The 576,716-nt window shown below is 42.0% G+C and overlaps 8 protein-coding genes across 29 annotated transcripts; 6 read left to right on the top strand and 2 right to left on the bottom strand.

Annotated features, from left to right (window-relative positions):
* Positions 1-78,416: 78,416 nt before the first annotated feature.
* On the top strand, positions 78,417-98,803 carry LOC109897199 (regulator of G-protein signaling 8-like). Of its 2 annotated transcripts, none has more exons than XM_020491753.2 (5): positions 78,417-78,660; positions 92,451-92,555; positions 94,595-94,656; positions 97,147-97,313; positions 98,166-98,803. In XM_020491753.2, exons 2-5 carry the CDS (start codon positions 92,455-92,457, stop codon positions 98,358-98,360), a joined length of 525 nt encoding a protein of 174 aa, XP_020347342.2. In that variant the 5' UTR covers positions 78,417-78,660; positions 92,451-92,454; the 3' UTR covers positions 98,361-98,803. The 2 variants fall into 2 exon arrangements, with proteins under 2 accessions (XP_020347342.2, XP_031689406.1); XM_031833546.1 differs by lacking the exon at positions 78,417-78,660 and adding an exon at positions 85,688-86,104.
* Positions 98,804-133,381: 34,578 nt separating this feature from the next.
* LOC109897517 (regulator of G-protein signaling 16-like) lies at positions 133,382-136,183 on the top strand. Its single transcript, XM_020492018.2, has 4 exons — positions 133,382-133,575; positions 133,834-133,979; positions 134,508-134,674; positions 134,850-136,183. Exons 1-4 carry the CDS (start codon positions 133,535-133,537, stop codon positions 135,048-135,050), a joined length of 555 nt encoding a protein of 184 aa, XP_020347607.1. The 5' UTR covers positions 133,382-133,534; the 3' UTR covers positions 135,051-136,183.
* A 19,716-nt stretch (positions 136,184-155,899) lies between these two features.
* On the top strand, positions 155,900-170,405 carry LOC109898050 (regulator of G-protein signaling 5-like). The gene is made up of 5 exons (XM_020492807.2): positions 155,900-156,015; positions 159,529-159,642; positions 165,335-165,396; positions 167,836-168,002; positions 168,154-170,405. The coding sequence occupies exons 1-5, from the start codon at positions 155,972-155,974 to the stop codon at positions 168,313-168,315; spliced, it is 549 nt and encodes a 182-aa protein (XP_020348396.1). The 5' UTR covers positions 155,900-155,971; the 3' UTR covers positions 168,316-170,405.
* A 21,505-nt stretch (positions 170,406-191,910) lies between these two features.
* On the bottom strand, positions 191,911-201,160 carry LOC109897516 (regulator of G-protein signaling 4-like). Its single transcript, XM_020492017.2, has 5 exons — positions 200,983-201,160; positions 200,615-200,713; positions 197,700-197,761; positions 196,490-196,653; positions 191,911-196,081 (listed from the first exon to the last, which is right to left on the bottom strand). Exons 1-5 carry the CDS (start codon positions 201,024-201,026, stop codon positions 195,842-195,844), a joined length of 609 nt encoding a protein of 202 aa, XP_020347606.1. The 5' UTR covers positions 201,027-201,160; the 3' UTR covers positions 191,911-195,841.
* A 36,655-nt stretch (positions 201,161-237,815) lies between these two features.
* On the top strand, positions 237,816-469,402 carry LOC109898048 (carboxyl-terminal PDZ ligand of neuronal nitric oxide synthase protein). Of its 18 annotated transcripts, none has more exons than XR_002256312.2 (13): positions 238,212-238,324; positions 239,396-239,478; positions 240,162-240,192; positions 240,310-240,395; positions 240,487-240,538; positions 240,882-241,075; positions 241,226-241,273; positions 241,427-241,491; positions 243,059-243,164; positions 250,687-250,710; positions 251,616-251,669; positions 251,757-251,956; positions 259,671-261,918. XR_002256312.2 is itself a non-coding variant. In XM_020492806.2 (12 exons), exons 1-12 carry the CDS (start codon positions 238,220-238,222, stop codon positions 456,576-456,578), a joined length of 2,232 nt encoding a protein of 743 aa, XP_020348395.1. In that variant the 5' UTR covers positions 237,816-238,219; the 3' UTR covers positions 456,579-469,402. The 18 variants fall into 18 exon arrangements, 1 of the variants encoding a protein (XP_020348395.1); XR_002256310.2 differs by having other exon boundaries at positions 241,397-241,491; XR_004211196.1 differs by adding an exon at positions 243,334-243,433 and having other exon boundaries at positions 240,882-241,273; positions 241,397-241,491; positions 251,619-251,669.
* Positions 465,923-490,063, bottom strand: LOC109898047 (serine/threonine-protein kinase Kist-like). Its single transcript, XM_020492805.2, has 8 exons — positions 489,293-490,063; positions 477,606-477,940; positions 476,987-477,184; positions 475,675-475,769; positions 475,402-475,478; positions 475,026-475,124; positions 473,658-473,746; positions 465,923-473,510 (listed from the first exon to the last, which is right to left on the bottom strand). The coding sequence occupies exons 1-8, from the start codon at positions 489,594-489,596 to the stop codon at positions 473,364-473,366; spliced, it is 1,344 nt and encodes a 447-aa protein (XP_020348394.1). The 5' UTR covers positions 489,597-490,063; the 3' UTR covers positions 465,923-473,363.
* A 359-nt stretch (positions 490,064-490,422) lies between these two features.
* Positions 490,423-513,176, top strand: LOC109898045 (UDP-N-acetylhexosamine pyrophosphorylase). Of its 2 annotated transcripts, XM_020492803.2 has the most exons (11): positions 490,423-490,548; positions 491,550-491,880; positions 495,037-495,241; positions 500,593-500,768; positions 500,861-501,033; positions 508,808-509,001; positions 509,510-509,650; positions 510,454-510,642; positions 510,818-510,859; positions 512,066-512,132; positions 512,273-513,176. In XM_020492803.2, the coding sequence occupies exons 2-11, from the start codon at positions 491,598-491,600 to the stop codon at positions 512,363-512,365; spliced, it is 1,563 nt and encodes a 520-aa protein (XP_020348392.1). In that variant the 5' UTR covers positions 490,423-490,548; positions 491,550-491,597; the 3' UTR covers positions 512,366-513,176. The 2 variants fall into 2 exon arrangements, with proteins under 2 accessions (XP_020348392.1, XP_020348393.1); XM_020492804.2 differs by lacking the exon at positions 510,818-510,859.
* A 26,624-nt stretch (positions 513,177-539,800) lies between these two features.
* Positions 539,801-565,626, top strand: LOC109897515 (discoidin domain-containing receptor 2). Of its 3 annotated transcripts, none has more exons than XM_031833543.1 (16): positions 539,801-539,933; positions 554,223-554,325; positions 555,107-555,338; positions 555,553-555,700; positions 556,051-556,153; positions 557,156-557,339; positions 557,564-557,804; positions 557,943-558,014; positions 558,812-558,948; positions 559,204-559,381; positions 559,552-559,796; positions 560,037-560,164; positions 560,392-560,589; positions 563,848-564,082; positions 564,379-564,528; positions 564,636-565,626. In XM_031833543.1, exons 1-16 carry the CDS (start codon positions 539,852-539,854, stop codon positions 564,765-564,767), a joined length of 2,568 nt encoding a protein of 855 aa, XP_031689403.1. In that variant the 5' UTR covers positions 539,801-539,851; the 3' UTR covers positions 564,768-565,626. The 3 variants fall into 3 exon arrangements, with proteins under 3 accessions (XP_031689403.1, XP_031689402.1, XP_020347605.2); XM_031833542.1 differs by having other exon boundaries at positions 539,802-539,933; positions 558,836-558,948; positions 559,153-559,381; XM_020492016.2 differs by having other exon boundaries at positions 539,802-539,933; positions 559,153-559,381.
* Positions 565,627-576,716: the final 11,090 nt, after the last annotated feature.

Genomic DNA, 576,716 nt, shown 5'->3' with positions numbered 1-576,716 from the left:
ACATTTAAGTAAGTTTATTTCAAAATAACAACCTTGATGTACTATAATATCCAATTCCTTGTCACATTCCAATGATGGCGTTGTCTGAAGACAACCATAAAGGGCAAGATGAAGAAAGAAAATATTTATCCTAATGACAAAAATATATTGTTTTGTTAGAATTCTCATTTAACATTGAATTATTCATCCAGGTTAGGCTTGCTGAGAGAAAAACATGTTTTAAAAGAGAGACCAACTTTTTTTTCGCTGACCATATAAATTAAGTTGTCATTGGAGCCACATCAAGGAAAATATAAAGAAAGGAACTGCCTCTCCTGGTGATAACTCAGCTTTATTGAAGCAAATGGTGGTCACACCAGATACTAACTGGTTTTCTGATCCACGCCCACTTTCTTTAAGGTATCTGTGACCAGCAGATGCATATCTGTATTCCCAGTCGTGAAATCAATAGATTAGGGCCTAATTAATTTCATTAAATTGACTGATTTCTTTATATGAACTGTAACTCAGTAAAATCTTTGAAATTGTTGCAATTTGCATTTATATTTGTCTTCAGTATAGTATCACTCTTGCCTCTATGAAAGGATTTCAACTCCCTGGCCCCAACATTATGTCCATTCAATACTCTCTCCTTCAAAACCCAAATGAAAAAAGTATTTTATGAAATAGCACCCAGATGGTATTGATCTCTAGATATTTACCATGTCATTTTGCACCTGTGGCCAATACTCTCCGCTCCACGCCTGATCCATGTATTGTGCTGTCACAGACTTCACTGACTCCTACCTGTAAAGGAAAAGCAATTACCTATTTTGACCTCGCTTTCCTTTCTCATTCCCGGGTAATATGTTCTCACGCAATTTCAAAGGAATCACACACAACCATTATTTTTTTTCTTCCTGTGTTGACTCTGTTGTTGCATCTTAATAGTGAACAGTGGCTTCCACTCTTCATCTCTTTTCCATAATTTATGCTACTGACAAAGAACAAGAATCCTGAAACTATTAGGCATCGACCATTCATGCATTCATCTGTTGTATATTTTCAGGTCAGTACAGATGAAAAGGACGAGGTGAACAGTATTGAGATGCACCCCATGGATTCCCCAGTGTAGAGCAAAGCACCAAAGGCACCTGGGTGATTGGCATGGTTTCCATGGTTTCCAGGGGCTGGCTTTGATTAAGTACGCGGTGTGGCGTGCCTGCCAGCCGCGCTGCCCGACTGTGGCCTTGCTAAAATAAGCAATCAACAGCAATTGCTGTGGCTCCCCCAGAGCTTTCACTGTGTGTGTGTGTGTGGTTGGCCTTATAATAAGGCACTAGTTGCATCTGACACGTCCTTGCTCTTAACCTTTATGCAGAATAGATTATCTGCTGAGGTAAAGTAGAGGGCACTGGACACACACTGAAACACACACACAGACCTGAGTGGTGTCAAATGCTGGAGGGGCTGAGTCCCGCTCGGACAGCAGGTACAGCAGGTGCTCACCGTAGCCTTCCTGACCGGAACCCCCTCTTTCACACACACACACACACACACACACACACACACACACACACACACACACACACACACACACAGTCATCCTGACACCCCATGAACCAAAAGAGACTTTCACAAATGGCAAGATAATATTTGGGACTCATCAACTGGTACTCATTACAGTCAGGCATACTGTCCAATAAGGGTACAGTGCCACCTATAGGTAATGCCCTGTAATAAAGCAGGGGAGGTACAGGCGAAATTATATCCATCTCTGTTCTGTTACTGTTAGCCTACGGCCACACTCAGAAGACACATGAACACGGAGGTAATTGAGTTTCATTCCAAAATGCTATATATCTGCCTCACTCTCAGAGAAATAAGTAGTACTATTTCACAGTCATGTAAAAAATTCTAACAATTTTAATGATACATGTGACATCAATATATATATATTTTTTAAATAACACTGACCCCACACACACTCACTAGACTATATATACACACCATATACACACTCACATACACACTACATTGACACTCCCACACAAAACCCACATTCCCACACACTACATACGCATACACACATACCGACACAAACACAAACACACATATATACACATCAGTGGAGGCTGCTGAGGTGAGGACGACTCATAATAATGTCTGAAACGGAATAAATGGAATGGGATCAAACACATGGAAACAATGTTGCCACCTATTGAGTTGGATCATGAGTTCTGAGCATTACAATGGACCAGACAATACTTAATTGAAAATATACAATTTTATAACTATATAGTTTCTCTTTAAGTTACCATATTAAAACCACTAGCACTTTCTGTTTGTTAGCTTCGTACCATCAGTAATCAATCAATAATTAATACCCAAATAGTAGTCTCTCTAGACCCCTCAAACTCAACTCTGGACCTCAAAGCCAGTGCCACTGCTTTTGTTCATTGTTCCCCTCTAATCAAGGACTGATTTAGACCTGGGACACCAGGTGGGTGCAATTAATTATCAAGTAGAACAGAAAACCAGCGGGCTCCGGACATTCCACCTGGAAGCCAAAGACAGACCGGGCCAGGCCAGGGTGAGGCTCTAGATTCACCTAGCTAGACCAAAAGGTTATGCAGTGGGATCCAGCTGGGGTCACTATGAAGGAGGTAGGAGACCACATGGCACCTAGGGTGGAGGCAGGGAGAGATGAATGGAATGGAAGGGAAAGGGAGAGTGGGGTATCTGTGTGTAGAGTGCTGTCAATATAAGGACAATTCAACTGTGTGTGTGTGTGTGTGTGTGTGTGTGTGTGTGTGTGTGTGTGTGTGTGTGTGTGTGTGTGTATCTCTGCCCTGCCTGACAGCCTGTCAGTCAGTTGCTACTGAAAGCATAGTCTACCTCAGTCAGTAGAGCATTGCATGGGGATGAACTTGGCTCCTACGTTGGCTGGCAGACATCTTCCTGGCCTCAGTGATGGTCAGCAGACTGCACCAAGGGTTGAAGGACAGCAGGGGATCTGATAGGTGCTCACCTCACCTGCAATAGAAGTGTTGAATGCATCTCTCATGGTAATTGGATGTCAAATAAATCATTGCCAATAGTTGAGAAGAGCTTCTGTTCCTAGGATAGTCCCAGATCAGTATGTCCACTCACCCACATCTACTAATCATGGACCAGAAGTAGGGCTGCGGCAGTCATTACATTTTGTCAGCCGGTCGTTGTCATGCAAAAGACTGCTGGTATCACTGCAATTGACCATTAGTTGACATAAACACGTTTAGCATTTCCAGGACTCCATGCATACAAGCCGCTGATGAGCACCTTTGGAAGATCTACATTAATAAAAAATGTTATTTATTTAACCTCTATTTAACTAGGCAAGTCAGTTAAGAACAAATTCTTATTTACAATGACAGCCTACCCCCGACAAACCCTAACCCGTACGACGCCAATTGTGCTCCGCCCTATGGGACTCCCAATCACGGCCGGTTGTGATACAGCCTGGAATCAAACCAGGGTCTGTAGTGACGCCTCTAGCACTGAGTTGCAGTGCCTTAGACCGTTGCACCACTTGGGAGCAGAGATCTGTGATCAGAACGAAGGAACATAATTAGAGCCCTGGATGATGCAGCACAGTCAACGACACAGACCTGCACACACACGCACATGAAAGCAGGCATGCAACGCACGCACACACTTGCTCAGACTCAGACATGCACACACACAAACACACAAATGCATACATCAACGGTGCCTCTCAGTCCCCTTTAGAAACAGTGAAGTGAAGCTGGATTTCATCTCTTAAAGCTCTATCTGTATCCCCTCTATCCAATGCAAATCATACTCTGTGCCACAATCCCAGTCAACCTTACAGGCAAACTCTCAGAGGCAGCAACAATGTCCGAGACAGAGACACATGAACAGCTCAGATAGAGAGAGGGGGAGAGAGATAAGGGAAGAAAAAGAGAATAAGGGAGACGGGCAGTGAGACACCGGTGCTCCAGAGAACTGAGCCTGTGAAACGTTTTACGACAGTGGAGATGTTAAGAAGTTAAATCATAGCCAGTGTTGCTGAGGGCCAGAATAGTCATAAAACACATAAAACAGAGCCACCCTGGCCACAGCAGATTAGGTGGACGTTAATAAACGTTAAAAAAATCCTCTTACACTTACAGGGTTTATAATGTTACTTTCTGACCCAGAGCCAACCCATTCCTTTGATTAGAACTAAGAGGACTAATGATTTCAGAAACACCTGAGTTGACGTCAGAGCCTTATGTTGAGTTGTAATTCGTTTTAATCCAATTTAACACTGAGTTAATTTACAGTTATGGTGCCACAGTCGTTGGGGATAGTTCAGTGGCTGAGGGAACATAAACTGTGCTGGATTTAAAACTCAATACACAAGATTAAAGGCATAGGGCAAGCGGGTGAAATGGGTTCAGCACTGAGCTATATACTGTAACAGAATTTTTTAAATTTAATTGTACCTTTATTTTACTAGGCAAGTCAGTTAAGAACAAATTCTTATTTTCAATGATGGCCTAGGAACAGTGGGTTATTAACTGCCTGTTCAGGGGCAGAACGACAGATTTGTACCGTGTCAGCTCGGGGATTCGAACTTGCAACCTTTCGGTTCCTAGTCCAATGCTCTAACCACTAGGCTACCCTACTCAGAGAGTACAAGGTATTACTCATATAGAACTTTTTATTCCAAAATGAAATATGAAAAGTGCATACAGTGCCTTCAGAGAGTAGTCATACCCCTTTACTTATTCCACAATTGTTGTGTTACAGCCTGAATTCAAAATTGATTAAATGTATGTTTTTTTTCTCACCCATCTACTCACAATAATCCAAAGTGAAAACCTGTTTTAAATTTTTTTTGCACATGTATTGAAAAGGAAATGCATAAATATCTAATTTACATAATATTCACATCCCTGAGTCAATACATGTTAGAATCACCTTTGGCAGCAATTACATCTGTGAGTCTTTCTGGGTCTCTAAGTCCTTTGCACACCTGGATTGTGCAATATTTGCACATTTATTCTTTAAAAATTCTTCAAGCTCTGTCAAGTTGGTTGTTGATCATTGCTAGATATACATTTTCAAGTCTTGCCATATATTTTCAAGTCGATTTAAGTCAAAGTTGTACAGGAACATTCAATGTTGTCTCGGTTAGCGACTCCAGTGTATATATGGCTTTGTGTTTTAGGTTGTCTGTTGGAAAGCAGACTGAACCAGGTTTTCCTCTAGGTTTCTTTTTATCTTTAATAAAAACTCCCTAGTCCTTGCCGATGACAAGCGTACCCATAATTTGATGAAGCTACCACCATGCTTGAAACTAAGAAGAGTGGTACTCAGTGGTACTCAGTGAGATGTTGTCTTGGATTTTCCCCAAACACTTTCTGAATGCATTGTATTTCGTGTGTCAAAGTGTGTGTTTGTGTATGGTGTGGTGTGATAAGCCGTAATTTTAACATGAGCAAGCTGAGACGGATGTAGCCTATTCGTTCATCACTTTTGAAATGGACAGTGATAGAATTCAGAACATTGGCCGTTCTTCTCCCTGTACACCAAGTCAGAACCGTAGGATAAATAACGGCGGCAAGTAATCATACAATGAAAGGTACTTACAATATTCAATGATGACATTTCTCTAAAACAGGCTATAGGCTACATGTGCACCACCAAGTCAACACAGTAAGCTAAATTCTGAGGGGGAGAGGGGCCAAATTCTTAGAGTGAGACACATGGGCTACTAACAGCTTACCTACTACACAACATACACTTAGTGTTACATTATGTATACTGTAGCTAAGAAAGTATCTCCCTGGCACATTACATCACTTATGCAGCGTCATACAAGACGTTCTGGACTAATTGTTGTGCTCACTTGAACAGGAATGTGGTGCTTCGGTGCTTCATGTGGGTAAACTTCCCAATGACTGTCATCAAAGTCTGCCATTCAAAGGATGAACTTGACGTCAAGCTGGATTGACAGCATGGCCAATGCATTCAAACTTTCTGACCATGGTGTTCCATGGGAAGGTTTTAATCCTTTTAAGGGTGTTTGTTTTGGATTTTGCATGATGTAGGTTACCCTTAAAAAGGAGTTGGTTGCCTTAACCTGTAATCTCCTTCACGCATGGTCTCAAAAATACACCTGAACATTCCTGGGCAGGAGTCGGCTGACTCATCATGGCCCCGCAGTGCTGTCTCAAATTAGCCACAGAATTTAATGCATTCTAAAATTCTGGCAAGCACGTGCCTATTTTCCTCCGTTTTTTGGTTGTGAAGGTCGATGGCTCGTTTACATGCGATGTCTAGCTGAGCCACAACGTAGGTTTCCCCCAGTAATCTGAATTTAACTAAGTTATCTATACGTGATGCACAATTCATTAAACCCAGACATGGACCATACACCCTCTCCACCAAATAACAGGCAGGGGAAGCAAAATAGTGATTGCTTTTCCACGTTCGCAGTTAGCCACTGCTTCCTTCCAAACCGCTGTGGTGTCTTTGGCATCATTAAACTGAAGACTTAGTTTATCAAATCAATTCTCTGTAATTATTATTACGTGATTAACTAATCAGGTAAATGTAATTAACTAGGAAGTCGGGGCACCAAGGAAAATATTCAGATTACAGTTATAATTTTCCTAATATAACTTTCAGATATTTTAATTAATTAATTATTCTTTCCCTCACATTAGTCTCATTCCAAACATCGTAAATTGTTGGTTATCTACACAAACCCAGTCTTCACTATTAATCATCCATACATCATTTGTCTCAATCATTTATTTATTGACTAGCTAAATAATCACAGAAATGCACACACAAACAAAGTAGATATTATTACAAGGAAATGATAGGGGATGTGCCCTAGTGGGCTAAACCGGTATCATGGCTTGGTTGACAAAGGGACTGAGAAGGGCGCGAAAGATAAAAGACACCCCAACGTTGATAATTATAACCATTGAAATGCTAATCATTTGCACATGAACGCTCACTCATTCGGGAATAATTGCAATCAATATATATATTTACGCTCAATGTGTCGTCGTGATCTCTGTTTGAAGTTCATCCGCCCCTCTCTGTGTGTCCCTGGAGTCTTTGGTTAGAATGGCTACTACAGAGTAACATTCAGAAATGTTGTTATAGAATAGATGTTTCGGCGGTTGTCGGCCTTCGCATTCAATGGTAGAGAATTCCTAGCTGCAGACTAGTAATTAGTATCAAAGATTTGCTATTATTCTGTCGGATCGAGTCTCAGAGTTTAACCACATGGTATTGTTAAAAGATTCAGCAATCTACTCAAACCTTAGCTCCCTCTGTGATGAGGTACTGGTCTGGTCTCAAACCTTAGCCCTCTCGTGGTAATCGAGGTAAGCTGGTCTGAAGTGAATTCCTCCAGGTGGGGGTTATATTCGTAACAGTAGAAAGGGGCTGTCCCATGATGCCAGATCAATGTCTGTGCTCATGGAGCGAGCCAATGATTTAGTTAAACTTTAAAGGGAATTAGATTATCTTTCATTAAAGAGTTTAACTTCACTAGGGTAGGGGGCACTATTTTTACCTCCTGCTACTCAGGCCCGGCAGCTAGAATATGCATATAATTACTAGATTTGGATAGAAAACACTCCAAAGTTTCTAAAACTGTTAAAATAATGTCTGTAATAACCTGAGGAAAATCCATCCAGGAAGTGCCATTATTTTGAAATGGCTGTTTTTCCAATGAAAGCTATCCTCCATTTAAAGGGATAGGACCCAGATTCTGTTCCCTATGGCTTCCACTAGTTGTGAACAGTCTTTAGACATTGTTTCAGGCCTTTATTCTGAAAAATGAGGGAGAATGACAACTTTGAGTGAGTGGATAGTGGGATGTCCACAGAACTGTTTGCTGCCGAGAGCGCGCTTTTCTTGTTTTTCTTTTATATTGAATACGCTATTGTCCGGTTCAAATATTATTGATTATGTAGGCTAAAAACAACCTGAGGATTGATTATAAACATTGTTTGACATGTTTCTAAGAACTTTACCGGTACTATTTGTAATTTTCGTCTGCCTGTTGTGACCGCATTTGAGCCATTGGATTACTGAACAAAACGCGCCAACAAAATTTAGGTTTTTGGATATAAAGAGGAACTTTATCAAACAAAACTAACATTTATTGTGTAACTGGGAGTCTTGTGAGTTCAACCATTATGAAGATCATCAATGGTAAGTGATTCATTTTATTGCTATTTCTGACTTTCGTGACTAATCTACATGGCTGGTAACTGTATGTAATGTTTTGTGTGCTGAGCGCTGTCCTCAGATAATCTTATGGTTTGCTTTCGCTGTAAAGCCTTTTTGAAATCCGACATGGTGGCTGGATTAACAACAAGTTATGCTTTATTTTGATGTGTTACACTTATGATTTCATGAAAGTGAAATATTTATAGTAATTTAATTTGAATTTGGCGCTCTGCAATTTCACCGGATGTTGGCCAGGTGGGACGGTAATGTCCCACACCCCCTAGAGAGGCTAAAATCACATTCAAAATCAAAATCACAGTCTTCATCCCATCTACGCCCCACTGAAGCCCCCCTGGTAACTGTGGAGCGGACCCCGTCTGAAGCTGACCTGCCCACAGTGATTCGCTCTTTTCCCAATTGAATCTAGCTGAGGAGGCCCCATCATTAAAGTGTTTGAGAGAACCTTAACATCCTCACCCCCTGTAATAAAAACTATCACTTCATATGCATATGCAGACAGTTATATCGTGGGACCCTTCATTACCCCTGACACAGAGAAACCAGTAAGCCTTGCTCTTAAAAAACAAAGCATTGGTTCAATTGCCAGACAATATAACTGCCCTGAAATGGGGCATCCCTGCCTGATACCCCGTTGGATGGGGATAGGGCAACTCAAACCAACCCCCACCTTCAGCATACATGAGGCCCCAGCATACAGTAAACACATCCAAGACAAAAAAAGATCCCCAAACCCAAAGGCTTTCATTGTTTTGAACAAGTACTGGCGGTCCACACGGTCAAAGGCCTTCTCCTTATTCAAAGAAAGTAAACCCACATTCACATCAGACAGTTTACAAATGTCTAAAACATCTCTTATTAGAAAAAAGTTATCAACAATAGAGCGGTCAGGTACACAGTAAGACGGGTCCTTGTTGGACCAACAGCCTCAGATACTCTTTCAAACTGTTTGGGAGACATATAGATACAATTTTATATTCCGCACACAGCAATGCAACAGGTCGCCAATTATTAGAAGAGCCAAATCCCCCTTTTTTTGGCAACTATGAAAGCACAGCACGATGACAGGATACAGGAAGAGAACCCTCATGAAAAGATTCACACAACACTTCATAAAAATCCCCCCCAACAGACCCCCAAAAGTGCTTATAGAAACCATCGATGCCAGAGGCTCGGCCTGATGAGAGCTGCATAACTGCTGTGGACAGCTCTTGCAGAGGAGGAGCTGTTCTCCTCTTTAAAAAAAACAACAACAAAAAACATTCGCCTTGACCAATAAAACATGACCCTTGACAATCTCTTTTGTACATACCACAGTCACCCCTAAGCCTGAGGAAAACAAAATTGCCACCCCAGCACTAACATTAGTACCATGAGTAATTGACTAGCATGAGTATATGCTGACCCTCCCACCACATACCCCAGTCAACCTCATTAGGCTCATCAATATGTGTCTCCGGTAGAAAAACTACATTAAGCCTTTTCTGTTTTATTACTTCTAAAAACCCAAACCCTCTTATTCCTGTCCCTTCCCCATTAATATTGAGAGAACCTACACATAGTACCTCCATATAGAAAAGCAGAAGGAACCACAGAGAAACCAGACAAATAGAAAGAAATACCCTATGAGGCATGATCATCATCACCGTTTTAATTTTCTATTCACCTTACCACGTTTCCCACTACCTTTTTCTGCCGTGACAGCAGTAACACATTTCCTCAAGTGAAAACGCTTCGCACTCAACTGGTCTAACCCCACCACCTTCTGTAACATTACAGCTGACCTCACAAACTTATCAACATGAAAAAAATCCCCAAAGTCTGATCTAGAAACCCATTTACCTCCTCTAAATTAAGTCGTCACCAGCTGCTATCATATCAAGAGAGATATCCATATCCTTCTCCTGATCCTCCTCTGAGGCCACAGACCCCTTTCTCCCCTCTGCCACATCCCTCTCAACACTCCCCACTTGCACCCCATCACTCCTACCGCGCATCTCCTCTAAAGCCTGGGAGACTAGCCCCACCAGAACCCCTGCTGTACCCCATTGCTCGTAGTGGGCATCTCCTCACCAGTCTGAGGAAATGGCTCTCCAGATCCGTCCTTACCTCCTAAACTTTATTTGTCACATGCACCGAATACAACAAGTATAGACTTCACCGTGAAATGCATACTTATAAGCCCTTAACCAGTTGGATTTAGGGGGCGCTATTTTAATTTTTGGATGAAAAACGTTCCCGTATTAAACAAGATATTTTGTCACGAAAAGATGCTTGACTATGCATATAATTGACAGCTTTGGAAAGAAGACACTCTGACGTTTCCAAAACTGCAAAGATATTGTCTGTGAGTGTCTCAGAACTGATGTTACAGGCGAAACCCAGATAAAAATCCCGCAATCCCGCAGAAGTGCCGCATTTTTTGAAACCACCTCATGCCAATGACTCCTTATATGGCTGAGAATGAGCTACGAATGAGCTTACGTTTTCCACGTTTTCCCCAAGGTGTCTACAGCATTGCGACGTCTTTTTAGGCATTTCCCTTGAAGAATGGCTGTAAGGGACCATATATGGCATGTGGTAGTCATTTTTCCAATCGCTTCTTATGAGAAACCAACTGCCTCGACGGATATATTATCGAATATATTTGTTAAAAACACCTTGAGGATGGATCCTAAACAACGTTTGCCGTGTTTCTGTCGATATTATGGAGCAAATTTTGAAAAAAGTTTTCCGTTATAGTTGTAGCATTTTAGGGTCGATTTCTCAGCCAAGCATGATGAACAAACGGGAGCTATTTCGCCTACAAAAATAATATTTGGGGAAAAAAGGAACATTTGCTAGCTAACTGGGAGTCTCCTGAGTGAAAGCATCTGATGTTCTTCAAAGGTAAATTATTTAATCTGGTTGCTTTTCTTATTTTCGTGAAAATGTTGCCTGCTGCCAGCAGAGCCTAGCATAGCATTATGCCATGATAAACTTACACAAATGCTTGTCTAGCGTTGGCTGTAAAACATATTTTGAAAATCTGAGATGACAGTGTTGTTAACAAAAGGCTAAGCTTGTGTTTGAATATATTTATTTCATTTTATTTGCGATTTTCATGAATAGGAAAAGTTTATAGGGGTATTTATGTCCGTTATGCTAATGCATTTGAGGCTATGATTACGCTCCCGGATACAGGTTTGCTCGTCGCAAAAGTTTAACCAACAGTGCAGTTCAAGAAGAGTTAAGAAAATATTTACCAAGTAATAAAATGTAACACAATAAGAATAACAATAACAAGGCTATATACAGGGGGCACCAGTACCGAATCAGTGTGCAGGGGTAGTTGAGGTAATTTGTACTTGTAGGTGGGGGTGAAGTGACTATGCATAGATAATAAAGAGCGAGTAGCAGCAATGTACAAAAGGGAGGGGGGGGGGGTAAATTGTCAGATGGCAATTTTATTAATTATTCAGCAGTCTTATGGCTTGGGGGTAGAAGCTGTTAAGGAGCCTTTTGGTCCTAGACTTGGTGCTCCGGTACCGCTTGCCGTGCGGTAGCCGAGAAAACAGTCCATAACTTGGGTGATTGGAGTCTGACAATTTTATGGGCTTTCCTCTGACACCGCCTATTGTATAGGTCCAGGATGGTAGGAAGCTTGGCTCCAGTGATGTACTGGGCTGTTCGCACTACCCTCTGTAGCGCCTTGCAGTCAAATGCCGAGCAGAAGATTGATTCTCTACTTAGTTTGACCAGTTTATTCGACCTGGAATATAACTTTTTTAAAGTTTTCGTCCGAGTTCGCCTGGACCAGCACCAGCTTTTGGACATGTGAACTAACCGTGCTAGCAAAAGCAACTAATTGGACACTAGTAACGGACATTATGGAACAAAACAATGATTTATTGTGGAACTAGGACTCCTTGCACTGCATATTGATGAAAGATTATCAAAGGTAAGGGAATATTTATGATGTAATTTCGTATTTCTGTTGACTCCAACATGGCGGAGAAATTTTGTTACGTCTTAGCTTCATTTTAGATTATTGCATGGTATGCTTTTTTCGTAACGTTTTTCAAAAATCTGACACAGCGGTTGCATTAAGAACCAGTGTATCTCTAATTATATGTAAAACACGTATCTTTCGTCAAAGTTTATGATGAGTATTTCAGTTATCTGGCGTAGCTCTCTGTAATTACTCCAGATATTTTGGAGGCATTTCTGAACATGGCGTCAATGTAAACCGAGATTTGTGGATATAAATATGCATATTATCGAACAAAACATAAATGTATTGTGTAACATGATGTCATATGAGTGTCATCTGATAAAGATTATTAAAGGTTAGTGATTCATTTGATCTCTAATTCTGGCTGTGTGTTTTTTGGGATTTGGTGGTGAACTAACATAAATATATGTTGTGTTTTCGCTGTAAAACATTTTTAAAAATTGGATAGATTAACAAGATGTTTATCTTTCATTTGCTGTATTGGACTTGTTAATGTGTGAAAGTTAAATATTTAAAAATATATATATTTTTGAAAATCCCGCGCTGCCTTTTCAGCTGAATGCTGAAATATGTAGTGTTAAAGACTCTGGTGACTATGGATTCTCATTAAGGTGCTGATTTGAATTGGAGTTAAAACCCTTGGCACCCAGCCGCCGCTCCATCGTACTCCCTCGGGGGAGCAAGTGCGCTGGAGCCGGACGCCACCGGAGGGGTAGGTTGACTCATCGGAGGAGCCGGAGATGAGGTGGGGAGACCACTCCTCTCCCATCGGTCCATTCGCTCCATCATCTGGTCCATTGCAGACCCAATCCGATGGAGGATGGTGGTATGGTGGAGGACGCGGTCCTCCATCGATGGAAGGGGGGTGGTCGCGGCTCCTGCTGACTCCATTCTTGGTGGTCTGGGATTCTGTGACGCACTTAAGCGTAGTGGATGCGGAGTCAGGCTCAGGAGGCAGAGAGTACTGAGTAGTGCTTTATTTAGGCAGGGGAAAATTGTGCGTGCCAAAACTCACGGGCTCAACAAACACGATACCCAAAACCAGGACTTTACAAGTCCAGAGGGAGAACCCCAAAATGAAACACGCTACCAAATACGACCACACACAAACACAGTGAGAAAAATAACCCCGCACAAAGAGCAGGCGGGCCGACCAGCTTAAATAGCCCAACTAAACTTAAACAAGAAACAGGTGTAACTAATAAGACAAAACCAACAGAAAAGGGAAAAGGGATCGGTGGCAGCTAGTAGACCGGTGACGACGAGCGCCGAGCATTGCCCGAACAGGAAGAGGAGCCACCTTCGGTAGGAGTCGTAACAGTACCCCTGTGCACTCCTTCACCAGGTTCTCCTTTTCATCCTTCTCGGTTTCAGAAGTGTGTAAAGCCTTGAAAGAAATTGATTTTAAAAAATCCCCTGGCCCTGATGAACTAGAACCCCGCCTCCTACACCTAGCCACAGACATCATTGCCCCCCTTTAACATGTATTTTTAACCTTACTCTTGATGTTAAGGAAATCCCCAAGTTATGGAAATCAGCTTTTTTACTGCCTCTCCTGACAGGTGGAGATCCCTCGCTACTTGACAACTACTTGGAATTACTGGTCATGCTCTACATTGGTTTATAAACTACCTATCAAATTGTACACAATGTGTAATGGCGGATGGTTGTAAATCTGAGTCCATGGAGTTGTGCTCAGGTATTCCATAAGGTTCTATTTTGGGCCAACTGTTGTTGATTTTGTATATTAACAACATTGGGGATCTTCTTGAAACAGCGGATGTTCATTTTTATGCAGATGATACTGTTCTTTATTCAAGTTGTAGTAGGTTATCTTTAGCTTTTGAAAAAGACAAAAGAGCGTTTAACATCATACAGCATAATCTCTCTGATTTAAAGCTGATTCTAAATTCGGGTCAAATAAAATGCATGGTATTTTCAAATGCCAGGCATGTTACAAATCATGTCATTGCTACATTGGCTGGACATACTATAGAGCAAGTTAAAGTGTACAAATATTTGGGTGTGTGGGATGATGATAAGCTGAGCTTCACTGTGCATGTAGAGAACTTGATAAGGAAGCTCAAGCTGAAAATAGGATTTTATTACAGGCATAAGGCTTGTTTTTCTTTTCAGGCCAGGAAGGAGCTGGTATGATGTACATTGCTGTCGGTTTTAGATTTTACTGATATTATATATATGCAGGCCTCAGCCACTACCCTGAGAGAACTTGATTCAGTGTATCATGAAGCCCTCAGGTTCATTACAAATCAGAAACATCTAACACATCATTGTGATCTCTACAGCGCTGTTGGCTGGTCGTCATTGACCTTGCGTAGGCTTAAACACGGGTATACACTGATTTATAAGGCCATGTTGGGTAATATGCCATTTTATCTCTGTTCTTTTTTAGTCAGGTCAGTAAATAAATATAAATTACTGTCCCATTCTGATTAGCTTCTAACAAGTACCAAAAATTAGAACATGTCATGGTAGAAATAGTTTTAGTTAATTAGCACTGTGGTCCTGGAATTCTCTCCTGAACATTTTTAAATGTGATGATCTAGTTTCGTTGGTGGAGTTTAAACACTTGATCGATGTATATTATCATAGAAGAGTGTAATTGTTTTTAGGCCAGCTGTTTTTAGTCAAGATGTTTGTGTTTTTAATGTAATATGTAATTGTTGTACTGTATGTGTGTTTATAGTTTTGTTGTGTTAGCGTATGTAAGTTGTTTAGTCTGAAACGTTGTTCCCCCTGCAGCTTTTGGACCAGGTCTCTCTTGGAAAAGAGATATTATCTCAATGAGAAAAAACCTGTATAAATAAAGGTAAAAAACATACCTAAAGTCGTGCCGAAGTGACAGGGACGGTGTCCTCATGTGGGTCACCATCACCGCCAAAGCCAGGGCGATTTCAACAAGAAAAACAATATACTTCATATACTCAATTTCGACAAGAAAAACAAAATTCTACCACAACAAATAAATCAAAATAAATAATCACCTTAATCATGCATCGAAAAAGGAAAACCACCAAGAAAAGTAAAACTAAGGAAAAAACAGGCGATCTAACTCCAGACAACACTCGCTCATACAATTCCCAGCATGACCAAAAAAACACTCCCAGCATGCAGAGAGAGAGAGAGAGAGAGAGAGAGAGAGAGAGAGATACAGCTTATGCATTTATTGATGCATAATTACAATGATACCAGATGGGACACAGTGCAAATCAATGAATGACATATTTGCAGTCTTTTCATCAAAATGTCAATAAAAGTATCCCTCTTGTCTGTCCATTGAGTAACATTGGCATCTTTTAATTATCTGAAACATCCACAAATCTGAACTACTATGTATACTGAACAGAAATACAAGCGCAACATGTAAAGTGTTGGTCTCATGTTTCATGAGCTGAAATAACGTTTTCCATCAGCACCAAAAGCTTATTTCTCTCAAATTGTGTGCACAAATGTATTTACATCCCGGTTAGTGAGCATTTCTCATTTGCCAAGATAATCCATCAACCTGACAGGTGAAGCATATCAAGAAGCTGATTAAAGAGCATGATCATTCCACAGGTGCACCTTGTACTGGGGACAATAAAAAGCCACTAAAATGTGCAGTTTTGTCACACAACACAATGCCACAGATGTCGCAAGTTTTGAGGGACCATGCAATTGGCGTGCTGACTGCAAGCATGTCCACTAGAGCTGTTGTCAGAGAATTGAACATTATTTTCTCTACCGTAAGCCGCCTCCAAAGTTGTTTTAGAGAATTTGGAAGTACGTCCAACCAGCCATACAACCGCAGACCATGTGTAACCACGCCATCCCAGGAACTCCACATCTGACTTCTTCACCTGCGGGATCATCTGAGACCAGCCACCCAGACGGCTGATAAAACTGAGGAGTATTTCTGTCTGTAATAAAGCCCCTTTGTGTGGAAACACTCATTATGATTGGCTGGGCCCCTGCCCAGTCATGTGAAATCCATAGATTAGGGCTAATTCATTTATTTCAATTGACTGATTTCCTTATATGAACTGTAAAATTTTTGAAATTGTTGCATTTATATTTTTGTTCAGTATACATCATTTGTGAATGCAGCACTTACATTACTTTTTCAGTGATGCCACAAGGTTCACTGATCAGACAATCAAACTCCTACTAGTCTGTAAACAGCCAAATGTTCTGGATCTGTTTTTTATGTAGAAGTTTACTTCAGAAATAATCCATCCAGAGAAGGCAGATACAGCCATATGCAAAGGTATCTGTTTCCCCCTCCAGCCCAGACTGATAAAGACCCACAGAGGGCTGTACTATCTGCTGCCTGTTATATTCACAGTGGATGACAAGGCAAGCACCTCCGGTCCTGCTGCAGATAGTGTCCTATTTCCAGTCCCATCTCCCCTTGGTCGCACTGTGGCAGACAGACCAGAACCTGCATAAAAAAATAACCAGAATAGAATATCAATGGACCTCAATGGAGGTGAAAAATGTCAGCAGGTGGATGCAGCCAGGGAAATATTGCATAATTAAGTTTGGAAGGGAATGGGAGCCTGTTTAATACACAGGCCAAATCTCCAATGACTCTGTATTCCCCATGTACTGTAGTTCAATACTGAACTTTTGGCCAGAGCCGTATGCAAAGAAATAGGGCTCTGCCAACAGTAGTATAGGGAATTTAAAGTCCTTGGAGACACAACCAGAAAAATGACATGAAAAGCTAAGACCAGCTTTGGGAGAATGGTACAGTGTGCCTGGTGATGTCGGTGAATGTGTGTGTGAGTGCATGTGTGTCACCAGGCTCTTGAATGTACAGACCCCCAGGGTTCTCTGCTCTTCTGCTAATGAGATACTAATGAACTGGAGTTTAACATAAGAGCAACAACATGTGAGGTTACACCTTGTTGCAATTATGGGCTTGTGACGAGGGACCCACATGCTTGAAAACGTACAATACCACATGCATCAAACATATGCTCCTGGCCTGGTCTCATTGGAGCCCACACAGGGTTGTCATTTAAAGTGAAGTTGTTAAATGTGGGGCTATCATTGAAGCGATAGTAAGTCAGCAGCTAAAAGTAGTGTTGCCTGGCTGGGTCAGCCATCAGGCTGTGTTCATATTAAACACAGTGCATTAAACGATCAACATCAGTGAAGGAGTAGATAATGTGAGGTAGAGAATATTTGGTGCTTAGCAGCGATCAAAGAAGTGGACGCCAGCCAGGCAACTAATGCAGAACTGGATCCAGATACGCTTTTTATCCTGTTGAAGTGGACAGATTTATAATTGCAGAGTGTAATGGATTTATTCTACTCAATAAAGTTTGGAGAGCATCCACTGCAGTATGCAGTGTGTAGTGTATGAAAGCAGAGCTACCCCCTCTTCTCTCCAACTTGGCCCCTCTGATCAGTTCCAATAGAGGTTTACTCGGACTAGAGAGAAGCTAATTTAAGCTCCGTTTTCTTCTAACTCTAATAAATGTTTACCTCTATGATATCCCTGCTCTTATCTCTGCTCCTCTCATTATGCTATTTTGAATAATTTTTCCTCAGCCTTGAGAGAGGGCTTGTCCAGGTCAGTATACCTCTACGACCGTTTCATACCCACCTTCCATTACCAGTTATGGTGCCAGAGCTATAAACATGCAGTGATATTCATCATTGTTATGATTGTGTGACAGGGTCGGCTCTCTCTGCCTGGGAAGCAGGCTTGTAAAGAGCAGTCAGAGTGAACCGGACGTCTTTTATAAGGCAGTAATTGGCTAATTGGCAGGGGTGAGAAAGCAGTGCTGTCTCGTGAATGGATGGCCAATAAGGTGTGTGTGTGTGTAGGGAGTCAGTATGTATGTGTTCCCCAGGGTAAGCTCAAACCTATTAAGAGCTGTTTTCTGCTCCACTCTCATTGTTACTGTACCAGGTCCTGTGTGATTCATTCATCCTGATTGTCTCCTTCCTCACAGCCCAGTAAACTACCAACCCAAATTGCTGACCGTTTTCCAAACTATAATTTGCCTGGGCATTGCTCGATGTTCACCTACCCTTTTTCTTTATGCTTCTCTTGCCAGGGGCCCCTGGGTCTCCTTTGCTGCTTTCACAAGCGCAATAATAATAGCTCAAAGACCATTAGACCTATACATAATTTTTCCACTGTCAATCAGCTCTTTTATATATTGCATTAGCTTTTCCCAGTAGGGCTATGTGGAATGTAGAGAGGGCAAGCAGAGCTGTAAACAGCATGTCTTCCTGTCTAGATTATCTATGCTCCTTTTAGGCAGCGCTCAAGGCTTGTTTTGTTTAATAGAAGGCAGATTAATGAATGAAGGAGAGAGATCCACTAATGGAGCAGTGATCAGGAGATTGATATCAGAAAGGTCCCCGTCCTGCTGTCTTCCCTCCATTCTGATGAATTTACCTGTTTTTCTTCCTTTCTTTCTTTCTTTCTTTTTGTTGTTGTCTGTCAGTCTGGCAACAAGTAAACAAGAACATCACTCCACGACATGAAGCATCTCTAAAGAGCACAATGATCCTGCAGGTTTACTGTCTCGGGACCTTTTTATCAGACAGTGGATGACAGAACGATAGAATTATGCTGCTTAGACAGGTACATTACTGTATATCCACCTCGTTTTTGAACGTTGCTATGGGCACAGCCAAACAAGTGATGGATTCAACTTCTGCTTTACCTCCCTACTGCAGCGCTCCGGTGGCAAACTTGCCAGAGTAAATTATTTGAAGGAGTCAATTTATAGAGTTTAAAAGTCAAGTAAAAAGTATAAGTGCATACGTGTAATTTTATATTCATTTAACTTAAGTTTGCTAAAGTTAGCTAGACCTAGTTATTATGTTGTGATAATAATGTTAGTTGTGTTGTGTCAGTGTTAAACACCATCAACCAAGTTAATAACTATAACAATAACTATAATGATGAAATATAGGCTACTTAACTATAAAATGTTGGTGAGAATCTGCACTAAAGGAACGTTTATGGTTCTACAGTCCAAGACCTGTCAATCAACTGATCAATGCATCCTACTGCATGCTGGCTATTAATAAGGTGGTAACACAAGACCATTCATAGCTTTGGAACACAACATTGGGAGTCTGTGTATTGGTGTCCCAAAGCTAGAAGATTCAGTACTTTCAGGGTTCATTGTCATCGTGACAACTGCAAATAACACTTCAATGTACATGTAGGCCTAATAAAAATAATTCAGTAACTCGTATTTAAATGTAGTAATTTAACAACAAACATTGTTTAGCATATTTTACAGCATGTCATTGCCTCCTTGTTCAAGTGGTTTGCAAGTGATTTCCATTTTTTCGAATATTTTTTTATGCACATATGCACTTTCTCTACTGAACTTTTCCCAACATGCATTTTCCATGCTGTAGCCTAGGCCTGTTTTACATTCAGCAATTAGCAAGAGGAAGCCTGCTTCTTTCCCCGAGTAGTCTATTAGGCCTAGTATTTTTTTTTTATCCTGGGATTTCACGAAAAGAGGCTTGCATTGCCTATAGACTATTTTACACGGGAACAGCTAGAAGAGAGAGTCAAGTGATGTGTAGCTGAAATAAGAAGTTAAATATTAGCTAGATATTACCCCATTCATGAGCTAAATATTAGGGCTATAGGCTAAATATTTATCTGTCAAAGTCCAAGAAAAATATGTTTACAGATGATAAAATGACAGATCTGTAGTGCATTCTTTCCTCTGTGGTCCCCGGGCATGCAACGCTCCGATTAGGACAACATAGACAATAAAAACACTATGACAGTGCTGCAACAACAAAGTGCAATGAGGATTTTATTATTGTTATCAAGTCAGTTATTTTCCATAGGCTGTAAACTGCAGTGATGTAGGCGAATTTGAATAACCTCTCAAAATTCCTGTAATGGCTCAAACATACTGTTAGGCATACAGCCTTGGCCTGATTATGCAACCCTTTGGATCAGTTTTGGTCTATTCTTGACAGTCCAGAACGGTACATCAGCAGGCCACTCGTATAGTGTATTTTGTCAGGATGTAGACTATCAATGTAAAGATAGTCATACTGTAGGAAAATATGGGCTTTGCCTTTCCAACTCCCCATTCTTAATGGTGTAGCCTATTTCAGCAAGGAAGAGCAAGCGTGCCTTTCTCCTTCAATAGGCTTTTAGTAGGATAAAGAAAATAAGTTGAAATAAATGTCCAACAAGCTTTTGTAGTCTGTCTTTTCCTTGGACTCCACAAGATGTAATAGAAGTAGCCATGGCAGCGCAGAGGCCAGATGCATAATTGCGCAACATAACAATGAAGACAGAAAGGCTCGAGATATAACCTAAGTTATATATGGAACGGCAGGTAGCCTAGTGGTTATAGTGTTGGACTTGTAACTGAAAGGCTGCAAGATCGAATCCCTACAACAACACAATGCAATGAACAATGTTATTGTTGCTTTCAAGTGAGTACAAAACTATAGTCTATGCTGTAAACTGCAGTGAACAGCCTATGTCATTTAAATAACAGCTCAAAAGCCTGCATTTTGAATGCATATTCATTTCAAAATAACTGCATCTCGACTGCCTGACTGGGCAACCATTTTGATCAGTTATGGAGTTTAGCCTAGAAGGTCCAGGCACATCAAGGTTGATGTTCGCCCCCCGAGGAAATCTAATTGACATAGTAAAAAAATACCCATTAAAAATCGGTCAGTTTAAGCTACAAATGCACAATATATGGCACTATATATGCAAAAGTATGTGGACAGCCCTTCAAATCAGTGGCTTTGGCTATTTCAGCCACACCCATAGCTGACAGGTGTATAAAATTGAGCACTCCGCCATGCAACCTCCATAGAAATATTGGCAGTAGAATGGCCTTACTGAAGAACTCTGCCCTGTTAGAGCTGCCCGGTCAACTGTAAGTGCTGTTATTGTGAAGTGGAAACATCTAGGAGCAACAATGGCTCAGCCATGAAGTGGTATGCTACACAAACTCATAGGACGGGACCGCAGAGTGCTGAAGCGCGTAGCCTGTAAAAATTGCCTGTCCTTGGTTGTAACACTCACTCCCGAATTCCAAACTGCCTCTGGAAGCAACATCAGCGTAATAACTTTTCATCAGGAGCTTCATGAAATGGGTTTCCATGGCTGAGCAGCCACACACAAGCCTAAGAACACCATGCGCAAAGCCAAGCGTCGGCTGGAGTGGTGTGAAGCTCGCCGCTATTGGACTCTAGAGCAGTGGAAATCCGTTATCTGGAGTGATGAATCACACTTCACCATCTGGCAGTCCGTCTGTGTTTGGCAGATGCCAGATGAACGCTACCTGCCCCAATGCCTACTGCCAACTGTAAAGTTTACTGGAGGAGGAATAATGGTCTGGGGTTGTTTTTTATGGTTCAGGCAAGGACCCTTAGTTCCAGTGAAGGGAAAACTTAATCCTACAGCATGACATTCTGACAATTCTGTACTTTGGGGAAGGCCCTTTCCTGTTCAGCATGACAATGTCCCTGTGTGCAAAGCAAGATCCATACAGAAATGGTTTAGCGAGATCGGTGTGGAAGAACTTGACTGGCCTGCACAGAACCCTGACCACAACCCCATTGAACACCTTTGGGATGAATTAGAACACGTGAGCCAGGCCTAATCGCCCAACATCAGTGCCTGACCTCACTAATGCTCGTGGCTGAATGGAAGCAAGTCTCAGCATCAATGTCCCAACATCTAGTGGAAATCCTTCCCAGAAGAGTGGAGGCTGTTGTAGCAGCAAAGAGGGGACCAAATCCATATTAATAATGCACATGATTTTGGAATGAGAATTTTGAGGAGTAGGTGTTCACATACTTTTGGTAATGTAGTGTATAATTTGTTTTGCATTGGATGCATCTCAATCCACCACATCCTCCTGTGTCGCACTTCCGCTTCTGTGGTGAAAGGTAACAGAGCTAGAACGAACATCGTGCTAGCTCAGACCATGAAACCTCCAGAAAATCTGTCTTCTCACAAAATCGCCTGTAGCGTCCGAATGGTTTAGCCTAATAGCTATAATGACCCTTATATGGAAAGATGAGACTCTCACGAACACATACATGTTGGTTGTCCTCACAAGAATGAATGGAAATATATATAGGGACTCTTTAGTGACGAAATTAAGGAGTTAAATACATCTTCTGGATTATGTCAAGATGTATCAGTTAGGCCTCACGAGTGGAACAGTGGTCTAAAGCGCTAGCTGTGCCAGTAGAGATCCTGGTTAGAGTCCAGGCTCTGTCGCAGCCGGCCGCGACCGGGAGACCCATGGGGAACCGCACAATTGGCCCAGCATTTTGCCGGCAGGGATGTCCTTGTCCCATCGTGCTCTAGCGACTCCTGTGGCAGGCAGGGCATATGCACGCTAACAAGGTTGCCAGGTGTATGGTGTTTCCTCAGAAACATTGGTGTGGCTGACTTCCGTGTTAAGTGGGCAATGTGTCAAGAAGCAGTGCAGCTTGGTTGGGTTGTGTTTCAGAGGATGCACAACTCTCAACCTTCGCTTCTTCCGAGTCTGTACGGGAGTTGCGGTGATTAGACAAGACTGTAAGACTGTACCAATTGGATACCACAAAATTGGGGAGAAAAAGGGTTAAAAGTTACAAATAAAAATAAAAACAGAGCAGTATCAGTTAACAGAAACATGCAAATGCATGGATTTGTAGTCGCGCTCATATGAAATATGATCATGCACGAAGCGGAGGAGGTTATATCCATAGTTTCAGCATTTGGCTTCTGTGTTTTTAAGGTGTTTGAAAATGAGGTGGATAAATGCGGTATGTGTGCCAGTATTTGTCAGATTAAGGGTTCAAGAATACTTCCCCAGACAGAGGTGATCGTCCAACCTTTCACACATAATGACCACCTATAGACTTTAATTAGAGATCAATGAGGGTTTAACCCAGGACCCAGCATCTCTGGTTCACATGGTTTTGCTCTTCATATCCCCCTGTGGGATGTGATAAGAGGTGGGTGAGGTGTTGTGACTCTGCAGGCGAGAAGAGTGGAAAGGCCAGGCTGAGACCTATAGGCTGTGTTAGAGAGAGAGGAGAGGAGGGAGCATGTTGAGACGGCTGTGAACACAGAGAGCTTGGCATGAATTAGCCAGCCTTATTAAAATAGAGTGGGAGCACAGTGTGTGTGGTACACAAAGCAGACCAGACCAATGTTTTTTCATGTGCCAAGGAAACAGGTTCCCTTTACTACTCAGCGAGAAATCAATTATTAATTGCTTTGTGTTAATGCATATTATCTGGGGTTGCATCACCCCACTCTCTGCTTTACATAGGGAATGTTAGAAGTGTACAGTAATTGCATAGACATACTTTTTTGGGGGTTGCCATGGACATCCATTAGGGAATTCCAATGCAAACCAGGGGGTCTGTCTCACTTTATAATGCAGTCAGAATGTATGCACATTAGCAAAAATCACAGTAAAATGCGAGCTGCACAATTGGTATAATGAATTCAGTGTGTGCTGTGTGTGTGTATGTGTGAAGGTACAAACAGTGAAATCAATGCCAGTGTTGATCGAAACAGCATTGTGCAGGGCTAGAGGGGACTACTGGGGTTTGTAATGTATCCCCTCACACTCCGGCCTAACAACTAAATCCATTAATGAAACGGGTTAAACAGGCAAAAAGTAATCGTCCGATTCCTCAGAGAGCTTTTAAGCATCTGTAGGATCAAGCCTCTACAAACACAATCAGTAACATTACACTCAGTGCATACGGCTACGGTAGTTCTTAATCACTTGAGGAATGATTATGAATTTTCAAAAGTCAGTCAGAGACTCTCAGGTGTGTCTTTAAGGCAGGCTTCTGGTTCTGGTAGGGGCAGTTAAACTAATTTGAAAGCAGTTTATCAACTTGTCAATTACAGGCCCAATGTAAAAAGGACTTGTCTGTTAGATGGGCAACTTCACTGAATGTTTCTGATGTGTCACACCCTGACCTTAGTTATCTTTGTTTTCTTTATTATTTTGGTTAGGTCAGGGTGTGACGAGGGTGGTTTGTTAGATGTAGCATTGTCTAGTTTTTTTTTTGTAATTCTAGGTGTTTATATGTCTATAGTTGCCTGAATTGGTTCTCAATCAGTGGCAGCTGTTTATCATTGTCTCTGATTGGGGACCATATTTAGGTAGCCAAATTCCTTGGGTGTTTTGTGGGTTCTTGGTCTATGTTTAGTTGCCTGTCTGCACTACATATATTAGCTTCACGGTTTGTTTTGTTGTTTTGTTAGTTTTGTTCAGTGTTCTTTCTTTAATTAAAGAAGTAAGAAGTATACACGCTGTGCCTTGGTCTCATCAATATGACGAACGTGACAGAAGAACCCACCAAATAAGGACCAAGCAGCGTGTTCAGGAGGAGCAGTCAGTATGGACATGGGTGGAAATATTGGATGGAGCAGGACCCTGGACATAGCCGAGGGAGTATCGCCGTCCTAAGGAGGAGAAAAGGAAAGCGGAACGGCGATACTACGAGGAGAAATACCGGAGAATGGAGGAATGGCAACACTCCAGACCTCCAATGCGCCTCCAGGGTCCAGTACGCCCTGTTCCTGCTCCTCCCACACGCCCTGATGTGCGTGTCTCCAGCCCGGTACCAGCAGTGCCGGCACCAGGCCTACAGTGCGCCTCGGCAGTCCAGAGCGTCTGGCGACAGTACCAAGTCCGGATCCTCCGACGATGGGCCCCAGTCCGGATCCTCCTCCAACGGGACCCAGTCCGGATTCTCCAATGACGGGACCCAGTCCGGATTGTCCAACGACGGGCCCCAGTCCGGAGCCTCAGGCGATGATCCATGCCGTGATGGTCCCCAGCCCGGGGTCTACAGGCTGGGGACCATGTTTGTTGCGATACGAGAATGTGTTATATTTAGTCAACATACATGGTAATTCGTAAATACTAAATCCAGTTATTAAAGAAACTGAATCATTAAATGTTTTCTTTATTGAAAGTGGGGGTTCACAGCTTGTTAGAGGCACATGTCACACCCTGATCTGTTTCACCTGTGCTTGTCTCCACCCCCCTCCAAGTGTCACCCATCTTCCCCATTATCCCCTGGGTACTTACACCTGTGTTCTCTGTTTGTCTGTTGCCATATCGTCTTGTTTGTCAAGTCAACCAGTGCTTTTGCCCATTCTCTCTTGTTCTCGCTCTCTGGATTACCGACCTCGACCTGACCTGAGCCTGCCTGCCATCCTGTGCTTTTGCCACTACTCTGGATTATCAACCGCTGCCTGCCTTGACCTGTATGCCTGCCCTTGTTGCTGTAATAAACATTGTTACTTCAACACAGTCTGCATTTGGATCTTAGATGAAACGTGATAGGCACACAAGGCATCATAATAAGAGGGAAGATTCTCCTCTGACATTTAATGCAACCGATTTCAAAAAAGCTTTACGGAAAAAGCAAAGACACAACAAAATCGGCCATATAGGGTAGTCAGCATTAGTCAAAAATAGTGTTATAAATATTCACTTACCTTTGCTGATCTTTGTCGGAATGCACTCCCAGGACTCCCACTTCCACAAGAAACGTTTGTTTTGTTTGGTAATGTCCATCATTTATGTCCAAATAGTTACTTTTGTTAGTGCTTTTGGTAAACAAATCCAAAAAACTAATTCACGAAGCGCATACACTAAAAGCAGACGAAATGTCAAAAAGTTCCATAACAGTCAGAAGAAACATGTCAAACGATGTATTGAATCAATCTTCAGAATGTTTTTAACATAAATCTTCAATAATGTTCCAACGGGAGAATTCCATTGTCTTTAGAAGTGCGATGGAACAGAGCTCCCTCTCAAGTGAACACGCATGGTCAGAGCATGGTCAGCTCATGGCAGACCTTACTCATTACCTTCCCTTCTCCTTCTGCCCCACTCCTTCGGCCCCAGACAAGGTTCTACAGGCTGACATCTAGTGGAAACCTTAGGAAGTGCAACATTACCAATATACCACTGTATCTTCAATAGGAGCTGAGTTGAAAATCGACCAACCTCAGATGTCCCACTTCCTGGTTGGATTTTCTTTCTGTTTTTTGCCTGCCATATGAGTTCTGTTATACTCACAGACATCATTCAAACAGTTTTAGAAACTTCAGAGTGTTTTCTATCCAAATCTAGCAACTGGGACTGAGTATCAGGTAGTTTACTCTGGGCACCTTATTCATCCAAGCTACTCAATACTGCCCCCCTGTCACCAATAAGTTAAGAGGGCTACTTTTTACTTGTACTTGAGTAAATTACAATCTAAGTCACAGTAGTTTTAATTAAGTACAGATTTTCAGTACTCTACCCTACTTTGGTCTCTGCATCTTCTCTGCTGTCACTCTGTCTGCCTGTGCTTCTCATTGCTCTCCTCTGTTGTCACTGTTTGTCTGTTCTTCCATTTTTCTCCTCTGTCACTATGTCTGTCTGTGCTTTATCTTGTTCTTCTCTGCTGTCTGTCTGTCACTCTGTCTGAGTCATTCGTCATGACTGTTTAGGCAAATGCAAATTAGTGCATGTCATATGTGATCCCCCGACACCCCCTACCCTAATTAAGTGTTAATTCGCTTTTTTCATACAATATACAGTACCAGTCAAAGGTTTGGGCTCACCTACTCATTCAAGGGTTTTTCTTTCTAACATTGAAGAATAATAGTGAAGACATCAAAACAATGAAATTACACATATGGAATCATGTAGTAACCAAAAGTGTTAATCAAAATATATATTTATACTTTACATTCTTCAACTAGCCTCCCTTTTCCTTGATGACAGCTTTGCACACTATTGATACTCTCCCAAACAGCTTCACCTGGAATGTTTTTCCAATAGTCATGAAGGAGTTCCCACATATACTGAGCACTTGTTGGCTGCTTTCCTGAACTCTGCGGTCCACCTCTTCCCAAACCATCTCAATTGGGTGGAGGGCAGGTGATTGTGGAGGCCAGATCATCTGATTCTGTTCTCCATCACTCTCCTTCTTGGTCAAATAGCCCTTACACAGCCTGGAAGTGTGTTGGGTCATTGTCTTGTTGAAAAACAAATGAGAGTCCCAATAAGCGCAAACGAGATGGAATGGCGTATCACTGTAGAATGCTGTGGTAGCCATTCTGGTTAAGTGTGCCTTGAATTCTAAATAAATCCCTGACAGTGTCACCAGCAAAGCACACACCCAAACCATCTCACCTCCTCCTCCATGCTTCACGGTGGGAACCACAAATGCGGAGATCATCCGTTCACCTACTCTGCATCCACAAAGTCACAGGAGGTTGGAATCAAAAATCTCAAATGTGGACTCCTCAGACCAAAGGACAGATTTCCACCGGTCTTATGTGGATTGCTCGTATTTCTTGGCCCAAGCATCTCTTCTTCTTATTGGTGTCCTTTAGTAATGGTTTATTTGCAGGAATTCAACCATGAAGGACTGATTCATGCAGTCTCCTCTAAACAGTCGATGTTGAGCTGTGTCTGTGAAGCATTTATTTGGACTGTAATTTCTGAGGCTGGTAACTCTAATGAACTTACCCTCTGCAGCAGAGGTAACTCTGGGTCTTCCTTTCATATTCTTACATAGGTATTCCTCTTGTGCAGATTGGTTAGGGAGGTGTGCAGTGTGATTGCGATTGCGTTGTCTGTGGACCTATTGGGGCGGTAAGCAAATTGGAGTGGGTCTAGGGTGTCATGTAGGGTGGAGGTGTTATGATCCTTGAGTAGTCACTCAAAGCACTTCATGATGACAGAAGTGAGTCATTTAGCTCATTTAGCTCAGTTACCTTAGCTTTCTTGGGGAACAGGAACAATGGTGGCCCTCTTGAAGCATGTGGGCACAGCAGACTGGGATAGAGATTGATAGAATATTTCTGTAAACACACCAGCCAGCTGTTCTGCGCATGCTCTGAGGACAGGGCTAGGGATGCCTTCTGGGCCGGCAGCCTTGCGAGGGTTAACAACTTGAAATGTTTTTCTCACATTGGCCGCGGTGAAGGAGAGCCCACAGGTTTTGGTAGCGGGCTGTGTCAGTGGCACTGTATTGTCCTCAAAACTATCAAAGAAGTTGTTTAATTTGTCTGGGAGCAAGACGTCGGTGTCCGGGATGGGGCTGGTTTTCTTTTTGTAATCCGCAATTGACTGTAGACCCTGCCACATACGTCTCGTGACTGAGCCATTGAATTGTGACTCTATTTTGCCTCTATACTGACACTCAGCTTGTTTGATTGCCTTGTGGAGGGAATAGCTACACTGTTTGTATTCGGTCATGTTTCCATGATTTGCCATGATTAAAAGTGATGGATCATGCTTTCAGTTTTGCGCAAATGCTTCCATCCTTCCAGGGTTCCTGGTCGGGGAAGGTTTTAATAGTCACTGTGGGTACAACATCACCGATTCACTTGCTAAAAACAACTCGCTCACCGAGTCAGCGTATACATCAATGTTGTTGTCTGAGGCTATCCGGAACATATCCCAGTCCACATGATAGAAGCAATCTTGAAGCGTGGAATCTGATTGGTCGGGCCAGCTTGGAACAGACCTGAGCACGGACGTTTCCTGTTTTAGTTTCTGTCTAAAATGGAGTCGTGGTAACATTTGCCGAAAGGAGTGCGGGGAAGGGCTTTGTATGCATCGTGGAAGTTAGAGTAGCAATGATGCAGAATGCTGCCAGCCCTAGTCGAGCATTCGATATGCTGATAAAATTTAGGGAGCCTTGTTTTCAGATTAGCTTTGTTAAATCCCCCAACTGCAATAAATACAGCCTCAGGAGATATGGTTTCCAGTTTACATAGAGTCCAGTGAAGTTATTTCAGTGCCGTTGAGGTGTCTGCTTGGGGGGTGGTACACACGGCTGTGATTATAATCAAAGAGAATTCTCTTGGTAGATAATGTGGTCTGCATTTGACTCTAAGGAATTCTAGGTCAGGTGAACAAAAGGAATTGAGTTCCTGGATGTTATGATTACACCACAACTTGTTAATTATAAGGCATACATCCCCACCTTTCTTCTTACCAGAGAGATGTTTGTTTCTGTAGGTGCGATGTATGACGAAACCGGGTGGCAGTACCTTCATTGATAACATATCCCGAGTGAGCCATGCTTCCGTGAAACAAAGAATGTTACAATATCTAATGCCTCTCTGGAAGGCAACCCTTGCTCGAATTTCGTCTACCTTGTTATCAAGAGACTGGACATTGGTGAGTAGTATACTCGGAAGTTGTGAGCGATGTGCCCATCTACAGAGCCTGAACAGAAGACTGCTCCGTCTGCCCTTTCTGCAGAGCAGTTGTTTTGGGTTGCCTACTTGGATCAGATCCTTTGTCCTGGGTGGTGGTCCGAACAGAGGATCTGCTTCGGGGAAGTCATATTTCTGGTCGCAATGTTGGTAAGTTGACGTTGTTCTTTTATCCAATAGTTATTCCTGGCTGTATGTAATAAGACTTAAGAATTCCTGGGGTAACAATGTAAGAAATAAAACATTAAAAAAACAAAATACTGGTTGAGAGAATGCCAAGAGTTTAAAGAGCTGTCATCAACGCAAAGGGTGGCTGAATAGATTTTTTGGCTACTGTACGATTCCATAGAGTTGAAGTCAGAAGTTTACATACACCTTTAACCAAATAAACTCAGTTTTTCACTATTGACATTTAACCTCTTGGATATAGGGGGCGCTATTACATTTTTTTGATGAAAAACGTTCCCGTTTTAAACAAGATGTTTTGTCACTAAAAGATGCTTGACTATGCATATAATTGACAGCTTTGGAAAGAAAACACTCTGACGTTTCCAAAACTGCAAAGATATTGTCTGTGAGTGCCACAGAACTGATGTTACAGGCGAACCCCAGATAAAAATCCAATCAGGAAGTGCCGCATTTTTTGAAACCGCCTCATGCCAATGCTAGGAGTCAGCTTACGTTTTCCACGTTTTCCCCAAGGTGTCTACAGCATTGTGACGTCTTTTTAGGCATTTCCATTGGAGAATGGCTGTAAGAGACCATATAGGGCGAGTGGTCGCATGGTGTCTCCCGGAGAAAACCTTGCGTAATACTAATTTAGCCATTATTCCAATTGTTTCTTATGAGAAACCAACTACCTAGACAGATATATTATCGAATACATATGTTAAAAACACCTTGAGGATGGATCCTAAACAACGTTTGCCGTGTTTCTGTCGATATTATGGAGCAAATTTTGAAAAAAGTTTGCCGTTATAGTTGAAGTATTTTTTGGTCGATTTCTCAGCCAAGCAGGATGAACAAACGGGACCTTTTTCGCCTACAAAAATATTATTTTTGGAAAAAAGGAACATTTGCTATCTAACTGGGAGTCTCCTGAGTGAAAACATCTGAAGTTCTTCAAAGGTAAATGATTTAATTTGGTTGCTTTTCTTATTTTCGTGAAAATGTTGCCTGCTGCCAGCAGAGCCTAGCATAGCATTATGCCATGATAAACCTACACAAATGCTTGTCTAGCATTGGCTGTAACGCATATTTTATTTTGAAAATCTGAGATGACAGTGTTGTTAACAAAAGGCTAAGCTTGTGTTTGAATATATTTATTTAATTTCATTTGCGATTTTCATGAATAGGAAAAGTTGCATTATGGTAATGCAATGGTTAATCATTGTAAAAATGCCCTGTCTTAGGTCAGTTAGGATCACCACTTTATTAAGAATGTGAAATGTCAGAAAAATAGGAGAGAATTATTTATTTCAGCTTTAATTTCTTTCATCACATTCCCAGTAGGTCAGAAGTTTACATACACTCAATTAGTACGTGGTAGCATTACCTATAAATTGTTTAACTTTGGGTCAAACGTTTCGGGTAGCCTTCCACAAGCTTCCCACAATAAGTTGGGTGAATTTTGGAGCTGGTGTAACTGAGTCAGGTTTGTAGGCCTCCTTGCTCGCACACGCTTTTTCAGTTCTGCCCACAAATGTTCTATGGGATTGAGGTCAAGGCTTTGTGATGGCCACTCCAATACCTTGACTTTGATGTCCTTAAGCCATTTTGCCACAACTTTGGAAGTATGCTTGGGGTCATTGTCCATTTGGAAGACCCATTTACGACCAAGCTTTAACTTCCTGACTGATGTCTTGAGATGTTACTTCAACGTATCCACATAATTTTCCACCCTCATGATGCCATCTATTTTGTGATGTGCATCAGTCCCTCCTGCAGCAAAGCACCCCCACAACATGATGCTGCCACCCCCGTGATTCACAGTTGGGATGGTGTTATTCGGCTTGCAAGCGCCACCCTTTTTCCTCCAAACATAACGATGGTCGTTATAGCCAAACAGTTCTGTTTTTGTTTCATCAGACCAGAGGACATTTCTCCAAAAAGTACAATCTTTGTCCCCGTGTGCAGTTGCAAACCATAGTCTGGCTTTTTTATGGCGGTTTTGAGGCAGTGGCTTCTTTCTTGCTGAGGCGCCTTTCAGCTTGTGTCTATATAGGATTCGTTTTACTGGGATATAGATACTTTTGTACCTGTTTCCTCCAGCATCTTCACAAGGTACTTTGCTGTTGTTCTGGGATTGATTTGCACTTTTCACACCAAAGTACGTTCATCTCTAGGAGACAGAACACGTCTCCTTCCTTAGCGGTATGATGGCTGCGTGGTCCCATGGTGTTTATACTTGCGTACGATTGTTTGTACAGATGAACGTGGTACCTTCAGGTGTTTGGAAATTGCTCCAAAGGATGAACCAGACTTGTGGAGGTCTACAATTTTTCAAAAATGTATTTTGATTTTCCCATGATGTCAAGCAAAGAGGCACTGAGTTTGAAGGTAGGCCTTTAAATACATCCGCAGGCACACCTCCAGTCGACTCAAATGATGTCAATTATTCTATCAGAAGCTTCTAAAGCCAAGACATAATTTTCTGGAATTTTCCAAGCTGTTTAAAGGCACAGTCAACTTAGTGTTTGTAAACTTCTGACCCACTGGACTTGTTATACAGTGAATTATAAGTGAAATAATCTGTTTGTAAACAATTGTTGGAAAAATTACTTGTGTCATGCACAAAGTAGATGTCCTAACTGACTTGCTGAAACTATAGTTTGTTAACAAGAATTTTGTGGAGTGGTTGAAAAAATGAGTTTTAATGACTCCAACCTAAGTGTATGTGTCACGATCGTTTGTAGAATTAACAGACCAGGGCACAGCGTACGTAGAGTTCCACATGTTTATTAAATGCAACGAAACGTGCCGTTCTGTAGAGCTCACAGGCATCAACACAAAAACAAGATCCCACAAAACCAGTGGGGAAATGGCTGCCTAAATATGATCCCCAATCAGAGACAACGATAAACAGCTGCCTCTGATTGGGAACCATACCAGGCCAACATAGAAAACAAAACACCTAGATAGAAACACCCCCCTTAGTCACACTCCGACCTAACCAAAATAGAGAATTAAAAAGACTGTCACGCCCTGACCATAGAGAGTATGTAAGCTTCCGACTTCAACTGTATGTGTTATTTCATAGTTTTGATCTCTTCGCTATTATGCTACAATGTAGAAGAAGAAAAAATTACAAAGAAAAACTCTTGAATGAGTAGGTGTGTCCAAACTTTAACAGGTTCTGTACACGCAAATTATTAACTGGCAGCAGTAGGCTGATATTGACTTACTGATGAGAGTCAGAGCGGTTCTCTTTGCTGATGCGCATTTGACTTTGAATGTGAATTTGTGTGACCTCAGCTCAGCCAATCAGAAAACTGGACCGGCCCATCTTGGTTGGGGGCCCTGGTGTTACCCACTGAATAGCCAAATTCTCATTATATTATTATGAATTATTGTTATTGTTGTTGTTATTATGACAACAGAGAAATTGCTCAAAAATCATCAAAAAAAATCTTAACAGGCCCCACAGGTGGAAATTACATTTTTGCTTCTAATTAAATATATTGAGATTTGAATTTCCTTAAAGTAAACACAACAATTTGAAATATTTTATGAAATTGTACATTTTATTTTGTTTATCAAACTACTGTCATCAGCATTTTAAATGGACATGCATCAATAATTTCAAAGCTCACTACATTAAATCACAAACTGGACGATATTTAGTAAATTACTTTGAAGAGATGGTGATTGAGTCTAAATAGGGGTTTGTTTGTTTGGTAGTCTAAATTATGTGTACTTGTCTTTAACTGCCATTTCCCAAATGTCAGCAGACACACGCCAACTAATTTTCTCAGCTTCATAAGCATCTGCATTCACATTTTTTGTGTGTGGTTATCCTTAGATATATTCTCCTGACTTGAATTATTGATATGTTGTGAATGGGCAAGACAAAATATTTCTGTGTCTTTGAACAGGGTATGATAATATGTGCCAGGCACACTGATTTGTGTAAAGAACTGCAATGCTGCTGGGATTTTCACACTCAACTGTTTCCTGTGTGTATCAAGAATGGTCCACCACCCAAAGAACATCCAGCCAACTTGACAAATACAACATGAAACAATTTGAAAGATTTTACTGAGTTACAGTTCATATAAGGAAATTAGTCAGATTAAATAAATTCATTAGGCCCTAATCTATGGATTTTACATGACTGGGAATAAAGATATGTATTTCTTGGTCACAAATACAGAAAAAAAAATTGGGGATCTGGATCAGAAAACCAGTCAGCATCTGGTGTGACCACCATTTATCTCTTGCAGCGCAACACATCTCCTTTGCACAGTTGATCAGGCTGTTGATTGTGGCCTGTGGAATGTTGTCCCGCTCCTATTCAATGGCTGTGCGAAGTTGATGGATATTGGCGGGAACAGGAACACACTGTTATACACAACGATCCATAGCATTCCAAACATGATCAATGGGTGAAATGTCTGGTGAATATGCAGGCAATGGAAGAACTGGGACACTTGCTGAAATATGAGATGATAGCGGTGGATGAATGGCACGGCAATGGAGTTCAGGATCTCGTAAAGGTATCACTGTGCATTCAAATTACCATCAATAAAATGCACTTGTGTTCCCTGTCCTTAGCTTATGCCTGCCCATACCATAACCCCACCACCAACATGGGGCACTCTGTTCACAACGTTGACAAACTGCTCGCCCACACGAGCAGCCATGTACGTGGTCAGCGGTTGTGAGACCGGTTGGACGTTCTGCCAACCGAGCTGAAGGGATGGCAGAGATAGAGTTTGGCACCTCAGTGGTACAGGCTGCCAACTGGGAGGAATCAGAGGCTCTCAGGGCACAGCATGGAGCCATTAAAGCCTGGGATATAATCAGTCCACCCATAACACAAGTCCATAACATTTTTGCAGGTTTCATGCTTTTTTAACACCTGAACACTAATACTTCTATAGGGTGCTACTCTAGTGGGTGAATATTCTTCTTCACTAAGTAGTTCCACCCCTGCATCAACAAATTCATTCTTGCTAAAATTATGTTTTTAAGGTGGGTTAATGAATCAATGCTGAGCTGTTGATAGCGCCAACAGTTTGTTCTTCACTTTGTCCATATTGCAGCGAACGGTGGGGCAGGGAAGCAAACCAGAGTCGATGGTGTGAATAGCAAACACCCTTTGCAGCACACCAATAGGGTTAACCCACCAGGTGGGAATTGTAACGTGGCTCATATAGGAAGGATCGCTACATTGCCCCCTCCGAAAGGGAAGACACAATCCTTTGCTTCGACTACACAGCCACCTCACATATCCGGGCTGTGTTTTCCCATGTCCTTATGCATGTTTGAAGGGACGGGCTACCAATCTATAATAGCTGTGCAATCAACTCCCAATAGGCAGGGGCGGATTGGCCATCTGGCAATTCTGGAGAAAGCTAAATGGGCTGGACCCTCTTTATTTGGGTTGGCTGGTTGAAATGTAATATATAAGGCCAGTCACCACACCCTCATAGGGTAATTTGTTTAGCATATGTGCATAGTGAGCAAATCCATTTTTCTGAACACTCGATGAAGTCAGCCTACATATTTTGGCTTCATTTTGTTAAGACACTTCAGGACCAGACGTGTCCATAAATACTTTTTTTCATATTTAAAATGTTTGTTTTTTTTAGTTCTAGAAAAAAGTATTGACAACTTATCAACAATTCAAGACAGGAGAATATATCTAAGGATAACCAAACAAAAAATGGTGAATACAGATGCTTCTGAAGCTGAGAAAATTAGTTGGCGTGTGTCTGACTTTTGGAAAATGGCAGTTAAAGACAAGTACACATAATTTAGACTACCAAACAACAAACACCTATTTAGACTCAATCACTATCTCTTCAAAGTAATTTACTAAATATAGTCCAGTTTGTAATTTAATGTAGTGAGCTTTGAAATTATTGATGCATGTCCATTTTAAAGTGGTTAAAATTCATTAAAATGCTGATGACAGTAGTATAATAAACGAAAGAAAATGTAGAATTTCATACATTTTCAAATTGTTGTGTTTACTTTATGGAAATACTAATATGAATGGACCAAAATTCCAACAAATCTCAGAATATATAGATGCAAAAATGTAATTTCCAGCTGAGGTACCTGGCCTGTGGCCCATGGACCTGTTAAGATTTTTTTGATGATTTTTGCGCAATTTCTCTGTCATACTAACAATAATTAATAATAATATAATGAGCATTTGGCTATTCAGTTGGCAATGCCTGGGCTCCCCTACCAAGATTAGTCGGCCCGGGTTTGAGACTGGCTGCGCTGAGTTCACACAAATTCCCCAAAATGACAGAGGCGGCTAATGGTAGAGAAATTAACATTACATTCTCTGGCAACAGCTCTGGTGGACAATTCTGCTGTCCGCATGCCAATTGCACTCCCCCTCTAAACTTGAGACATCTTTGGCATTGTGTTGTGTGACAAAACTGCACATCTTAGAGGCGCCTTTTATTGTCCCCAGCACTAGGTGTAACTGTGTAATGATCATGCTGTTTAATCAGCTTCTTGATATGCCACACCTGTCAGGTGGATGGATTATTTTGACAAAGGAGAATTGCTCACTAACAGGGATGTAAACAAATTTGTTCACCAAATTTGATAGAAATAAGCTTTTTGTGAATTTGGAAATTTTCAGGGATCTTTTATTTCAGTTCATGAAACATGGGACCTACACTTTACATGTTGCGTTTATATTTTTGTTTAAATATAGAAAGAGAGTGAAAGTTAGTTATTAACTGGCGAGCTGAAGGGATGGCAGAGATGGAGTTTGGCACCTCAGTGTTACAGGCTGTCAACTGGGAGGAAGCAGAGGCTCGCAGGGCACAGCATGGAGCCATTAAAGCCTGGGATATAATATAATCAGTCCACCCATAACACAAGTCCATAACATTTTTGCAGGCATCTCTCTTTTTTAACACCTGAACACTAATACATCTATAGGGTGCTACTCTAGTGGGTGAATATTTTTCTTCACTAAGTAGTTCCAGCCGGTGTCAACAAATCCATTCTGGCTAAAAGTATGTTTTCCAAGTGGGTAATGAAGCATCTCTGAGCTGTTGAGAGCGCCAACAGTTTGTTCTTCACATTGTCCATATTGCAGTGACGGTGCAGCAGGGAAGCAAACCAGAATTGATGGTGTGAATGGCAAACACCCTTTGCAGCACACCAATAGGGTTAACCCACTTGGTTGGAATTGTAACGTGGCTCACATAGCAAGGATCGCTACATTGCCCCCTCCAAAAGGGAAGACACGTTCCTGTGCTTCGACTACTCAGCCACCTCACATGTCCGGGTTGTGCTTTCCGATGTCCACACGAACGCCATCCCACTTCTGACACTAATGTAGTGAATGGCTGGGCAGGAAAGCAAACCCGGTTCACTGACGTGAAAGGTAAACACATCTCACCAATAGGGTTAATCCACGTGGTGGGAATTGTAATGTAGCGAGGATTGCTACAATACACTCACAGTCATATTCAAACCAAACAACTAATTACTTCAATTGGAAAGCATTCAGTTTCCTGTGGCGATGGTGTGTTGACTCATTGTGTGAAATACTGTGAATACCACCTAATTCTACGACGCACACTCACTGTAATAATACTATATTACCGTCACACATTACATTTTTTGCTCGCAACATTTTCAGTCCCACAATAAAGTCAGTAAATATTACAGGTACAAGTCATATTCAAAATGGTACGTAGTAACTGAACGCCAGTAGTGCATTGTTTGCCTGTTGCATCCTCAGTTCAAGCTCATCACTTGAAACCACTTGCGATCAGAGTATGGTTAGGTTGAGAGTGTACATGTGTGGCTTGTGTATGCGTGTGAGTGAACACTAAGGTTCACTGACAAGACTTAAGAATGACTGCTTTAACCAGCACCGACACAGAGCAAACTTAATCCCTGTATGCCCACCAACAACCCCCAAATCAAATCAAATCAAATTTATTTATATAGCCCTTCGTACATCAGCTGATATCTCAAAGTGCTGTACAGAAACCCAGCCTAAAACCCCAAACAGCAAGCAATGCAGGTGGAGAAGCACGGTGGCTAGGAAAAACTCCCTAGAAAGGCCAATACCTAGGAAGAAACCTAGAGAGGAACCAGGCTATGTGGGGTGGCCAGTCCTCTTCTGGCTGTGCCGGGTGGAGATTATAACAGAACATGGTCAAGATGTTCAATGTTCATAAATGACCAGCATGGTCGAATAATAATAAGGCAGAACAGTTGAAACTAGAGCAGCAGCACAGTCAGGTGGAAGTTGAAACTGGAGCAGCAGCATGGCCAGGTAGACTGGGGACAGCAAGGAGTCATCATGTCAGGTAGTCCTGGGGCATGGTCCTAGGGCTCAGGTCAGTTGAAACTGGAACAGCAGCATGGCCAGGTGGACTGGGGACAGCAAGGAGTCATCATGTCAGGTAGTCCTGGGGCATGGTCCTAGGGCTCAGGTCCTCCGAGAGAGAGAAAGAAAGAGAGAAGGAGAGAATTAGAGAACGCACACTTAGATTCACACAGGACACCGAATAGGACAGGAGAAGTACTCCAGATATAACAAACTGACCCCAGCCCCCCGACACATAAACTACTGCAGCATAAATACTGGAGGCTGAGACAGGAGGGGTCAGGAGACACTGTGGCCCCATCCGAGGACACCCCCGGACAGGGCCAAACAGGAAGGATATAACCCCACCCACTTTGCCAAAGCACAGCCCCCACACCACTAGAGGGATATCTTCCACACATCCCCACATGACTCCAACGCTCAAATGCATTATATATGCTCTCTTAGACTTAATTGAAACTGAAAATGTTATGTTCCACACCGGTGCACTCATAATAGGCCTGTGCTGAGTGACCAGCCTGGTAAAGCATTTACAGGGCAAGTACAACATGAGTGTGTTTTGAGTTTACCCCAGTTAGAAATGAGGCCAGTACGATGATATCTGTTGAAGTAAGGCTTAAAACAAACTCTGATATACTGTCAAACCAAACTGATTAGATATTATTGCCTCTTTTATAGTCAGAGTATTAATGTTTATTGAATGTCAATCTGTTGCACAGTGCTGGGAAATATTGGGTAGTTTCAAACATTTAGTGGACCTCTGGAAATGACTAAGGTCACATAACAGATGACTAAGGTCCCATAAAAGATTTCTAATACACATGCTAATGGTTAGAGGCAAAATATCATTAGCAAGGTCATCAGAAACTCGCTCCTTTCAGTCCAATATATGATTAATTAATTACTTTTTAATTTAGGATTTATCCGTTTGCAGCTGTTTGACCTTAAGTGATTCAATGCACCTTTCGCTTTAATTAAAATAATGAATTCCAAAATCAAATGGAGTGTGGATCTTTGTGTTGCCTGCTAATGCAACATTGATTGTCTGTGCCGGTCTTTTAATAAATGCTTCCCAATAACATGTATTAACATAACTTAATGGGGAATTAGCTTTGCCACAACCTGCACTGAAATATGGAAAGAAAACAGCACAGGCTGATTTCAATTTAAGGCATGTTTGAAATGCTTATCAGTCACGAAGATATTAGGACATGTTTTCTGCACGATCGTAACCAGAAAGGCAATGGGTGATTGGCCTTATGATGAAATTGAAAGCAGGCCAGCAACACTAATGCTATGACTGGGAAGCAGTGACCTTATAGTTGAGCTCAATCCAGTTAGAGAGATAAACCCCCCCAACTCAATATAATTTGATTAGCTGATTGCAGAAGCTGACTGTAGGGTCTGTTTGAGTGCTTCTGAAAAGATGACTGGGAGAAAATCAAAGAGAGGAAACAACTTACTCTTTCCATCCCCTAGTGGAGAGAGAGAGAGAGAGAGAGAGAGGAAATCTTACAACCACGCTCAATGCTCGCACAGGTCAAGAGCAGGATATTGAACCAGAGTAGATCAGAGCAGAGTCACTCTCCTCACACTCTCTGACACTTCTCTCTGCCCCTCTACCTCTCCTCATCCCTCACTCTGAGAAGTAATCTCTTATGGGAGACGCGCTGCAGCAGGACATTAGCCAGCAGCGCACCGTGGCAACCGCCCGACAACACCCATCACTCCAAAGAGCCATTCAGCTATGACGTCATCACAGCACACCAATGACCTTCATTGATTGGAGCAAACGTTCCATGCCATCTGATTGAAGCAGAGGCGTTCCGTGCCACCCTAACAAGCGCTAATGAGTTTTAATGCATGACTTCTGATAGATGTAATAGATATATCCTAAAGGACATGAGCACATCCATTTCATGATTAATTTAGCTATTAATAAGAACCTAATGCCAAAGGATAGGGCACAATGCTGACAACTGTCCAGTCTGCTGTGTGTGCCACATTAGCATACTGTAGCTGCCTCAGGCTAGCATTATGTTGAGGGTCTAATCTTAGTGTATTGTTGTGGTACAGGGTAACTACATGATTGTGTGAAGATGTCTATGCTTGGTGACATTTGCATTTCAGTGCTACTTTTCCTTCCAGCTCTTGGTCTTTTCTGTCCTTTCTTCTAGCAGGTGATAGAAATGAAATTGCACAGGAACCAACTAAACCACTATCATTACTGTGTCTGTCTCTCTGTGCTATCTGATGTAAGATCAATCTGTCCAACACTAGACATTCACTGGGTTTCAGACAGTCCAGACAAGTGTTTTAACACCTTTCTGTCTGGTTGAGGAGACAGAATGTTTCATTTGTTTTGTTGACTTCCTACTCTAGCTGAGTGACAGGTTGAGAGCAAGAACAGATCTAAGTGATTTCCTGAGAGCAGTTAGTGTTCCGATATTCAAACACAATCCCTTCTGGCTTGACACTTATCGATCAGACGGACGCATGTTTGTGTTGCACTTATATTTGTCCTATTTCACATACTCATGTGTGAAATAGAAATGTATTTTTTTGCATTTCCCAAATCCCCCAGAGACACCCTTGGAGAGTGGGGTCACGGCCAGGGTATTATCTACGTCAACCCTGGAGCAATTAGGGTTAACTAGCAACCTTTTGGTTACTGGCCCGACGCTCTAACCGCTAGGCTACCTGCCACTCCGTGTGTGTGTGCGTGCGTGCATGCGTGTGTCTATTTGTGCATGTATCCAGAACAGCCACATTCTTCCCCCACAGCCTGGTCAGTGCTGCTAAATTCCACACCTCGCCAGTCAGATAAATACCTTGAGTAAAGCAGAGCCTACATTCACTGCAAATATTAACTGACCCTGTGGTAAATCAAACAAAATGTCAACAGTGCTTAGCTGGAAAGCCATGTGTGGTTGCTGCTTATGGTTGTTATTTGCCCATATCACATACAGCTCTGCAGACCAGTCGATACAACCTGTCTCTTATCATCTAGAGACGTTGATTACTTTTACCTTTTCCATCCTGATATAAAATATCACTCTGTCAATCTCCAGGTAATGAGAAATTAAATCAGCGAATTTATAGAAATATCAAACATATGGGACAAACTCAGAAAGATAGAAAACAGAAACATATGGGCAAGAGTAAATAAAGTGTGTGCTAAAACAGTTACATCTATGAAAAGAAGTCGAATTGCAATGGTCATTTTACAATTAAGGCAGATGGCTTCACAGTGTGTGGACAGCTGGCTGTGGACCGGATGCTGCGTAACTGTCACTTTCCTATCTTCTTGTTTATCAGCTTTTACAAGCTCGGGCGGATATTGTCACAGCCATCAAAAATATGTCAAGTCCTTGTCACATCATACACCGATGTAGAGCCGACGAGATGGTTCTAAACCTTCTGATGTTCTACTATGAGCTGCCACCGCCCCCTTGAGGATTTCTGCTCTCATGACATGAGAGAGAGAGAGAGAGAGAGAGAGAGAGAGAAAGAGAGAGAGTTAGTTATTAACCGGCGAGCTGAAGGGATGCCAGAGATAGGGAGGTTGGCAGCTCGGTGGTACAGGCTGCCAACTGTGAGGAAGCGGAGGCTTGCAGGGCACAGCATGGAGCCATTACAGCCTGGGATTTAATCAGTCCACCCAGAGACGAGGGCAGAGGGAGAAGGAGGTCTCTGAGATCCAGAGTTCTCTGTTAGGGGATCAATGAGGCTCTCGTCAATATGGATGGTTATGTTGTTTCTACACTCAAGTCTCAATCTGCCGAATGCTAAGCATTCGATAGCACCTGCGTAGCTGTGTTACTGACAGCCTGGACTGATGCTTCACAACGAATAATGTTTACCTGGCCCTGGTTGATCAGAATAAGGAAAGGAAGAAGAAGAAATTCACAGCACAACACAGTCTGGTAGCTTGTTTACCATTTCAAGGTTATCATACTAGGAATACTATGTTTATCTTCTAACCATTGTTGGCCTTTATAATAATACACATAGGTTTTAGGAGTAATCCTACTGTAGCGTTATTCATTCAAAAGCAAGCCAAAAGTATTTAAACATGTTTTAGTTTCCAAGTGTTATCAGTGAGCGTCAGTCAGAGTGCTGTTATGCAGGTCAGCCAGCCCACTACTGTTCCAATAGTATTTTACACAAACACACACACACACACACACACACACACACACACACACACACACACACACACACACACACACACACACACACACACACACACACACACACACACACACACACACACACACACACACACACACATCTGGACCTCACAAATTGATACAATTGTATCACCTGCCGCTTGTTTTAAAGATGTTCCAGCAGCAGGGACCTGCAAACAGAGGTGTGGAGGTATTAAGTGGGGTAGGTAAGTAGGGGAAAACAGTTCTATATTCTCTCTGTCATGTCTCATATGTGGATCAGATCAGCCAGACCAGTGTTTACCTCTATCTGCCTCCTGTGGTCTGGGTCCTTTCCACTGTGGGGGTGATTCTCACCTTCTCTTTCACAGGTTCAGCCCCATCTGTAGTCGGCTATTGTGCTCTTCTATAAAACTGGCTGTGAATTAAATAAGGACACACACACAGGCAAAAATAAATGTCATCATTCTAAGCATGACCATTGAATAGCTTTAGTACCTTCCTTTGTACACTGTAAGAAGAACAACAGTAGCTCATCCAAGGGCGATGAGTCCAATTTGTCCTCTTGTGGTACCATAGGGCTTGAACTATTTTACAGCTATATTTTTATATCAAATACATTCTGAGCATTGTAATTATGAAAGAGATGGAGGGTGATATATTTATGACAACAGCCATACCTGGGGTTCACCCTTGTATTTTTTATCTTAATACTCCCTGTCTGTCTGGCTAGCTCTTCCTCGCCAAATCTCAGGTGGAGCAATAACAATGGGAGCACCTTGGGTTTATCTCCACCTCCATATCACTGCAGATTAAACAGGCTGAATTAGACTGAGCTCAGTCCAGCCGTGGTGAGAGAAGATGGGGAGAATATGGAATTGGCCCAACGAGTGTGGGCTTCACAGCGGAGGTTGGGTGGGCCCCATGGTGCTGCTCTGTGTCTATGGCTTCAGCTCAATAATGAGGCTCTCTGAGCCTATCCTCACAGGCTACCTCAATGGGTCATACAAGAACCTTACCACCCAACAGGTAAGGCATGTTCATAGTTTATTAATTTAACCTCGAATTAGCCAGGTAAGTCATATCATAAATTCTATTTTATGATATCAGATGCTTTTCTGTATACTTGTCGCAAGACCCACTGGCTGGTCATGGCTCACATCAACAACATCCTCCCGGATACCCTAGACCCACTCCAATTTGCATACCGCCTCAACAGATCCACAGATGATGCAATCAATTGCACTCCACACTGCCCTTTCCCACCTGGACAAAAAGGAAAACCTACGTGACAATGCTGTTCATTGACTACAGCTCAGTGTTCAACACCATAGTGCCCACAAAGCTCATCACTAAGCTAAGGACCCTGGGACTAAACACCTCTCTCTGCAACTGGATCCTGGACTTCCTGACGGGCTGCCCCCAGGTGGTGAGGGTAAGCAACACCACGTCTACCATGCTGATCTTCAGCACTGGGGCCCCTCAGGGGTGTGTACTTAGTCACCTCCTGTACTCCCTGTTACCCCACAATTGCGTGGACAAACAAGACTCAAACACCAACATTACGTTTGCTGATGACACAACAGCCTGATCACCAACAACGATGAGACAGCCTATAGGGAAGAGGTCAGAGAACTGGCAGTGTGGTGCCAGGACAACAACCTTTCTCTCAATGTGAGCAAGATAAAAGAGCTGATCGTGGTATACAGGAAAAGGCAGGCCTGTAAAGGAGCGGGTCGAGAGTTTCAAGTTCCATCTTGTCCACATCACCAATCAACTATCATTGTCCAAACACACCAAGACAGTTGTGAAGAGGGCACGACAAAACCTTTTCCCCCTCAGGAGACTGAAGAGATTTGGCATGGGTCCCCAGATCCTCAAAAAGTTCTACAGCTGCACCATCAAAAGCATTCTGACCGGTTGCATCACTGCCTGGTATGGCAACTGCTCGGCATCTGACTGTAAGGCCCTACAGTAAATCAAAACAAATTTTATTGGTCACATACAAATGGTTAGCAGATGTTAATGAGTGTAGCGAAATGCTTGTTATGCGTACGGCCCAGTGCATCACTGGGGCCAAGCTTCCTGCCATTCAGGACCTATATAATAGGCGGTGTCATAGGAAAGCCCATAAAATTGTCAGACTCCAGTAACCCAAGTCAATGTTTTCTCTGCTACCGCACAACAAGCGGTAGCAGAGCGCCAAGTCTAGGACCAAAAGGCTCCTTAAAAGCTTCTACCCTCAAGCCAAAAGACTGCTGAACAATTAATCAAATTGCCACCGGACTATTTACATTGACACCCCCCCTCCATTTGTTTTTTACACTGCTGCTACTCTCTGTTTATTATCTATGCATAGTCACATCACCCCTACCTCCATCTACAAATTACCTCCACTAACCTGTACCCCTGCACATTGACTCGGTACCGGTACCCCCTGTATATAACCTCGTTGTTGTTATTTTATTGTGTTGCTTTTTATAATTTTTTTACTTTAGTTTATTTGGTAAATATTTTCTTAACACTTACTGAACTGCACTGTTGGTTAAGGGCTTGTAAGTAAGCATTTCACGGTAAGATCTACACTTGTTGTATTCGGCACATAGTACAAATAAAGTTTCATTTGATTTTTATTTATAAAACCCTCTTAGACCCTATCTGAGATACCTACTGCAGTCCTCATCTTCTACATACAACACCCGTTCTTGTCACACCCTGACCATAGTTTGCTTTGTATGTTTCTATGTTTTGGTTGGTCAGGGTGTGATCTGAGTGGGCATTCTATGTTGGATGTCTTGTTTGTCTATTTCTATGTCTGGCCTGATATGGTTCTCAATCAGAGGCAGGGGTTAGTCATTGTCTCTGATTGGAAACCATATTTAGGTAGCCTGGGTTTCACTGTGTGTTTGTGGGTGATTGTTCCTGTCTCTGTGTTTTGCACCAGATAGGGCTGTTTTTGGTTTTCCACATTGTTTTGTAGTGTTCGTGTTCATCTTTTTGTTATTAAACATGAATCAAAGAAACCACGCTGCATTTTGGTCCGCCTCTACTTCACCTAAAGAAAGCCGTTACGGTTCTGCCACTCACATTCTGTTAAAGGTCCCAAAAGCAACCCTGGGTCACTCCTCTTTTCAGTTTGCTGCAGCTTAAACGAGCTGCAAAAAACACTCAAAATTGATTTTTTTTTGGGCCATCTTTTCATTCAAAGACTCAATCATTGACACTTTTACTGACAGTTGTGGCTGCTTCATGTGATGTATTGTGGTCTCTACCTTCTTGCCCTTTGTGCTCTTATCTGTGCCCAATAATGTTCGTACCATGTTTTGTGCTGCTACCATGTTATGCTGCTGCCATGTGTTGCTGTCATGTTGTATTGCTACCATGCTGTGTTGTCATGTGTTGCTGCCATGCTATGTTGTTGTTCTTAACTGACTTGCCTAGTTAAATAGAGGTTCAATAAAAATGATATTAAAAGCATACATATAACTATTACAAATTATACTCCATGACTTTGGAATGTATTTACTATTCTTATTTATGTTTAAAACCCTAAAAGCAATAAACACATAGCTGTAAAGACGGTTACTGGCAATAGACATTAAATTACCACTATTTCCCAACACCCAATAGACAGCAGCCAATAAGGAAAGCATTAATTACACTGGCTAATTACCTGTGATGTCTATCGTCTCCAGATGGATCAGACCAGATGGAACTAGTCGCAGAATGGCTTTCCTTTGGCTTTGCATTGATTATAGATCTGAAACATTCCCCTATCTCCCTGGAAACCACAGGTGATTACTGTATTTAAATTACATCCTGCTTCAAGAATCTACAGTGTAAATTCTTCCGGGTGACATGCAATTGCAGTTACTATGCCTTTGACTAAGTCAATTCGGAATTTCATATTTCCCTTAAGATCCAGGTTATTGTATAGCGTTGCCGATATTTGATAACAGGGTTTGGATAACTAATGCACTGTTTCATTCCATGTCTTCAAACATCAAGTGTAATAAAGTTTTAAACCTATGCGCTATATTACAATGAACTTGGCAATATGAATGTTATGGGAAACAAATTCAAGATTGGCAAAAAGCATGAACCAAGATTGTTTTGCATGAACATCTACGATATTCCTGCAATGAAATTGCTGATAATAGTCAGCAGGGACTAGGGTTGCAAAGCTACCGGAATCTTCTGTAACTTTTGTAATTAACAGGTAATCTATGGCAATCTATGGTAATTTATACTTCAATAACAAAATATGTATTAATGTTGTATAAACAATACCTGTCAAAAGCTTGGACACACCTACACATTCAAGGTTTTTCTTTATTTTTACTATTTTCTACATTGTAGAATAATTGTGAAGACATCTTCCTTTCCTGTGGTGATCTTCATGAAAGACAGTTCCATCATGGCGCATGATGGTTTTTGCGAATGCACTTGACATTCTTGACATTTTCCGTATTGATGACCCTCATGTCTTAAAGTAATGATGGACTGTCGTTTCTCTTTGCTTATTTGAGCTGATCTTGCCATAATATGGACTTGGTGTCACATCTGCTCCCACTCCCCCTCTCTGGCGCTCGAGGTCGCCAGGCTGCTCATCATTATGCACACCTGTCACCATCGTTAAGCGCACCAGTGCTTCATCGAACTCACCTGGACTCTATCACGTCATTGATTGCCTACCCTATATATGTCACTTCCTCAAAAAAATTGTGTCACGACTCCGTCGAAGTCGGCTCCTCTCCTTGTTCGGGCGGAGATCGGCAGTCGGCGTCGTCGGTCTTCTAGCCATCATCAATCCACTTTTCATTTTCCTTTTGTTTTGTCTCGTCTTCCCACACACCTGGTCTCAATTCCCTCATTACATGTTGTGTATTTAACCCTCTGTTCCCCCCATGTCTTTGTGCGGAATAGTTTTTTGTAAGTGCATGTGCACGTTTTCTCTGGTGCGCAACGGGTTTTGTACCCATTTGTTTGTTGTTCTGGTTTCTGATGGTTTTATGAATAAAACTGCTCCGTTGATTACCCATTACCCGGCCGATGGCACAGAACTCGCTCCACCACTCCTCCACTAACCTCTCCCCCTTCAAGTGCGTACTGGGGTATCAGCCTGTTCTGGCACCTTGGCATCAGAGCCAGATTGAGGCTCCTGCGGTGGACGACTGTTTCAGGCGCATGGAGGAAACATGGGAAGCTGCTTATGTTCACCTTCAGCGGGCCGTGCTGCGCCAGAAAGACAGCGCAGACCATCACCACAGTGAGGCCCCGGACTGGGTCTGTCTCTCGACCCGAAACCTGCCCCTCCGCCTGCCCTGCCGGAAGCTGGACCCGCAGTTTGTGGGGCCATTTAAAGTCCTGAGGAGAGTGAACGAGGTTTGTTACAGGTTACAGCTTCCAACCGATTACCCTATTAACCCCTAGTTCCATGTGTCTGTCCTCAGGCCGGTGGTGGCTGGCCTGCTCCAGGAGTCTGAGGTGCGGGAGGTTCCTCCGTCCCCTCTGGACATCGAGGGGGCCCCGGCATTCTCCGTTCGCTCCATACTGGATTCGAGGCGTCGGTCCTTCAGTACCTCATGGAGTGGGTATGGTCCGGAGGAGAGGTGCTGGGTTCCGTTCGAGGATGTGTTGGACCCTTCAATGCTGCGGGAGTTCCACAGTCTCAGTCCAGACCGCCCTGCGCCTCGCCCTTCCGCAGAAGTCGGTTCCCCTCCTTGTTTGGGCGGCGTTCGGCAGTCGGCGTCGCCTGTCTTCTAGCCATCACCGATCCACTTTTCATTTTCCTTTTGTTTTGTTTTGTCTTCCCACACACCTGGTCTCAATTCCCTCATTACATGTCGTGTATTTAACCCCCTGTTCCCCCCATGTCTTTGTGCGGAATAGTTTTTTGTAAGTGCATGTGCACGTTTTCTCTGGTGCGCAACGGGTTTTGTACCCATTTGTTTGTTGTTCTGGTTTCCGGTGATTTTATGAATAAAACTGCTCCGTTGATTACCCAGTTTTGCTCTCCTGCGCCTGACTTCCCTGCCGCCAGTTACGCCCTCCCTTAAAAATTGGGTTACTCCATGGTTCCATATGTGTTATTTCAAAACACAAATATATATTAATTAGATAAGTATTCAACCCCCTGAATCAATACATGTTACAATCACCTTTGGCAGAGATTACAGCTGTGAGTCTTTATGGATAAGTCTCTAAGAGCATTCAAGCGCTGTCAAATTGGTTGTTGATCATTGCTAGATGCCATGCATTTCAGGTCCTGCTGAAAGGTGAATTTATCTCCCAATGTCTGGTGGAAAGCAGACTGAACCAGATTTTCCTTAAGGATTTTGCCTTTTGATTAGCTCCATTAGATTTATTTTTTTGCTTTGCTTGAAAATATGGAGGGTGGTACTCAGTAATGTGTTGTATTGAACCCTGTGTTGTATCCTGTATTCAGGATAAAAAGTGAATTGCTTTACCACATATTTTGCAGTATTACTTTGGTGCCTTGTTGCAAACAGGATGCATGTTTTGGAATATTTTTATTCTTTACAAACGATCTTCTTTTCACTCTGTCAATTAGGTTAGTATTTTGGAGTAACTACAATGTTGTTGATCCATCCTCATTCACAGCCATTAAACTCTATAACTGTTTTAATGTCACCATTGGCCTCATGGTGAAATTCTTGAGCAGTTTCCCCCCTCTCCGACAACTGAGTTAGGAAGGAAGCCTGTATCTTTATAGTGAGTGGGTGTATTGATAACTTTACCACACTCAAAGGAATATTCAATGTCTGCTTTTTTTACCCATTTACGAATAGGTGCCCTTCTTTGGAAGGCATTGGAAAACTTCCCTGATCTTTGTGGTTGAATCTTTCTTTGAAATTCACTTCTCGACTGAGGGAACTTACAGATAATTGTACAGTGCCTTGCGAAAGTATTCGGCCCCCTTGAACTTTGCGACCTTTTGCCACATTTCAGGCTTCAAACATAAAGATATAAAACTTTATTTTTTTGTGAAGAATCAACAACAAGTGGGACACAATCATGAAGTGGAACAACATTTATTGGATATTTCAAACTTTTTTAACAAATCAAAAACTGAAAATTTGGGCGTGCAAAATTATTCAGCCCCCTTAAGTTAATACTTTGTAGTGCCACCTTTTGCTGCGATTACAGCTGTAAGTCGCTTGGGGTATGTCTCTATCAGTTTTGCACATCGAGAGACTGACATTTTTTCCCATTCCTCCTTGCAAAACTGCTCGAGCTCAGTGAGGTTGGATGGAGAGCATTTCAGTTCTTTCCACAGATTCTCGATTGGATTCAGGTCTGGACTTTGACTTGGCCATTCTAACACCTGGATATATTTATTTTTGAACCATTCCATTGTATATTTTGCTTTATGTTTTGGATCATTGTCTTGTTGGAAGACAAATCTCCGTCCCAGTCTCAGGTCTTTTGCAGACTCCATCAGGTTTTCTTCCAGAATGGTCCTGTATTTGGCTCCATCCATCTTCCCATCAATTTTAACCATCTTCCCTCTCCCTGCTGAAGAAAAGCAGGCCCAAACCACGATGCTGCCACCACCATGTTTGACAGTGGGGATGGTGTATTCAGGGTGATGAGCTGTGTTGCTTTTACGCCAAACATAACATTTTGCATTCTTGCCAAAAGGTTCAATTTTGGTTTCATCTGACCAGAGCACCTTCTTCCACATGTTTGGTGTGTCTCCCAGGTGGCTTGTGGCAAACTTTAAACAACACTTTTTATGGATATCTTTAAGAAATGGCTTTCTTCTTGCCACTCTTCCATAAAGGCCAGATTTGTGCAATATACGACTGATTGTTGTCCTATGGACAGAGTCTCCCACCACAGCTGTAGATCTCTGCAGTTCATCCAGAGTGATCATGGGCCTCTTGGCTGCATCTCTGATCAGTCTTCTCCTTGTATGAGCTGAAAGTTTAGAGGGACGGCCAGGTCTTGGTAGATTTGCAGTGGTCTGATACTCCTTCCATTTCAATATTATCGCTTGCACAGTGCTCCTTGGGATGTTTAAAGCTTGGGAAATCTTTTTGTATCCAAATCCGGCTTTAAACTTCTTCACAACAGTATCTCGGACCTGCCTGGTGTGTTCCTTGTTCTTCATGATGCTCTCTGTGCTTTTAACGGACCTCTGAGACTATCACAGTGCAGGTGCATTTATACGGAGACTTGATTACACACAGGTGTATTGTATTTATCATCATTAGTCATTTAGGTCAACATTGGATCATTCAGAGATCCTCACTAAACTTCTGGAGAGAGTTTGCTGCACTGAAAGTAAAGGGGCTGAATAATTTTGCACGCCCAATTTTTCAGTTTTTGATTTGTAAAAAAAGTTTGAAATATCCAATAAATGTCGTTCCACTTCATGATTGTGTCCCACTTGTTGTTGATTCTTCACAAAAAAGAAGAAATGTGGCAAAAGGTCGCAAAGTTCAAGGTGGCCGAATACTTTCGCAAGGCACTGTATGTGTGGTGTACAGAGATGAGGTAGTCATTCAACAATCCAGTCCATGCAATGTATTATGTGACTTGAAAGTTACAAAAATGATTGTAGTTTCCTTCAAACTTAGAATGTTTCAAGTAATATATCCTATCCACATATGATTTTTATACACTTTGGAGTTATTACCACCAGCCTCATCAGTATAAATGAATCCACTCCCAGCAGCACACAGTTCATAGTATGGTCAGGTGGTTCTGTCATTTCCATCTATCTCCTCTCTAAAACATCCAGAATCAAAGGCATACTCTGTAATACTAATTAAAAGGAATGTGTCCCTGCTTATGTAATTTAAATGTGTCATTATCTGTTCTTCATGGAGGGATTACTGCCAATGCTAAGCTATTAGCAGGTCTGTATCATAACCCTTTCCTCTCCTTTTTGTCCTCCTCTCCTTGCCTTCACTTCCTCTCCTCCTCCTCCTCCTCCCCTCCTTCAGAATGAGATTCATTCCATTAACTGTACTCTCCTCAGGCCCAGGGGAATTGATGAAATACATATTTAATACAGAGAGTGGTCATCTGACTTTAGGAACTGGGCAGTCAATCAATCAATAAATCAATAATTGAGTTGACTAATGATTCCCTTTGTGTGTCTCTCTCAGGTTCCAGATAGCCTGAGGCTTCAGCAGGGAGCGCTATGTCCTGGTGTTTGGTGTCAACAGCTTTGCTGTTTCTCATCAGAGAAGTGTATAATCTTATTCTTTGCAGCCGATTGGTGGAGCGCATCCCAGCTGAGTGTTTATCAAAGAGAAGAACTGACCTGCCACAAGCTTAACCTCTGGCATTACACTCCAAAAGGGAAATAACATGCAGCACTGCCACCACATAAAGGGAGAAGAAAGCAATGCAACGGATACACAACACACCTGTATTACAATTGTTTGTCCAAGGAGTGCAATACGTGTATATAGCCATTGGAGAGCACTGTAGCCTTATGAACATGAACAACAAGTTTCCAGCAGACTTTTTACAACACACACAAAAAAGTATTTTGTATAGATCTACCCTTGAGATGTGTGTGCCAAACCAAATATTTGCCATTCAGTTCCTCTACAACCACGTTCATGTGCACAATGTAATCACTATGTATATGGTCAAATTCTATTTGATTGTTTTTAATAAAAAAAGCTGTGCTGACCAATGCAAGTCAATGTAAAAATGTGACTAATTCATGAACAGTGAGTATAACTGTGGGAGCCTTTTTATAGATTGCACGGATAATAGGGTAGCAGCGCAGCGATGCTTGATTCTTTACTATTGACAATTTTGTAAAAGGCTATGTAACTTAATTCCCTTTTTGTGCACTTTTCTCTATGGGTATTCTGACCTTGAACTGAAGCATGGGGAAACACATGTGCTAGCCAGGTATTCATTTGGGGTGTAGATCCCAGAAATTGAGGTGTGGAAGAGGGGTGTCTACGGATGCGCTGTATTAACCTTGACAGTATTCTGACCTTGACTGATAATTCCACCACCTTTACTCGTGAGGAAACCATGAATATGGTCGAGCAAACCTTTCGGCTCCAAGTGGAAAAACATGTGCTTTATTTTTTCCAGATAGAACCAACACCATTCTCCATGCACAGTAATTTTATAAATTGCTAAGAGTTATGTAAGCGAGTAATCTTCTTGGAGAAGGGGATTGAACAAATAACAAATGAGGTAAATCATTTTTCGCAAAAGACGGATGTGAAAACATTAATGGAAGCAAACTCAAAAGCATGCAGTATCAACATGACAGGTATTTCTGCCCTTTTCCAACAGTGAAGTAAAACACACCTTATGCATCATTTAAATTGTATGGCCTTTAAACTTATTTTGTCATTATTATTATTTTTTCATCCCAGGAGATGAGTTTGCATTGGTCTGCTACTTTTCTCAACAACATTGATGCCCTGAATTTAGCAGGCGCTATCGACAGAGCAGTAGGAAAAAGTGATCCAGTGGAGGCAGGTGAATTAAAACATTGAGGAGGATGGGAGTCCCGCGGTACAGGCGCGGAACCCGGAGACAACAAAGTGTTTCAAAAATCTTCTAGGACTAATTATTTTAACCTAAAGCATTTAATAAAGGCATTTATAGTAGAATATTATGAGGAATGGGAATGAAGTGGCCACTTACACAGTGATGGAAAGAGATCACAGCAGTGATTGAATGAGGGTATGAGGCATGAGTTGAACTGTTCAGAGGCTTGACCAGCAGAGGACAGGATATGACTGGGAAGACAAAAAACAATACCACAACATACTATACAGACAAAAGAGCTAAGATTGAGTTAGCCCAAGCAAGGAGTAAAATCATTGATGTGTAATAATGTGATTGTTTTTAGGTATGTGATTGACTCTACATACAGTGATGAGAGAAAAGTGATAGGGGTACTCTATCAATCACTCTCTAGTGCTTGGAGAGGAAACATTCAATGTACCAGTGGATGAGCGGGCACAAGAGACGTGGCTTCAGTTCATGTCAGGAGAGAGTGGCAGTGGAGTGGAGTAGCCATCACCTCTTAATCAGGGAACAGAAGGGGACTTAGCTGTAAATACAAAAAGCAGACACATTCCATTACAGCTGCACAATCGTAGGTTTGGACAACGAGTTTCTCTATGAAGTTAAACTCAGACATCTCAAAATAAATATAGTCAAACACAGACTGCTCATCTCGCCTACTTGACAAATCAAATTAGTTCAACAAACATTCCTAAATAAAGCCCTGATCATCCACATACTAGATGATAACTGACAACTGCAAGCAGACTGGTGACACCATAGGCCCCAGAGCGGTGGGGCAATTTCTACCCTCTGGGGCCTGGAGTTCTTCCTTATATGATAACCTAACTAGGAAAACTCTTGGCCCTATAAGGTATGACAGTGATTCATCAGTTGTAAAAAGGTTAAATGGGCTGTGATGGGACCACTTTTTCCTAATCAGATCACATGGTATAAAAAAACCTCTATCAAACTGCAGCTACCTTATATTTGTTTATATAAATTATATTTAGACTAGATTAGGAGGGGGATTTCCTCTACCTAGACACATATACATATACTGATAGACAGTAGAACTCCAAGGGCTGAGCTTGCTTTATGCATGTTTGCATCATGCAGGCCTATGCAACTCTAGGCCTTACAAAACATTTACTCACTATTATGTTGACTGATTAATTCCAGTTAATAATGTTGGATCAAAAACGTATAGGCAGCCTAGCCAGCCCAATTTAGAATAAAAACTACATTTGATCACATTCACAGTTTCTCCTGACACAGAAATGGACTTTAAATACATGACCAATTAGTTTACCCTGACCAGATGGACAGGGCGCATAGGATGTAACGTTATGCAGCTGCTCTTATTACTAGCCTACAGTTGTTCAGAGTGAAAAGTAGTCTTGTTTTCATCACATACAGCATTCCAGATTTCTAATGTTTATATGTACACTAGGATGCAGCAACATTTCTGTCATGAGTTTTTGCTGGTGTCTGTCCGGAGTGATTATGTGTTATCATCTTTGCTAAATAAATACCGGAGGAAAGTCAAAAGTCTACTTGAGCGCACACGAAACAATGCACAGGTTCATCATCTCTCTTTAATCAAAACTTTAATGAATGGTGCGATGGAAGCTATCAAATCATGCAGAATTGTTTTCGACATCCTAGAAAAAGACAGTCGAAAGTTCGATATGTTCAGCAAATTAAACCGTCGTAACGTGCAATTACCTCTGTAAGCTCCTTGTAGTTGCCCTTGTTGGTGGAACTTTCCCTTACATCAAGCCGCCTGTATTGCTTGCCTTGTCTTCTTTTTGGAAAGTCTGAGCCAAGGCAAGCAATACAGGCAGCTTGATGTAGTAAGGCTCCCTGTTAACCAGCTATACCTTTGACACCAGTTGATATTGAACGCCCTCACATTTTCATCCTTCTTCATGAAACTGATCTCAGGTAGAGGTCGACCCTAACTTTTAATTCACACATTTTCTGTGTACCACAGAGAATGAAAGGGGTTCTTCAACATTAGAACCCCCATAATGCTCTGTGGCACAATCCCAATGTATCACACTAAATTCATTCTCTGATCCTAATTTTATGTTTGGATGGACAACATGTCAGTTCATACTGCAAAACCTTTGATTGGTTGGAGAGCGTCCTCCGGAAGTGATCATAATTACCATGTATGTCTATGGAAGGGGGTGAGGCCTACTTAGCCTCCTAGGTTTTGTATTGAAGTCAATGTAGCCAGAGAAGGATGGAAGCTTGTTGTCCTCCGGCTACACCGTGGTGCTACCCCAGTCAGTGCTGTTGACATTACTGTAGACCTGCATTGCTAAACAGTGTATTTTAATCAGTTATTTGGTGACATATGAATATATTTAGTATAGTTTTATCTTAAAATAATAACTTTTGTAATGTTTCTGTTTTTATGAAATTTCACTGAGGAGGATGGTCCTCCTACCCTATCTCCTCTGAGAAGCCTGCACTGAAGTGATTGGCTACTTCCTGCACACGTCACAGTCAGTGTGAACCAGAGTGACTTGAAACAAAGCTGACCAAACAAGATGTAGCTACAAACAAAATGGAGTTAAATGGTTCGAGTCTGCCATGAAGCAATCATCCATGTATATGGGTAAGAGTCTAGCTACATTTTCCAGATATAAGTTTCAAATTTTGTCAGAAAGTCATTTTATTGCAAGATAAAGCATACTGTTATTTTGCCAGAAAACATTAGCTTGCTGGCTCACTAGCTAAAGTTACACATATGATCAGGGTAGTAATATTTCTCAAATCAAGAGCCATTTGCAATGCTAGTTATAGACTACCTAGTTAACGTTGAACCTAGTTTGTTAGCTTTCGCTACCTGCAGATTCATACTACAGCTTTGATAATGTTTGAATTGGTAGGAGTATGAGTGGGGATTATGTCAGTTCATTGTTTAGCTAGCTAACTACCTAGCTAGCTACATGTCTAAACAAAAAACTCAACTTCACCAGATTATTACATCACCCATCAAATTAGCAGGTGTGTCTGGGGGTGATTACGGCCACTGATTGTATTTCATGAACATGTGTACATGTCTAGACAATAATGACCCATCCACTAACAGTAGCTAGATGTGGGTGAGGGGTAGTTATAGAATGTACTTCACATGTCCCATAAATTCAGAGAAGTGTGTCAGGTAAGTGTCATCGAATAACAATAAAATATTTGTAAAAGATTTTTATCTGGACACCTTCTGTTTTTGATATTGCTTCTATGCAAATACACAAGTACTATCACTGTACTGTTTACAGCTTCTGTATCCTGTGCATGTCAAATAAACTTGAGCGTGTGTTTACCACATGGCCTCACATGTGAATCATCAAAGAGATGGGTGGGACTAAGGCTTATGAGGGTGTGAAAGATGCTGAATGGGTGTAGACAAAGAGGGCATTTTTTCATCAAAAGTGAGGTTTACAAGTTTATCAACTTTCAAAGCAGAATTACTTTCGCATTGTTCCTCAACTGTAGTGTACAATGTACCCGTTTCTAGCTCGGAGACTCTACTTTTATCCAAATAACACAATTTCAAATTTACTACAGAAGACCGAATCAAGCCGGTCGGTCACAAATGTCTTAACTCAATAAGTATTCAAACCTTTGTTATGGCAAGCCTAAATAAATTCAGGAATACAAATGTGCTTAACAAGTCACATGATAACTTATTTCTGTTTCAGCTGTCTTTGTGCTTGTCTCCACCCACCTCCAGGTGTCGCCCATCTTCTCCATTATCCCCAGTGTATTTATTCCTGTGTTCTCTGTTTGTCTGTTGCAAGTTCATTTTGTTTGTAAAGCCTACCAGTGTTTTTCCCTTGGCTTGTTATTTTGCCTGAAGACTGTTCTAGTAACACACTTTTGTTAGTTCGACACTGTCTGCATCTGGGTCTTCTCCTGAAAAGTGATAGTACAACCTGGCCATGACTGACCCAGAAGACTCGGACCAGCTCCACAACACCATCTCCTCCCAAGGAGACACCATTGGAAGACACGGGGAGTTGCTTCGTGGTCTTATAGAAGGGTTCCAGACCTTGGCCATACACCATGACCGAGCGTTGAACACATTTCTGGAGCAACGCCACAGGTTGACTGTTAGGCAGCCTACCACAATGGTAACTTTCCAGCCCCTCTGTATCCCGGCTGTTAGGCAGCCTACCACAATGGTAACTTTCCAGCCCCTCTGTATCCCGGCTGTTAGCAGTGCTACCCCCCGGCGGCCACCTTGATTTCCCGGGAACCCTGCTTATCTCCCCCGGAATGCTTCAATGGAGTGTCGGGCACCTGTCGGGTATTTCTCGCTCAGTGTTCCCTCATCATCAAGCTGCAGCCCTCCTCCTTCCCCTTGGACTGCTCTAAGATAGCATACCTCATTACGCTGATGTCCGGGAGGGCTCTCGTCTGGGCTACAGCAGTATCGGAACAACAGTCACTTCAGTCTGGAGGAGATTGTGGTTTTTGATTCTCCATTGTCCGGGAGAGAGGCTGCCCGGAAGTTACTCCAGCTTCGGCAAGACTCTCGCAGTGTGGCAGACTATGCGGTGAATTTCCCCACGTTGGCAGCTGAGAGTGTCTGGAACCCGGAATCACTGTTCGCATGTTCCTGCACAGAGTATCGGAGGAAGTAAAGGACAAGCTTGCAGCCCGGGAATTACCGACACATCTCAACTCACTCATCGCCTTGACCATTCAGATCGATGGGTGACTACGGGAGCATAGGAAGGAGAGTAGGTTCGATTTCACTCGACCGCCCAAGGCTTCCACCTCGCCTTCGAGACATCCCAGAAGTCCCCAATGGTTCCGTTGCCGAGTGAACCCGAGGCTACCCAAGTTCCCCCGAGAGTCTCCGAAGTCTGCCAATTCATCTCTTCCCAAGCCGATGTCACTAGGCAGAGCTAGGCTGTCCCCAGCCGAATGGCTATAAAGGCTTCACATGAAGCGTTGCCTTTATTATGGGACTACTGGTTATTTCCACTAAAAGACCAGGCTCACTCGTAGGAGAAAGTACTCTGGTGGGCCATGCAGATAATTTTTACTCTCCCCTTACCCCTTTTCATGCCATCTTGCTGTGGGGGAACCAGTCGAAATCTCTCTGGGTACTCATCGACTCTGGGGCCGATTAGAACTTTAGGGACGCTACCCTGGCATCCGAGCTGGGCATCCCCACTCAGCCCCTCTCCGTTCCCATGGACTTTAGAGCACTGGACGGGAGCTCTATAGGCCGGGTCACACACAATATCACCCTATCAACCTACGTGTGTAAGAGAACCACAGTGGGACGATCCAATTCCTGCTTATTAAGTCTCCTCAGGTTCCCGTGGTATTGGGAGTCTCTTGGCTCCAGCAACACAAACCCATTATTGATTGATCTGCTGGTGCAATCATTGGCTGGAGCCCGTTCTGCCACGCTCATTGCCTGAAGTCAGCGCAGCCTGCCCCGGGACATCTTCCTGGGGTCTCGGAAGTTGCCCCGGACCTCTCCTCCATTCCTGCGAGGTACCAGGACCTCCGTGAGGTGTTCAGTAAGACGTGGGCCACTTCACTTCTGCAGTACCGACCCTATGACTGCAGGATCAACCTTTTGAAATCAAAATCGAATCAAATCACATTTTATTGGTCACATACACATTAGCAGATGTTATCGTGAGTGTAGCGAAATGCTTGTGCTTCTAGTTCTGACAGCCCAGCAATGTCTAACATGTAATCTAACAATTCCACAGCAACTACCTACCTTAATACACACAAATCTAAAGGGATGGATAAGAATATGTACATTTAAAAATATGGATTAACGATGACCAAGCAGCATAAGCAGGATCCAATAGATGGTATAAGAATAAGTATATACATATGAGATTAGAAATGTGAGATTTGTAAACATTATCAAAGTGCCAATATTTAAAGTGACTAGTGATCCATGTATTAGTGGCCAATGATTTGGGTCTGTCTTTCTGTCGTTTCCGGGGGCCAAGGCTATGGAGACCTGCATTGAGGACCTACATTGAGGACTCCCTAGCTGCAGGGTTCTTCTGTCCTTCTGCCTCCCCCGCCGGCACAGGGTTATTCTTTGTGGAGAAGGAGAAAACCCTGCACCCATGCATCGACTACCGGGGCCTCAATGACCTCACGGTAAAGAACCGCTACCTGCTACCACTCATCTCCTCGGCCTTCAAGACGCTCCAGGGGGCCACCATGTTCTCTAAGATGGACCTACAGAACGCCTACCACCTCAGTGCAGATATGGGAAGGGGACAAGTGGAAAACTTCCTTCAACACTGTTTGTCTGTTGCCAGTTCGTTTTGTTCGTCAAGCCTACCAGCATTTTCCCCCTTGCTCCTGTCTTTTTCTAGTTTTCACAGTTTTAACCATTCTGCCTGCCCTGACCCTGAGCCTGCCTGCCATTCTGTACTTTATGGACTCTGATCTGGATTACTGACCTCTGCCTGCCTTTGACCTGTTGTTTTGCCTGCACAGTTCTGGTAATAAACTTGTGTTTCTTCGACACTGTCTGCATCTGGGTCTTCTCCTGAAATGTGATAGCATGGACTCACTGCGTGTGCAAAAACAGTTTTAAACAAGATTTTTTTAATGACTACCTCATCTCTTTACCCCACACATACAATTATCTGTAAGGTCCCTGAGTCGATCAGTGAATTTCAAACACAGATTCAACCACAAAGCCTGGGGAGGTTTTCCAGTGCCTCGCAAAGAAGGGCATCTATTGGCAGATGGGTAAAAAAAAACAGACATTGAATAGACCTTTTAGCATGGTGGAGTTATTAATTAGACTTTGGATGGTGTATCAATACACCCAGTCACTACAAAGATACCATTGTCCTTCCTAGGTTGCCAGAGAGGAAGGCAACCGCTCAGGGATTTCACCAAGAGGCCAATGATGACTTTAAAATAGTTACAGTTTAATGGCTGTGATAGGAAAAAACTGAGGATGAATCGACAACACTGTATCTACAGGAGTTGTGATCACTATCCTATCATGTGTACAGTAGGTTGGAAGATGGATTGAGGTGGATATTTGGGAAAGTGGGGTCAGTTTCAGGAGTTGAGTGAACCTGAGCTGTCTCAGGTTGATCTCAATTCAAATATAGAAAAGTGAATGATGGAGCAATAGTAGGGGCTGCAAGGCAGGTGATTCCTATGGGTACAGTGGAGAGAAAGAGTAAAGCAGTTCCCTGGTTGACTGAATGTAAGCTGTGAAGAGTAGGAACAGGGCTTTCAGAATGTTGAAAAGGTCCCATAATTACCAGCACCTGATTCAGCATAAACAAACACAATCAGTAGTAAGGAGGATCATTAGGACAGCTAAGAGGGAGTGTTGGCGCTGGTTCTGTGGAAACATAGGCAGGACCACTCCTGTGGGAGAGGTATGGGGGATGGCTAACAGAATGAGTGGGGTCAGACGAGATTGGGATCTTCCTGTGCTGAAAAGTGGGGAGATTGTTGCAGTAGGCAATATGGAAAAGGCAGAGATGTTAGCCCAGGCATTTGTGAAGGTGCAGAGCTCAAATAATCTGACAGAAAAGCGGCAGCATGGGGGAGAGAGGGAGAACATCCGGGGATACTGGATCAGAGAGAGATGGTGGGGGATGAATTGAATGCCCCTTTTACGTTGGCTAAGATGAAGCGAGAATTAGCTAAAGCTGGGGTAGCATTATAATGGAGACACAGTAGGGAAATTTGGGACAGTTTGTACATAACTGCATGTCAATGCAACAGGTCAAAAAGATTAAGATTACAAGATAATTGTTTACTTTAGAATGTGCTTAATTCAGCTTTACGGGATACTGTATCATCTGATGTGTTTGAAGTATAAGTGGGTCTGAAGTATAATTCTGTATACTCATGGGTTTATTAAGACTTCCTGCCCAAGATGGAGTGAACTCGATTATGTTTATTTTCTTTCTTCCAGGACTGATGGAATGTCCGCTACCAAGTTTCTTTTCATGTTAATCAATGATTCTGTATCTCTCCCTTTGAAATGCTCCCTGAGGCAGGTGCCTTGGGAGAGCAGTTAAAAGTTCCCGGATCCAGCTGTTTAGGGACCTCCCAAATTAAGCAAGACCTAGCCATTTTGTTTGTGTTTACCCTACACACAACCCACCTGTTAATACTCTGTTGGATTTAGAGGTCTGGGGTAATTGTATTTGGTATTAGTGGGTTTTTAACAGGTTAGAAAAGATGCTGAAAACAAATGAAAGTTGATATTTGAGAGTTTTGTTTGCACACGTCAATTCTCTACATCTGCATTGCTTGCTGTTTGGGGTTTTAGGCTGGGTTTCTGTATAGCACTTTGTGACATCGACTGATGTAAAAAAGGTCTTTATAAATACATTTTATTGATTAGAAGAAATGTACTTAAAAAAATATATATCTTTAAATAATGTCTGAGGTACAGGAAAATCAAACACTCACTTAATAGGGCTGACTGACCTCTGACCTCTGTCACGTTCTGACCATAGTTTTTTGTGTTTTCCTTGTTTTAGTATTGGTCAGGACGTGAGCTGGGTGGGCATTCTATGTTGTGTGTCTAGTTGGTCTCTTTCTATGTTTGGCCTGATATGGTTCTCAATCAGAGGCAGGTGTTAGTAATTGTCTCTGATTGGGAACCATATTTAGGTAGCCTGTTTTGTGTTGGGATTTGTGGGTGGTTGTTTCCTGTCTTAGTGTTTTCTGCACCAGTTAGGACTGTTTTGGGTTTTGCCACGTTTATTGTTTTGTAGTGTATTCATGTTTCTCGTATTAAAAAACCATGGACACTTACCACGCTGCACATTGGTCCTCAGATCCTTCTCGCTTCTCCTCCTCAGATGAAGATGAAACTCTAACAACATGTATGTTTTGTTTGATAAAGTTCATATTTATATCCAAAAATCTCAGTTTACATTGGTGCGTTATGGTCAGAAATGCATTGTCTCAAACAAACATCCGGTGAAAGAGCAGAGAGCCACATCAAATTACAGAAATACTCATCATAAACATTGATAAACGATACAAGTGTTAAACATACAAATAAAACTTCTCCTTAATGCAACTGCTATGTCAGATTTCGAAATGGCTTTATGGAGAAAGCACACTTTGCGATTATGTTAGGTATGCACCTAGCCACAGAAACCCATACAGACATTGTTTTAACAGTTTTGGAACCTTTAGAGTGTTTTCTATCCAAATCTACTAATTATATGCATATCCTATCTTCTGGGCCTGAGTAGCAGGCAGTTTAATTTGGGCACGCTTTTAATCTAAAATTCCAAATGCTGCCCCTTACCCTAGTGAAGTTAACTAGCTTCCTACATATGATGAGCACTTGTTGGCTGCTTTCCTGAACTCTGCGGTCCAACTCATCTCAAACCATCTCAATTGGGTTGAGGTCGGGTGATTGTGGAGGCCAGGTCATCTTATGCAGAACTTCATCACTCTACTTTTTGGTCAAATAGCCCTTACACTGCCTGGAGATGTGTTGGGTCATTGTCCTATTGAAAAACCAATTATCGTGATATTAAGCGCAAACAAGATGGAATGGCGTTTTGCTGCAGAATGCTGTTGCCATGCTGGTTAAGTGTGCCTTGAATTCTAAATAAATCACAGATATTGTCACCAGCAAAGCACCCCAAAACCATCACACCTCCTCCATGCTTCACGATGGGAACTACACATGCGGAGATCATGCATTCACCTACTTTGGGACTCACAAAGACACGGCGGTTGGAACCAACAATCTCAAAATTTGGAATCATCAGAACAGAGGACAGATTTCCACCGGTATAATGTCCATTGCTCATGTTTCTTGGCCCAAGCAAATCTCTTCTTCTTATTGGTGTCCTTTAGTAGTGGTTTATTTTGAGAAATTTGACCATGAGGCCTAATTCACGTAGTTTAATTTGAACAGTTGATGTTGAGATGTCTGTTACTTGAAGTCTGTGAAGCATTTATTTGGGCAGCAATCTGAGGTGCATTTAATTGCTGATTTCTGAGGCTGGTAACTCTAACAAACTTATCCTCTGCAGCAGTGGTAACTCTAGGTCTTCCTTTCCTGTGGCGGTCCTCATGAGAGCCAGTTTCATCATAGCGTTTGATGGTTTTTGCAACTGCAACTGGTTTTTGCGATCGCACCAGCGCTTCATCGGACTCACCTGGACTCTATCACGTCATTGAATGCCTCCCCTATATTTGTCACTTCCTTAGTTTTGTTCCCGTGTCTGCATTGATGCTGTTTTGTTTATCTTTTCCAGACGTTGGTCTTGATAAGTTTCATGTCCCAGCATCTGTAGTTACGGAACCGTTACACTTGGTATTTTACCAAATAGGGCTATCCTCTGTATACCACCCCTACCTTGTCACAACACAACAAATTAAGAAGGAAAGAAATGCCACAAATTAACTTTTAACAATGCACACCTGTGAATTGAAATGCATTCCAGGTGACTACCTCATGAATCTGGTTGAGAGAATGGCAAGAGTGTGCAAAGTTGTCAAGGCAAATGGTGGCTATTTTGAAGAATCTCAAATATAAAATGATTCCACTTGTGTTATTTTATTCTACAATGTAGAAAATAGTTAACATAAAGAAAAACCCTGGAATGAGTAGGTGTGTCCAAACTTATGGTTTGGTACTCTTTGTTTATTTATGGAAATCCTTTGTTGTTCTCCATTATGATTGACGGTGAGGTGAGACCTGCTATTGGGAGGTCACTGTTTGCGGATGACGGGGCACTGTGGAGGAGAGGAAGAAATATTACCCATACAGCCAGGAGAGTTCAAGAAGCAATCAGTAAAGTTGAACAGTGGTCCCTCAGGTGGGGATTCAAGTTTTCAGTTGAGAAAACACAGACTGTTTTCTTTCTTGAAGAAAGGGTGGGGAGGAAATATACTTGAAGTTGTTGTGGAAGGCATCTAGAGGGTGAGACTGTTTAGGTTCCAATCAATTGAATTTACCACAGGTGGACTCCAATCAAGTTGTAGAAACATCTCAAGGTTGATCAATGGAAACAAGATGCACCTGAGCTCAATTTCGAGTCTCATAGCAAAGGTTCTGAATACTTATGTAAATAAGGTATTTCTGTATTTATTTACTTTTTAATTCTCAAATAACATGGGCGGTGCCTACTGGGGATTCGGAAAGTATTCAGACCCATTGACTTTTTCCACATTTTGTTACGTTACAGCCTTATATTAAATTGATTACATTATTTGTTTCCCCTCATCAATCTACACACAGTACCACACAATGACAAAGTGAAAACATATTTTTTAATATTTTTGCAAATGAAAAAGTAAATAAATACAGAAATACCTTATTTACATAATTATTCAGACAGTGGAAAGGCACACAACAGTCTATATAAGGTCTCACAGTTGACAGTGCATGTCAGAGCAAAGAATAAGCCATGAGGTCGAAGGAATTGTCCGTAGAGCTCTGAGACAGGATTGTCCGGGGAAGGGTACCAAAACATTTTTGCAGCATTGGTCCCCAAAAACACAGTGGCCTCCATCATTTTTAAATGGAAGAAGTCTGGAACCACCAAGACTCTTCCTAGAGCTGGCAGCCCCGCCAAACTGAGCAATTGGGGATGAAGGGCCTTGGTCAGGAAGCTGACTAAGAACCCGATGATCACACTGACAGAGCTCCAGAGTTCCTTTGTGGACATGGGAAAACCTTCCAGAAGGACAACCACATCTGCAGCACTCCTCCAATCAGACCTTTATGGTAGAGTGGCCAGACGGAAGCCACTTCTCAGTAAAAGGCACATGCCAGCCTGCTTGGAGCTTTCCAAAAGACACCTAAAGACTCTCAGACCATGAGAAACAAGATTCTCTGGTCTGATTAAACCAAGATTGAACTCTTTGACCTGAATGCCAAGTGTAACATCTGGAGTAAACCTGGCACCATCCCTACTGTGAAGCACAGTGGTTGCAGCATCATGCTGTGGGTATGTTTTTCAGTGGCAGGTACTGGGAGACTAGTCAGGTTTGAGGGAAAGATAAACGAAGCAAAGTACAGAGAGATTCTTGATGAAAACCTGCTCCAGAGCACTCAGGACCACAGACTGGTGTCATGAGGTGACTGTTATTTTATCAAATCAATGAACTATTATTAAGTGATTAAATGAATCATGTAACAATCAACTAATTAGTAACTTGGGGCACCACTGAAAAAGTTTGTTTATTGAGTTACCATTTCCCGAATTAACTCAAGAATTTATCAGAATATATCGTTATCATACCAGTCATCCATTAATCATTATTGCCTCATATCAGTCTCATTCTGATGTCATTGACCTCATTAATCTGCACGAACCCTAGTCTAAATGATGATTCAGCGATACACACATTGGCTTATTTATTTAGTAACTAACTAAACAATGACACAGAAATACATAAACACACACAGTATAGGTTGAATTGATTACTAACATAATACAATGAAAAGTCCCTAGTGGACTAACCTGATATGATGGCTTGTTACACAATGGAGAGGGGTGGGGACAGATAAAGAGCGGGAAAGACATTGTACATTGTATACAGTTGGAAAACTATGCTCATGGGAATGTGAATACTTTGCACATGAATGGCCGTTCAATCTAACAAAATTGCAATGTATATTTTTACACTTGTACAGTGGTTTCTCCTTTAAAAGTTGCGAGCTTACACCGTGGGACTTAGAGGTACCCACCGTCACGGCTTCATTGCTCCAGACCACCGCAATGGGGAGTTAGAGCACTCATTATGCATTTGGGTCCAAAGGTTTTTATATGACCAATCATATCGAGTGGTTCCAATGACGAATTTGATGCGAGCCATCCGTCGCTGGTGACTTTCTTCAGCAAAGATGGCTGACAAAACATTATGGTGGAAGCAAATTTAAGTAATTATAACGGCATAACGAGTCAAACAAAAAAATGACAATTGAGAGGAATAAGTTAGTTAATGTAGAGACAAACGATTGTGCATATTTTTTGTCATATATACAGAAAAAAACATGACACTACACTTCCTATGCATATCTAACTCTCTTCATCTGCATTAATCTGAGGACACAGGATAGGTGTAGTATTTCAATGAGATACTTAATTTCAACCAGTGGAGCATGTGAAACGCTTTATTGAAAGTTAATTCCAGGTGTTATAAATACATAATACATGCATTATAAATATTATAATTGTAATATTATATTAGAAATACAAGTTCAATCTGTACTTTAATGCACATATGGTGTGCATTATAAAAAAAAAGAGGAAGAAGAGGAGGTGGAAGAGAGGTGTAGAAGACAGAAAAGGAAAGTGGTAAAACAGAGTAGCAGGGAAGACAGCATATGATTAATGAATTACAGTGCTACCCTAATATTCTCTCAGTTCATCACAATTACATAGTGTCTCTAGCGGTGTCTCCTAACCAGCCTTGAGCTCCCAGTCCGCCCGAAGGTTGTCGTAAGAGCGGGTGAGGTGGCAATGATGGGACTGGCTTCCTCTCTCACATCAAAACATACCTGGCTTCCTCTCTCACATCAAAACATACCTGTAAACGAAAGACAGATGGATAGAGAGAGAGCATGATTAAGATTTTTTTTATTATTCTAACACGGTCAGTTATCATAATCATCAGGAGGTGAAATGCAAAACTGACCTTGGATTATTAACTCTGGGACTACTACAGCTCTATCTGTATTTCAATGGAAAGCATCTCTTTAATAATACTTCCTGTTGACCCGACCAAGTGACCTCACCTATGATCATGCTGTGCCCTCTGTGTTAGCCAGTTCAGATGCGGGAGGGCTTCACCAACACAGCTGATATAACCTAGAGGATTTAGGGAGAAGGAGTAGAGGGATGAAGTGAAGGAGATAGACAGTTGTTGAGAAAATAAGGTAAAGAGACTGTGTTAAACAGGAATCTATGTGTGTGTAGTCTCACCTGTTGACCTTCACATAAGTGACTACAGAGTACTTTATGCTAAAAAACATACACATGAGGACAAACAAAGAAGACTGTGCAGCAAGTTGTAGTACTGACATGTCACAGCACTCCAAATATCTCTCCATAAGCGTTGCACTCTAACAGAGCAATGTAAAATATATTTTGGGGTGGGGGGGACCTGATCTCTGTGGTCCTGTGGTCTTCCTCCGTCAATAGTGAACACTGAGGTGGGTCCATGTTATATAAATGCAAGTTGTGTGTGCCTTTGTGAGTGGTTACTGACAATGTGACACAGACACCTATCTGAGTGTACCTGAAACATTTAAATGTAGAGTGCTATGTGTCTCACCACTTGGTTATTGCAAGGCTAACCCACAGGGAAATCATGACTTGGCAGCAACGGGTGCTTGATTGTCCAGTGTACGCTACTTTGTACGCTACTTTGAGCAAAGAATAAGTTCTAACAAAGTAATAAGCAGATCCCAAACAGCAAGAAGACAATACGAAATGTGGGCTTTAAGAAAACAAAACAGTTGGCAGCAACAGGGGCTTGACTTGGCAGCAACAGGGGCTTGATTGTCCAGTGAAGATTACTGAGTGTTATGAGGTGTAAATATGAAAATTAGCAGCTGACAGTTTCAGGGTTTTTTAATTAATGCATGTGCATTAAATGATTTGAGTATACAGTGTGTCTGACTTTATTATTATATAAGTAAACAAAGCTGTACGCTACTTTGAGCAAAGAATAAGTTCTAACAAAGTAGTAAGCAGATCCCAAACAGCAAGAAGACAATACGAAATGTAGGCTTTTAGACTCTGCCTCTCAAATGAACATGCAGATGCAACCAAATAGTGAAATAAATAAAAACAGTTTATGGGGAGGAAATATGTGTGAGGAAAACTAAAGTGTACAAGTGTGTGTGTGTGTGTGTGTGTGTGTGTGTGTGTGTGTGTGTGTGTGTGTGTGTGTGTGTGTGTGTGTGTGTGTGTGTGCGTGCAAGTGTGTGTTTGCATCAATGGTGCAATCCAGTTGACATGCGTCGGTTGACACACACCTCATCGTAGGACAGCTTTTCTCAAAAGCGACTGAAACCCTCATGCTTCTGCAGAATCCTTACTGTGACCTGTAAAATAAGAATGCAAACAGATGGTGCATCGACTACAAAATGTACACTCCTATAACACATAAAAAAATCCAATACCATATTTAATTACCTCTCTGAACATAACTTATGTAATGAAGTAGAAGTGGGTGTCAGCATCAAAGTCCTTGTCCAGCTTACAATGAGCCTGTTATATCTTCCTTATGAGACTGCAGGATTAGCAAAATTCGAGCCTTCTTGTCTCACCCTTAATGATCATGAAGGATCCAGCCACTTGCTCATCCAATCATTTTTGACTGTGCAGTCGGAAAGCTCTCGGTATGCAATGTAATAGTTACAGTAAGTGGAAGGATACTGTTAGTCATGTGAATTGTAAGCAAATTGTAGTTGAGAGACTCATCAAGACAATCAAAATAATTTCTTCAAACAAGAAATGTACCTCAAGGTCTTCATCACACACACTCTGGCTCCCGAGTGGCGCAGCGGTCTAAGGCACAGCATCTTAGTGCTAGAGGCGTCACTACAGACACCCTGGTTTGAATCCAGGCTGTATCACAACTGGCTGTGATTGGTAGTCCCATTGGGAGGCGCATAATTGGCCCAGCGTCATCCGGGTTCTGCCCCACCACCTTGGCGTTCATGCCCTCATCACTGATTTTTTATTTTTTTTATTTTACCTTTATTTAACTAGGCAAGTCAGTTAAGAAAAAATTATTATTTACAATGACGGCCTGGAAAATACCATGTAAGAAAGATTAATGTATGGTCATGTCTGATCTTTAATTGCTAATTATTGTAACAAACTTGTTAAGAATCTGCGGAAGTCATGGAACTAACATTTTAGATTAAGAGTTTTGTTTAGCAGTTCTGGTGTAGACTGATTCACGTTGTTTGTGATAGGATGAGATAAGGTGGGTGATTGCTATGTCCATATTTAGGAGACTTTACACATAATTCTAATGTCCAATTAGATTTCCATGTTTATTTAGCAGTTAACAGATTAGAATTTAAAGTTTGTGCTTATTGATGTATGTAAGCAAGGAGTTTACACTGTTGTATGATGATGACATATTGCTGAGTTTAAAGTCTACCACAGGCATTCACAGGGAGGGCTGAGTGACGGTCGGACACTGTTGTTCTCATAAAGCCAGTATAAGCAGGAGCAGAAGCTTTGTCTCTTATCAGCCCCTCAGCTCCAATGGAAACTATGTACACATCCTATTATATTGCATAGCATCTCTATCATCATACTTCCTCTGGCGATAAAACTAAATGACAACCTTAAATTTGCATGTCACAAAGACAGTTCTATGTGTGTCTGACTTCCTTCTCGACTCCCTCCTAATCTCTTTTGCTCTCTCGGTTTTTGAAAATAACAAATACCTGATAACATAAAAAAAATGTATGTACAGTATAGTTTAGTTCACATCTATCCCAAACAAGGAATGGCATTTAGGCATTTAAATATAACATGACATAAAACAGACCAAAACATGTATTATCTGCCCCCCCCCCCATCCCCCGTCAGTACGAATTCAATATTTAGGAAGTAAATCACCCATACTCACTGTCAGTATAATGTAATCATTTAGGAAGTAGACAACCCATATTAGGAAATCCCTGTGTGTGTGACTTCTCCTCTTCGTTATCCACACTGAACTAACAGTGTGTGGGTGGGCGTTCATTCAGAATGGTATTTTCCACCCACCCACCGGTCGCCGAACCACAGTGCATCACTCTGACGCATGCAAGGTCTTCACTCGCCTCCCCACATAAATGCGTGGCATTACCTCCAGATGAAGCCACGGCCCGCCACTGACTACCATTGATCTAACCAGAGATGTTACACCCATCAGTGCTAAAATGTCTTTAAATGTCACAGGGCACGTAATTGGGAAGAAAGAGGAAACAGTTTGAAGCAGTCAGAGCCTGTTATCAGTCTAATTACAGCAGGAGGAGAGTCATGATGGTAGGTAAAGAACAAGATCTGTCAAAGAGAATTAAACTACGTAAAATTAGCTGCAGTGTAGCGACTTCATGTTTCCCGTGCTTTGTTTTACCTATGACAGAACAGATGCAACCTCTTTCGCTCTCTCTCTGTCTCTTTCAATTCAATTCAAAAGGGCTTTACTGGCATGAGAAACATATTTTTACATTGCCAAAGCAAGTGAAATAAACTATCACAAATGAATAGTTAACATTAAATTCACAAAAGAGAAATATGTTTGAAATATTATATTACTAATTATGTGTAGTGTTGTTACAATGTGCAAATGGTAAAAGTACAAATGGCAAGGGCAAATAAATAAACAGATAAATATAGTTTAATTTACTTTGGTGTTTGTGCTCCACTGGTTGCCCTTTTCTTATCGCAACAGGTGACACTCATTTGCTCTGATGATTACACAATGCGGTATTTCACTTAACAGCTAACATATACAGCAACTTATCAATATTTGTTTATTGTTCAAATAATTTGGGGGTCCTTGTAATCCCAGGGAAATATGTCTCTTTCTCTCTCGCTCTCCCTCTCACCCTCATTCTCCGTCCTGTTTGTACAGGTGAGATCTGTTTTGTTGTTCCTCTCCTCTACCTGTTGTCAGTTATTATTATGTCGTCTCATAAAATACCTTGATGAGTGACATCTTCCATCTTAGTTGTTGTTCACACAAAGAGGTATGAAGGAGTGTCAATATCGGACAACTGATTGCAATATTTAGAAGTATACAACATCCAGATGACTTTGTCTGAATATAAACGTGTACAGTGGCTTGCAAAAGAATTCCCCCCCTTTGGCATTTTTCCTATTTTGTTGCCTTACAACCTGGAATTAAAATACATGCCTACCAATTTGAATATGCAAAATATGTTTTATTGTGAAAAAAAACAAGAAATAATACAAAAAAACTGCCTAACTATTCACCCCCCAAAGTCAATATTTTCTAGAGCCACCTTTTGCAACAATTACAGCCTCAAGTATCTTGGTACATCTAGCCACTGGGATTCTGTCCATTCTTCAAGGCAAAACTGCTCCAGCTCCTTCAAGTTGGATGGGTTCCACTGGTGTAGAGCAATCTTTAAAATCATACCAAAGATTCTCAATTGGATTGAGGTCTGGGCTTCGACTAGAACATCCCAATGCATTCCCCCTTAAACCACTCAAGTGTTGCTTTAGCAGTATGCTTAGGGTCATTGTCCTGCTAGACTGTGAACCTCTGTCCCTGTCTCAAATCTCTGGAAGACTGAAACAGGATTCCCTCAAGAATTCCCCTGTATTTAGCGCCATCCAACATTCCTTCAATTCTGACCAGTTTCCCAGTCCCTGCCAATGAAAACATCCCCACAGCATGATGTTGCCACCACCATGCTTCACTGTGGGGATGTTGTTGTCGGGCTGATGAGAGGTGTTGGGTTTGCGCCAGATATAGCGTTTTCCTTGATGGCCAAAAAGCTAAATTTAGTCTCATCTTACCAGAGTACCTTCTTCCATATGTTTGGAGAGTCTCCCGCATGCCTTTTGGCAAACACCAAACGTGTTTGCTTATTTTTTCTTTAAGCCAGTACATGTCCAGGCCCGTCTGAAGTTTGCTAGAGAGCATTTGGATGATCCAGAAGAAGATTGGGAGAATGTCATATGGTCAGATGAAACCAAAATATAACTTTTTGGTAAAAACTTACCTCGTTGTGTTTGGAGGACAAAGAATGCTGAGTTGCATCCAAAGAACACCATACCTACTGTGAAGCATGGGGGTGGAAACATCATGCTTTGGGGCTGTTTTTCTGCAAAGGGACCAGGACGACTGATTCATGTAAAGGAAAGAATGAATGGGGCCATGTATCGTGAGATTTTGAGTGAAAACCTCCTTCCATCAGCAAGGGCATTGAAGATGAAACGTGGCTGGGTCTTTCAGCATGACAATGATCCCAAACACACACCCCAGGCAACGAAGGAGTGGCTTCGTAAGAAGCATTTCAAGGTCCTGGAGTGGCCTAGCCAGTCTCCAGATCTCAACCCCATAGAAAATCTTTGAAGGGAGTTGAAAGTCCGTGTTGCCCAGCAACAGCCCCAAAACATCACTGCTCTAGAGGAGATCTGCATGGAGGAATGGGCCAAAATACCAGCAACAGTGTGTGAAAACCTTGTGAAGACTTACAGAAAACGTTTGACCTCTGTCATTGCCAACAAAGGGTATATAAAAAGTATTGAGATAAACTTTTGTTATTGACCAAATACTTATTTTCCACCATAATTTGCAAATAAATTCATAAAGAATCCTACAATGTCATTTTCTGGATTTTTATTTCTCATTTTGTCTGTCATAGTTGAAGTGTACCTATGATGAAAATTACAGGCCTCTCTCATCTTTTTAAGTGGGAGACCTTGCACAATTGGTGGCTGACTAAATACTTTTTTTCCCCACTGTATATATATACTGAGATCATGTGACACTTTGATTGCACACTGGTGGACTTTATTTAACTAAGTATGTGATTTCTGAAGGTAATTGGTTGCACCAGATCTTATTTAGGGGCTTCATAGCAAAGGGGGTGAATACATATGCAGGCACACATTTTCAGTTTAAAAAAAATTAAATTCTTTGAAACAAGTATTTTTTTAAATGTCCATTATATTACATGAAATCCAAATAAAAATATATTTAAATTATAGATTGTAATGCGACAAAATTAGAAAAGCGCCAAGGGGGTGAAAACTTTTGCAAGGCACTGTATCTGGACCACCCCCCAGGGTTCGGCTGGGAACACTGTGCCTCCAGGACCTGTTTCCCTATACCCCAGCTGAGTGCCGTCCCCAGGCACGAGGTGGGAAGGATGGTCTCGGGCTCCGGGGTAATAGTTGTGGAGCTATAACGGCGAGACTGTGCATCCGGCTTGACATTCTTGGACCAATATGAGAGGGAGAAGTTGAACCGTGTGAACAGTAGGGCCCATCTAGCTTGCAAAATTGCAAATAATTTGTAGACTACAAAATGACTGCAAGATGCCGAAACATATATAATATTTGATTAAAACATAATGACTGCTCAAACTAAACTTACTTACTTACTTAAACGTATACGATCAGCATCTCTATTATGCGTAGGAACAATTGGGAACAGATTTCCAAAATTAAACTAACTGTTTTCCTGGTGTTTTTACAGTCTTATGTATAAAAAAAAAGTATACAAATAGAAAGAACTTGGGGGGCCAAATAAAACCACCCGGGCCACCAGTTGGGAAACCCAGTGTCTTTTCTGGAGATGTTAAACCTTTAGTCTACAGGAAATATCCATATTTTTTGGAATGTATGTGTATCTGAATGATGATCAAACACTATAAAGTATAACGATTCTGATTATCATGCAGAATCCACCATATAGTCAAACATTTATATGTGATTGTCCTTCCAAACCATAAAAATACTACACCTCTATCATCGTACAGCTAATGTTAGCTAAAATTATCCATATCAATAGCTAGGTGTTGTCATGACGTTGTTCATCGTATTACGTGATTAAATTAATCAGGTAATTACTAACTCATTAACCTGGGGCAACATGGGAAAGTTTTGGCATTATTGAGTTTCTATTTCCCAAAGTAAATCTCTGATGAGAGAAAAATAGAGCTTTTTGGTCTGAACTACACTCGCCGTGTTTGGAGGAAGAAGAAGGACGAGTACAATCCCAAGAACACCATCCGAACCGTAAAGCATGGAGGTGGAAACATCATTCTTTGGGGATGCTTTTCTGCAAAGGGGACAGGACAACTGCACTGTATTGAGGGGAGGATGGATGGGGCCATGTATCGCGAGATCTTGGCCAACAACCTCCTTTCCTCAGTAAGAGCATTGAAGATGGGTCGTGGCTGGGTCTTCCAGCATGACAACGACCCGAAACACACAGCCAGGGCAACTAAGAAGCATCTCAAGGTCCTGGAGTGGCCTAGCCAGTCTCCAGACCTGAACCCAATAGAAAATCTTTGGAGGGAGCTGAAAGTCCGTATTGCTGAAGGATCTGGAGAAGGTCTGTATGGAGGAGTGGGCCAAAATCCCTGCGCAGTGTGTGCAAACCTGGTTAAGAACTACAGGAAACGTATGATCTCTGTAATTGCAAACAAAGGTTTCTGTACCAAATATTAAGTTCTGCTTTTCTGATGTTTCAAATACTTACAGTATGTCATGCAATAAAATGCAAATTAATTACTTAAAAATCATACAATGTGATTTTCAGAATATTTGCTTTAGATTCCGTCTCTCACAGTTGAAGTGTACCTATGATAAAAATTACAGACCTCTACATGCTTTGTAAGTAGGAAAACCTGCAAAATTGGCGGACTCATGACCAAGTTCAGCGGGGTTGCTCAATGTATGTCACGTAGCCTCGGAAGAATGCGGTGAAGTCAACAGAGTTGGCATAGTTATTTGTGACCAGATTTGATTGGTTTTCCAACACATTAATGGTACCAAATGGTCAATTAAATCTATCCAATCAGCATCCGTTCAGTGTCGATGCTAGTCACGTACACAGGGTGGATCAATGACGCTCTTTCGAAGTTGAGTTTAAGTAGGAGACGCTTGGTTAGGGGTGCGGTAGCTTGAGTGAAACCTCGAAGATTCTTGTCGCAACCTTCCGTTTTCAACCAACTTTTTGCTGGGTCCACTGCCATTTTTAGTTCATCCAGCAAAGTTGTCGAATCCAAATCTACCAGAGCATCTCAGGTCAAACAGTCCTCCAAGACTGCTCTAAGGTATGGCCTGTTCGAGTTGGTTTTTCTCATCATATCCCCAACAAATTTGAGTGGGTTGGAAGAACAGAGCGGTTTGTTATCTGTGTCGATTTTCAAGACAGATAACCCGTCTTCGTGACCCAGTGGATCCTCTATTGGAATGGGAGAGGAATCATTTTACCATTCATCTTTCCATGTGCGTCTCCACATCCGTATCAAAGTTGGTAGACAAAACCTGCGGGCTTGTGGACAGGGATTTGAGTGAGGGTGAGGGTAATAGGAATGTTGACGTTCTCGCGAATTTCGGTGGACTTGTTCTCAAACTATTTTACACCTAGTCATGATGACTTATCCTTGTAATCTTTCTCAAATTTCTTCTGCTGCAGTACATCTCTTAACCAGAGCTTCTATATTGTTTTGGTTAGCGTTTAGATTGTTGTTGAACACTTTCTTGCCCTTGTTACACTTCTTACCCTTGTGTCCTGAATCTTTGTGAGGGTTAGGTGCAGGGACGTAGTGGCCAGGTCAATCTCTACGGGACCTGTTAGGTTGGGGACATTCATCATAGCTATTGTTACTGCGGTGGTTATAGGTGTGGTGGTTACTTGGTAGCCACCCCCTTTGTGCATCATATTTTACCGCACCTGTCCCTGATGCTGCACCTTTCAATTGGAGTGATTGTTCCTGCCCAAGCTCAAAAACCGAGCTGTCAAGGCTCTTAGCCCGTCTTGCTTTTGATGCTTCAAAAGCGGCACTTGCAAGCTCTCAGTGTCGAGATCGGCAAACCAACGTGGGCAGTATGGCCCATGTAGTTGCTGAAGTTGGGAGACAGTTTTGACAGAAACAGTTGTTTGAATGGCAATAGATCTTCCATTCCTGTTTCACTGAGCATGCCAAAGTAAGCTGAATGAAGCCTATGACAGTAGGCTTGTGGGTGTTAATTTCTAGTTTGTTTGATATTGTTAGCCAACGTTATTTTGCCAGTCGCAGAACCACTGAATTCTGTTTTAAAAACTGTGGCAAATTTAGCGTATTAGTTTTGCACGTGTTGCTCTTGTAGAAGGATTAACCTTGTCGCGTGTCTGTTGGATGTTAGCTTCAACAGGTAGAGCCTGTTGTAATTCGTAGCGTTTGGGTGGCCAGCCAAGGCGTCCTCTATGTCTGCTAAGAATGTCTCAGTGTTGTTTGGCTTTCCTGGAACTGGGTCAAAGAGGCGGAAGTTTTTGATGATTTTGCCAAGGCGATCCCCGCCACGTGAACGGGGAGCAACTTCACCCTCCCGTGGGGAATTGTGGGCCGAAAGACCAAGAGGAAAAGTCAAGCTGTGGTTGTGTTGGCGATGAAGTTCCATGTCACTAGCTGCCGAGTGGCCAAGAGGAAAAGGCTGAAATCTCCTGTCATCTACATTCCCTCGTTCCCTCCCCTTTGTTAGCTTAGCATCTGGTGCAATGCTTAGCTTCAATTGTGCGGGATTTGCACTAACCAGCATGAGGAAAGTTCCCTCCAACAAGGGAACAGGCTTACTAAATTACGTCTTACGTTCAACCCGTGAGCTCTTCACATTACCAAAACGCGAGAGATAGAGGGATAATGACTTCGCTTCGGTCAAGCAATTATATCTACTCAAATTCGCGTAATTGCCAGCTCATATGTCCTCTGCTCTAGGAATTGCTTATGACCGAGTCTATTCGCTCCTGAAAGAGAAATAACAGTACGTTGGGCCCAAATAGTATTATTCTCAGAATGCCTGCATCAGCTGATACATATGGCCTAGCTCGTAGCATTTAGTAAATCCGACACACACTCTGACCTTTGTCAGATATACAACACAGGGGTGGTTTTCTCCCTACCAGTATCTGGGTGAAAAGGGAAACCACACACACTCCCCTCTCAACAATAATCCTGCCTTTAGCTATCATTTGAATATATGTATCTTGCTACACAATCGGTATGGAACTAACCCAAAAGTGCGGCCTAGTTTTATCTTAGTTTCCTCACAGTGGTGCCATATACAGTTGAAGTCGGAAGTTAACATACACTTAGGTTGGAGTCATTAAAACTCGTTTTTCAAACACTCCACAAATTTCTTGTTAACAAACTATAGTTTTGGCAAGTCAGTTAGGACATCTACTTTGTGCATGACACAAGTAATTTTTCCAACAATTGTTTACAGACAGATTATTTCGCTGTATCACAATTCCAGTGGGTCAGAAGTTTACATACACTAAGTTGACTTTGCCTTTAAAAAGCTTGGAAAATTCCAGAAAATTATGTCCTGACTTTAGAAGCTTCTGATAGATCATTTGGAGGTGTACATGTGGATGAATTTCAAGGCCTATCTTCAAACTCAGTGCCTCTTTGTTTGACATCATGGGAAAATCAAAAGAAATCAGCCAAGACCTCAGAAAATAATTGTAGACCTCTACAAGTCTGGGACAAAGATCGTACTTTTTGGAGAAATGTCCTATGGTCTGATAAAACAAAAATAGAACTGTTCAGCCATAATGACTATTGTTATGTTTTGGGGAAAAAGGGGGAGGCTTGCAAGCCAAAGAACACCATCCCAACCGTGAAGCACGAGGGTGGCAGCATCATGTTGTGGGGGTGCTTCGCTGCAGGAGGGACTGGTGCACTTCACAAAATAGATTAAATTATGTGGATGTATTGAAACAACATCTCAAGACATCTGTCAGTTAAAGCTTGGTCGCAAATGGGTCTTCCAAATGGAAAATGACCCCAAGCATACTTCCAAAATTGTGGCAAAATGGCTTAAGGACAACAAAGTCAAGGTATTGGAGTGGCCATCACAACAAAGTCCTGACCTCAATCCCATACAAAATGTGTGGTCAGAACTGAAAAAGCATGTGCGAGCAAGGAGGCCTACAAACCTGACTCAGTTACACCAGCTCTGTCAGGAGGAATGTGCCAACATTAACCCAACTTATTGTGGGAAGCCTTTGGAAGGCTACCCGAAACGTCTGACCCAAATTTAACAATTTAAAGGCAATGCTACCAAATACTAATTGAGTGTATGTAAACTTCTGACCCATTGGGAATGTGATGACAGAAATAAAAGCTGAAATAAATAATTCTCTCTACTATTATTCTGACATTCAACATTCTTAAAATAAAGTGGTGATCCTAACTGACCTAAAACAGGGAATTTTTACTGGGATTAAATGTCAGGAATGATGAAAAACTGAGGTTAAATGTATTTGGCTAAGGTGTATGTGAACATCCGACTTCAACTGTATACAGTATGTCACTTCCCTAGGTTCCTTTCCCAGGCGTCATTGTTTCTGTTTCAGTTTCATGTCTGTGCGTTTTTCGAGTTTCTTGTTTTAGATTATGTTGCGTTTTTCATTACAAACGCTCACTCCCTGAACTTGCTTCCCGACTCTCAGCGCACAACCTTACAGCTTAATTCCATCTTCCAGCATCATTATGATCTTCTATCAGCTGAACAATGTTTCTGTCCCACCTTTTATCCCTACAGTGCCTAGAACAGTATTTTTTATAAAGATCCAGTCTAGAACTGTTTTTATATAGCCTCTGTCCAGAAAAGTATATTTCTATTTAGCCACTGTATATTTATAGCCATACATCATCTAAACAACCTTACCGCAAAAGCACATGCATTTCACTTGATCAGATATGAATTGTTCCAAAAACATGTTTTCCACACGTTTTCATGTGAAGTTAATGTGACAACATGTAAATTAATATATGATTACATGAAACTAAACATATGAAAACATGTGATTTCAAGTGAAGGGTTCCAAAAATAAGTTTGCATATGATTTCACGTGAATGTTCACGTGAAATCATGTGGATTTTCTGTATGGGTTCTCTGTGCGTTAACAATGTTCTCTGCCTTTCCCTCCTTCTCTGTTTCTCCCTCTTCCTAACCCCTTCGCCCCGTTTCCTTTCCCCCCTACCACGTTTTCACACTGATGAGCTGCGTGGCTCCTAGCCTCCTACTTACGGCAATTGTAATAGTAACAGCAGATATAATCGCCACACAAAGAGGAGTGCCATCACAGACAAACACACACTCACGCACACACCGACATGGATAAATAGCGGCTTGTTCCCCTCAAACGTACGCTGGGGAGGAAAAGAGAGAAAGTGTCCACCTGCGCTGATCAAATACACAAGAGGGCTAAGGTAAAACATCATCCATATTCATCTTACTAGTAGATCGCTACATTACTTAAGTCCACTATGGATAAAGGATGGGAAGCAGACTGTTGTTATGTACATCTGCTGTCAATGTGTCTGATCACCAGAATAGAAAAGATGGAGACGGTTCGTTTACAGGACAGATAACTGTCATCATCTGGAAACACACTGTTAGAGACATGAGAAGATAGTTTATTTACTACTCCAAATATAGTTTGTTTTTGGTTATTGCTTATTTACATCATCAGTGCATTGTTTACACATTTAGAAATTGTAGTATGTGTGCGTGTATGTCAGTAAATGTCAGACAGTGGAGGAGCTACAGACAGAGGGGATTTGAAGCACCCACAAATCCCACCTACAGGTTTAACACCTCTCTCTCACTCTCTTCTATCTCAATCATTATCTCACCTCTTTATCATTTATCACACAAGGGTAATCCAACAAATATTTATCATCCTTGGGAACAGAAATAATCAATATCGTTCCTCCCTCCCTCTCATCTCAGTATTCCTCCCACCCTTTTCAGCATATATTACCCAAAAACCTGCCCCTAATCAAACAGAGATTCTGCCTGGCCACTCTCAACTCAGAAACATTATATGAACATCTACATCCAAAAAGTGTGCATTTGAAAGAGAAAACAGCTATAGCTACCTAAATCTAGATACAGCTACAGTATTTTTAAGCCAAATGACCCTACAAAGGGTTAGTAACTGTGAAAGCTTTCAACAGAATGAGCTGTCAAGCTTATTCAGTCTGGATAGAGTGGTTTGCAAACCTAATCCCCCAAATACATTGATTACATAAAAACCTAAAGTCAGGATTAAGAGCATCATTTCTGACTCAGCAGAAAATAACATTTAAAAAAATAACATAAGAAGGGCAATGTTCAAACTTGTAATCATCTTCTTCATAATCATCTGCCCAGTGGTTATTATCCAACAAGATCTCACATTTTCAACGCATAATTAGACGTTGATCCACGTTCTTTAAATGTCAAATTTCATAGTTGCTCCAAACATAAAATGTCTATGTGTTTTTGTTGCTCCTGTTGCTCTGTATCGTTCCATTTCACCAAATGTCAAATTTCGAAGTTAAGGATTAGGTTTTGGCAGTCATTCTGAATGGTTAAGGTTTGGGATATGGTTCATCCTTAAGAGATCATCCTTAAGAGATTTGTGTTAAATATGTGCCAAAAAATATTTCCTTCACTTTCTTACATCTCCTAGACACTTAAAAACCTTATTCCTTATGATTTATTTTTGATAGTCTTTTTTGCCATTTAGAACTGTGTTATTCAATGCGTTTGTAGGGGCTATGGTAGTAAAGGCCAAATTAAATATTTTATAAAATAATTTTTCAACCTAATTTTTATATCAAAAGGGGTCCTCGAATCCTTAATCAAATAGCCCAATGATTCATGATATGACCATCTGAAAAAAATTCCATATGTTAGCTTAGTACCCCACCCCCCCAACATCTTAGACTTTCAGAGGTTAAAACCAAAAATGTTAATAAAAAATGTATTTAAAAAAGTGTCAGAGGCTGGAATCGAACACACACAACCTTCTGATCCAGAGTCCACCACCTCCATCCACCTCAGCCCACAATGTTGTAGTACAACCCAAGCTTTGAAGCCATTTTCCATCATCCTTAGGACATTTCAACATCAATCTTGAACGACCTGGCTGTATTATCACCTATCCATGATTCCAGAGCAAATTAACAAATAAATGTAGTTTTGTTGTGCTAAGGTTGAATAAAGAAGCACATGTCTGTGCTCGTTGTAAACCGTACAATGATTCTGAAACCGAGATGAAAACGAAAGCTTAAAATGTAATTATAAATTGCATGCTGTGATGCTCCGCACAATGTTATTTTTAGCCAATATTACATCCAAATGTCCCATTAACATGGTCACTCTGTGCATATATTTAGTTGAAATAGAACTGTTCTCATCGCTCAGGGCTGGATGGATATATGGCCTTGCTCAGGGTCCTTACTGCCCTTGTGACATATGCCTCAGTCCCCAACTTCCACCTCCAGGGGGCAGTGAATGTGTGTTTGTGTTTGTGTGGGTGTGCATGCGAGTGTGTCTTAATTTTTTCTTATATGAAATCGTAATGAGTGCATTAGATTCAATTGTAGCTTACTGGGCAGCAGCACACATGAAAATCAACCTCTCTGTAGAACAAAAGTGACATTAATATGATCGTACATCACTGTGCCTGAAGAGAGCTAGGGTAAAAATAGATAGACAGTGTTAGTTTGATGAACTGAGACTGGCTTTGCCCCATGCCTGTCGAGGTGCACCATGCATCAGGGCTGATGTGTTTATCAGGATCAGGTCTACTCTATGAGAGTGTATAGAGATAGCCTACACTCAGTTGTGTATACTGTAAAGCTGGCATAACAAGGCAAGGACATCAGTGAGACAGCAAGCTGCAGCCTGCAGAACATACAACAGGGCTAATTTTAGAGTTAGATTACCTGAGAGGGTAAGGTCAATGCCTCTGTGTATAAAAGCATGATAGCTGGGGGTCCACATAACAATGTTCATGAAGGGTAACCGTTGGCAGTGGCAACACGTACACAAATAGGGATGTGAGAGATATAGAGAGAGTGATGAGGTAGGGATGGAAAGAGGGTAGAGAGAAGAATGGAATAAGTTCAAACAGATTCAAGTTTGCTCCTCGGAGACAAACTGGACATCAGACAGATAGACAGAGCAGGGCAGGGACAGGCAGACAACCCCAGCCTTAAACAAAGACAGCAGAGCAGCATAGGTCTGTAAGGCCATAAACAGCCTGGGAAGGTTTCAGCACTGGCACTCATATTTCAGACAGGGACACAGACGGTATCCAAATGTGTGCATGCGCATACCCTTATGCAAAAGTGGACACACATACAGATACACACAATAAATAGAAAGGACACCGAATTATTCAGTGTTCCCATGATGTTTAACTCACATGGGAAATAAGTGATTGCAGCAATTGTTTCTCTCCATACCTAATGCAACGTTTAGATAATACTGTACTTTAGCAACAAAGAGAAACTCTGCATGGTGGGAAACTGCTTGCACCAAGTCAACAGGGTGGTTATTCCAACCTGGTCTCAGAGCATTTTGTATTATTCTGTACATAAATCAGAAACACTTGATTTAGTATGATATGTGACTCGTTTCAGGAAACTAGGCATATGTCGCGCGTCAATACTTCACAGGAAAGTAATTTGAACGTAAACTTTTTTTTATCATATGTGTTTTTGGGCAAAAATGCCTTCGGGAACATGTGAACTTTCATGTGCCTTAATATCAAATGTGTATGCCATCTGTAAATACGAATACAACTGTTAAATTACAGGGCAAATTGGTTTAGCCACAGAAAAAGGAACAAACCTTCCTGCTAGCCATGATTAGCGGCGATAGGGAGTGGGCTGGGCATGCCGAGAGATGAGTTGGGATTGGTCTGCCATGTAGCACACTTCTGTCTATAATATGAGCTGGTCAGTGTGTGTAGGTAATCCTTTCTAACGCAGCTTTTTTGAAAGATATCACATAGTACAAGTGCATAAGTGTTGCGCTCCACTTTCTGGAGGACCGAGTTTTGAAATCAGTGGAATTAGAGTTTGATATCTAAGGAGCTGGATAAAATATGCAGACGGAGTCGAAAAGAGATCACACAGAAGGCTGTTGTATAAAACACCTATCTCAGGATTCAAACTAAGGGCAACCATGGCATCTGTGATAGAGAGGGAGAAGTGTCCATCCATGTATATGGGTAAAGATAGTCTATCTTACCGACATTTTCAGATATTGCACGTTTCTAATTTTGTCAGAAAGACTTTTTCATTTCAAGTGAAAGTGTACTGTTAGCTAGCTAGCTTAAGTTAGCTGGCTGGCTCGCTAGCTAACGTTATGTGTATGATCTGTGTATTTATATTATTCTTATCTCAGAGCCATTTACAATGCTAGTTATAGCCTAATGTTAGCCAGCTAACATTGAACCTGGTTGGTAAGCTACCTGCAGATTCATGCAGGGTTGTAACGTTATGAGTTGGGATTAGGGTTAATTGTTTAGCTAGCTAGCTACATGACTAATCCTAAAGACTCCAGTATGCAAGTAACCATTTCAATAGAATGCCTATGATATCACTGCAAAAACTGTCGATAGACGTAGCTGGTAAATTCGATCTGGCTATCTACTCTAATTTCAGAGCACTCTCATCTGAGTATTCCAGAGTGCAGAATAACTGACGAATTTACGAACGCTCAACACACGTTGAATATGGTTGGTGTCAGTAAACATCAGCAAACAAGTCTAATTCAATTGTTGCAAAGCACAGTTACAGTCACCAACGCTCTGAATAACATGAAAACAGCCTAATCAGCTCTGCCAGGGTGAGTAAATGGTCAAAGTGAGGTGTTATAATATTTGTGTCTGGAAGTAGCTAGCAAGCTAGCCAACGTTAGCTAGTTAGCTTCGATGGTTGACTGCCATTGTGAGGTCAGAACGCTTGGATCAACCCTACTCCTCAGCCAGAGCATCCAGTGTAAGCTCTGAATGTTCCGAGAGTGAAACGCTCTTGACAGCACTCTGAATTTATGAACACCCAGAGTGCACTCTGAGCGCACTCTGGCACTCCAGATTTAATTTACGAACACACCCGTAGTATAAACCAGCCTTTAGGCTTAATCTTTGGTTGTTTAGTAGATGGTCTCACATGTCAATTCTGAAAGAGATGGATGGGGCTAAGGCTTTAGAGGGTGTGAATTATGCTGAATGGGTGTAGACAAGAAAGAGCTCTCCAGTTGGTGTACCAAAATATTCAAGGGCCATTTTCTTAAAAGTTTGTCACAAGTTTGTCAACTTTCAAAGCAGAATTACTTTCCCATTGTTCCTCAACTGTAGTGTATAATATACACATTTCTAGCTCTGAGTCTACTTTTGTACAATTTCAAATTTTGCTATATAAGAACGAATCGAGCCAGTCGGTCACATACATTACATGTGGTATGGTTACAGATGGTTCCTTAAAACTTCTTGAGGGGCAGTATTCCGAAATTCGGATGACTGACGTCCCCAAAGTAAACTTCTGGTTACTCACGCCCAGAAGATAGGATATGTATATAATTGGTAGAATTGGATAGAAAACACGCTAACGTTTCTAAAACTGTTAAAATAATGTCTGTGAGTGTAACAGAACTGATATGGCAGGAGAAAACCCGAGGAGAATCCATCCGGAAAAAATGTTTTTGGAGCTCACCACTCATTGAAATGGCTGTCTATGGGAAAATCAATGGAATACCTCCCAGATTGCAGTTCCTAGGTCTTCCAGTAGATGTCAACAGTCTTTAAAAAGAGCTCCCATTTTGGCAGTAGTATTGTGGCGCGCGTGGATGAGGGCGCGCACTTCGTTATTTATCTCCGGTCATGAACATACTATTCTTCGTCTTAAATTTGATTGTTTATTTACATATTAGGGTACCTGAGGATTGATTAGAAATGTTGTTTGACTTGTTTGGATAAAGTTTATTGGTAACTTTGGCATTAATTTGTATGCATTTTGCACGCCAACTAAACTGACTTTTTTGGGGATATAAAGAAGGACTTTATCGAACAAAACAACCATTTGTTATGTAGCTGGGACCCTTGGGATTGCAAACAGTGGAAGATCTTCAAAGGTAAGGGATTTATTTTGTCGCTATTTCTGACTTTTGTGACGCCTCTGCTTGTTTGAAAAAAGTTTAATGCTTTTGTACGCAGGGAGCTGTCCTCAGATAATCGCATGGTATGCTTTCACCGTAAAGCCTTTTTGAAATCTGACAAAGCGGCTGGATTAAAAAGAAGTTAAGCTTTTAAACGATGTAAGACACTTGTATTTTCATTCATGTTTAATACTATAATCTTTTATGTAGAATTTGGCTTGCTCCGATTTCACCGGATGTTGTCGAATTTGATCTCGGTAGCGGGATTTCCGCACTAAGATTATTATGGAAAAAAGTTAAATTGGGTGCTTGGTCATGGTGGATGGTTCGGTGTAAAACGCAAACATCTAGTAGCCCAAAAATTGCGAGTTCAAATCTCATCAACTGCTTGCTACTTTGTAACTAGCATGTGAGCTAAACCTTTCCTTAACATTTACCCTTCCCTTGAACCTGCAACCTAACTCTTAAACTTAACCCCTAGCCTATTGTACTTTTTGGAAGTTCGTAACATATAACACGTTTAGGAAATTCTTAACCTGTTGTATGTTTTGCAAATTCCTAACATATTGTACGTTTTTCTAATTTGTGACATACTGTACCTTTTGAAAATTCGTAACATATTCCACTTTTAACAAATTTGTTAATCATAACATATATTACAAATTTATTCGTAAGATATCAAATGAAATTGGTGATGGACATTCACAAATGAATACATACCATGCGAAACCTAACATATCATATAAGTACAGAATACTATGAAATGCTCTGAGACCAGGTTGGTTATTCATGCAGTGTTTTATACCCTGCAGTGGTATTCCAACAAACAATACACTGATTTGAACCGATACATGTTCATGGCCAAATGTCAAGGCCAATGATGTTTCCTTGACAGATGGACATACCAGGATCTGCTCTCCAACTACATTCTCCACAATAAGAACAAGAAAACCATGGCACAGGAAAAAGTCAAAATACCGTAAGGCACCAAAACAACATCAAAGGGAATTTTTAGACCCAGTACTTTCAGGATCCCTTTTCAGCAACCAGGCATCTTTTTAAAGGAATTGCGAATGTTGTTATATAAAAAATTCATGAGGAAACTGACATGTTCAAATTTGGAATCCTTTTTATAGCAGCCCCTCCAGGAGTCTGTGCCTGCTGCATGGCTGAATAGAACATTAAGTGGCTTACCCCTGACTACACAGATTTGTCACAGAACTTTATAAATAGCTCTGCAGGCAGGCAGACAGGCACGTGTTCCCACCCAATGTAGGTGAAGAGATTCAGCTCACGACAGAGCAGAGAAAACGTGAAAACACAGCTCTGCTCTCCACTGCAGAGATTGATTGATTGAATACTTTATTTGAATACTTTTCCCTCTAGGGGAAAGTCGTCTGGCAACATACAGCAGTTCCTGGCAAACATACACAAAATCAAAGCACAGGACCTACAACACTCCATTTACAGACAACACATATCACAAGACGTATTTCAAACTTATGGATGAATACTGAAAGTTTGGAGTTATGTCAGTGCATAACTGCCATCTTACGGGCTCCTGACCAATTCTGCTATTTTTTGTGCTTTTTTTCGCTGATCGTAACTTTTCTTTTCTAATGTTTCTGCCATCCTATGACCGAAAACGGCTTCTGGACATCAGAACAGCGATCACTAACATCAATTTGGATGAAGATTTCTGAAAAGTCTGCGCAGGTACAAAAATATTGAGATTTATAAACTAGGCGCACCCTATACAGTACATAAGCATGTTTCCCATTATAAATCAGATCTGTCATAAAGCTGTCGTAAAACAGTCATAAATGAGTATAGAAATTCCACCTGGAAAATGCCTCCGTTCACATTTTATTGTGACGATAATGCTGTATTTGCTGTATAATTTGGAACTATTGCTATTAGGCCACGGCATGCAAAAATACTTATTGTTGTTCAGTATTTTGTTTCTGTATAAACTCTGAGATGAAATAGGCAATTATGTCGCGCTCCTATCGCACAGCAATACTGTATCATTCCCATACACCTCCATAGGGAATGAAAAGTGTTGAGCTAGACACAGACAGCTCATTTGGGGGCTCATATGAACCACAGAGAGTGTGGGATAATAGCGTGGTCGTGTTGAACCTTGCTTGTTCTCTCGACTTCTCTACCAACAACTAATTGCATATAGAGCTCATAACCTGTATAACTAGACACCTCATAGGGACTAGTGAGCTACTAGCAGGAATCAGTAATACATACACACATTAATTACCAAGAGAGTTTTCATCTATACTTTTCATCTGATGTTTTGATCTATATTTTTACAAAAAATGTTCTGAGGTCTTGAAATACATCCACAGGTACACCTCCAATTGACTCAAATTATGTCAATTAGCCTATCAGAAGCTTCTAAAGCCATGACATACTTTTCTGGAATTTTCCAAGCTGTTTAAAGGCACAGTCAACTTAGTGTACAGTATATAAACTTCTGAACCACTGGAATTGTGAAACAGTGACTTATAAGTGAAATAATCAGTCTGTAAACAATTGTTGGAAAAATGACTTGTGTCATGCACAAAGTAGATGTCCTAACCGACTTACCAAATCTATAGTTTGTTAACAAGAAATGTGTGGAGTGGTTGAAAAAACAAGTTTTAATGACTCCAACCTAGTTGCATGTTAACTTCCAACTTCAACTTGATCTACTGTATCTCAATGACCTCGTACTTCGGCACATCTAATCTGAACTGGTAACCTGTGTATATAGCTAAGTTATCGTTACTCATTGTGTATTTATTCCTTGTGTTATTATTTGGTGTTTATTTTTCTCTCTGCATTGTTGGGAAGGGCCCGTAAGTGAGCATTTCACTGTTAGTCTACACCTATTCTTTACAAACCATGTGACAAATAAAATGTTATTTGTTTTGAAAATGTATGTGTTCAGGAATCTGTTTTTGTTTGGAATCCTGTAGAGTGGGATGTTGAGTCTTCGGCCGGACTGTAATGTTTGTAATGTACTGGTTGTACAGCAGGTGTGTGATGTCTTTATTGATGTGTCTGGCTTTGTAGATGGTTCTGGTTTTATCATGATATGCTTTGGCACTTGACACAGCAGACTTTACTTGCAATGTTGACAGTTTTGCGAATTGTGTGGGTGTTTGTTATTGAGAGTGAACTATACCAGCCAAGGAAACAGAAGGTGAGAATGCTTTAGATAGAATAGAATAGAATAGAATAGAATGCCTTATAGAAGAGATGTGAGGTGTTCTAAATGAGGAAGTGCAGTCTTTGTTGTCCTTTTTTGAATATTGCTTTTGTGTTAGAATTCCAGGTTAGTGTAGAGTCGAGGATTGTTCCCAGGGAGTGGTATGCTTTTACACTGTCGATATTTGGACGTCTAGCTGTAGTGAGTGATTGTTGCTCCATTCTGGTAATGTGTGTATTTCTTGTCTGTAGTTGTGTTCTTGAATGCCTAACATGATTCCGACCATGGCTGTGCCATCTGGAAATTTGATGGTGTGGCAGAGCATGGCTTTGCGTAATTTGTAAACAATATGAAGAGAACTGGTGAAATGACACTTCCTTGGGGACAACTGCGTTGCTGGGTATGGAATGCGAAAGGGCAGAGTTCATCCTCACTGTTTGAGGGTGGTTATTCAGGACGCTGTCAACCCATGATGATGTAGCTGTTGTCCATACGTTTTTGCAAAAGGAGATGTGGTTGAATGGTGTTTGTAGTGTCTTAACACTTAGTACTTATTTATGTAATAAGAAAGACTCTGAATACAAGTAATTGAACTGGAGCTTCACATTTACTCAAACTAGTTAGTACCAGAATAACATAGAACAACACTGCGCATGACCAAGGGTGCTCCCGCCTTAAAGGGGACATCAGTAATTAACAGAACATAACAGTGTTGAATGCTGAAGAGAAGACCAGGATCAGAATCCAGGCATATGATTTTGGTGTATCCAAGTGCTGGTGCAGGATGTGCATGAAGAATAACAGAGTGTCCTCTGTAATCCGCGCTGCTTTGTAGGTGAATTGGAGGGGGTCCAACAGCTGTTCTGTTATTATCTCTATTGACGTGAGGGCAACAGGTCTATAATCGTTGAGGACTTTCAGTTTAGGGATCTTAGAGAATTATCACAGCTGATACTGATCTGTAGATAGTCAAGGGACATTTCGAGAGCTTGGGACTATAAGATTATATCTGCAATTTTGTCCAAATTGAGTTATTTACACAGTCTTGTTCTGTTCAATGTTCTCTACCTACAGTGCCTTCAGAAAGTATTCACACCCCTTGACTTTTTCCACATTTTGTTGTGTTACAGCCTGAATTTAACAGACACACAACACACACAAACACACACACACAAAGCGTTCTAATAAACCTGCTCTGCCTAGATGGAATCTATGAGTGCATGATGATAAGGCCTATTAACCTCTCTGAACTACCGATACCGGATCCGGGAGCGTGACTACACCCTCAGGCTCATTACCAGGAGATGATGCAAATCGGAGCCTCAGAAATCCTGTTCATTTCCTGGTTGCAGAAACATCTTGGTTTCGCCTGTAGCATGAGTTCTGGGGCACTCACAGTGAAAATCTTTGCAGTTCTGGAAACGCCAGAGTGTCTTCTTTCCAAAGCTACCAATTCCATGCATAGTCGAGCATCTTTTTGTGACAAAATATTGCGCTTAAAACGGGAACGTCTTTTTATCCAAAAATGAAATAGCGCCCCCATAAGCTCAAGAGGTTAAAGTGATTTTTGCATGCAATTTTACCAATTACAGCAGACGCCAAAACAATCCTCCATGACGCCTCCTCCAACACCCACCAATGTTTCTTTGTAGAGGAAGTGTTAGTTTAGATAGATGCTGAAATACAATAGTAATATAATACATTTTAGCAGACAATTTTATCCAAAGTGCCCTAGAATTAACTCATATATTCTGTATGTATGGTAGCACTTTCATGAATCAAACCAACAACCTCAGTGTTTCTAGCAGCACCATGTTCCATCCAACTAAACCATCTTAACCAACAATATATATTGTTTTGCAATATAGTGGCCTGTAGGAATCAAGCTTATTGAAAAAGGAAAAGCTTTTGTGATACAAGCAGTTTGTTGATATTGTAGTGGGACTGCCGGTGGCATCTGTCTTTAGGGTAATGATCACCAAAGGAAGTAATACTTACACTAACTACCCTGTTGTTCATAAGTATAAAAAGACCAGACAACCCCTCTCTCTTTATTCGCCAGCAGAGAAATACTGCAAACACCAGTTATTTAAAAGAGGAGTCCTTGGATTACAGAAGCTTGACTGACCATTCCAATAACACCAAGAGGCAAAGCAACACTGAGTACTTTAACAATTTACCCACCAATGGGATGGCGATCATGTCACTGATCATGTCACTGATGTAACTAACTACAGATGGGGGAACTCATTCCTCTCATTCCATTTTGGCATATTGAGCACTCAGCAGTGTTTGGTGTGCGTGTTATCAGGGGAAATAGGTGCATGGTAGAGAGGCTTGTGGCTCACTATCCAGATTGGATGTTCTCTGGTAGCTAGCTGATGGGTATTCATGTTGGCTTCTCCATATGGAGCTACACCTGCTTTCTATGTCTATCTGGTGTGTCTCTTTAGAGCAATGACTCTAATCAGATCCATCAATATGTCTGTCTGTCTGATCTGTCTAATCCTACAGCAGCTGGCCAATAGGTCATGATATGAAACGTTACTGTTTGATAAGTCAGGTAGAACTTTACTTGCCATTTCTTTCATTTGATGATTACATCAACAACCGGTGTCCATGATACACTATAGAAAAAACATTGAACAGATTGATTGTGTGATATGTAGTGTGAGTGAGTAAGTAGAAATATGTCGAAGGCAAATTACTATGTGTCATCAGGTCGGTGCATATTAAACAAATGTGAAGTAATGTTTTAGTAAACTTCATGAGGCGCATCCTGAGACTGCTCTCCCACTTCCAACATCTGAACACCTGGATGCAAACATTTAATTATGTAGTCATTGGATGGATCAATACACTGATCCACAGGCCATGGCGTTGCTCAAGAATGGCCCATCAGCATAGTGACTACAGGCAGGAGGTTTAGATCTGAGCACTTTCCTAGAAGACTATGTTTAGAGCTGTAGGTGTACATGTTCCCTGTACTTGCCCTCTTCAAAGTGGGGGACACTCTTGACCCAAACTGCAACCGACTTATATCTATCCTACCCTGCCTTTCTAAGGTCTTCGAAAGCCAAGTCAACAAACAGATTACCGACCATTTCTAATCTCACCATACCTTCTCTGCTATGCAATGGTTTCAGAGCTGGTCATGGGTGTACCTCAGCCACGCTCAAGGTCCTAAACGATATCTTAACCGCCATCGATAAGAAACATTACCTTGCAGCCGTATTCATTGATCTGGCCAAGGCTTTCGACTCTGTCAATCACCACATCCTCATCGGCAGACTCGACAGCCTTGGTTCCTCAAATGATTGCCTCGCCTGGTTCACCAACTATTTCTCTGATAGAGTTCAGTGTGTCAAATCGGAGGGTCTGCTGTCCGGACCTCTGGCAGTCTCTATGGGGGTGCCACAGGGTTCAATTCTTGGACCGACTCTCTTCTCTGTATACATCAATGAGGTCGCTCTTGCTGCTGGTGAGTCTCTGATCCACCTCTACGCAGACGACACCATTCCGTATACTTCTGACCCTTCTTTGGACACTGTGTTAACAACCCTCCAGGCAAGCTTCAATGCCATACAACTCTCCTTCCGTGGCCTCCAATTGCTCTTAAATACAAGTAAAACTAAATGCATGCTCTTCAACCGATCGCTGCCTGCACCTGCCCGCCTGTCCAACATCACTACTCTGGACGGCTCTGACTTAGAATACGTGGACAACTACAAATACCTAGGTGTCTGGTTAGACTGTAAACTCTCCTTCCAGACCCACATCAAACATCTCCAATCCAAAGTTAAATCTAGAATTGGCTTCCTATTTCGCAACAAAGCATCCTTCACTCATGCTGCCAAACATACCCTTGTAAAACTGACCATCCTACCAATCCTCGACTTCGGCGATGTCATTTACAAAATAGCCTACAATACCCTACTCAACAAATTGGATGCAGTCTATCACAGTGCAATCCATTTTGTCACCAAAGCCCCATATACTACCCACCATTGCGACCTGTGCGCTCTCGTTGGCTGGCCCTCGCTTCATACTCATCGCCAAACCCACTGGCTCCATGTCATCTACAAGACCCTGCTAGGTAAAGTCCCCCCTTATCTCAGCTCGCTGGTCACCATAGCATCACCCACCTGTAGCACGCGCTCCAGCAGGTATATCTCTCTGGTCACCCCCAAAACCAATTCTTTCTTTGGCCGCATCTCCTTCCAGTTCTCTGCTGCCAATGACTGGAAGGAACTACAAAAATCTCTGAAACTGGAAACACTTATCTCCCTCACTAGCTTTAAGCACCAACTGTCAGAGCAGAGCAGCTCACAGATTACTGCACCTGTACATAGCCTACCTACAATTTAGCCCAAACAACTACCTCTTTCCCTACTGTATTTATTTTATTTATTTATTTATTTTGCGCCTTTGCACCCCATTATTTTTTATTTCTACTTTGCACATTCTTCCACTGCACATCTACCATTCCAGTGTTTTACTTGTTATATTGTATTTACTTTGCCACCATGGCCTTTTTTTGCCTTTACCTCCCTTATCTCACCTCATTTGCTCACATCGTATATAGACTTGTTTATACTGTATTATTGACTGTATGTTTGTTTTACTCCATGTGTAACTCTGTGTCGTTGTATGTGTCGAACTGCTTTGCTTTATCTTGGCCAGGTCGCAATTGTAAATGAGAGCTTGTTCTCAACTTCCCTACCTGGTTAAATAAAGGTTAACAAAATCAGAGGACAGTCTAAATTTGATATAATAGGTTTTCATGTCATGTGATCAGTAATCAGGAGAGGTACTTTCTTGTGTGCTTCTATTCCATTCTCCCATTCATATGAGTAGAACCATGAAGACCAGACTAGGCTGCCTGTCCAATAAGTCTGACTCATACCCCGACTTCACTGAGTTCCTGCCCCCTGCCCAGGACAGGGCCACCAGATGCCGAAAGTAAGTAGATATTTTCATCAGATGACATTGTTCCAGTCCCTCCCATTGATATAGAATGTAGGTATTATTACTCGCAATGCCAGAAATATGTCATACAGTTGAAGTCGGATGTTTACATAAACTTATGTTTTTCAACCACTCCACAAATGCCTTGTTAAGCAAGTCGGTTAGGACATCTACTTTGTGGATGGCACAAGTCATTTTTCCAACAATTGTTTACAGACTGATTATTTCACTTATAATTCACTATATCACAATTCCAGTGGGTCAGGCAGGGTAGCCTAGTGGTTAGAGTGTTGGACTAGTAACAGAAAGGTTGCAAGTTCGAATCCCCGAGCTGACAAGGTACAAATCTGTTGCTCTGCCCCTGAACAGGCAGTTAACCCACTGTTCCTAGGCCGTCATTGAAAATAAGAATTTGTTCTTAACTGACTTGCCTAGTAAAATAAAGGTAAAATAAAATAAAATAAAAACTAAGTTGACTGTGTCTTCAAACAGCTTGGAAAATTCCAGAAAACTTTGTCATGGCTTTAGAAGCTTCCGGTAGGCTAATTGACATCATTTGAGTCAATTGAAGGTGTACCTGTAGATGTCTTTCAATGCCTACCTTCAAACTCAGTGCATCTTTGCTTGACATCATAGGAAAATCAAAAGAAATCAGCCAAGACCTCAGAAAAAAATGGTAGACCTCCACAAGTCTGGTTCATCCTTGGGAGCAATTTCCAAATGCCTGAAGGTACCACGCTCATCTGTACAAACATTAGTATGCAGTCTAATCACCATGGGACCACGCAGCCGTCATACCGTTCAGGAAGGATACACGTTCTGTCTCCTAGAGATTAACATACTTTGGTGCAAAAAGTGTAAATCAATACCAGAACAACAGCACAGGACCTTGTGAAGATGCTGGAGGAAACAGGTACAAAAGTATCTATATCCACAGTAAAATGAGTCCAATAATCGACATAACCTGAAAGGCCGCTCAGCAAGGAAGAAGCCACTGCTTCAAAACCGCCATAAAAAAGCCAGACTACGGTTTGCAACTGCACATGGGGACAAAGATAGTACTTTTTGGAGGAATGTCCTCTGGTCTGATGAAACAAAAATAGAACTGTTTGGCCATAATGACCATCGTTATGTTTGGAGGAAAAAGGGGGAGGCTTGCAAGCCAAAGAACACCATCCCAACCGTGAAGCACGGGGGTGGCAGCATCATGTTGTGGGAGTGCTTTGCTGAAGGAGGGCCTGGTGCACTTCACAAAATAGATGTCATCATGAGGGAGGAAAATTATGTGGATATATTGAAGCAACATCTCAAGACATTAGTCAGGAAGTTAAAGCTTGGTCGCAAATGGGTCTTCCAAATGGACAATGACCAGAAGCATATTTCCAAATTTGTGGCCAAATTGCTTAAGGACAACAAAGTCAAGGTATTGGAGTGGCCATCTCAAAGCCCTGACCTCAATCCCATAGAAAATGTGTGGTCAGAACTGAAATAGTGTGTGCGAGCAAGGAGGCCTACAAACCTGACTCAGTTACACCAGCTCTGTCAGGAGGAATGGGAAAAAAATCACCCAACTTATTGTGGGAAGATTGTGGAAGGCTACCCAAAATATTTGATCTAAGTTAAACAATTTAAAGCAATGCTTCCAAATATTAATTGAGTGTATGTAGTCTTCTGACCCACTGGGAATATGATTAAAGAAATAATAGCTGAAATAAATCATTCTCTCTACTATTATTCTGACATCTCACATTCTTAAAATAAAATGGTGATTCTAACTGACCTAAAACAGGGAATGTTTACTCAGATTAAATGTCAGGAATTGTGAAAAACTCAGTTTATATATATTTGGCTAAGTATAGTGTATTTAAACTTCTGACTTCAGCTGTATGTAATAAGACTACGCGATAGATGGTGTAGACTCTTTTTGAGCAACCTCTTAAACTATAAATGTGTGTGTGTTGAATTGCCTTTATCTGCATGGTTGCATACACATTTGAAAACATGTCACTGTATCTTTCTGTCTTTTCTTCAAGGCTGTCAAAAGATGAAGTCGTTCTGTGGGCAGATTCCTTCGATGTTCTTCTGTCGAACAAGTGTAAGTCCCTTTTTATTGACAAGTATCAGTCAATCCTTCTCCTTAGAGTTAGATATGAGAAATTGAACCAAAATGAGGAGGAAACAATATTTAATTTTTTTATCAACCAACCCCTCCAAAAAATTGTCCGTGCCATTGTTAGCGAAGCAAACCACACAACTGTACGGATTACATTTTTTCCTCAGTCTCATTCTATACCCCTTCTGTTCCCTTTGAAAACATGATTGTCTTTCTGTTTCCTATCTGAGGATGGCTCCCCACATCAGTCCATTCCTTTCCCCCTAAACCCTTCTTATGTAAGATCCGCTGTCTGTCTGGCTATTGATGTGTGACTCATTGTGTTACTCCTCAACACACAATGAGTCACACGCTTGGTTGTGACCTTCTCTGTGGATTACACAATAACACACATGTTCATGTGCAAATACACACATGCAAACACACACACAGACTCACAAGCACACACATAGCGTTCACGTGCAGGCACACACACACACGTGACAGGTTAAGTGTGTTCATAATAACAGGCCATCTGAAGAGACTGTCAGTGTTCTCTCTCTCACTCGCACATACACTCTCACTAAATAACCTGACAAAAAGGACAGAAAAGGGAGTGATAGCTGTAGGCTCTCCACAGGGAGCGGAAAACTAGACTGCACAGTAGGAAGACAGACGACCTACCTTGACTTTAGTTCTATTTCATTTTATTTTTCATTTTTCAGTGTGTCAATGAACAACAACTTGCTGTTTTTTAATATTACAATAACATTTTGTCCAAACTAGAGATATACTCACAACTCAAGTCATATGGTAATGTTATGTTAATGGTCATTTGTAATGTAATGTGTGAATGTTTCAAATTAGCATTTGTCTCTATTGAGTTAATCAAGCAGTACTGTAAACCCTTCTACTAACACTTTAACAGGTGGTGCTGTTATATAACATAGACAAATTGGTGTAAACTTCAATCATGGTTTGACGTCACATCCACACATAACCTCTTATGACCCTAGCTGCATGAAAGTCTAGGCTCTCAGACTGCTTGTTCCTAGAATTGACAAATATTATCCTCAGACAGAAGGGGACAAAGGGAAACACTTCTGTAACCGGTTTCGCAGAACACAATTTTTTTTATTATTTCACCTTTATTTAACCAGGTAGGCCAGTTGAGAAGTTCTCATTTACAACTGCGACCTGGCAATGGGTAAAGAGACCTTGATGCTGAACTAAATCTATGTTTTTCAATATTCAGTTATAATCTTTATGTGTACATTAGCTCTTTCTATGTAGTGTATTTCTGCATTCTGTGAGGAAAATCGAATGAGAGTGAGAAATGAACACTGACCTACAGTACATTCAGACATTGAAAGGCCTTTGCTTGACTACCAGATAATAGCCTATTCCTAAATAGGCGAATTAATTAAAACCTATAAAAATACAAGCTAATATATGGAATTGTTTTAAGATGGTCATACCATGGATAATTGAGCTATTTGATTTAGAATTTTAGCACCCCTTTAGGTAAAAAAAGTGTAAATTAAATATAATTTGATAGAATATTGAATTTGGTTTTTACAACTACAGCCCATACAAACACATTGAATAACACATTCATAAATAGGGAAAAAGACAGTCATAAGGAATAAGGTTTTGAAGTGTCTGTCCTATATCTAGGAGAAATAAGAAAGCTCAGGATTTTTGTATATTTTTTGGGACACATATTTAAGAATAAAGCAGGGCGAGAGAATCTTCCTCCAAGCTAAGTTCAATGCTTTTTTTATTTTGAACACTGTCTGTTGACAAGGCTGCATGCAGTCACAGTGTCCCTGGTGATTTTCCTATAACCAGTGTGTAGTGAGAGTGTGTGAGTAATGTTGGTGATAGGGCCTGATGGACTACTCTACTGCTGCTGCTGGGAAAATGTTAAGCAAATAAATTCAAGAGAAAAGAGGGAGGGAGGGAGTGAAGGAGGGATAGAAAGTATGGAGAAAATATGTTAACATGACATGGCCGATTGCAAAACATGACCTCCTGTGTTTTCATTGATGTCAGACAAATTGATCACTTATCTTTGATTGATGAAGACAAAAAGCTCATTGAAGGTTTGTGGGCCACATGTTTATGTTCTAATAACAGAGCTCTTCCCTGTGCTGAGAACAAGAGCACACTCTGCATCTGAGACAATATCAACACATGATAAACAACCCTGTTAGTATCTACAGCTGCTCTCTGTGAAGAAAAAAAACATAAATTCCAAAGAAACTGGCCCATGTTCAGAAATAGGTGCTGGGATACATTATCGATCTTTGTAAAGACACACGTGCTTTCTCTCTCTCTCTCTCTCTCTCTCTCTCTCTCTCTCTCTCTCTCTCTCACTCACTCACTCACTCACTCACTCACTCACTCACTCACTCACTCACTCACTCACTCACTCACACACTTGCTGTCCGTTAGCTCTTCTATCTATCTGATGGATGTTTTGTGTCTTAGGTGGCCTGGCTGCCTTCCAGGCTTTTCTCAAGACGGAGTTCAGCGACGAGAACATTGAGTTCTGGATGGCCTGCGAGGAATATAAAAAAATCAAGACTCCCGCTAAATTGATGACCAAAATTAACAAGATCTACAATGAGTTTATTGATGTCAAGGCTCCCAGAGAGGTTTGTGTTTGATCAAATGACTAATGATGCAAAATATTCACTTTGTCTCTTTTAAGGCCAGGCACCACACCCTAATAGGGTATTTTCCCCCTTAATCATATCACAATCTTTTACCAGTTGAAAGTGTACAGAAATCTAATAGTTTTTTGTATTAAATATGAAAATTAGGTGTTCTAATTAAATATGTGTATATTTGCATATCACACAAATACATTTTTCTGGACGCTGAATGAAGAAAGACTAAATATTCGTGTTTCATTTTGTTAAGACACTCCATGACTGGACTTACACATAGATTGTTTTTTAAAGTATTTATTCACACATCTATCTGTAAATACTAAAGAAAGATAGGTAAAATGCCTTTTTGGCACATTTTTCAGAAGAAAATGTCATCTAGAAAAGAAAAAAAATCTAAGTAAATTAACATGTAACATTCTCTATGAAATGGGCTTATAAATGATGTGTGATTAAATTAGCTTTGAAATTATTTGTAAAAGTGGTTACAATTCATGACTTTTTGATGAGTAAGAATACGATAAAATATAGAAAATATTAATGGACCAAAGTACTGTATATGCAAAAATATATTTTCAACCTGTGGTGCCTGGCCTTAAATAACAATGCAAAAGGCTATGATTCATTTTATATTTGGGGTTACTATGTGTCAGATAAACATTTTAATCCACAACCTCCCAATATTACAGATAGATACACATGAATACTCTATGCATACTTTGATCATAAGGATTAATAATCATGCTTATGCTGTCTACAAACAAGTGTTTCATAGGAAATTCACACTAAGATGATTTGGATATCTACATTTTCGTTTCTCTTCCTTGGTCTCTGTAGGTAAACATAGACTTCCGTACGCGGGAAGTGATGAGGCAGAGCCTTGCGGAGCCCACCCCCTCCAGTCTGAATGAGGTTCAGGCCAGGGTCCACAGCCTCATGGAGAAAGACTCTTACCCACGCTTTCTCCACTCCAAGATCTACCAGGACTTACTCGACATGCAGTACACACACTGCCATCGGAACTCTGTCTGAAGAACACACACATGTGCCGTCGCACACACACACACACACACACACACAGTTGTGTTTTTCTTCAGTAGCTAGAACCCAAGGAACCATTATTCCTCAAGTTCTAACTTGAGATCTCAATGCGTAACTCAATAACTCAAGATGACATGTTGAATCATGTGAACGTTTTTGAGTTATCCATATAAATATCAAGTTAGGATTCTCCTCTCACAGAGAGATTCTTAGTATTTAGACATATTGTGATATTGTATCATCCCTCTTAGAACTGTGTCAACATATAGTTTACACTTAGAAAACAAAATATCACAAGACATTGTACTGTGTATCCTTTTATTACTCCTATTAGAAAATGTGTTGTTGTTGATGATATTTATTTCTCCCATCACTATAGATTTATCGTGGTGTAGAAATATGTCTGGCAATTTTATTAAAGTTTTGCAACATGTCATATGATATATACACTATATGTGGGTGGTTGTAAAGAAGTGGTGCAAATTGTGGGTTGGAAAAAAAGTCTAATCAATATCATGTTTTTCCAAAACTTTCTTTTCATCTTACAACAGATACAGTGGGTATTCACCTTATCTAGCCCCGTCCACTCGACTCAGTTCCATTTGAACGTGATTGTGTTTGTTTCCGTCTCACAACTTCCGTCAACGCTAGTGAATTACCTCAGCGGTGGCTAGCTAATACTGACAAACGAGCATCATTAACACATGATAACATTAAAACCTACCCTAACCAGAAATCGTAATAGATGGTAGCATTCGCACAAAACTGAAAGCGCATACCACCGTATTTAAACATGGCAAGGCGACTGGGAATATGCCAGAATACAAACAGGGCAGTCATTCCCTCCGCAAGGAACTCAAACAAGCAAAATGTCAGTATAGAGACAAAGTGGAGTCGTAATTCAACGGCTCAGACACGAGACGTATGTGGCGGTGTCTACAGACAATCAAGGACTAGAAAATTAAAACCAAGCATGTCACGGATACCGACGTCTTGCTTCCAAACAACACCTTCTTGGCCCACTTTGAGGATAATACAGTGCCACCGACCTGGCCCGCTACCAAAGACTGTGGGCTCTCCTTCTCCGTGACCGACTTGTGTAAGACATTTAAACATGTTAACCCTCACAAGGCTGCGAGCCCAGGCGGCATGCCTAGCCAAGTCCTCAGAGCATGCGCAGACCAGCTGGCTGATGTGTTTACGAACATATTCAATCTCTCCCTATCCCAGTCAGCTGTCCCCACATGCTTCAAGATGGCCACCATTGTTCCTGTACTCAAGAATGCAAAGGTAACTGAACTAAATGACTATTGCCCCTTAGCACTCACTTATGTCATCATGAAGTGCATCTTACCTGTCATTCTAGACCCACTTCAATTTGCTTACTGCTCCAAAAGGTCCACAGACGATGCAATCACCATCACACTGCACACTGCCCTATCCCATGTAGACAATAGGAATACCTATGTATGAATGCGGTTTATTGACTATAGCTCAGGATTCAACACCATAGTAACCTCCAAGCTCATCATTAAGCTTGAGGCCCTGGGTCTCAACCCCCACCCTGTGCAATTGAGTCCTCGACTTCCTGACGGGCCTGCCCCCGGGTGGTGAAGGTAGGAAACAACATCTCCACTTCGCTGATCCTCAACACTGGGACCCCACAAGGGTGCGTGCTCAGCCTTCTCCTGTACTCCCTGTTCACCCATGACTATGTGGCCATGCACGCCTCCAACTCAATCATCAAGTTTGCAAACGACACAACAGTAGTAGGCTTGATTACCAACAATGACGAGACAGACTACAGGGAGGAGGTGAGGGCTCTCGGAGTGTGGGTCAGGAAAATAACCTCTCACTCAACTTCAACAAAGCAAAGGAGATGATCTTGGACTTCAGGAAACAGCAGAGGGAGCACCACCCCATCCACATCGACGGGACAGCAGTGGAGGGGGTGGAAAGTTTTAAGTTCCTCGGCGTACATATCACTGACAAACTGAAATGGTCCACCCACATTCTACCCATGCACCTCTGCAACCTCAGGAGGCTGAAGAAATTAGGCTTGGCACCTAAAACCCTTTACAGATTCACAATTGAGAGCATCCTGTCAGGCTGTATCACCGCCTGGTACGGCAACTGCACCATCCACAATCACAGAGCTCTCCAGAGGGAGGTGCGGTCTGCCAATGCATCACCGGGGGCAAACTACCTGCCCTCCAGGATAACTAGAGCACCCAATGTCACAGGAAGGCCAAAAAGATCATCAAGGACAACAACCACCCGAGCCACTGCCTGTTCACCCTGCTACCATCCAGAAGGCGAGGTCAGTACAGGTGCATCAAAGCTGGTACCGAGAAGCTGTTTTTCAGTCTCTATCTCAAGACCGTCAGACTGTTAAACAACCATCACTAGCACAGAGAGACTGTTGTCTACATACAGACTTGAAATAATTGGCCACTTTAATAAATGGAACACCAGTCACTTTAATAATGCCACTCTAATAACGTTTCCATAACTAATCTCATATGTATTCTACACTATATTGCATCCTATGCTGCTCTGATATTGCTCATCCATATATTTATATTTATATATTCTTATTCCATTCCGTACTTAGATTGGTATGTATTAGGTATTGTTAGATATTACTTGTTAGATATTGCTGCACTGTCGGAACTAGAAGCACAATCATTTCGCTACACTCGCAATAACATCTGCTAACCATGTGTATGTGACCAATAACCTGTATTTTTCAACAAATAAACAAACAAAACAACATGGCTCACATTTGGGAATGGACACAAATGGCTCTTTGGAGGTCAGATGGTGTGACATGATATAATGTCCTGAAATTATGTATGGGGAATTTTTGTATTACTTTGTGCTCTCCTTGGGAGTGGATGGTTCCACTGTGAAAAATTACAAGAGTACAGAGGCCTGTCAGTACCTCCACAATGGAAGGTGGGCTGAGTTCTACTTCACCAGGGGGAGGGAAAAGGATTGTTATTTTTGAAGGCCGATGTTCAGTCCAGCCAATCAAGCAGTGCTTACCACTCTGCTTGGGGACTTGTGTATCCAACAGCGGATCAGAAGAGACGGCTTTCGAACAAATCAAGCATTTATAGTGGACCTGTGATTCCTAGGACTGCATTCTGATGAAGTTCATCAAAGGTAAGGAAACATTTATCATGTATTTTCTGTTGACTCCAACATGGTGGCTAATTTGGCTACTGTTCTGAGCTCCGTCTCAGATTATTGCGTGGGTTGCTTTTTCCGTAAACTTTTTAAAAAATCTGACACAGCGGTTGCATTAAGGAGAGGGATATCTATAATTCCATGTGTATAACTTGTATTGTTATCTACATTATCTACATCTACATCAGGGAGCATTCCAGAATGCTCTCACTGAGACCCTCAAGTTGGTGTCCAGGGATGAGCCTGATGGACTTGATGAAGTCATCTCTCTCGCTATCCGCATCAACAACCGTCTCCGTGAGCATCGGAGGGAGAGAGTAGATAGGCTTGCATGTCCCATAACGTCTCCTTCAGTGCCTTGCCCCCCTTCACCGACTGCATCCCATCCCCAGACATGTCCAGATCCTGAACCCATACAGCTCAGCCAGGCCCGTCTCTCTCCAGAGGAGAGGCAATTACGAATCGGTGCTAGGAGCTGCCTATACTATGGCCAGGTTGGTCACTTTGTCTCCACTTGTTCCCTGCTTCCAGCAAAAGAGAGGGCTCGGCAGTAGTGGGGGATATACTGTTGAGCCAAACCGCCTGCTCTACCCAGTAGCAGGTTTTTTTACCTCTCGTCCCGAACAAGAGTCTATGGAGAGGTACATCCAGGATTCTCTGGCTACAAGCCATCATCCTCCCCGGTAGGTGCTGGGTTTTTCTTTGTGAAGAAGGATGGGTCACTGAGGCCATGCATAGACTTCCTTGGGCTGAATAATATTACTGTTAACAACAAGTACCCCTTGCCACTCATCAGCTCCGCTTTTGCCCCGCTCCACGGTGCCACGGTGTTTACCAAACTCGACCTCCGGAATACCTACCACCTTGTCCGCATAAGAGAGGGGGACGAGTGTAAGACTGCGTTCAGCACACCACTGAGTATTTGGTCAAGCCTTTTGGTCTTACTAACGCCCCTGCGGTTTTCCATAACCTAGTAAATGACGTGCTGAGGGATGTGATTGGACGCTCTGTTTTTGTCTAATTAGATGACATCCTGATTTTTTTTCCAAGGACCCTGAGGCTCATCTTCAACAGCTGTTGGAGAATACAATTTTTGATAAAGCTGAAAAATATGAGTTCCATGCTGCCAGTGTCTTTCCTGGGTTATATTAGTGCACAGGAACAGTTTCGTATGGATATATAACAGTCAGTGGCCTGTGCACTCCAACCTGAAGCAGCTACAGTGTTTCCTGGGGTTTGCACATTTTTACAGACGTTTCATTCGCAGCTACAGCCATCTAGCAGCACCTCTCACCTCCGTTCCACTGGACTCCTGAGGCAGAGGCAGCTTTCCTGGAACTCAAGCGTCACTTCACCCCCGGTCCTTACACAGCCCGACCCAGAACTCCAGTTCATTGTGGCACCGGGGTAGGTGCTGTTATGTCTCAACGTTCCCCTCTGATCAGAAGGTCCATCCATGTGCATTATTTTCCCATAAGCTCTCACATGCAGAGGAATTTTGACATCGGAAACCCGGAACTCCTGCCAGTTAAGCTAGCTCTGGAGGAATGGCGTCACTGGCTGGAGGGCTCTGTAACCCCCTTCATCGTGTTGACTGACCATAAAAACCTGTCCTACATCCAGACCACCAGGCAAGCCAGGTGGGCCTTCTTCGGAAGATAACATTTCAATGACCCGGGTAATGGTCCTAGTAATACTCTGTTTGTTACAGATTGTGCTCATTCTGATCTTCAGTCAGGCCATTCTACCCACCTTACCTGTCACCCTGGTATGAACAGGACCCTCGCCTTCCTGCATCAGCACTTTTGGTGGCCCACCATGGCAAGAGATGTCTGGGAGTTTGTCTCAGCCTGTTCGGTTTGTGCCCGGAACAAAACCTCCACAAAACCCACGTCCGGTCTGCTCCTCTCTCTTCCCATACCCAGTTATTGACAAGTTTTCCAAAATGGCTCACTTCATTCCCCTCTCCAAGCTACCATCCTCCAGGGAGAATGCGGACCTGTTAGTATCCCATATATTTTGTCTGCATGGCATCCCCACTGACATTGTTTCCGACAGAGGACCCCAGTTCACCTCCCAGGTATGGAGATTCTTCTGTTAAGCTCTTGGTATCAATGTCAGCCTTCTGGATATCACCCGCAGACCAACAGCCAGACCGAACGGGCCAAACAAGGGATGGAGACTGTCCTACACTGCATGATCTCTGCCAAAACTTCCTCCTGGAGAGCTCAGCTACCCTGGGTTGAATATGCCCACAACACCCTCACCAATGCCTCGTCAGGTATGTCACCCTTCGAGTGTGCTCTGGGTTACCAACCCCCCTTGTTCCCCGCCCAAGAGGTTGTGGTTCCCTCTGTCCAGGAACATCTGCTCCGTTGTCACCATACCTGGAGGAAGGCCCGGGCTGCCCTTCTTCGTGCCTCCAACATGACTCAGTACCATGCCAACCGTCGCCGGGCCTCAGCCCCAGTCTACACCCCAAGGTATGGCTCTCATCGAAGGACCTGCCATTGAAGGTGGCATCGAAGAAACTTTCCCCCCGATTCATTGGCCCCTTTGAAATTGATCATGTTATCAATCCCTCGATGGTGCACCTGATCCATCCTACCTCCCACTTATCCCTTATTAAACCTGTCTGGCCAAGTCCCCTGTCTCCTCCTGCTGCAGCTCCTCCACCCCCTTTTCTCATCGATGACCATCCTGCCTATACTGTCTGGCAGCTTCTGGATGTGTGCCGTTGTGGCTGGCAGTACCTAGTAGACTGGGAGGGATACGGGCCTGAGGAGCCTTGCTGGGTGCCCCTCCACCATATTCTGGAACCCCTCCCTCTTACGGGATTTCTATATCTCACACCCAGATAAGCCTGGTCGTGGTGGGGGTACTACTGTCACATCTGCTCCTGCACCGCCATCTAATGCTCATCCTTTCTCTCTTTGACTTGCCACTTCCCCCAGTGCTCTTTCCCTGTGTGTGGGTGGAGACAGGTGTGCTGGAATCAGAGCAGATCCCCACCAGCTGCAACCCATTCCATAATCAAGACCTCTGCAAAATACTCAGTCCTGCCACTTCCACACTGCCAGATCGTAATCTCTGCTCAGTCAGTCTACGCTTCTAGCTATTTGTTACTGTTCAGATTCTGCTATGCCTGTTTCCCTGCCTGATGTTTTCCTCTCTGCTATAGTTCTGCCCGCTCTGACTCTGGTCCCTGTCTCTTGTCCCACGTCTCGTCATCCTGCTACTCTGTCCTGGACTCCCCACTCTACCACTCCCTTGGATTCCTCTGTCAGCTCTTGGGTTCACCCGTTCCGCTCCGCCTAACAACATTAATAGACAAGAACAGCTCAAGGACAGAACTACATACATTTAAAAAAAAGGCACATGTAGCTTATACACTGCTCAAAAAAATAAAGGGAACACTTAAACAACACAATGTAACTCCAAGTCAATCACACTTCTGTGAAATCAAACTGTCCACTTAGGAAGCAACACTGATTGACAATACATTTCACATGCTGTTGTGCAAATGGAATAGACAACAGGTGGAAATGATAGGCAATTAGCAAGACACCCCCAATAAAAGAGTGGTTCTGCAGGTGGTGACCACAGACCACTTCTCAGTTCCTATGCTTCCTGGCTGATGTTTTGGTCACTTTTGAATGCTGGCGATGCTTTCACTCTAGTGGTAGCATGAGACGGAGTCTACATCCCACACAAGTGGCTCAGGTAGTGCAGCTCATCCAGGATGGTACATCAATGCGAGCTGTGGCAAGAAGATTTGCTGTGTCTGTCAGCGTAGTGTCCAAAGCATGGAGGCGCTTCCAGGAGACAGGCCAGTACATCAGGAGACGTGGAGGAGGCCGTAGGAGGGCAACAACCCAGCAGCAGGACCGCTACCTCCGCCTTTGTGCAAGGAGGAGCAGCAGGAGCACTGCCAGAGTCCTGCAAAATGACCTCCAGCAGGCCACAAATGTGCATGTGTCTGCTCAAACAGTCAGAAACAGACTCCATGAGGGTGGTATGAGGGCCCGACGTCCACAGGTGGGGGTTGTGCTTACAGCCCAACACCGTGCAGGACTTTTGGCATTTGCCAGAGAACACCTGAGATTGGCAAATTCGCCACTGGCGCCCTGTGCTCTTCACAGATGAAAGCAGGTTCACACTGAGCACATGTGACAGACGTGTCAGTCTGGAGACGCCGTGGAGAACGTTCTGCTGCCTGCAACATCCTCCAGCATGACCGGTTTGGCGGTGGGTCAGTCATGGTGTGGGGGGGGAATTTCTTTGGGGGGGGCCGCACAGCCCTCCATGTGCTCGCCAGAGGTAGCCTGACTGCCATTAGGTACCGAGATGAGATCCTCAGACCCCTTGTGAGACCATATGCTGGAGCGGTTGGCCCTGGGTTCCTCCTAATGCAAGACAATGCTAGACCTCATGTGGCTGGAGTGTGTCAGCAGTTCCTGCAAGAGGAAGGCATTGATGCTATGGACTGACCCGCCCGTTCCCCAGACCTGAATCCAATTGAGCACATCTGGGACATCATGTCTCGCTCCATCCACCAACGCCACGTTGCACCACAGACTGTCCAGGAGTTGGCGGATGCTTTAGTCCAGGTCTGGGAGGAGATCCCTCAGGAGACCATCCGTCACCTCATCAGGAGCATGCCCAGGCGTTGTAGGGAGGTCATACAGGCACGTGGAGGCCACACACACTACTGAGCCTCATTTTGACTTGTTTTAAGGACATTACATCAAAGTTGGATCAGCCTGTAGTGTGGTTTCCACTTTAATTTTGAGTGTGACTCCAAATCCAGATCTCCATGGGTTGATAAATTTGATTTCCATTGATAATTTTTGTGTGATTTTGTTGTCAGCACATTCAACTATGTAAAGAAAAAAGTATTTAATAATAATATAGGGGAGATAATAGTCAAATAGGGGAGAGATGTTGTATCAGTTGTTTTTTGGGGTGGTTGGGGGGGGGGTTAAACTAGGTTTGCTGTTTATTTGCGCAATACGAGATGGAATGAAGTTCCATGCAATAATGGCTCTATATAATACTGTACTTTTTTTTCTGAATTTGGCAACTATCAGAAGACCACTGGTGGCATGTCTGGTGGGATAAGTGTGTGTCAGAAGTGTGTGTAAGTTGACAATGCAAACAATTTGGGATTTTCAACACATGAATGTTTCTTGAAGTGATGCAGTCAGTCTCTCCTCAACTCTTAGCCAAGAGAGACTGGCATGCATAGTATTTATATCAGCCCTCTTATTGCAATGAAGAGCAAGATGTGCCGCTCTGTTCTGGCCCAGCTGCAGCTTAACTGAATCTTTCCTTGCAGCACTGGACCACAACTGGACAATAATCAAGATTAGACAAAACTAGCCTGCAGAACCTGCTTTTTGGAGTGCTGTCTCTCTTTATTACTGACAGACCTCTCCCCATCCATCTTTACAACAATTGAATCTATATGTTTTGACCATGACAGTTTACAATCTAAGGTAAAGGCAAGTAATTTAGTCTCCTCAACTTGTTCAAAAGCCACACCATTCATTGCCAGATTCAACTGAGGTCTAGAACTTTTTGTACCAAATACAAAGCTTTGTTTTAGAGATGTTTAGGACCAGTTTATTACCACCTAGTAATAAACTTGAAATCAGTATGAGTACTTGAGAAAACAGTGTTGCATTTCTTTTTCTGTTTTGGTGTCCTCTGTATCAAAATCCAACACTTTGAAATGTAGCTGACTACCTTCTGCAGGTTGTCGTCTATCCAGTGATGTAAAAAATATTTCCAGTTTCCATGTGTTTTTTTAGTTTGTGTTGGGTGTTCCCCCAAGTCAATATGAGTGAATTATTGCCGCTTTCTGGTGTGTGCAGTTAAGGTATTTGTAAAAAAATATATATAAAAAATAAAAAGGTATTTGATTATTGTTGCACATGTATGTCAAGATAGTACATTTTATTTGTAGGTTTTAAATATTGATTTGGACACTAGAAATGTATTTTGACATTGTTTTTTTTAATCATAATGTCTTGTCAACAGCAAGCAGCGACAGCATCATTTTCAAGTTAAGATTTAGGAATAAAAATTGAACTTTCAACATTCATTTCCAATGATTTTGTAAAAACTACTGACTGAGTCCAAAAATGTGCTCTGATTTCTTTATTTTGACACCAGAAATCAACAAATCATGGCAAATAGAGTGAATATAATGAACGACCAGCGTTTGGCTAGCAACTTCAGAATCTGAGAACTAAAAACGGGCTTTATTGTCTGGTGGAAGGATGACATAAAACATGTTTACTAAGTAAAATAACTTTTTCATCTTTTTTTATATGTTGGCAAACATTTTATAATAGCACTAAGGCACTCGAACCCGGGAATTATCGTTTAATTATTGGCTTCGCCTCGGGCCTAACAGCCCTTAGTCGGGAGCCATCACACTGTAACGGCCGGTGGTGGAAGAAGGTGAGGGCCAAAGCGCAGCGTGGTACGTGTTCGTCATTTATTAAATAGAACTGAACACTAAATACAAAGTAACAAAAAGAACAACCGAAACAGCTCCGTCAGGTACAAAACAGAAAGAAACTACCCACAAAACCCATGTGGGCAAGAGCTACAGAGACAACGATAGACAGCTGTCCCTGATTGAGAACCATACCCGGCCAAAAACATAGAAAAAGGAACATAGAATTCCCATCCTAGTCACACCCTGGCCTAACCAAAATAGAGAATAAAAGCCTCTCTATGGCCAGGGCGTGACACACACAATAATTCCTTGGTTCTCATGCCTTATTGTTTAAACATACAATAAGTATCATGATGTAAGCAGCCATTTACAACATTTCTGTAGAATTACCCATATCCTGTGAGTTTATTTTCATATTATGAATATTTGTATTATTATGACGAAGATATAATATAGAGTATATTTGAATTATTCATGATATACACATTTTAAAATGTTTGATTTACACTTACGAACCTTCATTAGTAAAATGTGAATTTTGCATCAAATCATTGCCAATGGTTTGCTCATAGTCATACATACCTTGAATGCAATGTCCTCTGAGATTTTAACATGTAAAAAAATGTATGACCTGGTGTCGAGCTGAATTCTCTGAGACACAGACATGACGCACACAGATACACAACATACCACTGAATAGATAACCCCTCTGGAGAGAGGGCGAGAGAGAGGGCAAGATAGGGTGAGAGAGGGTAAGAGAGAGATAGAGAATGAATGGGAGAAATAGAAAGAGAGAAGAAGAAGAGGGGGACGTTAAGTAAAATACCAAAACAAGTGCAGGCGTAAAAAATGTATGTTTGTGGTGCCAATTACAAGGGATCTGCACCCGTTGAATATGTAGACCAGGTGCCCAGTGGTCTCGCCCACTGCACCACTTAGTTTCGCTTGCTGTGTATCTGTGAGTTGTTGAGTCACTGTTGGGAAGAGGAACAGGGGAAATGTAGGCCAATGTTCTCATCTGTCACGTAGAGTAGGCCAGAAGGCTATACTGGAAAACCTAACCTCTATCAAAATAAAAAGATGGCGGAGCCGCAAAAGTTCTTCTGTGCAAGGGTGTTTATTTACATAGTGATTCCAGAACAAAAACAGTACTGCCATCAAACTTACACCTTATGGGACAGCTAAAAACAATACTGCCCCATTCACAGCTCAATCCAAAATGCCTCTCCATGAACTGAAAGAGAGGCTCCTTTTGTAGGGATAGCCCCTCCCCTCAGAACAATTTTTTATTTTATTTTTTTATTTCACCTTTATTTAACCAGGTAGGCTAGTTGAGAACAAGTTCTCATTTGCAACTGCGACCTGGCCAAGATAAAGCATAGCAGTGTGAGCATACAACAAAGAGTTACACATGGAGTAAACAATTAACAAGTCAATAACACAGTAGAAAACAAAGGGGGGGTCTATATACAATGTGTGCAAAAGGCATGAGGAGGTAGGCAAATAATTACAATTTTGCAGATTAACACTGGAGTGATAAATGATCAGATGGTCATGTACAGGTAGAGATATTGGTGTGCAGAAGAGCAGAAAAGTAAATAAATAAAAACAGTATGGGGATGAGGTAGGTGAAAGGGGTGGGCTATTTACCAATAGACTATGTACAGCTGCAGCGATCGGTTAGCTGCTCAGATAGCTGATGTTTGAAGTTGGTGAGGGAGATAAAAGTCTCCAACTTCAGCGATTTTTGCAATTCGTTCCAGTCACAGGCAGCAGAGTACTGGAACGAAAGGCGGCCAAATGAGGTGTTGGCTTTAGGGATGATCAGTGAGATACACCTGCTGGAGCGCGTGCTACGGATGGGTGTTGCCATCGTGACCAGTGAGCTGAGATAAGGCGGAGCTTTACCTAGCATGGACTTGTAGATGACCTGGAGCCAGTGGGTCTGGCGACGAATATGTAGCGAGGGCCAGCCGACTAGAGCATACAAGTCACAGTGGTGGGTGGTATAAGGTGCTTTAGTGACAAAACGGATGGCACTGTGATAGACTGCATCCAGTTTGCTGAGTAGAGTGTTGGAAGCCATTTTGTAGATGACATCGCCGAAGTCGAGGATCGGTAGGATAGTCAGTTTTACTAGGGTAAGCTTGGCGGCGTGAGTGAAGGAGGCTTTGTTGTGGAATAGAAATCCGACTCTTGATTTGATTTTCGATTGGAGATGTTTGATATGAGTCTGGAAGGAGAGTTTGCAGTCTAGCCAGACACCTAGGTACTTATAGACGTCCACATATTCTAGGTCGGAACCATCCAGGGTGGTGATGCTAGTCGGGCATGCGGGTGCAGGCAGCGACCGGTTGAAAAGCATGCATTTGGTTTTACTAGCGTTTAAGAGCAGTTGGAGGCCACGGAAGGAGTGTTGTATGGCATTGAAGCTTGTTTGGAGGTTAGATAGCACAGTGTCCAAAGACGGGCCGAAAGTATATAGAATGGTGTCGTCTGCGTAGAGGTGGATCAGGGAATCGCCCGCAGCAAGAGCAACATCATTGATATACACAGAGAAGAGTCGGCCCGAGAATTGAACCCTGTGGCACCCCCATAGAGACTGCCAGAGGACCGGACAGCATGCCCTCCGATTTGACACACTGAGCTCTGTCTGCAAAGTAATTGGTGAACCAGGCAAGGCAGTCATCCGAAAAACCGAGGCTACTGAGTCTGCCGATAAGAATATGGTGATTGACAGAGTCGAAAGCCTTGGCAAGGTCGATGAAGACGGCTGCACAGTACTGTCTTTTATCGATGGCGGTTATGATATCGTTTAGTACCGTGAGTGTGGCTGAGGTGCACCCATGACCGGCTCGGAAACCAGATTGCACAGCAGAGAAGGTACGGTGGGATTCGAGATGGTCAGTGACCTGTTTGTTGACTTGGCTTTCGAAGACCTTAGATAGGCAGGGCAGGATGGATATAGGTCTGTAACAGTTTGGGCCCAGGGTGTCTCCCCCTTTGAAGAGGGGGATGACTGCGGCAGCTTTCCAATCCTTGGGGATCTCAGACGAGATGAAAGAGAGGTTGAACAGGCTGGTAATAGGGGTTGCGACAATGGTGGCAGATAGTTTCAGAAATAGAGGGTCCAGATTGTCAAGCCCAGCTGATTTGTACGGGTCCAGGTTTTGCAGCTCTTTCAGAACATCTGCTATCTGGATTTGGGTAAAGGAGAACCTGGAGAGGCTTGGGCGAGGAGCTGCGGGGGGGGCGGAGCTGTTGGCCGAGGTTGATGTAGCCAGGCGGAAGGCATGGCCAGCCGTTGAGAAATGCTTATTGAAGTTTTCGATAATCATGGATTTATCAGTGGTGACCGTGTTACCTAGCCTCAGTGCAATTACCTCGTCAGACCTACATTTCCCATTAACTAAACACACTAAAGTATACACATTGCAACATGTTTATGAAACAATATCACAACATAACATTTACAAAATTACATCACTACTGAGAGTGTCTTTCAATATGCACATTTACATTAATGAGCAGTTTGGGACAGGCACTACAAAGTCAGCCCAATTCCCTTAGCTCGGGTCCTTATCCAGCATACCCGGAAGCTACAGAGATAGAGAGAGAGAGGAACAGAACAAACAAACAAACAAACACCGCGCTCATCCATAACATCGATAAGTAAATACATATTGCTTGTATTAAATAGGAACGTTGACATAAGTGTGAAATGTATGTACTAAGACAGAGAAGTTAACCTGTGTGTCGACCTACATTGTTAACTTATCTTATAACGGAGCAGGGAGGAGTGATGAATGTGTGCATGTGTTAAAGAACCAAATGCTGCCCGCGGCCAGTGACGGACTTCTACGTCACATCATTCATAGACAAACGGCAGCATACGGGCAGCACTTGGGCTGATGTAGGTCAATAGACAATCAACACACCCACCGTGCTACCTTGGATATTATTGATGGTGATGATGGTTATGTAATTATGGTGATGATAGATATTGTTATGATGACCTAAATGATTATAATAATCTGAATGGTGATGATTACATAGCAGTAGTGGTAGTCCTTTCTTACATAAAATAATCTTCAACATAATGTTTTTGGGTGATCCTTTTTTTAATGTTATTATCACTACTGTCTGTATTTATTTGCAGTAAAGCCAAACAAATGTCAGACTTCAGCTGCACAAATTTCCAAAGCAAACTGTCAGCATGGCAACGTGTTCTAATTCGCTAAGGAGAAATCTTACAAATGTGCCACTCTCTCTCCTCTCTCTCTCTGTAGCTTCCTAATTAATAACAAACACAATCACCTGCCCAGAGCCTGCTGCTGTTATGATTGCTAGCTTCACATTTACAGAGTGTCCAAGAGAGTAGAAACACATCACCTTCCATCCCAAAGGTGGTCACTTTACATATGTCATTTTCATGTTGTGTTTACAGGTATGTTTACAGGTCAAGTAAGACACCTGTGATCAACATGTTATTTCCCAGGCTTCCCATTGTGTTGTGAAAGATGAACTCTTTATGCTAGAGTTAATCAGCTACCAGTCTATGTTGATCACATGGCCAACAGTCGAGACACCACTATGCAGTCGGTAAACCCAGTCGAACACTGGGTGGCATGTGGTCAAAACCTCAGGTGGTAGTGGTCAATAGACTGGACCCTAGTCAAACTCAGTCCCTCCTCTGAGGCTGAGGAGCTGTGAAATAGTTTATCACAAGACAATAAAACAGACAAAACAATCATCACATTACAGGACAATGCAGTCACAGAGATATTGTCTCAGCCCAGTCAGTATGCTATGAAAGGATCCTGCGACACAAATGGAATGTACATAGCAACATGTCCTGTCGGAGACAAGCATTAGGGACATTGGGGCCACTATCTCTGATTGATTGCGATATTAAAGTCTGTAGTGTTCACGTGATGTCAACATATGGAATATTTACTTTTTCAGAGTGTGTATGATGGGAATGCAGCTTATTGGGCTCCCAAGTGGTGAAGCAGTCTAAGGCACTGCATCTCAGTGCTTGAGGTGTCACTATGACACCCTGGTTCGAATCCAGACTGTCACAACTAGACGTGATTGGGAGTCCCATAGGGCAGAGCACAATTGACCCAGCATCGTCTGGGTTTTGCCGGTGTAGGCCATCATTGTAAATAAGAATTTGTTCTTAACTGACTTTCCTAGTTAAATACAAATAAATACAATAAATACATTATTGCAGGTCTGGGATGGCTCTCAGGGCCCTATATGGCAATCAAACCTACCGCAGCAATGTTTTTACTAGTCTATATTCATATGGACATTCATGCCTTGCTCACACAGCTTCTTTTGAATGCTGTAAGCGTACATGGTGTGTCACCCTAGTGATTTCCCAGCACTCCGTAACATTACATCATATATTACATATGCCACTTCCAGTACATAGCAAAAGTGTGTTTGATTGAAGTTGGCCTTCAGTTGATGGTCAGACAATAGAGGTTATATTGCCTGTCCCCGTGGAGTAGTACAGTGTGTAACGAGGCCTAGGCAGCATCTGTTGGTTCCTCCACCTCTTCCCTTCCGCTTTTCCCCTGGGAACTGTCAGGCAGATGGTCAACCTGAGGCTCTCAAACTCATCACATTGAGCCATGTTGCCACTACAGATGGAGGGGAATATTTTGGTACAAAAAGATTAATCATTACAAAAAATGTGTCATTTCACACGATACTCATTGCATGGCATTTTATTGAAAATGAGTTTGGAATTAAAGTGAGTTGTGATTTCACTGTATTAATATAGATATTTTATTAACACTACAACCGCGGAGACCTGAAGCATAAAGAAGCATACGCATTCCAATGACGCCTTTCATATCTTTACATTTTAAACCTGCAAAGATAATCTTTGTCTACTCGTGGATGTTGCAGAAACAGAGGTTTTGAACTGACAATATGGACACCAGTGCCATAGAGCATATCAGGCATCTATAGCAACATGTACAGTAGCGGAACACACTCCAATAACTCTGGATTCATAGGGGTGCGATTTCCCATGTGTCCCAAGGATTCCTTCAGCTGGCTGTGTATATCAATTACTTTGAGAATTGCAATTAAAGCTATCCAGGGAAACGTTTTCCTATTATCATTCTGCATCAACGATGTTAACCAACCCATCCCTTCCTGTGCAGTTGACTCACCACGTGAAGGCCTTGAAAAACTGACAAACAAGTGCTGCCAGGAATCATTGCGGGCCTTTCCGGTGGCATTGAACTCAAGCAAACCGTTTTCCAGGACACTCACACAAACATACACATGAACAAACACACGCACGCAAACAAACTGCTAATTTACTGGATTTCACAGGCATTATGGTCCATGCTGCTGCTCAACATTCACCAAACCACTGGGCTTTTCACAACAAGTTGCTAGGGCAACCATGTCCTCTCAGGATACATAGATAGAGACCGACTTATATTAAATTATGCCTGTGGATTTGATTACATCCGTGTTAATTAAGACGGAAACAATCAACTGTTTCTGTTGACAGGTGAGGTGAATAACAGTTGTGAAAAAAGCAGTGCGATGACAGAAAGTACACTCAATAGAGAGTAACCAGAAAGTACACTTTCTGCTCAATGCTGATTGGTTTACATCAATAATCATTTGTTTACATTAATGCAATTATTGATGTTTGTGTAGTAGAAGTACAGGATATTGCACATTTGGAAGTACAAACTGCAGAATATTTGTTCCAAGCGAGAGAGAGCTAAACTCTTCTCTTTTGCCACTTTGAACACTTTCTGTTGAATAAAGGTTGACTTTAACAAAAACAAGTGCATTAGAACTCATGAAAGCACTCTTCATTTTTGTAAAAAAAAATATTTAAAAATGGGGGGGTGACTAAAAGCCTTCATAATTTTTTCATGACCCAACACATGATTGATGATCCAGCCTCATCTTTACCTGTGACCCAGAATGAACTAGCAGTGACCCAACAATTGGTCATGGCCACCCATTTAGAAAACATTGTCCAAGACGGATCTCCTGTTTCCTGAGAGCAGTGGAAAGCAGAGCATCTTCAAAGAAGCAGCTGAATCCATCATCTCTGAGCATCTAATACCCAATACCTAATGCATTCCTTCCAGTATGATCCAAATGGAGCTGCACTCCATAGCATAGTGAGAGATCTGGGGAAGGATAAAATGAGATACAAGGAGTTACATTGGAGAGAATGCATAAGGGGCAAGTAGACCAATAATACCTTGGGGCTAGGTAAAGTATAATTATGATACGTGGTGGCTAAGTAAGGTAGAGTGAGACCTCATTTCTACCATCATGTCACATGTGCAACCAGAGGAAAGAAAACTCTAGACCACCTTTACTCCACACACAGAGACATGTGCAAACCTCTCCCTCGCCCTCCATTTGTCATATCTGACCATAATTCTATCTTCCTGATTCCTGCTTAAAGGAAAAGAAAAGGAAAGTACCAGTGACTCGCTCAATACAGAACTGGTCAGATGAAGTGGATGCTAAGCTAAAGGACTGTTTTGTTAGCACAGACTGGAACATGTCCCGGGATTCATTCGATGGCATTGAGGAGTATACCACATCAGTCACCGGCTTCATCAATAAATGCATCAAGGAAGTCGTCCCCACAGTGACTGTACGTACATATCCCAACCAGAAGCCATGGATTACAGGCAACATCCGCACTGAGCTAAAGGCTACAGCTGCTGCTTTCACGAACCTTCAAACAGTCAAACCGTCAATACAGGACTAAGATTGAATCCTACTACACTGGCCCTGATGCTCGATGGATGTGGCAGGGATTGCAAACTATTATTACAAAGGGAAACCCAGCCTTGAGCTGCCCAGTGATGCAAGCCTACCAGACAAGCTAAATGCTTCTATGCTCGCTTCGAGCTATGAACCACTTAACCATGCATGAGAGTACCAGCTGTTCCAGACAACTGTGTGATCACGGTCTCCATAGCTGATGTGAATTAGACATTAACTAAGTTTGCTAAAATAATTAATGAAAAGTTAAATAAACTAAAGTTAAAAAATAAAAATAAAAACATAATAAAATAACAATAACAAGGCAATATATAAGTGGTACCGGTACCGAGTCAATGCGCAGGCTAGTCGAGGTAATTTAGGAAATATGTACAGTACATGGAGGTAGATGTAAAGTGACTATGCATAGATAATAAACAGCAGCATAAAAGTAGCACCAGCGTAAAAAACGGCGACAATGCAAATAGCAGTCTTATGGCTTGGGGGTAGAAGTTGTTAAACTTCTTATGACTGCAGGGGCAGTATTGAGTAGCTTGGATGAAAGGTGCCCAGAGTAAACGGCCTGCCCCTCAGTCTCAGTTGCTAATATATGCATATTATTATTAGTATTGGATATAAAACACTCAAAGTTTCTAAAACTGTTTGAATGACGTCTGTGAGTATAACAAAACTCATATGGAAGGCAAAAACCTGAGAAGAAATCCAAACAGGAATTGAGAAATCTGAGGTTGGTCGATTTTCAACCGAGGCCCTATTGAATTCACATTGGGATATGAATGCAGTTGCACTTCCTAGGGCTCCCACTAGATGTCAACCAGCTTTAGAAACTTGAATGAGGCTTCTACTGTGTTGTGGGACTGAAAAAGAGCTGAATGAGTCAGGTTACTGGCAGAGAAACATTTCATGGTCATGCGCATTCCACATGATATCGGCTTGCGTTCCGTTGCTCCTCTAGACACAAAGGAATTTTCCGGTTGGAACTTTGTTGAAGATTTATGATAAAAACATCCTAATGGTTGATTCTATACTTAGTTTGAAATGTTTCTTCGACCTGTAATATAACTTTTAGAAGTTTTGTCTGAAGTAATGCTCAACCTGAACGAGCGTTTGGATTTGTATACCTAACGTGCTAACAAAAGTAGCTACTTGGACATAAATAACGGCCATATCGAACAAATCAAGCATTTATTGTGGAACTATGATTCCTGGGAGTGCATTGTGATGAAGATCATCAGAGGTAAGGGAATATTTATCATGTAATTTGTGGTTTCTGTTGACTCCAACATTGCGGCTAATTTGATTATTTTTCTGAGTGCCGTCTCAGATTATTGCATGGTTTGCTTTTTCCGTAAAGTTTTTTTGAAATCTGACACAGAGGTTGCATGTGTCCATGTGTATAAGTTATACACATTCCATGTGTATAACTTGTATTATCATCTACATTTATGATGAGTATTTCTGTTGAATCGATGTGGCTATGCAAAATCACTGGATGTTTTTGGAACTAGTGAACGTAACGTGCCAATGTAAACTCAGATTTTTTTATATAAATATTAACTTTATCAAACAAAACATACATGTATTGTGTAACATGAAGTCCTATGAGTGTCATCTGATGAAGATCATCAAAGGTTAGTGATTAATCTTATCTCTATTTGTGCTTTTTGTGACTCCTATCTTTGGCTGGAAAAATGGCTGTGTTTATTCTGTGATTTTGTGGTGACATAACATAATAGTTTGTGGTGCTTTCGCTGTAAAGCATATTTGAAATCAGACACTGTGGTGGGATTAACAACAAGATTAACTTTAAAACGGTATAAGATACATGTATGTTTGGGGAATTTTAATTGTGAGATTTCTGTTGTTTTGAATTTGGCGCCCTGCACTTTCACTGGCTGTCATATCATCCCGTTAACAGGATTGCAGCTTTAAGAAGTTTTAAACAGGTCAACATTCCCAAAGCCGCAGGACCAGACAGATTACCAAGACTTCTACTCAGAGCATGCGCGGACCAACTGGCAAGTGTCTTCACTGACATTTTCAACCTCACCCTAACTGAGTCTGTAATACCTTTATGTTTCAAGCAGACCACCATAGTCCACATGCCCAAGAACACATCTCCATAGACCCCACGTCTGTAACCATGAAGTGCTTTGAAAGGCTGGTCAGGGCTCATATCAACACCATCATCCCAGAAACCTTAGACCCACTCCACATCGCATACCGCCTCAACATATCCACAGATGACGCAATCTCTATTGCTCTCCACACTGCCCTTTCCCACCTGGACAAAAGGATCACCTACGTGAGAATGCTGTTCATTGACTATAGCTCAGCGTTCAACACCATAGTGCCCTCAAAGCTCATCACTAAGCAACGGACCCTGGGACTGAACACCTCCCGCTGCAACTGGATTCTGGACTTCCTGACGGGCTGCCGCCAGGTGGTAAGGGTATGCAACAACATATCTGCCACACATGGGCCTCTCAGGGGCAAATGCTTAGTCTCCTCCTGTACTACCTCTTCACCCATGACTGAGTGGCCATGCATGACTACAACAAAGAGTCTAAAAGTATTTGATTTTAAATATACTTAAGTATCAAAGTAAAAGTACAATGTACTGAAGGCCAGGGGCACACTGCAACACAGACATAATTTACAAAGGAAACGTGTGTTAAGTGAGTCTGACAGGGCAGTGGGGATGACCAGGCATGTTCTCTTGATAAGTGTGGGAATTGGACCATCTTCCTGCCCTGCTAAGCATTCAAAAATTAATGAGTACTTTTGGGTGTCAGGGAAAATGTATGATGTAAAAAAGTACATTAGTTTCATTAGCAATGTAGTGAAGTAAAAGTTGTTTAAATAGTAAAGTAGAGTACAGATACCCCAAAAAACTACTTAAGTAGTACTTTACACAACTGCTGACTGGTTGCATCACAGGGGGGGTGGCAACTGCTTGGCATTCGACTGCAAGGCACTACAAAGGATAGCGCGTACGGCCCAGTACATAACTGGGGCCAAGCTTCCTGCCATCCAGGACAACTAGACTAGGCGGTGTCAGAGGAAGGCCATAAAAATAGTCAAAAACTCCAGCCACTCAAGTCATAGACTGTTCTCTCCACTACTGCATGGCAAGCGGTACCAGAGCGCTAAGTCTAGGTCCCAAAGGTTCCTTAACCAAATCAAATCAAATCAAATTTATTTATATAGCCCTTCGTACATCAGCTGATATCTCAAAGTGCTGTACAGAAACCCAGCCTAAAACCCCAAACAGCAAGCAATGCAGGTGTAGAAGCATGGTGGCTAGGAAAAACTCCCTAGAAAGGCCTATACCTAGGAAGAAACCTAGAGAGGAACCAGGCTATGTGGGGTGGCCAGTCCTCTTCTGGCTGTGCTGGGTGGAGATTATAACAGAACATGGCCAAGATGTTCAAATGTTCATAAATGACCAGCATGGTCGAATAATAATAAGGCAGAACAGTTGAAACTGGAGCAGCAGCACAGTCAGGTTGAAGTTGAAACTGGAGCAGCAGCATGGCCAGGTGGACTGGGGACAGCAAGGAGTCATCATGTCAGGTAGTCCTGGGGCATGGTCCTAGGGCTCAGGTCCTCCGAGAGAGATAAAGAAAGAGAGAAGGAGAGAATTAGAGAACGCACACTTAGATTCACACAGGACACCGAATAGGACAGGAGAAGTACTCCAGATATAACAAACTGACCCCAGCCCCCGACACATAAACTACTGCAGCATAAATACTGGAGGCTGAGACAGGAGGGGTCAGGAGACACTGTGGCCCCATCCGAGGACACCCCCGGACAGGGCCAAACAGGAAGGATATAACCCCACCCACTTTGCCAAAGCACAGCCCCCACACCACTAGAGGGATATCTTCAACCACCAACTTACCATCCTGAGACAAGGCTGAGTATAGCCCACAAAGATCTCTGCCACGGCACAACCCAAGGGGGGGGCGCCAACCCAGACAGGATGACCACAACAGTGAATCAACCCACTCAGGTGACGCACCCCCTCCAGGGACGGCATGAGAGAGCCCCAGCTAGCCAGTGACTCAGCCCCTGTAATAGGGTTAGAGGCAGAGAATCCCAGTGGAAAGAGGGGAACCGGCCAGGCAGAGACAGCAAGGGCGGTTCGTTGCTCCAGAGCCTTTCCGTTCACCTTCCCACTCCTGGGCCAGACTACACTCAACAACCAACAATGCAGTTTTTTTATGGCTTGTAAGTAAGCATTTCACGGTAATGTCTACACCTGTTGTATTCAGCACATGTGACAAGTAAATTGGATTTCAACAGATTAGATTTTCAGATGGCTATTTGTTGCAGAATAACACCCTCAGTGCTGCAACACAGCACCACTACAAAGCGCCAGCAAACCGGTTCAGAGAGGCTATGTCGGGAGATAATCAAGCACATTCCATGAAAGACCAGTACGGAATTAATAAAAGAATAGAGATGCTTCTAATTAATATTTCCATGTGAAATTATGTGTGAATGGATATATCTTTGGTTGATACAGTATCTTATCTTCTCATCTGCTTGTGTGCAGGGTATACCAAGAATAGGTCCTTGTCAGGGGATCTTATAACGGTCTGTATGATTGTGTTATATCAAGCATCTAACAGTGACAGAGAATCATCTGTTTTGTGAAATTTTCAGGATCTCAAATGAAGACCAAAAGGCTACTGGGAACTGCTACAAGACCTATGCAAAACATCCCTTATATGATTTGCCTTTCTATAGCTGAATTTCACAGCCATATAGAATCCATAATTTTAACATAAATCTTTACTTATTATTTTTGTTTACAACATTTTAAGAACACCTGCTCTTTTCTTGACATATCAGATGGCTTATTCATCACAAAACCATTTGATGTTGCCAATTAATTTAAGGAGTATTTCATTGGCAAAATGGCCAAATTTAGGCAGAAAATGCCCATGACAAACAGTGATGAATTATATTCACACAAAAAAAATAATAATGAAAGAAAAGCAGTGCCATTTTTGTAAAGTTAGTGTTTGAGATGTGGAAAAATGATTGTTAACGATCAATAATGATAAACCTCCTGCATTGACAACTTAGATGGAAAGCTATTGAGGATGGTAGCTGACTCAAAAGCCACTCCTATTTGTCATATTTTTAATCTGAGCCTAGAGGAAAGTCTTTGTCCTCAGGCCTGGAGGGAAGTCAAAGTAATTCCACTACCCAAGAGTGGTGAAGCGGCCTTTACTGGTTCTAACAGCAGACCTATAAGCGTGATGCCAGGTCTTAGCAAACTGTTGAAAAGAATTGGGTTTGACCAAATTCAATGCTATTTCTCTGTAAACAAATTACTAACAGACTTTCAGCATGCTTTTAGAGAAGGGCACTAAACATGTTCTGCACTGACTCAAATGACTGATGATTGGTTGAAAGAAATTGATAATAAGAAGATTGTGGGAGCTGTACTGTTAGATTTCAGTGCAGCCTTTGATATTATTGACCATAACTTGGCTTTTCAACCTCTGCCATATCATGGATTCAGAGCTATCTATCTAATAGAACTCAAAGGGTTTTCTTTCATTGAAGCGTCTCTAATGTCAAACATGTGAAGTGTGGTGTACTGCAGGGCAGCTCGCTAGGCCCTCTACTCTTTTCTATTTTTACCAATGACTGGCCACTGGCATTAAACAAAGCATGTGTGTCCATGTATGCTGATGATTCAACCATATACGCATCGGCAACCACAGCTATTGAAGTCACTGAAACCCTTAACAAAGAGTTGCAGTCTGTTTTGGAATGGGTGGGCAGTAATAAACTTGTCCTGAACATTTCTAAAACTAAGAGCATTGTATTTGGTACAAATCATTCCTTAAGTGCTAGACCTCTTAAGTGCTAGACCGCTGAATCTGCTAATGAATTTTGTGGCTTTTGAACAAGTGAGGGGACAAAAATATTTGCCGTTACCTTAGATTGTAAACTGTCATGGTCAAAACATATAGATTCAATGGTTGCAAAGATGGGGAAAGGTCTAGCCGTAAAAAAGAGATACTCTGCTTTTTTGACACCACACTCCAAAAAGCAAGTTCTGCAGGCGCTACTTTTGTCTAATCTTGATTATTGTCCTGTTGTGTGGTCCAGTGCTGCAAGGAAAGACCTAGTTAAGCTGCAGCTGGCCCAGAACAGAGCGGCATGTTTTGCTCTTAATTGTAATCAGAGGGATGATATAAATACTATGCAGGCCAGTCTCTCTTGGCTAAGAGTTGATGAGAGACTGACTGCACCACTTCTTCTTTTTGTAAGAATCATTCATGTGTTGAAAATCCCAAATTGTTTGCATAGTCAACTTACACTCAGCTGTGACACACACTTATCCCACCAGACATGCCACCAGTGGTCTTTTCATAGTCCCCAAATCCAGAATCAATTCAAGAAAACATACAGTATTATAGAGAGCCCTTATTGCATGGAACTTCCTTCCATCTCATATTGCTCAAATAAACACCAAGCCTGGGCTCAAAAAACAGATAAAGCAACACCTCACGGCACAACGCCGCTCCCCTTTTTGACCTAGATAGTTTGTGTGTATGCATTTGTATGTAGGCTACGTGTGCCTTTTTAAAAATGTATGTAGTTCTGTCCTTGAGCTATTCTTGTCTAATGATGTTCTGTATTATGTCATTCTGTTTCATGTTTCATGTTTTGTGTAGACCCCAGGAAGAGTAGCTGCTGCTTTTGCAACAGCTAATGGGGATCCTAATAAAATACCAAATAGACTGACCAGGTGAATCCAAGTGAATGCTACGACTCTTCGATATCACTTGTTAAATCTACTTCAATTAGTGTAGATGAATGGGGAGGAGACAGTTTTAAACCTCTTAAGGATTGTACACCTTTTTTTCCAGTTTTCGCCTAAAATTACGTACTAAGTCAACTCAGCCGGGGGGGCTCGAAAAGACTCAACGAGAGACAGAGAGAGAGAGATTTTTCACAGCTTCTGGAGAACTTGTTTTGTGCTTCATCTTACACAACAAACACATTATTTCCTTCCTTGTACAGATTGATCGAGGAACAAACAGACCTTAGTGTGTGATGACAGTAGTGTGATGACTATGTGTCTGTATGTGTGGGTGGGTTCCCCCAGGCCTTTCTAGGGACCAGAGAGACCTTTTATACGCTCGTATTAAATCCTAATCGAATGTTCTTTTGCATCGTGGTTAAGACACTGTGTTTTGGAGCCAGTGACATCATGTCCTCCGGAGGCACAAAAACCAATGCCCTCAGATTTAAAAAAAAACGTAATTTCTAAACTCATATTTTGTCATAATTATTCATAGAAAGATCTGTCAGTGGTATTTTGTGGAGGGGGCACACTATCCAGCCCCCCTTCCCCCTATTCTCCCTAGTAAGTGGTTCCTTCCCAGGTGCACGGAGCAAAGATATGCTAGGCAGGATGCTAGATAATAGTGTGTGCAGTATCATCAGTGGAAGAGGAGAGAGAGTGCAGACTGACACATACAGTGTTTGATTTGATTTTAGCTGACGGTGATAGGGAGGACTCACAAGTAGGTATGTTTATAAATTAATTTGATCAAGCTATATAGCCTATTGATTCCTTCTTGATGAATAATAAAATGAAAATGTTTAGTTGTTTCTTTGTAATACTAGCCACCTAGAAATTGTATGACGTTGGCTTTAGCTAGACAGCTAGATAGGATCCCAATCTCCCAACCTCATACATAGCTACCAAGCCATTTCAGACCATCAATCCAATTAAAGTAACTTGTCTAACTATCTTAGCTGGCATGCCTGCTTGCAAGGTTGTTAAACTTTAGAAAAACATGCAATAACTAGTATCTTATTAGCATCCACATTAGCTGATGCTAAAGCAAGAGCTACTCTTCCTTGGGTCCACACAAAACATAAAACATTACATAATACATAACATTAATAGACAGAATGACATCAATCTTTTTTAAAGTCTACACATTTTCATACATTTATGTCTTCATAATCATGTGATACATACAGTTGTTCCTCCTTTAAAATTTGTGAGCTTACACCGCGGACTTAGAGGTACCCAGTGTCACGGCTTCATGGCTCCAGACCACCTCCAGGGGAAGTTAGAGCACTCATTGTTAGCATTTGGATCCCAAGGTTTTTATATGACCAATCATATCGAGTGGTTCCAATTCCGAATTTGACGCGAGCCACCCGTCCCTGGTGACTTTCTTTAGCAAAGATGGCTGACAAAACATTATGTTGGAAGCAAATTTAAGTAATTATAACGTCATAACGAGTCAAGCAAAACAATTACAATTGAGAGGAATATGTTAGTTAATGTAGAGACAAACAATAGTGCATATTCTTTTGTCAAAAAGTACATTTACGAAAATCACTATTTTGCAAGTTTTTCTTCAGTCATATCTAATACCAGGTGTATCAAACTCCATTCTTTGAATTATGTATTACAATCATACACTTCAACAGTGTTTACCACTCCTGCTCCTGGGACATCAATAATTATACATTGTAACTATGCAATAGACTAGAAACATGATTTAAGTAAAGGCTGATTTGTAATTCATATATACATAATAAAAAACAGTACATCCTGCCAGCACACCCACAAGTGAGCCACTCAGGCGGAGAATGACTGCGAGGAACGAGATGGGAATAACAATCCAGGCTATTTGCTCTGAGACAGGCATTATAATGCAATGAAACAAGCAGGGAGCAGGTTTTGAACCCTCAACATTATAGCCCAAAGTCCAGCGCACTATTGACTGTGCCCAAATGTATTAATTGGGGTTGGGGCTGATTGTGGCTAAAAACACTTTATCAATTGGAATCTTTAACGTGGAAAGGGGAAAAAGTATTATTATTCGTTTTTCACAAGCATAGAAAGTTGGGCTATTTGCCGAACAATTCAACCTTTACTATAGAATTGTCTAATAGCTGAGCTAGGTGTGAAACCCCACTCCCCAACTTGAGCTAGGTTTGAACCCCCCCCCCCCCCCCCCCCACCGTCTTGAAACCAATAATTTGTATCTTTCTTTCCACATCTATCTACACACATATCTACCAACACACGGTTAATGTTCTGAAAAATATATATACATATATATACATATATATACACGTATACAGTGCCTTGCGAAAGTATTCGGCCCCCTTGAACTTTGCGACCTTTTGCCACATTTCAGGCTTCAAACATAAAGATATAAAACTTTATTTTTTTGTGAAGAATCAACAACAAGTGGGACACAATCATGAAGTGGAACGACATTTATTGGATATTTCAAACTTTTTTAACAAATCAAAAACTGAAAAATTGAGCGTGCAAAATTATTCAGCCCCTTTACTTTCAGTGCAGCAAACTCTCTCCAGAAGTTCAGTGAGGATCTCTGAATGATCCAATGTTGACCTAAATGACTAATGATGATAAATACAATCCACCTGTGTGTAATCAAGTCTCCGTATAAATGCACCTGCACTGTGATAGTCTCAGAGGTCCGTTAAAAGCGCAGAGAGCATCATGAAGAACAAGGAACACAACAGGCAGGTCCGAGATACTGTTGTGAAGAAGTTTAAAGCCGGATTTGGATACAAAAAGATTTCCCAAGCTTTAAACATCCCAAGGAGCACTGTGCAAGCGATAATATTAAAATGGAAAGAGTATCAGACCACTGCAAATCTACCAAGACCTGGCCGTCCCTCTAAACTTTCAGCTCATACAAGGAGAAGACTGATCAGAGATGCAGCCAAGAGGCCCATGATCACTCTGGATGAACTGCAGAGATCTACAGCTGAGGTGGGAGACTCTGTCCATAGGACAACAATCAGTCGTATATTGCACAAATCTGGCCTTTATGGAAGAGTGGCAAGAAGAAAGCCATTTCTTAAAGATATCCATAAAAAGTGTTGTTTAAAGTTTGCCACAAGCCACCTGGGAGACACACCAAACATGTGGAAGAAGGTGCTCTGGTCAGATGAAACCAAAATTGAACTTTTTGGCAACAATGCAAAACGTTATGTTTGGCGTAAAAGCAACACAGCTCATCACCCTGAATACACCATCCCCACTGTCAAACATGGTGGTGGCAGCATCATGGTTTGGGCCTGCTTTTCTTCAGCAGGGACAGGGAAGATGGTTAAAATTGATGGGAAGATGGATGGAGCCAAATACAGGACCATTCTGGAAGAAAACCTGATGGAGCCTGCAAAAGACCTGAGACTGGGACGGAGATTTGTCTTCCAACAAGACAATGATCCAAAACATAAAGCAAAATCTACAATGGAATGGTTCAAAAATAAACATATCCAGGTGTTAGAATGGCCAAGTCAAAGTCCAGACCTGAATCCAATCGAGAATCTGTGGAAAGAACTGAAAACTGCTGTTCACAAATGCTCTCCATCCAACCTCACTGAGCTTGAGCTGTTTTGCAAGGAGGAATGGGAAAACATGTCAGTCTCTCGATGTGCAAAACTGATAGAGACATACCCCAAGCGACTTACAGCTGTAATCGCAGCAAAAGGTGGCGCTACAAAGTATTAACTTAAAGGGGGCTGAATAATTGTGCACGGCCAATCTTTCAGTTTTTGATTTGTTAAAAAAGTTTGAAATATCCAATAAATGTTGTTCCACTTCATGATTGTGTCCCACTTGTTGTTGATTATTCACAAAAAAATACAGTTTAATATCTTTATGTTTGAAGCCTGAAATGTGGCAAAAGGTCGCAAAGTTCAAGGGGGCCGAATACTTTCGCAAGGCACTGTATACACATATATATATATATTGGCCATGGCTCCCAAGTGGCACAGCAGTCTTAGGCACTGCATCTCGGTTCAAGAGGCTTTACTACAGTCCCTGGTTTGAATTCAGGCTGTATCACATCCGACCGTGATTGGGAGTGCCATAGGGCGGCGCACAATTGGCCCAGCGTCATCCGGGTTTGGCCGGAGTAGGCCATCATTGTAAATAAAAAAAATTCTTACCTGACTTGCCTAGTTAAATAAGGGTTCAATTTTTTTTTAACAACTGGCGGCAACCACAGCGCAATCAATAGTAGGTGAACAGTGGCTGGTTCTTAAAATATAGCTAACTTTTTATGCAAATGTTGCACACCAACAGATGGAGAAAACTTACACCAGTCGAGCAATTCATTTCAACAATGATCTTCATTTTAATTTGACTTCACAAACAACAAGAGGGCTTAATTGAAGTCTATTTCTTTGGACCCCAGACCTATATAAAATAACTTAACAGCCTAATACAAGTAGGATTTTTTTATTAGGCTTACTTACAATTGCAACTGGTCAAAAATGTAGCATCCTACATGAAACAGTAATTTAAAGAAACAAGTCTGCACGTTCAAACAAACAATGTAACTAATAATGAAAGGACACATCTGTAAATCTCAAACTCTAAAAGTAAATGGAAAGGTAGATACAAATTATGTGTGAAATTGTGGTTACAATAAAGAATGTAGATCATTATGCAATTGTTTCCTATTAGCTGGTCAATAGACTTTTTATAGCCCAGCTACTGTTGTGAAAACCCCTCAACTTGGAATGTATTCGATACTTAACTACTCTGAAGTGATACATTTCTAACTCAAAACAGCATTTCTTCATCAACATCTTTAAGCGTTCGTTAATCTTCTTGATCTTCTTCCTTTTTTTCTGTAGCAATTTTGATCAAATTGTTCAAGGGCCACGGTTGATTCGTCAGTGAAGATGATGTTATTGAATGTCTCACCGGCTTTGATCCATGCCTGGGCCTGCAGGACGCAAAGTTCTTTGTTTGTCAAACGGATCATTGGGTTGAAACTACAGAACAGTACAAAACATGGTTAATGTTCTGATAATTAAAATATATATATATATATATATATATATATATATATATATATATATATATATATATATAAATTCTAACCAAGCCTTTCCATAAGTCCACGCAAGTTTCTTCAACTGTCTTCTGACTGTGATTAGAGCGATGTTGATGTTGTGCCGAGATGCCCGCAGATTACAGATTGCCTTTGCCGATCGCTCATCATCTTCATTCATCAGTGAGTCAATGGCTTTAATATTCATTGACTCACTCACGCGTTGAAAAGGGCGAGGAACGAGATGGAGTCACAATCCATGCCAGGCACACCTGTGAGCTCTGGAACTCCACCTCCGACAGGCAGAGTCAACATACGTGACGGGTTCGTCAGGTCTTTGGTTCACCCTGACATTTCCATTCCTCTTCTGACAACAGAACTTGACCAACTGCTCACCAGGCACAGCAAGGGCCACCCGGACCATTATGCTGTTCTGCTATCCATGGATGTGTACCCGAATAGAGATACCACGAGTGGGCACATAATACATAGCCTTCCCGCTGTGGACGTCTATTTCAGCATTGTTTCACACTGCTCTGGACAGGCATGGAAAAACAAAAATGTTCAAATATTCCATGATATTCTTAAGATATGTGTTGACTGAATAAGTGATGTCTGCTAAATAATCAGGTTAGGTTTCTCCAGAAATAAATACATCTAAATAACAAACTGGCTTTATTTACAAATGAGTGAGAATGTCTCACCCCATGTTCAAGAATTGCCTTTTTCTTGCATACTCTAGGTTAAATGAAAATGAAATCTCCAAAATATTGTTACTTTTTAAACAAAGCGATTATTAATATTAATTAATTTAGAATTATAGAAAAGCCCCTTAGATATTCTCACCGATCCTAATGGACAATGCCCCTTAGATATTAATATAGAGTATAAATGTAATTATTGGAGGAGAGTCACATCATTGAAAAAAAAAAACATCTTCGACATATTGTAGGCCTACCATAGGTGAATGAGTCTCACTAGTATTGAGTAATGTGCTGTTAAAAATGGTGTAGGTCTTATTTATTTAAAGAGCATATTGAAGTTAGAAGCAAAAGCCTACAACTATTTTAGCACCGTTTTGCGCTGCTCTGAGGCAAGCATGGGGACTGGTCTTAATAAATCAATAAGATTTTTAATTTCACTTAATCTCGGTTTGGGTATTGGTTAGACTAGAATTAGAAAATTAGGTTGCAGAAATGTTAGTGTAACCTTTATTTAACTAGGCAAGTCAGTTAAGAACAAATTATTATTTACAAGAACAGCCTACTCCTTCCTCCCATGGTACAGCGTAATATTTTCCATTCCCATCCTTATGGAAACCCTGATGTTTTTTTTTTCTCTGAATAGAAACACCATAATATTAATAAAATTAATTAAGACAAATTTCTTCATATCATTCCCATATACTATGTTATTACAAAAAAGGTTTTACATTCTCTGGTAATGCCAATACGGAAGACTATCAAATGCTTCTCAAAGATCACCTCTAGTGGTCAAACTAGCAATAACTTGCATTAACAGAAAAATGGCTGACAAATAGATAACGTGCCACAAAATGCTGCAGCAGCCCGCAAGGTGTGCCGCAGTATGACATAACTTTTAAAGGAGGAACCACTGTTAATGCCACTGAATGCAAGTGCATCACGCAAATTGTAAAAAAGAGAACTGCAATAACAAGGAGGTCCATTGCAAATAGGCTGAAACTTTTCGCTAAATTCCCTTCACGTGAACATAGCAACTTTGTTTCGTTAAATTCCTCCAACGTGAATACAGCTACCTTGTTGGTATATTTTCCACCCGTAATGGGTATCCTGGGGTAAAGTATAAACTTTTTACAGTTACCTCCTGCCATGGGTTTCCTGGGGTACTAAAAGTACTAAATAAAACACATTCCTTTCCATCTTTTACCCAGATTTGAGCAGAGATGTAGAAAAGAAAAAAAACTTTTTTTTTAAGAACCACCAATCAGGAGGATATAGACAGCTCGATGGATGCTTAGATATGCAGAAAATAATTATGATGCCATGTGCCTGTATTGATTGTGTGTTATGGTCCCATGTACTCCATTGTAATTTGGATGTACTGTAATATCCTAGGCATATCCTAGCAACATACAGAACTTTTTTTCAGTTGACTGGCTAAATCGATACTTCTGCGAAAACTAAAATGGATGAGTGGAACATTTCTTTTGATCTTTTTGGCAGCATGACTATGGATGAATGGGAAAAAGAGATGGCAATAATACCCAGGCATGTATATTTGGAGGATACTGCATTGAATGACCTAGAGAAAAGCCGCAACAAAAATAACACAGTCAAGAACAATATTGGAATACAAACTGAGCTGTGTGATGCTTCGGGGGCTGGCTAGCAGAGAAGAAAAAAGTTGTTGACTTCAAAACTGTCACTAATGATGAGTTTAACATCCTTCTCCGACAGTTTTATGGAAATATACGAAATGGGAAGGGGGAGCAGTACCACATGTGTAGCTACCTGGCACTCTGGAGTGGGCTCAACCAGTTTCTAAATGACCCACCCATCGGTTGCAGCTGGTGCCTTATGAAGGAAACTGAATGTATCACTTTGTGTCATGTATTTCTGGGCAATTTCAAACAGCTAAGAAGGCAAGGAAAAGATATCACAAACAGCCACCCTCCCAACACCGATAAGGATGTGGCCCAGCTCCAAAACTCCCAGGCTCTGAATCCCAGTACACCAAGGGGTCTGGTCCAAAAAGTGTGGTTCGACCGCCAGTTACATCTGGGTCGAAAAGGAAAAGAGGGGAACAGACGATTAGATTTCAACTCATTCCTTGTAAAAACAGACGAGAACGGTCTAAGGTATGTTGTTCATAGCCTGTTTGTGTTATTTCTAAGTTGCACTCATAATTAGGCTACTCGAAAACAATATTATAACAATGTATTCTTTCTCTCAGATACGCCACTCTCACATATAACAAGGCCACAAAGAATCAGCTGGACCCAAGGGAGACACCCGTGTCAATATATCCCACAAACTGTCACGCCCTGACCATGTTGGTTAGGTCGGGGTGTGACTAGGGTGGATAATCTAGGTTGTTTTATTTCTATGTTGGCCTGGTATGGTTCCCAACCAGAGGCAGCTGTTTATCGTTGTCTCTGATTGGGGATCATATTTAGGCAGCCATTTCCCCACTGTGTTTTGTGGGATCTTGTTTATGTGTAGTTGCCTGTGAGCACTCCATAGCTTCACGTATTGTTCATGCTTTATTGTATTTTTGTGCGGTTCACTTATAATAAAAACATTTGAACCGATTTCACGCTGCGCTTTGGACCGAATGTTCTTACAACGATCGTGACACGAGCACTGGCTTCTCTGGCATTATCACTTAAGTCAGCTGTCGTGGTTAACAAAGGGAATGTCTGGTTTCATTTGTTAAAATCAGCTCAAATGAATATCATGGATTGTGTTTCTTTTGTCTGAACAGTGTCCTGACAAGAGAGCACATGTTTTCTGCCAGGCAAAGTCACGCATCATAAGCGCATTGCTATGGATGTATCCAAATACATCTTACCTAGAAATCTGATTAAACAAATGCAGTTACTTTGTTATTCTGGCTGCACCTTTTGAGGTGACAGTAAATTAGCCATAGTTGGCTAGCTAGCAGGCAAGGGATTAGAACGTTGCCAGTCAGTATGGCAATGGAACATTTAGAACGAATGACTGGGTCGTCCATAGATACAGAACAAAAATAACGATCGACTAGGTCTCGTCTCTAGCAACCCTAGATTTGTGTCGGGATTATATCTTGTGGAAGGATGAATTAAAAATAAATTAATTTAAAAAAATGTTTTATGAAAATATGTCGATCATTATCCGGTGTTTCATGGATATATTGGCACAGTTTGCCAGCACTCGACTTCGTCTCGGGCCTAACAACACCCGTGCCAATATAGCCAACAAACACCGGCTTCTCGGTCATTATCACTTATATAACCTATGCAGAAAAATGCACATATTGTTTACATAGAATTAGCCATAATGATTATGGTTCTAGATTGCAGGAAAAAGCTATGTTTGAAAAATGCTAAATTCTCCAACTTTCCCCTTCTACATACTATGTATTTCGTGCCCCCTCTAAAATAATTGGTGTATGATGCCCCTGTGTGGAGCGTTAGGTAACCCAAATGGTCCCTAGGGTCTATTCTATGAATCATACACTGATGATGCAGGTTGATTCATCCTCATCATCGCCAACTACGCTTTATTCATGCACTGAGTCATTATGTTTGTGTACTGCACAGTCATATGTTTTTTTCTCTAGGGTCATGTAAGAAGGATGGGCAATAAAAATGATGCATCTGTCTCTGATGACATTATGATGATATACTGTACATGCAACTATGAAGGCAGAGCTGTTGTGTAGAGAGAGTTTATTGAAAAAGGGCTCAAAACAATGGGTGTGGTGATGGGCGTTTCTGTTTCATTGTAGTGTGTGTTTGTGTTATTACATCTGTTTATTGTACTTCCCAAATTAATATTTGTCCTGTTTTTTCTCCTGAATGTGAGGTGCAGGTACTATTATTATTTATCTTAAGTGGTTCCTGGTTCCAGTAAACTTTAAAATATACAGTATATGTGGCGCCACTGGAATGAGGTGTTTATCTGAGTCATTGTAGATCCTTGATATTCCTAAAAAAAGGAAAGGTGATAGCATCTCCAGTCATTTACCGGAGATGCTATCAACCTTTCCATTTCTAGAATATCAAGGAGGTGTGTATATCCAATCAAATGTTATAATGATCATTGAACATGACTAAATAATCAAACCACATTTCCTTCCCTGAAACAAGCTTCATTTATCTATATTGCGTAGTTATTCTAAAATACTACTTACAAATTCAATTTAAAACGCATAGAAAAAGTGTGATTTATAAAACTTTTACACATGCCTCAAATTGAACAAATTACTGTACTTAATATCGATTATTACTGTAAGAAATGTGTGCCTGTGCATGATTGATAAATGAGGCCCCTGAACTTTTTGTATCTACAGTATGAGATCATCTCTATTACTGTATTCTCATTTTATCTCCCCTGTTGTCTCTTGTGTGTGTGTGGTTGTCCAAGCAGTGATCATTAACAACAGACAAAGGAAGAGCATCCTTGCATGTGGTGGATATAACAGTGAACATGTTGACACCGCTTCCTTATGGTTAGTAAACACTGCCACACATACACGCACAAACATATGCATACAAACACATCCATGCATGCACACACACACCGATATGGACACACACACACACACAAACACCCGCTGGCCCATGTAAGTGGGAGATTCATTTTGTCCAATCAGACAATAACATCTTTTCAGAGAGCAGAAAGAAAACAAACAACACAAAAGACTTGTTTGATATCAGGGATGTTGAAAAGTAATTTCCCAGCTTCTCCCTCCATCTCTCACTCTCCTATAATTCCCTCTCTCTTTCTCTCTCTCACACCCTCCCTCCCTTCCTATTTTTCGTGCTCCTTCCCCATCTCTCTCTCTGTATCACCTTATCTCACACACACACACACACACACACACACACACACACACACACACACACACACACACACACACACACACACACACACACACACACACACACACACACACACACCCAGTCTCGAGGCCGTGTCATTGGCTGAGTAGGCTGATGACAAGCCTCAGGCTGGAGGATAAAAGCTCTCTGCTCCCTCACTGCAGACACACTCTGTTGATCTCAGTCCAACTGCACGCCTCAACTCAAAGGATTTACATACCTACACTACGTACCGCACTCTCCATCCACATCAACTATGTGCAAAGGACTAGCTCTGTCTTCCACCTGCCTAGAAAGGTACATACAACTCTTCACTGTCGCTGTCTCTGGCATTTGGATTAAAGGATTAAAGGGGATTATTATTTGGCTTTCCAGCTTCTGTAATGATGAAAGTGAAGGCGGTTTTAGTGGATTCTAAATTTAGACCTTGCAGCGATGAGACATGTCTCGATTTGTTAATGACTAGTTAGTATCAAAATATTGTACTGAACAAGGACTCCATTCAAGGACTTGTGCATTATTTATCTTACCTATGATATTATTCTCTCTTCTTAGGGCCAAGGAACTGAAATCAAGAATGGTCAACTTTCTGCAAAAATCAAACTGGAGTCTATCAAGCTGCAAAATAGGCAAAACTAGACCTACTCTGGAAGAATGCATGAGGTGGAAAGAGTCTTTCGAAAAGCTGCTGTCCAATAAACGTAAGTAAACCTTACTCTTCACTGCACACATACATATACACACAATTTGTTCTGCAGAGATGCGACGAAAATAAACCTTTAATTCTGCACTTAGGTTAGAGTAGGATATGTTGTCCCATTTAAAAATGTTATATACATATATATATAACAGTAATACTCTATAAGCACCTGGGGCTTATATGTCCCATTTTAGCCCCAGGTGCTTATAGAGTATTACTGGGAGCTTGCTAATTACGAAGATAAGAGATTTGATCCTCACAACATAACACAGCCGCTGCTGTAGAATACACATGCTGGCACAGTGCTGGGGGTTATTCCACAAGATACAGACAAATGCATACACTTGTACACACATGTAGAGACACACACACATACACACACATGTACACACACACTAATGTACACACACATACCCACACAGTAGGTAATGCAAGGACACAGATGCTAGGATGGCCTACTACATAGCATCATTGTTATTGAACTGTACCAATATTAATCTCTCTCTCACTTTCTCTCTCTCTTCATCAGATGGACTGATAGCCTTCACAGATTTCCTGGTGTCAGAGTTCAGTGAGGAAAACATTGCGTTCTACTTTGCCTGTGAGGACTTCAGGAGCACTAAGTCTGCTGCCAAGCTGGCCACCAAAGCCCAGAGAATCTATGATGAGTTCATCTGCACCGACGCCCCCCGAGAGGTATGCATCCCTCAAAAGCCTGCTTTATTCTCCCTCACCAATGACATTTTTATGGCATCCCAATTTCAATAATCTTTATTACAACTATTATTTACAACTATAAATAAAAAATAACACATCTTCATTCAGACTGCAGCAGCTGACTAAACTCTCTCTCTCCATTCTCTATCTCCAGGTGAACATTGACCATGAGACTCGTGACATCACCAGGGCCAACCTGAAAGATCCGTCTACGTCCTGTTTCGACATGGCCCAGCACAGGATCTATCTTCTCATGGCAAAGGACTGCTACCCTCGCTTCCTCCGTTCCCCAGCTTACAAAGACCATATCAGCCAGCTTTGTGCCAAGTGCACCTCCACCTCCAAGAAGGCGTGAACTAGTAGCAGTGGACCTAGTGTGGTCATCTAAAGTTTGAACAGAAAAGGAACTTGTCGCCGTTGAACGTTGACCAGTCGTGAAGCCTTAAGATGGGAATGTCTACAGATGGAGATGGAAAGATGTCTCGTCTTGAACGGACAAGAGATGGGGAAATTCTGATGCCAGCTATTTTGAAAGATGAAGACTGTCAATCACCATAGAGCTCTGAAGGAGAGAAAGAGAAAAGACAGACGGGGTGATACCCCATATGGACAGAAGTTGGGACAAGAACCGAGATGGCAATATCACCACATGATGTGGACTATCATTAGTGAATGTACGGAGATACAGAGTGGGCTGAAGGAAGTGTGCAAATGATGCATTGACAATGAGTTGGACTTTAACAATTAAAGGTACACTGATATAGTGTCTCATTCTATTGCATCAATGTCTAACTGTGTTCGTAACTAGACATGTTATCAAGGCTGGGTATGTTACTTTGTAAATGTAATCCATTACAGTTACTTGTCCAAAATTGTAATCAGTAAAGTAACTTTTGGAATACATTTAGATGACTTTCCCCTTAAGAGGCTTTAGAAGAAGACAAAAAGGATCCATCAAACGCATTTGGTGTGTCATCATAGTGGTCTCTGACTTGTGGTCAGACTCACTAAGGTGGAACAATTAAACTTGAGCCTTTTTTCAATGCTGAATTGATTGTTATTGAGAAAACAGAAAGGTGTAAATGTATTTTTCCTCAAACATCCTTGCTGAATTTAAAAGTAATCTGTGAAGTAATCATCGAGTTCTTACAAAGTACCTGTAATCTGATTAGAATATTTTTGCTGGTATCGTACTGTAACTGATCACAGTTGTAGTTTGTTTTTTGTAATCAAATTACATGTAATTGATTGCATGTAATCAGTTACCCCCGAACTCTGAATGTTTTCTACATGCAAATTAGTATTTATACTATTTATTAGTTTCTACTCGGTTCTGTTGTCTCTGTGTTAAATTATGTATTTAACAAGACAAAGAGAGGAAGAAAAAACTGCAATATATTTATACTGTTGTCTGATACTGTTGTTGTTTTTACTTGACAGAAAGAATATGCTAAGTTATTTGAATTAAAAAACGAATATTTGAATATTGACACTGTGTCTGTGTCTTACTTTTGATTATACCACTTCCATACGCAAATGGGTGATATGAGTCAGTGACGGTCAGAGTTTGAGAAGATTTGCAGACACCCAATATTGATAAGGTAAATTAATAGCAAAGTCGAGATACATGATTTTGACAGTGTAGTACAACACTGTTTAAAAAAAAATACTAACATTCTCACTGCATGATTAATATGAAGCATATACAGAATGATCCATTTATTTTAAACTTTTTATCCTTGGATACTAAACAGAGCCTATCCTTAGGAAGCTAGGCAGCATCCATCTCAATGCGATAGGATATCCGACTTCATTTAATAACACTGCTTCCTCTCTCCGGATGATGATAGAACATGTTTACTCATACTCTATCATTACTATGATTACTATGAGCCTGTGATTATTTTTATTAAGCCCACTCTACAGTGAGATGAACTAGCAGGTGTCACGCCATACACTGATTGGGTCACCAAGGCAACTGTTCGGCCTGTATTACAAAGCATCAGGAACACAAAATGTTCTTGTCAGCTAACGGACAGTGCTTTTGTCTCATTGTGCATTGTATGTGCATTGTGTTGACTATGTGAGCTTTCGTTTCACTCGGTGTGAAATGGAAGTTAGTTCTTGGAAACAGGAAATAAAAGGGAGATAGTGTGAGAGCATCTACGTAATAGAGAGTCATAAAGCCTTGTTAGTCATAATTGTTTGGACAAGTCATCGATCTTTGACAATAAAGGACATAAATCAAGCTAGCATTGTGACAGGGCTGCTACAACCACACCAGCCATCTAACATATCCACATTGGTTTAATACTCCTGCTGAGATTATGTAAAACCGTTTTTATGACTTAGTTAATGTTAGTTAATGTTTTTACATGGATCACAAAAGAAAATCATGATGAAAGTGGCCAATTTAGGCCCTTTTTAGAGCTAATCATGCCTCCTGTAAGACCCTATCACCGGTGAACCATACATGGTGCAGACAACATCTTGGTGTCAATATACTCCTTATAGTGTGCTCTAACATATGGAGTATTGCTACATTATGGATAAACATTCAACATTAAAACATATAATTATTAATATCTCAAAAGTATTTAGTTATTTAGTTATTTAGTTATTTTAGTTATTTTAGTTATTAGTTATTTAGTTATTTTTAGACATATTGTTTGGAACAATATACTCTTAAAGCACATCAAACTGCCAGAGTGAGCTCCCTGCACCTTTCAATCAATTATCGATTTTATACATAGAAATGTACATTATAGGTCCTTAGCCAATCACAGCCCTCCAATAGAATTTAATATTCAGCAAATCACCAGCAGAGGGAGTTCCCTTTGAATCAATTTTCCCATTGACTGTGTTAGTGATGCTCATAAAATGTATCATCATTTTAAAAGTAGCAGAGAGCTCACTCTGGAAATTGTAAGTACTTGTAGAGAATATATGTATAAAAATTAACAACATGAAAAGGGGTACTTTTGAGATATTCATAGTTTTAATGTTGAATGAATGAATGTGTCAAATTGTATTTCATAATGTAGTGATACGCCTATTAGGAGTATAATGACATCAAGGTGTTGTCTGGTTCATGGGGGGAGGCATGTATAAGTCAAAAAAATTGCCTAAAATGGCCACTATCATCATGATTTTCTCAAAAATGATTTGTGTTGCAAATGTAAAAAGCATTTCAAACATACTTCATCCCAATTAAATTTCTAAGTGAGAACTGTCAGACGATCTGAGATACAAAAACATATTTTCGGTATTTGCTGGCATGGAATCGCTCAATTACTCGGTACAAGTAAGTGCAATGTAATGACTATGTTGGTAGCCTACACAGTATTGCAAAGTACCTACTGCTAATGTGATAAGGATAGTTATCTGATTTTGACAATGGACATTTTAAGTTTTCTTTTATTCAGACAATATCTTAATGATAAGTGTCCTAGTCACTGAAACCATTTTTGTTATTTAAATGTTATCCGTGAGGAATGGATCTAGTGCAGGTGGAACTCAGAGCTGCTGAATTTGATCTCAGTTACATCTGATCTTCTTGGGAACAAAATGTCCATTCATCTCAGCCGATGAATGTCAATAAAGATGGTTTTGTAAGCATATGCTGTTTGTCGAGAACTGTTCAGTGCAGTTGGGACTCGGAAGAGGGGTACTCAGGACTATTTTGATGAAGCCTCTTCAGCATCAACTCATTGTTGGAAATTATTAGTGGAGCACCAGGCAATGTTCTGACTGGAAAAGCAAGCTTGCAAACCAGAGATAACGGTTGTTTGACCTTGAAGGCAAATGCAACAAATAAAAAAATGAAGCTTGAAACTTGGGTTGGGAAGAGACCTAAGAGCATTTTTGCACCTGTGCAAAGTTTCCAAAAATGTCAATCTGTAGTGAGATAGCTTACTTTGTATCTGGCCCTTATGTGTGCAGATGTGTTAGAGCATACTCGTTTGTAGTGCTAACAGGTGGTGAGGGATGAATGTGGAGTGTCCCCAGTCAATTAGGTACTCAAACCTTGTTGGAAATAGTATACTGGAGTAGCAAATTCCAGGTGAGATAGTTTGCCCTGGTTTTGGATAGCTGAATCACCAAGCAACTGTGGTTCACTTTTAGCTCAGCAAAAGAGAGGCATAACATATACACTTGCTAAATGTGTTGACTCTGATACTGAAATTAATATGTCAATTGACATTTCCAATCGTATTACACCATTTAAATACGTTGTAATGCTATTATGTGTTTGGAGAGAATACCACATGATTATGATATTTTTCTCTAACAACCCTGAAACACTGCTTTTCTTTTCTTTCTCTTCCCTATTACCTTATCCTGTCCACCATCTCATACAGTAAGCCGTGGAGGAGGAGGTGGACTGTTACGCAAAGCACACTTCATCTGTCTGCATGGTCATTATCTGCATGATAGTGGAGAGAGAGAGTGGTGCAGACCTCTGCGTCATCAACTTCCTGACACGACTGCCTGAAGTTCTCTCAGTAATTTCATGAAAGAAAAATGCTAAAATACTCTGGAATTCGTCACCTGCTGTCTTTATAAAAATCGAAATTGTAGAAACAAGAACAGAAAGGTACAAAGTTGATAGATATTTACAGTGTGTGGTTTAAATACATTTTACCTTGCACCATTGTAATTCTCTATAGCTTCATCGTGTAACAACAAATGTATTGAGAAAAATATACTTTAAGTTGATATACATCATAGGCTACCTTCTGTACATCAGTGGAGGCTGGTGTGATGAGCAATAGGAGGACGGGCTCATTGTCATGGCTGGAAAGGAATAAATCAAACGGTATCAAACACATCAAACATAGGGAAACCACATGTTTGACTCCATTCCATGTATTCCATTCTAGCCACTACAATGAGCCCGTTCTATAGCTTCTCCCACCAGCCTCCACTTTTGTACATGTGATTTCTCAATGCCAAACATCGTATTGCTAACACGTCAGCAGCTAAGCTATAAAACCTCCTAGAAACTGCATAAGGCTGACCACTGGGAGAACATTTACAGGAGAGTACTGCCACCATTTGGGGATTAACTGATACAGCATATCCTTTCACCGACTCAAGGGGTCGCCCACCTTCCTCTTAGAGACGTACAGTGTCTTGCAAAAGTATTCATCCCCCTTGGCATTTTTTCTATTTTGTTGCATTACAACCTGTAATTTAAAATGATTTTTATTTGTATTTCATGTAAAGGACATACACGAAATAGTCCAAATTGGTGTGAAATTAGCAACAAACAAACAAATAATTACAACGGAAAACTGGTGTGTGCATATGTATTCACCCCTTTGCTATGAAGCCCTTAAATAAGGTCTGGTGCAACCAATTACATTCAGAAGTCACATAATTAGTTAAATAAAGTCCACCAGTGTGCAATCTAACTGTCACATGATCTGTCACATGATCTCAGTATATATACACCTGTTCTGAAAGCCCCCAGAGTCTGCAACACCACTAAGCAAGGGGCACCACCAAGCAAGCGGCACCATGAAGACCATGAAGCAGCTCTCCAAACAGGTCAGATACAAAGTTGTGGAGAAGAACAGATCAGGATTGGGTTCTAAAAAAATATCAGAAACTTTGAACATTCCACGGAGCACCATTAAATCTATTATTAAAAAATGGAAAGAATATGGCACCACAACAAACCTGCCAAGAGAGGGCTGTTGACCAAAACTCACAGACCAGGTAAGGAGGGCATTAATCAGAGAGGCAACAAAGAGACCAAAGATAACCCTGAAGTAGCTGCAAAACTGCACAGCGGAGATGGGAGTAGCTCTACATAGGACCACTTTACACCGTACACTCCACAAAGCTGGGCTTTACGGAAGAGTGGCCAGAAAAAATCCATTGCTTAAAGAAAACAATAAGCAAACATGTTTGGTGTTCGCCAAATGGCATGTGGGAGACTCCCCAAACACATGGAAGAATGTGCTCTGGTCAGATGGGACTAAAATTGTGCTTTTTGGCCATCAACCTCTCATCACCCTGAAAACACCACCATTTTTCATTGGCAGGGACTGGGAAACTGGTCAGAATTTAAGGAATGATGGATGGCGCTAAATACAGGGAAATTCTTGATGGAAACCTGTTTCAGTCTTCCAGAGATTTGAGACTGGGACGGAGGTTCACCTTCAAGCAGGACAAGGACCCTAATCATACTGCTAAAGCAACACTTGAGTGGTTTAACCTCTCTGCGCCCCGAACCCGTTATGGGATGAAATTCGACAACATACGGTGATCGCTACATAAATAGTCATATTAAACATTCATGAAAATACAAGTGTCTCACATGTTTCGAAAGCCTAGAATCTTGCTAATCCAACTGCGTTGTCAGATTTAAAAAAGGATTTACTGCAAAAGAATACGATGCGATTATAAGGATAGAGCCCCCCCAAAAAACTATTTCAACCAGCACAGGCATAACAAAATCACAAATTGCAATAAAATAAATAGTTTACCTTTGACGATCTTCCTCTGTTTGCAATCCCAATGCTCATTGTTACACAATGAATGGTCTTTTGTTTGATAAAATCAATTTTTATAGCCTAACACGAAACATTTTGTGAACCGCTTGTGTCGTGAATTCCGTCTCATTCCATTTTCGACTACACATTCGATGTAAATACACACACTAAATGTGACTTGTCCAGTCATGTTTGGTTTAATTGCAATCAACTGGTTTGTTTGTAACACAACCAAACTTGATGGGTCATTTCGTGGGACGTATTGACTGAAAGAAACCGATTTGAAGACAACAAGTAATGACATCATTGTGCACCAATGATATGACCGCTGTTTCGTTGATTGACTGTATTTTAACCCAATGACCACTGATCGTCTTGAAATCTAGCTGGGTAGATAGCCAATGAGCTGAGGTAAACGACAATATGTAATGTTTCTGTGTTGGAAGACCAACCCATGTAGTAAACTCCGGCGTAAAGAGGGTCATTCGCCATTGAAGTTTCATACCGGAAGGAGCAACACATTTTACTCACAGCGTTGTTTTGGTAAAGCGCATCTTCAGCTGTTTATATATCAATCAGTATGGCATCTAAGTCTAGATATACAGATGTACACACAATTTTAGAAGAAATTGATCGGGAAAGTAAGACAGAGATTGTTGGAGGACGATTCATTTAGCGATTCCCAAATGGAGGACTATTTTTTGAATGGAGAGGACATCATTTTGGACTGGTAAGTTCTTCTCATGCTAATGCCGTTGTTTGAAATTATAAAATATTATTTGTGATTTTTTTTAATTTGAGTAGCAATATATAAAAATGTAATGTAATGAAATGTGAGATGCGTGTGTCTGCCGCCCCACCCCAGCCCCACATGAAATAGCCTATTTGAGGTTGTTGAGGGGAGGGCAGGCCCACAACAATGGCCAGAGTGAAATGGAGACAGTAGATATAGCTGGTCTGTTGTAATATTATAAAGACAGTAGATCTAGCTGGTCTGTCATAATATAAATGAGACAGTAGATCTAGCAGGTCTATAATAATATATTCAACCCTATGTTCCCTGTACTCTATATATATATATATATATCTGTTTATTATACCTGTTGATACAGGGCTCATATGTGAAACTATTCTAACTGAACATTTTCTTTCACAGTGACACTGACTCCGAATGGGAGCCCCCAGTGCCAAGGTGTCCATCCCCCACTGAAGCTGGTTCATCCAGCTCCTGCCACAAGTGGTGTTAATCTGCCCAAATGTATTTCTGCAGGCATGGATGTGCCTCAGGGCCAAAAGGGCACAGCATGGAGGCGTCGCTGTGTTCTTTGCAAAATGAAGTCCCCCATCACCTGCACCACATGCTTGGTGACCCTCTGCTTTACAGCAGAAATAGACTGCTATGGCACCTGGCATCAGCACCACAATATTGTGTAGAGGGTCTTCCAAATATTGAAAGTGTTATTTTGTAAATGTATATATTTCTTTTCATGTTTTTTTTTTTTAATTTTTGGGGGGGGTGTGTGTTAGAATACCATATATATATAGTTATTAGTTATTAGTATATAGTTATTCCATTCAAAATGTATAACTTCACCAATTTGGCCACTTGGGTACATTTGGGCTACTTGTGGGACACCTGGGTGACTTCATGATAAATGTCATGTAGCACACTCATTTTAGAAACTTTGCACAAGTACTGTTGCCCTCTTATGTTTTTCACTGAAATTGTCCCCATCTTCCTATCTGAATGTTTGTTTTGTCTTGTTCATTTTAAAGATGATGATACAACAATGAAAATGAAAAAAACGTGTGTTTTTCATTGTATTATCTAAACCAGATCTATTGTGTTATATTCTGCTACATTCAATTTACATTTACACAAACGTCAGAGTGTTTTCTTTCAAATGAAATCAAGAATATGCATATCCTTGGTTCTGAGCCTGAGCTACAGGCAGTTAGATTTGGGTATGTCTTCGGGCAGAAATTGAAAAAAGTAGGGGGGTAGCTGTAAGAGGTTTAACGGGAAACATTTAAATGTATTGGAATGGCCTAGTCAAAGCCCAGATCTCAATGAAATTGAGAATGCCTGGTATGACTTAAAGATTGCTGTACACCAGCGGAACCCATCCAACTTGAAGGAGCTGGAGCTGTTTTGCCTTGGAGAATTAGCAAAAAATTCCAGTGGCTAGATGTGCCAAGTTTATAGAGACGTACCCAAAGAGACTTGCAGATGTAATTGCTGCAAAATGTGGCTCTACAAAGTATTTCCTTTGGGGGGTGAATAGTTAAGCACATTCAAGTTTTCTGTTTTTTTTGTCTTATTTTTTGTTTGTTTCACAATAAAAGATATTTGGATCTTCAAAGTGGTAGGCATTTTGCGTAAATTAAATTATTCAAAACCCCCAAAAATACATTTTCATTCCAGGTTGTAAGGCAACAACATAGGAAAATGCCAAGGGGGTGAATACTTTCGCAAGCTACTGTACTGGGTGTGCAGACTTAAGGGGTAGTTATGTGAGGGAACCACCAGTGGGCATGCTAGGCTTTTAAATAAAACAGAAGCCTTCTTAAACCCAATTCTTTGTCTCCCCTTCTCCTCGAAGTGTCCATTGTCCATTTTACACCGAAGTAGAGGGAAGATTCAACACTTGGAGGACAATGGAATTAAATCAACATATTTCACTACCAATTAAATTTGTATGTGTTTATTTAATTCCATTGTCCTGAAGGAACCATACGTGTAAATAACATTATTACTTACAATTATATGTGGTTTGTTGAGAATTACAGTACCAGGTAGAAAGAAAAAACAGGACAACTTCAGCTTGAGAGCCAGTAAATGAATAAGCCTTGTTTTCAGACAAAACTACAGTTGTCCTCATCCTCTGTAGCCTTGGTTGAACTGTCAGTTGAGTGCGTATAGGATAGATGCTCACTCTCAGTACAGCCTGTCTGTTAGAGAAAGGCCAATTAAAAACTGCTGAGGTTTAATGTAGATTCAATTTGGTTACAAAATCTAACCTCAACTAGGAAGGGAGAAAAAGAGAGAGGCAACTGCATGTTACACTCAAAGCGTGGGAAATGTCTTGTTGCGTGTCCCTAGTGAAAAGGGAAAACTGTGCTATCCCCTGACCTTGGTCTCCATGGGGTTTAGATGCTTTATCCTCTGTGGATCACAGAGATACCCAGAGAGACCAACTCATACGTTATATCTCTGTTAGGTCATTCAACTCATCATCAGGCACAAAAATACAAAAATATCCTCAAATATGTTTTTATGACGTCTTACCCAATGCTTGTGTGTGTTGTCACAGATACAGTATGTTCCATACACGCCTACTCATACAATCTGAGACGCAAGAACCTTCTACAACAGTCAAATCAATAACCTTTGTATTTAATAATACAAAAAGATATTTTTTTAATCAATACAAATTCCTATATACACTTGAACCTGTTAGATAACCCTATCTCAATCCCCTGGCTCAGTGTTAGATTAAGAGCAGCAGGAGCCTGGACTGCAGTGACCTCAGCAAAGCTTTTACTTGGCAACTCCTCTCTAAGATCAACTAACACTCTGATTGAGCCTCCACTTTCATGTTCTCTGCTATTCATCTATTCATCCCCTCCTCTCAACTCTGTACCAGCTTGTGAAATCAATTATGCGCTCCTCTCAGTGCATTCTGTTCCTTCTCTGAAACGAGGACGCACCCTTGATGAGGAACATAGTGATGAATATTAAGTCCGAAACATACAGATGCTATATGGGCGATTGCACAAAACCAGCGGCAGGTTATGTGTTGTTGTTCACCTATTCAACATCAATCTCAAAGTTTTTACCATGTCGCTCCATGTTTGAACTTAACTAATTTAGAACTTAGAAATAGAACTGTCTGGACTAATCAGTACCAAAAACATATTGATCCAGGGAATGCTACACAAGAGGTCTTGGTAAAAAAAAAGGCCATATGTATGTTGAGAGGAAAATAAGGCTTTCTGTCTTCGCTAGCTACAGTACTGTACATCTCTATAATAGGGCTGATAACGAGAGACTACAGTACCTGAAGTGTTTTCAGGTCTTGCAGCCCAAAGTGTGAAAATAGTATTTTGCAATATGGTCTAGTAATGTGCCAAATTCTGGGACACAGTTTATTTAGTTAAATATCTGTTAGATGTGTTCCTCTGTGTGAACTCCCTCCTTCTTCTCCCAGTCAGGCAGCCAAACACTATAGATTACAATGAGGTACATAGTCTACAGGGAATTTATAATTTTCACTGAATGGCTGTTACTCAAGCATCACTCAGCCTTCCATTCACCTTTCCATCTCCAAGACCACAAAAGTGGTCACCTCAGACTGAGCTATTTTCCATAATTGACTCAGGGTCATGTTTGGTTTGCTCATTTTTTTAGGATACACAGTCTTAGGGTACACAGTGTTGTGACTTTACTTTCATTAACCTGATGACTGTTATTTATCGAAACAACTAACCATGTTTAATTGTTACCCGATTAAATTAATCATGTAACAATTAACTCATTAGGAATTTGGGGCACCACAAGAGCGGTTGTTTAAAGAGTTACCATTTCCAGAATGAAACTCTAGAAGGTCCTTACCTATCGCATCCTTAAAACAGTCAATTTATTAAATCAAAACCGCTTATCATATCATAACTCTGAACAGTCGTAATCTCACGCATCTGCAAAAAAAACAGTGGGGTGGGGGAGCGAGAGAGAGAGTCTTCTCTGAATGGTTGATGTTGAGATGTGTCTGTTACTTGAACTCTGTGAAGCATTTATTTGGGCTGAAATTTCTGAGGCTGGTAACTCCAATGAACTTATCCTCTGCAGCAGAGGTAACTGAGTCTTCCTTTCCTGTGGCGATCTTCATGAGAGCCAGTTTCGTCATGGCGCTTGATGGTTTTTGCAACTGCACTTTAAGAAACTTTCATTGTTTTTGAAATTTTCCCCCATTGACTGACCTTCACGTCTTAAAGTAATGATGGACTGTCATTTCTCTTTGCTTATTTGAGCTGTTCTTGCCATAATATGGACTTGGTCTTTTACCAAATAGGGCTATCTTCTGTATACCACCCCTACCTTGTCACAACCCAACTGATTGGCTCAAAGCAGCATACCACCCTGTATACCACTGCTGGCTTGCTTCTGAAGCTAAGCAGGGTTGGTCCTGGTGAGTCCCTGGATGGGAGATCAAATCCTGCTGGAAGTGATGTTGGAGGGCCATTAGGATGCACTCTTTCCTCTGGCCTCAAAAAATATACCAATGCCCCAGGGCAGTGTCCCCAATCACTGTGTATGGTACTGTCTTTCGGATGGGACGTTAAAGGTCTCTCTGAGGTCATTAAAGATCCCATGGCACTTATCGTAAGAGTAGGGGTGTTAACCCCAATGTTCTGGCTAAATTCCCAATCTGGCCCTAAAACCATCACAGTCACCTAATAATCCCTAGTTTACAATTGGCTCATTCATCCCCCTTCTCTCCCCTGTAACTATTCCCCAGGTCGTTGCTGTAAATGAGAATGTGTTCTCAGTCAACGTACCTGGTAACATATTTTTTTTTTTAAAGGCATTAAGAGGGAAAGAAATTCCACAAATTAACTTTTAAGAAGGCACACCTGTTAATTGAAGTGCATTCCAGGTGACTACCTCATGAAGCTGGTTAAGAGTGTGCAAAGCTGTCATCAAGGCAAAGGGTGGCTACTTTGAAGAATCAAATATAAAATATATTTAGATTTGTTTAACACTTTTGGTTAATACATTATTCCATATGTGCTATTTCATAGTTTTGCTCTCTTCACTATTATTGTAGAAAATAGTACAAATTAAGAAAATCCTTGAATGAGTATGTGTGTCCAAACTTTTGACTGGTACTGAACACACATTATATCTATGGAACAATGTCGATATAAATCTTACTGACAAATTGATCAAAGGTACAAATCAATCAGTGCCTAATGGCATCTATAAATACTATAATAGAAAGGCTTTTACAATAGACCCACTTATAATTCTTTAGACTGGTGATGTCATTTCATGTGTGGTGGAAACTAATTTATTAATTTATTTCTCTAAGGGGAGGAATGATAACTAATATATATATATTTATACCCTGGCTTGTATATAGCTCCGGCTATAGTTGCATAATGGAAAATAGAAATAGGCATTGTAATTCAAAAGCAAATCATTTCTGCAATTATTTTCTTCCACTTAAAGCAGGCAAGTTCTCCAGAAAAGCCTTTGCAAATAAACCTCCTTTATGTAAGCAATTAGTGGTGCTGTGGGAAAGTACATTTAATTTCCACTCTCTTCTGGCCTGTGATAGCATTCTGGAGAAACAGGACAACTTCATAAGAATCCATCGAGGCCTGTTCTGTCTATCCCGTGTCCTGGGTCAAGTCCAGTCCAGTTTGGAACAGTTTAGAAGTGTGGATATGGCATTGGAGATAACAGTCTTGGCAATCCATTGGGTTTCATTACTATAGTCTCCATGATGATACTTGTTCTGGGGCAACTTCATCTTACTCTGCTTTATCAGCCCCTCCTATAGTTGACCTTTGCTCAGTAGGAAGTGAAACGTTAGAGGGCCAGTCTAAGAGCCACACCAAGTAAACCAATGAGTCATAACAAAGCACTGAGATTACATAAGAATTGGTGTTCTGTGTTATTTTTGGAGAAATGTCAACGTGAGATTAAACTCGCCTTCCTGTTTGGCCAAATACTCTGGTACAGAAGTCCTGTTGTTTTAAATTTTGGGGGAAACCCGTAAGACCTAATAAAATTGATATATTGTTAAAGGCCAGGCACAAAAGGGTAAAATTTCATTTTTGCATCTTATATATTTTGAGATTTCTTGGTATTTTGGTCCATCTACAACTTGATGTATATGTATATTTAATGTATCATACTACTGTCATCAAAATGGCATGAATTATAACCACTTTTAAATGGACATATATCCATAATTTCAAAGCTCATTTCATAGCGATTGTTACAAACTGGACTATATGTAGTAAATGACTTTGACGAGATGGTGATTGGGGGGTCAAAATAGGCAGTTGGCGATTGGTAAGCTAAATTCAGTGTAACTGTCTTTAACTGCCATTTCCCTAAAGTCAGACTCTTTCCAAACGGCACCTCATGGGATATGCAAAAAAAAGGGAAAAGGGTCTCACTTTAGAGCAATTATAGCTGGGCAACTTGTTCTTTCTTCAGAGCTCTGGGAAGTGAGGTGATTTTCTAAATAGTTATATAGTTCTATAAATATACACGCAGATGTTCTGCCTCCCCTTTGTTGTGTGATTGCGATTGGACCAAGATTTAAGTCACATTTCAACCAAACTACAATCAGTAAAGCTGTAATAAAACATATGATGACCTCATTCACATGATGTAACCAATGTTTAGATCCACTGCCGATACTAAAGTTATTGAATCTTCATCTTCATTTAAACTAAAGTAAAAATTTAATAAAAAGTAACACAATAAAATAACAATAATGAGGCTATTTACAGGTGGTGGGAATACAGGTTAGTCGAGGTAATTTGTACATGCAGGTAGGGGTGAAGTGACAATGCATAGATAATAAATAACGAGTACCAGCAGTGTACTAAACAAATGGGGGGGGGGGGTGGTCAATGTAATAGTCCGAAGGCCATTTTGATTAATTGTTCAACAGTTATATGGCTTGGGGGTAGAAGCTGTTATTAAGGAGCCTTTTGGTCCTAGACTTGGTGCTCCGGTACCGCTTGCCGTGCGGTAGCAAAGAAAACAATATGACTTGGGTGACTGGAGCAGTTGCCATACCAGATGCTGATGCAACTGGTCAGGATGCTCTCGATGGTGCAGCTGTAGAACTTTTTGAGGATCTGGGGACCCATGCCAAATCTTTTCAGACTCCTGAGGGGGAAAAGGCATTGTTGTGCCCTTTTCATGACTTTCTAGGTGTGTTTGGACCATGATAGTTTGTTGGTGATGAGGAAACCAAGGAACTTGAATCTCTCGACCTGGTCCATTGATGTTAATGAGGGCCTGTACGGCCCGCCTTTTCCTGTAGTCCAGGATCCAGTTGCAGAGGGAGGTGTTTAGTCCCAGGGTCCTTAGCTTAGTGATAAGCTTTGTGGGCACAATGGTGTTGAACGATGAGCTGTAGTCAATGAATAGCATTATCACATAGGTGATTCTTTTGTCCAGGTGGGAAAGGGCAATGTGGAGTGTGATTGAGATTGCATCATCTGTGGATTTGTTGGGGCCGTATGCGAATTGGAGTGGATCTAGGGTTTCCTTTCAATGCACTTCATGGCTACCGACGTGAGTGCTACGGGGCGGTAGTCATTTAAGCAGGTTACCTTCGCTTTCTTGGGCACAGGGATTTAGCTTTTCTGGTAGGCTCGCTTCACTGGGCAGGCCTTGTGCAAGCCCTGCCACATCCGATGAACGTCAGAGCCGGTGTATTAGATTTCAATAATCCTGTATTGACGCTTTGCCTGTTTGATGGTTCATCTGAGGTCATAGCGGGATTTCTTATAAGTGACCAGATTAGTGTCCCGCTCCTTGAAAGCGGCAGCTCTGGCCTTTAGCTTGATGGCTTCTGGTTGGGATATGCACGTACTGTCACTGTGGGGACAACGTCGTCGATGCACTTATTGATGAAGCTGGTGACTGAGGTGGTATTCTCCTCAATGCCATTGGATGAATCCCGGAACATATTCCAGTCTGTTCTAGCAAAACAGTCCTATAGTGTAGCATACACGTCATCTGACTACTTCTGTATTGAGCGAGTCACTGGTACTTCCTGTTATAGTTTTTGTTGGTAATCACAAATCAGGAGGATAAATTTATGGTCAGATTTGCCAAATGGAAGGCGAGGGAGAGCTTTGTATACATTTTGTGCGTGTGTAGTAAAAGTGGTCTAGAGTTCTTTTTCCTCTGGTTGCACATGTGACATGCTGGTAAAGATTAGGTCAAACGGATTTAAGTTTGCCTGCATTAAAGTTCTGATCTTGGTTTGTCTGGGACAGGAACGGGCACCTTCTTCCTCCTATCCAGGGTACAGGCCTCTGTTTTCTGTGTGCTTTTATTTTTATTTCACCTTTATTTAACCAGGTAGGCAAGTTGAGAACAAGTTCTCATTTACAATTGCGACCTGTGCTTTCCAAATATCCATCCCTGTCAAGCAGCCTAGTCTGTATAGTATGGCTGTAAATCACATTCCATCACCCAGAGAATGAGATTGTTCTACACAAAAAAAGGTTCCAAAAGGGTTCTTTGGCTGTCTCCATAGGAGAACCCTTTTTGGTTCCTGGTAAAAATGTTTTTGGTTCCAGGTAAAAATCATTTGGGGTTCCATGTAGAAAAGGTTCTACATGGAACCCAAATTGGTTCTATTTTGAACCAACAAGGATTCTTCAAAGGGTTCTCCTATGGGGTCAGCTTGTAGGTTCTAGATCGCACCTTTTTTTCTAAGAGTGTAGTTCCTGGCTTGGATTCTATTCAGAGATGCTCTTTAGTTTCCAGCAAACAGACAAATTAAGTGTATTTAAATATATATATCTTCTTCACACAGTAGAAGGATCAGACGTAATGGAACATTTTCATGAGTGTCATGTGTGTAATTGCAGTTTTCCATGCTTGTTCACCATTTTGTTCCGGAACTGTCTTTACGAAATGTAATGTTCTTCTGAGAGGACTCCTCACATTAGGAGATTTGAGAGGATTGTTCCTTTTTGGTGTACTTTACACATACAGATCATAAATGTCATGGTACGTAAATGGTACTGATTTACTGAATTATTGAAAAAAATTCAATGCAACTAGAAGTTAAGATACTTTACCAGTCAAAAGTTTTGACACACCTACTCATTCAAGGTTTTTCTTTGTGTTTTACTATTTTCTATGTTGTTGAGAGAATGCCAATAGTGTGCAAAGCTGTCATCAAGGCAAAGGGTGGCTACTTTGAAGAATCTCAAATATATTTGATTTGTTCAAAAAAAATTGGTTACATGATTCCATATATTGACTACAACTACAGTATACTGTATATTGGCAACTAAACCTGTCAAATGCCAGCACCATGATCCAACCAGTCATGCTTATGCCAGTCATGGTACAGTTGAAGTTAACATACACTTAGGTCGGAGTCATTAAAACGGGTTTTTCAACCACTCCACAAGTGTCTTGTTAACAAACTATAGTTTTGGCAAGTCGGTTAGGACATCTACTTTGTGCATGACACAAGTTATTTGTCCAACAATTGTTTACAGACAGATTATTTCACTTATAACTCACTGTATCACAATTCCAGTGGGTCAGAAGTTTACATACACAAAGTTGACTGTGCCTTTAAACCTGCTTGGAAAATTCCAGAAAATTATGTCATGGCTTTAGAAACTTATGATAGGCTAATTGACATTTGAGTCAATTGGAGGTGTACCTGTGGATGTATTTCAAGGCCTACCTTCAAACTCAGGCTGGACATCATGGGAAATTCAAAAGAAATCAGCCAAAAACAGTTCTAGACCTCCAAGTCTGGTTCATCCTTGTGAGCAAACACCTGAAGGTACCACGTTCATCTGTACAAACAATAGTATGTAAGTATAAACACCATGGGACCACGCAGCCGTCATACCGCTCAGGAAGGAGACGCATTCTGTCTCCTAGAGATGAACGTACTTTGGTGCGAAAAGTGCAAATCAATCCCAGAAAAACAGCAAAGGACCTTGTGAAGATGCTGGAGGAAACATTTACAAAAGTATCTATATCCACAGTAAAACAAGTCCTATTTCGACATAACCTGAAAGGCCGCTAAGCAAAGGAAGAAGCCACTGTTCCAAAACTGCTATAAAAAAAAGCAAGACTACAGTTTGCAACTGCACATGGGGACAAAGATCATACTTTTTGGAGAAATGTCCTCTGGTCTGATGAAACAAAAACAGAACTGTTTGACCATAATGACCATCGTTATTTTTGGATGAAAAAGGTGGAGGCTTGCAAGTCAAAGGACTGGTGCACTTCACAAAATAGATGGCATCATGAGGATAGAAAACGATGTGGATATATTGAAGCAATGTCACGGTTGTCATAAAGAGGAGACCAAGGTGCAGCGTGGTAAACGAACGTAACTCTTTAGTTCGGTTCAGTGTTCTCTCTTTAATTAAACAAAACAAACCGTGAAGCAATATGGCTAGTGCAGAACAGGCAACTAAACATAGTTTGTGGGTTGTTATTCTAACCAAGGAATATGGCTACCTAAATATGGTCCCCAATCAGAGACAATGATAAACAGCTGCCTCTGATTGGTTCTCAATCTAGGCAACCATAGACATATAAACACCTAGACTACATCAAATCCATAAACATACAAAAATCCCTAGACAATACAAAAACTACACAAACCACCATTGTCACACCCTGACCTAACCAAATAATAAAGAAAACAAAGATAACTAAGGTCAGGGCGCGACAAGCAACATCTCAAGACATCAGTCAAGAAGTTAAAGCTTGGTCGCAAATGGGTCTTCCAAATGGACAATGACCCCAAGCATACTTCCGAAGTTGTGGCAAAATGGCTTAAGGACAACAAAGTCAAGGTATTGGAGTGGCCATCACAAAGCCCTGACCTCAGTCCTATAGAACATTTGTGAACAAGGAGGCATACACACCTGACTCAGTTACACCAGCTCTGTCAGGAGGAATGGGCCAAAATTCTCACAATTTATTGTGGGATGCTTGTGGAAGGCTACCAAAAATGTTTGACCCAAGTTAACCTTTCTAGCGCAGGGGTTCTGCTAGCAGAACACCTCGACAACATTCCGCTGAAAAGGCAGAGGCAGAAAGGCAAATATGTAACTTTCACACATTAACAAGTCCAATACAGCAAATGAAAGATAAACATCTTGTTAATCTACCCACCATGTCCGATTTCAAAAATTCTTTACAGCTAAAGCACAACATATGATTATGTTAGATCACCGGCAAGTCGAAAAAACATGCAGCCATTTTTCCAGCCAAAGATAGGAGTCACAAAAAGCAGAAATATAGATCAAATTAATCACTAACCTTTGATGATCTTCATCAGATGACACTCATAGAACATCATGTTACACAATACATGTATGTTTTGTTCGATAATGTGATTTTATATGCAAAAATCTTCCAAAACATCCGGTGATTTTGCAGAAATACTAATAATAAATATTGATAAAAGATCCTAGTGTTATTCACCGAATTAAAGATAGACTTCTCCTTAATGCAACCGCATTAAGATTTCTAAAAAAAATTACGGAAAAGGCATAATCTGAGAACGACGCTAAGAACCCAAAACAGCCAGAGGAATAGCCACCATTTTGGAATCAACAAAGTTAGAAACAACACCATAAATATTCACATACCTTTGATGATCTTCATCAGAAGGCACTCCCAGGAATCCCAGTTCGGCAATAAATGACTGATTTGTTCCATAAAGTTCCATCATTTATGTCCAAATAGCCACTTGTTGTTAGCGTGTTCAGCCTAGTAATCCATCTTCATGAGGCGTGAGCATTTCATCCAGACAAAAACTCAAAGCTTCGTTAGTCCTTTAGAAACATGTCAAATGATGTATGGAATCAATCGTTAGGATGTTTTTAACATAAAACATCAATAATGTTCCAACCGGACAATTCCTTTGTCTTCAGAAAGGCACTGGAACGAGAGGTAACTCTGATGGGAGCGCGCGTCATGAGACCAAGGCTCTCTGCTAGACCACTGACTCAAACAGGTCTCCTGAGCCCCTCCTTTAGAGTAGATTCCTCATTCAAGTTTCAAAATATGGTTGACATCTAGTGGAAGCCCTAGGAAGTACAGCCTCATCCATATCTCAATGTGTACTCGGTAGGCCAAGCTTTGAAAAACTACAAACCTCAGATGTCCCACTTCCTGGTTGGAATTTTCTCAGGTTTCGCCAGCCATATAAGTTCTGTTCATTCAAACAGTTTTAGAAACTTCAGAGTGTTTTCTATCCAATACTAATAATAATATGCATATATTAGCATCTGGGACAGAGTAGGAGGCATTTCACTCTGGGCACGCTATTCATCCAAAATGCTCCCTATCCCAAAAAGGTTTTAAACAATTTTAATGCAATGCTATCAAACACCAATTGAGTGTATGTAAACTTCTGACCTACTGGGAATGTGATGAAAGAAATAAAAGCTGAAATAACTCATTCTCTCTACTATTATTCTGACATTTCACATTCTTAAAATAAAGTGGTGATCCTAACTGGCCTAAAACAGGGAATTTTTTCTAAGGAATAAATGTCAGGAATGATGAAAAACTGCATTTAAATGAATTTGCCTAAGGTGTATGTAAACTTCTGACTTCAACTGTAATTGTGTGAGATGTTGTCACAAGTTACATTGCATTAGCTTCATCAGTCCAGTGTTTTTAGATGAATGATTACATCACTGAGAATATACACCGTTTATTAAATGCAGGCTTGTTTCACAATCTATCCAAGATAAATGGGAAATACCTCAACTCTCAGACAAGCACGTTTTTGAGAAGTCCCACTGTTATCATTGTTATGATTTTGCTTTATAATGATTGATATACAGCAAGTATTACTCTTTACCACCATTAGCGAGTAGACCTTATTTAGTGTTGTTGGTGTAGCTACATTCTTTACCAGTGTGGTGAACTTTCACATGACAATCAGCTTGAGTTGGCATGGGTATGTGAGCCAGTCTTTTTCGTGTTACTGTACATTAGTAACCAATGTTATCAGCTATATAGGAATGGTAACTTCACATCCCATTGTTCAGGGTTCAAGTCCAAACCTCAGTCTACTGAAACTTGCTAGTGCCAAAGAAAGTTGGAGAGTGTGGGTGTGCACTCTATGTCTATACATACCATTACTCGTCAATGGGGAAATGCAATCATTGTTCACCATTCTTGATTACAGCATGGTCAGATACATTTGTCACTCTGACTAATCAACACAATGTTGAAAACAATTCAACATGAAACTACTTTAATAGCAACTTTTAACATGAGGTCCGGATCTCTCTTGTAAGGAGATACGTTTTGGTCTTTTTGGATAAACATGCTCCAACTACCATATAAATTACCAGGTTTGGTCTTTCATTTTTTTACCTCAACAGCTGTAGACAGGATATCTGTGACTGAACCTTTCCTATTTATAGCTAATAATGTTTGCTTTGTGTGATGGTTGAAAAAGCCATGCATGCATTGCTCACATAGATAATGTTTATCGGAAACATGTTTTTCCAGTTCCGCTGGAGTTCATGCCAGTACTAGGACCCCCTACTTGCAGTCTATACCTAAAGTTGAATTCACTTCCATGTTTTGCTAATTGAGAAAGATCATCAAAAGTAATCTTGATTTGAGTGTTAATAGGCTGTTAAAAGCCTGCTTAATTACTTGACACATTTCTCTTTCACCACCTGATCAATGGTTCAGTTCAGTGCAACTTTTTTTACCTTTGTAAATTTAAGCATCTGGTCCCAGATTTGTGGTTAGGGACTAACCTCTACTTCCAGCCATCCCAGTTCTACCAGACCACTTCTCATCCAGCTGACCCTGACTTTTCTTCCTGCAGTTGCAGACCTCCATTTCATTGGCTTATGCTCTTGGCACTGAGCCAATAGGCACTATGTATATAAACTCCTCAAGAGTGCTGAAAGACAAAGTCAAAAAGAAAAAGGGAATCTTACGGTGGTGGACTCACTCAACAACACATCAAAAGAAAAACAGAAAATGTGTAGAGGATTAGCTGCATTACCCCAATCATGTCTGGAAAGGTGAGATACCAAAAGCAATATGCTCTTCTGCTCTCTGAAAGGGTAATCTCTCCTACTGTAGCTTGCCTGAAATAACCCCAGAGATATCACATCACAAGTTTCTGAGGCTGATTTCTTAGTCGGAAAATGTTTGGTCTGTAATTAAAATCAGATTTCTTTATTCATAGTTAATTTTTCATGCTGAAGTCATTGACATATGCTGTATGGTAATGAAGTTAATTGTGAATATAGTTCTTCATTAAATAATTTTTCTACTTTTTGCAAAACATGTACGATAAATGGAAACTTGATTAAATACTCTTCCAAAATCTTTCAACTGTCCAAAAAGTTGAAAGGTTCCAGTTGCAGAGATAAAGGTATTGTTCCATGATATGATAAGATCTTAATGGCTTAATGTTAGCATCTTGCTGACTGTATTCCACTACTGCAGTCCAGACTCAGCAATTTCTTCCACCTTTGCCAAACTTAAAAGCAAAAAAGAGGCACAGTTTGTGCTCTTTGTCATCCTCTGGTGATTAACTTATTAAGAAGCAGATTAGACCAAAAAAGCTAAGAGAAATCAGTATGATATACTGCACTGCCCTGTTTCTGGCACAGGGAGAATTGATACATACCAGTATCATGCATACATGATTTATAACTTATATATTGAGTTATGCATATTAATTTATTAAATCAAACTATTACTCGGAGCAGTATTTTTTTATAAAGGATGTTCATAAATAATTGGCAAATAAAGCAATAGAACTCATTGGCTGTTTTTCCAATATACATTCGCTGAAAACTGTTCATCACTCAAAGCAATTAGACAGCTACCAGTTGATAAAAAAATCCTGGATTTAAGATATATTTTATTTTCATAGGGGATTTAACACCATTACTTAAAATTACACAACATTACTTGGAGATTTTTAAATGTTCATCTGCTTTATGGGCTATCCTGATTTATTATGACATAGCCCTAAACTCTTGGTCAACCTCTCAATTGCAGCCCTGTCCTCTTTGTATTAAATAATTTTGATTATTGCGTTTTTGGAAATAGCAGTAAAATTGTTAGTGTGTCATTGTGTCCACAAAGTATTGTGTCCAGCCTCTTTTCTCTTTTTTTACTTTTCGTTTAGTTTGAGATGTTTAAAAGTGGGTATTTTGATCATTAGAAATTACGGTTAACATATTTAGTTGATCGATGATTAAAAGGAAAAACCATATTAGAAAAAATTCCGTTTTATCCCTTTTAAATGGAAATTATTACACGGGTCATTATAGTGTACTGACACTGTGCCATTGAAAACAAAGGCTACATCACATGATCTCTAATGGGCCTGATTCATCTGAGGTGGGGTTGTGTTATCCTGGGTCTAAACTAAGGCAGTGTCGATCATGAAATTCTGTCAGACGGTGATTGTCAAGCAAATAACTTCAGGTCTCACTGTAATTGACCATTAATTAACAAACACATTTAGCATCTCCTGGCTTCCACTAATTCATACCTTTGGAACATCTACATTTTTAAAAGTATAATAAGTCCATGTAATATAGCCTACACATCACAATAAATCCATTATTTATTTTAGGCATGTCTAAAGAAACATGATATGAAAGAAATTTAGTATATTTCAGAAGAACAGAATAGCATACTCTGAGTTGAACAGAATAGCATACTGTGCTTATGTTAGGCCCTGATCTGGCTATGCCATTATGGCTGTGGGCTACACTAGTTAATTTAGCTGACAAGATTTGCTTAGAATTCCGTGGCATTATATGGCAGTTGTGGCCTTGGGCTGAATATAATATCTATAATTCCCTTCTCCCGGCCGGGCACCACGAAGCACCTCTCACTCATATCGCTCTCCGTCACGTGATCGGGTCTTTCTCACAGGCTACAAGTGAAGACAGACACATCGGGGACACAACTGCATGCCTCCGTATCCAATCCCGAGGCGCATATTGAAGATATTGGAAGAACTGTCCACATTTACTTTTCGTCAGCCAACAAGATGAGTGGCCCAACGAACAGCAAAAGCACTAGTCTATGTCAATCTACTATCCCCCATAGTAAAAAAGCTGACGCAACCAATCAGAATGTTTAGCTTCAAATGTTGATAAACTATTAGACTATTTCTTCACATTATAAGGAAAATGTTCCATTAGCAGAAAAACACCATTCTCAAAAGTGATCGCATATGCGATTATGCATGTAATGCTTTTATTATAAAGGTGCATTTTTATGGTTAATATTATCTTCCCCAAACTTGAAACTCACATACTGCATATTTATGCCAGTTAGGCTCTACACGCTATGTAAAGTGGATTAACCTGTTAAATTTTAGGAAGATATTTGGCCACTTTAGCTGTGATATAAACCTTATCATAAAATACAGTACCAGTCAAAAGTTTGGACACAGCTTCTCATTCAAGGGTTTTTCTTTATTTTTACTATTTTCTACATTGTAGAATAATAGTGAAAACATGAAATAACACATATGGAATCAAGTAGTAACCAAAAAAGTGCTAAACAAATCAAAATATATTTTATATTTGAGATTCTTCAAAGTAGCCACACTTTGCCCCGATGACAGCTTTGCACACTCTTGGCATTCTCTCAACCAGCTTCATAAGGAATGCTGTTCCAACAGTCTTGAAGGAGTTCCCACGTATGGGACAAATCGGGACAAGTTCTTCCAGTCTAAAACTATTTTGTAAGGCGTTCCAAGACGATGGCGCAGAGTACATAAAAGCCCTTGTCCAGCAAACGAAGAGAGTACCCACCACATTTCTGAACAATAAAAATGCCCAAACAAAAAGGTAGTAAACCCAAAATGGCTTTGTAAATAAAAGTAAATACTGTGTTCATGTTTGTGTGTGTGAGGGCTGTCTGAGTCATTTAAAAAAATTACAGCATCCTCCTTAATGCCCTTATTTGTTTATAAATCTGCTTATAGACAAGGCAAGGTACCTACCCAGCAGCATCTGAAATTATTCTTCCACTTCACAGCTGCTTCAAGATTATATTTATTAATTTATTCATGTCTCACCCAGCAGCATGAAGATGGCACCTGAAATGAATCATTTGAATCTACAGTGGGCATAAGCTATTATTGTAAAAAATAAAATAAAATAAAAAGTACAATATATTAGAGTAATTTTTACAGGAGGCTTCCTAATTACAGTTAATAACGGTATTATTCAGCATTTTACCCATAATGCAGTGCAATCTATGCTGTAGAACACATGAACGGTATACTGTGCATCTTACAGTGTTTTACTGTTGAAATGACAGAAAAGTCTTACAGTGTACTGTAGGTCTTCAGCTCTGTTGCTGATTGCTTTTCAACTTCACAAACTTCACTGATTGGTTATAGCTATCTGTGCTCACTTGGTTTTCCTGACTACAATCTGCATTAGCCAAAGCCATTACTATGGTTGTTATACTGTTCTAACTCCTGAATGTGTGTCATTAAAAAAATGACAGCATCCTCCTTAATGCCCTTCCTCATGTATTTTCTTTCTCAGGGCTAAAGAGATCAAGTCTAAGTTGGGGGTTCTCCTCCAGAAGCCTGAGAATGGCATTGACCTGATTATCCCCTACCCCGAGAAACCAGAGAAGAAGCCAGAGAAGCTTCAGAAGTGAGTAGTGTAACTTTCTCCTTCCCTCAGACAGCCCTCACATACACAAACATTAACACATACTCTCTCTCTCGCACACACTCCCACACACACTCCCGTAAACACCTAAGAACAGCATGGCTACAGAGTGCATCAGTTACATCCCTGTGCTCTTCAAAGGAAGGAAACATATATAAACTTCTCTGCTGCCAACCTTGTCAATTGACATTGGCAAATGTGACTTCTGAAGGTAATTGTGGGTGAATACATATGCACGCACCACTTTTCTGTTTTTAATTCTTATTTATTTTTTGAAACAAGTTATTTGTTTCATTTCACCAATTTGGACTATTTTGTGTGTGTCCATCATATGAAATCCAAATAAAAATCAATTTAATTTACAGTTTGTAATGCAACAAAATAGAAAAATACAAAGGGGATGAATACTTTTTTAAGGCACTGTATGTAAACATCATTATTAAAGTGCCATTAATAAAGTGACTAGTGATCCATTCATTAGAGTGGCCAATGATTTGAAGTCTGTATGTAAGCAGCAGCCTCTCTGTGTTAGTGATGGCTGTTTAATAGTCTGATGGCCTTGAGATGGAAGCTATTTTTCAGTCTCCCGTTCCCAGCTTTAATACACCTGTACTGACCTCGCCTTCTGGATGGTAGCAGGGTGAACAGGCAGTGCCTCGGGTGGTTGTTGTCATTGATGATCTTTTTGGCCTTCCTGTGACATCGGGTATTGCAGGTGTCCTAGAGGGCAGGTAGTTTGCCCCCGGTGGGGCGTTGTGCAGACCGCACCACCATTTGGAAAACCCTGCAGTTGCAGACAGTGCAATTGCAATACCAGGCGGTGGTACAGCCTGACAAGAGGCTGTCAATTGTGCATCTGTAACTTTTTGTGAGGGTTTTAGGTGCCAAGACAAATTTCTTCAGTCTCCTTCACTACACTGTCTGTGTGGGTTGACCATTTCAGTTTGTCAGTGATGTGTACGCCGAGGAACTTAAAACGTTCCACCTTCTCCACTGCTGTCCTTCGATAGGAGGGTACTCCCCCTGCTGTTCCTGAAGTCCACGATCATCTCCTTTGTTTTGTTGATGTTGAGTGAGAGTTTGCTATTCTGACACCACACTCTGTTGAGGATCAGCAAAGTGGAGATGTTGTATCCTACCTTCACCACCGGGGGCGGCGCGTCAAATAAAATACCATTTTATTTGTCACATACACATGTTTAGCAGATGTTAATGCGAGTGTAGTGAAATCCTTGTGCTTCTAGTTCCGACAATGCAGTAATAACCAACGACTAATCTAACCTAACAATTTCACAACAACTACCTTATACACATAAGTGTAAAGGAATGAAGAATATGTACATAAAAATATATGAATGAGTGATGGTACAGAACGGCATAGGCAAGATGCAGTAGATGGTATCGGGTACAGTATATACATATGAGATGAGTAATGTAGGATATGTAAACATTATATGAAGTGGCATTGTTTAAAGTGGCTAGTGATACATTTTTCATCAACTTTTACAATATTAAAGTGGCTGGAGTTGAGTCAGTATGTTGGCAGCAGTCGCTCAATGTTAGTGGTGGCTGTTTAACAGTCTGATGGCCTTAAGATAGAAACTGTTTTTCAGTCTCTCGGTCCCTGCTTTGATGCGCCTGTACTTGATGCGTTATGCAGACCTTACTACCCTCTGGAGAGTCGTACGGTTGTGGGCGGAGCAGTTGCCGTACCAGGCGGTGATACAGCCCGACAGGATGCTCTCGATTGCGCATCTGTAAAAGTTTGTGAGTGCTTTTGGTGACAAGCCGAATTTCTTCAGCCTCCTGAGGTTGAAGAGGCGCTGCTGCGCCTTCTTCAGCACGCTGAATTGTGTCAGTGGACCAATTCAGATTGTCTGTGATGTGTACGCTGAGGAACTTAAAACATACTACCCTCTCCACTACTGTCCCGTCGATGTGGATAGGGGGGTGCTCCCTCTGCTGTTTCCTGAAATCCATGATCATCTCCTTTGTTTTGTTGACGTTGAGTGTGAGGTTATTATCCTGACACCACACTCCGAGGGCCCTCACCTCCTCCATTTAGGCCGTCTCGTCGTTGTTGGGAATCAAGCCTACCACTGTAGTGTTGTCTGCAAACTTGATGATTGAGTTGGAAGCGTACATGGCCATGCAGTCGTGGGTGAACAGGGAGTACAGGAGAGGGCTCAGAACGCACCCTTGTGGGGCCCCAGTGTTGAGGATCAGCGGGGTGGAGATGTTGTTACCTACCGTCACCACCTGGGGGCGGCCAGTCAGGAAGTACCCAGTTGCACAGGGCGGGGTCGAGACCCAGGGTCTTGAGCTTGATGACAAGTTTGGAGGGTGCAATGGTGTTAAATGCTGAGCTGTAGTCTGTCTGGGAGCAAGACATCCTGGTCCGCGACGGGGCTGGTTTTCTTTTAGTTATCCGTGATTGACTGTAGACCCTGCCACATACCTCTTGTGTCTGAGCCTTTGAATTTCGACTCTACTTTGTCTCTATACTGACGATTAGCTTGTTTGATTGCCTTGTGGAGGGAATAGCTACACTGTTTGTATTCAGTCATGTTTCCGGTCACCTTGCTATGATTAAAAGCAGTGGTTTGCGCTTTCAGTTTCGCACGAATGCTGCCATCAATACACGGTTTCTGGTTTAGAAATGTTTTAATAGTTGCTGTGGGTACGACATCGCCGATGCACTTGGTAATAAACTTGTTCACCGAATCAGTGTATTCGTCATGTTGTTGTTTGACGCAATGCGGAACATATCCAAGTCGAAGATCGTGATCGAAGCAATCTTGAAGTGTGGAATCAGATTGGTCGGACCAGAGTTGATCAGACCTGAGTGTGGGAGATTCCTGTTTTAGTTTCTGTTTATAGGCTGGAAGCAACAAAATGGAGTCGTGATCAGCTTTTCCGAAAGAAGGGCGGGGCAGGGCCTTATATGCATCGCGGAAGTTAGAATAACAATGATCCAGGGTTTTACAAGCCCTGGTTGCACAATCGATATGCTGATAGAAATTAGGGAGTCTTGTTTTCAGATTAGCCTTGTTAAAATACCCAGCTACAATGAATGCATCCTCAGGATATGTGTTTCCAGTTTGCATAGAGTCAAATGAAGTTCGTTCAGGGCCATCGATGTGTCTGCTTGGGGGGGAACATATGTGGTTGTGATTATAATCGAAGAGAATTATCTTGATAGATAATGCGGTCAACATTTGATTGTGAGGAATACCAAGTCAGGTGAACAGAAGAACTTGAGTTCCTGTATGATGTTATGATCACACCACATCTCGTTTAAAAAAATAAATAAAAAAGATTCTTAACCTTTATTTAACCAGGCAAGTCAGTTAAGAACAAATTCTTATTTTCAATGACGGCCTAGGAACAGTGGGTTAACTGCCTGTTCAGGGGCAGAACGACAGATTTGTACCTTGTCAGCTCGGGGGTTTGAACTTGCAACCTTCCGGTGACTAGTCCAACGCTCTAACCACTAGGCTACCCTGCTGCCCCGTTAATCATAAGGCATACCCCCCTCCCCGTCCTTCTTCTTACCAGAAAGATGCTTATTTCTGTCGGTGCGATGCGTGAAGAAAGCAGCTGGCTGTACCGACTCCGATAGCGTGTCTCAAGTGAGCCATGTTTCTGTGAAGCAAAGAACGTTACAGTCTCTTATGTCTCTCTGGAATGCTACCCTTGCTCGGATTTCATCTACCTTGTTGTCAAGAGACTGGACATTGGCGAGTAGTATGCTCGGAAGCGGTGCGCGATATGCCCGTCTCCGTAGCCTGACCAGAAGACCGCTTTGTCTGCCCCTTTTACGGCGTCTTTGTTTTGGTTTGCCGGCTGGGATCCAATCCATTGTCCTGGGTGGTGGGCAAAACAGAGGATCCGCTTCGGGAAAGTCGTATTCCTGATCGTAATGATGGTTAGTTGACGTTGCTCTTATATCCAATAGTTCCTCCCAAGTCCAGGTCCCAATTGCATAGGGTTGGGTTGAGGGGTTAGGGCAGTGTGCAGTGTGATGGCGATTGCATCGTCTGTGGACTTATTGGGGCGGTATGCAAATTGCAGTGGGTCTAGGGTGACAGGTAAGGTGCAGGTGATATGATCCTTGTTAAGTCTCTCAATGCACTTCATGATGATAGAAGTGAGTGCTACAGGGCGATAGTCATTTAGTTCAGTTACCTTTGCCTTCTTGGGTACAAGAACAATGGTGGCCATCCTGAAGCATGTGGGGACAGCAGACTGAGATAGGGAGAGATTGAATATGTTTGTAAACACACCAGCCAACTGGTCTGCGCGTGCTCTGAGGACGCGGCAAGGGTTAACACGTTTAAATGTCTTACTCCCGTCAGCCATGGAGAAGGAGAGCCCACAGTCCTTGGTAGCGGGCCACTTTGGTGGCACTGTATTATCCTCAAAGCAGGCAAAGTGTTTAGACGTCGGTGTCTGTAACGTGGCTGGTTTTCATTTTTTAGTACATGATTGTTTGTAGTACAGCCATCAATTATGGTTAGATGCTGCAGGGCTCTCTCTCGCACTAGTTGATGCAATGGCAGGTATCATGCTGATGGGAAACTATTATCACCATGCTGAGCTACCATCAATAGCTTAACATCTCTGACTGTGTGTTTGCTTGTACTATACGTGTTAGTAGTTATTGTAGGATGGTTCTGTGAAACTTTAATCCTCATCTCATTGATTTATGGGGGGGGACTTCCGCCTAGGATTTAAAAATCACACCCAGGTGTGACTTCACACCAGGATGTTAATATCACACCCACGTGTTGCATGTAAATATCAACCCCATTGTTCTGGGTGGCCAGGGCTTCACAAAGTGGAGATGAATATGACACCCTTGTGTTTTTTTTTTTTACCACATGTTGTATGTAAACATCACACCCCACTGTTCTGATTATAGTATTGTGGATGTTAGAAGGGGTCCTAGTGTCTGTGTGCAGATATGTTGTGAAAGGTGTTGGTGGGGTGAAAGAGACTATTGTGTTGGTAAAGGGGGTATTGTATTGGGGACTATGGTGACACGTGGAGGTTGGTATGATGGGTTAGTTAGGATGGGGGTTCCATGTCTGGGTAATACACATTGTCCAATTTTCTTAACCAGTGAAAATGTTTGAAGTTGTGATGGGTTAGTCAGGAGGGAGGTTTGTGTGATTGTGTGTATTGGTGGGGAGGGGCTGGTGATGTGGGTCTGGACAGTTTGGCAATGCTTAGTTTCCAAAATGCTTAACGGCAAAATCTTGTGATTTATGAGGGGGCGCGACTTCACAACCTGGGTATAAATATCACACCCATATGACTTCACGTGACTTCAAATGATGTAGGGTTTGTTCTGTCAAACTGTATTTCACAGCTTATGATTATTGAGAGGGGTTTGGCAGGAGCAAATAAAATATGGTTATTAAATTAGATAACGACGTGGTCACCACGTTTTGTATGTACACAACTTTGATCTGATTACTTTGTTATGGATGGCTTTGATGTAGGTTTTGCGTGTGTGTGTGTGTGTGTATTAGGGGGAGAACAATCGAGGACCTCTGAACCTCAATGACCTTACAGGGTGCTGCATTAATAGGCTGTGGGTGACAGACTGTTTAATCAAGGGTACGGTGTGTGTTGTTTAACTGTTATATTGTGTTTGTGTGTTGAACAGGCCCCTTCCTGAAGAGGCTGCTCAGTGGCGTGAGTCCCTGGACCATGTGCTGACCAACAGCTGTAAGTACGCCCAGAAATACATACACACACACCAAATAAGTCCTTGTGAAAAGCCATGAGGTCTTCTAGAAAACCATATGTTTCTTAACCCAATCATATGATACTTTACACGAAATACTGAGCAGACCGACTAGAATTAACATTAAGTCTGATGGTATTCATTATCGTTATGCAGAGAGATCTCCTGGGAGAACTAACATTTTATAATCCATCTGTGAACATAAAGTCTATATTAAGTAAAATATGACACCTGGGTCAAAAATGAAGCTGGAAAATACTGAATGCCTTGAAAACACATTTGCTGTTTCATATTAAATCCAAATTTTAGATGCTACCACACTCCTCCAAATCGAAACCAAACATGAATTTCATATTGTGTTCTCATTTTCTGCGCATGCCTGTCTGTGTTTCACACCTGTTTGTCCTAGCTAATCAGCGTCGCAATACAGGCACCATGCTGCCAGACAGGAAGTAAAATGGAGCATGTGCGAGCAAACATTGACATCTACAGTATGTTTGGTTTTGATTTGGAGGTGGGTGTGGTAGCATCTAGCAATTGCATTAAATGTTTTCCTGGGAACTGCTCCACGCTGCAAAAAAACCCACTTTTCAATCAGAACCGTCTATTGAATACAGATACACTACTTGACCAAAAGTATATGGACACCTGCTCGTTGAACATCACATTCCAAAATCATGGGAAGTAATGGGGAGATGGTCCCCCCTTTCCTGCTATAACAATGTCCTTTCTTCTGGGAAGGCTTGCCACTAGATATTGGAACATTGCTGCGGGGACTTGCTTCCATCCAGCCACAACAGCATTAGTGAGGACGGGCACTGAGGTTGGGCGATTAGGCCTGGCTTTCAGTCGGTGTTCCAAATCATCCCAAATGTGTTTGATGGGGTTGAGGTCAGAGCTCTGTGCAGGCCAGTCAAGTTCTTCCACACGATCTTAACAAAACATTTCTGTATAGACCTCCCTTTGTGCACAGGGGCATTGTCATGCCGGAAAGGGAAAGGGCCTTCCCCAAAATGTTGCTACAAAGTTAAAAGCACAGAATCGTCTAGAATGTCATTGTATGCTATAGCGTTAAGATTCTCTTCACTGGAACTAAGGGGCCTAGCCCGAACCATGAAAAACAGCCCCAGACCATTATTCCTCATCCACCAAACTTTACAGTTTGCACTATGCATTCAAGTAGGTAGCGTTCACCTGGCATCCGCCAAACCCAGATTCATCCGTCGGGCTGCCAGATTGTGAATCGTGATTCATCACTCCTCAGAACACATTTCCACTGCTCCAGAGTCCAATGGCAGCTTGCTTTACACCACACCAGCTGGTGCTTGGTATTGCGCATGGTGATCTTAGGCTTGTGTAAGGCTGCTTGGCCATTTCATGAAGCTCCCAATGAACAGTTATTGTGCTGACATTGCTTCCAGAAGCATTTTGGAACTCGGTAGTAGGTGTTGCAACCGAGGATAGATGATTTTTACACTCTATGCGCTTCAGCTCTCGGCAATGCCACTATAGTAGAGTCCCTGGATAGATGAAAGCAAAGAGATTTTTCCAAAAAGAGGTCAGGTGTTTTTTCTTATTTCTGTGTCAAGGGAAGTTGCTGGATTAGGGTTCTGGTTATTTATTTATACTAAACAAAAATATAAAAGCAACATGCAACAATTTCCACAAATGTACTGAGTCACAGTTCATATAAGGAAATCAGTTAATTGAAAAAAATGTATTCGGCCCTAATTTATGAATTTCACATGACTGGGCAAGGGCGCAGCCATAGGTGGGCCTGGGAGGGCATAGGCCAATGAGGTTTTCCCTAAAAAAGAGCTTTATAATGGACAGAAGTACTCCTCACTTTCATCAGCTGTCCGGAGGGCTGGTCTCAGACAACCCCGCAGGGGAAGAAGCCGGAAGTGGAGGTCCTGGGCTGGCGTGGTTACACGTAGTCTGTGGTTGTACGTACTGGCAAATTCTCTAAAATGATGTTGGAGGCGGCTTATGGTAGAGAAATTAACATTAAATTAACACTTTACATGTTGTCTTGTATTTTTGATCAGTATACTGTATATACAGTCAGGCCCGTTATGTTTTCACTTCAGCAACACATATTGAGTATTAGCGGGCCATGTAAGAATCCAACCCCCAACTCTGATATTGTAAACACTCAGCCACTGGAGCTTATCATCATCCTATCATAACAGAGGCACAGTGGCAGCATGTCTCTGGAATTCAGGACTCAGGGGAGATGTTGGAGGATTGGCCAAATGCCCTCTTAGTTCAAATATGGGAACAACTCACTGTCTCTCTATTTCACTCTGTCTCTACTTTCTCTCTCTTTGCTCTTTGCTCTCTGCTCTGTTTCCCTCTTCCCCCACTCTCTCTCTCTGATCATTTAATATTCCCATCTCCTCTATCTCTCCGTCTCCCAGATGGCCTGGCCATGTTCCGTGGCTTCCTGCGCTCTGAGTTCAGTGAGGAGAACATTGAGTTCTGGGTGGCCTGTGAGAACTTCAAAAAGACCAAGTCTCCCATGAAGATGACTGTGAAAGCCAGAAAGATCTATGAGGACTTCATCCAGACCGAGGGACCCAGAGAGGTGACAGAAAATGTGGCAAGCAAATGTGTACTATTGTTGTATTTGTTGTGGAAGCCCAGACTTACCTTATCCTTCCTGTCTCCGTCTCTCTCTGTCTCTCTCTCTCTGACTCTCTCATCCCTCCCATACTTCTCACTTTTCCTCCCTTAAGGTGAACATTGATCATTACACCAAGGATGTGACCCTGAGGAACTTGGTTGACCTTTCCTCCACAACCTTTGACCTGGCCCAGAAGAGAATTTATGCTCTGATGGAGAAGGACTCCTTTGGCCGTTTCCTGAGATCTGAGAAGTACCAGGAGCTGGTTAATTAAGAAGATGATTGCAGAGTAAGGGTAAATTCCAAACCAATTGGTTATCATTTGAAGTGGAATTAGGCCTTTAAAATTATTTGATGTAACTGACTCAAGCAAGACTGCAGGTTTGATAACAAAGACAAACATAAAGATAGACCTCATTCTAAACCATCTTGACTCCATATTTCAAATGACTAATTACTATTATATTTGTCTTATATAGCTGTAGCCAATCAAAATTTTACAAGTCAATTAAAAAAGTCAAGAGTGTGGAAACACAATATGACAATTTGACATTATTTGTTAAATGTTTACTCCAACTGAGAGACAAACAAACCACCAATCAATTAAACAGTGATTTAAACAAATACATTTGAATATCACCATTTCATAGAAAGATAAACCAAAGGTCATAATTATTGCAGACAAAATAATCTGCAATGATTTTGTCCCATAGTCTAAATAAAAAGTGTAAATAAATAGTCTAAATAAAAAGATCCTAGACAGACAGACAGATAGACAGACCATAACAACTTTCCCTGGAATAAAAGACCATTGGCTTTCAGAGTTTCTGGGGAGGAGAATATGACCTCTGCCTTGAGACTCTTAGTGACACATCCAGTACCCATCCAGTGTTCTAAATGGGGGAGAAAGGGTGAGGGACTTCTTGGAACCGGACACTCTAGTGTTCCCACAGCCAAGTAGTAAACAGCCTAAGAAGAAAAGACATACAGTAGAAACCAGGTGCCTTGAGAAGCTGTGAGAATGTGTCCCCAACCATGCTCTCATGCAATCCTTGGGACAAGTGGTAGGCAGTTTGTTCAGTGGTTTACGGACCACTGTATTGTACGTTGATAAGATGGGAATACTGAGTAAGAGTGGATCTCATAAAATAATAGAACTCAGTATTTTTCCAAATATTATTTTTTTTTTTTGGGGGGGGGGGGTGAACTAATTGAAAGTCAATCATTTCACCTAAAGATAGCAATGACGCATAGGAGATGAGTAAAGGACACATACCCAATACATCAACATCATAAAGTTTTGTGACTTTTCTACCATAGCAAAATAGAAATATATGCACTCCATTATGAATGAACTAATCGTATCAAGTATTTCTATACAGCTTTGAGCATTTCTGTTTATCACTCACCATTCACTATCATAACTAGTCTTCACACCTTTCCTGGTCTGAAAAGTAGAGGTGTATCAGTATGAAAAGGTTCTTGTAGTACGCTATCTCAGTCTAGTGTAGCAATGATATAAATACCTTACATTGTGTTTCTATTCTGCACTTGCATGTTTTTATATATTTTAAGGGTGCCGCTGTCATAGCCACAACATTGGAGTATTATTACACAACAACTCAGTACCTATACAAGTCCATATTGTTGCCCAATACACACAATTCAACTTACTGCAACACTGCAGGTTAGGAGTTGACAATATGGTCATTGTAATTCATTGATTGTCCAATAAAAAATGTCACTTGAAGCTACAATGTTCGATCACATACTTTGCAATCACTTGACACGGTACACTAATAGAGTTTAGTAACGATTAGGCAATTCCACTTTGACAGAATGATGCTGAGACTTTTCACATTAAAACGTATGTCAAACAAAACAATGACTGCAAAGTTGACCCATACAACTCTATGTTCAAGGACTACTTTAAACCATTTCCACTGACTCATTTACTTGAAGAACAGCAGATGCAAAGTTTGGTAACAGAATGACGGTTTGTCCTGTTTGTGCCATCCTTCTTTTGCTAAACTTTGCATCTGCAGTGTTCTTCAAGCAAATGTGTTTTTGAAACGTTTCAGTGTTTTTGTAATATTTTCAGTGGAAATTGTTAAACATCGTCCTAATGCATAGTTGCATCGTTGTATTCTCTTACTGTGGAATTTCCCAATACTAACACAAAACAATATGTTTCTGATGTAGCATTGATAAGTGTATCTGGTTGCATAGATTGGCCAATCTACTGCTATTGCTCAAGATGTTGTGCCTTCGGTGAAAACACTTATGGACCTATGACTTATGGAGTTAATATCTGACACTTGTATTATTTGTAGTCAACCACATAAAAGACATCAATACATTAAATTCCTGAAGATGTAGTTATTTTTCTATGTAAATATCTACAGTAATTAGTAGTATTTGTGTTGATTAAGTTGACTACCCCACTGGACTGAATGGGAGTTGTGGCCAAGAGAGGACTGATTGAAGAGTATCCAGGAGAGAACCATGTATTTTAACTGTCATAAAAGAGAAAACATCTGACTATCTGTTGTATTATGCAATATCCATGTATTTTTTACTCTTTTTGTGATCACAAGTTTATCGTTTACTAAAGAAATCTCTCAACATAGTACCCAAGAGAAGGCCTACACAAGGATTTTTTTGTGTGATGACATAAGGGATCAATATTACACAGATATATAAGGGAGAGTGGGGTAAGTTGAGCCAAGGGGGTAAGTTGAGCCATCCTTGTTTCTAGGAAACCATAAAATCCTCCCATAAATAACAATTTTGTGAACTAATAGTCACACTTGACTTCCCCCCCCCCTTCCTAGCTCTGACTTTGCTTAGCTACTTTATTTAAAACATTTACTTACTCTGACTGTGATATGTGGTTGTCCCACCTACAGTAGCTATGAATGCACAAACTGTAAGTCACACTGGATAAGAGTGTGTGCTAAATTACTAAAATGAAAATGTAAAAATGTTGACCAAATATTTAAAAAGAGTTCATCATTTTATGGAGTTTGTGAAGGAAGAAACCACATGGGAAAAGTGGTAAGCAAGTTTGGTCCAAACGGATTTTCACCAAGTCATATTAATTTACTGTGTTATGTATTGTATCTAAACCAAAGTAGATCATTTTAAGATTCTTCTATAAATCAGTTGGGGGTCTTTATAAGCTTCAATATGAGGTCCTAAACCTAGCATGAAAGTGCATCCTTGTAGCTGTGTGGGCTATAGACAAAATGTTTGCCTTCAGCCAATGGTTGAGCCAATGGCAAGTTGAGCAAATTGAAGTGTTTTCTTCCAAGGCATAATGCAAGGGATTATCACTGGGATACAAGGTAAAAAAACAGGGCCTGGAATATATTAAAAGTGTTTTTTTTAAATACAGTGTTTGTTAGGTGTTAAGGCTGTGTTAATGCTTAAAATAATAAAAATACAAAAAATCAATTGTGATTGTGTTGAAGTGTGTTTGAAAAATGAAGATAAAAGTAGTGGTAATTTTTCAATCAGCACAGAAATGCGTGTCGGTTTAACTTATGTGGCCCTGCGGCTCAATTTACATGAATTCTGATTATTTCCAGGGAACATCTTGAAATATATGTAAATATCTTTGTTAGAAAAACGACTATATTTCCCTTGCTGGGAGTAATGCTGAACGGAAAAAATGTCTCAACTCACAACTCTCCCCTACATACAGTACACAAAATGAATAACCAATTTAAGACAGAGGGGAGATGATGATAAATCCCATCTAAAATACACACCCGCTATGATATTGTATATTAATAAACACACAGCTACCTGAGGCAGAGTTAGCTAACCTCCAGACTCACGACTACTCACATGAAGAGAGAGGTTGTTTTTCTTCTAATTAACATAGTGCGTACATTGTACCCAGGAGGAGAGCATCATTTTCCCGCCAGTGAATGAAAACGTCAGAGTAGCGAGTGGAAAACAAAGAGGAAGCTGATGCACAAACAGTGTCACAGCCTAAAATGTAGGCTTCGCACTCCTTATTTCTGTCATGGTTCTTAGTCACATGGAGGGTTGTGATGTCCCCTTGTGGTCATCTGTGAACCTGACAAAACGTCTCGTTGGTTTTCTATCTTCCCTTTTACATGCGTTCACTTCACACACACTAGCAGGTTCTGTCGTATGTGTTAAGATTTACACAACCCAAACGGGCAAAAACTGGTTGAACAGTTCATTTTAATCCCCATAAATCTGTGATGACGTTGAATCAACGTGGAAAACAAATTGGATTTGCAAAAAGTCATCAACATAAGGTTTTTCACACAACTTTTAACCTAAATTCAATAACATGGTGACATTTGTTGTTGATTTCACGTTGAATTCATGTTAGTTGATAACTCAACCAAATTAAAATCGAAACATGATGTTAAACTGACATTTGTGTCCAGTGGGAGGGCTGTGTCATTGGAACAGGATAAAGATTATCAGTCATCCTGGTAAATCTTTATAATATACATTTTATGAACAAATACTGTTAAAAGCCAGACCAAAAATATCCTACATCTCTTTTTACTCTCTGGCCAATCAACACCATTACCACTCCATGAACCATAACGTCCCCAGCCATGTGTCTAATAATATACCATGAGAGTACACACAACACTGGGCTGGAGATAAAACCACACACACTGTGGAGATGGTCAGATAACACCTCAATTCTTCTGTCAGCATGAAGAGATGGAGGATTACGATGAAAGCTAGGATTACAGAAACATCAAGGTTGCTTTTATAAAAAAGGGCTTCACCTTCTCTCCCCATATGAACTTTTCACTTCAACTGCTCCTCGTCTCTTAGTCCGTAGAAGCACAAGCTGTCTCATCCTACAGCATACAGTGAGGAAGCTTCTCAGGTGAATTTGCTCATCTGTCATGGAATATCGCCATCAAGACTTGGGGAAAGAAAACAAAATAGTACTGCCTAAGGTCTCTAAATTTAGATCCCATTGATGGATAGTGGCCATAAACCTCCATGTAATAGTATTAATATTTATAGTAGCTTCATAAAAGGCAGAGGGCTTACGGACTGAAGAGTCTTTCTGAAACCATTGTGAGCTGGGCATTTCCATGAGCACCAACGTGAAATTTAAAGGAGCATGTCAAAATGGGTGTCAAATGAAAGCTAAGGGTCTATATTTTTAGACATTAAGGGAAATATACATTTTGACCATTTTCCATCCCACAAATTTGGAATAAGCAAAGGCTTTGACTTTTGGTCAAACAGATGGAAAATGGATCTTAGACAACATCTTGTTGTGAACTTGAGTGAGGACCCAAAAGCGGTTTAACAAAAACAGAGTCCTTTAATGTAAAAACACAGGGAAGACATAGATCCTCTTCAGATGTAGAAAATGGCAAAATAGACAACCCTCAGAGAGGGCGACAAATGAAACAGAAAGTCCTTCTGATATTTACAAAAGAGTCCCCTTCTTAGCAGCAGAGGAGAATAGCTGGGTTGCGGCGACAGACTGCTGGTCTCTCTGGGTAGGCGCGGGTCGTGGCAGACAGAGGTACCTGATCACACGTAGCATCAGAAGAACAGGCAGATTCCGACAGGATGGGACAAGGGTGAAGCAAACAAGACGATAGTTTGGTTCTGGCATGAGAAACTCAAACGAGAATCTGACAAAGAAAGAAGCAGGAACAGAGAGAGAAATAGAGACCTAATCAGAGGGAAAAAGGGAACAGGTGGGAAAAGAGTGAACGAGGTAGTTAGAGAAGATGAGGAACAGCTGGGGGAAGGAGAGGAAGAGAAGGTAACCTAATATGACCAGCAGAGGGAAACGGACTGAAGAGAAAGAACAGGAACAAGACATAATATGACAATACATGACACATCTACCAGAAAAAAATCTTAAAAGGTATTAGAAATACATCAAAACACAAAATGCTGAAGTAAAGTAACAAGTTAAGGTAGCTCTACCAATTAGTTTGTGTTCTTATTGATATCAAGTTTTTTTTATGAAAAACAGGCAGGCAGGTAGCCTAACAGTTAAGAGCATTGGGTCCAAAAGATTGCTGGTTCAAAGCCTGAGTCGCCTAGGTGAAAAGTCGCTCTGGATAAGACCATCTGCTTAATAACAAAAATGAAAATAGTAAATCAGTAAAGGAATTACAAAAAATTCCTGGAACAGATCTATTCTAATTTAATTGGCTACAAGGGGATTCCATAGTTGTCACCTACTACTGTCCTCCCTTCTGCTGGCATACGGTTATGTTCAGCTGATAACTATTTTATTTCTCTTGTTGTACTGTACACTGTGCTCCTGGTGGAGTAAAACGTGAGTTTATAAGCCCATTCATTGCGTAACAATTCTAAATGCAATCCCCTGTTAAAATCTGTTTTGGTGCATGATTGAAAATAGCTACTATTTCTATTTTTCAACTGGTAATTGAAGCATGCCTCCCATTCACCATTCAAGTTCAGGCAACAGGCTATCTGCGCATTACCCACCACTTAACAATGTGAGCTGGTGGCAGTATGCATTTTGAAAACATGCTTAATAGTTTGAAACATATTATTATGAGGCATGTCTTACCTTGCCTCAAAGTAGTCTATAGGCAAAATCCAACCATGGAAAAATGGAGGCAATTTATTTATAAAAACTTCATAGATGGCACGTGAGTTTCAAGTTTGGGGAAGCTTACAATTATCCTACCATTTCTACCATTCTGCGTGCCAGTTATGCTTTTCATATGCTCATTTTCGTGGAACAGTTTTATTTCTATAATAATGTTTTCATTTCTCAAAATCATTGTCATGTGATTAATCCTAAAATCTGAGAACAGGGTTTCTTATGTACCAGATTCCAGGCCAAGAGTTTACCTTTCTGTGTTTGACAACCCCCTTTCAAGCCTATCACAAGACAAATCAACTGCTCCCTTCACGACTCTAAATGGCCTGAGGAGGACAAGAGACAAAGAACAGGACGTCTTTTACGACTCACATGTGATAAGACTGTTGGGTTATTAGAGATCTTAGGGCGCCAGAGCCAAATTTCTCCTCCCACTCTATGTAACAAAGATAAAATGGAGCTAAGAGGGCTAAAATTAAATTAAAAGACGTTTTCTTCACTGTATTGGAACTGTTGGACTCAAGATGTTGATATACAGTGCCTTCGGAAAGGATTCAAACTCCTTGACTTCATTCACACGTGATCCGATTCAGGAAACTAGGCGCATGTCGCAAGTCACGAATTCACAGGAGAGTAGTTTTTTAGCTAAATGTGTTTTTTTTGGCAGAAATGCCTTCTCGGACATGTGAACTTCATGTACCTTAATATCAAACTTGTATGCCATCTGTAAATACAAATAAAATTGTTAAATTACGAGCCCAGTTGGTTTAGCCACTGAAAAAGAGGGCAACCTTCCTGCTAGCCATGATTGCCTGAGATTATGAGTGGGCTGGACAAGCCGAGAGATGAGTTTGGATTTGTCTGCCATATAGCAGGCGTCTGTCTATTGGAGCTGGTCAGTATGCCTAGGTAATCGTGTCAAACTTGACTTTAAAAAAAATGTATTGTGTAGTAAAACTGCACAAACCTAATGTCAAGGTAAAGTGTACTGTTAGCTATCTACTGTTGGCTGGCTGGCTCGCTAGCTAACGTTATGTGTATGCTCTCCATTTTCTGGAGCACCAAGTTTTGAAATCAGTGGAATTCGAGTGTGATAGCTAAAGAGCTGGAGAAAACACGTCTGGATTACATCGTGCATCAGACAAGAGACGCATCCAACCATGATGTATACTGGTAAAATAGTCTTGCTAGCTACATTTTCAGATATTACACATTTCTAATTTTGACAGAAAGTGGTTTAATTTCAAGTGTACTTTTAGCTAACGTTAGCTGGCTGGCTCGCTAACTTATGTTATGTCATGCATTGTGGATTCATTGTTTACCGAGCTAGCTAGCTAGCTACATTTCTTAACAAAATACTCTCGTCTTAGTGTGCCAGAGTGCAGAATAACTGATGCAATGCACGGATCAAACCTTAAAGAGATGGGTGGGGCTAAGGCTTAATAGGGTGTGATCAATGCTGAATGGGTGAAGACAAATAAGGGTTCTCCAATAGTAGTACCAAAACTTTGAAAGACGGTTTTCTCAAAAGTGAGTTTACAAGTTGATCAACTTTCATATCAGAATTACTTTCCCATTGTTTCCTCAAATGCAGTGTATGATAAACAATTTTGTAGTCTATACTTTTATCCAGAAGTTAAAATGTTGCCACATACTGTAAGACCAAATCCAGGTGGTGAGTTACTCTTTGTTAGGTTACAGCCTTATTCTAAGATAAGATTAAACAAAAAAAACTTAGCAATCTACACACAATGCCCCATAATGACAAAGCAAAAACAGCTTTTTGGAAATATTTGCTAGTTTATAATAAATTTAAAAAAGCAGATATCACATTTACATAAGTATTCAGACCCTTTACTCAGCTGCTTTGGCAGCAATTACAGTCACTACAAGCTTGGCACACCTGTATTTGGGCAGTTTCTCCCATTCTTCTCTGCAGATTCTCTCAAACCCTGTCAGGTTATTTTCACAGCTATTTTCAGGTCTCTGCAGAGATATTTGATCGGGTTCAAGTCCGGGCTCTGGCTTGGCCACTCAAGGACATTCAGAGACTTGTCCTGAAGCCACTCTTGCATTGTCTTGGCTGTGTGCTTCAGGTCGTTGTCCTTTTTGAAGGTGAACCTTCGCCCCCAGTCTGAGGTCCTTCGCGCTATGGAGCAGGTTTTCATCAAGGATCTCTCTGTATTTTTCTCTGTTCATCTTTGCCTTGATCCTGACTAGTCTCCCAGTCTCTGCCACTGAAAAACACAGCCACAGCATGATGCCACTCTACCATTAAGGCCTGATTGGTGGAGTGCTGCAGAGATGGTTGTCCTTCTTGAAGGTTCTCCCATCACCACAGAGGAACTTTGGAGCTCTGTCAGTGTGACCATCGGGTTCTTGGCCACCTCTCTGACCAAGGCCCTTCTCCCCCGATTGCTCAGTTTGGCCGGGCGGCCAGCTCTAGGATAAGTCTTGGCAGTTCCAAACTTCTTCCATTTAACAATGATGGAGGTCACTGTGTTCTTGGGGGACCTTCAATGCTGCAAACATTTTTGGATACCCTTCCCCAGATCTGTACCTCGACACAATCCTGTCTCGTAGCTCTACGGATAATTCCTTCGACCTCATGGCTTGGTTTTTGCTCTGACATGCACTGTCAACTGTGGGACCGGATATACACAGGTGTGTGCCTTTCCAAATCATGTCCAATCAATTGAATTTACCACAGGTGAACTCTAAATCAAGTTATTGAAACATCTCAAGGATGATCAATGGAAACAGGATTTACCTGAGCACATTTTCGAGTCTCATAGCAAAGGGTCTGAATACTTATGTAAATAAGGTATTTCAATTTTTTTTATTTTGATTATTTTGCAAAAAATTCTAAACCTGTTTTTTCTTGGTCATTATTGGGTGTTGTGTGTATATTACTGAGGATGTTTTGTTATTTCATCAACTTTAGAATAAGGCTGTAGCGTAACAAAATGTGGGAAAAGTCAATACTTTCCAAAGGCACTGTAACGTGAGTATGCATTGTGTTACTTTTCTTCTCTTTTTCCATGTTATTAAAAGAGTAATAGGTCTTTCACTGTAACATAAAATGTATGGATGTTATCATAGTCATATTTGCACTCTACAGACTACATATTTCCTTATTCAAAACACATTTTAACATTCTACGAACACTTGTGAGACAATTTCAGGTTTTGTCCCAATATTGGCATGCCCAATATTGAGACTCGTGAGACTCGTACTCCAAACAATGAGATCAGGTACAGCGGGCGAGGCCACGCCAAAGGACAGAGTGATCTATCTTCTTGGAAACCAAAATTTCTCTGTGAGAAACCTACACAATGTTGACTTGCACCATCCTACTCAAACAGGAGAATCTCTGCTCAGTCACAACGAACTGCTGAGTTTTATCGCTCCCAAAAGGGTACCCGAACCAGCATTAAATTGCACCCTGTGCCTTAAACGTCTTTGTCCCTTTGGACTGAACAAATTGAGAACTGAACCGAGAAAGAACGACGACCCTATGCGTGAGCCCCGACGAGGGAGTTGATTCCTTCAACCATAAGCCTGGGCCAGGAACCCTAGACCTTTCTCTGTCTACCACTCCGTCCGTCACGCCCTGACCTTAGAGATCCCTGTTTATTCTCTATATTTTGGTTAGGTCAGGGTGTGATTAGGGTGGGTACTGTAGTTTTTGTATATCTATCTTTTCTTTTTCTTTGTTGGCCTAGTATGGTTCCCAATCAGAGGCAGCTGTCTATCGTTGTCTCTGATTGGGGATCATACTTGGGCAGCCCTTTTTCTCACCTTCTGTTGTGGGATCTTGTCTTTATTTGGTTGCATATATTTTGCACGACGAAGCTTTTCGTTCGTTGTTTATTGTTTTGTTTGCTGGTTCACATTTAAATAAAGTATGATGAACCAAAATCAAGCTGCGCCTTGGTCTACCCGTAATGACGAACTTTACACCGTCATCACGAAAACTCAACTGAACCAGACTACACTCAGATTCACGTAAATACCTTGTTGCATTGAATTTCCCATTTATGTGATACTGTTTCTGTGTAATAGTGGTGGCAGTAACTTATTATTGTAAGGATGTTTGTCCTTGTTACATATCATGATTAATACTGTCATTGCATTGTCTACATTCTGATGTGAATGGATAGCCTAGCCACTGGATGAGCCTAGAGTTTCACGGCTGTAAAAACGTACTGATGTAGCCTTTGCTTCACTCCTCCTGTTTCCACAAATAAGAATTTCGAACTCTTCAAAGTCCTGTTGTCATATCTGCCGATGAAACCTTTGTTGCATTGAAGTTCTTAAATGAGCGGTTGGATTCTTGAAGTCTGAGACCTCAACAACCTTTCAGAATGAGAATAGAGGAAAATGACTATTGATTGAGACTACTGATGATATACAGTATGTATTAATGGTATAGCGGTTAATGATAACTATTGATAGTTAATTCAATGGGCCTCTTTATATCAAAACCCTTAATGGTGACCCTACATTATTCATTTTGATAGGATAAACAAATTAGATGAATTAATTATTTGAGTAATTAATCAATAAATTATCTTGAATAGCCATAGCCAAAGTCACAACAACACTGAGGATTGAAGATTATTGAGGGGGAGATTGTTAGAAATATTTTTCAAATAGTTTACTGTGAGGAACGATAGTTTAACATATCATTCACAATGGATGTTAAAAAACACTTTCCTACATTTCTGCGCAGCAGTCCAGGTGCTTCTATGCATGCTCAGGTACACGCACTCGCTCAACATTATCAGGACAGAGAAACAAGGCGCAGGCTCACATGGAGCACTCTAAACAAAACACCAATGTAAAAATGGACAAATTTCATGATGGTTATGAAATAAATCCAAACTTAATTCTCACAAGTGTAGCAGGTGGTGAACAACGTTTCCACCCCGGAAAAAATCAAAGGGCAAACAATTCACACAATAATACGATGAATGCACAAGAATTGGCAGGATACAGCTGAGCCATTCTGGAGAGAGACTCACCTATATCTTTGCCACATACCCCTCCCCTTCTTGTCTCAACATTTTAAATTATACTCAAAACACATTATTTTCACACATATAGATAGATGTTCTCCACTGACAGCCAAGGCTCAATTGTCAAGTCTACTCTCGCTCCTACTCTCTGGCGCTCGTTGTCGCCAGTTGACTCATTATTACATCTGTCACCATCGTAATGTGCACCTACAGCTCATGAGACTCACCTGGACTCCATCACCTTCCTGATTACCTCCCCTATATTTGTCACTCCCTTTGGTTCTTTCCTCAGGCGTTATTGTTTCTGTTTATATGTTTCATGTCTGTACACTACTCGTGTTACTTGTTTTGTCTATGTTGGTTTATTTATTAAATTCACTCCCTGTAATTGCTTCCCGAGTATTAATGTACACGTTACATCAATAATCCACTAGACCTATTGGCACACACGCTGCCCAAATTGCGGGCTTCCCAAATAGGCATAGACCTACGAGCTTGTGATTTGAAACAATCCACAGCAAAAAAATGTAAATAAGCTCATGATCCTGGATTCTTCAGTGGCTAAGTCATGCTTTCTGGTGAAGAATTCTGAATTATTTTATTTTGGTATAGACGGAAGTAATTATATAATTTTGGCAAATTGATTTCCATTTACTTCCTTATTGGACCTACCACTATGACAATTCTCCCCTGTTCCATTGGTTTTTATAACAACTTTCTTTCATTTCCAGAAGCCAAAGGCACAAGCCTAGTCAAATTACAGTAGCAACCCATTCTAGTTGTAGAACTAGTAGTTCTAGTTATCCCCCTCTTTCCATCTCTGTCACATATGAGACCGCTATCAGGTCAGCTGTTTAGAATGGTGTTTTCCCACAAATGGCATTTTGGCAATAGTTTTAAAATGACGTTTTATTGGCTGCTTCATTACATGAGTTGCATGTCCTGTTAAAATGCATTACCATAGATTTCTGTCATTCTGAGCACCTTGGGTGAACACCCTTGTAATGGTCTGGGTGTAGCTGGTGCAGAGGAGTCAGGCACAGGACAGCAGAGATGAGTAACACAAGTAACTTTACTCAAATATTCCAATAACATGTCGTAAACACCGAGCCCACAATAACGGACCGAACATACATATAACAATCACGCACAAAAACCATGGGGAAAACAGAGGGTTAAATAATGAACATGTAATTGGGGAATTGAAACCAGGTGTATAAGACAAAACAAATGGAAAATGAAAGTGAATCGGCGATGGCTAGAAGGCCGGTGACGTCGACCGCCGAAAGCCACCCGAACAAGGAGAGGGACCGACTTCGGCGGAAGTCGTGACAACCCTAATGGTTATGCACCCAATGCATATGAGTCTGGTAAATTTCTCAAATGGCCGGTAAGTTTAAGTCTTCCCAGTCACAATGTAAGGAGCCACATTTTCCTAATGGAAATCCTGGTCCGGACCACCAAATATGGTCTTGTTTGGGAGCGGAGCTCATTACAGTAATAGTCCATTTGTAGAATAATATCCATACATCACATACATCACAATTAAGAAAGTAATATTAATATCCATAATTATGCATTTCTGTATAGTACAGATCAGAGACCCATGATGTAATTCTGTTACCATAATTCTGTTACCGGATGTAAATCCACTACACTTACTGTAGTTCAATAACCAAAATATATTTGTTTAAAGTCAAGGTGTCATGTCATAGCTGGAATTATGTTACCAAACTTTGCATCCGCACAGTTCTTCCAGTAAATGTGTTTCTGTAAATTGTTCTCAGTGGAAATAAAAAGTAATTTTGCATAGAGTATGGTTTGTTAAACTTCTGAGTCTCTGTTACTGTGGAATTACCCAGATTCTTACTCCCTTGGCTCCTGGAATATTCTGTCCCTGTCACAGACAGGCTGTAACACACACACACACACACACACACAAACATGCACATGAAGGTCATTAATACCAGATAACGCTGTGACTCTAGAACTTTCTCATGAATGCTCAGAAAATAAGTTTTGGTTTAAACACTGACCGTAAAAATAAATAAATAATTTGTGACAGATGAAAGACAGAACAAACAGTACATTTGAACTTCATACTGATTTGTTCAGATCCATGTTGGCAAGAACTACACTTCCTTCTGTCCACACAAAACACAACAGAAAACAATCATATACATATACAGACGCACAAATGCTTCCCAATCAAATTGTGTAAACTTTATTATAATCTAAAAATAGTCATCTGAAACACATCAGTATGAGATGTTTCAATGGAACTGCAGTTCCTCTCCTCCCAGAGCAGGGATCCAGAGCTGCAGGCCTCCAGAGCTCCAGAGATGCAGGGCTACAGCCTAGGGGACTGAGTGTGATGACATTAGTAACATTACTCCTTAATGACCAGGCCTGCATGGCTCCTGTCCTGCCTGCAGCTGCTAAGACACAGAGAGGAGAAGAATCAGGGGGATAGAGAGAACAGAGTGAGAGAGAGGGAAGAGAGAAAGAGAACAGGGGAACAGAGGAAGAGAGAGAACAGAGGAGCAGAAGGAGAGAGAGAACATAAGAGATAAAAACAGGTTATAGAGATTATCCATGCATCCAAAGCCCCACAAAGCACTCTGCTACTCTGTCACATACTCATTATTGATGCATCCACTAACAAATATCACAAACACATGTAAACACCCCATCCATCCACTAAAAACAAACATCACCAGCAATGGTGAAATGATCCTAATGATTTAAGACGAATATATTCTCCAGCATTGAAATGGTCTGTTTTTGTTCTCTTCCAATGAGAGGAAGAGTTTGGTACCAGAGATGTCATCCCCATGTTTTTATTTTTTTCAGATGTTAAATTATTTACTCAACTTAGTTTTTAAGCCCACGTTTTATCATAATTATTTATAAAAATTATTTTGCGGAAAGGGCACACTGACTGGACCAGGCAAAGAGTAGCCCCCCACCCCATTCTCCCTAGTAAGTGATTCCTTCCAAGGTGCACCACGGAGCAAAGATATGCTAGGCAGGATGCTAGATACTCTAGTAGTGCGTACAGATAGTATCGTCAGTGGTGGAGGAGAGAGAGTGTAGAGTGACACACACACAGTGTATGATTTGATTTCAGCTGTCGGTGATGGGCAGGACTCACAGGAGGTATGTTTGTAAATTAATTAGACCCAGCTATGTAGCCTATTGATTACTTATTGATTCATAAATAAAACAAAAGTGTTTTGTTGTTTCTCTGTAATACTAGCCACCTAGTAATTTTATGAAATTGACTTTAGCTAGCCAGCTGTAGGTCCCTCTCTCAACCTCGTAACTACTGTAGCTACCAAGCCATTGCAGGCTATCAATCCATTTACAGTAGCTTGTCTAACTATCTTAGCTAGCATGCCTTCTGGCAAGGAAGCAATTACTAAATGTACTGAATAAGACTCACATTCCTTTCAAACTTTTACACAGATTTATTTTGTTAAGAACCATCAGTCAGGAAGATACAGACAGCTCAAGAGGTATGCTTATATATGCAGAAAAGTACTTGGTTTAAATGTAATCTGGCACCTTATAATTATGCCATGATATGTGCAAATTATGATTTTTTTGTGGGTTAGAGAGTCTGTGTGGGCTTGGTGATGCGTCAGAGACTTGTTATAGTGTGTTAGTGTGCTAATGTTGAGGTTACTGTAATTAGATCAGTGAATGCATACCTGATAGGCAGGTAGGCACACAGCTAGAATGGTTAACAGGGTTGACAGGACAAGGGTTGAATCTTTTCTGTTCAGATCTGGTGACCAATGAATGTGTGTGTGGATCATAATCATATTCTCCTGTGGAAACCAGACCTCTCCAATCAACTGCTTTTCTCCCTAATCAGATTCAGTCCATCCAGACCATGAGTCACCCGAGTGGTTTCTAAATGGAGTCTGCCTCTTTGACATCAGAAACACAGATACTGTCAGAGCACCAACTAACCAGTTTTCACTATGATCGTGTTCCAGAGTCATGATCAGGAATGTAACAGGAGGCATTTTGTATTTTATGTATACATAGCAATTAAACATTACCATATCTATCCCTTTCACTGTCTGACAAACTAAACGGGTACAACTAGCAGGCCAATAAAGGTCTACAGTCTGGAACACATTGTGTGGTCTCATGGTAAGGGAACTAGCCGGCTACCACCCCATTACTCAACCCTGCTGCCCTATATAATAGACATGGAATCACTGGTCACATTAATAATGCAACATTAGTCACTTTAATACATGTTTACATACTGCTTTACTCATGTCATATACTGTATTCTATTTTAGTCAATGCCACGCAGACATTGCTCATCCTAATATTTTTATTTCTTAATTCCATTATTTTACCTTTAGATGTGTGTATTGTTAGATACTACTGTACTGTTGGAGCTAGGAACACAAGCATTTCTGTAATGATGGGGCGGTGAGTCGGAAGCAGGTGTAAAACCAAGAACACGACACTACCATAAGGCAGTATGCCGATACACAAGAACAATACCAAATGGTGAGTGAACATGGGAGAGTGACATTAAGGGGAGGAAATATGAAGGTAATGGAGTCCACATGTGAACCATGATTCACAGGTGTGCATAATGATAAATCCCAGGACCGGTGGTTAGTACTCTGGCGACGTTGTACGCGAAGAGCAGGAGCAGCCATGACAGCACCCCCCCTGACGTGCGGCTTCAGCCATAGGACAATGCTGACCAGGGGGACAACCCCGAGGAGCGGGTCAGTCCGGGCAAAGGTGGAAATCACAGATGATGTTGGGGTCCAGATTGTCCTCCACCGGAACCCAACACCAGTCCTCTGGGCCATACCCCGCCGAGTCCACCACATACTGGAGCCGACCCCTACGACGTCCGGAGTCCAGTAGGGATCTGACAGCTTACACTGGGCTCCCCTCGGACGTCCGAGGGGGAAGGGGGGGTGCGTCATGGGGGACAGCATCAGCTAGGGGACCAGGAACCACTGGCCTGAGAAGGGAGTGAGATACGGTAGTGACTGGGTAATTGTAACCTGCATGTCATCTCATCAAACCCTTGGTTTGAGCATACACGGAACATGAGTTGACATACCGCATAACATCCTGCACCAAGGTGGAGCCACCAGTATTTCTCAATGATGGAATGGATGGTGCGAGAATTACCTGGATGTCCAGTGACAACAGCTGTGTGTGCCCAGGTCAGTAGCCAATCCCTTATCCCTGTGGGAATGTAGATGTGTGCGGGAGGACAATTCCGGGTTGTGGACTACCTCTCCAGAGTCCCAAACCACTGGACCCACGACTCGGGATTATGGTTGCCTTCTGGATAGGAGCCTCTCCAGAATCATAGATACGGGACAGGGCATAGGCCATGATGTTCTTAGAACCTGGCCGATAGATCAATAAGAAGTCGAACCTGGTGAAGAGGGCCCACCTGGCTTGGCGCAGATTCAATCTCCTCACTGGCCGTATGTACTCAAGGTTCCGATGGTCGGTGAGGATGACGAATGGTTTGTGGGATCTGGGTGTTTTAGCAAGAGGTCGGAGGTGAAACGCCCCTTGAGGAGACGAAATGCCTCGTCGGCTGCTGGAGACCAAACCAACCTATGAGGCCCACCCTTGAGAGGGGAAGTGAGAGGGGCGGCGACGGCGCGGAAGTTCCCGATGAAGCGGTGGTAAAAGTTGGCAAACCCCAAAAACTGTTGTAACCCCTTCATGATGGTTCATGATGGTTGGGACTGGCCATGACCTTACCGCATTTACCTTCTTGTCCTCCATCCTCACTCCATGCGGGCTGAAGAAGGAGGAGCCCTCTGGTGGAATTGGCACTTCTCCACCTTGACGAACAGATGGTTAGCTTCTCGAACGTGAGTGATGTCATCTTCCAGGTTGGTCAAGAATATCTGGATGTCATCGATGTACACAATCACCAGACATCCGAGCATGTCCCTGAACACTTTGTTGACGAATGTCTGGAACACTGATGGAGCATTGGCTATGCCAAAGGGAATAACCAAGTATTCGTAGTGATCAGACATGATGCTGAACGTCATCTTGCACTCATCCGCCTCCCGGATGTAAATGAGATTGTAGGCACTCAGTTTGGTGAGGAACCAGGGCCCCTCAGAGCTGCTCGATGGCTGATGGCACAAGCGGGAGAGGGTACCGATACTTTGTGGTGATGTCATTGAGTCCATGGTAATCGATACAAGGGCGTAATCCTCCCTCCTTATTGGCCACGAAGAAGAAACCAGCCGACGCAGGGAATGTGGACCTGCAGACAAAACCCTGTTGGGGCGTCTCTTGAATGTACTCCTCCATGGCCTGGGTCTCAGCCACCGACAGATGGTCGATACGTCTGCACGGAGGTGTAGCACCGTAAAACAGGTCAATGGCACAGTCCCAGGGGCGATGAAGGAGACGGGTAGCGCGGATCTTGGAGACTACCTCCCTTAGATCCTGATATTCCTCTGGGACGTTGGGCTGGAGGGCAACCACAGGACTCTCAACCGACATGGAACCACAGGGGACAGGAAAGCAGGTCTTCCGGCATTCAGGTGACCAGTTAGTGATTCTGATCCTCGACCATAAGATGGTAGGTTTGTGGCGCTGAAGCCAAGGTAGGCCGAGGATGATCTTGTGAACTGGTGCACTGATGAAGGGGATGTTGTCCTCCACGATGACGGTGAGTGGTTGGGTGATGTGTGTGATGGTTCCGGATCCTAGAGGATGACAGTCGAGACCTTGAACGAGAAAAGGAGAGGAGAGCAGGTAGGTAGTAATATTGAGAGAGGAGGCAAGGATCTGATCCATAAAGTTCCCCGCGGTGCCGGAATCCACTAAAGCTGTAAACACAGGGCATGAGGGACAGTCAGCCAGAGTGATGGTAGTAAAAAGAGTCTAACAGGCAGAGCAGTAGATGGAATACTCACTCATGGTCCGGGGGATGTAACATCACATGACCACCCCTCTGCTCTAGTGGATCCCAGATTCTGAAGTAACGGACACCGATGGTGCTTGTGCCCTCCCTGGCCACAGTGCAGACAGATCCCCAGCTGTATCCGTCTGCATCCTTCCACCGCGGAAAGGCGTGTGACCCCTACCTCCATGGGTTCATGCTCTGATCCTGAACACTGGCCCGAAGGAGAGAGAGAAACGATGTAGATGCCGATGCTCCCGGAGGAGGTTATCCAGATGGATGGCCATCGCAATGAGTGCATCCAGGATGAGGTTGTCATCTCGGCAGGCCAGTTCCATCTGGACCTCCTCGCGTAGACCTCTTCTAAATAACGTGATGAGCACCGGCTCATTCCATCCACTGAAAGCTGCCACTGTCCGGAAGGTAAGCGCATACTCAGCAGCCGTCTGAGTCTCCTGCTGGAGCTGAAGCAGACACTCACCTCCCTCTCTGCCCTCCACGGGATGATCGAAAATACATTTAAAACAAAGCCATGAACCCCTCATAAGACCACAGGAGGAGGCAGGTAACTGTGTCCAGGGGCAGGTAGAAGGTCATACACAGGGGTTCCAAAAGGGCAACAGTATAGGCAGGGAAAAGGCTAGCAACATAGTCCGGAAGATCAGGCAATCGGTAGTTAACAGGACATTCGATAGGCTAAAGTACAGGCAAGGAATAGGCAAAAGGCGTCGTTGGTGAGGCAGGCAAAAACTATCATACACGGGAGGAGTAAATCACGGGAAAACCAGAGCTCTGAAAGATGTGTGTCACAAAACAAACAATACCTCACAGTGATTGTGTGCAAAAACTGAACTAAATAGTGTGCAATAGTGACATACAGGTGATTAGAATTTAGGTGATTGGGATCTGGAGAGTGAGCTGCGTTAAGGGGATCTAAGTGTTTGAGAGTGGGAGCTGGAAAGTGGGCTGGAAAGTGAGCTGCTTTCAGGGATCTACGTGTTTGAGGGTGTGAGTTGGAAGCAGACATTACAGAACACTCCTTCTCTGAGATGTTTTATGAATCTGGGCACAGGGGATTTTACAGGAGGTCGACCTGACTGAAATGAATCATGGAAATGTTAATAGTGTTAAATGCTTTTCATGATTTGTCCCATAATGAGCTCGCTCCGAGTTCGCAATCCTAGATGAAGTAGATTCGAACAGCCAAAGTTCTCTGATAAATAAACATATATTTACTGTGGCTCTGAACTAACAAGCTTTTATGATCCAAAACATTTGCATGACTGTTATTGGCACCCACGAGAGCTGTGCAAAAGGTAACCTTCAACATACTTGTCCACTCACTGTGCTTTCAGTGACACACAAACGACCTTTTAATCGAGGTAATCTGCATCAGGCAGACCACTGACGTAAAACCATATCTTCCTAATGATGGCTTGTGATAACACGGGTTAGTGACAACATATATGAGAAGCTAACAGCGAGCAAACATGTTATTTTTCTCTACACTTGCTTCTTCTATTTTTGTGTAACTCATATGCCAAGCTGTACGTATGCAAATACTGTCTTTCCACATTAAAGCTACAGTCTGTGGTAATAAACTACTAAAAATATTGTGTACTCTTCTGTCACTAACACTGTAACCTCTACAGTGGGAGGTAAGGGCAATACGTATACTGAGATCAATCATAGTTAGAAGCCTAAATAAGTTCAGGAGTAAAAATGTGCTTAACAAGTCACATAATAAGTTGCATGTACTCACTCTGTGTGCAATAATAGTTTTTCAACATGATTTTTAAATGACTACCTCATCTCTGTAACCCACGCATACAGATAATCCCTCAGTCCCTCAGTCGACCATTGTATTTCAAACACTGATTCAACCACAAATACCGGGGGGAGAAGAAGGGCACCTATTGGTAGATGGGTGAAGTTATTAATTACACTTTGCATAAAGCCGGTCACTACAAAGATACAGGAAATCGCTCAGGGATTTCACCATGAGTCCAATGGTGGCCTTAAAACAGTTAGAGATTAATGTCTGTGAAAGGAGAGGACCTAATTTACAGAGTAAAAGAAGGAAGCCTGTACAGAATACAAATATTCCAAAACATTCACTCTGTTTGCAACAAGGTACTAAAGTAAAACTGCCTAAAATGTGGCAAAAAAATGAACATTATGTCCTGAATACAAAGTGTGACATTTGCAGTAAATGCAACACATCACTATGAGTACCACTCATATTTTCAAGCATGGTGGTGGCTTCATGTTAGGGGTATATTTATTTGACTAGGCAAGTCAGTTAATAAGAACAAATTCTTATTTACAATGACAGTCTACCCCAGACAACACTGGGCCAATTGTGTGTTGCACAATGGGACCATTTCTTGCACTGAGATGCAGTGCCTTAGACCACTGCACCACTGAGGAGCCCGGAATGCTTGTTATCGGCAAGGACTAGGGAGTTTTTTAGGATAAAAAGAAAGGTAATAGAGCTAAGCACAGCCAAAACCCTAGAGGAAGATCTGGTACAGTCTGCTTTCCAACAGAAACTGGGATATTTTTTTTATTTCACCTTTATTTAACCAGGTAGGCTAGTTGAGAACAAGTTCTCATTTGCAACTGCGACCTGGCCAAGATAAAGCATAGCAGTGTGAACAGACAACAACACAGAGTTACACATGGAGTAAACAATTAACAAGTCAATAACACAGTAGAAAAAACAGTAGTAGTATAAAAAAAAGAGAGTCTATATACATTGTGTGCAAAAGGCATGAGGAAGTAGGCGAATAATTACAATTTTGCAGATTAACACTGGAGTGATAAATTATCAGATGGTCATGTACAGGTAGAGATATTGGTGTGCAAAAGAGCAGAAAAGTAAATAAATATAAACAGTATGGGGAAGAGGTAGGTACAATTTGGTGGGCTATTTACCGATAGACTATGTACAGCTGCAGCGATCGGTTAGCTGCTCAGATAGCAGATGTTTGAAGTTGGTGAGGGTGATAAAAGTCTCCAACTTCAGCGATTTTTTTCAATTAGTTCCAGTCACAGGCAGCAGAGAACTGGAACGAAAGGCGGCCAAATGAGGTGTTGGCTTTAGGGATGATCAGTGAGATACACCTGCTGGAGCACGTGCTACGGGTGGGTGTTGCCATCGTGACCAGTGAACTGAGATTCACCTTCAGCAAGACAATAACCTAAAACACAAGTCCGAATATACACCAGAGTTAATAACCAAGATTACATAGAATGTTGCTGAGGGGCCAACTTACAGTTTTGACTTAAATCGTCTTGAAAATGTATGGCAAGACTTGAAAATGGCTGTCTAGCAACGATCAACAACCAACTTGACAGAGCTTGAAGAATTTAAAAATAAAAATGTTCAAATATTGTACAATCCAGGTGTTCAAAGCTCTTATAGACTTACCCAGAAAGACTCACAGCTTTAATCGCTGCCAAAGGTGCTTCTAACATGTGTTGACTCAGGGGTGTGAATACTTAAATATGTACGTATTTCTGTATTTCGTTTTCAATAAATCTGAAAATAAATCTGAAAACATGTTTTCACTTTGTCATTATAGGGTATTGTAGATGGGTGGATTTAATCCATTTTGAAATTGAGGCTGTAACACAACAAAATGTGGAAGGCAGTGCATTCGGAAAGTATCCAGACCCCTTCACTTTTTCCAAATTTTGTTACGTTACAGCCTTACTCTAAAATGTTTTAAATTAAAATGTTCTCCAACAATATACACACAATACCCCATAATGACAAAGAAAATACAGGTTTTTAGAAATGCTTGCAAAATTACTAAAGATAAAAAACAGAAATACCTTATATACATAAGTATTCAGACCTTTTGCTATGAGACTCGAAATTGAGCACAGATGCATTCTGTTTCCATTGATCATCCTTGAGATAACTTGTAGAGTCACTTGATTGGATTCCACCTGTGGTAAATTAAATTGATTGGACATGATTTGGAAAGGCACACACCTGTCAATATAAGGTCCCACAGTTGACAGTGCATGTCAGAGCAAAAACCAAGCCATGAGGTTGAAGGAATTGTCCGTAGAGCTTCGAGACAGAATTGTGTCGAGGCACAAATCTGGGGAATGGTACAAAATAATGTCTGCAACATTGAAGGTCCACAAGAATACAGTGGCCTCCGTCATTGTTAAATGGAAGAAGTTTGGAACAACCAAGACTCTTAGAGTCGGCCGCAATCGGGGGAGAAGGGCCTTGGTCAGGGAGGTGACCAAGAACCCGATGGTCACTCTGACAGAGCTCCAGAGTTCATCTGTGGAGATGGGAGAACCTTACAGAAGGACAACCATTTCTGCAGCACTCCACCAGCACTCCACCAATCAGGCCTTTGTGGTAGAGTGGCCAGACAGAAGCCACTCCTCTGTAAAAGGTACATGACAGCCCACTTGGAGTTTAACAAAAGGCACCTAAAGGACTCTCTTTGGCCTGAATGCCAAGTGTCACATCTGGAGGAAGCATCATGCTGTGGGGGTGTTTTTCAGTGGCAGGGACTGGGAGACTAGTCAGGAATGAGGGAAAGATGAACGGAGCAAAGTACAGAGAGATCCTTGATGAAAACCTGCTCCAGAGTGCTCAGGCCCTCAAACTGGGCAAAGGTTCACCTTCCAACAGGACAACGACCCTAAGCACACAGCCAAGACAACGCAGGAGTGGCTTCAGGACAAGTTTCTGAATGTCCTTGAGTGGCCCAGCCAGAGCCCAGACTTGAACCTGATCAAACATCTCTGGAGAGACCTGAAAATAGCTGTGCAGTGAGGCTCCCAATCCAACCTGACAGAGTTTGAGAGGATCTGTAGAGAAGAATGGGAGAAACTCCCCAAATACAGGTGTGCCACGCTAGTAGCATCATACCCATGAAAATTCGAGGCTGTAAACGCTGCCAAAGCCCCTTCAACACAGTACTGAAAAGGTTCTGAATAATTATAGAAATATGATATTTCAGAGTTTTGTTTAATATATTTGCAAAATAAACTGAAAAGCTGTTTTTGCTTTGTCATTATGGGGTATTGTGTGTAGATTGATGAGGGGGAAATCATATTTAATCAATTTTAGAAGATGCTATAATGTAATAAAATGGTGAAAAAGTAAAGGGGTCTGAATACTTTCCAAATGTACTGTAAGTCAAGGGGTATGAATACTTTCTGAAGTCATGATATGTTTTCAGAATCTGGTAAGTATTACAATAGCAGCCTTTCGTTCATTTTTGGAAGTTTGAAAGTAAGTGACTAAACAGAAAAAACAACTCGGTGAAACAGTTTTGTATTTACAAATACATTATAAATAATCGTGTCTAGAATAGAAGCATAAAATAAACATAGAAATTATTATTACAATGAATATCTAGCTATTTATCATAATTGGAGGGGAGTAGGAGTAATGTGTAATCAAAACTCACAGAACCCTATACTTAATTTATTTTACCTTTATTTTAACTAGGCAAGTCAGTTAAGAACAAATTCTTATTTTCAATGACAGCCTAGGAACAATGGGTTAACTGCCTGTTCAGGGGCAGAACGACAGATTTGTATCTTGTCAGCTTGGGGGTTTGAACTGACCAAGAACCCGATGGTATCCAGACCCCTTGTTACTAGTCCAACGCTCTAACCACTAGGCTACCCTGCCACCAATTGATATAATGATATACTGTCATTATATCAATTGTATTAGCAATAGTATCAATATCAATGATATATGAGAGCCTAATAAGACACGTTCATCTGCCCTACTTGTCCATTCACAATAAGTAATACAGGTAGATGTTATCAAAATACAATACCAACAAAGCTATAATTGGAACAGTTTTCATAGAATGAACACAAAGCTTACAGCGATGGATATTTAAGTTAAATGTTAATGGTTGAATAAGAAGAGTGACATAAAGTAGACCAATACATTGAAGTTGACCATTCACATGTATTAAAAGCTATGGAAGAAGTTGCTCAGCACTGCATGTTGAGCTGTGATTAAATCATTCGGTATGGGAGTTGCTACCTTCATGCAGTGGAACGAAGCTGAGGGACAATATCGAAATTGTTCTGATGATGTCCATACAGAGGCCTGGCTGTCTGTGGGTTAACTTTATTTATTTGTTTATTTGGATCCCCATTAGCTTTTGTAAAAGCAGCAGCTTCTCTTCCTGGGGTCCACAAAAAAAACACAAAACATGACAAGTAACAAAACACTGATACATTGATAGACAAGAAAAGTCATACAAATAAAAAATATTATGATTAAAAATAATACAAACAATACAACAAAGAAATACAACAACAAAAAATTGTGTGTGTGTGTGTGTCCCCTCATAGTTTTGTTGTTTGCTTGAGTAATTGGAGATGGAAGGGAGTTCCATGCGATCATGGCTCTATATAAAACTGACTACTGCCGTGAACTCATGTGGACTTGGGGACTGTGAAGAAACCACTGGTGGCATGTCTTGTGTGATATGTATGGGTGTCTGAGCTGAATCTTATTTTATTATGCAGGTAATCTGGAATTTTCATCACAGTAATATCTATCATAAAAACTACAAGAGAAGCAGTTCTTCTCTCGTCAATCCTCAACCAAGAAAGACTAGCATGCGTGTTGTTGATGTTAGTTCTGTATGTGCAGTTAAGGGCAAGGAACCAGGTCTTCTTCTAGGATTTTTTTCCTGTGCTTAGCTCCAGCCCTTTACAATTACAAGCATACCCATAACATGATGCAGCCACCACGATGCTTGAAAATATGGAGACTGGTACTCAGTAATGTGTTATATTGGATTTTCCCCAAACATAACACTTTGTATCCAGGACACTTTGTATCAAGGACAAAAATGTTATTGCTTTGCCATATTTTTCAGTTTTACTGTAGTGCCTTGTTGAAAACAAGATGCATGTTTTGGAATATGTTTTATTCTGTACAGGCTTCCTTATTTTCCCTCTGTCAATTAAGTTAATATTGTGTAGTAACTACATGTTATTGATCCATCCTCAGTTTCTTCTATCACTGCCATTAAACTCTTTAACTGTTTTAAAGTCACCATTGGCCTCGTGGTGAAATCCCTGAGCAGTTTCCTTCCTCTCCGGCAACTGAGTCAGGAAGGACGCCTTTATATTTGTAGTGACTGGGTGTATTGATACACCATCCAAAGTGTAATTCATAACTTCACCCTGCTCAAACGGATATTTAATGACTGTTTTTTGGCCAATAGGAGCCTTTCTTTGTGAGGCATTGGACAAACTTCCTGGTCTTTGTGGTTGAATCTGTGTTTAAAATTCACTGCTCGACTGAGGGACCTTACAGATAATTGTGTGGGGTACAGAGATGAGGTAGTCTTAACAAAATCATGTTAAACACTATTATTGCACACAGAGTGAGTCCATGCAACTTATTATATGACTTGTTAAGCACATTTTTACTCCTGAACTTATTTAGGCTTGCCATAACAAAGGGGTTGAATACTTACTGACTCAAGACATTTCAGCTTTTCATTTTTAATTAGATTTCTTTGTTGAAAAACATAATTCCACTTTGACATTATGGAGTATTGTGTGTAGGTCAATGACAAAAAATCGAAATGTTATCCACTTTAACTTCAGGCTATAACACAACAAAATTTGGAAAATGTCAAAGGGTGTGAATATTTTCTGAAGGCACTGTAGCAAATAGCAGTGGCAATACAGTCTGCTACCATTCTCAATAGTTTCCCATCAAGGTTGTCTATCCCCAGTGGTTTTTTGATTACTGATTGATAACCATAGTTTTTCCACCTCTCCCACACTAAATTGACCATTAAAAACAGCAATCCTTCTCTTTCATTATTAGATCTTTTATACAAAAAATATGATGTTTCACTGTTAATTATTGTCATTTCACTTCAGAGTTTTTCCACTTAACTAGTGAAATAGTCATTGAAATGACTGGCAATATCGAAAGGTTTTCTGCCCACGACATCAATTAAGGTACTCCAAAGTATTTTTCCATTGTGTTTTCTGTCATTTATCTTTTTTTGGTAATATAATTTCTTCTTTTTGTTAAGTTTACAGTATGTCAACCAATCAGCTGAGCAGCCTGACTTGTTTGCCACCGCTTTTGCATTATTTATTTGAACCATAACAATTTTTCAATTCATCATCAATCCATCGGGCTCTAACAGTTCGTTTCTTAACTGGTGCATGCTTGTCAACAATTGGAATTAACAATTAATAAATGACTTTAGGCCCAACCTTTGGCTTTCCTTGTTATTGCCACAATGTTATGGTCACTACAGCCAAAGGAAACTGATATTGCCTTGGAGCAAAGCTCTGCAGCATTAGTGAAGATATGACCAATACAAATGGATGTTACAGATCCAACACTATTAGTATGCACTCTAGTTGGTTTAGTGACAACCTGAGTCATATTACAGGCACAGTCACAAGCTTCCTCTTGAGAAGACAGCTAGTTGCTAACCAGTCAATGTTCAGGTCACCCCGAAAGTGGGATAGGGATGGATAGAGAGGTAGTTCCTCATTGTTTTTCCCTGTGTTTTGAATCAAAACATCACCTGGTCATGACTTCATCGGCAGGTTAACAGAGGGCAAGTGAGCTACACCTCAGCAGTGCACAAACTAGCCTAAGGTAAAGCAATGATAGAAAAACATAAACACCAGTCATGTGAAAGGAGCTTTTAACACCAATCCAGACATAGTTATCTCCATTCATAAACTATAATCTAATTTAACACTCAGTTTGAGGAAGAGCATTTTCAAGCCGGAAAGCATTATTGGCGTACATGCATGACTTAGCTTTGAGCCCTTGATGAAAACCAGACAGGGGGGAAACAGGGAGCTGACCAGAGTGAAATGCCTAAATGCCTGTTTGAATCATTTGACTCTTGTTAGAGCTCAGGAAGATATTACATGGAAAGAAAGTAGACCCTCACAAAACAATGGAAAATCAGGAGAAAGAGGATGATATTTTGTCCTGAAAATCACATCTCTGATCGTTTTCTTCTCTCCCTCTCCAAGCATACCCTAGTCTGAAAGGCAAGCAATTTGTGATACTTGTTGAAATTGTTCTCTTGAACAACGGACAGAAAAAAATCTAAATCCACCCACTCATAATAATGTTTTCTCTTCAAGACAACCTACTCTTTCCCTCACAGATTATGACAGAGTGCTTTAATTGTCAATGTTTCTCTCTTTCTATCTCTGTCTATGCACCACCGCTCTCAGAACAGCCTCTCATCCCTCCCCTTTTCTCCAGAGCACTGAGTTGGGTAGTGGTGGTGGGCAACAGGGACAGATCCTGGATCAGTTTGGAATAGAGGAACCTTCTGTATGAGTCTTTCTCCATCAAAGTGAAGATTTTCTGCTGGGCGTTGTCGAAACAGAATGGGCCGGCATTAGACAGGTTCTGTCTGGTCTCCTCTCGCGTTGCTGAGTCCAAGTTCACCTGAGAGGGGGAGGGAAAAGGAGAAATATAAGTAATGAAATACAACATAGATACTGTATCAATAAAAGGTGCCATAAAAAGCCCTATAAAAATCCAAAACGGCAATCATAAAGGAAAAACCACAGGTGCTTTTAGAAAGGGAGGAATCGTTAGAGGAAAAAGAGGATACATCAACAGGATGTATGAAGTGTTTTCAGAATCCATGTCAAAGGCACTCATGCAGGAATATTAAAAGCTTTTATATTAATGGAGAAAACTGATGTATGGAAAGAGCCAGGTCATTACTCATAAGTGTACTATGACTCCAACAGGTATGCGTAACACAGAATACTGCCTTTGAATGAAACCATGTTGGGATAGCAGAGATTACCAAGGGAAAGTTTAAGCCAATTTTTATTTCCATTTTACCTCGTTAAGAGCGTCTGCCGCGATGTACTGGTCATAGATCTGTTTGGCTTTACCTGCCATACTTTTGGGGGCTGACATTTTGTATTTCTCACAAGCTTTCCAGAACTCCATGTTCTCCTGGCTGAACTCTGCCTTCAGGAAGGTAGTGAACACCGTACGGCCAGCTGATAGACAGACAAAGAGAGAGAGAGAAAGAGGATACATTAGTCAGGTGCTGGGTTTTACGATTTATATGAAGCTACACACTATTATGATCCTAATGATCCTCTTCTCTCCATAGTTTTTCCACCTCTCCCACACTAAATTGACCATTAAAAACAGCAATCCTTCTCTTTCATTATTAGATCTTTTATACAAAAAATCCTAAAGAGAGAAACAGAGAGCATCCCTCTGAAGGGAGTCATGGAGGAAGCTATGGAATGTTGGAGGTCAAGGCCAGGATGGTTCTCGGGAGGCCGTTGCTCCTACTCCGTGTCCCCACAGAAAGCCTGACACCACAGGGACCATCAGCTAGCTAGCTAGCTAACACTCACACTAGAGCAGCAGGCCCTCAGGGGCCACCCAGCATTGCCTCCAGACACGTAGCACATGACCAGAGCATGAGAACACAGCCGAAGAGCCATGTAAAGTCCCCAACAACCCACAGCCAGCCAAGTACCCTACAGCCCACACAGGCGTCATGGTAGTCTCTTAAACAGAGAGACAGGGGTCAGAGAGACAAGGGAGAGAGAGATATGAATGTCACTCAAGTTAGAGTGTTTGAAAACATGTAGTCCTGTATTGTGGTGTAACACTAGTGTTGTGGGTTGGTAATAGGTAGTGGCAGAGTTTTGACAAATATTTAGGAGTTCTATACAAGGGGCAAGCAGAGAGCTTCATTCAAATGTTTTTTTTACAACTTCTTTATTAATAAAACCACCATCCCATTATCGAAGGTGTTTTCACATTTGAGCGCATTTGAGCAAGATAGACTCCCCGATTCTGTATTATTAGGGTGGCAGGTAGTCTAGTGGTTAAGAACATTGGGCCAGTACCCAAAAGGTCGCTGGTTCGAATTCCCGAACTGATTAGGTGAAAAATCTGTCAATGTACCCTTGAGCACTTTACCTTAATTCCTCCTGTACGTCGCTCTGGATAAAGGTGTCTTCGACATTACTAAAATGTTAATGTATGTCCATAAGATGTCTCCTTTGATTTGTGACAAACTCACCTTCACTATTCATCAGGTTGTTGAAGGACAGTTTCCATTTCTCCACATCAGCAGGTGAAACTCTAAAACCAGAGAAAGGGCATAATCAGTATATTGGGATTAACAATAATATTTTCAATATTTCGGGCCTCCCGAGTGGCGCATCACAGTGCTAGCTGCGTCACTACAGATCCTGGTTCAATCCCAGGCTGGGTCGCAGCCGGCCGTGACCAGGAGACCCATGAGGCGTCGCACAATTGGCCCAGCGTCATCTGGGTTAGGGGAGGGTTTTGCCAGCCGGGTTGTCCCATCGTGCTCTAGCAACTCCTGTGGCAGACGGTGACCAGGTATACTGTGTTTCCTCTGACACATTGGTGCGGCTGGCTTCCGGGTTAAGTGAGCATTGTGTCAAGATGCAGTGCGCCTCACCTGAGTCCGTACGGGAGTTGATTGGACAAGACTAACTACCAATTGGATATCATGAAATGAATGGGTGTTGTTGTAAAACGCTATATATTGATTGTTTAGCTGGAATGAAATGTTTATATTCTGTATTTGACGGTGATATGTGGATGTCTCACCTAAGATGAATGCACTAACTGTAAGTCACTCTGGAAAAGACCATCTGCTAAAATACTAAAATCTCAAATGTAAATATTTTCAAATAGATCTCATAAAATCGAATGATTCATTTGAAAAAAAGTTGTAATAAATATTTGTACAGTTCTTTATAAAAAATAAAGTTCTTCATTTGACTGTGTAAAACCTAGCAGCACTATTTATTCCTCCTGAGAGTGAGACGGATATATAGAATTTTGCAACAAAACATTATTATTTGTCTCTCTGAAATGAAACTATCAAGTGATAGATTTCAAACAAATACATGTCTGTCATTGAACAATGAATCTCATAATTAAATGGTGAAATAACACACCAATCTCTTTTATAAGTTCTTAAAATACTAAAATACAAACTGCCATACATTTGACCCAGGTATTTGAAAATAGTATTTGGAATAAGAATTTGAAAGTAGGCTACTTAGAGGAAATGAATGGAAAATACTTTCAAATACTTCCAATATAATTAGTTGATTCTGGCCACATTATTGAAAAGAATCAAATACACAGAGAATTATTATTTAAAAACACATAATCAAATACACATGTATTTGAACCCAGGTCGGATTTCAGTACATCCATTGTGTGTTGATATCCCACAGTTCTTGACCTGCAAATTGCTAACGGCCTATATTTTAATGATACAAGCAGATGTCATATCTATCATCTTACATAATGCTCTTTACAACAGGACATGAGCTACTGTGTTTTCCATGAGCATCAACCTTACAGTATACACCTCTTTGAGTTAATGAGTAACCAAGCACACTAAAACATGTCAATTAAGTTTTAAAAGTACAATTGACAGTTTTTGTCCTTAAGTATATTATTTCACACTAGCTGCAATCAGATTATCAAAGTTTATTAACATTACTGCAGTGGTGGAAAAAGTACCCAATTGTCATACTTGAGTAAAAGTATAGATACCTTAAAGTATAGATACCTTAATAGAAAGTTACTCAAGTAAAAGTGAAAGTCACCCAGTAAAATATTATTTCAGGAACAGTCTAAAAGTATTTGGTTCTAAATATACTTAAGTATCAAAAGTACATTTAATTGCTCAAATAAACTTAAGTATCAAAAATAAAAGTAAAACTATAAATCATTTCAAATTCCTTATATTAAGCAAAGCAGACGGCAACATTTTCTTGTTTTTTAAATTTACGAACGATGCATTTGTATTTAGTGAGTCTGCCAGATCAGAGGCAGTAGAGATGGCCACGTGTTATCTTCATAAGTGCATGAATTGGAGAATTGTCCTGTCCTGCTAAGCATTCATCATGTAACGAGTACTTTTGGGTGTAAATGTATGCAATAAAAAATGTATGGAATAAAAAGTACAATATTTTATTTAGGTATGTAGTGAAGTAAAAGTAAGTTTAAAAAAAATGGTAAAGTACAGAAACCCCCCAAAACACCTTAAGTAATACTAAATAATAAACCATTTTTACTTAGTACTTTACACCACTGCATTACTGTAAATTGTGAAGATAGTTAAGGGGTTACATTTATTTGTTTTCACTCCAAGCACACAAATTAGATTAGTCCTAATGAAAGGAAAGGTCAGGCTGGATATATATAACTAGTTTAGGAACAGCAGATGTTCCCTAGGGGGAGGACTCCGACACAGCAAATCAACCTGCATTAAAGTTCTTTACCTACGTGCACACTGGTTATTGCCTTGAGAGTATCATTCCCCGTGGTGTGATAAAATAATTTAATAGAACCTGAATGCTGTTTCATCTATGATATCTGGTATGTTGTTCAATATTATGTATGATGATTAGAATCAAGTGTTTGTTTGCTGCTCTCATACAACAGGTCTCCCTTGTCTCAATGTCCTTTATAAATAAATGATATATCAATCAACACATTCAAGGTTAAAAGGTTTCAGTATTCACAGTATCCACTGTGATTATTATTATCTGACCCTGCTGGTCATCTATGAACGTTTGAACATCTTGGCCATGTTCTGTTATAATCTCCACCCGGCACAGCCAGAAGAGGACTGGCCACCCCTCAGAGTCTGGTTCCTCTCTAGGTTTCTTCTTAGGTTCTGGCCTTTCTAGGGAGTTTTTTTCCACCGTGCTCCTACATCTGCATTGCTTGCTGTTTGTGGTTTTAGGCTGGGTTTCTGTATAGCACTTTGTGTCTGCTTGCTGTTTGGGGTTTTAGGCTGGGTTTCTGTATAGCACTTTGTGTCTGCTTGCTGTTTGGGGTGTTAGGCTGGGTTTCTGTATAGCACTTTCTGACATCGGCTGATGTAAAAAGGGCATTATAAATACATTTGATTGATTGATTATTCTCCTGTACACTCACCTCTTGGCAATGTTGGTCTTCTCTTTTATCTGTTCCTTGTCTGGTGGAACCTCAGGCTTATGGAGCAGAAATCCAATCTTGTGCTTGATGTCTTTGGCACTAAGGGGAGGAGAAGTAGAGTGGGTAGTGTTAGGCTACAGAATGTATCAATATCAAATTAAGACACATACGTGTGTCCTATTATTATAGCAGAACCAAGATGCCTGATACGCAAGGCTTGTATTCAACATACACTACTGTCTGAAAATCTCCCATTACAGTACAGATACATCATTTATTTGTTAGGATTTCACATGTATTACATGTCTGTTACTAGTTGTCTAAAACAACATAATAACAACCTCAATCAACTAAAATACCCATCTTACCTTTTCATACAGGTTGCAGGCAGTGTTGCTAATCCCTTACACATGTTGCCTCTTTGCTAAATCCAAATCAAGGAGAATGATTTGCAGTGGTTTTGAGCGCAGAGGAAAAGGTTGTAATATTATGACTGGTAGTCCTCTCAGTAAGTCAGTAGTACGCTCTGTCTTAGTGAAGCCTCCTCCCACAGTTGGGGTTTTATACAGCTACAGTGCTTAAACGCTGACGAAGAGCCAATCACAGCCCTCACTGTGCTAAGTATGCTCTCTTAATTTTCTCAGAGGAGAAATGATATGAGCAGGGAGAAGAGCACAGAAGTGGGTAACAAAACTCAGCTTCCTTTGATCTACATGCATGTTAATCAGAAACACACAGGTACTTCTGTGTACATGTTTAGCTGGCATATGTAGGCATTTAACCTCTGTAAGACTGCCCAGAACAGAGCAGCCTGTGCAGGAAATGTAATGCAGTGCAAATAGTATGTGCCTGATGGCATCAGTCAGAATTGAGAGAACTGTTTGCTTGTGTTGGTTAAAGTTACTCCTCAGGTTGAAATACTCAGACCTGTGCAATCGAATTGTGAGTGTGTATATGTGTAAAAGTGTGTGTGTGTGGTGTTTCAAAATCACCCCATGGCAATGTACAAGACTATATAACAATCAGTCACATACCATTTTCATTGAATTTAAATTTGCTGCGCAGACTGCTCTACTCTGGGCAGCCATCCAGAGGTTAAATGCCTACATATGCCGGCTAAACATGTACTCAGAAGTATGTGTGTGTTTCTGCTAACCTGCATGTAGATCAAAGAAAGCTGAGTTTGGGAGCTTGATGACAGGAGAGGGTGAAGGAACATTCTGGGAATATGGAGTTTGAGATGGGAGGAGTTGACGATGATGTCAATGCCATTTTAAAAGACCACTAAGTAACAGAGGTGGTTTGATGAACCACGCTCGTATGAGGATTAACCTTGCCTGAGACCTGAAGAGATGCACTATCTCCCCGAAGTACATGACAGACAAGAGCTTTGAGGAAGCGTTCAAACTGATTTTCACACCTACAGACCGAGGACACTGATAATAACATAATCTCTCATACACACACATAGAAACACACAGAAACTCCTTTTGATTATATTTTGGTTAGAGGTCTAAGGAGTGCTGTTGACAAAGCACAACGTTATCCCAAGCTGCATTCATTCTGTTTACTCTCTCTGTCTTTGTTATGAACAAAACAAAAGTGAGTAATATCCTAAAGAAGAGAGGAAGAGAGAAAGAGAGAGAGAAATATGAGAGAGAGAGATAAATGGTGGTTGGTGTGTGTGCGGACAATATTATGGTGCTATGCTACTAAACCGTATTTTGTATACCAGGAGTGACTCTGCAAATTGTTTATGTTAGATGAGAGAAATAAAGGTTGTGTCTGTGGATGATTAGTGATTTAGAGAAGCAGAGACAGCGATGGTAAAACATCTACGCTACCCTGTTCTGCATCCTACATACAGGTGCGATTCCGTGGGAAAGTCAACCTGAGCATGCAGAAAGAAAGTTTGTCATTTCCAACTAAAGCCATAATAATCCTTAAAGTCTATAATATAAAATCCATGCAATGTCCTACAGTACTTGAGTGATTCCTCAGGCAATACCATAACTTTGGGGATAAAGAAAATTAGACATTTGAATCTAAAAGCATAATTGTGTAACGGCTTTCTTTCTGGGAAGGAGAGGACCAAAGCACAGCGTGGTAAGTGTCCATGGTTATTTAATGACAGAAACTCAACATGAACACACTACAAAACAATAAACGTGGCAAAACCCGAAACAGTCCTAACTGGTGCAGCGAACACAAAGACAGGAAACAATCACCCACAAATCCCAACACAAAACAGGCTACCTAAATGTGGTTCCCAATAAGAGACAATGACCAACACCTGCCTCTGATTAAAAACTATATCAGGCCAAACATAGAAATAGACAAAGTAGACACACAACATAGAATGCCCACCCCGCTCACGTCCCAAGGAAAACATACAAGAACTATGGTCAGAACGTGACAAATTGAGAAATAATAATTCAAAGTTGTAACATTTTGACCTTATACAGGCCTCCTTTAAGCCTCCCTGATGTTTCATTGGGATGTGCTAAAATGCTCAACTTGGTGTCATATGAAGCTTTACTGCTTGCTGTATAATATGAGTAGTAAATGTAAATATATATATATATACACTTTTTTTTATTACATACATTTCTGAATATTGGAAGATGTAAATATGCCAAATATTTTTAAACATAATATACTCTATGGGCATATCAAAGTTAGAGCCCATTTCATACAGAGAATCAGCATTGTATGCAATGTAACCAAACACAGCAATCCTTTTACTTGTATCATTGCATATCCTGCAAATCACCAGCTGAGGGCAAAAATGTATTATAAATGTTCACATTCACTCTGTTGGCAATGCTTACCAATTGGATCATAACTCTAAAAGTAGCAGAGATCCCTCTCTGGAACTGTGAAATACCCGTAGAGTATATTATGTTCAACAATATATTGAAACATTTGAGAAATCAAAAATCTATATGTACAAAGTTATTGAAATCAAAACACGACTCTTGTTACAGAGCAAGCGATAAAACTTCAGATGACAACAATGTTTGCTTTGTAGCACCTACAGATGAAATAATATGGAGTCTTAATTAAAGGAGGCCTGGTTAAAGCCAAAATGTCATAAATATGCCAACTTTAATAAATCATTTCTCAACTATGCTTTTAGATACAAATTTCAAATATATGTCAACAATCCTTCCTTCAAAGGACTATTCTATGGATTACGTTTCGTGAAAATCCCCCAAATCATGGTCTTTCTATGTCTGAGTTTTGTGAGGAATCACTCGCTTTAACTTTTCAAATAAAGCCTGAGCTCCAACATATATCAACATCTATTGTATATGTTCAACCCAGTGCCAGTTTATGAGCATCAGTCTATGATTATTTTCCAAAAATATAGACATCACAAGACATGATGCCTATGATATGCATCATGTACAGTATACTGACGCTTAAGTCAATGCTTCAACACATGATATGCAAAGAGCTTTGAGGAAATGGACCTTGTGTTACTTTCCAACAGACTGTCTGACAATAACAGATTTCTCTCTCTCTCACACACACACACTCATTTTCCAGAGGTTTGAGGCTCTTTTGTCCTTATAAAGCCAGGTGGTGATGACACATCCCTCTAGTCCTGAACACACACCTGTTCCTCATGTAGACACAGGCAGACTGGCCCACCTGGCTATCAGCAGCCTCTTTCAATCAGGGCTATGCATAACAAACTCCAATTGTATTCTGTCTACATGAGACTGATGGAGGAATAGGTACAAAGCTGTGAATGGCTCTTCTCACAGTCTGAAATCTATTTGGGGATGTTTTGTCTAATTTGTTAGTGAAACAAAACCCCACATTCTGGAAGTGCAAAGATAATATCTCGTTCTCCGCTGAAACCTGTCAATCAAATTTGATTGAACATATCCTTCTGTTCCCTGATAAACAGTGTTCAGAACTCACAGACCAGAACGAGAGGACAATCCTGACCTGAATTCACATGATACACAGGGATTATTCCATTAATTTACATGGAATTATGTTATTCTATGTTGGTCAGAGATCTAAGGGGTGATGTTGACAAAGCACAACGTCATCACTACTGCATACGGTTCTGTGTGTCTTAGTTATTGCCAAAACAATAGTGAGTAATATCCTGAGCAGAATTTCTAGTTGATGCAATGGCAGGTATCATGCTGATGGGAAACTATTATCACCATGCTGAGCTACCATCAATAGCTTAACATCTCTGACTGTGTGTTTGCTTGTACTATACGTGTTAGTAGTTATTGTAGGGTGGCTTCTGTGAAACTTTAATCCTCATCTCATTGATTTATGGGGGGGGACTTCCGCCTAGGATTTAAAAATCACACCCAGGTGTGACTTCACACCCGGATGTTAATATCACACCCACGTGTTGTATGTAAATATCAACCCCATTGTTCTGAGTGGCCAGGGCTTCACAAAGTGGAGATGAATATGACACCCTTGTGTTGTTGTTTTTTACTACGTGTTGTATGTAAACATCACACCCCACTGTCCTGATTATAGTATTGTGGATGTTAGAAGGGGTCCTAGTGTCTGTGTGCAAATATGTTGTGAAAGGTGTTGGTGGGGTGAAAGAGACTATTGTGTTGGTAAAGGGTATTGGGGACTATGGTGACTTGTGGGGGTTGGTATGATGGGTTAGTTAGGATGGGGGTTCCGTGTCTGGGTAATACACATTGTCCAATTTTCTTAACCAGTGAAAATGTTTAAAGTGGTGATGGGTTAGTCAGGAGGGAGGTTTGTGTGATTGTGTGTATAGGTGGGGAGGGGCTGGTGATGTGGGTCTGGACAGTTTGGCAATGCTTAGTTTCCAAAATGCTTAGCTGCAAAATCTTGTGATTTATGAGGGGGCGGGACTTCACAACCTGGATATAAATATCACACCCATATGACTTCACGTGACTTCAAATGATGTAGGGTTTGTTCTGTCAAACTGTATTTCACAGCTTATGATTTTTGAGAAGGGTTTGGCAGGAGCAAATAAAATATGGTTATTAAATTAGATAACGACGTGGTCAACACGTTTTGTATGTACACAGCTTTGATCTGATTACTTTGTTATGGATGGCTTTGATGTAGGTTTTGCGGCAGGGTGTGCGTGTGTGTGCGCAAAAGACGGTGCTTTTAGTCAATTTTGGGGCAATGATGTGTTTTGCCCTTGATCAGTGGTAATGTATTAGGCTATAGCCAAAGGTCTATCGGGACTTTTGATCAAGTTTGTGGGTGGAGAGGAGGAGGGTTTGGTTAAGCGTGTTGAAACAGTTTTGGTGTTGAGGGTAGGGTTTTGGTTGGGGGACCTGTTGAAACTGTTTGAATGGCTTGTGTTTTGTGGGCCTGGGTTGAAGTCCAAACATTGTAATCAAACTGGTTGGGGGTAGGCTTAGGGCTGCTGCATGCTTCCCAACCGAAACAGTTTGGAACAGTTTGTGCATATACTGTATTGTGATGACATTTTGGGAAGTTTTTGTTTGTTTTAATGTTCGGGCACATAAAAATGTTTTCTCAAGGCCAGCCATTGTTCAGGAGACAAAGTCTACGCCCCTTCTTCCATGATTGGTCAGCTGTAGGGGTGACGTAAGTTTCTACATCCTGTTGATTCAGCCCGAAACGGAGTGTGGATTCAATATTGCGAACGACAACTTTGAGCATCGATTGCCCGAGGAGGTACAGAAGTACCATCACCACTACGATTCTAGACATACATTATAGAAAGACCAACATGTAAAGGCAAATTCAAAGAGGGAGATTGCGGAGATGCTGAGGTCCGACCCAACCACTTCTTGGAAAAAGTGGGGTAAGGTTCGCAACAAGTTTGTCAAGGCAAAGAAAAGAAACACGGGTCACGGTGGAGATGCCAGTGGAAAGGCAACTCCAGACATTTTGCTGGCTTGTTCAGAACGTGAAGCATGGGAAGACTGAAAGCAATATGCCATCTTCACCAAAGGATGAGGTATAAGGTTATATTTTCTATTGTAATTGACGAAAAGAGTAGCCATATTTTGCTAACAATAGACAGCCAGCTAGAGCTAACTACTTGGCTGGCTAGTGGCTAGCTAGCCTTGTAGCATATTCATGCAGAGAAAGCAAGCTAACCAACTAAATTAAAGATCTTTTCAACTTTTGATCAAACATCATTTTGTCAAAGAAGGAAAATCATAAGCCTCCCACATTGGTAACATCAAAGTCAACGTTTGGTAGAAAGTGTTGCAAACGTTTGAGCAGACTTGAGTAGCTAGGCCAGGCCTACTCAACTCTGCTGTCACGTGTGCTCCCTCTCCGGCCTCTAGGTCACCAGGTTGCTCGTTATGGAGCACACCTGTCACCGTTGTTATGCGCACCTACACGTCATCAGACTCACCTGGACTCCATCACTACCCTGATTACCTTCCCTATATACAGTTGAAGTCTGAAGTTTGCATACACTTAGGTTGGAATCATTAAAACTTGTTTTTCAACCACTCCTCAAATTTCTTGTTAACAAACTATAGTTTTGGCAAGTCAGTTAGGACATCTTTGTGCATGACAAGTAATTTTTCCAACCATTGTTTACAGACAGATTATTTCAATTACAATTCACTTCTATCACAATTCCAGTGGGTCAGAAGTTTACATACAATAAGTTGACTGTGGCTTTAAACAGCTTGGAAAATTCCAGAAAACGATGTCATGGCTTTAGAAGCTTCTGATAGGCTAATTGACATCATATGAGTCAATTGTGGATGTATTTCAAGGCCTACCTTCAAACGCCTCACCTAAGGGAAGCGTCAGGGAGTGTTTTTGTTTTTGTATAATTTTTTTGGGGGGGTGGGAATGACGTCTGGTCTGGGAGCTGCTACAGGCTCTCATGTCTCAGACAGTTCGCCAGGTTCCCGTGCTCCGCATAACAGCAGGGGTGACTGGTCCGCTCCTGATCCCTGGGATCGTCCCTTTTGTTAGCGTCCTGCAGCTGGAGCTGAACTCACCGGGGACAGGGTACCGTCATGTATGCTTTCTCAGGCGCTCTAGGTCGCCATGCTCCCGCGCCTCAGCCGGACTGACAGGTGTTCCACCTCCGCTCCTGATCCCCGGGATCATCTTTTTGATCGGCATCCTGTGGCTGGAGCTGCGCGTACTGTCACGTGTTCTCCCTCCGGCCTCTAGATTACCTTCCCTATATATGTCACTCCCTTTGACGCCTGGGGAAGGAACCATTGTTTCTGTTTCAGTTTCATGTCTGTTCGTTGTTTGAGTTTCTTGTTTTATATTATGTTCCGTTGTTTTTATTAAAACACTCACTCCCTGAACTTGCTTCCCGACTCTCAGCGCACATCGTTACATCTGCTCAAACTTCTGTAACATTATATAGTCTACTGCAGGTATTCCCAAACTGGGTTACACACAATGCCGTCGGGGGTACGCCAAATCAAAATGTGATTCAATCTTTTTTTTTTTACATTTGAAAAAACATAACATTATTATTTTTCTTCACATTTTCAAACAGTCCATTTGTATTTTCCAACGTGGCTATACATTTGTGGAAGCAAAACAACTTGTGTCGACAGGTGCAGGTGTAGTACCGCTACTACCAGTAGTGAATCTGATACAGCCGAAGAGCTTCTGTCCCTTTACCTGGGAAAGCATCGAAGAGGCACAAATATGATGAGAACTACATTGATTTGGGGTTCACTTATATTGGGAGTAGTGCCTTTCCTCAGCCACACTGTGTTATATGTGCAAAAGTACTCTTTCTCTCACCACTCGATGAAACCTTCACTCTTGCGCAGACATTTTAGAAACAAAACATGACAATTTGGAAAATAAGCCACAGGAGTTTTTTGCCGAGAATTAGGACGACTTTCGAGTAGTAAGAAAGGTTTAAAAGCATCAGATACCAAGATGGGGCTAGAAGCGTCTTATATGGTGAGCTACCGAGTGCCTAGGACAGGAAAACCCCATACTATTGTTAAGGACTTCATTCTTCCTGCTGCCGTGGATATGGCTGAGACAATGCTGGGGGAAAAGGCCCAAAAAACTATACAGACAATGTCTTCATCAAACAACACTGTTTCACGATGCATCAGTGACATGGCAGGAGATGTTTTGAAACAATTACTGCTTCACATACAAGCCAGTAAATTCTATGCTTTTCAGCTGGATGAGTCAACAGACGTGGCGGACACAGCTCCTCGTATATGTCCATTACGTTTATGGGGGGTCAATTAAGGAAGACATCCTCTTCTGCAAACCACTGGAAACCAGGACAACAGGAGAGGATATTTTGAAAGTACTGGACAGCTTTGTGACATCAAATGGACTTTGGTGGTCAAGATTTGTTGGTATCTGTACTGCGCAAAAGCCAGGACACGCCACTTAGGTACACTGCAGCATCCACTTGGCTCTTGCTGCCAAGGGAATGACTGACAGCTTGAAATACGTTTTGGACACTACAGTGAAAATGGTTAACTTTGTTCAAATTAAAGCAAGGCCCCTGAACTCTTGTGTATTTTCTGCACTATGCAATGCTTTTACAACGAATGCTTTTACAACATACAGAATTGCGCTGGTTTTCAAGGGGCAAAGTATTGACACGTTTTTTAAATTGAGAGACGAGCTTAAAGTTCTTTACTGACCATCATTTTCACTTGTCTGAACGCTTGCATGTTTTTTCTCACCTGAATGATCTGAATCTAGGATTGCAGGGACTCTCCGCAACTATATTCAATGTGTGGGACAAAACTGAGGCTATGATTAAGAAGTTGGAGTTATTCTCTGTCTGCATTAACAAGGACAACACACAGGTCTTTTCATCATTGTATGATTTGTTGTGTGCAAAATCGCGCTGTGCAACCACGTACCTATGTGAGAGTGTATTCTCGGCCCTCGCTAGCATGAAAACTAAATATAGGCACAGACTGTGTGGAAAATTATTTAAGACAGACTCTCTCCAATACAACCCAACATTGCAGAGTTATGTGCATCCTTTCAAGCACACCCGTCTCATTAACCTGTGGTGAGTTATTCACAATTTTCGATTAACAAATAAGGTTTTATATGTAAGATGGTTACATAAAGAGCAAAATTATTGATTATTGTTATATTATTATTTGTGCCTTGGTCCTATAAGAGCTCTTTGTCACTTCCCACGATTCGGGTTGTGACAAAAACTCACACTCATTCTTATGTTTAATAAATGTATCGTATTTTCTGTGTATGTCAGGCTTGCAATGATGGCAAAAAACAACAAAGTACGCTGACCCTGATACTAGAGGGGGTACGCAACTAGAGGTTGAATGTCTGAAGGGATACGGGACTATAAAAAGTTTGGGAACCACTGGTCTATTGTAATCTTGGTTAATTATATTTAATTACTCTGACTCTCCGACAACGAGAGTGGCAGTAGTTCCAGGTACGCCCAAGTTTGAGACGGACACCTGTGAATAAGAGGTAACAAGAAAATGTCAGATATATTTCAAGATTAAAATATTTTTAAAAGTTCAAAAGTTATGCCTACAAGTAGTAAAAATGTAAAACACACAAAGGATTAGCCTATTTCTGTCCTGCCCTCACGGCCTTTTCTTTGTAAAAGTCCTGATCAAAAATATGTTTGCTTTGTGGTGTCCAGTCCAGATGATGCTTGCACATTTCTGTGAGGAAGGATGTTAACATTGCAAAGCAGCTGAAATCTGATTATATCTGACTGAAATGTCCTTAGCCACTACAACACCAGACACCAGACAATTGAACCTGTAAAAGAGGAAAGCAGACAACAATAGACAATACATCAAAACCTTGCATACTAGCAATTACATTCACTGACCCCCAAGTTCAAGCAATAAGCTCATAAAGTACAAAGACGAAATACCTGAATTCATCTCCTTGTACTGGTGGAGGAGAGCAGGTTCTTCTTATGCTGAAAAACAAATTCCATAAAATAGGTTAGAGTCAAAACATGAATTCATTTATGTCCTATAGCTAGTTATTGCCTGTTGACTGCTACAGCTCTACTAGAATTATTGTGTGGTTTTAATTCTGACTTTTATTTTATATATATTTTTATCCCATTGTTGAGAAAGAGCTCCCAAGGTAAGAATTTTGCTGTCCTGTTTAAACTTGACACTAAAAAACAAGCCCTGTATTCAACCTGTTTTCAGCCAAACAATGGCAATGCTAACACAACTTATTTGGCAAACATTTAACTTCATAATTACCAACTAGTTAGATGTAAATCATGTTCCTCTAGGCAGCCAATTAGTTAAAAATCCAAATCTATTATCCAATCTAGATACCTATTTAGCCATAATTTCATCATGGTAATCTAGCTAGCCAATCTAGTGTGTGTCACCTAGCTAATATGGGTTATTATTTGAACCACAGTGGATATTTTTGGTGGTGAAACATGACAAACATGGCAAAGATTATCATCATGTCATGCATGGCTTAGCACATTAGCAATAAACATTAACCAATCTAAAGTTAGCTCACCAGCTAGAGTTCTGTCCAGCTAACGTTAACTAGCTGGCTAGCTACTGTAGCAGGCAAGCTAGCAGGCTACCTGTATGCAACTGTTTAGCCCAGTAATCGTCAAAAGGACCCTAACGTTACTCCTTATAGTTGAATGCATTCAGTTATACAACTGACTAGGTATCCCCTTTTCCCTTTCCAAGGGCCTTACATGTTTTGTTTAGAGTTAAATTGGCTCTGGCAGCTAAAATATTCCTGCCAAATATTCAATTTAAACATGAATCGATACTCAATTGCGGTACGGTTCGAGAAACATAAAGCACTACGTTCATATCAAAACAATTTCACAAATGCAAAATATACACTTACTGTAGTGTTTTGACCGGTTTTACCCCATTTTCGTGGACAACATATTTGTGGCGTCCTTTTTCCATTTCCATACAGTTATTCGGAGACGCAGCTAGCTAATTAGCATAGGTATGCCTCTGTTTTCCGTAAACAAGCACTGTAACATGAAAATATGGCCGGATGGGAACCCTTACCCTAACCCTAACCATATCAAGGTGTGTAATAATTTTACCTTGTGTTTTTTGAAAAAAACATTTAGCTGATATCAAACGATCCTTATGTTCCTTATGGTTCCAAAACTGTACCTCAAGCGATATGTTTTAATGTTCAGAACAAGCGTCAGGACTCTTAATTAACAAAACTCCTCTGACCAGAAGATACTATCGTCAATAGGCACCAAGGGTAATTAGCATCTATGAATGGGTTGGCAACTGTTTAGCTACACAGCCATAGTTAGCAATGAAAACTAATAAAGTATGCATAGCAAGATATTTATATTTCAGTTGAATGCATTCAGTTGTACAACTGACAAGGTATCCCCCTTTCCCTATTTATACTGAACAAAAATATACAATGCGTTCGGGAAGTATTCAGACCCCTTGACTTTTTCCACACGTTGTTACGTTACAGCCTTATTTTAAAATTGATTTTTTTTTAAATCCCCCAGCAATCTACACGCAATACCCTATAATGACGAAGCCAAAACACTTTTTTTTTTTTTTTTTGCTAATTTATTCAACATAAAAACCATAAAAACCTTATTTACCTAAGTATTCAGACCTTTTGCTATGAGACTCGAAATTGAGCTAAGGTGCATCCTATTTCCATTGATCATCCTTGAGATGGAATGTTTTTCAGTGGCAGCTACTGGGAGACTAGTCAGGATCGAGGGAAAGATGAACGGAGCATAGTACAGAGAGATCCTTGATGAAAACCTGCTCCAGAGCTCTCAAGACATCAGACTGGGGCGAAGGTTCACCTTCCAACATGACAACGCATGAGTGGCTTTCTGACAAGTCTCTGAATTTCCATGAGTGGCTCAGCCAGAGCCCGGACTTGAACACGATTGAACATCTCTGGAGAAACCTGAAAATAGCTGTACAGCAATGCTCTCCATCCAACCTGACAGAACTTGAGAGGATCTGCAGAGAAGAATGGGAGAAGCTCCCCAAATACAGGTGTGCCAAGCTTGTAGAATCGTACCCAAGAAGACTCAAGGCTGTAATCACTGCCAAAGGTACTTTAACAAAGTACTGAGTAGTGTCTAAATAGTAAATGTGATATTTCAGTTTAGTTTTTTTTTCATTATACGGTATTGTGTGTGGATTTATGAGGGGGGGTAAACGATTCATTCAATATTAGAATAAGGCTGTATTTTAACAAAATATAGAAAAATCAAGGGGTCTGAATAGTTTCCAAATGCACTGTAAACACAATATGCAACAATTTCAAAGATTTTACTGAGTTACAGCTCATATAAGGAAATCAGTCAGTTGAAATTAATTCATCTATGGATTTTAAATGACTGGGAATACAGATATGCATCTGTTGGTCACAGATACCTTAAAAAAAGTAGGGGCTTGGATCAGAAAACCAGTCAGTATTTGGTATGACCACCATTTGCCTCCTTCGCATAGAGTTGATCATGCTTGTGATTGTGGCCTGTGGAATGTTGCCAGGTGAGTATGCAGGCCATGGAAGAACTGGGAAATGTTCAGCTTCCAGCTTCCAATGTTCAGCTTTCAGCTTTGTGTAGATCCTTGCAACATGGGGCCGTGCAACATCATGCTGAAACCTGAGGTGTTACATGAATGACAGAAAATGCACACATCAATGTAAATACAAAATGAAAGCAGAAAGAACAACATGGTCATAAAAAACAAACACTTTCAGCACTATTAAGGTCCTCAATCAGCCTTGACTTGCCCTAAAGGCACAAAAACATCAAATTTAAGAGCATTTTAAAGATTGTTCCACAAATAAGGTGCAAGAAAAGCTCAATTACTTAACTCAGTAGAAACCAAAGTAATTATCAGAGTTAACCATCCCTGAGACCGTGTGTGGTAACTCGTATGTCTAAAGTTAATCCAGAGATTTTACCTTTGCCTCGACTCAGCAGTCTCGTTCAACCATCATGGCCCTGGTGAGTTACGTGACGCTTGCAGCAGGCATGTGTAGTTCTGTATGATAGTCACATTAACGTCTAATAGCATTAATCACAAATTTCAATAAAGGGTGAATATATTGATAAAAGTCACCTTCTCCAGGAGAGATTCACAACCTTTTTCAATGTGGTTCCGTCCCATGTAGCTCAGTTGGTAGAGCATGGCACTTGCAATTCCAGGGTTGTGAGCTCGATTCCCTCAGGGGACCTGTATGAAAATAGTATGAAAGTGGATGCACTCACTACTGTGAGTTGCTCTGGATAAGACTGTCTGCTACATGACTAAAATGTCAAACATAAAATCTGCTTTGGTGAAAAAAACTATTGGAACCATTTTTGTGTTTGACTGCTAGGTTTCATGGGTATTATGACTCACACTGTGGTACTCTGTATGTCTGGGTTTGAAGACTACTGTACATCGAAAGCAAGGGATTGTAAGAAGTTTCAGGAGTATAGCTAATCACTAATTATTCATTAAACAATATAATCATTATGATGGATTATAACAATATTGTTTGTCTGGGCCTACTATGAATGAATCCTCAACATCCTCAACACACTCACGTTTTATGTGAGCCTAGGCCTACTCTGTTTATTTTGGTTTCTGAACTATTCGTTCTGAATTTTGATATGAATTTCAGTTATCCTTGGGATGTTTCAAGATTGTAGTGAAATCAAATGTATTATATTCATTTTAACATAGTTATACTGAATAGAGACGATTAATGCTGTTAATAAAAGCGTTATTTTGACTAAATCATTCAACTGAATGGTGAGGTCAGAAGTATAGTGGTTCTTAAGTGTCACGTTCCTCTGCTTGTCTCCTTTCTTTCACCTGCACTGATGTGAGAGAACTGGACAGGCAAAAGCTAAATTGAAGAAAATATTATGAAGAACTCTAGTGACACCGTGTGGCTAGCCGAAAACACATAGAATCGGGTGCTTTTATTACTTTCAAGTACCTTCTACTCCTTCCACCCACTAAGGATGCACTGCACCATGCAGTATCATGACAAAGTTATCAAGTCATATTCTCTCCATGACTCACCACATGAAAACAACCACTCCACGATGTTAATGAATCACTTTGTTGTTTAACACCCTGACTACTCAAAACTTTCAGTCTGCAAACATATTTTCAGACATCTAGCTATGCCTTCAGACGAAGGTCTACCAGTTTATAACGCACTATAGCACCTAACATTCACAGAGGCTCAAATAAACACACTGTGCACTCTTTTTATTTATCTGTTATTTTACCAGGTAAGTTGACTTAGAACACATTCTCATTTGCACCATCAACCTGGGGAATAGTTACAGGGGAGAGGAGGGGGATGAATGAGCCAATTGTAAACTGGAGATTATTAGGTGACTGTGATGGTTTTAGGGCCAGATTGGGAATTTAGCCAGGACACTGGCTCTTACAATAAGTGCCATGGGATCTTTAATGACCGCAGAGAGTCAGGACACCCATTTAACGTCCCATCCGAAAGACAGCATCCCCAATCACTGCAATGGGGAATTGGGATATTTTTTAGACCAGAGGAAAGAGTGCCTCCTACTGGCCCTCCAACACCACTTCCAGCAGCATCTGGTATCCCATCCAGGGACTGACCAGGACCAACCCTGCTTAGATTCAGAAGCAAGCCAGCAGTGGTATGCAGGGTGGTATGCTGCTGGCAAATTGCAAAATGTTGTCTTCATGAACAATCCAATTTAAAGTGAAACACTTTCCATTTTTAACTTAAAGACATTCTAAGTTGAAGGTCTGTTAGCCTAGCGGGGTGGCAGATATCCTAGTGGTTAGAGTGTTGGACTTGAAACAGAAAGGTTGCAAGATCAAATCCTCAAGCTGACAAGTTAAAAATATGCCGTTCTGCCCCTGAACAAGGCAGTTTACCCACTGTACCAAGGCTGTCTGAAAATAAGAATTTGTTTGTAACTGACTTGCCTAGTTAAATAAAGTTCAGTTCAACTCCCTTCTAAAATGTAATGATTAACCTTGACTCTATGTATGTGCAGAAGCAGGTCCCTTTAATGCCTCTGAGTCAGATGAATACTGATGCACTGCCTGATGTAAGGTAAAGATAGCTTACAGACAAAGCTTTGAGAGTGGTTAGAGAATAGCTTAAAGGCAATTAAAAACTGTAGTCAGGGAAAGCAAGAGACCCATTAGTCGTTAGTGCTTTGAGTAGATGGTTGTCTATTGTGCGAGCTAAAGTATGCAAATTATCGTCAATCAGAGCATCCCTTTCTTTCACCTGTCCCTCTCTATTTTTTCTCAGTTGGAGGCAAAGAGAGAATTTAGTGACACCCAAAATAAATAAATAAAATATATGAATCATCACAAATGTCAAGGCCTTTGGTCACAAATATAGTTTATTTTCTTGTTTTGTGTACTGTTGGGGGTGACAGAAAATGACAAGGAAAAACACGTAGTAATAGTTCGTAATTACACACCTGGGACGATCTGCCTCTTTGAAAGAGAACACTTGGATGCTACCATGCTGTGCGAGAGAATGAGTGATTCTCCACCTTCCTCAGTAGGGTAGTCGTTGACAATACATGTACATCCGCATTATGTGTGAAACAGCTTGCTGGATGGAGAGAACATCCTGAATTGTACAGTACAGTAAACACATGGTTCTAATACAGAACACATACACAAACACATTTACATTTTAGTAATTTAGCAGATGCTCTTATCCAGAGTGACTTACAGTTGCGTTCATTTTAAGATAGCTTGGTGGGACAACCACATATCATATCCATAGTAAGTACATTTTTCCTCAAAGTAGGGGAGAACCGGGACAAAAGTAGCACTTGTGTATTTCCTAATTACTCAGAAATCGATAAAGCTAGAGACACCATATTTTATGACGAACAACATATATATGTCCTCTACCATTAGTAATTTCATTCCTAGGGTTAATGAGTTGAAATTAAATCGACTGAGAACAGAACTACCACAACGTTACTTTTATACCTGGCGGCGGGGCGGGAGTAACACAGTCTTGGGACGGAAGTAACACCTGGCGAGAAGTGCACAATATCTGTCGTATCTCCATGTTTCTGGTTTGTAATGCTAGTTACTTTAAAAAAATGTACTGTCAGCCATAATTTCATGTTTGTGTTGACTTAAAAAATTCATGCTGTGGGTTCACAATTTTTTTAAATGAACCATGCGACATCGCAACGTTGCTCAAGCACAATATTTTGCCTTACAATATTTATTGGACTAAAATAGATCACATAATAGCTATATTAACCAATTTTCTCATCTCACTTTAATGGGAATGTAGTAGGAGATGCTTTTCACCATTTTCAATTACTATTCATCCTTAGCCTTAACAATAATGTGCCCTCCAGCGGTTATTGTCATGAGAACAACATAGACGAATATACTGATTTTTATTTTTTTATTTTTTTTTATTTCACCTTTATTTAACCAGGTAGGCAAGTTGAGAACAAGTTCTCATTTACAATTGCGACCTGGCCAAGATAAAGCAAAGCAGTTCGACAGATACAACGACACAGAGTTACACATGGAGTAAAACAAACATACAGTCAATAATACAGTATAAACAAGTCTATATACAATGTGAGCAAATGAGGTGAGAAGGGAGGTAAAGGCAAAAAAGGCCATGGTGGAAAAGTAAATACAATATAGCACAATAAAACACTGGAATGGTAGTTTTGCAGTGGAAGAATGTGCAAAGTAGAAATAAAAATAATGGGGTGCAAAGGAGCAAAATAAATAAATAAATAAAATACAGTTGGGAAAGAGGTTGTTGTTTGGGCTAAATTATAGGTGGGCTATGTACAGGTGCAGTAATCTGTAAGATTCTCTGACAGTTGGTGCTTAAAGCTAGTGAGGGAGATAAGTGTTTCCAGTTTCAGAGATTTTTGTAGTTCGTTCCAGTCATTGGCAGCAGAGAACTGGAAGGAGAGGCGGCCAAAGAAATAATTGGTTTTGGGGGTGACTAGAGAGATATACCTGCTGGAGCGTGTGCTACAGGTGGGAGATGCTATGGTGACCAGCGAGCTGAGATAAGGGGGGACTTTACCTAGCAGGGTCTTGTAGATGACATGGAGCCAGTGGGTTTGGCGATGAGTATGAAGCGAGGGCCAGCCAACGAGAGCGTACAGGTCGCAATGGTGGGTAGTATATGGGGCTTTGGTGACAAAACGGATTGCACTGTGATAGACTGCATCCAATTTGTTGAGTAGTGTATTGGAGACTAATCGAGGATTGGTAGGATGGTCAGTTTTACAAGGGTATGTTTGGCAGCATGAGTGAAGGATGCTTTGTTGCAAAATAGGAAGCCAATTCTAGATTTAACTTTGGATTGGAGATGTTTGATATGGGTCTGGAAGGAGAGTTTACAGTCTAACCAGACACCTAAGTATTTGTAGTTGTCCACGTATTCTAAGTCAGAGCCGTCCAGAGTAGTGATGTTGGTCAGGCGGGTAGGTGCAGGTAGCGATCGGTTGAAGAGCATGCATTTAGTTTGACTTGTATTTAAGAGCAATTGGAGGCCACGGAAGGAGAGTTGTATGGCATTGAAGCTTGCCTGGAGGGTTGTTAACACAGTGTCCAAAGAAGGTCCGGAAGTATACAGAATGGTGTCGTCTGCGTAGAGGTGGATCAGAGACTCACCAGCAGCAAGAGCGACCTCATTGATGTATACAGAGAAGAGAGTCGGTCCAAGAATTGAACCCTGTGGCACCCCCATAGAGACTGCCAGAGGTCCGGACAGCAGACCCTCCGATTTGACACACTGAACTCTATCAGAGAAGTAGTTGGTGAACCAGGCGAGGCAATCATTTGAGAAACCAAGGCTGTCGAGTCTGCCGATGAGGATGTGGTGATTGACAGAGTCGAAAGCCTTGGCCAGATCAATGAATACGGCTGCACAGTAATGTTTCTTATCGATGGCGGTTAAGACATTGTTTAGGACCTTGAGCGTGGCTGAGGTGCACCCATGACCAGCTCTGAAACCAGATTGCATAGCAGAGAAGGTATGGTGAGATTCGAAATGGTCGGTAATCTGTTTGTTGACTTGGCTTTCGGAGACCTTAGTAAGGCATGGTAGGATAGATATAGGTCTGTAGCAGTTTGGGTCAAGAGTGTCCCCCCCTTTGAAGAGGGGGATGACCGCAGCTGCTTTCCAATCTTTGGGAATCTCAGACGACACGAAAGAGAGGTTGAACAGGCTAGTAATAGGGGTGGCAACAATTTCGGCAGATAATTTTAGAAAGAAAGGGTCCAGATTGTCTAGCCCGGCTGATTTGTAGGGGTCCAGATTTTTCAGCTCTTTCAGAACATCAGATACGGTCACTAAGTTTATCAGGAAGTGTAAAGGAGATGATTAAAACCTACCCTAACCAGAAACCATGTATAGATGGCAGCATTCACGCAAATCCTGAAAGCGCGAACCATCGCATTTAACCATAGCAAGGTGACTGGGAATATGGCCAAATACAAACAGTGTAGCTATTCCATCCATAAGGCAATCAAACAGACTTGAGACGTATGTAGCTTGTCTACAGACAATCATGGACAACAAAGGGAAAACCAGCAATTGGACACCGACGTCTTGCTTCCAGACAAGCTAAACACCTTCTTCGCCCACTTTGAGGATAACATAGGGCCACCGAAGCGGCCCGCTACAAAGGACCGTGGGCTCTCCTTCTCCATGGCTGACGTGAGTAAGACATTTAAGCGTGTTAATCCTCGCAAGGCTGCCGGCCCACACGGCATCCATAGCCGCGTGCTCAGGGCATGCGCAGACCAGCTGGCTGGAGTGTTTACAGATATATTCAATCCTTCCCTATCCCAGTCTGTCCTCACATGCTTCAAGAGGTCCACCATTGTTCCTGTACCCAAGAATGCAAAGGTAACTGAACTAAATAACTATAGCACTCACTTCTGTCATCATGAAGTTCTTTGAGAGACCAGTCAAGCATTATATCATCTCTACCTTACCTGACACCCTAGACCAACTTCAATTTGCTTACCGCCCCAACAGATCCACAGACAATGCAATCACCATCTGGACAAGAGGAATACCTTTGTAGAAATGCTGTTCATTGACTATAGCTCAGCATTCAACACCATAGTACCCTCCAGGCTCATCATTAAGCTTGAGGCCCCTGGTCTGAACCCCGCCCTGTGCAACTGGGTCCTGGACTTTGACGGGCCGCCCCCAGGTGGTGAAGGTAGGAAACAACACCTCCACTTCACTGATCCTCAACACTGGGGCCCCACAAGGATGCATGCTCAGGCCCCTCCTGTACTCCCTGTTCAACAATGACTGCGTGGCCATGCACGCCTCCAACTCAATCATCAAGTTTGCAGATGACACAACAGCAGTAGGCCTGATTACCAACAATGACGAGACAGCCTACAGGGAGGAGGTGAGGGCCCTGGGAGTGTGGTGCCAGGAAAATAACCTTTCACCCAACTTCAACAAAACAAATAAGCTGATTGTGGACTTCAGGAAACAGCAGAGGGATCACCCCCCCATCCACATCGATGGGACCGCAGTGGAGTTCCTCGGCGTACACATCACTGACAAACTGAAATGGTCCACCCACACAGACAGTGTGGTGAATAAGGCGTTACAGCGCCTCTTCAACCTCAGGAGGTTTGGCACCTAAAACCCTCAAACTTTTTACAGATGCACAATCACCATCTGGTGTGGCAACTGCACCACCCACAACCGCAGGGCTCTCCAGAGGGTGGTGCGGTCTGCCCAACACATCATTGGGGGCAAACTACCTGCCCTCCAGGACACCTACAGCACCCAATGTCACAGGATGGCCATCATAATTTTTCCAACAAATGTTTACAGACAGATTATTTCACTTATAATTCACTGTATCACAATTCCAGTGGGTCAGAAGTTTACATACACTAAAGTTGACTGTGCCTTTAAACAGCTTGGAAAATGCCTGAATATTATGTCATAGCTTTAGAAGCTGCTGATAGGCTAATTGACATTTTGAGTCAATTGGAGGTGTACCTGTGGATGTATTTCAAGGCCTACCTTCAAACTCAGTGCCTCTTTGCTTGACATCATGGGAAAATCTAAAGAAATCAGCCAAGACCTCAGATAAAAAATTGTAGACCTCCACAAGTCTGGTTCATCCTTGGGAGCAATTTCCAAATGTCTGAAGGTACCACGTTCATCTGTACAAACAATAGCACACTAGTATAGACACCATGGGGCCACACAGCCGTCATACCGCTCAGGAAGGAGACGTGTTCTATCTCCTAGAGACAAACCTACTTTGGTGCAAAAAGTGCAAATCAGTCCTAGAACAACAGCAAAGGGCCTTGTGAAGATGCTGGAGGAAACAGGTACAAAAGTATCTATAGGAAGAAGCCATTGCTCAAAAACCGCCATAAAAAAGCCAGACTAGGGTTTGCAACTGTACACGGCGACAAAGATCGTAATTTTTGGAGAAATGTCCTCTGGTCTGATGAAACAAAAATAGAACTACTTGGCCATAATGACCATCGTTATGTTTGGAGGAAAAGGGGAGGCTTGCAAGCCGAAGAACATCATCCCAACTGTGAATCACGGGGGTGACAGCATTATGTTTTGGGGGTACTTTGCTGCAGGAGAGACTGGTGCACTTCACAAAATAGTTGGCATCATGAGGATGGAAAATGATGGAGATATATTGAAGCAACATCTCAAGACCTCAGTCAGGAAGTTAAAGCTTGGTTGCAAATGGGTCTTCCAAATGGCTTAAGGACAGTTGTGCCAAAATGGCTTCAGGACAACAAAGTCAAAGTATTGTCAAGGTATTGGAGTGGCCATCACAAAGCCCTGACCTCAATCCTAATGAAAATGTGTGGGTGGAACTGAAAAAGTCTGTGCGAGCAAGGAGGCCTACAAACCTGACTCAGCTACACCAGCTCTGTCAGGAGGAAAGGGCCAAAATTCACCCAAATTATTGTGGGAAGCTTGTGGAAGGCTACCCGAAACGTTTGACCCAAGTTAAACAAATGAAAGGCAATGCTACCAAATACTAATTAAGTGTATGAAAACTTCTAACCTAGTGGGAATGCGATGAAAGAAATAAAAGCTGAAATAAGTAGTTCTCTGTACTATTATTCGGACATTTCACATTCTTAAAATAAAGTGGTCATAAACTCATCTTCAAAACACTCTCCTGCAACCCGCCTCACCAATTTATAAAAAATGAAAGTATTATTTACCTCTGTAATCCTCCATAGAAGCTAACCAGAAGCTAGCCAGTAGCTAGCCAGAAGCTAGCCAGAAGCTAACCAGAAGCTAACCAGAAGCTAGCCTGAAGCTAACCAGAAGCTAATCAGAAGCTAGCCAGAAGCTAGTTAGCTTCTTTACTGGCTAATCGTTAGTATTCAGCTAACCACGGTTTGTGGTCATCAGCTATCCTTTAGCTCGAAAATCAGTTTTGTACGGCGCGGCTCGGACCAGAACATACCGGACCTATTTTTCTCTCCATGTCCCCGGATTTCAACCGCAAGCTCTGGACATTTATACCTGGATCTCGCAGCTAGCTAGCTGCTATCTGTGTGACTATCGGCTTATGTCGATTCCGGAGCAAACATCAATTATTCCGGAGCTAGCCAGCTGATGAGTTCCATCAGTAACTCCTGGGCTACAATGACTTATCCGGACCCGTTTTGCTACCAACGCGGAGCCCCACCGGGCCTTCACAACTGGACTACCAACGTTACCTGCCCGATGGAGTTTTCCAGATGGCTCCTCCATCGTGACGTTACCTGAACACCCATCTGCGGTCCGCTAATCGTTAGCTGTCTTATCGGCTGCTATCTGAATAGACCTATCGGACAATTTTTTTCTTTTTTCTTGGGCCTCTATAACTATATCAAATTTTTTTTTTCGAATTGGATTGATCCCCTCTACCACACAGAAGCCCACTAATCCTACGGAAACGCATGAGGTGGCTAAAAACAGACCTCCATCCTATGCTAGCTTGCTACCGATGGCCCAGCTAGCTGTCTGAATCGCCATGACCCCAACCGACCTCACTACTCACTGGACCCTTTTGATCACTCGACTAAGCATTCCTCTCCTTAATGTCAATATGCCTTGTCCATTGCTGTTCTGGTTAGTGTTTATTGGCTTATTTCACTGTAGAGCCTCTAGTCCTGCTCACTATACCTTAACCAACCTATTAGTTCCACCACCCACACATGCGATGACATCTCCTGGTTTCAATGATGTTTCTAGAGACAATATCTCTCTCATCATCACTCAATACCTAGGTTTACCTCCACTGTATTCACATCCTACCATACATTTGTCTGTACATTATACCTTGAAGCTATTTTATTTACTCTCTGTTCCAGACGTTCTAGACGACCAATTCTCATTGCTTTTAGCTGTACCCTTATCCTACTCCTCCTCTGTTCTTCTGGTGATGTAGAGGTGAATCCAGGCCCTGCAGTGCCTAGCTCCACTCCTATTCCCCAGGCGCTCTCTTTTGATGACTTCTGTAACCGTAATAGCCTTGGTTTCATGCATGTCAACATTAGAAGCCTCCTCCCTAAGTTTGTTTTATTCACTGCTTTAGCACACTCTGCCAACCCGGATGTTCTAGCTGTGTCTGAATCCTGGCTTAGGAAGACCACCAAAAATTCTGAAATTTTCATCCCATACTACAACATTTTCGGACAAGATAGAACTGCCAAAGGGGGCGGTGTTGCAATCTACTGCAAAGATAGCCTGCAGAGTTCTGTCCTACTATCCAGGTCTGTACCCAAACAATTTGAACTTCTACTTTTAAAAGTCCACCTCTCTAAAAACAAGTCTCTCACCGTTGCCGCCTGCTATAGACCACCCTCTGCCTCCAGCTGTGCTCTGGACACCATATGTGAACTGATTGCCCCCCATCTATCTTCAGAGCTTGTGCTGCTAGGCGACCTAAACTGGGACATGCTTAACACCCCAGCCATCCTACAATCTAAGCTTGATGCCCTCAATCTCACACAAATTATCAATGAACCTACCAGGTACATCCCCAAAGCCGTAAACACGGGCACCCTCATAAATATCATCCTAACCAACTTTCCCTCTAAATACACCTCTGCTGTCTTCAACCAAGATCTCAGCGATCACTGCCTCATTGCCTGCATCCATAATGGGTCAGCGGTCAACGACCTCCACTCATCACTGTCAACCGCTCCCTGAAACACTTCGGCGAGCAGGCCTTTCTAATCGACCTGGCCGGGGTATCCTGGAAGGATATTATTCTCATCCCATCAGTAGAGGATGCCTGGTTATGTTTTTTAAATGCCTTCCTAACCATCTTAAATAAGCATGCCACATTCAAGAAATTTAGAACCAGGAACAGATATAGCCCTTGGTTCTCCCCAGACCTGACTGCCCTTAACCAACACAAAAACATCCTATGGCGTTCTGCATTAGCATTGAACAACCCCCGTGATATGCAGCTTTTCAGGGAAGCTAGAAACCATTATACACAGGCAGTTAGAAAAGCCAAGGCTAACTTTTTCAAGCAGAAATTTGCTTCCTGCAACATTAACTCAAAAAATCTCAAAAACGACAAATCTGTCGTTCTGCCCCTGAACAGGCAGTTTAACCCACTGTTCCTAGGCCGTCATTGAAAATAAGAATTTGTTCTTAATTGACTTGCCTAGTTAAATAAAGGTAAAATAAAAATGTACTGTGCTCTACTCACTGTACTGGACTCTACTGTGTTCTACTTACTGTACTGCACTGTACTATCCAAACTTGTGAAACAAAAATGTATGGTAGGTTCAGACTTTTTCCAGTCCGGTCCGTCTGTGGAGATGTCGGTAGGTGAGGATAGGTGAGGATGCTGATTACAGTAAATGGAAAGAGAGGAGGCTCATGGGTAGGTGTCAGTAAGACCTGGGAAAGGTGACATTAATTGGAGAGTGAGAGGCAGAGGGAGAGGGAGAGAGAGAGAGAGAGAGAGAGAGAGAGAGAGAGAGAGAGAGAGAGGGGGGGGGGGGGGGGGGGGGGGGGTTGTCCAGACTGTTTAACACTCTTGGTTTGACAAACAGAAAGACAAAGAAAACCATTATGAGCTGAACATAACACTATGCCAGTGGAAGGGAGGACAGTAGAAGGGGACCCAACTGTGCTTTGTGACTATTATGATTTCCCATTGTTGCCAATTCAGTTACAGTAATTCCATTACGTATTTTTGGGTAATTCCATGACCAATTCGATAACGGAATTACGGGTTTTAATCACTTAATAATTGAAAAAATCATTAACAAAATTGATATGTGTAAAATCACTAACTAATTGGTAGGTGTATCATTAATTGTTACTTCTGTGAACTTTCTTTATCCCCCCTCCTCATGAGGGAGAGAAATTAGAAAATATCTTAAAGATATGTGGGATTTTGGTAACAGAATTATAGAAGGTAAAGAATTTATTCAAAACTAAATATACTGTGTTTGTTAGTTGGCAGTAGGGCTCTTTATGTCATCATTATTTTGTTTTGATGTTTCTGATACCTTTTAAAACTTCTTCGGGATCTGTGTCCCTTCCATGGCACGGTTGAGCTAACGTAGGCTAATGCGATTAGCATGAGGTTGTAAGTAACAAGAAAATTTCCCAGGACATAGATAGATCTGATATTGGCAGAAAGCTTAAATTCTTCTTAATCTAACTGCACTGTCCAATTTACAGTAGCTATTACTGTGAAATAATACCATGCTATTGTTTGAGGAGAGTGCACAATTTTGAACATGAAAAGTTATTAATAAACAAATTAGGCACATTTGGGAAGTCTTGATACAACATTTTAAATGGAAATGCAATGGCTCATTGGATCAGTCAAAAACGTTGCACATACACTGATGTTATCTAGTGGCCAAAATCTAAATTGCACATGGGCTGGAATAATACATTATGGCCTTTCTTTTGCATTTCAAATACAAAATAACATTTTTTTGTCTTTGTATCATCTTTTACCAGATCTATTGTGTTATATTCTACTACATTCTTTTCACATTTCCATAAACTTAAAAGTGTTTCCTTTCAAATGTTACCAAGAATATGCATATCCTTGCTTCAGGGCCTGAGCTACAGGCAGTTAGATTTGGGTATGTCATTTTTGGTGATAAAAAAGGGGGGCTAATCCTAATGCGCATAATTATTAATTAATACTTTTTCTGGTAGATCTTTTATCCAGATGTTTATCCAGAAATAAAAGCCTTTACTTACGCCTAATATTTGAGATGGAAAATTGTCTTCATTTCCCCAAAATACAGAATCTTAGCTTTCATTTCAAACCCAATTTGATATGCTACTATGAACTACACATGTTGGTGCTCATGGGTCCTTTCTGATGAAAATGCCCAGCATGAAAGGCCCCTGACCTTTAATGTTTATCAGAGGATAGCAGAGCCATGGAGTGCTTTTCATGTTGAAACAAATGTGAGCATTGCTTTGTGCTCTCAGCTAGGAATCAACCCTATGTAGACCTCCTGAGGAGCCACGCATGCATACTGAGAACACCTATTCATACCCCAATGACCCCTCTTTCTCTGTGTAGCTCCAAGTGCACCAGAGGAGAAAAGGTTTCCTGATTTTTCTACTGCACATGTTTTTGAGTCCTCCTGCTACTCAGACAGAGTAGCTGTACTGGTGTGGTAGACATGCAGAGAGAGAGACGGAGTTGTTTATGTTCTCTTGAGGCATAAATTATGTGCTTTTAGTCTTAGTAATATATTTATTCTTGTCCAATTGGTGCAGCTTCTAAGGCACTGCATCTCAGTGCTAGTGGCATCACTACAGACCCTGGTTCGATTCCAGGCTGTATCACAACCGGCCGAGATTGGGAGTCCCATAGGGCGGCGCACAATTGGCCCAGCGTCATCCGGGTTAGGGTTTGGCCAGGCTAGGCTGTAATTGTAAATAAGAATTAGTTCTTAACTGACTTGGCTAGTTAAATAAAGGTAAAAAAAAAGTTTTTACAAAATCAGTCTCTCTCTAGGACTGATTGTTGTCTAGTACTAATCTGTGCAGTTCTGGCTCCCCCTATGGGAGCACTGCAAGTATTATTACACCTACAATGTGGAGTTTGAACAGGAGCCTCTCAAAATCACTCCAGGTTAATCATCTGCAGGAGCAGAGTCATGCAGTGTAGATGATGCAAATAGTCTGGGGAGCCATTTGATTAGATGTTCAGGAGTCTTATGGCTTGGGGGTAGAAGCTGTTTTAGAACCCTCTTGGATCTAGACTTGGCGCTCCGGTACCACTTGCCGTAGTAGAGAGAACAGTCTATGACAAGGGTGGCTGGAGTCTTTGACAATTTTTAGAGCCATCCTCTGACACCGCCTGGTATAGAGGTCCTGGATGCCAGGACGTTTGGCCCCAGTGATGTACTGGTAGTACACCCTCTGTAGTGCCTTGCGGTCGGAGGCCGAGCAGTTGCCTTGACAGGCAGTGATGCAACCAGTCAGGTAGTTCTCGATGGTGAAGCTGTAAAACCTTTTGAGGATCTCAGAACCATGCCAAATCTTTTCAGTTGCCTGAGGGGTAATAGGTTTTGTTGTGCCCTCTTCACGACAGTCTTGGTGTGCTTGGACCAGTTTGTTGGTGATGTGGAGACCAAGGAACTTGAAGCTCTCAACTTGTTCCACTACAGGCCCGTCGATGAGAATGTGGGCATGCTCGGTCCTCCTTTTCCTGTAGTCCACAATCATCTCCTTTGTCTTGATCACGTTGAGGGAGAGGTTGCTGTCCTGGCACCACATGGCCAGGTCTCTGACCTCCTCCCTATAGGCTGTCTCATCGTTGTTGGTGATCAGGTCTACCACTGTTTTGTCATCGGAAAACTTAATGATAGTGTTGGTACAGGTGTGGACTGAGCACACACCCCTGGGGAGCTCCAGTGTTGAGGATCAGTGTGGCAGATGTGTTGCTACCTAGCCTCACCACCTGGGGCCGGCCTGTCAGGAAGTCCAGGATCCAGTTGCAGAGAGAGGTGTTTAGTCCCAGAATCCTTAGCTTGGTGTTGAGCTTTGAGGGTACTATGGTGGTGAACGCTGAGCTGTAGTCAATGAACAGCATTCTCACATAGGTGTTCCTTTTGTCCAGGTGGGAAAGGGCAGTGTGGAGTGCAATAGAGATTTCATCATCTGTGTATCTGTTTGGGCGGTATGCAAATTGAAGTGGGTCTAGGGTTTCTGGGATAATTCTCCTAATTCATTCTTCCATTGCAAAACTACCATTCCAGTATTTTACTTGCTATATTGTATTTACTTTGCCATCATGGCCTTTTTTGCCTTTACCTCCCTTCTCACCTCATTTGCTCACATTGTATATAGACTTGTTTATACTGCATTATTGACTGTATGTTTGTTTTTACTCCATGTGTAACTCTGTGTCGTTTTATCTGTCGAACTGCTTTGCTTTATCTTGGCCAGGTCGCAATTGTAAATGAGAACTTGTTCTCAACTTGCCTACCTGGTTAAATAAAGGTCAAATAAAATAAATAAATAAATAATGATTTTGATGTGAGCCATTACCTGCCTTTCAAAGCATTTCATGGCTACGGACGTGAGTGCTACGTGTCTGTAGTCATTTAGACAGGTTGCCTTTGTGTTCTTCGGCACAGGGACTATGGTGGTCTGCTTGAAGCATGTTGGCATTACGGACTCAATCAGGGACATGTTGAAAATGTCATTGAAGACACCTGCCAGTGGTGCTTCCTGCTTTAATTTTTGTTTGTAAACCGGAATCAGGAGGATGAAATTATGGTTAGAATTGCCAAATGGAGGGCAAGGGAGAGCTTAGTACGCGTCTCTGTGTGTGGAGTAAAGGTGGTCTAGAGTTTCTTCCCCTCTGGTTGCACATTTAACATGCTGGTAGAAATGAGATCAAACGGATTTGAGTTTTCCTGCATTAAAGTCCCCGGCCTCTAAGAGCGCCGCCTCTGGGTGAGTGTTTTCCTGTTTACTTATGGCCCTATACAGCTCATTGAGTGTGGTCTTAGTGCCAGCATCGGTTTGTGGTGGTATGTAGACAGCTCCGAAAAATACAGATAAAACTCTCTTGGGAATTAGTGTGGTCTTCAGCTTAACATGAGATACTCAACCTCAGGCGAGCCAAACCTTGAGACTTCCTTAGATTTCATGTACCAGCTGCTGTTTACAAATATACATAGACTGCCACCCCTTGTCCGACCAGAGGCCGCTGTTCTATCCTGCCGAAAAAGCTTACAACCCGCCAGCTATGTTATTCATGTCGTCGTTCAGCCACGACTCTGTGAAACATAAGATATTACAGTTTTCAATGTCCCGTTCGTAGAATATACGTGATCGTGGTAAAGGTAGATTACCCTCTCAGCGACGGATACTAAAAAGACACCCGGATCTTAGTTCACGATACCTGTCTCTTTCTTCTGCGAATTACGGGGATGAGGGTCTTGTCGGGCGTCTGAAGTAAATCCTTCCCGCCCGACTCGTGTCCTTGGGTTCTGGAAAGCAGCAAATTAAATGCACCGTGTAAAGTGTCCATGGGAAATGGCCTCGGCCTAAGCAGGGAACCTGACAACAGACCAGCATGAGTCTCCTCTGCTGTGACTCACTGACCCTTATCTGACTCTACAGCAGCACCACTAACGACATCCCCAGCCTGCTCAGCTAAACACTTATTAACACACAACTGTTATCACAGCATATTAATATTAAATGCTGTACATTTTTACAGGATTATTACTTCATATTTGTATTTGATAGTGCTAGAAGATGAGTTAATACTAACTGCTGTATCATCAGTAGCAGTGGTAAGTAGTAGTAGTAGTATTTTATAAAGTAGGAGCTATATTAGAAATGGTCAGAGATGGCAGAATCAGAGAACCCTCTTCTAAAGAACCAGGCTGCATAATGACTGATCCCAAAAAACAACTTACTGCTTAGAGCATATGCAGGTAGCCCAGTGGTTAGAGAGGCGAGCCGGCCACTGGAGGGTTGTAAATTTGAATCCCGGATCTGATGGGAAAAATCTTTTATTTTTTTTATTTTTTTTATTTTACCTTTATTTAACCAGGTAGGCAAGTTGAGAACAAGTTCTCATTTACAATTGCGACCTGGCCAAGATAAAGCAAAGCAGTTCGACAGATAAAACGACACAGAGTTACACATGGAGTAAAAACAAACATACAGTCAATAATGCAGTATAAACAAGTCTATATACAATGTGAGGTGAGAAGGGAGGTAAAGGCAAAAAAGGCCATGATGGCAAAGTAAATACAATATAGCAAGTAAAATACTGGAATGGTAGTTTTGCAATGGAAGAATGTGCAAAGTAGAAATAAAAAATAATGGGGTGCAAAGGAGCAAAATAAATAAATAAATTAAAATTAAATACAGTTGGGAAAGAGGTAGTTGTTTGGGCTAAATTATAGGTGAGCTATGTACAGGTGCAGTAATCTGTGAGCTGCTCTGACAGTTGGTGCTTAAAGCTAGTGAGGGAGATAAGTGTTTCCAGTTTCAGAGATTTTTGTAGTTCGTTCCAGTCATTGGCAGCAGAGAACTGGAAGGAGAGGCGGCCAAAGAAAGAATTGGTTTTGGGGGTGACTAGAGAGATATACCTGCTGGAGCGTGTGCTACAGGTGGGAGATGCTATGGTGACCAGCGAGCTGAGATAAGGGGGGACTTTACCTAACAGGGTCTTGTAGATGACATGGAGCCAGTGGGTTTGGCGACGAGTATGAAGTGAGGGCCAGCCAACGAGAGCGTACAGGTCGCAATGGTGGGTAGTATATGGGGCTTTGGTGATAAAACGGATTGCACTGTGATAGACTGCATCCAATTTGTTGAGTAGGGTATTGGAGGCTATTTTGTAAATGACATCGCCAAAGTCGAGGATTGGTAGGATGGTCAGTTTTACAAGGGTATGTTTGGCAGCATGAGTGAAGGATGCTTTGTTGCGAAATAGGAAGCCAATTCTAGATTTAACTTTGGATTGGAGATGTTTGATATGGGTCTGGAAGGAGAGTTTACAGTCTAACCAGACACCTAAGTATTTGTAGTTGTCCACGTATTCTAAGTCAGAGCCGTCCAGAGTAGTGATGTTGGACAGGCGGGTAGGTGCAGGTAGCGATCGGTTGAAGAGCATGCATTTAGTTTTACTTGTATTTAAGAGCAATTGGAGGCCACGGAAGGAGAGTTGTATGGCATTGAAGCTTGCCTGGAGGGTTGTTAACACAGTGTCCAAAGAAGGGCCGGAAGTATACAGAATGGTGTCGTCTGCGTAGAGGTGGATCAGGGACTCACCAGCAGCAAGAGCGACCTCATTGATGTATACAGAGAAGAGAGTCGGTCCAAGAATTGAACCCTGTGGCACCCCCATAGAGACTGCCAGAGGTCCGGACAGCAGACCCTCCGATTTGACACACTGAACTCTATCAGAGAAGTAGTTGGTGAACCAGGCGAGGCAATCATTTGAGAAACCAAGGCTGTCGAGTCTGCCGATGAGGATATCTGTTGGGATTATAATTGTTTTTCCTTCAAGCAAGGCACTTACAGTAACCCCCCAAAAACAGCTACCCGGGCACCCAGTATGGAAGCCCCACGCACCTCTCCAAAACCTGTGTGTGTGTGTTTTAGAGAGGTTGGGTTAAAAGCGGAAGTCCAATTTCAGTTGGACCTTGTGTACAATTGACCAATAAAGTAATCTTAATCTTAAAGCCAGCACAGTATTGAGTACACAGAAAGAAATGGAGAGAGAGCTAGTGAGACTTGGGCAGTGTCCCAATAGTCTAAAGATGCTCATCCACACTAATCTGAAAGCACAGGATAGGTGGTAGCAGATGCCCAAAGGCATCCCTACATTATCCATATGATTTTCACCCATATGGATAATGGGTAAGGCAGCTAGGAGAGGAAGTGACATAATACTGTTGGGATCAACCCTTCAACTGCAATCATTCATGTCACAATCCTTCAACTGCAATCATTCATATCACTGCCTGGATAAACATAATGATTGTTAATGAGAAGAGAGATGAGGAGAGGAAGGAATGAAAGTAAAACTATTGAGATGCACCCTTAGGTTAGTTAGTCAGTCAATGCAGCTACATCCTTTAGCCTCTGCCAGTGTTGTGAATTGGTGCTGCTCCAATTGCCCACACATCTGAGACACCTTGGCGAGCAGAGCGCTGCTTCTTACCATAAGTTACAGACAGGTGACACAGATGGACTGCATTATACAACACCAAGCTACATTCATCATGCACATATTGTACAGAACATTGCCTGCATACTGAGTACCTTACTACAGTCATTAGCTTAGGTGACCACTAGTAGGTAGTCTTGCTCTTTCTAAGTTTCAAGCCACTGTCTATCCATTGATATCTCCCTATATTTTATAAACAAATCAAATCAAATGATATTTGTCACATACACATGATTAGCAGATGTTAATGTGAGTGTAGTGAAATGCTTGTGCTTCTAGTTCTGACAATGCAGTAATAACCAACAAGTAATCTAACCTAACAATTCCACAACTACTACCTTATACACACAAGTGTAAAGGGATAAAGAATATGTACATAAAGATGTATGAATGAGTGATGGTACAGAACGGCATAGGCAAGATGCAGTAGAGTGTATGGAGTACAGTATATACATATGAGATGAGTAATATAGGGTATATAAACATAAAGTGGCATAGTTTAAAGTGGCTAGTAATACATGTATTACATAAAGATGGCAAGATGCAGTAGATGATATAGAGTACAGTATATACATATACAAATGAGATGAGTAATGTAAGGTATGTAAACATTATATTAAGTGGCATTGTTTAAAGTGGCTAGTGATACATTTTTACATCAATTTCCATCAATTTCCATTATTAAAGTGGCTGGAGTTGAGTCAGTATGTTGGCAGCAGCAACTCAACATCACAATTCTACATAATCATAATAATTTAAAGAGATTATCCGGTACTTTTGTTTACTTTTTATCCAGTAGTTCTGAAAGTAGCCTTACGAGCCAAAGTGGTTTATGAAAATTGCGTACTACATCACATATGTGCAGATACAGTGAGGGGAAAAAGTATTTAATCCCCTGCTGATTTTGTACGTTTGCCCACTGACAAAGAAATTATCAGTCTATAATTTAAATGGTAGGTTTATTTGAACAGTGAGAGACAGAATAACAACAAAAGAATCCAGAAAAACGCATGTCAAAAATGTTAGAAATTGATTTGCAATTTAAATGAGGGAAATAAGTATTTGACCCTTCTCAATAAGAAAGATTTCTGGCTCCCAGGTGTCTTTTATACAGGTAACGAGCTGAGATTAGGAGCACACTCTTAAAGGGAGTGCTCCTAATCTCAGTTTGTTACCTGTATAAAAGACACCTGTCCACAGAAGCAATCAATCAATCAGATTCCAAACTCTCCACCATGGCCAAGACCAAAGAGCTCTCCAATGATGTCAGAGACAAGATTGTAGACCTACACAAGGCTGGAATGGGCTACAAGACCATCACCAAGCAGCTTGGTGAGAAGGTGACAACAGTTGGTGTGATTATTCGCAAATGGAATAAACACAAAATAACTGTCAATCTCCCTCGGCCTGGGCTCCATGCAAGATCTCACCTTGTGGAGTTGCAATGATCATGAGAACGGTGCGGAATCAGCCCAGAACTACACGGGAGGATCTTGTCAATGATCTCAAGGCAGCTGGGACCAGCTGTCACCAAGAAAACAATTGGTAACACATTACACCGTGAAGGACTGAAATCCTGCAGCGCACGCAAGGTCCCCCTGCTCAAGAAAGCACATATACATGCCAGTCTGAAGTTTGCCAATGAACATCTGAATGATTCAGAGGACAACTGGGTGAAAGTGTTGTGGTCAGATGACCCCAAAATGGAGCTCTTTGGCATCAACTCAACTCGCCGTGTTTGGAGGAGGAGGAATGCTGCCTATGACCCCAAGAACACCATCCCACCGTCAAACATGGAGGGGGAAACATTATGCTTTGGGGGTGTTTTTCTGCTAAGGGGACAGGACAACTTCACCGCATCAAAGGGACGATGGACGGGGCCATGTACCGTCAAATCTTGGGTGAGAACCTCCTTCCCTCAGCCAGGGCATTGAAAATGGGTTGTGTATGGGTATTCCAGCATGACAATGACCCAAAACACATGGCCAAGGCAACAAATGAGTGGCTCAAGAAGAAGCACATTAAGGTCCTGGAGTGGCCTAGCCAGTCTCCAGACCTTAATCCCATAGAAAATCTGTGGGGGGAGCTGAAGGTTCGAGTTGCCAAACGTCAGCCTCGAACCCTTAATGACTTGGAGAAGATCTGCAAAGAGGAGTGGGACAAAATCCCTCCTGAGATGTGTGCAAACCTGGTGGCCAAGTATAAGAAACGTGTCTGACCTCTGTGATTGCCAATAAGGGTTTTGCCACCAAGTACTAAGTCATGTTTTGCAGAGGGGTCAAATACTTATTTCTCTCATTAAAATGCTAATCAATTTATAACATTTTTGACATGCGTTTTTCTGGATTTTTGTTGTTGTTATTCTGTCTCCCACTGTTCAAATAAACCTGCCATTAAAATTCTAGACTGATCATTTGTAAGGATTGTCGTGGAAGAAGGATCAGACCAAAGCGCAGCGTGGTAAGTGTTTATGATGATTTTAATTAAAGAAAGCAATGAACACTGAATCAAAACAATAAACAATGACGTGAATTTCCAAAAACCGAAACAGTACCGTGTGGCCCAGACACTCACACGGAAACAAACACCCACAAACCAAAAATGAAACTCAGGCTACCTAAGTATGATTCTTAATCAGGGACAACAATTGACAGCTGCCTTTGATTGAGAACCATACTAGGCCAAACTCAAAAACCAACATAGAAAAACAAACATAGACTGCCCACCCCAACTCACGCCCTGACCATACTAAAACAAAGACAAAAACAAAGGAACTAAGGTCAGAACGTGACAATACCTCCCCCCAAAGGTGCGGACTCCGGCCCAAAAACCTGAACCTATAGGGGAGGGTCTGGGTGGGCGTCTATCCGCGGTGGCAGCTCTGGCGCGGGACGTGGACCCCACTTCACCATAGTTTTTTTGAGCCTCTTAGCCCACCTCCGTGGCCTCTTTAGAGTGGCGACCCTCGCGCCGACCTTGGACTGGGGACCCACGCCACGGGACCCGAATGGACAGGAGATTCTGGCAACGCCGGACAGGCGGGAGACTCCGGCAGCGCTGGACAGGCGGGAGACTCCGGCAGCTCCGGAGTGAAGGGCGATTCTGGCATCACCTGGCTGACTGAAGGCTCTGGCGGCTCCTGGCTGACTGGCGGCTCTGGCGGCTCCTGGCTGGCGGCTCTGGCGGCTCTGGCGGCTCCTGGCTGAGTGGAGGCTCTGGCTGCCCAGGACAGACGGGAGACTCTGGCGGCTCAGGACAGACGGGAGACTCTGGCGGCTCAGGACAGACGGGAGACTCTGGCGGCTCAGGACTGACTGGAGACTCTGGTGGCTCAGGACAGACGGGAGCACCTGTAGGGAGAAGACGGAGAGAAAGCCTGGTGCGGGGGGCTGTTGCGTGGAGGTGGCACCGGATAGACCGGACCATGCAGGCACACTGGAGCGCTTGAGCACCGAGCCTGCCCAACCTTACCTGGTTGAATGCTGCCCGTAGCCAGGCCAGTGAGGCGAGGTGGAATAGCCAGCACTGGGCTGTGCTGGTGAACCGGGGACACCATGCGTAAGGCTGGTGCCATGTACACCGGCCCGAGGAGACGCACTGGAGACCAGATGCATAGAGCCGGCTTCAAAACCCGAAACAGTACCGTGTGGCTCAAACACTCACACTGAAACAAACACCCACAAACCAAAAGTGAAACCCAGGCTACCTATGTATGATTCTCAATCAGGGACAACAATTGACAGCTGCCTCTGATTGAGAACCATACTAGGCCAAACGCAAAAACCAACATAGAAAAACAAACATAGACTGCCCACCCCAACTCACGCCCTGACCATACTAAAACAAAGACAAAAACAAAGGAACTAAGGTCAGAACATGACATAATTTCTTTGCCAGTGGGCAAACGTACAAAATCAGCCGGGGATCAAATACTTTTTTTCCTCACTGTACGTGCACCACATCATTACTCTCTCTTGCTCTGCTGTGTGTGCATCTTGCTAGCTGTCATTGGCTGGAACTTAAATTGCTAGAGGGCTGGCACACATGGGGGAAAATGGCGCTGCACAGCTTCCAGCTTTCAAACTAGGGATTTCGTGACTAATTGAAGTAAAACAGTAATTCTGCTCATAGATTATGCAGGTATGAACTACACATTGACACATTCAGCCCAAAGCGGGAGCTTTAAAAATGCTTACTAATCATCAAAACTCTGGAGCATGTCTTTAACTTTACCTTTATTTAACTAGGCAAGTCAGTTAAGAACAAATTCTTATTTACAATGACTGCCTACCCTGGCGACGCTGGGCCAATTGTGCGCCACCCTATCACGGCCAGATGTGATACAACCTGGATTTAAATCAGGAACTGTATTGACACCTCTTGCACTGAGATACAGTGCCTTAGACCGCTACGCCACTCAGGAGCCCATCTTCTAATGAAGATAACTGATCCAAAAGGTGAATTTACACACACTTAGTTTGAGTTGGTATAGGAATCCAAAGTATAAACATAAGTGTCTCATAAGAAATGTAAATGGCAAGGCAGCAGTTGAAACAATAACAACGTGTAATCGTGTTACTGTTTCGGTAAAAGGCTGAGGGATGGGGCCTGAGAAATCGAATCACTCTCAAATTCATAGACAGAGCTATGGATGCAAGGACTGATGAGACAAAATTATAGTTTTTACCATGTTTTTAGGCTACACAGTGCTCATTTACATGTACTTTGTTTACAAACATGGGCGTAAAACAAGCTTATATTTTGGGGTTCTGATAGGGTATGACAGTAAAACTAAGCTCATGAGGAATTTATAAGTGATATTCTTCATCAATCAATGGGTACATATCAATGGGTACCGGGCCGTTCATTTAAAAGTCAAGAAATTGATGGAGCAACTGCTGATTGCCCCTTCAAGTGTTACTTTTATTTTATTTAACTAGGCAAGTCAGTTAAGAACACATTCTTATTTACAATGATGGCCTACCAAAAGGCAAAATACCTCCTGTGGGGACGGGATTAAATAATAATAACAACATTTAAGACAAAACACACATCACGGCAAGAGAGACCTAAAACAACAACAGAGCAAGGCAGCAACACATGACAACAACATGGTAGCAGCACAACAAACATTAGTGGGCACAGACAACAGCACAAAGGGCAAGAAGGTAGAGACAACAATACATCACGCAAATCAGCCACAACTGTCAGTAAGTGTGTCCATGATTGAGTCTTTGAATGAAGAGCTGCTAGCTGCAGCAAACTGAAAAGATGAGCAAAGAGATGTGTGTGCTTTGGGGACCTTTAACAGAATGTGACTGGCAGAACTGGTGTTGTATGTGGAGGATGAGGGCTGCAATTGATATCTCAGATAGACGGGAGTGAGGCCTAAGAGGGTTTTTATAAATAAGCATCAACCAGTGGGTCTTGCGACGGGTATACAGATATGACCCGTTTACAGAGGAGTATAGAGTGCAGTGATGTGTCCTATAATGAGCATTGGTGGCAAATCTGATGGCCGAATGGTAAAGAACATCTAGCCGCTAAGGACCTGCTGATCTATAAATTATGTCTCCGTAATCTATCATGGGTAGGATGGTCATCTGAATCAGGGTTGGTTTGGCAGCTGGGGTGATAGAGGAAACTAAGTCTAGATTTAACTTTAACACAGTGATAAGTAGTGTACAGTGTAAGTGTACACCTGCACTGCAATAAGGTATACACTGTATGTAAACACTAGCCTACCATCATGTCACTACATAGTCTTTACGTTGAACAGAAAGAGCAACTATTTTTTCCCCCTGTGCTGCTAGGGTGACACTGGGTAAGATCGTTTTGCATGGCCCCGTACCCCGCGTAGGCAGAGTTGTTCAATTGTAGACTATTCCATTGGTCTTTAAGTGAACTCACACTCAGGGCACCGGGCCGTGCAAAACAAACTCGCCCTCTTATTATACCATGAATTACTATGTTCCAATGAAAACAGGAGGAATTCCCAGATTCCTCCAATCCCGATCTGCCTGGCGAATCCATGCATGGGGAGAGTGAGGGGCGGCTGGTCATGGCATTTTACTAGTGGGAAAAACGTCGGGACCAGGAAAACAACATTTCTGACTGTTGGGGTAGTTTTGGTGATTTTACGTCACTGAAAGTAACCTTGGGCTACTTATTTAGGAAGCGAATTGATTTTCTGGAGAGACACGATTGTTATTGTATCAGAACTGAAAGCTAGCCTACTTGCTTGAGCAATAGATACAAAGTTACACCTCCCAGTCCACTGGATAATTGTGTGACACGCGGATCTGGGACGACTACTCGCTGTAATGGACCACTGGATTTAAGGAATTTGGGACGAGTTTTTGGTTCTGGATTAACAATTAGGTTCGTCCCCTTCCGTCTGGTGTCAAAACGGATAGTCGGCAGTCATGCCAGCGAAAACAAAGTACAATCTTGTTGATGATGGCCATGATTTGAGAATTCCAATGCATAACGAGGAAGCATTCCAACATGGGATCAACTTCGAAGCAAAAGTGAGTTATTTTTATATGCTACTGTATTGAGATTATTTGCAAAACTATCTCCCAATCCCTCCTTTTCCTCATTAATGGAGTTAATGTAAGTTTTGCCAAAATGTGTTTAGCCTATTGTATATTACGGTGGTATATTGCTGCCACTCAGAAAAATAATATTTTTTTATCATTATGATATAACATCATATTATTACGAAATAAATCAATAACGAAAATAACACATGTTGTCGTTATTATAATACAGACGTTATAATGAGACAGATCTTGTTATTACGAGAAATATAATGTTGTAATGAGAAATATGTAGTTATTATGAAATAGCCCGGTTCCACGCTATTATGAAAAATAGCCTATGCGTTAGGCTAATTGGCATATTTGGCTTCCTCTCATGCACAGGTTGACATTCTGGCTGGTTTGCTTGAGTTGGTCAATTACATTTTTTCCCTCGGTTTGAGGCATTGATAGATATTAGAGAAATGTCATTGAGGAATAAATATGGTGTTGTCATTAGTTTACGGACATTGTGGAGTTCTCTAAAGGCTCTATAAACGAAAAAGAAAACGATCGGACTTCCTTGAAATAGCTTTATTCCTTCTTGATCAACTGGGCCGTTATGGGAAGTTACGTGGATACCAACTAATGCATCTAAACGAAAATGTGGTAATCCAAAACACAGTCAGGCATTTACTTCATGCTCTAGACCCCCACGAAGTGCACATTTTGGGCAGAAGTCTCTGGGAACGAGTTTAACTGGCTTGCTACTTTACCTTCACAACCAAGAGGACAGTCATCGAGGAACATTTTAGGTAACCCAACTAGCACAGAACGTTCCCCAAAGGCTCTCATTTGGAAAAATAACTTTCACAGAACGTTCTGGGAACATTGTGGGAAAGTAATTTTTCTAAGAACCAAAGGATACCCTTTAGGGAGCGTTGCTATTTTGGTAAGGTAGAAACACATTGTTCTGAAAACATTCAAATAACCTCATAAAATAATGTTCTTTTTTGGTGAATTACAACTTTTACATAACATTCCCCTGTGGTTCCCGTTTGGTTGTTGGGAGAAAAATAGTTCTGGGAACGTTCTGGAAACATTGCATATCTAAGGCCGTATTGGATCAAACTGCTGAAAGAGAAGATAAAGTGTGTGTGGAGGTGAGTGCACATCATTTTGTAAATAGCTATTTTTTTTATTCCCCCCCGAAAAACATGTTTTGAACTCTCCTTTACAATTTATTTACAAGACAAACGGTCATGTGGCACCATCATCACCATAGCAACGGTTGCCAGTTAAAGAAATGGCTGCCAGCCAGTTTAGCTTGTTTCAAGTACTGCTAATATTACTATTTTTACAGGTAGAGTCAGAGAAACATACTAAAACTACAACCTGTGTTTATATGAACATGTTATGGGGTAGCATAGTTATTTTTCTACCGTTTTGTGTTTGCAGAATAAAATGTTTTGAGTAAATTAGCTAGTTTAGCTAGCATGTTCTCCAGCTGCATTGGCTACTAGCTAGGTCTGACCATAAAACATGTTTTTTTGGGAGTGACAAATGAGGTCTGATAACCCTTTTGCTATGTTATACTTTTTTTACTATTTTGAAAAGGATGGCGATAGATTTCATTTGTTGAATGACTAGACTACTTGGCTAGTACCTGACAATGGTATACAGGTCACATGACCCGTCATGTAAATAAAGAACTGATTGAAATTTTAAAAAATCAATAGGATATCCACTGAAATACATTAGTAATTCATTAAATGGGTCACAACTGAATAAAATATTTAATTAATAGAAATTGATTCTTTTAACATCACTTTCGTTTTACTTTTAGCTTGCTTGGACAGTTTCCCCACCTGCACCATGTGAGTTATCTTCTACAGTAGTTTAGCAGAAGGCCACCACAGAGTTGATAAGTGCATGAGAAACAAAACATTTGCTAAGTGATTTAATCGGTGTCTGATTCTTTGTCTCATTTGCAGCTCCATTTTGTACAGAAGTCTACTCGTAAAAGGTGACTTTAGGTTACTTTATTACTGCAATGAACACTCACCGGACGGTTTATTAGGTACAGGACCGCGTTCATGAAAATCCATTGTTTCTACAGCTATTAGTCTGCTTATCTAGTCTCTTATCTACCATTTCTCCTTTTTTTACAGATGGAGCAATTGTGGGCCACCACCACTTGTGAACACTTACTCAACCTCTAAGGTAAATGGCTTATAGTAACTTGATAGCATTGAAGCATTCACATTGAAACAATGGACCTTATTTTGTTGCTAATCCCAAATGGACCCCTATACTCTATGCACATGTGTTGATCTGAGATGATTTGATGGTTTTAAACAATATGATTAAACTTCCACCTAGCCTATCAGAGGGCTAATTGGAATAATGACAAATTTGCTCACATAAGTCAAATCCTCTCAGATCTCCTCAAGTGCATAAGGAGTAGGGTCTAAGGCAGGGTTATTCAACTCTTACCCTACGAGGGTTGGAGCCTGCTGGTTTTCTGCTCTACCTGATAATTAATTGTACACACCTTGTTTCCCAGGTCTAAATCAGTCAGTCCCGGAACTTCCTTCAAGGTTCAGAGTTGAGTTTGAGGGGTCTAGGGGTTGATTTAGGATTGGGCCATACTTTTGTAATCAGAACTTTCAATTGAAGTGTGACATACATTAGACGTCTGTTATGGTTAACATGTGATTCAGTTTCTCTAAGCTCAACTGGAAGTGTCACAGAGTAGAGGTACAGTAATTGGCTTGATACTATTTAAAAACATTGAAGCATTCACATCGAAACAGTGGACCTTATTTTGTATTGTCACATTTTAGAGCCTGAACTTTCAAATGAACTCAGATGTCTGTTAATGTTAACATGTGATTCATTTTGTCTCAGACATCACTCTACCCAACCGTAAACAATGGACCTCACAAGACAGCAGATGTATGGCTTACAGTAACTTAATATATTTAAAAACATTGAATCATTCACATCAACACAATAGACCTTATTTTGTGGCGTCAACAATGAAGTGTGACATACAGTACATTAGGCTTCTGTTAACAGACATCTCTCCACCCAACCGTACTGCAACAGTCCCAGTCTCTCCACTCGTCCCGCAGTCTCCCCAACCAGAAGAGGGGGACCTGCCCTCTGTGAGAGTAAGTAAACACTGAAACATACAAATTTAGTAAAAAATATAATGTTCCTTGTTAAAGCTAGAATCCTGAATAGAAACAATAAAAAAGCGGTCTCCCTGCCTCCAATTTGACAAAAAGCTGAGGGATGGGCCTTTTCTGTGACATTTCTCTAATTTGTTGCTACTATCCTGTCTCTATAACTCCCCTTATGTATGCTGTTACTATAGAAGTAAGCTAACTTAACTTAAAAAAGTGAATACACTAGCTGTGCCACTAGAGATTCTGGGTTCGAGTCCAGGCTCTGTTGCAGCCGGCCGCGACCGGGAGACCCATGGGGCGGCGCATAATTTGCCCAGCGTCGTCTGGGTTAGGGGAGGGTGTGGCTGGCAGGGATATCCTTGTCTCATCGCTCACTAGAGACTCCTATGGCAGGCCGGGCACAGTGCACGCTGACACGGTCGCCAGGTGTACGGCGTTTCTTCCGACACAGTGGTGCGGCTGGCTTCCGGGTTGGATGGGCATTGTGTCACGAAGCAGTGCGGCTTGGTGTGGTTGTGTTTCGGAGGACGCATGACTCTTGACCTTCGCCTCTCCCGAGTCCGTACGAGAGTTGCAGCGATGAGACAAGATTGTAACTACTACCAATTGGATACTACAAAATTGGGGAGAAAATACAAAAAAAGTTAATACAAATCAGATGTATTTGTCACATGCGCCGAATACAACAAATGTGTAGAGTTTACCGTGAAAGGCTTACTTATGAGCCCTTTCCCAACAATGCAGTTAAAATGTAAGAAAATTAACAATAGATAAAAATAGTAACACAATAAAACTTTTAAAAAAAAGCTATATACAGTACAATGAGTATCAGTACCGAGTTAGTGCAGTGGGGTATGAGGTAGTTTGGTTGATTTGATTGAGGTAATATGTACATGTAGGTTTGGTTAGGTGACTGAAGTACTGTACTTGTAAGGTCATATTTTAGAACTTAGCTAGCTAGTCATGTTGGCAATAGAATAAGCTTTCAAATGATGGCCACCTGACCCAGATTGCTATTTATAATGTACCGTTTTTGGATTGTGTAAAAAACAACAGTGTGATTGATGGTGGGGGATACAGGACCGTGTTCCAAAAATTCGTAAATACAAGCAGGGCATAAAATTAACACCTGCCAAATGAGGGTAGATTAAGGTATTGTGGGTAAGAATGTCTATTTCACCATCCGCGTTGTAGGTTGGTCAATTTGCAGGGCTCAACAGTGCAAGCTTTACATTCACATTTGCGAGTAAAAAGTCAAGTATGAGCACAAGCTGCAGTATCTGTTTTAAAGTATTTCTGCCGTTTTTGTTTAATAATTGCTAATCGCACAAAGAAATGCAAATATTTTGTTCTCTTTTACTTCTACAATGAAGCGTCTATAATGAAGCATTTGAAGGAGTGAAATATGTGGGGGTTGTTACAACCACCTGGAAGTTTCTACTCTGACAACCAAAGATTGTGTTCTGACCTTTAAAAAAAAAATGTATATATATAATTGTAATACTGTTTATTGGGTTATAATTTAAATACACTGTAACCTCTTCATCAGGGTGTGTATTGCTAATGAACCAAAAAAGGTAACCCCAAAAACATTAAACTGTGAACGACCCGACAAGACATGGAAAATGCAACGGCCAGATTTCTGGAGACCACAGGTAAATTGAATATACTGAGACTGATAGTTTGAAATCTGGATTCAGTATGACAATCTAATAGGGCATCTCCAGTATGGGACTTTACATTGGGGTTTGGCCTATCAAATGACTATTGTAGAATTATTTGTAACCAGATTATATATATATATATTTTTGACTCGTATGACAGAGCAAAGAAGAAAGTTAACTGGGCAGAGGAGACATCTAATTTGGAGACAGATCATCTCCAAAAAAATAAAACCCTCACTTTCGAAACTATGAAAGTCATGGTAATTACCGGTAATCTTTATAACTAGAAGTTAACATTACAGTACCCTAGTAGGCCACGTTTAATTTGTGTGTTGCCATTGCATTGATTGTATGGAACGTACAGTCGTGACCAAAAGTTTTGAGAATGACACAAATATTAATTTTCACAAAGTTTGCTTCTTCAGTGTCTTTAGATATTTTTGTCATATGTTACTATGGAATACTGAAGTATAATTACAAGCATTTAAATGTGTCAAAGGCTTTCATTGACAATTACATGAAGTTGATGCAAAGAGTCAATATTTGCACTGTTGATGCTTTTTTTTAAAGACCTCTGCAATCCGCCCTGGCATGCTGTCAATTAACTTCTGGGCCACATCCTGACTGATGGCAGCCCATTCTTGCATAATCAATGCTTGGAGTTTGTCAGAATTTGTGGGTTTTTGTTTGTCCACCCGCCTCTTGAGGATTGACCACAAGTTCTCAATGGGATTAAAGGTCTGGGGAGTTTCCTGGCCATGGACCCAAAATATAAATATTTTTTCCCCGAGCCACTTAGTTATCACTTTTGCCTTATGGCAAGGTGCTCCATCATGCTGGAAAAGGCATTGTTCGTCACCAAACTGTTCCTGGATGGTTGGGAGAAGTTGCTCTCGGAGGATGTGTTGGTACCATTCTTTATTCATGGCTGTGTTCTTAGGCAAAATTGTGAGTGAGCCCACTCCCTTGGCTGAGAAGCAACCCCACACATGAATAGTCTCAGGATGCTTTACTGTTGGCATGACACAGGACTGATGTTAGCGCTCACCTTGTCCTCTCCGGATAAGCTTTTTTTCCGGATGCCCCAAACAATCGGAAAGGGGATTCATCAGAGAAAATTACTTTACCCCAGTCTTCAGCAGTCCAATCCCTGTACCTTTTGCAGAATATCAGTCTGTCCCTGATGTTTTTCCTGGAGAGAAGTGGCTTCTTTGCTGCCCTTCTTGACACCAGGCCATCCTCCAAAAGCCTTTGCCTCACTGTGCGTGCAGATGCACTCACACCTGCCTGCTGCCATTCCCGAGCAAGTACTGGTGGTGCCCCGATCCCGCAGCTGAATCAACATTAGGAGACGGTCCTGCCGCTTGCTGGACTTTATTGGGCGCCCTGAAGCCTTCTACGCAACAATTGAACCGCTCTCCTTGAGGTTCTTGATGATCCGATAAATGGTTGATTCAGGTGCAATCTTACTGGAAGCATTATCCTTGCCTGTGAAGCCCTTTTTGTGCAAAGCAATGATGATGGCACGTGTTTCCTTGCAGGTAACCATGGTTGTCAGAGGAAGAACAATGATTCAAAATACCACCCTCCTTTTGAAGCTTCCAGTCTGTTATTCGAACTCAATCTGCATGACAGAGTGATCTCCAGCCTTGTCCTCGGCAACACTCACACCTGTGTTAACGAGAGAATCACTGACATGATGTCAGCTGGTCCTTTTGTGGCAGGGCTGAAATGCAGTCTAAATGTTTTTGGGGGATTCAGTTAATTTGCAATGCAAAGAGGGACTTTGCAATTAATTGCAATTCATCTGATCACTCTTCATAACATTCTGGAGTATATGCAAATTGCCATCATATCAAATCAAATCAAATTTATTTATATAGCCCTTCGTACATCAGCTGATATCTCAAAGTGCTGTACAGAAACCCAGCCTAAAACCCCAAACAGCAAGCAATGCAGGTGTAGAAGCACGGTGGCTAGGAAAAACTCCCTAGAAAGGCCAATACCTAGGAAGAAACCTAGAGAGGAACCAGGCTATGTGGGGTGGCCAGTCCTCTTCTGGCTGTGCCGGGTGGAGATTATAACAGAACATGGCCAAGATGTTCAAATGTTCATAAATGACCAGCATGGTCGAATAATAATAAGGCAGAACAGTTGAAACTAGAGCAGCAGCACAGTCAGGTGGAAGTTGAAACTGGAGCAGCAGCATGGCCAGGTGGACTGGGGACAGCAAGGAGTCATCATGTCAGGTAGTCCTGGGGCATGGTCCTAGGGCTCAGGTCCTCCGAGAGAGAGAAAGAAAGAGAGAAGGAGAGAATTAGAGAACGCACACTTAGATTCACACAGGACACCGAATAGGACAGGAGAAGTACTCCAGATATAACAAACTGACCCCAGCCCCCCGACACATAAACTACTGCAGCATAAATACTGGAGGCTGAGACAGGAGGGGTCAGGAGACACTGTGGCCCCATCCGAGGACACCCCCGGACAGGGCCAAACAGGAAGGATATAACCCCACCCACTTTGCCAAAGCACAGCCCCCACACCACTAGAGGGATATCTTCAACCACCAACTTACCATCCTGAGACAAGGCTGAGTATAGCCCACAAAGATCTCCGCCACGGCACAACCCAAGGGGGGGGGGCGCCAACCCAGACAGGATGACCACAACAGTGAATCAACCCACTCAGGTGACGCACCCCCTCCAGGGACGGCATGAGAGAGCCCCAGCAAGCCAGTGACTCAGCCCCTGTAATAGGGTTAGAGGCAGAGAATCCCAGTGGAAAGAGGGGAACCGGCCAGGCAGAGACAGCAAGGGCGGTTCGTTGCTCCAGAGCCTTTCCGTTCACCTTCCCACTCCTGGGCCAGACTACACTCAATCATATGACCCACTGAAGAGATGAGTCTTCAGTAAAGACTTAAAGGTTGAGACCGAGTTTGCGTCTCTGACATGGGTAGGCAGACCGTTCCATAAAAATGGAGCTCTATAGGAGAAAGCCCTGCCTCCAGCTGTTTGCTTAGAAATTCTAGGGACAATTAGGAGGCCTGCGTCTTGTGACCGTAGCGTACGTGTAGGTATGTACGGCAGGACCAAATCAGAGAGATAGGTAGGAGCAAGCCCATGTAATGGTTTGTAGGTTAGCAGTAAAACCTTGAAATCAGCCCTTGCTTTGACAGGAAGCCAGTGTAGAGAGGCTAGCACTGGAGTAATATGATCAAATTTTTTGGTTCTAGTCAGGATTCTAGCAGCCGTATTTAGCACTAACTGAAGTTTATTTAGTGCTTTATCCGGGTAGCCGGAAAATAGAGCATTGCAGTAGTCTAACCTAGAAGTGACAAAAGCATGGATTAATTTTTCTGCATCATTTTTGGACAGAAAGTTTCTGATTTTTGCAATGTTACGTAGATGGAAAAAAGCTGTCCTCGAAATGGTCTTGATATGTTCTTCAAAAGAGAGATCAGGGTCCAGAGTAACGCCGAGGTCCTTCACAGTTTTATTTGAGACGACTGTACAACCATTAAGATTAATTGTCAGATTCAACAGAAGATCTCTTTGTTTCTTGGGACCTAGAACAAGCATCTCTGTTTTGTCCGAGTTTAATAGTAGAAAGTTTGCAGCCATCCACTTCCTTATGTCTGAAACACATGCTTCTAGCGAGGGCAATTTTGGGGCTTCACCATGTTTCATTGAAATGTACAGCTGTGTGTCATCCGCATAGCAGTGAAAGTTTACATTATGTTTTCGAATAACATCCCCAAGAGGTAAAATATATAGTGAAAACAATAGTGGTCCTAAAACGGAACCTTGAGGAACACCGAAATTTACAGTTGATTTGTCAGAGGACAAACCATTCACAGAGACAAACTGATATCTTTCCGACAGATAAGATCTAAACCAGGCTAGAACATGTCCGTGTAGACCAATTTGGGTTTCCAATCTCTCCAAAAGAATGTGGTGATCGATGGTATCAAAAGCAGCACTAAGGTCTAGGAGCACGAGGACAGATGCAGAGCCTCGGTCCGATGCCATTAAAATGTCATTTACCACCTTCACAAGTGCCGTCTCAGTGCTATGATGGGGTCTAAAACCAGACTGAAGCATTTCGTATACATTGTTTGTCTTCAGGAAGGCAGTGAGTTGCTGCGCAACAGCCTTCTCTAAAATTTTTGAGAGGAATGGAAGATTCGATATAGGCCGATAGTTTTTTATATTTTCTGGGTCAAGGTTTGGCTTTTTCAAGAGAGGCTTTATTACTGCCACTTTTAGTGAGTTTGGTACACATCCAGTGGATAGAGAGCCGTTTATTATGTTCAACATAGGAGGGCCAAGCACAGGAAGCAGCTCTTTCAGTAGTTTAGTTGGAATAGGGTCCAGTATGCAGCTTGAAGGTTTAGAGGCCATGATTATTTTCATCATTGTGTCAAGAGATATAGTACTAAAACACTTGAGCGTCTCTCTTGATCCTAGGTCCTGGCAGAGTTGTGCAGACTCAGGACAACTGAGGTTTGGAGGAATACGCAGGTTTAAAGAGGAGTCCGTAATTTGCTTTCTAATAATCATAATCTTTTCCTCAAAGAAGTTCATGAATTTATCACTGCTAAAGTGAAAGTCATCCTCTCTTGGGGAATGCTGCTTTTTAGTTAGCTTTGCGACAGTATTAAAAAGGAATTTCGGATTGTTCTTATTTTCCTCAATTAAGTTAGAAAAATAGGATGATCGAGCAGCAGTAAGGGCTCTACGGTACTGCACGGTACCGTCCTTCCAAGCTAGTCGGAAGACTTCCAGTTTGGTGTGGCGCCATTTCCGTTCCAATTTTCTGGAAGCTTGCTTCAGAGCTCGGGTATTTTCTGTGTACCAGGGAGCTAGTTTCTTATGAGACATTTTTTTAGTTTTTAGGGGTGCAACTGCATCTAGGGTATTGCGCAAGGTTAGATTGAGATCCTCAGTTAGGTGGTTAACTGATTTTTGTCCTCTGGCGTCCTTGGGTAGGCAGAGGGAGTCTGGAAGGGCATCAAGGAATCTTTGTGTTGTCTGTGAATTTATAGCACGACTTTTGATGTTCCTTGGTTGGGGTCTAAGCAGATTATTTGTTGCAATTGCAAACGTAATAAAATGGTGGTCCGATAGTCCAGGATTATGAGGAAAAACATTAAGATCCACCACATTTATTCCATGGGACAAAACTAGGTCCAGCGTATGACTGTGACAGTGAGTGGGTCCAGAGACATGTTGGACAAAACCCACTGAGTCGATGATGGCTCCGAAAGCCTTTTGGAGTGGGTCTGTGGACTTTTCCATGTGAATATTAAAGTCACCAAAGATTAGAATATTATCTGCTATGACTACAAGGTCCGATAGGAATTCAGGGAACTCAGTGAGAAACGCTGTATATGGCCCAGGAGGCCTGTAAACAGTAGCTATAAAAAGTGATTGAGTAGGCTGCATAGATTTCATGACTAGAAGCTCAAAAGACGAAAATGTCATTTTTTTTTTTGTAAATTGAAATTTGCTATCGTAAATGTTAGCAACACCTCCGCCTTTGCGGGATGCACGGGGGATATGGTCACTAGTGTAGCCAGGAGGTGAGGCCTCATTTAAAACAGTAAATTCATCAGGCTTAAGCCATGTTTCAGTCAGGCCAATCACATCAAGATTATGATCAGTGATTAGTTCATTGACTATAATTGCCTTTGAAGTAAGGGATCTAACATTAAGTAGCCCTATTTTGAGATGTGAGGTATCATGATCTCTTTCAGTAATGACAGGAATGGAGGTGGTCTTTATCCTAGTGAGATTGCTAAGGCGAACACCGCCATGTTTAGTTTTGCCCAACCTAGGTCGAGGCACAGACACGGTCTCAATGGTGATAGCTGAGCTGACTACACTGACTGTGCTAATGGCAGACTCCACTATGCTGGCAGGCTGGCTAACAGCCTGCTGCCTGGCCTGCACCCTATTTCATTGTGGAGCTAGAGGAGTTAGAGCCCTGTCTATGTTGGTAGATAAGATGAGAGCACCCCTCCAGCTAGGATGGAGTCCGTCACTCCTCAGCAGGTCAGGCTTGGTCCTGTTTGTGGGTGAGTCCCAGAAAAATCTACAAATTCTAACTTTTGGGAGGGGCAGAAAACAGTTTTCAACCAGCGATTGAGTTGTGAGACTCTGCTGTAGAGCTCATCACTCCCCCTAACTGGGAGGGGGCCAGAGACAATTACTCGATGCCGACACATCTTTCTAGCTGATATGCACGCAGAAGCTATGTTGCGCTTAGTGATTTCTGACTGTTTCATCCTAACATCGTTGGTGCCGACGTGGATAACAATATCTCTATACTCTCTACACTCGCCAGTTTTAGCTTTAGCCAGCACCATCTTCAGATTAGCCTTAACGTCGGTAGCCCTGCCCCCGGGTAAACAGTGTATGATCGCTGGATGATTCGCTTTAAGTCTAATACTGCGGGTAATGGAGTCGCCAATGACTAGAGTTTTCAATTTGTCAGAGCTAATGGTGGGAAGCTTCGGCGTCTCAGACCCCGTAACGGGAGGAGTAGAGACCAGAGAAGAATCGGCCTCTGACTCCGACCCGCTGCTTAATGGGGAAAACCGGTTGAAAGTTTCTGTCGGCTGAATGAGCGACACCGGTTGAGCGTTCCTACAGCATTTCCTTCCAGAAACCGTGAGAAAGTTGTCCGGCTGCGGGGACTGTGCCAGGGGATTTACACTACTATCTGTACTTACTGGTGCCACAGACGCTGTTTCATCCTTTCCTACACTGAAATTACCCTTGCCTAACGATTGCGTCTGAAGCTGGGCTTGCAGCACAGCTATCCTCGCCGTAAGGCGAGTACAGCGGCTGCAATTAGAAGGCATCATGTTAATGTTACTACTTAGCTTCGGCTGTTGGAGGTCCTGACGAATCGTGTCCAGATAAAGCGTCCGGAGTGAAAAAGTTGAGGAAAAAATAAATAAATATATGAACGGTAATTAAAAAGTGAAAACCGTAAAGTTGTCAGGTAGCAAAACAGGTTAGCAACAAAACGCACAGCAACTCGAAAACAAGCCTGCAAGTTGTGACCGGAAATGACGTCAGACGTTCACTCCATCATACAAACTGAGGCAGCAGACTTTGTGAAAATTCATATTTGTGTCATTCTCAAAACTTATTGCCATGACTGTACAGGTGCTTCGGTCAAAATGGCGAAGAGGCAGAGCAGAAAAAGGAGAGTTAAAGTAATCACAGTTGTAGTTTCTTGATCTACAGTATACTGAATCACATCTGTTTTGTTCAATTGTTGTGGTCATTGAAAAAACTATACATATTTGATTATCACTTTTATTTAAATCTATAATAAATATTTATTAAACTGATTTTTTAACATTCAGTTCACAAAATGACGATGTCTGCTGCACCAGAGGTACACAATAGTGATGCTAAATTAGGAACTTTCAAAAGAAACTTGAAAATACATTCCAATACCTCTAACTAATAACATGTCTTATTTTGTTTTACAGCTGTCTCTCCGCTGTCCAATGATGGTAAAAAGCTCAACTTACAACTATTTCAAAACACATATTTGATTTTCACTTTTATTTAGATATATGTTGTACCCAAGGCCTAAAATGAACACCCACCAAATACGGGTAGATTTTGGCATTGGCGGGTATGATTTCTATTTCATCAGTCACATTGCCGTTTGGTCAGGGCTCCACATTGCAAACATTTCACTCTCATTTGTGAATAAAAAGTCAAGTGTGATCACATTAATAGCAAAATAAATACGTCAGTAGCTGTTTTCAATGTATTTCTGCCTTGAGCTGCAACACTGCATGGCTGGGGGCTGTGTGCACTTGAAGAGCTGACTGACAGATACATTTCTAGAAGCGCTGCACACAGGCATAAAAATGGGTCTAATTTACTTGAAATGAAGTGAGACTTTGTCCTTGTGTTTCATGGCTATTGACATACTTTTGTTCACAAGCTAGGATGATTTTCAATGTTTGAGTTTAAGCTGCTAGGGTAGAGAAGCAACGGGATACTAGTCAGACTCAATCTCACAAGTACAAACATGACTCCAGTCCTGTTACCAGGGTAACCTCCCGACCTTAAAAGGCCAGATGAACATTTGTGTCTCATCTGTGATATTTTGAAATCAAATAATATACCACATCACTTCTTACTAGTAATACATTTGTTTTTTAGAAACATTACAAAGCATGCTCATCTGTTTTTTTGTGTTTTGTTGGTGTAATTTTAGTGGGAAAGAAATATTTTGTCTGCTAGAATTTTAAATATACCTGCCACAGTGGCTGGTAGACCAAAAAGTACATTTTAGGCCCTGGTTGTACCCATCTTTTTGTGGTGCTAATTTAGGAACTTTCAAATTAAATTTAGCATACATTAGACGTCTGTTATTGCTAACATGTGATTAATTTTGTCTCAGAAGTTTCTCCACCAAGCTCACCTGGAAGACTGTCCCCCAACAGAGGATGTTATGGTGATATTATTGTTCTCTAAGCACAGAAAAATATTTAAATTAATTTAAATATTAACTGTACCCTTGTACTTGACTTAACTATTGCAGGATTCCAAATAATCGTGCTGATGAAGCTGGAAACAATTTTCAAAAACCAGTTGGAACTCCTAGCAATTCAGCGACAGCTGCTAGCCGCTGGAGCACAAGATCTGCCAGACGAAGTCCTGCCTAGACCTTGTACAACCAAGGAGGATTTGGAGGACCTCTGCAAGAGTCTGGAGGAGGCCACCACATAACGGAAAGAGATGGTAAGCATCTTAATCTTTGAAAATGTTCCGAAAACTTCCAACAGGAATCTGTTGTAAATCACAGTATTCAAGATGATGGGATTACTTCTGTTCCCTAGGGGGAAGGGACCTCAACACCATGGTGCGCAATGTCCTCTGCACAATTGCTACCAATTATGTTTTCAAACACTACAGTTTGAGAGGGAGGACCCGGGCCTAGATTCACAAAACCTTCTTAAGAATAATTGTATTCTTATTTGCCATTTTTTGCTTAACTATAGACTTAAGAAAGTTAAGCAAAGTTGCAATTCCTCAAAGGTTCTTGGAAATGTTCTTGCGATATTTCTTATGTTTCTCCTTAAGCAAAATGTTAAGAGGAAATTGATTCTTGAAAATAAAGTTAATGAAATTGTTAATTACAAGATAGCTAAACCCTTGTCGTAAACTCTGGGCATTTAGAGAATAAGCTCATGAAAGCATTTGAACATGTTTCATTCACTCAAACTTCATCTGAAAGTTTCAGTATTGATTCCACGAACATGTTTTAGAACAGTAATCTCAGTACGAAATATGCTAACATGATATATAGATAGCTAGCTAAATTGGTTATCTAGCAACAAACATCTTAAGAAGATTAACAAGAAGATATTTAAAAAATAATAATAATAATAAAATCAGAAGATCTTAAGATTTAGTTGAGGAATTGCACTTACCAACTATCTTAAAATTAATTAATAATTTTCTTAAGTTTTTACATTTTTGTGTAATAAGTGTTTTTTTTGTGAATCTGGGCCCAGGTGATTTGCAGGTTAATAGCCAGGAGGTTCAATACTAACCTACACTGAGTGTACAAAACTTTAAGTAAGAACACCTAATATTGAGTTGCACCCCCTCTATTTGTCGCGACAAGGACTCTACAAGGCGTCAAACGCGTTCCACACAGATGCTGGCCCATGTTGACTCCAATGCTTCCCACTGTTGTGTCAAGTTGGCTGGATATCCTTTGGGTGGTAGACTAGTTTTGATACACACGGGAAATTGTTGAGCATAAAAACCCCAGCAGTGTTTCAGTTCTTGACACAAACCGGTGCACGTGGCACCTACTACCATACCCTGTTCAAAGACACTAAAATATTTTGTTTTGCCCATTCACCCTATGAATGGCACACATACACAATTCATGTATCAAGGCTCCTCCCCTTCATCTAGACTGATTTGAAGTGGATTTAACAAGTGATATCAATAAGAGACCATAGCTTTCTCCTGGATTCACCTGGTCAGTCTATGTCATGGAAAGAGCAGGTGTTCATACTTTTTTTATACACTCAGTGTAAAGTTGAAGTCGGAAGTTTACATACACTTAGGTTGGAGTCATTAAAACTCATTTTTCAACCACTTCACAAATTTCTTGTTAACACTATAGTTTTTCCAAGTCTGTTAGGACATTTACTTTGTGCATGGCACAAGTTATTTTTCCAACAATTGTTTACAGACAGATTATTTAACTTATAATTCACTGTATCATAATTCCAGTGGGTCAGGAGTTTACATACACTAAGTTGACTTGGCCTTTAAACATCTTGGAAAATTCCAGGAAAAGATGTCATGGCTTTCGAAGCTTCTAATTGACATCATATGAGTCAATTGGAGGTGTACCTGTGGATGTATTTCAAGGCCTATCTTCAAACTCAGTGCCTCTTTGCTTCAGCCAAGACCTCAGAAAAAAAAATATGCCAAGACCTCAGAATTTTTTGGGGAGACCTCCACAAGTCTGGTTCATCCTTGGATGAGCAATTTCCAAACGCCTGATGTTACCACGTTCACCTGTACAAACAATAGTAAACAAGTATAAACACCATGGGACCACGCAGCCGTCATTCCGCTCAGGAATGAGACGCGTTCTGCAAATGAATCCCAGAACAACAGCAAAGGACATTGTGAAGATGCTGGAGGAAACAGGTACACAAGTATCTATATTCACAGTAATACGAGTCCTATATTGACATAACCTGAATAGCCACTCAGCAAGGAAGAAGTCACTGCTCAAAAATCGCCATAAAAAAAGCCAGACTATGGTTTGCAACTGCACATGGGGACAAAGAACGTACTTTTTGGAGAAATGTCCTCTGGTCTGATGAAACAAAAATAGAACTGTTTGACCATAATGACCATCGTTATGTTTGGAGGAAAAAGGGGGAGGCTTGCAAGCCAAAGAACACCATCCCAACCGTGAAGCATGGGGTGGCAGCATCATGTTGTGGGGGTGCTTTGCTGCAGGAGTGACTGGTACACTTCACAAAATAGATGGCTTCATGAGGATGGAAAATTATGTGGATATATTGAAGCAACATCTCAAGACATCAGTCAGGAAGTGAAAGCTTGGTTGCAAATAGGTCTTCCAAATGGACAATGACCCCAAGCATACTTCCAAAGTTGTGGCAAAATGGCTTAAGGACAACAAAGTCAAGGTATTGGAGTAGACATCACAAAGCCCTGACCTCAATCCTATCGAACATTTTTGGAAGGAACTGAAAAAGTGTGTGCGAGCAAGGAGGCCTACAAACCTGACTCAGTTACACCAGCTCTGTCAGGAGGAATGGGCCAAAATTCACCAACTTATTGTGGGAAGCTTGTGGAAGGCTACCTGAAACGTTTGACCCAAGTTAAACAATTTGAAAGCAATGCTACCAAATACTAATTGAGTGTATGTAAACTTCTGATTTACTTGGAATATGATGAAAGAAAGAAAAGCTGAAATAAATCTGTTCTCTCTCCTATTATTCTGGCATTTCACATTCTAAAATAAAGTGGTGATCCTAACTGACCTAAGACAGGGAATTTTTACTCTGATTAAATGTTAGGAATTTTGAATAACGGAGTTTAAATGTATTTGGCTAAGGTGCATGTAAACCTTCGACTTCAACTGTATATATAAAAAAAGATATATATTTTTAAAACTCATATTTAACCCGTTCTTTTTCAACCGTTACTGGTTACCTTCAGACGAGTCCTGTTACACTTGTGGGGGTTGTAGAGCAAAACAGAGAACACCATCATGTTCGTGAGAATCTCCCCTTTCGACAATTCGTTTGTTAGATTTTTTTTGTTATGTAACTTAGATTGACGCAAATCAACTCTAGGTGGTTATTCTGCTGTCCTAGCAAATGGTTTAACTTGTTCAGATAAAAATGAAAGGACCAGCACTCACTTGATATGATTTGCAGTGAAAGTTATATTTATTTTCTTAATTTTACAGTAGCAAAACATCTTAATTACACTACATGGACATATTTCAGCTTGCGCCTTCCTCAGTACATGTGTCCAGTTCTTACAATTGCTTCCTGGCCCCAACATGACCAGATGTTTGATGGTTAGCAAGTGCTATTGGTTTGGTTGAGTAGCAGGCAGCAGGGTTCCTATGAGCAGCCCTCTTCCTGTAGAAAGGTGATCTTCTCCTTGTGCATTTCCTTTATTTTCTACAAAGCTACACTGAGTGACCATCTTCATAGATCAAACTAGATACATGGGGTGTATTTTCAGTTAGCATTAGGCAAGTTTGACTTATGGGGTCTAACATGCTGACTGGACAGGCACGCACACGCGTGTGTCCGCCATTGTGCGCATGTTGATTTTGTCCATCCACACCAGGCACGATCAGGACACGTACGTTGAAATATCAAAATTAACTCTTAACCAACTGTATTAATTTGTGGACAGGTTGTAGCATTCATGGACTTTTAGCTAGCTAGCTTGATGTTGCTAGCAAATTTCTCCTTGGATATAAACATTGGGTTGTTATTTTACCTGAAATGCACAAGGTCCTTTTTTCTGGATCTTTGTAGAATGTTCTCTACTCTGTCAATTAATCCACAGATAAAAGGAGAAATCTAGTTCGTTTCTAGTAATCTCTTGTCGTGACGTTGTATTACTTAATGTGACGACTGTTGCTCATCGAATGATTAAAGGTTTCTAATTGCGTGATTAACTGAATCAAACAATTATTAACTCATTAACCTGGGGCACCATGGGAAAATTAGTTTTATTGAGTTTCTATTTCCCAAATTAACTCAGAATATCAGGTTATCGATTTTACAACAGCCACTAATTAACCAGTTGCCTCTACCAATCTCGTTCTGAACATCGTATAACCCGTGAATCTGCATGGACCAGGGTCTCACCAATGAATTCGTATCACACCAATCTTAGTTGAATATTTATTTACTAAAAAGCAAAAATTATGATAAAAGATACACATAGACAAAACACCATTATAGGCTATTGATTAGAACTTAGTATAACGGGCCAACACACTATGGCGCGTGTTACCCACGATGGGGATTTCAATAGAGAGAGAAAACAAAGTACACAAGAGAAATATACATTTGGGTGAATTTGTCAGCTATGCTATTCTAACCCTAGCCTTGCCCCAAACTGCCGCCCTAATGGGTCAGAATATAATGATGTAATTATGTGGGAATGATCTCAGAGGATTCTCTGCGTAGGCCTTCAGCTGTTCGATGACGCGCTACTCCGGCGCACCTCTTGGAGAGTCCTCCCGATGTCAGTCCTTTTTGGCTTAGGAGTCTGTTCCCTCACCCTTTGCTCTGGAAGGGATCTTCTGAGGACAGACAGCTCAGAGCTCACAGCATAGGAATGAAACCCTTTAGATACCACGATTCGATGGGAGATGGAGGCGGATGTGGATGAAATTATTGGATAACATTATGTGTACATTTTTTTGCAACCCCTGTCTTAGTCATTGTGAGTGCAGAGACTTTTGATTATGCGGAATAAAGGCTCCCCTCCTTGATCCTTTCATTGCAGAATTTGACACACTGCCATTACAACCACTTTCACTGCTACACAGAAAGTAATCATCCTCAGTGCGCTTTCTGCTCTGTGCAGTTTTTTAAAATACTGAACACAAACCGGCAAAATGGCTCTTGCGAAGTACAATAGGGCTGTCCCCGACAAAATTAATTATTGGTCGACAAAAAGTCATCTGTTTGATTGGTCGAAACTTTTAAACATGTATTTTTACATATACAGTATAGACACACCCAGTGTGTTTTTAATAAAATCAACTATATGCATTGAGCTTGTCTGATGCTTACGGTTTGATGAAATAAGACAAATGCCTCAAGAGGGCGCCAGAGATCTAGATAACCAGAAGAAAAAAAAACGTAACCTGACCCAACTATTCTCCTCCTGCTGTTCAGTCAGACCCAAGTTAATAGTTGATACAATGTTTCATTGCAGACAGGCCATGTGTAACCAATGTGATTTTATAGGATGTTTGTTTTTATCAGGATATGTTCTACCTGCAAGCTGCAATGTTTTTATTTGTTGGCTTTGTGTAGGCAGTTTTTTACATAGTTGGCAATGGAAAGTTACTTTTCAGGATTAACCACATGACAATGACTGAGATATGAAGATACATTTCAAATGAAACAGTTTCATGAAAATGTGCATATGAAAACCATAACTGGCACGCAGATCGGTAGAAATGGTAAGATAAATTGGCATTCCACATGCGAAAGGTTGCCGACTCCTTGTGTAACCTATTACTGGCAACTTCAGGAGGGTAATGGCAGAATCCTGAAGCTTGCACTAGCAAACTTGCAACATTGTATAAAATATTCTGAGCCCTCAGTTTCCTACGCCAGTTATCTCGGGACAGACACAGCTGTAGGGATAAGAAGCAGTGCTTGACTTGGGCAGGAGCTCACTGGAGCTGAGTACCTGCACCTCAAATTTTCTACTGCTTGAACTCCTATTACTCTTATTGAATATTAGCTCAAAAGTATTGTGGAGCTCCTGCACCTACATTTAAACAGTATCAGCACCCACAATGAGTACTGGAACGTATTTCAGTCCAAGTCAAGCACTGATAAGGTATGCCTATTTTATGACGTTTCCATATGACGTTTTCCCTTTCATGCTGAGTGGTTATCGAAAGGGAGAGAGATATTTCAAATACATTGAGGAACTATTGTAATTCTCAATGGATGTAAGAACAGACTTCGGGTTAGGTGAAGAACATTACTTTGAGTAGCTCCATGGATCATTAGTGGTGGTACATTAAGCCAATCACAAATACTATCAGATCCCCAAATGGGCACATTTATATGCCTACATTTGCGCGCAGGCCAGGTAGCCTATAGGCCTACTTCTATGCTTGCGTGTCCTTACTCAAAATTGACAGGAGCGCTCCAAACAAAAGACAATGACTAAATTGTTAACTCGTTTCTCACAAGTGTAGCATAGGTTGTGCACTCTGCAAACAATGTGTCCACTCCGATAATGAGAATGTGAAGACTGGAATAATAATATTGAATGCGTTAAAATAAATTACCATAATCAAAGTAACGAACATTGTAGATTAGAATTTATAGGAATTAACAGTAAATGTACTGGTGATATGTGGAATTGATATACACTAACAATCAAATGCAAACAAAATCACACAATGAAGTTATGAAACAATGAATGTGCACAAATTGGCAGGAGAGAGCGCATTCTAGAGAGAGAAGTGCATTGTGCATCTGGGCGCATGGTCAATCCGTCGTCTGCATTGGCCATGTAGCATTTATGGTGATATGGCCTCAGCAGAAGTCAGGGCATTCATACTTATTGTACTTCGCAGAGCAGTGCAGAGCCTAGTGGTTAGAGCATTGGGCCAGTAACCAAAAGGTTGCTGGATCGAATCCCCGATCTGATAAGGTAAAAATCTGTCGTTCTGCCCCGAGCAAGGCTGATGTGGATGTCGATTATGGCAGCCCCCCGCACCCCTCTGATTGAGGTTAAATGTGGAAAATGCATTCAGTTGTACTATTGACTAGGTATCCCCCTTTCCCTGTTATCAAGGAAGAGAGTTTGTGTTAATACAGGATGTACCATCCCCACCAACCGTCAACAAATCATGTCAATGCGGAGCTATACAGAGCCCTCCCCATTGTTAAAACATTTCGGTGGAGCATGGCAATAAGCTCGATTTGGCCTCTGCATGCCTCTGGAGGCACTGCAATTGCATCACACCCTCCAGTCTAGGCCTCTGCAATGGATCTGATGGTCGCAAATATATAATATTTGTTACTTGCTCAACTAAAACAATCTCGGTCGACTAACAGCCTAATGACCAAACAATCGACCAGTCGACTAATTGAGGTCAGCCCTAAAGTACACCAACAGTCAGTGACTCCCGGTAATAGTTCTGCTGAGGTCCTGCTCCCAGTCTGCTTACTTTCTGACCAATACAGCATTATTTCTCTCATCACCTTTGTGTGTGTATGTGACATGATTTGTGTTATGTCCCGATTCTCTACCTCGGGCTCAGCTCGAGGCCCAAATTAGGAATGAACTGTCCTCCAACAACAAAAATGAGGAAGAAATAGTATTATATGTGATTAGAAATGTATTAACTTGTGACCCACCTCTGACATAACCAGGTCACATTTTGGGTCCTGAAACCCTGCTCTATCTCCCTAAGTGTGCACCCCCCCCCCCCATTAAAGCATTGGATTGAGTCATGTTTTATTTTTCCATTCTGGTTTGGATTTAAAACCCAGCTAATGCATATGATTTCAGACTTTTCTGGTCAAAGCACAGATTTAAAAAAAAACATGTTTTATACTTAAGTTAAAATACCAACTACAAAAGCACAATGCTGAACTTTTAGGAAGGACACAATATCATTAAGAACCCCAATAATAGTATTTAACTCTTTGTTTTACAGGTTGCAGAGAGGGTTGAAGAGGAAGTTGTGGAGGAGTGAGCCCTTGACTCCCCTGTACCATAGACAGTGGTCAGACAAGACAATTATGTAATCCGTGTGTGTGCCAATCAGATTGCAGATGTCTGAATTGTTAGCAAAAATTAGCAAAAATATATTTTATTTTGTAAGATTTTATTACTTTTTTTCAAACAATACAAAACATGCACATACCAACAACAGCATACAGACGCACACAAACATCAATGACATAACACCTGGCCAGACCCACCTGCTCACACCCCATCCATCTCCAGCGCCCGCATCACTCTCCGCAACATGGCCTCAAACTGTACCATTTTGATTTACTCTGTCACCAATGCATTTTCAACATTTTAGATAATATAGTATTGGACTTTTCCATTGTGTTAGTGATGGAGGATTGGTTGATTTCCAGTTAAGTGTGCATTTTTTTTCAAGATGATTGATGAAATGTATCATTCAACCCATCGGGTATCTCACTGCTCACTCATATGCCATGTCTTGAAATATGCAGACAGATGGATTAAAATTTATTTACATTGTGATACTTCTGACAGACAACTTTATATCTCTGCCCATAACATTTGGACTTCATAGCATCCGCAGAAGGCATGGATTATTGTTAGTTTTATGCTTAAGACATGACTCTGCCGTTGTGCTGACGTATGTGATTTTTCTCTTTGTATAATACATTCTATACATTAGTTTATACTGGATTAAGTGTACATTTTTGTAAGTGGTGTCCCTATACTGGGAGGTTGAGATAATGTATGATAATGTAGTTAGCATGACATTGTAAGAAAACAGCAAACTTTCCAGGACATAGACATGTCTTAGATGGGCAGAAAGCGTAAATTCTTTTCATCAAACTGCGCTGTCCAATTTACAGTAGCTATTACAGTGATAAAATAGCATGCTATTGTTTGAGGAGAGTGCAACAACAACAAAACTTTTATCACGGAACTGGTTTGATACATTCCCCTCTGAAGGTAAATAATGTACTTATATTCAGTAGTCTTGCTCTGATTTGTCATCCTGAGGGTCACAGATAAAATGTAGCATAGTTTTGTTTGATAAAATAATTTTTTATATTCAAATGTAGGAACTGGGTTCTACAGTTTGAACCCCTGCTGTCTCTGGCTCCACACCCACCCCACCTGGCCAACTAGATGTGTGAAAGTTAGTGTATAGGCTAATGATCCATCATGTATGAAATTCCTGGGAGTGTATAAACTTTAGATTTTGCATTATCATATCATTTTTGTATGTTCTCTATAGTTATGTATTTGAAAATGTATCAATTTACCAATTCGGCACATTTGGGCATACTTGCAATGCTTCACTGGATCAATCTGAAACTTTGCAAACACACTACTGTGTGTATAGAAAATGCATGTTTTTTTGTTTGTATTATCTTACCAGATCTAATGTGTTGTTCTCCTACATTTAATTTCACATTTCCACAAACTTCAAAGTGTTTCCTTTCAAATGGTATTAAGAAATTGCACAGTCCCCAAGAACAAATTCAAGAAAGCGTACAGTATTATATAGAGCCCTTATTGCATGGAACTTCCTTCCATCTCATATTGCTCAAATAAAGAGCAAACCTGGATTCAAAAAGCAGAGAAAGCAACACCTCATGGCACAACGCCTCTCCTCTATTTGACCTAAATAGTTTGTGTGTATGCATTGATATGTAGGCTACGTGTGCCTTTAACATTTCTTTATGTAGTTCAGTCCTTGTGCTGTTCTTGTCTATTGATGTTCTGTATTATGCCATTCTGTATTATGTTTCATGTTTTGTGTGGACCCCAGGAAGAGTAGCTGCTGCATTTGCAATAGCAAATGGGGATCTTAATAAAATGCCAAATATCATTTCTTCAGGTCCTGAGCTACAGGCAGTTAGATTTGGGTATGTCATTTTAGGCGAAAATTGATCCTTCGTTATTAATGTTCCAACATTCCCTCCATCATGTGCCAATATCACTTATTTTTAAGTCTTGGAGAGCTTAAAACGTTCCATTTGATTCTGAGTTGTATTTGCCCATATGAAGTCAGTTAGTTATGACTGAGTATACTGTACTTAAAAAAAAAATCTTCAGTGTGGTAATTGGTTTTACTGAGAATAAATATAAGAACTAATTGTTCATCTTTGTGGCAGCCAGTGTGTGTGCTAATCTGATGGCAGATTTCTCTGAACCCATTTTATAAAAGAAATTGATAACAGAAATCATAATTGTGTTAATTGTTCACATTTAATTGTGGAATCCTGTGTGTGTTTCCAGCTTTGTTACCTTCAGAGAATGTTCCCAACCTTGTAACCTTCAGAGATCGTTCCCCGCTACCTTTATACAACCAAAAGAGAATGTTCAAAGAGCATGAAGAAAACCGCCCATTTCAACCTTTGGGAAACATTGGTGCAACATTATTGGAACATTCCCAGAACCAACATTTGTTATCTGGGAAGTGTCCTTTTTGTCTTTTAATTTCACATTTGGAAGGTGCATTGAAACAATTAGCTAGCATCTGATTTTATAATTTCTAGAACAGCCAGCTAGCTAACAAGCTAAATGAACAATGCACTGAAATTAGCTTCTCTCGAGGGGATCACTATGGTAGCTAGCTATGGCTATTCTCAAGAACAAGCAAGCCACTATCTGAGAAGCATGTCTGACTGATCGAGCATTCTACTCAATGCATTGTTAATGAGCGCTGATTTAATCAAAAGTGCATTACAGTGGCTGGAAATACAAGTACATTGCAAAGGAGATAAACACTTAGTAGGAAAAGCTTTTATCAAAATTTTTGTAACCAGATAGATGTTAGATGTAGTATAATGTTAGCTAGCTATCTAGCTAAGATTGAGGGGAGACCACCGGACTTTAGCTCGCTAATGTTAGCATTGCTACATCATTTTGAAAAACTTCGCTAACTAATGACAACATTGCCATCTGTTTGACGACAAGAAAATGACGGTGAAGTTGTTTCCTACTAAACATTTGTTTACTTTTAACAATGTCCTCATATTTCCAGGCCACTATAATGTTATTTAGATGAAAAAGTCATTAGCCTTCATCTAGCCTCTCCCGAGTCTCCAAAAACCTGGTGATCAGGGTTTCATGGGAAATGGAAAGACAGCCTGTGACTCAACATCTGTTTTTGAATGTTAACAAGGCGACACTCCATCTTAACTCCTCCACATTTGCTGGATTGGTTGAACACTGCAGAAGAGAACCACCCCCAACCATTTTATTTTCCTTCTCGTCAAGACCAGTATGTACAGGGTATCTACAGTACATACGAATTGACCATGCTAATCATATTTCATTCATGTACAGGGTCTACTTTGACACAAGAAAACAATCCAAACTAAGAATTTGCTGAAGGTAACCTCATAATGAATACTAAACTCAGCAACAACAAAAAAAGTCCTCTCACTGTCAACTGTGTGTATTTTCAGCAAACTTAACGTGTAAATATATGTATGAACATAACAAGATTCAACAACTGAGACATAAACTGAACAAGTTCCACAGACATGTGACTGACAGACATGGAATAATGTGTCCCTGAACAAAGGGGGTCAAAATCAAAAGTAACAGTCAGTATCTGGTGTGGCCACCAGCTGCATTAAGTACTGCAGTGCATCTCGTCCTCATCGACTGCACCAGATTTGCCAGTTCGTGCTGTGAGATGTTACCCTACTCTTCCACCAGGGCACCTGCAAGTTCCCGGACATTTCTGGGGGGAATGGCCCTAGCCCTCACTCTCCGATCCAACAGGTCCTAGACGTGATCAATGGGATTGAGATCCGGGCTCTTTGCTGGCCATGGCAGAACACTTACATTCCTGTCTTGCAGAAAATCTCGCACAGAATGAGCAGTATGGCTGGTGGCATTGTCATGCTGGAGGGTCATGTCAGGACGAGCCTGCAGGAAGGGTACCACATGAGGGAGGAGGATGTCTTACCTGTAACGTACAGCGTTGAGATTGCCTGCAATGACAACAAGCTCAGTCCGATGATGCTGTGACACACCGCCCCAGACCATGAAGGAACCTCCACCTCCAAATCGATCCCGCTCCAGAGTACAGGCCTTGGTGTAACGCTCATTCCCTCGATTACAAACACGAATCCGACCATCACCCCCGGTGAGACAAAACCGCGACTCGTCTGTGAAGAGCACTTTTTGCCAGTCCTGTCTGGTCCAGCAACGGTGGGTTTGTGCCCATAGGCGACGTTGTTGCCAGTGATGTCTGGTGACGACCTGCCTTACAACAGGCCTACAAACCCACAGTCCAGCCTCTCTCAGCCTATTGTGGACAGTCTAAGCACTGATGGCGGGATTGTGCGTTCCTGGTGTAACTCGGGTAGTTGTTGTTGCCATCCTGTGCCTGTCCCGCAGGTGTGATGTTCGGATCGACCAATCCTGTGCATGTGTTTTTACACATGGTCTGCCACTTTGAGGACGATCAGCTGTCCGTCCTGTCTCCCTGTAGTGCTGTCTTAGGCGTCTCACAGTACGGACATTGCAATTTATTGCCCTGGCCACATCTGCAGTCCTCATGCCTCCTTGCAGCATGCCTAAGGCACATTCATGCAGATGAGCAGAGACCCTGGGCATCTTTCTTTTGGTGTTTTTCAGAGTCAGTAGAAAGGCCTCTTTTAGGGTCCTAAGTTTTCATGACTGTGACCTTAATTGCCTACCGTCTGTAAGCTGTTCGTGTCTTAATGACCGTTCCACAGTTGCATGTTCATTAATTGTTTATGGTTCATTGAACAAGCATGGGAAACAGTGTTTAAACCCTTTACAATGAAGATCTCTGAAGTTATTTGGAATTTTACGAATTATCTTTGAAAGACAGGGTCCTGAAAAAGGGATGTTTCTTATTTTGCTGAGTTTAGTATTATATGACAGAGTGGACCTGATCCTAGATCAGTACTCTTACTCTGATGGCGAATTCTCTCTCTCCCTTATCTTGACCCCAGGGTCTATGATTTGAAGTTTCTCTTTAAATTACAAGATTAAACCCACAGGAACTTTGTTAGCTAGTACCAACAGTCATCAATCACTAATACATATCTGGATGGTAGTCTGTCTAGACAGACAGGTTGACACCCACAATATGCCAATATTCCAGCAATGTTCCTGTTGAACAAAGAATGAGGCAGCGCTCGGTTTGTTGTTTTGGCAAGTTTTGAAAGTGTCTGAAAAAGTGTTCTAATGGAAAAGTTAACTTCCTTTTTGATTTTGTGTCCCGCGAAGCTAACTTCCTTTTTGATTTTGTATCCCGCGATGCGGTTGGCATCAGTTGCTGGGACCTCTGCTCTCTGTCCAGTGATCCTGCCTACCGAGGGTCTGATGATGACCTGTTTGGCGTAGCAGGTAGCCTAGCAGCCATTGTTAGCTGCCTATCAAGCTAGTGGGGTTTCCTTGAGGGCTGGAACGCAGCCCGCGACGTGGTTAGCCCTTGTGGCTGGCACCACGGATTGTCCTGAGCTTGTGACCTGCCCTGTCAGGAGTTGCGGAGAGTAACAGCCAGCGGGTGTACAGTTGAGAACGATGGTGTCTCTATATCACAGGTGGAAGGATCTTTTAAACAAATAAATAAATTCTACAAGCAGTTGTGTCATGAGAATTTTCAATCCCAATGATAATAACTTTCAATCAATAGCTTTGACCAGTCCCGAGGGCTGTAAGACCATGGGTATAAAAATAATTAGGCAAAGACTCAGCTTATGCAAAAGTCTAGTACAGTTTATTCAGAGAATCTAAAGTCAAGAATACAAAGACATCTATTTCATACCTTGCTCCTTAATTACGCACATACTTCCACACAAACAGTAGATATCCTACGCACATACATACACACCAAGAGTAGGTGAGTTTTATCCTCCTCCATAGTTCTCACCACTGTGTATCACTACCCAGCCAACAGTTCCATTCCCCTGAGATTAGGGAAACCTTGAGAAGTACTCCCTGTCCTCATCAGTTTCTCAGAGTTCTAGCCAGGTCGGTTCAAACACAATTTAATTGTTCTTCTGTATTTTCTTATGCACACACACATTTCTCTCTCTCCCAGTCCAACCTAATTGGACTTAAGTTTAATACTTTCATTATTCCTTATACATGCTACATATACTATACTCCCTAATGGTTACATTTTAGGGTAACATTATTTAATCATTATCTCTAAACATATAAATTAATTTATCAAGTTGTTACAACAACAAGAAAATAGCTTCAAGTTTTGTGTACTAATACTGGTAGAGTCAACTAATAAAATAATGGATGACCAGACTAGAGAGGTCCAAAAACTGAAGAACAGTTTAAAGTTCTCCCAGGGTCATGAGTTTAAACAGGAAAATGGCAAGGTGACGACAATCTGTAAGTCATTGAAAGAGGACATTAGTTTTTTATATGAATCCATGATAAAAATGACAGAGAAATCAGATTATCTTGAGGGACAATCAAGGTGGGACAACATTGTTGTCGATGGAATTGCATAATGTCCACATGAGACCTGGATGGAGTCTGAGGACAAAGTGAGGGAAATGATCTTGGAGAAACTGGAGATGGACCACAGGAAGATTGAGTCTGCGTGCCCACAGAACTGGAAAACCCACCACCGGCCCAGGTGACAGGCCCAGGCCAACACTCGTCAAATTCGTGAGGTTCAAGGACAAGGTAGAAAGAGCCAAGAACTTGAGGGGAATGTATATATTCCTCAACAAGGACTATCCTGAAGCTGTGCGGCAGAAGAGAAAATAACTTATCCCGGCCATGAAAGCTGCCAGAGCGCGTGGGGACATTTGCTTCATCCGATATGACAGGCACATTGTCCACCCTCCCTCCCAAAAGCCTGGAAGGGATGAGAAAGCCAAGCCTATGGGTTTGTAACTTCAACCCTGCAGCCCTCATACACACTTACACACACCAACTGATTAATGGACTGCTAAATGTGTTTTTGTTTTCTCTTGCTTTGTTTGTTATTTTCCATATTATGTCTGAGAAGCTTCCCAGGAAAGAGATAAACATAGCCCATGTTAATATATGAATCCTTAGAAACAAGAATCATGAAATCAGTAACTTGCTAACGTCAGATAACATTAATATATTAGCATTTCTGAGATTCACTTAGATAATTCCTTTGATACAATAGTAGCAATACAAGGATATAACATATATAGAAGAGACAGGAATGCTTATGGGGGAGGTGTTGCTGTATATATTAATAGTCAAATCCCAGTAATGCTTAGAGAAGTGTTATTGAAGAAATGTGGCTGCAGATTCACCTGCCTCATCTAAAGCCTATTATTTTGGGGTGTTGCTATAAGCCACCAAGCGCTAACAGTCAGTATCTAAAATAATGTTTGTGAAGTGCTTGATAGTGTACAGTCGAAGTCGGTTGTTTTCATACACCTTAGCCAAGTACATTTAAACTCAGTTTTTCCACAATTCCTGACGTTTAATCCCTGTCTTAGGTCAGTTAGGATGACCACTTTTATTTTTAGAATGTGAAATGCCATAATAATAGTAGAGAGAAAGATTTATTTCAGCATTTATTTATTTCATCACATTCCAAGTGGGTCAGAAGTTTACATACACTCAATTAGTATTTGGTAGCATTGCCTTTTAATTGTTTAACTTGGGTCAAACATTTCGGGGAGCCTTCCACAAGCTTCCCACAAAAGGTTGGGTGAATTTTGTCCCATTTCTCCTGGCAGAGCTGGTGTAACTGAGTCAGGTTTATAGGCCTACTTGCACGCACACGCTTTTTCAGTTCTGCCCACAAATTCTCTATGGGATTGAGGTCAGGGCTTTGTGATGGCCACTCCAATACCTTGACTTTGTTGTCCTTAAGCCATTTTGACACAACTTTGGAAGTATGCTTGGGGTCATTGCCCATTTGGAAGATCCATTTGTGACCAAGCTTTAGCTTCCTGACTGTTCTATTTTTGTTTCATCAGTCCAGAGGACATTTCTCCAAAAAGCACGATCTTTGTCCCCATGTGCAGTTGCAAACCATAGTCTGGCTTTTTTATGGCGGTTTTTGAGCAATGGCTTCTTCCTTGCTCAGCGGCCTTTCAGGTTATGTCGATATAGGACTCGTTTTACTGTGGATATAGATATTTTTGTACCTGTTTCCTCTAGCATCTTCACAAGGTCCTTTGCTGTTGTTCTGGGATTGATTTGCTCTTTTCGCACCAAAGTACATTAATCTCCAGGAGACAGAACGCGTCTCCTTCCTGAGCGGTACGAAGGCTGTGTGGTCCCATGGTGTTTATACTTGCGTACTATTGTTTGTACAGATGAACGTGGTACCTTCAGGCGTTTGAAATTGCTTCCAAGGATGAACCAAACTTGTGGATGTCTACAATTTTTTTTCTGTGGTCTTGGCTGATTTCTTTTGGTTTTCCCATGATGTCAAGCAAAGAGGCACTGAGTTTGAAGGTAGGCCTTGAAATACACCCACAGGTACACCTCCAATTGACTCAAATTAAGTCAATTATCAGAAGCTTCTAATGTCATGACATCATTTTCTGGACTTTTCCATGCTGTTTAAAGGCGCAGTCAACTTAGTGTATGTAAACTCCTGACCCACTGGAATTGTGATACAGTGAATTATAAATGAGATAATCTGTCTGTAAACAATTGTTGGAAAAATGACTAGTGTCATGCATAAAATAGATGTCCTAACCAACTTACCAGTGCCTGTTTTCTGGTTCAGGTTATTAACTAACTTACCAGGGCGTTTACAAATACTACAGGAATAAGATCATCCACATGTATTAATCACATTTTTACTAATACTGTAGAACTCTGTTCTAAAGCTGTATTCCTACCCATTGGATGCAGTGATCACAATATAGTGGCTATATCTAGGAGAACCAAGGTTCCGAAAGGTCAAACCCGGGTCTATAGTGACGCTTCTAGCACCAGTCGGGAGGCCCTAATGTTACCAATTATTTGAATGATTACTTAATTGGCAAAGTGGGCAAACTTAAACAGGAAATGCCAACAACAAACTGAGCCATCGTATGCATGCATTAAAAAAATTATAATGAAGGAAATGCATTGTAAATTTGAATTTGGTCAAATTTGTGATATCGATCAATAATGACAAACCTCCTGGCATTGACAACTTAGATGGAAGGCTACTGAGGATGGAAGCTGACTCTTTGGCCACTTCTATCTGTCATATCTTTAATCTGAGTCTAGAGGAAGGAGTTTGTCCTCAGGCTTGGAGGGAAGCCAAAGTCACTCCACTACCCAAAGTGGAAAAGCAGCCTTTACTGGTTCTAACAGCAGACCAATCAGCTTGCTGCCAGCTCTTAGCAAACTGAAAACAACAGACTTTCAGCATGCTTATAGAGAAGGGCACTCAACATGTACTGCACTGACACAAATGACTGATAATTGGTTAAAATAAATTGATAATAAGAAGATTGTGTGATCTGTACTGGTAGATTTCAGTCCAGCCTTTGATATTATTGACCATAGCCAAAAACGTACAGTACCAGTCAAACGTTTGGACACAAACCTATTCTAGGGTTTTTCTTTATTTGTATTACTTTCTACATTGTAGAATAATTGTGAAGACATCAAAACTATGAAATAACACAAAACACAACACATTACTCTTAAAGTAATGATGGACTGTCATTTCTCTTTGCTTATTTGAGCTGTTCTTGACATAACATAGACCTGATCATTTACCAAATAGGGCTATCTTCTGTATACCACCCGTACCTCGTTACAACACAACTGATTGGCTCAAACACATTAAGAAGGAAATAAATTCCACAAATTAACTTTCAAACAAGGCTCACCTGTTAATTGAAATGCATTCCAGGTGACTACCTCATGAAAGCTGGTTGAGAGAATGCCAAGAGTGTGCAAAGCTGTCATCAAGGCAAAGGGTGGCTACTTCAAAGAAGCTCAAATACAAAATATATTTTGATTTGTTTAACACTTTTGGCTACACATGATTCCATGTGTTATTTCATAGTGTTGATGTCTTCACTATTATTCTACAATGTATAAAATAGTAAAAATAACTAAAAACCCTTGAATGAGTAGGTGTGTCAAACTTTTGACTGGTACTGTATGTTTTATGGCTTTTCAATCTCTGCCATATTGTGGATTAGAGCTATAGTCGCTTGTGAAAGTTTTCACCCCCTTGGCATTTTTCCTATTTTGTTGCCTTACAACCTGTAATTAAAATGTATTTTTGGGGGGTTTGTATAATTTGATTTACACAACATGCCTACCACTTTGAAGATGCAAAATATTTTTTTTTGTGAAACAAAAGGCAAAAAACGGAAAACTTGAGCGTGCATAACAATTCACCCCCCCTTGCTACTTTAATATATTTCAGATTCTCGATGACAGGAAAACATGCTGTGCCTTAAACAGTCTTGTCTGTAGTTGTCAGTTTAATGCACTAAGATCTTCAGGAGTAAATATAAACTTTTCAGAAAACGAGGCACGACTCAGGCAACTTTCAGCCATTTTGTTGCCACAACAGCTCATCCTTTCCATGGGAGAGCATCCTCACCTGGCTGATAGTGGACCGTTTCAGCAGGATCTAAAAGACAGTAGGTCTGCTGAAGCACCTAGAGGAGCTGCTGGAGTTTAATCACACACAGCAATGGTTTTTGGTCAGGTGGCCCACTCCCTTCTCATGGTTTCCTGAGGGTTGGAAAACAAAATAGAATAGTTGAAAGGCACACTGTCAGGTTGGGATTTGATGAACCCTAAACTAATATAGAAAATAATGTATTAAAAAAATAACTTCTGTAAACTTCTAATCAGGCAACAGCCCCCTTACAGTCTCTGGTACTGTCCCTTGAGCTGATATAATCGTTCACTATTGTAAGTAATCTGACCATAATAACATTTAATTTAGAAAGTAATATCATCACCTGAAGAAGAATGTGAAGTGGCAAAGGGGATTGTAACTGCATGGCAATGAACTTGGCTCTTACTTCGGCTGGCGGACATCTTCCTGGCCTCAGCAATGGTCAGCAGACTGCACCGAGTGGTGAAGCACAGCAGGCCAATGGAGGCTGCTGAGAGGAGGACAGCTCATAGTAATGGCTGGAACGGAGCAAACATAGGGGAACTATGTGTTTGATGTATTTGATACCATTGCACCAATTCTGCTCCAGCCATAACCATAAGCCCTGGGTGTGTCTTTGTCTGTCTGTCTATCTGCCTGCCAGCCCGTCCTCACCAATTAAGGTGTCAGCAGCCTCCATTGGCCTGCTGTGCTTCACCACTCGGTGCAGTCTGCTGACCATTGCTGAGGCCAGGAAGATGTCCGCCAGCCGAAGTAAGAGCCAAGTTCATTGCCATGCAGTTACAATCCCCTTTGCCACTTCACATTCTTCTTCAGGTGCTGATATTACTTTCTAAATTAAATGTTATTATGGTCAGATTACTTACAATAGTGAACGATTATATCAGCTCAAGGGACAGTACCAGAGACTGTAAGGGGGCTGTTGCCTGATTAGAAGTTTACAGAAGTAATTTTTTTAATACATTATTTTCTATATTAGTTTAGGGTTCATCAAATCCCAACCTGACAGTGTGGGTGTGTCTGGGTGTGGGTGTGTCTTTGTCTGTCTGTCTATCTGCCTGCCAGCCCGTCCTCACCAATTAAGGTGCCACCAACCTCCTGTGATGGGCCAATTACTTTTTTGTTGCCTGGAAATACACTGCTCAACAAAAATTAAGGGAACACTAAAATAACACATCCTAGATCTGAATGAATGAAATATTCTTATTAAATACTTTTTGCTTTACATAGTTGAATGTGCTGACAACAAAATCACACAAAAATTATCAATGTAAATCAAATTTATCAACCCATGGAGGTCTGGATTTGGAGTCACACTCAAAATTAAAGTGGAAAACCACACTACAGGCTGATCCAACTTTGATGTAATGTCCTTAAAACAAGTCAAAATGAGGCTCAGTAGTGTGTGTGGCCTCCACGTGCCTGTATGACCTCCCTACAACGCCTGGGCATGCTCCTGATGAGGTGGCGGATGGTCTCCTGAGGGATCTCCTCCCAGACCTGGACTAAAGCTTCTGCCAACTCCTGGACAGTCTATGGTGCAACGTGGTGTTGGTGGATGGAGCGAGACATGATGTCCCAAATGTGCTCAATTGGATTCAGGTCTGGGGAACAGGCGGGCCAGTCCATAGAATCAATGCCTTCCTCTTGCAGGAACTGCTGACACACTCCAGCCACATGAGGAGGAACCCAGGGCCAACCGCACCAGCATATGGGCTCACAAGGGGTCTGAGGATCTCCTCTCGGTACCTAATGGCAGTCAGGCTACCTCTGGCGAGCACATGGAGGGCTGTGCGGCCCACCAAAGAAATGCCACCCCACAACATGAATGACCCACCGCCAAACCGGTCATGCTGGAGGATGTTGCAGGCAGCAGAACGTTCTCCACGGCGTCTCCAGACTCTGTCACGTCTGTCACATGTGCTCAGTGTGAACCTGCTTTCATCTGTGAAGAGCACAGGGCGCCAGTGGCGAATTTGCCAATCTTGGTGTTCTCTGGCAAATGCCAAACGTCCTGCACGGTGTTGGGCTGTAAGCACAACCCCCACCTGTGGACGTCGGGCCCTCATACCACCCTCATGGAGTCTGTTTCTGACCGTTTGAGCAGACACATGCACATTTGTGGCCTGCTGGAGGTCATTTTGCAGGGCTCTGGCAGTGCTCCTCCTGCTCCTCCTTGCACAAAGGCAGAGGTAGCGGTCCTGCTGCTGGGTTGTTGCCCTCCTACGGCCTCCTCCACGTCTCCTGATGTACTGGCCTATCTCCTGGTAGCGCCTCCATACTCTGGACGCTACACTGACAGACACAGCAAACCTTCTTGCCACAGCTCGCATTGATGTGCCATCCTGGATGAGCTGCACTACCTGAGCCACTTGTGTGGGTTGTAGACTCCGTCTCATGCTACTACTAGAGTGAAAGCACCGCCAGCATTCAAAAGTGACCAAAACATCAGCCAGGAAGCATAGGAACTGAGAAGTGGTCTGGTCACCACCTGCAGAACCACTCCTTTATTGGGGGTGTCTTGCTAATTGCCTATAATTTCCACCTGTTGTCTATTCCATTTGCACAACAGCATGTGAAATGTATTGTCAATCAGTGTTGCTTCCTAAGTGGACAGTTTGATTTCACAGAAGTGTGATTGACTTGGAGTTACATTGTGTTGTTTAAGTGTTCCCTTTATTTTTTTGAGCAGTGTATGATGGCATCGCAAAAGTAGGCAAAAGTTTAACAGGAAACAACTATGCCATCATTATCATGTCGTCAAATGGATGGCAATCTTGTCATTAGCTAGCAAATTTTGTCAAAAATAGCTGTCAATGGTAATGTTAGCTAGCGAAATTCCGGTGGTCTCCACTCAATCTTAGCTAATGTTTTACTGAATCTAAAGTCAATCTGGCAGCATCAAAATTATGACAAAAGCTTTTCCTACAAATGGTTTGCCTCCTTTTGCAATCTTTGTATATCCAAGCCACTGTAATGCACTTTTGATTAAATCAGCGCTCATTGAGAATGCATTGAGTAGAACGCTCAATCAGTTGGACATGCTTCTCAGATACAGGCTTGCTTGTTCTTGAGAGTAGCCATAGCTAGCTACCATAGTAATCTCTCGAGAGTAGCTAATTTCAATGCATCATTCATTTAGCTTGCTAGCTAGCTAGTTGACTGTGCTAGAGGTAATATAATGCTAGCTAATTGTTTCAATGCACCTTCCAAATGTAAAATTACAAGACAAAAAGGACACCTACCTAACCTGTTCCTCTATGTCCTCTTGGTTGTGAAGGTTAGGCAGCATGCTAGCTAAACTCGTTCCCAGATACTTCCACCAAAAGGCGCACTCCATGGGGGTCTAGAATATGAAGTAAATGCCTGACTGTGTTTTAGGTCACTACATATCCTTCTTGGATGCATTTAAGATGTATTTGTTTGTATTCATGAAGCTTCCCATGTCGGCCCAGTTGATCAAGAAGAAATAAAGCTATATCAAGGAGATTCAGTAGTTTTTTCCATCAGTAGAGTCTTAGAGAACTCAGTATACTCCACAATGGATGTAAACTAATGACAACACCATCTATATTGCTCATGACACTAACACTGTATCTCCCAATGCCTCAAACCGAGGTGAAAATAAAAGTCGATTAACTCAAGCAAACCGGACATAATGTCAACCTGTGCATGAGAGGAAGCCAAGCTTAAAGGCTATTTCTCTTAATAACGTGCAACCGGATTGTCTTGTATTAGCTAGATCTTTCTCATTATAACGTTATCTTTCTTGTATTAACGAGATAATTGATTATTTCATTATAGTTGCTTTAATTATTTTGTAATAGTGTGATATTATATTGTAATAATTATATACCCCCCAAAATTATGCCACTGTATAATATATCACAATGGTCAAATAAATATGGTAACATTTCTATCGTTGCTTTCTGTTTTGTTCCTAACCAGTACATCGGCAGTCTGGACGTGGCTCGGCCGAACAGCAGAGTGGAGATTGTGGCTGCTATGAGGAGAATACGGGTTAGTTGTCCCCTTCATCTAAACAAACTAGTCACCTACCTCCCCTCAGCTACTGTTGTTCCGTTGTCGAACCTGCCACATAATGCCCCATTGGCATGTAGGCCATGGGGTAAATCTAGCTAGATATGTGTTGGGGCTAGAACATAAAGGGTGACAGGTAGCCTAGTGGTTAGAGTGTTGGACTAGTAACCGAAAGGTTGCAAGATCAAATCCCTGAGCTGACAAGGTAAATAAATCTGTCATTCTGCCCCTGAACAAGGCCGTCATTGAAAATAAGAATGTGTTCTTAACTGACTTGCCTAGTTAAATAAAGGTCAAATTTAAATAAATAAAAAATGAAGGAACTATTTGAAAATTGCTGGGTTGGGGTGTGGATTCAACTCGAAATGTCATTATATGCTTCTGTGTTTTGATTTTAAGAAAGGCATTGGTGTGTATTGTTAGGTATAGTCATCCAACGATTGCGCTTTTTTCACAAATGCGCTTTTGTTAAATCATCCCCCAGCGTTGCATTGATTATCTGCAACGCAGGACACGCTAGATAAACTAGTAATATCATCAACCATGTGTGGTTATAACTAGTGATTATGATGGATTGATAGTTTTTTATAAGATAAGTTTAATGCTAGCAACTTACCTTGGTTTCTACTGCATTCGCGTAACTCCTCGTGGAGTGCAATGAGGGGCAGGTGGTTAGAGCGTTGGACCAGTTAACTGTACGGTTGCAAGATTGGATCCCCCGAGCTGACATGGTGAACATCTGTCGTTCTGCCCCTGAACAAGGCAGTTAACCCACCGTTCCTAGGCCATCATTGAAAATAAGAATGTGTTCTTAACTGACTTGCCTAGTTAAATAAAGGTAAAAACATTTTTTTTTTTAATTGGCACTATCGGCGCCCAAAAATATTGATTTCCGATTGTTATGAAAACTTGAAATCGGCCCTAATTAATCGGCCATTCCGATTAATCGGTCGACCTCTACTTTGAACGGGGTGTATCAAGAATGGTCCACCACCCAAAGGACATCCAGCCAACTGGTGGGTGAGGGGGATAGGCTAACGAGTAGCCTTCAGAATGTATCCTATTGGATTATAATCAAATAACAAGAGGCCTATTGCAACCAAAACAACAATCAGGACCCACAGGGAAACCCACCCATTGGTCATTCCCCACCCAGAACCATTATGGAAGGTCAAGATTAGTTTTGCCTGGTGAATGAAGCCGCATCTCAGGTTTAGCATGCGTGGCTGGGATCTCACCTTGTTGTAGGTCGCCCTCTGTTTCAGCAGTTCGGCACTCAGATCTGGGTAGATGCTGATCCTATTCTCTGCATAGGTCAGATCCCCCGATTCCGCTGCGAGGCAAACAATTTACGTTGTGACTTCAAAACTGTGGATTCGTATAATCATACACCCTGAGATCCGTTCAAATTAAATCACATTTTATTTGTCACATACACATGGTTAGCAGATGTTAATGCGAGTGTAGCTTCTAGTTGTGCTTCTAATTCCGGCCATGCAGTAATATCTAACAAGTAATTTCACAACAACTACCTCTTACACACAAGTGTAAAGGAATGAATAAGAATATGTACATATAAATATATGGATGAGCGATGGCCGAACGGCATAGGCAAGAGTGGCCAACTCTTTCTGTTGTCGGGTGTTGAGAGCCGCCATGTTCCCACAAGTGAATTTTGAATGTACAGAATATGCCAGCTGCTGGAGTGAAATAGACTTGTAACTAAGGCTTATGAGTATTTTATTTTAACGATGCACCTTTCCTACAACAGCCAAAGATGTAACATGCTTTTCCCAAAACGCCACGCAGAGAGAACTGTCGCTAAGTGCGTCTTTGGAGCGTCGCTAAGTGCGTCTTTTAGATACTGATGGAACGAAAAAAAAGGGAGCGCTGCTATCGGATCAGCTTTCTCCATTAAAATCTTTCCTTAAAATTGTCATTATTTCACTATACTGACGACGGATCAGCTCCTAGGGAGATATCACCACCTACGGCTGCAAATATTGAGGTGGATTATTCTAATTCTTACTCAATAAAATGTATTCAATCACTGATTTGGCACATCATTGCGCACATGTTCGGCTACACATCATAAAAGATATTGGGACAAATTACAGATAGTACCCTACAAGTATCAAAATAGAACTCAATTGATTGAACATGAAAGGCATTTCAATATGATTGAAATAGGCCTATAGCCTCCTGTTTATATTTTATTGCAGTCATCTCGGTTTTTATTTGAAGCATTGCAAAGACAAGTTATCGGCAGTCACAGATATATGGATAAGCCATGTGATTCTATGTTTAGCGGAGATCTTCTGTGTATAAAGTGATGCGGGAGGGCAAAAAACAACGCACTTAGCTGTTCGACGAGTGGTCTGAGGCAGGCATTATATTACAAGCTTATTTAAGTGCAACGTTAATGAGGGTTTTGGGAAACAGCTCTGAGATTTAAAGATGCTCCTACAATGGTTCGATTGAACTTAACGATTAACTTAGCCTCAACATGTTTTTGGGAAACCGGGCCCTGTAATACAGTGAGCATCCCACACCTTAATGTCAGTTATTTGAAAATAAGCCTGTTTCTTCATAGATATTTTGCAAAAGAAAGCCACACATTTCAATGCATGCCACTGGAACTGGAGTCATTTTTGAACAGACTAAGGCCATTTTTTATAAGCATTCCGTACAATAGAAATAAAGTATTTCATTGTTTACCATGGCAAATCCACTGTGGCAATTCATCAGACAATTTGAATGAATGGAAACTAATTTTGGTTTAGCTATTATTTTATTATCCCCCACATGGAGAGAAAGTCCCTTATTCAGGGACTCACGAGGCTCATTTGAATTTTCTGATGCACCAGGAAAATTCTCCGCAACAAAAGAGTGATCAAGTTAAGATCCGACATCTGTAGGCCTACTTCCAAAGTTTTTAATTTTTCTTCTTAGCTCAGCCTCTGAATGTCATAGAGATTAACCAAAGACCATTAACCCCCATATGCATCAGAGGCGTGTCTTTCTTGTGCCTTGTTTTTAGCCCAAGGCATCGTCGTTATAGATCACTTTCTATATTCAGAATCCATTTTAGTTTCTTCATAATCTTAAACTAGCAAAAATGGGGCTATGGCATACACTCACATAGGCCTACCCCCTCAATTCAAGCACTGGTATTAGCTTAACACACCAAGCCCTTCACAACACAGAGGTATTTAAGTAGTGGTGACACTACTGTTGGAACTGGCTGACAAATCTATGGATGGCCTATAATGTAGTATGTCAAACACGTAGGCCTACCTCTTATTTCTTAAATAGGAAGAAATAGGCTCTAACACAAAGCCATCTTGTTAGTTAATTCAAATGAAAATGAAGACTTGAAATGATTTACTCAAATTAGCCTAATTTCAGCACCACGTGCTGGCCACCTCCCGATTGATTTCTCCGCGGCTGCCGCTTCTCCGCGGCTGCCGCTTTTCAGCACCGCAAGACTGTCATGGAAGTTACTTGAGTCTAGCTTATTGTGAGATCAATAACTCTGATAAAAAAGACAAATCATGGGCAACAAAACATGTTGTTTCGTGGCCTTTGGAGAGGCAAATATCAGAGGAGTGTGACAAATAGGAAGCCAGAGCCAACGGCGGCAACCCATGTCAGTACTGTGCATAGCTAACGTATAGGGAAAGTACCAAAATCCCTTGATGTAAACCGTGGATAAAACACACTACCCTCCCCTGGGTGGCCCTTCTACCGCCTCCAGTACAATTTGACCACACCACCAGAAAGTGTGACAAATCAATCAACAAATGATTCGCCTTGCAGGACTAAATCGGCATAGATAAGCAACACCGGAACAGACAGAATTTATTACTCAGGTTTTTAGGCTTTTGTAAAGTCTACGGTGCCGCTTTTTCATGTTCTCGTGTGAGAGTGTAGTAGGGCTGTAGTGCAGATGGTCGGACGGTGATCAGGGATGGTGATCTTTGAAGTGAGGCAGTGGGGTGGACATACTTAATAATAGAAACTGCTTTTGGAAGTTTCTCTCTTTTTCTTTGTCCGTCTTAAAATGTAGCCTCTGAACTCAATATTCACCACCATCCTGTGTTTCTTGTCTTATGACCATTTACTTTTTCTATGTCCTGTTGATTCCTACACTGCATGATAATGTTGGCTGTTTGGTAAAAGTAGGTCATCACTGTTTTAACAGTACATACAAAGGTGATAAGGTTCATATTAGCTCCTGGTCCTAGCTTACAAAGTCCTGTAAGCGCATGTGAAGTTAGATTTCTATCTCAAAAGAGATTCCTGTGGAACATCACGTCTCCTCAGGAGAAAGTTTTCATCTTTAGTTTTTTTCAAATATGTTCAATTCTCCCATACTCCCACCACACCACATGGCTTGCTATCAGTCATTGTTTGTTATTTTTAGACCTAGTTACTTAAGAGGTTCCCGTAAAGGTGCAAACTGCTTGAGAGCCGAGGATCGCTGCCCAGTGTGCGTAACGCTGCTGGGGGATAACAGCAGCTGTTGTTGTTGGCAGGAGAACAGGTTATATGTGAAAATAGTTCAATCAGGCCTTGTTACATTTTTACATTACAGTGTCCTTATTACTGTGTAATTATTCCAGTAAGTACAATATAGTTCTAATAAATATTGTAATTTGTTCATGTTGAACATTTTGGTATTAGCTTGTTTGTACTCATACTGAATGACTGAACTGATAGAATCATAGGGGTCAACTACTGGTTGTATAGCGCCTGCAAATGTAAATGTGCCCTTTGCATAGCTCCCTCTTTACTGTATGTGCCGGCATACAGGGTATAGGTCTGGGTATAGGGCATTGGTATGGGTTTGAGTGTGGGTATGGATATGGTGCACATGGATATGTATGGGTATGGGTGTGAGTATAGGCATGGTGGTGACTGCTCCTCCAGCCCTTGTGTCTCCCACGCCACATCATCTACAGTTCTCCTTGAAATCCTTTTGTCTCAAATTAACTACAGAGGTTTCATTTAAACAGCATTACAGCCTTGTTAGAGAGCGATAGAAAAGAGAGGGAGAGAGGGGTACAGACAAATACAGAAAGAGAGAGAGCGCTAGACAGAAAGACGGGTAGAGAGAACAGAGAGAAAGACAGACAGAGAGACAGAGAAGAGAAAGACAGGCAGAGGCATTGTGTTTCAGTGATTCACTCTCAGCATCTAATTTATTTGGCTCTTCAATTATCCTGCTGCCTGGTGTTTACCTGTGTCTATGTGATTGACAGTAATGAGATGGGATCCAGGCGCCTGTCAAATTAAACAACCTCTACTCCATTAATGTCCTGTCCTGTTCTCTGAAGTGGGAGGGATGCTGCTGGGTGTTAAAGTCTTAATGTGATGCTACTGCTGCTCTCTGAGGATATAGCAAGACTACATCAGGGATCATCATCTACATATAACACTGGTCCTGGAAAACTGCACGGTGTGCAGGCTTTTGTATGACATTTTAGAATGTTTTTCCAGAGAGACTTACAGTAGTGAGTGCATACATATTTTCCATACCATTCCCCTGTGGAAATCAAACCCACAATCCTGGTGTTGCAAGCGCCATGCTATACCAAATGAATCCAGCATTAACACACAACTAACACACCACTGCTTACCCATATCCTTCTTATGTGTAATGTCTGGCTTCCCCACAGGGAGACTGGGTTGGCAGATAGTAGGTCTGTGTAAATAGCTCAGTGGCTTTAATATAAGCTTTCAGCAGTGTGGCTGTACTGTAGGGCCTTAGGGAGTAGTGCTGTGGGAAGGAGTGTTAGCTAGCTAGCCTAGTGTTGTACCAGATGCTTGACTCACACAGAGGTCTAGATCAGTGATGGGCAAGTCCTCGGGAGCTGGAGTGGTGTCACACTTTTCCCCCATCCCTAGCAAACATAGCTGATTAAACTAATTGCCTTCTTAAACTTAAAATCATGATTAGTTGATTGGAGTGTCAGAATATGTTGGCTGGGGCTGGGGAAAAAGTGGTCGTGTCTACACTTGACGTACACAGCGGGCAACATCATCAGCACTCCTCCCACAAGTCTCCAGAAAAGTTGTGTTTTGGGACCGAGAGGCACCTTTTCATTATAACGTTGAGAGATGTTTTGTTTGGCTAGAGTTATGCTAACTCATTTGCAATCTCTTTAGCGCTGCTTGCTAGCTTGCTGGCTAGCTACAGAGGCTAGCTGGCTACCTAGCTAAAGTAGTTAGCTACAGCCATCCGTTGTTGTTGTGTTATTACAATATTTAGGCTATTCCACAGTTTGTAGAATGCATATGGCATTTGAATATAGCGTGGGAACAGACACAATGTGGACATGGTGGACACATTTAAATGTAAATGTCGACACATGACGTGTTCGGAATTCCATGATCAGAACTCCATTATCAGAATACAAAAGCTTCATGAACTGTTAAGTTTAGACACGGTCAGTGTGACACCAAACAGGCCCTAGAGGACTGAAGTTACCCATCCCTGGTCTAGATTATCTGTGGGGCTATATAGTCATTTGTGTGGATCAGTAAGATATGCAGAAGGCTCAGCATAGAAGAGGATTCCTCTCCCATCTATCCTCTCTGGCTGTCAGTGGGACTCATTCTGGAGTTCCTGCCCTCTCTATCCTCCCTGAAGAGCAGCTCACACACTCAAAGACCCAGTGTGTACGTGTGTGTGTGTGTGTGTGTGTGTGTGTGTGTGTGTGTGTGTGTGTGTGTGTGTGTGTGTGTGTGTGTGTACACCCTCTCTCGACAGCAGCAATGTGCCGTCAACAGCACTGAGTGTGGAAACAGAGCCAAGACATAGTCGGACGCCATCCTTCGTCTCCCAGAGAGACTGACCACTCTAAATCAAACCTTACCCTCCTCTCATTTTTCCCTTCCTCCCTTTCTCTCTCTCTCTCCCACTCCCTTCTTTTCTCCCTTCGTCTCTCTCTCTCTACTTTGCTCCCTGACTCTCACTCTCTCACCTTTCCTTCTTCCCTCCTCGATGTCCTTTGCTAAGCAATACATTAAGTGAGTAATTTCATTCTCCCTTCATTAAATGGAGGATTGAAACTTTGGCTGATTCACCGTTTCTCTTCTGAGAAGCAGCACAGACTTTTGTCAGGCCCTGCTGTAACTAATGGAGATGTTGCTCTAATTTCAGACCCCTTTTTAATTAAGTTCCACAGCTCAAGACCAAAAATGTAAAAGTAGGCTACAAAAAAGTTTACTAAAATTATTCCAATCCTGATTCAAATGCAATGGCTGTTTAGCATATTGGAAGGCTGGCTTTAGGACTATGCAGAGCATCTCGCACGAGAGAAGCTGCCAGCCTGCACAGCCTTTCTCTCAGCATACAGTGCTAGACAGTTTGCTTTTATTTTCAGCCATTTAGGTAGTGCGCCGATTTCTTTGAATTTGATGTTGGCATTTGAAGTTGACCTTGTAAGCTTCGTGGCCAGCTGTTTTATGCACCGGTTACACATTGATGTTGGCATAGGCAGCACGTCCATTAGGCTAGAGGAAGATAAGCTTCCCCTAAAGTAAATTAAATTACAGAAATAAATAAAATCATTCAAAATACTACACCAGAGGGCATGATTTGGCCACAAATTATCATTACATTTTTTGAGCTAATGAGCTGTGAATTGTTTGTCATTTGGGCAGCGCATTTGGCAAATAGCCTACCAAAAAGTTGATTGTTATGGTGCAGTGGTCAGTGAAAAGCAGTTAAAGAGTAGATAGCATAAACTTAACCATATGTAACATATGGATTTGCATTAGAATACGCATCAAAAGTCCCAATGCAAAGTTATACCTCACTTTTCTATTTTTCTAGATATTGCATAAAACTTCTGAAGAATGCCAAAGTCATTCCAGAAAAAACATTTGCGGGGTGTGACATAGTATGGAGGTCCTGGCAAGCCAGCCTATTCCCTATGTTGTAAACTCCAACAGAAATAAATTCAAATGTATAACTTAAAATTAAACCAAATCGTTTGCACTCATGACTACTGATTTCAATTAAATGTTCAGCTAACTTACTTTATGAATATATAGTTACAAATCAGCTTGCAAGGATGCTAGTCAACTAGCCTGTTAACAGTAGTCCTACTAGCTAGCTAACTCCTTTTGGCAGGCCGGGCGTCACAATGAGATTCTATAAACGAATATAGTCCGTTGCTATATCAACGGTGTGATGATGATTAAAATTAATGATATAATGATTAAATTATTCAAATTTGAGATCATTACCCCCTAAAGTATGTTCTTTTCATCATCGCTATGCAAACAAGGCTGATTTCCGCAACAATTTCACAGTTTAAATACATTTTGTTTAGCTAATCAAATGGAAACATTTCTTCAAACTACTTTTAGGTACCTTGCTAACATTAGTAGTTAGCTACTCAAGGGTAGTATTGAGTAGCTTGGATGAATAAGGTGCCATATTATTAGTAGTATTAGATACAATCCAACCAGGAAGTGGGAAATCTGAGGTTTGTAGATTCATCTAAGTGATTGCCTATCCAGTATGCTGTGTCTATGGGGCCAGATTGCACATCCTAAAGCTTCCACTAGATGTCACAAGTCTTTAGAACCTTGTTTGATGATTCTACTGTGAAGGACGGGGGAATGGGAGCTGAATGAGTCAGAGGTCTGCCAGAGTGTCATGAGCTGACCATGCGCGTTCATGTGAGAGTTAGCTTGCGTTCCATTGCATTTCTACAGACAAAGGAATTCTCCGGTTGAAACATTATTGAAGATTTATGATAAAAACATCCAAAAGATTGATTCTATACATCGTTTGACATGTTTCTATGGACTGTAACGGAACTTTTTGACTTTTCGTCTGATTGCACCTCATGAATTTGGATTACTGGGCTAAACGCGCAAACAAATAGGAGGTATTTGGACATAAAGGATTTTATCGAACAAATCAAACATTTATTGTGGAACTGGGATTCCTGGGAGTGCATTTTGATGAAGATCACCAAAGGTAAGTGAATATTTATAATGCTATTTCTGACTTTTTTGACTCCACAACACTGTGGGTATCTATATGGCTTGTTTTGGTCTCTGAGCGCTGTACTCAGATTATTGCATGGTGTGCTTTTTCGGTAAAGCTTTTTTTTTTTTTTATCTGACACAGCGGTTGCATTAAGGAGAAGTGGATCTAAAATTCCATGCATAACACTTGTATCTTTTAGCAATGTTTATTATGAGTATTTCTGTAAATTGATGTGGATCTCATGTGGCTCTCTGTTTATATCTCTATGGTTGCCTCGATTGGTTCTCAATCAGAGGCAGCTGTTTATCGTTGTGTCTGATTGGGGACCATATTTAGGAAGCCATATTCCTTGGATAGTTGTGGGTTGGTATGTCTATGTGTAGTTGCATGTCAGCACTCATGTTATATAGCTTCACGTCTGTTATAACTTATGTTATTTTGTTTAGTGCTCTTCGTTTAATAAAGAAGAATGCATTCTTCGACCTTGGTCTCCTCGTTATGACGAACGTGACAGAACAACCTACCAAAATAGGACCAAGCAGCATGCTAAAAAGGAGTGGATATCTTGGACCAGGGAGAAAGAGGAGTGGAAGACATCCTGGACCTGGGAGGAGGTAATGGCAGGGGACAAGACCCTGACATGGAAGCAGGTGGAGATAGCACAAGAGGAACGGCGTCGATATGAGGGTACATGGCTGGCAGGAAGCCCGAGAGGCAGCCCCAAGATTTTTTTGTGGGGGGACACACGAGGAGATTGCATGAGTCAGGTCGGAGACCTGAGCCAACTCCTCATGCTTACTGTGGGGAGCGTGTTACTGGTCAGGCACCGTGTTATGCGGTGGAGCGCACGGTGTCTCCAGTGAGCTATTCTAGCCCAGTGCGCTCTATTCCAGCTCCTCGCATTGGCCGGGCTAGAATGGGCATCCAGCCAGGAAGGAGGGTGCCGGCTTTGTGCTCCTGGTCTCCAGTGTACCTCCTTGGACCAGGATATCCTGCGCTGGCTTTGCGTACTGTGTCTCCGGTGAGTCTACACAGCCCAGTACGTCCTGTGCCAGCGCCCTGCAAAAATTAACATCCAGCCAGGACGGGTTCTGTCAGCTCTACACTCCAGACCTCCAGTACGCCTCCACAGTCCAGTATGTCCTGTTCCTCCTCACCGCACTCGCCCTGAGGTGTGTGTCACCAGCCCAGTACCACCAGTGCCGACACTATGCACCAGGCTTCCAGTGCGGCTCCAGACTCCAGTACGTCCTGTTCCTCCTCCCCGCACTAGCCCTGAGGTGCGTGTCCTCAGTTCCGGCGTGTCCACCAGTCCACCAGTTCCGGCACCACGCACCAGGCCTCCAGTGCACCTCCAGGGTCCAGTACGCCCTGTTCCTGCTCCTCGCACTTGCCCAGAGGTGCGTCCACAGTTCCGGCACCACGCACCAGGCCTACAGTGTGCCTCGCCAGTACAGAGTGTCCGGCGACAGTACCCAGTCCAGAGCGTCCGGCGACAGTACCCAGTCCAGAGTTTCTGGCGACAGTTCACAGACCGGAACCTCCAATGACGGGCCACAGTCCGGAACCTCCAACAACGGACCCCAGCCCGGGGTCTCCAGCGCCGGTCCCCAGCACGGGGTCTCCAGCGCCGGTCTCCAGCGCCGGTCTCCAGCGCCGGTCTCCAGCGATGGTCCCCAGTCCAGAACATCCGGCGATGATCCACGCAGCAAGGGTCCCCAGCACGGGGCCTACGGCGAGGATCCGCAGTCCAGAGCCTCCGGCGGAGATCCACGGGTCAGTACTAGAAGAGCGGACTCAGTGTAAAGAACGGGGGGCCGTGTTCAGAACCAAAGCCGCCACCAAGGTTAGATGCCCACCCAGACCCTCCCATATAGGTTTAGGTTTGCGGCTGGGAGTCCGCACCTTTGGCGGGGGGTACTGTCATGCCCTGACCTTAGTTTTCTTAGTTTTCTTTATTATTTGGTTATGTCAGGGTGTGACAGGGGTGGTTTGTGTAGTTTTTGTATTGTCTAGGTTTTTTTGTATGTTCATGTTTTTTTTTCTAGTCTAGGCGTTTATATTTGTATATAGATTGGTTCTCAATCAGAGACAGCTGTTTATCGTTGTTTCTGATTGGGGACCATATTTAGGTAGCCATATTCCTTGGATAGTTTGTGGGTTGGTATGTCTATGTGTAGTTGCATGTCAGCACTCGTGTTATATAGCTTCACGTTTGTTTTGTTAGTTTGTTTAGTGTTCTTCGTTTAATAAAGAAGAATGTATTCTTATCACGCTGCGCCTTGGTCTCTTCGTTATGACGAACGTGACAATCAAAGAGTACCTTACAATAATGAACACACCTTGTGAAACAGCTGTGATAACTGATCTGGCAATATTCAAGATTTTAGTTTCACATATTTTTTGTACACTCACATGGCAAAGCCTCCAATACCCTACTCAATAAATTGGATGTAGTCTATCACAGTGCCATCCGTTTTGTCACCAAAACCCCATATACTACCCACCAATGCGACCTGTATGCTCTCGTTGGCTGGCCCTCGCTTCATACTCGCCGCCAAACCAACTGGCTCCAGGTCATCTACAAGATCCTGCTAGGTAAAGTCCCCCCTTATCTCAGCTCACTGGTCACCATAGCAGCACCCACCTGTAGCACGTGTTCCAGCAGGTATATCTCTCTGGTCACCCCCAAAACCAATTCTTCCTTTGGCCGCCTCTCCTTCCAGTTCTCTGCTGCCAATGACTGGAACGAACTACAAAAATCTCTGAAACTGGAAACAGCAGCTCACAGATTACTGCACCTGTACATAGCCCATCTATAATTTAGCCCAAACAACTACCTCTCCCCCTACTGTATTTATTTATTTTGCTCCTTTGCACCCCTTTATTTCTATCTCTTTACCTCCCTTATCTCACCTCATTTGCTCACATTGTATGTATATAGACTTATTTTTGTACTGTATTATTGACTGCATGTTTGTTTTACTCCATCTGTAACTATGTGTTGTTATATCTGTCGAACTGCTTTGCTTTATCTTGGCCAGGTCTCAATAGTAAACGAGAACTTGTTCTCAACTTGCCTACCTGGTTAAATAAAGGTGAAATATATATATATATTTTTAAATTAAATCATAGACGAACATACTGAATCCTGGTGTGTGGAATATAGAGGTGGTTGCTGTGTGGGTGGGAGGTTCTATCTGTCACTTGTTCTCAACAGGCAGCCAGGGACTTGAAGAGGATGTCTACAAAGTCCAGGCACTGCTTCTCTCTTTGTTCTGAGTGTTTGCAGTGCTAGTGTATTTAGTTAGTCTGTGTATCTCACATATTATGTGCCCCGTATGATAGAGCAAGATAACTTTCTTAGCAGATAATGACAACATGACAGTAACAGTAGCTGCAGATGATGGGCTGGAGGGTGGTTTGTAATGGAGTACATCAGGTGAATTCACATCTGGGTTTTGGGCAGAACCCCTAGGTCCTGGAGAACAGGAGCAGAGTTAAAAAGGGAACAGGGTAGGAGACAGAGGTAAACAAGCAAGCAGGTTACATTTTACTGTGATGGATTAGTGCAGGGTTATAAATGGGAGATATGTACTTTTTGGAAGGAAAACCTGCCTCAAGCTGGTCTGCCTCTGACTTAAAGCACAGAGAATCAGACTGATCCAAACTCACTGGCTCTGGTGGATGGGATAAGTCCTGGGGGGCTCGGACAGCCAATGGTCCTAAAAACATTTGGAGAGGTAAATTGAAGAGGTACATTTTTATAAGCTCAGCACAACGACCATTTCTTGCTTTCTCAAATGTCAACCAAAGCTTAACATACTTTGTCTGATGGGCTTCACAAACGTGTAGAGCATCAGGGCTTCAGTGGTCGACCATCCAACTGCTCCAACTGAAGAAGATTGTTGGCTTCGACCGAAGTAACCCTAGGAAGACAAGTAGAAAGATATCAGTGTTAGTGAAACTAAAACTAGCTTCAAGTTGCAAATCGTTATTTTCTGAGATGTTTTATATTCACATTAACAGATGGTGACCCCAGCTAGGAGCGAAAGAGCAGCAAGGTTTCCCAGGTCTCACCTTCCATTCGTCCTTCTTCCAAACCAAGTTATTCGCCCGGATGTTGTAGCACTTGGTTTTCTTCTTGATTCTGCTCCGGTAGCTCTACTTCTGTTTCTCCTGAGCCTTGTCGTTGTTCAGTCTCACCTTGATTGATAAAAGGAATAAATGCAATTATATTTCAAATTACAAATACATTTCTTACATGATGTATATTTCAAATTACAAATACATTTATTACATAATGTAAGAAATCTATTTGTAATTTGAAATATAATTGAGATATTATCTCTTGGAGGACCAGAAAATAAATTAACAGCAGACAATCATTTTTATCTGGTCAAAAACCTCCACACCCTTTGGTCCTTGAAGGTGTTCTGATCTGTTTCGACAACTTCCACCACATCAGGAGGGGTTTCAGTGATCTGAAAGGACATTATACAAAATAACAATAGACAAACAACAACACTAAGTCAATCACTACAGTATAATAATAATTGTAATTGTATCTACAATTACGTTGTTTACATCAGTCAACAGCTGCAGCTCCCGTCCGTCTTCGGTGGTTTCCTGGACGCTGCTGTTGTTTGCAAAGAGAATTACCTTCAGGTTGTTCTCCCACCATCCCTGTAGCTGGCTACCTGACTAGGCAGGTTGAGGTACAGTGGCTTGCGAAAGTATTCATCCCCCTTGCCATTTTTCCTATTTTGTTGCCTCTAGCCACTGGGATTTTTGCCCATTCCTCAAGGCAAAACTGCTCCAGCTCCTTCAAGTTGGATGGGTTCCGCTGGTGTACAGCAATCTTTAATTCATACCACAGATTCTCAATTGGATTGAGGTCTGGGCTTTGACTATGCCATTCCAAGACATTTAAATGTTTCCCCTTAAACCACTAGAGTGTTGCTTTAGCAGTATGATTAGGGTCATTGTTTTAAACAAGTTATTTTTCAAATTTCACTTCACCAATTTGGACTATTTTGTGTATGTCCATTACATGAAATCCAGATAAAATCTATTTAAATTACAGGTTGTAATGCAACAAAATAGGAAAAACACAAAGGGATATTAATACTTTTGCAAGGCACTGTAAATAAGTACATCAGCTAGCAAAGTCAATCTTAAAACAACTTAAATAATTTCTTCCTATTTTACAATATGTTCTATATAAAGACAAATATGTTGCAAAGAAAGTGTTCTCTTTCCAGTTTTTTTGGTCCTCTGAAACAGTAGGTAGTCAGCAGGTAGTCACCGTCAAAAACACCATCCTTGGGGAGCAATTCTGAGGTAATAATTTTGTGCGGACTGAGCGAGAGCTTATGAGGTGAAATAGAACTTCAACTGCCTGCGTTCTCCTTCCTTCGCGACCGCTACCAGGTAAAACAGAGCCAAGTAACCAGCATAACAACAGACGCTTTGGTTCCTTACGTAACCTGTCAGAATTTTGCAAGTTCTATGAACAGCCCTAGCAACGGAAGCTTGAACTTATCAAATGCCATTGTGATGCAGAGGGGGCTCACTTTTAGGTTTGACACCCCCAATGAAATGAACACCCCCACCTCTCTGTCATGGTTTAAACAATTTATTTCTATGTGGTGGCACTGTCCATCCTGTAGTGCTCAATTTCAGCCTCAGCTGAGCTCCTTTACACATCGATTTTCAAATAAAATGTATTTATATAGCCCTTCGTACATCAGCTGATATCTCAAAGTGCTGTACAGAAACCCAGCCTAAAACCCCAAACAGCAAGCAATGCAGGTGTAGAAGCACGGTGGCTAGGTAAAACTCCCTAGAAAGGCCAAAACCTAGGAAGAAACCTAGAGAGGAACCAGGCTATGAGGGGTGGCCAGTCCTCTTCTGGCTGAGCCGGGTGGAGATTATAACAGAACATGGCCAAGATGTTCAAATGTTCATAAATGACCAGCATGGTCAAATAACAATAATCACAGTAGTTGTCGAGGGTTCAGCAAGTCAGCACCTCAGGAGTAAATGTCAGTTGGCTTTTCATAGCCGATCATTAAGAGTATCTCTACCACTCCTGCTGTCTCTAGAGAGTTGAAAACAGCAGGTCTGGGACAATGAACAGTCCGGTGAACAGGTCAGGATTCCATAGCCGCAGGCAGAACAGTTGGAACTGGAGCAGCAGCACGGCCAGGTGGACTGGAGACAGCAAGGAGTCATCATGCCAGGTAGTCCTGAGGCATGGTCCTAGGGCTCAGGCCCTCCGAGAGAAAGGACACCAGATAAGACAGGAGAAGTACTCCAGATATAACAAACTGACCCTAGCCCCCCGACACAAACTACTGCAGCATAAATACTGGAGGCTGAGACAGGAGGGGTCAGGAGACACTGTGGCCCCATCCGATGATACCCCCGGACAGGGCCAAACAGGAAGGATATAACCCCACCCACTTTGCCAAAGCACAGCCCCCACACCACTAGAGGGATATCTTCAACCACCAACTTACTTTTCCTTTGTACTTCCTAATTTTTTGCTGTAATTTAATTTACCCTCCACCATATCCCTTGGCTGAGAGGGTAGGCTACCGGCATGTGGTGTAGGCCTAGTGGAGGGTCAACTAAATTAAATGCCTTTTACCCAACTTTTCATCAAAACAAATGCATCGAAAATATAGGGCGCATTACTTTTTTCACAGCGACCGGCAATCAGAGTTTACTCACCTATTTTTTTTTAACACAACATCACTGGCTACCGGTATGCCTATTTGAAGTTCATGATAATACACATAAATATCATACAGTGGACACATAAGCCTATAAGCCCATGCATGCAATGCCCTGATACATTTTGTGCTAAAATCTCTGACAGCAGAACCATAAGAATGACAATTATTGTTTTGGGAAAGTATCCTAAAAAACAATGAACAAATAGGCTATAAAGTTTTGCGTATGCTACATATCGAAACACAAATTTGTTATGGCTGCTTTTAAGGACACATAAATGTGGCTCATTTGGCCAACATCCCTCAATTTTTGATGCCGCTGGCTGCGCCAAGATCTGAATTCATATGGATGTCCATTACATTTCTCAAATGTCCAGTAAATTAAAATCTTCCCTTTCATGTTGTCCAGCACCAAATTTTGCTAATGGAGACTCTGAAATGGCATATCGTTTTTATGAAGGTTTTAGAATATTTGCATGTAAATCTGTCACCAATTGGATGTAAACCTAGCTATAGACACCCTCAAGTCCTTGGCAAGTGCACTAGTCCAGTGTCACTTTGATTATGCCTGCACATCACGGTTCACCAGAGGCCCCAAACATCTAAAGAATAAGCTACCAGCCAAACAAGCTTGTAAGAATAGTACTTAAACTTCCCCCTAATACTCATCTGGAGGTTGAGCATTTTTTCAACTATCTATATTGTACAACACCAAAAAGTTTAATGACATTCGGAGATTGTCAAGCCAAACCTTCCATACTGGGTCGGCTTACCACGTAGGGAGGGATGTATTTTCTGTTTGTCGAGATTTACATAATCTATTTAGAGTGGCGTTGAAAACGCAAACCATGATATTGAAGTGCCCGAAGTCGGTAGGCTTTGTTTATTGGTTGTGTAGTGCATTGGCACAGAAACCTACAGTATGTAATTATAAAAATGGCATCAAAATGTTGAAAATCAGATTCCCCCTAGCTGATCATTGTCTGCAGCCGGCTCTGATCATAGTGTAAGGGAGGGAGAGTGAGTATGTCTGTGGTGGTTGGCAAACCCTCAACCTTCTGGCCCGTAACCCTGAGTGGCATTGACTGTCCCACAAAAGCATGCTGAAATGGCAAAGTCGATATCCACGTTTATAAACACAGGGTCGCTACAGTTAGTTATTTTTGGTCTTAAACATTATTTTCAGTTAATTCTATGAGGGGGGTGGTGTTCAGTTCATTTTACAGTACAAGGGGAGGGTCATGTGAAAATATGTTTAATGCTGGGGAGGGGGGTCCATTTTTTTTATGACACCTTAAGTTGGACCAGCCCCTGCCCCCCAGTACATTTCGATCTGTCCCTTACCACTTTTAAATCTCATACTTGTGTTTTTAATTGCTATATTGTATTTACTTCATCACCGTGGCCCTTTTTTGCCTTTACCTCCCTTATCTCACCTCATTTGCTCACATTGTATATAGACTTGTTTTTGTACTGTATTATTGACTGTATGTTTGTTTTACTCCATGTGTAACTCTGTGTCGAATGTGTCGAACTGCTTTGCTTTATCTTGGCCAGGTCGCAGTTGTAAATGAGAACTTGTTCTCAACTTGCCTACCTGGTTAAACAAAGGTAAAATAAAAAATATAAAACATTTTCATAATTGGATTTCCCTTACGAAAAATGTATCAACCCCGATAGAAATGCCCATTAATATGTTAAGGATATGTTTTACTGCTTGTTGGCAGAGCTCTCAGGGGAATTACTCATTCAGGAGGCATGGTCTTAGCTTAGTGCACTGTACATTAATAAAGATATCAGCAGAGATTCCCCTGTTGCCTCTTTAGAAGATGACAAACTCATCTAGCAGCCTTAGTGTGTTGTCAGCAGACTGAGGTGTGTTTCCTTCCCTCCACACACACACAGCCCTCGGAGCCCAACAACACTCTTTCATCTTGTCACAGGGTAATGTAGCCCAGAGACGGCAGCTGCTGCTGCTACTTCATTTAGACATGAAGCTCCCTGGTATTAGAGGCCAGGTAGAAAAGGTGGCTTCTGTATTGGAGAGGTAATGGCTTTTCCTTAGCAAAATGTCAAATGAGAAATCCCCCTAGCTCTACTGTTCAGCCTGGCTGCTAGTGCTAGGCTCTGAGAATTAATGTAGGCATATTAAATTGGCTACCCTACACACATACGCACACACACACACATATGCATTCACACACCCACGCACACAGCAACACCATGGAAATCCTGAGGGTAGTCCTAATCTGGAGAGCTGTGATCCACTATGGAAATTGTTTGCTGGTGAATCACTGTCATGTTCATAAACCAATGGCCTCCTCCACAGAGAGATAGAGACAGCTGTGATCTATGCATTTCACTGTAACTGATGCAAATCAGTGTTAGTGATAGTGTTATTCTTCAACTGATAGTGTACTTTTATAATCTCCACATGGCACAGCCAGAAGAGGACTGGCCACCCCTCCGAGCCTGGTTCCTCTCTAGTTCTCTCCCTAGTTTGCAGCCTTCCTAGGGAGTTTTTCCTATCCACCATGCTTCTACATCTGCATTGCTTGCTCTCTGGGGTTTTAGGCTCGGTTTCTGTATAAGCACTTTGTGACAACTGCTGATGTAAAAAAGGCTTTATAGATACATATGATTTAAATGTAATTACTGCTACCTTGAGAACATAATGGATTCTGCTTGAGCGCTTCGAAGTCAAAGTACGATTCCACGCCAGAGGGAGATATTTTTGGTATCTCAAATTATGGCAATTCTCAAAATTTTACTTAATTAGGAGGAAGGATGTTTAACATGCTTTTTACCTTTATATCACAAACCATTTTTGAGAAAATCATGATGAATTTTAGGCCCACATTTTAGAGCACACCATAACGAGTATTTTTTATTTACATTTTTTAACTAGGCAAGTCAGTTAAGAACAATTTTTTTTTCTTTCAATGACAGCCTAGGAACAGTGCCTTGTTCAGGGGCAGAATTACATATTTTTACCTTGTCTTGCAACCTTTACGGTTACTAGTCCAACGCTCTAACCACCAGGTTACCTGCCGCCCCAAAGTATAATGACACAAATATGTTGTCTGTATCATTTACAATTCACAGATCATAGGGTCTTACAGGAGGCATGTATAGGTCTAAGAAGGGCTAGGCCACTTTCATCATGATTTTTTTTAAACTCCCACTGCCATGGATTCGACCCATACTTTTCTCTGTTTTTCTTCAAATGCTCAACCTTTCTTCAGGTAAAGTGTATTTTAAGAGAAACCTCTGCCTCCAGCAATGTCATGACAGTATTACAACCACAGACCAGACCACACACTATCACCCACTCCATGCCAAACCAGCACAACGGGAAACACCTCAAAACACATCTTTTAAGACACGTGTCAGCATTTTCTTTGAGCTGTTAATGGAGGTGTCAAAAAAAATATATTCAATAGTTTGTAGTCTATTTACCACTATGGGGAAGTTATTGCAGAGAGTCACAGAGATATGAGGCTAACCAATGTCCTGCCCCCCCCCCCCTGAGGCCGACTATCAACTAAAGGATCATCAGCAGAGAGTGGCTGGCTCATTGGACCGTGTCCTGCATAGTTAGCATACTTAGCATACCTCTACAATCAGTAAATGTTAATAGTCCACAGAGAGGCTGTTTGTTTACAGTGTGTCAACATTAACATTAGCAGGAAGTTCCTCTAAGCTCCTGGGTACTTAGTGTCACATTACCTCATCCTCTATGTTTGGTCAGTGTTTACCCCAGAATGGATGGCTTACATCAGTGGTCACCAATCTCCAAGCCATTCCTAGTTGATCACCAAACATTTCTGTAAAAAAACAATGATAAAGCCTTGTGTTCCTATTTGTTTCATTCATTTTGCGCTGTTGGCAGTAGGTGCACATGATTCAGCAGCTTAGGGCCGGGAAGGCAAAGTATTCCCATTTTGAGCGATTCATGTGTCTGATGCACAGGAGGTTGGTGGCATCTTAATTGGGGAGGACGGGCTCATGGTAATGGCTGGAGAGGAATTAATGGAATGGTATCAAATACATCAAACATGGTTTTCATGTGTTTGATGTCGTTCCACTTGCTCCATTTCAGCCATTAGTATGAGCTGTTGTCCCCTCAGCACCCTCCACTGGTCTGAAGGTAGAACTCCGCCTTCCCGGCAGACCCAGAGAGCGAATCAAGTGCACCTATAGGCCTACCCCTGGCCAATCAGATAGCTCAGATCAACGTGTCTGCACAGTTTCCTCAAGCCCTAGACTGTAAAAACAAGCCTCGAACGCACAGCAAAGTTGATAATGTGAGACTTTTAAACCTTTAAAACCATGACTAGGGAGAGACTCAACGAATAGAGCTAAGAACTGCTGTTTATATGAGTAAATTCATATTTAAGTTGTTATGCCCTGATCTGTTTCACCTGTCCTTCAGCTTGTCTCCACCCCCTCCAGGTGTCGCCCATCTTCCCCATTATCCCCTGTGTATTTATACCAGTGTTCTCTGTTTGTCTGTTGCCAGTTCGTCTTGTTTGTCAAGTCAACCAGCATTTTGTTTCTCAGCTCCTTCTTTTCCCCAGTCTCTCTTTTCTTGCCTTCCTGGTTTTTATCATTGCCTGTCCTGACTCTGAGCCCACCTGCCTGACCACTCTGCCTGCCCCTGAGCCTGCCTGCCGTCCGGTGCCATTGCCCCTACTCTAGATTACCAACCCCTGCCTGCTTTGACCTGTCGTTTGCCTGCCCCTGTGGTTGTAATAAACATTGTTACTTCAACACAGTCTGCACTTGGGTCTTACCTGAAACGTGATATATTCAGCACGGTCAACATTTTGTTCAACAGTTTTATAAGCCATAAAATGTGCATTCTCCCTACTTCCACTCACACGACAAACAGCACTGCAGCTGCAATGAATGATATAGCAAAGTGTTTCACTTTCTCTGGTCATAGGAGGAGAGGCAGCCTCACCCCTGCTCCCTCTCTCCCCTCAGACTGACCATCAGATGCAGGTCATCAGTCCAGTAAAAAAAAGCAAATTATTATGCTTACTCAGGTGTGCTTCACAAGTAATACAACAAATTATCTATTACCAATGTGATCATATACCTACATTTTTAAATATATTTTCACAATGGTCTGTTTTGTTTTTCCAAGTTTCTGTTTCTCCCAGTTTTTTCAGGTTTCGTTCTCAAAATCCCCAAAATGTTAAATAAATCAGGAGACCACTTTTGAGGTCTGAGAAAAAGCTAAGAAATGTATATTTTTGGGTGTAGTTACCCTTTAATTCCAGTGCACACCAGCATAATAATTGTTTGGTTAGGATGTTTTTGTAGCGCTCATGTGATTACAGAGTTTGGAAACCAAATGGCAACTGGATTGATGCAAATAATCATGAAATCATTATGCCAGGTAGGCATAGGCTACTTTGTAGTTTTTGGGAAAGCCTTTCCATCTCTACCAGAAGAAGGTTTATCATTAGCATCATCGCTAACGGCTACATAAAGTGTAGTAGACATACACGTGCACTTCGCACACACACAGACACATACTGCGGCATTCCTGTGCTGTTTCAGAAAGTTGCAGGAAATACGAATCATTGATGCATTTTGTTCATGTCTTATGATTTAACTTGGGCAAATGAATGACCTTTCTAATAAGTTCAACACATTCAGTTGATTTCTACTCATTTCAGTAAAAGTTTGAATATTGTTGAATTCAGTTTAATGTCTGGATTCCTTGATTCCATCCGCGTTCTCAGCAAAGCACATTTTGCCTGACTCTAATAGAGCCGATCAATCATCTGGGGTAATACCTCACTTCTCTTTCTCGCTTGCTCTTTCTCTCACTCGCTCGCTTGCTCTAACACCCACACACACCTCTCTCACCTCAACACCTCCTTCTCTTTCTCTTTCTCTCTCTCTCTCTCTCTCACACACACACACACACACACACACACACACACACACACACACACACACACACACACACACACACACACACACACACACACACACACACACACACACACACACACACACACACACACACACACACACACACACACACACACACACACACACACACACACCTCCCCTCTTACTCCCCTCTCTCTCACTCCTCTCTCTCCTCTCACTCCTCACCTCTCCCCCATCTGCAGGTGTTTTTACATGGTGATGTTCAGACTGGAGTCAGGCCGGCCTGGCAGAGAGTGAGGCAGTGAGGGTCCTTCTGTCAGCTTAATGATTTACTGCCAGTTCTGCATTATAAAAACATTGAGACCTCTTAGAGCATATGTCCACTTCCAGCTGATTTATAGACTGGCCTTTTCAAGTCCGCATCCTCTGTGTTGTCAACATAGCTGTGTGGAGCCAACACTGCAGCTGGGATGGCGAAAGTGCATTTTGATCCATAACTATCCATACCCACCACACTCTTTGGGTTTTGCTTATATGCAAATGTCCTGAAGAGAAGTCAGTGGAGCTGTGGAATTATGGGAGATGTGAAACAGATCTGAGCAGCCAGCCATAAAGGCCAGTCCAGACACACAGACTGCACAGCATTTTAATTCCAGGAAATAATTTCATTAGCATGCCTCTTATTGGACACACAAATTGCTGAATATCATATGGTGATTCGACATATCCAATTAACTGGTCCCATTCTGTTTTCTACAGCCGCTATTTACCACTCTCTGTTGGACACCAGCGTTGTGTTTATTAGCCCACATTAATGGTCTGAAACATACGTGGTGAGGCTCTTTTCTTAACATAATGAAATTAAGCCATAATAGCAGGCTTAGACAGGAAAGCACAGCAGTGCTGATGAAGCATTTGCAGTTTTATTGGCTACTGTACAACAGTATAAAACATAACAATGTTCAATGATAGATTGAAGCACCTCAATAAAAAGTCCTGAAAGTATTTACCGAAAAGGTTATCCCAAAATGCAAGAGGCAACTACACTGAGTTTACAAAACATTAGGAACACCGACATAGACTGACCAGGTATTATTCCTTATTGATGTCACTTGTTACATCCGTATAGATGAAGGGGAGGAGACAGATTAAAGGAGCATTTTTAAACCTTGAGACAATTGAGATATGGATTGTGTGTGTGTGCCATTCAGAGGGTGAATGGGCAAGACAAAAGATTTTGCCTTTGAACTGGGTATGGTAGTAGGTGCCATGCGCACCAGTTTGAGTGTGTCAAAAACTGCAACGCTGCTGGGTTTTTCACGGTCAACAGTTTCCCTTGTATGTCAAGAATGGTCCATCACCCAAAGCACATCCAGCCAACTTGACACAACTGTGGGAAGCATTGGCATTAACATGGGCCAGCATCACTGTTGAACACTTGTAGAGTCCATCCCCTGACGAATTAAGGCTGCTCTGAAAGCAAAACGGGGTGCAAATCAATGTTAGGAAGTTGTTCCTAATGTTTTGTACACTCAGTGTACGTCTCCCTGTGGAAATGTTCTTCTAAATAGGGTTCATTTTGACTGAGTTATTGGGATTAATAACATGTTTTTCTTCACCAGGTGCTGTCTCTTTACTTTCACACACAGGTTTAGAATGTAGTGGGCATGTATGAACCTTGCGAGGCCATACTGCGAACATTAGAAAAAGTACAAATCAAGTCTGTCTCAAAATGCACATCGGCTAATTAAAATTTTTTATTTACTTGCACGTGGTAGAACGTTACATTGTAGCTGGTCCCATAAGATAACCTGGCACATGTTAGCCATTTGCTAACCTCACCAGGTGGCAGTGATTCTTTTCTGTAACAAATTTGGTGTCACCCTATCTGCACAAACCAATAGCATTTCTTAAATGGAGTGGCTACGGTTTGGGATTTTCATATGAAGCATAGTACATGTATGGGGCGGCAGCGTAGCCTAGTGGTTAGAGCGTTGGACTAGTAACCGGAAGGTTGCAAGTTCAAACCCCCGAGCTGACAAGGTACAAAATATGTTGTTCTGCCCCTGAACAGGCAGTTAACCCACTGTTCCTAGGCCGTCATTGAAAATAAGAATTTGTTCTTAACTGACTTGCCTAGTTAAATAAAGGTAAAAAAAATAAAAAAAATGTAAGTGTAGGCCTACACGTCTGTGTAATATACCCTATAGTGGCGACGATTATTTATGTAGCAGTGCGAGTAGCATATGTGTCGGTCTGTAAGAGGGATTCCAATAAGAAGCTCAGCATTAAATTCATTCGTCATCTTAATTGACAAAATTTTGGCTGCACTTCTCTTGACAACATGTTAACAGAATAAATGGAATCATACACTTGAAAGGAAAAACCAACATCTCAACCGTGATTCGAATTTTCCGCAAATGACGAAAATCATCAGGAGCCAGGCTCGCAAAACACTGTGAGCTAATCGTCCAGTTAAAAAACGGTGCGTGTTTTCGGAACTTTGATTAGCAGATGGTGCTGTTGGGAACAGCTAGCATGTAGGCTTTGATCATGTGCAACTATGTCAACAATTGTAATTGGCTGATGCTTAAACTTGAACTAAAATGTAAACAACCTTTTCTAATGTTTGCAATTACAGCCCCAGCACGTTTGCAAGCTGTCCGACTTGGCTCACAGAAAGAGTCATTCATTCGCAACTTAACATTTTAAGGCAATGGCAACTTTTCTCCATGCGTAGCCGACATGCTGTATCATTAGAGGCCAGTGATGGTGTGGGACTGCCTGCTGGCTAGCAGCATCAAACAACAGGCCTAACATTATCGACTAACACATGATCAATCACTTAGGGCTGTGTAACAGTGTGTGTGTGCGTGTGTGCGCACGTGTGTGTGTGTCTGTGTGTGTGTACGTCTTCCTCTGATCTGCTGTGGCTTTGTTTAGGCTAGTTTTGATTGGCTAGTTGTTTGATGGCAAGAAAGAGGATGAAACCTCAAACACAAACAACAAAATAACACCACTGTGTTTTAGGCTCGGTTCCTTACGCCTCACAAGGACGTTGTGTGGCAGGAGAGGAGATGTCTGTGGTTGTCTGGGCTCAGGGTAGAAAAGTCTAGAATCAGCTTATTATTGTGTAATGACCATTTTACCACATAATTTCTTTGCAAAGACCTGGCCATAAATAATTATATCCAAAACTCAACTGGGAATAGGTAAACACTACCATACACTGAGAGTACTCAATGTATGTTTTTTCTTTAAATAATGCAGTCTGTCTATATGTACATATAAACGTACATAAAACACAAACTCAACTGGGAATATGATAAAATAAGGCATAAACACGGACAGCTAAATGTATGCCCACATTGTCCGGCTGTCTTTGAGAATATACATATCGTTAATACTGTGTGTGCCTTGGTAGACGATGAGAAAACACAACTCTGCACTGGTCTGAGAATATGTGAGTGTAAATACCAGCATGCACAGATAGAGATCAGTGTGTGCCCTGGCCTTTAGTATAGCCACTGTGTTGATATGTTCATAACAAGTTCCCTAAGGGAGAGCCTCACACACACACCACGGGCTGAGAAGGGTGTGTGTGGGATGGGGTAGACCTTGGAGGCTGGGGATGTGAAATGTCAACAGACCCTCTCCACCATCACCCCCTTCTGTCACTCCATGTCTGTGGCATTCTGGAGGCTATGTTATTGTATGTGTGTGTGTGTGTGTGTGTGTGTGTGTGTGTGTGTGTGTGTGTGTGTGTGTGTGTGTGTGTGTGTGTGTGTGTGTGTGTGTGTGTGTGTGTGTGTGTGTGTGTGTGTGTGTGTGTGTGTGTGTGTGTGTGTGTGTGTGTGTGTGTGTGTGTGTGTGTGTGTGTGTGTGAGAGAGAGAGAGAGAGAGAGAGAGCCAAGCTCAGGAAGGTGTTTCATGTATGGGGAAATTGGTTGTTGTTCTGTATCCATTTTTACAGAGGGTATGGGCATTTCTGCTTTATCACAACTCGGTTAATGAGTCAGTCATTCACACACACTCAAAGACACACACTCAGGGAAAGTAACACATTTAATGAATCATACAGACCAGGGCCAAAGGAAGGTGAGGGATGAAGGACTGTATGACTTTGTCCTCCAAAGGAAGCCCTACAAGATTGCTTGTTATGCAAACGTATAACTTTACTGTTGCATGCATTGAATGGAGACATTTTCTTGAAAAATGTTCGGGTGTGTTCCGGAACTTTCCCCTTAGAGCTCCCTCATGCCACAGATTGCCCCTCCCTGTCCATTGAAGTCTGCTTAATCTGCCATCTTAGTAGTAATTAGTCCAAATGAGGATCACCTTCCAGCCACTAGACATTAATGTCATACAGACAAGCTGCTTGGCTATGACAAGGCAATGGGAAGTAAATATCTCTCTCTGTCTCTCTCTCTGTTTTCCTCTCTGTCTCTCCTTCTCACCGAGTCTTTCATCCCTCCCTCCCTCCCTCAAAAAGTTAAGTTATTGTAACTTGGCGATGAACCAACACATTACGGCTGAACCAGTCAGGGTACAGAACATTAGAAAGAAATTCCCTCAGAAATACCCTCAAATTAAAACTGAAGGTCTGCTGACAGTCTGCAAATGAAAGCTGATGGTCTGCACTTCAGCTTTCAAATCCGAAGTGTTGGAGTATAGAGCCAAGACAACAAAAAATGTGCCACTGTCCCAGTACTTTTTTTTTTTTGCTCACTGTATATCAATAGTGTGTGGGCAGCACTTTCTCCTCAAGTTAAGTTTGAGAGCACATCCAGATTTTGACAATTAGCTATTAAGGGCCAACAAAGCTTGCATGTTATGCCTCATCTCTCACTGTTTGTCCACTTAATATCCCTCCCCCCACCAAACATCCTCCATTTTTCCAATACTTTTGTATGAGAGACCAGGATCAGTAAGCCCTGAACCTACCACATATTGTTTAGTTTTACTGTTTTCCTCTCTTATTGTAGCTGAAGGGCAGTACTCTTTTCAGACTCTTTCCTACTCCTGCAATACCCTATTCAAAGAGAACCTTGTCAACTATGTTACCTCCAAGTCTCCAAACCCTACTACACCTCCACCAGTACCTCATAACCATATCCGGCGCCGACAGAGATGGCCAGTTTCTCAGGAAACTATGCAGTATTTTTTTATATGTATTATTTCTTACATTGATACCCCAGGAAATCTTAAGTTTTATCACATACGACCAGGAATACGACGAAGAAGTTCCTCTGTTTGGACCACCACCCAGGACAATGGATCGGATCCCAGCCGGCGAACCAAAACAACGACGCCGCAGGAGAGGCAGAAGAAGCGGTCTTCTGGTCAGACTCCATAGACGGGCACATCGTGCACCACTCCTGTATTTACTACTCGCCAACATTCAGTCTCTTGACAACAAGGTAGATGAAATCTGAGCAAGGGTTGCCTTCCAGAGAGACATCAGAGATTGTAACGTTCTTTGTTTTGTGGCTCACTCGAGATACGCTATCGGAGTCGGTACAGCCACCTGGTTTCTTCACGCAAACAAACGTCTCTCTGGTAGGAAGAAGGACGGGGGGGTATGCCTTATGATTAACAAGACTTGGTGTGATCATAACAATATACAGGAAGTCATTTTGCTCACCTGACCTAGAATTCCTTGCAGTTGACCGCATTATCTACCAAGAGAATTCTCTTCGATTATAATCATAACCGTATATTCCCCCCCCCCAAGCAGACACATCGATGGCCCTGAATTAACTTAATTGGAGTCTATGTAAACTGGAAACCACATATCCTGAGGCTGAATTCATTGTAGCTGGGGATTTTAACAAGGCTAATCTGAAAACAAGACTCCCTAAATTTTATCAGCATATCGAATGTGCTACCTGGGCGGAGAAAATCCTGCACCATTGTTACTCTAACTTCCGCGACGCATACAAAGCCCTGCCCTGCTTTCGGAAAATCTGACCACGACTCCATTTTGTTGCTCCCAGGCAATAGACAGAGACTAAAACTGGAAACGCCCGTGCTCAGGTCTGTTTAATGCTGGTCCGACCAATCTGATTCCACGCTTCAAGATTGCTTTGATCACGTCGACTGGGATATGTTCCGCATAGTGTCAAACAACAACATTGATGAATACGCTGATTCGGTCAGCGAGTTTATTAGCAAGTGCATCGGTGATGTTGTACCCACAGCAACTATTAAAACTTTCCCCAACCAGAAACCGTGGATTGATGACAGCATTCGTTCAAAACTGAAAGTGCGAACCACTGCTTTTAATCAGGGTAAGGCGACCGGTAACATGACTGATTATAAACAGTGTAGCTGTTCCCTCCGCAAGGCAATCAAACAAGCTAAGCGTCAGTATAGAGACGAAGTAGAGTCGCATTTCAACGGCTCAGATACGAGAGGTATGTGACAGGGTCTACAGTCAATCAAATCAAATCAAATCAAATTTATTTATATAGCCCTTCGTACATCAGCTGATATCTCAAAGTGCTGTACAGAAACCCAGCCTAAAACCCCAAACAGCAAGCAATGCAGGTGTAGAAGCACGGTGGCTAGGAAAAACTCCCTAGAAAGGCCAATACCTAGGAAGAAACCTAGAGAGGAACCAGGCTATGTGGGGTGGCCAGTCCTCTTCTGGCTGTGCCGGGTGGAGATTATAACAGAACATGGCCAAGATGTTCAAATGTTCATAAATGACCAGCATGGTCAAATAATAATAAGGCAGAACAGTTGAAACTGGAGCAGCAGCACAGTCAGGTGGAAGTTGAAACTGGAGCAGCAGCATGGCCAGGTGGACTGGGGACAGCAAGGAGTCATCATGTCAGGTAGTCCTGGGGCATGGTCCTAGGGCTCAGGTCCTCCGAGAGAGAGAAAGAAAGAGAGAAGGAGAGAATTAGAGAACGCACACTTAGATTCACACAGGACACCGAATAGGACAGGAGAAGTACTCCAGATATAACAAACTGACCCCAGCCCCCCGACACATAAACTACTGCAGCATAAATACTGGAGGCTGAGACAGGAGGGGTCAGGAGACACTGTGGCCCCATCCGAGGACACCCCCGGACAGGGCCAAACAGGAAGGATATAACCCCACCCACTTTGCCAAAGCACAGCCCCCACACCACTAGAGGGATATCTTCAACCACCAACTTACCATCCTGAGACAAGGCTGAGTATAGCCCACAAAGATCTCCGCCACGGCACAACCCAAGGGGGGGGCGCCAACCCAGACAGGATGACCACAACAGTGAATCAACCCACTCAGGTGACGCACCCCCTCCAGGGACGGCATGAGAGAGCCCCAGCAAGCCAGTGACTCAGCCCCTGTAATAGGGTTAGAGGCAGAGAATCCCAGTGGAAAGAGGGGAACCGGCCAGGCAGAGACAGCAAGGGCGGTTCGTTGCTCCAGAACCTTTCCGTTCACCTTCCCACTCCTGGGCCAGACTACACTCAATCATATGACCCACTGAAGAGATGAGTCTTCAGTAAAGACTTAAAGGTTGAGACCGAGTTTGCGTCTCTGACATGGGTAGGCAGACCGTTCCATAAAAATGGAGCTCTATAGGAGAAAGCCCTGCCTCCAGCTGTTTGCTTAGAAATTCTAGGGACAATTAGGAGGCCTGCGTAATCACGGAGTACAAAAAGAAAACCAGCCCCATCGCGGACCATGATGTCCTGCTCCCAGACAAACTAAACAACTTCTCGGCTCTCCTTCACCTCAGCCAACGTGAGCAAAGCATTTAAACGTGTTAACCCTCGCAAGGCTGCCGGTCCAGACGGCATCCCTAGCCGTGTCCTCAGAGTGTGCGCAGACCAGCTGGCTGGTGTGTTTACGGACATATTCAATCAATCCTTATCCCAGTCTGCTGTTCCCACATGCTTCAAAAGGGCCACCATTGTTGGTAACTGAGCTAAATTACTATCGCCCCGTAGCACTCACCTCCGTCTTCATGAAGTTCTTTGAGAGACTAGTCAAGGATCATATCACCTCCGCCATACCTGACACCCTAGACCCACTCCAATTTGCTTACCACCCCAATAGGTCCACAGACGACGCAATCACACTGCCTTAACCCACCAGGACAAGAGCAATACCTATGTAAGAATGCTGTTCATTGACTACAGCTCAGCATTTAACACCATTGTACCCTCCAAACTCGTCATTAAGAGCCTGGGTCTCCACCCCGCCCTGTGCAACTGGTTTCTGGACTTCCTGACGGGCTGCCCCCAGGTGGTAAGGATAGGAAACAACATCTCCACCCGGCTGATCCTTAACACTGGGGCCCCACGAGGGGTTCGTTCTCAGCCCTCTCCTGTACTCCCTGTTCACCCATGACTGCGTGGCCATGCATGCCTCCAACTCAATCATCAAGTTTGCAGACGACACTACAGTGGTAGGCTTGATTACCAACAACGATGAGACGGCCTAAAAAGAGGAGGTGAGGGCCCTCGGAGTGTGGTGTCAGGAAAATAACCTCACACTCAACGTCAAAAAAACATAGGAGCTGATCGTGGAAACAGGAGAGGGTGCACCCTCCTATCCACATCGATGGGACAGTAGTGGAGAAGGTGGAAAGTTTTATGTTCCTCTCCGTACACATTACAGACAAACTGAAATGGTCCACCAACACAGACAGCGTGGTGAAGAAAGCGCAGCAGCACCTCTTCAACCTCAGGTGGCTGAAGAAATTTGGCTTGTTACCAAAAACACTCAAACTTTACAGATGCACAATCGAGAGCATCTTGTCGGGCTGTATCACCACCTGGTACGGCAACTGCTCCACCCACAACCGTAAGGTTCTACAGAGGGTAGTGAGGTCTGCACAACTCATCACCAGGGGCAAACTACCTGCTCTCCAGGACACTTACACCACCCGATGTCACAGGAAGGCCATAAAGATCATCAAGGACAACAACCACCCGAGCCACTGCCTGTTCACCTCGCTATCATCCTGAAGGTGAGGTCAGTACAGGTGCATCAAAGCTGGGACTGAGAGACTGAAAAACAGCTTTTATCTTAAGGCCATCAGACTTTAAACAGCCATCACTAATATTGAGTGGCTGCTGCCAACATCCTAACTCAATCTCTAGCCACTTTAATAATTCAAAATTGGATGTTATAAATGTATCACTAGTCACTTTAAACTATGCCACTTTATATAATGTTTACATACCCTACACTACTCATCTCAAATGTTTATACTGTACTCTATACCCTCTTCTGCATCTTGCCAATGCCGTTCGGCCATCGCTCATCCATATATATTTTTACGTACATATTCTTACTCATTCCTTTACATTGTGTATATAAGGTGGTTGTTGTGAAATTACTTGTTAGATATTACTGCATGGTCGGAACTAGAAGCACAAGCATTTCGCTACACTCGCATTAACATCTGCTAACCATGTGTATGTGACAAATACAATTTGATTTGATTTGAGTATGCCGTCCAGGACCATTAGTCACCTCATATAGCAAGGGTTTAACGGGGCAGCTCACACAATGGTGTGAAACTGGCACCGATTGTCACGACTTCCGCCGAAGTTGGCTCCCCTGCCTGTTCGGGCGGTGCTCGGCGGTCGTCGTCACCGGCCTACTAGCCGCCACCGATCCCTTTTCCTTTTTCTGTTTGTTTTGTCTTATTTGTTGCACCTGTGTCTAATTGTGTTTTCCTGATGTGCTTCCTTATTTAAGGCTAGTAAACCCGCCCTTGTGTTGTGCGGGATTGATTTTGTGTTACGTGTTGTTGTCGTTGGGTGTGTTCGTGCTCCGGACCGTATACCCTGTGTTTTGGGTTGGTCAGTATTTTTCGCGCCCTGTGTTTTGGGCATTGTATTTTGGTGCCATATTAAAGTGCACTTTTCCCTTTGGAACTCTCTGCTCTCTGCGCCTGATTCTTACCTCACACACCCAGTCCCTCGTGACACCGATACTGAAACACATGAACCATTTTAGTTCAGTGTCAAAGTCTAACAGCCCCTTATTCCTTCCGGAGTCATTGCAAGATCCGACTTTTCTGGACCTCTATTCCTAATGGCCAAAGGTCCCAATACTTCTGCGCATGTGCGGAATTCTCTACGCACAGTCTCTGTTCTACTCGTAGAGAACGGGCTACTCTGGCAAATGTTACTCGTTTAATGAAGTCAGATCAAAGCTGAATCAATGTCTGCAAGATGACATAATGATAGTATTGTACATAACAGAACCGAATAGAATAGCATAGTATAACATTACTGTAAGACAAAAAACACGACCTCATTTTTGTGCAAATGGGCGCATTTTCCTCTCATGCAGCCACAACTCAACAGCGTGCCTCTAGGCAAAACATGTGCTTTGATTTAAACAAAACAGTTTTGTTCACACCATCTGTTCTAAATCCGTTCACTATAGCCAACATAATAAAAAACAACACTGTACAGAAGATCTAAATGTATATTCCCATGAAACTGATTGTGATCAAGTGGTTGGCATGCAGGATGGACAGTGAGCAATGTGAAGGGAGGATGACCACAAAAACGTGTGCGTACTGCAAAGTAGAGGTAAAGAAACATGAGCAAAACATGATACAGATCTTTCCCAGGGGGGCGGGACGGCGGCGGAACGGGATAGTTACCAACTGATCTGCAGCCTCTGCCTGTTCCTTTATTGCCTTTCCCTTCTCCACTCCCAATCCCCATTGTTCATGCAGTAATGGATCATGGATTGGCAGTAGCAGTAGAGTCGACAACAGTAGTCAAGCACAGAAAGAGGAGGGAGTACGTGTGTATGTGTGTGTATTCGATCATTGTGGTGTTGGGTGGACGGAAGCTTAGGCCTATCGTATTTGTCCACCAGTAACATGGTATTCCCATTAAACTGTGACTGTTATCCACCACAATGAAATCGGGGAAGGGAATGTGGATTAGTCTCTGTCCATCCATCTGTTCGTTTGTATTTTAGTCACCCGTGATATTTTAGAAAGCACTGGCCTGATTTTGACTAAACTTGAGTGAATGATGTGTCGTGCCATAGCGAACCTGCATTTATGGTTGAAGTCAGAAGCTTACATACACCTTAGCCAAATACGTTTAAACTCAGTTTTTCACAATTCCTGACATTTAATCCTTGTAAAAATTCCCTGTCTGATCTGGCATACTCACTAACCACAAATGCTTCATTTGTAAATTATGTCTGACTCTGTTGAAGTGGGCCCCTGCCTATCCGTAAATGAAAAAAACAAGAAAATTGTGCCGTCTGGGTTGCTTAATATAAGGAATCTGAAATTATTTATACTTTTACTTTTACTTTTGACACTTAAGTACAGTATATTTAAAACAAAATCATGTTTGACTTTTACTTACTGTTGAAGTCGGAAGTTTACAAACCCTTTAGCCAACTACATTTAAACTCAGTTTTTCACAATTCATGACATTTAATCCTAGTCAGAATTCCCTGTTTTAGGTCAATTAGGATCACCACTTTATTTTAAGAATGTGAAATGTCAGAATATTAGTAGAGAGAGAGATTTATTTCAGGTTTTATTTCTTTCATCACATTCCCAGGGGGTCAGAAGTTTACATACACTCAATTAGTATTTGGTAGCATTGCCTTTAAATTGTTTAACTTGGGTCAAACGTTTCAGGTAGCCTTCCACAAGCTTCCCACAATAAGTTGGGTGAATTTTGGCCCATTCCTCCTGACAGAGCTGGTATAACTGAGTCAGGTTTGTAGGCTTCCTTGCTCGCACACACTTTTTCAGTTCTGCCCACAAATTTTCTATAGGATTGAGGTCAGCTGATGGCCACTCCAATACCTTGACTTTGTTGTCCTTAAGCCATTTTGCCACAACTTTGGAAGTATGCTTGGGGTCATTGTTCATTTGGAAGACCTATTTGCGACCAAGCTTTCACTTCCTGACTGATGTTTTGAGATGTTGCTTCAATATATCCACATAAACTTCCAACTTCAACTGTACAAAATTACACAAAGGCAGGAGCTATAGTAATGAACTGAAATTTGTGAGTTACACCAGAGATGAAGAGGCGAAGCGAGAGGGATAACTGGGACCAAATCTGCCTTCTCCAGCAGGTGGCTTTTTTATTTGAATGTTTTTGCTCAGCCAGACAGGAGTTTTTGTATGAGAGTGTGGAATTTGGATTTAAAAAAATGTAAAGTCATATTTGCTACGTGTGGCTTATTTGATTGAATATACATTTCGTAGTGCTTAGGTTGTTATGAGTGTACTGATAAGTAAGGCACGTGACATCCCGGTAACTTGCCCTCTCATTGGCTAGAATGGTCCCACCTGAATGGTCCCACCTAGAATGGTCTCCTCCCCACTGCCTTCTACTATGAGTTCTAGTCTCTTTAGCTAATATTCCATTCCTTGCCAACCCGGATTTACAGCTGGGGTTTCTTAGGTTGTTGGAAATAACATTCATAGAATTCAAATTCATAACAAAGTCAAAAACAAACATTTCGCTATTAGCTATTAGCTAGGCAAGTTGTATTTTGAGGCTTAAAATCAAAACTAAGATTGCAGTATTTAGTTTGAGAATTTAGACATGAGCTAGCAACTTTTGACAAACTGGTTTCATCTGGACAAACAAAAAAACGTTGCTTAGCAATGTTGATATTTGAAGATGGCAGAAAGGCCAGTCTCTTTGGCACATGACATGGAGTACAGGAAGTAGATTAGCTAAAGAGACTGGTACCCAGGTGTCGTGACGTTGTATTGATCAATGTCAATGACTGCTGTTCATCGAATGATTAACGGTTTATAATTACGTTATTATTGACTCAGTAACCTGGGGCACCATGGGAAAGTTTGGTTTTATTGAGTCTCTATTTCCCAAATGAACTCAAAGAATATCAGAATATCGATTGTACAGCAGTCGCTAATTAATTATTTTCCTCTACAGTCTCATCCTGTATGGGGCGGCAGGTTGCCTAGTGGTTAGATCATTGAACTAGTAACCGAGAGGTTACAAGATCGAATCCCCGAGCTGACAAGGTAAACATCTGTCGTTCTGCCCCCTGAATGCTGTTCCTAAGCCGTCATTGAAAATAAGAATTTGTTCTTAACTGACTTGCCTAGTTAAATAAAGGTAAAAAATATATAAATATATATATATATATATATATATATATAATATATATAAATCCTGAATGTCGCATAATCTGGGAATCTGCACAAACCCGAGTCCCACTAAATAAGGCCGTACCACACCAATTGAGTTGATTATTTCTTTCTTAACAAACTAAAACGATAATATAACATGCACATACTGTACACAATATGACACGTTTTGCACAAAATGGGGATTTAAAAAGAGAGAAAAGCACACTTGGGTACATTTGTAAACTGTGCTTAGTTTAGCCCTAACCTTGCCCCGAACTGCCGCTCTTATGTGTCAGAATATAATGACGTAATTACGTGTCGAAGGTCTCTGATGGGGTATCTCCTCGTGGACCGAGTTCCTCCTTTTCCTCTGATAGCGGCACCTCTGTTGTTACTGGGTGTAACTCTCTGATTGCCCACACGATGTGTGTCCTTTCTCTTAGTGGTCTGTTTCCTCGCCCTTGTTCTGAAAGGGGATCTTCTGAGTATGGTCAGCCGTGTAGCCCAGGGCTCCAGCATAGGAATGAAAGCAGTGTAGACACACGATTCCTTGGAGAGTGGTAACCAGGTGGTCCTGCTTGAGTTCACCTTCTTAGATACAGCTACCCATCCGTAGCATAGATTGTTAAAAGGTTCCTTTGTCTTCTTCGACCTCGTGTTGCGTTTTGGGTTTGCGCCTACCTCGGACCTTGGCTGCAGCTCGTGGTCACCTAGTCTGATATGTTAATTCTTAACTCACATGTTTTATACCCTCGGGTCAGAAACGGGCGTTTCCGTCCAAGTTCTTTGGGCATCGCTAGTTATGAGGCAAGGTCTGGATTTTACTCAGATCCAATTTAGACAACTAACTTCACATTTCATCTTTACAAAAACATTCTCTTTGATCAGGACATTTTCAACACAAAGTACAGTATGCAAATATCAGGTACATATTGTGAAAACTCTTCAAGTTACAATGTTTTCGTTATAACGCCGCCAATAAACCTTTTATAACATAACAAAAACGACATTCCTTTTCATGTTCCATCCATCTACCACCATTTTGGCTGACGAAACATATTGTCCCAAAGTCCATTTATTGAATGTTACAGTTCTGAGGTAGGTTCTCCATAGGCCCATCATACATTCCATTCCTCCATACTGAGAGGACAGAGGGATTTTTCTGCTGCCTTGAGATTTACAATGGGCGTGAGGTGTCATAAAACCCCTCACCTCCATACCTCTCGATCTCTCCCCCTGTGTGAGAGATCCCCTGTGACCCCCTGTGTGAGAGAGGACTCTGTATGAGGACTCTGTATGAGTGTGGTCCACGGTAACCTGACCCGAACAGGTCAGTCATGACACAGGCTAACTTCCTTCCATTTTTTAAGATTTAGTTTGAATTTTGTTAGTCACACACGATATCCCAACTGGCCCAAGGGGGAGTGCTGCATAATTTGTGGGGGATGGCATGTATACTGTTGCCTTGTTCTCGGATATAAGGGGATGGACCTGTGACCGGTGACTCTGTGGAAACCCCAGCACGATTATTGTCCTCATCTCTCTCTGTTTGCCATACACTACTCGCTACGATAGCTCTGTTTATACACATAATTATTCACACTTTCACTGGTGACACTGAGAATGCTGATCACCTCTCCGCTAACCAGAGTGAGAACATTCTCTCTGATTGGATATGACCAAGGAATTAGAATCAAGGGGGAAGTGGGCTGGCGGCCATGTTGGGTGTACCATTTGGAAAGTTGAATGAACTTGTTCTCTTCTCTCCTGAGAGTGAAGCATTGCTAATGTCCTTCATAGAAACTAGAGTTGTCATTTTCAGCCCGAATCTGACCGTTCAGGCTAAACTTTTTTTTAAATACTTTTCAGGATGGAAAAATGTTTTCAGTGTGAACTTAAATGACTAAAACCAGATTGAATAAATGTAGAAAACATAATGGACATATATATTTTAAATAGGATTTGAGAACTAACAATCACCAAAATAAAATCTAGACAGTCATGGAATTCCAAAAATGATACATTCAGGAGTATCTCCACAGATTTTCTTATCATGTTTGATCATATGAACACAGATTTAGCCATGGCAAAATGTGTAGAATTGTAGGAAATTAGCATTAAAACAGCTAAATGTGCTCTCCCCTGCCAGGATAGGTGCATCTAAAATATTCTTGTATATATTCTTTCCCGGGCTATATTATATTCTTTCCCGGGCTGAATTCAGCCGCTCCCATTGCCACACCCCTGATCCACCAACCACCTAAGCCCCTTTTTAATGCAGAAAAAACTCTGGATTGATTGAGATATATTGAAGTTGAAGTCAGTGATAAATGAGCTACAACCTCCACTTATTAGTCCAGCCAAAGATCAATTAACCTAATATACAGACAGATATTCAGTGAAATAAAACCACATTGATTGATTTTCAGACAAGTCACAGGCTTTTGGTTGGGAGTAGGTTACCGGTACTACGCAATTGAATGGAAAAATCTACTTGTTAAGCTACATAACATGCTACGTAAATGTTCTGATCAGTGCTAATATATGATCAAACTAGAATAAATAAAAAAGGAAAATACAGTACCAGTCAAAAGTTTGAACACCTACTCATTCAAGGGGTTTTCTTTTCTACATTGTAGAATAATAGTGAAGACATCAAAACTTTGAAATTACATATGGAATCATGTAGTAACCAAAAAAGTGTTAAACAAATCTAAATATATTTTATATTCTTCAAAGTAGCCACCCTTTGCCTTGATGACAGCTTTGCACACTCTTGGAATTCTCTCTACCAGCTTCACCTGGAATACTTTTCCAACAGTCTTGAAGGAGTTCCCACATATGCTGAGCACTTGTTCGCTGGTTTTCCTTCACTCTGCGGTCCAACTCATCCCAAACCATCTCAATTGGGTTGAGGTCAGGTGATTGTGGAGGCCAGGTCATCTGATGCAGCACTTCATCACTCTCCTTCTTGGTAAAATAGCCCTTACACAGCCTGGAGGTGTGTTGGGTCATTGTCCTGTTGAAAAATAAATGATAGTCCTACTAAGCGCAAATCGGAGGGGATGGTGTATCACTGCAGAATGCTGTGGAAGCCATGCTGGTTAAGTGGGCCTTGAATTCTAAATAAATCACAATAAATCACAAACAGTGGCACCAGCAAAGCACCCCCACATCATCCTACCTCCTCCATGCTTCACGGTGGGAACCACACATTCAGAGATAATGCGTTCACCTCCTCTGCATCTCACAAAGACACGGCGTTTGGAAACAAAAATCTCACATCACACCAAAGGACAGATTTCCACTGGTCACATGTCCATTGCTCGTGTTTCTTGGTCCAAGCAAGTCTCTTCTTCTTATTGGTGTCCTTTAATAGTGGTTTCTTTGCAGCAATTCGACCATGAAGGCATGATTCACATAGTCTCATCTGAACAGTAATGTTGAGATGTGTCTGTTACTTAAACTCTGTGAAGCATTTATTTGGGCTGCAATTAAGAAGGAAAGAAATTTGACAAATTTACTTTTAACAAGGCACACCTGTTAATTGAAATGCATTCCAGGTGACTACCTCATGAAGCTGGTTGAGAGAATGACAAAGCTGTCATCAAGGCAAAGGGTGGCTACTTTGAAGAAATATATTTTGATTTGTTTAACACTTTTTTGGTTACTACATAATTCCATATGTGTTATTTCATAGTTTTGATGTCTTCACTATTATTCTACAATGTAGAAAATAGTACAAATAACGAAAAACCCTTGCATGATTAGGTGTTCTAAAACTTTTGACCGGTAAGTGTATGTAAATGAGATATTTCTGTATTTAAAATAAAATGAAAAACATGTTTTGACTTTGTCATTATGGGGTATTGTGTGTAGATGTGTGAGACAAAATATATATAATACATTTTGAATTCAGGCTGTAACACAACAACTTGTGGAATAAGTCAAAGGGTATGAATACTTTTTGAAGGCAATGTGTCTTTACAGCCAACTCTGTTGAAAGTTTGATGTTGCCCCTAGATGCTGATCTAAGGTACATTTTGAGGTTATGCTCCTTATACCACAGCATTATTGAATACTCATTTTTGGTTGGCTTAAATGGCATTCATCCCCTACTTACCTGTTTTGGGTAAGCTGATCCTAGATCTCTGCAAATGACCAACGTCTACCCAGTGCTAAATCAGCCAGCTGATAATCAGGTTGGCGCCATGCATCTTGGGACTCTGTACTATAGATCAGAGGTGCACAATTGGGGGACCTCTGTCCGGGTCCGGACCGATTGAAGGTTCTATCTGGACCTCGGCACATTTCTCATAAATAATTGTTAAATTAAATACTGATGAAACAACCCTTTTTTTCGATGTACACATACTGGGAAGGTCCCAGACAGCGCCCCATACTACTGTGTGTTGTCCACTCACGTGTGTTATTTAAATCACTTCGCGAAACTCAAAGCGAATGTTTACAATGCATGTTAGGCTCCAATAAAAAGTGCCAATGTGAAGCACCACTACAAGACAAAGCAAACATATCCACAGCAGTCTGAGGTGAGGACACGCAAAATGAACAAACTCAAAGCCCAGTACGATTGGTCCACCAGAGTCCTCTCCAATGCGTTCACTGCCCAACAACATGCAAACGAATGTTCACTAAAATTAGCTTGGATTTTGGGTCAACACCAAAAGCCATTTACTGACAGGGAAGTGGTGATGGAGTGCATGAATGCTGTTGTTGAAACTTTACTTGACGGCAAACAAGAAGACGAGCTGTGTGAAAAGATCAAGCAAATCCCAATGTCACGTACAACAACAGCAAGAAAGAGTGACATACTAACAGAGGATGTTTTAACACAGCTTGATGAAGCTATTCGGAGTGCACCATGCATAGCATTAGCTGTTGATGAACCTACTGATGTGAGTGATAATGCCCAGTTTCTACTTTATGTTAAATTTGACCACACAGAGAAGAAGGAATTATGTGAAGACCTGTTAGGCGTAACACCACTTGAGACACATACAAGAAGAAAGGACATATACATGGCCATAAAGGAGATGCTGAGAAGAGGGGGGATAGATCTAAAATCAAGTGGTCTCTATCACCTCAGACTGCCATGATAGGAAGAGAGAGAGAGGAGCTGTGGCACGGCTGAAAGAGGACAACCCTGATCTCACAGCTTACCACTGCATCATTCATCAGTCTGTCCTGTGCGCCAATCTGTCAGAGTATGCTGAAGTGATGAATACAGTGATGAGACTCATCAACTTCCTCAGGGCATCCTCATCTCATCAACATCGCCTGCTGAGAGAATTCCTGATAGAAGTTGAGGCAAATGCAAATGACCTACTGCTGCACAACAACGTAAGATGGCTCAGTAAAGGCAAGGCGTTGGAATGCTTTGGGTCCATTCGAAAGGAAATAACAGCTTTCCTAGTACAGCTCAAGAGTCAGAAGGCAACACAGTTAAAAAAATAATAATGCAAGACGAGAGCATAATGGATATTGTTGCTTTTTTTGTAGACATCACACCTTAATGAGCTCAAAGTGAAACTACAGGGCAAGAACAATTCAGTTTGTGATTTGATGACATCTGTCCGCTCCTTCCAGAGGAAACTGGAAGTGTTCAAGGAAGATCTTCAAGGAGACTGTGCACACTTCCCAAAAGTGCAGGGACAGATTCAGGGTGAGAGAGATGTTTCTCCTCATGTTGACTTCATGGATAAGCTGATTGGAAACTTCAGAAATCGCTTTGATAGCTTCAGCCTTGGACATCAGCTCCTTCTAATTGAGAATCCATTCGTCATCACAGATGTCAGGGGATTTTCAAAGTTGGTGACACAGACCTTCAAGTGGGCACATGCTGGATCTCTAAAGATAGAACTGATTGATCTGCAAGCAAATGTTGCACTAAGAGAGCACTTTCAGCACTGTATGAGACTGTTTTCCCTGGTCTAACCAAAGTAGCACTACACACCTTGACCATGTTTGGCTCCACATACAGTTGTGAGTATTCTATCTCTACTATGAACATCATTAAAAATAAGTACCGTTCTAGACTCACCAATGAGCACCTACATATGTGCATGACAATGGCACTGACTCCATTCCAGCCAAGGTTCAAATGACTGGCAGCGCAAGCAAAAGCCCATTTCTCTCACTAAAGAAGAGAGATGGACAAGTGAAGTGGGAGAGAGTAGGAGAGATAAATATTAAACCTGTGGTTTGTTATTTGTTCAAAAATCAAAGCACTTTTTACAGAAACAGGCACCTTTGTTATTTTTTTGTGAAGATGCAGTCTTGTTTTGCTTGAAATGAGAATATTTATTTATGATTAGGCTGCATATTTATTTTACCTCAATGTTTAATTTGTCTGCATTGAAAATGTGCTATAAATGTTGTTGAAATGTTTTTGAAATGTAGTACTTTATTAGCTATACATATACAAGAACTACATATGCCCCCAAATCATAGCGCGCATTAGACATTTTAATGGTTTGGACCTTTGGGCGAGAACATGTTAGTCACTGGACCTCTTTGAATTCTAATTGTGCACCCCTGCTATAGATCTACTAATCCAGCCGCTTTGATCTGGCTTCCTCTTCTCCTGCCTGCCAGTTCTTTAAAACTCTCCTTTCAGAGGATTACAACTGGATAATTATTTCACAGCAAAGCCAGTCAGTGGAGTGAAGTTACTAGCTCAGATAAAAGTGTAATCTATTGTGTCTCTTCAGAATTAGGGCCTCAGTAGAGTGCCTGCTTTCATCCTATTTTACAGAATCCGAATCAGTGCTTTCAGAATCCCCAGGCCATAGATATGGATAGAACTGCATGAAAAGATACCAAGTTCATCCAAGGATCTCCAATATTGCAGTTGTACAGTCATGACTATGAAGTGGATGCACAATTGTTCAACATTGTTTGAATTAGGGGCTGGCTGACACTTAGTGAGAAGAATCAACAACAAGTGGGACACAATCATGAAGTGGAACGACATTTATTGGATATTTCAAACTTTTTTAACCATTCAAAAACTGAAAAATTGGGCGTGCAAAATTATTCAGCCCCCTTAAGTTAATACTTTGTAGCGCCACCCTTTGCTGCGATTACAGCTGTAAGTCGCTTGAGGTATGTCTCTATCAGTTTTTCACATCGAGAGACTTGAATTTTTTCCCATTCCTCCTTGCAAAACAGCTCGAGCTCAGTGAGGTTGGATGGAGAGCATTTGTGAACAGCAGTTTTCAGTTCTTTCCACAGATTCTCGATTGGATTCAGGTCTGGACTTTGACTTGGCCATTCTAACACCTGGATATGTTTATTTTTGAACCATTCCATTGTAGATTTTGCTTTATGTTTTGGATCATTGTCTTGTTGGAAGACAAATCTCCGTCCCAGTCTCAGGACTTTTGCAGACTCCATCAGGTTTTCTTCCAGAATGGTCCTGTATTTGGCTCCATCCATCTTCCCATCAATTTTAACCATCTTCCCTGTCCCTGCTGAAGAAAAGCAGGCCCAAACCATGATGCTGCCACCACCATGTTTGACAGTGGGGATGGTGGTTCAGGGTGATGAGCTGTGTTGCTTTTACGCCAAACATAACGTTTTGCATTGTTGCCAAAAAGTTCAATTTTGGTTTCATCTGACCAGAGCACCTTCTTCCACATGTTTGGTGTGTCTCCCAGGTGTCTCCCAGGTGGCTTGTGGCAAACTTTAAACTACACTTTTTATGGATATCTTTAAGAAATGGCTTACTTCTTGCCACTCTTCCATAAAGGCCAGATTTGTGCAATATACGACTGATTGTTGTCCTATGGACAGAGTCTCCCACCTCAGCTGTAGATCTCTGCAGTTCATCCAGAGTGATCATGGGCCTCTTGGCTGCATCTCTGATCAGTCTTCTCCTTGTATGAGCTGAAAGTTTAGAGGGACGGCCAGGTCTTGGTAGATTTGCAGTGGTCTGATACTCCTTCCATTTCAATATAATCGCTTGCACAGTGCTCCTTGGGATGTTTAAAGCTTGGAAAATCTTTTTGTATCCAAATCCGGCTTTAAACTTCTTCACAACAGTATCTCGGACCTGCCTGGTGTGTTCCTTGTTCTTCATGATGCTCTCTGCGCTTTTAACGGACCTCTGAGACTATCACAGTACAGGTGCATTTATACGGAGACTTGATTACACACAGGTGGATTGTATTTATCATCATTAGTCATTTAGGTCAACATTGGATCATTCAGAGATCCTCACTGAACTTCTGGAGAGAGTTTGCTGCACTGAAAGTAAAGGGGCTGAATAATTTTGCACGCCCAATTTTTCAGTTTTTGATTTGTTAAAAAAGTTTGAAATATCCAATAAATGTCGTTCCACTTCATGATTGTGTCCCACTTGTTGTTGATTCTTCACAAAAAAATACAGTTTTATATCTTTATGTTTGAAGCCTGAAATGTGGCAAAAGGTCGCAAAGTTCAAGGGGGCCGAATACTTTCGCAAGGCACTGTAAATGCAAGGTATAGTCATCTTCATCATCAATGTCCCTTTGTCCAGCATTTCCATCAGTTATGAACTGTATAATGATGTATTGTGGCCAGTGTTGTTGTTGCATAATACAGTCAGTATCTTTGATACTGTGTCCCATTGTGGTCCACCAGCTGGGTAATGACATGGCTGGGCTATAACATATCTAGTCAGGCACTCCAAACAATTCACCATCAACCCATTTAGCTACACACAACATGATGGAATCTCACAATTATTATACAGTGCTATAATTGGATGATGATAACAGCGTTTAATCATGCTCTGTGCCCAGCTGGCTGTTTTAACCTAGCTCTGTGGTCAGAGCACATAATGGCTGCAGTTAAAGAAGCATATCTGACGGATTGAGAGCTCTAGTATTTGAAGGTGTTGATTGAAGGTGATGGTACGTCAGAGTGGATCAAAAGTGAGGAATGTACAGACATAAGCTACAAAAGAGCTCTCTCTCTCACACACACACACACACACACACACACACACACACACACACACACACACACACACACACACACACACACACACACACACACACACACACACACACACACACACACCATCTATCTCCATCTCTCTGGCTTGCTCTCTCTCCATTGTAGAAGGGCTGTGAAACAAGGGTGCATCACTCACAGAGACGTGTTTAGAACTGTGTTGAACTACACTCACGTATAGATAAAGATGAACAGAACTGTTGGTAGAACTACAGAGCAGAACATGAACATCTCTCGCCCACAGAGGTAGATAAGAGGAATAAAGCAGAGCTGGTGTCTGAGAAGACCAAGTTAGACCTGGGTGCTTCTCTTTTACCACGGCCAGGGGTAAAAGAGAGGTGTATTGTATGAGTGGAGTTTATTGAAGTAACAACACTAAAAGGGTTGTGGTGTCCAATTAGTCAGTGTGTGCTGCATATAAAGCGCTCAGACATCATATCAGTTTGGTGGTTATTCATGTATCCTTTGTGTAGAGTGTGTTAAGTAGACTAGGCCCTATGTTATTGTCGAGATGTCAGCCACTGAAATGTGTGCCACTGAAATGGTTTCCCCTCATGTTTTTGTATTCAGTTGTTGTGTTGGCCTGAATACCGCCCATCTGGCCTGTGTGCCTTGTTACATGGATTGCTAAATGCATTTCTCCTCTCACTGTAATGGCTGGAAGAGGCTGTCCTCTGAGACAATCAGCCTGCAGTTACCTCTACATGGGCCTAAATAAAATCCAATAAGAGGAATGGTGATATGAAGAGACCATGCAGCATGAGATCTATCCTCTCAGGGATTGGTGTGTGTGTGTGTGTGTGTGTGTGTGTGTGTGTGTGTGTGTGTGTGTGTGTGTGTGTGTGTGTGTGTGTGTGTGTGTGTGTGTGTGTGTGTGTGTGTGTGTGTGTGTGTGTGTGTGTGCATGCAAGTCCCGTTCTTACAGGGTCAGAAAACCAATTTACAGGGTAAGAAAACAAATTTGTCCGTTTGTAAATTGGGTCAACTATCCCTTTAACATGGGGCTGGGACTCTTTATAAAAATAATCACCTAATAGATGGGTTAGCTGACAACGTCACAAAAACGATGCGCACGCTTCAATTGGTCCGTGAGTTGTTGTGATTCTGGATGGCCAGATAGCTACCATATGCAAGCAACTGCCATGTAGGGAATCTTAAGTGACTTGTTTCAGCTTGTTTTATCTGTCAACAATCTAAGCCAACACTGGTTGTTTTGCCCCAGAGGTGTGCACGTGTTGGTTTTGTTGCTAAACAACCAACCCATTTATAGCAGGAACCGCACCATCTAGAGGCCAGATGGATGGACTTGAAGCCCATTGAAAACCTGTGGTTTGAATTGTAGAGGGTAGTCCATAAGCGCAGGCAAAGGATATCAAGGATCTGGGGAAGGATTCTGTATGGAGGAATGGTGTAAGATCCCTCACAAAGTGTATTCAAATTCATAACACATTTTAGAAAAATGCTCAGTGCTGTTACCCTCGCAGGTTATTAAAAACAGGTGTCAATTATTTTGACCCATACCTTACTTGTTAAGCAAGATATTACTTGTTAATCAAAATATTTTTCTCTGAGCAATTGTATTAGTATAAAGTAGAATTTCCCAGTTTGAGAATACAATATAACTCAGTATTTTAATTATTTATTTTATACAGTCATTTTTCCTCAGCTAAATTAAGGGTGTCAATAATTACGGATCCCACTGTAGCTCTTCTTGTCTTAGTGTTCCACCTTTCCACTACTAATGTGTAGCTAGCAGACAGATTGAAATGTGTCAGTCTCCTCTCCTTTAGAAAACAATATACTGTACGTAAGTGGCCTTAACTGAAATATCTGTTTTTTCCATCCTAGCCAATATATATTTAGTTAAATTGTGTTGTATTGAGATGTGACTAAGCCTGTAGGATTTGGGACTGGACAGGACACCACTGGTAACTGTAATCTTCTTTATCTGTCACGGCGGCAGAGCAGAGGTTTCTCTCTTCTGTCCTATCTGTCAGACAGAAAGACAACATGTTCCACATTGTTCTCTACAAAACACACATTTGCTTGTCTCTCTTCTCTCCCTCAGTGGAAGTTATACAGAGTGTTTGTTGCCAACAACAGGCTCTGATAGACATTAATTTGTGCTGGAAGAAACTCACAGAGGACAAAATAGCCATATTTATGAGTGCTGGCCATCTGTAGTTGATATAGTTGGATCACTCCAGGCTTACAGCACCCAAAGACGCATATCTACCCTACGCTTTCCTGTTTAAACTTTCCATATTTTTCCAATCACAGCTGCTAGATTTTTCAATCACACTCGGGAACATCCCCCTCGCCTGTCACCCCTGCGATTCCCTGCTATTTTTCATATTATGCAAATTGAGATCAGAGTTTCCGAGAGGTTCATGCGAAGATGACAATGGAAACAGCAGGTTTGTTACCGGTGTGGCAAATCAGTGTAGGGTAACACCTGGAGATACAGGAAGAGTATGGAGAGAGAGAGTGGCCTTGTCCAAAATCGGTCTTGCCTACTTTTAAGGACCCTTTTAGGTATAATATACAGTGCCTTCGGAAAGTGTTCAGACACCTTGACATTTTCCACATTTTGTTACGTAACAACCTTATTCTAAAATGGATTAAATAACTAAAGATGCTCAGCAATCTACACACAATACCCCATAATGATGAAGCGAAAACTGATTTTTTGATTTTTTCAAAGCCTTTGCTAAGAAGAGTCTCAAAATTGAGCTCAGGCGCATCCTGTTTCCATTGATCATGATTGAGATGTTTCTACATCTTGATTGTAGTACACCTGTGGTAAATTCAATTGATTGGACATGATTTGGAAAGGCAGACACCTGTCTGTAAAAGGCACATGAGAGCCCGCCTGGAGTTTGCCAAAAGGCACCTAAAGACTCTCAGACCATGAGAAACAAGATTCTCTGTTCTGATGAAACTAAGATTGAACTCTTTGGCCTGAATGCCAAGCGTCAAGTCTGGAGGTAACCTGGCACCATCCCTACGGTGAAGCATAGTGGTGGCAGCATCATGCTATTGGGATGTTTTTCAGCGGCAGGGACTAGTCAGGATCGAGGCAAAGATGAACGGCACAAAGTACAGAGTGATCCTTGATGAAAACCTGCTCCGGAGCGTTCAGGGCCTCAGACTGAGGCAAAGGTTCACCTTCCAACATGACAACGACCCTAACCACACAGCCAAGACAATGCAGGAGTGGCTTCGGGACAAATCTATGAATGTCCTTGAGTTGCCCAGCCAGAGCCCGGGAACCCGATCGAATATCTCTGTAAAGACATGAAAATAGCTGTGCAGCAACGCTCCCTTTCCAACCTGACAGAGCTTGAGAGGATCTGCAGAGAAGAATGGGTTAAACTCCCCAAATACAGGTGTGCCAAGCTTGTAGTGTCATACCCAAGAAGACTTAATGCTGTAGTTGCTGTCAGAAGTGCTTCAACAAAGTATTGAATAAAGGGTCTGAATACTTATGCAAATGTGATATTTCAGTTTTATTTGTAATAAATGTGCAAACATTTCTAAACACCTGTTTTTGATTTGTCATTATGGGGTAGTGTGTGTAGTTTGCAGGAAGAACAACAACAATTTAATACATGTTAGAATAAGGCTGTTATGTAACAACAAATGTGGAGGGCACCGGGGTCTGAATACTTCTGAATACTTTCCAAAGGCACTGTATATATTTTTTATTATTGGCATACAATATTGAATTTGGCCTTTACCACTATAGCCCATAGAAATGCTTTGAACAACACATTCATAAATGACAGAAAAGACAGTCAAAAAATACATCAAAAGGAATAAGGTTTTGAAGTGTTTGGCCTATATCTAGGAGAGAAGAAAGCTCAGGAAATATATATACACTACCGTTCAAAAGTTTGGGGTCACTTAGAAATGTCCTTGTTTTTTTTAAAGAAAAGCACATTTTTTGTCCATTAAAATAACATCAAATTGATCCGAAATACAGTGGAGATATTGTTAATGTTGTAAAGGACTATTGTAGCTGGAAACGGCTGATTTTGAATTAAATATCTACATAGGCATACAGAGGCCCATTATCAGCAACCATCACTCCTGTGTTCCAATGGCACGTTGTGTTAGCTAATCCAAGTTTATCATTTTAAAAGGCTAATTGATTATTAGGAAACCCTTTTGTAATTATGTTAGCACAGCTGAAAACCGTTATGCTTATTAAATAAGCAATACAAATGTCCTTCTTTAGATTAGTTGACTATCTGGAGCATCAGCATTTTGGGTTTGATTACAGGCTCAAAATGGCCAGACACAAAGAACTTTCTTCAGAAACTCGTCAGTCTAATCTTGTTCTGAGAAATGAAGGCTATTCCATGCGAGAAATTGCCAAGAAACTGAAGATCTCGTACAATGCTGTGTACTACTTCCTTCACAGAACAGCGCAAACTGGCTCTAACCATAATAGAAAGAGGAGTGGGAGGCCCCGGTGCACAACTGAGCAAGAGGAAAAGTACATTAGAGTGTCTAGTTTGACTGGCAGCTTCATGAAATAGAACCCGCAAAACACCAGTCTCAACGTCATCAGTGAAGAGGCGACTCCGGGATGCTGGCCTTCTAGGCAGAGTTCCTCTGTTCAGTGTCTGTGTTCTTTTGCCCATCTTAATCTTTTATTTTTATTGGCCAGTCTGAGATATGGCTTTTTCTTTGCAACTCCACCTAGAAGGCCAGCATCCCGAAGTTGCCTCTTCACTGTTGGCGTTGAGACGGTGTTTTGTGGGTACTATTTCATGAAGCTGCCAGAGGATGAGTCTAAGTCATATTTCGCTGTTGGTTTTACACAAATAATTGTGCATTTTCAGTTATAAAACCTGCGATTATTTGTTTTTAATTTAAAAATATTGATGATAGGTGTACTGTTGCTTCACGAGCTGTGACTGTTACACAGATATTGGCTACTGGTTGCTACTTCCCACGCTGTTGCCAGACAGTAGTACTTGTCAAGCGGGAGCGATGTGCTCTGTGTCCCGGTGTTGTTTCCTTTCATGCCCTCCCCACTGATTAGTAGACTGTATGTATCAAGGTGACATCAATATGAGTTATATATTTTTTATTTCTACTTAATATAAACATTAGCTACTGCCAGTGACATAACCGTGATGCCCAGTTGGAAGCACTTTAAATCGGCCGGCATGTCGATAGAACACCGGTGCATTGGTCGCATGCTTATCTTGTTGTGCAGCCCATTCAGTCACACCAAACGGTCTTGAGTGGAAACAAATCTGCCCAATTAGCTGATTCCCTTTCCATACAACCACTCCTTTCAACACACCCACTCGCCCATTCTCCGGTCGCCATATTGGGCTGCAGCTACCGAAACTTGAGTCCAGACTCCATCTTCATCAACCATCTCCCTAACCACCTTCCTCTGATCAAGCCATGAACTGTCCTTCCCCATCTTCGGAGGATTCAAAGACTTGGCCTCTTTTGGTTGACCTGGCCAACTATATTTAGGCTACTCGGGACAATGTATTGCTTGTTGTTTTGCTTTTGATGCACTTTAAGATTGTTATAAACAGCGCTATAGAAATTAAATCTATTATTATTATACCAAAGATGGTTTATTTAGTTTAGTAGAGCTGAAAATCTTTGATGAAGGCCAAGCGGCCGACAAGTAATCTTCATTAAAAATAGTATTCTAGCAAGAGCAATGTGCTGGTTTCTTTTTTCTTTCAACTTATCTAATTTTAACCATACACCTGCAACAAGATAGCTCAGATGTGCGAGTGCACTTTTTTTATGTTAAAATGTTGAAAGTAAAATATACCAACAGTAAATGTACCAATATCAAATATTACAAACAAGATACACTTTTCAATGAGAACAGAAATCCACTTTGGGTTTAAAAAAAGGAAGACACCAAAAACAGTACAAAATGAATAAATATTAGCTATAAATAAAATACATAAAACAACTTCTTAATCATGGCCTCTAAAATGGCATGCCTCCCTGGCCTCTAAATAGGTGTGCCTCCCTGGCAGTCACCTCCTTCTCCCACTCTTTATCCATCATCCACATCTGGACCCTTCTGGAGGGGAGAGGAGCCCACGGCTGCACCTAGGGAGGATGAGAAGATGATGACCGGTCCATCATCTCCTCATCCATCACCGCATATCATTTCCAGGATGCGGTTGTGGCCTCCACTCCCTCCATGCTAACTCCGGTTGGGGGAGCTTTCAACTTCTGAAAATATGAAAAAGGATCACTCTCAGGATCAAACATACTGCATGTAAAGCAATGTAAAAATGTATAATGCCAACTGCAGTACATTTCTCTGCAATACTTGCACCTTTCTAGCATGTATATCTTCACACTTACGTGAATGTTCTGGTGAAGCATAGGAAATAGATGTGAAAGTGTTATTGCTCTCAGAGAAAAGGGGTACTTTATAAGCCAAGTACAGCCCAGCTATAAATGTCAAGATGACATGCAGTAGCGTACCGTTAATTTTTCGCTCATGGTTCTCCCACTTCTTTTTCACCCATGCAGGTGACAGCTGCCTCTCCAGCTCACACTCCTTTACATAGATCCTGAAAAGACGTAAGATGAAGCACAACATTAACCAAAACATGAGCAAAGTAGAGTGCAGCGTACCATTACTATCACCATAAGAGGTTGTGTGCATTGGAACTAGATTAACTAGTGGTATTCAAACTTTTTCAGCGGGGACCCCATTTTTTCCGCCAGAATTTCTGGGGACCAACAATTTCTGGCTATCCCACCCCACCCCATATCTAATGACACAACCTTAAAATCTGTACATTTAGATTTTTACATCAACAAATAAACTTCAGTTCGTTGCCTTTTCAATCTCTTATCAAAATGAAAGAAACCAATAAATACATTCACTCAATAAAATGGTATCTTTCAAGTTATCTTTCTCAAAAGCAGTTGTATATATATTGTCCAATTGTCCAATACAATACTCTGTACTCTTAATTTTGGGTTCCCCCCCAAAAATGTATACCACTGAGCTTGACCCATTCAGGCTGTAAGCGTTCAGGTAGAAACTAATATTGCGAAGCATGAAAATTACAATCAGCTCAACACAGATGAACCAACGTGACAAATTATGACCTCCTGCCTCCACCTACCGTCAAGCAATCATAGCTATATGGTGCCATCCACATTTTTACAAAATGTGGGAATGGCGATGTGGTACGAAGCTCAATTTGACCTTTCTATGCCTACGGAGGTTTCAAAATGGCGTCACACCTTCCATAAATTGGCTCTTACGATGAAATAGTCGTGATCATTTTAAGGACAACAAAAACTACTTCCATTTTAACTCCACTGCAGAAGCTTTGCTATTCACCATCTTCAAAGTTGTTTTGTTGTTTACTAGCTATCAAAACTCGCAGCCTGCCTCTTCCAATGCGTGGCTGTGAGATTCACGAAAAGTCTGCAGCGAATTCTACAAAAAAAGCTGAAAATATTTGAACATCCTGGCATTTATTAAAGCATACTAGATTTTTGAAAATTCACATACCATAAAACGTTCTATTTTTGCATACTGAGAATACGCAATTGCGTTGTTAACCGCTATTTGTTGATTTCGGTAGCACAAGCGCATATCTAATCAGCTGTTGTCAAAGCTGAAATTACTATGACATCCGGGCATTTAACATATACTCAATTTTATACATACTATAAAACGTTATATTTTCACATACTCAAATGGCCTTCTATTTAGGACTCAAGTATGTGTATTCGGACCTGGCCAGTTTGAGAGATTTGTCCTGGGCTGCACAGAGAGCTAGACAGTGCCTGTTACTAAAGCCCCCCCACAGGAAAGGGAAACAGACCTTGTACTGTGAGGAATTGGGTCCCAATGATAAAACTTTGGTGGGAACACGTCACATACAAACTTCAGTATCTCTCAGCCGTGGGAGTCAGAGAGAGCGCGAGAATGTTGTCTATCCCATGGAATCCAGTGAATGCTGTCAGCTTTGATCCATTTCTCATAGAGAGACTGAGCTTTGAAGGTTCTCCAATTACAGAGATTTTTACTTCACAAAAGGCTGTGGCACACTGTCAGCCTGCCTGCCCTGTAACTGTCGGCCTAAGACAGGGCAGGCAGGCAGGCTATTTTAAGTGTAGATGTACAGCAGTGGCGGTCAGTGCCATTCACCCAGTTCAATGTAACAGTGATAGGTTTAGGCTACTACGTCATACTTGAATTGTCCCTATCGTTAGTCCAACATTTGCAAACAAGAGTTTCTATTGGACAAATTCAGGTATGTTTATCCCTGTTTTGTTCTGTTTGCTTCCGTTTAAGAAATGTTTTTCAACAGAATCGGCAGAATGAATACACCCCTGATCACGCGTAAACACAGTTCACATTCATGGTGCTACCCTACAGAGTGCTGTTGAGGCTGCTGTAGACCTTCTTTGCAAAATAGTGTGTTTTCATCAATTATTTGGTGATGTGATTATATTTAGTGTAGTTTTCTAAAAAAAAGTATAATTCTTCAAGTGTTTTACAATTTACATTTTTATGAAATTCATTGAGGCAGATGGTCCTCCCCTTCTTCCACTGAGAGCCCCCACTGATGTACAGTATTTTTTAGTTAATAATAGTTGAAAATGAGTGTTCAGCAGTTCTGAGTACTCCCTTTAGCTGCCCAGTGTGACTGGTCTGGGAGACAGGCTGACAGGTTTAGGGGAAAAGAGCACAAACAAAGAGATGCACACTTCTCAACCACATAACTGCTTTGGGTGAGCTAGCAAAGTCTTTAGCTACAAAACACCCACAGCAGAGGGCTGTTTGAAGTTGCCATCTTGTTTTGTTTTTCCTCTCTTTGTTTAGGTATCATTTCTCAGAAAAAGTCATCTCTTAAAGTTGAGCTTTTAAGTTGAGACAGTTGAAAACTGTTCATATTGTGATTTACTTTGTCAGTGTCAGAGATTGTGTTAAAAAGCCTTTTCTTCAACGTTAAATCTACTGGTGTTGACACAACTGGTCAGCGGCCCTGCAGTTGAATTCTGATGACTCAGTCAGCGTTGTCAGTGTTTCAGTTCTCGAATGCTGCTTTCTGCTAGCTAGCCTCCCCGCGGCATGCTAGATCCTTAGAAGGAGCTTTCTTAACTCTTTATGTTCTCTCAGACTTTCACAACCATGATCAAAGCTATGTGTCAGACTCAGACTCAGGCTCTCTCTAACTATTTGCTGAGTTAACACGGCACAAGTTAGCTCCACATTCCAGCTTCCACGTCTCCCACTCCTGGCTGCGCCTGCAACTGCTGAGCGCTTGGCTTCATGGGGAGAGCAGAGACAGAATTGACGAGGAGCGTATCAGCCTGGATGACTGTTCGTCATCAATTGTGAGAGAATTAATTCATACTTTGTGTTGTATGAGACAGGGAGGGTTCTTAAACCCTGAAAGCTGCAGAAGAATGACTGGAATGTAGATTTGTGTCCTTTCTGAGGATACTTTCAATAATAGTCTGTCACTTTAAAGAGAAAATCAGCAATTGACACAATAACAAAGTGTCTTCCCCACCCCTGTTTTTGTAAAAATGCTGAGGGATGGGGTTGGAGAAATGTTACCACTCTGAAATTCATAGACAGAGCTATGGATGAAAGGACTGACCATCGATAACATAAGAATTAGAGTTTTAACCATGGTTTGAATCTATATTGTGTTTGTTTACAAACGTTGAGGCCTTTATAATATATATTATTCAAGAATCCATGGGCACATGTCAGTAATTTACAAGTCAAAACATTTATATAGCAACTGCAGATTGCCACTTTAAATATTTAGATTTTGGACTCTGACATTGCTTGTACTGATATTTATTAATTTATTAGTTTTTTTATTATGTGGGTATTGTTTTGTATTGCTATGCACTGTTGAATCTTGAAACCCAAGCATTTTGCTGCACTTGCGATAACATCTGCAAATCTTTGTATGTAGAGTGAGTCTCTTTGTGTAAGTCTCTAAAAGCTTTGCACACCTGAAATGTACAATATTTTCTCAGTTTCTTTTACAAATTATTCAAGCTCTGTCAAGTTGATTGTTGATCATTGCTAGACAGCCATTTTCTAGTCTTGCCATAGATTTTCAAGGCGATTTATGTCAAAACTGTAACTAGGCGACTCAGGATCATTCAATGTTGTCTTGGGAAGCAACTCCAACGTAGATTGACCTTGTGTTTTGGGTTATTGTCCTGCTGAAAGGTAAATTAATCTCCCAGTGTCTGTTGGAAAGCAGACTGAACCAGGTTTTCCACTAGGATTTTGCCTGTGCTTATAGCTGTATTCTGTTTCTTTTTATCGTAAAAAAACTCTCTAGTCCTAGCCAATGACAAGCATACCCATAACATGATGCAGCCACCACCATGCTTGAAAATATGAATAGTGGTACTCAGTGATGTGTTGTGTTGGATTTACCCCATACATAATGCTTTGTATTCAGGACAAAAAGTGAATTTCTTTGACCATTTGTTTGCTATATTAAAGCCTCAGTTTATGCAATATTAAAGCCTAAGTTTATGATCAAGCTTCAGTTTTTTCTTACCACAATAAACTGTTTTAAAATCACCACTGGCCTCATGGTGATCCCTGAGCAGGTCCCTTCACTTTTTGGCAACTGGGTTAAGAAGGATGCCTGTATCTTTGTAGTGAATGCTTGTATTGATACACCATCCAAATTAATAACTTCACCATGCTCAAAGGGATATCTTACCTAATTTAAATATGTACCGCTTTCTAACCAACTCAGAGAATGCGTGTTTGCAGAGGAGTGTGGTTTATATAGCTAGATAGCTACTCTACTGGTGCCCACATTTTACTGTAGGGTATTAGCAAATATTATTAAAAGTTTAACCTATTCATCTATGGCAAATATGCTTACTGTATATATTTCCCCTTTCATATGTGTCTGGTGTTAGCTAGTTACTGACTAGCCAGGTCTTCAACCTGCGTGGAATGGGAGAACGGTCATTTAAAATTCTGATGCAGTTGTCAAGTCAACACATCTGTCAGTGCTGCTGTGAACTGCATCACAAGAGACAGGTCAAATGTGAGATGTATAAATGATCACAGAATTTGCTTGAGATGATTTTACTGCAACACTGCATCCAAGTTGCTTGACATACAGTAGTTCTTCTTGTAAAGGTTGCGTCATAGTGCAGCACACCTTGCGGGCTGCCGCAGAATTCTATGGCACATTATTTTATTTGTCAGCCATTGTTCAATTAATGTTAGTTAGTGCTAGTTTGACCACCAGAGGGCATCTTTGAGAAGCATTTGACAGTCTTCAATATTGGCTGTACTAGAGAATTTAAAACCTTTTTTGTAAGAACAGTATATGGGATTGATTTTAAGAAATGTTGCATAATTCATTTGATTAATATTATGGTGTTTCTATTCCAAGAAAAATGAAAATGAGTTTATTTAACTAGGCAGGTCAGTTAAGAATTCTTAAATTCTAAATTCTTATTTACAATGACCGCCTACACCGGCCAAACCTGGACGACGCTGGGCCAAATGAATGCTGCCCTATGGGACTCCCAATCACGGCGGTTGTGATACAGCCAACCTAACTAAGAAAAACATTTGACAATACAATTCTCCCCCTACCCTCCTCCTTGGCAAGAGACTATTGTCCTGTTAAAAGCCCATAATGGCGATGTACAACGTGACCGTTCGGGAGTAATCTAAAGTACTACAGTAAGAGCAAAATAATCCAAACTTTTCCACACCCTAATTGTAGTCTAACCAATACCCAAATGGAAATTCAGGGAAAATAAAAATCTCATTGATTTATCAAGACCAGTCCCATGCTTGTCTCAGAGCAGCGCTGTCTTGACCTCTGAATGCTGTCTTTTCCAGTAAGCATAATCAGTGCTCTAACTCCCCCCTTGTGCTGGTCTGGAGCAGTGATGCAGTGACGCAGGGTAACGTACTAAACCACAAATCACCTCTAAATCCCGCAGCATAATCTCAAAACTTTTAGTTGAGCAACCACTGTAGGTGTTTCAAAGAGCTGTCAGTCAAGGCGAGCTTGTGAATTTAAACTCCCCGCCCACTCAGCCTGTTTTTCAAACTTCCTGGTAGTTAGCCATTTGTTTTGCATTTCTATACCCCAAAAATATTATGGCTGATATTTTAGTCACTATTTTACATGTGAATCAGAATGATTGTTCAGGACCTCATTTACATCTACCACCCAGACTCACGGCCAGGCTACAGCTCCAAATCCAGTCACACAACCACCATTTACAAAGGGGAGAGTTGGGCCGTCTTGTCTTAGGGTAACAGCAAATCAACAATGTTAGTACAGATTTTACCCTTGAAAAGGCTTCTGGGGATGATCTACTGTATCCTGTGAGTGAAAAGGCCATTAAAAAATGTGTATGCCTCCCCTGTACCACTTCCTCGCCAACTTTCTCCTTCCTCTTTTGGGATAAAAGAGTGAGCCCTGCCGAATTAAGACCTGACAATTGATCGCTGGCAGAGTTCCTAACATAAACTTCACTGACCACAATGTGAAATATTTTACATGTGATGATGTATGTCTTTGCACATCAGACATTTTCTGTCACCAATGTAATTTCTAGAAAGCTGACGTCTGAAGCATCAGTGGACAGAATTATGTTCGTATGTGCAAGAGATCTTCAAAGATCTTGCAAATTTAGTCTCATTCTATTTTACATGTTACATATGTTCATGTGTAAAATATATTCTATGATGTTAAACACTTGAAAGTACACTTATCATTTTATAGAAATGTGTTACAACCTTATTCTAAAATTGATTAAATAGTGTCCCCCCCCTCATCAATCTACACACAATACTTATGTAAATAAGGTATTTCTGTTTTAGATTTTTTACAAATTAGCAAACATTTCTAAAAACTTGTTTTCACTTTGTCATTACGGGGCATTGTGTGTAGATTGATGAGGACAATGTTTTATTTAATCCATTTAGGAATAAGTCTATAATGTAACAAAATTTGGAAAAAGGCTGCAAAGTTATTCTGCTTTGTTAATGAGCTTAAAATACAAATAAACTCAAATAAATAAATTGAAAACAGTTTGTTTTCAAAACTGAAAACTGTTTCAACTGTTATATCCAGATAGTCAACTAGTCTAAATGCCAGTTTTATTGCATATTTAATCAGAACAACAGTTTTCACCTGTGGTAACATAATTGCAAAAGGGTTTTCTAATAATCAATTAGCTTCTTAGAATGATAAACTTGGATTAGCTAACACAACGTGCCATTGGAACACAGGAGTGGTGATTGCTGATAATGACCCTCTTTATGCATATGTAGATGTTCGTTTTCTTTCAAAATTTCTAAGTAACCCTAAACGTTTCAACATTCAGTTAGAAATTTTGAAAGAAAAGCACATTTTTTGGTCCATTAATATAACATTAAATTGATCAGAAATACAGTGTAGACATTGTTAACATTGTAAATGACTATTGTAGCTGGAAATGGCTGATTTTGAATGGAACATCTACATATGCGTAAAGAGGCCCATTATCAGCAATCACCACTCCTGTGTTCCAATGACACGTTGTGTTAGCTAATTCAAGTTTATCATTCTAAAAAGCTAATTGATTATTATTACAAAAATGGGGTTTGGGGTTACAAAATGCAATCATATAATTCTTTGAATTATACAACTTATAAAATGGTAATAAATGTATTACCATTTTATTGGTGGTATAATTCAAAGAATGATATGATTGCATTTTGTAACCCGCTTCCCCCTTCGGCCCAAGATGAATGGTTTTGACCACTCAATTTTTGCTTCGCTACAAGCTTCACTGCTTTGATTAGTGCATCTAAAAACCACAAGTGTCTGTCCTATAATAAAAAAAGGCACCCGCGAAAGAAAATAGAAAATGCTGTTACATTTTTTTGTGGTGTTCCGTGTCCAATGCGTTCAGGGTGTTATTGCATGTCATTCGCGGTGTGCATCATGAGCAAAGTGAATATAACCTATCTGTCACGCCCTGATCATAGTAAGCTGTTTATTCTCTATGTTGGTTTGGGTGTGATAGTGACTAGGGTGGGTCATCTAGGTTTAGGTGTCTAGGTGTCTATGTTGGCCTGATATGGTTCCCAATCAGAGACAGCTATTTATCATTGTCTCTGATTAGGGATCATATTTAGGTAGCCATTTCCTCATTTGTGTTTGTGGGATCTTGTCTATATTTAGTTGCCCGAGTGCACAACAGTAGCGGTTCGTTTAGTTTGTGCTGTATTGTTTTGTTTTGGTGAGTTTCAGTTTATAATATATGTGGAACTCTACTCACGCTGCGCCTTGGTCTACTCATTATGACGATCGTGACACTATCATCAAAATAAAATAAAATTGTATTTGTCACATACACATGGTTAGCAGATGTTATTGCGAGTGTAGCAAAATGCTTGTGCTTCTAGTTCCGACATTGCAGCAATATCTAATATCTCATCGAACAATTCCACAACAACTACCTAATACACACACATCTAAGTAAATTAATGGAATAAGAATATATACATATAAATATATGGATGAGCAATGACAGAGCGGCATTGGTATAACATACACTATATACATATGAGATGAGTAATGCAAGATATGAAAACATTATTAAAGTGGCATTATTAAAGTGACTAGTGATCCATTTATTAAAGTGGCCAATGACTTCAAGTCTGTACATAGGCAGCAGCTTCTCTGTGTTAGCGAGAACCATGAGCACGGTCTGATTTGGCTTTGCTGTACTGCAGCCAAAGCCTGCCAGCAGCCTACCTTCCAAAGTTTGGACCGTGTCTATTACAATGGAGAGGAATGCATTTCTCTTAACATTTCAATAGTTATCCATTTTACCAGAGCTTCCTCTTATTACTATTTCCATTGCAAATTTGCGCCCGCAATTTATGGAAAATTACAAAACTTTGAAAATACCAATAGATTCCCGAAGTCGAACATACTGGTTTCCATGTGTGGCAAAGTTTACCCTACATGCTTATGACAAATCCAGCTCCTAAACCAGTCATAGCCTAGCCAGTTGGCTAATCTTTTGAATATGATGTAGAAAAAGAACACAGCAACAACAGATAACATTAGCTAGCTAGATAAGGTTAGCATGTTAGCTAGCTACACTGACACTGTCTGTACCCTATTTGTTGTTAAGTGACGGGCTGTGTTATACAGATCGGGGACATGACACACTGCTGTATTGCTAACACTAATGTGAGATCTCCTTCATTTAGAATAGAAGGCCTGCTCTGCCAAACATTATTTTCCAGTAAACATCCCCTCTACTAAAAAAAACTGAGGTAACAGAGCTACAGAAAAGGCAGGTGTTGAAATATTGTGATGAAATATTACTTGCAAAAAATGCAATCTCCAGGGAGGGACTCCTCAGTGATTCATATCATCCTGTGCAATATTTCATTAGTTGAGCACATGTAATTTGCTTCTCTTCTTTTTCTCTCTCTCTCGTGTCCCTTGATGAAAATCATGGCAGAAACATAGAACAGCCCCTCTGTGAAAATGAGAAATTCCTTTAAAATAATCCACCAGAAGCAATGTTCCTTCCCACCCCCAATTCATTAATATACTTTAATATATATGCAATTCTTTGGAGGAGGAACCTTCTTATCTAGAATAAGAAATGACCTCTGGTGGGTTACTTTAAAGGAATTTCTCATTTTCACAGAGGGGCTGTTCTATGTTTCTGCGGTGAGGTGATTTCCATGTGTAGTGGAGAAATATCAACAACTAGGAGTTGGCAAATGGACAGACATTTTCCTTCTCTTGCGCTCTCTCTCCCTCTCTGCCTCTCCCCCTCTCTTTCATTATCTCTTTCTCTCCCCCAATCATTTGCTATTTTATCAGTTGAAGTGTTCTTTACTTTACAGACACTGATGTTTGAAGAGCATCTCTCCAAAAAAAAAAAAATCCTCTCCTTATCTCTCTCTTTCCCTGTCTCTCTTAGTCTGCCAATTACTGCCATTCTCTTAGAGCATTTGCATGGGGGTGTGACGTATGATGGCTGTCTTGTCTGATGTGGCCAGCAGACCATCTGTTAGAATGGCTAGCTCACTGGTGTTGGGTATTGAATTGACCCAGTGAACCATTAACGATCTGGCCAATGATGCAGTTTAGTAAGAGAAATAATAAAACATTTTAATTCACCAACTTAATTTGTTTTGCCTCATTGGCAGACAAACTGCTCACTGAATCGTAATGTTAAAAAGTATTATGCATTTGGATACTTTCTTAAAAGCTTTTTTATTTCTGTCAAGTCAGAAGGTTGCTCAGTCAGTCAGACAGTTAGAAGTTGGTTTGAGAAAAGTGTCAGTGCTGTTAGCACAGTCAACACTCACAGACTGATTTTGACAGTGGGGTTATCTGCTGGTGTTTAACTGAAATGGAAAGTATTGAAGATTGACAGAACAGTTACCCAAGGCACTCAATCTGTCTGCCCAGAAACTCTTCAGGATCCATCGGACCGAGTGGAGAGTCGCGGACCCACCCATGCATTGTGAAAAGGTTTGAAAGTTTTCACCTCAACTTCACTCAAGGACAGTGGTCCAGAGGACAAGAGGCAGAGCGAAATAACTAACTTCTCGGTCAAGTAACTATTCTCTAAAGAAACTGTGGGACAGAGTACCGATACATAAAGAAATGGCCGATTGAAACTCTTCACAATGTGTGACATTTTGGATAAGTCTGAACTCTCTCCAACTTTCGGTCTGCTAGATTGATTGGGAGGGAGGGGTCTTTCCTGCAAGATTCCCCACAAATATTCCTGATAGCCGGAGTAAATTAAGTCAACCATACCATAACAGCAGACAAAGCCACATCTCAGTCCACTCCAATCCACAGATGCTCTTGGCAGCTGGAATAGCCTTCTCTCTCTCCCATTCCACTTTTCTTCCCCTCTCTCCCCTCTCCCGCCAGTGTGTTAAGATAGCAACCTAGAGCGGCTTAGCCACGGTGTGTGTGTGTCCTTAAAACAGCAATCACTCCACTGTGAAAACAGGCGACACTGCAGCACAGCACTATTTGTGTGTTATAGCACAGCAGATAAGATAGCAAGAGAGAGCAGGCCACTGGTGTCTCTTTAACAACAAGGACATAGCCACTACACACTGAAAACACAAGGATATACCTTGTGTTTTACAGTGATGGTAGGGCCAGAGTGTAGATTCCTTGTAGTACTCTCAGAGCTGTTCTTCTTTGTTGTTGGGTTGATTCAGGCAGTGGTGGGGCTTCACAGAGAGATCTGTCTCAAGGTGGGTAAACTATGACCTGGGTAAACCTATCCCATCCTGTCGCTTTGAGCGCACTGTAGGTTTTCCTGCACGAGTGCGTGTGGGTGTGTGTGTGTTTGTAATGGGGATAAAGTGTGCTGGAGGTTTGCCAAGCTAATAGAAAGGCAATTTCCATGATTGCAGAGGGAATGGTAATGCTGTGGTCATCATTCTGATTTCTACATTCTGTCTCAAATGTCTTTACTGCTGGCTTTATTAGAGAGCAGAAATATGAACCACACTCAGGTCTCCAATTGGCTTTACAACAGAGGGGGGACAGACAGACATACTGTATTAGAATAGATAAACAAAGAGAGAGAGAGACTCTACACACACTCACACACACAAACACACACACACACACAGGGATATGGTCTAGCCTAGATGAGGAGTCCTGTGGTGTTGTATGGATACAGTGGGCGTTCTGAAGCCGTCAGAGAGGCGAGGAGAGGGGAGATAGATACAGTTGGTGTAGAAGTGAACAGTGCTGACCTTGTCCTCTCTGCTGTTCCTGAGCTGTGAGAATGGAGGCTGAAACCATGTTATATCCTCTTTCTGTCTTATTGACGCTCCCGTCCAGACTACCTGCTCCTGGCTGCTGACTGCTACACGCTAATGACTGAGCGTTCTTGCTTTGTCTTTCTCTCTACCTCCTCCCCCTCTCTTTCGAAACTCCTCTTTCACCCTCTCTCCACATCCCTCTCTCTACCCCCACCCATCTCTCTATCCCTCTCCCTCCCTCCCTGGGCAGATTAAATGTTATTTGGGAAATGGAGCAGGCGAGGTCTCTGTGTCATACTTGTTGATTAAAAGAGATGTGCTTTTCCAAGCAAATGGAACTGCTCCCCATGCCTTTTCCACTTTTATATTGCAGAACCAGTCCCTGGTAACTGTCTCCCGGTAACTGTCTCCACTGTATAGGGCTGGCACAATTACCATATAAGCATGTAACCATCTGTTATAGATGAAGACATCATGAAAATAATATAACCTCTATCATAATCGCTCCTTTTTCACCCCAGCTGCCAAACTAACCCTGATTCAGATGACCATCCTAACCATGCTAGATTATGGAGACGTAATTTATAGATTGGCAGGTACGGGTGTTCTCGAGCGGCTAGATGTTCTTTACCATTCGGCCATCAGATTTGCCACCAATGCTCCTTGTCTTCTTTGGGATCAGTGTCCCTTCCACGGGACGGTTGAGCTAACGTAGGCTAATGCGATTAGCATGAGGTTAGAAGTAATAAGAACATTTCCCAGGACATAGACATGTCTGATATTGGCAGAAAGCTTCAATTCCTGTTCATCTAACTGCACTGTCCAATTTACAGTAGCTATTACAGTGAAATAATACTATGCTATTGTTTGATGAGAGTGCACAATTTTGAACATGAAAAGTTATTAATAAACAAATTAGGCACATTTGGGCAGTCTTGCTACAAAATTTTGAAGAGATATGCAATGGTTCATTGGATCAGTCTAAAACGTTGCACATACACTGCTGCCATCTAGTGGCCAAAATCTAAATCGCACCTGGGCTGGAATAATACATTATGACCTTTCTCTTGCATTGCAAAGATGATGGTACAAAAAAATACAAAAGAATGGTTGTTTTTTTCTTTATATTATCTTTTACCAGATCTAATATGCTATATTCTCCTATATTCATTTCACATTTCCATAAACTTCAAAGTGTTTCATTTCAAATGGTACCATTTGAATATGCATATCCTTGCTTCAGGGCCTGAGCTACAGGCAGTTAGATTTGGGTATGTAATTTTAGGCAAAAATTGAAAAAAGGGGCGGATCCTTATTAAAGGACACATCACTGCACTCTATACTCCTCTGTAAACTGGTCACTGGTCTGTATACCCGTCGCAAGACCTACTAGTTGATGCTTATTTATAAAACCCTCTTAGGCCTCACTCCCCCCTATCTGAGATACCAACTGCAGCCCTCATCCTCCACATACAACACCCGTTCTGCCAGTCACATTCTGTTAAAGGTCCCCAAAGCACAGCCCCTGGGCTGCTCCTCTTTTCAGTTCGCTGCAGCTAGCGACTGAGATGAGCTGCAAAAACCACTCAAACTGGACAGTTTTAACGCCATCTCTTCATTCAAAGAGAGATGATGTATTGTTGTCTCTACATTCTTGCCCTTTGTGCTATTGTCTCTGCCGAATAATGTTTGCACCTGTCACGGATCCCCCCCGGTACTGCTGCTCATTCTGTTCACCAGCTCCGGAGGTCTACGTCACCGGCCTTTTAGGCGTCACTGAACTCGATCATCACCACCAACCCCGGACTGTCTTGTCTCATTACGCACACCTGGTTCCTATTCCCCCTGATTAGTATGTGTATAATTGTGCCCTCTTTTCCCCATTGCCCTTGTCGATTATTGTTCCATGTCCGTTGGTCATTTTGAATCAAGTCATGTGACTCAAGTCCACACCTCTGGCACATACTATTATAACGGTAATTACCGTGACCGCGGTCATTTGGCAATTACCGTCATCCAAAATTTCATGACTGTCACAGCCTTACCCCTGTGTCTGTGTGAGGGAGTTACAGTGCCTTTAGAAAGTATTCATACCCCTTGACTTATTCCACATTAAGTTGTGTTACAGCTTGAATTCAAAATGTATTAACGGACACCTGTGCTCTGCGGTATCAGCGTATCAGCTTTCATGCTACGTTTACTGTACATTGTATTACGGTTTACATACTGTGTTAGTGTGCACTTGTTATTACGGGTCTCGTCCCGTGTATTTATTACAGGTTTACACTCCGCTCTTTTATTTGGGTTACATCCCTGATTCGTCACCTTTATTTTCAGGACGTACTCTATTTTGGTTAGGGAAAAAGAAAAAAAAATGTTTGTATTCCTGCACCTGTTCCCGTCATTATACAAAGTGATAGTACCATGTTTTGTGCTGCTACCATGTTGTGCTGCTGCCATGTTGTGTTGCTGTCATGTTGTTGTCATGTGTTTCTACCATGTTGTATTATCATGTGTTGCTGCCATGCTATGTTGTTGTCTTAGGTCTGTCTTTATGTATTGTTGTATCTCTTGTCATGATGTGCGTTTTGTCCTACATTTTTTACATTTTTAATCCGAGCCCAAGTCCCAGCAGGAGGCCTTTTGGTAGGCCGTCATTGTAAATAAGAATTTGTTCTTAACTGACTTGCCTAGTTAAATAAAGGTTCATTACAATTTTAAAAATGACCGTAATAACAAAAAGACAGGAAGGCCGGGCATTCGTACGGTTGAGTCCATTTCGGCCTTAACATGGACTCTTAACAATGTAATGAAACTTTGTTGCTCCTTGCAGAAACAAGCAAACAATTATTCGGTTTCCCAGGCAACGCCCTTCACAATCACAATGCAGCAGTAGAACGTGTAGAAATATATTGAGTAGAACGGGCTTAGAACTTCTAACCCTGGTCATTTGACTGGTAGATTCATAGGTACACTATATTTTACTTCCTGCTTTGCTCCTATGTGTACACCCGAATTGGGGATTCCCTTTGTATTCATTCTATTTCTATGGCAGCACATACCAGAGGTGGGACCAAGTCATTGTTTTACAAGTCACAAGTAAGTCTCAAGTCTTAGCATTCATGTCCCAAGTGAAGTCCCAAGTCAAGACAGGCAAGTCAGAGTCAAGCCCAAGTCAAGACAGGCAAGTTGTGACTCGAGTCTGACTCGAGGACAAGTCATGTGACTCAAGTCCACACCTCTGGCGCATACTATTATAACGGTAATTACCGTGACCGCGGTCATCCAAAATTTCATGACTGTCACAGCCTTACCCCTGTGTCTGTGTGAGGGAGTTACAGTGCCTTCAGAAAGTATTCATACCCCTTGACTTATTCCACATTAAGTTGTGTTACAGCTTGAATTCAAAATGTATTCAATATTTTTTTTCACCCATCTACACACAATACCGCATAATGACAAAGTGAAAACATGTTTTCAGATTGTTTTTGCACATTTATTGAAAATTAAATAAATACAGAAATATGTAATTTACAGAAATATTCACACCCCTTAGTCAATACATGTTAGAATCACCTTTGCCAGTGATTACAGCTGTGAGTCTTTCTGAGTTTTGCACACTTGGATTGTACAATATTTGCAAATGATTATTTGTATACATTTTCAAGCTCTGTCAAGTTGGATGTTGATCCTTGCTAGACAGACATGTTCCAGACTTGCCATAAATTTTCAAGACAATTTATGTCAAAACTCTGACTAGGCCACTCAGTTACATTTGATTTTGTTTTGGTGTAGATTTGGCATGGTGTTTTAGGTTATTTTCCTGCTGAAATGTAACTTGGTATCCCAGTGTGTTGGGAAGCAGACTGAACCAGGTTTTTCTCAGGATTTTGCCTTAGCTTAGCTCTATTCCAATTTATTCCAATTTATTTTCATCCTAAAAAACTCCCTAGTCCTTGCCAATGACAAGCATACCCATAAACACCACTATGCTTGAAAATATTAAGAGTGGTACTCAGTGATGTGTTGGATTTCCCCAAAACATAAACAAAGCGTTATGGACATTCAGGACATAAAGGTAATTTCTTTGCCACATTTTTGGCAGTTTTAATTATTACAAACAGGATGCATATTTTGGAATATTTTTTATTCTGTACAGACTTCCTTCTTTTCACTCTGCCATTTAGGTTAGTATTGTGGAGTAACTACAATGTTGTTGATCCATCCTCAGTTTTCTCCTATCATAGCCATTAAACTCTGTAACTGTTAAAGTCACCATTGGCCTCATGGTGAAACCCCTGTGCGGTTTCCTTCCTCTCCAACAACTGAGTTAGGAAGGACACCTTTTCTTTGTAATGACTGGGTGTATTGATACACCATCCAAAGCCTAATTAATAACTTCACCATGCTCAAAGGGATATTCAATGACCCACCAGAAATGTTCGATCAGGTTCAAGTCCGGGCCACTCAAGGACATTCAGAGACTTGTCCCGAAGCCACTCAGATCCCACCAGAAATGTTCGATCAGGTTCAAGGGAAGAGGAAGAGTCTTCGGGGTTCCAAACTTCAACCATTTAAGAATGATGGAGGCCACCATGCCATGATGTCCAATCAATTGAATTTACCACAGGTGGACTCTAATCAAGTTGTAGAAACATGAAGGACAATCAATGGAAACAGGATGCACCTGAGCTCAATTTTGAGTCTCATAGCAAAGATTCGGAATACTTTTGTAAATAAGGTATTTCTGTTTTTATTTTTAATAAATGTGATTTTTTTTTAATGTAAAACCTGTTTTCGATTTGGCATTATGAAGTATTGTGTGTAGATTGATAATAAAAATATTGAATACATTTTTGAATGAGGCTGTAGCGTAAAACAAAATGTGGAAAAAGTCAAGGGTCTGAATACTTTCCGAATGCATTGTACGCATGGCATTCATGCATTTGTGTTTATGTCCACAATAAAATGCCTCAAAATCCTTGCTTATTCTCTCTTCGGACGACGATGACACTCTGATCTGAGTGGGAGGGTGCAGTGTCCAGATGTGCGCATTTCCAAGTACTCTGATTGGTTGGGAATGGCAGGGCTATGATGGGTAAGTGAAGACTAAGTTAGACTGGGCAGCCAAACTAACATAACTTATTCATTTTTTTTTTTTACAGCTGCCACAATATTTCTTATGGAAATATTAACATCCACGAAATGGTCTCTAACCTAAATGGCACAGTCTTTAATGGGGGCCTATAAAGGGCCAAAATCTCTGAAAGGGGGAGTTTAGTCCTAGCATGCCTAATCTTATCCCGCAGGACAGGCGGGGCAGAGGAGCAGAGCAGTGAAGGGACCAGACCGGGTTAAGTCCAGTCCTTGTGTGCGTCTGGTCAAACTTGAGGCCTGGGAGGGGAGGAGGCTCTAAGCCTGGCGGTCTAGGGAACTATGCGCTGACTGTGTCTGGAGACAGCGAGCCTAGTGCAGTGAATTTAGGGCCTAGCAAGGCAGGATGATCTAAACCTGGTGTGATAGGCAACTGCATACTAATGAAGGCAGGGGGCTGCAATCCAAGCAAGGCAGGAGACTGCAGACCTGCAAACATGCCAGCTAACTTAGGGCCTAGCATGGCAAGGGGCTCTAAGCCTGGCGGGCTAGGACAGTGCGTATCAAATAAGGGAGGGGTCTGCGGTTCGCGCAGGGCAGGATACTGCAGACCTGATGACAAAGCAAACGTTTGTCCTAGCTGGGTTGGATTTCTAGGGCCTGGCAGAGCAACAAACATAGTGGCTACTAGTACAGGGAACTGTGGACCTAGAACAACAGATGACTGGAAGCCTAGCTGTATGGCAGGAGTCCGGGAACCTAAGTCAGAGCAGTGTGAACCTGCAACTAGGGCCAAAGACTGAAGGTCGGGAGAGGCAGGTAGATACTTCGTGGTTAAAGGTTCAACGGCAGCAGACAGTCGGACCTCGGTCACCCAAGAGGCTGCTTCAACTAGCAGGGGATCCCCACTGGGAGGAGAGGACTACTCCGCAAAGGCAACCAGAATGAGCCCCATGGCTATAGCTGGCTGTGGCTCCACGATTGGAGGGGGAGTCTCCTTAACTATGGCTAGTCGAGGCTCTGGCTGAGGGGGATACATATCTTGGTGTAGTGGACTGTTCCCTCTGGAGTTGTTATCATCTGCTGGGGCACTAGACAACTCTGGGGAGCAGAGGTGGACTCAACGCTCCCGTGCCTCTGGCCAGGAGGGCCGGGAGGGCCTTGAGGCACATCAGTCGGCAGAGCAGCTGGACCACCTCGGGTGGAGGTGGTGCTCCCAACACAAATTAAGCTCCAGCCGGAGAGGCTTGGAGCGACATTGATCTGGTGAATAGCTGGGCCACCTCGAAACATATTGGGGGATCCAGTGGTCCCGTGGAGATGGCGAACACTCAGACCGAGAGGGCCTGGAGTAGTGTCTCTCAGGGGAGTAGCTGGTCCGACTCTGGGAGTACCAGCAGTGGTGCTACTGTGGTGGAGATGATGGCTCTAGCAGGGGATGCCAAGAGCGGTGGCGGTCAGGACAGCAGTGGTGGTAGCTGTGCTCCCGGGGCGGTGACTCAGGCCGGGTGGACCTAGAGTACGCACTCCTGCTCTCTTCCCTCTCACAGAGCAGCTCCTCGTAGTCCCTCTGCAGCTCCCAACTGGAGTGGGTGTGGTCACGCCTTAACCACAGACAAGACCTGGAGCAGGGCTGGTCGACGGTACAATGAGAAAGGTGTGTAGGGCCTCGCAGCTGATCTTCATTTGGGAAGCGACTGCTTTTTTGTGTGGGTGGTGACAGCAGCCCCATACGGCTTAGGGATGCAGGGTAAATCGTCTGCATCCTGGGGTCCGGAAACAGGTCATCTTTGGCTAATGAAGCCATCCTACCTGAAGCTGGTCAGAAATCCGACAAAATGAAGGACCATGAAAAAGCGGCTAGCTGAAGCTCGTCTGAGTGGTTGGCTTCTAAGCCCTCACCCGCTTTGTACTTAATACTGATTATGACTTGGGTTCTGACCCTCTACAGGATGTCCAGTAAGAACAAAGCGGATGCTTCTCCTTTCAGGGTTTTTATTCCTTTTCTTCGTCACCACCACCAATTAAGCACACACACACTTCGGTTCTTTAAAATGGATGTTGATTGGAATGACTTGGAATCTTACTTGTCGTGTTAATCCAAATGACTTGTGGTTCTATAAGGCAAGAATATCCACACATGTAAACTGTATTAGTTTAAGGGTTATAACTATGTAATATACAGTACATTATAAAATGTATATGTAAATTGTAAATTGTACATTATAAAATGGCATATGGCATTACACTTATAACAAGTCTATAAAGGGATGTAAACACAGCAGCAATGACATGAACCTAAACATTAGCCTCTTGCTGGAGAGAGAGAAAATAATTACTGAGATTGACAAGAGGACAAGATTTATGGCACCCTCTCTCTCTGGCCTTGTGAAGCTGTCATCTGAATCTGCAGGCTGAAGAGATTATCTGATCTGCCCTGCGCCAAAGGGTCATAAATTACTCTGCGCATGTACAAGCTCCAAATATTCTAGAAGCTTGCCCATGGCAGTGCATTACACTAGCAAAGGCCACACGCTACCACTATGCTGTGGTAGCGTGTGCATACAACCAACTGTTTACCAATACAAGCAAATAACATTTTCATAAGCAATTGTGCAACCAATGAAATAATGGCACTTAGGCGAACAAGCAATTGTAGCAAAGCAGTATCGCCATGCTAACATTAGCTACAGAACAGCAAAACCTGTACAGTAGAAAGGGGACTGTGAGGGGAGGTTAGAACAAAGCGGGGGAGCAGGTCAGCCTTTTTTTTACAGAGACAGGGCAAGAGAGAGAGACAGGGAAAGAGAGAGAGACAGGGCCAGAGAGAGAGACAGGGCCATAGAGAGAGACAGGGAAAGAGAGAGAGTAAGAGAGAGTGAGAGAGAGATAGAATATTGATTATTATTATTAACTATGTTAATATTGTAAATCTCCAAAGTAAGCTTTGGCAATATGTACATTGTTACGTCATGCCAATAAAGCAAATTGAATTGAATTGATAGGTTCACTCAGTGATAGATTCACTCCACTCAGTAATGGAATAGCCCACAAAGTGAGGCACACACACCCCTCTCTCTTTCCCTTTCTCTCTTCATTTTACTTTTTTTACCTAATGGGAGAGAAAGTTTATTTCACGTTTGCTTATCTATGTCACTTGCTTTGGCGATGTGAACATGTTTCCCATACCAATACAGCCCTTTGAATTGAATTGAGAGAAAGAGGGTCTTTCAACTAAACCTCAGAACGCCATCATTCAGCTGAGGTCAAACCACTGTCAGCATTCCTCACAGATTGGCCTTGAAAATGAAAATGCCTTGGAAGTAATCTATCGCAAAATGTCTTCCAAATTGAGTTTGCCTGTGTTCTAGCACAGAACCCTATTCTGTTCCAACCAGACTAGATACAGTAACTGTATTCAATCACATTCTTTCCACTGTCAATAGAAAAAGCAAAGAGGGAGAGGGGGAGGCTCACACCACCTCAGTAATGGAATAGCCCACAAAGTGAGGCACACACACCCCTCTCTCTTTCCCTTTCTCTCTTCATTGTACTTTCTCTCTATCTCTCTCTATTCATAATGTCTGATAAAAGATATCAAATTCAAGAAAGAGAGAGAGAGAGATAAATAAGAAGCTGGACACTGTATTCCCTGTAGTGCGTTTATTCAGCTCTACTGATCAGTGTGTTCCTTTGGTCCCTGTAATGTAGAGATGGAGTGTGTTCTCACTCTCAGTGCTGGAAAATATCGACAGCTATCTCTGGTATGATTAATACCATGGGCTAGCTCTCTAATCTTTCTAATAGGCTGAGGGGAATGAGACATCTCCTTCCTACTGGCTGCTGCTGTAGTATCGCAACCACTCCCCAGAATGAAACATGAAACTTTGGAGACAAACGTGTCAAGTGTTGAATGAAGTGAGCCCCACCACTTCCTTATAAGGAGCCACTTGCCCACTGATCATTCTCAATCCCACACCCAACAACCAGTATGTATATAGTATCAGTTCTCTGTGTCTGACAAGTAGTATAGAGCTGTGGCTTGGCGTATTGCTTCTTCATCCTACCTAATGTATTCCCTGTGAATCTGGTGACGCTTTTCCTGCTACTGCTACACCCTTTTATCCATTTTGCTGATCTCTTGTGTTTATTAAATGGATTACATGTGAACATTTTAGTCATTTAGCAGACACTCTTTTCCAAAGAGATTTAGCATTTTCATACTTTTTCCAACGGGTCTCCCATGGGAATTAGACCCATTAACCTTGGCGTTGTAAGTGCCATGCTCTACCAACTGAGCCACACGGGATCACAACATGTACATTGCAACTTTGGGTAGAAACCCAATAGCCTTTGCTCATGATGAAAATAAATTGTGCGGTCATCCTTATAATTCAAGCCGGTCCTCCATTAAAGAAATTAAGTCCTTCTCTTAGGCTTAATCTGTGTCGAGTAAACGGCCCCTGTGTGTGGGGATTTATTCCCTTCCAAATAGGTCTGGATTAGTTAGACCATTCTTGGTGAACGAGCGAACCATTTGTCTACAGCAGTTCTGATGGTTTCAATGTTATGGTCGCTAATGGTCTTCAATGGTAAAAATCCCAAACACAGACTGTATATTTGCCATATCTTCAATTTAAGCGAGGGAAGCAAAAGTCATTCCGCTACCTAAGAATAGTAAAGCCCCCATTACTGGCTCAAATAGCCAACCAATCAGCCTATTTCAAACCCTTGATGGCGAAAAGATTGTGGGGGCTGTTTTGTTAGACATTATCGACCATAGTCTGCTGATAGAAAACTTGTGTTATGGCTTTACACCCCCTGCTATATTGTGGATAAAAAGTTACCTGTATAACAGAACACAGAGGGTATTCTTTAATGGAAGGCTCTCCAACATAATCCAGGTAGAATCAGGAATTCCCCAGGGCAGGTTTCTAGGCCCCTTACTTTTTTCATTCTTTACTAACGACATGCCACTGGCTTTTAGTGTCTATATATGCAGATGACTCAACACTATACATGTCAGCTACTACAGCGACTGAAATTACTTCAACACTTAACAAGGAGCTGCAGTTAGTTTCAGAAAGGGTGGCAAGGAATAAATTAGTCCGAAATATATTTAAAAAATACTTAAAGCACTGTATTTGGGACAAATTATTCACGGAACCCTAAACCTCAACTATATCTTGTAATGAATAATGTGGAAATTGAGCAAGTTGAGGTGACTAAACTACTTGGAGTAATCCTGGATTTTAAACTGTTATGGTCAAAACATGTTGATACAACAGTAGCTAAGTTGGGGAGAAGTCTGTCCATATTAAAGCACTGCTCTGCCTTCTTAACAACACTATATCAAGGGAGATCCTACAGGCCCTATTTTTGTCACACCTTGACTACTGATCTGTCATGTGGTCAGGTGCCACAAAGAGGGGCTTGGGACAATTACAATTGGCTCAGAACAGGGCAGCCCGGTTGGGCCTTAAATGTACACAGGGATCTAACATTTATGATATACATGTCGCATGGCTCAGTGGAGGAGAGATTGACTACTTTTTAACAATGTGTTGACAAGCTGAATGCACCGAGCTGTCTGTTTAAACTACTAGCACACAGCATGGACACCCATGCATACCCCACAAGACATGCCACCAGAGGTCTCTTCACAAGTCCAGAACAGACTATGGGAGGCATACAGTACTGCATAGAGCCATGACTACATGGAACTCTATTCCACATCAGGTAACTGATACAAGCAGTAGAATCAGATTTAAAAAACAGATAAAAATACACCTCATGGAATAGCGGGGACTGTGAAGAGACACACATACGGGTACAGATACACACATACACACACAACACTAGCACTCTACACACAAGCACATTGAAATAATATTGTATGGTGGTATTATTCATTTTGTATTGTAGATATGTAGTGGTGTAATAATGTTATATGATGTACTGTTTTATCTTTTGTTTTATGTGTAATGTAAGTGCCTTAATGTGTTTGGACTCCAGGAAGAGTAGCTACTGCCCTGGCAGCAGCTAAAAGGGGATCCCTAATATATACAAAGTGTTTTGCAATAGTAATGGTATTAGGTTTGGCTGGATTTAATGGTAAATGTAACGAATCACACTACATATAGAGGTGTTTTATAATATTTGTATTTAAAGAAATGCAATGTTTTATAATTGTATTATTTTGTTAACAGTTGTCACAACATTTTAGTCACTAGAACATTTTTGTAAGAAAAGTCTTCGTATTAGAATTGCACTATAGGGATAGCCCCCTCAGAGAGCTGCCATTTGTTGGACAATTCAAAGAGTGTTTGGTTGAGGCATTACGTTGCCAATAGAAGGACACATTGAATTGCTTTCATGGACTGGCTGGACAATTTACTTTCATCATGAGCAAAAGCTATTGGTGTTCTACCCAAGTTGCAAAGAAAATGTTGTAATACATTTAATAAACACGAGACCAACAAAAAACTGGATCACAAGATTCACAGGGAATACATTACATAGAAGGAAGAAGCAATATCCCAAGCCACAGCTCCATACTACTTGTCAGACATAGACAACTGATACTGTATACTGGTTGTTGAGGTGGGATTGGTGTGAGGTGTGGAGAATCCGTGGGTGGCTTTTTACCATTTTATTTCTCATGATTTACTCAATGGTAGGAAGAATTATGGTCCAAATTGGATGTTGGGTACTATATTTATTGAATATTATGTGTATCCTATACATTAAAAGGGCCAATTTGGGGTCAATTAATTACCTTAATTTCACAGAGATAAAATATAAATTCAACAAAATAATGGTGTAGGAATGCTCTCTGTTTCTAACTACAGAAACGATTTCTGAATGATCTGAGATGGTGGGTGTCATGGCTTACTGAAATGACATGGGACTCTATCGCTCTCTTTCTCCCTCTATTTCTCCAAGTCATACGTCCTTAGTGAGATATAAGAGACGAAGAGAGAGACAAATTGAGAGAGAGAGAGAGAGACGAAAGGGAAGAGATTAAGAAAATTTGAGAAAAACAGAAAGAGCGAAAATAATGATGACATGGTAATTACTTTTTCTAGATTAATACTTCTGGAGGACATTGTGATATTCTAACGACTCGCTATGGAAACCGCTCTCGCTCTTGTAACTCTGGTAGCCATGGACACATAGCACTTTTACTGGAAGAATTGTGCAGATGCAAAGTTTGGTAACAGGATTACAGTAAAAGCTCCCTCAGATCACATTTTCCCAAAACTCCCTTAAATATCTGCTCCGAATTAAGATTGAAAGATATCTGCAGAAAGAATGGGGTGTCAGCTATGACATGGCGCATTGAGTTAAAAAAAAATCTATAAAATCTTTGATTATTGAACTACAGTAGGTGAAGTGGATTTACAACATGTAACAGAATAACGGTATTGGAATTATATTATGGATCCCTGATCTGTACTATACAGAAATGCATAATTATGGATATGAATATCATTATCGTCATGGTGAAGAATCCTGAATAGGTACACAAATATCACTATTTTGCATATTTGGGTGTTATTGTACACACTGGCTATATCGTAATGAGTTCTACCCCCAAACAAGAACACATTTGGTTGGTCCAGACTAGAGCAAATCTGAAACAATCATAGATGTCTATGTTTCACAAGTTTGGACATCACAGTATAAGCACAGTAGAGTAGAGTACAGTATAGTACATTATACTGTACTCTACTCTAGTGTGCTCTGCTGTACTGAACTCTACTGTACAGTACTGTACCGAATTATAATTTTCTTTACTTTACTGTACTGTACTGTTCTCTACTGTGCTCTGCTGTACTGTACTATGCTGTCTAAACTTGTGAAATATAGACGTCTAGGATTGCTTCAGATTTGGTCAGGCCAGGACCAAGATGCTCGTCACACTAAATGGAAGTAGGGTAGGTGGTAGTTCTCATGGTAGGTGGCATTAACTGGAGAGAGAGAGAGAGAGAAGAGAGAGTGAGAGCGACAGAGAGAGAGAGAGAGAGAAATGGAGAATGAGAGGGAAGTGTAGTCCAGACTGTTTTCAGTCTTGCTTTGAACACCAGACGACAGAAAGAGAGAAAAAAAGAGTTATGAGCTGAACATACCTTGACTAACCTGTACCTGTATATAGCCTCGTTATTGTTATTTATTGTGTTACTTTTCATTTTATTTTTTACTTTTGTTTATTTAATATTTATTAACTCTATTTCTTGAACTGCATTGTTGGTTAAGTAAGCATTTCAGGGTAAGGACACCTGTTGTATTCGGTGCATGTGGCAAATAAAATTAGATTTCATTTTAACCTAACAGTATGCCAGTGGAAAGGAAGACTGTAGCAGGTGACTACTATGATTTCCCATTGTAGCCAATTCAATTGCAGTAATTTCATAACAGATTTTTTGGGGATTTCATAAACAAACTTCATATCAGTAAAACACTATAATTAATTGGTAGGTCTACCTGTACTTGTTACTTCTAATGCATGAACTTTCATTGTCCCCATGAGGGAGACAAATTAGAAAATATCTTAAAGATATGTGAGTTTTTGTTAACGGAATTACAAGGCACAAGACAGGCACAAGACAATGTTTCTTGTTCAAGTAATTTGTCCAAAACTAAGTATACAGTAAGTGTTGATATTAGTAGGCAGTGGTCTTTACATCAACATTATTGTTTTTTTAAATGTATGTCTAATACCTTTTAAGACTTCTTCTGGAAGATCTTGCCTAAGACCCCCTTTCCATCTGTTTGGCCCAAAATCGAATCTTTTGCGTCTGGAAAATGGTTGAATAATGTGTATGTGTTGATTTCTCATATATATAGACTTAGCTTTCATTTGACACCCAATTTGACATCCTCCTATGAACTTCACATGTTGGTGCTCATGGGTCCTTTTACATGAAAATGACCATATGCCTTAATTAATGTCTCAAAAATATAGACTCTTAGCTGTCATTTGAAATCCAATTTGATATGCTCCTATGAACTTCACATGTTGGCACTCATGGGTCCTTTTACATGGAAATGTCCCAAACTTGATCATAGTAATATGAGTTTAAGTGGTTTAGGTTTTAATGACTTGTTTTAAAACACAGTCGCCCAATCGCAAATCGATTCCTAGCCACTTGTGGAGATCTGAAATTATTGGATAGTTCTAGGAAAATGGTACAAATTCCATCTTGACTAGAGGGCCAGATGGAGTCATTACCCACTGGGTACCGACATCAATTCAGCGTCTATTGCATGTTGGTTCAACATCATTTCATTGAAATTACGTGCAAACAACGTTGATTCCACCAGTGCATGCCCAGTGGGTAACTTTTAACTTATCTAATCTCATTAGATGTCCACTAGTGCGTAGGGTCTAGAACGTCCTGGTGTAGTTTGGGCACTAGGTTGTGTTTAACAGCCAATCTGTTATTTAAAAGGGCAGATGGCAGAAGGCAGGTGTCTGGCCCCTCACTCTGTCTCAGTAAAATTATCAGGGTTTTAGATATTGGAAATGGGAGATTTCACTCTTACCATTTCTCCCAGACAGTCAACTCAGTCAAAATATTACATTCCTCAAACCATTACCAGTTTCTCTTTCTTTCTTGACCTCATTCTTTCACACAGACCCACACTCAAACTCTCTCCCTCTCCCTTATTCCCCCCTCTTCCTCTCTCCCGTATTCCCACTCTCTCTCAGGAGGAGAGGTGTCAGGGAGATTGATTGATCTACCTGATGGTTCCTGCTCGATAATCCAAACGAATTCTACTTGTTAGGATTGAATTAGAGCCCTCATGGATCACTTTGGCCCCTGGGTAGTAACACGCACTGCTGCTCAGGGACTGCATGTGTGTGTCCGTGCGTGTGCGTTTGCGTGTGTGTGTGTGTGTGTGTAGGCAGGTGGGTAACACTATTGGCCTAGCTTTGTATGCTCTAGCTCTCCCCCCTAACAAATGGAAGGAAAGTTGGACAGCATGCACACACACACACCACAATTTCTTTCAAGGACTACTTCATAAAGTCTTTAAATGGGCAATCCGCAGTTACTACTGTACATGCATTTTTTTTTGAACTTATAAATGACTGATATACAGTATACCCATTAATATACTGTACCCATAGTCATTGATGAATGGCTCTGTCATTGTTGGATGATATGAATGGTATTTGTATGTGTCTGAAAATATCATTTGATACTGAAGATGGCATTACGTTTGTCTGATCGTGTTGTTATTGCTTAAATGGATTAAAGAGCAAACGGCTGGAGCCGACCTTTAGGAAATAATGACCTGCTTTTCTGGCAATATGAAGGCTAAATGTTAAATGAATCAAATTCTGAGACACACACCGTATAGTATTTACATGAAAAGTATTTCTAAGGGAAGGCTTCGTCTTCTAAGCCCTGTTTTTTCCACAAGATCTAATTTTCAAAATGGCAGCACAAACATTTATGGTCTCTGGCTTTTTTGTTGTTGCAGGGAGCCATTGCAGCGTTAACTGTCGTAATTAGGTCAGTTTATTTGGTCATTTCATGTGTTGTTGAACATCCCATCATCAGTAGTAAATATAGATTGGAAATTGAAAGTGAATGTGCTGTGGCGCCTCTTTACTAGCCTGCCTGACCAGACTAATTGATGTGATTGACTGATGATTGACTGATTACGCTGCATAGATGCATATACTGTATGTGCCAGCTGCCCAGTGAGAGCCATTAGATAGATATTTTCGTATGGCCTGTGTGGTCCAGCAGTTAAAGACGCTGACCACAACACACATGTATGGCGGAGTCGGCATGGGTTCAAATCCGGCCCACTGCCCTTTGGCTCATCCTACTCCTGTCATTCCAACACTTTACTATCTCTTCAATAAACCTATAAAATTACAAAAGGAGTGGGACAGCCCTGCTCCTTAAAAAATACCATTAAAAAAGAGGCCATTCAGATGCCCACACAAGCCAAACAAATATGCACATGCAGTACCCACACACATGCTCAAACACATGTGCTGTCTGTATGTCTGTGTCTGCCTTCCTGTCTTCCTGTCTCTGCCTGTCAATCAATCCCAGCTGTCTGTTAGCCGCTGACCTGGTAAAAGGTAGTGGTCAGCAGATTATTCCTCTTCCTCAGGGTTAAGCAGAGGATGAGTTTCCTGGCAGGCCCCAGCCTCAGACTCAAAGCAGGTAGCGAGTGTTGATTGAGCACACAGTCATGCAATCTCCATAGACAAACATTGGCAGTAGAGTGGCCTTACTGAAGAGCTAAGTGACTTTCAATGTTGCACCGTCATAGGATGCCACCTTTCCAACAAGTTAGTTAGTCAAGTTGCTGCCCTGCTAGAGATGCCCCAGTCAACTGTAAGTGCTGTTGTTGTGAAGTGGAAACATCCAGGAGCAACAATGGCTTAGCCACAAAGTGTTAGGCCACACAAGATCACAGAACGGGACCGCTGAGTGCTGAAGCGCCTAACGTGTAAAAATCATCTGTCTTCGGTTGCAACACTCACTACCGAGTTCCAAACTGCCCCTGGAAGCAATGTCAGCACAATAATTGTTTGTCGGGAGCTTCATGAAATGGATTTCCATGGCCAAGCAGCCACAGACAAGCCTAAGATCACCAATGCGCAATGCCAAGCGTCGGCTGGAGTGGTGTAAAGTTTGCCGATATTGGATTCTGGAGCTGTGGAAACGCGTTCTCTGGAGTGATGAATCACGCTTCACCATCTGGCAATCCGACGGACAAATCTGGGTTTGGCGGACGCCAGGAGAATGCTACTGGCCTCAATGAATAGTGTCAATAGAGTAAAGTTTGATGGAGGAGGAATAATGGTTTGGGGCTATTTTTCATGGTTCAGGCTAGACCCCTTAGTTCCAGTGCTGCTAACATTGTGGCAGCAGTTTGGGGAAGGCCCTTTCCTGTTACAGCATGACAATGCCCCTGTGCACAAATTGGGGTCCATACAGAAATGGTTTGTCGAGATTGGTGTGGAACAACTTGATGGCCTGCAAAGAGCTCTGACCTCAACCCCATCGAACACCTTTGGGATGAATTGGAACGCCAACTGCTAGCCAGGCCTAATCGCCCAAAATCAGTGCCCAACCTCACTAATGCTCTTGTGGCTGAATGGAAAATAAGTCCCCACAGCAATGTTCCAAGCCTTCCCAGAAGAGTGGAGGCTGTTATAGCAGCAAAGGGGGGGACCAAATCCCCATTAATGCCCATGATTTTGGAATGAGATGTTTGACAAGCAGGCGTCCACATACTCTTGGTAATTTGTGGTAATTTGGTCAATTTATTCAAGCCTGTCTCAAAATACAACATTTCTCATTTAAGACAAAAAAAAAGATTTCTAGAAATGCACACCATTTTGATGTCTTGTAGGAAGCAATCACTCCCCCATTGCTGACTACAAATGATCTATGACTGGGCTAATAACTCACTATCTAGCAAAGGATATGAGCAAATGTACAAATGTGCACTTCGCTATATGTAACTCTTGCTTTGATCTCAAAACAAGCACATCTACTCACAACTGCTCATGCTATAAAAACAGTCTAGTTCAAAGTGAATGGCAGAGATCCAGTTGAAGTCAGAAGTTTACATACACTTAGGTTGGAGTCATTAAAACTTGTTTTCAACCACTCCACAAATGTCTTGTTAACAAACTAAAGTTTTGGCAAGTCGGTGCAGGACACAAGTAATTTTTCCAACAATTGTTTACAGACCGATTATTTCACTTATAATTCACTGTATTACAATTCCAGTGGGTTAGAAATGTACATACACTAAGTTGACTGTGACTTTAAACAGCTTGAAAAATTCCAGAAAAAAAATGTCATGGCTTTAGAAGCTTCTGATAGGCTAATTGACATAATTTGAGTCAATTGGAGGTGTACCTGTGGATGTATTTCAAGGCCTACCTTCAAACTCAGTACTTCTGCTTGACATCATGAGAAAAATCTAAAGAAATCAGCCAAGACCTCAGGCAAAAAATTGTAGACCTCCATAAGTCTGGTTCATCCTTGGGAGCAATTTACAAACGCCTGAAGGTACTACGTTCATCTGTTCAAACAATAGTATGCCAGTATAAACATCATGGGACCACACAGCCGTCATACCGCTCAGGAAGGAGACGCGTTCTGACTCCTAGATATGAACGTACTTTGGTGCAAAAAGTGCAAATCAATCCCAGAACACCAGCAAAGGACCTTGTGAAGATGCTGGAGGAAACAGGTACAAAGGTATCTATATCCACAGTAAATTGAGTCCTATATCGACATTACCTGAAAGGCCGCTCAGCAAGAAAGAAGCCACTGCTCCAAAACTGCCATAAAAAAGCCAGACTACAGTTTGCAACTGCACATGGGGACAAAGATCTTACTTTTTGGAGAAATATCCTCTGGTCTGATGAAACAGAAATAGGACTGTTTGGTCATAATGACCATCGTTATGTTTGGAGGAAAAGGGGGAGGCTTGCAAGCCGAAGAACACCATCCCAACTCTGAAGAACGGGGGTGGCAGCATTATATTGTAGGGGTGCTTTACTGCAGGAGGGACTGGTGCACTTCACAAACTAGATTGCATCATGAGGATGGAAAATTATGTGGATATATTGAAGCAACATCTCAAGACATCAGTCAGAAAGTTAAAGCTTGGTTTCAAATGGGTCTTCCAAATGGACAATGACCCCACGCATACTTCCAAAGTTGTGGCAAAATGGCTTAAGGACAACAAAGTCAAGGTATTGGAGTGGCCATCACAAAGCCCTGACTTCAATCCCATAGAACATTTTTGGGCAGAACTGAAAAAGTATGCGCAAGCAAGGAGGCCTACAAATCTGACTCAGTTACACCAGCTCTGTCAGGTGTAATGGGGCAAAATTCACCCAGCTTTTTGTGGGAAGCTTGTGGAAGGCTAGACAAAACATTTGAGCCAAGTTAAACAATTTAAAGGCAATGCTACCAAATACTAATTGAGTGTATGTAAACTTCTGACCCGCTTGGAATGTGATTAAAATACAAGCTAAAATAAATCTTTCCTTCTACTATTATTCTGACATTTCACATTCTTAAAATAAAGTGGTGATCCTAACTGACCTAATACAGGGAATTTTCACCAGGATTAAATCTCAGGAATTGTGAAAAACTGAGTTTAAATGTAAATGGCTTAGGTGTATGTAAACTTCCGACTTCAACTGTAGACTGTTTAGTCATGCCTGTCAATTTAATAGAATCCTTGCATAGTTAACTTTGTTTCGTTATGTTGCATTGAAAGTGGCTAATATCGCGTTGATTTGATCACAATTCCCACAGTAAACTGAAACATTGGTATTGCTAACTTACGGGGAACACTCTAGAAAGTTGAGTGAAGTTCAATCTAGTGCTTCTCTGTGCAGAAGAAGGTAGTCCTGGGGCGCGTGTGCGTGCACAGCTTAGAGGGAACACTGATTACCTGTGTGATCATGTAGCCTAATTATCTGAGAATTGCTTTGAGAGACTAGTCCATGTTCAGATCGCCTCTACCTTACCTGTCACCTAGACCGACTTCAATTTGCTTACCGCCCGAATAGGTCCATAGACAATGCAATCGCCATCACACTGTACACTGCCCTATCTCATCGGGACAAGAGGAATACCTATGTAAGAAGGCTGTTCATTGACTATAGCTCAGCATTCAACACCATAGTACCCTCCAAACTCATCATTAAGTTTGAGTCCCTGGGTCTCAACCCCACCCTGTGCAATTGGGTCCTGGACTTCCTGACGGCCCACCTCCAGGTGGTGAAAGTAAGAAACAACATCTCCACTTTGCTGATCCTCAACACTGGGGCCCCACAAGGGTGGGTACTCAGCCCCCTCCTGTACTCCCTGTTCACCCATAACTGCGTGGCCATGTACACCTCCAACTCAATCATCAAGTTTGCAGACGACACAACAGTAGTAGGCTTGATTACCAATAACGACAAGACAGCCTACAGGGAGGAGGTGAGGGCTCTGGGAGGGTGGTGTCAGAAAAATAACCTCTCACTCAACGTCAACAAAACAAAGGAGATGATCGTGGACTTAAGGACACAGCAGAGGGAGCACTCCCCTATCCACATCGACAGGACAGCCGTGGAGAAGGTGGAAAGTTTTAAGTTCCTCTGCGTACACATCAATTACTAACTCAAATGGTCCACCCACACACACAGTCTGGTGAAGTAGGCTCAACGGCACTGAGGAAGGACGCTTTAGAAATTTGGCTTGTCACCTAAAACCCTCACAAACATTTACAGATGCACAATTGAGAGCACCCTCTCGGGCTGTATCACCGCCTGGTAAGGCAACTGCCCCGCCTGCAACCACAGGGCTCTCCAGAGGATCGTGCGGTCTGCACAATGCATCACCGGGGGCAGACCACCTACCCTCCAGGACACTTACAGCACCCGATGTCACAGGAAGGCCAAAAAGATTAGCACGGACAACAACCACCCGAGCCACTGCCTGTTCACCCCGCTACCTTCCGGAAGGCAAGGTCCATACAGGTGCATCAAAGCTGGGACCAAGAGACTGAAAAACAGCTTCTATCTCAAGGCAATTACACTGTTAAATAGCCATCACTAGCACAGTGAAGCAGCTGCCTACATACAGACTTGAAATGATTGGCCACTTTAATAAATGGAACTCTTGTCACTTTAATAATACCGCTTTAATCTTGCATTTCTCATCTCATATGTACAGTATATACTGTATTATATACTATCTATTGCATCTTCACTGTGCCGCTCTGTCATTGCTCATCCATATATTATATGTATATATTCTTATTCCATTCCTTTACTTAGATTTGTGTGTATTAGGTATTTGTTGGGGAAGGAATTGTTAGATATTACTTGTTAGATATTGCTGCACTGTCGGAACTAGAAGCACAAGCATTTTGCTACACTCACAATAACATCTGCTAACCGTGTGTATGTGACCAATACAATTTGATTTGATGTGAGAAGATCATCAGTGCATTAGCAGGGCAATTCAAGCAAGGCCAATATGTTGTGATATTGTTTTGGGCCTATAGCCTACTGCACAAACCTCATTACTACAGTACTGTTTTTAATTATTTTATGTTGCATAGGCTTACGCTTTTTAAGTAATGTTAAAAAGCATCTGAACAGTAGATCTCGGCTTGCATTTGGAAAGTGATCTCGACTCAAGTAAGGTTGGTGACTACTGTTTTAAGCAAAAAACATTGCCATAGAGGCTAGCTACTTCTTTCCCGCTCCTAACTAGCCAACTAAAGCTAACACACAATCACATCAAGCAGCTGAAATGACAGCAAACTATGTGCACTGTCATTTGTTTGACTTTTGTTTCTATTGCCATTTATTTTGAACTGTCTCTGAACTTCAGAGTTGGCTTAACATTGTACTAGAGCTAGCTAGCTAACAAGCTTGTGTGTGCAGAGCGGCACCAGAATTAAAAACACTTCTTACCTTTTCATAGTTAAGAAATCCAATGTGAAATGTGATAGCTATAGTATCCCTAACTACCATTGAAAAGTGAATCCATTCTTCTCTAATTAAAAGTGAATCCATTTATCTCAAATTTTTATATCGTTACTAATGTTAATCAATCTTTCTTTCCACAGTATGAATTCAAAGTGAAAAACATAAAGAAGAAGAAGGTCAACATCATAGTCTCAGTGGATGGAGTGAAGGTGGCACTAAGAAAAAAGAAAAAAGTGAGTCTGTTTATAGTGAGTCTTTTATTTATTTTTCTGCAACCTGTTAATATCTTTACATTTGTGACTGTCTGGAGCTTAGGGGCAGGGAGTAGAGTGGATGGGTGTTGTTTCTAACCTCCGCTGTCAAACTGTGCCCACTCAGCCATTACTGAGGTGTGTCATATCCTGGGATTCTGTTAAGGAGTGAGTGGAATTCAAATCCTGTCACCAGCAGTGAGAGGGAATGATTAGCGAATCTGTGCCCTGCTAAATAAAGCTCCAGACATGGTAGAGTGAAGGAAAGGAGTGAATATGTGCCTGGATAAACTAATGTTTCCGACAGGGTAGAGTGGCAGAGTAGCAAATCTGTGCCCTGCTAAATAACGCTCCAGATAGGGTAGAATGGAAGAGAGGAGTGAATCTGTGCCCTGATAAACAATGCATGAGACAAGGTAGAGTGCAGGACAGGAGCAAATCCGTCCTTTGCTAAAAATGCGTCCCCTATTCCACTCTCCCCGTCTTTCTCTCTCTGTCTAATTTCTATAAAAGCTTTCTTTATAGCAGTTCTACACTGAGCTAGGTTTACTATAATTCTTGCCAGTAGTTAGACTGGGATTACCTTGGGTGACCTCTCTCCTGTCTCTCAGTTTTACTACAGTTCACTATTAAAGCCAAGCTAGAAGTACAGTCATAATCCCTGGTATGCAAACAAGCATAAAGAAGCCACTGGTATTCAGCAGATGTCTCCTACTCTCCTAACGTCCTCGACCTTCCATTGTTTAGAGTCCTTTATGGAGATGTTCCTTTCTTTCCTCTCCCTCCTTTTTCTCTCTCTCCTCTCTCTCTCTCTCCTTTCTTTCCTCTCTCCAGCCAGTGTTTTCTAAAGAGAGGACTGTACAAATCAGTTAGATACGGCTCAAGGCAGCGACTGAGGGCTATGAGTTAAATCCAATTGTATTGGTCACATACACATGTTTAGAAGATGTTATTGTGGGTGTAGCGAAATGCTTGTGCTTCTAGCTCCGACAGTGCAGTAATATCTAACAAGTAATATCTAACAATTTCACAACATATACCCAATACACACAAATCTAAGTAAGGGATGGAATTAAGAATACATATATGGACGAGCGATGTCAGAGCGGCATGGACTACAGTAGAATAGTATAGAATGCAGTATATACGTATGAGATGGGTAATGCAAGATGTGTAAACATTATTAAAGTGACTAAGATACAGTAAAATAGTATAGAATACAGTATATACATATGAGATGAGTAATGCAAGATATGTAAACATGATCAAAGTGACTAGTGTTCCATTTCTTAAAGTGGTCGGTGATTTCTAGTCTATGTCTATAGGCAGCAGCCTCTGATGGCCTTGAGATGGAAACTCTTTTTCAGTCTCTCGGTCCCAGCTTTGATGCACCTGTACTGACCTCACCTTCTGGATGATAGCGGGGTGAACAGACAGTGGCTGGGTGGTTGATGTCCTTGATGATCTTTTTGGCCTTCCTGTGACATCGGGTGCTGTAAGTGTTCTGGAGGGAGGGTAGTTTGCCCCCGGTAATGTGTTAGGCAGACCACCCCACCCTCTGAAGAGCCTTGCGGTTGCGGGAGGTGCAGTTGCCGTACCAAGCGGTGATACAGCTCGACAGGATGCTCTCAATTGTGCATCTGTAAAAGTTTGTGTGGGTTTTAGTTGCCAAGCCCACTTACCTCTATAGAAACCTGTAATGCATTTAGCCTCTGTAGAACATTTTAACAAGCCTTAACAACCTTTAACAATGGTGAGGAGTAGAGGGTGCGTGGAAGGTGGAGGATGGCTACAAAGAGGAGGTATGTGGCCTGGGTATAAATATCCCCTAGCTGCATTAGCTTCCCCCTCCCTCCCTCCCTCACACTGATTACAGGCAGGCCTTCATTGTTCTTAGTGGTCCTCCAGGGCACACCTCTAAGTTAAACCACACAAAGGACAAGTCATGCGTGTGTGTGTGTGCTGTACATTTCTCCACTCTATCCCACTCTAAATGCCAATGGATGCTTCCATGTCCTCGAGGGTGCGCCGGCCTATCTGCTCCTCGGGGGTCCAATGGCCTATATCTCACCTCCCTACACATCCCAGCCAAAAAAAACTCTGTGGATGTGGCATTAATTATGCAGTCAGTGGAGTGGGAGAATGAGACCCAATACTTGAACACAAACTGCCACAAAGTCTTCGATATCAAAGTCATTCCAGTGCAGAATGGATTACCCTTTAGAGTCCACACAGACCAAGGCCCTTACCTTTATATGGGAACCATATAACTTATGGAGGAAAATGAGAACAGAGAGAGGAGGAAGGAGGGAATTAAAAAAGGAGGAAAGAATATAGAAGGAAGAGAAAGGGAATAGAGAGAGGAGGAAGGGCGGAATAGAGGAAGTGACCACTAGACCGTGAAGGATAATTGCCCTCGATAACCCCTGTGGAAAAAAAGAGAGAAGCGCCTCAGACTCTGGTGAGGCCCTCTAAGCAGACAGTAAGTGCCTCTGCCAGACCCAGAAGCTCTGGTTGTATTATTCTAAACAGCTGGAGTGAACTGGTGTTTTTATTGTTATTATGAGCTGTACAGTGAATGAAAGGTATTGTGGTTTGAATGGGGCTCTAATGGGTTGTGTCTGCTTTGTCTCTCAGCCTGCTCTCTGGCCAGGGATGAAATTTCAACTCGTCCAGATACTGCCTCATTTACATCTCACAGAATGGAGGAATGAAAATAGAAATGTTTGAGTGGAAATAGTGTGTTGGTGGGGAAATGAAAATCAAATGGAGAAATAATTCCAATCGCTCTCCTTTTGACATATATATTATCTCAGTAAACTGGGATGAAGCCCAGTATAGAGAGAAATAGAGAGAATGAGAAAGTGAGAGCGAGCATGACAGAAAGACAGAGAGAGATAATGAAAGAGACCGAGAGCGAGAGAAAGCTAGGGAAAGTGAGAGAAAGAGTGCAAGTGAGAGAAAGAGAGAGACTGAAAGAATGAGAGAAAGAGCTAGAGAGAGAACGGGGAAAAAAGCGGCCAAAGAGAACGACTGGTGAGTAAGAAAGATAGGAGAGAGGGAGCGAAGAAGATGAGAGAGACCGAAAGAGACAGAGAGAGCAGAATATCTAAATGGAACATCACAGCTAGATAACTGCTGTATTCACCTTGTGGATTGTGGATCGATTGGCTCAGTATAATCAATATTTCCAGTCCTTGAGCCCAACATCCAGCCCAGTAAGGTCAAAGTTAATTACCATGGCAATCTGAGACACCGTGTTAAATTACAGTAGTGGTAGTTAGTGGCGACAGCCTAATTTTAAAGTGTCTGATGTAGGTGTTAAGGTACCTGACAGAGGACCTGACCTCCTCTCACTCCACCTTAGCCTCTCTCACACACTTCCCTAACAGACACAAACCCCTGGCTGACTCTCTTCCACACACTCCTCACTAAACCAGTGTTATTCTGTCTTTCCACAGAAGAAGGAATGGACATGGGATGAGAGTAAGATGATGGTAATGCAGGATCCCATTTACAGGTAAGACTTCACTCTTCAACACCATCTTACAGCAGTAAGTTTGTCCCAACAGAGGGCATGTCAGGTCAAGGCGGGGCCGAGGTGATTGCTATGGTGACAGCTAGTGTCGTAACTAGGGCTGTTGCGGTGACCCTATTACCACCACACCGGCGGTCACGAGTCATGAATGCAGTCAAATTCCACATGACCTTTAGTCACGGAAATTGTGCTTCTCCAAGCTCTGATGCTGCTGCTGGTCATTTGCATGCTAACAAACTTGCTAACTGCCTGGTACTCAGCACTCTATTGTCCCTCTAATCACTCTGACATCAACGCAAATATTTTTGAAAATTGAATCAAACACTTCATGAGAGCCCATGAGCTCATGTTGAGCAACATTTCTACAGGCTGTGCAATTGCGGGAGAAAAGGCCACTAATAAAAAGAGGACGATCCCATCAGCTTGCCAAAGGCTAGGCCTACTATATTTATTTCCTAATATTAAGCACATTGCTCCACTTTACAACAGGAGTATAGCCTACCTGACTGGCATGAAAATAAACCACGGGGGAAAACGTCCTCCATTCGCTATTTAAGAGCATAGATTTGGTATTTAGTATTTTATTAGGATCCCCATTAGCTGTTGCAAAAGCAGCAGCTACTCTTCCTGGGGTCCACAGAAAACATGAAACATAGTACAGAATGACATAATACAGAACATCAATAGACAAGAACAGCACAAAGACAGAACTACATTTTTTTTTAAGGCACACGTAGCCTACATATCAATGCATAAACACAAACTATCTTGGTCAAACAGGGGAGAGGCGTTGTGCCGAGAGGTGTTGCTTTATCTGTTTTTTGAAACCAGGTTTGCTGTTTATTTCAGCAATATGAGATGGAAGGAAGTTCCATGCAATTAGGGCTCTATATAATACTGTACGCTTTCTTGAATATGTGCTGGATTGGGGGACTGTGAAAAGACCCATGGTGGCATGTCTGGTGTGATAAGTGTGTGTGTCAGAGCTGTGTGTAAGTTGACTATGCAAACAATTTGGGATTTTCATCACATTAATGTTTCTTATAAAAAGAAGTGATGCAGTCATTCTCTCCTCAACTCTTAGCCAAGAGAGACTGGCATGCATAGTATTTATATCAGCCCACTGATTACTATTAAGAGCAAAACATGCCGCTCTGTTCTGGGCTAGATTCCTTGCAGCACTGGACCATACGACTGGACACTAATCAAGATTAGGCAAAACTAGAGCTGGCAGAACTTGCTTTTTTTGGAGTGTGTTGTCAAAAAATGACATGTATTTTTTCCCCTGCCCCTGTTTCGATACAGGTGCATGATAATGGTCCATTCTGAATCAAAACAAATGTCGCACATACAGTTCCAGTCAAAAGTTTTATAACATCAACTAATTCCAGGGTTTTTCTTTATTTTTACTATTTTCTGCATTGTAGAATAATAGCGAACACATCAAAACTATGAAATAACACATATGGAATCATGTAGTAAGCAAAAAAGTGTTAAACTAATCAAAATATATTTGAGATATATTATATATTTGAGTAGCCACCCTTTGCTTTGATGACAGCTTTGCACACTCTTCAATCTACACACAATACCCAACAATTACAAAGTAAAAACAGAAATACCTCGTTTGCACAAGTATTCAGACTCGAAATTGAGCTCATCCTATTTCCATTGATCATCCTTGAGATGTTTCTACAACTTGATTGGTGTCCACCTGTGGTAAATTCAATTGATTGGACATGATTTGGAAAGGCACACACCTGTCTATATATGGTCCCACTGTTGACAGTGCATGTCAAAGCAAAACCTAAGTCATGAGGTCGAAGAAATTGTCTGTAGAGCTCCGAGACAGGATTGTGTCGAGGCACAGTTCTGGGAAAAGACACCAAAAAATGTCTGCAGCATTGAAGGTCCCCAAGAACACAGTGGCCTCCATCATTATTAAATTGAAATTTGGAACCACCAATATTCTTCCTAGAGCTGTCTACCCTGCCAAACTGAGAAATCGGGGGAGAACCCGATGGTCACTCTGACAGAGCTCCAGAGTTCCTCTTTGAAGATGGGAGAAAGGCCTTTATGGTAGAGTGGCCTGACAGAAGCCACTCCTCAATAAAGAAAAATGACAGCCCACTTGGAGTTTGCCAAAAGACATCTAAAATGACTCTCAGACCATGAGAAACAAGATTATCTGATCTGATGTAACCAAGATTGAACTCTTTGGTCTGAATGCCAAGCGTGAAGTCTGGAGGAAACCTTGCACCACCCCTACGGTGAAGCATGGTGGTGGCAGCATCATGCTGTGGGGATGTTTTTCCGTGGCAGGGACTGGGAGGCTAGTCAAGATCGAGGGAAAGATGAACGGAGCAAAGTACAGAGAGATCCTTGATGAATAACTGCTCCAGAGTGCTCAGGACCTCAGACTGGGGCGAAGGTTCACCTTCCAACAGGACAACGACCCTAAACACAGAGCCAAGACAACGCTGGCTTCAGGACAAGTCTCTGAATGTCCTTGAGTGGCCAAGCCAAAGCCCGGACTAGAACCTGATCAAACATATCTGGTGGGACCTGAAAATAGCTTTGCAGCGACGCTCCCCATCCAACCTGACAGAGCTGGAGAAGATCTGCAGAGAAGAATAGGATAAACTCCCCAAATACAGGTGTGCCAAGCTTGTAGCATCATGCCCAAGAACATTTTAGGCTGTAATCGCTGGCAAAGGTGTGTCACGTTCTGACCTTAGTTCCTTTGTTTTTGTCTGTGTTTTAGTATGGTCAGGGCGTGAGTGTCACGTTCTGACCTTTATTTCCTTTGTTTTGTATTTATTTAGTATGGTCAGGGCGTGAGTTGGGTGGGCAGTCTATGTTTGTTTTTCTATGATTTGGGTATTTCTATGTTTCGGCCTAGTATGGTTCTCAATCAGAGGCAGGTGTCATTAGTTGTCTCTGATTGAGAATCATACTTAGGTAGCCTGGGTTGCACTGTTTGTTTGTGGGTGATTGTCTATGTTGTAGCTTCACGGTCGTCATTTGTTTATTGTTTTGTATGCAGTGTCAGTACTTGCTTTATTAAAGATTTACCATGGACACTTACGACGCCGCATTTTGGTCCGATCCTTCTCGCCTTTCCTCTTCAAATGAAGAGGAGGACGATCGTGACAGTGAGTTGGGGTGGGCAGTCTATGTTTGTTTTTCTATGTTGCTTTTTGAGTTCGGCCTAGTATGGTTCTCAATCAGAGGCAGCTGTCAATTGTTGTCCCTGATTGAGAATCATACTTAGGTAGCCTGGGTTTCACTTTTGGGTTGTGGGTGTTTGTTTCCGTGTGAGTGTTTGGGCCACACGGTACTGTTTCGTTTTGTTCACATCGTTTATTGTTTTGTTCCAGTGTGAGTGTTTGTTTATTAAAAAGACATGAACACTTACCATGCTGCACCTTGGTCCTCCTCTCTATCAGACGGCATCCGTTACAGAAACACCCACCAAAGAAGGACCAAGCAGCGTGGTATCGGGCAGCAGCGAGCTCAGGACTCCTGGACATGGGAGGACGTTTTGGACGGCAAGGGTTGCTACAAATGGGTGGAGATCCTGGATGGAAGGGATTGCCTCCCATGGGAACAGGTGGAGGCAGCCAGGAGAGTGGAGGCAGCAGGTAATGGGAGCCAGCGCTTCGAGCGAACACAGCTGGCAAGGAAGCCCGAGAGGCAGCCCCAAAAATGTCTTGGGGGGGGGGGGCACACAGGGAGTGTGGCGAAGTCAGGTAGGAGACCTGCACCAACTCCCCGTGCTTACCATGGAGAGAGAGGGCGTCGTACTGGTCAGGCACCGTGCTATGCGGTGGAGCGCACGGTATCCCCAGTACGTGTGCTTAGCCCGGTGCGCTACATCCCAGCTCCCCGTATCGGCCTGGCTAGAGTGGGCATCGAGCCAGGTGCCATGAAGCCGGCTCTGCGCATCTGGTCTCCAGTGCGTCTCCTCGGGCCGGCGTACATGGCACCAGCCTTACGCATGGTGTCCCCGGTTCGCCAGCACAGCCCAGTGCGGGCTATTCCACCTCGCCTCACTGGCCTGGCTACGGGGAGCATCCAACCAGGTAAGGTTGGGTAGGCTTGGTGATCAAGAGGTCCAGTGCGCCTTCACGTTCCGGTCTATCCGGTGCAACCGCCACGCACCAGCCCTCCGGTGGCAGCCCCCCGCACCAGGCGGTCTCTCCGTCTTCTCCCTACAGGTGCTCCCACCGGTCCAGAGTTGCCAGAGCCACCCGTCTGTCCTGAGCCGCCAGAGTCTCCCGTCTGTCCTGAGCCGCCAGAGTCTCCCGTCTGTCCTGAGCCGCCAGAGTCTCCCGTCTGTCCTGAGCCGTCAGAGTCTCCCGTCTGTCCTGAGCCGCCGTCTGTCATACACTGTATTTGAAACAGACACATGAAATGAAAGGAGCCATCCACACCTACAATAAAATCACATTGTCCTTTGTCTAATGCAGTGGTGTAAAGTACTTAAGTAAAAAATATTTTAAAGTACTACTTAAGTAGTGTTTTGGGGTATCTGTACTTTACTTTACTATTTATATTTTTGACAACATTACATTACATTCTTAAAGAAAATAATGTAAAACACCCAAAAGTACTCGTTACGTTTTGAATGCTTAGCAGGATAGGAAAATTGTCTAATTCATGCACTTATCAAGAGAACATCCCTGGTCATCCCTATTGCCTCTGATCTGGCAGACTCACTAAACACAAATGCTTCGTTTGTAAACTATGTCTGACTGTTGAAGTGGGCCCCTGGCTATCTGTAAATGGGAAAAGAAAACAAGAAAATCGTGCCGTCTGGGTTGCTTAATATAAGGAATCTGAAATGATTTGTACTTTTACTTTTACTTTTGATACTTAAGCATATTTAAAAAAAAAAAAAAAAACTTTTAGACTTTTTCTTAAGTAGTATTTTACTGGGTGACTTTCACTATTACTTGAGTCACTTTCTTTTTAAGTTATCTTTACTTTTACTGAAGTATGACATTTGGGTACTTTTTCCACCACTGGTCTAATGTCAAAGGGATAAATATTTACAGTGTAGTAATCTCTGATTTAGTACAGATCAGGGGTAGAACAAAAGCCTCCACACCCGAACTAACTAGGAGAGGTTTTGCTACCCCTGTGACTCAAAGACTTTGTGAAGGAGACTGTTGTAAGAAGTTCTAGTGACCTTGTTGGAAGTTCCTCTGTGTGTTGCGGAAGCCAGCAATCCTCTTGGCAGCGGGGTGTGGGTGTGTGTGTCTTTCAACACTGGGATAATGAGAGGCTGTGGTATTAGTCCAAATCACAGGATTACCTCTGAGGAAATGGACCAGTCCGTACCTACTGTGTTTGTGTGTGTGTGTGTGTGTGTGTGTGTGTGTGTGTGTGTGTGTGTGTGTGTGTGTGTGTGTGTGTGTGTCAGTCAGTCAGTCATAACTGCAGAGTGGGGGCTCAGGTGGGGGCTCAGTTCTGCTGAGGTCAAGGTTGCCAGGCAGCAGTTTCAGGCCCCTGAACGCATACACACACACAGCGTGCAGGGATTTGGAGGCTCAGACAGATCTGATGTGAAATTTGAGAAATACAGTGCAGTGTCTGAAGTATACACACACACAGTCTGTAAAACCAATTGAGGGTGCATGCCAAAGCCAGGTAGGAACAGTTGTAGGAACAGTTGTATTCCAGTAAATTAGTGATTAGAATACTACTGGTGGCACTGTCGTGACACTGGGTTATGACAGGAGAGGACTACAGACAAACTATCTTGTTATAAACCCCTGATTTATCTATGAAAATAGAGCTCTTTGACTATGCACACCAGTGGTGGGTTTTCGCTCAAAAGAAATATGCGTATTGTGAAAGAAAAACAAACAGACCTACTGTGGTGGTGGATCTTTGATTTTAAGAGGCTATTTTGCTTCCACTGATTAAGGGAAAGGGGACACCTAGTCAGTTGTACAACTGAAATGTGTCTTCTGCATTTAACCCAACCCCTCTGAATCAGAGAGGTGCAGGGGGCTGCCTTAATCGACATCCACGGCACCCAGGGGAACAGTGGGTTAACCGCCTTGTTCAGGGGCAGAACGACAGATTTTTACCTTGTCAGGATTTAACCCAACAACCTTTCGGTTACTGGCCCACTGCTCTAACCACTAGGCTACCTGCCGCCCCAACTGTTCTTTGTTAAGGTTAACGGCCAGTGCCAGGACATTTCAGCCAAAAACCTGGTTGCCCATGCCAGGAAGCTGAAACTTGACTGCAAGTGGATATTCCAGCAGGAAAATAACCCCAAGTACACATCACAATCCACAAAGAAATGGTTAATTGACCACAAAAATCGACATTTTGCAATGGCCATCTCAGTCGGGTTTTTGGAGCCAACACCCTCCCCATGCCGGTGTCATCATTTCCGAGCCCCACCCGAAACCGATATCAGGACAGATTTATATCCGTAACCCAATCCACTCGCATAAGAATTGTTCAGAGAGCTGAACAAATAACATCAATTTATTGAATTGTTTTTATGGTCCCAGAGTAGGCCTAGTAGGTTATTATTCCCCTCCCAGCATCAATTAATTTGTCTGCATGTCTATTCAATATTTGGATCAAATGAAACCATGCAATGCATTTTGAACAATACTTTCATAATGAGATGCGAAATATCAACAACTCAAATCGTTCTGAAAAAAAAACCTTCTAATTAGCCTTCTTACAGTTTTTTTTGATTGCTTAAGCACGATTTTCAAAACAGGGCCCGTGTTTTCAAAACCCTACACACAATTAGCACAACCACACCTTTACAAAATTAAACACTCTTGTAAAAACTATACTTCTTTTTAAAAACCGCACTTTGTTACCATATGAAACACTCGTTTCACATTACTATACTCTGTTTGCACGAGTTACACTCTGCTGTGATAAACCTAAAACACTTTTAGCACTTCTACTTCCCTATGATTAGAGTAGGCTACTATCAACAAAGTACAAATGTAATGTAAATTCACCAAACACTACACAAGACCAATATTGCAGACTGAAGAAACTCATTTATTTCTCAACACGCCCAAAATTTTGACATGGAGATTCATAATACTGTAACCAAACGTCACTTTACGTATTGTAAGTTATATAATACTATTGTTATATAATAGTATTGTAAGTTTATAATAATATATAAATATATTAAAAAAATAACTAGACATTGTCTCTTCGCCTAGCTGGATCTGGCCAGAGAATTTAATCAACATCGCAGGCAATGTTGTCATTAGCAAGACACCTTGGAAAGAAACGTCTTGAATGACAAATCCATCCTTGCATTGCTGCTACCTCCATCTGGTCACAGGCCTCCTCCGTGGCTTGGATGAGGGGTACCTCAGCCTGGAGACAGAGATCATATACCTTCCACCGCCATGCCGAGAAAAAATCTTCTATAGGGTTGAGGAATGGAGAGTATGGTGGAAGATATAGGATGGTGAAATGTGGATGTTGCTGAAACCAGTTCTGAACCAGAGCAGAGCGGTGGAAAGACACATTGTCCCAGACAACAATGTATTGCATATGATCGATTTGATTTTCTGCTGTTATGTTGTGCAATTGGTCCAAGAATGTAAGTATGAGTGCTGTGTGGTAAGGGCCCATATGGGCATGGCGGTGGAGGACCCCATTCTGTGTAATGGCTGCACAGAGGGTTATATTACCCCCACGTTGCACTGGGACATTGACTATAGCCCTGTGGCCAATGATGTTTCTTCCCCTCCTTCGTGTACTTGTCAGGTTGAACCCAGCCTCATCTACGTAAATGAAATCATGCTGGATCTCCTCTCCATCCATTCGTAAAACTCTCTGAAAAACAGTGTCAGGCAAAATTGTGTAGTTCAGTGTAGATCTAGTATACATATTACAGTACAGTAAAAGATTATGAGACAGTATGCAAGATCACACTGCTAAAGTGAATACATACCTCTGCATAATCATGCCGCAGTCGTTTCACCCTTTCAGAATTGTGCTCGAAAGGCACTCGATAAATTTGCTTCATTTGAATATGTTTTTTTTAAGGATGCGTGCCAGTGTTGATGTTGAGACCTGATGGATATCGTTGAAAATGGCGTGGTTATTGACAATGTTAGCTTGGAGCTGCTTGAGTGTTATAGCATTGTTGGCCAAAACCATGTTTACTATCTCCCTCTCTTGCTGTTCTGTGAACATAGGAGGCCTTCCCCCTTGTCGTCCTTGACCCTCAATCCTATGTAGAAAAACACAGTATACAATAGTACAGTAATTTCCCAGGAAAAGGTAACAGCAGTGCTGATAGTGCATAGAATAGAGTACTGTAAGCAGTTACTGAAACCGTGCAGATGTTTTTGATATGATGATATTTTTACAATACCTATTTTCCAGTCTAAATGTTCTCATCATACTTGCCCCTGTATATCGGCTTAGATTCGGCTGTACTCGCAGTCCAGCCTCCCTCAGCGTCAGGCCGTGGTTGACAATGTGGTCAACCAGTGTTGCGCGGATCTCATTTGTCAGATTCGGTCCTCTTTGAGCACCTTCTTGTCTTCCTCTTCCTCCCCTTCCTCCTCGTCCTCCTCCTCGTCCTCCTCGTTCTCCTCCCCTTCCTCCTCCTCCTTGTCCTCCTCGTTCTCCTTCTCGTCCTTCTCGTTCTCCTCGTCCTCCTCGTTCTCCTCGTCCTCCTCATTCTCCTCCTCGTCCTCGTCCTCGTCCTCGTCCTCGTCTTACTCTTTCTCTGACTCTTTCCATTGTACTTGAAGACCGATGAACTCACCTGCTGCTTTTTATAGTGCTTATACACCTGATTGGTGTGTCTACAATTAAGCAAACGAGTGTTTTCACACCTTATGACTGTGTTGAACCAATTGGTTGGACGGTGTGGTAATTTGACAGTCAGTGCTTTGGTATTGCAAGGACGTGACTTCATGATAGATGTTTGTGTGTAATGTATATTAGTGTGTTTAGTGTTTTGCAAATCACTGTGTGTATAGTTTTGCAACAAGTTTGAGGTTGACAATGTGCCTATAGTTGTGAAAATATGGGCTGATGTTTTGATTCTTGAGTGTAAGGTTTTGATAATAGTGTACTACTTTTAATTTGAGTGTGTAAGCAATCCCAAAAAACTGTAACTAATGAAAGCCTATGCAACACAACAAGCACCTGGGTTTGTAAAAAAAATATACAATTATTTTGATTTAAAAGATTTTTGACCCACAATATAAGTGTTCTGAACCGTAAGTCGACCCACGGGTTGAAATAATGTTTTCATTCAAAACTAAAGCAGATTGTTTTGCAGGCCAACTGCAGGGAACCACCGATATTCGGCCCAATGCAGGACTCTACATCGGATATGCATTTGCTAGCAGCTAGCACAGCCTGCCTCAGGGCTACAGAGGAGAGCAGAGTGAGGGGTAATTCACGCTTGAATTTGTTATTCTGTCAGGAAGATTGAAGCTGCAAGCTGTTTTAGAATGTATAAATTGTTTGTTCTCCTGTTGTTAAGTAGTAGGTGTGTGTGTGTGTGTGTGTGTGTGTGTGTGTGTGTGTGTGTGTGTGTGTGTGTGTGTGTGTGTGTGTGTGTGTGTGTGTGTGTGTGTGTGTGTGTGTGCGTGCGTGCGTGCGTGTGTGTGCGTGCGTGCGTGTGTGTGCGTGCTTTCGTGCGTGTGTGTGTGTGCGTCAGAAGCACAGAGTGGGGGGCTCAAGTTCTGGCGTGTGTGTGCGTGCATGCCTCATGTACCTCTCAGCATGGAGATATCTGCCAATTCCTCCTCAGCAATTACACTGACAAAAGGTTGGTCACACAGCAAGCATACAAAGTCAAAATGATGATTAGTGATATAGCAACCTCAGCTCTTCTGACCAGCTACTCTGCTATTTGGCATCTTTAGGCATCTATGATATGGCTGGACATTGGCCAGAGGTACTGACCACTACCCTATAGAATGCTACACACACACTTTCTCTCTGAGAGGCTGCCCTTGGAAGTGTGGAGGCTCAGGCATGCACTTACAAACACTCTATAGCAGAAGGAAAGTAACAGAGTGTTTGTGATTGATTGGTTGGTAGCGTTCCCTGCATCAGGGACAAACAGCAACAGCAGGGTGTTCTGCTTATGCAGCCGATGTCTGAGAGCAGTCTGGTGAATCAACACACTGATGAAGACTAGAGGAACTCTGCAGACTGACTGACTGTTTGTTTTACATCACATGCAGGGAAGGCACTTCTGTATACACACACTCACCCGCAAACATCACACACACACATTCACAAACAACTCTCTCTCTCTCACACACACACACACACACACTCATGGGCATGGACAAATGCATGTACTCAGAGAGAAACATGCACAATTTGTACACATTGTCAACAGGGGCAGGATATACAGTATATTTCTAGAACTCACTATGCCTTCCAGGAAATAGTCCTCTGACACACAGGTTTATATTTGATCCTGGGCTCCTGGACTTCATTCTCTTCTCTTCAAAACATTTTAATAGCATTTGTCAAATATGTCAGCTGATATCATTATTTTTATTTTATGGCTCTCTTTGTCTTCATAGATTCACTCTATTCCTTTCTCTCTTTCTTTGTCTCTCTCTCTCTCTGAATATGTGTGTGTGTGTGTGTGTGTGTGTGTGTGTGTGTGTGTGTGTGTGTGTGTGTGTGTGTGTGTGTGTGTGTGTGTGTGTGTGTGTGTGTGTGTGTGTGTGTGTGTGTGTGTGTGTGTGTGTTTCTTTTTATATTTTCCTAATAGTGTAATTACTTTCAGATTAGCAGAGAGGAAGTGAAGGAGCTGGAACAGATTAATTCACAGAGTGCATTGCCAGAAGCCTGCTAACATGGCTTTCCACTGAGCTACAGAAACACACACCACACACACACACACACACACATACACACACTCACGTGGTTTTGTTATTGTATTTGTGGGGTTACCACACCCTGATAACAGAATTAAAGGGGTGGGTGGAGCAGTGTAGATAAATACCTTTGATCAAGCTTTGATTATTGTTCCACACTTTGTCACTAACCCTAGTCTATTGCAGTGACATACCGGAACCAGCGTGTGACGAGTAATCAGATACAGTAAGTTGTTTACAACAAAAGTACATATTTCAGTGCTACGCATGTTTCAAAAGAAGTGAACATTCCACGAACAGTGGGTATCATAAGTATTCACCCCGGATTTGTTTCACATTTTGATGCGTTACAAAGTGAGATTGAAATTGATTTAATTGTGATCTTTTTGTCAGTGATCTACACAAAATACTTCATAATGTCAAAGTGACAATCAAATTTTACAAATGTTTACAAATGAATTCAAATTAAAGGACTAAAATATAGTCGTTGCATAAGTATTCACCCCCTTTGTTTAGACAAACCTAAATTTGATCAGGACTAAAATTTGGCTTAACAAATCACACAATAAGTTACATGGACTCACTCTGTGCACAATAATGTTTTTATGGGCCTAAGACATTTAATTTAACAGTAAAATGTTTTTGCCTTTCAATTTGGCAAGAACACAACCAGTCGTGGATGTTTTCATCTAATTGTCAAACAACTCACTTCAAGTAGGTTACCTGAGCATGTAAAATGGGGGGGACTCATGTCTCATTCAGGGGTTCTGAGACCCCCCCCATAATTCACAATTTGTCTGTCCCCAATACATACAACATCTGTCCCCCATACATACAACATCTGTCCTCCATACATACAACATCTGTCCCCCATACATACAACATCTGTCCCTCTTTCAAGTATTGCATTTCAAGCACAGATTCAACTACAAAGTCCAGGGAGCTCATAAAATAAGGGCAGTGATTGGTAGATGGCTAACAATAACAAATCAGACATTGAATATCTCTTTAAGCCTGGTCAAGTTAATAATTATGCTGTGGATTATGTATTAAACCACACAGACACAACAAATATACAGTTGTCCTTCTGAACTGAGCTGCAGGACAGGAAGGAAACTGCTCAGTCACTTGTATTGACTCAAGGGGTGTGAAAACTTTTTTTCATTTTCCGTTTTTCATACATTTGTAAGAAATGTCTAAATGTTTTCCACTGTGACATTACAGAGTATTTTGTGTAGATGGTTGCCAAAGATTACAATTAAATGCTTTGTAACACAATAAAATGCGAAGAAATCCATGGGGGTTGAATACTTACGATACCAAATGTGTTCGCGCTTATACATTATAAGCGTCCAGAGATGAAAGGTAAACATACTGGCACTTTTCACAGAGGCGTTTCCTGAAATGAGATGGATGTGTGTATGTGTGTGTGTACAGGATGCTCCAGTGATCTTAATGCCACCATGATTATTTAATCAAGATAATCTCACCGTGTAATCTTGCTTGGACAAACAAACTGTCTGCTTCATTTATATACACTCTCTCTCTTATCACAGCTCAGAGCCCTACAGTACAGTACTGTATCTTCACTGACAGGGTAAAGCACCCAGACTCTCACCTCCCAGGGACCACAGATGGTGTAAGCCAATAATGGAGGGTGTTAACAGTGTACTCTAGTAAAACCGTCAGTCAGTGGTAGCTATTGGCAGACATATAATCTAGTATCATAATAGATTATCGTATGGGACAATATACAAAGGTTTTTGAGAAAATCTTATTTTAAGTGTCATTTGGAGCACATACAGAGAGCTGTGAAATATGGCTGTGGTTATATCTGAAAATCCCTGAAACTGATAAACTCTAAAAATGCCACGAGTCCATGAACCTTAACATCCCAGTTTTACTTACCTAACATAATTTATGGTATCTCTGCTACACAGAATGGAATAGCCCCAGAACATATATCAACTTTGTCAGTGCCTCTGCACCAACAAGTTGTTAAGTACCGTGTTTGTTTCCTCTCTCTCTCTCTCTCTCTCTCTCTCTCTCTCTCTCTCTCTCTCTCTCTCTCTCTCTCTCTCTCTCTCTCTCTCTCTCTCTCTCTCTCCTATTCAATTCAATTCAATTCAATTCAAGGGGCTTTATTGGCATGGGAAACATGTGTTAACATTGCCAAAGCAAGTGAGGTAGATAATATACAAAAGTGAAATAAACAATAAAAATTAACAGTAAACATTACACATACAAAACAATAAAGACATTACAAATGTCACATATATATATATATATATATATATATATATATATATATATATATATATATATACAGTGTTGTAACAATGTACAAATGGTTAAAGTACACAAGGGAAAATAAATAAGCATAAATATGGGTTGTATTTACAATGGTGTTTGTTCTTCACTGGTTGCCCTTTTCTTGTGGCGACAGGTCACAAATCTTGCTGCTGTGATGGCACACTGTGGAATTTCAACCAGTAGATATGGGAGTTTATCAAAATTGGATTTGTTTTTGAATTCTTTGTTGATCTGTGTAATCTGAGGGAAATATGTGTCTCTAATATGGTCAAACATTGGGCAGGGGGTTAGGAAGTGCAGCTCAGTTTCCACCTCATTTTGTGGGCTGTGAGCACATAGCCTGTCTTCTCTTGAGAGCCATGTCTGCCTACGGCGGCCTTTCTCAATAGCAAGGCTATGCCCACTGAGTCTGTACATAGTCAAAGCTTTCCTTAAGTTTGGGTCAGTCACAGTGGTCAGGTATTCTGCCACTGTGTACTCTCTGTTTAAGGCCAAATAGCATTCTAGTTTGCTCTGTTTTTTTGTTAATTCTTTCCAATGTGTCAAGTAATTATCTTTTTGTTTTCTTATGATTTGGTTGGGTCTAATTGTGCTGTTGTCCTGGGGCTCTGTGGGGTGTGTTTGTGAACAGAGCCCCAGGACCAGCTTGCTTAGGGGACTCTTCTCCAGGTTCATCTCTCTGTAGGTGATGGCTTTGTTATGGAAGGTTTGGGAATCGCTTCCTTTTAGGTGGGTGTAGAATTTAACGGCTCTTTTCTGGATTTTGATCATTAGTGGGTATCGGCCTAATTCTGCTCTGCATGCATTATTTGATGTTCTACGTTGTACACGGAGGATATTTTTTTTGCAGAGTCTCAATGTGGTGTTTGTCACATTTTGTGAATTCTTGGTTGTGGCGCTGTTGTTTAGGCCGAGGTATGTATAGTTTTTTGTGTGCTCTAGGGCAACAGTGTCTAGATGGAATTTATAGTTGTGTTCCTGGCGACTGGACCTTTTTTGGAACACCATTATTTTGGTCTTACTGAGATTTACTGTCAGGGCCCAGGTCTAACAGAATCTGTGAAGAAGATCTAGGTGCTGCTGTAGACCCTCTTTGGTTGGTGACAGAAGCACCAGATCATCAGCAAACAGTAGACATTTGACTTCGGATTCTAGTAGGGTGAGGCCGGGTGCTGCAGACTTTTCTAGTGCCCGCGCCAATTCTCTCTCTCTCTCTCTCTCTCTCATATAAGCAGAGCTCCATGGATGACCTTGGAGTCACTCTCAAAGCTCTGATCACATTCTACAGCGAGCAAGCCAGTCTCATCTACAGAAGCTGGTTTGGGACTAGAGGCTTGGGGATCTAATGTGTGCCACACAAGGCCTTTCCTCTTTATCTGATCTTCTTACTTCTTTATCTGGCTTTTTTTAGACAGACAGACAGACAGACAGCCAGCCAGCCAGCCAGCCAGCCAGCCAGCCAGCCAGCCAGCCAGCCAGCCAGCCAGCCAGACAGACAGACAGACAGACAGACAGACAGACAGACAGACAGACAGACAGACAGACAGACAGACAGACAGACAGACAGACAGACAGACAGACAGAAATCATGTGGTTGAGTTGCAGGAGAAAAAGGGAGCTCCACACATTTTTTATTTATTCATACAAAAAAAAAAAATTGAACCTTTATTTAACTAGGCAAGCTCCACACATACACCAACACACACAGAAAACACACACACAATTTACCGTAAGTTGTTGCGCTTTATGCGATCTCCATAGCCCATCTGATAACCTTCATCTGATATCAGTCAATGTGAGGAGAGATTTGAGACATCTGAGAATAGCTATGTAATAGAATATGATAAGGACTATGGGGAGAAGGGGCTTTGATTTGCTGGACCAAAAGCCTAAAACTGACCAACCCTGGGCTATGCAGTGTTATGTCTCCTACAAGCAGTCCTCTCTATGACATGACATTACTCTACTAACATCTCCATATTGTGTGAGCATGTGTTTGCCTCCCAGAGGATGAATTAGTGCAGTGGGAGGTTTGTCTTTGTTGTTGCTTAATGGAATAGGATACATTTCTCTGTTGAGCGCCATCATTGAGCTGTTATTCTGCTCAATATAACCTTCCACACACACACCCACATTGTAATTGTTATCCCCATGAAGTGTATTGAGTCACTATCAGCTCATTCCAGCTCTGACAGGATACAGTATAAACCTCAACACAAGCTGCTAGTCAATTAGGCATGGGGGGCTGTATTGTACACACACACACACACCACCGCTGGCTCCACCTCTTCAGAGTGAAGGACAGCAAACAGAGGAGGATGATAGATGATGATAGAGATGTGTTCTTGCAGGGTATGTTTATCTCTGGTTTTGTTTGTGTTTGACACAGAGATGGAGTAGTGTGAGAGCAGTACTGTACTACACACTCGCTCTCTCCCTCACTCCTGTCGTGTCCATCTGTCTACAGGGGTCACTTAACAGGCTTTACTTTTCTAAGCCTCTATAATATTCCATGACTGTGCACGGGATGGAGGGAGGTGTGTGTGTGTGTGTGTGTGTGTGTGTGTGTGTGTGTGTGTGTGTGTGTGTGTGTGTGTGTGTGTGTGTGTGTGTGTGTGTGTGTGTGTGTGTGTGTGTGTGTGTGTGTGTGTGTGTGTGTATAAACAAAATATATTCTGTACAGGTCAGAGTGATCAAAACAAAGCAGGCCTTATTAAGAGCAGATATTCATAGCACAAATCCTACGCAGACAAACAAAAACAAGCAGATATTTATAGCCATTCTGCACTAAGAGCATAAGTTTAAAAACAGATATTCTTAGGTGTTTTAAAGTAAGAGCACTACAGTAGTTTATGCTCCACTGCCAGCATATGGAGTCTGACTGTGGGCTGACTCAGACCCCATCACCAGATGTGAAACATATTTACATTCACATGTTATCTTGACAGGGGACTAAAAGAGACCAAAACAACCATTTTTAACTTTAGTTCACATCCATCTTTCATGATGTTCTGCTACACTTTAGATATTGTAACCAACTATGTAGTAAAAGTTCACTTGAATCTTTTATGATTTGATTTTATGCTTTTCCAGAGGATAAGAACAGGTTAAAACAAGTTGTAATATCCTGTCTGTAAGATATTGTGACACTCACAGTGTTGTCTGTCTGTGGTTATAGTCATATCCTGTAATGAATGCTAAGAGATCATGATGCTGATATGCTCTATGTTGGCTGCCATCTTTCCTCTGCTGTCTACGCTAATTACAGTCGAATCTGTCTGGACAATGATTCACGTTTACATATACATAGTTTCAACGGTATTGACAATATTAAAAAAACATCCCATGGCTTTTTCCAAATACCTCGGTATACGGTATACCGCCCAAGCCTGTGTGTGTGTGTGTGTTTGTGTTTGTTGGTGTGAGTCATCCCGGATAGCTTTGGCTGTCCTGTTCTTTGTTGCACTCTCTGTGCTAATCACCACACCAGGACCTACATCACTGTCTGCATGGTGAGGCATAGTGAAGTGCAGGCAGGGAAATAACAAACTGGAGCCACCAAGAAGTTAGGGGATATCAGCAAGGCCCCTGGCATGACATACACAGTTCTGAAAGGTTGTGTTTAGTTTCTCTCACAGCGGGAGCTGTCCTCTGATTTGTCTAGAAGGGGTGTTCGTGTGTTCGTGTATGTGATAATGTGTGTGATGTTTTCTACCTCGGGCTCATTGACGTTTATCATTTAAAGAGCAATTAGGGGAAAAAAGCAGAGAACAGGACTGTCTGACTGGGCTGTCGTTGTTGAATCGGCTTTCCAATTCATCCCAACGGTGTTCGATGAGGTTGAGATCAGGGCTCTGTGCAGGTCAGTGAAGTTTTTCCAGACTGATCTCAACAAACCATTTCTGTATGCTTTGTGCATGAGGGCATTGTCATGCTGAAACAGGAAAGGGCCTTCCCCAAACTGTTGCCACAATGTTGGACACACAGAAACGTCTAAAATGTCATTGTATGCTGTAGCGTTAAGATTTCCATCCACTGGAACTAAGGGGCCTAGACCGAACCATGAATACAGCCTCAGACCATTATTCTTCATCCACCAAACTTTACAGTTCGCACAATGCATTGCGGCAGGTAGCGTACACCTGGCATCCGCCAACCCCAGATTTGTCCGTCGGACTGCCAGATGGTGAAGCGTGATTCACCACTTCAGAGGTAGTGAGTGTTGCCACCGAGGACAGACAATTTTTACGCGCTATGCGCTTCTGTGGTCCTGTTCTGTGATCTTGTGTGGCCTACCACTTTGCAGCTGAGCCAATGTTGCTCCTAGACATTTCCACCTCACAATAACAGCACTTACAGTTGACCGGTACAGCTCTAGCAGGGCAGAAATTTGACTTGTTGGAAAGGTGGCATCCAATGACGATGCCACATTGAAAATCACTGAGCTCTTCAGTAAGGCCATTCTACTGCCAATATTTGTCTATGGAGATTGCATGGCTGTGTGCTCAGCAACAGGTGTGGATGAAATATCAGGGTTCCACTAATTGGAATGGGTGTCCACATACTTTTGTATATATAGTGTAAATGTCATGATGTAAGTAGCCTCTGGTCTCAATTCAACACAATTATATTACACTTGTTTGGTACTCTAGTTATTCTGTAAAAACTGTGATAGCTAGTTTGTGTTTACTCACTGTCTTTCATTGATGTAAATGGGAGATTTACGTGAGAGGTTGAGTAACACAAACATATTTTAAGTTAGGGTTCAGCACTAGGGTAACTTTTGGTTGTTTATCTATTTCCTCTGTTTCTGTCCTGTAGGATCTTCTATGTATCTCATGACTCCCAGGACCTGAAGATCTTCAGCTACATCGCCAGAGATGGACAGAATAACGTCTTCCGCTGTAATGTCTTCAAGTCCAAGAAGAAGGTGAGATAGACACACACTTTATCTCTCTTTCCTCTCTTGCATGATAATGTTTTACACAGTACCATTTACATGACTGAGCCATGTCCAGGTTGCAAAGAAATTCACACTCCCTCTTTCTCTCCAGCTCTGTATTTTAATTTGTTTTAATTATTGGTTGGAATTGTGAACAATAGCCAAATCAAATATGAAGTCAAATCCATTCGCCCTATCATATGGTTCACTGCAGCTCAGCGGTCAGGGGGAAGTGGTCAGTGGGTTTGCGTTTCAGGATGGTGGTGTGGTCAGGAGGTGTCTATGCACTCGGCATTTGATGGCCTGAAAACCACTGTGATGTCACCGATAACGTGCTCTGGAAGTTTATTCCATTAACGGACAGCAGTTTTAGGAAGTTTCTGTCCAGGGAGCGTGTTCTAGTGACTAGGTGGGTGAGAGCATGGTCTGGCATGGCTGTGCATAGGCGGGTATTGCGGCGTCTGTGGGACAGTGGTGTGAGTAAAATTTGTACGGGGCTATAGCAGCAGCCCTGTACAACCCTCTCACACGCTCCCTCCCCCTATCAACTATGCCGCACACACACACACACACACACACACAAAGTCCTAGTCCTGTGAGATCGGGGAGTGAAATACACTGACATTCACTTGGGCAGCTCTGGCCCGAGGCCATTGAGATGGAAAGCACTTTTCCTGAGCGCGTGTGTAGGTGTGTGTGTTTGTGTGTGTGCGTGTGTGTGTGTGTGTGTGTGTTTGTGTGTGTGTATGTGTGCGCACATGCGTTCCTGCCTGCGTGCTTGTGTAAGCGAGAGGGAGAGAGCGAAAGTGTGTGTTCTAATCCACAGTCACTCTAGCATGGAGAGACACAAAGCAATGTGCATTGGAGAGTGTCTGTAATAAAGTGCTGTAGGCTGATGGCTGTACTGTACCAAAACACCACCTGCACGTATTAAACAGTATCCTGACATATTAAAACCTCCCAGTACATGCACACTACATACCTCTACCCAGCCACACTAACAGCTATGCTGTAACGAGTCATATAACCATTATGTGTGTAAGAGAGAGACAGAGTGAATAGGGAGTACTTTTGGTTTCAAGCTGAAGTTAAAGTTATTTGTCTCTTTTAAAGGAATTCACAGATGTACAGTGAACAAAGCCACACACCACAAGTCAAACTTAATGATGGTGTTGGAGTTGTACTTGGCCATGCAATCATGAGTGAACCGGGAGTACAGGAGGGGACCGAGCACGCACCCCTGAGGGGCCCCCAATCAGGGACAACGAATGACAGTTGCCTCTGATTGAGAACCATACTTATGAAGCCTGGTTTCACTTTTGAGTTGTGGGTGATTGTTTCCTGTTGTAATATTTGTTTCACATTTCAGGACTGTTTCGGTTTTCGTTTGTTCATTCACTTTGTTATTTTTTATTCTTTAGTGTTCAGTTTAATAAACTTAAATTGACACTTACCACGCTGCCCATTGCTCCGACCTCTCTTACTTCTCGTCAGAAGAAGAGGAGAATCGTTACACTACATAGATAGTGTGGTCTACAGCCTATCATGAGATACTCTACATCAGGCAAGCAAAATGTTGAGACTTCCTTTGATATCGTCCACCAGCTATTGTTTACAAATATGCATAGGCCCCCATCCCATGTCTTACCAGAGGCTGATGTCCTGTCTTGCTGGTAGATTGTATAACCCGCCAGCTGTATATTCTTAACGTCATTCAGCCACGACTCTGTGAAACATAAGATATTACAATTTTTTATGTCCCGTTGGATATTCGTGCTTTCAGTTCGTCCCATTTATTTTCCAGCGATTGAACATTAGCTAGCAGAATAGAAGACAAAGTTAGATTAGCCACTCGTCTCCTGATCCTCATAAGGCATCCTGATCTCTTTCCGTGAAATCTATGTTTCATTTTCCAGCGAATCACAGGGATTTGGGCCTGGTTAGGTGTCTGTAGTATATCCCTCGCGTTCGACTCATTGAAGAAGAACTCCTCATCCAATTTGAGGTGAGTAATCCCAGTTCTGATGTCCAGAAGCTCTTTTCAGTCATAAGAGACGGTAGCAGCAACATATTTTACAAAGCAAGTTACAAACAACGCATAAAAACAAACAAAATAGCGTGGTTGGTTAAGAGCCGATAAGACGACAGCCGGCACCTCTGACGCCATTATCATGTGGTGGTAAATAGCCAGCTACGAGAAATATAGATGAAAACTCTCTTGGTAAATAGTGTGGTCTACAGATTATCATGAGATACTCTACCTCAGGCAAGCAAAACCTCAAGACTTCCTTAAAATTAGATATAGTGCACCAGTTGTTATTTACAAATAGACACAGACCACCACACCTTGTCTTACCGGAGGCAGCTGTTCTATTCTGCCAATGGACCGAAAACCCAGCCAGCTTTATGTTATTCATGTCATCATTCAGCCATGACTCGGTGAAACATAAGATATTACAGTTTTTAATGTCCCTTTGGTAGAATAGTCTTGATCGGAGCTCATACATTTTGTTGTCCAATGATTGCATGTTGGCTAATAGGACTGATGGTAGAGGGGGATTACTCACTTGCCTTCGGATCCTTACAAGGCACCCCGACCTACGTCCCCGATATCTCTGTCTCTAATTCATGTGAATGACAGTGATTTGGGCCTTGTCGCGTTTCTGAAGTAAATCCTTCGCATCTGACTCGTTAAATCTTTTTTTTTTGTCCAGTACGAGGTGAGTAATCGCTGTCCTGATATCCAGAAGCTCTTTTCGGGTCATAAGAGATGGTGGCAGAAACATGATGTACAAAATAAGTTACAAATAATGCAAAAAAACACACACAATAGCACAATTGGTTGGGAACCCGTAAAACAGCAGCCTTCTCTTCTGGCACCATCCTGGTTTCATAATGGTTGTGTCTTCATCACACTGTAATTAACGAGGCTGTCTCCATCACAGACAGTTAATTGAAGCGGAGACCTGCAGGGAATACCCATTAGAGACCAGAGGCCTGGATCAAGGGGAGACTGCCGTGTGTGTGTGTGTGTGTGTGTGTGTGTGTGTGTGTGTGTGTGTGTGTGTGTGTGTGTGTGTGTGTGTGTGTGTGTGTGTGTGTGTGTGTGTGTGTGTGTGTGTGTGATATCCCTCCTATCAATTGCCTGTTGACACTCTCTCTGCCAAGAGGTAGAACTTTGGGCATCCATCACCCAAGAGACTGCGTGATGGATGCACTTGCACATCTATCACTCCAGTATTAATGCTAAATTGTAATTATTTCGCCTCTATGACCTATTTATTGCCTACCTCCCTACTCTTCTACATTTGCACACACTGTACATAGATTTTCTATTTTTCTTTTCTATTTTGTTATTGACTACGTTTGTTTATGTATAACTCTGTGTCGTTGTTTTTGTCGCACTGCTTTGCTTTATTTTGGCCAGGTCGCAGTTGTAAATGAGAACTTGTTCTCAACTGGCCTACCTGGTTAAATAAAGGTGAAATAAAACAAATAAAAAGACTGAGCCAGCGGTTGGCTAACACAGATTCTATTTGACCTCATGCAAATAACTCAATAACTTCCAAATAAATGATGTGAGCCGACATGACTTATTAATTCATCCTCAAAGACTCATAGAACACAAGAAGAGGATGAGGGCTGTGTCATGACGTTGTATTAGTTGATGTGACGACTGTTGTTCGTCGAATGATTCAAGTTTCTAATTGCGTGATTAACTGAATAAGCAATTATTAACTCATTAACCTGGGGAACCATGGGAAAACAAGTTTTTATTGTTTCTATTTCCCAAATTAACTCAAAGAATATCAGAATATCGATTTTACAACAGCCGCTAATTAACCAGTTGCCTCTAACAATCTCGTTCTGAACGTCGTATAGCCCGTAAATCTGCACAGACCTTGGTCCCACCAATGAATTCGTACCACACCAATCTTAGTTGAATATTTATTTACTAAAAAGCTAAAATGATGGTAAAAGATACACATAGACAAAACACATTATAGGTTATTGATTAGAACTTAGTATAACGGGCCAACACACTATGGCGGTTGTTACCCACAATGGGAATTTCAAAAGACGGATAGAAAAAATAAAGTCTCCGAGGATTCTCTGTGTGGACCGTTCCGCTGTTCGATGATGCACTTCTCCTGCGCACCTCCCTGCTCGTCCTCCCGGTGTCAGTGTCCCTTTTGGCTTAGGAGTCTGTTCCCTCACCCTTTTCTCTGGAAGGGGTATTCTGAGGCCAGACAGCTCTGTAGCTCAGAGCTCACAGCATAGGAATGAAACCCTTTAGATACCACGATTCGATGGGAGATGGAGGCTAGGTGTTTCGACTTGAATTCATCCGATTAGACACAGCTACTCATCCGTAGCTTGGGTAGAAAAGGATTCCATTGTCCTCAAACTTGCGTTGCGTTCTGGGTTCGTTTACTTTTTTTAGACCTTGCTCCAGCTGGGGTCACGTAGTCCTGCTGTAAATTCTATACTCACAGGTTTTATACCCTTGGGTCAGAAGTGGGCGTAGCTGCCTTTAGGGCAATTCTCTGGGCGTACCAAGCTAATAAGGCAAGGTCCAGATTTGACCTTTAATCTTCCCCAAAACATTCTCTTTGATTTGGATATTTTCCATACAACGTACAATGTATAAACGTCAAACATATGCTAGGAAAACCCTTCACATTACAATGTTTTCGTAATAACATCATCTATTAACCTTTAAATGACATACATTTTCATATTCCATCTATCGTCATGACCACCATTGGGGCTGATGAAAACCATTGTTCCAAAGTCCCTTTAGTTCATGTTTAATATTCTGAGGCTGGTTCTCCATAGTAACAGGACAAAGGAATTTGTCTGTGGCCTGAGATTTACCAGGGGCGTGAGGGGTCATAAAACCCTCCACATCTTCAAAACACTATATCTCTCTTCCTCTGTTGTGGTTGAGAGATAAGAGAGATAATCTGTAGATAATCTGTAGGGTTGTGGTCTCCTGTAACTTGACCTGATCAGGACAGTCATGACAGTCCCCCTCTGGTAGGTTCAACTTGGAATGATTCTGCATGTTGCAACCCACCATAAGAATGACCATCAGATGTCCTGGTTTGTGGATCATCATAGCAGTCCCCCCCTTGGTGGTTCACCCTGGTAGGATTTCCGCAAGCTGCGGACCACCACCAGAATGGACCTGGGAGGTCCGGCAGCGGCTCTGTGTTCCGGCCCGTCGTCCGGTTATCCCGGCTAGTGGACCTAGGCAGTAACTTGGCAGACGTTGATAATGCACAACACTCAGGCAATACATCATTACATTTCCTCCCCAAACGAGCAGCATTGGGCTCTACTGCTTCCTAAGTGTCAAAGGAAATGAAACGAAAAATAATGGAATAAAAACATAAAAGTATACAAAATGTGCCTACCACACCTTAATCATCTAATTTGGACTATGTTCTATATATGTCCAAGGTCTTGGCTAAATAACTCTATCATGGCATTGTCTCTAATGTCATGTCTAGGATGATCCTACTTGCAGGTGGGTAGTTAAGGCACTTGGAAAAACTTGGCCCCTGAAGGCCAAAGCTTACATTGGGCAGATTACTGGGCTGACCTAATGAGTTCAGGAGAGGAGGCTGGGACTGGGCCCCCTAAGGGGGTTTCAGGATCTATTGCCAACTTTCCAAAAATCGCAATCGCTTCTGTCCCACAGGTGATCCTAGTATAAGACCTCATTAGGTCTTCCATTGCACGTGTGCGCCTGTGTACGTAGTAGGTGCACACGCCAAGGGAAATAAGACCGAGGATCATGGTAACAGTCAGGATACTGTCCGGCATCGTCCAAGAGCGGGCGACAGACCAATCTTTCGGTCTGTAGTAAGTCAGGTCAACTAAAAGTGCCTCATCCCGTACACTAAGATCAACAGTCATGGGTCCCTCGTACTGGATTTGGTTGTGAATGGCTTGTGGTAACTCAAGGGAACGTTTAGCGAAAGCGTCCGGCATTTCAATCTCTGTGTCTATCCTGTCGTGGGGAAGTTGGTATAGAGAGCGAAGTTGTCTATGTGAATAATCGCCCCCTCTGGTACCTTAACAAAAACAGTCTGGTTGGGGAGGTTCAATTGGGTGATGGAGTCATGGCGTTCGTAAGTCATAGTGGCGGACGCGAACGGGGTGTTGACCAACCATCGGTTCCCTACCACCTCCACTTGTGTGGTGGTGGCCCCATCCCTGGCTGTTAGTTTGGCTCTACAGCGTTCTTCGCTGGTGATAGCTTTAATACCACAAAGACGCTCAGTGGTATCCCTGACAAACGGTTTGCTAGGACAGAGGTAGTGGACATCTTTGGTTAGAGTACACATTAACAGGTTAGGGGTGAGATAGAAATCTGGGTTGTTTTCCTGGTAAGCTACAACTGGGGGCGTGGCAATCTTTACGTGGGTACTGTCGCGCCAAAATCCTACATTGAGAACTGTTTTCAATCTGTTGATATTCTCCAGTTCAACAACCGGCAGCGTCAGTAGAAATCCCACTTCATTAAGATCAACATCAACGTGTATTGGGATGGCCGACCCCAGACTGTAGGCTATGTGACTGTAATGGCCTTATCGTGGTTGAAGTACCTGAGGTCAATATGTTGTGCACCATTGAGAGGGGCACTAAATATGAGGGGATTCTATTCATGGCCAAGTGGTCCATAGAAAAGCTAACTTCACGGAGAAAATCCTCCAGTAACAGTCAAACCAATTGGACATGGGCATAGTCATGTTTCATGACCTCTGCTAGCTTTCCTACAGAGAGGAGAGTTTTGTTCAAGAGAGTAGCGTGTGTGTTGACCACCAGAATAGTTTCCTGGAGAGACTTTCCTACATGTTGCAACCTGAGGGCATGTGCCTTCATCTGCTACTGGATAAGTGGCATCTCTTCAGTAATCTCCCTAACAAGTTATTCGTTTTTGTAAACAAACAATGTTTTGACAACAATTTTTCTGGTTTTCTTATTTTGAAACAGTACAGCGCAGGACGATATCAATAGTGTCAACAGATGTATATCTGGTAGCTGGGAAGCAAATAAGAGATGTTATGTGCAACGTACTGAACTCCTGGAAGGGATCAGCTGAGGGTACTTAAGAATTTTCCTAGTACCTCTGACTTTGCTAGGTTTTTATCTATTCGGTGCTGGCTAGCACCCCTTCTATTCCCATGGGGGGAGTGTAGAACTTGATTTGGTTCCGGTGGACCCACTTTAATGTGGCGTTTTGTCGACCTTTGCTGATTATGATCTGGTAAGCTACAGGTGATAGCTTCACCACAATCTCGTGTGGCTCCGTCCAGTGGGGCAGGAACTTTGTGGCGACGCCCGCGGGATTGGTGTATATGTAGTACCACACTTTATCCCCGACCTCGAACACCTGGTGTGAGGCCTTCTTGTCGTAATAGGTCTTGTCACCTTCTGCACTTCTTTCCAACTGTCCTTGAGCATACGCAAATGTAGTCTGGAGATGGTTCCGCAGGTCGGTCACGTATTGATGAGCCGTGTAGGCGGGGGCTGCGGCGACATCTCCCGGTTGGTACAGGAGATGCAGTGGAAGCGTCATTTGAAGGCCCGTCATCATCTCGAAGGGTGTTATTCCTGTAGACCTGTTGCGTGTGGCTCTGATCGCCATCAGTACCAATGGGAGTTTGAGGTCCCAATCTTTGTGGTTGGCTGCCACATATTTCCTCAAGATTCTGACGATTGTTTGGTTGCTACTTTCTACCCTGTCCGAGCTCCTGGGGTGGTATGCGATGTGGAGTTTAGCTTTGACTCCCAGAAGCCTCAACAGTTTGGTCATTGCAGCTGCCGAAAAGTGGGTTCCTCTGTCGCTGTCTACGGTTTCTCCTGTCAGGCCGAAACGACTGAAAACTTGGTTTAGCAAAAGAACGGCCGTGGTTTCCGCTGTGTCATTGGTCTCCGGCAGGCACTCCACCCACTTTTTGAATGTGCAAGTCACTGTGAGGAGATACTTGTTGCCTCTGGCTGACCTGGCAACTGGGCCGATCTGGATCAAGCTCCAGGGGTGAGACACGCCCTTGCGTTGCAGGGGTGCTCTGTCAATTAAATCGATCCCAATCAGCATCTGTTCAATTTCGATGCTAGTCACATACACGGGGTGGATCAGTGATACGCTTTCGAAGTTGATTTTAAGTAGGAGACGTTTGGATAGGAGCTAGGTAGCTTGAGTGAAACATTGAAGATTCGTATCGCATTGTTCCATTTTCAACCAATGTTTTGCAGTTCATCCAGCAAGGTTTCAGATATGAGGGAAATTGTCGAACCCAAATCTATCAGAGCATGACAGGTCAAACAGTCCTCCAGGACTGTTCTAAGGTATGGCCTGTTCGAGTTGGTTTTTCTCGTCATATCCCCAACAAAATGGAGTGGGTTGGGAGAACGGAGCGGTTTGTAATCTGTGTCGATTTCCAAGACAGATAAGTCACCTACAAGACCCAGTGGGTCCTCTATCGGAATGGGAGAGGAATCATCTGTTGCAAAGCTGCTTATCTTGTGCATCTCCACATCCGTATCCAAGTCTGTAGACAAAACCTGCGGGCTTGTGTCTAGAATGAGTGGTTCCTGGACAGGGATTTGAGTGGGGGCGGGGTTAATGGAAATGTTTGCATCCTTTGGAATTGCATGGGTTTCGGCGGACTTGGTTTCCAACGATTTTACGCCTAGTCATGATGACTTATCCTTGTCATCCTTCTCAGATTTCTTACGATTCAGTACATCTCTATTCAGAGCTTCTAGATAATTTCGGTTAGCGTTTAGATCATTGTTGAGCACTTTGTTGCCCTTGTTACACTTGTTACCCTTGTACCCAGGTACTTCAACCACGATAAGGCCATTACAGTCACATAGCCTACAGTCTGGGGTCGGCCATCCCAATACACGTTGATGTTGATCTTAATGAAGTGGGATTTCTACTGACGCTGCCGGTTACCCACTTGTTACCCTTAGCTCCTGACCCTTTGTGAGAGTTAGGCGCAGGGGATATCGGCTAGGTTGATCTCTACGGGACCTGTTAGATTGGGGACGTTCATCGTAGCTATTGTTACGGCGGTGGTTGTCGGGGTGGTGGTTACGTGGTAGCCACCCCCTTTGATCGTCATCTTTTACCCCACATGTCCCCGATGCAGCACCTTCCAATTCGAGCGATGGTCCCCGCCTAAGCTCGAAAGTCGAGGTGTCCGGGCTCTTAGCCTGGCTTGCTTTTGATGCCTCAAAAGCGGTGCTTGCAAGTTCTCGGAGCGTCGAGATTGGCCACCCAACGTAGTTGTTTATAGTTATAGTTATCATTTTTCAACAATTGTTTACAGAGAGATTATTTCACTTATAATTCACTGTATCACAATTCCAGTGGGTCAGAAGTTTACATACACGAAGTTGACTGTGCCTTTAAACAGCTTGGAACATTCCAGAAAATTATGTCATGGCTTTAGAGTTTCTGATAGGCTAATTGACATCATTTGAGTCAATTGGAGGTGTACCTGTGGATGTATTTCAAGGCCTACCTTCAAACTCAGTGCCTCTTTTCTTGACATCATGGGAAAATCCAAAGAAATTAGTCAAGACCTCAGAAAACAAATTGTGGACCTCCACAAGTCTGATTCATCCTTGGAAGCAATTTCCAAACGCCTGAAGGTACCACATTCACCTGTACAAACAATAGTACGCAGCAGTCACACTGCAGTCATACCGCTCAGGAAGGAGACGCATTCTATCTCCTAGAGATGAACATGCTTTGGTGCGAAAAGTGCAAATCAATCCCAGAACAGCAGCAAAGGACCTTGTGAAGATGCTGGCGGATTTAGGTACAAAAGTATCTATGACCTGTCACGCCCTGACCTTAGTTATCTTTGTTTTCTTTATTATTTTGGTTAGGTCAGGGGGTGACGAGGGTGGTATGTGTGTTTTTGTCTTGTCTAGGGTTTTCTGTATATCTATGGGGTTTTGGTATTGTCTATGGTTAGTTGCATGTCAGCACTCGTTATATATAGCTTCACGTTCATAGTTTGTTCAGTGTTCTCTTTCATTAAAGAGGAATGTATTCATATCATGCTGCGCCTTGGTCTCTTCGTTATAATGAACGTGACATGACCACAGTAAAACGAGTCCTATATCGACATAAACTGAAAGGCTGCTCAGCTCATTATTTGGGGCAGTGTGCACATAGCCTGTCTTCTCTTGAGAGCCAGGTCTGCCTACGGCGGCCCGACTCCATGGCAAGGCTATGCTCACGGAGTCTGTAAATAGTCAAAGCTTTCCTTAATTTTGGGTCAGTCACAGTGGTCAGGTTTTCTTCCACTGTGTACTGTCTGTTTAGGTCAAAATATCATTCCAGTTTGCTCTGTTTTCTTTTGGTAAATTCTTTCCAATCTGTCAAGTAATTATCTTTTTGTTTTCTCATGATTTGGTTGGGTCTAATTGTGTTGCTGTTGCTGTCCTGGGTCTCTGTGGGTCTGTTTGTGTTTGTGAACAGAGCCCCAGGGCCAGCTTGCTTAAGTGAATCTTCTCTAGGTTAATCTCGCTGTAGGTGATTGCTTTGTTATGGAAAGTTTGGGAATCGCTTCCTTTTAGACGGTAGTTGAATATAACGTCTCTTTTCTGGATTTTGATAATTAGCTGGTATCTGCCTAATTCTGCTCTGCATGCATTATTTCTTGTTTTACATTTTACATTCACAGCATTGTAAAAGTTATCTGTGGTGCTGATGTTTAGGCCTAGGAAGGTTTCGTTTTTTGTGTGTTCAAGGGCAACGGTGTCTAGATGGAATTTGTATTTGTGGTCCTGGCAACTGGACCTTTTTTGGAACACTATTATTTTCGTCTTACTGAGATTTACTGTCAGGGCCCAGGTCTGACAGAATCTAAGCAGAAGATCTAGGTGCTGCTTGTAGGCCCTCCTTGGTTGGGGACAGAAGCACCAGCAAACAGTAGATATTTGACTTCAGATTCTGGCAGGGTGAGGCCGGGTGCTGCAGACTGTTCTAGTGCCCTAGCCAATTTGTTGATGTATATGTTCAAGAGAGTGGGGATCGAGCTGCATCCCTGTCTCACCCCACTCACCCGTGGAAATGCATTTCAATGTTTTTTACCAATTTTGACTGCGCACTTGTTGTTTGTGTACATGGATTTTATATTGTCATGTTCTCTCTCTTGGTCTTTCTCTCTCCCAACTCCTCCTCTCTCCAGTCCCAGGCCATGCGTATTGTGCGGACGGTGGGCCAGGCGTTCGAGGTGTGTCACAAACTCAGCTTGCAACACACACACCAGAACGCAGATGGACAGGAGGACGCAGACAGTGACAAGAACTGCAACGAGGAGTCCACACTCTCAGGTGCAACCACACAAACACACACACAAACACATTCCTGATTGAGTGTAAGATGCTATTTGAGGGGATAGTGTCACCGATGAGTCAGTCTAATAGAGAGACTGTGGCTGTGGAACAGAACAGAATAGTAGTGGGATGACTCTGGCTCCAGTAACTACAGGGCCCTTTCATAGGCAGATGTTTTTATTTGATCTTTATTTATACAGGTTCTCATTGAGATAATATCTCTTTTCCAAGAGAGACCTGGTCCCATAGCAGCAGGGGGAACAACGTTTCAGACAAAAGAACATACATACACTAACACAACATTAAACAAAACTATAAACACACATACTGTACAACAATTACATATTACTTTAAAAACACAAACCTCTTGACTAAAAACAGCTGGCATAAAAACAATTACACACTTCTATGATAATATACATCAATCAAGTGTTTAAACTCCACCAATGAAACTAGATCACCACATTTTAAAATGTTCAGGAGAGAATTCCAGGACCATGGTGCTAAGTAACTAAAACTATTTCTACCATGACCTGTTCTAATTTTTGGTACTGTTAGAAGCAAATCAGAATGGGACCGTAATTGATATTTATTTACTGACCTGACTAAAAAAGAACAGAGATAAAATGGCATTTTGCCCAAAATGTCCTTATAAATCAGTGTATACCCGTGTTTAAGCCTACGCAAGGTCAATGACGACCAGCCAACAGCGCTGTAGAGATCACAATGTGTTAGACGTTTCTGATTTGTAATGAACCTGAGGGCAGCATGATACACTGAATCAAGTGCTCTCAGGGTAGGCCTGCATATATATAACATCACTAAAATCTAAAACCAACAGTAATGTACATCGTACCAGCTCCTTCCTGGCCTCAAAACAAAAACAAGCCTTATGCCTGTAATAAAATCATATTTTCAGCTTGAGCTTCCTTATCAAGTTCTCTACATGCACAGTGAAGCTCAGCTTATCATCAACCCACACACCCAAATATTTGTACACTTTAACTTGCTCTATAGCCAATGGAGCAATTACACGACTTGTAACATGCCTGGCATTTTGTTTTACCCGAATTTAGAATCAGCTTTAAAATCATACAGATTCTGTTGTATGATGTTACAAAGCCCACAGCATCCATGTGCCACTCACCTATACACACCAGACTATTTTTTAGATTGTCTAGTCTGAGTCAATTTGACTAAAATATAATTAAGTATTAGTCACATTTTTGTCAATTGAATAATGATTTAGTCTAGTTATTGACAAAAAGACAGACAGTGGGCATTTTAGTCAAATAAATGCCCTTTCATTTTAGTCAAATAAATGCCCTTTCATTTTAGTCAAATAAATGCCCTTTCATTTTAGTCAAATAAATGCCCTTTCATTTTAGTCACATAAATGCCCTTTCATTTTAGTCACATAAATGCCCTTTCATTTTAGTCACATAAATGCCCTTTCATTTTAGTCACATAAATGCCCTTTCATTTTAGTCACATAAATGCCCTTTCATTTTAGTCACATAAATGCCCTTTCATTTTAGTCACATAAATGCCCTTTCATTTTAGTCACATCACATTTATATTGCCTCATTAACATATAGTAAACATAAATTACTGACTTCCATGTGCACAAACATACTTACCTTGTCCTGCCAACATATTTTTCTGCATAATTAACATTACATACAAAGCAAACATACACTCACAAGCAGAGCGAGACACACACACACAGACAGAGCCAGAGAGAAAGAGAGAGGTAGAGATCAAATACAAATCTTATAATCAGCTATTAAAGACTACCCACTGGATTCTCCAATTGCATTGAATTAACTACAAGACAAAATATAAACCCTCCAACCCAAAAAGGCCTGTGGTGTTAATGGTATCCTAAATGAAAGGATAAAATATACAGACTCCAAATTCCAATTGGCTATACTTAAACTCTTTAACATCATCCTTAGCACTGGCATCTTCCCAAATATTTGGAACCAAGGACGGATCACCCCAATCCATAAAAGTGGAGACAAATTTGACCCCAATAACTACCGTGGGATATGCGTCAACAGCAACCTTGGGAAAATTCTCTGCGTTATCATTAACAGCAGACTCGTACATTTCCTCAGTGAAAACAATGTATTGAGCAAATGTAAAATTGGCTTTTAACCAAATTCACACTGCACACCCTAATTGATAAACTAACAAACCAAGACAAAGGTAAAGTCTTCTCATGCTTTGTTGATTTCAAAAAAGCTTTCAACTCAATTTGTCATGAGGGTCTGCTATTCAAATTAATGGAAAGTGGTGTTGGGGGAGAAACATAAGACATTATAAATTCCATGTACACAAACAAACAAAAAATGTGTGTGTACCCACTCCCTTCAACATATATATCAATGAATTGGCGAGCGCACTAGAACAGTCTGCAGCATCCGGCCTCACCCTACCAGAATCTGAAATGTCTACTGTTTGCTGATGATCTGGTGCTTCTGTCTACAACCAGGGAGGGCCTACAGCAGCACCTAGATCTTCTGCACAGATTCTGTCAGACCTGGCCCGATTCCAGTAAATCTCAGTAAGACAAAAATAATGGTGTTCCAAGAGTAAACAAAAACGTATACCTACCTTGGCCTAAACATCAGCACCACAGATAACCCCCACAAAGCTGTGAACAATCTGAGAGACAAGGCAAGAAGGAAGAAGGGCCTTCTACATAATCAAAACTAACAGAAAATTTGACACACTAATTTGGATCTGGCTAACAATACTTGAATCAGTTATAGAACCCATTGCCCTTTATGGTTGTGAGGTCTGGGGTCCGCTCACCAACCAATAATTCACAAAATGGGACAAACACCACATTGAGACTCTGCATGCAGAATTATGCAAACATATCCCCAGTGTACAACATAAAACACCAAATAATGCATGCAGAGCAGAATTAGGCCAATACCCGCTATTTAACAAAATCCAGAAAAGAAACGTTAAATTCTACAACCACCTAAAAGGAAGTGATTCCCAAACCTTCCATAACAAAGCCATCACCTACAGAGAACCTGGAGTAGAGCCCCCTAAACAAGCTCGTCCTGGGGCTCTGTTCACAAACAGACCGCATAGAGCTCCAGGGCAGCAACACAATTAAGCCCAACCAAATCATGAGGAAACAAAAAGACAATTAATTGACAAATTGGAAAATAATTTACAAAAAAACTGAGCAAACTAGAATTCTATTTAGCCCTAAATAGAGTACACCGTGGCAGAATACATGACTACTGTAACTGACCCAAAATGAAGGAAATCTTTGACTATGTGCAGACTGAGGGAGCATAGCCTTGCTATAGAGAAGGGCACCCGAAGTCACACCTGGCTCTCAAGAGAAGACAGGCTACAGTGGCTTGTGAAAGTATTCACCCCCCGTTGGCATTTTTCCTATTTTGTTTCCTTACAACCTGGAAATTGATTTACACAACATGCCTACCACTTTGAAGATGCATAATATTTTTTATTGTGAAACAAGAAATAAGACAAAAAAAACAGAACTTTATTAATGTCCTCCTTGCCTGGTCCATGAGTTTTGGTGGGCGGCCCTCTCTTGGCAGGTTTGTTGTGGTGGCATATTCTTTCCATTTTTTAATAATGGATTTAATCGTGCTCCGTGGGATGTTCAAAGTTTCGGGATATTTTTTATAACCCAACCCTGATTTTTACCTCTCCACAACTTTGTCCCTGACCAGTTTGGAGAGCTCCTTGGTCTTCATGGTGCCGCTTGCTCGCTGGTGCCCCTTGCTTCGTGCTCTTGCGGACTCTGGGGCCTTTCAGAACAAGTGTATATATACTGAGATCATGTGACAGATCATGTGACACTTATATTGCACACAGGTGGACTTTATTTAACAAATGATGTATCTTCTGAAGGTAATTGGTTGCACCAGATCTTATTTAGGGGCTTCATAGCAAAGGGGGTGAATACATATGCAACCTCCACTTTTCAGTTTTTTTATTTTTTTCATTCCACTTACCCAATGTGGACTATTTTGTATATGTCCATTACATGAAATCCAAATAAAAATCTATTTAAATTACAGGTTGTAATGCAACAAAATAGGAAAAACGCCAAGGGGGATGAATACTTTTGCAAGGCACTGTATTTGCACACTTGTCCCAACATGTAGTGGAAACTGAGCTGCACTTCCTAACCTCCTGCCAAATGTATGACTATATTAGAGATACATATTTCTTTCAGATAACACAGACCCACAAAGAATTTGAAAACAAATCCAATTTTGATATCTATATTTCACCCATATTTATTGGGTGAAATACCACAGTGCTGCAATCACAGGAGCAAGATTTGTGACCTGTTTTATTGTTTATTTCCCTTTTGTTTATTATCTATTTCACTTGCTTTGGCAATGTAAACATATATTTTTCCCATGCCAATAAAGCTGCTTAAATTGAATTAGATTAAGAGAGAGAAAGACAGAGGGAGAGAGAGGAGTGTAGTATGTGTTGCATCTCGGTCGCGTCATTGCCATTGTCATCAACGTTCCAGGGATTCCAAAAGTATAAGGAGGGCTAAGGACTTTAACCGGAGCTAATGATTGTTTCGCCCAATGATGTAGTCGAGTCGCTTAACCTTGAGTCCCAAGTCCCCTGTGCTCGAGTACGAGTCACCAATGGTCGAGTCACGAGTCGAGTCAGAAGTCCCTATGGCTGAAATTTGAGTCCCAGTGCTTGAGTCCTGGTCCAAGTGCTCAAGTCTGAATCACTGAATCACTAGAATAGATCAAGTTATTTACACAGTCATATACAGTGGGGCAAAAAAGTATTTAGTCAGCCACCAATTGTGCAAGTTCTCCCGCTTAAAAAGATAAGAGGCCTGTAATTTTCATCATAGGTACACTTCAAATATGACAGACAAAATTATTTAAAAAATCCAGAAAATCACATTGTAGGATTTTTAATGAGTTTATTTGCAAATTATGGTGGAAAATAAGTATTTGGTCACCTACAAACAAGCAAGATTTCTGGCTCTCACAGACCTGTAACTTCTTCTTTAAGAGGCTCCTCTGTCCTCCACTCGTTACCTGTATTAATGGCACCTGTTTGAACTTGTTATCAGTATAAAAGACACCTGTCCACAACCTCAAACAGTCACACTCCAAACTCCACTATGGCCAAGACCAAAGAGCTGGATAGGGGGGTGCTACCTCTGCTGTTTTCTGAAGTCCACGATCATCTCCTTTGTTTTGTTGACGTTGAGTGTGCGGTTATTTTCCTGACACCACACTCTGAGGGCCCTCACCTCCTCCCTGTAGGCCGTCTCGTCATTTTTGGTGATCAAGCCTACCACTGTTGTGTTGTCTGCAAACTCATGCTGTTTGGGTGGCCACATTTAAAATACCCAAATGCAGGACAACAGGATGATTTTGCAGGACAGTGAAGCCTAAATTATTACCTTTTTTTGAGTTATTCACCACCTTAGAAAAAGTGCCATCCATTTCGTTGTGCTAGGCTTTGAAACAAAGACCATATTTTTTTAACTCACTTTCAACCTCTTCTTTCTTCAAATTGATCAATCACAGTGAGGTGGGTTTTAAAAGCACATACTCTTTTGATTGATTGAATATATTAGACAATTTCTTTTAAATACATACAGTGCCTTGCAAAAGTATTCATCCCCTTTGGCTTTTTTCCTATTTTGTTGCATTACAACCTGTAATTTAAATGTATTTTTATTTGTACTTCATGTAATGGACATAGACAAAATAGTCCAAATTGGTGAAGTGAAATGAAAGAAATAACTTGTCTCGGGCAGTTGTTGTTGCCATCCTGTACCTGTCCCACAGGTGTGATGTTCGGATGTACCGATCCTGGGCAGGTGTTGTTACACGTGGTCTGTCACTACGAGGACAATCAGCTGTCCGTCCTGTAGGGTTGTCTTAGGCATCTCACAGTATGGACATTGCAATGTATTGCCCTGGCCACACCTGCAGTCCTCATGCCTCCTTGCATCATGCCTAAGGCACGTTCACACAGATGAGCAGGGACCCTGGGCATCTTTCTTTTGGTGTTTTTCAGAGTCAGTAGAAAGGCCTCTTTAGTGTCCTACATTTTCCTGACTGTGACCTTAATTTCCTACCGTCTGTAAGCTGTTCGTGTCTTAGCGACCGTTCCACAGGTGCATGTTCATTAATTGTTTATGGTTCATTGAACAAGCATGGGAAACAGTGTTTAAACCCTTTACAATGAAGATCTGTGAAGTTATTTGAAATTTTGCGAATTACCTTTGAAAGACAGGGTCCTGAAAAAGGGACGTTTCTTTTTTTGCTGAGTTTATAAGACATATCTATGTCCTGGAAAGTTGGATGTTACGTAGAATGTAATTCTAGTCACATTAGCGCATGTTTGCAACAACCGTCCCAGTATAGGGACACCGATCCCTCAGTTTCCCTTTGGACCCGATCAAGACGGACTCTGTTTTTCAAGGTGAAGAGACAACTTATTGTCATATGGCCATTTACTCACATTCAGGAGTTTAGCACAGAGGGCTTTCTCAACTACATTTTTGTCTTTGTGGGAAACCAAAAGTGCATAATAATCTGCATAGAGGAAAAGTTCACATGTACAGGCAGATTTCAGATAATGTATATACAATAGAAAGAAAAGTGGACCCAGCACAGTCCCTTGGGGTACCCCGCAGTTCAATATTTTTGGTTTAGATAGGGTCCTATCCACATCTACCATCTGTGGTCTTCCTTGCAATTAACTGCTAACCCATTTTACTGCTACGTTGTTAAAGCCCATGGCTCTTAGTTTGTTTAACAGAATCTCATGATCCACGCCTTTTGGAGATCTAACAAAATTTCCCTACGTCTACTTCCTTCCTTATGTGGTCAGTTAGATATTGTAGGCAAGTGTCGGTGGAATGGGATTTCCTAAAGACAGATTGGCGCTCTTTTCCGTGACCTTCAATAAAACACACAGGATTGAGACAGGCCGATAGTTTCCATGATCTAACTTATTCCCATTTTTATATAAAGGAATGACCCTTGAAAGTTTTAGTTCACTGGGAAAACACCCCAGTTCAATAGACATGTTTATAATGTGAGTTACACATGGGGTGATAAATTGCGCAGAATCCCTTATAAATCTGTCAGGAATGTTGTTAAGGCCAATTGCTTTGGAATGGTCAAGTTCTTTCAGCTTCTTTAGCACAGATGACTCAGACACCTTTTCAAACGAAAAAACATCTACTTGAATCCCCTGCTGTGAGTAAAACTGCTGGACATGACTCTCCCCAAAGCAACCTGACTGACAAGGTAACTTGCTAACTAATGTATGAGCTATAGTTGTAAAATAGCTATTCAGACTGTCTACAACTATGATCTTGTCTGATGTAATCTTGTCCAATCTAAGACTTTGAGCTCTGGTCTATAATCTGTTACTGTATCCTAACAGCTTCAGACAGTTCCATAATTTACTCGGATTGTTCCTATTTTCAACTATTTGTCATTAAAATAATCTTTCTTGGCCTTCTGTATCATCATGTTGACCTCATTTCTTAATTTCTTATAGTCTATAAATATATAACCTGCCTTGGATTTCCTAAACTCCAGAAAGTGTTCATTTCTACACTTAATTACCTTTATAATGTTATAGTTTATCCATGGTTCTGTTCTTTGCTTAATTCAACAACAACAACAACAAATCTGGAACCTGCTTATCTACAGCATCTAAAAACAATGATTTAAAATTGCCGCAGGCATTTTCCACCTCATTGCATTTCAATACAGCAGACCAGTCCAATTTGATCAAACAATGAACATAAATATCTGCTCTTATTCTTTATAGACCTAAATGATGTAATGATCACTGAGCCCATAGTGTAAACCCCACTGTTTGATATATTTCAGACAACACAATGTCCATGATGGTTTGGGCAGAAGGACAGACCCTGGTGGGCTCAGAAATCAGCTGGTATGAGGAAAAACAGATTACAAAAATTCTGAAGAGCTTTAAAAGTAGCATGGGCCTGTTAGAGCATATTTGTATTAAAATCACCAGTAACAACAACTTCTGATTTACCTAAATCTGTACAGTTGAAGAAAGTCTTCTCCAACAATTCATAAAACTTGTATTGGTCTGTAACAGCTTCCGTCTATATTGGGTTTGCATTTTGGTGATAAAATGTCCAACCACACAGCTTCAAACTCATCATGGCTTAAATCCGATCTAAAGTTGAACACAATATCTGATCTTACATAAATACAAACTCCCCCGCCTTTGCGATTGCAGTCTCTTCTTAATTACTACACAATTTTCAACTTCAATCTCAGCGTTATTTATCGAACCATCTAACCTTCTTTCGGTAAAGCAAAGCACTCCCACCTTACAGTTACTGGAGAGTAGGCGAATTTCCTCAATCTTGGGAAGAAGACTTCTAACGTTGAGATGAAGGATGTGTAGTCCTCTCGTCCTCTCCTCATCTGTTGGAACTGTCAGCTGAAATTGTTCACTTGAGATGAGTGTTGAGTCCATGCAGTCCAATCCCAGCCGTGAAGCTCCACCCAGGGTTCGTGCTGGCATCAGACTAGGGTTTTGCCTTTCCAATCCCCTGTCCCTATCCCCGGGCCTTTCCATGTTCATTTGGCACAACAGACTGTCTCGACTGGGGCCTCCTTCGCGATCCTCTCCTGGTCTCCCCACTGCACTCAGACAGAAGATGGAAGCAGGAGGATTAGGTTGGTTGTCATGATCAAGGTCTGAAAGATCTCTATTCGTTATGCATACCTGAAAGAGGGTCATTGCTCCTTCCCTTCTAACCCTCTCTATTATATCATGCTGCTGCTCCAATGGATTTATCGCTAGAACATGGGCTGGGGCTCTGATAAACATCTCTGGACAGTAACGGGCATAGAGTAATTATGAGATTTCCACCATCTATTTGGCATTTACCCCTGACCTTAACCCCCTTTTGGAGGGACTGTGCCAGTTGAAATATACAAAGTTATTTAGTGCCAATCTGGTCTTCTAGCCTGATCTTCTGATTAAAACGTATACTTTCTCAAAAGGAAATCGACTCGATGTACAAAAAGTGCCAGTATCTATAAACGTTAATATAAAACAGTAAATTAAAAACTAAGTGTTTGATGTGATTTTAGATTGCATTTGCATTGATGTCAGAGTGGTTAGAGGTACAATAGAGCCCAGAGTACCAGACCATTAGTGACAGGTACTACCAATGCAAGACCAGAGTGCGTAAGAGGAGATTACCGTGACTCAACGGTCACATGGAATTTTACTGTGGTCAGAGCTCATGACTTCTGGTGTGGCAGTGGTCTTCGCAACAGCCCTAGTACAGGCAAGATGAATTGAGTCAATAAATTGTTTGGTATCCCTTTTCCTTTCTTTCTGTGTCCCCAAATGTTTGCATATAGGCTACTGGTAATGTTACCAGGGCCACGATCAATTGCAAAACGTTCTCGAACGTTGCAGATAATTCCTCGTATTATCATAATTTGTTCTATTATCTTTCTCTCTGTATTGTTGGGAAGGGCCCGTAAGTAAGCATTTACACTGTTAGTCTACACCTGTTGTTTACGAAGCATGTGACAAATAACATTTGATTTGATAGAAATTCCATGAATAGAACTGACGTTATTCCTTATTCAACATGTCATAGAGGCATGTTTGTTCTATATAGCATATGTCTATCTGAATGTTCCAGCACTACCAGCATTATGACCAGGAATACGACTTTCCCGAATCAAATCCTTTGTTCGCACCCCCCAGGGCAATTGAACTGATTCCAGAGGCTGGCCCAAAACACCGCCGGTGGAGGAGAGGTACTCGGAGGGGTCTTCTAGTCTGACTTAGGAGGCGCGCACACCACCCACCGCTTCCGAGTATATTACTTGCTGATGTTCAGTCTCTGGATAATAAAGCTTAGGGCGAGGATTTCTTTCCAGAGAGACATCAGGGATTGTAACATACTCTGTTTCACAGAAACATGGCTCCTTTGGGATATACTGTCTGAGTCCGTCCAGCCAGTTGGGTTCTCAGTTCATGATGCAGACAAGAATAAATATCTCTCCGGGAAGAAGAAGGGTGGGGTGTATGTTTCATGATTAACGACTCATGGTGTGATTGTGAAAACATACAAGAACTCAAGTCGTTTTGTTCACCTGACCTAGAATACCTCACAATCAAATGCTGACCTTATATCTTCCATGAGAATTCTCTTCAGTTATTGTCACAGAGGTGTATATCCCCCTCAAGCTGATACCACTGGGGATTTTAACAAAACAAATTTGATAAAAAGGCAGCCGAAGTTCTATCAACACATTGACTGTAGTACTCATGCTGCTAAAACACTCAACCACTACTACTCCAACTTCTGGGATGCCTAGAAGGCCCTCCCCTGCCCTCGTCTCAGCAAATCTGAACACAACTCCATTTTGCTCCTCCCTTCCTATAGGCTTTGCCCACTTTGAAGATAACAGAGCACCACCGACATGGGCCGCTACCAAGGACCGTGGGCTCTCCTTCTCCGTGGCCACCATAAGAAAGACATGTAAGCGTGTTAACCCTCGCAAAGGCTGCCGGCCAAGATGACATCCCTAGACGCATGCACAGATCAGCTGGCCTATGTGTTTACGGACATATTCAATCTCTCCCTATCCCAGTCTGCTGTCCCCACATGCTTCAAGATGGCCATTGTTCCTGTTCCCAATAAAGCAAAGGTAACTGAACTAAATGACTATCGCCCCATAGCACTCACTTCTGTCATCATGAAGTTCTTTGAGAGAATAGTCAAGGATCATATCACCTCTACCTTACATGTCACCCTAGACCCACTTCAATCTGCTTTCCACCCCAATAGATCCACAGACGATACAATCGCCATCTCCCTGCACACTGCCCTATCCCATCTGGACAATAGGAATACCTATAATAATACCGGTAAGAATGCTGTTCATTGAATATAGCTCAGCATTCAGCAACATAGTACCCTCCAAGCTCATCATTAAGCTCGAGGCCCTGGGTCTGAACCCCGCCCTGTGCAACTGGATCCTGGACTTCCTGACGGGCCGCCCCCAGGTGGTGAGGGTAGGAAACTATATCTCCACTTCGATGATCCTCAACACTGGGGCCCCACAAGGGTGCATGCTCATCCCCCTCCTCTACTCCCTGTTCACCCATGACTGTGTGGCCACGCACGCCTCCAACTCATCAAGTTTGCAGACGACACAACAGTAGTAGGGTTGATTACCAATAATGACAAGACAGCCTACAGGGAGGAGGTGCGTGCTCTGGGAATGTGGTGCCAGGAAAATAACCACTCACTCAATGTCAACAAAACAAAGGAGATGATTGTGGACTTCAGGAAACAGCAGATGGAGCAACCCCTTAACCACATCGGCGGGACCGCAGTGGAGATGGTGGAAAGCTTCAAGTTCCTCGGCGTACACATCATTGACAAACTGAAATGGTCCACCCACACAGACAGTGTAGTGAAGAAGGCGCAAGAGCCTCAGGAGACTTAGGTACGGCAACTGCACCACCCACAACCGCAGGGCTCTCCAGAGGTTGGTGCGGTTTTCCCAACGCATCCCCGGGGGCAAACTATCTGCCCTCCAGGACACCTACACCACCCGATGTCTGTTCACCCCACTATCATCCAGAAGGCGAGGCCAGTACTGGTGCATCAAAGCTGGGACCAGGAGACTAAAAAACAGCTCCTCTAGCACACTAGCACATTAGAGGCTGCTGCCTATGTACATAGACTTGAAATTACTGACCACTTTAATAAATGGAACACTAGTCACTTTAATAATGTTTACATATTTTGCATTACTCATCTCCATATGTATATACTGTATTCTATTCTAATGTATCTTAGTCTATGCCGCTCTGACATTGCTTGTCCATATATTTATATTTTCTTAATTCCATTCCTTTACTTAGATTTGTGTGTATTGGCTATATGTTGTGAAATTGTTAGATCATTTATTACTTGTTAGATATTACTGCACTGTCGGAGCTAGAAACGCAAGCATTTTGCTACACCTGCAATAACATCTGCTAAGCACGTGTATGTGACCAATACAATTTGATTTGAATATAAAATATGGCATTCCAATGCACAGTAGAACGTGGCGCTGGTATTATGGGTCATATCTTTTGAATGGTAAGGGCTAGAATCAAGCTGTTTTCTCTGAGGAAAATTGGAAGACTTGGCTACCTTGGCTACAGAACTTGGCTATGAAATGCAGTGAGGAAAGTGGGAGGGTTGAGCGACATTACAAATTCAAATGACAGCCTACTTTTCTATACTCAAGGGAGAGAAAAACATAAATAGACTGTTGTTTTACTATTAAACTCAATTCTGCTCATTTTGTAAAGCTGCGCGTCTGTCCTGCTAATGTTAATTGTGCTCATCACTAAAAAGCTTTCAATCTCTCCAAAAACTCTTGTCCAGTCCACTTGGTAGTCAGGATTTAGTCACAGAGATAGTTGTCTCATCTCATTTTAGTCAACTGAAATTAAGAAAGAAAATTGTTTAGTTATAGTTTTGTCTGGGTCTATTTATTCCGTTATAGTCTCGTCAATTGCCACTGAAAAATATGTGTTAAAATGTTTCTCACAATTTTTGTTGACGGAATTAACACTGACACACACAAACACACATGTGAGCTGATCCCCTGTTCTCTGTCTGTTCCACTGGTATAAACCACACGAGTCTCTGAGCTCTGCCAGTGGGATTATCTGGAGAGTTAATTGTGAGCTGGAAGAACAGGAGAGCCACAGGAGAACACCATAATGAAGCGCATCTCATCCTGCCACTCTTCTTTTGTCCTCCCTCAACTTTTGGTGTAGAAACTTTCTTTCCAACAACAGAGTCTATTATTCCATTGACCCTCCTTCTATGGCAACTATTTAACATGGTGTGGTGATGAGGCATTTCTTTAATAATGTGTTGATGTGTTTGTTCTTACAGCCCGTGAGTTAACAGGAGCGGAGAAGTCGGTGGTTGCTGTGGAAACAGACATTGATGCTGAGGAGGCTCCCTTACCATTACCGGACAGTACGGTCGAGGAGTTTAACCGTGGGGTCACTGACCTGGACGGAGTGTACTCTACTGCCAAGTCTCACCACACACACCTCAACAACCTCGACAAGAAGGTATGATGGCTGTATGTATGTGTTTTGGGGGTGTGGTTCGGGTATGTTTGGTGGGGAGAAAGGGGACAGGGTTGCAGCCCAAGAAGGCTAAAAGTATATTTACATGCATATACTAACTAAGTCCTGGAATGAGAGAACACAGTAATGGATGGTCATTATTGCTTGTACCACTGAAATACAATACCATTCATCTATCTACTGTATAGATTGCTTAGTCCAGGTAACACAATACCATTGGTCCATCTATAGATTGCTTCGACCAGGGAAATGCAATATCTCGTGGCCTGTGTAATAATGGCTTGAGGTAGCGGAAAACAATAATGTGTGGCCTATGTATAGGTTGTTATGTAGGGTGATACATACTGCTTTTGTGAGACAGGGAGAAAACACACACACACACACACACTGCATTGTCTGATGTTACGACAGATTGAGTTATATCGGGTGATATTGCTATTCTTGGATCGAAGACAATAAAATATTGTTACCAAGACTGCTTGGACAGTGTGAAAGCATGATTGTGTGTTCTATCTAGAGACCACTATATGGGGTGGCATGACTCGTTTGCGGCTTTATCTATAGCTTTATCCCTCTGACTGGACTGGAGAGTGATATATTGTGAGCTGTCTTTTTCTGTCTGTTTTTTCCAGAATATTTAGTATGTATTTAGCATGAAGTTAAAATGTTTTTACCCTTAGGTAACACTTAGTTAGTTAACCTAATTAGCCACGCTGTTTTCTGCCTTATCAGAAGTTTAGGTAGCACTTCATAATAACTAGCATTTATAATGGATTAGTAAGTCATTTTTTCATAATTTATTCATTGTTACGCCCACATTTGTAAATATTAGTAACCTAGTTATTCACACATTTATAAACAACTTTTAAAGTATTTAATAATGATTCATGAGATGTTTAATATAGGTCCATATTGTCCATTGGGTATTTTTTTTTGTCATTTTTGTGTGGCCTCATCTAAAGTGTTGGCTATTGACTTTTTTTACTGTTTTGAGTGACCAGTGTAATTTCTCACAAAAAGATGCAGTACCTGATCCTCCTTAAGGTCTCGAAATAGCCCCTAGAATATAGCTGTTAGGGTGACCATATTACCACCCCACCGGCAGTCACGAGTCATGGCCGCAGTCAAATTCCATGTGACCATTTAGTCATGGTAACTAGGCTTCTCCAAAACTACGCACTGATGCTGCTGATGGTCAATAGTAGCCTACCAAACTTGCTAACTGCCAATCACTAATGGCCTGGTACTTATCAAATCACATTTTATTAGTCACATACACATATTTATGTGACACATTTTTGGCCTGGTAATTAGCGATTGTCCCTCTAAACGCTCTGACATCAACACAAATCCATTAGAAAATCAATGAGCTCATGTTGTGCAAAATGTTGTGCAAAATGTCTATAAGCTATGCAATTACATGAGAAAACAGAGCTTTCATGGCCTCTATTAAAAAGATGATGATCCCATCAGCTTTCTATAGGCTAGGCCTACTATATTTATTTCTCAACGTTCCTAATATTAAGCACATTGCTCCACTTTACAACAGGAGTATAGCCTACCTGGCTGTTATGAAAATGAACCGCAGGAAAAACATCCTCCATTCGCTATTTTAGTGCTATACTCGAGGACCGAGTTTGGAAAACACTGATTTAAAACAACAGCAAAAATGTAAACAGCTAATGATCCTCTATGGCCAAATCATGCTTTAGTAGCCTATGTTTGAATTATTGTATTTATTTCTGTATAGACAGGAGTAGGCTAATTAGGCTATATAATTTTAACAATTTAATTACATTTCCTTTAGGAAAAGCTTCCCGTAGCCTTATGGACGGACTGCCTGCTTGCATATTAAAAACGTAACCACGTAACCTCCATTTGCTATTCGAGTGCAGGCTGCGGATTACGTTTTTTTTGTGGGCTATTCTAAATCAAAACTAATTCCACCCATAGGCTATATGTAAAGACCAGATTAAATTACGAATAGTGTGATGAGTGAGAAAATGATCAAGTGCTTGTCAAATTGTGAATGAGGAATGAGAAACTGATGACGTGTGTGCAGCCTGCGCAAGAAACAGAGAGAGCCCATGCCTTTCATGCAACTTTTTTCAAATCATCATTACTGTCGCATAATGTAGCCTTAGAATGTATTAAAAATCAAAACATATAGCCTAACGTTTGTATCACAAATAAAGTTACGCATATAGGAGGACCTGTTTCTTTGATAACACAGAATAGCTGCATGTGTGCACTCCCTCGGAAATCGTTTGAAGGAAATATCCTTTTTATTTTATTCAGCTATGTTCAATTGTATTCTTCATGTTATAAAATAATAGAAAATAATGCCACAGAATTCTAAGCAAATCTGCTAAATTAATTAGTGTAGCCCACAGCCATATGGCATAGCCAGATCAGGGCCTAACATAAGATCATCTGGGAATATGCCATATGGACATTCTTCTGAAATAGGCAACATTTTCTTCATATCATGTTTTTTAGACTTGCATAAAAACATTGTGGATCTATTGTGATGGTGTGGGCCATATTAAATTGATTTATTAGAATGTAGATGTTCTGCATCAGCATTGTGTAGGCTGTGTGTGAAATCCACGAGATGCTAAACGTGTTTATGTTAATTAATGGTCAATTACCATGAGACAAGCAGTTGTTTGCAAGACAATCACTGGCTGACAAAATGTAATGACAGGCCCTACCCCAGAACATATCAATGGTTGGGCCTCCCGAGTAGCGCAGTGGTCTAAGGCCAATTACCGTGTGCCACTAGATTCTGGGTTAGTGCAGCCGGCCGCGACCGGGAGACCCATGGGGCGGTGCACAATTTGCCCAGCATTGTCTGGGATAGGGGAGGGTTTCGCCAGCAGGGATGTCCTTGTCTCATCGCGCACTAGCGACTCCTGTGGCATGCTACCACGGTCGCCAGGTGCATGATGTTTCCTCTGACACATTGGTGCGGCTGGCTTCCGGGTTAAGTGTGTTCCGCCTGTCCCGAGTCCGTACGGGAGTTGCAGCGAAGAGACAAGACTGTAGCTACCAGTTGGATACCATGAAATTGGGGAGAAAACGGGGTAATAAAATAATAATAAATATATATAGATTATTATTATTATTCATTTTTATTTTTATTTATTTATATATATATACACATATATATTTTTACATTTTAATACTAATCTATGGTTAAATAATAAGCACACAAAAGGATGCTTTAGAAAACATATTGAACATTTTATTCCTGTTGTAATAGTCTGATGTATAAAATAATGTTTTTAGTCCGAAAATGCTAACATAAGCATTTCTTGGCAGTGACTTTTCTACCAAAACCCAAAGTGTGGAAATAAGTAACACAATAAAATAACAATACCGAGGCTATATACATGGAGTACCGGTACTGAATTAATGTGCGGGAGTACAGGTTAGTCGAGGTAATTATGTAATATGTACATGTAGGTAGGGTGTACATAAAGTAGCTATGCATAGCTAATAAACAGTGAGTAGCAGCAGCATAAAAAAAAGGGGGGGATCAATGCAAATTGTCCGGGCAGCCATTTGATTAACTGTTGCCGAGTAGTTACCATACTAGGCGGGAATACAACCCATTACGATACTCTCAATAGTGCAGCAGTAGAACTTTTTGAGGAACGGAGGACCCACGCCAAATATTTTTTGTCTCCTGAGGCATTGTTGTGCCATCTTCACAAGTGTCTTGATGTTTTTGGGCCATGATAGTTTGTTGGTGATGGGGTCAACAAGGAACTTGAAGCTATCAACCTGCTCCACTACAGCCCCATCGATGAGAATGGGGGCGTGCTCGGTCCTCCTTTTCCTGTAGTCCACAATCATCTCCTTTGAGTTGATCAGGTGGAGGGAGAGGTTATTATCCTGGCACCACACTGCCAGGTCTCTGACTTTCTCACTATAGGCTGTCTCATCGTTGTCTGTGATCAGGCCTGCCACTGTTGTGTTGTCGCCAAACTTAGTGATGGTGTTGGAATCGTGCTTGGCCACGCAGTCGTGGTTGAACAGGGAGTACAGGAGGAGACCAAGCATGCACCCCTTATGGCCATGTTGAGGATCAGTGTGGCAGATGTGTTGTTGCCTACCCTTTCCCCCTGGAGGCGGTCCATCAGGATGTCAAGGATCCAGTTGCAGAGGGATGTGTTTAGTCCCAGGGTACTTGCTTGGTGATGGGCTTTGAGGGCACTATGGTGTTGAACTCTGAGCTGTAGTCAAAGAACATCATTCTCACGTAGATGTTATTTTTGTCCAGGTGAAAATCGCAGTGTGGAGTGCAATAGAGATTGCGTCATCTGGGGATCTGTTGGGGCGGTATGCAAATTGGACTTGGTCTAGAGTTTCTGGGATGAAGGTGTTGATGTGTGTCATGGCCAGCCTTTCAAAGCACTCCATGGCTACAGACGTGAGTGTTACGGATTGGTAGTCATTTAGGCAGGGTACCTTGGTGTTCTTGGTGGTCTGCTTGAAACATGTAGGTAATACAGACTCTCTCAGGAAAAGGTTGAAAATGTCAGTGAAGACACTTGCAAGTTGGTCAGCGCATGCTCTGTGTACATGTCCTGGTAATCCATCTGGCCCTGCAGCCTTGTGAATGATGATCTGTTTAAAGGTCTTACTCACATCGGCAGCGGAGAGCGTGATCACACAGTCATCCAGAACAGTTGGCGCTCTCATGCATGCTTCAGTGTTGCTTGCCTCGAAGCGCACATAGAAGTAATTTAGCTCATGTGGTAGGCTCATATCACTGGGCAGCTCACGGACGGGCTTCCCTTTGTAGTTCATAATAGTTTGCAAGCCCTGCCACATCCGACGTGCGTCAGAGCCGGTGTAGTAGGATTCAATCTTAGTCCTGTATTGGCGCTTTGCCCTCTTTGTTGGTTCATTGGAGTGCATAGCAGGATTTCTTATAAGTGTCCAGGTCAGAATGCCGTTCCGATGCACTGAAGCAGGTGACTGATGTGGTGTACTCCTCAATGCCATCGGATGAATCCCAGAACATATTCCAGTCTGTGCTAGAAAAACAGTCCTGCAGCTTAGCATTTGCATCATCAAATCAAATTCAATTGTATTTGTCACATGCTCCAAATACAACAAATACACCTTACCGTGAAATGCTTACTTACAAGCCCTGTGTTGTGTTGTTGTATGTGTCGAACTGCTTTGCTTTATCTTGGCCAGGTCGCAATTGTAAATGAGAACTTGTTCTCAACTTGCCTACCTGGTGAAATAAATAAATAACTTTCTGCTTTAGTTTTTGCTTGTAAACAGGACTCAGGAGGATAGAATTATGGTCAGATTTGCAAAATGGGGGGGCGAGGGAGAGCTTTGTATGCATCTCTGTGTGTGTAGTAAAGGTGGTCTAGAGTTTTTTCCCCTCTGGTTGCATGCTACATGCTGGTAGAAATGAGGTAAAACAGATTAAAGCTTTACTGCTTTAAAGTCCCCGGCCACTAGGAGTGCTGCCTCTTGATAAGCATTTTCTTGTTTGCTTATGGCCTTATACAGCTCGTTGAGTGCGGTCTTAGTGCCAGCATCAGTTTGTTGTGGTAAATAGACAGCTACAAAAAATATAGATTATAACTATCTTGGTAAATAGTATGGTCTACAGCTTATTATGAGGTACTCTACCTCAGGCGAGCAAAACCTTGACACTTAGATTTAGCACACCAGCTATTATTGACAAATTGACACAGACCACAACCCATCGTCTTACCGGAGGTAGCTGTTCTGTCTTGTCGATACATGGAAAACCCATCCAACTGTATATTATACATGTCTTTGTTCAGCCACAACTTGGTGAAACATAAGATATTACAGTTTTTAATGTCCTGTTCGTAGGATAGTCTCGAACGGAGCTCAAACGGAGCTTATTCGGTTTATTCTCCAATGATTGCACGTTGGCCAATAGGAAGGATGGTAGAGAGGGGTAACACACTCGCAGACACATTCTCACAAGGCACCTGGATCTGCGTCCCCTGTATTGGCGTCTCCTCAGGAAGATGGCGCAGACAGATAGGCCCTAAGCAAGTTTGCAGTATTTCGTTTTTTCTGGAATTCCTGACGGCCCACCTCCAGGTGGTGAAGGTAGGAAACAACACCTCCACTTCGCTGATCCTCAACACAGGTTCCCCACAAGGGTGCGTACTCAGCCACCTCCTGTACTCCCTGTTCACCCATGACTGTGTGGCCACGCACGCCTCCAAAACAATCATCAAGTTTGCAGATGACACAACACTAGTAGGCCTGGTTACCAACAATGACGAGACAGCTTACATAAAGGAGGTGAGGGCCCTGGGACTGTGGTGCCAGGAAAATAACCTCTCACTCAATGTTGATAAAACAATGGAGCTGAACGTGGACTTCAGGAAACAGCAGATGGAGCACCCCCTATCCACATCGATGGGACCGCATTGGAGATGGTGGAAAGCTTCAAGTTCCTTGTCGTACACATCACTGATGATCTGAAATGGTCCATTGTAGTGAAGAAGGCTTGGCACCTAGAACCCTCACAAACTTTTACAGATGCACAGTTGAAAGCACCCTGTCGGGCTGTATCACGCCTGCTACAGCAACTGCACCGCCCACAACCGCAAGGCTCTCCAGAGGGTGGTGCGGTCTGCCCAACACATCACCGGGGGCAAACTACCTGCTCTCCAGGACCCCGATGTCACAGGAAGGCCAAGGACAACAACCATCTGAGCCACTGCCTGTTGGCGAGGTCAGTACAGGTGCATCAAAGCTGGGACCAAGAGACTGAAAAACAGCTTGAAAAGGCCATCAGACTGTTAAATAGCTAACACTAGGCGACTTCCACCCGTTTACATAACCCTGCACATTAGAGACTGCTGCCCGATATACATAGACTTGAAATCACTGGCCACTTTAATAATGGAACACTAGTCACTTTAATAATGTTTACATATTTTTGCTTTACTCATCTCATATGTATATATTGTAGTCTATTCTATGCCACTCAGTCATTGCTCATCCTAATATTTATATAATCCTTAATTCCATTCTTTTACTTTTAGGTTGTGTGTATTGTGTGTATTGTTGTGAATTGTTAGATATTACTGAACTGTTGGAGCTAGAAACACAAGCATTTTGCTACACCCGCAATAACATCTGCTAAACATGTGTATTTCATTTTATTTGAATTACAGGGATTTGGGCCTGGTCCGGTAGCAGCAGTAAATCCTTTGCATCTGATCATTAAAGAAAAAATCTTTGTCCAGTTCGATGTGAGTAATCGCTGTTCTGATATCCAGAGAATCTTTTTGGTCATAAGAGACAGTGGCAGAAATATTATGTACAAAATAAGTTACAAACAACGCAAAAAAACACAAAATAATATATTCTTCAGAAATGCCCAATACTTTATTTCGCTCCCATTTCATTTTAAAAGGTTACCATGTTTTGAGGCTCAGTAATGGTGCCACCAAACAAAGCCATGTGTGAAAATAATCTGCTGAAACACTGGAAGCATTTAAAGATTATACATGTAACATTTCTACCTGCAAATCAAACATGTAACATTTCTACCTCAATCACATATTAGTAGTAATGAAGGAACAAAAATTCACTAGATCCGGCCAGCTGTTGTGTGCAGGCAACATTTCCCTGTTTTATGATTAGTTTGAGTTCGTGACATCGACAACATTACCAAAACATTCACATTAACTCTTCGTCAAATCCTTGCAACAGTTGTTTCACAACAGTTTTTGTGAATAAAATGTTATACATTTATTTATTTCCTTTAGCATTCTTCATTGTGTGCTTATAATCTTACCATTGATATGTTTTAGGCTATTTTGAGACCTTAAGGAGCATCAGGTACTGCTGTAATGTCTACCAATGGCATGTCCATCTTTTTGTGAGGAATTTCACTGGTCACTCAACTTAACTAATGATTAGTAAATGGTTTGTAAGGACCTATATTAAATGTCTTATGAATGGAGTAATGATTAATACATAATAAACTATTTACCAATCCATTATACATCCTTTATTACGTGGTGTTATTATAAAGTGCTACAAAAGTGTACATGTAGTTAACATGTAACATAAACATTCCATTGAAATGTCATAATGTAAATGACAATAGTTTTCACTTAGTTAACACAAACAACCATAAAAATAGGCCTAAAATGTGCTTATGCAGCATTTTTGCTTCAAGCTGCAGGTAGAAATTTCTACTGAACCTCTTAGTTGTCAGTTGCAGAAGCATGTATTATTATAGAGGGGGTAAATGGAGGTCTGTGAGGTGAAGTGTATCCTTAAATCCTATTAAAGACAGAGTTATGGCGACGGAGTGTTCTATATGGATCTGATTGGAACCAACATGGCGTGAAATCACTACAACAACAGAGGGTTAAGAAAGGCCTCGATCACCCCCTTGAGTCAGTGTGTTTGTGTGTGCGTTTGTGCATGTACGTATGTGTGGGGGTGTATAACTTATCCACTGTGGGTTTTCTGAAAGCTCATGAAAGGAAAGGAGCCAAAGACCTTAAGGTCTATTTTCTCCTGTCAGGTCTCATTAATTTGACAATGCCTTTTACTTCCAACCACTTCTTCGTCACAGCCAAAAATCAATCCAATGACATCATGTGAACAACTTGCAAGACGCCAAGACTAGTGTTGTGGATTAAAGACACAGTCCTTAGATTCTCTGTCCCCTGGGGTAAGAAGATGAAATGGAAACTTAATTCACCTGAATTAAGAGGTGAGAAAATTAAAAGGGGAAAATGTCATTTTTACACCAATCAATGTGGCTGTTCATCTTCTTCTTTAGTTTTCTAGTGACACTTATTTACAAGATATTGAGTTTACAGACAAGACTGTGCTTTGCACTCTTTTTGTGTTGGAGTGGGTTTTGTTGGGTTGTTTACTGTAGATGCTACTAGTGCTGTCCCTGAACTTTGAACTCTGCTGTGATCTGGATGTGGGTTGTAGAACAAACAGTTTCGAGATGTGCAGTCTGTTTCTACTCATCTCGTTGCCTCTTGTTTCTTGTTCAGATGCCTGCAGGTGTGTTTTAATGGAGCGTACTGCTTACACACTGTCCAACAAATGGGCTCCGAAATGTTCTACTGCCGGGAACTGGGGTGCTGCTGCTCACTCAGATACTGGGGGGGGGGGGGGGTCTCTCTCTCTCTGTCTCTTTCTCTCTCTGTCTCTCAATTTTCCAAAGCTTATTATTGTTTTCACCTCATAGCTGAGGAATCAGGAAGATGGGGTGTTCAGTGTGAAACAACCACTCAGCCTGACATCCATTAACAACACTGAAACTGTAAGGTTCTGTGTGTAGCTGGTGCAGAGGAGGTCAGGTGCAGAACAGCAGAGATGAGTAAATAAAAGTAACTTTACTCAAAGTCATCAAAATACAAGAGAATTACCAATTACCCACAATACGGACCACAATACAACAAACATACATGGGGAAACAGAGGGTTAAATAATGAACATGTAATTGGGGAATTGAAAACAGGTGTGTAAAGTGGATCAGCGATGGCTAGAAAGCCGGTGACGTCGACCACCGAACGCCTCCCGAACAAGGAGAGGGACTGACTTCGGTGGAAGTCGTGACAGAAACATTAGAGATATAGAAATAGTTTGAAGGTGCTGCTGTGCTAGCATGCTGTTGTGGCCTTTCCTCCCGTTTGTGTAACCCTGTCGTAAAAATCTGTCATGAATGATGTCTTCACTGATTGGATCGGCTCTTCCTCGACTTGTAACCACATCTCAAATCTAAGGAAGATGATTGGCCCACACATATTAGAAAAAGACCCCTCAACTTAGTTTGGCCAAGCTAATTAAAGCAGAATGATCAGTCCAACACTAAATGGGACAGTTCTGTCTCCTAGAACAGGGTTCCCAAACTTTTTCATTCGGGGCCCCCCTTCCAGCATTGGGGAACATCCCACGCACACGTATATTCATGTGATATTTGAGTGACAAAAAAATGACAACAATATCTATGGGCTTACGAAACATCATAAAAAAACCTTAGCTGACATGGGCTAGTTGATCTGGACATTTCTGACCAGATATAAATCGCTCTTGCGAACACCGGGGACAAACTGATGATGCAATACCCAATTTCGAAATTTCACCTTGTGCACTCTACTATTATGACTTTCAAGAGTAAGTTTAAAGCCCCCCCCCCCCCCCCCCCCCGATGACCCCTCTGGGGCGCGCCCCACAGTTTGGGAACTACTGTCCTAGAAGTTAGTGTTGAGTCCGGGAGAAACTCTCCCTGTAGCGCTGCATGGAATTATACTGAAAAAATTATAAACGCATGTAAAGTGTTCGTCCCATGTTTCAATGAGCTGAAATAAAAGATTCCAGAAATGTTCCATATGCACAAAATGCTTATTTCTCTCAAATTTTGTCAACACATTTTTTACGTCCCTGTTAGTGAGCATTTCTCCTTTGCCAAGATAATCCTTCCACTGGACAGATTTGGCATATCAAGAAGCAGCATGATCATTACAGAGGTGCACATTGTGCTGGGGACAATAAAAGGCCACTCTAAAATGTGCAGTTTTGTCACATAACACAAAGCCACAGATGTCTCAAGTTTTGAGAGCGCATGCAATTGGCATGCTGACTGCAGGAATGTCCACCAGAGCTTTTGCCAGAGAATTTAATGTTCATTTATCTACCATATGCCTTGTTTTAGAATATTTGGCAGTATGTCCAACCGGCCTCACAACCACAGACCACGTGTAACCATGTCAGCCCAGGACCTCCACATCCAGCTTCTTCACCTGCGGGATGGTCTGAGGAGCCACCCTAACAGCTGATGAATCTGTGGGTTTGCACAGCTGAAGAATTTCTGCATAAACTGTCAGAAACCGTCTCAGAGAAGCTCATCTGCATGCTCGTCATCCTCACCAGGGTCTTGACCTGACTGCAGTTCGGCATCATACCTGACTTCAGTAGGCACAAGCTCACCTTCGATGGCCACTGGCACGCTGGAGAAGTGCTCTCTTCAAGGATGAATCCTGGTTTCAACTGTACTGGGTAGATGGCAGACGGCATCTACGTTGTGAACCATCTGCCATCTGCAACGTTGTGAACAGAGTGCACCATTGGGGCAGTGGAGTTATGGCATAGGCAGGCATAAGATATGGACATCAATTGCATTTTATTGATGGAAATTTAAATGCACAGAAATATGGTGATGAGATCCTGAGGCCCATTGTCATGCCATTCATTACCTCATGTTTCAGCATAATGATAAACAGCCCCATTTCACAAGGATCTGTACACAATTCCTGGAAGCTGAAAATGTCCCAGTTCTTCCATGGCCTGCATTTTCACCAGACATGTCACCCATTGCACATGTTTTGGATGCTCTGGATCGACGTGTACAACAGCTTGTTCCAGTTCCCACCAATATCCAGCAACATCGCACAGCCATTGAAGAGGAGTGGGACAACAATCCACAGGCCACAATCAACAGCCTGGTCAACTCTATGCGAAGGAGATGTGTGACTCTGCATTAGACAAATGGTGGTCACACCAGATACTGACTGGTTTTCTGATCCACACCCCTACCTTGTTTAAGGTATCTGTGACCAACAGATGCAAATCTATATTCCCAGTCATGTGAAATCCATAGAATAGGGCCTAATTAATAGAGTTTAACTAACTGATTTCCTTATATAAACTGTAACTCAGTAAAATCGTGGAAATGATTGCATGTTGCGTTTATATTTTTGTTCAGTGTTCTGCTCATTTCAACAACACTGTGTCCTTCTCACTGTGTCAGATACCATATTTTAACATGGCCACAGGCACAAACAACTCTAAGGGAATGGACCCCTTTGCATTAATAATACATGAGGTGTGCTGTGTTGAGCAGACCAGTAATATCAGACAGTCATCAATATTAATGTCACAGACAGACACACAGTGCTTTCTTTATTCATGAGGACAGAATAGCCAAAGAATACAGATTTAAAAAATATATTTTACAGTACTTTACAGATACGACAGCACAACTGGCTGTATATCACTCCACACACCACATAATCATTAAAGATACTTCAGTATTGTGTGGTGCCAGGACAACAACCTCTGCCTTAATGTCAGCAAGACAAAGGAGCTGATCGTGGACGACAAGAATTGGAGGGCAAAACACACCCTCATTCACATCGATGGGGTTGTAGTAGAGCGGGTCGAGAGCTTCAAGTGCCTCGGTGCATACATCACTAAAGAATTAACATGGTCCACACACACAAACAGTTATGAAAAGGCATGACAACGCCTCTTCACCCTCAGGAGGCTGAAAAGATTTGGCATGGGCCCTCCGATCCCCAAAATGTTCTAAATCTGCACAATTGAGAGCTTGTTGACTTGCTGCAGCACCACTTTGTATGTCAAATGCTTGGCAACCGACCGCAAGGCGCTACAAAGGGTAGTGCTTACGGCCCAGTACATCACTGGGGCCGAAATCCTGCCATCCAGGACCTCTATACCAAGCGGTGTCAGAAGAAGGCCTTAAAAATGGACACCGAGGCACCGAGGTACTCTAGCCATCAAAGTCATAGAGTGTTTTCTCTACTACTGCAGGGCACTGCACCAAGTCTAAAACCAGCAGGACCCTGAACAGCGTCTTCCCCCAAGCCATAAGACTGCTAAATACTTAACCAAATAGCTAACCGGACTATCTGCATTGACCCTTTTTGCACTAACTCTTCTGACTCATCACATATGCTGCCACTACTGTTTATTATCTATCCTGTTGCCTAGTCACTTTATCCCTTACTTTAGTAGCCTAGGTCTAGTAGCCTAGGTCTCCTTTATATCCAAAAAAGTCAGTTTAGTTGGCGCCAATGATCTCAGTAATCCACTCGTTCAACATGCATACAAACAAATCCAAAAAGTTACCGGTAAAGTTCGTCCAAACAAGTCAAACGATGTTTCTAATGAATCATCAGGTACTCTAATATCTAAACAAACAATCATATTTAAGATGGAGAATAGTATGTTCAATAGGGAAGATAAATAACGAAGAGCACACACCTCATTCAAGACTACTTATCTAATGACAGACACCTGCGAATTCTGTTATACTCACAGACATTATTTTTACAGTTTTAAAAACTTCAGAGTGTTTTCTATTCAATGCTAACAATTATATGCATATCCTAGCTTCTCAGCCTGAGTAACAGGCAGTTTACTTTGGGCACGTGAGTCATCCTAAATTCCGAACAATAACCAGTATGCCAAAGAAGTTTCAATCAATTTAATTCAGCTAAATTTCAAACAGTATCAACAGCACAACAAATACAATAATAATTTACCAAAAAATTATAATCAATCCCATATAGTCTGTTCTAACAAAAAAGGTTATAATCTCTTTAGTAAAGCCAAGATTAAAAACAATCCCATGCATTCGTGAATTTAATCGCTTTAGTCGACATGTTGCGGTTTATTCATTATTCAAGGCTCCCTTTGTTATTTTGTTAAATTGAATGATTGATTGATATACTGTATATTGAGATAGGCCTTTAGGCCAATAAGTAAGTTATGTTAAGACAGCTACAGTAAACAGGACTCTTAGGCCTACTGCCCCATGTCATTTAAATAACTTAATTTCATAAAAATCCTTGAACCCACCTGTCCCTGAATTTTCCTAAAAAGGTGTATTTTACTCTCTAGCAGTAGGCCTACTGTACATTGAGATAAATATCATACAATACTAAATCTTTTTGAGCATTTCATCCTCAAAGCACAATTAAGGTCTGCTGCACCATATGCATATTAACAGTTGAATTGGTGGAACTTAGCGAGTATCCTATCAATAGACACCAGTCTAATAAATCAATTTAATATGCACAATCACAAAGAAATCCATTCATATTTTGTTGAAGGAGGTCATAAAAAAATGGCACAATTTATTTGAAATAGCATGTTTTAAGATGTATTTATCTGTTCTATATGCCTAGTTGTTGAGGCTATGGCTGCCCCATGTCAATAAAGTGAACTTGTTAATTTAGCAAATATCACACGATTATATTCACCAGCCCCTCACAATATGAATATGATGGAATATAACAGAATAAAATAGAAAGGAGACTGTCCCCAAATGGGTAATTGCTGATTGTCATCGGTGGGCATGGAGTTGTGGTTATTCTAGGGAATATGTTGAAAGACCATCTGTAAAAACTAGCAACTAGCAAAACTAGCTTCATTAAAAACCTATGACGTAATGCATTCCCACATACCATACCGCAGCATCCCACAAACTGTGCTGCTGCATGATGCAACTTTTAAATGAGGACCCACTGTATCTACTTCAATTACAGTGGTTGCTCAACTAAACGTTTTGCGATTATGTTGCAGGACTTAGAGGTGATTTGTGGTTTAGTACCGTACCCTGTGTCACTACTTCATTGCTCCAGACCAGCGCAAGGGGGAGTTAGAGCACTGATTATGCTTTTGGGTCCCAAGGATCTACTGTGTCTCAATAACTGAAAATGAATGGGTGAAAAATACACTTATATTTTGTTACAACTCGTCAGTATTACTTCCAAAACTGTTGTTACAATAAGGTTTTTACTCTAAGAGAAACTTAGACTACAATTAGGGTGTGGAAAAGTTTATTTAAAGGATTATTTTGCTCAGGTTTTCGCCTGCAATATCAGTTCTGTTATACTCACAGACAATATTGAGACAGTTTTGGAAACTTTTTGTATCCTGTTCTGACAATTATAGGCACATTCTAGCTTCTGGGCCTGAGAAATAGGCAGTTTAATTTGGGTACGTTTTTCATCCAAACATGAAAATACTGCTCCTTACACTCAACAGGCTAAGGATTTTAGGAGAGTTCTCTAATGGCAGTGACTGTTTAAGTGTGTGTGTGTGTTCTATATGATCCAGTTGTATCCACTCTCCTACAGATTCACTTGTGAGAGACCATCTCTCCTGTCACAGTATAAAGGCAGTATTGATGCTATAAGGTCACACTCATTAGTTTTGTTTAGCCAGGGAAGAACAGGATTGAAACTGAAATTATTTTCAGCTGGGATACAGGTGTGTGTCTGGGTAGGGTTGTTTTGATTGAGTGCACACACACAGACAACTGTAATACAGTTTACAACATCCTAAATTGTCAGAAAATCCCCAAATTGTGTTTCAAATGCCCGCCTTTAAAGCTAGTTGAGGATGATGTGGAGAATGGAGGATGCTTTATGGACGAACCGGTCCATGGGGGACAGGAGTGTATTACCGGTTGGACACGTCAATCCTAGACAATAGTGCAGATCTACTATCGGCTGCATAGGTTAACATCATCACAAATTGTAAGCAAGCTACTTACAGTGCCTCTTAAAGACACGATTGACATCGGGAAAAGAGGGTGGGCTATCAGCTGATGTAAATCTGCTAGTTAGCTAGCTTGATTTATTTTACTGATTGTGATTTACCTCTGTCTTTCTGCCTCTCTCTGCTGTGTATCAGCCAACCAGACCGAATATTGATGTTAATATTTATACCAGGTAGCTAGCTACACACACTCGACTGGTGACCACATCTCTCAAGCCATTCATGTTTAGAAACCGGGCTAGCGTACGGGGCAGATCAACAGGTGCAACCAACGGACGTGGTGTGTGGTAGCGACCTTGGCAATGACTTGCGGGCAGTGGGTTCCAAACAACAATTACATTTTTTGTTTTTTAATTAAACCAACAAAAAAATGGGGGAGGGATTATACCACCACCACAAAGGGCACTTTGGAGGCTGGAAGGGAAAAGTGGCATGCCCCCTTCACAGGTAAAGCCCTATCTGTGCACATGCCTGCCCATTCCTTTATCCAGTGGTCTTTTCCTGTCCTGGACAGTTGCCGGAATATGGGAGGGAGTGACACTTCAGAGGTGCTTTGTTGCTGACTTCCTAGCTATTTCCTCCCTGCTTCAAAGTAGCTTGTAGTCCTAGTTCTCTGTATGCAGCTGACTTTGATCCACTATCACACACCACTGACATCCCTCACCCAACCCCTAATCCACTCCTACCTAGTCCCACTCCACTACCCCCTAGCTCCTGCCACTCACACTCTGTTTCCCACACACACTCAAACACAGCTCTGAGTGTGCTATTGGTGCTGTGGGTGGATCCAGGTTGTCAGAATAGCATAAATAGCAGAGAGCAGCTAGTAATCACTGTTAAAGGATGAGAGAGCCAGCCTTCCTTCTCTATCTCAGGGATCCATTACTTCCTCTCTCTTTCTTCTCATTCCTCCCTCCGTTGGGCTGTGGTGCTGGGTGGATGTGGTGGCAGAGAGAAGGATGGGCAGATTACTGCTGCTGCCAAGGACATTTGAGGGGACTGGGGGGAGTAAACACATGCACATACTGCCTTATATACACTGCCATCTGTTGCTACAACACTAGCCCCAGAACCCTGATTTTCTTGCTCTCTCTCGGCACAGACTGAAAGGCAGAGGGCCACAGCACTTAAGGGCCCTCAGGGCACCCATAGCCAGGGAGGGAGACTTGAATTGGAACATGCAGTGTGCACTCTGAAGGGAAGGAGATGAGAGTACTTCAGTGTTTTCTGAAAGGAAGGAGTGGAAACTTGGAAGGGAACCTCAATTTGTACTGTGATGTCCATGACTGTCTCACATCAAATCATCTGATCTCCCCTTTGAAGGGCAGAAGTAGCCTACAGATGCTGCAGAGAGGGTGGAAGGGAGCAGGGAGGGAGCGTGTAACATTGGCCATGTTAAAAAATAATTAGGGGTATTTGGGAAGTGTTTTGTTTTTCTTCTTCTTGACCATATAAGGAGTTGTAGTTGTAATTCTCCTCAGAACACAAACTCAGACCCCATGTTATTCTCCTCATTTGTTTACCTTAAAATAATAAAAACAAATTATGTTTCCACTCAAATTGGGGCTAGATTGCTGTAAACACATTTAGCATTCTCTGCAAAAGGACGGATGTTTTCTCTTTCTATTGAGTTAAACACACTTGGGAGGTGGTGGATCAGACAAAGTTTGGTAATCTATTCAGTAGGCCTGTTAGCGTGTTGTTGTTAGCTCGTAATAACTGCTTGGAATCTATGTGTGAGCATGTACGTGCACATCTGTCTGTCTCCTGATGCCCGTGGGATATTGCACAGCCTCAGGCAAAATTATAATGGGTTTTATTCAGCAAATTGGTCTCTTTGCTGTTCTCAGTGTGTGTGGTCCAGAGTGCTTTGACTGAATGTGTTGGTATTTCGCTAAACAACAGAGGCTGGAGGGCCCTTGTTCAAAAACCACAGGTCTAATGCATTTCTCCCCAAGACATAGACTAAGTCAAACCACCCTGAAACCACAAGTGTTTATGTCTATCTCTGAGAATCTACCCAGGAAAGAGATGGAAATATTTATATATGTAGTCTTAAATCAAATCAAACTTTATTTGTCACATGTGCAGAATACAACAAGCCCTTAAACAACAGTGTAGTTCAAGAACAGTAAAGAAAATATTTACCAGATAAACTAAAGTAAAAAAGAATACAAAGTAACACAATAAAATAACAATAACGAGGCTATATACAGGGGGTACCGGTACCTTGTCAATGTGCTGGGGTACAGGTTAATCGAGGTAATTTGTACATGTAGGTAGGGGTGAAATTACTATGCATAGAAAATAAACTGCGAGTAGCAGCGGTGTACAAAACAAATGGACGGGGAGGGGGTGTCAATGTAAATAGTCTGATGAAAGGTAACAGATTCTGTGGACTTACGTGAATTCATGGACGCACAGAACTTATGGATTAGACAGAGTTATTAAGGAAGAGAAAGCAGCGAGATCGGGTGATGGCGATTTCCTCCTTTTAATGTGTCGGACATTTCCACCAGACCTAATTAAAGCGCCCCTGGCCCAGCTTAGCAAGTGGCCATGAATTGAAGGATTCTTCCACCAAATCCATGGGCCTTTTCTACAGGGAGGATGTTGTTGATGTGAGCCATGACCAGCCTTTCAAAGCACTTCATGGCTACCGACGTGAGTGCTACGGGGCGGTAATCATTTAGGCAGGTTACCTTCGCTTCCTTAGGCACAGGGACTGTGGTGGTCTGCTTGAAATATGTAAGTATTACAGGCTCGGTCAGGGAGAGGTTGAAAATGTCAGTGAAAACAATTGCCAGTTGGTCCGCGCATGCCTGGTAATCCATCAGGCCCAGCGGCTTTGTGAATGTTGACCTGTTTAATGATCTTGCTCACATCGGCTACCGAGAGCGTCATCATACAGTCATCCAGAAAAGATGGTGCTCTTGTGCATGCTTCAATGTTGCTTGCCTCGAAGTGAGCATAAAAGGAATTTAGCTCGTCTGGTAGGCTCACGTCACTGGGCAGCTCGCGTCTGGGTTTCTCTTTGTAGTCTGTAATAGTTTTCGAGCCCTGCCACATCTGATGAGCGTCAGAGCTGGTGTAGTAGGATTTCAATCTTCATCCTGTATTGACGTTTTGTTTGTTTGATGGTTCGTCTGAGGGCATAGCGGGATTTCTTATAAGCGTCCGGACTATTGTCACACTCCTTGAAAGCGGCAGCTGTAGCCTTTAGCTCGATGCGGCTGTTGCCTGTAATGCCAAGAGTGTGCAAAGCTGTCATCAAGGTAAAGGGTGGCTGTTATTTGAAGAATACTACATGATTCCATATGTGTTGTTTAATAATTTTGAATTTTAACTATTATTCTATTATTCTGCAATGTAGAAAATAGCAAAAAATTAAGAAGCACTCTTGAATGAGTAGGTGTCCATACATTTGACTCCAAATTACTGCATGTAAAGACAACATTAAATTCAGAATAGTCTGATGGGTGACAATATTAGCTTATGTATTATCACTTGTGAATGATGCCCAGTTCATGCATTAAGGCAAGAAACAGTGCATACCTTTTTTTTGTGACGTTATCAAATCATATTCGCACACCTAATGCATCCTAGCCTATAGGTTTATATGTTTTGATAAGGTTTGTATCACTAAAGTGGCCAAATATCTTCTGAAAATTAAGCACATTATTCCGCTATATAGCCAGTGTACAGCCTAACTAGCATACATAGGCTATGCGTGAGTTTCACGTTTGGGGAAGGTAAATTTCACCATAAAAATGCACCTTTATGATAAAGCATTACATGTATAATCGCATTTGCTGTCACTTTTCGAGAACAGTGTTTTTCCACTAATTGATTGCATTTTGGAACATTCACTCTTATAGCCTACTGCTGTGTGTGCATTGTTGCGCTTATTACATGAAAATAATAGCCTAATAGTTTATCAACATTTTGAGCTAAACAATCAGCCTCATTGCTTTTAAAAGGTTTTTTAATACAAGTGGTTGTATTCATTTGGGATCGGGGGCAGTGCTCGGTGTTTCGTTTGACACATTGGTGCGGCTGGCTTCCGGGTTGGATGCGTGCTGTGGTAAGAAGCAGTGCGGCTTGGTTGGGTTGTGTTTCGGAGGACACATGGCTCTCGACCATCATCTCTCCCAAGCCGGTACGGGAGTTGTAGCGATGAGACAAGATAGTAACTACTAACATTTGGATAAAACGAAAATTTAGGAGATAAAGTGGGTAAAAAAAAATTGTGAATGAGAGTGATGAAGTGTGTGCAGCTTGTGACTTTTTTCAAATCATCATTGGAGTCCCATCATGCAGCCTTGGAATGTATTAACAATCAAAACATATAGCCCAACATATAGCCCAACGTTTGTATCACAACTAGTGTAGCCCACAGCCATATGGCATAGGCATATCAGAAATATGAAATGTAGTCAGAAATAGACTACATTTTCTTCATATCATATTTTTTAGACCTGTTTGAAATAAAGAATGTATTTATTATGATGGTGTAGGCTATATTAAATTGGTTTATTAGACTTTTTTAAATGTAGATGTTCCAAAAGTCTGCATCAGTGGCTGTGGAAGCCAGGAGATCCTAAACATAATTAACGGTAAATTACCGTGAGACCGTGAGTTATTTGGTAATCACCGGCTGACAAAATGTCATATCCTTCGATTGTAAACTTTCATGGTCAAAACATATACAGTTGAAGTCGGAGGTTTACATACACACATAGACCTTAGCTTTTCACAATTCCTGATATTTAATCCTAGTAAAGAATTCCCTGTCATAGGTCAGTTAGGATCGCCACTTTATTTTAAGAATGTGAAATGTCAGAATAATAGTTGAGAGAATAGATTTGTTTCAGCTTTTATTTCTTTCATCACATTCCGAGCGGATCAGAAGTTTACATACACTCAATTAGTATTTGGTAGCATTGTCTTTAAATTGTTTTACTTGGGTCAAAAGTTTCAGGTAGCCTTCCACAAGCTTCCCACAATATCTTGGGTGAATTTTGGCCCATTCCTCCTGACAGAGCTGGTGTAACGGAGTCAGGTTTTCAGGCCTCCTTGCTCGCACACACTTTTTCAGTTCTGCCAACAAATTGTCTTGAGGTTGATTGAGGTCAGGGCTTTGTGATGGCCACTCCAATATCTTGACATTGTTGTCCTTAAGCCATTTTGCCACAACTTTGGAAGTATGCTTGGTGTCATTGTCCATTTGGTAGACCCATTTGCAACTAAGCTTTAACTTCCTGACTGATGTCTTGAGATATTGCTTCAGTATATCCACATAATTTTCCATCCTCATGATGCCATCTATTTTGTGAAGTGCACCAGTCCCTCCTGCAGCAAAGCACACCCACAACATGATGCTGCCACTCCCGTGCTTCACTGTTGGGATGGTGTTCATCGGCTTGCAAGCCTCCCCCTTTTTCCTCTAAACATAACGATGGTCATTATGGCCAAACAATTATATTTTTGTTTCATCAGGCCGGAGGACATTTCTCCAAAAATTACGATTTTTGTCCCCATGTGCAGTTGCAAAACGTAGTCTGGCTTTTTTATGGCGGTTTTGGAGCAGTGGCTTCTTCCTTGCTGAGCAGCCTTTCAGGTTATGTCGATATAGGACTCATTTTACTGTGGATATAGATACATTTGTACCTGTTTCCTCCAGCATCTTCACAAGGTCCTTTGCTGTTGTTCTGGGATTGATGTGCACTTTTCGCACCAAAGTACATTAATCTCTGGGAGACAAGAACGCATCTCCTTCCTGAGAGGTATGGCGGCTGCATGGTCCCAATGTGTTTATACTTGCGTACTATTGTTTATGCAGATGAACGTGGTACCTTCAGGCATTTGGAATTTGCTCCTAAGGATGAACCAGACTTGTGGAGGTCTGCATTTTTTTTTTCTGAGGTCTTGGCTGATTTCTTTTGATTTTTCCCATGATGTCAAGCAAAGAGGCACTGGGTTTGAATGTAGGCCTTGAAATACATCCACAGGTACACCTCCAGTGTACTCAAATGATGTCAATTAGCCTATCAGAATCTTCATGAAGCCATGACATAATTTTCTGGAATTTTCCAAGCTGTTTAAAGGCCCAGTCAACTTATGTAAACTTCTGACCCACTGGAATTGTGATAAAGTTAATTATACGTGAAATAATCTGTCTGTAAAACATTGTTGGAAAAATGTATTGTGTCATGCACAAAGTAGATGTCCTAACCGACTTGCCAAAACTATAGTTTGGTTGAAAAACTAGAGTGGTTGAAAAACTAGATTTAATGACTCCAACCTAAGTGTATGTAAACTTCCGACTTCAACTGTAGATTCAATCGTTGTAAAGATGGGAGAGGTCTGTCCCTAATAAAGAGATGCTCTGCTTTTTTGACACCCCACTCCAAAAAGCAAGTCCTGCCAGCTCTAGTTTTGTCTTATCTTGTTAATGTGCTGCAAAAAATATCTAGTTGGCCCAGAACAGAGTGGCAAGTCTTGCTCTTCATTATAATCAGAGGGCCAATATAAATACTATGCATGCCAGTCACTCTTGCCTTAGAGATGAGGAGAGACTGACTGCATTACTTCTTTTTTTAATAAGAAACATTGTGTTGGAAATTCAAAATTGTTTGTATGGATATGTAGGCCATGTGTGCCATTTTTAAATGTATGTAGTTCTGTTCTTATCTATTAATGTTCTGTATTATGTCATGTTTCATGTTTTGTGTGGACCCCAGAAAGAGTAGCTGCTGCTTTCACAACAGCTAATGGGAATCCAAAAACAAATACAAAATATCATGATTCTGCTTTCTCAAATATACAGGAAAACTCCACTGATTGTTTCTGAATAAAGGAACGGTGTAAAGGTGCTATGTGTGACAAGAAAGGTCTTGAATAACCTCTACTGTGTTCTTGTTAGTGCAGCTTGTCAACTACCCATTGTACTGTATCTGTCCTGCAGACTCAGAGGAGCATGACTCGTCGCAAACTTCTGCTTGACTGAGAGGGATAGATGTTCACCTTTATGGAAACTGACAGGTTTCTCTCTCTCGCTCTCTTTCCTCCCCAGCGCCCCTAACCGTTGCTCATGTATTATATTCACTCCCTCTTCAATTCTACTGCCATTATACCAGTGACAGTTCTCTATGCATACATACTTGGTACATAAAAACAGCCAGTCTTTCAGCTGGCGGCTGAGGTATTCTTTTCATCTTCAAACTATTACAATTATTCTGACAAATTATGTGTAAAGCAAACAATTATTTAACCAGAGTTACCAAAGTAAACAGTACAAAGATGTTTACTGTAGTGATGCACGGGTTGACTCATAACCCGCAATCCCTGTAGTTATTTCCGTGGAGCAGGCAGGTTTAGGGTCATGAAATATTGTGTGGATGAAAGGTGGGTGGCGGGCGGGTTGAATTTAAATCCCAAAATCCAGCGGGTTGAATTAAAAGAAAACAATGCATTAAAAATCCATAAATATATTATTTGTGTGCAATTTATATCTATAGGCTACATTGAGGTTTTTCTTTAATTATTTTTTGCCTGCCGTTACTGTGTAAGCCTAAACTTCAGGGCCTGTCTGTATGCGTGCCAAATACACACCAATCGCCAAGTGCTTTTGGAAACTTGGGCAGAAAAAGTTAACGTTGATCCACTGAGGCAAAAAGTACAATGTCGGATTTAATTTCAATAAGATAAAAGCTGCAAAATGGAGAGTTTAAAGAGAGGGGAGGGCCAGAACAGTAATGTTTGGGAAAGATTTTGTTAAGTGGCAAAAGAAGATCATAGCAGTGCCAGCTAAATTATGTGTGATAATTGTGAGGCGCTATACATATTAGAGAGTCACAAGACGGGGACATCAAACTGTAGCCTACTGTTCAGATGGGTTAAATGTAATGGTAACATAACTGAAATCGGGACACTGACTGTGTTACTATTTCCATTTTTAATTTTGCAAATGTTTTATAATTGTTCTTACTTTTTAACTCTTCATTGTTGGGAAAGGACTCGTAAGTAAGCATTTCACTGTAAAGTCTACACCTGTTGTATTCGGCGCATGTGAGAAATAAAATTGGATATATCTCATTTTAGACAAGCTGACTAACAAATAGCCAACCAAAATGTTGGAAATTCTAAACTGAAACATATCTAAATTAGGCTTTGACAAATTAATCTTGCTCTCCCTGTCAAAAATTAGTTCTGCCATCTGACTGTACAGCGCATTTTCAATCGGCCTATTCGTGGATTAGGGTCGGGGTAGGGCCTCAGATTTTCACTTTATCACATATAGTCAGCCGGTTGCTGATGGGTTATTAGCAATTGCGTAGGTTCGGGTAAACAAACAACTGACCCGCACATTACTAGTGTACTACACTTGATGAAATCACTACACACACAAGCAGAGACAGAGAGAGACAGAGAGAGAGAGACAGAGACAGAGAGAGACACAGAGAGAGAGAGAGAGATCCACTGTTCATCAAGAGTTGAGAGTAAACAGCTTGTCTGGTAATGTCCTGATTAACCTGTAGATCAGACAGCGACACACCATCACTCATCAACTCCATTAGAGACCAGAGGCCTGGATCAAGGGGAGACTGCCGTGTGTGTGTGTGTGTGTGTGTGTGTGTGTGTGTGTGTGTGTGTGTGTGTGTGTGTGTGTGTGTGTGTGTGTGTGTGTGTGTGTGTGTGTGTGTGTGTGTGTGTGTGTGTGTGTGAGACCATTGTTGATGCCGCAGTATCTGCACCTAAGACAGATGGCAGAACATACATTTGGGGTGTAATTTGCTGACTTCTAAACAAACATAGTGGATTGAGTGAACTGTTTGTTCAGAGAGTGAATCTGTGCAGTGTAATAGAAAGGAAAGGGGGATACCTAGTCAGTTGTACAACTGACTGCATTCAATAGAAATGTGTCTTCTGCATTTAACCCAACCACTCTGAATAATGGTGACTATCCATACGTTATGTATTGTAAAATTGTCTAGCTTGGACCTGTAACTCATTCTTTGTGTTGTCTGTAGCTAGGTTTCCATACAATTGGCAACACATTTTCATGTTAATACAGTATTCAAAAATCTGCATGAGGACAATGTGTGCATTTTCCCACCAGTGGTGTGTTTTCACCAAACGGACTTGCTGTGGATAAAAATCAGTGTGTGATGACTTAGTGCACACAAAATGCTAAGTTCCCGAATAAAATCTAAAGTTGAATTTGTTTTCATCGCATTTTCAACTGTATTTTCAACTCTTCCAATAGTTTTGTCACAAAATCTGTTGTGTTAAATAGGAAATGTGCTTACAGGTCTTGGCACGTGGCTCTAGCCAACAGCTCACAGACTTACCCCACCAGACATGCCACCAGGGGTCTTTTCACAGTCCCCAAATCCTGAACAAATTCAAGAAAACGTACAGTATTATATAGAGCCATTATTGCATGGAACTCCCTTCCATCTCATATTGCTCAAATGAACAGCACACCTGGTTTTAAAAAAGCAATAAAGCAACTCCTCACGGCACAACGCCTCTCCCCTATTTGACCTAAATATTGTGTGTGTGTGTATATGTAGGCCATGTGTGCCATTTTTAAATGTATGTAGTTCTGTTCTTATCTATTAATGTTCTGTATTATGTCATGTTTCATGTTTTGTGTGGACCCCAGAAAGAGTAGCTGCTGCTTTCACAACAGCTAATGGGAATCCAAATCCAAAATACCAAATATCATGATGAATAACAATGATTCTGCTTTCTCAAATATACAGGAAAACTCCACTGATTTGTTTCTGAATAAAGGAACAGTGTAAAGGTGCTATGTGTGACAAGAAAGGTCTTGAATAACCTCTACTGTGTTCTTGTTAGTGCAGCTTGTCAACTACCCATCGTACTGTATCTGTCCTGCAGACTCAGAGGAGCATGACTCCTCGCAAAGTTCTGCTTGACTGAGAGGGATAGATGTTCACCTTTATGGAACTCCCTCTTATCCACTTGCTGTGGATAAAAATCACTTGCTGTGGATATCTGTGAGCCAACAGATACAGTGTGGGTAGGCTAGTCTACATCGATCACGTCACCAGAATAAGACCCTTGATATTTATTGGAAAGGAGCATCAAGCTCATCACTGTACACATTCACCACCCTGTGAAGTTAATCATAAATCATTTTATCTGTAGCCTAATAAACCGCATGCTTTCCCAAGTCATAGTGGGAGGACCACACACCATATAATTTTGTTACTCCAAGTTTACTTCCATATGATGGTTATTATATCAATATTTGAGCATAAAGGCATTTCCACCGCCATTTCACGCATGAGTAATTTTACCGACACAAAAATATCCCACCATGTCGAATGAACAAATTCTTTGTCAGCATTTAGAAAAAAATTCTGAAACTTCCTGTTTCCATCACAGCTGTCATGATTTTTTTTTTACGGTATGACTTTACTCGCATAAAAACTATGGATGGAAATGTGGGTTGTGTCATGAAACAGTACTTTGGAAACATCTAACAACATATGATTTTATTTCTGAAGCAGTTCTCTCTCCAATTGGCCTGAGCAAGGATGTGCTAATAGGTCCATCAAAATGTAATCTCTCTCTCTCTCTCTCTCTCTGTGTATTCTTCAGTAAATGCATATTCTATGCAATTATCTCTGTCTGACACACACATACACAAATGCAACTCTCTCTCTGACACAGATTGATTTTGCTATTCAAGGAAAAACAATATAGTCCTCCAGGCCTTTGACAGATACAAGCTGCTATTGTTCTTCTTTTTCAATTAATTATCGTGTGAATACTATTCCAGTAGTGACATATTTGGTTGTCTGTCTGACACGTAGATGCATGAGCGAGCAGGGCTTTTTCTTTTTCTCTTAGGGCCTGTTCAGCAATGCCTCTGTTTTACCTTAAGCTCTGCTTATCACCAGGGGAAATGTTAGTCTGGCTAACACTGGTTGGCTCTCCTCTGTGTCTTTCTTACTCAATCACCCACACGCACAGCCACACTCAGCTTTCCTTCACAACGGTTGGATTTTCAAATTTTGAAAACCAATCGAACCAATTGCACAATTTCTAAGCAAATATTGCATTAACAAACAGCCTCCTTTCCAGACCTCTGTGGTCACAACACTCCCTGCGCTGTGAGTCACATGGGTCGCTTCAGCCAAGCTAGGGAAATGTACACTCACACTGCCAAAGAACACATTGAATATGAACATATATAAATATGTCTCTCTGACTTTCTTTCTTTTTGTCGACAGTGCCTTCAGAAAGTATTCATACCACTTGACTTGTTCCACATTTTGTATTGTTACAGCCTGAATTCAAAATGGATTCAATATTTTATTTTCTCACCCATCTACACACAATACCACATAATGACAAAGTGAACACATGTGTTTTTAAATGTGAGCAAAATGTATTGACAATAAAATGCAGAAATATGTCATTTACATACTGTAAGTATTCACAGCCCTGAGTACATGTTAAAATCACCTTTGGAAGTGATTACAGCTGTGAGTTTACTGGGAAAGTCTAAGTGCTTTGCACATCTGGACAATATTTGCCCATTATTCTTTTCAAAATTCTTTAAGCTCTTTCAAATTGTTTGTTGATCATTACTAGACAACCATTTTCATGTATTGTCATAGATTTTCAAGCAGATTTAAGTCAAAGCTGTAACTTGGCCACTCAGGAACATTCACTGTATTCTTGGTAAGCAACTGCAGTGTGTTTGGGGTTATTGTCCTGCTGAAAAGGGAATTCATCTCCCAGTGTCTGGTAGAAAGCAGACTGAACCAAATTTTCTTCTTTTGCCTGGATATTATGGACTAATTACAATGCTGTTGATCCATCCTCAGTTTTCTCCTATCACACTTATTAAACTCTGTAAAGTCACCATTGGCCTCATGGTGAAATCCCTGAGTGGTTTCCTTTCTCTCCGGCAACTGAGTTAGGAAGGACGCCTGTATCTCTGTAGTGACTGGGTGTATTGATACACCATCCAAAGTGTAATTAATAACATCACCCTGCTCAAAGGGATATTCAATGTCTGCTACCAATAGGTGCCCATATTTGCGAGGCATTGGAAAACCTCACTGTTCTTTGTGGTTGAATCTGTGATTGAAATTCACTGCTCGAATGAGGGACCTTACAGATAATTGTATGTGTGGGGTACAGAGATGAGGTAGTCACAAAAAAAATCATGTTAAACACTATTATTGCACACAGAGTCCATGTGACTTGTTAAGCAAATGTTTACTCCTGAACCTATTTAGGCTTGCCATAACAAAGGGGTTGAATACCTATTGACTCAAGATTAAAACTTTTCATCTGTAATTAAGTTGAAAAACATAATACCACTTTGACATTATAGGGTATTGTGTGTAGGCCAGTGACAAAAAGTCAAACATTTAAAATGCAGCCTGTAACACAACAAAATGTGGAAAAAGTGTGGAAATACTTTCTGAAGGCACTATCTCCATCTCCTCCTTACCTCTTCTGTCCTCTCTCTCTCCTTGTATTGATGGCTCCCTCTCTCAATCCATCAATTCATCATTAACCTTCTCTCCTCCATGGCAGGTTCCAGAGGAGGCCTCTCTGTTGCTGGCGTCCCCCAGGATGCTGCTGCCGTCGTCGGGTACTCTGCTCAACAGTGCTCCCCTGTCAGTCCACCACCAGATTCACCTGCTACAGCAACAACTACAGCAACAGCAGCAACAGACACATGTAGCTGTGGCACAGGTAGGACTGAGACACATGTTTGTGTAGGTTAACAGATGTGTTGTTTGAACTACAGTGCGCTGGTCGTTGTTCCCTTCCTAGCTACTATCTTGTTTGTCTGCAAGCTCTTCACTTTGCTAATATTAACCTTTATGAATCATATGTGTGACTTATCTGACTTTAACACCAGCTCTCCCACACACACTCTGTAACGATTCTCCTCTTCTTCTGAGGAAGTGTAGTCAAGATCGGACCAAAATGCAGTGTGGTACGTGTCCATGTTACATTTATTACAACTGAACACAAAATAACAAACGTGAAACAACGAAAATCGAAACAGTCCTGCAAGGTGACACAACACAAAACAGGAAACAACTACCCACAACCCATAGTGGGAAAACAGGCTGCCTAAGTATGGTTCTCAATCAGAGACAATGATGATAGCTGCCTCTGATTGGCATACCAGGCCAAACACCTAGAAATATAACACAATATAACACAAACACCAAAACATAGAATGCCCACCCCAACTCACGCCCTGACCAAACTAAAATAGAGAAAATAGAGACACTAAAAAGGAACTAAGGTCAGGACGTGACACACACATACAAAATAATACACAAAATACCAATTACTCACCAGTAACCCAGCTCAGCATGAGGATTATTTGCATAATTATTGACAAAACATGATTAATACACCATGCGGTAAAACATTTTAGAAAGTCCATCTGTAGATTCTCTACAGACTATCAGTGACATTTCAACTATCTACTAAACCTAACCTTAACCCTAACCCTAAAATGAACCCTTACCCTAAACCTAGTCCCAACCCTAACATGATTAACCCTTAGTCTAAACTTGACCCTAGCAAACAGTTGCTTATCAACAGATACAGTAATATGAACAGCTCTACAGCATCTACAGATGGACTTTCTGGACTATCCAGATAAAGTCTGACTCACCGTGCCTATTGAATTACTGTCATCTTTAGAGTGCTGCACTGTTTAAACAAGAGAGTAGAATGGTTTTAGTTGTGTTATTATCAGAATTTGTGGACAAATTTGATGACCTGAGACTCGACTTGATAGACAATAAAATAACTTGAGGCTTGAGTTGGACTTGAGACTGATGACTTGAAATTATCTGGCCAGGTTTGCATTGTTTTGCCACTCATTTTGTGGAACAGTCTACGTGGATTACTCCACACGCAGCCAGAGACAGTAGCCGGAGCATTGCCCTTGTAACATAAACAAACTGCAACAAATTGGCTAGTGAAATCGGCACTCTGATTGAACCAGCAAACTGTCAATCAACACAGGTCTGGTGAACTAGTGAACATATTGCTGATTTGCTGTATGGTTATAGGATTGAGTCCAGTGCAAACGTCAAATTGTAGGGAGAGAGGATTGCTGTAATAAATAAATATGCAGCTCCAAAAATGGTTTGGTGATCAAGAATATTCATTGTTTACTTCGCTCTCCAAACTTACGCCAGTGAAGAGTGCTTTTTTTTCTTGTTGAAATGATTTCTGCTGCTTTTACATGTTTAAAAGCATAGGCCCTATGTGGTAAATCTATATTACATGTTTTATTTTATTTTAGCCTTTATTTAGCTATGTAAGTCAGTTAAGAACAAATTCTTATTTACAATGACGGCCTACACCGGCCAAACCCGGACAACGCTGGGCCAATTGTGCGCCGCCCTATGGGACTCCCAATCACGTCTGGATGTGATACAGCCTGGATTTGAAGCAGGTACTATAGTGACGCCTCTTGCACTGAGATGCAGTGCCCTAGACCGCTGCACTAGACCGCTGGGAGCCCCAACATATAATAATACAATCATTTCTAGCATTTCATCATTTCACCCCCGTAATGTTTTTTGCAACACATAGACATTTTTACATTATAGAACCAGTTTTTATTGGTTGTAATTGCCAATAGGGTAATTGTATGGTCCTGGGGAACAAGTGCTTATATTATGTACAATAGGTGTACCTGTTTGAGATCCTGCGAGACAGATTCCATGTGGTTTCTCAATGGGACGCTGTACAGCCTTGCCCTCTCCCTGTGTCCGTTCAGATAGGACAGGTTAAGCCAGTTACGGAGGCTAATTCTTTCGGAATATTGCCCGTGTGTATTTGGTAAACCTACTTGTATATTTTGTATGATATAGCGCTTTCACCATTGGATCACCAAGACCTGTAAATAAATCTACACTCTCAGCACGTCAACCTGCCTTACCTTCTGCTGATTTCATGCCCTTATGATTGCTGTGCAACCCCCTAGTAGCCTCAATAAATATACAAAGGTTTTTAGTTCAACAAGTCGTTGAATGTATAGATTTTTTTTTAAACTTGACTTGAGACTTGACTTGAAAACTTGTGACTCAACTTGCTCTTAGAATGCACGACTTTGACTTGACAGACAGTGTTTTTGGCATTGAAATTTCCTTCTACAAATCCCAGGCATGGACATGGGAATTAGATACAGCAGGGGTTCAAACTGTAGAACCCAGTTCCTACATTTTAATATAAAAATGTATTTGATCAAACAACACTATGCTACATTTTATCTCTGGGACCCTTAGGATGACAAATCAGAGCAAGATTACTGAATGTAAGTACATTATTTACCTTCAGAGGTGAATGTATCAAACCAGTTGCCGTGATAAGTTTCTTGTTGTTGTTGCACTCTCCTCAAACAATAGCATGATGTTTTTTCACTGTAATAGCTACTGTAAATTGGACAGTGCAGTTAGATTAACAAGAATGTAAGCTTTCTACCCATATAAGACATGTCTATGACCTGGAAAGTTTGCTGTTACTTACAATGTCATTCTTGTCACATTAGCACACATTAGCAACAACCGTCCCAGTAAAGGGACACTGATCCTACGGGATCCTTAAGAGGTTATTAAAGTCTAAGGTGGGGTCGTGGAACATCAGAGCCAGCCAGCGGGAGCTTACAGAGTCTTTGTCCTTATCCTGCTTATCTGTCTGTCCAAACCCCAGCACAGGCATGGCTACAGGCACTAAATCCATTAGTTCTGCTGCCTGCCGTGCTGTGTGGCATTAAGACTTAGCCCACGGGTAGTTTCAACTGACCCTTAATGAGAATGGAGAATTAAAAACCCACTTAGAGGTTAAAAAGAAGACAATAATAAACTTATTATAAAAGTAAACATTTTGAAATTATGAATAAGTGAAGCAGGGGAGGATGTGACTGCCTTATAAAGTCTAGTTCTGAAGGCCAGAGTGTGTGTGTGGGTGTGAGACTGGGTAACCGGGTAGCTGGTCCTGACACCTCTATCCCCTATCTGCCAGTGCAGTCAGTCAATGGCCTTGAGACAGTGATGTTACTAACTTTCTGCGACAGGAAGGAAGAGACAGATTCTTTATTCTAAGCCAATCAGGTGTCAAGGTGGGTCAAGTACATCACTTCCCTTCATGCCTCAGAGGGATGTCCTGGAGGGGAGCGAATAGCAATCGGCCCAGTTAGGTTGCTACAGCGCCAAATCTCTGAGACTGAATGGATTTTTAAACAAAGTGCTGACAGTAGCTGAGATTTTAGGGTAGTTAGCTGGTCTGTGAAAGCTCACACTCATCACAATCATCTAGGGTAGGAAAGAGAGAATAGGGTGGACGGATTGGGGAGAGGAGGAGAGAAGGATCACTAACATTTTCAGAGAAGTGTGAATATTTGTTTGTTTATTCTCTCTGCCTGACAACATGAGGATAATCCTGAACTGGGTGGTAATAGAGTTGTACATCCTCTGTTATTCTAGGGTTGTAAACCTTGACACTAAATCGTTGATCGAAACCCTTTTCAACAGATGCACTTGGCTGTTGGCTGATCCAGACTTGCAGGTGTCACTGGAAGTTCAATACAGTTTTAACTTGTTACAGTTAATTAGAAACAAATGATTGAGCCATCAATTAGACCAGGCTAGAGTAGATGTAGTGTAATCGAGACTGAAGATTAAGTTGTGGGTGGATGCTAACCACCAAGTCGGCTCCAATTAGAGTGAGGTGGGCAAGAATCCAATGAACACTTGACCATTTATCATCAGCACCAATGAGCACTACATCTACTCAAGCCTGGTCTAATTGATGGCTCAATCATTTGTTTCTAATTAACTGTAACAAGTTAAAACTGTATTGAACTTCCAGTGACACCTGCAAGTCTGGAGCACCAATGAATGCTAATGAGTCCAAAAATTATGTGAGGGTTGGAGTGTGCCCCTGGCTATCCGTAAATAAAATAATTTTAAAGATGAAAATTGTGCCGTCTGGTTTGCTTAATATAGGCAATTTGAAATCATTTATACTTTTCATGCTTAAATATACTTTTGCAATTACATTTACTTTTGATACTTAAGTATATTTTAAACCAAATACTTTTAGACTTTTACTTAAGTAGTATTTTACTGGGTGACTTTCACTTTTACTTTCTATTAAGGCAGCTTTACTTTCAATCAAATATGACATTTGGATACTTTTTCCACCACAACTATAAGAATAACAGTGAATATAAGGCATCAAAGTTACAGACAACACTCTTTGGTCAATAAAGCATACTGGTGGAGAGTCCTCTGATGGCTGTCAAAACAAAGAATGTTTGGTGTGCTCTGCAGCCATCTTTGTAGGGTCAGGTGACAGGTCACTTGATTGGTCACCTGTTGGTCACCTGTGCAGGACGCCATCTTTGTTTAGGAATATAATTTGATAGTGTAACATTGGTCTTTCGAGCGAGATGCAATACACCTACTGTGACACGGCAGAGGAGCAAAGAAACACAGCAACAGTCTCACCGTCAGAAGATCCCATCCCGAACCTTATCTCAGAAAACAATGTACACTGATTCCTCTACAACATCGACAACAACCCGTGGTAGCACATGCCCAACGTCTATTACCTTTCCAACCAGAATCCACAGTTTATCTGACTCCTTGGGAGAAGGAGTGCAGGTGCAGAGTGCCAGCACCAGGGAGCTACATCACAGTGGAGGACAGCAGGCCAAAACTGCGAACCCCGTCGACCAGCTATCCTGTGTTCGGATCCTCTGCCACAACACTGTGAGGGCAAGAAGTGGTCACTACACTAAACTACACCCAACTCATGACTAGCCCACATGACACTGCTGCCCACATTCCTCGGCAGGAATGGAAGAGCTGGCGAGATCGACCCTGTAGAAAGCCACCATTGCTACAGAGGCCACCATCACCACACAGACCTACACTGTCACAAAATCACTGCCACAAACACAAATTTCAAGTAGGCAGTCGGACAAAAGTCCCTACTAGCAGTATGGAAATGTGACAAAACACTCTATCTTGATGTTGTTAATCCCACCAAACCAGTCATGGACTGGTGGGCATGCCCTGAGCTCCCAGTCTTCCAAACACCAGCTGTTCCACCCACCAGCCCAGGCTTAGTCTGCATGACACAAGCTCAGACTCCGTCAGCTGCTCTATTCTATTCAAATGACGAACCGTGGGCTGCACCTGCCCAGCCAGCTTATCCTCCATGGACCACTCCTGTCCTACCAGCTTACCAGTAGCTGCCTGCTGCCCCTCACCGGCCAGCTCACTTGCCTGGACCTGCTGCATCGCTCCATCTAGCTTACCCGGCTGGAGCTGCTTCACCTCTATGGGTAGCTCACCTGTCTGGAACTACTGCACCGCTCCACCTAACTTATCCGCCTGGACCTGTTGCACCGCTCAAGCCGGCTCACCTGCCTGGACCTCTTCCACAGTGTTGAACACTATATATCTTACTGTAGTGAAGCAGCCGTCAGAACATATCAAAAGTGGATCAAGGACGGTGAGCGTTGTCGGAAGTGGGCTCCCGAGTGTCGCAGCAGTCTAAGGCACTGCATCTCAGTGCTAGAGGCTTCACTACAGACACCCTTGATCAAATTCAGGCTGTATCACAACTGGCCATGATTGGGAGTCCCATAGGGCGGCGTACAATTGGCCCAGCGTCATCCGGATTTGGCCGGTGTAGGCCGTCATTGTGAATAAGAATTAGTTCTTAACTGACTTGCCTAGTTAAATAAAGGTTAAATAAAAAAAATACAAATGTAAAGTGTGGCTGCACTAACCATGGCATACATGCACCCAGAGAAAACCATGCAGAGAATGCAATGAAGCACATCTCTAAGTGCTTCATAGTGTTGCCAAGCCGAGCTCCAGTGTCCTGCTTGTCACCCCTCTAGACAAAGTCTACCTCACCCACGATTCTACCTAAAGGTAGTGCCAGTCTTGCTGGCCAGAAGTCTCTGAATATGTATGCCATTTTAGATGATGGAGCAGAGTGGACAATCATCCTCCCCTCAGAAGTCTAGAAAGAGTCATAGCCCTGAGGACAATCCAACACCACGCTGCTCATCTTACTGGCTCATCAGTCAATTTTCAAGTATCCCCCTATGGCCAGGCCAGCAGAGAGGTACCCCATAAAGGGAGCTTTCACAGCCGACCGACTGGCCCTTGATGAGCAGTCCTATCCCGTGCCAGCCCGTGCCAGCCATGTAGAAGTGCTATCGCCATCTAAGGGGCATCCCACATCATGCCTTTGACAAGGCACACCACTGATGCTCATCGGAGCGGACTACACCAACCTGATAGAGACGATCAGGCTAGGGCCAGCTGGTAGACCAGCAGTTTGGTTGGATATGCAGTTTGGTTGGACACTCCAGAGCCCTGATGGTCACATGCCTCAGCAGGTACAAACCCAGCAATGCCTGTTCACATCCGCCCTCTCCTTTTCGCAGCATGAAGTTGGTCACGGCAAGACCAGGAAGCTGTGAACATCCTAGAAGCCTGAACTAAGAGGTTGCCAAAGGACCCCGGAAAGGCAAAAGTATACAATGCTGAGATCCAAAAGCCCATCGAGGCAGGGGGTGCTTCACCAAGCTAACTGGAGAGGCAGGCCACCAAGACCACCAAGATGATCCAGCCTAGCTGAAGAGGTCCATCTTCTGTGGTCTCACGACAGTAAGCCCCAGTCTACAAGTGCCTGGCCACTTTGGTGGCTCTCAGGGAAGATGCTTCCTTGGCACAGAGAATGGGGGTAGGATAGTGTCACCTACATTAAGACGTTTTGTTCCAGCCTCTGGGATGTTCACAGCTTTCTGAACTTGGTGTAATTGTGTCACCAACTTCTTGCTGCGGAAGGGGAGAACGTCAAGCTGCAAGATTCGCTCCACATGTTGGTAGATGTCATCTACCGTCAGGCAGATGGATGTGAACAGGGTCCTCAGTGCCTCCAGTCCCAGAATTGATAACCTGTGGAATCCTCTCATCAAACCAAACGTTGCTTCGCAGCTTTTAATTATTTTTTATTTGATTAAATCTGCCCGAAAATGCTGTAAGGTGTTGATAAGAACATGTCTGTCTGGCTCAACTTGAACTTTCTTTTCCTCCCTCTCTCACTCTCTCGCTCCCCCTCTGCTGTTATCTTTCTCTCAATCTTCACAGACACATTTAGTATGTCCATTCTCCGTGTTATTATTCAGGCTGCGTTCACCATCACCACAGAGCAGCATTTTCGGAGCATGTCTCACAGTCACATCTCAGATCAATCCAGGACAAATATGACACCTTCCTTCTCCAAGGCATGTCGGACAAAACTCAGTTTACCTTTCACACTTTGATCAGTACAGTGTATCTTCTCCTCATAGTCACATACATTTTGGCCTTCATATCTCATGTTCTGTCCTGGCGGTGCTTGATGTGTCGTATGGTGGTATATTACCCTGACAGTGCCGTTAGACTGTCGGGATTTACAGATGAGCTCTGACGCTGGTGGCCCGCTTTAATGGAGGCTAGATCACCGCTATTTGTCGCTAAGTGGAGTGATGATGGAATCTGTTCTGTCTTTTACCCTCACTCCTTCCTGGCGTTTACTGTCCAGGGGTGAATGGAGGATGAGAATATGGGGAAAGAGGAGGGTGAGGGGTGTGTTGGGGAGAGTACAGTAAGTGGAAGTGAGAGAGAATAGATAGGATGAGAAGAGGGGAGGGTGTGGTGTGGTGTTGAATGGGAGTACATTACAGTAAGTGGAAGCCTTGAGATGGAGTGGCTCCATCTAGTGTCTGCACAGTTCAGAGGTTTCTCATTAGAAACAAAGTCCTTCAGCTGTTTTTCTCATTTCATCACCATCAACTGTTTCTCTTTACAGTAATTGCATCAATAATGACGACAGAAAGCTGAACATCCACGTTACCTTGGTTAGAGTTTTGTAGCTGTGGTATGATGAAAGCAGAATTGTATCTTCTGACTCTCTAGCAACAGTCTCATGACTCCATTCATGCTACATTCTCCTTGAAGTGAGAGCAATGCAGTGCTATAGAGACATGGGCTCTATAACAAGCCAAGAATATGCTCCTTGATGTAAGAAAACCACAGCAGAAAAGTTCCTATAGAAACCATCATAAAGTTGGAAGAAGTGCTCGATGTCAAGTTAGAAGTAGCAGAGTAGCAGTCATTGTCAACTATTCACAATGAGATGGGCCTCGTTCTTTGCTATATCCCGATCGCTTCTCTTGTCAGGATATATGCAACACATCCAATGACACTGTGCCTCACCTTGGAATGACCTTCCAGCTTTTTTAAAAGAGGTTGCACCTACAGTTGAAGTCGGACTTTTACATACACTTAGGTTGGAGTCATTAAAACTCGTTTTTCAACCACTCCACAAATGTCTTGTTAACAGACTATATTTTTGGCAAGTCTGTTAGGACATCTACTTTGTGCATGACACAAGTAATTTTTCCAACAATTGTAGACCACAGGTCTGGTTCTAACTTGGGAACAATTTCCAAACGCCTGAAGGTACCACGTTCATCTGTACAAACAATAGTACGCAAGTATAAACACCATGGTACCACGCAGCCGTCATACCGCTCAGGAAGGAGATGCGTTCTAGGTCTCCTAGAGATGAACGTACTTTGGTGCGAAAAGTGCAAATCAATCCCAGAACAACAGCAAAGGACCTTGTGAAGATGCTGGAGGAATCGGGTACAAAAGTATCTATATCCACAGTAAAATGAGTCCTATATTGACATAACCTGAAAGGCCACTCAGCAAGGAAGAAGCCACTGCTCCAAAACTGCCGTAAAAAAGCCAGACTACGGTTTGCAACTGCACATGGGGACAAAGATCGTACTTTTTGGAGAAATGTCCTCTGGTCTGATGAAACAAAAATACAACTGTTTGACCATCATGACCATTGTTATGTTTGGAGGAAAAAGGGGGAGGCTTGCAAGCCGAAGAACACCATCCCAACCGTGAAACACGGGGGTGGTCGCATCATGTTGTGGGGGTGCTTTGCTGCAAGAGGGAATGGTGCACTTCATAAAATAGATGACATCATGAGGGAGGAAAGATCTCAAGACATCAGTCAGGAAGTTAAAGCTTGGTCGCAAGTGGGTCTTCCAAATGGACAAGCATACTTCCAAAGTTGTGGCAAAATGGCTTAAGGACAACAAAGTCAAGGTATTGGAGTGGCCATCACAAAGCCCAAACCTCAATCCCATACAAAATTTGTGGGCAGAACTGAAAAAGCATGTGCGAGCAAGGAGGCCGACAAACCTGGCTCATTTACACCAGCTCTGTCAGGAGGAATGGGACAAAATTAACCCAACTTATTGTGGGAAGCTTGTGGAAGGCTACCCGAAATGTTTGATCCAAGTTGAACAATTTAAAGGCAATGCTACCAAATGCTAATTGAGTGTATGTAAACTTCTGACCCACTGGGAATGTGATGAAAGATATAATAGCTGAAATAAATTATTCTCTCTACTATTATTCTGACATTTCACATTCTTAAAATAAAGTAGTGATCCTAACTGACCAAAAACAGGGAATTTTTACTGGGATTAAACGTCAGGAATTGTGAAAAACTGAGTTTAAATGTATTTGGCTAAGGTGTATGTAAACTTCTGACTTCAACTGTAAGTTCTGGCTAATATTACCCATGTAGACTAATGCACATGCACATCCCTTGATATTGTAGAACTCCGGACATCATCAGTCTCTCTCCATGTGTACTGTTTCTGAGAAGACATGGCTAGGAATCCAAACAGCGCTGTTTGCTCCTATGATAATCCCAAGGGTTGTCTGTCCCCTGAGCCTGGTGTTGAAGCCTGGGCTAGAGAAGAAACAGTTTGTTTTCTTCTTAGTCTCTGGTTTCTATGATTAGTGACTACTGCCACTGCAGGCGGCAGCCTTTAATGGGAACTGTAATTCTTCTTCTCTTGGTTTAATCCTGCGACAGACCATTCATGGCATTACATTTTCAGAAGCTTAAACTTGAAGTGTGACAGCCCTCGTCTTGCTCCACGAGTTATGGGTTTTGTGACACATACAGAAATACACAAACATACTTACAGTGACACTCAATAGTCTGAAGTCACTATTAAGTGTTTGTTGGTGTACAGGCATATCTCAGGAGTGTCTGTTCTCTCTCATGTGTATGAACATGCTGCACAGCAGTATCTCGCACGTGTGCATGCATGTGTGTTCTCTCTCTTCCAAGTATCTCCTTATCTCAGGTGTGTGTGTGTGTGTTGTGTGTTGTCTCCCCCCAGGTGCACCTGTTGAAGGACCAACTGAGTGCGGAAGCTACAGCCAGACTGGAGGCCCAGGCCAGAGTGCACCAGCTGCTGCTCCAGAACAAGGACCTGCTGCAGCACATCTCTCTACTGGTCAAACAGATCCAGGAACTGGAGGTCAAAATGTCTGGGCCCAGGTCCAGTGAGTACACACAGGATGCATGACCACACACACACACACAAGCATACGCATGACACACATGCACATACAGACTGCCTTCATCTCATTATCCACTCAAAGACCCTGTTTGTCTTCTCCTCCCCTACTGCACATGTATTCTCTCCCTCCCCCATCTCTCTCTCATCACACACCAGCGTGGACTCCAACGGACCAACCAGCATGTTATCGTGTAACATGTTACATTACTTCACACATTTTTCAGCTGCAACATTATACAACATGTTACACCTCAGCGGACCAACCAGCTCTACACCTCAGCCACCTCAGCCCCCTCCTCTCCTCCTGATATCACACCCCACACCTCACTTCCTCCTAATGTAGTGTATGACACCGTTTCACACTCCCTACCAGGGGTGGATGGGAATTAGCCTCATGTTAGCAGTTAAACAGGTGAATGATAGCTCAGTTAGCTCAATGTGTGGAAGGATCTTTATCTTTAATGAAACTAACCTCCTTCCTTACTCTCTCCCCCTTTTCTCCCCTCCCACTCTTCACCTCCTCCAGTGGGTTCCCAGGACAGTCTATTGGAGATCACTTTCCGTTCCACTTTCCCCCCAGTGTTGTGTGACCCAATGACCCCTCGACCCCAGGACCACGCCAGCCACACCCTGCCAGCGCTGGGCATCAACATGGGCGTGGGCCAGGACAGTACGGTCAACCCACTCTTCTCTTCCTCCCTACCCCTGGGCAGCCCCCTAGGTAGGGAACCGTGTCTCCTCAAGCTTGAATGTTTCCGCTTCCTGCCCGGACCCCCAACACCTGACCCTCGCCCCGCTACTCCTCCACAGCGGAGGGGTCAGAATGGAGTGAAAGGTCAGGAGGAGTCGGGGGTGGTGATGTCATCAACCCGCGACGAGGTACTGGGCAGTCTAGAGCTGCTGAGGTTCCGGGAGTCTGGCATTGCGTCCGAGTACGCGTCCACTGATGATAGTGATGAGACAGAGGAGAGAGAAGAGAGGGAGGAGATGGAGGAGAGAGAAGAGAGGGAGGAGATAGAGGAGAGGGATATTATATACGGCTGGGGGTCTGACGAGGAGACTCTCCGCCTACTAAATGTGCTCAACAGACAGGGACCACCAGACTGCCTGGGGGATGAGATAGCAGTGTAGCTCGACAACACACATTCATAATACACAAAAGCACATGCTCGTACATGCAACATGCTCTCACACATGCACACACTCCTAAACACACACAGTCACACACACACACACACACACACACACACACACACACACACACACACACACACACACACACACACACACACACACACACACACACACACACACACACACCTTACTGATCGACTCAGACCTAAACACACATATCCCCACCAGGTAAAAACACTAGTGAAGAGCCATAACCTGACCCCTACTTCTCCCCCCTCTCTGCTCTCAGAATCATCAGAAACAGATTTCTTTACTGCACCTCTGTGTGTGTACCCCAGCCTACAGGTTATGGCTGAAACTGCTCCCCTTAAACTGTGGTCACTGTCTACATACAGTGTAATGGTGTGAGGAGCCGGTGAGGTATCAGTGCTGTACAGTACAGGCCCTAAAGTGTACAGGACTGTTGACTGGTATACAGACTCTGTTGGTGTTTGTTAGAGAGGAAACCGTATCCACACTTCGTAAGCAAATACTATTTTTAGTAAGAATATGAAGATATCTGTATGTATAGATGGAAAACAAAATTTTCTACATGGTCATGTGATGCTGTGTTTTATGTGTTATGTTGGTTGATACCGTATTATTCCAGTGCTTTTTGTTTCTGAATAATCTGTGTTTTGGAAGCATGTGTGCACTGGTTTTCACAGAACCACCCCTCCCCTGCTCTAACCGGTGTCTAACTTATGTAAATCTGGGATTATTCAGACCTCCGGGTATGCTGTTGCTTTTTCATTCATTTACAAGACTTTGTTCCGTAACAGTGACTAGAGCGCCTACCAGAAACGGTTTCCCTTTAAGACCTTGTGCACTAACACCGACGTAGAGCACCTGCCAAATACTGCTCTTATTAAACCCTAGGCACCTATGACAACACTCTGTGTGGGTAGTAAAGAAGTTATGGTGATAACTATATAATGTAGTATATAAAAGGCCCATAGCAAGTCAAGTCACTTCCTCTCAGTCAGTTATCCTCAGCTCATCTCTTGCATCAGGTTCAATAGAGAGCAGAGAATTGAAGGTGACAATCAAAAGAACTTAAAAGCAAACTATTTGATCTCTGAAGTTTCGATTCTCATGTTTGTGTAACCCACCTGACCCAGAGTGCTGTGTGTGTGTGTGTGTGTGTGTGTGTGTGTGTGTGTGTGTGTGTGTGTGTGTGTGTGTGTGTGTGTGTGTGTGTGTGTGAACAGTTATCATACTGCCTCCAATCAACCCTTTCTGTGATCTCCTTGAGAGGGTGAGTGAGGTCTAAGCTGTACTCATCCAGTAGTTAGCATGGTGGTCATGTCAGTTCTCTCTGCCTTACTCTGCTCATCCAGGTCACCATGTCGTTGAACCTGTATTTCACTCTGGGCCATCTCACTGTGGTAGGAGAGAGGGTGAGTTAAGGTCCGTGACGGAGAGAGAAATACAGAGAGAGAGTTAATTAGAAAAAGGAGGGGGCAGAACATACTGTGTACAGATTTTCACACATCTCTCTCTCTGTCTCTCTGTCTCTGTCTCTGTCTCTGTGTGTGTGTGGTTAAGATCCAGCTGTTCCACTTCCTCAGTCACCCACACAACAGCATTTGGCCTCCTCCTCTCTAGATCCCCACACACAACCCTCTGGGATAAACACTCCCTATGTAGACTCTTTTCATCCTCCTCCTTTACTCTCTTCCTCCCCTCTTATCCACTCCTCTCCGTTTCTTCCCTGCTGAAGGACATATTGATGATTTATAAGAGCGATTGGCTCCGGACCGGAATTAATTATCTCCATTCTGAAACCTAGTCACGTTTCCACGCTTAATCTACCAATAAGGACTCATCACTCACCCTGACTAAAACACACACAGCACGCACACACACCTCACTGATTCTTTGTTTAATATTTAGACAGATGCTCTAATGAAGTTTTATATGCACTGTGAAAACTGCCATACACACTCAGACAACCTATCAACACACACACACACACCCTATCAACACACACACACACCCTATCAAACACACACTCAGCCCTGCCACTGTGAAATATAAAGCAAAGTCAGTCGGTTAGAAAAGTTTGTGTGACTCTTCATAGATTGAAGGTTCTTCTGACTCCCTATCCCTCTGACAGTATGATGGTTTCTCCCGGTGACAGAAGAAATGACAGGGTTCTGGGAGACATCACGTGGGGCTGCAGGGATGGGGACAGGTCCCAGAGGTCACAGTGACACCGAAAGGAGTTTGAAATGTTAAGATCAAGGCCTGGTGTCCTTGTCTTTCTGTCCCTGCGCTCCCAGCCACCACAACAGCACCTCAGTCATCAACGTCACTGTCACACACAGTGGCCTCGTGGCAATGTTAAATAAAGCCAAACTCCTAGCTCTGTGGTTAACGGAGCGTGGGTCACCCAAGGAGACTGAGCAGGCTGCTGTGGAATTGACAAGACAGCATGCACGGACACACACTCTCGCATGCACACACAGCTGTGGATGTTATTGGCTGACGGATGGGGTGGCCATTCCATTTGTGCTTCTAACTGTGTGTGTGTGTGTGTGTGTGTGTAGGATTTTAGTGACACTGACTTGGTATTTCTGGAATGATGAAAGAGAAGATGCTCTCCCTTTCCCTGTCCCTCTCTCTTTCACACAAACCCTACCTGGCAGCATTGAAGCCCTTCTAGAGAAGCGCAGCAGAGGTAACAGGCTGTCACTGCAGCCTCAAAGGAAACAAGAACCCACACTGTCAGGGATGGGGAGAGGGGGAACGAGAGAGAGCCAGGCAGAGAGGAGGAAGAGGGATCCCCCTGTGCATACACTCATTGTTTCCACGTCATTTCAATGAAATGACTTTGAACCAACATGGAATAGATGTTGGGAAAAGTGTTGGAGAGAGGCAGGAAGAGAAATGGAGTGAAGGATGAGACTAACAGGATTTTGGTTTTCAGTTCTGATATTTGGCTGCTGTTGGTGTTTACTGTTTACAGAGATGTTTACCATATTGTTTACGATGTTGTTCTGAGCTCCCTGCATCTTCTCACATCATCATTTAAATCTAGTCAAAATGCCTTAGCCCAACCGTGTTTGCAGATAAAGAGGTTTTCTGGTGGGTCTGTGTGTGTGCGTGGGTGGGTGTTTGTTTGTGCTTGCTTATGCACATGCGTGTGTCAGCCTACGCATGAAAACGAAGAGGTAGTCATCTCTATTTGTGCTGATGTATGCTACGAAGGCCCTCCTCCCTCATTCACTTAAAGTCAAGGGTCTGAAAGCAGTGCTCACTTTCAGCAGAGTTCCTTTGTTGGAAGTGCGTGTGCTATGTCAGGTTCGAGGAGAGTTTCATTGTTGGAAGTGCGTGTGCGAAGTCAGGTTCGAGGAGAGTTTCATTGTTGGAAATGTAATGTTTCTCTTGTAAGGGAAGTAATGAAATGGAATGGGGGTTTTAAGGTAAAATAGTGTAAAAATCGTTCATCACTGACAATCTTTATATTTAACATGATCAGTTAGCACTGACTTTTCAATATGACCCCATCTGGGCTTTTAACTCACAACCTCTGGATTTGGGTACGCTGATGTTTCTGCTGCGCCACAAAGTCTGTAGCATTCTAAGAGTCCACTACACATTCATTACCTATAATACATATCTGCACTTAGAACAATAATGCCGTTAATCTCACTATTCTCTCATCATTGATTTAATTGACTTATGTAAGCATTTTGAGTGTTTTCTGTATAGTTGTCAAATGTTGGCGAGGCATATTTTTCTTCTTTAATGTTACTCCTGAGTCACTATGAGAATTATGATCATTTTTCATGAGTGTATTATACAAAGCTGAATCTATTATAGACCTTTTTGTGTTAGTAATACTTTGTAGAGTGGCTCTATTTCCCATCAGCATGTGTTTCCTCACCATTCTGAATGTCTAAAGAATCCATATGTTGTTCTGAAACATGACCACAGATATACTGGGCATTTTTAACACGTTTACAACCATGGTCTTGAATTGGACCCACATTTTTCTGGTCTTGACTTGGTCTCGGACCCCTCGACCCTCTCCCAGTTTCAGTCTTGACTCGCTTTTTTGTCTTAACTTGGACTCGATTTGGTCCGGTCTTGGTCTTGAATCGGTCTCACTTCTCACACACCATGCATCTACTGCTGACTCAGGGATATATCACACACACACACACACACACACACACACACACACACACACACACACAGAGCAGGGTCTTGGAGGGCCAGACAGACAGTGGTGTGGCAAATTGCTAGATTAAATATTGATTGGAGCTCTTTGATATGGATGGGAATGAAGGCTTACAAAATCGTCTGAGACAACCTCTCCTCTCTTCCTCTCCTCATTTCCTAATTTCTCTCCTCTGCACTCCTCCCAACCTGAATACAACCTGTCCTGTCATCCTCCCTGCTCTGCCCATCCTCTCCCCCTGTACTCTCTTCTCTTGCTCTGTTGTGCTCTTTCCATTCAGGCCACTCACACACACATAAACACACTGGCCCTTTACAGTCCCGTCGTTTAAAAACACTAGGGGCCCAAGGACAGAGCTGGGTTGCAGGTTGCTGGGTGAGGAAGATGAGGGAGTTGTTGGGGTGGAGAATGATGTGAGGGGCATTGGGTATGGTTAGGGGGGTGTTGGCTAATAGGCTGTTAAAGCCTTGTTCTGAGGTCATAGATCAGAGCTGTAGTCTGTCGGGACAGGAGGAGAACACTTAATCCCATCAACCCCTGCAGTTCTTAGTCTAACCTTTGCGCTCTGACCTCCCGGTACAAGCCACAGGAGACAGGAAGCAGGGCGGCGTATGACTCAGTGGGGGGTTAGAGAATTAACACTATTGCTCTCAGACTCCCTCCAGCTACCGTAGTGTACAGGATTTAAATGATTCATTCCCCACCCACTGTCAAAACCCCATTATTTTTATGATTCATATTTAAAAAACAAGGGTGTGTGAATTATAGATGTTTGGCCTACAATAGCTGTGCTCTGGGTGTGTACAATACAGTATGTGGCTGGACTACTGTTCTCTGAGTCAGGAGAACAGGAGATCTCACTTTCTGGGACATGTCTGTCTCCAAAGTTAGACTTGTAACTGATCTAAAAGGAATACCATGATTTTGTCAATGAGGTCCTTTATCTACTTTCCCAGAGTCAGAAGAATTGGTGGATACAATGTCTCTGAGTGCAGTTTGAAGGAAGTTGCCAACTGTATCTGCATGCTTTCAGTCATTGTGCTAACGCTAACTAGTTAGCATTGGCTCACAAAACTACTGTACCTTTAACTTCCTTCATACTGGACACAGAGACATAAAAATGGTATCCACGAGTTCATCTGACCCTTTAAATGTTTAGCCTATTTTATTTAAGTACCTAATTTTCCGTTAATCTCCGGTTAGTGCACACACTGCTTTACTTTTGAACAGTCAGTGAAGGAAATTAATCACCACTCGTGAGCTCATTAAATTTAATTTCCCACCCAGCATTCACTCTCGTTAAGTGACCCAGAGTTAGATTAACTCATATATAATTTGTCAAGGATGCGAAGGGAAGCCAGGCTTCCCCCCCAAAAAATACACCAAGAAAAACAGAAATAATTTATCTTTCGTCTCTGTGTTTTCATAATTTTTCTTCAACCCGCAAGAAGCTGAACGTATCTCACTGGAGAAAGAATCTGAGCGAGCGAAATAGTGCCCTCTGTCTCTGCATGTGTAGGCCATTCATCTGATGCGGTCTGATCATAACAAGCATGACATTGTTGCCGCCCTGTAGCATTGAATCCAAGGGAAGCCAGCGAGCATTTGGCCTCTCTTGATAAAAAAAAAGTATAAAATAATATCCAATCAGCGTTGAGCTAAACTGAGAGAGCTCAACTGTGAATAGTCCTGGTGCACCCCAATACATTTAGAAGGGAAGCCAGTTTGGATTTGGATTCACTCCTATCACAACGCATCAAGAGAAATACGTAATTGACAGAAACAACTTGAATTGTTGCATCTTGTTGTGTCGTGGTCCTACGGACTCTAGCTAGCTAGCTAAAATTGGCCCTTTCCTATTAGCAATGGATGGAGATAGGAATTTGGACTTGTGGTTTTGCTTGATTCTCCGTACTAGCCAATGATTAAAACGGCAATTCAGATCCAACCATAAATGCATACATTTCTCCCTGGACTGAGAGGATGGAAGTTCAATATGTAGCTAGATGTAGAAGGCTAATGTTAACTAGCTAGCGTTGCCCATGAAAGGAAGTTAGGCTAGTGAGCAAGCATTTTAGCCAGGTAGCCTAGGACAACAACAAAAAATGTAAAAGTGTACTGTGTGAAAGAGAGGACGATGGCATTGGCATTTCTCTACAAGTAGGGTGAGTCAACATGTTTTTTCCACTTACACACACACACACACACACACACACACACACACACACACACACACACACACACACACACACACACACACACACACACACACACACACACACACACACACACACACACACACACACACACACACACAAATCAGAACCATGGACAGCCACATCATATTTATCTTACATTGATTGGACTAAATTGTTTTTGGTATCTGCTAGTTGTCACCGTATTAGTCTAGGCATAGGTGATTTGATGATGTTGAAAGGTTGAAGTTGAAATGGTGCTGGAATAGTGGAGGCAGCTTCTGTTGTCTTTGCAACTTGCTGTACATCTCTTCGGTTATAAATAAATAGTAGTTTAGTCGTCCGAAAATGTCAGAAACATTAACTTGCTTGACCATGCTACAGGTCATGTAACTATTACATGCAATATGCTTTGTAGTTGTAATATGTTTTTGTTCCTGTCTTTCCGTGCAGTTTGAAGGAAGTTGAAGGTAGCTTCTGGGGCCATTGCTTAATAGCGACGGTGCAATGACTGGAAGTCTACAGGATTAGCTGCTAGCTAGCTGCTCCTGTAGACAAAAATGTCCTTCAACTTCCGTCAAACTGCACATAGACATAAAAATGGTATCCATTAGTTCGCCTGACTTTGGATAAGTAGAAAAATGGCTTAGTTGAAAAAATTGTGAATTATCCCTTTAAGTGTAGTTTCATATCATAGCTCCTAATAGAACATGCTTTCATCCTGTCATCACACACACAAACACACTGTGAGGCTTTTTGGCCCTACTTAGACAAGCCTCACTCATGTAGATTAAAGGCTAATCTGTCATCACAGGGAGGCTCTTCTAACATGCTAAATAACCACACGGCCACTTAAGACTGATTGGTCTTCTCTCACCACACACACACACACATCAAATGGTCTTGTCGTTGTGCGCTAGGCCAGGCGCTAAACGTTAAATTTTGAGCGCTAGACTCATTTGCGTATCAGTAGTAATGGACTCTGCTAGGTTAGGTTCTCTGCTCTCCGTTTGTCAGAACGATGATCTACTCTGCCCTGTAGTACGTTGTCTCGTACTCTCCTCCACTCAGCCCTGTGGTACGTTGTCTCGTGCTCTCCTCCACTCAGCCCTGTGGTACGTTGTCTCGTACTCTCCTCCACTCAGCCCTGTGGTACGTTGTCTCGTACTCTCCTCCACTCAGCCCTGTGGTACGTTGTCTCGTACTCTCCTCCACTCAGCCCTGTGGTACGTTGTCTCGTACTCTCCTCCACTCTGCCCTGTGATTGTCTGCTACTCACCTCCTGTCTGACAGTTACAACAACATTTCTGTAAGGAAGGCTGCTGTTGTCTGACTAACAGCCCATGTCTCACCCACTGCAGATTTGTGTGTGTGTGTGTGTGTGTGTGTGTGTGTGTGTGTGTGTGTGTGTGTGTGTGTGTGTGTGTGTGTGTGTGTGTGTGTGTGTGTGTGTGTGTGTGTGTGTGTGTGTGTGTGTGCGTGTGTGTGTGCGTGTGTCTGTGTGTGTCTGTGTGTGTGTGTGTGTGTGTGTGTGTGTGTGTGTGTGTGTGTGTGTGTGTGTGTGTGTGTGTGTGTGTGTGTGTGTGTGTGTGTGCGTGTGTCTGTGTGTCTGTGTGTGTCTGTGTGTGTCTGTGTGTGTGTGTGTGTGTGTGTGTGTTCTAGTCACTCTGACAGAAGTGGGTTACTCACAGCTGAGAACAAGGTCTAAAGTTTTTCATTTGATGAAGGGGAAAGTTAAGTCTATCTAGATAGAGCAGCCTGTAAGGTTGATGTAAGGGTCCTCTGACTAACAATGTAGAAGTTCTGCTATTGTCATGGACATTCTCTCTAAGGGTATATGTTAATAATACAGCCAATTATGTGACACTGGAGATACAATTTTTAACTAGACCTAAAAAAAAAGTTTAAATGAAAGATTGAATGACAGAGTATAAACCAACTGGACTGTTACACTGAAGTCCAGTATCTCCAAACTAGCCTGTTGTCAGATATAGGATCCTATGATTCTAAGTTCCAAACTTGTGACCTAACTTTGTTTCCTAGTCCTGTGACTACGGTTTCATTAGGCTGTAGGTGCATCTCAATAGTGTGACTTCTCTTTGTTCTGTTAACTCGGGTCTTTTGTTCTGATACAAAACCTATTTAATTTCATCATGTCCTTCCCTGAACTGTTGTAAAGAGAAAACCGGTACACTGTACTGTATATGTGTGGGAGTGAACGTGCACTTACTCTGAATCTCAGTCTGTCGCTGACCTTGCTTTTGCTCAATAAACGTCTCCTTTCTAACCTTCTCTCTCTCTCTTTCTTTCTTTCCCTACTCCTCCTCTACCTGGTTTCTGTGCTGTGCCACTGCACTATCTTAACAGCTGATTGTCTTTCTAGAATTCAGTCACTTTCACTTAATTATCTTTATTTCATTTAATTATCTTTCTTTCGTGTTTTCTGTATTTTGTTCCTATATGTTTAGCCTCCTCTCCACTTGCAGAAAAAAACGCTTCTGTTTTAATTAACAATCGTAATTAACATGGCAACAATCCCTAAGGCTGGGCTGTAATTGAGAGAGGGAGACCGGTAGGTATTATAGTACAGGGCCAGTCTCAGCCTCAGGCATAGACAAACAAACTCCAGGGCCTAACATGGGGAGGGAATGTGTAATGGAGGATTTAGTCTGAAGTCTGACTGTGTTTGTGCTATTCATTATCATGACCACCAATACTCAAAACACTACCATTATGAAGCCTTCTGACAGGGAGTCTAGCTAAGAGAAGTGTGGGAACTGCGTTTCTAGCCTAAACTGTGGCTATCTGAGAGCTGTCACACACACACACGCTCACATCCAAACACACACTGAACACAGAGTGATTTTCTGTTCATCTGATCTTCCTAATAGCCCTCCACTTTGGTCAGACTACAGAGAATCCTTCCCCCTGGCAGGCCTCTAACAGTGAAAGGATATCTGTGTTTGTGTGAATAAGCACCTAGATGTCTGCTCTCCCTCTCTCTCCCTCCTTCAAACACCCTCCCATCACTCCAGAATTATATTAGCTGTCTCTCCAAAGACTCACACTAATGGATTTGAAAATCTTTGTGGCTGCCCATGTCTTTGAAATAGTCTGAATTGCCGAAGCAACACAAAGTCAAGTCAAGAGCACCTGTGCTGTGCTGTCTCACTGCTCTTTTTCTAGAGTTATTAATGAAGATGTTCCTTTCCATGTGTCTGTCCAGAGATGTTAGCTTTTAGAGTTACAGCCAAACCCGGCATTTAGCCGTAAAGTCTATTTGTCCCCCTGAAGTGCCCGTTAATGCCTTGGTCATATTACAGATGGTCATACTATCAACAAACTATCTGTTGATAAGCAACTGCTTGCTAAGGTTAGGAATAAGGGTTGGGGTAAGGGTTACCTTAAAGTTAGGGTTAGGAGATTGAAATGTTACTGATAGTCTGTAGAGGATTTACAGATGGGCTATCCGGATAAAGTGTTCCCGAAATCTATTAACTTGTTGTGTCTTACTAATGCCTTCCGAGAAACTATTTTCTCCACGAGGTAAGACAATCTATTATTGTACTATGTGGACTGACAACAACCCGCTCCTTTGTGCATTTACCCATCCTGCAATGCACTGTGGTCTATGTTCAGCTTCATTGTGATTGGTTGATGTGGTTATGTGCATGTGTCATGTCCCTTGCTTCCATCATGACTTGTTGATGATTGTGTAACGTGTTGCATCCATATTGAGCAGTTGTAACACTGTGCCTTGTGGGACTCCATATCCTCTTTCTTTCTACACGGACTCCCTATAAAGCATACTTTGACATGTTATTGATGTTGCAACATTCTGCAATGTTGTACAGTGTTGCACAAACATGCCGTTTGAAATGAAAAGTCAGGAGTTGTCTTTTGCTCCAGGTCACGTGAAATGTCTATACATTCCATTTATATCTGGAACATTCCATGGTGCCTGTAATGCATCCTTGCGTAAAACAAAAAATACCCTGATTGAATGTGCCCTCACAATACCCTCACTTATATCTTACATGCTCTCCCTCCCCCTCCCTTCCTCTCTCCAGTAGACCACAGTATGTTTGAGAACTCCAACACCTCCAGAGCTCCAGGCCAGGGGCTCCAGGCCTCCAGGTTGACCCAGGCCTCGGCCCGTCACTCCCTGGTCACAGCTAACCCTGCCCTGGGTAGCAGCACTGCCGAGGCCCCATCCTCCACCACTACCAATGGAGGTCAGCAGAGGCTGAAGAACGCCCTGAACCTGGGCAAGGCTGTGGGGGCAAAGGTCAATGACCTGCTGCGAAGGAAAGAGCCCAGTCATATAGGAGACATCGGCGTCACAGAGATTAACAAGAATGTAGGAGCAGTCTGGAGCAATATGGAGGAGATGACCCAGCGAACTACTGTCTATAGGTAAGAAGGGATACACAATACAGTACACACACACACACACACACAACTACTGCCTAAAGGTGAGGAGGTGTACACTAAAAGACACACACACACACACAGGAGGGACACAGTAAAACCCACACACAACCACAAACACACAAACATTTGCAGATCACCCATACTCACAAACAGTTATACAATATTCACGTCCGCCACATGTCTGGGCCCAATAGTTATAACCCAGCTTTCAGACACTGTGCCTTGGAGATTCAATCCAATATTGGTTTTATCCAAAGAGTAAAACTGAGAGACAGCTAGTTATTTCTAAAAACCAATATTGTATTATTTTCTCTAAAGTGGAACGATTTAAGCTGGGAAATAGTAGTCATCCTCTCACCCCATATAAAAGACCATAACCGTTGAGTCAAAGATGTTTAAATGATTCATCTGAATTTTTCCAAACTGGGGCAGTGAATAAGTGATGAAGAGTAAGAGGAGGGTTAGTTAGACAGAAGCTGAGATTAAACACACACAGAGACTGAATGAGACATATTTGAGAGTTGAATTGCCTCATTTCTAATGTTAATCATACACAGTGCATGCACACACACACGCACACTCACCCTTGGGTCTCCCTTAGTTTAAAGAGACAGAACGAGCTGTCCGTCTACGCTGTAGCTGGTCATTGATCTGTCTGTCTCTTGACTGACACTCAGTCACCTACCTGACACACGGAGCCAGGACAGACATTTCACAGCTGCGTAACTCATAGAATTGGTAAATACGTGATGTGTGTTTAGACACTGATGTGTTGAGAAATGTGAATTGTCAGGTCACGTATAGACAGAGTAGTCATAAATGACTGGTATGTTTTTGCGGTGACTCACTCCTTATCACTATGGCAATGATACGGTTGTCACCATGACAATATGCTCATTTATGGGGGAAAGGTAGAGAAATATTCCACTGATAAAATAAACACACAGTCCCACAGCATAGAGAAGGGGGAGGAGAACGAGGGGAAGTTAGACAGAGAGCAAGTGATGGGGAGAGATTGAACAAATGTAAAAATGTGTTATTGTTAAAGTTACAGTGGTAATGGATGTCTCTTCCTCTTCTCTCTCCTTCCAGTCATGCCTCTCAGGACTCCTTCCCTCGTCTGGACCCCCCTCCTCCCGGTAAAAAGAAGCGTCTTCCTCGCACCCTGAAGACTACCCAGGACATGATGATCTCGTCTAACCCCGTCGTCACCACACCCCCCGAGACCCTCGATCACTCCCTCCTCTCCTCCCCTAACAAGACCTCCCTCATCAGCAATGAGCAGACCCCACCCAAGGGAGAGCAGGACAGAGAGAATGACAGAGGGAGAGACACATCCACCGGACTGACTGACCCTCTGGACAGCGAGAGGAAAGAGGAAGAGGTGAAGATGGATGGAGTGGAAGGGAATGAGACAGAGGAGAGGAGAGAGGAAGAGCAGACCCAGATTCAGCTCCAGCTCTCTGTCCCAGACCTTATCCATAAGGACCACGTGGTCCCCCCCAGGTCGAGGACGTCTGAGCCCAGGCAGAAGGCCCCGGGAGCAGACACCAGGCTAGCCTCCACCCCGCTAAAAGCTCCGTACAGGATCAGTGTGAGTGAGGATGGGCTGATGGAGAACAGCTCCCTCTGTAGGAAAGGATCAGCAGACACAGAGGAGCCTGAACAACACCCCGACCTGCTTTGAGAAGAGACACACACACACACACACACACACACACACACACACACACACACACACACACACACACACACAAAGCCTCTGGAGAGAGGGAGAGATAATGGGAACAGTGATGTGGAGAGGAGCTGGCAGAAGGAGAGCAGAAGACAGAGATTGTTTGTGTGAGAATAAGAAAGGGAGGGAGGATGTTTTTGACTAGACCCTAGACTAGGGTCTTCACTAGTTACTACAGCCACAAAGTCATAAACCCCACCTATTTCTACAGTTTCTCTTCTTAAAATGTGATTTTCAACCTTAACCACACTGCTAACCTTATGGCTAAGCTTAACCCTAAATTAACCCTAACACTTTTTTTTTATGATATAGACAATTTTGACTTTGTATCTGTGGTAACTAGTGGAAACCTAGGGTTAGGGGAGAGAGATATAGATCGAGATATAGTGTGTTTGTTTGAGTGAGAGTTGGATATAGTGGGAGAGGAACAGATAGAGGAAGGGTATGTGTGAGAGAGTTAAGAGAGAGAACAAGACAGAGATGGGGAAAGAGTATCTATTTTAACATATCATTAAGGGACATACCAAATCTTTTCAAGAGAACCACAACATCTTGGTCTGCCAACACTGTTTTATGTCATGTTTTATATTGTTAACCTTGCAACGTAATGTAGGAAGGAAGATATATACCCAGACATTCTCGATTTCTAAAATAATCTATTTCAAATGTCATAGTGCCCTTTTCATGCTGAGAGAGAATGTATTTTTTATGATCTTTTATAACTGTTGCCCTTCAGGAAATATATCAAGCGTTCAGCAGGGAATATGAAAACCAAAGTGAACACGACATTAACACTGAAGTTCATGCTGTTGTGTCGGTGATGTCATCCTCACAACACATATTGAGATAAGTATTGTGGCAGACATGCAATTGGGTTTGTGCAGCCTGTACAGTATGTGGGTTTGATTTACATTTGTTGATTGACAGTCATGGTTTTAGTAGTGCCAATCACAGTCCTGTTGCTTTATTTCCTTACAATAAGGGTCAAAGGTTTTAGAATACCTACTCATTCAAGGGTTTTTCTTCTTCTTTTTACTATTTTCTACATTGTAGAATAAAAGTGAAGACAACAAAACTATGAAATAACACATGGAATCATGCAGTAACCAAAAAGTGTTAAACAAATCCAAATAGCCACTCTTGGCATTCTCTCAACCAGCTTCATGACATAGACACCTGCAATGCATTTCAATTAACATTAACATTAACTTTCCTTAATGCATTAATTAGTTGTGTTGTGACAAGGTAGGGGTGGTATACAGAAGATAGCCCTATTTGGTAAAATACCAAGTCCATATTATGGCAAGAACAGCTCAAATAAGAAAAGAGAAATGAAGGTCCATCATTACTTTAAGTCATGAAGGTCAGTCAATATGGAAGATTTCAAGAACTTTGTAAGTTTCTTCAAGCGCTGATGAAACTGGCCCTCATGAGGACCGCCACAGGAATGGAAGACCCAGAGTTACCTCTGCTGCAGACAATAAGTTCATTAGAGTGACCAGCCTCAGAAATTGCAGCTAAATGCTTCACAGGTAGTGTATGTTGTCATTTGTTTTAAGCTTCTGAATCCTTCTGCCAAAAAATGATGGCACCAGAGACGACCACACACACACACGCAGATAGAAAGGAGTCTTTGTCTGTGGCTGCAATTCTCACTCACAGCCTCCTCACACCTCTACTCATCCCATCCTCCTATTTCCACCTCCTCCACTCCTCCCTGAGATGAACAACCAGATCCACTCTCTTTTTGCCCGCAGCACCTATTAATAAGACTTTACATCAGTGCCTTGCAAAACTAACCTTAGATCAGTGTGTCGGAGGAATTACTACTCCAACAGAACAAGGCTTAGGTATTCTGTGTAGGGTGGTATTGGGGTGTGTGTGGATCTGTGCTTCTGTGCTTGGCATCCACTGTATTTTCAACTATTTGTTTCAGATGGTGTTTTTTGATTAACTAATAAGGTAACCTAATCATAATCATTATGTAAACTAAAGCAATAATTCATATATATTAAATCATTCATATATTTATCCATGTGGAGTCTAGACTGTTGTTGTCTTATATCGTTATTTCTACATGAGAAACCTAAGGACAGGTGGTTGTAAAGCTGTTTTACAGCATCAACACCTAGCTTACCTGTATCAGTACTATCCTGACCACGTATGTTATATCAGATCTTGAAATGTGAAGGACTATACTGTACATTTATGGACATTTTGGACACCTTCATAATGATTTATTTTGAAATCATATTTAGTCATAAGTCTAGCACAATATAAAAATGTTCAACTAGTTGTAAAGACATTTGATTGACATGGAATGATATGACATACATTTGATTTATTATGAATGATTTATGCATTATTGTAATTGTTGTTTTAAGTTTTGTATTCTACAAGATGGTCGATATCATTTCACTACTCCAAGGTTGAATGAAGGAAAGACATAATGAGCAAGGATGATGGTGTGTGTGTGTGTGTGTGAGAGAGAGAGAGAGAGAGAGAGAGACAAACAGCCTGTTATGTATTATGACACATATGGACAGTTCTGATGAAGCCTTTTCACTGCAGGTTTTACTATTCATAATAATAAAAAAATATTGTGTAACAACAAATCTGTGACATATATACACAATGCATTCTGAAAGTATTCAGACCCCTTGACTTTCCCACATTACAGCCTTATTCTAATATGTATTAAATACAAAAAGTTCCTCAATCTACACACAATACCCCATGATGACAAATCAAAAACAGGTTTGGAGAAAAGAAACAGAAATACCTTATTTACATAAGTATAAAGACCCTTTGCTATGAGACTCAAAATTGAGCTCAGGTGCATCCTGTTTCCATTGATCCTCCTTGAGATGTTTCTAGTCCACCGGTGGTAAATTCAAATGATTGGACCTTTTCAGCGGCAGGGACTGGGAGACTAGTCAGGATCGAGGGAAAGATGAACGGTGCAAAGTATAGAGAGATCCTTGATAAAAACCTGCTCCAGAGCGTTCAGGACCTCAGACTGGGGTGAAGGTTCACCTTCCAACAGGACAACGACCCTAAGCACACAGCCAAGACAACGCAGGAGTGGCTTCAGGGCAAGTCTCTGAATGTCCTTGAGTGGCCCAGCCAGAGCTGTAACTTAATGAAATGTGGAAAAAGTCAAGGGGTCTGAATACTTTCCAAATGCACTGTATATATATTTTTTGGGGGGGAGATTTATTTAGATTTTCCAGTTATATTTTTCTTGTTTGTTTGTTGTTTGGATAACACTAACTAACACTAACTGGAAAATATAAAGAAGAAAATGAAATATAAAACTCTTTTACCTGTAACTTATGGACCAAACGGAAAAGACTTTGCTCTCTTCTGTCTTATCAGAAGCTTTCCTGTCTATTTTGGGCCATTTCCTGTTGTGCTTCTTTCCCCTCACACAACAATGGCAAATTGTGTCACATTCAACACTGCCACTGTCACATCTTATGCTGAATTTAGGATCCTGGAAAGTGGAGTGGAGACAATAAAATATAATTGGATTTTCCATATTTATGTATCCCTCCATACTTGCAGAATGACAATTAAGAGCAGAGGCAGAAATAAAATGGCAAAACAGCACATTTCACTGACTGCATCTATCCAGTGGGTGGCAATAAAACATTTTAAAACACTTTCATGTTCAATTGTTGGATTGTTTTGAAGGGGGTAGTCATTTTTCTCTGTATTTTTGCATTTTGCTAGAGGATATTTATAGGGCTACTAAAATACATTCCATTCACCATGGTTACCACATATTGCAAACTGTGGCGACTTTTCTTGTATACGTTTTCTATGCTGTACTGTTTAGCACGTTTTTAGTATGCTGGGGAACTGATTACAAGATCTAGCCAGGACCCTGGCTTGAACCTAATATCTCCTGTCACTGTTCACAGAAAGCAAGCAAGATAAAAGGGCTACACTGTAGAACTCATTTCTATTGTCTGACCTCATTTGATAGCCTTGACTTTGCATACATCCTCTCTTACAGAATGGCACGCGTGTCATTTTTCTATTGCCTTCAAATGCTGCATTGCCTAGACTGCACGTAAACACTGATGAATATGTAAATGAGATTAAGTGATTTATTTGGTGTAACCATCTCAACGCCATGTCTCAGCTGTCTGTGTTCTCCTCTTCTTTATTGTATTTCATGTCAAATCCTTCCCTCCTCCTTCAAAGGGAATAATGAAGTGAACCAGAGAATAAACCTGTTTACTTAGCCATCATCTAGACTCAGAAGAGGAACAGAACAAATGTGTTTTTATATCACTTCCTGTGAGAAGGATGAAAGTGAATTCATGTATTAGCTGCTTCTTGATTATAACACATCCTCTGTCAGAGGTCATTCCACCGACTGGAGGAAATCCTCTGCTTTAATGTATATTTAATCTATTCTCTAATTTGAGCCAGCAACAGGCAGGCAGCCACTGGATTCCTTCCTCGTCCTAAATATCACAGTGTTCCTATCTTCAATAAACACGTGGAGGATTATTAAAGTCCTTCGCAGCCAAGCGACGCTGAAAGACAGAATGTCACACTGATAAGGAATAGCAATAGGATTACACAGTTAAACGATGTTATAATCTGAGTTGAACTTTGAACTGTTAACATTTTCCAAACAGCGATACTGGCTGAGTATCATCCTCTATGTCCTGGTGTGTGTGTGTTGGTTCTTTTTATACATTTTATTTCACCTTTATTTAACCAGGTAAGCTAGTTGAGAACAAGTTCTCATCTACAAATGCGACCTGGCCAAGACAAAGCAAAGCAGTGCGACAGAAACAACACATGGAATAAACAAGCGTACAGTCAATAACACAATAGAAAAAAAGAAAGTCTATATACAGTGTGTGCAAATGGTGTGAGGTGGTAAAGGAATAAATAGGCCAAAGTAGCAAAGTAATTACAATTTAGCAGATTAACACTGGAGTGATAGATGGTGTGTAAGTAGTGATACTGGTGTGCAAAACAGCCGCAAAGTAAATAAAAACAATATGGGGATGAGGTAGGTAGATTGGGTGGGCTATTTACAGATGGACTATGTACAGCTGCAGCGATCGGTTAGCTGCTCAGATAGCTGATGTTTAAAGTTAGAGGTCAATGTAAGTCTCCAGCTAGTCCCCACAAGGATAGCAAAACAAGGAAAATTCTCCCTCGTAGGGAACATTTCCCACATCCTCATGAGGATAAAGGCTTTTTTAAGATAAGGCGCTAGGGTTAGAATTAGGAGTTAGGAGTTACAGGTTAAGGAAAATAGGATTTTGAATATAAATACAGTTTAGGTCCCCACGAGGATAGAAGAACATCAACGTGTGTGTGCGTGTGTGTGTGCGCGCAAAATTGGGTCTGGAACAGGACTACACAGAGGCAGTCAAGCTGGCTGTTTAATCGCACTCCCAAGACACTGGCAGACTTTCTCTGGCTAAAACACAGAGTAAACACACACACACACACTTAGAGCCAGTGAGACAGTGGGGAGTTAATCAGTACAACTCATTAATCAGAGTGAGTGAATGCACGTCAATTGATTAGAATGGCTATTTCACTAGTCAACAGTTTAAAAAGGAGCTTCCTTTCCTGGTTTAATACACAAACTAGACAGAAACAGGCCCAGACTGGCAAGTGGACTACACAGGTTCAAGGTGAAGGAAGGTGGTGTACACTTTTTTTTAAGGCATGCCACAGTTAGAAAGGTGACAAGTTCACCTGAGAGGACACCAGAGTGTAGAGTCCTCCTGTCTAGCGAGTTTCCTTTTTCTTCCTCTCCCTCGGATAGGATAATCTGACCTCCAACACACACACACAATGTATTAGGCAGCGTCAGCAAGCTGAATTGGATTTTATCAGCCTTATCGATCAGATTGTCTGTGTGTGTGTCCGTTCGTATTCCCCTTCTATCCTCTCGTGATGAGGCCACTGTGCTGATCTTCACCGGGCTAGGTCCCTGCAGGTCTCTCAATCCCCTGCTCTCAGCCTATTTCTCGATCTCCCTTGCTCTCTCACTCTCCAGTGAACATGCCTGAATAAGAAAATTGAAAGAATACAACATTTTAAAAAGTAAGCTTTATGAAACATCTTTTTGAGTGCGGACCGATCACACCTTCGTATTTATCTGAATTCAAGGTTTTTACGCACCAACCAAAATTCCGTGATGGTCACGTTTTGATTAACATGCCTGCGACAGACAGCCATACAGTGCCTTCAGAAAGTATTCACACCCTTATACTTTTTCTACATTTTGTTGTGTTGCAGCCTGAATTTAAAATGTTCTAAATTGAGATTGTGTCATAGATCTACACACAATACTCCATAATGTCAAAGTGGAATTTTGTTTGGAGATTTTATTTATGAAACATTTAAAGCTGAAATGTCTTGAGTCAATATGTTTTCAACACCGTTGTTATGGTAAGCCTAATAAATAAGTTCAGGAGTAAAAATGTGCTTAATAAATCACGTAATAAGTTGCATGGACTAATTCCTTGTTCAATAAAAGTGGTTAACATTTTTTTAATGACTACCTCATCTCTGTACAACAATGCACTTAAGTAAAACTGCAAAGAATGTGACAAAGAAATGTACTTTTGTCCTGAAAAGTGTAATGTTAGGGGCAAATCCAACACCACATCACGGAGTACCAATCTTCATATTTTCAAGCATGGTGATGGCTGAATCATGTTATGGGTATGCTTGTCATTAGCAATAATTAAATAATTTTTTTTGGATAAAAAAATCCTAGAGGAAAACCTGGTTCAGTCTGCTTTCCAACAGACACTGGGAGATGAACTCACCTTTAAGCAGGACAATAACCTAAAACACAAGGCCAAATCTACACTGGAGTTTCTTACCAAGACGACTTTAAATGTTCCTGAGTGGCCAAGTTATAGTTGACTTATAAATTGTCTTGAAAATGTATGGCAATAATTTAAAATATCTGGTCTAGTAAATAATCAACAATCAACTTGACAGAGCTTGAAGAATTTTAAAAATAGTCACACCGGTTTGAGTGTGTCAAGAACTGCAACGCTGCTGGGTTTTTCACACTCAACAGTTTCCCATGTGTATCAAGAAAGGTCCACCACTCAAAGGACATCCAGCCAACTTGACACAACCGTGGGAAGCATTAGAGTCAACATGGGCCAGCATCCTGTGGAACGCTTGACACCTCGTAGTCCATCCCCCGACAAATCGAGGCTGTTCTGAGGGCAAAAGTGGGTGCAACTCAATGTTTTGTACACTCAGTGCATGTCCCCTGTCAGAAGATCAAGGGAAGTGTGTGAGTGTGTGTGTGTGTGTGTGTTGGACAGGCCCTCTCGGTCCGACTATTCCTTGTTCTAGTTCTACAGCTATTCATCAGCAGATCAATGACTAACTTCAGGCTGTGAGAACATTGAAACACTGCAGACAAAGCGGATTTTGCTTTGACTCAAAGTTGACCATTCCAATATTCTCTTTCTCACGTACAAGTTGGAAAGTCTCTTCCTTCCGCTAACCATCCATTGGTCTGTCCTCTAGGTGCCCAGTGTGGTTGTGCCCAGACAAGGGCTTCGTTATGGGGCAGGCTGTAAACTACTCCCAGTGACAGGAAGCAGCAGGACAATGTGTTAGGAGGCTGTGGGGTGGCTGTGGAATGCAGAGGGCTACAGGGGGTCTGCTCTTATAGTCTTATTACTCACTTGTTTGAGAGCTCTAATGTAGGCCTACTACGTATTTTTAATACCTACAATGGGAAATTAAATTGGTCTTGATCAGGGGTTCAAAGCAAAATAATTTTTCAATAATTTAGATCTGAACAGAACCATATTTTTTTTTCCGTTCTGCTATTCCGACCTGCAATATCAAATTCTGAATCAGTTCGAACCCCAAAAAGGTTCCGGGTTTATATCGTTTCCTTTCTGTTCCGCTAAAATCGAAATGTTTTCACATAAGCTCAACATTAAATTACTTCACCAATCAGTGCAGATAGAGCAGCTTGCTATGAAGCAGGCAAGCTATAGTTGTTTGATCCTAGGCAGCCGGTTGTTTACATGCGTGATGGACAGACAAGTGTAGGGCACGACGTGACTGAAATTTTGCGGGTGGCGAGAGAGGGTGGAGGCGGCGGCTTGAAGCATTGGGCATCTTGTTATGACATGAATCATCTGAATTAGGCCCACAGAATTATATACCTACAAAGGAGCGGCTTCTATGGAGGAACATTGAAAGTCTTTGGACTTACAAGAGCTGGCTTAACGTTGGACCAGAGATACAAGCTTGTTAGCTAGCTAGCTGTGGGCAGAGGGGCACCAGAATTAAAAACGCACCTTACCTTTTTGTAGTTAAATTCAATGTGAAACGTGATAGCTATAGTATCCGTAACTAGCACTGAAAATGTTAATCCATTCTTTGCTAATTAAAAACCTCCCCCTAATTGCTGAATCAAGCTTGTAACGTCAGTAGGCTACAGTAACCTAAGCTTTAGAAAGGAGAGGGGAAGGTTGCCTACACACGCACTGGCAAAGATTTTCAGCTGGCAGGCAGACACAAGAATACGTTTCTAAGTGAAATAGTGAGGGCTTTGCACAGGTGCCTTGTTGCAATTTTATATGGGACTGAAAGAAATTTCCAGAAGTAAAACAAATGTTATTAACCAGTTCCCATGCTTTTAAAATAACGGTTCTGCTCCGGAACAGTATAGATCACTTTCGTTCCCGGTTCGGATTCTGTTCCTCGAACCGGTTCCAACCCCTGGACTTGATAAGGCACTAACTCATGCATGGGTTCATATGTTTTCAAGGCATCGTAGTGTTTACCACTCAAGTCTATTTGGCTCGGTGTTCAACTATGACGTGTTAGTGGGATAGCCTGGATATCGGGCTATGAGATATTCCTTTTATAATTAATTATCAGTCAGCCTGTATCCCTCCACCCCAGAAAGTTGTGGAAAGCAATTATTTGTTGGCTTGCTGAAAACATCAGGGCAAGGTAATCGATCAGAGTATGACAGGGATCAATAGACCTTGTTAGATGCATTTATCGTGCGTGGTTGTGAGGTCTGCTCAACTCAGCGGCTAGACTGTGGGGATCAAAAAAAGAGAAAGCAACAGAAGTAAATAAATCTAATAGTAATAGCAGTATGTTGTGATGTGTGGCTGTGCTGGCCTCTAGTGGCAAATCTACGTTAATACATCATGTAAGGTTTTTACATCTGTATTGATATAGCTGATCCAGACTGTAAAAACAAGCATAAATGGGCTAACATACTGCAAACACAAATTAAAAGATAGTCAAGTCAAGCGTTCTTTATTGTGCGATAATGCAAACGACAATAAGAACATGTATAGTCAATCTCAGAACAGAGTTCTGTGAGGCAATACATGGTCTCTCTCACACACACACCACGTTTCATACTCATAATATGTGCCTTTAATAATGCAGATTTGCCAGATCAGTTAGTGTGAGTGGAGTGATTCTCAGAGCGAAATATTCACGTCAGATCAAGTTGTGTTGGAGACACGGTTGTTCTTTGTAACAGGGGGGCTGCCAGCCGCTCAATGGAGTAGGCTTTCATGAAACCCAAAGGAGACAAAAGGATGCTAAAAATAAAAAAGGCAACAGTGATAATCATCATGATTGTCTTTCAGTGGGGAAGGGACATGATTGATAACACATTGGTATCAGTGCTGTAGTCTTTGGAGACTGCGTCCTAAATTATATTGCTCGAACTGAGATTTTGCTTTCATTTAAATCAGTGCTGTAAAGCATGGTTGGGCTCAATTCAGTGGAGTTCAGAGTTCCTGTATAAGCTTAAGTGCACTTCTCGCTAATAAACCTGAATGAAACATAATGCTAATCAACAACCAGCTGGGAGGATGCAGGAAGCCTCCCCTCATTCAAACCACTAGAAATGAATATAAAGAACAAACTCTACTCTCTAACCTTTATACCTACCTGTGTGTTACTGCAGTAACTTGGGTCAACAATAACTTCTAATGAGAGTGAGAACAAGAGAGATGGAGTGTTGTCAGCTTGGAGGCTATCGCCTCCCCTCACTGATACAGATTAACCCAGTGACCTCCCTCCCCCTCATTTGCCTAATACCCCCTAGCCCACTCCCGGCCTCCCCTTGACCCCTCATCATCAAAGCCAAGTGTATATATAAGGCTGCCTGTGTGTATATGGATGAGGACCAGGCCATTCTCTCCATTAGGCAGAGTCTGAGAATCCCAAGGAGAGGGGCTTTATGCATATTAACAAGTCTCTGGTCCTCTGCTGGACTGGCCTATCAGGTCAGGGGGTTAGAGGTCAGAGCTGGAGCAGGATAGAACAGTGATAGATAGGGCTGACAGACGAGCACAGATTGCCCCGGGTGTCTGCAAACAGTCACTCCTTCCATCCATTACTGAATAGATTTGGGTCGGGTGGATGCTCAGTGACAATTCTAAAACTTCAGAGTAACACAAAAAAACTTTCCAAAAGAAAGTTACACAATAATTCTGCCTTCTCTCAATATGGAGTTAGGCCGTAAACTGGGATATTTTATTCAAGAGCGTACAGTACTACTTAGCTAGGAAGCTTTTTAGTCTTACCGACACAGCCCCGGGATATGAAACAGCTAACTAGAGATGAGAATAGTCTGTGGCCTAAAGAAAGTCTCGAGCTCAAAGCAGCATGGTACAGTTGAAGTCAGAAGTTCACATACACGTAGGTTGGAGTCATTCGTTTTTTACGATTGCTTACACTCTAAATTGAACTTTTCCCACAATTAGCAAAACCTTACACTCAAGGAGCAAAACACAAAGTTAGATTTGCATAACTGTAAGCACATTGTCAGCTTCACACTATTTGCAAAACATTACACAGTGATTTGCAAAACACTAAACACCCTTGTATACATCAGACACAGAAGTATATCATGTCACTCCTATCCTGTCACTATCAAATTACCACACCTATGAGCCAATCTGTTAAACACAGCCATCAGGTGCAAACACATGATTGCTGAATTGTAGACGCACTAATCAGGTTTAAGCACTATAAAAATGCAGCAGGTAGGTTCACCTGTCTTCAACCAAAATGGAAGGAGTCAGAAGAAGAGTGAGGGTGAGAGGAGGAGTACACGGAGGAGGAGTACACGGAGGAGGAGAAGGAAGTAGAGGAAGAGGCAGAGGCCGAGCCAGAGGTCGAGGAAGACCTGAAGCAGGAGGAGAACGTGCACAAAGAAGAGGACGAAACTCATCAAATGACATTCGTGCAACACTAGTGGACCATGTTGTGAACCACGGATTGACGCTGAGGGAGGCTGGACTGAGAGTTCAGACAAATCTTAGCAGATATACAGTGGCATCTGTCATAAGGACTTTGACAGGAAAACAGGTAAAAGATCTGTCTACAGTAACAGTTACAGTAATCAGCTGCTTATTGTCAGCACCATATCAGGACTTGTGATACCCCTTCCTGTGACATTGTACAGTAAGTTACATGTATTATTCTCTACATAGGATTGGGGGTCAGGAACGACAAGGAGGAAGGGGGCCCATATTCATGCAAGAACAAGAGAGATAATAAACATGGTTTTGGCCAATAATGCCATCAGGCTCAGAACTATAAGCCAACATTATCGGTAACCATGCCATTTTCAATAATGTCCATCAGGTCTCTCAGTCAACACTGGCACGCATCAAGGAAAGACATCAGGTTCAAATGAAACAACTTTATCGAGTGCCTTTTGAGCGAATTCAGAGAGGGTCAAACAGCTGCAGCATTGAGTATGTGGAGGTTTGTATTGTTCACTTTAGCACTGTGATGTTGCATACTGCACACAACTTTTTTTTACATTGACTGAAAACTAGACCTATCCTGAACTACACAATCTTGTCTTTCACTGTATTTCGGGGAGTTTCGCAGATGGACGCAGAGGAAATCCTGCATGAATTCATATATATTGATGAGGCAGGGTTCAACCTCACAAAAGCAAGGAGAGGCAGAAATATCATTGGCCACAAGGCTATAATCAATGTCCCAGGGCAACATCACCCTTTGCGCTGCCATTTCACAGCATGGAGTTGTCCTCCGTCATGCCAAAACGGTCCCTTACAACACACCTCACATTCTCACATTTTTGGACCGATTGCACCACATCGTCCCAGCAGGTAATGAAATACACCAGATGCACTACACGGTCATCTGGGACAATGTGTCATTCCACCGCTCTGCTTTGGTCCAGAACTTGTTTCAACACCATCCAGTTGACAGTACTATACCTTCTACCATACTCTCCATTTCTAAACCCTATCGAAGAGTTTCTCTGCATGGCGGTGGAAGGTTTACAATCCCAGGCTCAGGTACCCCTCATTCAGGCCATGGAGGACGCCCGTGACCAAGTGGACGCCGCAGCTGTGCAAGGATGGATTCGACATTCAAGATGGTTCTTCCCGCATTGTCTTGCTAATGATGATATTGCTTGTGATGTTGATGAAATTCTCTGGCCAGATTCAGCTAGGCGAAGAGAATGTATAGTATGTTTACTGTAGTATTTTCTGTACAATATTGTCAGTTTAGATGATTTTTTTATGTTGGTTGTTATTTACTGTAATTGTAACCTGTACTGGATACAGTATTTTACATTTGTCCGTTGTTTGCCGAGCTAACAGTGTTATGCACACTACTGTAGTAGCATGAAAACTGGGACATGTTTTGTTGTGATTCTCCATGTTGACTGATTTGGGTATATGGGCCCCGTTTTCAAAATTGTGCTTAAACAATTGAAAAAAAAAAACTTATTTTTCAACCACAAATTTCTTGTTAACAAAAGACTGTTAGGATATCTACTTTGTGCATGACGCAAGTAATTTTTCCAACAATTGTTAACAGACCGATTATTTCATTTATAATTCACTGCATCACAATTCCAGTAGATTAGAAGTTTACATATACTAAGTTGACTGTGCCTTTAAACAACTTGGAAAATTATGTCATGGCTTTAGAAGCTTCTGATAAGCTAATTTACATCATTCGAGTCAATTGGAGGTGTACCTGTGGATATATTTCAAGGCCTACCTTCAAACTCTGTGCCTCTTTGCTTGACATCATGGGAAAATCAAAAGAAAAATCAGCCAAGACCTCAGAAAAAGCGTTGTAGACCTCCACAAATCTGGATCCTCTTTGGGAGAAATTTCCAAAAGCTTGAAGGTACCACGTTCATCTGTACAAAACAATAGTACACAAGTATAAACACCATGGGACCACGCAGCAGTCATACTGCTCAGGAAGGAGACACGTTCTGTCTCCTAGAGATTAACGTACTTTTGTGTGAAAAGTGCAAATCAATCCCAGAATAACAGCAAAGGACCCTGTGAAGATGCTGGAGGAAACAGGTACAAAGTATCTATACCCATAGTAAAACGAGTCCTATATCGACATAAACTGAAAGGCCGCTCAGCAAGGAAGAAGCCACTGCTCCAAAACCACCATAAAAAAGCCAGACTACGGTTTGCAACTGCACATGGGGACAAAGATCGTACTTTTTGGAGAAATGTCCTCTGGTCTGAAGAAGAAAAAAAATACAACTGTTTGGCCATGATGACCATCGTTATGTTTGAAGGAAAAAGGGGGAGGCTTGCAAGCCGAAGAACACCATCCCAACCGTGAAGCAGTGGGGTGGCAGCATCATGTTGTAGGGGTGCTTTGCTGCAAGTCACAAAATAGATGGCATCATGAGGGTGGAAAATGATGTTGATATATTGAAGCAACATCAGTCAGGAAGTTAAAGCTTGTTCGCAAATGGGTCTTCCAAATGGACAATGACCCCCAAGCATACTTCCAAAGTTGTGGCAAAATGGCTTAAGGACAACAAAGTCAAGGTATTGGAGTGGCCTTCACAAAGCCCTGACCTCAATCCTATAGAAAATTTGTGGGAAGAACTGAAAAAGCATGTGCGAGCAAGGAGCCCTACAAACCTGACTCAGTTACACCAGCTCTGTCAGGAGGAATGGGACAAAATGCACCCATCTTATAGTAGGAAGCTTGTGGAAGGCTACCTGAAACATTTGACCCTAGTTAAACAATGTAAAGGCAGTGCTACCAAATACTAATTGTGTATGTAAACTTCTGACCCACTTGGAATGTGATGAAAGAAATAAAAACAGAAATAAGTAATTCTCAACTATTATTCTGACATTTCACATTCTTAAAATCAAGTGGTGATCCTAACTGACCTAAGACAGGACATTTTTTACTAGGATTAAATGTCAGAAATGTTGAAAAACGGAGTTTAAATGTATTTGGCTAAGGTGTATGTAAACTTCCGACTTCAACTGTATGTACTCGGACTTACAGCACAGCTCCCTCTCTCTCTGTTACTGTCGCTCTCCTTCTCATGTAGTGTCTGTACCTATGTAGTTGTACTGGTTTTCCCTGAAACCAGGGAAACTCGCTGCTAACAAATATCATATAGAAGTTTGTGAATCTTGCTAGCTATGGGCTAACACCAGATACCACCTCGCCCACAAATCCATTACAGCAATCTAAAAGCTTTATCAGATACATAGAATGTTTTCATATGAGTATATCAGAAGACATAGAAGTAAAGAAACAGACACTGTATTAGGATAACTGACCCAAAGTGTAAACAAAAAACAAAGAAGCTCCCTGAATTTTTGCATAAAGAAATGTCATCATCATGCGCCATGGTTGTGGAGATCAGGAAGGAAACTATGAAGGCTTTCATTGGGATCTACTTTGAATAACACACTGAAGGGACAGTGTGCTGAAACTAAATGGCAACATTACAGTGTTAGACTAGATAACACAGAGAAGGCAGCTAAGGCAGTGGACTACATTTGGTATGGGATAACCTCACATATCGATGTTATGACCGGTCACCCATAAGTCCTGGTCAGTGCTTTCACATTTAGGCAGGATGTTGTCAACAATGTCTCAATCAGCCTTGACAGTTATCACATGGCGCCAGTTGACTGGAAGTGTTAGTTACAAATGGAGTAAATTGCAGAATATCCAGAATGTTGTTTCTGCTCATGTTAATATATGGTCTCTTTCTCAAACATCTGGAGAGGCTGGGCAGGCAGGACGGAGCTTTAGCCTGTTCAATGCCAGCCAACTCATTCAGAAGCATCTGTGCCCAACCTGAAGCGTCCATCATAGTCCAAAATGTGTACGTGTATGCACAGCAGTGTTCTAGAATATTGGACCCTTGGCTTTCATACTTTTAGAATTCTCAGGGCAGCACAAGCATTTTCGCCAACTGTGAACACATTCAAATGAATAGCCGTGTTGGCTGGGAATTGTGGGGTGGTGAGCGCTCGGGCTGTGTCCCCCCACAGACGGTGTTTCAGAGCTGCATCGCTATGTCACAATGGGATGCCGGACTATCGAGTCTCAGCGTTTGTGGACTATGATTTACGCTTAAGATTCAATGTTATTGGACTGAATATGAGCAGCAGACAGACAAGGGGAAGACTGTCTGAATAAATACTGCCCCTAACATAACAATGTTGCATGCAATGAACTGATAAGTTAATTTCAACATCCCCCGCACACAACATAGGATACAAAACTCTGCAGTATTGGATTAATCTATAATCTCACCATAATCAACAAATACCTACACTAGCACAGCGCTCACACATTGGTTTGTCATGTAGACTAACTCACAGACGTCAGGTAGAACTGACAGTCGGTTACTGTTTTACGAAAGGGTCAGCTCGAATGCTCTTCCAACTGAAATATTCAACTGTGAAAACCCTATGCATGGGTTCTGAACGTAAAGTAAACTTGTTGCTTTGTATCGTACAGTGCTAAGGAAATAACCCATTCCTTTCATAACATATCGGGGAAAAAAACTGTTAACTTCCACTCACATCAGCGCAGCCATTCTGGAGTATAAGTAGTATATGGGTCAACTTGGACAAAATGTAATAATAGTATATAAGGTAGAAATTAGAAATATTTATATTTTTCATGTACCACAGAAAAGTGCTGACGTTGAGTGGATGGAGTTTAGGCTCAGAACGTTCTAGAACTCAGCGTGATTCTACTGATGATCTGGAGTGGTACCTTTGGAATTCAAGTCTCAAAACAAACATCTCATAGAAAAATAGGTAATGGGAAGGTAACTTTGGACAAGATGAAATTGTGGCTCAGCTTTTAACAAGAGAGACCCAAGATCAATCTATCAGGAACGGTTTCAATTACACTAATAAATATAGGATATTCAAGCTGTTGCGTACAGACAAAACTAGGGCCCTATTCAATCCAAACTGCTTGCTGGGTTTACGAAACCCATAGGGTACTTGGTACTGTACTTGTGCTCTTCAAGATCGGTGGACATCAAGTAATTATTTTGTTCAGGGTTTGACATCAGCACAGTGTGCAAAGTGGGACAGTGTGCAGTTTTGGCCAGTGAGGATCCATTATCAAAAGTCAAGCCAGCTATGATAAACATATGACCCATCTGAATCTGTCAACCATAGCATCCAGCAGTATACATCCCCATAGCAGGACATGGAAGATTGGATTATACAAATCTTTCCTTTCGCAGACTGTTGCTACATACAGTAAAGCTACAGGACACACTAGGTTAACTCTGGCTCTAGAGGCTGCAGAAAGCAGAGTGGTGATCTGATATGACTATACACATCATGACAGTGACTGACTGAGGCCTAGGCCTGTGCTCTTCAGCAGACGGTGTGTGTGTGTGTGTGTGTGTGTTCACTGCACGGTCTGGTACAGATAGCCTCTTTTGTAAGCACTCCGGGGGTAGAACGTGGCAACGACAAACTTCCCGTCAAAGGTCCGTCCCGTCAGCAGTCTCTGGGCCTCTTTGGAGTCGCCTGCGTTAGCGTATTCTACAAACACCTGGGGGAAACATGCATGCACACACAGATTAAGCCAAGAACAGTTAAAAATGCGGGTCTACAATATCTACAAATGTATAAACTACAAAAAAACTGTATGGAAGTATTAGAAAGACAAACTGCTAATGGGGCTAGTTGTGTGTGTTACCTGTCCTTTGCCTGGGTTCTCCTTGGGGATGAGCAAAGAGACCACAGAGCCATACTTCTGACACTCCTCCGTCATGTCCTCCAAGATGTCTGACAACACAACATCATCATGCTAGTTAGTCACAATATCAATGTGATCAGTGTAGGAAATGCAAATTGAAAAAGAGAAATGGGGGGGGGGTATTTTTATATGGGGTGTTTTCATGTATTTTTTAAAATTCACAATGTAACATCTTACCATTTGTTTTAAAAGGTATAGTCAATGACGCATGAAGTGGGAAGGCTTGAGAACTATACAGCCTTTGTACAAGGTTGAAGAAGAGGCGGGACGGTTCGAAAACTAATGACGCCATTTTCAGTTTATAACCTGTGGTAAACTGTATCATGTTCAGTACTCTCGAGAATAAACGCTGCTGATTGATTTTGAGACTGGTCTCTGTCCATTTTATGCAAATAAGGGTCTTACAAATTCTTAGGAATGGACAGTGTTGAATTGAAATTTGTTTAATAAAACAAAGGAATTTAATTCCTGTAACACAGACCCCTCGTCTTACCGGAGGTAGCTGTTCGATCTTGCCGATACACGAAAACCCAGCCAACTGTATATTATCCATGTCGTTGTTCAGCCACGACTGTGAAATATAAGATATTACAGTTTTTAAATGTCCCGTTGGTAGGATAGTCTTGAATGGAGCTCATCCAGTTTATTCTCCAATGATTGCATGTTCGCCACTAGGACAGATGGTATTGGTGGGTTACCCACTCACCGTCGAATTCTGACAAGGCACCCGGATCTGAATCAGCGTCTGCTCTTCATGCGAATGACAGGGATTTGAACCTGGTCCGGGGGCCGACTCGTTAAAGAAAAAATATATACCACACCCCCTTAAGCCTTATCGCTTGATTATAATAATGATTGAGCCAACTTACACAATCATATAATATATTTTTATGATCATGTTTGTTAATATGTAGGTGGAATAATCCTATCTATTATCATTGTAGCCTATTACAATGTTGGATAAAATCTTTGAATTGGATCATTTCCTTTGGTTTTGTATTCAGTTAGCACAGTATGTATTCATTCATATGATCTCATTTTAGAATTAATGTGCTCTACCCTGACACTTGTTTTAACCATGTCTGATGGAATTACCAAATTTTCACCCAAGTGTTTGAAAATCACAATTCATAAGTCGCAATATCTGCCCCCCCCCCATTCTAAAAAGTTTGGGCCGTTATTTTGGAAATCTAGGGACAATATTCCCTAAAGCTCTAGTGTACTTCCGACGTTGATAGTGATAATGAGCAACTGTAGGAGCAATTTAGTGTCAGAGGAGAAAGTCGGTTAAAAAACGCTGTACCCTACCTTCATACTCCTCCTCATTGTGCAGGTGGCCGTCATCAATCAGGTTGAGCAGGCGCAGAACAGGAGAGGGAAGCAGAACCAAGTCTTCTATGTGAGGAGCTGTCACACACACAATATTCTCTCAGTCAATAGGTTTAAGAGGCCTTTTCCAGGGTTTATACAGCTCCACCAACCCCATTCTAACCACATGAAATAATCTTGGGTGATTTCAATGAAAATTCAATATGCAAATGTCATAAAGAGGTAGATGTTTACAAGCAGAGGGAAAGAGGGGTTGGGGGGGGTGAGAGTGGAGAGAGAGCTGGTAAAATTATGCTGTATTACAAGCTATCAAGCTGGCTGAGAGGAAGGTATGTGCCCATATCGACTGAATTACCAAAAGGAATGCTGAAGAAGGGGCTAAGCAGGGCCTTCTCGGCTGTGCCTCTGTGCTTGGGGTTGTTGTGAAGCATACTGCGGGAGCATACAAATGTCAACGTTAGGTACCTCTCTCGCAGGATAATCATCATTCATTTCAATAACTTTCCAATGTTGAAAATGACAACTTATATTTAAGGGAGTGCAGAGTCAATTTGGTACAATGGATCAAATGTCTGCATATACCTAAAAACAAAAAAAAATGAATGTGGTCCTGAATGAATGTTGTTACCTTTTGATAAGGTCTCTGAGGTGATAGACAGGGATGGCAGGAACCACCACACTGTTACTGGCAAAGATCTGGTCGACTATTGCTGCACTGTTGTCCTGCAGGAGCAAAGAACAATAGGCTGCAGAACAGCAGTTTGGACAACACACCCATGTCTATCTGATACATGTGCATTATCTATCGATCTATCTTTCTGAAGAACATATCAATTTATTAGCTACAGGTGGAACAGCGTCCACCTAATTCCTAGGAAAACAAGTACCCATGTCTCTATTACAGTCCACTGTATGTCTGGTTATGTAATCACAGCGGGTGGCGGTATAAGACCTTGAAACAGGTTAACATTCACAAGGCCGTGGGACCAAATGGATTACCAAGACGCAACACCCTAGTGCCCTCTAAGATCATGCGTGCTTAGTCCCCTCCTGTACTCCCTATTAACCCACACCCCCATCCACATCCACATCGACGGGGCTGTAGTGGAGCGGGTCGAAAGCTTCAAGTTCCTCAGTGTGCACATCACTAAGTAGTTAACATGGTCCACACACACACCAACACAATCGTGAAGAAGGCACGACAACACCTCTTCCCCCTCAGGAGGCTGATAAGATTTGACATGGGCCCTCAGAACCTCAAGTTCTACAGCTGCACCATTGAGAGCATCTTGACCGTCTGCATCACCACTTGGTATGGCAACTGCTTAGCACCTGACCGCAAGGTGTACAGAGGGTAGTGCGTACATCACTGGGGTCGAGCTCCCTGCCATCCAGGACCTTTATACCAGGCAGTGTCAGAGGAAGGCCCTAAAGTGTCCAAGATTCCAGCCACCATAGACTGTTCTCTCTGCTACCGTATGGCGAGTGGTACCGATGCACCAAGTCTGGAACCAACAGGACTCTGAACAGCTTCTACCCCCAAGCCATAAGACTACTAAATAGTCAACCAAATAGCTATCTGCATTGATACTTTTTGCACTAACTCATCACATACGCTGCTGCTACTGTTAATCATCTATCCTGTTGCCTAGTCACTTTACCCCTGAATATATGTACATATCTACCTCAATTACCTCATCGACTCAGTACTGGTACCCCGTGTAAATAGCCAAGTTACCATTACTCATTGTGTATTTATTACTCATGTCCTTCTTTTTTTCCATTGTTGGGAAGGGCCTGTTGACAATAATGTTGACAATAATGTGTTTAAAAAACAGTCATTTAAGCAGGTGTGTTAGTACTGTGGTGGAACAAAAGCCTGCACACTCAGTATAGTAGCAATCCAGGCCCAGAGTTAGATGGCCAGTCTGTGGACATACCTTCCACTCGGGTGTCCTGACGGTGTCTTTGAGTTTGATGCCTGAGTACATCTCCAACAGGACGATTGCCAAGCTCCAGAGGTCCACAGCGGCCGAGCAGCCAGAGTCACCACCCACCTCCATCCCCGCCTGGGCCAGGGAGTATTGATGCTCAGCCTCCGGGGCACGGTACCCATCTGTCTGGATGTATTTCACATCCTGAACACAGAAAATGGAGGCTAAATGATTCACACAGAGAATATTGTATATTTTGTCCATTCTAGCACGACTACCATCTAGTCAGGGACTACAGCTTACTCCAACATCTGTCCTCCACCAGTTTATTTATTTTAACCTTTTATTTGTCATTTAGCAGATGCTCTTATCCAGAGCGACTTACAGGAGCAATTAGGGTTACATGCCTTGCTCAAGGGCACAACAGATTTTACACCTAGTCGGCTCAGGGATTTAAACCAGCAACCTTTTGGCTACTGGCCCAATGTTCTTAACATCTAAGCTACCTGCCCCCATACCAGAGGTGTACTCATTAGTGCAAAACGTTCCCAGTGAATTCACCCCTGGTTCCCCTCACCAGAGGCCTACAGTCAGAGCCAAACCCCTATTCTTCAGTTCAAATTACCTGGTTGCCCTCTTTGAAGCTGAGGCCAAAGTCGATGAGTTTGAAGCACTCATCGTCCGCGCTCCAGAGCACATTGCGGGGCTTGAGGTCGGCATGAACATAGCCCTCTCTATGGAGGAAGGCAAGGGCCTCCAGGACGTCCCTGGCACAGTGCTGCACCAGCCACATGGAGTGGCCCTGCTTCTGGGAACCACCACACTGGGGGCTGCAGGCTCGGCTTTGGGTACTGGCCCTCACAAGCAGCTCAGACACACTGACGTCCAGCAGCTCAAGCAGCAGGCAGTGCGTGGCCACACCCAACTGGCTGCGGTTGGTGAACACCCCGTACAGCGTTACTGTGGAGACAGACAGGAGGGGTTAGGGTTACAGTCAGCACAGATTTGATTGGGGAGTGAAGGAGGTTACTAGGGGCTCTGTTTGAATACTCAGAATGCATCCTTCCTTCATCCCTTCCTATTGTAATCACTGATGGGATCCGTAAAGCAAAGTTAACAAAAGGTTATAAAAAAAGCGTGTTGTGAAAACATGGTGTATTATATGAATGTTTACGTATTATGAATGCAAAATAAGTATATATGGTGATATTGAGGAGGTAGAATTGAGGTCATAATCAAAACCATATCCATTTATGGCCCAGTCCTTCAAAAATGTGGTGATTATCAATAAACATAAACAGAATTGTTTTATATAGGGGGCAAAGTACTCTCCAATATCTTATCTTCCTTTGAATTGTTTTATAGCAAATAAAGAGCATGGACCTTACACAAATGAGACGGACAAGGTTGGGTTATTAGCAATGTTCCCTCATTTTTTCTAGCACTGAGCAAATTTCAGGTCTGCGGAGCGCAAAATTTAATGTTATGAAAATTCTGAGCAACTCCCAGCACAAGCTTACTGTGAATGTAGGCCTACCAGAGTGGTCTACCATTAAAAACAATGGAGAAAATGCATCCCATAACATTTTAACGTGGCAATAGCTCTATCATTTGGCTTACAGTAGCAGCTAATGTGTGGGGTCCAATGTAGGCCTGTTTCATGAGACCTTTGGGGGGGGAATGCAGCGCTTGACATTACCATTATTTACAGAAAATCAGACAAATTATGCTACCCTCTTCCTATTGGCTACTTAGCTTATTCAAGAACGTGTCAAAATACAACACTGCCCCTTTAAGACACAAACAAAAAGCTCTTTACCTGACAGCTTTTCAAAGATGTCTAGAAATGCACACATTTTGTGCTCTTGTAGGAAGCAATCCCTCCCCTATTGCTGACTACAAAGTATCTATAACTGAGCTAATAACTCACTAACTAGCAAAGGATATGAACAAAATGTAAACGCATGGCTACATGCAGCTCTCGCTTTGATCTCAAAACAAGCTCATAGACTCACGACACAGCTGCAAACACAGTCCAGTTCAAAGTAAATGGCACAGACCCATAGATAAAAATGGTCTATTTGCAAATAGGTCTACTGCCGTTCTGATTGGTTATACTGCACCGGTTTCGTAGTGTACGGATGAGTCCTGCACAACAAAATAATCCTACATACTTTGTTTTGGTGTGTTGCATTGAAAGTAGCTAATATTGCATTGTTTCGAACCCAATTCCACAGTAAAGGGAAACGTTGATAGTGTTAACTAACAGGGAAAATTCTAGAAAGTTGAATGAAGTTCAATCTCGTGCTTCTCTCGGTGGGCTGATATTACTTATGCACCCTGCACAGCAGTCCAGGGGAGAGGCGTGAGCGCACGCAGTTTAGAGGGAACATTGGTTATTAGGATGCTTGAGTACAAATCAGGCTTATCATGAGTTTGTTTGACGTGACTGAGATGGGTTTTATGATATGCCAATCAAGACTTTAAAAACCAGTATTGCCAGGAAGAAGTATGGTTACATGCACACAATAATACGGTTGAGGTGAATCGTCAGATTAATATAATAGAATGTTTAAAACCTTTACCTGCTTTGCAAGAAGAACGATTTCTTTAGCCCACGATTTACTCTTAAAAGAGCCTACGATTACTGTTTTAGGTCCAAGGAATTTATTTGTTAATTTTCAGAGGTAGACAGGCTCTGGCACCCAACAACTCCATCCCAAACTTGAATCGACTCTCAATTGCGATACGGTTCTAGAAACATAAAAGCCTTCACTTTCATATCACATCATATACACTTACTGTACTGGCTTAATGAACAGGTACTTAACGACAACACGTTTCTGGAGGTTTTCTTCCCTTACACACAGGGGTTCGGAGAATGCTAAATAGCTAATTAGCGCAGGTGGTCACACTGTCGTCGGTGGATCTTCCGTAAACACGCAGTGTAACATCAAATCAAATTGTATTGGTCACATACACATGGTTAGCAGATGTTATTGCGAGTGCAGCGAAAAGCTTGTGCTTCTTGTTCCGACAGTGCAGCAATATCTGACAAGTAATATCTAACAATTCCACAACAAAATACCTAACACAAATTTAAGTGAGGAATGGAATAATAATATATAAATATATGGATGAGCAATGTCAGAGCGGCATATGCTAAGACGCAATATATATGTATATACTGTATTCTATATATTGAGATGAGTAACGCAATATATGAAAACATAAGTGACATTATTAAAGTGACTAGAGTTCTATTTATTAAAGTGGCAAGTGATTAGAAGTCTGTATGTAGGCAGCAGCCTCACTGTGCTATTGATGACTGTTTAACAGTCTGATGGCCTTGAGATAGACAGAGACTGAAAAACAGTTTCTCAGCTTTGATGCACCTGTACTGACCTCGCCATCTGGATGGTAGCGGGGTGAACAGGCAGTGGCTCGGGTGGTTGTTGTTCTTGATGATCTTTTTGGCCTTCCTGTGACATCGGGTGCTGTAGGTGTCCTGTCGGGCAGGTAGTTTGTCCCTGGTGATGTGTTGGGCAGACCGCACCACCCTCTGGAGAGCCCTGCGGTTGTGGGCGGTGCAGTTGCGTACCAGGCGGTGATACATAAAAGTTTGTGAGTGCTTTTGGTGCCAAATTTCTTCAGCCTCCTGAGGCTGTTGCGCCTTCTTCACCACACGGTCTGTGTGGGTGGACCATTTCAGTTTGTCAGTGGTATGTACGCAGAGGAACTTTAAAAAAAATGTTCCACCTTCGCCACTGCGGTCCCATCGATGTGGATAGGGGGTGCTCCCTCTGCGGTTTCCTGAAGTCCACGATCATCTCCTTTGTTTTATTGACGTTGAGTGAGAGGTTATTTTCCTGACACCATACACTCACCTCCTGCCTGTAGGCTGTCTCTTCACTGTTGGTAATGAAACCCACTACTGTTGTGTCGTCTGAAAACTTGATGATTGAGTTGGAGGCGTGCATGGCCAAGCAGTAATCATGGGTGAACAGGGAGTACAGGAGGGGGCTGAGCACACAGCCTTTTGGGGCTCCAGTGTTGAGATCAGCGAAGTGAAGGTGTTGTTTCCTACGTTCACCACCTAGGGGGGGGTGGCCCGTCTCGAAGTCCAGGACCCAATTGCACAGGGCGGGGTTGAGACCCAGGGCCTCAAGCTTAATGATGAGCTTGGAGGGTGCTATGGTGTTCAATGCTGAGGTATAGTCAATGAACAGCATTCTTACATAGGTATTCCTCTTGTCCAGATGGGATAGGGCAGAGTGCAGTGTGATGGCGATTGCATTGTCTGTGGACCTATTGGGGCAGTAAGCAAATTGAAGTGGGTCTAGGGTGAGATTGAGTATGTCCGTAAACACACCAGCCAGCTGGTCTGCGCATGCTCTGAGGACCTGGTTAAATGCGGTGGTACACACTTTCAGTTTTGTGGAAATGCTGCCATCTATCCACAGTTTCTGGTTAGGGTAGGTTTTAATAGTCACAGTGTGTACAACATCTCCTATGCACTTCCTTATGAACTCACTCACAGAATCAGCGTACATGTCGATATTATTCTCTGAGGCTACCTGGAACATATCCCAGTCCAAGGAATCAAAAACAATCTTGAAGCCTGGATTACGATTGGTCAAACCAGCATTGAATAGTCCTTAGCACGGGTACCTCCTGCTTGAGTTTCTGCCTATAGGAAGGGAGGAGGAAAATGGAGTCGTGGTCAGATTTGCTGAAAGGAGGGCGGGGAGGGCCTGGTAGGCATCGCGGAAGTTAGAGTAACAATGGTCCAGTGTTTTTCCAGCGCGAGTGCTAGTCGATATGCTGATAGAATTTGCTTTGTTAAAATCCCCAGCTACAGTAAATGCAGCCTCAGGATATATGGTTTCCAGGTTGAATAGAGTCCAGTGTTCCTTGAGGGCCGTCGTGGTATCGGCTTGAGGGGGGATATACAGTTGAAGTCGGAAGTTTACATACACTTAGGTTGGAGTAGTTAAAACTACTTTTCAACCACTCCACAAATGTCTTGTTAACGTCTTGGTCACATCCGAATTAAATGCATGCCCAAATATAACTGCCTGCTACCCAGAACATACGATATGCATATTATTAGTAGATTTGGATAGAAAACTCTGAAGTTTCTAAAAAAAATAACTTATTTTGGGGGGGGGGGGGGGGGGTTCAATGGTTTTTCATTGGGAATCCAGATTTCTAAGGGACATTCTTGCAGTTCCTACCGCTTCCACTGGATGTCAGTCTTTAGAAATTGGTTGAGGTTATTCCTTTGTGTAATGAAGAGGTACGGCCATCTTGAACGGGGGTCACTTGAAGTGTACCTGTTAGATAGTGGAGCGTGACCAGAAAGCTAGCTACAGTTTGTTTTCCTCCTGTATTGAACACAGATCATCCCGTCTTCAGTTTGTGACGTAATCTGCACGGAGCCTTCACCGTGCACTGCCACTTTAAGAGCGCATGAGCAGTAAGGAAGGAGGAAATAAAGAGAGCTCGTTCAGCTCTTTGGGGAGGAGCGACAGTTTGATTGTGTGTGCTGTTGCAGAAGTTTTGTTTGTTTTCAGCGTGTGTAGTTTATAAAGTATTTAACTCAATCATCGGTGTGATCGCTCTAGATCGTGGTTGTTTTTGTTTGGGACCGCGCCCGTTATGGATCGCATGGATTAGTAGCAACATTGTTGCGAAGCTTTAACATACAAACCAACAAACAGTACACCAGCACGCCTGAAGATCACAGCTAAGATTTATATTTTTCTCTTTCCTCTTGTTCCAGTCCTTTACCCTGCAACAGACTCTATTTTTTCCAATGCACTTCCCATTGAAGTTCATTAGAGCTGGACTATTATTGCCCTGCCAGAAGTATTTGGATGGACATTTTAGTTGAAAGGGAGGTTGCTTGCAAGTTGTATATTGTGTGGACTGTATTGAGGTGGGGTGTACTAATGACATGTGGCCGAGAAGGCTGGACATTTTTAAGGCCTTTGTTGTGTCGATGAACACCCCCCACATTCATCCACTAGAAAATAATACAGATTTTTGCAAATCCTCTGACTGGGTTCATTCTTGTATGAAGTTGCTGTGAAATTGCTCTGCCATTATTAGTATTATTGTATGAGGTATTCTTGTTGGGGTTACCCCTGTGCTGTGATGTGGGTTTTATATGGTGTGTATTCTCTTTTCTCTCCACTGGCTATCTGGTAAACAGGCTACACTCTAGACAGTCTCTTCTGCTGATGTGTGTGGGTCTGGTAGTGGTACTCTCTATTCTACTCTTTTCCTTTCGGCATGGTTAATGCCTTCCTGGCGCCCGAACAAGCTTTCTTTACCCCTCTCTAATAAATACCGCTATAAGTTGTATTGTTTATTTACATAAATTACCTACGGTTGTATTACAAAAGTAGTTTGATATATTTTGGCAAAGTTCACAGGGAACTTTTGAGATATTTTAAGTCACTTTGCGCAGGTTGGAACTGGTGTTTTTCTGGATCAAACGCGCCAAACAAATGGACATTTCAGATATATATAGACTGAGTTAATTGAACAAAAGGACCATTTGTGATGTTTATGGGACATATTGGAGTGCCAACAAAAGAAGCTCGTCAAAGGTAAGGCATGAATTATGTTTTTATTTCTGGGTTTTGTGTCGCGCCTGCAGGGTTGAAATATGCTTCTCTCTCTGTTAACGGAGGTGCTATCCTCAGATAGTAGCATCGTTTGCTTTCGCCAAAAAGCCTTTTTGAAATCTGACATGTTGGCTGGATTCACAACAAGTGTAGCTTTAATTTGCAATCCTGCATGTGTGATTTAATGAAAGTTTGATTTTTATAGTAATTTATTTGAATTTGGCGCTCTGCATTTGGCCAGGTGGGACGCTAGCATCCCACATATCCCAGAGAGGTTAACAAACTACAGTTTTGGCAAGTCGGATAGGACATCTACTTTGTGCATGACAATTAATTTTTCCAACAATTTTTTTGACAGATTATTTCACTTATAATTCACTACATCACAATTCCAGTGGGTCAGAAGTTTGCATACACTAGAATGACTGTGCCTTTAAACAGCTTGAAAAATTCCAGAAAATTATGTCATGGCTTTAGAAGCTTCCGATAGGATAATAGACATCATTTGAGTCAATTGGAGGTGTACCTGTGGATGTATTTCAAGTGCCTACCTTCAAACTCAGTGCCTACCTTCAAACTCAGTGCCTACCTTCAAACTCAGTGCCTACCTTCAAACTCAGTGCCTACCTTCAAACTCAGTGCCTACCTTCAAACTCAGTGCCTACCTTCAAACTCAGTGCCTACCTTCAAACTCAGTGCCTACCTTCAAACTCAGTGCCTACCTTCAAACTCAGTGCCTACCTTCAAACTCAGTGCCTACCTTCAAACTCAGTGCCTACCTTCAAACTCAGTGCCTACCTTCAAACTCAGTGCCTACCTTCAAACTCAGTGCCTACCTTCAAACTCAGTGCCTACCTTCAAACTCAGTGCCTACCTTCAAACTCAGTGCCTACCTTCAAACTCAGTGCCTACCTTCAAACTCAGTGCCTACCTTCAAACTCAGTGCCTACCTTCAAACTCAGTGCCTACCTTCAAACTCAGTGCCTACCTTCAAACTCAGTGCCTACCTTCAAACTCAGTGCCTACCTTCAAACTCAGTGCCTACCTTCAAACTCAGTGCCTACCTTCAAACTCAGTGCCTACCTTCAAACTCAGTGCCTACCTTCAAACTCAGTGCCTACCTTCAAACTCAGTGCCTACCTTCAAACTCAGTGCCTACCTTCAAACTCAGTGCCTACCTTCAAACTCAGTGCCTACCTTCAAACTCAGTGCCTACCTTCAAACTCAGTGCCTCTTTGCTTGACATCCTGAGAAAAAAAATCAAAAGAAACCAGCCAAGACCTCACAAAAGAAATTTCAGACCTCCACAAGTCCGGTTCATCCTTGAGAGCAATTTCCAAATGCCTGAAGGTACCACGTTCATATGTACAAACAATAGTATGCAAGTATAAACACCATGGGGCCACGCAGCCGTTATACCGCTCAGGAAGGAGAGGCATTCTGTCTCCTAGAGATTTACGTACTTTGGTGCAAAAAGTACAAATCAATCTCAGAACAACAGCAAAGGACCTTGTGAAGATGCTGGAGGAAACAGGTACAAAATTATCTATATCCACAGTTTTTTTTTTTTTTTTTAAAGAGTCCTGTACGGACATAACCTGAAAGGTCGCTCAGCAAGGATGAAGCCACTGCTCCAAAACCGCCATTAAAAAAACCAGACTACGGTTTGCAACTGCACTTGGAGACAAAGAACGTACTTTTTGGAGAAATGTCCTTTGGTCTGATGAAACAAAAATAGAACTGTTTGGCCATAATGACCAACATTATGTTTGAAGGAAAAAGGGGGAGGCTTGCAAGCCAAAGAACACCATCCCAACCATGAAGCACAGGGGTGGCAGCATCATGTTGTGGGGGTGCTTTTCTGCAGGAGGGACTGGTGCACTTCACAAAATGGATGGCATCATGAGGGAGGAAAATTAAGTTGCTATATTGGAGCAACATCTCAAGACATCAGTCAGGAAGTTAAAGCTTGGTCGCAAATGGGTCTTCCAAATTACCTCAAGCATACTTCCAAAGTTGCTGCAAAATGGCTTAAGGAAAACAAAGTCAAGGTATCGGAGTGGCCATCACAAAACCCTGACCTCAATCCTATAGAAATGTTGTGGGCAGAACTGAAAAAGCATGTACGAGCAAGGAGCCCTACAAACCTGACTCAGTTACATCAGCTCTGTCAGGAGGAATGGGACAATTCACCCAACTTATTGTGGGAAGCTTGTGGAAGCGTCATGATCAAGGGCTACGATTTCCCTAATAATACTGTTTACATGGACACATCTGAAATCGTGCTACTTGATGACGTAAATTAATTTAAATAAATGCAGAAAATGACTGATCAAAATAAAATGTTCTACAGCGACCATGTTCCGGGGCGGCAGGTAGCCTAGTGGTTATAGCGTTGGACTAATAACCGGAAGGTTGCAAGATCGAATCCCTGAGCTGACAAGGTCGTTCTGCCCCTGAACAAAGCAGTTAACCCACTGTTCCTAGGCAGTCATTGAAAATAAGAATTTGCTCTTAACTGACTTGCCTAGTTAAATAAAGGTAAAATGAATAAATAAAAATGTTATTTTTGCAAAGCCTATTTTTTTTCCTAAGTTTGTATGTGAAAACTGAAAGTTTGTATCTTAGAAATAGTTTTTACAAACTCATGCAACACATGCAAAAGGGCTGAGGCTTGCGCTACCAGTGCTGGCACATGCGTAGATCATACACTGGAAAGCGAGAAGGGTGCAATTGCAGCCCGCAATTCAGGGCAACCCCTCTTTTCAGCCCGCAACCCCTCTTTATACTTCTATTGGTACATTTTTCAGTTAGGACAGGTGGGAGGCAGGGGCGCTCCAGTACAGTAGGTGGCATTAATGCACAATAATATTGGATGCCAGCCACCGATAAACCCTGCAGAAGAAAGGCCGGTAGCTAGCAAGCTGTCGCCCCAGCCTCCCACGCGAGCGAGAGGCAGGGGTGACCAGTAGACAGTGTCCTTCACCCCTGGCTTTCGGGAACTGTTTTACTGCAGTTCTGTTAACGACGGTGAGGGCAGGTGTTCGGCAGGCGGGAGCCAAGGACACAGTCTAACGGTGACGCTCCTGCTAGCTAGCAAGGAGGACTCCGGTAGGCAGGGGCGGGGACTCCAGTAAGGGGGGGGGTTCCTGCCAATAGAAGAATGCCAACATGCCGTAACGCCCCAAATTGTGGGCTCAGTTGCGCACTGTTGAAAAGACAATTAAGCTATTTACATGTACTAATACATTTTAAGATTAAATCAAAACCGAAAATGTTGTGACGCTACGCCCATATTCTTAAGAATTGCATTGTGTGCTCTAAAAGCAAAGAAATAGTGTCCCCTGCTTGTATACTTCGAAATGTTTACGAATATAGTATGACATCCGAGCACTTGTGGCATACTAAATATGTCCATACTATGACCAATAAGCATACTACATACTCAACTTACGTCACAATAGTACAGTTAGTATGAGTATTTGAACATTGCTCAGGTGTTTTAATCAGCATATGCTTACTAAGATTGACCTTAAGCCGATTAAGATAAGCAGAGTAAGGTGTTTACATGACTATTGCCATATACTTGGCCTACGTTTAATATCAAATGATTAGTGTGCATGTAAACACTCACAACTTACTATGACAGATCAGAGACAAGATTGATGTGTGAGACTTGGTTGTAATTAGAGGTCGACCGATTAATCGGAATGGGCGATTAATTAGGGCCTATTTCAAGTTATAACAAATCGGAAATCTGTATTTTTGGATGCCGATTTTGCTGTTTTGTTTTTTTACACCTTTATTTAACTTGGCAAATCAGTTAAGAACACATTCTTATTTTCAATGACGGCCTAGGAACGGTGGGTTAACTGCCTTGTTCAGGGGCAGAACGATAGCTTTTTACCTTGTCAGCTCGCCAATTCAATCTTGCAACCTTACGGTTAACTAGTCCAACGCTCTAACCACCTGCCTCTCATTGCACTCCACGAGGAGCCTGCCTGTTATGCGAATGCAGTAGAAGCCAAGGTAAGTTGCTAGCTAGCATTAAACTTACCTTATAAAAAAAATCAATCAATCATAATCACTAGTTAACAACACATGGTTGATATTACTAGTTTATCTAGCGTGTCCTGCATTGCATATAATCAATGCAACGCTGGGGGATGATTTAACAAAAGCGCATTTGCGAGAGAAAAAATTCCACGACTGTACCTAACCATAAATACCACTGCCTTTCTTAAAATCAATACACAGAAGTATATATTTTTAAACCTGCATATTTAGCTAAAAGAAATCCAGGATAGCAGGCAATATTAACCAGGTGAAATTGTGTCACTTCTCTTGCGTTCATTGCACGCAGAGTCAGGATATATGCAACAGTTTGGGCCGCCTGGCTCATTGCGAAACTAATTTGCCAAACGTTTACGTAATTATGACATAACATTGAAGGTTGTACAATGTAACAAGAATATTTAGACTTATGGATGCCACCCCTTAGATAAAATACGGAACAGTTCCGTATTTCACTGAAAGAATAAACGTCTTGTTTTCGAGATGATAGTTTCCGGATTTGACCATATTAATGACCTAAGGCTCGTATTTCTGTGTGTTATTATATTATAATTAAGTATATGATTTGATAGAGCAGTCTGGGCGATGGTAGGCAGCAGCAGGCTCGTAAGCATTCATTCAAACAGCATTTTTGTGCGTTTTGCCAGCAGCTCTTCACAAGCATAGCGCTGTTTATGACTTCAAGCCTATCAGCCTAATGGCTGGTGTAACCGATGTGAAATGGCTAGCTAGTTAGCGGGGTGCGTGCTAATAGCTTTTCAAACGTCACTCGCTCTGAGACTTGGAGTAGTTATTCCCCTTGCTCTGCAAGAGCCGCAGCTTTTGTGGAGCGATGGGTAAAGCTGCTTCGAGTGTGGCTGTCGATGTGTTCCTGGTTCGAGCCCAGGTAGGGGCGAGGAGGGGGACGGAAGCTATACTGTTACACTGGCAATACTAAAGTGCCTATAAGAACATCCAATAGTCAAAGGTATTTGAAATAAATGGTATAGAGAGAAAGTCCTATAAATACTATATTAACTGCAACCTAAAACCTCTTACCTTGGAATATTGAAGTCTCATGTTAAAAGGAACCACCAACTTTCATATATTCTCATGTTCTGAGCAAGGAACTCAAACGTTAGCTTTTTTTTACATGGCACATATTGCACATTTACTTCTCCAACACTTTGCATTATTTAAACCAAATTGAACATGTTTCATTATTTATGAGGCTAAATTGATTTTTATTGATGTATTATATTAAGTTAAAATAAGTTCATTCAGTAATTGTTGTAATTGTCATTATTACAAATACATTTAAAAATACATTTTTAAAAATAAAACTGCTGATTACTCGGTATCGGCTTTTTTTGCTCCTCCAATGATCGGTATCAGAGTTGAAAAATCATAATCGGTCGACCTCTAGTTGTAATGACAGATTTGCAATCAGCTGGACAAGAACACAGACCCAAAGTATCCAAGGTTAAATGAGGCTACACCCTTGGCAATAAGACTCATCAATTGATTCTCACATAGCCTAGTCATGGGAGGCACACTAGAAAACGATCACTAATTCCAGAGATTGTGCACAGTACAACCATATTGCAACTCAAACATTTCTTACCGATGTTTTTGTGTCCTTGTATGTCTTCCAGCACGGACCTCTCCTTTTGGTACCCGTAATCTCCACTCTGAGTGTCAGCCTGGAACTCCTTAACCGCGGCCGTACTCGCCCTCCCCGAGCTCACACGGTATACTGAGGCCGAGACGCCTCGCCCTAGCCGGGTCTGGACGTTCCAAAACTCTCCAAATATTTCAAACAACACCGGCTTCATAGCCTGATCAACGCTTCCAGGAGATCCTGCCATCAACACTAAGCTATCTGGACGGGGTACCTTCCCACTTGAATCTGAACTACAGTGAGCCATTGAAATTAATGTCAATCAAGCTAGCTAGACAGCTGTACGCAGCTGCGAAAACATAGCAATCAACCAACGAGACACCCCGATAAAAATAACAAACGCATCTACGTTACACAAGCCAGCACTGCAACGTGTCGATCGTGGAACTTAATAAATCAGTTGCGGGCTTCAAGTGTAGCAGCCAATAGCAATACTTATGTTCCTAGCTATGTTGACATGTAAGCCACGTCGCATTTGACAAATTCTGCTGAATGTGAAAAGTTGGCTACCTTCACTGGCAAGATAGCCAAGTTAGTCCGACTCAAACATCACCTTAAACAACATGCATGCAGAAGTAAACCAAATAAACGAACAAATTGCACGCACTGAATTAAAACACTTTTGTTAAGCCAAGTAGTTTGCATTTCGAAAAGTTTCTTCTTGATTTTGAGGAGAGAGACTTTTGTCATTGTTTAGCCGGCCATGTTCCCGGAAGCAGCAGTCGTAAATTCATTTTTTTTTATTCCATTCAAACGTCACGTTTCTCAATTTCTACTTCCTCTCGTACCTGATTGGATAGGTAGTTGTAATTTCTCCTTACAGATCTAAGAACAGTCTACAGTTCAATAACGACATAGACATATAAGAAGGGTAAACAAATACACTGACGGTAAATCAGTTCTTATTGGATGGTCTCATAAGTATTTTACTATCATAGTTGTCTGGTTAACGCGACTTTATGATTCACTTGATCTTACAAATTATTTATTCAATACTGTAAGGGTAAATGTAAAATGCACAAAAATATGTAATACGGCAAAAATGTGTCTTTAAACTGCAGGGCGTTCCCATTCGATAGTGCCACGTCAAAGTGACGGATGTAGCTAGGTGTACTCAAGGGGGCGGGGGTACGGTGGTCAATACCAGAATCACCGGATAGACGCTGTCCGACCAAATTGATTCATAGACTCCGTTGTTGGTAAGCTTTTATTAACTTAATCTGCTACTCACGTCGTTACATTTTCATCCAATAGTCTAGTTAGCGCATTTTGTTTTTCAACCAGGGTTGTAAAAATAGCTATGAGGTTTCAATTATTGTCGCGCCCCCCCGTTGGTAGCGTGTTGTTGTAGGACCACAAATTGAATGATGATTGTCAATATGTGTAGGTAGTTAATATCTGATTTGGTTAGCTAACATAATCGCAGCTTTATGGATCGACATGATGGTGTAAAATGTCTAGTATTACGTTAGCTAGCTAACGTAGTAATAGCCTGTTTGTAAATAGTTTTGGTGCATCAATGGGGCACTTCTTTATCCATTGTATGTTAGAACACTTCCCATGTCGTGGATTGTCTGAAAGCCGTGGCAATGTTCTGTGAAGTTTAGAGTCAATGATATAACTTAATATTGGTGTCCCGAGGATCTGATTTTGCCCTACTTATTGCATTAGACTTGGCTTCAAGCTAAAGAAAAGTTATGCCACTATTGGGGTGCCAAGTTGACAGCTCCGCTCATCTGCTGATGTAAATCAAAGGGGAAATTGTTAAATGGGCGTGTGGTCTAGTACAACAAGTCCCCTACTGTAATGTCATAGATGTTTACTGAAGTCACCAAGCTTTGCTTGAAGAAACATGGCAGGCACACCCATGTAATTATGGTCCCACAAAGATCATGGATGTACGTGTTGCTGTTCACCATATTTATGACACAAATCCAGATTGTGAAAAGTCTTCTCTTTTTAGTCATTAAGCTAGTGTTGAACCAGAGAGGACCCAGCATCTGTTTCTATTTAGGGCAAGTGTATTCCAATGATGTGGCGCCAGTGCTTCCTAATACCTATCTGATGTGACGACACTGGGTGTGGTAGTTTTCAGAGGAGATTTGAGCCCAGTAATGTGATCCTCATGACTGTGTGGGCAAGTTAAATATCCCTGACACTTACAACACGTTCCTGTTTGCTTCTTTTCTGGGTGTGGTAGGTAGTTTCCCAAGAGGAGATTCTTCTACCAAGCAGTGTGATCATCGTCATGGAGAGCACCAGAAGCAGACTGACCCAGAGGTTGGCAGAAGCTGGCCAGTCTCACCTCCTGCAGTTTTGGGATGAGCTGACCCCTGAGCAGCAGGCTGAGATGACCTCTGACCTGGAAGCTATGGACTTCCAGGAGATCAACAGGTTCTTCCGCAGTGCCATGGAGGTGTCGGGCAGCAGCAAGCAGGAGAAAATGGACGCCCGCATGGAGCCAGTGCCCAGGGAGGTGTTGGGTAGCGTGACCAGGGACAGAGACTGCCTCAAGGACTGGGAGGAGGAGGGTGAGTCGTCTGGTACAGGGGTTCCCAAATGGTGGATTGCTTGGGACCAGACCAGAGTCAAATCCATATGTCAAATACTTGAAAAGTATTTTAGTTGTGGTTGGTTTAGCTTGGAATTGACTGTTTTGGTAAAGTCGGTCACAATGATGTATGCATTTCAGTCAAAATAGTGCATCTATGCCACAATCTTAAGCTATTTCTATTGATTTCTTTAAAATTGGGGCTAATTTCATTCAAGGGATTGAATTCCACTGGTTTTCAACATCCTAGATTATTTTACATGCTACCAGGAAGTGAAACAGGCAGGTAGGGAAATCTCATCAGGTTTTATGGTGTGCAGTATAATGTTATAAAGTAGGGTCTTCTGCCTAGTGTTACATTCTAGACTAGTCGTGAAGTGCGTGCAGCGCGTGTGTTTGTGTGTCGGTTGTCTCAGTTTATGCCCTCGCGCAACTAAGGTCAAACATTATGGCCTCTCTCAGATGGATTTGCTCAACTCCTGCTTCCTCGCACCGTCATCTTCTCTCGCCTCCTTTTGAAAAAGGTAATGGGTAGTCGAGGAGAGACTGGACGAAAATGCTGTTGTATAAAATGAGACTCCTTCTCCACTCGCGCATCATCACGCAAATTATGTTTACAGGGGTACATCCCAAAATAAATGTTATTTCTAAATAACAAATTAAGTTAATTGTGCATGACATTTGATAGGTAAAACAATAAATAACATTTTTAAAAGTTTGCATGCTTTTTCTCTTCCAATAAAACAAGAGGTTTCAAAGGGCATGTGGAAGATTTCAAAACTCTTCTGTGAAGGTGTCTGGTAGGATACACATGACTATCCTTGATTAAACATGGATATTGAAGAGGGGACTCTTCAGTTAGCCTTCTAATGAAGTGATATCTCATTGACCACTTATCGGTTTCCAGGTCACGGAGGAGAGAGGGTGGAGCACAGACTTTTGCCCAAATGAGTAAAGGCCTATGCAATACAATTTCCTCCAACTAAGCAGGGCTACTTTCCAACATGTCCCTGGTAACCCCCTTCAAACAGCACAGTGACAGGCAGCAGAAGGGATCATTTGCTGTGATCGGGTAATGGCAACTCTGAGGGGGTTAAACAAGACCTGGTAACCCTTACATAACTTGGCAACCTTAAGGGTTAGAGGATAAATCATGATGTTGAAGTGGGGGTCCAGCTCAATGTTTAGCAGGCCTTAGCTGCAGCTGAGGAGGTCCAGCCTGAGTGATGAAGGAGGGGAGAAGAAAGGGAGCATCTGGTTCTGGTTTGTGCCTGATGTAAATGGGGTACTGCGCCCTCATTCGTGAGGTCATCCAGCACTGCGTCAGTTCTTAATCATGGTGGTGTGTCAGGGCAGCCAACATCTACAGCAGCAAGCTAAGGATACATACACCCCAGGGTGTGTATGTGTGTCAGGAAAGCCTACAATGGTACCTCCCGCTCCCAGTACACTCTCAAAGGCTCAGAAATGTGAGTGCACCAACTCTTATAGCAACAGTTTATGTAAGGTAAAGTAGAGCTGTATAATAAGGGTGTTGTTGACCAAGTACACCATATATACAAAATTATGTGGACACCCCATCAAATTAGTGGATTCTGGTATTTCAGCCACACCCGTTGCTGACAAGTTTATAAAATCGAGCACACAGCCATGCAATCTCCATAAACAAGCATTGGCAGTAGAATGGCCTTACTGAAAAGCTCAGTGAATTTCAACATGGCACTGTTAAAGGATGCCACCTTTCCAACAAGTCAGCCCTGCTAGAGCTGCCCGGTCAACTGTAAGTGTTGTTATTGTGAAGTGGATACATCTAGGAGCAACAACAGCTCAGCCACAAAGTGGTAGGCCACAAAAGCTCATAAACCGGGACCGCTGAGTGCTGTAGCATGTAAAAATTGTCTGTCCTCTGTTGCAACACTGACTACCGAGTTCCAAACTGCCCCTAAAAGCAATGTCAGCACATGAGCTCTTCGTCAGAAGCTTCATGAAGTGGGTTTCCATGGCCAAGCAGCCTCACACAAGCCTAAGATCACCATGCACAATGCCAAGCATCGGCTGGAGAGGTGTAAAGCTCACCGCCATTGGGACTCTGGAGCAGAGGAAACGCGTTCAGATGGAAAAATCTCAGTTTGGCTGTTGCCAGGAGAATGCTACCTGCCACAATGCATAGAGCCAACTGTAAAGTTTGGTGGATGCAGAGTAATGGTCTGGGGCTGTTTTTCATGGTTTGGGCTAGGACCCTTAGTTTCAGTGAAGGGAATGACATTCTAGAATATGCTGCGCTTCCAACTTTGTGGCAACAGTTTGGGGAAGGCCCTTTCCTGTCTCCGCTTGACAATGCCCCCGTGCACAAAGCAAGGTCTATACAGAAATGGTTTGTCTTGATCGGTGTGGAAGAAGTGGACTGGCCTGCAAAAAGCCCTGACCTCAACTCCATCGGACACCTTTGTGATGAGCTGCAAGCCAGGCCTAATCGCCCAACATCAGTGCCTGACCTCACCAATGCTCTTGTGACTGAATGGAAGCAAGTCCCTGCAGCAGTGTTGAAAAGCCTTCCCATATATATAGCTGCAAAGGGGAGGACCAACTCCATATTAATACCCATGATTTTGGAATAAGATGTTTGACGAGCAGGTGTCTACATTTTTATTTTATGTAACCTTTATTTTACTAGGCAAGTCGGTTAAGAACATTCTAATTTAAAACGACGGCCTAGGAACTGCCTTGTTCAGGGGCAGAACGACATATTTTTTCCCTGTCAGCTCGGGGATTCAATCTAGTAACCTTTCGGTTACTGGCCCAACACTCTAACCACTAGGCTACCTGCCGCCCCGTGACTCTTGGTCATGTAGTGTATGTTTAGATTGGGAAGTTGAATGCAATTGAACTATGGTTATTGGGTTATCCTGCTGTTTCAACCTGCAATGATTTATAAGGTCCCCTTGCCAAGGTAGATTATACTTCAGTCGTTATAGCCATAAAAAGTTGATAGTGTTCTTGAGTTTTGTCAAACATAACAAATATGTTTTGGTTTCAGTTATATTGCTTGAATAAGCTCTATTGTTTGTACCATATTTACATTTTGTTAAATGATGGTCTCCTACATTAACTGTTATTCTCGCAACCCCTTTCCTAGGTCTGCGGTGTATCTCCCAGAGCAGGGTGGCTGTTCTTCTGCTAGCAGGGGGCCAAGGGACCCGGCTTGGAGTCTCCTACCCAAAAGGCATGTACGATGTGGGCCTGCCTTCCCACAAGACCCTGTTCCAGATCCAGGCAGAGAGGATACTGAGGCTTCAACAGCTGGCAGAACAGAGACATGGAACCAAGTGCTTCATCCCCTGGTGAGACTGGGACTGGAAGCATAATAATACACCATATGGGTTACACAGCACATAACATGCAGCTAGTGCTGAGTGACTAGTGCTTTTTGAGGTTGGTTCTATTTTTATTATCACGGGTTATGATTTCAGTTTCTATAAAAAAATAAATGGACATTAAATGCATTATACATTTTGTGGGTTGAATGCTCTAACACAGATTAAACAATTAAAAAGCAAACATGGAATTATTTTTAAATGGTCATACCATGGATAATTTAGCCATTTTCATTTTGAATTTTAGGACCCCTTTAAGTATCAAATTAAATATAGAATTTGGCCTTTACTACTATAGCCCACAAACGCATTGAATAACACATTCATACATGGCAAAAAAAAGACAGTAAAAAAAAATGTATCATAAGGAATAAGATTTTGAAGTGTCTGTCGTATAACTAGGAGACATAAGAAAGCTCTGTGTGTGTGTGTGTATATATATATATATATATATACACACACACACACATATACAGTGGGGCAAAAAAGTATTTAGTCAGCCACCAATTGTGATGCTCAAATCCCACTTAAAAAGATGAGAGGCCTGTAATTTTCATCATAGGTACACTTCAACTATGACAGACAAATTGAGAAGAAAAAAAATCATTAGAACGTTTTCTTTTCTAATGATCAATTAGCCTTTTTTTAAATTATAAACTTGGATTAGCTAACACAACGTGCCATTGGAACACAGGAGTGACGGTTGCTGACAATGGGCCTCTGTACGCCTATGTAGATATTCCATTAAAAAAATCAGCCGTTTCCAACTACAGTAGTCATTTACAACATTAACATTATCTACACTGTATTTCTGATCAATTTGATGTTATTTTAATGGACAAAAAATGTGCCTTTCAAAAACGAGGACATTTCTAAGTGACCCCAAACTTTTGAACGTTTTAGAAAAGTTTTAGAACACCTACTCATTCAAGGGTATTTATTTTTACTATTTTCTACATTGTAGAATAATAGTGAAGACATCACAATTATGAAATAACACATATGGAATCATGTAGTAACCAAAAAAGTGTTAAACAAATAGCAACCCTTTGCAGTGATGACAGCTTTGCACAATTTGGCATTCTCTCAACCAGCTTCACCTGGAATGCTTTTCCAACCGTCTTGAAGGAGTTCCCACATGCTGAGCACTTGTTGGCTGCTTTTCCTTCACTCGGTGGTCCAACTCATCCCAAACCATCTCAATTTGGTTGAGGGATTGTGGAGGCCAGGTTATCTGATGCAGCGCTCCATCACTCTCCTTGGTAAAATAGCCCTTACACAGCCTGGCGGTGTGTTGGGTCATTGTTCTGTTGCAAGACAAATGATAGTCCCACTAAGCCCAAACCAGATGGGATGGTGTATCGCTGTAGAATGCTGTGGTAGCCATGCTGGTTAAGAGTGCCTTGAATTTGAAGTAAATCAGTGTCACCAGCAAAGCACCCCCACACCATAACACCTCCTCTCCATCTACAGTGAGAAATACACATGCGTAGATCATCCGTTCACCCACACCGTGTCTCACAAAGACACTGTTGGAACCAAATATCTCCAATTTGGACTCCAGACCGAAGGACACATTTCTACCGGTCTAATGTCCATTGCCTGTGTTTCTTGGCCCAAGCAAGTCTCTTATTCTTATTGGAGTCATTTAGTAGTGGATTCTTTGGAACAATTTGACCATGAAGGCCTGAATCATGCAGTCTCCTCTGAACAGTTGATGTTGAGATGTCTGTTACTTGAAATCTTTTTTAGAATTTATTTGGGCTGCTATTTCTGAGGCTGATAACTCTAATGAATTAGTCCTCTGCAGCAGAAGTAACTCTGGGTCTTCCATTCACGTAGTGGTCCTCATGAGAGCCAGTTTCATTATAATTCTTGATGGTTTTTGCAACTGCACTTGAAGGTACTTTCAAAGTGATTGAAATTCAGTATTAACTGACCTTCATGTCTTAAAGTAATGATGGACTGTCGTTTCTCTTTGCTTATTTGAGCTGTTCTTGCCAAAATATGGACTTGGTCTTTTACCAAATAGGGCTATCTTCTATATACCCCCCTACCTTCTCACTACAGAACTGATTGGCTCAAACGCATTAAGAAGGAAAGAAATTCCACAAATTAACTTTTAAGGCGGCACACCTGTTATTTGAAATACATTTCAGGTGACTACCTCATGAAGCTGGTTGAGTGAATGCCAAGAGTGTGCAAAGCTGTCATCAAGGCAAAGGGTGGCTATTTGAAGAAACTCAAATATAAAATATATTTTGATTTGTTTAACACTTTCTTTGGTTACTACATTATTCCATATGTGTTATTTCATATTCTACAACGTAGAAAATAATTATTTTTATTAAAAACCTTGAATGAGTAGGTGTTCTAAAACCTTTGACCTGTAGTGTGTATATATACAGTGGCAAGAAAGTATGTGAACTCTTTCGAATTACCTTAATTTCTGCATAAATTGGTCATAAAATTTGATCTTCATCTAAGTCACAGCAATAGACAAACACAGTCTGCTTAAACTAATAACACACTAACAATTATACATTTTCATGTCTTTATTGAACACACTGTGTAAACATTCACAGTGCAGGTTGGGAAAAGTATGTGAACCCTTGGATTTAATAACTGGTTGCCTCTCCTTTGGCAGCGATATTTTCTATAGAGGAATTTTGGACCATTCCTCTATAGAAAACTGTTTCAGTTCAGCAATATTCTTGGGATGTCTGGTGTGAACCGCTCTCGAGGTTATGCCACAACATCTCAATCGGGTTGAGGTCAGGACTCTGACTGGGTCTCTCCAGAAGGTGTATTTTCTTCTATTGAAGCCATTCTGTTGTTGATTTACTTCTGCGTTTTGGGTCATTGTCCTGTTGCATCACCCAACTTCTGTTGAGCTTCAATTGGCGGACAGATAGCCTTACAATGTCTTGATAAACTTGGGAATTCATTTTTCCTTTCGATGATGTCCAGGCCCTGAGCCAGGAAAGCAGCCCCAATCCATGATGCTCCCTCCACCATGTCTTACAATTGGGATGAGGTTTTGATGTTGGTGTGCCGGGCCTTTTTCTTTCTCCAGACACATTGTTATGTGTCCCTTCCAAACAACTCCGCGGTAGTGTCATCTGGTTTTAAGAGTCAATAGATTCTCTTAATGATTAAAAAATGAGAAATAACCTACATTTCAGTTAATCGCTCAGCACTACATGCAGCATTACATCAAGCTGACCACCGACCACTGTTTCTCAATCCATTCTTGAGGGAACTGTTTTTGTTTTAGCCCAGTTTGTGAAATCACAAACAAACCATACAATAGCAGGGTTGGGTCAAAGATATGTTTTTGTGTTCCCCCTCTCAGTTCTTCAGTTTCATCTGTCTGATTATTAACTACACCTAGATATTGCTAACACTCCCCTGCATCATTCAAGGAAGCGGTTTGATCCCAGAAAGGAGCAGTATTATACAGTGCCTATAAAAAGCTAGTGGACCAAAACCGCTGTTTGAAGCTGGTGAACCGAAAGTTACTTTAGTTTTGGTCCACCAGCTTCAAACCATTTTTTTTTTTTTCTCATTGAAAATATATTTCACAGCGACGGTACAATGATTCCCTACACTATTCAGTGCTTGCTTTCTCACATAAATGGAAATTAAGTGAAAGGTGTAGAATTATAGCAACCAGGATGAGACTGAGATTTCCACTAGATAATACAGCCATAATGTCTTTCCCAGTTTGGGAACAGATGCCGCTCAGGCAGGAGAAATCAATAGTCGAATATAAAAGCAAGTCACAACACTGGCAGTTAAGTAAAACGGTGAAACACTGTCATGCTACTATTCGCGACAGATATATTATGGACATTTTCTGAAATTACAATGCTTTATTTTTTATTTTTTTATTTTTTATTTTTTTTCCCTTTAAGTCAGCTGTAATTTGGCCACTCGGGAGCATTAACTGTATTCTTGGTAAGCAACTCCAGTGTACATTTAGCTTTTTGTTTTAGGTTGTTGTCCTACTGAAAGGTGATTTCCTCTCCTAGTGTCTGGTGTAAAGCAGACTGAAGCAACTTCATCATGCTTAAGTAGATATTCAATGTCTGAGTTGTTATTGTTATCCATTTATCAATCCCTGCCCTTCTTTTGTGAGGCTTTTGAAAAGCTCCCTGGTCTTTGTAGTTGAATCTGTGAAATGCAATACTTGACTGAGGGACCTTACAGATTTACTGTATGGGGGACAGAGGAAGGGGTAGTCATTAAATGCCAACCCCTATTATTTCACACGAGTCCATATCATTTGTGAAGCCCCTTTTTTTCTCCTTGACTAAACAGAGGGGTGAATACTTAGTCTTTGCATATCTTAGTTATTTCATTTGAATTAATTAGTAAAAATGTGTAGAATTTTCTTTTTCACGTTGATATTATGGATTGTTTTGCGTAGCTCAATGAAATATTTCAATCCCAATTTGTAATGCAACAAACTGTCAAAGTTCTAGGGGATCTGGACTTTCTATAGGCAATGTACATCCCTATGGAGTAGATGAAGGGAATCAGTTAGACTATTCAGGAGTGGGTTGACAGGAAGGAGACGTGTCTAGCTGGCGTCCCGTCTTTGGGGCTGGGCCCTCTGTAATTAAGATCAGGCGTCAGGACTAAGCGCTCACCATGAGATGCCAGATGCCATCCAGTCATAAGGAAGAACTTCTGGTTTTGTGTCTTGTGATGGGTTGTTGCCACAATGTATTTTTAATCTTAGTTAGATCTCAGCATTCAGCTTTTAAAATTAATCTGGATTCAATTGTTTGCCAGATAATGTGCATTATGAATAACCTTTCTGGAATCTTTGTAAAATGAGAGGCAAGGTTTCCAATCTTATGAAATGTGTAAGTAATTATGCAGTGATTCACAGTGAAAAGTCAAACACTGACAAAAAAAAAAAAAAAAAAAATGAATCATTGTCTTGAGAGTTGAAGAGCATGGGACTATGCGGTTCTATCTGCAGTTTTGTCAAAATTTAGTTATTGACATAGCCTTGTTCTGTAACTTCTCTACCTACAGTATATAGTACTCTAATTACCCCAATTCATGTTAAGTTCAAAAGAATACTAGATTTAAAAAAATGCGGACACCATTCAAACCAATGAGGGTTTAACTTTTTAAAGCCAATTATCTCCAAATCATCTTTTTGCGGATTTAACCTTAAAGAACCAAGCTCTCTCTGTGTATTATCCTTGAATCAAAGCAAATGTATCATCACATTGCCCCTGCACATAATGACCAGTGAATGAATGAATCACAAAATAAATCATACCTGAATTTCTGCCTAGGTACATCATGACAAGCGGCCGGACCATGGAGTCGACTAAAGAGTTCTTTTTGCGCCACAGCTACTTTGGGCTGGGCAAAGACAACGTGATCTTCTTCCAGCAGGGCATGTTGCCTGCCATGGACTACAACGGCAAGATCATCCTGGAGAGCAAAGCCAAGTTGGCAATGGCCCCAGGTACCCCACTTAATCTGTTTGAGAGTGTGTGCGTACATCTGTGTATTTTAGATGTTAATGTGTCGGTACTGATGTGTGTGTCTGTATTTCAGATGGTAATGGGGGTCTGTACAGAGCTCTGGGTACCCAGGGGATTGTGGAGGACATGGAGCAGAGGGGGATCGGGTTCATCCATGTGTACTGTGTGGACAACATACTGGTTAAAGTAGCAGACCCTGCCTTTGTCGGCTTCTGTGTCCAGAAAGGAGGAGACTGTGGGGCTAAGGTTAGTAGCGCTCTGTCTCTTTCTCACTGGAAGTTTCTCTCTATTGCTCTCTTGCCCTCTTCTGTCTCTCACAACGGGGCCAAATGTGACTCATGAGGTCACCCAATATGTTCCAATACTCTTAAATTACTTCCTTCCTTCTCTAGTCAGATCCTACCTCAGTAGCTTAAAGTGGTTTCCTCTCCTGGTCCTCTCTCCCTCTAAAGAAATGTTCACAAAGGCTTTGAGCTGAAAGCAGTATGGTTGGTCACTCTGTGATGAGAAGGAAGATATTGAGATATACCAGACCAGGAAGTTAGTATTGAAACTGTTCAGTAAAGGTGTGTTTGCATAAGAGGGTGTGACACAGGGGATTCAATTAAACTGGCCTGGGTGGCAGTTTGCACCTGGTGAAAAGTGATTGCATTTGTTTTTGAATGCAACAGATACATATGTGTTCCCAGTCATGTGAAATCCTAATTTATTTATTTCAATTGACTGATTTCCTTATACTGTATGAACTGTAACTCAGTAAAGTCTTTGAAATTGTTGCATTTATATTTTTGTTCAGTGTAGAAGGGAATGTATTTCATACCGAATACCTGGCTGTCTCCCTGACATGAAGCTAAAAACAAAAGTTATGTAGGTTAATTAAGCATGCGGAGTAATGAGTAGGATTCCGTTTTCACATGCAATGTGTTTGCTTTTGATTAAAACGCTTTGCCTGCCTCCCCACTGAAAACTAGTTTGAAAATGTATGATGTATGTTTTCTGAACAATGCCTCATGCTGCCTTGTTGACAATATGGCAGAGCAGCGCATATTCTATTACTGTTCAATTTTAGCTGGGTGTGCCTCCTTCACCGGACACGGGAAAGGCCATAGCTCGAGTTTCTAAACCCAGAAGCTCAACATAGCGATGCGCCATAACATCGCCTACAAGTGTGAGCAGGGATTTCTATTGGAAAAGCCGTTTTAGCCCATCTTCATACTGTACTGTCTTTTGAGACATTGAAAACTGCCTTGCCATGACTTCTCCTCTTTAAAGAATAGCACTTCTAATTCACCACAAGGTGGGGTTGTAGACTATCACCCAGAAGGAGTGAAGTAGCAGGCGTTTCTTCACACATACATGTTCAAACCAAGACGTTTTTCAGACAACTTTAACATCCCGCCAACTGTTCTTTATATTGTAAAGGCATGGCCCGGCGCCAAAGCCTCAACTTTTACTTCCGCCAACCAATCTAGTCATGATTGCGTTAAAGTTCTGTCTACGGCTTAAAGCCAGTTCATGCTTGCTCTGTAAATGTGATTCTGAGGCTCCATATGGAGTGTGACTCAATTGTGTATCCTCCAGAGGCCAAATTGAGCAACATACCAAATCGCTCTGTGTCTCCCAAATGTTGTAATCATGTGGAGTAGCTGTTCTGCTCTGCTCAACGCAAGAAGTATGTATACATGCCCTGCTATGACCTACTATCCCATTACTACTATCCTCCTACCTGTTCTAAACTTTGCGAGGCATGTCACTTCAACCATCTCTTCCCATAGCCCAGGACATGCACTGTTTTCTTAACCACAAATGGATGGAACCATAAACAATAACTGTTGGAATAAAGAAGGGCTAATGCAATTGAAGGCATCAAATTGTTGCTTACAGAAACTCCCAAAGTCAAGTTATAATACAAAGCAATACCAACTATTTCAGCACCGTTTAGATCTGCTTTGAGACAAGCGTTGGGAATCAACGTCAGATTTTCTTTTTCACTAAATCTCTGTTCAGATATTGGTTAGCCAGGCTACAATTAGGCTCATTATTAACTTGGCTCATTTATTAGTGCTGATCAGATGTTTGTTTTTTTCAAAGCCTGGTTATATAGCGTAACATTCATGAAAAGTTTGTATCGAAAAACTAATGTTTTTGGCTTAGTTATAGTGAAACAAGTCTAACAAGTACATTTATTTTTGCCCCTATCAGTTCATTCCTCTGTCATCTCAAGGGAGGTGTTCGATATGAAATGCATTCCCTTCTACACTGAACAAAAATCTAAATGCAACGTGCAACAAATTCTAAGATTTTACTGAGTTACAATTCATACCGTATAAGGAAATCAGTCAATTGAAATAAATGAATTAGGATTTCACATGACTGGTAATCCAGATATGTATCTGTTGGCCACAGATGCCTTAAAAAAAGGTAGGGGGTGGATCAGAAAACCAGTCAGTATCTGGTGAGACCATCATACTGCAGTGCACGAGAGACCGTTCCTGCAAGGTATTTATGGCCGTCATAAAACTGGCCAACTCGCCCAGGAGAGGGGGTCTTGAAACCTTCCGTTAGCCGGAACCTTTGATGTCCATCCAGGAGGGCAAGTCCTGACCACACCAACCAGGTGGGAAGAGACAAAGGAAAACAACAATGGAGAAAAAAAAACGAAGACAACAAAATTCATAAAAGCAAGTCCAACTGAATATGTTTGAGTGCATGTTTGGCACTATTTACATGTGTGCATTTGAATGAAAGTGTGTGTGTATATGCATGTGTACAAACACCTGCACAGCATGCATGATGCCTCCTTGATTCAACTACTGTAGCAATCTTGCTTGAGTGGCAGTGTCAGTATCCTTGCTTATAATGTTGCCATCTCGGGGGTACTCCTTAATTGTCCAAAATATTTTAAAGCTATAGAAATAAATGTATTAACATCTACATTTTGTTTATTGACATGTATTCTATTACAGACACTTTAATGCATACTTTAAAATGATATGTGAGCGAAACTTTTTAAATATATATATATATATATGACTTTTCTTTAAATATTTTTTTAATTAAGAGTACTAATCTTACTGGCCCCACGACAACAAATATTTAAAAACATGTCATTTTGGCCTTAACAGTTCATTTAAATACTGTGGAATTCCATTCATTCCTATGGAGAACTGCTTCTACTAGGGAGTGGCAACGGTTGCTTCAAAGCCTCTGAATAGCTGGTACATAGAGTCAGCAATCCAGGGTTTATATATATGCAACACAAAATTCAGAAGGCAGTAAGGCACATTTCTGTATATGACCAAATTCAACTTTTATTTTCCTCTTTTTCTTTTTTTTACCAGAGGGGTCAACCTTTTATACAGTACCCAAGACTAATCTGTGAGTTAATTTTACCATTGGGAAAAATAGTTACTGTGTAAATACAGCAATGCGGGTTGGATTGAATTGAGCCCCTAATATACATTTTTTTTAGGGGATGATTGCACTTTTCTTCCAAACACAATACTGCAATAAATGTGAGTAATTTCAAATATGTTTTTGCCCCATGGGAATTAAAATGTACACTAAGTAGCAATAGCTCTCATTAACACGGCACCTAACTACTGTGAGCTAACTGTCCAGAGCCATATTTGCTCGCGATGCACAACATTTTATCAGAGCGTGCCAGCGGACTTCGGGTAAGTATTGGGAAGTGTTGGAATCGGGTACAACTAGATTTACCCACCCCCAAAAGCAACATTTATGAGCAATTCCCCGCCACCCAAAACTTCTCACCTGAATGCATGTTTTAAAAAAGTAAGGGGTTAGGCAAAGGCTGAAATTGGGTTTGAGAGTCAACCTTTAACAATTGGATTATTGTACTATTAGTAGCCTAGGTCTACTCTTAACCAAAAGCCTGTGACTGGTCTTAATCAATGTGAATTTGTTTCACTGAGTCTCCATCTGTATATTTAGTTAATTCTCTGTCTGGGCAAATAAGTGGTGGTATAGTTCATCTATTCATTTTCTCATCTACAGTGTATTCCGAAAGTATTCAGACCCCTTTTACTTTTTCCAAATTGTTATGTTACAGCCTTATTCTAAAATGGATGAAATCATTTTTTCCCTCAATCTACACACAATAATCCCATAATGACAATACATTTGCTATCACATTTACAGTTGAAGTCAGAAGTTTACATACACCTTAGCCAAAAACATTTAAACTTGGTTTTTCACAATTCCTGACATTTAATCCTAGTAAAAATTCCCAGTCTTAGGTCAGGTAGGATCACCACTTTATTTTTAAGAATGTGAAATGTCAGAATAATAATAGAGAGAATGAATTATTTCCTTCATCAATTCCCAGTGGATCCGAAGTTCACATACACTCAATTAATTAGTATTTGGTAGCATTAGCTTTAAATTGTTTAACTTGGGTCAAATGTTTCGGGTAGCCTTCCACAAGCTTCCCACAATAAGTTGGGTGAATGTTGGCCCATTCCTCCTGACAGCGCTGGTGTAACTGAGTCAGGTTTGTAGGCCTCCTGAGCGCTATGGCGTAGGTCTTTTTATCAAGGCTCTCTCTGTACTTTTCTCCTTTCATCTTTCCCTCGATCCTGATTTGTCTCTGCTTCTGAAAAACATGCTTCACCTTAGGGATGGTATTGGCAAGGTGATGAGCGTTGCCTGGTTTCCTCCAGACGTGATGCTTGGCATTCAGGCCAGAGTTCAATCTTGGTTTTATCAAGAATCTTGTTTCTCATGGTCAGAGTACTTTAGGTGCCTTTTGGCAATCTTAATGTGGGCTGTCATGTGCCTTTTACTGAGGAGTGGCTTCCATCTGGCGACTCTAACCTAAAGGCCTGATTAGTGGAGTGCTGCAGAGCATGGTTGTCCATCTGGAAGGTTCACTGATCTCCACAGAGGGGCTCTGTCATAGTACCATTTGGATTCTTGGTCACCTCCCTGACCAAGGCCCTTCTCTCCAGATTGCTCGGTTTGGCTGGGCTGACAGCTCTAGGAAGAGTCTTGGTGGTTTCAAACTTCTTCCATTTAAGAATGATGGAGGCCAGTGTGTTCTTTCGGACCTTCAATGCTGCAGAAATGTTGTGGTACCCTTCCGCAGATCTGTGCCTCGACACAATCCTGTCTCGGAGCTCTACAGATAATTCCGTCATCCTCATGGCTTGATTTTGGCTCTGACATGGACTGTCAACTGTGGGATCTTATATAGACAGACCGATGTGTGCCTTTCCAAATCATGTTCAATCAATTGAATTTACCACAGGTGGACTCCAAGTTCCAGAATCAGCTCTATGGAAACCAGATGCACCTGAGCTCAATTTCTCATAGCAAAGGGTCTGAATACCTAAGTAAATAATGTATTTCAGTTTTTTTCTTAATAAATTTGCAAACATTTCTTAACCTGTTTTCGCTTGGGGTATTGTGTGTAGATTGAGGACTCTTTTTTTTTTTCAATCCAATTTAGAATAAGGCTGTAATGTAACAAAATGTGGAAAAGGTCAGGTGGTCTGAATACCTTCCAAATGCAATGTAAAGGCCGTGGAGGTTGTGAAATATGAACACGAAACTCGCATCCGTGAAAATATTGATTGCAATTCTTTTCGATCACAATGAAGATCCATTGAGAGGATGACACTATGCCTGCTGTAGAAATGAGATGAAACATGGATTTAAAAATATTTTTAAAACATGGGTTTGCCTCGGGCTCTTTCAAAATAGCACTTTATTTTTATGTGACCGCGGTTCCACTCGTTGCCGTGGCGCAATTTGTGTGAGAAAGGTATTTGTATTTTATTATATTCTTAGTCTACTATAACATGTATTAATTGTGATCAGGGTAGCCTAATTGTGTCTTGTCTGTTTTAATGAACAAAATAACTACTGATTTCATGTGCATGACATGGCCGTTTTAGCATATAGGCTGCACATACTGTGCCAGTAACATAATTACACTCAAAATATACAACTATTCTTATGAAAATACATTTGATTAGTCTTATGTTTCTTAGGACCAGCCTAAATGAAATTAATAGATTTCTTTGGTGAATATTCAATGGATTTATAAAAAATTGATTTTAATAAACAATGCCCACATGTACTCCCACTCCTGAATGTGCACGGGAGATATAAAAGGCTTATTACGGCAAGAATGTGGTAAAAATAGGAATGTATGTATTGTGCTCTTTAAAAAAAGATAATTATTACTATATGAGATATAGATATTTTGTTAATAAAATGTTATTTATTATACCGTAAAGGGTACCTAGAGCAGAGGTGTTTTTTTTTTAAAGCTCGACTAATGTCAGAAACTGGCTTTATGACAGGCTTTTCTTATTAAAAAGACATCCAGGGAGTCTCGTGCATTGCTCCTTCAAGTAATCTCACTGTACATTGGGTTTGATGACCGAGATGATAATAAGACACGTTGTCTAAAACGAACACTAAAGAATACAAAAATAACTGCTGCAACTATATGAAGTGCTACTGGCCTAGTTTTACTGCCTCGTTATGAACAATGAGGGAACCACACATGCCTCTAACGCAGACTGCTTAGACCACTCAACCTATAGTATCAATCTTTCTTTTCTTTTTTTACTACACGTTGAGTTTGGACACTGTGTACTATTTTTGAGAGGAAAGAACTGTACAGGGAGCAGTGGTTAAATAGGAAACTTAACTGGTTTCTTCTCAGGAAAGCAACATTTTTTTACGACCAAGGTACTTATTTAACTATTAAAAATATCACTGAGTATAGAAAACATTAACACCAGCTCTTTCCATGACAAAGATTGACCAGGGGAAAGCGGTGATCCCTTACTGATGTTACCTGTTAATAAATCTACTTTAGTCAGTGAAGATTAACCGGGCTCCTCCCCTTTAAGGTTTTTAGCCTTTTTTGGTTGTATTTGAGCCTTTTTCAGGGGGTGAATGGGCAAAACAAATCAAAGTGCCTTTGAATGGGGTATGGTAGTAGCATTGACGCATTGGAGTCCACATGGGCCAGCATCCCTGTGGAATGCTTTCGACACCTTGAAGAGTCTCCAATTGAGGCTGTTCTGAGGGCAAAGGAGGGGGGGGTTGCAACTTCATACTAGGAAGTTTTTTTTTTAATGTATGGTGTACTCCGTGTGAGGCTGTCAGTCTTCTCTAAATTCCTCTTTTTTTTATGTATCTCAGAGACTAGAGATGCACCGGTAAGGGGAGTTTTTGAAACGTCCACTTCAAAATGTGGAAAGAACTCCAAAGATTCCTGAAATTAGCCTCCAAAGCATTTATCATTTTTTTGTGACGTCCAACCAAGGACTACTATTACACCAACAGTCGTGCTTGGTACATTAACCTGACTGCAGCCTAGCCTACACATTTACCAGGTCTGTGCAACTTGTCAAACCATCACCACAAAACTTTTTACACTTGAAATATGCCTCTGAAGTACAACTCTACAATGAAGTACAGATGTAATTAAGTTAAACATTTAATGCCAAGTTGAGAGCTGAAGTAAACCCATTCCTGCTGCGTGTCAATCTGAGCTGTGGTGTGGAGGCTCTGCTAGGATCAGAGGAATGCAGGGACCCACCCTCCTGTCGTTAACTGACAGAGACTGCAGTTGTGGCTTCTTCCACCAAGCCTCTCCCCCCAGAGCTAAACCCTTCATCAGCCTGCTGAGCCTAGTCCTCCTCCCCCCCCCCCCCCCCACCAAGGTCCAGACTCTCCCCCACCACTAAACCCCTCATTAAGACCAGCTCTTTCATTTGGACTGACAACCAGATGGGCAGAGGGCTGGATCTCTGATTTTGGACCAGACTCCAGTCACTAAAATGTACAGTCAAATCCTCTTTAACAATCCCATCCATGTCTTCCTTTCTATCTGCAGTCTTCTATGCAAACCTCCTCTGTAAACGGAAATCCAAATGCTTTTAGTGGGAATGAACTAGTGCACACTTTGGAGAGGAGGGCAGAATCAGGCGGCAGTCCCAGGTGAGGTAAAAATCCTTTCCTGTGACGTCACTTCCAGGTGGTGGAGAAGACCAATCCAACGGAGGCGGTGGGCGTGGTCTGTAAGGTGGATGGCTATTACCAGGTGGTAGAATACAGCGAGATCTCCTTGGCTACGGCTGAGGAGCGCAGCGCGGACGGGCGGCTCATGTTCAACGCTGGAAACGTAGCCAATCACTTCTTCACACTACCCTTCCTCAGGGACATCGTCCAGTGAGTCTCTCTCACACACATACACACACACACATTTAACATAGCTAAACACAGTTAAAGATGCGCACACAGCCACACACACACACAGCCCCACATACCTTCATACAGTAAGTGAGTAATTACATGGTGAATTGTTAACCCCCATTAAGCAGGTATTTGAGGTCATTACCTGCCTAGTGAGACCCTCATAACATGAGAGAGAAGTAGTGGCATTTATCAGCTGATATATGGCTGGAAACATCGCAGTGACTTTTAATGAGTACCCAGCATCTAAGGTGAGGGAAATGAAAGGAGGAAAAAGCTGCAGTTTAGTTTTCTATGTCTGGACGTTGGAATTTTAAATACATGATGTCTTTGCCAGTGTTTTTCTTTCTCTTCATTGTTTAACAGTTAACCAAGGGCATGTTTTAGATTTCCTGATCTCCCTTGTCTGTCTCTGTCTTTTAACTCTCTCACCCCCTTTCTCTCTCCCTTTCCACCTCTCTCTCCCCCTTTCTCTCTCACTCAGGACATTCGAGCCTCAGCTGCAGCATCACGTGGCCCAGAAGAAAATCCCATACGTGGACATACAGGGAAGGCTAATCAAACCTGACAAACCCAACGGGATTAAAATGGAAAAATTTGTCTTTGACATCTTCCAATTTTCCAAGTGAGTGCTGTGATTTTCCAACCGGCTTTAGCATGTGTGGAGCTGGCAGGCTGTTTCCCCTTTTAAAGGTTTTACAGGAAGTTAACTAAAATTACAATTCAGAAGTAGAAAAATTGGCATTTATTTTCATTGACTTCTTAATCAACTAAAAAGTAGAAGCTATTTATTTCAAAAGTTTATACATTTCTGAATTTGAAATCCAAATCACTTCCTGAATTGACTGCCTTCAACTCGACTGCCCGACCCTGGAGGTGAGGGAGAAGAGAAAGGGCAGCAGGATGCAGGAATCGGGGTTCTCCCTCCCCACAGCCAGGCTTCTGTTTGTAAGACCCAGGTCCTGACACCCAGATCTCTGGAGCCCCAACCTCAGCATCCTGCCCCAGGGCAGGTTCCAACAATCCCAGACCCCTAGCCGGAACCCCAGCTCCATAGCCACTGTCCCAGAGCCAGGAAGCACGGCCCGGCCCTCCTCATCCTCTTCCTCCTACTGCTGGGGCTTGAAGAGGCAGGTTTTACAAGCTGCTCCAGCCTCCTCTCTCTCCCTGTGTCTCTCCCTCCCTCCAGCGGTTTAATCATCATGACATCATCTCTGAGTCATGCTGCTGCTTTTAGAACTTTACATGGAGTCAAAGGATTCTTCTCATTGCAATGAGGACGCTATTCTATGTGGCACTATGTGACAACCCTTCACTTTCAGGCTGTTTAAAACTGGAATGGGACGATGATGAATGTGTTTTGTTGTGGGTTACCTTAAACGCTATCACTAAAGATGTATTTTCCCATTGTGTGTGTGAGTGTCTCAGGACCTTTGTGGTGTACGAGGTTCTTCGTGAAGACGAGTTCTCTCCCCTGAAGAACGCAGACAGCCAGGACGGTAAAGACACACCCACCACGACGAAACACGCCCTCATGTCCCTTCATCACCGCTGGGTCCTCAACGCTGGAGGACACTTCATAGACGAGAACGGAACGCGTGTGCCCGCAATACCCAGGTGAGAGACACACACACACACACACACACACACACACACACACACACACACAGTGAGTATACGTTCTATTTGACATGTTCATCACCATATAGTCTCCCAGTCACACGTTTTCTCACAGCACTCCCTCACGGTTCCCCTTAACCCTGTGTCCTGTGTAATGTTTTAATGTTTCCAGAGACGGATCTGCAGGAAGTGGCACAGCTGATGTCAACCAGAAGTAACTATTCTCTGTGCTACTGACTGAGTTACTGCATGGTGACGGGGCTTTGGCTTTCTCACACATTCGCACAGTCGTTCACTGTAACCAACTGTCACACACACAAACACCCAGGCTGCCTCAATTCTCTACAGTTGCTGCCTCTCCTTGTCACCTGTCCTTTGCTTTCACCTAGTCAGTTTATTCCCATCAGTGTGGGTGAAGCGAAGGAGACGAGGAGAGAAAAGGACTCGAGTGCTGAAATGCAGCCTGGGGTTTACCTGTGCTAGGGCCCAGGTCACTGGGCAATGTCACAGGGTCACCTGTCCTGTGCAGGTGGGGGCAGAAGTACCTGGCCTGCCCACTGACTTGGTCCCTGGTCCAATAGTCTTCATATGCATCCTTTCTTCCCCTCTTTCTTTAGTCAACTACTGGTCTGCACGTGATTAGATAATTGTAAGCCAGTTTACCACCCTGTTGCTTTCACCTATCAAACCTTGCTAGATCAGTAATTACCTGAAGGAAGGAAGGAAGCATAAGATATTGGAGCAGGGCGTAGAGCTACCTGGGATAGTAGCAACTAACCCACGGAATGTGGAGCATGCTGGGTAATGGGCACTGGGCACGCTTTGCAATCGATGTTACTGATGATGTCACTGTTAATATGTCTGTCTGATGGTGAAGGGGAGATGGGTAGACGATGAGTGGCTATTTCAGATCTGATGTCGTCACAATCATAGGTAACTGACCAACAATACAAACTGCATTTAAATCCTCTTTATTGTTCAAGGATGATTCGACACCATTTTAAATATTTATAACATTCATAAATGCGACTTGGTGGTGTCATTTATATTATAATAAGGTGTAGTGGCTCTTTTTGTGTGATGTATGCGCTCTCCCAATCAATAGAGAGACTTCCATTTCTGACATTTCAGTGCTGACTTAGTCTTCCTCTAGATTAATCCTACTCCTGGACTAAATGGAATCTCAGTTGAAAGTGCTTTTTAGTCCAGGAATAGGCTTAATTTTAGTCCCGGAAACAGGTCTATGAGTCTGTGGAACTGCTGCTGTTGACGCTTTAATGCTTTGCTCCAAACGTTTACTCTAAGAACACCTGGAGCAGAGGATCACACATCCAGCTGCTTTTTCTCTTTTTTTTCCTCCTTGCACAAGAGAACCAACTAAGCCTCTCCTCCCTTATGCCTCCTTCTCTTTTCGCCACAGCCTGAAGGATGGAACAGACCTGCCAATCAAATGTGAGATCTCCCCACTGGTGTCCTATGGCGGGGAGGTAAGGGGGAGGGACTTAACTGTAGGGCCCTGTTCAAATATAAAGAAATATAAAAACAAGTGTTTCCCATTATAGTTATTAAATTCAGCTTTACTAGCATTGATGATATCCTATCCTGATGTCACTTCCTGTTGTTGCAGGGGCTGGAGGGGCTGGTGAGGGGGCAAGAGTTCCGCCCCACCCTGGTCATCGACAAGAGTGGAGCCCACGAACTGGTGAAGAATGGAGTGTGAGGGACAGCAGGATGGCGGGAGAGAGAAGGAAAGGGTGCTAGTGAGGGGGGGGGGGGGGAAGAGAGACGAGCCAAAGACCTATTCCACTCCCCCGTTTCAGTGCAATAATGCTGTGTTCATGCGCTCTTTGAAATAATCTGTAACACAGGTTTCCGACATCCAAATACTGTTAATGTGAGCTTCCAAATCTGAATTATAAGTGGGAAACCTGTGCTATAATTCAGTACCATGAGCTCCAACCCCCAGTTGGAATGAGTTTTTTCCCCCAGATTTTTCCAAGGAGCACATAACTGCAGCCTAAGATGAAGGACAGAAGCCTTGAGAGGCTGTGTGGCTGGATGAAGCAGTCTGAAGATCAAGTTATTTATTTTGCTTATAAGATGTATTTTTATATGGATGGATGTCTTGTAGAGGGAAATGACCCCCTACGCGTTTTACCAAGTGATTTGTACATACAGATACAAAGAGAGGAGTACAACGATTGTAATCAGATGATCCTAATATGATTGATTATTACATGTAATGTCGGTACATGGGGAGGGTTTTACTTCTAATAACTGGGTAGTATAGCACACTACTGCTAGTCTTTTGCCTGATTTGGCTTCAAGCCTAGTAGTAGTGTTACATTTACAAGTAGTAGTTGGATAATTCTATTGAAGTAGCAGTAGTTGGATTTTAAGTGGTAGTATCGATATTAACAGATTTAGTTCAGTCGTATAGAGTTGAGATGGAAGGAGAACGACAATGAACCTGTTGAGCTGTATAACCTGTTCAATTTTCTTTATTAAAGAAATGTCCAATTTGCAAGAAGTGTAAGCCTTCTTTGATTTAAACTCCAGGTTTGCGTGGTGTGTGTCGGTTTGCAGTGTGTCTGCGAGTGCACTCTGTGGTTATCACTGTGTTGATTTGTCTCTCTGTTTGTGTGTATGTGTGTGATGGGTGTTTTTTGCATTAGAAGTCCTGGTGTGTTGAATCAGAGTTTCCAGCAGCAGCATATGGTTTGTGTTTTAAGATGGGCCAGAGAGAGCATGATACACACTGCTGCAGCCACTCAGGAAATATAGTCTGTGGCTCCGAAGCGTCTCTGTCTCGCACACACCTACTTACTTTTTCCTTCCTCTCTCATGTCCTCTTCTCTCTTACTAGCTCTCACTCCCTCTACAGTATGTCTGACAGAAGGTATTGATTGCAGTGATAGAGGGAAATGCTTAGGTAACACTCTCTTAATGTAAATGTTGAATTTGACTGCGGTAATTAACGATTTCTATTCTAGACGGCTATATTCCTTCAGGCAGGTATGAAACATGACCATGTGCATAGATAGAGGTTTAGCAGGCTGGACTACTGTAGTGTGGGTGTGCTTTCTTCATTAAGCCACCATGCTTTTCCACCAAGAAGGAAATGAAACCTTTTTAAAGGGGAATTCCACCCTGTGATAATTATGATCCTCACTATGCCTTTTATTTCCTGAGTCTAGCCAAAAGTTTTAGTCTACATCAGAAATGGAACACTGTCCGTGATGTCATCAGGAGGTGACTGTCTCCTAACTCTTCACTAAGGTGGATCTCTTTCTATCGACTGAGTATAATGTATCTATGGGCTAAAAGGGACTCCGTGAATTGTTAAGTTATTATCATAGTACTGTTGTCTGGCTTGCAATTCTAAATAATGTAAATTAAACTAATTCCAGTACAACAGTTGTCAGTGTACTAACAGTGTATTGTCAATGTCATTACTATGGTGAATATAAATGGGGGTTTTTGTATTGTAAAATGAAACCCTATCAAATGTTTTTTCCAGTGTTGAATTTAAGTTATTCAATGTTTATTTTGTTGACATTATTTGTCAACAGAATCTCATGTAATTTGTTCCACACAACAACCATAGGCAACATTGAATTAAAATGTCCTGTGCTTCATGAATTTAGCTACCATGAGTTAGTGGTTTGATTACTCCATCATGCTGTCAAAAGAAAGAGTTCTCCTCAAGGAGAAAAAAGCATTCTGATTGGGTACTGGGGTTTGACTTAATTGAAACCATATGTATAGCATGAGGAATTCTGGGATTTTGGCATGCCCCCAAGAATCCTCAGAATGTGATGTTTTTTTTCTCTCTTTCTCTCCCTCCTCCGAGCTCCCTTTTTTTCCAGGGGTGTCTTGCATCAGTCCATTGTATGTGAGAGGGACCTGAGCTGAGCGAGAGTGAACAGAGAGAATAGGCAGGCTTGGATTCTAACAGACTGAACTGGGGACACGGACACTCACAGGAATACTCCACCGCCTCCTCGGAACAAATGTTTTGAAAGGATAAACTCTTTAAAAGTACGTTTCAATTGTCCTTTTTCTCTCTCAAAAAAAGAATCAAATATGACTTTCTTCTCCGTGTGTTTCGATGTTAAATGGATTGGGTTTCACTTGAAGCTAGATATATGCTTCTATTTTCTGTAGAATTGTGTCAGTACCTCACATTAGTCTAGGTGTCTGTGTTTTTAGTGTAGTTTTGAACCCATGTCCCATTTGCAAGAGAGAAAGAGAGAGTGTTGCTGTTTGCATGGCAGACTAGAATAGATGATAGCAGAGAGACATGATGCAGCCTTTCGCATATCCACACTTCACTGTGAAAGCACTGCTCCAATCCAGCTGCTACGCAAATGCCATTACACACATACTGCATAATACTGTTGCTCTTGTTTGAATTTGAAAATGATTGTGCATTTGCTTGGGTTTTAATGTAGACTATTTGCACTTATCACAGAATATGATGGCATTAAAAAAATTACTCAATGTTGACTTAAATACAAAACCTAGGAGGCTCATGGTTCGCACCCCTTTTCATAGACTTACACCGTAATAATGACAGCTTCCGGAGGACGTCCTTCAACTTATCAGAGCAATTGCAGCATGAACTGATATGTTGTCCACCCAATCAAAGGATCAGAGAATGACTATTGTACTGGAAGCATAAGCTACAGCTAGCTAGCACCGCAGTGCATAAAATGTGGTGAGTAGTTGACCTCAGAGAGAAAATAGTTTAACAGTTTTGAACAAATAAATGTTTTTTAAAAATCAGATTTTTCTTTCACTTAGCTAGAAAATGCAGCTAGCTAGTTTAGCCTAGTCTATTAGCTATGTTGACTATGATGTTACTTTAGCTAATATGGTGACAATGATGTACGCTGTGTGTAGCGGTTATGATATGAAGGTTTGTCTTGGAGAGGTTTTTTCACCTGGTCACAGACAGCTGATATATAGTGCATTGAAGTCCACAAGCGAAGGGAAAAGGTGAGAGGAGGAGAGCGCATAGATGCGAGAAGGAATACAACAAGCAGTTTTTGGGAAGTTTTTTTTACAATGAGCTGTTTGTAATTGGCTACGAAAGGGAACTGTTTGCGTGGGATCAGGAGTGTATTCATTCCAGTGATTCTGTTGGAAAAACGTTTCTTAAACGGAACGAATACAAATACCTAAATTTGTCCAATAGAAACTCTCGTTTGGAATTGTTGGACTAATGACTACGCCCTAGATTAGCTAGATGCAGGCAAGAGTTTGCAAGGCAGTATTGAATGTGTCACTCTCTGTCAAATTCTTCTCTCGACCTGTGCACCTACGTTGTAGTCTTTCATTCATAGGCTCGGTTGTAGCAACCTCATGATGAGTACAGGGAAATGTCAGTATCATATTGTAGCCTAAACCTATTGAATTGAACTGGGTGAATGGAATATGAATGAGAGTCATCCAGTATGCTGTAGTACAAATAAGACCACTCACAAAACATAATTGTCCTCCCTCATCTTAACTGGCACCGACTGCCACTTATCAGTTATGCCGTACATTACAGGAAGTTAAACATTTGCTTGCTAGTTAGGTCAGTTTTTTACTACGTATTAGTCAATGGAGAATATAGCCTCACATATCCTAGATATATCTGTGACATTGAAAATTCTTAGAAAATTTGTTCAGCAAAATAATGTTGTGCTTCCCAGCTGATAGGATATTGAAGGTCTTTGTTTTGGCTGGTGGAGCAGCAGTGAAACTAATGTAGAAATTGAGGCTTTTTCACTTTCATGCTGTCACTTCAAAGCCCAGAGAATTTGTTCTGCTTTGTTTTGGTGGGTGGTCATTCACTGTGTTTAGGAAAAGTTGAGCAACTTTTCACCACTTGAGTCCTGTCCCTGACATGTTATTTTGGCTTGGTATTATCATGCTACGATATACAGTGCCTTGCGAAAGTATTCGGCCCCCTTGAACTTTGCGACCTTTTGCCACATTTCAGGCTTCAAACATAAAGATATAAAACTGTATTTTTTTGTGAAGAATCAACAACAAGTGGGACACAATCATGAAGTTGAACAACATTTATTGGATATTTCAAACTTTTTTAACAAATCAAAAACTGAAAAATTGGGCGTGCAAAATTATTCAGTCCCTTTACTTTCAGTGCAGCAAACTCTCTCCAGAAGTTCAGTGAGGATCTCTGAATGATCCAATGTTGACCTAAATGACTAATGATGATAAATACAATCCACCTGTGTGTAATCAAGTCTCTGTATAAATGCACCTGCACTGTGATAGTCTCAGAGGTCCGTTAAAAGCGCAGAGAGCATCAAATATCCAATAAATGTCGTTCCACTTCATGATTGTGTCCCACTTGTTGTTGATTCTTAACAAAAAAATACAGTTTTATATCTTTATGTTTGAAGCCTGAAATGTGGCAAAAGGTCACAAAGTTCAAGGGGGCCGAATACTTTCGCAAGGCACTGTATTATGTATTGTCATTTAGACTACGGCATGTACAGTATAATGCTATGGTCTCAAAGATTTCCTCATGGACAGACTTTGACCTCCTAGCCTGTAAATGTGGGTGACATCCACACAGAGGCAAAATTCTGCCATTTTTATATGGGGTTTGTAATAATAATACAGTCACTTAGCAGGAGACATTTTTATCCCAAGCAGTTATATATACACAGACTCATACAGGCTCTAACTGGCTGAGCCATCTGAGCCACAGGTTGGTGGAAACGCCCCCAGAGTCATAAAGGACAGTTGTTATAGAGAGGTCAAGGTGGGGGAGCATGTGGTGTGACCCACTTAGCCATTCCTGGCAGTGTGTGTGTGGGTATGGAAGAGTGTGTGTTGAGCCGGGTTCATGACCTCACTGCTAGAAATAGCCAGCCTGACCTCTCTCTTCCAGCTCTCAACACGTGCTTTAACTTATCAGAGGAATGCACCGCAGGTATTTCAACGGCCCAGTGAACACACACAGCAGGTACTTCTGTGGCCCAGTGAACACACACACAGCAGGTATTTCTGTGGCCCCTTGAACCGCCTCAGTATGGCTTACATAGCAGTTTCTGTGTTAACATTGTGAGAATGAATATCAAGCCCGAAGGTCCAACAGTCAGACATATAGTAAACCGACAATTCAGGGAATTGGCTAAAAACAATGTTTTGGTCAAGACAACCTACATGAAGCCTTATATGTATTACTGCTTTTAACAAAACAACAGACCAGGAGTTGCTACTCGCTGATGTCTTATGGGAAAATCCAGACCTTATCTCAGCTAGTCTCCATTCTCTTTCCGCATATTCTTTTGATGACCCAACGGCAACACACATCAAAAAACCAGTCACATCTGCTGCCTCTCCCACACTCAAGGAGAGGTGGTTTGTGTAAAGTGCCAAAACCCCCTGCCTACTCTCCTGAGCAGTATGAAGGCAACAGCACACAGTGGCTTCTGACAAATGAATAGGCTTGTGGCAAAGTATACAATTTGAACTGTAATATGACTTATAGCAGTGGTCATAATGGAAAATCGATCATGCTATAGAAAGTTTGCAACTACTTTGGAGGTTAGATAACCTTAACCCTTAAACCTTATGCTTAACCCTAACCCTAGCCTAGCCGGCTAACGTTTGCAATATGTTACAAATTGCAATTCATAATATATCGTATGAATTGTAATTCAGAACATATCTTATGTGAAATGGATGATGGACATCCACAAATTAATACTGTACTAAACGAAACCTAACAAAACGTCTATTTTCGGCGGCTAACTAGTACTTCATTTCGATGTACTATTGTGATTCTTATAGGACAACTGTGAACAGATGGTTAGTATGCACAGTCACAGTCAGTCTCATCCTACTCTAAGTACCAGTGTACAGAAATATTACAACCACCTAAACATCTTTTCTGATTCGTGATCAATTCTGAGACAACTGGGCTGAAGTGGTCTCTTCCTGGTTCAGTTAAGTCCAGATAATGAGAACAGAGTGAATAAAGACATGAATAAAGAGAACTACTTTGCTTTGAGTGGGAATATGCAGTGATTAAATGGGGAGAAGAAAGAGGGAAGAAAGGGAGCTGGTCTCTTAACGCCTCACACAGATGGATGGATTGGCAAGAACCTGAAAACAACAAGAACATTTTATTTCTCTCTCAGCTGTCTCTCTCCCTCTCTTTTGCTCCTTCTCGTGCCTAGTACTTAATAATAACATTTTGTTGTGTATCCGAATAAGTAGTATGATTTTGTATGATATTCAGGGTCCAAGAAAACAGAATCATTCAAACTGTCTAAGTGTTCTGTGTTCAGGAATGTCTTTGGAGAGATGTATTTATTGAAAGCTTGAAACTACTCTGAAGTACCATAGTAATAGCACAGTAATTGTGATGGTAGTAGAAATGGCAATATTTGCAAGTAGCAGTAATAGTAGATTAGGGTTGGGAGGTAAACAGATTTTCATTCCATTTCTGTTCCATACCAGGTATACAGTATTACCGGAAGTGCACCCGAGGCACTATTTCTCCTTTTTTAGAGGAATTATGTGTACTGTTAATGTGTGACATCTGGAAGATTCTCCTTTTTTGGAACGCACAAAACATTTCAGGCTACAGGGATCTATGTCTATGTTGTCACCAAGAAGCTTGATTATTGACATTTAGCTAGCAAGTTAGCGAAGCAAATGCATAGCTGGAGCCCTGAGCTGGATATAATTTATTTGACACATCTTAGATGTATTAGTTTTACTTAACTTATAAGCAGTGGCGTATGGTTTGGATTTTGGTATGGTTTGGATTTTATTTACAGTATTGCAAATCATCTGTTTTAGAAATACCCCAGTATACGGTATAAATTCTATATCGCCCAAGCCTAGTAGTCATATTACATTTGGAAGTAGTAATTGTGTAATTTATTGAAGTAGCAGTAGTTGGATTTTAATTGGTAGTATCGATATTAACGTATTTAGTTTAGTAGTATAGAGTTGATATGGAAGGGGAAAGACAGAGAGAATGGAGCGGGTCTTGGGCTCTGACATGATTTAAACACCATGGGAGGAAATGGAAAAGGACTTCTTGGACCTGATAATTGAGTTTCCACATTTAACATCCAAAACTGAGGGTTAGGGCCTTAAATCAGTTAAAAGCTTTATTTATCTCGCCCCTTTCTCTCTTACTTTGTCTTTCTCACTGTACTCTCCCTCTATCTCCCTCTCTCTTTCCCTCTCCCTCTCACTTTCTCTCAGGTCTCATTTAACCCAGCTGGGTATCATTAACAGTGAATAGAGTCACTAGTATCGGGGCTGGGAGTGACACCAACCGGGAGTGTGTGCACAAGTGTGTATTTGAGTGCCTCTCTACAATTGTGTTGTTGGTTTAGATTGCATCATGATGCGCAAGAAGTATGTGAGAAAATTGCTAATATCGGTCCAATGACTTGAAGTGGATTTGTTAGAACGTTAACATGTGGAAACAGTGCAAGGGAAACTAAACCAAGGCATGGATTGCTTTCATACTTTGTCCATAGACTGCTTACAGGGTAAGGAAACCAATGTGTCATTTAGTAATTTGGGTGAACTACCCCTTTAACATTATCACCCTAAGTAGCACCTGTGGCCCGCCCATGAATGTTTATAGTCTTCCCTTCACCTCGCTTCCAGATGTCACACATTAACAGTACACATAATTCCTCTAATGACCAGGGAGAGAAGGGCTGTGGGTGTGTTTGTGCTCGCCTCTTGTTTACATCTGGCTTTGGATAGAAAGGCTACCTGGGGCGGCAGGTAGCCTAGTGGTTTGAGCGTTGGGCCAGTAACCGAAAGGTTGTTGGATCGAATCCCCAAGCTGGCAAGGTACAAATCTGTCGTTCTGCCCCTGAACAAGGCAGTTAACCCACTGTTCCCTAATAGGCCATCATTGTACTTAAGAATTTCTTCTTAACTGACTCTACCAGTTAAATAAATGAAATAAATATTTGATTTGGATGCTAGGAGGGAAAACTAGAGAGGCGGTAGTCAGCAGCACCTGTGGCTGGTCATAGAAGCTAGGCTAGCATTGGGCTACACACACACACACACACACACACAGTCCCAGCTAATGTCTTCAGAACCAATAAAATGCTCTCTGCATTGATTTGCTCTGTTAATATGCCTGTCTATCAGCGGGCAAGTCTTTCGTTGTACAGGAATGTAAGCAGCCATAGCGTGTTTTTTTCAACTATGAAATTGGCAGATAGAATTGAAGTCTATCAAATAACATTATTTAATCCCCTTTTTTATATATTTATTAATTATGCCCCTACCCCCCTCTTCCCTGGTTGGAAGCCTTGGTGGAAGTATAACATTTCTTTCCTAATCATACCCTTGAATTAATAAGAGTTTGAATTTAATAGCCCACTAATCACTACCAGATTGTCACGGTCTTGGCCCACACTGACTGAAGTTGGGAGTTAATTATAGCTTTCAGATAAACTCTCTTCTTTCTCTCTTCTCTGTCTAATAGTCTGTTTCAGTGGCACATGTGACACATACAGATGAACGTGGTACCTTCCGGCATTTGGAAATTGTTCCCCAGGATGAACCAGATGTGTGGAGGTCTACGATTATTTTTCTGAGGTCTTGGCTGATTTCTTTTGATTTTCCCATGATGTCAAGCAAATAAGCACTGAGTTTGAAGGCACGCCTTGAAATACATCCACGGGTATACCTCCAATTGACTCACATGATGTCAATTAGCCTATCAGAAGCTTTTAAAGCCATGACATCGTTTTCAGGAATTTTCCAAGCTGTTTAAAGGCACAGTCAGCTAAGTGTATGTAACCTTCTGACACACTGTAATTGTGATAAAATGAATGATAAGTGAAATAATCTGTTTGTAAACAATTGTTGGAAAAATTCCTTGTGTCATGCACAAAGTAGATATCCTGACAGATTTGCCAAAACTATAGTTTAACAAGACATTTGTGGAGTGGTTAAAAAACGAGTTTTAATGACTCCAACCTAAGTTTATTTAAACTTCCGACTTCAACTGTACATCACAGTATAGGTTAGGTAGTTCATGCTACATTTAGTTACTGTATATACAAATTTGGTCAGCGCTCATCCTGAATACAAGAAGAAGAGAGGGGTGCCGAAGGGGAAACGATTGTGTCACAGTTTATATTATTCTTTGTTTATTAATGCAGCCTTCTCCTGGATCATGTATAACTACAAAAACCCAGCACCTCCCATCCTAGGGGTTGACTGTTTCAGAGTGGGATGTGTGTTTCAGAGCAGGTTGTGTGTAGTGGCAGGTTGTGTGTTTCAGAGCAGGTTGTATGTAGTGGCAGGTTGTGTGTTTCAGAGCAGGTTCTTTGTTTAAGATCAGGTTGTGTGTTTTAGAGCCGGTTGTGTGTAGTGGCAGGATGTGTGTAAGTGGCAGGTTGTGTGTTTCAGAGCAGGTTGTGGGTAAGGAGTATGGATGCCCCTTTAATCAAGGCTGACAGGTGATTTAAGGCTGCTATCACTGGCCTGCACATCTTTACTTCACTGTAATGGACACTATTAAAGCTAACTAGCCTGACTGGCTCACTAAACAGTCAGGGGGCTGAGGGAAGGCAGATCCTACACACACATACTGTTTATACACACACACATACACACACAGAGAGAGATACACACATTTCAGACTCTTATCATCTCTCCAGTCCTCTTTTCTCCAGTCCTCCTCTCCCCAGTCCTCCTCTCTCCAGTCCTCCTCTCTCCAGTCCTCCTCTCTCCAGTCCTCCTCTCGCTCATGGCATACAGTAGCATGCAAGTGATGTTGACAGTAGAACCAGCCAGGGCAGGGGACCAGGGGTGGGGATGGGTTGTGTGATGACTCTACCAGCTCTCCCAGGGTGCAAGGACCATCACCCCTCTGTGTGACCATGAGAGGAAAGAGACTAAGTCTTTCCAAGAAAAAGCTGATTGTTTCTGCACCTCCCCCAAAATCCCTATTCAACAGCACAACACCCCTATCCGGTTTGCTTTTGCAATGTGAGAATGTAGGATAACCTGGTTAGGGGCTACAATGTGTTTTTGTTACAAATTTCTCTAGGATTTTCCTCCCCTGGAGAGAGGTATGTGGGTAAACACACACGCACTCACGCTGAAGCTGAATAAAGAGATCACAATTCCAGCCTCAGAAAGTCTGGTTTTCTGATGGGAGTTTCTGTCATTGGCCACTTCCTGTTCTGAGCCTGGGGGGACCCAATAGTTTTGGAGAACAGACATTTTCCAAGCACCTGAAGCAATGGTCTAGTTTTATGATTCAGGAACAGCAGACTATAAATTAATACAATAAACTTGGATGAGCTCGGTATCAAACACGCACACATACACACAAACTTCTGATCTATGAACAGTAGACTAAGCTACTACAATAATTTGGACTATGTGGCTATCAAAATAGTACCTCTACGTTAATGCAATACTGTCAAAAATGAAATGAAAAGCAGACTAACAAGAAAGACACTTTATTTCTACTTATCCAGGCTCCTTTTCAGCCGACTACTTTTTCCACTTAATATTAACTGGGCAATTTTTCATTTAAAAGTTTCAATTAGCCATTCCGTCAAGCCCTTGTCCGTTAGAATGAACGACATGCATCTTCTAGCGATCTATTGATAGGGCAGGCGCCTGTCAGTCACAAAACAAGCCCTGGCAGGGAAACGCAGCAGAGAGGAAGAGGCGAAGCGAGAGGTTTTAATCTTGGCAAAATCTGTCCATAATAAATCCAATGCGTTTCTATGGGATTATTTTGGACCGAAGCTTGTCACCTGCCTTCCCGCCTTTGGAAAAACGATTCACGGCCAGCATTATGGGTGAGCCTTAGGGGGCCTGGCCCGCCCTACCATACCTCCTTGCCCGTCCAAGTAAAATATTGATCATTTATTTGATCGAGATGCATCAATCTCAGTTAAACCATCTGAGCGAGCAAAACAGCCCCCCCCCCCGTCTCAGTATGTGTAGACCATGTATATGATACTGTCTGGACCCTGTCATACTATTTCTGTCCAGACAGCATCAGATACATGGGCTACAAACAGAGGGGCTCTGTTTCGCTCGCATGCTTTCTCGGGTGATATATACTGAACAAAAATATAAATGCCACATGCAACAATTTCAATGATTTTGCTGACTTACAGTTCATATAAGGAAATCAGTCAATTGAAATTAATTAATTAGGCTCTAATCTATGGATTTCACATGACTGGGCAGGGGCACAGCCATGGATGGGACTGGGAGGGCAAAGGCCCACCAACTTAGGAGCGAGGCCCAGCCAATCAAAATTTGTTTTTCCAAACAAAAGGGTTTTATTACAGACAGAAATACTCCGCAGCACCCCTCCCCTCCTCTGACGACCCCACAGGGGAAGTAGCCGGATGTGGAGGTCCTGGACTGGCTTGGTTACACGTGGTCTGTGGTTATGAGGCCGGTTGGATGTACTGTCAAATTTTCTAAAACAACATTGAAGGTTGCTTATGATAGACAAATGAACATTCCTGCAGTCTGGTGGACATTCCTGCAGTAAGCATGTCAATTGCATGCTCCCTCAACTTGAGACACCTGTGGCAATTAGTTGTGTGTCAAAACTACACATTTTAGAGTGGCCTTTAAGTGTCCCCAGCACAAGGTACACCTGTGTAATGATCGTGCTGTTTAATCAGCTCCTTTTTATGCCACACCTGTCAGGTGGATGGATTATCTTGACAAAGGATAAAATGCTGTTTCAACAGAGAGGAAGAGGCTAAGCGAAATGGCTCACTCTCGCCAAAATCTGTCCAGTAAAAGACCAATGTGTTTCTATGGGAATAATATCCAGACCTAAACTTGTCGCCTGCCTTTCTGCCTTTGGGACAAAGACTACCACATGAGCATCTCGTCATTATATACAGATCTCTGGTTTCAGCCTTTTGCTAATTGGAAAGGAAAGTTGGTGGGTGTAGTGCACTGTTAGCATGCTGGATTGAGTAAGTGAGTAAGACCTTTAGAAAGGTCAACATTCACAAGGCCGCAGGGCCAGACAGATTACCAGGACGTGTACTGCGAGCATGCGCTGACCAACTAGCAAGTGTCTTCACTGACATTTTCAACCTCTCCCTGTCCGAGTCTGTAATACCAACATGTTTTAAGCAGACCACCATAGTGCCTGTGCCAAGAACACTAAGGTTACCTGCCTAAATTACTACCGACCCGTAGCACTCACATCTGTAGCCATGAAGTTCTTTGAAAGGCTGGTCATGGCTCACATTAACACCATCATCCCAGAAACCCTAGACCCACTCCAATTTGCATACTGCCCTAACAGATCCACAGATGATGCAGTCTCTATTGCACTCCACACTGCCCTTTCCCACCTGGTCAAAAGGAACACCTATGTGAGAATGCTGTTCATTGACTACAGCTTAGCGTTTAACACCATATAGTGCCCTCAAAGCTCATCAATAAGCTAAGGACCCTGGGACTAAACACCTCTCTCTGCAACTGGATCCTGGACTTCCTGACAGGCCGCCCCCAGATGGTAAGGGTAGGTAACGACACATCTGCCACGCTGATCCTCAACACAGGGGCCCCTCAGGGGTGCGGTCTCACCCCCCTCCTGTACTCCCTGTTCACTCATGACTGCACGGCCAGGCATGACTCCAACACCATCATTAAATTTGCCGATGAGACAGCCTATAGGTAGGAGGTCAGAGACCTGGCCGTGTGGTGCCAGGACAACAACCTCTCCCTCATTGTGATCAAGATGAAGGAGATGATTGTGGACTACAGGAAAAAGAGGACCGAGCACGTCCCCATTCTCATCGACGGGGCTGTAGTGGAGCAGATTGATAGGTTCAAGCTCCTTGGTGTCCACATCACCAACAAACTAACATGGTCCAAGAACACCATGACAGTCGTGAAGCTGGCACGACAAAATCTATTCCCCCTCAGGAGACTGAAAGGTTTTGACGTGGGTCCCCAGATCCTCAAAAGGTTCCACAGCTGTAGCATTGAGAGCATGGTTAATTCACTGGTTAATTCACTGCCTGGTATGGCAACTGCTCGGCCTCCGACCGCAAGGCACTACAGAAGATAGTGCGAATGTACATCACTGGGGCCAAGTTTCCTGCCATCCAGGACCTCTATACCAGGCAATGTCAGAGGAAGGCCCGAAAAATTGTCAAAGACTCCAGCCACCCTAGTCATAGACTGTTCTTTCTGCTACCACACGGCAAGTAGTACCGGAGCGCCAAGTCTAGGTCCAAGAGGCTTCTAAACAGCCACTTCCCCAGAAGCCATAAGAGTCCTGAACATCTAGTCTACAAGCTACCCAGACTATCGCATTGCCCCCCTCCCCTCTCCACACCACTGCAACTCTCTGTTGTCATCTATCCATAGTCACTTTAATTAACTCTACCTACATGTACATACTACCTCAACTAACTGGTGCCCACAAACATTAACTCTGTACCGGCACCCCCCTGTATATATTGTTGTTTTTTACTGCTGCTCTTTAATTACTTGTTACTTTTATCTCTTATTCTTATCTGTATTTTTTTTAACTGCTCTGTCGGTTAGGGGCTCGTAAGTAAGTATTTCACTGTAAGGTCCTGTTGTATTCAGCATTTCACTGTAAGGTCCTGTTGTATTCAGCATTTCACTGTAAGGTCCTGTTGTATTCGACGCATGTGACTAATAACATTTGATTTGATTTGATTTGATTGCCCTAAAGTAAATGGATGTTTAGCCAAAATTATATAATTACTCCTGTCTAAATAAAATCATTAAAAAAACTTTCCAGGGAGAATGACTTCTGGACTGCTTTGAGTTCAGCGATAGACACAACTCAGTGAACTTGGCAGAGGAACTGTTGAGAGTGGCCAGAGAATGGCAAGTAGATGGAAAAGTGGTCTGTTGTGTTGCGACAATGCAGCTAACATAACCAAAGCCATGAACATGTTTAAATGGACCCATCATCCATGTCTTGCCCACACAATCAACCTGCTTGTAAGAGATGCTCTGAAGGTGATGAAGCCCACTGTGGACAAAGTGAAAGCAGCTGTGGAATACTTCCACAGGAGCACAGTAGGTGCTGAAAAACTCAAGTCTACACAAGGCCAGATAGGGATGCCTGAGCTGAGGCCTTAGCAAGACAGGACTACAAGGTGGAATTCAACATTAAATGTTGAAGCGGTTTCTTGAGTCAAAGGATGCCATCATCTCTACCCTGGCCATTGTTAATGCACCTGTTGATGCTCTGTCTCATGAGGAATGGGAGGTGGTGGAGGAGGTGTGCAGAGTCCTGGAACCCTTTGAGCAGGTCACTGTGGAGATCAGTGGACAGAGGTACAGTAAGCAGTTATTACTACATCATATTTTAATCCAGTATTATATATGTATATTAGCAGTAGATGAGAATGTAGTATCAGACAAAACATGAACCTGAACTAATAAGTTACTGTTCTCTCTTTTCAGCTATGTGACAGCCTCAATAATGATACTCCTGTGTAAGGGTCTGCAGTGAATCACAGCCAGCCACCAGAGAGAAGCAAATGTAGCCACAGGACATGTGACAGACTTGATGGACACCCTATGTTCATCAATGGACAGAAAGCTCCACAGGATGGAATATAATCCCGTGCTATCAGAAAGCGCTGCACTTGACCCCAGGTTTAAGGAGTTAGCCTTCAGTGATGCCAGAGCGATTGATGAGGCTCTTCGAAGAATAACCTCAGCAGCAGGGAGGGACAGCCCCAGCAGTCAGTTGGCTCAGGTACCAAGGCAACAGGAAGAAGAGGGATCAGATGGAGGGACAGCCCCAGCAGTCAGCTGGCTCAGGTACCAAGGCAACAGGAAGAAGAGGGATCAGATGGAGGGACAGCCCCAGCAGTCAGTTGGCTCAGGTACCAAGGCAACAGGAAGAAGAGGGATCAGATGGAGGGACAGCCCCAGCAGTCAGTTGGCTCAGGTACCAAGGCAACAGGAAGAAGAGGGATCAGATGGAGGGACAGCCCCAGCAGTCAGTTGGCTCAGGTACCAAGGCAACAGGAAGAAGAGGGATCAGATGGAGGGACAGCCCCAGCAGTCAGTTGGCTCAGGTACCAAGGCAACAGGAAGAAGAGGGATCAGATGGAGGGACAGCCCCAGCAGTCAGTTGGCTCAGGTACCAAGGCAACAGGAAGAAGAGGGATCAGATGGAGGGACAGCCCCAGCAGTCAGTTGGCTCAGGTACCAAGGCAACAGGAAGAAGAGGGATCAGATGGAGGGACAGCCCCAGCAGTCAGTTGGCTCAGGTACCAAGGCAACAGGAAGAAGAGGGATCAGATGGAGGGACAGCCCCAGCAGTCAGTTGGCTCAGGTACCAAGGCAACAGGAAGAAGAGGGATCAGATGGAGGGACAGCCCCAGCAGTCAGCTGGCTCAGGTACCAAGGCAACAGGAAGAAGAGGGATCAGATGGAGGGACAGCCCCAGCAGTCAGCTGGCTCAGGTACCAAGGCAACAGGAAGAAGAGGGATCAGATGGCGCAGAAGCACCAGCAGCAGTGCCACAAACGTCTGCTGTTTGGATGCTGTTTGACGAGAGAGCAACTAGGGATGCATCACGAAGGAATCCCTCAGCAGATGCCATAACGGAGGTCCGATCCTATTTGGAAGATATGGTGCAATATTCTATTATTATTTTGTTCAGATTGTATTCGTTTTGAATTGTTACATTTGTATGCACTTTGTTGATATACATGAAAAAGTTATACTTTCAATGCAAATGTTTAATAACATTCTTTCTCATAACAAACCAGTGCATTGTGGTTAAGGTAGAGCATTATTTTCAGCATTGTTTTAACACCAATCATAGTCAAACTATCGCAAACTGTTTGACTTGAAAAAATATAAAACGTGTTTTTTTTAAAGAGCCGTTTGGGAGCCAAAAGAGCCGGCTGTTTATGGTGAGCTGAGCCGAACGACCCGGCTCACTGAAAAGAGCCGGAATGCCCATCACTAATATTTTCCATCATTTTCTTCAAATCTGAAAAAGTTGCGAAGCCACGCCCATTTTCTGGAAAATGTCATCATGGGCCTTAAAAGCAAATAGTGTCCACTGCTTGTATACTTTGAATTTTGGCGAATGTAGCACGACATCCAGGAACTTTTAGCATACTAACTATATCCATAGTCTGACAAATAGGCATACTACATACTCAATTTACATCACAAATAGTATGGTTAGTATGAGTATTCGAACAGTTTCAGCCTCGATAATCACCAAGCCTCGGTGTGAAAGAGCAAAATATAATGATCCCATATATCCAGTGAAACTCATAAAGAATCTTCCTGTCCCGAGCTCAATGGTGCAGAAAACTTTGAGGGCCCGGAATAGGCTTTGTTGGTTGATACAATGTTGCAAGTTCGTTAGAGACAGCTTCCGGCGGGACCCTCAGAATTTGATACAATTTGAAACTCACTAGCAATAGCTCAAGTCAAGACAGATAGAAAAGGAGACAGACAGGTGGAGAAAATCAAATCAAATCAAATCAAATCAAATGTATTTATATTGCCCTTCGTACATCAGCTGATATCTCAAAGTGCTGTACAGAAACCCAGCCTAAAACCCCCAAACCGCAAGCAATGCAGGTGTAGAAGCACGGTGGCTAGGAAAAACTCAGCCAGAAGAAGACTGGGGCCAGTCCTCTTCTGGCTGAGAAGAGGGATGAATGTGATAGAAAGAACCTTCTGCTGAATTGGTCTATATCTCTGAGTTCTATGCTCTCCTTTCTTTAGCCGCCAATGGATCAGTGTATCAATGTGTCCATATGGCTAGTGCTCTTGCCGTAGATGAATCTTTACTTTTAGATTATTATCATTTTACTTCAGATTTTCATCATTAACCAGGTGACGATGATTTTTAGAAACAAAAACATTATTGAACATTATTGAAATGAAACTGTTCCATGAAAATGTGCATATATAAATATGTTTAACTGGCATGCAGATCGGTAGAAATGGTAGGATACATTGTAAGCTTCCCCAAACATGAAACTCATGAGCTGCCTATGGTCTTCACCATTACACCCATTTTAAAAATGCGTGCAAGCGCGTGCACACACAGGAGGTCCCGTGGAAATCAAATACCTGTCCAACTGATTCGTTATGGTGCCGCGTCTGCCTGGTAGAAGGATTTGATTGATTTAATGATTATTTTAATCAATCCAGTGGGTATTTCTTTAGCAAACTCTACTATCACATGTGCACTACACAAAAACTGCTAAACAACAATCTCTTGCTAGGTGTGCACTTACATTTCTTAGATTTTTCCCAGACCTCTAAAGTTGTGGAATTAGAACATCAAATGTAGTTAGTTTGAGAGTGAAAACCTGAGAAAAACTGGGAAAAACAGAAACCTGGAAAAACAAAACTTTTAATTTATTTGTCAAGATAATGATGAAATACATAATTTAAAGAACAAACAACATTGTGGCAATTCATATATTGCAGTAAAACCGTAAATAATACTTTAATCTCAAGAGAAGGCAGGTTAAATGTAAAAAAATGTTTAATGTTATTTTACATTGAAAATAGTCTTTATCATATAGGCCTAGACCTAGAAAATATCCAAAACAACTAACGGTCCACTGAATTCCTACATTTTCAGTCATTTCAATTGTCAAGTAATGTCTTTCTACACAATACAACACATTTTTCAAATCTGGGAGGTAAATTCGAAAAAGTATTCAATCATTTCGCTGTGTATTTCAGATGGTATCAAGGCATTAGAATGTACCAGAGGCTACCAAAATAGACCTTCTTCTACACTTTGTTCCAACCGATTGAATACATTTACTTTTTTTAAACACCTTTCAATTACACTAATAAAGAGCTTTTATTAGTGAAGACAGCAGCACAAAATAGTCTGAAACAACTTGTAGAGAAGAGAGATTGTGTGTGTGTGTGTGTGTGTGTGTGTGTGTGTGTGTGTGTGTGTGTGTGTGTGTGTGTGTGTGTGTGTGTGTGTGTGTGTGTGTGTGTGTGTGCGCGCGCCAGTCTAGCCTGCTCAGGTCCAGCCACAGGGAGGCATGAACACACTCCCACGTCTCACCTCCCTTCAATTATCCAGATGTGTCACTTCAACAAAGAGTCCATTGATGGGGAATACGTCCATATTTTAAACAGGGACACTAGACTCTTCTGTGGTAGAAATAAATATGAGGAAAACACTTTCCTTTTGACAGTTACAGGATGTATTTGGTCTGGGAACACAAGACAGGGCACTGTGTGCAGATAGAACTTGTTAACAGCTCAATAAATATTGTATCACCTTTCTCTCTCCAACGGTTATACCGTTTATCACAGAAATTGTGATATCTGTACTTATCCTTTTGGATCCAGTTTGGATTTGACTGGATTTTACAGTATTTTAATCTCTCTTTCTCACTCACTCACTCACTCACTCACTCACTCACTCACTCACTCACTCACTCACTCACTCACACACACACACACACTCACAAGTGAATTGTCCTCCAAACTACAGGGTCTCGATGCATTAGACACAGTCCCTGTGAGTACTTTGTTTGACTTCTCTTACATGGGGTCAAGCCTGATTATTTTCCTTGTTAGCCATTGGGAAAGCATTGAGAAGTGCTCTGCTGTCTGACGTACGTTGTTTATTCTAAAGGTGACATTGACCCGAGCTGACGTCGATATCAGGTTTTCTGTTGACTGTGTTTGACTTTAGATAGATCAGACAGATGTGCTCCAAGACGCCCAGATGAATCTGATTTTAATGCGTATGGCAGGGTGGAACAGAAGGTTGAATTCCCCTTCAGGCTTTTAGTACAGTAATAAATTCAAACATTTACTTTGATCCTCTCTCGTTGACTTTAACGTGTTTGACAGCAGTAATGAGGGACAGAGAGCAGTGGACCAAAGCAGGACCATTCAGTTGTCTAGTTCAATATCAATCCCTATCCCCTAGCCCTGACCCCTATTCCCTGCATGCTCCAGTTTAGTGCGCACACTCATGCCCAAGCCACTGCATATATCACAAGTCAACTGTATAATTTAGATTGCTTATTTGCACACGAGGCACAGTATAGTACATTCAACTCCAACAAGAGCCCTGTGGATATTATAGGCTTTGAAAGCTGGCCCTACTTTGTAAATCTATAGGTTGATTACTATTACACTCGCATTAACATCTGCTAACCATGTGTATGTGACAAATAACATTTGATTTGATTTGATTTGATATAGTAGTGTATGAAACCCACTCCTGGGTAAAATTTGCCCTATAATAGGCCCCAGCAACCCTATAGAGCAGGCTGTGTACACACACACACACACACACGCACGCACACACACACACACACACACACACACACACACACACACACACACACACACACACACACACACACACACACACACACACACACACACACACACACACACACACACACCACACACCACACACTAGAGTAGACTCCTAGAGCAGGCTGTGAGAGGGGGAATGTAAGGGACAGTGTATGGCAGGACACAGGCCTTGTCTGTCAACTCTGCCTCCACTACAGCCCCTCACCTTTTAGGCCTAGGAGGGCCCTGTGCCTCCTCTTGTACCTCACCCTGTTTTGCTACATCTGCCTCTCTTCCTGACTCCCCCTATGTCGCCCTACTGTCTCCCTCTATTTCCCTGACACACCCTGCAACTCCACCAAACTCTTCTCTCACTCCTCTGTTCTCCCTGGCTCCTCTCTGCTCTCCCCCTGTTTGTGTTGGATGGCCTCCTGCGGACTGTTGGCTTTGGGGCACTTGGTTTTAGAGGATGATGATAAACCGTTAGGCCTACTTTCTGCCCTTCTAAGAAAGACAAATAAACACAGTTTACCTCGGAGTCACGTTTATACAGCAGTAGAAAGCTGAATTTACCTCAGACCAGAAGATTCACCAAGTATCTCCTATAAAAATGCTGCATTTTGGGCCTCTACTGGTAAAGCTGCAGAATGTTGGAGTTATTATTAGTGGCTGGAAGAATTTTAGTTGGTCCCTGAAGGGCCAGCGGGTGAATAGTGTTGTCTGACCTCCACCAGGAGTGGAAGTTTTCCATAATGGTAAATGTGAGACAGTCCATAACCCTGTGTCCTGTGTGTGTCAAGACAACAGCCCTACGCTCCACTCCGATGTCTACCTGGATTGAGAATACAGCTGTTACTGAGAGTGAGAGAGGAGGGGGTAGAAAGGTGTGCATGCGTTGAACCTCTGTTACACAATCACATACAGGTCAGTGTGTACCTCAAGGAAGCAAAGAGAGGACCGGTTTTAAGAGTATCTCCACAGAACAGAGCCTTGGAAAATCTTTTTTATTTTTTTCATTCTAACTCTTCGGCCAGGCTTTTACATAGGAGAGCTCCTCTCCCTGGCCACATGGTAAACACATCTCTGATGCTCCCTCCCTAACACAGGACACGAGCCACCAGCTGTCTGTTTCATTTACTGTTTAAGATCAGCATTAGCTCCTGTATAGCCCATATACATTAACCCATATAAGTAGGCCAGTGTCTCAGTGTGATATGGCTGTAGTCTGATACTACAGGAACTGGAGCACTTCAGAAGGAGAAACCAACTAGATGATGAAGATGATAAGTGCACAATGAGGCCATTCAGAGGTTGATGGGTGTTTGTAAAGGGGAGCTGTTGAGAGAGTTTGTACAGTTTTACAGCTGTTGTGTTTTGTGATTAGCTGATTACTGTAACGCTGTTACAGTGACGTTATTGTATTTGTGAGAGAAAAGATAGTTAACCGACCAGCATGAAAGCGATATTTCTTATATTCTGGAAATCCAGATATCATAAATGTCTATTGGTTTCTAGAAGCTGTGTAGAGGTGATGAAGTCGTTCTGTGATATCCGGTGTCATTAGAGGTCTGTCTTGGCAGAGAGCCAGAGAGTTCTCGGCCAACAGATCAAAATCAACACATCCAAACACACTACATGGCCAAGAGTATGTGGACACCTGCTCATCGAACATCTCATTCCAAATCATGGGCATTAATATGGAGTTGGTCCCCCCTTTGCTGCTATAACAGCCTCCACTCTTCTAGGAAGGCTTTCCACTAGATGTTGGAACATTGCTGCGGGGACTTGCTTCCATTCAGCCACAAGACCATTAGTGAGGTCGGGCACTGATGTTGGGCGATTAGGCCTGGCTCGCAGTCGGCGTTCCAATTCATCCCAAAGATGTTCGATGGGGTTGAGGTCAGGGCTCTGTGCAGCAATGTTCCCTCAAATTTTTCTCGGGACTGAGTAAATTTCAGGTCTGCTGAGCGCAAACTTGAACGTTGTGAAAATTCTGTGCAACTTCCAGTGCACGTTTACTGTGAACACTGAGGCTGTACCCACTTTAAGTTACAGTTTTAATAGTGGCTAGGTAGGCTACTGTGGCTATTTGATCATAATGTAGGCCTACCAGAGTGGTATAGCATCAAAACAATGGAGAAAATGCATCCCATAACATTTTAACATGGAAAGAGCTGTTCTGTCCTTTTCTCGCTCTACTTTATTGCCATTTTATAACCAGCAGCACACAGCAATGCTGACCATATTTTGCTTTTATGAGAGATTTGCATTTAGAAATGCAAACTGCCTCACTTTCGAGGGGCTGATGCGGTTTCCTCTCTCAGTTATTATTTGTCACGTTTTCGAGAAAACCCTCTCTGAGGGAACGGATGTGGCCACTATGCAGAGTCTCCCTGTCATGACTTTAGTAAGCCATAGGTAGACAGAGGCCTTGTTCTTCCACCAGCTCAGAGGATCTGCAGATCTTTGGAGGAGGGGCTCCTCCAAATAGGATCGGACCCCCGTTATGGCATCTGCTGAGGGATTCCTTCGTGCTGCATCCCAGTTGCTCTCTCGTCAAACAGCATCCAAACAGCAGACGTTTGTGGCACTACTGCTGGTGCTTCTGCTCCATCTGATCCCTCTTCTTCCTGTTGCCCTGGTGCCTGAGCCAGCTGACTGCTGGGGCTGTCCCTCCCTGCTGCTGAGGTTATTCTTCGAAGAGCCTCATCAATCGATCTGGCATCACTGAAGGCTAACTCCTTAAACCTGGGGTCAAGTGCAGCGGTTTCTGATAGCACGTGATTATATTCCATTCTGTGGAACTTTCTGTCCATTGATGTATATAGGGTGTCCATCAACTCTGTCACATGTCCTGTGGTTACATTTGCTTCTCTCTGGTGTCTGGCTGTGATTCCCTGCACAGGAGTGTCATTTTTGAGGCTGTCACATAGCTGAAAAGAGAGAACAGTAACTTATTAGTTCAGGTTCATGTTTTGTCTGATACTACATTCTCATCTACTGCTAATATACATATATAATACTGGATTAAAATATGATGTAGTAATAACTGCTTACTGTACCTCTGTCCACTGATCTCCACAGTGACCTGCTCAAAGGGTTCCAGGACTCTGTACACCTCCTCCACCACCTCCCATTCCTCATGAGACAGAGCATTAACAGGTGCATTAACAATGGCCAGGGTAGAGATGATGGCATCCTTTGACTCAAGAAACCGCTTCAACATTTAATGTTGAATTCCACCTTGTAGTCCTGTCTTGCTAAGGCCTCAGCTCAGGCATCCCTATCTGGCGTTGTGTAGACTTTAGTTTTTCAGCACCTACTGTGCTCCTGTGGAAGTATTCCACAGCTGCTTTCACTTTGTCCACAGTGGGCTTCATCACCTTCAGAGCATATCTTACAATCAGGTTGATTGTGTGGGCAAGACATGGATGATGGGTCCATTTAAACATGTTCATGGCTTTGGTTATGTTAGCTGCATTGTCGCTAACACAACAGACCACTTTTCCATCTACTTGCCATTCTCTGGCCACTCTCAACAGTTCCTCTGCCAACTTCTCTGAGGTGTGTCTGTTGCTGAACTCAAAGCAGTCCAGCAAGACATCTTCAATGAAGTCACATGTAATCGACATGTAAGAAGTAGTTTCCCTTGATGTCCAGCAGTCAGTGGTAAGGCAAACTGCAGTAGCTTTTTGGACTCTTTCCCGCAATGAAGCCTGTGTGCTCTCGTACAGTTGTGGAATAAGTGATTTTGAAAGGGTTTTCCTGCTTGGAATTGTGTACATTGGATTTAGACTATTGCTATAATTTTAAAAACCTCTGTCCTCCACGATCGAAAATGGCTGGAAATCGGTGACAATCATTTTAGCCATTGCAATATCAATTTGGCCTTGTTTTGCTACAGACATAGACTTTGGCGTAAACTGGTCCATAGAAGACTGCGTTGCTGTGGGTCGCGGAGTAGGCCTACTTGACTGAGTGGACACTTCGAGATGCTGGCTGCACCACTATCACTAGTAGGCCCGCTAGTTTCTTGAATCTCCGCTACAGCTAGCTTCACAGTTGGGTGCACAGTTAGCATATGCCGGTGCAGGTTGTGCGTCGAACAGGCTTTTTATGAGATTTCGTTTTGAAAAATTCTACACTGTGCTCTAACATTGTCTACATTATTAAAATGCATCCAAATGCTACTGTGCTTCCGACTCATTTTCCAGCTGTTGTTTTCACAGCTGTCCTTTCTCTCTCCTCGGCTGCTAAGTGTGTGACTGTGAGTGAGTTGGATCGTCCCTCCCTCACACATCTTTGGTTCATTGGTTGACACCAGGTGTCTGATTGACAGGAACAACAGGTTTTGGCTGTTAGTCTGAGCAGACAGTCAGAATGAGTGTGTGTGCGCTTGATTATTTAGGCCTACATTATTGTATTTTGTTTTTCGTTCTTTGAATTAGTTAATTCTATTCATTTAAATCTTTTGACTATTTAGATCTTAATTGTTTTATATTTTTATAAATAGATTTGGCTCTTCTGATATGCGAGCCGGCTCCCAACGTTCACCTACAAGAGAAGGCTCTTAGAGCAGACTCGTTTGCGAATGACCCATCACTATTGGCTACTTAGCTTATTCAAGCCTGTATCAAAATGCAACACTGTCCCTTTAAGACATAAAAAAAGGTCTTTACCTGACTTGCTTTTTAAAGATGTCTAGAAATGTACGTATTTTGTGCTCTTGTAGCAAGCAATCCTTCCCCTATTGCTGACTACAAAGTATCTGTAACTGGGCTAATAACTCACTAACTAGCAAAGGATATGAACAAAACGTGCACACGGGGCTACATGCAGCTCTCACTCTCTCAAATCAAGCATATTTACTCATGACCACAGCTGTAATATCTACTCATGACCACAGCTGTAACATCTACTCATGACCACAGCTGTAACATCTACTCATGACCACAGCTGTAACATCTACTCATGACCACAGCTGTAACATCTACTCATGACCACAGCTGTAACATCTACTCGTGACCACAGCTGTAACATCTACTCATGACCACAGCTGTAACATCTACTCGTGACCACAGCTGTAACATCTACTCATGACCACAGCTGTAACATCTACTCATGACCACAGCTGTAGCATCTACTCATGACCACAGCTGTAACATCTACTCATGACCACAGCTGTAACATCTACTCATGACCACAGCTGTAACATCTACTCATGACCACAGCTGTAACATCTACTCATGACCACAGCTGTAACATCTACTCATGACCACAGCTGTAACATCTACTCATGACCACAGCTGTAACATCTACTCATGACCACAGCTGTAACATCTACTCATGACCACAGCTGTAACATCTACTCATGACCACAGCTGTAACATCTACTCATGACCACAGCTGTAACATCTACTCATGACCACAGCTGTAACACAGTCCCGATCAAAGTAAATGGCACAGATCCATATGTGACTTTGGTATGTTTGCATACTGCAGCTCTGGCCTACTGCAGCTCTGATTGGTTATGCTGAACCGGTCTGTGTAGACTAGAGTTTGGGCTGAGTCATGCTTGTCAATGCAATATAATCCTACTCTGATGTGTTCTGCCTACAACAAAATATTTTGCATAGTTTGTTTGGTTTCGGGGGGTTGAATTAAAAGTGGCCAATATTGCATTGTTTCGAACCCAATTCCACTGTAAAGGGAAACGTTGATAGTGTTAACTAGCAGGTAAAATTCTAGAAAGTTGAGTGAAGTTCAATCTCGTGCTTCTCTCAGTGGGCTGATACAGTATTTATTCGGCTGATAGGCAGTCCCGGGGAGCTGCTTGGCTACTGCGTGTGTGCATAGTTTAGAGGGAACATTTCTGTGCAGGCCAGTCAAACTCTTCCACACAGATCTCGACAAAGCATTTCTGTATGGACCTGGCTTTGTGCACACAGGCATTGCCATAAAGTTGGAAGCACAGAATCGTCTAGATTGTCATTGTGTGCTATAGCGTTAAGATTTCCGTTCACTAGAACTAACGGTTCAAGCCTGCACCACGAAAAACAGCCCCAAACTTTACAGGTAGCGCTATGCATTGGGGGCAGGTAGCGTTCTCCTGGCATCCGCCAAAACCATATCTGTCTGTTCGACTTCCAGATGGTGAAGCCTGATTCATCACTCCAGATAATTAATTTCCACTGCTCCAGAGTCCAATGGCAGGCAAGCTTTACACCGCTCCAGCCGAAACTTGGCATTGCGCATGGTGATCTTAGGCTTGTGTGCTGCTGCTCGGCCATGGAAACCCATTTTATGAAACTCCCGGTGAACCGTTCTTGTGCTGACTTTGCAGGAGAATGTTGTGTTTAGTACGGAAGGAACATTTGAAAACTTGGCATAGGATAAAGACCAGGGAACCTCCCCTTTGGCTTTCTGATCTCTCTTAAACATGGAATCTGTATTAGGGGAAACAGTTCCACTTTGTGAACGAAACGGAGGTGAGGTGTGTTGAGCAGTGTGATCAAATTAAATTGAATTGCATGTTCTGTTGTTCTATCGCTTGTGCAGTGATGTCGGAAGAGGGAAAAAAACTGTGTTCGTTGTCTGTAGTAACTTCGTTGTTGTAACATCCCAAATGGACGTGGCAGTTTCACCATTAAGGATTCCAGCTTTAACTCTGTACAGTCCATATTGCACTATTTTATATAAGCATATAAGCAAAGATCCAGTCGTTCCAGTAATAAATGAACGTTACCACATGACCATTTTGTTCCCCATGCTTTAAATGCAGCATGGTGTTTCTTCCATAACAAGCTATTGACACAGTGAGCAAGCCACATACTAAGACTGATTGTGATTATGTAACAATGAGTTAGAATGACGGTAAAGAGGTTACATGTGCGGCAACCCCCCCCCCCCCCCCACCCCCCACCCCCCACCCCCACCCCCACCCACACACACACCTTTTACTAGATCATTATGCAAGTGGGAGGCCAGACAACCACACAAGACTAGAGTCAATTACCAAAAGCTTTGTTCAAGATCACTGTGAGTAGACATCAACTTTTCCTTTGAGGTTAGACCATTGGCTGTTTGGGTCTGTCGAAGAGAGGAGTCCTGCTGGACCTGTCTCTGTCTCACTGTATAATCAGTCCCACTGTGGTAATGTATGTGGTGGCCCATTCTGCCTCTCTCTCTCTCTCTCTCTCTCTCTCTCTCTCTCACTTTGAATTTATTCCTACCTCCTTTTGTCTGAAGTTCTCTAACACACCCACACACATTTACTATTAGATGTTTAGCTGTATAGGTACAGTTTTATGTACCTTTTTATTCCTTAGAGCTGGCTACTGTAATGTTGAATTATCCCTGCCAGTTTGACTTTAATATCCCTTTGCTATTCGCTTGTGTTAAGGTAATGATGAATGGAAATTCCACTTTTAGACAGCAATTATTGTCTTTATTGAGCAAATGAAAACCATTCCTCCAGTAAAAGCTGTAGCTTTCCCATAGAACCTCTCAGATGGTCTGGTTCCCTGGAGGAAAGACATAAAACCGCATCAACTGTCTGAATATACCACATGGATCCAAACACGGACCCTTGAACTTCTGTTTCATTTCATCACAGTCCAAATATTCCAACTTGTATGACATATTTTGACTGTCTGTTGTTTTCCCATTGATTTCAGGTTTGAAGACCCTCTCTGTGTGTGTGTGTGTGTGTGTGTGTGTGTGTGTGTGTGTGTGTGTGTGTGTGTGTGTGTGTGTGTGTGTGTGTGTGTGTGTGTGTGTGTGTGTGTGTGTGTGTGTGTGTGTGTGTGTGTGTGTGTGTGTGTGTGTGTGTGTGTGTGTGTGTGTGTGGGAGATGAAGCGCCTGTGGGACAAACACTTTCCGTTGCTCATCCTTCTCTATCTGGTAGGAGACGTCACCTCACAGGTTAACCCAGGTGAGTGTTGCCATGGGAACGGTATGGGGAGCTGTGTATGCACGTGCTTGTGTGTGTTTGTCCATGTGGTGGCCTTAATTGCTGCTGTTGTCTCTTTGATATGAGCAGGACTGTTCTGGTGTCCATGGTTTTCTCCACTTTTACCACTCTATGTGTGCTTCACTGAGGGAAAGTGTGATGTCAATGAGATGACCAATTATATTTTACAAGGAAACCCAGAGGCAACGCTTGTTGAGCAGAGACGGATCACTGACAACCAGTAGGCAACAGAGAGAAAATCTGAGTCAACTCCTGATAAATACAATGACTTGGGACAATAGTACGTATGACAACATTATAGAGCTGTTGTCATTAAATAGAGGTTTATAATTGGATAAAGAGCAGGGCACAAGGCCAAACTCTGTGTGTGGTTTCTGTGTGTGTGTGTGTGGTGTGTGTGTGTGGTGTGTGTGTGTGTGTGTGGGGGGGGGGGGGTCTAAATAGAAGTCCCCACAAGAGTAGTAAAATAACACATATGACCAACTGGAGACATTTTGTTGGTCTCTACAAGGTCAAATGTTATTTCTAGGGGGTTTTGGGTTAGGAGCAAAGGTTAGTTATAGGGTTAGGGTGAGGAGCTAGGGTTAAGGTTAGGTTTTTGGGTTAATGTTAGGGTAAGAGTACGGGTTAGGGTTAAGTTAGGGGTCCGGGAAAAAAAAGATTTTGAATGGGACTAAATTGCGTGTCCCCACAAGGTTAGCTGTACAAGACTATGTGTGTGTGTGGTGCGTGGTCTTTTACAGCTGTGGCAGTCTGCTCTGAGAGAGGGGGAGATAATTGTAGAGTCAGTTCTTCACATTAACATTGCTTTTTAATTAAAGCCTGCTCCAGGCAAACTACAACCACACCAGAACATGTCTCACAAAATTGTCTGTGGTGCCTCGAAGCGAACAAAGCCTATGTTCCATATGCTGTAAACTTGTATTTTTCTGTGGCTTGGTGCAGGGAAACAACCATTTATTTTCATGGACTTTCATGAACATACATCAAAACTTCGACGTCTTTAACAGTGGAGTGACAAAACACACACTAGACACACCAGTGGCAGCCAGTGCCGTTTAAAAGGAGTAACGAGTGAGGACGTTTTCTTTTTCATGAGCATGGCATTATTTCTATTACAGCGTATTGGATGACTGTCATTCATATTCCATTCACCCAGTGTAACAGCGATAGGTTTAGGCTACTACATTATACTCACATTTGCCCTATACCCATCATGAGGTTGCTACAACCTAGCCTATGAATGAAAGTTTACAATGTAGGTGCATACAGGTCGAGAGAGACATTTGACAGACGGTGACACATGGACAGACAATGACACATTCAATACCGCCTTGCACACGTTTGCCTGCATCAAGCTGACGTAGAGTGTAATCAATGTCCAACAGTTGCAAACAAGAATTTCTATTGGACAAATTCAGCTATGTTTATCCCCGTTTTGTTCCATTTGCTTCTGTTTAAGAATGTTTTTCAACAGAATCGGCAGAAGGAATACCTGATCACGCGTAAACACAGTTCACTTTCATAGCAGCCACGTTGAATTCCTTCTCGCATCTATGCGCTCTCCTCCTCCTCAACTTTTCTTTTCGCTTGTGAACTTCAATGCACAACACATCAGCTGTTTGTGACCGGGCAAAAACAACTTTCCAAGCCAAACCATATCACAACTGCTACAAACAACCTACATCATTGTCACCATATTACCTAAAGTAACTTCATAGTCAACATTTTTTTATTTTTTTATTTCACCTTTATTTAACCAGGTAGGCTAGTTGAGAACAAGTTCTCATTTGCAACTGCGACCTGGCCAAGATAAAGCATAGCAGTGTGAGCATACAACAAAGAGTTACACATGGAGTAAACAATTAACAAGTCAATAACACAGTAGAAAACAAAGGGGGGGGTCTATATACAATGTGTGCAAAAGGCATGAGGAGGTAGGCAAATAATTACAATTTTGCAGATTAACACTGGAGTGATAAAAGAACAGATGGTCATGTACAGGTAGAGATATTGGTGTGCAGAAGAGCAGAAAAGTAAATAAATAAAAACAGTATGGGGATGAGGTAGGTGAAAAGGGTGGGCTATTTACCAATAGACTATGTACAGCTGCAGCGATCGGTTAGCTGCTCAGATAGCTGATGTTTGAAGTTGGTGAGGGAGATAAAAGTCTCCAACTTTTTGCAATTCGTTCCAGTCACAGGCAGCAGAGTACTGGAACGAAAGGCGGCCAAATGAGGTGTTGGCTTTAGGGATGATCAGTGAGATACACCTGCTGGAGCGCGTGCTACGGATGGGTGTTGCCATCGTGACCAGTGAGCTGAGATAAGGCGGAGCTTTACCTAGCATAGACTTGTAGATGACCTGGAGCCAGTGGGTCTGGCGACGAATATGTAGCGAGGGCCAGCCGACTAGAGCATACAAGTCGCAGTGGTGGGTGGTATAAGGTGCTTTAGTGACAAAACGGATGGCACTGTGATAGACTGCATCCAGTTTGCTGAGTAGAGTGTTGGAAGCCATTTTGTAGATGACATCGCCGAAGTCGAGGATCGGTAGGATAGTCAGTTTTACTAGGGTAAGCTTGGCGGCTTGAGTGAAGGAGTCTGGAAGGAGAGTTTGCAGTCTAGCCAGACACCTAGGTACTTATAGACGTCCACATATTCTAGGTCGGAACCATCCAGGGTGGTGATGCTAGTCGGGCATGCAGGTGCAGGCAGCGACCGGTTGAAAAGCATGCATTTGGTTTTACTAGCGTTTAAGAGCAGTTGGAGGCCACGGAAGGAGTGTTGTATGGCATTGAAGCTTGTTTGGAGGTTAGATAGCACAGTGTCCAAAGACGGGCCGAAAGTATATAGAATGGTGTCGTCTGCGTAGAGGTGGATCAGGGAATCGCCCGCAGCAAGAGCAACATCATTGATATACACAGAGAAAAGAGTCGGCCCGAGAATTGAACCCTGTGGCACCCCCATAGAGACTGCCAGAGGACCGGACAGCATGCCCTCCGATTTGACACACTGAACTCTGTCTGCAAAGTAATTGGTGAACCAGGCAAGGCAGTCATCCGAAAAACCGAGGCTACTGAGTCTGCCGATAAGAATATGGTGATTGACAGAGTCGAAAGCCTTGGCAAGGTCGATGAAGACGGCTGCACAGTACTGTCTTTTATCGATGGCGGTTATGATGTCGTTTAGTACCTTGAGTGTGGCTGAGGTGCACCCATGACCGGCTCGGAAACCAGATTGCACAGCGGAGAAGGTACGGTGGGATTCGAGATGGTCAGTGACCTGTTTGTTGACTTGGCTTTCGAAGACCTTAGATAGGCAGGGCAGGATGGATATAGGTCTGTAGCAGTTTGGGTCCAGGGTGTCTCCCCCTTTGAAGAGGGGGATGACTGCGGCAGCTTTCCAATCCTTGGGGATCTCAGACGAGATGAAAGAGAGGTTGAACAGGCTGGTAATAGGGGTTGCGACAATGGTGGCAGATAGTTTCAGAAATAGAGGGTCCAGATTGTCAAGCCCAGCTGATTTGTACGGGTCCAGGTTTTGCAGCTCTTTCAGAACATCTGCTATCTGGATTTGGGTAAAGGAGAACCTGGAGAGGCTTGGGCGAGGAGCTGCGGGGGGGGCGGAGCTGTTGGCCGAGGTTGAAGTAGCCAGGCGGAAGGCATGGCCAGCCGTTGAGAAATGCTTATTGAAGTTTTCGATAATCATGGATTTATCAGTGGTGACCGTGTTACCTAGCCTCAGTGCAGTGGGCAGCTGGGAGGAGGTGCTCTTGTTCTCCATGGACTTCACAGTGTCCCAGAACTTTTTGGAGTTGGAGCTACAGGATGCAAACTTCTGCCTGAAGAAGCTGGCCTTAGCTTTCCTGACTGACTGCGTGTATTGGTTCCGGACTTCCCTGAACAGTTGCATATCACGGGGACTATTCGATGCTATTGCAGTCCGCCACAGGATGTTTTTGTGCTGGTCGAGGGCAGTCAGGTCTGGGGTGAACCAAGGGCTGTATCTGTTCTTAGTTCTGCATTTTTTGAACGGAGCATGCTTATCTAAAATGGTGAGGAAGTTACTTTTAAAGAATGACCAGGCATCCTCAACTGACGGGATGAGGTCAATGTCCTTCCAGGATACCCGGGCCAGGTCGATTAGAAAGGCCTGCTCACAGAAGTGTTTTAGGGAGCGTTTGACAGTGATGAGGGGTGGTCGTTTGACTGCGGCTCCATAGCGGATACAGGCAATGAGGCAGTGATCGCTGAGATCCTGGTTGAAGACAGCGGAGGTGTATTTGGAGGGCCAGTTGGTCAGGATGACGTCTATGAGGGTGCCCTTGTTTACAGAGTTAGGGTTGTACCTGGTGGGTTCCTTGATGATTTGTGTGAGATTGAGGGCATCTAGCTTAGATTGTAGGACTGGCGGGGTGTTAAGCATATCCCAGTTTAGGTCACCTAACAGAACAAACTCTGAAGCTAGATGGGGGGCGATCAATTCACAAATGGTGTCCAGGGCACAGCTGGGAGCTGAGGGGGGTCGGTAGCAGGCGGCAACCGTGAGAGACTTGTTTCTGGAGAGAGTAATTTTCAAAATTAGTAGTTCGAACTGTTTGGGTATGGACCTGGAAAGTATGACATTACTTTGCAGGCTATCTCTGCAGTAAACTGCAACTCCTCCCCCTTTGGCAGTTCTATCTTGACGGAAGATGTTATAGTTGGGTATGGAAATCTCTGAATTTTTGGTGGCCTTCCTGAGCCAGGATTCAGACACAGCAAGGACATCAGGGTTAGCAGAGTGTGCTAAAGCAGTGAGTAAGACAAACTTAGGGAGGAGGCTTCTGATGTTGACATGCATGAAACCAAGGCTTTTTCGAACACAGAAGTCAACAAATGAGGGTGCCTGGGGACATGCAGGGCCTGGGTTTACCTCCACATCACCCGCGGAACAGAGAAGGAGTAGTATGAGGGTGCGGCTAAAGGCTATCAAAACTGGTCGCCTAGAGCGTTGGGGACAGAGAATAAGAGGAGCAGGTTTCTGGGCATGGTAGAATATATTCAGGGCATAATGCGCAGACAGGGGTATGGTGGGGTGCGGGTACAGCGGAGGTAAGCCCAGGCACTGGGTGATGATGAGAGAGGTTGTATCTCTGGACATGCTGGTAGTAATGGGTGAGGTCACCGCATGTGTGGGAGGTGGGACAAAGGAGTTATCAGGGGTATGAAGAGTGGAACTAGGTGCTCCATTGTGAACTAAAACAATGATAACTAACCTGAACAACAGTATACAAGGCATATTGACATTTGAGAGAGACATACAGCGAGGCATACACTAATCACAGGTGTTGAATTGGGAAAGCTAGCTAAAACAGTAGGTGAGACAACAGCTAATCAGCTAGCACAACAGCAGGTAAAATGGCGTAGACTAGGCAACGGGGCCAACAGATAAAACAAACAAGCAGAATGGAGTACCGTGATTTATGGACAGTCCAGCGTGCATCAGCTATGTAGCCAAGAGATCAGTGTCCAGGGGGCAGCGGTGGATGGGGAAGGGAAGCTGGACTGGCGAGTGTTATCCAGGTTAAAAAAAACGAACAATGACTAAATAGCTTGTAGCTAGTTAGCTGGTTAGCTTCTGGAGGTTCTTGAGTGTGTTCTAAAAATAAATAAAAAATAATAGCGATTCCGTATCACATTGGGTGAGGCAGGTTTCCGGAAGGTATAAACAAATTAAAAGTCAAAAGAGATAGAAAGTAAATATGGGTCCGGTGGGCGTTTGGGACGCGGCGATTCAGGCGGTTAGCAGGCCTGTGCTAACAAGCTAACAGTTTGTAGGCCCGGGCTAGACAAGGTAGCAGTTAGCGGACCGGAGCTGGACAAGCTAGCAGTTAGCAGGCCGAATTAGCAAGCAGGGAGATAGCGAGGGCTAGAGAGTTAGCCTTTGGGGGACGTCGCGATGGGGTGAGTCTGTTTATTCCTCTTCATGCGGTGACATCGATAGACCGGTCGTGGGCCCGGGTATTGTAGCTCAGGAGTATGCTACGGTGGTAGCGCAGGCCGGGCTAGCTTCAAGCTAAGTGGGTGGAAACGCTAGCCAGGGGTAATCATCCGGGGTTGCGGTTTAGCTAGATAGCTAGTTGTGAAGATCCAGCTTATTTGGAAGCTTAGGTTTAGCAAAATGTTTTTAAAGGGATAGCTATGTAAAAAACGAAAAATATGTAAAAAACGAAAAATAAACAAAATATAAACAAAATATACAGGGACACGACACGACAGGACGACTTACTGCTACGCCATCTTGCTAACAGAACTAACGTGTTAGTTAACCAGCTACAACCAGCTACAATTATGCAGTAACATTAGTGTACAGTCAGTAAGCAGTATAAAAACGGAAATATTACATTTACATAAGTATTCAGACCCACTCAGTACTTTGTCGAAGCAGCGATTACAGCCTCAAATCTTCTGGGGTATGACACTACAAGCTTGGCACACTTGTATTTGTGCAGTTTCTCCCATTCTTCTCTGCAGATTCTCGCAAACTCTGTCAGGTTGGATGGGGAGCGTTGCTGCACAGCTATTTTCAGGTCTCTCCAGAGATGTTTGATCGGGTTCAAGTTCAGGCTCTGGCTAGGCCACTCAAGGACATTCAGAGACTTGTCCCGAAACCACTCCTGCATCGTCTTGGCTGTGTGGTTAGGGTCGTTGTCCTGTTAGAAGGTGGAAGTTTCACCATTAAGGATTCCAGATTTAACTCTTTACAGTCCATATTGCACTCTTCATCCTTCTGCCTGGTAGTGTGGTAGCACACCACCACTACACTTAAGGTTCCAAAACCATATGCATTTGCCTGGTAGTTACATAGGTGCAGTGTATTGACACTGCATTAACACATTGTTAAATGGTTTGTAGAAATGTCCAAAAACACTTTTCGCTTTGACATTAATGGGGTACTGTGTGTAGATTAATGAGGATATTTTTTTATTTAATCAATTTTAGAATAAGGCTGTAACGTAACAAAATGTGGAACAAGTCAAGGGGTCTGAATACTTTCCAAATGCACTGTAGGAAAACCAAAAGCTTACAATGACTTGCAAAAGTTCCAGTGTTGCGTTGGATAGTCATAGCCAGCTAGCTATCATAGCATCCCCCTGTTTGAACAGGGTGTTTGAGTAGGCTTAACTGGCTAGTTGCATTTGCTAGCTAAGTAGGCCTAAATTACTCTCTCTTGCTTCTCTTTCATTTTGGAAGAAATTAAATAGTTTAAAACTGTTCAACTATTGTCTTTCTCTCTCTTTGAGTCAACTACTCACCACATTTTATGATTTCAGTACTATATTAATTCTCTCATCCTTTGATTGGGTGGACAACATATCAGTTCATGCTGCAAGAGCTCTGATAGGTTGGAGGACATCCTCCTGAAGTTGTCATAATTACTGTGTAAGTCTATGGAAGGGGGTGAGAACCATCCGGCTACACCTGGTGCTACCCTGAGTGCTGTCGAGGCTACTATAGACCTTTATTGCAAAATAGTGTGTTTTAATCAATTATTTGGTTACATATGATTATATTTAGTATAGTTTTATCTAAAAATGGTACCTTTTTAAAATGTTTTACCATTTTTATTTTTAAGAAATTCACTGAGGAGGATGGTCCTCCCCTTCCTCCTCTGAAGAGCCTTCACGGAGACACACCCTTCTCTCCATTCATGCGTGTATTTTACAGCCTACAATGTGTCTGACCTTTAAGAGAGAGAGAGAGAGAGAGAGAGAGAGAGAGAGAGAGAGAGAGAGAGAGAGAGAGAGAGAGAGAGAGAGAGAGAGAGAGAGAGAGAGAGAGAGAGAGAGAGAGAGAGAGAGAGAGAGAGAGAGAGAGAGAGAGAGAGGGTTTATACAAAATGGGTGTTCTCTCCAATGGGACTGAGCAGTGAAGTGGTGGGTGCTGTGGTTGTTTTAAGGCCTGTCTACATCTCGTCATCTCTGTTGCTAGAAGTCTCTGACCGGGTTTATGAGATGTGCTCTGGACATACAGCAGAGTGGTCAGCTTGACAGTATACAGCTTTAGTCTATCCATATTACTTGATCTACAGTCCAGTCTTATCCCAACCTGAATCCACCTCTATTTCTCCATCTATCTCTACTCCAGGCTTATTCCAGTCTCTATGGCTCCTACTCTACAGTGAAAGCATGTCGCCCACTCAGAATGGAAATGGGAAAGACAGAGATGGTATAACTACACTGCTCAGGAATTTTAAACAGGGGAAAGTTGGCATCACCATGCATCTCAGTGCTACTAAATTCAGCAATGCATATTTCCTGCCTTCTGTTTTTTTCCTCTCCATCCTTGCAGCAGAATTATAGTTAGACACAGTAAGACCTGTGATTGAGTCAACGAGACCCCAAGCAAAACTGCAGAGTCACAAGGGACGGACAGATGCACAATTCCCTCATCCATTCTCAGGTGTTTCAAAGAATCTTTGCCCAGTTTAGAGGATTTGAAATCTGGAGATAATTAAGACTTCTCTCTCACTTGCCGTCAGCAAAATGATTCTCCACAATGGGGGATATTTGGGATTTAGAACATTTTGTTGCATGAATTTAAATGAACTTTGGCCATGTTCGGGTGCATTAGTACTCTGCACTCCATCACTTCTGAGTAATCAACAATCCCAGCAAATACACATGGGAAGCCCATTTCAATATACTTTCCTGCTGTCAGTATGTCTGGAATGCATTAACCACAGACTCTGCATGCACAACACACACACAAAAATAAACTCCCACCAAGGCTGGGTACAGCCATTGCACTGAAGATATTGTTCTCATCATATTACAATAGAAAGGCTATGAGACAGTTTACACAAGATGGCCAAGGACAACATTGAGTATAATATCAGAGTACTGTGTGTGTGTGTGTGTGTGTGTGTGTGTGTGTGTGTGTGTGTGTGTGTGTGTGTGTGTGTGTGTGTGTGTGTGTGTGTGTGTGTGTGTGTGTGTGTGTGTGTGTGTGTGTGTGTGTGTGTGTGTGTGTGTGTGTGTTTGGAGCCTGTGGTTAGACATCAAGCACTATGAAACAAGCCTGCCTTTCACTGGCCAGAGCACGAGCACAGAGAAGAAAAAGTGTTGAGAGAGGGAAAGAAGCCACTTGGAGCTGGATCTGTGTGTGTGTGTGTGTGCTTACGTGTGTGACCTGTAAGAGTATGTGCCAATATGGATGTGAGAGTGTGTTCGTCCAGCTCTCTCTTTCTATATTTGGGCAGCAGGTAGCCTAGTGGTTAGAGCGTTGGGCCAGTAACCAAAAGGTCGCTGATTTGAATACCCTGATTTGAAGATCCTACACCTGTACTATGGTCAACAAGCCCAACTTCCACCACTCATGTATTAAAGGTCGACTTTCGGCATGAAAAATGGTCCAACTCTGCCTCTTTCTCAATTTTCAAACAGAAATGTGCTCTGCCTTCGGTGCTTCATTGATTTGTCATTCTGGTCATGTGCTCCGCAATCGCAATCGACGTAGCTAGTTCGTTAGCTATGTTAGCCAATGTAGCTGGCCCCTAACAGCTCCAGTATGTGTTGACGTCATTTCACAGGATTTGTTTTTGGATGGAAGCTGTAGAGATAGGTAAGAAATGGCACTTCTGTAGCCAAATATCGTATTCATCTTTTTTTAAAGCATTAAATGATCTGGTATGGTGGTGCATTGTAATACCGTTTAAAGCTGTTATTTTGGGGGGTTTTGCCCAAAGTCGATCTTTAAGCACAGCATTTTCATCACGCAAAAGTGCACAGATCTGTGCAAATGAGTACTGTGCACACTGTATTATAATCTACAGTGTGAATCCATTTGATTTCATCTTTATTAATTAACCAGAGTTTAGTCAACTGTTGTAAAACATTGTATGGATGTTTTGCTCACTGCGCGCTTATGGAGTCTTAGAGCTGCCTGGAGAGCCAATGAAATGTTCCCGAATACAACACATGAATCAAAACTGACACTATTATTGGAGGAATTGCAGATGTTATCACATTTGATCGCAATTATGTTACCAAGGGTACCACTAATAGACTGAAAATATGAAAAGTGTGTGGTGATTATGGCTGACATGTCTGTCTAAGCATGAAGGAGGCAGGGGATGGGGGAGGGAGGACAGGAGAAGATAAAGAGAGGAGAATGGGAGGGAGGTAAGGAGGAGGTGCGGAGGAGAAGGTAGCCTCACATCTGGAATAGTTTTTTGTTTTGAGACGGATCTGTTTCTGGAGTAAGTCTCACCGTCACTGCCAGGACGAACCCTGAGAGGTTTCCCCATATTGATGTTTAAGCAAACATTTGGAAGAGGGAAGGAAGACAGAAAGAAAGGATAAAAAAGTGAGCTGAGGGGCCATGATGAAGGGAAAGTCTCCCTGGCCTGCACTTCCTCCTCCACTTCCTGGAACCAGCCTGACCCCAAGATATCACACACTCTGTACACTTCAGTATACACACACATAAACACACAAGTATTTCTCGCTCTCTCGCTCTCTCTCTGTGTCCCCTTGTACTTCCTCTGCCACTCATACTGACCAGCGTGACCCTGTGCTATCGCACACACACACATTCAGATAGTTTGGGGAAATGTTTAGCCGGAAAGCAGAGAAGACATTGGTTCAGTTGTCTCCAAGTTACAGTTTTTCTCAATTGCTAAAACACTATTTCTGAAACCTTGCTCCATTTCCTGAAAACATTCAACACAAAACCTCATCTTCAAGCAGTATTTACATAACCTCTGACTCCTCTCGCAAAATGGAACATTTGCCTCAAAACAGTTTTACCTGTGTTCAAAATCAAACACGGCTCTCAAATCATAAACAAAGTGATCAAAATGATATACACTCTCAAGCAGTCAGTAAACATTACACCGAAAAATAGAAAACACATTGTTCAAAACATACAATCCTCAGGGAGAAGTACATTTTTAATCTAAAAAAATATTCCTATTTTTACGTCATTGTCTTTTGATGAACGAAAACATGTTCTATCATAGTAGCTCAAAATTGATCAGAAATTACTACTCTGCTCTGCTCTTTGCAATTTTGTTTTTGTTCTTCCTCCTCCCTGTACCCCTATTTTTACAGTACTGTACCCTGCATCTCACAAACTTGTCCTTTGTCTCTGTGATACTGTAATTCTTGTTCTTTGTTGATATGAACCTGCAACCAGTCAATCTATTGAGCAGTCAGTACTGTTAATAAATGGAAAGCACAATGTTCAGGGCCATACAATTTGTCCATTGTACAGTATACAACCTACCATGCACTGTGCTACAGTATACAATACTAAAAGGGACAAAAATCAAAGGAGTAAACATGTGATCAATGTGCTTCTTCTTGTCTTTGGGCTGGGTCAGGCCAGAGCACTTCGTCGACATCACAAGCAATATTTTCCCTCCTGAGGCAACGGGGGAAGAAGCCTCTTGTGTGCCTGACATGATTCCTCACCTATATCACCACAGGCTAAATCCATGTCTTGCAGCAGATTTACTCTGGTGTAGGGTTGTCTATCATACACTTTCCATCTCCAAGAGGAGAAAAACTCCTCAATCGGATTCAGGAAAGGCGAGTATGGAGGGAGGTACAAGTTCATAAACTGCCCATTGATGTTAAACCATTCCCTTACCTGAGCAGCTCGGTGGCAACTGACATTGTCCCACACTATCATATAGGTGGGAATGGGATTCTCATTTAGCTCTTGATCCTGCTGCTCTTGAACCTGCTGCTCAAATAAAATATCTCTTAGATTGGCAAGAAATCTTAGAAGGTGCCGGGTGTTACATGTATATGGCCCGAGTGTAAAATGGTGAGGTAGAACACCATGGTTGCTGATAGCAGCACAGATTGTGACATTGCCACCTCGTTGACCAGGGACTTCAACAATGGCCCGCTGTCCAATCATGTTTCGGCCTCTCCTTCTCCTCTTTGTTAGATGGAAGCCTGCTTCATAGACAAAGATGAACACATGGGGTCTGTCCAAGGATTCCAAGTCAAATATTGTCTGTGTAGAAATACAATATATTGTATATTGTACAGAGACAGTGCTATACTGTAGAGTACAATTAGGCTTCTGATTCACATACATTGTATGTACTGAAGAGTAATGTCATTCACATAGTATGTGTTAGTACTGTAGACAATCTGGATTACAGTAAATGTTTCTGAATGTACACTTACTTGCACATACTGAGCTCGCAGTTCTTTCACCCTTGGTGAGTTGCGCTCAAAAGGAACTCTGTATACTTATTTCATTCGCATCCTGTTACGATGGAGGACACTGTCAATTGTGGAAATGCTCACACTGTCGATTCTCTGGAAGTGTGTGTTGTCTTGTATCACTCGTTCCTGGATTTCTCTGAGTCGTATTGCATTATCTTGAAGGACCATGCCAACTATAACGGCCTCTTGCTCCCGAGTGAATATAGCTGTCCTTCCACCTGCATGTGGTAGCCTTGTGGTAGCCTTGTGGTAGCCTTTCAAAGTATTGCAATTCTACAAAAAGTAGTTGTGCCATTACAAAACATATTCATGCAGTACAATACACACAGTGATTCACTTTACAAATGTCTATTGAAACAGCTGCATATAGTGTAGTACAGTAAATTTGCAATTACAAAAATACAGTAGTATACTATACCTGTTCTCTTCTCTGAATGTCCTTACTATGGTGGACACAGAAAATCGGCTCAAATTGGGTTGCACTCTAAGTCCTGCTTCCCTCATTGTCAGTCCATGGACAAGAACATGGTCTACAACTGTTGGTGGAATTTCATCAGATATGTCCACTCTTTGTCTTCCTCTTCCTCTTTCTTGCCCTCCTCCTCCTCTTCCTCCTCGTGGCCCACCTCGCATACTCACTCGTCCTCTCACATGGTTTCTTCTATCCATTCCCAGACGTTCTCCTTCCCACCTTCAACAACCTGTTTGCTCTCTGAACTGGTGTATATTGGTTGCAGCATTGGAAACGGGTTAAATCCATGTTGAGTGGTTGTGTTCAATCAATGACATGTGTTCTCTATTTGTATTTGATTGTTGCCACTTGTGTTTACCAGTATGGATGACATGTGCATTAGAGTGCAGTATGTGTTTTGGAGAATGAGAATGTGTTCAGAGTTTTGCTGAAAAGTCGAAGTGAGATCTGCAAATGGTGTTTTACCATGTGAAATGGTTTAAGGTATTGACAACAGACTGCATAATTAGCTAAATGAGTTCAGGAAACTGAGGACTTTGTTCAGCCAATGGGTTTTAGTGTTTCAGCAACTGAGAAAACCTGTAATGGTTAGCATCAGTTTTCTACTGAGTAGAGAAGACCATTGAAGCAATGCTATGGCCAGTGATTATTATTAACCTCAATAAATAATCCATAAACTCCCAGCCCTACTTCCAGAAACAGCAACAAAGTAAAGAAATTCTATTTCAGGCTTGTAAAAGTTTAAAAGATACCATCTCTTCCATTTCACAAGTAGTTACCCGCATGCCCACCGGATCACAGTGAAACAGGATGAAATGTTCAAACGCCCATACTTTGATCGTCTCCACTCTGCTACAGGGGAAAGACCACACAGGAGCAAGAGGGTATTCTCTAAAACACACACACTCACTACCCCTTATGTTTGCACTGGCAGAGAGGTTGAATGGATCCCTGCTCTTTATTTCAATAAAGTAACTACACTCTTAGTGCTGGGGAGAGGGGATGTGTTTTTGTGCCCACCCTGACCCTGACTAAACGCCCGCCGCTCTCTCAATTTCAGATTGTGATGACTCGAGATTTGATTTTAGAGGAAGGGAGTAGGAGGGTGTATGTCTGTGGTTTATGATAATTCATAATAATGATTAATGTCTGAAGGTCTATGGTTTATAGACAACACCACTGTGGTTGGTCTGGCTGGGCTGGGCTGGGAAGTGTCATGATTAAAACCCAGTATATAGTGTTTAAAACCATGGCACCAGGTGGAGGAGATTAGACACATAATACAGGTCAATACAGACTGTGTGTTTATGTCTGAGACCTCAGTAAGAGTTACCACCACACAACTTGGTGTAGTGCAGGTGGTCCCGTGAACCGTGCTCGCGTGACGAGTAACATTGCCTGTGGTAGCTCCTTGAGCTAATGTCTATGCTTTACATTGTTTCAATAACGGGCTGTTCATACTTGAGCGCATGTTTGGGTGTGTGCGTGGGTGTGTGCGTGACTCTGTGTTTGCATGTGTGTGTACTAAAAGCTGTCTTGTGTTGTAGGTGTGTGTCGGTACCCTCTGGGGATGTCAGGAGGGCAGATTCAGGATGAAGACATCTCAGCCTCCAGTCAGTGGTCTGAGTCGACTGCTGCTAGATACGGCAGGTACTGTATACACACACACACACACACACACTCTGAGTGTACAAAACATAGTATTGAGTTGCACCCCCTTTTGCCCTCAGAACAGCCTCAATTCATCAGGGCATGGACTCCACAAGGTGTCAAGTGTTCCACAGGGATGCTGGCCCATGTTGACTTCAATGCTTCCCACAGTTGTGTCAAGTTGGCTGGATGTTCTTTGGGTGGTGAACCATTCTTGACACACACAGGAAACACTCTGCTGCGTTGCAGTTCTTGACACAAACCGGTGTGCCTGGCACCTACTACCATACCTCGTTCAAAGGCTCTTCAATCTTTTGTCTTGTCCATTCACCCACTGAATGACACATACACACAATCTGTGTCTCATTTGTCTCAAGGCTTAAAATGTGTTCTTTAACCAGACAAACCGAGAGAGAGGGAGTGAATGTGTGTGTGCATATGTGTGCGTGTTGGAGAGTGTGGGTGGCCTGCACTCAGTGTAAGGAACGTAATCTATGTTATTTTTATTCTGACCTAGCTTCCCCTCTCCCTTGCCAGCTCAGCCCTAAATGCACACTTTCACATTAATTTACGACAAAGGTGTTTGTTTAATAGGCTGTATGAACTGACATCCAGCCACCACACTCACTTTCCACTCAGCTCTCCTTTCCCTCCACCCTTTCCCTCTCTTTCTGTGTTCTCCTGCCTCCCTTTCGCTCATTTTCACACTCATTTTGTCTATGTGTTATCTTCCTCTCTCCTCTCTCCCTCTACTTCCCCACTCCTCTCCTCCCTCTCTCAGGTTGGACTTTGAGGAGGGTGATGGCGCGTGGTGTCCAGAGAGAATGGTGGAACCAGACAGCCTGAAGGAGTTCCTCCAGGTAGACCTGCGCTCCCTCCACTTCATCACCCTGGTGGGCACCCAGGGCCGCCACGCAGGGGGCATCGGCAACGAGTTTGCCCAGATGTACAAGATCAAATACAGCCGTGACGGCAGCCGCTGGATCTCCTGGAGGAACAGGCAAGGCAACCAGGTAATCAATCAGTTTTATTATTGATGAAGTTGATTATTGGTTGACAGGGACAGGAATATAAAAATGTTGATCATAAAATATTGATTGATAATGGTACTACTGGTGATTTGTGAGGACGATCTAGGTGGCTACGGTAACTGGAAAGGGTGAGTTATTGCTTATTATTTAGGCTAATTGATTGATTGATTATTATCTGTGGGTGACATGGCTATAGGTCATTGAGGGGAACAGGAATGCATATGACATCATGCTGAAGGACCTGGAGCCTCCGATCATCGCCCGCTTCGTGAGGTTCATGCCCGTCTCAGACCACTCTATGAACGTCTGCATGAGGGTGGAGCTCTACGGCTGTGAATGGCTCGGTAAGACAGGGGGAGGAGAAAGGGAGATGTGGAGGAGCTCCCTATTGTGAACCATAGGTAGACATATGTAGCACATGGGGATGTGTGAAACTTACTCCTCAGCCTGAAGTGTCGCCACTTGCGCTGACCGAATTGCTAGCCTTTCACATGGCACTGACTGGTAAGACGCTTCAGGAGGTTGGTCACGTGTGCTAGCAAGGCAGAGGTCCTGGGATCGAGCTTCAGTGTGAGTGGAATCAGGAGGAAGTTGTACACGCTAAGAAACAGTGTGACATCCTTTACACAGAGTTCGGCAAACAGTGTTTAGGATTCAGCTCAGTAGGCTAATACAGAGTCCCTCTCTCTGCCAGACGGTTTGGTGTCCTACAACGCTCCAGCAGGAGAACAGATGAGTCTAGAGGGCCAGCCTGTCCACTTCAACGACTCGGTGTACGACGGAGCCGTCATCCACAGGTGGGTGTGCATCGCTCCTACTTTCATCCTCCCTCATCATCTTGCTCTTCCTCCTTTCTCTTTTTCTTCATCTCCTTGTCCTATTCTTTCTCCTTTTCATTCTGCCTGTCTTAAAGTATCCCTCCTCTCTCTCGGTTTATCCAACCTCATCCTCAGTTCTTCCTCTCCTCCTTTTGTCCTTCCTTCACCAATCTCGGAGTTGTGGTTCCACGCTGGCCTTGTTATTGCCTGGTTGCTGTAGTTACGGCAGGATGTAGACAGCACAAAGGCATGGGTCACTGTGGTTTTGTCACGCATACACACACATACATACACACACACACAAGAATGCTTCTCTGCACAGTAATGCGCTGGACTGTTACGAACACACACAGAGACAATTACACCCACACATGACTTCTGGTGCATAAACGCGTGCGAGAGTTTGAGTCAGTGTCTTTGGACTAAAACTTGACTTTTTGAGAACATAAATGACTATATGGGAATCATTGCTGCCTTTCTGTGTTGGTGTTTGAGTCAATGTGTGCTGAATAATTTCCTCCATGACGCTGCCCTCAGTTTCTCTGCTATAGACAGACTTCTATCTCTATTTCTCTCTCTGCTTCTCTTTCTCCCCCTCTCTCTCTGAGTTTGAGTCTGTGAATGTTGTCTGAGAAGAGAAAATGGCTCAGGTTTTGATACCACTGCCAAGAGGAGATGTTGAATGTGGAAAAGATGATGCTACCACCTAGTGGTCGGTGGAGGGAAGTTGAACAAACAGATGACGGAATAGTTTCTCTCAAGCTTCCCTTTCACAAAATGAATATTGTGCATTGTAAAATAAATACTTGGTAATTAAACATGAAAATAGCAATTATTCTGTGTCAAGCAAGGTTGTCAACACAGAGACTCTCTGGTTCCCCCCAAAAAACATATTTTTAGTTTGTATTTTGACTACCTCAAAATCCGCCAACTCTGAGCTATATCTTTATCTGTTCTTCTCTCTATCTTCTCCATATCCAGTATGACGGAGGGCCTGGGCCAGCTGACTGATGGGATGTGTGGATTAGATGACTTCACCCACAGCCACGTCTACAATGTGTGGCCTGGCTACGACTACGTAGGTTGGACCAACGAGAGCTTCCCCAACGGATACGTGGAGATCATGTTCGAGTTCGACCGCACACGCAACTTCACCACCATGAAGGTGTGGGTGGGTGGGTGGGTGCTGGTGTCAGGGGCTGTTATCTCCCAGCTGTTTACAGTGTGCATAAGGGGAGTTGGTATTTTTTTAATTCCCAAATTACAGGCATTACAGTTCTAAATCTTTCAGCTTTTTGACCCTTTTTCCAATCAAAAGACCACATTTTCACAGATTTCAGTCTCCACAACGTATTCCCCTCTTGCTCACCCATCTCTCTCTGTCTCTAGGTGCACTGTAACAACATGTTCATGCAGCATATCAAGGCATTCCGCCAGGTTGTGTGTTACTTCCGTTCCGAGGCTGACTGGGAGGCCACGCCCCTTTCCTTCAGCCCTGTGGTGGATGACGTCAATCCCAGCGCCCGATTCATCACTGTCTCTCTGGCCAATCACATGGCCAGTGCTATGAAGTGCCATTTCTACTTCGCTGACGCCTGGATGATGTTTAGCGAAATCACCTTCCAGTCAGGTAAATGTTTACACACACACAAGAGATCACCTCCAAATCATGTGCTGTAGAGAAAACACACCTTGTTTGGTTTGAATATTAATCTGTAAAGTATTATCGGTGCTTTGTTGTGATTTACGTCTGTCTGTTCTCTTCCAGACACAGCCATGTACAATACTACCCTGGCTCCACCCAAGACTGCCAGTGGCCCCCCCACCAGCACTCAACCAGGTCAGTTCCCACTACACATGCATTACTCACACGCTTTATCAGTTTTTACCTCTTTTACCACACACTCCCACCCGTGAGCAATGGCTGTGGCCAAAACCCACTTCCTGCTTTAAGATCGGACCCTTTTATTCCCATTTTAGTCTAAAATGACATACCCAAATCTAACTGCCTATAGCTCACTACCTGAAACAAGGATATGCATATTCTTGATACCATTTAAAAGGAAATACTTTGAATTTAGTGGAAATATGAAATGAATGTAGGAGAATATAACACATTAGTTCTGGTAAAAGATAATACAAAGAAAAAACCATGCATATTTTTTTTGTACTGTCTTGGAAATGCATGAGAAAGGCCATAATGTATTATTCCAGCCCGGGTGCAATTTAGATTTTGGCCACTAGATGGCAGCAGTGTACGTGCAACGTTTTAGACTGATCCAATGAATCATTGCATTTCTGTTCAAAATGTTGTATGAAGACTGCCCAAATGTGCCTAATTGGTTTATTAATAACTTTTCAAGTTCATAGCTGTGCACTCTCCTCAAACAATAGCATGGTATTCTTTCACTTTTAATAGCTGCTGTAAATTGGACAGTGCAGTTAGGATTAAGAAGAATTTAAGCTTTCTGCCAATATCAGATATGTCTATGTCCTGGGAAATGTTCTTGTTACTTACAACCTCATGCTAATCGCATTCACCTATATTAGCTCAACCGTCCCGAGGGGACCCACCAATCCTGTAGAGGTTAATTCTATCATCCAATCGAATGGTGTCTTCCCCCATCCCCTCCCCAGGGGATGACCCCACCCACAAAATAGACGACAGCAACACCAGAATTCTGATTGGCTGCCTGGTGGCCATCATCTTCATCCTCGTCGCCATCATCGTCATCATCCTCTGGAGGCAGGTCTGGCAAAAGATGCTGGAGAAGGTGAGAGATCCTGCCTGTTCACACACGTTTTATCTGATTCACAAAGCGTTTTGATGCACCATGTCTCTGAATGTGAAAGTTAGTTTGTAACTGTTCGTTACTATCAGGAAATGCAAAATATTATACAAATCTTACTATTTACCATGTGTTGATCAATCAGGACTGGTCAGATGTGTCTCTTCACCCCAGCATCCTTTATTCTAGGCCTCGCGGCGGATGCTGGACGATGAACTAACTGCTAGTCTGTCACTACAGAGCGAGACATTCGCCTACAGCCACAACAACCCTTCATCGTCATCATCATCATCAGCACCCAGCGAACAGGAGTCTAGCTCCACCTACGAGCGTATCTTCCCCCTGGGCCCTGACTACCAGGAGCCTTCACGACTGATACGCAAGCTGCCTGAGTTCTCCCAAAGCTCGGAGGAGGCCGGTAAGTAGACACAAAGGCAGGGTTTAAATGACCAGAAAATACATATGCTGGAGTTGGGTTACGGAGGTTGGAAAGATGGGATGTCTGCATTCTGTAAGCATGAAGTCGCCCTATTGTGTATTATCATGTCATATTGCTGATTTATCTTCAACTCTTTTCTCCGGTTCCAGCATTGACCAGCACAGTGGTGGCAGTGACAGCCTCCAAGGCTCCCACGGCAACATTTGCCCAGGACGGAGTCCCTCACTATGCCGAGGCAGACGTCGTCAGCCTGCAGGGCGTAACTGGAGGCAACACGTACGCGGTCCCTGCTCTAACCATGGACCTGCTGTCAGGGAAGGACGTGGCGGTGGAAGAGTTCCCCAGGAAACTGCTCACCTTTAAAGAAAAGCTGGGCGAGGGACAGTTTGGAGAGGTTTGTGCTCTCTGGACATCACATAGTAAACAGAAATCAATTCTGTGAACGATGTACATTACGTCAATTAAACAAATTTCTTATGCCCTTCTGAGATTGATCAGGGTCATCGAATAGATTCATCTGGTGATTTAAGCTCGAGAAAAAGCTTTCACAACCTTTGTGCCTCTTTAGAACCATCGTTAGTGACCATTAGATGTAGTGTGTTGAACAGAGGCTCCATGTTTCGTCCCCCTACAGGTCCACCTGTGTGAGGCAGAGGGCATGCAGGAGTTTATGGATGAGGATTTCTCCTTTGACATCAGTGACAACCAGCCAGTACTGGTGGCTGTTAAGATGCTAAGGGCAGACGCTAACAAAAACGCCAGGTGAGGGGGGCCACGTTCCTGATAGGAGAATACAGTGAATGTCTGCACATACTGCTCTCAGATGTATTGTCCACATAGACATGTTTTTTGAGTGATTCTTCCAGCACCAGTACACCTTTTGAATGTGTGTGTTGTGCGATATATTCCCATATATTAATCAAAGCTCTCACAGTCTCCCCTCTGACTTCTAACCTCTGTCCTTGTCTGTGTTCCTATGTTATCATCAGGAACGACTTCCTGAAGGAGATTAAGATCATGGCTCGTCTGAAGGACCCTAACATCATCCGTCTGCTGGCTGTGTGTATCTGCAGTGACCCCCTCTGCATGATCACAGAGTACATGGAGAATGGAGACCTCAACCAGTTCCTGTCCCGCCATGAAGCTGAGGGACAGCTAGCGCTCATCAGCAACGCACCCACTGTCAGGTAAGGGTGAGGGGAGGGAGGTGTGTGTGTTTGTTTCTGTGTGTGTGTGTGTGTGTGTGTGTGTGTGTGTGTGTGTGTGTGTGTGTGTGTGTGTGTGTGTGTGTGTGTGTGTGTGTGTGTGTGTGTGTGTGTGTGTGTGTGTGTGTGTGTGTGTGTGTGTGTGTGTGTGTGTGGTGTAAGTCGATCCCAACCATTGTTAGAGCATAAAATGCAAATGTCTTTATTGTGCTGTATTCCTCTGAGCATGCCACCCAAAACACACTCAAGAACTGGGCACCCCTAAGCGCATCCCTGATTTGGCTCGAAGTCTGGAATTCAATCAGCTCAGTTTGAATTGCGGCCTCATCCAGCAAGGGTATTGTTTTCTTGGTAAGGGAGGAGAATTATCCACCTGGGCGGAATGTGAGAGGATCAAGTACAAACGTAATGATATCCTTGGGCAAGCTGTAGTCTTCAAATCTGGTGGAGAAGCTGCTTGATGTAATCTTCCATCACCTCTGTGACAATGCAGCGGCCTGGTCCCTCTGTCCAAATCGAACAACTCAAGCTTCCTAGTAAAAGCCTCAACTTTTTCCACCTTTTCCACGACTGTTTTCGCTCTGACTTGTTACTGCAGATTTAACCCGTTTAAGTGACAGAATATGTCAGCCAAAAAAGCGATGTGTGGGTAGCTTGCAGTTAACATTTCAAGCTACTTTGAAAGTTCCATGCTTAGATTCATAATGACGTCTGAGATGGAATTATTTGCAGCAACATTTTCATTGCTATTAAGACACACTGGCTTGGCATTGGGAAAATATGGTCAAATGAACGCATATCTCTCTGTACATTCTATCCTGAAACTTCCAATTTGATTATCCACCTTTTTTTGAATACTTTTTTGAGAGCAACATTTTCCCTTGCTTTCAAGCTATTTGTTCTGAACCAATGTTGATGTTAAAAAAGAAGTGTAGCCTACAGTAGGTTACGTAGACCTGCTTTTCCCCACCAATCAATGCACAGAGAAATAGACAAAAATAATAATTGAACAGAGACATGGTGATTTTTTGAGCGTAATCAGATCAAAATTATTATTATTGTCACTGAATTAATGATGTACTAATCAGATGTGTTATACATTTTCAATTTGTAGTGTTGGCCAATTATAATTGCTAATATTACATACTAATTATGTCCTGGCCCGCCGACTATTAGCTCAGCAGAAATTTGGCCTGAAGCCAAACCTAGTTGACAAAACCTGATTTAGAGACTATTTCAGATGCATTCACACTGAGAAGTGAATTTAGTGCTATCTTGCATGCAGCCATACTGTGGTTCTCACTGGTTTAACTGATTTTGGGGAACTGTCTATATAGAAGTTCCTGTCAAATAAAAACTTTTAAAAAACACACACAAACACTTTACACAAAAATAATTGTGTCCTGTATGAATGAGATTGTTGTTTGTGGGGGAAAAACAATATTTCTGTAACTGGAAGCATTTGGGAATGCATAGTGGAAGTTTCACCGCGTTGTCTGTAATGCTACGAGCAAGGTTTAAAGGGCGAATCTGGGATTCAAACAACAACAAAGCAGCACTTTAGTCAACAGCTATGGGCTGCAGATGGAAAGATGTAACAGCGAATCTGGGATTCAAACAACAACAAAGCAGCACTTTAGTCAACAGCTATGGGCTGCAGATGGAAAGATGTAACAACTCTCAAATTCATAGACGGAGCTATGAAGGCAATGATTGACCATCCATGAGATCAAAATGATCAAATATTTTGTACCAAACCCAGATTGCCCCTTTAATTCCAGAGGGCAGGCTTTGAAAGCTATTGACGTAATCAAGCGGCTCTTAAGGCATACATACTAAATATTTATTTGGCATGTGCATGTTCTAGGGTGAAATTCTTTCTGACATTTCTACAGATTCATACCGCACATAGATTTTATCAAATGGGGTTTAGTTCACCTCATGTGACTACAAATCTGAAATGATTGAGACTTTCATAGTTTATTTCCAAATATATATTTTAATGCAGATTACCCTACACTATTGACTAACACATGTCATCTAGCAGTGTGGAGTGCATTTTTCCATTTGGTTGTAGCCACGAGCACAGAGGAGATCGGAAAACTGAGGGTTTCGGCCTGTTTCCACCCCTGAACCTAGCTAGCTAGAAAGGTATTTAGCAAACCAGCTAGGATACATGAGTTAATACGCAAGCTGTTAAGCCTATAAGCTGAGTAAAGCTAGCTAAAATAGCTAGTGAATATGCTTTATCACAATAATCTAGTAAACTAAAGATTAGTGATTGTATCCACAGGAACCTGTATAATGGTATCGCTAATAAGCCCAGCTATCGGAATGGATAATGTGAACTCTAAATTGGGGCGGCAGCGTAGCCTAGTGGTTAGAGCGTTGGACTAGTAACTGGAAGGTTGCGAGTTCAAACCCCCGAGCTGACAAGGTACAAATCTGTTGTTCTGCCCCTGAACAGGCAGTTAACCCATTGTTCCCAGGCCGTCATTGAAAATAAGAATATGTTCTTAACTGACTTGCCTGGTTAAATAAAGGTTAAAAAAATAATAATAATAATAATAATCGCCTAAATTGCCTCTCGGTAAGTCTGTCACTGCAAGTTATCTTGTCCCCTGTTCTGTTTACCTGGCTATGCAAATGAAATGACATTGTCAGTCTAGGTAGGTGTGTGACTTGAAAACAGACATAATTGAGACAGTTGCTTTTAACTCTACTTTAAAAGGTTGTCACGAGGCAGTTTTAATCTTTAGTAACAGGTATTTAAATAATACACAATTTTAATGGGTTTTAGTGGTTGTATCATATGACATTTAAAATGATACCAAAAATGCATTTTAAGGTTGGTTGCAACATATGATATTAGTGTTTTTCAAATGTGTGCCAAAGTTAAATATTACAATTTTTGTTATGAATTACACCCAATTCACAATACTTTTGTTGTTTAAATTCAACCTCGGACAGTTACACCATATGGGTTTTTCACCCTTTGTCATGCCAAAACTGTAAAAATGTATCATGCTTTATGATACAGTACATTGATGCGGTGCCAAACGGAGGAGAACATGTAGAAATGTGATGTAAGAAGATGTTTTGTATTACGGTTTGTATTTACACATTCACAAGGTTATGTGATGATATTATACAACGGGTGGGTCTAATCCTGAATGCTGATTGGTTAAAACCGCATTCCAGCCGGTGTCAACTCTCCTCTCTTTCTCTTCTCTGCTCCAGCTACAGTAACCTGTGCTACATGGCCACTCAGATTGCCTCAGGGATGAGGTACCTCTCCTCGCTCAACTTTGTCCACAGAGACCTGGCCACGAGGAACTGTCTGGTGGGGAAGAACTACACCATCAAGATCGCTGACTTTGGCATGAGCAGGAACCTGTACAGCGGAGACTACTACCGCATCCAGGGCCGGGCCGTGTTGCCCATACGATGGATGTCCTGGGAGAGCATACTGCTGGTGAGGAGGGAGGGAGGGATGGAAACTGGTGAGACGTGGTGCCCCCCTGATGGTCATACATAGTGTAGATACCTCAGTTTACTTCACGGAATGAGGCCACTGGCTATCAGACCATTCACAATATGAACCTGACTACATTGCACTCTAGTTATAACAATCCCTGATAAAACGTTAAATCGCTTATGTTTCCTGTAATGGGCCAGTGAATGAAGGTTCTGGTTATCAGTTGAACTAGCCCCTTTTTAAGCCATAGAAATCAATTGAACAAATCTGTTGTTCTGCCTCTTCACTCCCAGGGAAAGTTCACCACAGCCAGTGATGTGTGGGCATTTGGGGTGACGCTGTGGGAGACCCTAACCTTCTGTAACGAGCAGCCTTACTCCCAGCTGACTGACGAACAGGTCATAGAGAACACTGGCGAGTTCTTCAGGGACCAGAAACGACAGGTGAGAGAAACACGCACACACACACTCACCCGTGACTCACTCTCTTATGCTGTACATCTACCTGCCTATGTTCTACTGTGTTGTACCTGATTGTCTATGTGTTGTAGGTCTACCTTCCCCAGCCAGTGCTGTGTCCTGACTCTGTGTATAAGATCATGCTGAATTGTTGGAGGAGGAACACCAAGGAGAGGCCTTCCTTCCAGGACATCCACCGAGCACTGCTTGAGAGCCAAGCTTAGGGCCAGAACACCTGGGCCAGCACACACAGACAGACAGACAGACAGACAGACAGACAGACAGACAGACAGATGAAACGCATCAACAACACATTACGCATCCATCAAAAGTTCAACTCAATTCAACTAATGATGCACGGAAAAGGAAATGCAAAAATTACAAATGGCTGTCAGATTGTCTTTGATAAAGAAGCCAAAGTGAATTGTAGCAATAAAAGTTTGGTACTTTTAAAAATGTATAATTTATTCAAAATTATACTATAAATGAGTGTTCCCACCTTGGTTAATGTAGTTTATGGTATTGGCACGTCTATGAATTAAATTGTGTTTTCTTTAAGAAGACTGCTTGAATGTAAAAAAGAATACAAGTTTCATTGATGTCTTAACAAAACATAAGTGTTCAGTTTGGAGATTTTTGGTGAATTTTTATATTTGAAAAGGTTATTCATCTCAGTCAGTCTGACAGTCTGACAGTTTATTCAAAGCCAACAGGGATAATTATGTTTTCATAAAAATAATGCATTATAATTATAAGACTTAATATTATAACATTATACCTATTGGCTTTTGATTAAGGAGTTACAAGTGATAAACAAATTCATAACATGGACATTAACCAAAACTTAAACATGTCTCAACTGTAGTACTCTGGCATACACTCTGCTACAGTGTCTGCCCGTGATATTTGACCAAGAGTGCTCAGAGACATCAATATGTATGTACTTCTCAAATATTCATATTTTGTATTTATATGTATTGTTTATTTGTGTGTTCTGTTTGCTTCTTGTTTACAGTACCAGTCAAAAGTTTGGACTCACCTACTCGTTCTAGGGTTTATCTTTATTTTTAATATTTTCTACTTTGTAAAATAATAGTGAAGACATCAAAACTATGAAAGAACACATATTGAATCATGTAGTAACCAAAAAAGTGTTAAACAAATCAAAATATATTTTAGATTTGAGATTCTTCAAATAGCCACCCATTGCCTTGAAGATAGATGACACTCTTGGCAATCTCTCAACCAGCTTCACCTGGAATGCTTTTCCAACAGTCTTGAAGTCGTCCCCACATATGCTGAGCACTTGTTGGCTGCTTTTCCTTCACTCTGCAGTCCAACTCATCCCAAACCATCTCAATTGGGTTGAGGTTGGGTGATTGTGGAGGCCAGGTCATCTGATGCAGCACTCCGTCACTCTCCTTCTTGGTCAAATAGCCCTTACGCAGCCTGGAGGTGTGTTGGGTCATTGTCCTGTTGATAGTCCCACTAAGCGCAAACCAGATGGGATGGTGTATCGCTGCAGAATGCTATGGTAGCCATGCTGGTTAAGTGAGCCTTAAATTCTAAATAAATTACAGACAGTGTCACCAGCAAAGCACCATCACACCTCCTCCTCTATGCTTCACGGTGGGAACCACACATGCCGAGATCATTCGTTCACCTACTCGGCGTCTCACAAACACATGGCGGTTGGAACCAAAAATTTCAAATTTGGACTCAATCAGACCAAAGGACAGATTTACACTGGTCTAATGTCCACTGCTCATGTTACTTGGCCCAATCAAGTCTCTTTTTTCTTATTGGTGTCCTTTAGTAGTGGTTTCTGTGAACTCTGTGAAGCATTTATTTGGGCTGCAATTTCTGAGGCTGGTAACTCTAATGAACTTATGCTCTGGAGCATAGGTAACTCTGGGTCTTCCTTTCATGTGGTGGTCCTCATGAGAGCCAGTTTTATCATAGCGCTTGATGGTTTTTGCAACTGCACTTGAAGAATCTTTGAAAGTTCTTGACATTTTCCGTAATGACTGACCTTCATGTCTTAAAGTAATGATGGACTGTCATTTCTCTTTGCTTATTTGAGCTGTTCTTGCCATATGATAGACTTGGTCTTTTACCAAATAGGGCTATCTTCTGTATACCACTCCTACCTTGTCACAACACATCTGATTGGCTCAAAGGCATTAATAAGGAAAGAAATTCTACAAGTGAACTTTTAAGAAGGCACACCTGTTAATTGAAATGCATTCCAGGTGACTACCTCATGAAGCTGGTTGAGAGAATGTCAAGAGTGTGCAAAACTGTCATCAAGGCAAAGGGTGGCTATTTGAAGAATCTCAAATATAAAAAAAATCTTCATTTGTTTAACACTTTTTTGGTTACTATGTGTTTCCATATGTTTTATTTCATAGTTTTGATATTTACATTATTATTCTACAATTGAGAAAATAGTAAAAATAAAGAAAAACCCTTGAATGAGTAGGTGTGCCCAAACTTTTGACTGGTACTATATATTTGGTTACTGATCAGCTTTTATTTTTGCATGGGAAAAGTTGTACATTCAGTTTTGTATTTTGTTCAATGTCTGTTGAGAGTGTCATGGAAATTCTAAAGTGAGACTGTAGATTATTTCAAACAACTTTATTATAAGATTTGTAAAAATGGAGCAGTCAACAATCCACTCAACATAGTCCAGAGTTATTAGCTCAAACAAATGGAATTGGCTCTCAGCTTTTATAGAAAAGTCCAACTTCTTTGTCTATATGGCAGTCCGCAGATGTGTGCAAACAGGTGTGAGGAACATAGTGTATAAAAGGTGTTTAGCTTGTCTGTGCAGATTAAGACAGCTGACGTTGCCACCGTTGTCTGTTCCTTCATGCAAGTTTCCACACAGAAGAGTTCCTGCAGATAGTACAAACGGTATGTCAGATACTTAGGTCGCACCCGACTCTTATCTGTACGCCCAGACGTATGACTAAGCCTGCATCAGCTAAAAAAAACACTAGCATTTAACAATGGACAATTCTCGAAGTAAAAACAGCATTGTATGTCTAATTTAGAAATTTTCCACGACAAGAGTTGTATGAGAAAATGGCAGTTAGCTGTGTGGGAGGTGGGGTGGAGGATATGCCTTCAATAACATTACAAATGTTTGTTCTAGAGACGCCTAATCTATTCTCATTCATATATGTGACCAAATCACTGTTCAAATCAGATCTGAGATAAGCTGCATTAGTGCGGGTCCATGTTCGCGCCATACTGATCAGACTATGGTGCTAATCAGGATCCAGGCTGGAGGAGAGATTATGGGCCAACTGTATGTGCAGAACAGTCTTTGAAAAGTGAAACGTAGGAAAATATGCTTCAAGAGGGAATGTTTTTTAATGGTTTGTGTGCTTGCTACCTTTTATACAACAAATGTTGTTCTAAGCTATTTTTGTGTTGTATTGAAAGTGTTAAATTTGACAGTTTTTCTGAACAAGAAAGCAACTGTTTATGAAGTGTCTCTGTTGAAAGAGAGCGAGAGCTGAACGGCCGTTTAAAGGGTTTCTGAATAGAGTTCAGGGTGATAATCAGTCAGAAGGATTTCCGACAATGTCAACTGCACACGAGGACAGTTGTTGTAACACAAGACAGTTACTATAGTAGCTCTCACGATTATAATGGTTTTACACCAATACCTTTAAGGCGTCAGGTTTGAACCCTACGGCTTCCATATGTTATAAACCTGTCTCCAGGCTTCATACCCTACAGGCCTAGATTTGACGTCATACTTCCTACAATCACACACACAGATTCAACGTTAATCAGAGGCCTCCTCCTTCTTATCAGCAACCTTTGCCCCTGGACCTTATTATTCACATAGTGGTGTCACTTAATTGCAAACTATTAGTCATAATGCACTATATCTAGTTTATTTTCTATTATGGGCTGAGACCCAAATCAAACTCTATTCTCTGATGATCTGTGTCCTGTTTTATTTCTGTATTTAATTTTCTCATTTTGTTTTATGATTCTCTCCTGACCATGAACTATGTGTATATTGCCCTGTGGGAAGTATATTTTGTACATATATTGTAGGCCAAAGATAAACATGCTAAATGGTCTGGCTGTCATTTTGTCCCCCGTTGGTTTGTTTCGGTAGTGATGATGAGGCATGCATTGATATTCTTCAGGCCGAAAAGGGACCCGTTCACAGCATCCCAGTGCTTCATTGTGTTTGAATGTTTTATTATTCTATTATTACAGATAAGCCAGCTATACAGAGAATGAGGGTATACTTACAGTATGTATAGTAATGAAGCTCTATGGAGGTTATTACTGTGTTATTGCACAAGGAAATTCAATAATGGTTTAGTTTTATTAGATATTTGTATTCTAATAGTTTTTTGCTTATGAAAAAACAAATATTTCAGAGAAAACATCAAATTTGTCTGGGTGATCATTTGTTACAGACAAAAATATAAATGAAATCACCAAAATAATGATTTGTCTATTGTATAGCTTTACAATAAAGACTACATTCACAATATGAATAAGAATAAATACATTTGTGACACAGCCAAATTATATCTTGGTTCTAGACTGACTGTGGTTTATCGCTGGGGCGACATCCAATCACATCATAGAAGTGGTTAGCAGGGGGTTCTACCTTTACTCTACTGTAGTAAGAAGTTCAGAAAATGTGTTTCTGTATTTTATACCTTTATTTAACTAGGCAAGTCAGTTAAGAACAAATTCTTATTTTCAATGACAGTCTTGGAACATTGGGTTAATGACAGATTTTTTTACCTTGTCAGCTCAGGGATTTGATCTTGCGGTTACTTGCGGTTACTAGATCTTGCGGACCTTTCGGTTACTAGTCCACCGCTCTAACCACTAGGCAACCTGCCGCCCCTAACAGTTGTCCATTATTATATTAATTTGAATGAGCAAGAATGAGTAAAGTCGTGTAATTTACTGAAGCAAACAGATAAAGAAACACAGCGTCTTTGCTTTTTTACTCTGTCGCGGTTTATGGTCGAGGAAAATCTATTGCAACTTGCTCTTTCCTTAACTTACTATAGTGGCAGCGAGGTTACTGTAATATTAGAAACTACAATAATGTAAAAATGCGTTGACCGTAGCCGAGGACACGTTTTATACGTTACTGTTGTAGTTAAAGGAAAGATTCACCCATTTTGAATGTTATATTGTTTTTGTACACCTCATTTCATGTTTTCACGTGTATCTGCAGTAGTTGGGGCGCTCGAGTGGATCACTTTTGTCGAGTTGGTGACCATTGTTGTTCACTGCCTTTCAAAGATGTATAATATGGGGATAAATATTGTCCGACTTGCTCCTACATTTCAACTGCATGAACTTAACAAAAGTCGTGATTAAAGGGCATTAAAGCTTAAATATATTTTTGGGAGCCCTGACAAATTTCACATAGAAATGTGGGTTATTGACCTGTCGTTGTTATTGAAAGCATGTCTGAGAAGCGGTAGATCTGTTCTATGTGTGATATGTCTAAGATACCTGTTTTCAAGTTACATTTTTGCATCTTTTACTTTCAGTTTTTGTTGTATACCAGCATCAAACAGCTGCAGGGTTTGAGTAAAATCACCAGGGAAGCCAAGACAGAAAAAAAGCCATATTACAACCTATGTGTTGGGATAATTGCTTGTTTGCTTTATAACATGTTAGTTCCTATGCCTTGACACCCTAATATATAGGCCTAAGGTAGAGACAAAAATAAGAAAAAGTGGCAGAATAAATTCAACCACACATTTGTTTCATTAAAAAAAACCTGAGAGCAACATTGTCCGGTGAAGTCCTCAAAATGTATTGCATGTAACAAACATTTACATGACCTACAGCATGGTCAAGTAAGGTAATGTTTCCGACATTTTCGGACTATTATTGATTTTACAACTATTGATTTAGAACCACAGAGTGTTATTGCAGTTCATGAAGAAAACAGGAGCTGCCTCCACTATTCCAGCATCATTTCAACTTTAACATCACCTATGCTTAGTCTAATACATTGACAACTAAAAGATACCAAAAACGATGTAGTTCAATCAACGTATGCTAAATATGATGTAGCTGTCCATGGTACTGATTTCTGTGTGTGTTGTGTATGCATGCAAGTAGAAAAAAACATGTTGACTAACCGAACTTGTAGAGAAGCACCAATACCATCATCTTTCATGTTGCCTAAACAGTCTATGACTCTGTCATACACTTTTAGTTTTTGTTGTCCTAGGCTACCTGGCTAAAATGCTTGCTCGCCAGCCTAACTCATGGGCAACGAAACTCTAGGACAGCTAGTTAACATTAGCGTACATGTTGAACTTCAATCCTCTCAGGCCAGGGGCATAATGTATGAATTTATGGTTGGATCAGAATCGCAGTTACAATCATTCGCCAGTACGGAGAATTAAGTAAAACCACAAGTCCACACAACGAGATGCAACAATTCAAAAAAAATTCTGTCTATGATGTGATTGGTCTAAAGCCATATCCAAACTGGCTTCCCTTGACACTGTTTTTTGGCACGCAGGGATCATTAACAGCTGAGCTCACTCAGTTTAGCTCAATGCTGATTGGCTATTATTTTATTTTTTTAAATAGCAAGGGAGGCACAACGCTCGTTGTCTTTCCTTGCATTCAATTTGTATGTATTATTTGATTTCTCCTTTATTTAAACAGTAGGCTACTTGAGAACAAGTTCTCATTTACAACTACGACCTGGCCAAGATAAAGCAAAGCAGTGCGACACAAACAACAACAGAGAGTTACGCATGGAATAAACAAACATACAGTCAACAACACAATACAAAAAAAGTCTATATACAGTGTGTGCAAATGAGGTAAGATAAGGGAAGTAAGGCAATAGATAGGCCATAGTGGTGGAATAATTACAATTTAGCAATTAAACACTGGAGTGATAGATGTGCAGAAGATGACAAGTAGAGATACTGGGGTGCAAAGGAGAAGAAAAAAAACAGTATGGGGATGAGGTAGTTGGATGGGCTATTTACAGGTGGGCTATGTACAGGTGCAGTGATCTGTGAGCTGTTCTGTCAGATGGTGCTTAGAATTAATGTCACGACTTCTACCAAAATTGGTTCCTCTCCTTCGGCGGTCGACATCACCGGTCTTCTAGCCATCGCCGATCCATTTTCCATTTTCCATTTGTTTTGTCTTGTTTTCCCACACACCTGGTTTTTAGTTCCCTCATTACGTGTTGTGTATTTAACCCTCTGTTCCCCCAATGTCTTTGTGTGGTATTGTTTGTAAGTGCTTGTGCACATGTTGACTGGTGCGCGTTGGGTTTTGTACCCAAGTTGTTATTTTCTTGATGCCATTGGTTTTGGAATTAAACTGCTCCGGCTATTACCTAGTTCTGCTCTCCTGCGTCTGACTTCCCTGCCACCAGTTACGCACCCCTTACAGTTAGTGAGGGAGATATGAGTCTCCAGCTTCAGTGATCTTTTGCAATTCGTTCCAGTCATTGGTAGCAGAGAACTGGAAGGAAAGGCAGCCAAAGGAGGAATTGGCTTTGGGGGTGACCAGTGAAATACACCTGCTGGAGCGCGTGCTATGGGTGGGTGCTGCTATGGTGACCAGTGAGCTGAGATAAGGCTGGGCTTTACCTAGCAAAGATTTATAGATGACTTGGAGCCAGGGGGTTTGGGGACGAATATGAAGCGAGGGCCAGCCAACGAGAGCATACAGGTCGCAGTGGTGGGTAGAATATGGGGCTTTGTGACAAAATGGATGGCACTGTGATAGACTGCATCCAAATTGCTGAGTATTGGAGGCTATTTTGTAAATGACATCGCCGAAGTCAAGGATTGGTAGGATAGTGACAAAATGGATGGCACTGTGATAGACTGCATCCAATTTGCTGAGTATTGGAGGCTATTTTGTAAATGACATCGCCGAAGTCAAGGATTGGTAGGATAGTCAGTTTTACGAGGGTATGTCTGGCAATATAAGTGAAGGATGCTTTGAAGCAAAATAGGAAGCCGATTCTAGATTTAATTTTGGATTTGAGATGCTTAATGTGAGTCTGGAAGGAGAGTTTACAGTCTAACCAGACATCTAGGTATTTGTAGATGTCCACATATTCTCAGTCAGAACCATCCAGAGTAGTGATGCTGGACGGGTGGGCAAGTGCTGGAAGCAATTGGTTGAAGAGCATGCATTTGGTTTTACTTGCATTTAAGAGCAGTTGGAGGCCACGGAAGAAGAGTTGTATGGCATTGAAGCTCGTCTGGAGGTTAGTTAACACAGTGTCCAAAGAAGGGCCAGAAGTATACAGAATGGTATACTCTGCATAGAGGTGGATCAGAGAATCACCAGCAGAAAGAGCGACATCATTGATGTATACAGAGAAAAGAGTCGGGCCGAGAATTGAACCCTGTGTCACCCCTATAGATACTGCCAGAGGTCCGGACAACAGGCCCTCCGATTTGACACATTGAACTCTGTCTGAGAAGTAGTTGGTGAACCAGGCGAGGCAGTCATTTGAGAAACCAAGGCTGTTGAGTCTGCCGATGAGAATGTGGTGATTGACCGAGTCAAAAGCCTTAGCCAGGTCTATGAATACAGCTGAACAGTATTGTCTCTTATCGATGGAGGTTATGATATTTGTTTAGGACCTTGAGCGTGGCTGAGGTGCACCCATGACCAGCTCGGAAACCAGATTGCATAGTGGAGAAGGTATGGTGGGATTCGAAAAGGTCGGTGATCTGTTTGTTAACTTGGATTTCAAAAACTTTTGAAAGGCAGAGCAGGATGGATATAGATCTGTAACTGTTTGGGTCTAGAGTGTCACCCTCTTTGAAGAGGGGGATGACCACGGCAACTTTCCAATCTTTAGGGATCTCAGATGATACGTTAGAGAAGAGGCTGTTAATAGGGGTTGCAAAAATGTTGGCTGATAATTTTAGAAAGAGAGGGTCCAGCTTGTGTAGCCCTGCTGATTAGATCCAGATTTTGCAGCTCTTTCAGAACATCAGCTATCTGGATTTGGGTGAAGGAGAAATGGGGAGGCTTGGGCAAGTTGCTGTGGGGGGTACAGGGCTGTTGACCAGGGTAGGCGTGGCCAGGTAAAAAGCATGGCCAGCCGTAGAAAAATGCTTATTGAAATTCTCAATTATTGTGGATTTATCGGTGGTAACAGTGTTTCCTAGTCTCAGTGCAGTGAGCAGCTGAGAGGAGGTGCTCTTATTCTCCATGGACTTTACAGTGTCCCAGAACTTTTTGGAGTTTGTGCTGCAGGATGCAAATTTCAGTTTGAAAATGCTAGCCTTTGCTTTCCTAACTGCGTGTGTATGTTGTTTCCTAACTTCCCTGAAAAGTTGCATATCGTGGGGGCTATTCGATGCTAATGCAGTCCGCCACAGGATGTTTTTGTGCTGGTCAAGGGCAGTCAGGTCTGGAGTGAACCACCCAGATCTGTTCCTGGTTCTACATTTTTTGAATGGGGCATGCTTATTTAAGATTTTGAGGAAAGCACTTTTAAAGAATAACCAGGCATCCTCTACTGACGGGGTGAGGTCAATGTCATTACAGGATACCCCGGCCAGGTCGATTAGAGGGCGAGTTAGTTAGGATGATATCTATGAGGGTGCCCGTGTTTACAGATTTGGGGTTGTACCTGATCATTTGTGTGAGATTGAGGGCATCAAGCTTAGATTGTAGGATGGCCGGGGTGTTACGCATGTCCCAGTTTAGGTCACTTAGTAGCACGAGCTCAGAAGATAGATGGGGGGGCAATCAATTCACATACAGTGTTGAGGGCACAGCTGGGGGCAGAGGGTGGTCTATAGCAAGCGGCAACAGTGAGAGACTTGTTTCTGGGAAGGTGAATTTTTAGAAGTAGAAGCTCGAATTGTTTGGGTGCAGACCTGGATAGTACGACAGAACTCTGCAGGCTATCTTTGCAGTAGATTGAAACACCGCCCCCTTTGGCAGTTCTATCTTGGCGGAAAGTGTTATAGTTAGGGATGGAGATTTCAGGGTTTTTGGTGGTTTTCCTAAGCCAGCTAAGACATTCGGGTTGGCAGCGTGTGCTAAAGCAGTGAGTAAAACAAACTTAGGGAGTAGGCTTCTAATGTTAACATGCATGAAACCAAGGCTTTTACAGTTACAGAAGTCAACAAATGAGAGCACCTGGGGAGTGTGAGTGGAGCTAAGCACTGCAGGACCTGGTAACCTACATCACCAGAGGAACCGAGGAGAACTAGGATAAAGGTACTGCTAAAGGCTATACAAACTGGCCCGTTTCCGAGCTAGGTTAGCTGATGACCGCTAGCAGTGGTTTGCTGACTGATAGCTCGAAACTAGTTAGCTGGCTAGCTACAGTTGAGCAAATCCAGATTCGAAGTAAATAGAAATACTTTAGAAAAAAAACAGATACAGTTCTCCCACTTAAAAAGATGAGAGAGGATTGTAATTTTCATCATAGGTACACGTCAACTATGACAGACAAAATGAGTGGAAAAAATCCAGAAAATCACATGGTAGGATTTTGAATGAATTTATTTGCAAATTATGGTGGAAAATAAGTATTTGGTCACCTGCAAACAAGCACGATTTCTGACTCTCACAGACCTGTAACTTCTTCTTTAAGAGGCTCCTCTGTCATCCACGCGTTACCTGTACAGTCACACTCCAAACTCCACTATGGCCAAGACCAAAGAGCTGTCAAAGGACACCAGAAACAAAATTGTAGACCATCACCAGGCTGGGAAGACTGAATCTGCAATAGGTAAGCAGCTTGGTTTGAAGAAATCAACTGTGGGAGCAATTATTAGGAAATGGAAGACATACAAGACCACTGATAATCTCCCTCGATCTGTGGATCCACGCAAGATCTCACCCCGTGGGGTCAAAATGATCACAAGAACGGTGAGCAGAAATCACACGGGGGGACATAGTGAATGACCTGCAGAGAGCTGGGACCAAAGTAACAAAGCCTACCATCAGTAACACACTACGCCGCCAGGGACTCAAATCCTGCAGTGCAAGACGTGTCCCCCTGCTTAAGCCTGTACATGTCCAGGCCCGTCTGAAGTTTGCTAGAGAGCATTTGGATGATCCAGAAGAAGATTGGGAGAATGTCAAATGGTCAGATGAAACCAAAATATAACTTTTTGGTAAAAACTCAACTCGTCGTGTTTGGAGGACAAAGAATGCTGAGTTGCATCCAAAGAACACCATACCTACTGTGAAGCATAGGGGTGGAAACATCATGCTTTGGGGCTGTTTTTCTGCAAAGGGACCAGGATGACTGATCCGTGTAAAGGAAAGAATGAATGGGGCCATGTATCGTGAGATTTTGAGTGAAAACCTCCTTCCATCAGCAAGGGCATTGAAGATGAAACGTGGCTGGGTCTTTCAGCATGACAATGATCCCAAACACACCGCCCGGGCAACGAAGGAGTGGCTTCGCAAGAAGCATTTCAAGGTCCTGGAGTGGCCTAGCCAGTCTCCAGATCTCAACCCCATAGAAAATCTTTGGAGGGAGTTGAAAGTCCATGTTGCCCAGCAACAGCCCCAAAACATCAATGCTCTAGAGGAGATCTGCATGGAGGAATGGGCCAAAATACCAGCAACAGTGTGTGAAAACCTTGTGAAGACTTACAGAAAACGTTTGACCTCTGTCATTGCCAACAAAGGGTATATAACAAAGTATTGAGATAAACTTTTGTTATTGACCAAATACTTATTTTCCACCATAATTTGCAAATAAATTCATAAAAAATCCTACAATGAGATTTTCTGGATTTCTTTTCTCATTTTGTCTGTCATAGTTAAAGTGTACCTATGATGAAAATTACAGGCCTCTCTCATCTTTTTAAGTGGGAGAACTTGCACAATTGGTGACTGACTAAATACTTTTTTGCCCCACTGCACACTTCACATTAGGTGAGGTGGGTTGCAGGAGAGTATTTAGAAGTTGAGGTTTAGGAAAATATTTTTTAAAGATATGCAAAGAAAAATATATAAAAATATATACTATACAAGGGACACGACAGGACAAAGACATAGACGTCTGACTGCTATGCCATCTTTGGAAAGGCACACATCTGTCTAGAGTACAAAAAAATTTCTGTAGCATTGAATGTCCCCAAGAACAAAGTGGCCTCCATCATTCTTAAATGGAAGAAGTT

Source organism: Oncorhynchus kisutch, linkage group LG10 (genome assembly GCF_002021735.2).
Source record: "Oncorhynchus kisutch isolate 150728-3 linkage group LG10, Okis_V2, whole genome shotgun sequence".
NCBI lineage: Eukaryota > Metazoa > Chordata > Actinopteri > Salmoniformes > Salmonidae > Oncorhynchus > Oncorhynchus kisutch.
This window is presented reverse-complemented; position numbering and strand designations above follow the sequence as displayed.

Coding starts and splice junctions, on each gene's coding strand:
- LOC109898048 (XM_020492806.2), top strand. CDS start 238,220: ATGCCAGCGAAAACAAAGTACAATCTTGTTGATGATGGCCATGATTTG. Junction 274,293..357,662: donor CTGCTATGAGGAGAATACGG/GTTAGTTGTCCC, acceptor TTCTTTCCACAG/TATGAATTCAAAGTGAAAAA. Junction 404,002..431,982: donor TCAACAACCTCGACAAGAAG/GTATGATGGCTG, acceptor CCTCCATGGCAG/GTTCCAGAGGAGGCCTCTCT.
- LOC109897515 (XM_020492016.2), top strand. CDS start 539,852: ATGAAGCGCCTGTGGGACAAACACTTTCCGTTGCTCATCCTTCTCTAT. Junction 539,934..554,222: donor CACCTCACAGGTTAACCCAG/GTGAGTGTTGCC, acceptor CTTGTGTTGTAG/GTGTGTGTCGGTACCCTCTG. Junction 555,701..556,050: donor CTACGGCTGTGAATGGCTCG/GTAAGACAGGGG, acceptor TCTCTCTGCCAG/ACGGTTTGGTGTCCTACAAC.
- LOC109898045 (XM_020492803.2), top strand. CDS start 491,598: ATGGAGAGCACCAGAAGCAGACTGACCCAGAGGTTGGCAGAAGCTGGC. Junction 500,769..500,860: donor CAAGTTGGCAATGGCCCCAG/GTACCCCACTTA, acceptor TCTGTATTTCAG/ATGGTAATGGGGGTCTGTAC. Junction 512,133..512,272: donor TGGTGTCCTATGGCGGGGAG/GTAAGGGGGAGG, acceptor CTGTTGTTGCAG/GGGCTGGAGGGGCTGGTGAG.
- LOC109898050 (XM_020492807.2), top strand. CDS start 155,972: ATGTGTAGAGGATTAGCTGCATTACCCCAATCATGTCTGGAAAG. Junction 156,016..159,528: donor CCCCAATCATGTCTGGAAAG/GTGAGATACCAA, acceptor TTTCTTTCTCAG/GGCTAAAGAGATCAAGTCTA. Junction 165,397..167,835: donor CCATGTGCTGACCAACAGCT/GTAAGTACGCCC, acceptor TCCGTCTCCCAG/ATGGCCTGGCCATGTTCCGT.
- LOC109898047 (XM_020492805.2), bottom strand. CDS start 489,596: ATGGCTCACTGTAGTTCAGATTCAAGTGGGAAGGTACCCCGTCCAGAT. Junction 475,770..476,986: donor TCAGGACACCCGAGTGGAAG/GTATGTCCACAG, acceptor TTGCTCCTGCAG/GACAACAGTGCAGCAATAGT. Junction 475,479..475,674: donor CTCAGAGACCTTATCAAAAG/GTAACAACATTC, acceptor ATGCTCCCGCAG/TATGCTTCACAACAACCCCA.
- LOC109897516 (XM_020492017.2), bottom strand. CDS start 201,026: ATGTGTAAGGGATTAGCAACACTGCCTGCAACCTGTATGAAAAG. Junction 197,762..200,614: donor AAGACCAACATTGCCAAGAG/GTGAGTGTACAG, acceptor CTCTGGTTTTAG/AGTTTCACCTGCTGATGTGG. Junction 196,654..197,699: donor CAACCTGATGAATAGTGAAG/GTGAGTTTGTCA, acceptor TCTGTCTATCAG/CTGGCCGTACGGTGTTCACT.
- LOC109897199 (XM_020491753.2), top strand. CDS start 92,455: ATGAAGACCAGACTAGGCTGCCTGTCCAATAAGTCTGACTCATACCCC. Junction 92,556..94,594: donor AGGGCCACCAGATGCCGAAA/GTAAGTAGATAT, acceptor CTTTTCTTCAAG/GCTGTCAAAAGATGAAGTCG. Junction 94,657..97,146: donor TGTTCTTCTGTCGAACAAGT/GTAAGTCCCTTT, acceptor TTTGTGTCTTAG/GTGGCCTGGCTGCCTTCCAG.
- LOC109897517 (XM_020492018.2), top strand. CDS start 133,535: ATGTGCAAAGGACTAGCTCTGTCTTCCACCTGCCTAGAAAG. Junction 133,576..133,833: donor TCTTCCACCTGCCTAGAAAG/GTACATACAACT, acceptor CTCTCTTCTTAG/GGCCAAGGAACTGAAATCAA. Junction 133,980..134,507: donor AAAGCTGCTGTCCAATAAAC/GTAAGTAAACCT, acceptor TCTCTTCATCAG/ATGGACTGATAGCCTTCACA.